Source organism: Oreochromis aureus, linkage group 20, assembly GCF_013358895.1.
Source record: "Oreochromis aureus strain Israel breed Guangdong linkage group 20, ZZ_aureus, whole genome shotgun sequence".
NCBI lineage: Eukaryota > Metazoa > Chordata > Actinopteri > Cichliformes > Cichlidae > Oreochromis > Oreochromis aureus.
In genome coordinates, this window is record NC_052961.1 from 3,857,835 (window position 1) to 4,419,910 (window position 562,076).

Here is a 562,076-nt window from a genome sequence, read left to right on the forward strand (position 1 = left end):
TTTTTTTAGTTGCTTTACACTTTGTTCCCTGCAATAATTACTGTAGTTTTAAACACACATATTATAACTGTTAATAATATTATTCTGTTCATTTGTTGATGCTATTTTCCTGCTTGTTGTAATGTTGCATATTTTGAAAGGTAAAAGGCTCTTGATCCCGGTCTGGGCATTAGTGTCAACACTGACAAACACTTCAGAGCTACAGTCAGACTAGACCAGAGTAATCCAGTCCAGGACCATGAATTTAACTCTCCACAGTTTATTTAGAAAACCAGGTGAGTCCAGTGCTGCTCAGACCAGCCCAGCTCCTTAAAGATGCAGACTGCCCAGTGTAGTTTTCTGAGTTGCTCAACAAAGATTGTTGGGTTTCACAGAGTTTCCCAAATTATTTGAAGGTCAAGTGATCAAGAGTTCCCCTTCATGATTTCCTTGATTTTCTAAATACGAGACCTTCAGCTGCTCAGCGAGAACTGTGAGAGAGCTCGTCCGCACACTCTTCAAAAATCCATTTGAGTGCAAATGAGTCTTTCAGCTTCTTTGTTTAGAGTTTAAACCTTCATGTTTCAAGCAAAAGAGATCCAAAAGTGATCTTAACTGTGCAGCACTGTCGCTCCATTCAGGCTTCAACATGTAGTCTGTCATTGGAATGAAAAGAAATCCAGCCAAAGAAAAAATTTCCTGACTTAACAACCGGCACATGTTTCCTACCAGAAAAAAAAAAAAACCCACAAACCACAAAATGTCTTAGATATGGCCCTTCAAGCTGCTGAGGGTTATTTGGTTGTCTACAGGTTATCTCCATTAAATCTTTTACCAATAACTAAACCAACCGAGTCTAAATGATCCTCTGGTGGTTGTTGGTCCCTCCCAAAATCTCTTTTTTTATAAAACCACTCAGTCCATTCATGTTGAGTTTACACTGAAAAATGAAACTACTGTCGTCAGCGGTCATTTAGCATGCCTCCTCTAAAGGAGGGCAAAACAGAGCCAGCCAAACCAAACCATCAGCCAGTTCGGGATGACTTTTGGAGTCTTGGCTTCTTTTCCACTGATGTTTCAGGTTGAACCCTTCATGGGTTTGTGCAATGAGATCTAAAAGGTCAAAACTGTGCAAGGGGGGTCAAATGTGTGCAAGGAGACAAAATGCATGAGGGTGGATACTAAAGGTTTAAGAAGGTCTTTTGCTTCATTCATGAAGTTGTAGCTTTTGATTTGAGCTTTTTTTTTTGAGGTTCTTATTTTTCAGTTCTCGTTGGATGTGGCTATTCATTTTGCTTCCCATCTGATCTGCCGTTTTAGCTATACGACTGTTTAATCCATGTAACCAGCAAAATGTATGTGGAAGTTAAAGCAATCAGTCAGGAATCAATCTGAGTATTTCTTCCCAATATTTCAGCTAGCAGCGCCCCAGATCCAGGATCAGGGGTTCAAAGGAAGTTCACTGGGAAAGTGGCTGGTGGGGCGGAGGGGTGTCAGGGGGGATGTCATGTGTGGAGCTGGAGGTTATAAGGAGGAGATTTTGACGGTTTCGTGGGTAAAAGCTGTTGCTCGGGTGTTGCGCAGGATGCCAGGGATGGGGGCAGGCGATGGGGGGAGGCTCTCGTCTGGTGTGTTGGCAGGCGGCGTGGGAATGCTGATGATTGCAGCCGTGAAATCTTGTTCCCCGCAGTTCAGCTTTAAGTTGTCAGCCTGGGCGTTCAGACTGGAACGACTGAAATAAAGATTCAGGAAAAAAGAAAAGATAAGCAAAAGGTTGTTTTTTTGATTTTTGTGATAAATTTAGATACGCAGGTGTGTATCTTTATACGATTTTAGCATCTGTGTTTACGTTTGTGGTGGTATGGAGGTTGTTTTGATATGCAGGGTGTCCAGTTCCTGGACGCTCCCCCGGCTGACTGATGCAGTGGAGTTAGCCAGACGCATGGCAGCTCGCCTCCTGGCCCTGCGGGGGCAGCAGCCAGTGGGGTTGTTCTGTGCCCCCTGCTGGCTGGATAGAGAAGTGCTGCGACTGGTCCTGAAGCCCACTGACTCGGTCATACAGAGCTCGCTGTAGGTCATCTCATCTGTGAACTCATGGTTCTGTAAGCAGAGACAGGAAGGAGGGAGGTCAGCTGAAGTTTCAATCTTGCATGCATGGATTGTGAAACATGGATTGTGAAACATTTCTCTGTAGTTGTTAATCTAAATCTTTGTCCATTTCTGCCCCTGCATATTTTTGTGGCCTAATTTGTATGTTACAGTTATACATTCTCTTAAATATATTTTTTCTCTTCTCGTTTCTTTTATTTTTTGAATATTTGTGTTATTTTGGGGGTGTTTTCTGTGTATGATTGTCTTTTTGTCTTTAGTTTTTCAAGATGAAGCTCTTGAAATTCTTCTGTTCATTAATCTATGTGTGATCATCAGTCTGTGACTGCTGACCGTCTTAGAAAGTGAAGCTAAAAATATCTCTCTCTACACAGAATGATTGTAAGCTTATTTTAATGGCATGGATGAAAAGGGCTGAATGAAATGTAAATTTCAAAATGTACTGAGAGAGAATCCAGAAGGGCGACTTAAAGGAAACTTTGGTGAGTCTGTTTATCCAGCTTCTGTTTCTAGGATCAGAAACAGAGTTTATATTAACGCTTTCTACAAAGATAAAGAACTGCTGAAGATATTTTAAACTGGTGTTCAAAAAAGTAAGAGGCAGCTTGAGTTCTGTCTGCATAAGATGTAATAGTTGATGGTCCTGAGGGAAATTAAATGTCTGAAACCTCACCGTTGTCTTCTCCAGACAGTGCAGCAGGTGGTGGTGTTGGTGCTCGAAAGCCGATCTGTTCTTCACACACAGAGCTGTGCTATCGCTGTCACGACCCTGAAAATACACACACGTAATAAAATTAGTTTAACAAACAGACTGTTTTGTAGAATTGGCGATGATAGCTTCACACTTTGAGGTTCTCTCAACAAATGTCCTTAATAAACTTGTTTGCAGAATTCAATAATAAGAATTTCTCTTATGGTCAACACTTAGTTCTACAAAAACTCAAGTTCAGTTCTTCTATTTAATGTCAAATATCAACACATTCATGTACTCAATGAATATTAGTAGGCTCATACTGGTCTTTGTTTGCTTCTTTGACCAGTAAAACCACAATAATCACTTTCTATGTTGTATTAAATGGGTCTGCTATGTTTGGTCCTGAGCAATCCAGTGCAGTGTTGAATCTCCTTTGCACTCATGTTCATAAAACATGAGTGCAAATGAGCTGAGCTTGCTATTTGTTAAAGGAATATGTACAGTGGTACTAAAGTTGTGAAAAGGAGAGCGGGTTTTAAAGCTACATATCTGTTATCTATATCATATTTTATCATATATACCATATTACACCAAATCAAATATGACTAAAATTTGGTAGTAAGACTCTGGAAATGGAAACTATCTGCATTTAAAGTTTACTGAAGAAAGAGAAAAGAGATAAAGTTGAGATGAGTCGGATGTGATGTAGAAACTCGTATCATCAGCATAAAAACAATCAAGTATTAATTACTTGAATGTATTGGCTCCAGGCTGTAATGATGAAGAAATAGAGTTTTCCATGCAAATGAAAACATTTCTCACATGTCACTGGTCACATTGTCAGGAAACACTTGATTGTCGACAAGCTGGTTGACGGGCACAAACTGAACTTTTAGCTGTACAACACTTTTCATACACGTGACAAAAGTTCAAAGTGCTTCATAGAGGAAACAGTTGCAATGTAAAAGTAAAAGAACCTGGGGACACAAGAAATGAAAATGTAATAAAATAAAAAATATTATTTTTAAAATGAAATTAGGTAAAAATAAAAGTAGAGGAGGTAAAATACAAGGAAAATGAGAATATTTACTCAAACATGACTTCTTTTCCACAAGGTATCAGAAAAATTTGAGATGCTCTCAAATTTTGATACCTCCTGACTAAGCACAAAGCTGCCAACTATTCCTGAAGAGAAACAGTCCATTAATTTGAATACAGTTTTCCCAACTCCAACTAAATAAAGGTACTTTCAGCCCCTCCTTTATTTCCCAAGGATCCCTACAGCAGATGGATCCAAGATGCCCTTCTTTATGCCACCCGGGTTTGTGACCTACTGAGTTTCATTTTACCACCTGGAAACTATTCAGGATTTTCATGAATAAGGAGAATGTGTTAATCACTAAGCTTCGGCATTTTTGCTTTGTTTTTTTCTCTTTTTGCACTATTGGTCAAACTTATTTCAGCTGCTGCTCTGTCTTGTAATCATTTCATCTTATTTGCAGCAGGGGAAGCATAAATAGATCAGAACATCTATTTTTGAGGTACGTGTTTCTTATGAGACTCACGAGTTTACTTTCATAAACTTGTGATATGTGGGACATTGTCTGGATATGTGGGGCGGCGGGCTGAGGGATAAAGCTGCTGTACAGTCCCACATAAGACGGCACACCTGTTCAGAAGGACTATACTGTGTTTTTGACTCCACCACTTTTACCCGGCGTTCATCTAACAGCTGACGGCTCATACTGAGGTTGTAATAAAATAATTGCTTTTCTAAACTGTTACAGGTAAATAAAATGCATTTAATAAAAGATTAATAATGCAGCAAAACAAGGCTTCTGCATACATGCACTTTAAACAGTAACTTTTTAACTAACATTTGCTTGCACTTGTAAAGGGGTCATTTTTAATGCTGAGACTGTGTGATTTCCACCACTGGATTTGAATGAGCTCATAATCTTTCCTTTGGCTCAGTCTCCTAAGACAAATCTTTGATTTAAAATGCAGAATTTCTTTCCTAGAATTTAGTTTTTTTTATCAGTAACTCATCTTCAATCCACATTTCTCCACATTAATAAGAAACAACTGCAAAAGTTTCCTTTCACGTTTTAAAAGGCCAAACTGAGAGCTGATCGACATATCTTTAAGGCTCTTTTCTTCTTATTTTAATCACCTTTATCTCGCTCTTTCTCATTTTGCTTTGTTTTTTTTCCAGCTGGCTTTTAATTGAGTTTTGTTATTTTCCCTAAACTTTTTTTCATGTGTTATGATGAAGAAAAATGAAGCTCTCTTCTTGCCCTGTAGCACAGATTTCCTCCCTTTCAACATATATTCTCCACTTTCTCTGCACCCCATTTTTCTTCCTCTTCACCCTCATTATGCACTCTTTAAATCCAGCAGTCATCCCTCATTTTGGCTCAGTGCAGCAGAGAGATTAAGACTCAACAATATCTGTGCGAGTCTCTGTGTGAGACCCATCCACTCACCCTCTACCTGAAGCCTAAAGCCGTTTTCTTGATAAAACATTTAAACCCGGTGAATCTTTCATCCCCTTGACTGAAGAAAAAACTGAGACTCTGAGTCACGATTAAGCTGAAAGATAAAAAAAGAAAGTTCTTCAGATCTGCAGTGATTTAGATCCAGTTTATTTTCAGAATGTAATAAAAAATATTCCTGCAGGTTCACACTGTGGGATACATCCATCTAGTAAATAGGAACTAGACTAAAAGGCTGAGGGCTCCTCTGAATCTTTCATACTCCTCACACCCCAACAAATTATGTGAGTTCTGAAATTATAACAAAAAAAAGAAACCATTCTTTTCTCTAGTCTGAAAATTTTGGACAATTATAGATATTTAAAGATATTTTAAGAGTGGAAACTAAAAGACATCTTTAATCATACTACACATTAAATACGGCTGTTCTGTCAGATAGCTAGCATCACTAGCATTTTAGAGAAATATATACAAGGAAAAGATGCAAAAATTGTGTAATACTGGACACAGAGAGATACCTGCCCTCTGTAGAGTTTCAGATTATTTAATTTATTTTGGCTTTTCTACATACTTCATTCTGGCCAACCAAGAGCTGCTGCATCCCAAACAAAAGCTGGATCTAAGGTGCTAAAAATGTAGGCTCATCCAGTTTGTTTAAATGTGATGCCAAAGGTTTCTTTAACAAGCATCCATTCAAGGAGCTGGAACTACCAAACATCTCACTATGACCTAAAACCACAGTCACACTACGGACAACAGTGGTTGGAGTCTCCAGGAATGACCAACATTATTGCAACTTTTACCATCTGTTGCTATCTACATACACAGAAATTCACATTAAACAGAATTTGAACTAAATTAACTCACATTAACTGCTTTCATTCAGAGTCAGGCTAGAACCTCATAGATTTGAAATAAGCATTCTGAAATTCTTCCACAAATAGAGATGTAGTTGCTGGAGGATACAAATTCAAGAGCAAAATGACATTGGCACTCAGCAACCTCGCTTTTATGTAGACATATAGCCAGGATACAACCGGTTTACGGCCTCTATGCAAACAGACCGGTCACAGATGAGTTGTGCTGATTGGGTCAGACCAACTGTGACTGATTGCAAACTAAATCTGTCTGCATTTGTAAACTGAATTTTTACTCTAGTGCGACTGAGCCATAAACTCATAATATCATACACCACAGGATTTTTTGGGACTGCGTTATCTTTGGTGAAGCATGGGCCCATTTACACACTGAGGAAAGTTCTTGTTAAAGTTTTAACATTTACTCTCTCATAGTTTTCCTGACTGTAAAAATGGGTCTGGGCTCTTGTGGGTTAACGCTGCAATATTGGATTAAAACTGTTTCGGTTTTCAGCTGCCTTTTAATTATTCTGTTCATGTGTTTAATGTAAAATCTTAATCTGCAGGTGCATCTGTGTATCTGTCAAAGAAATGTAAGATGATATCAGAAGACTCTAATTAGCATTCAGGCTTATTTCATCCTGCTGAGTTTTCATTTCAAATGTTTCCATGTGTCTAGGAAAAAAACACCAGTTAGCTGCCTTTTGTTATGTGCAAAACAACAACCTGTGCAGGATCCTGAAACTACTGAATTTGCCTTGTGTGATCAGTAAAGTATCTAACCGTCTGATTTAAATCTTCACAGTACATTGTTGTTTGTGTCTGTCGCATCTGTGGACAGTGATCAGGTTCCACTGCTCTTTTGCCAAGTTGCTGTTGGGGAAACTCTCGTCTCATGCACTTGTTATTAGCGAATCACCAAACTGCTGAAGCAGCAACTCTTTGTCTGTCTGAGGGTCTGAAGCTCTCTTTGTTTTTCTGCCTCTCTCTTAGTCTTGCCTCGTCTTCACTGGCATGTCAAAACTCATTAAATCTGCAGCTCACTTTTTTAAAATTAAATACTGAATTCAATTTGCAGATGATAACTAGAATGTCATTGATTGTTTGGGGGAATTTGAAGAAAACAACTCACAAGTAAAACTTCAAACTTTCAGAAAAACTCTGGATAGTTACTGGTACCTGCCGCTTAAAAAGGAAAAAAGTTTGATAGATGGATTTACTATTTTCTAGGAAAAACATTGTTAATGTTTTTACGAAATAGCCATATTTACACATTTAATATATTTCACTGTATTAATTGTCATGGTCCTGTTTTTGAGTTGGAAATCCTTCAAACTTGACTTTCTTGTTAGGTTTTTCAGACATGACATTTACTGTTCTGTTAGTGTTGGTCATTAACAATAAAACCAGCCAGGCTTATAGCTTTAGCCGGTGTAATGTCAAAAATATAGAACGAATTTTGCTGGACAGTCTGAACATATTTATTAAGTCCACTGAGCTTTAAAGCTGAACATGACGGTGATATGTGTTATTTGAGGGAAATTATAAACACAAATAGAGGGAAAAATATCATTTTAGTCATGTAAATCACAGGGACTTATTTGTTTAGCTGAGTCAAAGAAGGGTCTGTCAAAGTCGCAGAAGCAGACTGTGGAGTGAGGAGATGGACCCAAGTGCAGACACACGAAGAGACAAAAAAATGAGCCGTTTACTAAGGCTGGCAAAAATAATACAAACAAAAGGGCAAGGTCGAAACTAAACCTAAACTGGGTGAACTAAAGCTAAGATAAAAGACCTAAAAGTGGACATGGACACCTGGAACATGAAGACTTGGCATGAATACACTGACCTGGAAACATAGCAGGACAAACGGATGAGCAATGAAGACTAAATCTATAAAGGAGGTGATCAGGGGAAGTGGAAACACACGGGGAAACGGCTGATTAGAATGAACAAAATGACGCCACAGGGAAGTGAAACTAAACACACTGAACATTTAACACCAGACCTCTTCAAAATAAAACAGGAAACATAAAGACGCGCAGACTTAAAACGACGAACCGAAGAGGAACACATTCACTATAAACATACAGAGGGAAAAGGGGACTGGAGATGAGACATGGACATAACTAAGCACAAACAGAACATGATGTCTGGGGGAAACACAAACAAAGACATTACTGAAACACATGAAGAGCGAGGGAGACTAAGACACAAGGGGAATCTAATAAACAATGAACTATAACAGGGCAACCTGGGTAAAACAGAATGGGCTTAAATTAATGTAAACATAAATCATAAACCATCCAGATGTATTGAATTCAAAGCACTGGGTCAAACGACCCAGCACCGTGACAGGGTCCTGAAATGCATTGTGAGAAGTCTAGCTTACTCATGTTCCAACCAGATGCTGCAGCTAAAATATAGATAAGATAAGTCATGATAAGCAGAATCCTAGTGAACCATATTATGTATTCAGATATCTGTAGTCCTAAATGTGTTGGTCTCCAGTAGCTCCTTCACATACATTATGCTTATGGAGTGGATGCATGCCTGTAAGAGTGCTGTCATGATTAGCAGAACCAAGGAGGACAAAGATTTCCTGAATTTAAAGGTCAAACATCCTGGAAATCTTATTACAGAGCAAATGATGGATGATGAAGGTATTTATAATGCTGGATGATGTATGCAGAAGTAAACATCGTCATTCCCAAATTTATTGCATGTACATGTGGTCTGAAGATCTCTCTGTTCACAGTATACTGGACACCTCTGTGTGTGGCACACTTGTGGGCAAACTAAAGGAAAGTGAGAAACTACATGTAGCTTATGAGGCCTCGTGCATGGTGGTTTCTACTGAAGAGACTGAGATGGTTCAGATCAAGGCAAATTTTTGCAGCTGCTGAAAGTCAGCACATTTGATGCCTCATTAAAAAATCTCATGTAAAATTTATTTGCAGGCTCAGATTTATTTGTGGGTTTAACAGTTAGAAAGTTTGGCTGTGCTGCAGACACACAGCTTTCTCTTTGGGTGAACTTTTATTTGATTTTTATCTTGTTTGTTGTGGTTTATGTGACTTTGTGTTTTTCACTCTGTCTTTAGTCCCTTTATCTCTCCTTACCTTTCCACAACTTTCTGAGTTAACCCGAGTGTAATCCAGCCTTCTTCCTTGACAGTGAGAAATCATCCACTGTTAGTGTGAGTGTCTGCGTCCATGTTTGTGTGTGTCTCACCCCGAGCGCTCGGTCTTCTTTGTACTGAAGGAAGGCGTTGGTTGTTCCTTTCTTTGCCATGCGGATCCGAGCCAAGCGCACTTTCTGTTTGACAGTAATACAGGAAAACAGCAGCGTCAGTGCCTCACACACAGACACACACACACACACACACACACACACACACACACACTGTAGAGGAGCACATCATCTGTCTCTAAACTCATCACTACTCAGGTGAATTGCAATTTTTGCTGCAAAGCTCCAGTTTTCGGGCTTTAAAGGTGCTTTTCAATAAAGCTTTATTTTTTCAGCTGATACAATAGAAGCATAAAGATGCACCACATGTACGTTTAGGGTGCACCCAAAGAATAAAAATGAAAATTGATGGGCATGACAGCTACACAGAAGTCAAGCCAAAATATCACAGCTGCCTCCTATTGGCTGGGCGAAGTATTGGTCATAGTGGCAGAGGTGGACAACACCAGGAGAAGAAAGCAGCACAGTTCAGTGAACTTAGAACTGAAGAAGCTTCTTGGATGAGAGAAAAATCTTCAAGAAACGTAAATTATCGTGACCTGGATGGCTGAGAACCCACACAGACGAAGCAGCACACAGTTTCAACATATTTTGGTTTCATTTATCGAAAGTGGGATGAAGCAGCGATGCTGCTTATCTTCATTTACTATTTCTGTTTGTGCAGTGGATTAAACATTTATGACTCCACCCAAAAAGCAAAAAAAAATGACCTTATTTTAATTTAGCCAGTCTTCCCTTAATGGCTGCCTACGTTTACACCTTTAGCACTTCCCAGTGCTACATTTAGATTCCTCTCTGAAAGTCGTCTTCTCATTATTTGCACATGCCCATCTCTGTGCAGTAGTTAAAGCTGTCACCTCTGTCTTGGCCTTTCTGTGTGGAGTTTGCATGTATTTCCCTTGCCTGCATTGCAGGTTACCAGTGGTTATAAATTGGCCATGAATGTGAGGTAAATAAAGTGTACTGAAAAAGGCTACGTGAATGCTTCTCCTTTAAAGCACTTGAAGTGATTTCAAAGACCTGGAAAGTGTTGTATAAAAGCCAATTCATTTCCATCTGTGGAACTCAAATGTATGAGGAGAGCAAACATTAACCTCAACTTTCATGTCGAGGATTGGGAGCTGGTTTCACGACCACGAGCATGCTCACTGTTTTCTTTAAGATTCACAGGGTTGCACAGCATGAATTCACCCCTACAGGGTCAGAGTGTCAACATGTAGGTCCACTATCACATCTCGAGGCATCACAGGAAGAATGTTTGGTGCTTCTAACGGGTTCTTGATTTTAGAAGCTTGTTGGTAACGGTTTAGGCAATTATTTAAAAAGGTTTTATGAAGTATTTTTCTCTAGAAGTTATACGTCTACCACCATTTTTGGCGTATCTCTGTGTTATTATGTCTCTGCCACAACTCATGCAACTGTAATGCATGCCATTCTGCAGTCACCCACAGTGCAATAAATACACAGTAATTTTGGGCTGCATCAACAAAATCCTTGGCTTTCTAGCAGCTTGCGAGGTCTGGCTTCCTGTGACTTCTACTTCTTCCCCAAAATCAAATTAAAGGGTGACTCCGGTGTCGATCCCAGATGGCAAGTGGCCAGAACGGAAGCACTGAAGGGAGATGTTCAAGGAGGTGGCCTTAAATGGTTGCCTTGACCTGTTAGATGTTCGCTAGACCTCAGTCAAAAGATAATTGCTCAGTGAGTAAATGAATCGATGAATGGCTGAAATGAGGTATCTCTGAAAACAAAAGTTTTCAACCAAATTTAATCGTAAAGGGATTTTGTTTTAAAGGCCACAGTATCTGATTAGACTCATCCCAGAACACAGCATGGATGGGTGGAGCTTGAAGAGGTCAAAGGTGGATGTTTAGTTACATGCTTTTCATTTGTGTTGTCTTAAACCTGCATCAGTACCTAGAAGTTGCAGCCTTACTTCTTGGTTAGACTATTTTGAGCTCGATACTGAAACGTCAGAATCGGACCTGCTGTGCTCTCCTCTTGTCCGCTCTCTGGTTCTGGTGGTAGATCCGGCTGAAGTTGGACACGATGACAGGTACAGGCAGGGCGATCACCAGGACGCCGCTCAGAGAGCAGATTGATCCAAAGATCTTCCCCGCGATGGTGTTTGGAACCATGTCTCCATATCTGCCGAGAGAAAACGTTTTTCATATGAAATTTTCAAATAAATGAATCCATTGATTCATCCATTGCTAAGCAAGAAGAAGACTTCTTTATGGTGATCGTTTCATAAATAACATTATGTCCCTCCAATAAAGTTTGAGGCTGCAATTTACTATATAAACATAATTTAGACAAACAGGTTCAATACTGGGAAAATGTTCCCACTAACACGAATCACTGAAACTGGATATTTATTTGATTTTAGGTGGGGTTTTTTCAATCTGTGGTATTAGGTAAGAGATAAATAGACAAGTCCTCCACAAGATTACAGTGCCAGTGTTGAAAAGCTACTCACACACACACTCACAAATTCCTGGTCGCTGCCTCATGCGGCCTTCACCTTTCATTGTGCTCAGCCATAAATCACAGGTAGTGAGACGAGGACAAGTAAGAGGAGGAGGAGGAAGAGATTAGAGAGTGGGCAGGAGGCCAGGATGCTTTGTGTGATTCTGCTCAGACACACCGACGGGAGAAACCTGCAGCTGCACCAGTCAACAGTTTACTATACAAACCAGTCAACAGCTAGAAGCTGATTGATGGTCAGCTCCACCTGTTTACTTTGTTTCTTTAAGTAAATATTCACAGAGATATGATCAGCAGTCGGTCCTCCGGTTTAAGAAGTGCCGTTGGATGATGCAGCCAAAGTCTCATTTTGAAAAGTTTTCTTGGCTTTATTAAAGCAGACATAAGCCTGAGAAATCATGGCCTGCAACATGCTCATATGATAGCCATTTGTTAATCACAGGGTAGTATAAAGCATACGTGGCTCTGTCGTGCTTTTTGACTTTAAAGGGGATCATAATTTGAAAAATGAACATCATGTTAGATTTAATAAGGCTTGAAATGGGCAGATGAAACCATAAACTCATCAGGAAAAGTGGATCAAAGGAGCCGAAGGGGATTTTTCAAAACTTCGCTACAGCAGGACTTTTTTTTGTGAAAGTTTTAAGGTGTTTGGACAGGATTCCAGATTTGGATTCAGAACTTATGTCATTGTTTCTCTGCAGTCTCTGAGTAGGACTCAGTGATCTCTAAATGGCTCCGATTCAGATGAATATTTATATATATTCATTTAAAATGACTTTTTTATTTTTAGCTTAGTTTACTTTATTGGAAATCTTAAAACAACGGCACCACGTTTCATTAACGTTTCCTTTTTCCTTCCTAACCAACCTGTATTTTGTATTAGGATCTGAAATGAAACATTATCACGTAATAACTTTGAAATGCTGCTGTAGTATTTATTTGTACTTCTTTTAGCATCAGAAACCTTATTTTAGAAAGTTTCTCCAAAGAGAGACATGGCTGTAGCTCAGGTGGCAGAGCAGGTCAGCCACTAATCAGAAGGTCGGTAGTTCGATCCCAGGCTGCATCCTGGCTGCATGCCAAATATCCTTGGGCAAGATACTAACCCCATGTTTGCCTACTGGTGGTGGTCAGAGGGCCCGGTGGCGCCTGTGTCCGGCAGCCTCGCCTCTGTCAGTGCGCCCCAGGGCAGCTGTGGCTACTATGCAGCTTGCTATCGCCAGTGTATGAATGTGTGTGTGACTGGGTGAATGACTGAATGTAGTGTAAAGCGCTTTGGGGTCCTATGGACTAGAAAAGCGCTATACAAATGCAGGCCATTTACCATATAAAGTCGTTATTATAATTAAGTCCTCAGTGAACTGTGTACCAATCACTATTACCCAAAGAAATTATTTCTTTCCAGCTGATTAAATGATTAATTTGTAAGAACACATTCTCAGTTTTTTTTAACTGGTGTCTGTCTCACTGTGGAATTAAACTCTTTATATTACAAATATGCAAATCAGCACAGGCTGTACAGTAAATCAGATATGTAGGTAATGAACTGCAGCTCTCTGCTCGTGTACCTGCTGCAGTGGATTATATCTCCGTCCTTCTCAAAATAAGGCCCCGACCTTGTCTGCTGTGTGCTGCTCAAATCTTACAAGTCATTTTATTATTCTCGAAACTTTAAAGCTAATTTTACAGCTGTGCAGTTGCTCCTCCTTCAGATGAGTTTCATAATGAATTGCTTCTCATTCTTGGCATAAATCCTGTTTTCTAAATCTAATTCCATATGCGCTGAAATGCATTCAGCTGACTGACAGACTGCACAGAAGGATTTGCATTTTTCCCTCATTCCATCATAACTTTTCTTTATAGTATAAAATAAGTTTATAAGTTTAATCATTCCAGAAAATCCCAGGTTCCTTATCTGGTCTCTTACTGGATCAAAATTTCTGCATCGAGGTGTTAGAGACAGACCTTCAGTGGTATCAGTGTGTGCTTGCTGATTTCCTTTTTTTCTCTATTAATCGGTTTACTCTGTGGTTAGTTTAAGGCCTTGATTTCAAATGACCCGGACTCTGAAAGCCAAATATTTTGCAGTGGTACTCAAAGACAAACACAGTGTGCTAAAATCCATGTTTGAGAAGCTGGAAGTATATTATTTCTCTTAAAATAAGCCAGAACACGCTCACCAAACCTGGTCCTCTGCTCTTTCAACCCAGAATTTCCACACTTCCAAACATCAGCTCAGACCTGCGTCCCACTGTCCCACAAAGACACAGTGAAACACTTCTGAAACAACAGTAATATGGATCTTTCAGGCCCTCTTACTGGTAGACTTTCCACTCTCCAAAGCTAAAAGACTTTAGCTAAGTGATATGCAGTTAATTGTTAAGATGCATCTTTCACCCAGCTCTGTGCTTATTCTTAACTGAGAGTGCATCTCTGACTGTAATTCGCCGGGAGCTGAGGGCGTGCTGACGGCACGCGGGTCAGTTTTACTGAACCTCCAGTGTCCTCAGCCGGGAGAAATATTGGCAGCTGGGAGCAGATCAATGGAGATAACAGAGGGCAGAGAGGAACAGAAGTCATCTGTAATTGTTGGCAAAAAGCACTCAGAAGAATCGACGGAGACGTCAGACTGTGGCCAAACAGCCAGGATGAATCTGTGCCGGATCTCTAGCTGAATTCAGCCTGAACATCAGAGAGGCCTGTATCTGGATCCTCCCTCACTCGTCATTTCTTGAGTTTTTACATGATTTTTGCTTCAAGGTTTGTAAAATAAGAACAAACTACAATTTAATGACATTTTTAAAGCATATGTATGTATCAAAAGTGTGCAATTTACAGAAAAATATACAGCCTGGAGTCCCATACCCAAAACTAATATTTAAATTGTGCTATATCTTATCTCGTTTTCATCTCTAGGCTTGTCTTGATCTCAACAGTGGAAATATTAAATGCAAAGAGGAACATATGGAGGACACGAGGACAAACGCTGACATGAAACACAGGTAGGCAAGGAGGTGGAAGCGAGGCAACAGGTGACATCTAATAAAAGGTAACAAAGAGCTACAGCAGTGAGGGAAACAGACAAATACAGACTAATGAAACTGCAAAAGACTAAAACATAGACGTGAACAGCACACATGGCCAAGGACACACAGATACTATAAGATCAAACATTACAGACCAACACGGTGACTAAACCCTGAAACCAAAAACTTTAATTGTAATTTCTGTTGCCTACATCTAACCAACACGCTAAAGCTGAGTAAACAAAAACAAGTTGTGAGTCTTTGTGTTCTTTCCCGAGCTCGTGCACTGTGGTTGATCTTTATGTTAAAGTTAGTCTTTATGACTGTGGCAGCGTCACCATCAGGATATTAGTATGCTCCTAAATAACCTCCTATTGGCTTTGTTTCTGTGGTGCTGGCACTAAATTTTCACAGGAGAAAACATCAGACCAGGAAAAAAAAACATCTCAGAAATCTCATTTTCAGATGGCAGCATAGTTCAGGACTTTAACCTGAAATACTGATGAAGGGCGAAGTCATAAACTTGCCAACTTCCTACAACTCCTGATGCTGTAGAACAAGATGAGAAAACAGGCAGCGAGCTGCTGCCAGCCGTGTGAGCACAGCTCAGAATGTAAATGAATGTAAATGGAAATGAACTGCTGTGTGACGGGCAGACGGCCGACCGGAGCATCTGCCAGCTGTTTAACTCCGTACAGCTGGAACAGCAGCCTCATTAGCCTGCACTTTATGGACCCTGTGATTCATGCAATTGTTGAAGAAGGAAGAAAGAGCCCGCGCATTCATCAGGTGCTACCATCATTAGAGGTGCCCTAGCAGCCAAGTCATTTTCCCCCCGCGGGTGCTGCAATTTAATCAGTTCAACAACAAATTTACATTTCCTCGCAAATGTTGAAAACTAAATTAGATTTCATAGGCGATTTGTACGGATTTACAGGAAAAATCCAATTCAAACCAACTTCTAATAGCCATCTTATCACAGATGCTTCAAAACTCTCATTAAAACTTGTAAAATGATTTTTTTTTTAAGTGGTGAGCGCAGCCATATACAGGAAAACAACATTTATAAGCTGCAGTATTACAGGCGGCGGCACAAATGGATCTTCAGGTGTAACAAGAGGATGATACAAACGCTTTAAATCAGCCAAGTTAAGCAGCTGTGAAACTAATATTCAGCTTAGCACATCACTCATCAAGCCAGCTGACCCAAAATGTTCATGACCTTTTTCCTGTTTTTGGATAGAAGGGCTTGAGACAACAGAGCTAGAGGTTAACTTTTTCTTTTCTGGGTTTAAGCAAAATACCTGTCTGTTAGTCTTACCGACATCCACTACGTGCATTTTAAGGTATATCCCACAAACCAGATAGCAGATAGGCTTAGGCTCCTGTGGCTGCATCACGGGGGATTGTATTAATCTCTGTCTCTCTTCCACAGCATGTCTTTATCCTCTCTTCTTTCTCTCACCCCAGCCGGTCGCAGCAGACGGCCCCGCCCCTCTGTGAGCCTGGTGCTGCTGGAGGTTTCTTCCTGTTAAAAGGGAGTTTTTCCTTCCCACTGTCGCCAAAGTGCTTGCTCATAGGGGGTCATATGATTGTTGTTTTTTTTCCTCTGTATGTATTAGTGTACGGTCTACCTTACAGTATAAAGCGCCTTGAGGCAATGGTTGTTGGGATTCGTCGCTATATAAATAAAATTGAACTGAGTGGTTCTTCTTCATTGTCTGTGTGTTCATATTTGTGCATTTAATCATTAGTAAGGACGTAGGACAGTTTTTCCAATTTCATTGTACTACTGTACTATGTATGACTGTGCAATGACAATAAAGCTTATCTTATCTTATCTTATCTTATCTTATCTTAATGTTCTCTGCTCACCCCTTTTGTTCCTGAGAGCCTGGTTCTGCCGGAGGTTTCTTCCTGGTAAAAGGGAATTTTTCCTTCCCACTGTTCCTAAGTGTTTGCTTATACAGGATCTGATCGTTGGATAATTTCTTTCTGATATTGTGTGGTCCTTACTTTACAATATAAAGCAGCAACTCATGATGCCCATGGGGCTAAATAAATAAACTTGAATTAAATATATTCTGGTTGAAACTTTTAAATCTTTTTTTATTATTATTATTTTTAGTAAGTAATAAATCTGAACCCTGTGAATGTGAAATATAAAAGAAATTAGAGATTGACAATGATTTGATTTTTAATAAAAAATGACTGATGCTGTCTATCCTCTAACTTTTATAGCAGCCGGTGATTTCTGAATTAGTTTCTTGCATTTCTAATAAAACTGAAATATTCTTTATTACTCTTAAATTTCATTTTCAGTCTTTGTGCTGAGCGAGTCTAGGCTGACTGTGACCTGAATGTGTCTTTATTGAAAATAAAATTCTGGGCAATATCCTCAATATTCTGTGGATATTGGTTGAAAGATTGTCGCCTCAGTTTTTGCTCATCGCAGTTTTCTTTGTCTTCAAACTTAAAGCTAATCAAATATAAAGTGTGAAACGTTTTTATACAGGAAAGTTTGGCACAGCAACACCAATGTCTGATAAATGTCATGCAATCATGGCTCATTTGCTTTCTGTTATTATAGTGCATTCACTGTTTACTGCTGGACTTAATTTATAAGACATATTTAGCTTTTGCCTCTTTAATACCAACAAACACGCACACGCTCCGTTTCTCTCTCGTAGCTGTAAAGCGTCCTCCTTGTGTTTGTGAGTTTTTACTACCAGACGGCAGCAGTAAATCTGCAGTGGCCCTCCGTCCAGAGCCAAACATTACACGCAGTGTCCCTTTAATGGACCATAAATTAGCTTTGATGCTGCTGCCTGTTGGTTTGAGTGAGTGTGTGTTGAATGGAGGCAACACCGTGGTGAAACAGATTCAATAAACATGGAACCAACTTGTCTGAAAGATAAAACACAGCTGTCGCACTTGTGTGCTGCTAAAGTTACATTAAATATGTTCATATCTTTTGTTTTTGTGTCACAGAAATCAATTCAAGTTTTTAATTAAAGCTTAAACAGTCTTATCAGGGTCCTCAGCCCACAGGCTTTACAATGAAATGTAATCAGGAAATGTTTTATAATTATGAATCTCGTTGATTCCCACGTGAACATGTAGTCTGTTTCCTCATTTATCCACAAGTTTTCTGTTTGGATGTTTTGGTGGTATCAAACACTATCCTTCTGGAAACATCATGCCTGCAGCTCCTCGCTTTATTCTTTGTAAAGACTGTAAACTGTAAGAAAACAGATGGATTTAAAGTCCTGGGCCACCTAAACACTGTGCCTGCAGAAGCTGCTCAGCCATGGAAACCTAAGCCTTGAAGCTCCTGGTGCACAGATTTGTGCTGATGTTAATAAGCACAGGCAGTCTGCAGTTACAGAGTCAGCAGAGTGTTGGTGACATTTACACACTCAGCTCCACTGCTCTGAAATGCGGCTGCAGAATGTGACAGAGTGGTTTCTAAAGACTTCAGCGTGGCAATAATATCGCTTATATTTGACGGTGGAACATCTAACAGGAGAGACATTTCACAAAGTGACTGCCTGCGTGACTTTAGCGCATCCTATTCTTTCCCAAATGACTGTAAAAGTAGACTGTGTAGGTGCGTGATTTTATACACATGTGACAATACGACTGAAAACACCTGAATTTAAAGATTAAGAAGCGTGACCCAATACTTGTGTGTTTATTTAGGATTTCATTCCATGCTGTATCAGAGTCAGGTCTTATCTATTAGTAAAACACAACCTGCAGCCACTTTGAGAAGCTACACTTAGTGCAGAGGTAGACTTTCCCCGCTATGATTGAAATCGATGCAGCGTTCTTGTTCTTTCTTTCTCTTGCATCAGTTTTTTTTTTTTTTTTTTTTTTTTTTGCATCAAGGTTCAATAACTTCAGTGTGTCTGTTTGATTAGGTGGAAGATTTTTTTATACCCCAGTCAGGCCTGTATTTCTTATTTATAAATTAAGGTATTTTCTAAGCAGATCTATAAAAATATGGCGTAGAGCTCTCGATGGTGGTGGATCTAAAGATGAAGAAGAGGAAAAGACGATCAAAAAGGTCAACCAACTACATTACCCAGAGTGGCCCGGGGGCCCGCAGCCATTCAGCAGAAAATAATCTCTAACATAAAGCACGGTCAACCTATGAACCGCCTCCTCTATAATCCATATACACATTGTATATGGATTATAGAGTACAAACTCACATAGTACACAGAGTGCAAAGGCACAGACTCACAATGAAGCCTGATTTATATTTAACTCATTCAGACAAAAACATGACGTTCGCTGTATCTCAAGCTGCTAATGTTTATTCAGTTTGCTGAAAAAGATGAATAAAAGTTGACAAAAAAGCTCTGAACAAGTGAAACAAAGTGTGCCAGAGCACTGTTTAGCTGGAGATGGACCTAAGCTGAGCTTGGGAAAGCCTGGCCAGACTAAAGTCGCGCATCAGTCATAGCTCAGCTGAAGTTTAGCAGGAGCTCATTTGGAATTTTGCTGGAGTTTAACTGCAGCCAAAGCAGCATTTAGTTACAGTTCACCACAGGTTAGTAAAGTAAATGATCTGAAATTTAGCCAGTTCTCATCCAGAGCTGAGATACCTGGATTTCTGCTAAACTAGATTTTTAGTTACCGCTCAGCCAAAGGTGCTCGGCATGAACTCACTCAGACCGCGACGGATGCTCAACCAGCAGAGGTCAGTAAAACGAAGCAATTCAGCTCAGAGTGAAGTTGCTCTTTATAATGTAGAAGGTTGTGACTGCAGAGTGGGGTGATTAAACCAACTAAGACTGTGTGTGTGTGTGTGTGTGTGTGTGTGTGTGTGTGTGTGTGTGTGTGTGTGTGTGTGTGTGTGTGTGTGTGAGAGAGAGAGAGAGAGAGAGAGAGAGCCTGGAGCTGCTAATATTAAATAATGGATGGCAGCATTAGAGGGCTTGTAGCTGGCATGTCGAGAGAGGCATTAGAAAGTTTATATTGTCTCTCTGTGCATCGCTCCCTCCTTTCTCCACACATTTCCTTTATTTCCTTCCTCTCTCTCGTGCCCTTTCTGTTCTCTCCTCCATCTCTCTTCCCATATTCCGTTTCTCTCCTCTTCCCGCCCTCCCCCCTCTTTCTCCTGGGTCATTATCTACAGCTGCTGGAGCCAAGTCTCCGTCCTGCAGCAGGAGGAGGACAACACATCGAGTGGTAGCTTGACGTGAAGCCAGAGGAGGGAGATGGAAGGAGGAGGAAGCAAAGGAGGGAAGAAAGGAGGGAGGAAGGAGGAGGTTGAGTGAGGACAGGCGAGAGAGGGCGAAGAGAAAGAAAAAGAAGAGGGAGAGAAGGTCAAGATGAACAAAGTGTGAGAAAGCAGAGGAGGAAAAACAGAGTATACTGAATCTGTAAATCTCAAGCATGCACACTCACATACAGACCTTACTATTTACTTACTCAACCTTTTAATCATATTTTCTGTAAAATGGGAGTTATTTTTAAACCCAGCAGTGCCTACAGGCTAAGTGTCCTCCACACTGCACATAAAAAGAAATCTGCAGGAGAAGCTAAATACTGAATCGTTTATACCTTTATTTATTTATTGGTCTGAACAGTGGTTAACGTGGAAAATACTGAGAGACCCTGTAAAAGATGCAACACGTTTACCAGCACAAGCTGTTGTGTCTCCGAAACTCTCATAGAATTTAAAGTTAGAAAAATGTATCGTGCCAAAACATTAAACATTATTTCAAAGAAATTTAAGAGTTACAAATTTAGAGTTGGACAAACTCAAAGCCTAATCACAAGAAATTACACTTTACTGTAGTTGGTTTAGCTGAAATCTCAAGAGTTTTTTTTTCTCTTTTACAGTGTTTACACGTGAAAAAAGAGAAAAAAACTGTCTGAATCCAGCAGAGCAAAAATGTCTCATTCAGATATCTGACGGTAGTGACCCTGCAGCTGGAGTTGGAGCCAGCCGTCGTCATAAATAAAGGTTTTACAAAAGGGGAGTGTCTCGGGAGGCACGGGTCAGCCCAAATATTCTGAGCTGCTCTCTCAGTATGTTAAATATTTCATGATCAGAATTATGTCATCCTGCATCGAGCCACGATACCAAAGACCAGACAGACAGACACAAGCCGAGAGAGGGAGACCGGCGAGGAAAGATGGAAAACACTGAGGGAAGTGAAAAAGAAACAGGAAGGTTGGAGAGTCACTCAAAATCTAAAAGCTGATTCCCAGCCATGAGGACTAAAAGACAAAGCAAATGCTGCTTCCCAATTGGAGCAGATAGAAATCCAATAATGCCGAGTCAGCCAATGGAACGCAGAGACTGATCCTTATCTCCCACCTGTAATAGGGGAGCCAGCCAATCACAATCTAATAGAGGGGCAGACAGCCAATGGTAATTAGTTTAGTGAGAAGAGCAGGAAGGACAATCAAATTGTAGGGAGAGCCCCCCGATCAGATACAATGGAAGAAGAAGAGAAGAGCTGGAATGAAAATTTAAGGACTTATTAAAATGTATTTCTTAATATTTTCATTTTACTATTATTTCGAAATGGGGAAAAGCATTCGAGCTCGTACATCTTCCAACTTTTTGCATTTATTAAAAAACAAAACGTTAAAAAGAAGAAGAAGAAGATTGAAATGTATCCACTCACACTCAGCTTAATATGATTGGATATTTAAGCTCTTTTCTTTTAATTTTTAAACAGAGTACAGGCACACAGAGGAGTGGCGCTCAACTTCTGGGCTTCCTGCTTTTCTTTCAGTCATCACAAACATGAAATATGTTCCTCACTAACTCAGCACTTGTAATAATCACACTTTGATGTGCTTACATGGTCCAAAAGCTTTAAATTAAGAACCACTTTTAGAACAGCTGCTCTTAAGTGCAAGCTATGGGACATTTTTATTATCATTTTTGGAAGATGGAACATCTTTCATACCTAAAATGTTTTCACAGGTTCTTCACAGAGAGCAGTCAATGTGATCTGAAATCACAGATCCTTAAACATGATGCCAGATTTTCTTTTTGTATATTTTGAACATTTTATAAGAAAAAAAAATCAGAACAACATGCAGCCACAGAACCACAATCATCCTCTCCTGCAGTGACCTATAATGTCACCTGCTGTTTAATTCCCTCATTTCATCTCCATGAGTCTCATGTTAGTCATAGTTTGCTTTAACTTCTTTGTCTATGTCAAAAATTTCCTTTTTTTATCAACTTTTCTCACTGGCTGGAAGGACCTTCATGGAAATGTTGGATCAACAACCCAGAATACAGGCACTAGTGGGTTTTCTATAAAAGCTTAGAAAACAAAATGGGACAGTGAGCAAAACAGCTGAAGGCAAGAGTCTGTGCAGAAAAAGAACTTTTAATACCAGAGAAGAAGAAAAGAATCTGCTGAACGTTCAACAAAATCCCCTCAGTGCAAACAACCAACAACCGCACAACAACAAGATCTAACTCAGATTAGAAAGAGTTACAGCAAATCTTACATCGCCTTCATTGCCGGAACAGCCTCCAGAGGCACCTCGGGGCAAAAATGTACCGTAAAGCCTCCAGAGACCTTTGCGATACGCATCGGTGTTATTACTCATGAGCAGGCAATCCAATTGTGTTCATATGGCGCCGGATCAGGAAACTGTTGTCTCAAAGAGCTTTATATTGTAAGATGATGACCAGAAACCAGTCGTTACTCTATAGTTGACCTTAGTCATACAGAAGATCAATATTTTCCAAGTAATATTCTATATAAAATGAAATATAGGATGTGTGATTTCCCAGTTATCTGTAATAGATATATGTGATTTCGATTACTGGCCCGACACTCAGAGATATTTGAATTTGTTCATTTATGATGTAAGAAATAATACTAAAAACTTTTTGAACAGTCAAACAGTCCAAATACTTGCTAAATAAAAACACTGCCAGCTGTGCTTTTAATTAACTGTTGGTCTCAGCTTTGCTGTACTTTTATGGTTTAATATGTCACCATATGACACAGTTAATTGTTTTTACAAATTTGTAAATAATGATGTTATGTAAATCCAAACAATATGTTAATAGGTTTTTGGCAGTTTTTGGAGGAGCTGATGTCACAGATGTCTTGATACAGCCATCTGCTGCACACATGACGCGCTCATCAGGAGTCAACCTGAGTAACAACGTGACATTAAATGCAAGTTTACATCAGCGTACAGAAGAAGTGATGTTTTTTCTTATTGTGATCAAATGAAATATTCAAATACACCTGGGTCATTATGTGCCATGATGAGCAGGCAAAATTGACGTTACGCTATTTAAATTTCTGCTGTCAAATTTGCCGATATAATTTTTGTGTTCATTTACACCTTTTAAGGAGGTGGGGTTGTGCAGAGGCTCCACTGACGAGAAGCTGTCTCCGGTTTGTTTTTCCCTGGAAGTGGGATTTTTGCAAAGCTACTCCAGCAAAATCGAGAAATAAGAACATCCATTCATTCATCCAGTTTCTTCCACTTATCCAGTTCAGGGTTAAAGGTGACAACAACTCATTTAAAGTATGATTTTGTTCAACAGTTTTATTATTGAAAGGCAGAAAACTGGTCTGAATATCAGAAGTTGGTCTCAGCTGTCTGTGAGCGTCTGTGTGTGTTTGACTGACAGCAGCCGAGAAGCTGCCAGAGTGCTGATGTTACACCGTAACAAGAGACGTAAACCCCATTTACAAGGTTTTCATTTCAGGGATTTTAATCCAATCCCGTGTATTTGTGTCATCGCTGCATTAATAATTACAGCTAAAATTAGCCTTTTCTATTTCCTGCATTTTATCAGCTCTCTGTGAAAATTAACTTTTGCATGCGATGAAACCACGTGACCAAACAAATGAGTTAATGCAGTTTCTAGGAACACTCAATATTTTACCATCTTTGCTTCACACAACTGCAGTGAAAAGCTGTGAGAAAAAAACAGGTGAAATTTGGGGGTTTGAGCTTCCTGTATGGCTCCCCGTGAGCGTCCTCTTCTGCCTCCAAACTGTTTGAATTGTTCTTCACAAGGACACCGGTATCGACCGGACAAGTTTGATCACCAGCTCAGTTTGTTTTTCCTCTCTGAAAACTTCTATTCTGGGTTACATCAGGCAGCTAAAAGCCTCTCTGCTCTCCTCCTCTTTCCATCCTCATCTTTCCCCCTCCTTCCTCCATCACCTCTCCTCCTTTTCCTAAATCCTGTGCTCTCCTTCCATCTGCTCCCTTTCTTTCTCCTCTCCTCCTCCAGTGTAATCCACGGCCATGTTTAATTGATAGAGTGATGATGAAAGTTGCAGGAGGAGGGATGGTTGTTCCATGTTTTCTCCTCCTCTGGTGAAGGAGATCCAGCTCTTTAAGCAAACTGAAATCCTGCCTCTCCATCCCCTCTCTCACATTCCTTTCTCTGTTATTTAAGCTCTTGTTTTTTATTTCCATGCATTCCTTTACTTCTTTTAAATCTCACCTTTTCCTCTTTCAGTTTTTGCATGAAATCATCTTTTGCAAAGATTGCATCCTTGTCTGAAACCCTAAAATATGGCTGAAAGCCGCTGTCACACTTAGATTCAGGTAAACACCTTTAAATACAGGGATGTACAAGAGCTGTGGGTCCCTGGGAACGCCCCTTAAAACCGTGAAAATATCATCTTTAATGCAAATATTTTGGCTTTACATTACCTTCTGATAGCCTTTTATGACAGTATTACAGTTCTCATCCAAGCCAGCAGACCTCTGTTACAAAACCCATAGTTTTACCTCGTGGAGTATGGTGGACAAAGAAGGTTTTATCAAAGCAGTCTGATTGCTTTAAACAGAAGGTGACAACTTTAAAAAAAATGCCAGTCCATCAGTTGTAAAAACCCAACCACAGGACTGACAGGGGAGTATTTTTATATTGCAAAGTCCCTCCTTGATGAATCTGACTGCTTCCTTCATCCCCTCCTGCCGTCTGTTACATTCATTATTAATAATCTAGATTCAATTGCATGAATACCTTAAAGCAATTGCTCTCAAAGTTTTTAAAACTGAACCTTTGATAAAACAAATGTTAAATGCACCCAACTGAAAAAAATAGGAAGATTGTTGTGACAGAAAGGAAGCAAATAATAAACAGACAAAGACGTGATGCCCGACGACGGGTGAGCTACAATCAAAGAAATCCCAAAAATAAGACGGAAAGTCTATTTTCAGCATCAGAGTGGTTGTGTTGTTATCTAAAGCTTCAAGTTCCAACATTCAGATCAAAGTGAATCAAACTCTACTGTACAGTGACATCAGAGACATTCTGGACAAGTTCTACAAGCAAAACGAGCTCTGCTCACGTGGTGTGCTCGCTAACATCATGGCGTCTTATTTATTTCTTCAGGAAACGAACTCTGACAGAGACGTCAGCTTCCTCCTCTTTCAGTCCCACCAGACCATGTCACAATAAAGACCTCAGAGTGATTCATCATAAACCAGATATGGTATCATGTCCAGTGTAACCCTGTCCCAAAGGCTCCACTCATCACCTAAAAACCATGTGTTGCCTCAGAACAAGTGAACACATTGTTTTTATGAGGATTCTTGAATATGACTTGTGCTTTGACACAACTTTGTTTAGCCCTTTAAGCAACGACCAACATCTGCTTCATATTAATAGATACAATGAGCTCGTCTAATTGCCCTCCATCAACAGTACAACGTAATGCATCTTCAGTTAGAAAGAATGAAAAACCATTATCTGGTCTGACAGCACTGCAGTTTATATGTGGCTTGGTTTGGGAAAGTTGTAACAATTAAATGGAACCCAGAAAACAGGAAGTGAGTCCAAAAGCCGCAGCGATCCACTCTGCTGTGATTCTGCAGCCAAACTAATGTAGAAAATGTCCATGGGACTCAGAGATTGATGAGGATGGAAGTTACTGTGCTGAGGCACAAGTGAAAAAATTGTGCATGGCTGAATGCATTATGTTTGGAGTAGATTGGAACAAAATTAGATGTGTGTTTAATGTTGAAAAGTTACCAGCTGGGCTTGAATGTTGTGGGGAAGAGGGAGCAAAAGTAAGTGGACAGCTGATAAGAGAAACTTTATATTTTAAAGAGAGGGGTACATTGTAAGTTGCCTGCCTTTTGCTAGTCTAGCAAGTGTTTTTCCAATCTTTACCTGTGATGGTCAAAGGGAAACAAGGATAAATCAGAAGGTACGGGAGGGACGTCCCAAGAGCAGGGCATGTAGGCAGGTTTAAATAACAACATTACAGTTAATAAAACATTACCGTTATAAAATCCCTAAGAAAGGCAGAGCCTGAATAGAAAGAAAAAACAAGAACAATAAACACAGGTAAGAAAGAGACACAGGTGGAGCCAATCAAACCCAACGGAAACTAATCAGGGTGAAGCAGACACTCACAAAACAAGATCAAAATAAGACAAAAGAAAACTAAGTAGTAAAATAGTAAGTACTCAAAAGACAATGAACTTTGAGACATGAGGACTAAAACTAAACAGAGGGACGCATGGAAGGCACAAAGATCTGTCCAACAGCCAAGAATCACAGTTGTCACAAAGGCTGAGCTCAAACAGAGAATAGACTGTCAGAGAAAATTATTCTGACTGTTGGATACATGCAGGGCTTACGGCATTTTAGGTAAGACTTAAGTAATGTTATTTAAGGTTTTAAAGTTTTATTTTCATAGTTATTCAGTGATGACTCTTTTCTACCTGCAGGGAAAGTGATGATCAGGAGCAATCTTCTTACTTTTTCCCCCACAGGCAGAAGTTTTCTGACCTTCCTCATGGTTGATGTCTGTGATATATTCAGCAGGTTTTTAGAAGGTAACTATGATTAAATTATGGAAATTGCTGATCAGAAAAGGCCAATACCTTTAGAGCAGGCCATTTCATTCAGGTGTGTGCATAATATAGACTCCCACACAAAGGAGGAGGCCCTGACTGATTGTAGCTTGGTGTTTGAGAGGTATCCTCGTTAGGCCACTGGACTTAGACTTCTTGATCTATTTACTGCTGACAAAAACAGTAATAGTTGTTTGACCTGCTGCCAAACATGCCTGCCAAATGCAACTCAAATGAATGCACCATCATCATGTTTGCTGACGACACTGCTCTGATTGTTGGTGTCAGCACGGCTGACGAGTCAGCACACAGACAGGACGTAAGCTAGATGTGAATAAAACATTAGACATTATAATGGACCCTAGGAAGTCCTGACAATAACCTCACTGCGCGTCAGCATCCCTGCTGCCAAAAAATCCAGGAACATCCCTAATTCTCGGCATCGACGTGACTAAAGGCCTTATCTGGGTATCAAACACTACCTGGCATAATAAAAAGAATAATAGCACCTATGGAGTTCTGTTCTGACCCAGATTTGCCTCAGTGTGCTGGCAAGATAATGGTATGATCCTATATTGATTAGTCTTTAATCCACTGGGAGATTTTAGAGCTGAAATATAAATATAAACTGAGAATCGATGCGGCACGTGAGCAGTGAGCTGTAGAGTGCTATTATTAGACTCTAGACACTGAAAATAAAACCAAGCAAATGTCTCCCGAAATAACAGACATGCTGACAGTTTCTGTGTCCTCACTTTTGGACAAATGGTACATAAAATATAAAATAAACCATGAAAAGCAACAATTATTCATCAGGTGAACAACCAGGAATAGATCGATAGGCTCTGTTGTTCATGTTCTGGTATAAGTTATTTAGTTTCAGGTGCTGTGTTGAAGTTTAAATGTATAACTCTTTTAAAATATTGGGCAAGTGGTTTTACTTTTTCTTCCCAGCTGCAGGTTTAAATAATCTTGCAAGACTGATCTGAAAGAGAAGACATGAAGTAAAATGGTGGTAATAAAACAAAAACAAGAAAAACAACCTACAACATCACATCTCCAAAAGTTCTGTTCATCTGGACGTAGCGTTTTGTGGGAGAAACGTTTCCTCACTCATCCAGGTGACTTCTTCAGTCTCAGCTGACTGCAGGTTTCCCCAATCTTATAAACAAGATTCACGTGGATGAGTGACGAAACGTTTCTCCCACAAAACGCTACGTCCAGATGAACAGAATCAACTTTTGGAGATTTACTTTCCTGGATGATTGAGAATGCATCAAGACGTACAACATCACATGAAAACACAACAATAAACTCCATGAGAAGCTTAATAAACAGAGATTGAATTAAAGCCTTTTTAGTCATCCACAAAGCAAAATCCACACAATCAAAATTTTCAGCACAAAATGGAAAATATCTTTTAATAAAATAAAATTAAAAATTAAAACAAGTTCGTGAAGCTCATTTAAGAGGTTCAGTCATGTTGGGTTTAAGTTTAAGGCCCCAAATGCAGACATTAGAGTCGGAGAGGTTACCACAAACCAAAGAACTATTTAAAAGAACGAACAATGAAACAAACAAAAACACAGTAATTAAGTAAACAAAACTAATGAATATATATTTTCCTGATTTTGTTTTGTCTTTTCTCTTTTCTTTTAGGGAGTACTGGAAAAATAACCAACTAATCTTGTACAATGAAAATCATAAAACTCAGGCATGCACATATATTCTCACATTTATTTACCAAAACTCTGATTTATCATGTATGAAATGTAATTGCACTGATGATCTATGTGCATGGATCTACATGCTTATTTTAAATAATAGTAAGATCTGTGAAGTGACTAAATCCACAGTGGTGATGCACACACATCTGTGGGTTGTCCTCTAAAGGCACTTTTTTTTTAGTGCTAGCAAACTAACCAGTGATCTTCTATTGTTTTGCTGTTTTTAGGCACATGCAGCACTTCTAAATTTCTCATTTCACATATTTGTAGTTTTCAAGTTTAAAAAAATAATTCTGAGAGCTGCTTTTGTATGACACATAACTTATTTTTGCTAACGAGGAGGTTTCTCACATAAACAGAGTGGACACGTCAGCTTCCACACAGCAAAGGGCACTTCAAATAAACCAATTATTTAAGATTAAAACAAATATATCATTCTTTGTGGGCATTTCTTTTGACCTCGGGGAGCTTTACGTCGGTTCAGAGGAGAATAAAATCATTTGCTTTCTTTCTACATCTCCCTCTCTCTCTTTGTTTCTACGCCTCGTTCTTCCTATTTTCTGCCCTCTCATTTTCTCCTGTATTTACATCTCCCACGCTCTCTCCCTTCTCCCACCTACCCTCCTCCCCCTGCATACTCCTCTCCTTGTTATTAACTCATCGGTGTTTGTTGCTGAGAAGAAGCTCACGTTGTTTCAGAGCGTCTCTAATGTGCTTTATTTGTTCATTTTGCATAATCTACATTTCCATGTTTATTTATACCTCTCTCTCTGTCTCTCTCTCGCTCACACACACACATGCACGTGATTATAATATCACATGATATTGTAAATGTTTTAGACAAGCTGTACACGAAGAGAGAGGAGGAGGGAAGTGCAAAGCTAAGGAAAGAGAAAGAAAGAAAGATGACACATTGATAAATAAACTCCGGTGTGCATGAGCATTGTGTTTGCTTTTACAAAGACAATGTTGCTCTCTGACTGGCTGCCAGATATCTGTTGAAGTGTTCACCAGTTTCACTGAAGAGTTGACTCTGTATGTAAACAGAAACATTTTACACTCGTCTTACATCTTGTCCTCAAGCCTGTTTCAAACCTCCAGGATGCTTTGACAAGACGATCCCTTCCAGATATTCCAACCATCTTTAATGTAACTATAGGAGGCCTTCATTACATTTTAATTATATATGACGACTTCTGGAACTGATCAAGGCCCTGGAAGATCTTTATGAAAGATCAGACCACCTGGAACTCTGTAAGGAGAGCCTGCAATCTCTTAAACTACTTCCAGAACAACTTCAAGAATGCCTTGCATTTTAAATCTGCCTGAAGTCTGTCACATGCACTGAGAATCTTAAGTGCTCACGTTGAAGACGACTCACCTTGGTGGTGCTCCTAAGAGTTGTTGACCCACCCTGCCCTCGTGTGAGCTGTTAAGGTCACATGGGACGAGGTGTAAGTGGGAGTAGACCCTTCACAGACACTGCTCCATCACCTGTCTTTTAAATCATTTAAATCATCCCAACATCTTAAAGAGATTTTTAAAAGTCCACTAAAAAAACAGGAAAAAGAATCTCTTGACCCTTCATGACACCACCTCCTCTACAATTTCTTCAAGATTTTCTGGAACAACTTCAAGAACATCTAACCTCCATAATTCCTCCTGTAACAGGGATTATTGTAACTTCATAAAGAACATGAAACTTCATTAGCAGCTATAACACCACAGACTTGGAACCCCCACCAAACAAACCTTCCCTGAGAATATCTAGAACTTCAGCAAGGACAAAAATGTGAAAAAAATGGAAAGTGGCCTAGAAGAATATTAATCACTTAAAAATCCAAAATCCTTTTAAGGAATCAATGACTGTAAGGATTACAAGAATATCAAGGCGTTAAGGTCTAGTGGATTCACACTACTGATTTCTGGATTATCACCAGGAAAGTCTAGAACAAAACTAAAATATCTCATAAGAGGTCCCACATACCTCAAACCCCCTAAATTACATACAGGGGTTCCTCAAGACCCCCGTGAACAACCCTGGAACATCTTTAAAGTTGTGCATCAAGATCCATATAGTCTTTTAATTTCTCAAGGACACCAAGAGCCTACTAAAATTGTTCTTGAACAACTTGAAGGATGGATAGAATTCCTAATGACCCCTAATGGCCACTTCAAGGATGTTTAAAAATAAAAAACATTGACATATCATTCACAAATATATATTCAGCATTCTTTGGATTCACCTAAAAAAGCCAAAGTAGATTTCTAGCACTGAACAGGAGTTTATAAAGTCAGCAGTGTAGGACACAGAATCAATATGATACTCCAGGTGATAAATGATTAGAGCAGGAAAAGATTATAGTTCCTGAACTGTGTCACGGCTTTACTTTGTCAAAGTCATTAGTCACTTTCTAATATCAGTGGCCATCCATAGTTCATATTACACGAAACGGCTTAAATATCATCCTTGTCTTCTCTTCCTGTGCTCTTCTTTATTTCTCTTCCAACACTTCCCACTGTAGCTTCAGTGTCTGTAAATCAGCCTAATGTGAAATCTGTGCTGAGGGAAACAAGCTTTGACCCTCAGACGACCGGCATAGCTGCGAGCTTTATTGGAGGCTGTGGGGGAGACGCAAGGATGATGGGAGGGCAGCAGAGGTCGACAGGGAGATTCAGAGCTGAGATTTAATTTCCTCTGTTCTTCTGAACTGATTTTAAAGTTTTTACTGAGGACATATGAATATCAGTTTTTTTTAAGCAGTCTAAGTTTTGGATAAGGTTGGTTGTTAGGAATGTTAACGCTAAACCCTCTGAACGGGCACATGTTACCCTCTATAATAATGGACCAGCAGCAGCTGGGTGGGAAAACCAAAATACAGGATTTCACCTTGGAACTGGAGACTTTCTTGTCGTTAATAGGAAGTCAGTCCCTACTATAGCTCTGTGTATTTATAACCCTGTAAAACAGAAGCACTCACACACTCACATTTCAGAGAACACGGCATTTACTCACATTCATTTCTCAGAGACATCCTAACACAATAAGGAAATTAAACCAAGTCTTGACTTCACGCTTTAATCAGGTGCCTAACAGCTAAAGTGGTCTAAGCACAAGAAGTAGTATTATTATACTGTAGCATTTCTAGGCTCTAAAATACATGTTTTTGGAAGTTTATTGTAGGGGTGGGCCATACAATACATCAAACAATGACCTTGTCCAAAGTCTAACCAAGTACTTAAAAATGCAGTTGAAAATGAAACTACAAAGTAAGTGTAAATATATTGTTAAAACAAGTGATGCTAACGTCTTGATGCATTCTCAATCATCCAGGAAAGTAAATCTCCAAAAGTTGATTCTGTTCATCTGGACGTAGCGTTTTGTGGGAGAAACGTTTCATCACTCATCCAAGTGACTTCTTCAGTCTCAGCTGAGACTGAAGAAGTCACTTGGATGAGTGATGAAACGTGACGAAACGTTTCTCCCACAAAACTCTACGTCCAGATGAACAGATTCAACTTTTGGAGAAGTGATGCTAACACACTATGACTGAAAATAGAGCAGAAAATACTGGCAGCAGTCAGTGGTACCCCTCAGCCTCATAGTAGATAAACCTATGATATCAATTCTTGAGTTATTGCATTCCCAAACTTGGGTGTACACACCGTCCACCCGGCAGGGTCAACCTTTCATTTATGGCTCAGGGGTAAAGAAACTTGGTAGAATAATGGTACAACATGAGATGCAAATATTGATGTTGTGAGTCGTGTAATTTAGTCAGAATTTGTGCTCTCTTTTTATCTGAAAAGAGAAAGAAACCTAAGAGTTAATTATCATCTACATTGGACAACAGAAACAAAAGTTTAAAAGACCCAAAAATTAGACCCCAACTTGAGTTGATAAAAACACTATTTTGTCCCCAGAGGGAAGTTAAGTCCCCACCCACAGTGCAGCTGTGTAAAGGTATTCAGGTCCCCAAGGAACATGAGTAATACAGAAACAGTTCAGACGACACTGACTTAAAGTGCATTCATTACCTGGAGACTTACCCTGACCTTAAACCAAGTCTTCATACTAGTTTTATAAATTATAGTCCATTATGCTGATGGGTCCTCACAGTGTCTCAATATAAATAGATTTATGTCCCCATAACATTAGTAAAAAGAGCACACACTCTTGTGTGTGTGTGTGTGTGTGTGTGTGTGTGTGTGTGTGTGTGTGTGTGTGTGTGTGTGTGTGTGTGTGTGTGTGTGTGTGTGTGTGTGTGTGTGTGTGTGTTCGTGCGTGTCAGGGGATTTGTGATGAAACGAGGATTTCCTAATCACAAAGCAACAAGATAAATTACTTTCTTGCCATGTTGAAGGACACTGTGAATGGTGTGTGTGTGTGTGTGTGTGTGTGTGTGTGTGTGTGTGTGTGCATGTCTCTGGGGTAAAAGTAAAGAATCAAATCCTTAATTACATTTTGCAATAAATTCCTGGTAGTGCTTGTTGAAGGGAAGAGTCCGAGTGTGTGCACATGCTTATGTATCTCGGTGAGGACCAGTGAAGGTTGTTGAACTTGTAAGGACATTTCAGTCGATACAGGGGGTTGAATGATTGTTCGGGTTTTATTTTAGTCTGAGGTCTAGGCTAGAAGCTATATTTTGTCATATTATATTCTACAACTGATTAACATGAAAAGTAATTCTGGGAAATTAAATATTTCTATTATGAGACATTATAGATATCCTTCTATTTTTTCTACTTCATTGGTTTGAGAGAATTTTGCCTTTAAGTCATATATTAGTTTAAAACTACACTATCTATATGTATGTGCAGCAGATTGTGGTTGTAGCATTTGGCCCATATGGTGAGTGTTTTCTGTGAATGTGAAGAAGGTGGAGGAAAATGTGTTCAGTGTTGCTACATGAATAAATATTAACATCATTACACACACTGCAGCTACAAAGGTCACTGATTTCACAATAAAAGATGATCCTGCCTAAAAATGTCTAACAGAATCAGGTGTTTAAAAAATGAATATCATAAGAAAACAGTTTGTACAGATATAAGGAGCCATTTTACACATCATCTAATTTGCACTATGCTAATGCTAAGGTACTATGCTAATATTTGGGATATTATAGAGACTATTGCAGAACTAACCCAACGTTTAGTCCAAAACTGGTCTAAAACCAGCCTAAACTGCTTGAAAGTATCTACACTACTTCAAAATCAAGTTAGAAACCACTTCTGAAACTAGTCTAAACCAGTCTTAAAATATTCAAAATCCATTCTATAACCATTATATACATTCATTATATAAGCCAACTTGAAAACCAAGCAAAAGTCAAATCCAGACACAATCCAAAACAAGCTGAAAACATCCTAAAAACAACTTTTGGAGCATGTCCAAAACAAGATCTGAAAGTGTTCAAACATCCAGAGCAAAAACGGTTCAAAGTCTGAAACCAGTCTAAAACAAGCATGTCGCTCTCAAAACCATGGAGTCATTTGGGATTATATAAAGAAATAAAAAGAGGAAGAGACGGCCTAAATTCACTGAAGATGTGTACGTTGCTGAGCGACCTACCTGCCAACTAGCTTAAAAAATGGTGTGCAGGTGTACTAAAGAGAACTGGTTCAGTTCTAAAGGAAACTGGTCACACCAAACTCTGATCTCATTTATTTTTCTTTATTTCATTTTGTAAAAAGCAAACTGAGAACTGGCTGAAATGTTTTTGCACTGGGGCTGTTGCATTTGCACATCACAGCTAACAATGTCTCTGAATATTAGGCTGGAGATGCCTGCTGGAGTCATTCATGAACACTTATTGCTGTGTGCACCTCCACATTACAAAAATGTCTCAATTAGCATACTCTGATTAGTACCACCTGATAATTACCATGTTACATAATGACCTGTGGTAAATGTCATGCTGCTGCTCCGACACTGTCTGAATGGAGCACCTTATACCAGTGTAACCTGTTACATAACACGCACAGAGGGGAGCTATGCGGACTCACTTTCTCATTGCACCGTGGGAGAATAAAAGTTGATTTAAGGTGTAATAAATCAGTCGTATATAACTAATCAAGCTTATTATTATCATGACATCATAAAAATGAAAAACTGTTCACAGGAGAGATAAAAGAAAACATTACGACAGTCAAATCAGTTAATTTACTGAAATATTTAAACTAGGAACCTGCACCATAAAAGTTGCTGAGGAAAGCTGTATTAAAATGGCACTGAGGAAAATTATATGGGTAGGAACAATAAAAATTTAACTTTTGGAAAAGTGAACACAAAAACTGGACTAAAGTGTCATTCATGAAAATTTAACTAGAGTAGGGAAACTGGATTGATGTGCTAATATATAGAAGACTTAGTAATAACTATTTTTGTCATGGAATTAATGCATTAACAAGAAAGCTGCTCTTTTTAAAATGACAATTTAGAAAAAACGTCCAAAATGAAAATACTTTGAGAGGCTTACGACTCATTAAAAGGAAAAGCATCAATCTAATCCATGTGAATTTGAAACCAAAGAAAAATGAACAGCCTCCGAGTAATTGTCATTTAATGTATCCAGCACTCATCTGGACTTCTAGATCTGCTGCCCTTCACTTAAACTCCCTGCATAGATCTAGAACAGCGTAGATCAGAGACTCATTACAGTTGCTGCCAGGAGTCGATCGATCGCAGGTTATTGATCGGTGTCACACTGTGGCCCTCAAAGCTCTCCGCCAAGGAGACAGCAGTTGATTTCTCCCCCGTTATGGATCTCTGGTGGAGTTCTTACTCCATCACAGCCCAGTAAGATAGGATAGATGTAAGGTCACATAGATCAGCAAATCCCCTACCGTGGTGCTCACATGATTCCCTCCTCTGTTTTTCTCTGTCTCTCTCACACAGGAGAAAGCTTAATTAATCTTCTGTAAGATTAAAAAAAAAGGCAAATGTTATTTGTTCAGGCGGTTTTCAGAAACCAACATTGGTGTAATACTGTCATGAACTCTTACCTAATAAAACATCAGAAACCACTGCTTTATTCTTACATAAAATATAAAGTCAGATCTTCAACCATCTCTTTAAAGGCAGGTGAAAGGAACATTGCGTGGTTCTCTGTACATTCTTCACTTTGCTAAGTATCTTTAGGCAAGTTCTCATCCAAAAATGTAAATGTCACAGTCATTGGTTAAATTAAGACTTTTGCCTCGAATCCTTTGCAGTGTCTCAAAATCTTGCCAAAGATTCAGATTCTAAAATCTCGCCTCAAGCATTACAGTATTCAAGAATCCCTCTTTGAATCTGTTTTCAGAATCTTGTCTTGGATACATTATAACATTCAAGAATCCAGTCTATTTCTAAAATCCTACTGAAAATTTCCAACAGTTAAAATATGAGAACTGCACATCTGAACAACTTTGGATCTCCAGGAACTGCAAAGTACTGGAGGTGAGAAATCAACCACATGTGCCAACAATATTTTCTGAACTAGTGAAATCATTGGTTATTTCAATCCGTTTGTGGCTGCTTATTTTCACTTGTGTGTCACTTTAGCGACTTTCAAACATTAAATATTTAAAGGCTCTCAAACACACGGTGCCATAAGTCTCGGAACAACCAGCCCGTGCCCGTGGCCATTTTATATCCCAGCCTGTTAGCAGAAGGATTTTTTTGGACTCTGATTAGAATTTTTTCATTTTCTTCTACTTGGAGTTCTGTTTGTCTCCACACCTCTTCCTCTCTATTAAAACATTAACAGTGTATGCCATGTGTTGAGATGGCCTATAATTCCATCCAGGCTGTTTTATAAGGCCAGTGCTGCTCTTGCTCTCAGGCTCATATACATCCTGTTCCTCAGAGGAAATGGCTGCTTCCTATCTCGTTCCTATAAATAATACCGATGGTAAAGTGCTCTGCAGCAGTACAAACTCTGTACAGCTGAAGTATACAGAGGGGGTAATAAAGTTGCTCTTATACGCTTGTCTTTGTCTAATGTGTTTCACATGAAGCAATGGTTGGATTAACCTCCCGAGGGTCATAAATGTGTGTTGGACCCGTACTAACAACCAGTGTGTTTTCCCAGAAACCAACCAGGGCTTGAGTGGCGAAAAATGAACTGGATTAAAATTAAAATGATTTTGCACAAACTCACCTAATAAGCAAATAGGTGACTCTCTTTTAGCTATATCTCTTTGTACAAATGCTCGAATAATATTTCTTTCATATGCAAAACTATGAAATTTAAAAAGTTTTATGTTGGTAGAAATGTTTTTAGAAAGAAAACGAAAACAAAGAAAAACCTTGGATGAGCTACTCCAACATTGTCTACATATTAACTGATCCAACACTGAGTTGGGACATTGAACCCCCTTTTAGTTTGTCTTTTTAAACATTTTTTGCTTCTGAAAAAACATCTCCTAAATGATTTATTTTTTATATTTAAAACTGCACTGGAGAGTCCTCGATACAAATGTGTTCTGTTTGTATTCTAGTCTAGTTTCTGTGTTGTGGCCACTCTTTAATTTCCACCTGAACGGTAGAAGAAAATCTTAATGAGATAATTTCAGCTCATCAACAGATGAATAGAGTGTTTCCCCAGTGAGGTCAACTATTAATTGTTCCATTTAAATGCTTTTTATCAGACCACCTGAAGGAAAGTGTGGATTATCTGAAGTCCAGACACAAACAGTGTGCACATTTTCCTGGCAACAGCTCTCTGAATGAGCTCCAGCAGATTATGTTTCCCCTCACATATATTGCTTCTGGACGGGCTGCAATGGGTTTATGATTTCACTTCCAGTTTATTTGCGCAGTGATAAAACACAGGAGCAAAGCAATAAAAGCAGCGCGATGAAAAACAGTGATAACAAACTGAACAAAGAGAAACAAATGAGCAGATTGGACCACAGACAAGAAACAAGCCGGAGAGAGAAAGGAGGAAGAGAAGCAATGAGAGATAAAAAAAGAAGAGTGATATGCCGGGGATGTAAAGAAAAGAAGAAAATGAAAGAGCGGAGGACTGTACGTAGAGAAAAAGGTTTAAAATCCCAGCTGAAAATCAAAATTCACCCTGCATTTGAAAGTCTCTGAAAGTCTATCATGCTACAAAAAGCCTTCATTTAAAAATCAGACAACACCAAAAATATGAGAAATAACGTTCATGTCCCTGGTGATCATTTTCCCATCATTCATCTGTTTTTAGGTTAATGTACTTCAGCATCTATATTGAACGGGTGAAATGTATGTTTCCTGTTTATATGACTGTTTAAACTGCTTCCTACTGAAAAGCTGTATTGAAACATAAAGACACGCAGCACCAGACTGAGAGACGACTTCTTCCTCAGAGCTGTGAAATCCATTTCAATGCTGTGACTTTTTGCACATATTTATTCTGCACACCTGCACGTATGGATAGAGCGCATTCAATTTTTTTATAGTGCTGCTTTTTATAGTGTCTTTCTTCTGTGTGTACATAGATATAAAATGTGTGGTTCTCTGTGTATATATGCATGTATAGTATATACCTCAGTATGTAAAAAGGGTGCTTCTTCTCTGGTGTGCCGAGAGCTACCAAACAAAATTTCGTTGTTTGAAACACATAAGTAAGGATTCTTATTCTTATTCTTTCCAGCAACCCAGGGAACACTGTACGCAACTGTATATAAAAGATGGCCATTGACATCCTGGCATCACCCACTGCTGTGAAGCTTCGAGCCGTCACCATCTTTTTGTTTTGAAAGCGTGGTCGTCACGTCTCTTTACCACTAGTACCTATTCGATTTGATTCTACTTGGTTTCAGTTGTTTTCCATTACAACTGAGTACCAGTTCAACGTTCTTGGAGTCATTATAGCAACGTGGTCTTAAGTCCCATAATGTCATATGTATGCAACACAAACAACACAAGAATGGAGAACCCTGGAAAACCCTAAAAACGAGTGGAAAAGGCCAATAGTTGTGAGTCATGAGCCACACAGCAGGCTAGCCCTAATATCTCGCTTTATCCTTCTTTTTGATTCCAGTGAGTATCATAATATATCAGATTATAATCATGTAGTAATCATATAGTCAGTAGATTTGAAGCTACTGAATGAGTCCATAGACTCATTAGAAAAGCATTTGCTGAGGCAGGATTTCTCTAATTGGACTTCTTCTTGCAACTACAGCAGTCGCCCCCTGCTGGTCTTTGGAAAGAATGCAGCTTTAAGGCGCTTCTGCATTGGCTTCAGTGCTCGAACACAAACCAGCAGATAATGAGTCAACGTATTTACCACTCAGATGAAAATGTGTCCATACTGTTCAGCATTAATGGGGCCTTCATACAACCACAGATGCTAACTCTGGGTCACTCTGCTCCAAAGCTCCGAGGAAATGATGTCCATCATTTCCAATATCGAATTTCATTTTTATTTTGACAGCTTTATTAATTTTTTTTCTACTTAATTTATGAACATCAAACATCAGAGAAGATTTTTAAAGAAGAGATTTGAAGAGGCTGGTGACTGCTGACCTGATTTCCACAGGTCAATATTTGGGCCATTGAGGCAATTCATCAATCACAGTGTAGTTTTATTTATTCTGTTAGCACGCATGTTTTCTGGTGTGAAGCCAAAGGGAAGGAAAACAGTAACGAAGCGAAGGAAAGAAAGGAATACTCCCTACAAGGGTGTAGAAACACAGAAGGAGGAGAAGAAATGAAGGAAAGAGGGAGGAGGTAAAAGCCCTGGTTATGTTTTGCTGCCTGCAGAATCCATTTAGAGGCCAGCCTCTCCCTGCTGATAACTAATGGACCTGGAGACAGAGGAGAGGAGAGGAGAGGAGAGGAGAGGAAAAAAAGAGGAGAGGAGAAGTGCATGTGTTTTGGGTTTTTTCCAAAATTGTTCTCCTCTCTCTTGCTTTGGGGAATATGAATTGGAGCCAGTGTGACTATATTTAAGTGACATGGTGGAGTACTAAGTAATCAGTTAACAAGCTTGGTTAGGAGTTAAAACCGTAAACTAGACAACACTTCTTCAGCACCACACATCAAGCCATGTAATTTGTCAAATAATTCCATTAAAATGTATTTGTGAATTGTATCTGTTAGCAGATGGAGGCTGGGGTGGATGGTGGCCACAGTCCTCCACACAGAGGACCACTAAGAATAGACTGACTGATGATCACTTTGCGCATCACCAGTCAACTAATATGGACACCACATGACCTGCACATGCTCCTGTTTTCCTATAGCTGCTTGCAAACCTCATTATGTACAAGATGTCCTTTTGGGTTATAGCCAGTCATAACCCAAAGTGAGCCTCTCTTAAGATGTGTTTTGTAGGGGTTAATGTTTCAGCCCACAGAACATTTTAATTTGAGTTAATTATTTTAATGTTGAGTGAGCGCTAAGTGCTGCTGTTTATTTCTAATGTGATGGCTTCACATCAGAGCTCTGAAACTTTAAACTGAATGCGTTTGAGCATTAAAGCTTTCTGTCCTATAAAGGAGATGTGGAAACTGCATTAGTTTGTTGTACAATCAAAGTGATACTAATTTTAATGGAAGAGTTTTTTTTCCCCTAATTGGTGCTGTGTTAGGGCCACAGTATTATTGGTCACTTTGCACACCAATGGTGACGTCGACACAGCTCCATAGCAATTATACCGGTGCTTAGGGCATGAGTACCTTCTGTGGTATGCTTGTGAACGATGGGTGTGCCACCCAGGCAAACCAGCTACATCAGCGCTGGTATGAGAGGAGAATAAGTCAAACCTGGAAGCAAAGGAGTTTTGTTTCTAGAGAAAATGTAATCTTTTCAAAATGCTCCCTCTGCACTATCTGCGAAACTTATGTACACCCATGTTTTCAACCCAGAGGTGGCAGCAAAACACGTGAGATTACAAAATTCCCAAAACATCATTTACGTGACTTTAAGCTTTATAGAACCATCTAAACCCATTAATCTTGTTTTGTAGTACACCCTGCAGACTGCAGGAGTCAGATTCAGCCAACTTGTTGGAACTGCATGCAATGCAAAGTGCAGGATTTTAATAGCCAGCATTGTGCTGGAGGAAAAAAAACATAAAAACCTTTTATTTTCATTCACCCAAATAAGTCAGTGTTTCAACTCTGTACATTGTAACACTGCTGATTGTTTACTACAATACTGAGCAGTTTGAGTCATTCGCGGGAATTCACACTTTCCCATTCACACCTTTTGAACTCTCTTTCTCTCCATTCACAGACAGGTAGGTGTAAAGAGTCGTATAGAGAAGACGCGCTGAATGTGTGTTGTTAAAAAGCAGTATGATCAGCTCGCTCTGAGCTTATGGCAGATTCCTGACTCACGCTCTATTTCTGATGTTTCCAAAGGCTCTTTGAACAGCAGATAATAGATCAGGGCTGAAGAGCTGCAGGGTGAAGACACACACACACAGAAACACACACATTCAAACTCCATCCACATGGCAGCGGTGATGAGTGTAGGCGGCAGCAGGGTGAAGATGCACCACCGTACTCAGCAAGCAATGAGTGGGAAGCAAACACACACAGACACACACGCAACGCACACATTTCATCTCTTTTCATGATGGACAGTAAAACTGTCTTCCATAACTAATAATGAGGACATATCCATGTCCCGACATGAAACAGAGTGTTTAAGGAAACTGAGCATGCCAAGGTTGCCATGGGGACGATCTTAACAGGTGTACAGTCATCAGTCGCAGGATAAAAATCTGTTACACATCAGGCCAGCAAACACACAACACTGAACTGATGTTTACCCACCCCAGGGTCGTCATGGTGACGATGGTGTACCAGAAGGAGGCCGGGATGGAAGTGAAGGTGGAGCCTTTGGTGCCCTTCTCGGCGTAGAACATGACGGTGGCGAAGATGATGATGGCCATGGTGAGGGAGAAGAGCAGGAAGCCGAGCTCGGAGGCGCAGCTCTTGAGCGTGTAGCCCAAAATCCTCAAACCCTGTGAGTGACGTGAGAACTTGAAGATCCGGAAGACGCGGAAAACCCGGAGGGTGACGAAGGCGCCGCTCACGTCCTCGTTCTCGGGCATCACCAGGCCAATGTAGTATGGCATTATAGCCACTACGTCAATCACAGACATCACGGAGCGCATGAACTTGCAGCGGCTGGGCGCGGCGAACAGGCGCATCAAGTACTCGAAGGTGAAGATGAGCACGCAGGCCGTGTCCATGCAGAAGAAGGCCAGCTGATATTTCTCCCCACAGGGAAGGTCCTTAATTCTGCCCTCTGGAGGCCGGCAGGGCACCGTCTCCACCACGTTGGCGATTACTGACACAGCAATGAAGAAGCCGGTGACATAGTAAAAGACGAGTGCCATGGTGGAGGTGTGGGGGTTCTCAAAGGCTCGCCACAGACGCTCCCTGGGGGTGCTGTCAGGAGGAAGTGGGGCGTCCATCGACTCGTTGGCCTCTGTGTCCTCTGCCAGACGCTCCTGGTTCTCTTTTTTCCTGTCTCTGTATTCCTTCACAGGAAAGGGGAATGGAAAAGAAAAACTTTAGTGTCGCTTACATTAAGTGCCTGATGTGGCTGAGCAAAAACAAAGGGATTCTGTAACAACTGTCTGTAATTTGTGATGAGATCAGGTTTCTTCTCATGTAGAAAGAATTTTTCAGAGGACAGATAAAAATACAAACTCTAGGTCCATTTACTATGAAAGAAGAACAGGTGAACACACATTACAGGCACAACAGCCATCCATTTCTGAAAGTCTGTGCTCACACAGAGTTTCACAAATCCCCTCGTACACCTACGCTGTAGATAAGGAAAGACCTTATGACTTCAAACTGCCTACAAGCAGCTGGGCTGCCCTCGTAGCCTATCCTTGAGCCAAAACATCAACAGACAGAAGTCATACAAAATCCTTTCAGATACTTATTTGTCCTTTTCTAATGCTGATACTTAAGAGGCCTGCTCAGGCTTCTGGAGTGGACCAGTCAGAGTAAACCATGAATTTTGTGATGAGGTGAAGCTCCAATTCAGCGATATTTTACTTATATCATTTAAAGAACCTCAGAATACTGCCATTTGGAAGGCAAAGAAGAAGAAATACTTTAAAGTAATTAACTAATGTTTTTAACTAATAGGTACCTGTTTCTGTTGTCACTTTCATGGTCATTGCAGTTATTGCTATGGGATATTAGTGACAAGAAAGTATTATTTTGGTTAGTTATGTGGCATACTTCTAATCAAAGAAGCATCAGAGTAGAGCTCCTTTGGTGAAATAGCCCATGATTGGCTCAATAATTAAATTAGAGCAATGCTTTTCAATATTTACGGTGTTTTTATCTTGGTTTTAGAGTTTGTAATAACTTTCAAATCAATTTTATTTTATTTCTGCAGCACCAAATTACAACAACAGTCGTCTCAAGGTGCTTTATGTTGTAAGGTAGACCCTACAATAATACATACAGAGGAAAACCCAACAATCATATGACCCCCTATGAGCAAGCACTCTGGTGACAGTGGGAAGGAAAAACTCCCTTTTAACAGGAAGAAACCTCCAGCAGAACCAGGCTCAGGGAGGGGCGGGGCCATCTGCCACGGCCAGTTGGGGTAAGGGGAGGAAGACAACTTTCACAACTATGTCTGAAAAATGTAGTTTACTGGATACTTTCTGATGCATGAATAACAAATAAACAATGCAATACATTTCCCCTAATCTGGGGCGAAGACATGACTTTGACATGGTTTACTCGCACTGACTGCAATCCCTCTAAAACAGATTGGTGAAGGTCTGCAATAAATCAAGATCCAATATATAAATATAGATCATTTGCCAACATATAATCATGCCAAGTCAGTCTGGGCTGATGAGCGCAACTCCTCTGTCCATCAAATAATAAAACACGCAAATCCAATGTTTGTGTTAGGCAAATGGCTGTACATTTAACACAAAAAGCATGTCTTATTTTGTGCTGCTATGTGTGTGTCAGTTGCTGCTAGGAGCGTTCATCTATTTGGGATGAGAGGGAGAGATGTGATCAGGAAGAGTGCGTAACTGGCACGGCTGGATGGGTCGAAGCTGTGAGTGCATTACCAAAACTTTGGCTCTGTCCTGTTGCTCTTTACTCAGTCCTCACTCTGAGCCCCACATAGACCCGCTCTGCAATAATACTGATATGTTACTGAAACAGAGCAGAAGTAAACTGAACTTAACAGAGAGTCAGAGCGAGGAAGGAGGAGAATACTAATGCTAGACACATACGAGGATGCACGTTTTCCTTTTTAAAGGGAGCAGAGTAGGTTCCAGTGTTTCAGGCTTTTTGTAACATTTCTACACAGAGGTCAGAACAGAGATAAGCCATCACTCCCTGCCTTCTCTCAGCAGTGCGCACACACGGAGCAACATCGATGTTTCTTGCTTTACTTCCCTCCATAGGCACTATTTCATAACATGTCTGTCAAAAGGCAACTCATCATGGGACTAATTGGATTGATGGAGGAATGTTACAAAATGTCAACATTAGAATTAGTCAAATTAATATCTACGATGCAGTCTCATAGTTCAAGTACAAATGTAACAATAGACGGTTTAACATGCCAGAATTAAATCCTGCGTCCGTTAAAGAAGTCCCGTTACGTTACTGATTACTATAATTAGTTAATTTATTACTTAGTTACTTTTAACAAACATTATACACAACCTGAATACGTAATAAAGCAATAGACCTTTCAGCCCAATTCTATTTTTTCTGCATAATCCATCATATAAAATTGAAATAAAATGAAATGAAATCAATCAAATGAAAAGTCTCTTTTTAAAACTTTTCACTTTTAATCTTTTAACTTTATGCATCAAGAAAAAATTTAATTATATACAACTGTCTTTGACTTGAAGAAATGTGTTTAACATTTAAACCTATTTTCTGCATATTCCAGCATATAAAATAAAATAATGTTTTGTGTTTACACTCACTCTTTCAAATAGATGCAAGTAAAACACAACAGAAAACAAATAAAATCAAAGATTCAGCAGCACTGAGTCCTGTCGCTCTTAAATCTATTGTCACCTGTTTAGCAGGAGTGGGGCGGGAGGAGGTTTGCCCGGAGCCACAGCGGTCATGTCAGTGGGGGGATCTGGGGGTTTCTCTGTGAATTTCACATTCTCATGGCAGTGTGCTCAGCACTCACTCAGATTTGAAAGTTAATTTTTTGCTGTAGAAAGAAGTTTTCTTCCCACAAAGAGTGAACAGCAGGCACTAATGGTTTTGTCACTTTTTACGGAATCAAACTCAAAGTAATGTGATTACTTCCAAGCTTAAACGCTGCATGGTCGTACTCTCTCCCACACTCCATATTATCCATTGTTGATCACGTCTGTTACTAATTACTTTTTTGCAATAGTAATCCCTTACTTTACTGCTTACTTGAAAAAAGTAATCCGATTACAGTAACGCTCCATCTCTGGTATTGAATATGAAATAATGTCAGATTCAACAGCACAAAAAGCTGTCAGTTTAAAGAAAGAATGAATATTACACTACTGTAGATGATTAAGAAAACCATCTGTTTTGATGAGAGTTTTTTTCTGCTCTCCTCCAGAGCATCACTTTGGGGTTTTTTAAACACCTCTCTGAACCTCCATACAGGAAGGGGGCGTCTTGTTTTGCTCAATGAAATCAACAGCAAACCTTCAGAGTCTGAGCGTTAATAAATATATGAAAATGACCCATCATAGGCTGCAAGTTCTAATTTATGAATGACGGTCAGGTTATGGTTGATGTTTTCACTCATGCGTGTGGCTGTTCCTCTCTATCAGCCGACCACAGCAGCTGCACCATCAGTGGCCAACAAAGCCAACAAACCAAGCACACATACTTTTTCAGACATAACAAGGCTTTTGAACTACAGCTTGTGAGACTGCAACCATGGTGCAAAACTCCGATTCAGTTTTACACAGTGCAGAAAATCCCAAAGCATTGCATGCATTTAGGCACATGGAACAATAACAGCATTAACGCACAGATGGCTCAGGATCTGACTGAAATAACATTTTGTGTTTTACACAGAGTACATGATGTTAGCTGCAACACATAAATTTAAGGCTTATAAAGAGGAATAGTTTGTAATAAAGCAACTCTCTGCTCTCCAGCTGAGAAACACACGCCTAAAACTTTCACTTACAGTAAGTACTTTACTCTGTTTACATTCGGCCTAGTCTGTGGCTGAGAGAGTCATGCCTGATATGTGGAATCTGCACGGTCCATTGGTGACCAGTCCACCCCAGGCTTCATACAACAATGCATGAAAAGTTATGGCAGGCTGACTCTTCTTATCCCTGTGTTATTGCTGTCTTGACCCCCCAAAGTTGGTTTGAAGACAGGAACTCACTGCGAATAATCTCACACCTGGTCCCCGTCTTTAAAGGAGCCACGTGAAAAGCAAGCAGGTTGGTCACTGTTGTAATAACTTTGGTCACACAGCTGTCTTTTCCATAACGTTTGGGAATAATGCTATGTGGTTTTAGATCAATTGGTGGTTTCTTGTAAGGCTAATGGAGTTTAATCATTTATAAATGTGCTACAAGTGAGTGCTCAGTTATCTGCTTTGATATTGAACCACAATAATTCAAAGAAGGGGCATGGTTCGACATCATAAAGGTAAAAATTATTAGAAAATTAAATTCAATTTTATTTATACAGCGCCGAATCACAACAATAATTGTAAGGTAGATCCTACAATGATACATACAGAGAGAAATCCAACAATCATATGACCCCCTATGAGCAAGCACTTTGGCGACAGTGGGAAGGAAAAACTCCCTTTTAACAGGAAGAAACCTCCGGCAGAACCAGGCTCAGGGAGGGGCGGGGCCATCTGCTGTGATTGGTTGGCGTGAGAGAAGGAAGACAGGATAAAAGCCAGATGCCCTGTGGAGAATCTGACTCATCCAGCTTGAGATGGAGCAGAAGGGTGAACTTTGCTTTTCGCCCAGTGCTGGGATCAGGGACGGATCTAGAAGGGTGGCAATGATCCCTTGCCACCCCAAGTGCCACCCCAGTTTTGCATATGACAGTGTTGTTTATTAAAATAAGATAGAATTAACAGTTTGAGCATAGTTACAGTCAACAGTGAATATAAATGCTAAAACTAAATATACTGCATAGTGTTCCCCCCCTCCACCATTAACAAATGGTTCAGCCCATAGCAGGGACCGGCTTTTTTCTTGTTTTCAGTAGCAAGCGATGTTTATGATTGTGCCAGAGCACATTTTGAACAACACCATGGGAATTTCGCTTTTTACACAGGTGGCTGGATGTTACACTCTGGAAATGGAAGGAAGGTGAGTGTTATTAACCCTCTGTGGTCCACGGACACGCTGCACCTCCAAATCACATGACTGACATAGCAACAAGCTGCAGCCACGCTGAGTCTCTGTTTCAGCCCACATGGAAAGTTCGGACTTCAAAGTTTTTAAATTTTAAATACAGGCTAGTAGGTCCAGACTTGTGATAATATATATAAGCCACGCTTTTTTCTAAATACTGTCGTCACGTTTTTGTGTGTGTGTGTGTTAAACGTTTTCTAAGGACAGCGCGAAAACAGTAAAAAAAGGAAAAAAGCCACCTCTTTCCTATCGGTGGAAAAATGCACCATGTCGACCAATTAAAAAAAATGTCAACATGTGGGATTTGGTTGTTTAGGAAGAGGGGAGAGTTTTGGGAGTGACGGTAACGGCAGCGAGACAGAGCGAGCGAGGGAGAGAGAGAGAGAGTTTTTAGATGTGGGAGATTTGTGACGTTTAGTGTGGAGTGTATACTTAGTGTGTTGTGTTGTCTTGTGTAGTTGTTCTGTTGTGTAGTCGTTGTTTTGCTTTGTCTGTCAGTGAGGGCACTAATGAATGTCACAAAGGCACATTTGCAATGTAAACACTGTCACTAAGTAGAAAACCAGCGGAGTGATACACCTCCTGCTGTCAGGCCTGCAGGTTTATCCCTGTGCTGTTCTCATCTGTCTTTTGGTGGACAAACTTTTTTTTACTGGCACACATCATTTGTGGGGCATCTTATTGTGAAACCTGATTGTTCTCTCATTTTAGTTTTAGTAATATTTTTAAATGGTTGAACGTAAACTCAAAAAGAGTCAAAAATGGCTGCTTGTATTTCAGACCTCAGTGGGTTAATCCAACAAATCATGAAAAATTAGGTTTAAATTTTTGTTCATGACAGTGCAGATTTCTGACATTTTGTGTAATTTAAGCTGTAACAATGTGATTGTTTTTTAACAAAAAACAGTGTGAAACTTAAGTTAGACGTGTGTTTGTAAATGAACCGCCCCATGTTGTGTAGCTTTCTGGATTTTATACTTATTGGGCTACATATTTATTTATTATACAGGCTATACAGTACATGAACTCAAAACTCACATGTTTTATGTAACTAAAGTGTGTAATTATGTGGGCTACAGACAATAATTAAGTTATAGACTATATTTATATAAAAACGTGTATACTTACTGCATTTGAATTATTTTAACCATATGTAACCACCTGCATATGTGTTTGAAAAAAAAGGCTTTGATTTTGCCACCCCATTTGATTTCTTTGCCACCCTCATGCCACCCTAAGAAAGTTTCTCTAGATCCGCCCCTGGCTGGGATGAGATTCATGTTTACCCTCAACTTTCTGAAGATGTTTGTCCAGTTAAAAATAAACAAAGACTGATGACAGGAATGTATTTTTATAGAGATGATTTCAGATTTTAACAAAACAAGGTCAGTTTTTACATCATTTTGCATTAAATGTATCACTGTTTCTCTCTCTAACACCTGCTGCTGGTATTCCTGAAAGCTTTTAGCAAGACAAGTAAAATTTAAAGCAGCAAGCAACTTCTACAGTTTGATCTAGAAGGAGATTTAATGGTAAATGGCCTGTATTTGTATAGTGCTTTTCTAGTCCCTAAGGACCCCAAAGCGCTTTACACAACCAGTCATTCACCCATTCACACACACATTCACACACAGGTGATGGCAGCTACATTGTAGCCACAGCCACCCTGGGGCGCACTGACAGAGGCGAGGCTGCCGGACACTGGCGCCACCGGGCCCTCTGACCACCACCAGTAGGCAACGGGTGAAGTGTCTTGCCCAAGGACACAACAACCGAGACTGTCCAAGCTGGGGCTCGAGGCGGCAACCTTCCGATTACAAGGCGAACTCCCAACTCTTGAGCCACGATCGAAAACAAGCAAATGTCAGTAAATATCAAACACGAGAACAGAATTTGTGGACTGAAGGACTTAAAAAAATAAAATTTAGATACCAGAATTTTTAGAGCTGAATCAACATTTGTGGAAATGATCAGATCTGCCAAATAAGAGGAAATGAACAATTACTCATTCATGAGTCAGTGAATGGGTCAGCTATAAAAACGGGGATATAAAAATAAAGTCTGTGCAGACGAGGCTAATAAAAGGGAAAAAAAGCTCTGAAGGTGATCTGTTGTGCTGAGAGTGGGCAGGGAACAAAGAGACTTGTTTAAGGCTCGTTAAAGAAATCCCCTACAGAAAGCCGTTGTAAGGAGCTTTCCAAAATCAGGAGCAATAAAAAGGCAAATCAGATTGTATTTGGGCTGCTGCCGTTTCAGAGGGCTCATCACCGCTGTTTTAATGAGTCGAAGTTTGATAATGGGGTTTGAGAGCAGCCCTGGTTATTCATTCCCCTCAGATCTGTCAATGTTTTTACTCTTTAGGCGTTTGGCTGATGATGTTCCCCTCCAGGGAGACTTAATGAGTGCAGAAGCAGAATAACCAGCATTAGAGTCAACCATTAGAAAGAGATATAAGGTCAAAGGTCACAGCGTCCACATAAGTACACTACAAATGATGCAGGCATTATAAAGTCGTCTGAAAGGACTGCAGTTAAAAGAACATAAAGCTGAAACCTGCTGCCCTCATCATTTGGACTGTTAGAGCTGTAATGAAGCCCAGAGGCTCGATGGAGTCATTGGGCAAGAATATGCAACATTTTGGGGTTTTTAATCCAAAATCTCACTTTCGTCTATAAGGATTGCTCATATCGCACTATTCAGAATGTTAAATGGCCATTATTAGACGTTATTACCCAATTAGATGTGGTTAGTAGACGTCCTACTACACCTGATGGTTCAGTAGGCTATTATTACCTCATTTATTTCCTTGATTGTAGACAGTGGCAAAGATTACTGCATACACCATTAGGACCAATTTGACAAACCTGAAAAGCAATAATGTGACTGATGACAACTGAAAATGTGTCCTCTGTTGTTCATAACGGGACAAAATCCAATTTATCTTTTTAACTTGATGAATACCAATCTGTGAATAAGTGGGTTCTCATTTGTGATGCAGTTTGTAACAATTAGTAACATTTTGAACAACAAGGGGGGAGGCTTTGTAGGAGAAACAGCAGGTGTACCTCCATGCAGCAGTCTCCAATGATCTCCGGCACGATGCCGTAGAAGGCCAGCTCCTCGTCAAAGGCCTGGATGCACTCGTGTCGCGGGTAATGGAGCTTCCCTGTGCGGTAAAAGTTCAGAATGTGTCGGAACATCTCGTGGTCTCTGTCAAAGAAATATTCCTCTGTGTCCTCGTTGAAGAAAAACTCTTTCTCAGAGGAGCCCAGCAGTGTGTCAGGATAACGATCCAGAGTGTTCTTCCATGTCTGGAGAAAAAAAAAGGAAAAGAGATAAGAATCAAGGGGTTTTCTCAGGGTCTCGTGTACAGTAAGCATCAATCATCCATCTTTTTATGTTCTACCACTTATTCAGATTCAGGCTGTAGGGGCAGCAGGTCAAACAGAACAGCTTAGGCGTCCCGCTTACTCACCACCGACTCTAGCTTAACCAGGGAGACACTAAGACATTCCCAAGCCAGCTGAGAGACAAGAATAAAACTGGATAGGAATGAATTTGGCTGGGAGTGTGGGGTGTCCAGGAGGGACTCAAAGTAGTGACAACACTCCTTCACATTAAAAAAAAAAAAGCCTGTTGAGGTGGTTCTCCTGGATGCCTTTTAGGCAAGGTATTTTGAACATGTCCTCCTGGGAAGAAGCCCCAGGAATCTTTCAGTCTTTCTGGGTAAGGCATTAGCCCCATGGGACAGGATCAGGCCAAAGAAACAGCATGCTGTGAGAGTCAGGTGGGTTGGTGGAGGCCACGGTTACTGAAACCAGTTCTTGGGACATGGAATTCCGTCCATGGTGTTGCATTGGAAATAACACCCTCAAATAGCAAAGCTGACAGCCAGATTAGTTTCTGACAACTACATAAAATCATGCTGCACTGTTATAGCCCATCGACACACGTGGACATGCTATTAGACAAGAACACCTTTCAATGCAGGAAATTCAGCAATATTCTTTTTCTAAAATAAAACAAAAATTCAAACACGTCTGTGGAGAGAAAAGAGAAAAGCTTGTTTACCAGCAGCAAAAATGCTGCCAGCACTGAGATCCTGGATGTCAAGGTTTGAGCGTTTAGAGGAATGTTCTGCTTCATTCCCAAGTTGGTTACATTTATTTGAAAATAAATCAAATATAAAAAGTCCTTTGACAAAGTGAAGAATGTGGTAACGATCTCTAAACTGAAGTAGCCTTCCCACTGGTGGTTTGGGGCTTAGTGAAGTGACCCGTGTAAAATGTACAAAAGATTCTAAAATTAAAAATGAGGCGACATCCAAATATCACGTTCACATGTGAAAAGCAAAAGTGCTATTTGAAGGAGGCAGTGAGATGTTAGATGGGAGCAGTGGACTGTCATTAACTAATGTTAACGGTGAAGTAGGGCCTTTTTAATGCCTCTGCTGTTTTGTTTAGGATTCCATATTAAATGCCAGCATTACTGTAAGCTTCTATTTTTACAGCTGCTGCATTTTGTTTAGAAAAATTAGGACAAAGTCACAAGCTCGACAAGAACTTTCCTCTTATTTTGCCACCACAGCAGAAACTACGCTGAAAGCTACCCAAATCTATTTTAGTTGTAGAGCCATTTTATTATTATTTCTACCCAAATGCACATCAATGCACTGATTAGACGTACAGGATTTACAACTTGCTGCCATGGAAGTAGGAGCGTGGCTGGAACACATCACGGGAGCACGAGTCTCTGGAAATAGTTCTGTAAGTGACAGAGCTCTTAATTTTCCTCCTAGAAAATGTCAAGTGACTGTAACACTTCAACAGATAATGAGTTTTAATAACCTTTAGAGTGTTCTTCTTCATTAAAAAGGACAAATGTACGACAATTTTAGAGGAAATTAGAAGTTGACCTTTGTAGGACCTGCAAATGGAATTTCAGTCCACTTTGAGTTGGGGAGCGTTCACAGCAGGTCCTGATTTCAGTACTGTCGCATTCAATGACTAGAAAACCAACCAACACCATAGGTTGAATTTCATGTTTGAAAGGCTCATATTAAAAAACCAAAGCTTCGAATAATGAGGTCTGCATGAAGCCTACAAATAATCCCAAAAGCTGCTCACTGCTCTAAACGTTCTCTTTCGGAAAGCTGGCTGAAAGCAGGAAGGAAGCGAGCTAAAACTGCATCTTCCAGACAGAGGATGAAGCGCACCGAGGCCCAGTTTAAGACAAGTAAGGATTATTTTGAACTGAATCATGCAAATCTACTCCAGAACAGTCCAAGAATAAAAATGTGGAGCTGGGAATATTTCTTTCCTGCTTGCTGTGCTGGAATAATACCCCCCTGCCTAACTGTGTGAATCAGTGCTGTTTCACAATAATCCCACAACAGTAAACATTCAGGAATAACTGAAGAGTAACTGCTCATAGCCAAAGCATCATTTCAAAAATGTAAACAAATATAGGTTAATATAGCATATAGCATGATTCAGTAAATACACTGGTTTGTTTTTATGTAAAAGGAAAGTAGGTCAACTTTAATGAGAAAAAGTAACGACAAATTGAGACCTGCTAAATTAAAACAAACAAAAAATAATACCTTCAAGAGAATTGGGAGTCTAATTAAGGTAGTTTTTTCATCAAAATCCAGGATCCATGAGGACTGTTTTTGTTTTTCACTAATATTATTATTATTATTATTATTATCATCTGATACATTTGCTTTTAATAGACTGTGCTGTACAGAAAAAAACAAACTAGGAAGGAGGGGGCACTGAAATGTAAGAATGCTGAATTATTATATAATGCATATAAAACTATATAATATATAATAACTGAATGGCATTAACAGAATCTTTGGATCGGCTGTAGTTCATGGCGCTGCTCGTCCAACAAACGCAGTGTGTAACAAAGGCTTTGTTGACATCAAAAAGATGCAGCAGGAGGCAGATACCAATTTAAAAGAACCACAATTCACCTGAAGAAATTCTGCATTTTCTTGTCATAACAAAGGGAACCTCGCTTAAGACTGAATGTCAGGGAAATAAAGCTGCTTGCTGTAATTGAAACTCACTCATGTTGCACTGCAAAAAAAAAAAATAATAAAATAATTACTGAACTATTGCTGACAACCTGCAAATTTTGTGCGGCTGATATTAATATTGGCTTTGTCTACCGCTGGAATTGTGTTTACACATGCAGAAGAGCGCTTTTAAATCTAAAACCAAGAAAAAAAATGAAAGGTTTGATGGAGAATGTGGACACGAGCATAAACACTGCTTATGCACCACAGGCGGTTGATAAACGAGGCCTCTGATTTGTCAGGAAGCAGCCCGGCATCCCGAGGATTTACATTCATATTGGACAAGCCCACAACGCATAACTTACACCCAGCAGTGACACACATAGGAGGAGGTACGTCCTCTGTTTTGCAGGGTGGATGTTAAGGATTCTTTCATGCAGGACAGCAGCAGGACAAACGGACAAACAGGTGTGTTCTGGGCTTCTTCGATCCCACACGTGTTATATTCATTAGATCCTCAGATACCCAGAAAATAACCCTTTTAGTTATTTATCAGTTATGTACGTAGGAAATTATGAGCATGGCATACATGATGGCAACATGGTGCCCAGCTCCTCGGTTTTTTCCTTTCCTCCCGGATTTATTTTCCTTTGAACGTTGCCCAGAACGACTCTCACATATGAGATTCTTAATCTCAACATTAAATTTAATCTCAACAGTTAAATTTTCTGAAACAGAAAATTATTTACTAAAGAAATATCTGATGTTCATACATAATGGTGCTTTATTAGAGGTTAAGTTTTTATGCATTTCATTTGTCAGTTAATCCAAATCATTTTTATTCAACAAGTTTTGATTTTTCCATCCTGTTAAATGTAATAATTTTTAATTTATTTCTCTTTTTGTTGTTTGCTTGTCTGTGTTTTGATTTTTAGGGTTTCGTATTGTTTATTGAAAGGTCAAAAAGTCTTTCTTGGTACTCCAACTTCCACTCACAATTTAAAGTAAAATGGGAATTTAACTTGGTCCTAGGTGAGAATGTGAGTGTGGATGTGGATGGATGGAAGTTCATAACACACAGTAAGTGTCCTTTACACTAAAAACCAATCAAAACAACCTCATATTATATTTCACTTACAGTTTATATATAAACTTTACAGTTATAGTTTTACTTTTAATCTATTAAGTATGTTTGGGGAGTGTAATGGAAGGCACTGGTTTTGATGGGATTCTTACTACATCTTTTCATTCTTGGTGAGGAAAATTGAAAAGATGTCCCAAAAGGTTGATTCTGTTTATCTGGATGCTACTTTTGGCATTTACGTACCTGGATGATTGAGCATGCATCAAGAAATTGAAAAGATGTCGTTTTTATTTCATGTTTTTAAAATAAATTCTTTCTTTCTTTTTTATTGTTTTGAGTTCAAACTTTGATGTTCAATGAAAATAGTGTAAATTTGCTCTTTACATAACTCAAACCTAAAGTCAGTCACAAAGCTTTGAACTGTGAATTCACACATTTCTGTAACTTGCAGCCACTTTTTTGAAAGCATTTTTAGAGCATGCTCAGTGGACGCCAGCACCCACCTGGAACCTGACCCCGCTGACGTTGAGATACAGAATCTCATCCGATCTGGACGAGTTGTCCACTGGAGGTTTGGGCATCGTCTTTTTGGCCAGCGGCAGCCAACCCACTGCCGCCGCCCGTGCAAATGGCAGCCATGTCGCCACGCCGGCTGCCATGTTGTATCAGAGCGCCCCACCTGTAGAGTCTGAGAGTTCTGTCCTCGTCGAAGGAGGGAAGAGCGGATGGAGCTAATGAAACTCTGTATATTGGCTCGGTTAAAGCCTTGCTCACTTCTTCAGCTGCCCCGATTTCCTTTGGCGGTCTGGGCAGTGAGATACGAGGTGGTTGGACATGTTGGGGGGGAAGGAAAGGGGAAGGGAGGGGCCAGAGTGCAGTTGGGTGTCAAGCCATGAAAAAAAGCTGTAAAGGGGCAGGAAAGCAGATCGATGGACAAACGTGAGGCCTGTCTTTTTATTTTGTTGCAATTTGGATGGTCTTCTGGTGACGCCGTCCCTTCTCTTCCTCTCCGTCTAGCCTGCGAGACACTTCTCAGGGTAAATGCTGCTTTTTTAAAAATATTTCTCTGTTTCTCTACAAGTTCCTCTCAGTCCCGTTGTTCTAAACAGTATGCTCTTCTTGAAAATATGAACTCTCTTGATAGGAAAACATAATTTCTTGAAATCTCAGCAGTCTTAGCACAATAGATTATGTGTAAAATAATAATAAAGTGGTTCTTTGATATTGCCGTCACAGGTTTATTGCTGCAGGGATTTACAACAAAAGGCAGAAAGATATGAATCCAGGTAGGGAAGCGTTAAAACATTTGTGTCTGGCCTCCTCCCTTTCTCTCGCTCTCTCTCTGTCCGACTCTAGCTCTCTCACCCACCCTCTTTCCCTGTGAAGACTGATTTGTTGCAGCACCGCAGCCTTTCAAATTCTTATTAAATTGTGATGATGGTCCCTGAAGTTGCAAGATAGACAGAATCGCCTGTGTTGCCTCCCTCCCTCTAAGTGTTTCTCAGCTGTGGAGATTATGGTTGTGCAGCCTCACGCTTCCTCTTGTTCTCTTTCTGCTTTTGCTTGCTGTTTTCCCCTTTATCTGTCTCTGTGTTTTAGTCTCTCCCTCTTATTGAAGTTGCCGGGGCATTAGTGGTGGGGAAAGAGAGACACCAGCTTTGTTTCTGAGTGTAGAAGAGACGTCAGGCGCTCCTTTCTCCATGTCCATGTATGGTTGTCCTGTCAGAAAACACACAAACAGAAAAAGAAGCAGAGAGTGAGAGACAAACCAGGAGGAGAAGGAGAAATGAAGGAGGGAAGAGACTGAATTTAGAGAGAAAAGAGGAGGTATGGGTGGGAAAAAGCTGAAGAGAGGTAGGAACTGCAAGGGTCCTTACAGGGAAGAAAGACTTTGTTTTTTTGGTGTATTGTACTACAGCCAAGAGTCTTTGTTCCTAATTCGGGAGCTGATTTGTGTGGATTTGGGTAGCCAAGTGTCCGGGAATGCAACAGACGTACCGGAACACACAAACTGACCCAGACCACATCAAAGAGCCCAAATCTGATTTAATCAACCTGTTTAATGGCCACTGTCAGTTGTTATTAGTCCCATTTGTATGAAGTAGGTCCCTCATCTACCTAATAGACAGCCCAGTAGGCAGACGTTAATCACTGTAATCAGTGATAAACACAGAGCAACCAAACTATACATAAATTTCCAGTGGTTGTGTGGAGAAGTCTGTGAAACATTACGTGTTAAATGTGCTGGCAGGGTAGCATGTTCTGCATGTGAATATCCCTGAACTGAGATCTTCCCGACACTAAAAGAGCAGTTTTGTTCATGACCTATCGCTGGTTTAGGAATCAAAACCTTCAGGAGTCAAAAAGGTGCCCACATGGGTAGGTAAACAAGACGAACAGACACTGAGACAACAACTGAGGAGAAGTGCTGGACTATTTATACACATTAGCTAATCAGGGAATGGGAAACAGCTGGGGGAAATGAAACACAGGTGGGAGTAACCACACAGGTGAAGACAATCAATGTCAATGATGCAGGAGAAATAAAAGCAAACACCCAACAATAAGCTCAAAGCAACGGGACCACAAAGGGATCATATGTAACTGATATTTTTCAACCTGGTTCTGGCCTCATTACATCCACTCTACACTGGTCCATCCATCCATTCATCCGTGTCCAAGCTGTAGCTGCAGCAATTTAAGCAGAGATGCTTTGACCTCGCTCTCTCACCACGCAAAGAGATCTACAGAGTGGTTCTGCCAAGGTGACCTCCTATTAGACATGCTTGAAGTACCTCACATAGGAAACATCTATGAGGCATCCTGCTGACATGCCCAAATCACTTCAACTCCTTCTTTAGATCTCTAAACCCCCTCCCAAACGAGCGGGTGAGCCAGTGGTGTGGTTGGTATATCAATCGTTGGCCACTCGATATGTGAAAGTGTCCTCTGAACCCTGGACTCTGAAGTTCTATTTCTTATGAGCCCTGTGCTTGGCAGGTCTACCATCAGTAATTTGTGAATGGAAGAATGAAAACCGCCTCAGAAAGTAGTTATTAGAGCCATTTTCAAATGTGTTACAAAAACAAACTAAACAATGACAGAAAAATTGGAAAAGAGAAAAAGGTTGCTTTTAAAAAAATTTCCGAATTACATTAAACACATTTTAAATAATAACACATATAATGGTTTTTTAGACAAAAACTTGTTTTGGAGATCTATCGGAATTTCAGGAGCAGGACCACGCCTCCAAACACGCTCCTTCCGGCTCTCATCTATATAGGTTCCCTCAGTTCTGCAAGCTGGTCATTCTCGTTTACGTGCCCCACCCTCCCCCCTCCTTGTTCTCCATTCTTAACTTCTTCACTTCTCTTTAGTACATGGGGATCTGCCAGGCCCGGGAGCCGTCGCCAGTCCCCTTTGAGGCCTTCCCCAAACCGCAGCTCAATTCATGTCAAAGCATTCACCTTTACCTACTAAAACATTGTCAAACCTAAAATGAGGACGTGGGCCCAGCAAGTGAATTATCATTAAATCTAAACGAATACTTTTGATTGGATAATGGACAGTATGTATATCTCATGTCTGTTTATCGATCCTCTTCGTCCTTCTCAAACTTCCCCTGAGGGCTGTACAGCTGAAGCTCTGTTCATGTGTTTAAGATGAAGATATAAGGCTTCAGGTTATTAAAGATGTTTTTTATGATGAGACGAGCAGCGTATCCTCAGTCTGCCGAGGAAAAACATCGCTGGCCATCTCCCTCTTTCTCTCTCTTTATTTCTCCCACTGCGTTCTTCACTCAATAAAGCAGACACAATAAAGTTTCCTGTGAAACTCCTCACCATCAGATGAAAAGTTATTGTCATGCATTTATTGCATAAAGTCCACAGTGGGAGCAATAAAACCGCTGCTTCCTCAGGTTTAAGTTGAATCACACTGAATCTGCCGTCTTCGGGAAATTTAACCTCTTAAACCCCGAAAAACCTTTGTGATGATCAACAAACATTAACTACTACTGCTCATAGGTTTTTGACTATGAGGCTGTCATTAGAATGACATCCCAATGATACTAAAAGCAATTGTGAATATCTTTAGTTTTTATCTGTCTGTCTTCATATAGAATTTTTACCTGCATGCAAAAAAAAGTCTCCTCAAATATGACTTAGAAATCAGACTAAACTAAAACTAAAAATCAAAGTTACTTTTCTTTTGTTTGTAACATTGTTTTTTGTGTTATCAAATAAGCATCATTATTGTATGCAGTTTACTTTGCACTACCTTTACTTCTAATTAGTAGAATACTTCCATACTGTAGTATTGCTGCTGTTAGTACTTTAGTTAAACATATTAAGCAAACACAGTCACCTGCCTGTGACTGTTACCTGTCCTACCGCGGTAAAGTCTCCAGTGTGTGTCTGCTGATGAATTATGAATACACTTTCAGCCTGACTAGTTTAGTTTAGCTGCACTGCCTCAGTTACCACTAAGCACATACAATCCACCACAGAGACAGACACACAGACACACACACGCACACACACACACAGCTTCCCTGCACTCAGTGGTGAACGTGCTCTAAGTTGAGCTTTCCATCATCTCAGCAGGAAAGCTTTAACTGCACAGTAACATTCAGTCACTCTGTCATGACGCTTATTTCTTTTCTCTATATTTTCACTGGTAATTTTTTATCAAGGCTTAAATGTTACAACTGTGTTGGGCCAAAATGTTAATGAACAAGGAGGTGATATCTACCGTATACATTTGCATTAGGGCATTATTGATCTTGAGTACCGAGTCCATGTGTGAATACAGCTTTGATTAGAATGAGGAAAATACTGTTGTGGGATCAAATGTCTCTTTTTATCGAGTGCTTTTAAACGTGATACCAAGTGTCCTTCACAAGCATCAATATGTGATGAACTGGAAGTAAAACCTTCCTCCCTATTGCCATCGTCCAGTGCATGGACTAAAGCCAAAGAGTGCTTTGATGAAATGGCAGCGTCTGACTTCCTGGGAATGATAACAGGTTGGTGTTGTTTTATATGCAAACTGAAAAAACACATTAAAATCAGCTAAGGAATCTCTTCCCTGTGATTCATTTGGTAATTTGAGTTAAATGGCCAAGAATATAGAGGTTAGGTTCTGAAATGGGTATTTCAGGTTAGTTCAGCAGTTTCACTTCCAGAAGAATGTCCTTGAAGCACCACACGAGGTGAGTAATGTCTGTAGTAAACAGCTTAAAAAGCTGAAAGGCTTTCTGTTTCTGGCACGTGTTGGACAGTCTTTTTCCACCTGCAGTTCTTTCCTCAGTCTGCAGGCCTGTAGTAGACCCATCTGCCCATCCTCTCTGTGGGAATCCCTGCTGACATCATGGTTTCTGAGTGAACATTAGATATTTACAGCACCCGCATAATGCCTTTTATCTGCAGCCACTGCTCTGGGATTGGCGTTTAGCTCCCATCAAGCAGCTGGTGCTGCACCTTCGACCCTTCTGGTAATGTGTTGGCTGCTGGTTTTATGGTCATTACCACCCAAGAGCCAAATCCCAAAAGCTTGAAAGAGTTTCTACAATTCAAAGAACATAAACAACTGAAGTTTCAGAATAAAAGTCAACATGTTATAGTCCTGCATTTATTTTAAAGTATGTCTGTACAGTGAACTGTGTTCACATGTAATCCATTTCCCCATCAGTCACTGTGTTGTCTGTACAGCTTAAAAGCTTTGAGCAAACCTGAAAGGAGTTCTCCTTTAATGGCATCTGCCTGATTGCTCTATTTGTCTTCTACATTCGTCTGTTTGTGATTATGAAATGAATCAGCTGAAGTAAACAGATACATTATTCAATAGTGGGACCAGTAGTGTGTTTAGATCAGGTAAAGAGCTTCCATCATTCAGTGGGCTTCCTTTTAAATGTTCAATAACACTTTATAATAAAACCTGCATTCAAATGTCTAATCCCATCCATCCATCCATCCATCCATCATCCATCCCCTTCCTCCCACACAGGTCTGATATGGCAGGCCCAGACATTCATCTGCCCGACCACATCATCCCAAAGCAATCAAGCAGCGCACCCTCCACTCCGTGGTTGTGCCTAGAAACTCTGTACATAAAACTTGTGACAGAAGTGGTGACAAAGGGCAGCCCTGCTGGAGTCCAGCACCCGCAGAGTATGAGGCTGACTAGCAATGTAGTTCAGGCTCTCACTACAATTGCACAGATGCAAAGTACCCTGTGCAAACAAGCGCGACAATTCAAAAGCATCCCCAGAGGACAACCAGAGAAACGCGGTAATATTCGGTCTCCTAGTGTGGAAACACTCGTACACCAGTTGGGTAACAAGCTGCTCAAGTGTAATATTTAACTAATAAATAATCACAATATTGGAAATTTGTTTGGAGAGAAACTTCTTCATAGACAGATGCATCAGGAAACATGAAACACCACAAGCAGGAGATGTTCATTTAGATCAATATGCAATTTTCTTGTTAACTCCACCAAATCCCAGCAACTTCGTCTGCAAGGTCCTGATGCTGCTGATTATACGGTGACTCTGGGTACAATCATCAGGATTTTCATCCCCTTCAGGCAACCTTGTAAAGTAAGCAAAGCAGTTCCTTAATTTCCTTTTTTTTGTCTTGTAAATGAGAGTATCCGTGGAAAGGGATTTTTTTCCCTCTAGGAATATCACCTTCTGCTTCACGCTCATACAAACGGCCACAACTAAATAAAGTGTAAACAGCATAAAACTCGATCCACTGGTGACAAACCTTTCAGTAAAATCATAAGTCTGCTCTTCTTCACATAAACTGATCAATAACAGGAAAACAACAGGTCTCCGATCACTGATCGATGGAGCAGAAAACATGCTTCTGAGTACTAATCAATAAAGAGAAACTAGGCTTTCTGCTCACGGATCAATAAAATGTTTGAAAGTCCTCGGGAAGTGCGGTGGGGACTTTTCAGTCTTTCTGATTTTTTTGATCTCTTCTTTGATCTATTTTTATGTTACTTTTCTCAAATTAGGATCATTGCTCCTAAAATAAAACTTAGGTTAGTGTTTCTGCTTAATGTTACATCTGCGTTACACAAATGAAGCCTACTTTTATTATACTTTTGGTCATCGGTTCTTCAAAATTGAAGTTTTGCTTTGAAGGATACTGTTCCACTTTCAATGTTTTGCATTGTACAGTATTTTTACGGGCATGTGTTTGGTATATTTTAGGTTCAGAAACTGTTTTTGTTATCATTTTTGTTAAGTGCTAAGTACTCCCTTATTTTTCCACCTTTACCTATTCATGTATATACTTTATCATGCTTTGATGCAGTGTTGTCCTGCTGTTCCATCGTTCAGTGCAAATGTTTGTAGAACTTGCCAAACACCAGACACACGCAAATCTGAGGTCAGTAAACTCAATAAACAGCTGTCCACCCATCCATCCACCCTGACCTCCACCTGTCATTATTACTACGGCTCTGAGAGGGTGCTGTTAAAAGCAGTTCTGTTGTCTCAGATGAAGGCTGGATGCTTACTATGCTTACTAAAAAATATTACATATAAATTGTAAGAATTCACAGATGAAATGAGGTTGTTTTAAATGGGAGGAAAGCTTCTGAAACAGTAGGAGCAGCGTTTCAACTGGAGTGGAAACTTCTGTTCCCACACAGACACTCACAGAGTGATGGAGGGCAGCACATGGCCGGCCAGTCTAAGTGTTTGTGTGAAACCATTAGACGGCCATCACTGAGCAGCGCTTCACTGCGGCAGACACACACACACACACACACACACACACACACACACACACAAACAGTTCAGTACAAGCAAAAGAATACAGTATCTGCACAAAAGTGGATATAATGATTAACCGAAAATATGTCAGCTGACAAATGCAAACAAAAGCAAAATGATTCACCCAATCATCCATCCACCCATCTGTTCATCCACCCACCCATCCACCCGTTACGTGCTGCTGAATCACAGTCAGGTGGCAGCAGCATTTTCCAGCCCCACCTGGAGGATCCTGAGGATTTCCCAGACCAGATGAGACATATAATCTAACGCCGGGTTCTGGTTCTGCCCCTGGGTCTCCTTCTAAAACTGCAAATGTTCAGAAAACCTGGAAAGTAAGGAGATCAGGATGCATCCTGATCAGATGTCATGTGGCTCCATGCTCCACTCCTTTGCACACCAACATGCAACCATCCAAAAATCATGAGCACGTCTCAGGGTCTAATACTTCAGAAGCTTCACATTCACAGCTGACTCTTTTTAAACATCATCATAATCATAATGTCACCATTTTTCTGATGAGAATATATGAACTTTTTATATTAGTATAAACTGCCAACAAATCCAGCTGAAAAGACCTGAACTGGCTGCTCCTCCTGTCATTAAAATCCCATCATCTTCCTGTTTTGTTTTGTTTTGTCTGCCTGAATCTCACCATCTGTACATATGCTGGTGTTACCCACCAGAACAGTAACTTAAATCAGCATGGAGCTGCTCACAAATGCAGCGATAGTAGTTTAATAATAGTTGATGATACCTGCTGACCACTAGAAGGTGCCAATGTCCTGTTAATACCTGTTGCTGCACCTGATGATTAGCGGCTTGTAATGTTGGCTCTGTACATTCGAAGGTCTTAGACTCAAGTTTCTTCACTTGTATTAAAAGTATTACGTGGTACGAGAAGTAGAAGTATAAAAAAGTAGAAGTAAAATATAAAGCTGGCTGAGGTTTCGCCTTTCATGTTGTACCTGAGAGCCTGGAGCTGGACCGGACACATGGAAGATCGCACTTCTAGCCTTCACTGGACCTCAGGTGTTAGAAGAGTTCAACACATTTTGTAACAACCTTGTCAAACCTGTGTTGGTTGTTCACCAACGCAGGTTTGACAAGGTTGTTGAGAAATTTCATGAACACTGTTCATTTAGTTGCACACAGAGCTATTGAAGCTTTGATTCTCTTATTATAGACCTGGAGTTAAAACCTATTAGACATTTTATATTTTATTTTCAACCTCTGCTGCCTTTGCTGTCTTTTCCTTTTTTTATTTTTAAAGTGAATGACGTCAGGGATTATCCGGTATTAAAGCTCCTACAGGTTAACCCATTCTATGAAGACATTTTTACATCATCTCATGAACAATTTAGAATTTAAATTATTTTATCAATGTTTCCATTCACTGTTGTGTGGAATAATGTTGTTGGCTAATAAAGATGATCAGCAGGTACAAAGAGATGACACCTGAAACATTGTGGAAAACATATAGAAAGATATTTTCTTCCTATTTTTTCCAAATGACTGCTGCAAACTGTTGCATCTATGTGGAAAACCAAAATGACGCCCATACATTCAAAGACATATAACGAGGCTGGCAGCTGTTGACTCACTGGTCTTAGCACCTACATGCTGATTAGCACTTACTGTGAGGTTATTTTATGCTCCAGATTGATGTCCTGTTCTGTGCAGGAGAAGATAATTTAAATTAACAAAGAAACACAGGGAGGACAGGAGAAAAGTGGTGGCAAAAGGCAGCATAAATTTTGCATAAATGCACCAGGATGCATGTTATCGGAACATGCAGAGCGCAGCTGCACTTTCAGATAACATGCAGCTCCACGCTCACTGCTGAGAGCTGTGTCCATTTTTTGCACAAGGACTGATCTATAGCCCGCTCAGAGCATTTAAATCGTGCACATGTGCTATTTTATGCTATTTCCTGTGTCGTTCATTTATATCTAGTGGCTGCTCTAAACTTTTAGTTGACACAGTCGCATCCACTCACTGAGGTGAAGAGCCAGATATGTGTTTGTTCTTAAAATTGAAAGATTTGCTTCTTAGTTTGTGCTCTGGCTGCAGCCAGTGTGGCATTACTGTCACACATCAATGTACCCGCTAGCTTTTTGTTACTAAAGTGGCCACTGTTAGGTTTTTAGTGCGTACTTGACTCACTGAACAATCAAAACCATATGGTATGAACACGTTTCTCTGACAGTTCAGATCACTAACATCATGTTTACTCCGTGTGCAAATAGCACTGAATACTGACTTTTCATCAGCAAGTTGCACATAAAACATCTGGAAAGGAAACTCTTCTAACAGAAACATGTTGCATGTTAGAGACTAGATTTGAAAAGTATTCTGGTTTCTGATATGAAACTTTTTTAGCATGTGGCTAAAGGCTAGATTATACTCCATTGCGGACGCTGGACAGCTGGAGACCCCACGGCCGAGTCATTCCTGTTACATTGTTTGACATCTGCCTGATCCAAGTGGACCCTTACTGCCTTGCAGATGTGGAAAGTAGAATTCCTTCTTCAAACTCAACATAACATTACTCCCTGCCTCTAAATATTGACCTTAGGGATGATAGGAGGTTAATCCCAAGCTGTCAAATTTTATTTACACAGTTTAAATGTCAAAAGATGCCCTCCACCATCTGAAAAAGATTCCATGAGACCAGGAGTGACCAGCCACTCTGGTAATCACGACTATGGAGGCAAAGCTCGCTGCAGATGAGTTCCAGTTTTTTGTTAACCCTGTAAAAGTGTGTATTCTAGCATTAATCGGGATATTTTCTTTTAACAGTGATTATAAACAAAACTTATTATGAGAAAATAAGGCAAAGTCTCAAAACAACCTTTCATCTACTAATTGGAAGGTTGGTGGTTCAATCCCTGGCTGCTCCAGTCTGCATACCAAATATCATCTGGCAGGATACTAACCCCATCTCCGATGCATCCGCTGGAGTGTGAATGTGTGTAAATGTTCAATAGAAAGCACTTATGTAGAAAAACTATAGAAAAAGTTTTTGTATGAGCGGCTGAATGAGGTGAGTGCTCAGGTAGAGTAGAAAAGCTCTATATTAGAACCAGCTCACCTTATCCTGCATGCTAGAAAATACACAAATCCCTGCTTAATAGAACTGCATTAATTCTGTGCTGTAGTCCATCATGCTAATGTAATGCTCTGTAATTGCATCAAGCTTGCTAATGCATTGCCAGTCTTCCTGAAATGAAGACATATGCCAGTTTTCTCATTTTCACAGCTCTGATCATCGGCTTGGAAGTCTTCAGCCGTTCCTGCGTGCGTTCCAACACAGTCGACTCACTTCCACTCACGATGGCAGAGCAACACAAACACACCAGAGCAACATCGCCCAGTACAGCAAAGGTTCTTATCCAGTGGATTAAATGTGCTGCCAAGGAGGAGTTGACCAAACTCACATTGATTAAGTATTGCATATGTGTCATATCAGGATATTCTGTAGAGTTTAACCAAAAAACTGTTAAAGCAAAAGCACATCACAGCCTGTGTTCCTCTTTCACTGTAAAACCTCCAGTGAAATTTGTTCAGCTACCAAAGTGTGCACGTCGCATTAAAAAGCAACCTTAAAACCAGTTAAAGGCCTGTGCAGCATCATGTTAGCTATGAACTGGCATAGATTAAATTTGAAGACGTTTCACATTAGATTATTTACCGTCTGTTTCTCAGCAGTCAGCTGAGAAACAGACCGACTGCGTCACTGACACAAATCAGGACCAGCTACCATGAAATAGTCTGATAACGCAGTGACTTCACAACAATCTTTATCTTTGATAAGAACAAAAAAAAACCATTTATTTAGCCTAAAATGTTTATTTTCTTAAAGAACGTTGTACTGGAAACAACGGTGTCCACATTTAGGAAACCACAGAGCCTTATAGGGAAAAATGACATTTTTAACATGTTCCCTTTTTGGACGAAACACATACTGCCACAAAATAGTCATCTATCCACCGATGAAATAAGTCCCCAAGAATGCACTGTTTACTTGAGCGTCTGTTTCAGAATAAAAACATCAACTTTTACATGAGTGAGGTGTTTTTAAAAATGTACACCTTTCGTAATGGATTGAAGCCAGACGTGAGGTCACAAAGTATCAAGACTACAAAATACATTTGAGCGTGCAATGCCATCAAAAATTGCTGACTTGCATGATTTAAATCTTTCCTTCAGACTCTCAATGAAACTTTAAAAGGTAAAAAGATACAATAAGTGAGTTAGGACTGCCTGTTGGACAGGTTTAAAGAGTTTCAGGACTGCAGAAGCAGGAGGTGTGTGAATATTAATGAGCACAGTGTGTGCACATGTATGTGTGTGCACGCATGCATATGACAAGTGTTCAGGCGGCAGGTGTGTGTGCGTCTGTGTGTGTATGCGAGACTGCTAACCACTGTTAATAGCAAACACACAGAACTTCATCACTAATTCATACAACTGGATTACGTCAACCTCAACACACAGACACAGACACACACAGACACACAGGAAAATTATCCACATTTATCAGCTTCTATCTTCAATCTAAATCTTAATCTTGAGGTTTTCTCTTAATTATTTGTCATAAATTGGCGCACTTGCTGTCACCTGTTTATCCCAAACACCTCAAACCTTTCTTTTCTATTGTATTTTATTCAGTTCTATTCTTCCTCCCTCGTCCTGTTCTGCTGCTTTTCCATCTATAGTTTTTAGTCACATATACCACTTTTTCTTCTTTGCTCCTCTTTATTCCAAGTTTTCTACTCTGATTTTATTCTCTTCACCTCCTCGCTCCAAACTCTTTCTCACCCCCCACCCCTCTCCACCCCCACCCCTCTCCACCACGCCGTCCCGTCCCGCTCCTCTTCCTCCACTCGACTTTTCCACTCCCTTCTTATTCTATTCTCAGCAGTGGTAGCGATGTATCTGGAGCAGTTTCCATCCTACTTACCACAGCTGCTGGTGCGGCTGCTGATGATGATGATGAAGGTGAAGAGTAAGGCGAGGAGGAAGAGGAGGCAGGTTTTCCAGGTGAAACCACGGTGGACAGATGCAGGAGGACAGAAGAAGAAGAATAAAAAAGAAGAAGAAGAAGTAGGAGGAAGAAGAGGAGGAGTGTTGTTTTACTGTCTCAGATCTGTCCTGCTCTGCTGCCGCGGCAACAACCACATCTCCTGTCATCCCTCTCTCTCTCACTCTCTCTTTCTCTCTCTCTCTCTCCCTCTCTCTTTCACTCTCTCTCTCTCTCTCTGTGGCTCCACCTCCTCCTGTTTGCTTGCTTGACCCTCCCCTTGTCTCCTTTTTGTTTTCTCACTCTCCTCTCTCTCTCTCTCTGTTCGTTGTCATTTCTTGCTCTCTTCCTCGTGTCCCTCCCTTTTCTCATCACACACACACACACACACACACACACACACACACACACACACACACACACACACTGCTCTACATTAAACAGACTGATGGGAGTTTCATGTTGGAAGGAGAGACAGAGAGAAATGGACAGAGAGAGAGAGGGAGGAAAATTACAACTTCTGATGTAACATGTTCAGATTACATTACAAAATCTTTCACATCATTTGTGTACACCCCCCCCCCCCCCCATGACTGTCATTGAACAAACAGTAAAATAAAGTTGCAATTAAAAAAAAATTAGAAAGACACTTAAAATTACAGCGTTTGTGTAATAATGACTTTTCTATACTCCAAATTCTAGCACGTGCTCTGCATGCAAACCTATTTCTTTGTTAAATTACTAACTTTATTTTCACTTTAAAAACATAAACATAGCTATGACCTTTATTCTTTATGGTGTTGATTTAAATTACTCGTGACAATTTTACTAAAAAAATAGAGAGGTGTTACATGTTCGTTGGGGTTGTTATGGGGCAGATTTTAGGGGTGTGTCATGAATGGAGTCTTTGCTTGTTTTTATAATAACTATTTTCTGTAACTTTACACCTTGAGATACTTTCACACCACCTGATTTTGAGAACTTCAATCTAAATATTATAAATTAACATAATTCTATTTAACTGGCAACTGATGCAATATAATCTCTATATATTGATTTATTCAAAAGTAATTTACTACAAAAATTAAAACTTTACATTGTGAAACCTTACACTGCATTATTTTTATTAATATTGTGAAATATTGAAAGGGACAATATTCCAATAATGTTCCATTACACAACACACTGTTGTGACTTTTCATGCACAATGACATGACGACATTGACTTTACATAGATCTGATATTTTACCCTGACTAACGCTTTTGTGAAATTACAGTTTTAACCCAATTAAGATTTTTTTCACATATTTAAAATTTTCTTTCCATATTAATTCTCTAAATATCTTTTTTTCCTACACTGACCATCTGCAGCCCATTCAAACATCACGACTACATGAGGATCTATAAAAGTAGAACATCTGACAATACTCAATACAAATTTAAGTTGTAGTCATGTGTAATCTACTGACATAAAGTACAGAAGTTTTTAATTCAAGTTTAAATCCAGCAGGTTTACCTGAATCGTCTTAAGGGTCGGGTTTCGTTTGTTCCCTTAGACACGTGAAGGTAACACAATCAGCTTAACCACTTAGTCAGACAAAACACTGTCCATACGTGCAAACACCCAAACAGCCGGACACTGGAGCTGTGCACTAAAACATTTAAATAGTCATCGATCTATCCTGATGACAAAGCAAACCATGTGTTTTTCTGTATTTTGCTTTTTAGATTAAATGTGGAGCTGAGAATTAGAAAAGTTGGTCCCCTTTAAAATATTTCTCCTTGGGATGAATCTGCTGGGACACCGACTCACGGGAAGAGCATTGTTTTAACACACAAATAAATGCTCCAACTTAGCAAAGCTTCTGCTTTTATACCGGGGGTCACACTTGCTGATGATTAGTTAATAGAGGTTATTTGATTAGCATCACATGGCTGCTACTTACCCTCTTAATTCCTATGGAAGCAGGAAGAGTTTACTAAGTTTTCCAGGACTTAACAAAGTCCTGTGAAAACTTTCTTTTTCGCATGGCTGTAGATATAAATCTAATCTTGAATATACAATGATTGGATGGCTTACAACAGGGGTGGGGGAACTCCAGGCCTCAAGGGCCGGTGTCCTGCAGGTTTTAGATCTCACCCTGGGTCAACACACCTGAATCAAATGATTAGTTCATTACCAGCCTCTGGAGAACTTCAAGACATGTTGAGGAGGTCATTTAGCCATTTAAATCAGCTGTGTTGGATCAAGCATACATCTAAACCCTGCAGGACACTGGCCCCTGAGGCCTGGAGTTCCCCCACCCCTGGCTTACAACAATGTACCCAACACCCTGCGAGATCCCTTTGGTTACAATCAGAATACTTTAAGCCAATAGTTCAGATGTGGGTTTGATGGTAAAACTTCAACAACACTGTTGAGATGTCCCACAAAGTTAAAGAGCTAATTCACTGCTGGAGTTTAAAGTGCTTCTGTTTAATTGAAGGTTTGGAAATCAGCTAGAGCACCTTTTTCAGCTCACTAGAAAAAACTTTCCCTTCTTCCTGTTTGCGACACTGGGGTTCAAGATCTCCAGCTACACACCTTTGTCAGTCGCCCAATCTGTTGTTTCTTGGAGAGCGCCATGCACTCAAGCATGAGGAGCTCCCCTCCCAAGTCTACTGTCCCAGAAAACACCGCTTGATGAATTGCTGTGATACATTTGATTGAGCAGTACACTACAAATATCATAAAATGACAAATTTAAAGTGAGAAATAAATAAAAAACTAAAGTTAATTCAAACATGAGGCAGCAACATGTACAAAACACAAAGACAGTTTGAAAGTGTGAGTGCAGCAGGTTTACGCCCCCACACTGACAACTCACTCCATCACGATTGACAGGATGCACACCCGCACACATACTTCAATTACAACTAAATAATGAATGTGAAGCAAAAATAAAAACCTCTTGGTCAGCTGTCACTCACGGTGTCATCACAGACACGCAAACCTGAAGACACATCTTCGGAACAGCTGGATGTATGAAAAATTGATTGCAGAGTGTGTGTGACATACACAAAACATTTTTATTGTAAAGGCTGAGTGAGTGAAGCCACACAGGGTCATATCACACAAATCATTGCGTCTTTGACCGAGAGGCTTCTTGGATGTTTTTCATGTCTACACGACCCTGAGACACAACAACTCCTTAGTGTTGACACTGTAACCCGCTCTGCTTCCCTTCAGGTTTCTTGTACGATACGCTTTTTGTGATATCTTTGCTTTCACTTTGCATTGTGAAGACTAACAAAGACCTTTGTGTTTTTTAGGGGTTTTGTACAGAATTCAAAGCTCCAGTCACACATGCTTTTGACTGTGCAACAGTGTTGATTACCCATGTGTCTTTGTTTAACCCGACTCCTGCATGTGAAGATCTGATTTTGTTTTCTGGTGACATAACACTGAAACCCGAATAAAGCTGAATGGAAAGAATGAAAAGTGATCTAACAGGTGATGAGATAGCAGGAATGTTACATGTACACCATTTATAGTTAATGGGCTGAAAGAACAGAAGTACATGCATGGCCCTGTAAACGAATTTTCCATTGATTGAGCCCTTAAGCCCTGGGCAATTTTCTTTAATTTCAGCCTGAAAAATATCCCTGAAATCAATCAGTAACAGCAACACAACGTCAAGACCAAAATGAACAACCCTGGGCTCTATATGAGACTCCCAAGTGCATGAAGTACTTGACCGGCCCCCAGCACAACACAGGTTGTCAGAAAATCCTCATAAAGGACCAAAAGAACAATTAAACTTAAATGGTTTCATATACTATGCTGGTGAAAGAAAAAGCTAAGGTTAGCCATCATGTTGCATTGGGTATAAAGCCATCAGTACTTAGCAGGTAAGTCACTGTTAGCGAACATTTCTGAGAGAAAGATTTACCCATAAAATCTGGAATTTCACAGATGCCGGGGGAAATAAGGGTCCAAATAAGTAGGGAATTTCATTCATGGTCTTTGTTTTGGGGTTTGGGCTAATATTAGCTGATGGGCTTATTTAGCTAACACACATAAACTGCATGTCATCTTCCCCAGAAGAAAATATGCTGGGTAAGGTCAGATCATTAATCCAAATTTCTAGGTCTAATCTTGCTGATAACTTAGCTCCAGATTTTCTGGTTTCTTCATCAACTAAAGCTAAAAATTAAATATCGCCAAATGTCAGTTGACCGGTTAGCTACTGTGGATTATTTCACCTTCTAACATAAGCCATGATGCACTGTATTTAATACTGGCCAGCACTAAATTACAAAAGCAAAAAGGACACTAATTAACATTTGCTTTATAGAGTATCGAGCAAGGGCCGCCACCAAGCTGTATCTCAGCTACATACTATACATCTGCTGGTAGCTGATGTCTTCATACTGACACTCAGGTGTACATGTGAGTTGGTTTCTCAGTTACGGTACAAGATAATTATATAGAGTGCCTACAGTCACGCAGCATATATGACACTCCTCTGTAAGTCTGCCAGTATTTTGGCCAGTGCTGGTTTGCTCATAGAATAAGCATGAGCTGCACACAAATGCAAACAGCTAAATGGTAACTGCAGTTCATTTACGACAATGACTGTCATTAACAACAATGGCTTTCTGGAAGGTAGGCTGAGTGCTTTTAAATTTTAGGGCCAGCGTCAGACTTAGAGCAGTGAGTCAGGGCACAACTGCAACATGCCAATGAAAATGGATAGATAGATAGATAGATAGATAGATAGATAGATAGATAGATAGATAGATAGATAGATAGATAGATAGATAGATAGATAGATAGATAGATTCAGGCAAATAGACTTAAAAAATCCCTTCCAACTGTGGAAATCAGAGTGATGGATATGGAGTGTAAGTCTTGTCTGCTCTCACAGCTGCCATGACTTTTGTGAAATTATGAGTCTTTATGACACCAACTGGTCATTTTTCACAGCCAGTTTGGATTTTCTTATATTACTCTGCAGCTGTATTAAAATTGCACTCCTTTACTTTACTGTGTCTTTGAAGCCTCCTGTGTTTCATTTTTGTAATTTTTTGACTGTTTTTCCATTTTGTTGATGCAGTAATGTGTCTCCTTTTGGATATTTTATATCTCTTATGGATATTTTGTAATTTCATAGAAGCTACGTTTGGCTGGTCCCCTGTGGCGTAATTTGCAAAGTTTCTTTTTGAACCTTTCAAATGAGTGTTTTTTTCCATTAACACTTGGCTTAGTGGTTTCATTCTGGAGACTCTGCAGTTACATCCAGCTGACGACTCCAACATTTGTTTAGTGTCTGTCTGTGTGCAGGGTGTTGCCTTTTTGGTCCCAGAACTATTTCCTTCTACCTCAAACTAAAACTGTATTTATTTATTATTGGTATTTATTGATGATGTCAACCATATATATAAAAAAACAGCTGACTGTCAGTCACTTTTGTTGATATACAGCTACCCATCAAAGTCTTCTATAATCTTATTACCTGAATATTTGTCTCCAAACATCTATTCGAGGGTGTGCAAACCGCCAGCATCTACTGGGTTTAATAGAAGTGAGATGTTCATCGGATAACAATGTGTCACACCCCCTTTACACAATGTAAGGAGTTTAATGAGTTTTGGATTTGGCCTGAATTTATTTTTGCATTTTCCATTTTTATTTGTCTCGTCTGGTTTTGTCAAAGCAAAGGTTGAGCTGTTATTGTGTTGACTGACTTGCCGTAGGAGAGACAGGAAATACCACGCACACGTGCACACACACACACACACAGCTGTGGAAAAATCAATGGTTAATCAGGTGGTGAGAGCGGCTTTAGGACTCAGGGGACCATTTGTTTAAGTCCCCATTATTCCTGCATTCCCTCAGGTAAATTTAACACACACACACCATACAATTACCCTATTTTTTGATGAAAGATTATTTCTAAAAATGTATCATTTGAGTGTTTTCATGAAGATGTGTGTAATAAATAATACAGGTAAGGTTTCCATTGCACACCCCCACAATGGCTCGGAGGCCTGATTCGTGTTCCCAGTACCTCCAATTTGGTTTTGGGTTTCAACAAAGACAGTAGGTCTTGGAAATAGACACATATTAACCACACGAAATGAACTCAAGGAGACACAAGAAGACCAAGAAGAAATTGGCAACTATGAAATAATTAAACTACAACAAAGAATCTACGTTTTACATACAGTGAAGCTGCTCAGTCCTCGGCATATAGACTGGAAACCAGTCTCCAAAAAAAGCTAGTGTTTTCTACAATTTCACACTACCTACACCTAGCCAGTGTTACAGTTTTGTTCAAGTTCATGGTCAAAATACAAAAAACTGCTGAAATCATTAAATCCAGTTTTAAGAAGTTGTGGTGCTTCGACTTGATCCTTTTATGAACAAGGTGTCCTGTAACGTTGCTGTGCTGATACACTGGCTGCAGCTTTATTGACTGTCAAGTGATAACAGTCAAGCTTTAGGGAGCTGAAAGTTCTGCACTAGGAGGTTGGAGGGGTGACGGTGTCAGAAGTTCAGCATTTTGTTTCTCTTTGTGTCAGGGCCAAAGCCAGAACATGAAGTGGACCCAAACGCAGACTCAGAGGGTCAGAATGAAGTGAACAAGAACTTTACAGTCATGTTGTGACAACAATATCTACAAGTGTGAAATGCCCTACGAGAGGAAATAACACCCTGGATCATGTCTACTCAAATATTAAGCAAGCCTACAGATCTGTTCCCCTCCCCCACCTCAGCATGTTCGACCACCTCTCCCTACTCATTGACCCGGCATACACACCACTCAGGAAAAGGACAAAGCCCACCATCAGAACCATTAACACCATTTCTGAGGAAGCTCTCGCTCAATTGCAGGACTGTTTTGCTCTCACGGAGTGGATTGTCTTTGAACAGGATGACCTAGAGACTCACACAACCGCAGTGCTGGGTTACATCAAACACTGCATGGACACTGTCACCACGGAAAAGCGGGTCGGGGTCTATCCCAACTGTAAACCCTGGATGACAAGCAAGGTTCAGGCACTGCTAAAGGCACGCAACTCTGCATACAAATCTGGGGACCAGGACATGTACAGCAGAGCAAGAGCAGACCTTAAAAAAGGCATCAGAGCAGCAAAACTGGACTATTCAAACAAGCTATCAGATCACCTCTCTGATAACAACTCCAGAAAGGTATGGAAGGGCCTGAAACACACCACCAATTACAAAGGCAATGGGACAAATATAGATAATATGGACATCTTGTTAGCAGAGGAACTTAACCACTTTTTTGCCCGCTTCGAGAAATCTGCAGTCACCCCCACCATGCACACTGCCCTGCCCACAGCGTCCTCTGAGCACAGCCCCCGCACATTTAGCCTCCAACAACATCAGGTCCGCAATGTGTTCAGAGCAGTAAATCAGAGGAAAGCTGCTGGTCTTGGCGGAATACCTGGTAGAGTGCTCAAAGCCTGTGCCGACCAGCTGGCTCCTGTGTTCACCAGACTATTCAACCTCTCCCTGACACATGCTACTGTCCCTCACTGCCTGAAATCATCAACAATAGTCCCAGTCCCCAAGTCCACCACCATCAGCAGCCTCAGCCACTACAGACCCATTGCACTGACTCCAGTGGTTGCAAAGTGCTTCGAGAAGCTGGTCCTAAAACACATAAAGGACTGCCTCCCACCCAGCTTCGACCCCCACCAGTTTGCCTATAAGGCAAACAGGTCCACAGAGGATGCAATTTCCACCGCCCTCCACTCCAATCTGCATCACCTGCAAAATCCTGGGACATCAGTAAGGATGCTCTTCATTGATTTCAGCTTGGCCTTCAATACCATCATCCCAGACATTTTTATAGACAAGCTGGTAAACTTAGACTCCCCCCCCTCCATATGTGCATTGTTATGATTTAATGTTGTCAGTGTTTTGTTTTATGTCATGTTTAAGGATTTGTTCTCGTTTCCTGTTTTATTGTGAAGGTCTGCGTCTCATGTGAGTGTGTTCAGTTTTACCTCTGTCTCGTCTTGTTGATTATTCCCAGCTGTGTTCCCCACCTGTGTGTAATCTCCCTGTGTTTTCCCTGTGTGTATTTAAGTCGCGTCCTCTGTCTTGGTAGTTTGGCTGGTCCGTCTGTGTATCCACAATGTCTCATCCGTGTGTTTCCCTGCTGCCCAACCGTCATCTGTTTTCTGCTGGCTGTTATTCGTGTTCAGGTTTGTGTTTCTGTTCAGGGTCAGTAGTTTAGTTTTTCCCAGTATAGTTTAGTTCTCCGTTCACCATTTTGTCCATCTCTTTTGTTGTGTTTGCCTTAGTGGCACCAGCCATTTTTAGCCAACCTGGTTGTCCTTTTTAAGATAAAGCCTCTTCTCACCCACAACCTGGTATTCATCTTCTTTTATGTTGCGGCCTTGAGCCGGGTCGTAACAGCATGGATCAGAAACTTCCTCACAGGCTGTTCACAATCAGTCAAGGTTGGCAACCAGAGATCATCCACCCTGTCACTCAGCACTGGCTCACCACAGGGATGTGTGCTGAGTCCACTCTTATACACCATCTACACCAGTGACTACACCCCCACGCACCCCTGCAACATCATCATCAAATTTGCAGGCGACACCACTCTGATGGGGCTCATCACCAACGATGACGACACCGCCTACAGAGATGAGGTCCAGCGACTGGCAGAATGGTGTAACTACTACAACCTCACCCTAAACACCAAGAAAACAAAGGAAGTGGTCATGGACTTCCGCAAAACAAGAAGTGATCCCCCCCCCCCTCTCCATAAAAGGTGACTATGTGGAGAGGGTGTCCTCCTTTAAGTTCCTTGGCACCCACATATCTGAGGACCTATCTTGGTCCACAAACACAGCAGCCCTAGTGAAGAAACCCCAGCGGCGCCTCCATTTCTTGAGAGTTCTCAGATGGAACAGGCTGCAGACTGACCTCCTAGTGTCCTTCTACCGTGCCACTATTGAGAGTGTGCTGGTGCAAGCCATCCCTGTGTGGTACGCTGGTTGCACAACAGCTGACAAGAAGAGACTACAGAGGGTCATCAGAACTGCAGTGAAGGTGATCGGCTGTCCACTCCCCTCACTGAACTTAAGTGCCAGCTCAAGATGTCTCTCCAGAGCCAGGGCAATTATGAAGGACCACCTCCATCCTAACCACCACCTCTTCAACATCCTGCCCTCTGGAAAAAGGTTCAGATCCATCAGGTGCAAAACCAACAGACTAAAGAACAGCTTCTTCCCCTGGGCTGTCAGAACTCTTAATGCATTCTAAGAGTGTGTACTGACTCCTCCAACACATCCACTCTGACACTGCTATTGATCATCTATGTGCAATGTCTCAGTCTTTCCATGTTCTGTGCAATATTTTTTTATTGGCTCGTGTGCAATATCTTTGGTATGTGCAATATTTTTCGGCCCTGTGCAATATTCTGGTCTCAGTAGAATTACCATCTCTACCCTAAATGACCATAGCCCCTCCACCCTTATTTATTTATTTATTATACTATATAACTGCTCTTCTATACAGACCCACAAAGTTTCTGTTTCAATGTTTCTTACGCATACTCCATGTATTTAGTTTCACTCACATATATGTATACATTACTTACTTAGACTTAGATCCTCCCATGCCTTATGTGGCATATCGGGCGGCAAACGAACGCCACTAGGCTCGATCTTGTGCCCGGGCTTCAGCTTCTTCCAACGATATATTTGATGTCTTTAGGTCTTGATGGAATGACCTTCGCCAGGTGTTACAGGGACGTCCTCGTGGTCTTTTAACGCCCAGGGGTTGCCAGCGCATCGCTGTTTTCCGTCCGTCATCCTTGCGGAGGATATTGCCGGCCAGTCGGAGTCTTTGGCGTGCAACGATGTTGTGAAGTTTGACCATGCCACTCCTTCACAAGACCTCCTTGTTGGTGATGTGGTCAGTGTAGCGGCTCTTCAGAATCCGGTGAAGACATCGCTCCTGAAAGACGTCGAGCTTGGTGTTGATGCAGGCCAACACCTTCCAAGTCTCGCTGGCATAAATGGCAATTGAGATCACGATAGAATTAAACAAGCGGAGTTTGATCTTGAGGGAGATGGTAGGGGAGGACCAGATTTTGTTCATCCTCCGAAATACCGCAACCGCCTTTCCAGTGCGGCATTTGACATCCACCTCCGCATCGCCGTCATGGGAAATCACGCTACCGAGGTAGGTGAATTTCTCCACTTCTTCTAGCTGCTGTGTCCCAATGTAGATTCCCCGTCGTGGGTCCTTGGAGCTGACGTGCATGATCTTTGGCTTTTCAGAGCTGATCCTCAGGCCAATCTTGCCGGCTTCTCTTCTTAGATCGGTCGTTCCTTGCTGTAGCTTCAGCTCGTCTTCCTCGAGTAGGGCAATATCGTCAGCGAAATCGAGGTTGCCAAGACGGTCTTGATCAGACCAATGGATGCCAGCTCTTATATGGGCACCAGCTCGCCACATGACTTAGTCGAGGGCAACGAGAAAAAGCAGAGGTGACAGGATGCACCCCTGCCTGATGCCGGTGGTGATGTCGAAGAAGTCGGTGTGGCCATTTCCGGTCTTAACGCAACAGCAGTACAGGTCCTTGAAGATGTTGATTTTTTTTTTTTAATTATTTTTCCCTTTATACAAAACAAAAGAAAAAAAATAAAAGAAAGAAGAAGAAAAAACAAACAAACAAAAAAAAAAAAACCCACAATAAGCAGTCTGAGACATGTAAACGGAAAACTGATACAGTATATATAATTCGGTCTACCAGTCATTTACACATATCTCCTGACAAACTCAACCCGTCAGTGAAGTGGGGCTGCCCCTCTCACTATGGTTTTCTTCAGATCATCAGGTAAGTAATCCAATAGCAGGCGCCATATATCCCAAAAAATATCATCATTGCCACTTAATTTTGCACTCAGTCTTTCCATTGGTAGTACTCTAAAAATTTCTTTATACCACTGAGTTATTGTTGGTGGTTTTTCATTAATCCAATTAAAAAGAATACATTTTCTTGCCAAAAACAGTAATTTACATAGAAGTATATGTTTGTTTTTATCTGGAAATTTGTTCGAAATTGGCAGCCCCAATAGATACTGAGCTGGATCTTTTTGCATTCTGCTTTTAAATATCCCTTTTAGTTCTTTCGTTACACAGAGCCAGAATTTTGAGATTTTTGAGCAAGTCCAAAGACAGTGCACATAGGACCCCGTCGCAGATTTACATTTAATACATTGTGCAGACCTGCTCGGATCAATTTTATTCAGAAAAATAGGTGTTCTATGCTGTCTATGTAAAATTTTATATTGTATTTCTTTAAATCTGTTACTAAGAAATAAAGAATGCACAGATTGTATGCACTCACTCCAGGCATGATCATCACACTGACACTGGAGGTCACCCTCCCAGCTCCTAATCAGTTTTCCAATATTGTGTTTATTATAACCTTGTAGTGCATTGTAAAACTGTCTTATAGTACTATTATCTGCACTTAAGTGTAAGAAGAAATTTTCCATGGGTCCTAGTTGCATTGTATTATGCAAAGTATCAAGGCATGAAGTAATTAGGTGACGAGCCTGTAAAAATGCAAAAAAAAAAGGAGGTAGGTGAATTTCTCCACTTCTTCTAGCTGCTGTGTCCCGATGTAGATTCCCCGTCGTGGGTCCTTGGAGCTGACGTGCATGATCTTTGGCTTTTCAGAGCTGATCCTCAGGCCAATCTTGCCGGCTTCTCTTCTTAGATCGGTCGTTCCTTGCTGTAGCTTCAGCTCGTCTTCCTCGAGTAGGGCGATATCGTCAGCGAAATCGAGGTTGCCAAGACGGTCTTGATCAGACCAATGGATGCCAGCTCCTATACGGGCACCAGCTCGCCACATGACTTAGTCGAGGGCAACGAGAAAAAGCAGAGGTGACAGGATGCACCCCTGCCTGACGCCGGTGGTGATCTCGAAGAAGTCGGTGTGGCCATTTCCGGTCTTAACGCAACAGCAGTACAGGTCCTTGAAGATGTTGATGAAGATGGTAGGGACACCGTACAAGCGCAGGATCTGCCAAAGAGAATCGCGGTGGATGCTATCGAAGGCCTTCTTGAAATCGACGAAATTGATGGTGAGTTGTTGCCGGTACTCGACGCACTGTTCAATGATGTTTCTTAAGACGAAAATCTGTTCCGTGCACTATCAGCTGCTTCAGAACCCAGCTTGCTCCTTTCATAGACGTTGGTCGAGGGCACTCCTCAGTGGTTGAAGGAGGACACCTTGCCAGGCACAGAAAGGAGGGTGATGCCTCTCCAGTTGGTGCACTCGGAGGTGTTGCCCTTCTTTGGTAGCTTGACTATGGCGCCCTTCCGCCAGTCTTCTGGCACTGTGCCACTTTGCCAGCACTTGTTGAACATGGTCATCAATTCTTCCACCATGGCAAGGCCGCCGTGTTTCAGGAGCTCTGCTGAGATTTCGTCTAAGCCGGCCGCTTTGTTGTTCTTGAGGCTCTTGATCGCAATCTTCACTTCCTCGATGGTGATTCTGCCAGTGTTGACCCCAAGCTCATCTTGGGCATCCTCCGCCTCAAAATTGTACGTTGTGGTGGGCTCTGGCTGGTTAAGGGTCTCTTGGAAGTGTTCAGCCCATCTTTTGTTTTGCTCATATATGCTTTTTATTTTATTTTATTTATTTATTTGTTTTCCACTTGTTGTATATTGTTTTCTCTTCTTACCTTTGCACCTTTGTGGTCCAGCTACCCAATTTCGCTGTGCAAGAAACTGCACAATGACAATAAAAAACTCTAAAGTGCTAAAGCTAGGAGTGAGGCTAGGGTAAATGAACATGAATGGGGAATACTATGAACAGGAGCTATGAGATACTGTGAACTTTGAACATAAACTGTGATAGCCAAAGCTCAGCAAGGGGAACAGTGGTGCGACAGCCGATGTAGGAGAGGCACTGAAACAGAAGGAGAGCTGAGTCAGGGTTGGTTCGGGAGATCCACAGTCGAAGAATGGAACAGCCTTACTCATTCGCAGGTGGAGTTTAACAGGAGGGGGGGAAGCGTGGAGACGAGGCCTGGGTGAGTCCAGAGAAGTAATGATCCGAGATTCCAAACAGAGACGGCAGGTGAGACTGGAGAAGATGAACTGAGAGGTTACCGGCTGTGGAGACGTGAGTAGAGACCAGCGTCCAGGTGAGTAAGATTATTGTGATGATGATGGAGTTTTCCAAGCCACCACTGAGAGAGCAAAGGTAAGTACATGAACTATAAGAAACATGGAAGTCATGAAGCCATATACTAACGTAGGTTAGCTGACAATCTGACGAAGGCTGGTTGTGAACGCTGGTCTTAAATACAGCTGGCTTGATTAGTCTCAGGTGGTCATCCTGGGAGGAGTGATGAAGACTCCGAGAGAGCAGGGACTGTGGAAAATTACTGTGACTCACCCACACCATGACACTTTGTTTCTACTTGTTCATTTGTTTTATCTGTCACTTAATTTTTCCTCTCTAGTCATGTTTGGAGACTAAAGCTACCTGGGCAGGTTTGGGAAAAGATCCCAATTTGGGTTAAAAGGTGCACCTTTCATTACTGCAGCCCTGCAAGTCGGTAGATGACAAGTTGGGAGTGAGAGACGATCTACAGCCAATACTAAGGACATTTTGTATGTAAATGAGCTGAGCCAGCAGATTTGACAAATGGCATTAAGTGACGCCTCGTGAATGAGAATGGGCTGAGGGTCATCTTCCCCCCTTTGAGGGTAAAGGTGAAAGTTGTTAAAAAGCATTTCCAAGTACAAAGTGGAAATTAGTCTTTTTGTTTTCATAATTCATGTTCACATTCCCACATAATCAGTTCATCTGATTTATTCACCTCTTACTTTCTTCATGATGCTGAATGTTTTGATCACATTATCATCAGACTTTCATCAAAGTAAACACTTAACAAAGAAAATGAGCAAACAAGGCAACAGCAGAATCTCAAAATTCATCACCGCTTTGTTCTGTCATCATTTTGGTTTCTAAAAGGGTTCATATGTGGGTGTTTCTATCTACGAGGCTGCTAACATTTCTGGCTTTCACAGTTATAACACAAAAGTCAAATTTCACAGAGCAAGTTAAAAGGAAAATTCACTCTAAAATACAACGGCATGGATCAATTCACAGGAGATTAAAAAAAAAAAATAAAGGATTTGCAGCTGAAAGTACTACTGGGATGTGGTTGAAATATGCACAGATTAAACTGACCAGGACTCGTAACATTAAATCCTCCTGACCTGCTCTATAATTCCAGTCTGAATGGAGCAAAAATGTCCCTAAAATGCTGAAGTCTGTTTAATAAAAGTCTTGTGAATGAGCAAGATTATCTCAAAGGTTTACAGAATAGTTTGTGATATATTACCATGGGTCCCAATTATGCACAACATAGAATAGAATAGAATAGAATAGAATGAGCCAGGAGTAAAGCGGAGAAGTAAAAGGAAAGATGAAGAGGAGGGAGGGTCAGAGGAAAAGCTTTTTGTGGCCGTATTGATCACAGAGGAAGACACAGTGTGCGTGTGTGTGTGTGTGTGTGTGTGTGTGTGTGTGTGTGTGTGTGTGTGTGTGTGTGTGTGGCCTCATTAATAATTCAGAGCGGCCCAGTGCAGTCTTGGCAGAGGGATGGAGGGAGTAATGAGGAAAGAACGGAATGGAAAAAAGGAGGAATCTAAAGAAAGGAGGAGAGGCGAACACACACGAACAATGATATTCCTGTGTGTGTGTATGTGTGTGTGCGTGTGTGCGTGTGTGTGTGTGTGTGTGTGTGTGTGTGTGTGTGTGTGTGTGTGTGTGTGTGTGTGTGTATGTGTGCGCGCGCGCGCAAGTGTGTGTGATGTCTATATATAGACATCAGTACCGAGTGGACTGACATTTCCCAGACAAACCGGGAACTCCCAGAAGTCCTCAGGGTTCAATGAGGGGAGATTAGAGTCAGACTTATTCTCTGGACAAATCTTTCTTTGAGAAATCAGGATCATGTGTTACCAAGTAATTACTGGTCTTATAATAACCCAACAATATCAATGAAGATAAAACCAAAGACAAACTGAAAGTTAATAAAAATATCAAAGGCTGAACTTTATAAACAAAAACAAAAAAAAAACACTTTTGTTTTTTTACTTTACTATTCAGTTTTCCCACCTGGCTGGACAGCGTCCTCTGAGGCTGATAAATGAAGCTAATCTGAATGTGCCAGAAAGTGCAGTTTATCTGATGGCCACAAAGCAAGTCAGCTTTCATAAACAAGTTTTCAGCTGGTTACAAGAAATGTTTTTGGTCTCTGGAACTTGTTTCCTATTCTTTACAACTCCACACTGGTGAACTTTTGTATAATTCAAGCATTTGGATCTTATCAAAGCTTAGAGGTAACGGTGGCTGCTTGACCGACACGTTTGCCAGCACAGGAAGTTTATCATTGGACCTTGTTAACCAAGCCACAATCCCGATTCCAAAAAAGTTGGAATATTGTGTAAAACGTAAATAAAAACAGAATAAAGTGCATGTATTGATTTGCAGAGCTCATAAACTCATATTTTATTCACAAGAGGACATAGAAAAATGGAAGGGATGCTAAACTGCTTCTATTCCAAAAGCATGGCTTCATAGTAGAAGAGTCCAGCTCCTGAATGGGCCTGTCTGCAGTCCAGACCTTTTACCAGCTGAAAACATTTGCCACATCATGAAATGAATGAAATATGAGAGAAAACCCAGGGCTGCTGAGCAGTTAGAAAGTCCAGCAGCTGGTGTCCTCAGTTCCCAGATGTTTATGGGCCGTTGTTAAAAGACGAGGGGATGCTGCACAGTGGGAAAGACAGCCCTGTCCCAACTGTGTTGCTGCCATCAAATTCAAAACATGCTAATATTATTCACGAAATTGCAAAATGTCTGAAATTAAGAGAGGAATGTTCTCATTTCTAACTTTTGGGAACAGATGTCTGTAAACATCTGGGAACTGATGTTAATAAAAGAAGTGATGCTACACTGTAGTAAACGTGACCCTGTCCCAACTTTTTCAAGACATACTGCCATCAATTTCAACTTGAGCTAATATTTTTTAATAGAATAATAAAACAATAATAAAAAAGACTAAAACATTTTTTCAAAGGGTACATGGAAACACTCAAAACCCTTAAAACTCAAAATGTCAGATCACAGTGGGTTCATCCACATTTTATATACAGCCTGTGGTGCTGTGGGGTCAGAGCACAAAGGTCCCAGTTAGCCCATTGGTCAGTTACTGAAGTCCACGAAGTGGTAAGCTTGATTTTTTTCTGCTATCAACTTATGTTTCATAGCACTCCTATCATAATTAACTAGCCAAAGCTAATGGAAGCTAACTTAACATTAATCTGATGATGTGAATCTCAACACTGGTAATGTAAATATTTCTTATGTCCCTAGAAAGAAAAGATATTAAAAATATATTTTAGAAAACCTTATAAACCAACCAATCTTTCAGCCAAATAAATACTGAAATTCACTCACGTAAAAAGCCTGAGGAAAAGAAACAATAGATGGACCATCTATTTGTCACTGCTGGTAAACTTGACCTCCTTCCCTGCATTTCCCTCCTCCCTGATGTTAGACTTCAGAGTCAGTTCCTTCCTTAAGTGTAAAAAGCCATCAAACTGCTCCTCACACCATCATTCTCAGTCCTGACTGAGTCCATCCAAGTCGAGGTTATTAAACAATCTTGCCTGTGATGTCCAGGACTTTTCATCTGTTCCTGTTTCTTGACATATTGAGGCAAAAATGCCAGAGGACCAGGGCAAACAGGTGAGACTACTCAGGAGAATGGCCAGGAGGCATACTGCCTGGAGGCTTGGAGGTGGCGAATGCAAGCAGCGTGACTCTGGAGGGCGACTCAGAGGCAGAGCATACATGTGAATGGCTGAGCACACTGGGGACCCAGAACCTGCAGGCACAGGTCCTTCAGAATCTGAGCAGGAAACTGATGCTAAAGGTGGAATCATTTTGGAGACTTGGGAAGAACAATGATCCCCTCAGGAGGCTGTCAACAAAGACAGAAACCTTCTGAAGGTTGACTGGCGACCAGAGATGAAGTTGAGTCTAAGCAGGAAGCCACCAACAGAAATTGAAAGTATGAATCGTTATTTATTCACCATCAAGTGGTCATTCATTATTAACTTCATGTGCAATGCAGAAAACAGCAGCTGTGTTCATATTGACTTGTGAAAAACTCAAGTTAAATTCCAGACTGACAGTAACAGACTGAGTATGTTACACTGGTATCTGCAGCAGCCTTTAAAGACATCTGGAGTCCCTCCTAACAGCAGCTCCGTCATCAAAACACCCACTTTTCATTTCACTCCGAAGCAAAAGAGTCACTCTCCGTCATCGGTCATAAGTTTATAACTCATCTCATCAACAAACACTTCGCCACGCTGCTCTGTCATCCCTGTTGAATCATCTCCAATATCGCGCTCGTCCTCCTTGTTTAATAGTCTGGTCTGAAGCCTCCAGAGAGAAAAACTAATAAACTCACTGACTGTGTTGATGTGTATAATGTACTGATGATCTATGAAGTCAAGCTTATTTCACTCTGGACATTAAAAAAGCGGCAGTGACTGTGAAGTGTTCCCTACCCTCTGTGCATGAGTTTACTTTGGAAACATGCCACTCTCCCACAAAATTCTCTGTGCTGCCGAAAAGAAAAAAGCTTCACTCAAACGTCTTTCAGCCAATCAGATGATGTTTTTTTAAGTCCAGCAATAAAGCCTGAAGTGGCTTTGTGTTTCTTGCAGAGGGCCTGAGCTCGTAAATGCTGAGCTGAGAGATGGTGCTAATGTAGTATGTACCCAGCAGCTAAGAGTTTGTTTCATGTGTAATTTATAAGAGCTCCTTCTCGATGAATCATTCATGCAGAGGTGTAAATAGTTCTGTGGAGGTTAGCCGGGATTAGCTGAGCGGTGCTCTCCCACACCTGCGCGCCAGGTAACTCAGCGTTTTCCATTCAGGGAAACCAGATTACTTTATCAGAAAGTGAGACACGTCTGACAACAACAATAATTCAACTGTAGAATTAGGAATACTGTCTATATTTCTGTATTATTAATGCATGAACCTGTATTTTGAAGCCAAAAATTAGAAAAACATTATGTTCTGTCAACGAAAAGACCTTTGAGAAACATTCAGAAATATAACAGAAGTTCTCTGAAACAAATTTTATTCTCAGTTTTAAAAAGTTTCCAACATTTCACCCTTAGTTCATGATCTATTTCCAGTAAACTACAGCTCACTATACCAGAGTGAATAAAGCTTTTCTTCCTCCATGTGTTTCACAGCGTTTTTACACATCTTTGATGTGAATTACATTTAACTGAATGGTACTTTAATATTGTTCATTTAATTTTAGTTCTATTTTTCTAAACAAAAGTTCCTCTGATTACAGTTTCTCATGATCAACTAGTGGATGTCGTCATTCTGTAAGTTTAAATTGTCTAAAAATTACATTTTCGATGCATAAAAAAATATCAAAGTTTTAAAAAGCACTCGATCTATCTGCACAGTGCTGTATTTCTTGTGCTAAGCCTTGTTTAGAACAAAGACTGGAAATATAGCAAAACAGCTAGCTTGGAACAAACTTCAAAAATAAAACTAAACACATGCGTGCAATTCAGCAGCTAACCGGTGGATAGCTATAAGACTTCAATATGAGAACGTAAGCAATACGTTATGTCTTGTTTTAATAATTCTGCTCATGTTGTTAATTATGAGCTAAATCTAGCAAGCCGGATCCATCAACTGAACAGCTGTATGGGTATCATAAGCTAGTGTAGTTAGATATACACCAATAGCATTTAGCACCTAGGACGTTGTGAGCTATCAAAGCTAGCTGAATCCCAGGATCTACAGTTGATTTTTTGTATTTCCAGCTCTCATCCACAGGAAAGTTCCAAATGCCTACTTCTGTGAAGTATGCCTTAGCTTCTTCTCTTGGTATTGACTATTGGCAGTGATGTAAACACCTGTTCTAAATAGTGCTGTCAGCGTTAATCTCATTAAAATGACTTTAACGCCATAACCGCCATAGCGTTAGTGCGGTTATCTCGTTAACAGGTTGACACCGTGGAGTCCCACGCATGGGGTGATCCGTGCCAACTTGCTAACGGAGATTTGCCGCGTTAATGCGATTATGGCGTTAACGTCATTTTAACAAGATTAACGCTGACAGCACTAATTCTAAAGCTTCTATGTAAATAAATGGTGAAGATTTCTCTGGTCACCAGACAAATCAAATCTGGTTAAAAAAGCTTTTTAAAAAAGTTTGCTGACTTTTCCCAAAATGAAGTTAAAAACGTTTTTCCTAAACAAGTTATGCTTCTACTGTATGTGCACAAAGTAACACAGCAAATTGTCTGGTTCCACCCAGTTGAAAAAGTTAATTGCATTTTGAGTTACGGATACAAAAAGCCAAGGCAAAGTCAAATATCTACTGTTTAAAATCTCTACGGTTTAAATTGCTCCTGCGCTGTACTGTCCAATAGAATCCTCCCATAGATTTCTATTTTTGTTGATTGCTCTGATTTTATATAAGATAAGATAAGATAAGATAACCTTTATTAGTCCCACATGTGGGAAATTTGTTTTGTCACAGCAGGAAGTGGACAGTGCAAAAGTTATGAAGCAAAAATTAGAATAAAATAAAATAAGAATAAATACAGTACACAGCTGTACAGAATAGAATAAAATAAAATACTATATACAGCAGAATAAAATAGAATAAAATAGAATAGAATATACAATAAGATAAAAATGGAATACAAATGCTATATACAACTGAGTAAAAAATACAACGATGCCAGGAAGATTATTGCACATTAGTGTTATTGCACATGTGTGGATGTGTGTGTTTGGTCAGTTAAAGTCTTTGTTGTGGAGTCTGACAGCAGTGGGGAGGAAAGACCTGCGAAATCTCTCCGTCCCACACCGTGGGTGCCGCAGTCTCCCACTGAAGGAGCTGCTCAGTGCTGTCACAGTCTCATGCATGGGGTGGGAGATGTTGTCCAACAGGGATGACAGCTTAGCCGCCATTCTCCTGTCACTCACCACCTCCACTGGGTCCAGAGGGCATCCTAGAACAGAGCTGGCCCTTCGGATCAGCCTGTTCAGTCTCTTCCTGTCCCCAGCAGAGATGCTGCCCCCCCCAGCAGACCACACCATAAAAGATGGCTGAGGCCACCACAGAGTCATAGAAGGTCTTCAGGAGTGGGCCCTCCACTCCAAACAACCTGAGTCTCCACAGCAGGTACAGCCTGCTCTGCCCTTTCCTGTAGAGGGCGTCTGAGTTATGAGTCCAGTCCAGTTTGTTGTTCAGATGAACACCAAGGTACCTGTAGCTGTCCACAGCCTCAATGTCCATACCTTGGATGTTCAGTGGTTGCAGTGGAGGATGTTTGTGCCTGTGGAAGTCTACCACCAGCTCCTTGGTTTTACTGGCGTTGATCTGGAGGTAGTTCAGATCAATATAAAGCCTAAATAGGCAAAGAGACTAGTTAGAAGGCCCCCTGGCAACTACAGGTTGCTAGGAAAAAATACGTATACCCTGACTGGTTGGTGACTGGTTGCTGGAAGTTGCTAGCTTTTGCTGTGGAACTGGTTGCAAGGTTACCAGTCATAGAGGCCTAAAGACCAGTAACCACTGGTCACTAGAGAACGTGTGCATTTCCCAAAGAGTTGTTAAGTGGTTGCTGTAGGCTGCTGCTGATAGTCACAAAGAGAAGTTAGACGCAAATTTCACCTAGTGACAAAGCATTCACAAACAATCCTTTCAGCAAATCTCTTAGCTAGTATGAGCCGCAAGCTTTTGAAATATATTGATTGAAACTTAAATTTTGAAGACAAACATCTCCAAGTATCACTTGGAAAGTAGTTGGTGAGTGTTTGCAGACAAGCAGGGTACCTAGGTGTCTTCAAGGCAGCAACAGAAGTCTGTTGGTGACCAAAACAAATGCAAGGGAGGTTTCTGGTGTAGCTCTTTTGTGACTGATTTCACCTGACACCCAAGAAACTTCAGCAATCACTGGCTGGGGAACACACCGGGTCACAGTGACCCGGTGTGTTCAAAGAGGTCAAAGAGTCTTTTAACGCTCTGAAAACATCTTAGAGACTTGATGTAAAAGCCATTTTTTATGTGCCAAGGGAGAGCAGCAAGGTCTTTTTAGGATGATTCAGATCCCCTAAAAGGATACAGAATCCCATTCCATTACAGGCAAGGAGCAAGAGCCCAGTACAATGTTTGACTGCAAGGTAGATGGAGAATGGACAACACCAGCGAGTACCCCGATAACATCGAGGCCTGATATCCATCTACTGTTTACTCTCTCTCTGTGCTAGTTTATGTCTCTCTCAGAGTCAAGGGGATGTTAGCAGAGGGCGGAGCAGTGACCCACAGTTTATAATTTAACACTCATGAAAGATAGATGAGCCACTCACACAGAACGAGCCAAATTCAGACACAAAGTTCTGCATTTAAAGGCTGAAAGATGGAAGAGCAGAGGGAGGGGGTAAAAAGATATGGACTGAGAGAGAGAATATCTACATGAGAGGAGAATAACAGAAGAAATGCAGGCAGAGGGAGGTGAAGAAGGACTTTTACTATGTGTATATCTATATTTGTGGGTTTAAACACTAGAGAGAGAGAAAAGAAGACTGTTGGGAGGATGAATGCAGATGACAAATCAGAAAGATGAGACAAAGTGAGCTCAGCAAGAAGAGTAAAAGATGGATAAAAGATCTGGTTTGATAGAAAGATCGAAAGGGGGGACTAAAGATTAAAGAGATCAATTGAAAAGAGGTGAGGAAAAATGAGCAGAAAACAATGGGAAAGTGATAGAATGATAGAAGATACTCTTGTGAGGGTCACACTGCATGAGGAAGCAAATCTACTAAATTTAAGCTGTTCAAAGTCTCAGCAAACACACCGTGGGAGTGACATATGCATAGGCTGTGTATAAAATAGAGCTATAACTGTGTGCCACCCACTAGTTTAAAGACTTCCCATTTTTAGTCCTCAACATCATGTCATGTGCCAAAGGGCAGTTAGAAAAATGGAATCAAACACATTAGCCAAAACAAATCAAGTCAAGGTTTAGAGGATTTCTTAATAACAACAACAACAAGCAATTACAGAAAGAGGTGTCAGCATACAGGTTTCCAGAGGACAGTTTGGTTTATGGGGACCGGTGTCAATGAGAGAACGGAGAGCTGGGTTGATCCAGGTAAGGAGTCCAGAGGAATGTTTCAGAGTATTGTGTTAGAAGGGGGGGACCAATGGTTTGATTGAGTCCAGTGAACAGAGTTGTAGTTGGATGGGCAGGTGAGCTGATGTGGTGAGATCGGTAATAAAGGAGGGCCAGCTCAGCGGGGACAGGTAGGTTATGCTGGATAAAGAGTCGGTGTCTTTGAAATCACCGTGTTGAGTGTTTTTTGCACAGTAGGGACCATCTTTGGATGAGATCAGCTAATGTTAGCTAGCTTGGTCAGCAAGCTGTCTCTATAAACTACATTGGAACAGATACAAAGACATGCTAATCAGTACCAATAATACTAATGCCATCATTGGGCATATGATTTTGGGTGGGCTGGTTCTGCAGAGTCATGAGGTCCTGTTCTGTGACTGGACAGATGAGCGATAAAGAATAAAATTAACATCCATATAGTTTTTATGAAGTGGGAACCAGAGTAATAAGCTATGAGCTTGGCCGTTTTAAAATAGGAGTCTATTGACTTTCTTGCTCAAGTCAGCCTCAAGTGGCTACAAGAGGAACTGCAGTTTTTAGCTTTTCTTTCATTTTTCAGAGTCAGAGCTTGCCACCATACATATACACATGTAAGCATCACAACCAGGGTTTTTAGATGTGTTTCTACTGCCACCATCTAACAGTCTCATGGCAGTGGGCAAAAGTAATGTTAATTCATGTTTCTTGAAACAAAATGTCTCATGATAATAATACAAAATAGACAGTATATTTTATGCCAAGGTGTGCTTGTCTACTGTGTAACCCCTTCCACAGCAGGCATTACAGAGTAACTCTGTGTTGATAGTCTGACCCTGGGGATGATTACACTCATGCAGACAAAATTCATACACTTTCAACACGCTGTTGAAAGTGTATGAAGCACCAAAAATGTCAAAACATCTGACTTTGTTACTCTTTTTCTAAGACGTGCTGCTTTTCTTAGTCTTTCCCTTTAAAGACAAAAAATTATTTCAGGTCTAAATACAAATACAAACCCTAAACCCTTTATGGTGCACACACAGCTATAAACACAAACTTTATTATAACCTTGACCTTACAACCAAGTCAGAATTCTCAACACTTAAAATCTAAAGACAAAATATCTCAGTGTGGAGGTCGAAAACTGTAGATGTTACACACACACACACACACACACACACACTGCACGACAGTGTTTTTGCACACGATCAGGCAACCAGAGGCCAACAGATGCAGATCCTGACACGCAAACTATATGCTTGAACACACACACACACACACACACACACACACACACACACACACTGGAAGGTCAGTGAGTGGTCGATTTACATTTACAGAGAAAGCAAAGAAGCACTTCCTTCTCACGCAATCCTCTCTACCTCTCTCTGTCTCTGTCTCTCTCACACACACACAGAGTCATTCACACACTGTCTTTAAATCTCATTCATATTCATTCATATTAACTCATTCATGCACTGAAACAAACTGGGAGACTTAATTCCCATCCTGTTTTGCATCATGGACTCTTTTCATTATGGATGGTTTGGGAGGCAATCCCAGGGCTCCTGGCACAAACAACATGTCAGCCCCCACCATCACCACCAACCCCCACCCTCCCCCACCTATAAAGGATCAAGACCTCCACTCTGAACAAGATAAGAAGACAACCACAAACCAAAGAAGTGTCGTTCATCTTTTTTTCTCTTTGTGCCTCCAGCTGTGTATCCTACAGATGTTCTGTGTCATTTAGTGTCTGTTTGGAGTTCTTGTTGTCGTTATCTTGCGTCTGTTTTTGGATATTTTTTGTCCCTCTAGTTTATTTGTCTGTCTTTCTTTCTTCTTTTGGAAAAATCAGGGTCTCGCTGACCATTTTGAGTTAGGGTCAGGGTAACGAGGGTACTTAGACATCACTGGGTTAAAAGCAAAGCCTGTTGTGATGCTTTTCATTTTGATTGTTTAAATTCTGATTTAATGAAGGAATTTCAGAAGATCAGTGTCTAAATGTTTTGGTTTATTAGCCGATAGTGATTTGAGAAGTCTCGCCCACAGAGCTGCATTTTAGGCACTGTGTCAGGACAAAATCAGATTCTCCTAAAAACTAAGATGAGAGTAAATAATTCACGGTGCAGGAAGACCCAGACATTTATTTTTAGTACTCTAGACTACTGTACTCGTGCCTTGAAGGTCGTTTTGGAAAGCCGAGCAGACAGCTGCGACCCACGTCACTCTGCACTGTCTGGTCCGCGGTGAGAAAACTGTCATTTGTTTGGAAAGAAATTCAATATCAAATACTCCGAATCTATAGTTAACACACACCCACACGCGCTCTGAGCCAGCCCTCACTCTGAGGCTGGTATCATCTTCTTGACATGCTTGTTCTATAATTAAACTGTCGTCCTCAACATCAGACTCCAGCTGCACGAGATACACAATACCATCCTTCCTGCTACAGTTTCAAAAAAATACACACGTGGATGGATTACTCAACATGTTTACTGGGCCCGAGCATCTGCAGTGAAATGTTCAGATCTCTTGTTGGAAACTCAATAAAAAAGATTTCAGAGCAGTGCAAAACAAACACCACACATGTCAGCGGAACACATGATATAAAACATTTAAAAAGACACAAAAAATAACAACAAGATGTGCGACTTGTATTGTATGTCTGAGAATCTCAGAGATGTGGTGCAGCTGAGAAATTACAATAAATGTCATCATGTGTGTTTATGTGTCCTGCAGGGATTCAAGCATATGCCAAAGAAAAAAAAAGGCAAGTTTTACTGTATATTATACTCTGATGCAAAAATATGCATTTAAAGGTTAAACTGCCAAAGGCGTGCAGAGAATACATCCTCTGCTAAAGACAAGACACCAATACCTTATCGTACTCTAGGAAAGTGATCTGTATCCACACCAGAGTGTAGGATTTCAGCCCAATCCCCTTGAAATTCAGCCCTACACTAATTGCACAAGCTTAAATAAACAGTACATGAACAGTTAAGTTGGAGCATTTACTGGTGTACTAATATTTAAGCTTTCCAACTCTGTGGAGAAGTTTTGTAATAAACTGTTTGTCAGAAACAACAAATTAAACGAGCTATGATTCATTTCACAAAGAGTTTTAAACTCCTTATAAGGAGCCCATCTGGGTTCAGGCTGCTCTGGAAACGTGTTCTACATTTATGGACGTTCATATGTATATAAAAGATTGACATAGCCACTGTGATGGCAACCGTGAGTCTGAATGTCAAGACTAGCATCAAAGATGTCTCCATGGTGGTTTTTTGTTTGGAAGCAATCAAATATGGATGAAAGTAGCATCCATAAACTCCACAAGTGCAACTTACAGAGTAAACATCTTCTAAAAGACACACACACAACAGACACACAGTCAAGCGGTCGGTGTAGTCGGTGTAGTCCATGACCAGAGATGGGCAGTAACATGTTACTGTAATCTGATTACTTTTTTCAAGTAATGAGTAAAGTAATGGATTACTCTGGCCAAAAAAGTTAATAGATTACTGTTACTGTCCCGTAAGCACGCTGCGTTACTAAACCGTGATTTTGTTTGTGAGAGTGTAACATGACAATGACGTACGAGCGTGCGATGTCTTGCGACGTGTGCAGATCAAGAATTGGAGGGTTAGGGGAGAGTACGACCTGCAGCGTTTAAAGTGTCAATGTACTCACATTGTTTGATTCCATAAAAAGTGACACAAACATTAGCGTCCACTCTAAACTTTGCGTGGGAAGAAAACTTCTTTCTACAGCGAAAAATTTAACTTCAAATCTGAGCAAGCACCGAGCACGCTGCCACAGGAATGTGAAATTCACAGAGATTAACTAAGTAACAAAGTAACCAGTTACTTTTGAAATTAAGTAATCAGTAAATTAACTGGATTACTTTTTTGGAGAAGAAAGCAGTAATTAATAACTAATTACTATTTTCAAGTAACTTGACCAACACTGTCCAGGACTCTGATTGGCTCCTGCTCCCTGTGTTGAGGCCCTTATCAATCAGCATGGCCACGCCCCAACTCAGTTATCCAGGTGGATGTGTTACAAAACAAAGTTTGCCCCACTCACAGTTGTCATGAGGGGGGAAACGATCCACAGAGGCCAAAATCTGTTTTCATGCCTGGATGTAAATCTGCTTTTTAATGCTGTAAAGTGAGACATTTTAATACTGGAGACTAAGAGGACTGACTCCTTTGCAGAGACAGTCGCAAGTGGCCATTAGAGGAACAGCAGCTAGGTTCATTTAATTATTCAGCTGCAGGCTACCGACCGGAGCTACTGAACAGAAAGCAGGTGAAGATGGTGACCTGAGATCATGAAAAACAGTGTGAAGTAGCCTTTTATCACAGCCTGGCACCATGAAGTAACAATGACAAGACACCAAATTATTTCATATCGTATCACAACACAAGATTGTGCTTTTTAATGTACCATTAAATGCCATAAACAACATCCTAACCCTACATCAGATTAGCCATTTACTGTAATGAAGCTGTGATTGATCAGTAGTAGTTAAAAGCTGATTTCAGTCACATTTGTTTGAAGTGGAATGAAATGAGATGAGTAAAGAGAGAGCTGGATGGTGGTTTCAGCTGAGCCAAAAATAATGAGAGTTCAGAGAAGATGGTAGAGAGTGCAGGCGGGTGGATAATGGGGTGTTTCACAGAACTGGACTGTAGAAGAAGAAGAACACGAAAAAGTAATTATTGGTGTGTCAGTTTAATGATCTACCCACTGATACAAGGAGGAGGAGCAGGTCAAGAGTGAGAGGATGGAGTAGATACATGAGAAATAAGGAAGTGACGGTTGGAGGAGGAGCGCAAGAAAGCATCTAATGGTTTCTCTCTCTGGCTTATGTTTCAGCCTCGTAAAGGCAGCTTTACAAGCAGGAGGCAGGAAACCAAAGACGGAGAAGAAGATGAAAAGAGACATTTGCATTCAAAACATAAACTAGCTCAAATCAATATATCAAAAAAATACATTAATTTAAAATGCATTTTGCTGCAGGCTGACAGCTCTGACCAATCACAAGCGCCGTTGCTGCCCCAGGCGATGACATTATCTTTGGGAAATCCAATTAGATAATGGGACATGACAAGATTTTACCAAGTCTCTGCTGCTTTAATGTTAATACCAATCAAATCAGGTCAGTGAACTTTACCAGGAAAACTGTGGCGTTTTTATTTTTAGAGTCAAAAGAGCTCAAGTGCAGTTTGACAGAAGTGGCTGTCCTGGGTTTAAACTGCAAGTGTGATTACACTGCACTCAATGTGAGAAAAAAGACGGCAGTTTGCTGTTATGACACGATGTGCATCGTTCTCTGATGTTTTTGAAATACTGCAAAAAAAAATCCAATGTCACATGAGTATTATCACTCAGCTGGAAGCTTCAATTTCAGAAACTGTTGATTCCCACTAATGGAAACAAATGGTGCAGTTTTTGTGCCATGTAAATCCATCTTCTCCCTCAGCTGTCGCACAAACAGCAGCTGCAATGAGACTGAGACATATTTTTATCTTGGAGTGACGACTGCAGAGACGATCTGACTCTCAGTGTTAATGAGGTTCCATCTGTACATGAAACTTATTTTCATGTTTTTAGTACTTTCTCTATCGCCTGAATATGTGACAATGCATTATTCCTTTTATTTTGAGGTGTATATTTAATAAGTCTGCCATCGTTATAAAATAGACAGTGTAAAAAACAAAAGAAGCATTCTGAGAGCAGTCCACCTGACCCACTCACTGGGCTATACTTCATGGAGTGATGCAAACTTTTACCTTCATACTATTAAATGCATACACTCATGTGATTAGTCACAGCTTGCTTGTGCTGGGTTCGACCAAGTTTGCCTTTGAACTGCTTTAAATCTTCATGGCACAAATTAAAGGTTTGAATGCTGGAAACGTTCCTCTGAGAACTTCGTCCATGTTGACATGACATCATCACACAGTCGCAGCAGATTTGTCAGCTGCACATCCATGAGGCGACTGTGGTGTTCCACAACAACCCAAAGGTGCTTTATTGGACTGAGATCTGGTGCCTGTGGAGACTGTTTCAGCACAGTGAATTCATTGTCATGTTCAGGAAACCAGTTTAGATGTTCTGAGCTTCGTGACAGGATGTGGTATCCTGCTGGAAGCAGCACTGTGATCATAAAGTCATGTACATGGTCAGCAGTGACATCCTGGCAGGCTGCGATTTTTAAACAATGCTCACTGAGGCTCACTAAAGGGCCCAAAGTGTGCCACGGAACTATCCCCCGCACCACTACACCGCCACTCACCTAAACCATTAATACAAGGTGGGATGGATGTTGTTTATGGCGATTTCTGGCCCTACCATCCAAATGTTACAGCACAAACCGAGACTCATCAGATCAGGCAACGTTTTTCCAATCTTCTCCAAATCTGGTGAGCCTGTGTTAATTGTAGTCAGTTTCTCCAACAGGAGTGACACCCAGTGTGGTTTTCTGCTTCCAGGTTTGATGTGTTGTGTATTCAGGGATGCTCTTCTTCATACCTTGGCTGGAACAAGTGTTTATCTGAGTTCCTGTTGCCTTCTCATCAGCTCAAAGAAGTCTGGCCATTATCCTCTGACCTCTGACATCAACAAGGCATTTTCACCCACAAAACCTCCACCCACTGGATATTTTCTCTTTTTCTATCTTTAAAAAAAAGAAAAAATACTAAAACCAGCCTGTCAGGCACAAACTAACATGCTGTGTTAAAAGTTACTTAAGTCACCTTTCTTCCCCATTCTGATGCTGAGTCTGAACTGATGAATAAATCATGTCTACACACCAAATGCATTGAGCTGAGCTTTCATATTTGTTTTACCAAACAAATAACTTGGTCTATCTAATCAAGTGTAGGTGGGGATCAAATTTGGGACCATTTAGTTTCATTTTAATTTAATTTTTTTTTTTAATTTTACAGCATTTCTGAGCGCTCATAGCCTCAAGAGTACAAGAGTTCCATAGAAATTCCCAGATTCCAAAATATACACTGTACTCACGCTCTACAGTAAAATAACAAATGACAAATTTTACAGGTTACAGTCAAATGTCAATGGTCTATATTTCACCTCTGTAATATTCCTGGTATTTATGATTGAGCGATTTGTATGTATTGTAATATGTCATATTATTTAATTAGCCTAGTCTGTTACTGTCTTGGAGCAACTGTAACCCACATCATGTCCTTAGGGATTATTAAAGTATTCTTTTTTTCTCTCTAGTCTTAGACATTAAAATATTGCAGATTCTCTTTTGAAACTAACATATACTCCGTGAAAATGTTACTCAGAGTCGGCCAAACAAACAAGGTTTTGTCTTTATTTTGGAGTGGGTGTGCCAATAAATTTGATTCAGGCACTTAAAGCTCAGCTGTGAAAAATCAATATTTCTATTTCCTGTTAGGCTTAAAACTCCACTAACCAACATGTATGTACTTCCAATGTCTTCAACTCAGAAATATTCACAGGATTAAGATTTGTGTGTTCAGGTGGGAACTTTGCAGTTTGACATGGAGTATTTTATGAAGTATTTATGATTCAGCCTGTCAAGATCGAAAAAAACTGACATCAAACCAGGAACAGCAGCATTTCATTGAAAATATTTTACTTATTGACCTCACTGATTTATCACACTTCGCAACAACATCCAGTCAGCTGATTCAGGCACCGGCCACCACATATTTGAAACTCCTGCTTTAGGAGGTGTCTGTCAGTCTGCTGTTGAGTGTTTGTGGAAACTTTGAGGGACGAAGGAAACCCGATGCTCTGTGGTTCTGCCTGTCTGGCCCCCAGATCCTGGTCTTTGTGTCCGGCTGTAGTGTCACACACCACAGGAACAGGATCAGTTGTGACTCTTACCTGTCATTTCACCTGTCCATCCATCCTCCCTGCACGGTCTTACCTGTTCAGACCCGTTTGTCTCTCATGTAACGCGATGCTTTCTGTCTGCAGCCGTCCCTCTCAATCTGTCTGCTGCCCAACGGTGCAGATAACAGAAAGCCTCTATAAAAATGCATACAAGTTGTTGTGTAACAATGTAACTACTGTATTTACATATGGAAAAAACAAATAAAAACAATCTAAAAGTAACCACGTATGTTATAAAACATGAACCCTGGACTGAAATCTGCAGCAGGTATGAGGGTGGACGTGTAACTACCAGGTGAAAAAAAAGGTTATAAAGGGTAACGGTAAGGGTAAATTCAGCAAATCATCAAGTGTTCATCAAGTCTGGTTTGTGCAAAACAGTAAAATACATTTTTTCCATTTCATGAAACATATTAATTTGTTTTCAGTGTTTGTAGTTGTTGAAGAATTTGAATTTTTCTGTGGTTTGCTTTATGTTCTAAACTTTGATGCACTTTATTGGACTTCAACTTTCCATTAAATAAAATGTGGATTTTAATTTATCTGTTTGTGTGTCCTTCCTGCACCCCCCGTGACAGTCATTGTTCTGCTGTGATCATAAATGCATAAATGCACAGAACAGTTACATAATATGTGATGTGTTGATACAAAAGAAATGAAGCACAAACTTGTTCCATGTGGAATCTAAATAACTGCATCTGTGCATTCATGCTCATATTTAGATACATGGAATTTAAAGAAATGCAGTATTGTCCAGTGATTCCGCCGTATGGAAGAAAATATCCTACATCCCGTTTATCACAGTAGCTCAATACTAAGTCTTCACAATAGAGTTAAATGACACAGAAAATGTCCCTAAAAGCATCATATTGATTCTTAATAAAGAGACAAAGCTTCATAAACATTTTAAATCTGGCTTCTGCATTTTGTGCAGTTTTGCATATGTGGGTTGGAAATCCTGTTAATGTAACATGTACACGTCATCCATAATAGACTGTACAGGGAGTGCAGAATTATTAGGCAAGTTGTATTTTTGAGGAATAATTTTATTATTGAACAACAACCATGTTCTCAATGAACCCAAAAAACTCATTAATATCAAAGCTGAATGTTTTTGGAAGTAGTTTTTAGTTTGTTTTTAGTTTTAGCTATTTTAGGGGGATATCTGTGTGTGCAGGTGACTATTACTGTGCATAATTATTAGGCAACTTAACAAAAAACAAATATATACCCATTTCAATTATTTATTTTTACCAGTGAAACCAATATAACATCTCCACATTCACAAATATACATTTCTGACATTCAAAAACAAAACAAAAACAAATCAGCGACCAATATAGCCACCTTTCTTTGCAAGGACACTCAAAAGCCTGCCATCCATGGATTCTGTCAGTGTTTTGATCTGTTCACCATCAACATTAGCGTGCAGCAGCAACCACAGCCTCCCAGACACTGTTCAGAGAGGTGTACTGTTTTCCCTCCTTGTAAATCTCACATTTGATGATGGACCACAGGTTCTCAATGGGGTTCAGATCAGGTGAACAAGGAGGCCATGTCATTAGTTTTTCTTCTTTATACCCTTTCTTGCCAGCCACGCTGTGGAGTACTTGGACGCGTGTGATGGAGCATTGTCCTGCATGAAAATCGTGTTTTTTCTTGAAGGATGCAGACTTCTTCCTGTACCACTGCTTGAAGAAGGTGTCTTCCAGAAACTGGCAGTAGGACTGGGAGTTGAGCTTGACTCCATCCTCAACCCGAAAAGGCCCCACAAGCTCATCTTTGATGATACCAGCCCAAACCAGTACTCCACCTCCACCTTGCTGGCGTCTGAGTCGGACTGGAGCTCTCTGCCCTTTACCAATCCAGCCACGGGCCCATCCATCTGGCCCATCAAGACTCACTCTCATTTCATCAGTCCATAAAACCTTAGAAAAATCAGTCTTGAGATATTTCTTGGCCCAGTCTTGACGTTTCAGCTTGTGTGTCTTGTTCAGTGGTGGTCGCCTTTCAGCCTTTCTTACCTTGGCCATGTCTCTGAGTATTGCACACCTTGTGCTTTTGGGCACTCCAGTGATGTTGCAGCTCTGAAATATGGCCAAACTGGTGGCAAGTGGCATCTTGGCAGCTGCACGCTTGACTTTTCTCAGTTCATGGGCAGTTATTTTGCGCCTTGGTTTTTCCACACGCTTCTTGCGACCCTGTTGACTATTCTGAATGAAACGCTTGATTGTTCGATGATCACGCTTCAGAAGCTTTGCAATTTTAAGACTGCTGCATCCCTCTGCAAGATATCTCACTATTTTTGACTTTTCTGAGCCTGTCAAGTCCTTCTTTTGACCCATTTTGCCAAAGGAAAGGAAGTTGCCTAATAATTATGCACACCTGATATAGGGTGTTGATGTCATTAGACCACACCCCTTCTCATTACAGAGATGCACATAACCTAATATGCTTAATTGGTAGTAGGCTTTTGAGCCTATACAGCTTGGAGTAAGACAACATGCATGAAGAGGATGATGTGGACAAAATACTCATTTGCCTAATAATTCTGCACTCCCTGTATGTCTCGTTGATTAGACATAAACATTAATTCCTACACATGTTGAATCATCTCTTTAACAAGTGAGAGCAGAAACTGTATATTACAAATTACTTAAACTTGTGAAATTAACTAACTAACTAACTAATAAACTAATATTCAAAAACAATCTTTGGTCACATTTAATAAAAACATCTGACATACAGTGAACAGAGAAGGCCAGAATAGTTCCCTCCATCCATCCATCTTCTTCCGCTTATCCGGGGCCAGGTCACGGGGGCAGCAGCCTAAGCAGAGAAGCCCAGACCTCCCTCTCCCCAGCCACCTCCTCCAGCTTGTCCAGGGTTTCCCAGGCCAGCCGAGAGATGTAATCTCTCCATCATGTCCTGGGTCATGCCCGGAACACCTCACCCAGGAGGTGCCCAGGAGGCATCCTTGTCAGTTCCCCGAACAACCTCAACTGCCTCCTTTCAATGTGGAGGAGCAGCAACTCTACTCTGAGCCCCTCCTGGATGGCTAAACTTCTCACCCTGTCTCTAAGGGAGAGGCCAGCCACCCTTTGGAGGAAGCCCTTTTCCGCTGCTTCTATCCGTCATCTGGTTCTTTCAGTCACTACCAACAGCTCGTGACCATAGGTGGCAGAATAGCTGAGTCTGAAAAACATTATTTAGGTTATTCAGTTTTCACAAACAGCTGTTGGAAGTGATGTCCCAAAACTGTGCTCGCCCTTCATTAATACATGAGTAGAAAGTACCTTCATGATGCGCACTGATCAGTTTTGTTCGGTGCTCAAAATCAGCCTGTGTTCACCATCTACGGCCTGCTTGCTGCCATGCCACCACTTACTATGAAATGGATCATTTAGAAAATTATAAAATAAAAAAGTAAGGAGAAAAAAAATCACCTGATCTGTCAGCCTAAGATGAGAAACTTTGAAAGTCCACCCAGAAAGTCTGAGGGATGAATCCAGCAAGGATGCCAGAGAGATTAGTGAATGAGCTAAGCGGTTACACCTGAGGTATGATCACATGTGGGTGGGGTTGCTGGTGAAAGGGCTGAGAACGCGTTATGAAAATAGGGCCGGCATGTTAAGCTAACATGTCAGGCTGCACCTATTCGGTCAATATTTAATTCTATGAGCATGAATACATAATGACCAAAACTAACTTTGCATTTAATCAGTTTTTTATTTATTTATATTGTCTATTTATTCATAAATGTATCATTTTATTATAGTTGTTCAAAAAATATGAACAAATTCACATGAGAAAATGTTGAATCCCACAGCTCAGATTTATTGTGTGTATACTGCATCTGAATGAGAGATTATTGAAATACAACCCGTGGTGTAAAAGTGATCTTTTTTAGTTTTAGTACAACTTTATCATAGAAATGTCCGGCCCTGTGTCCTATGCTCATCTGCTCTGATGTCTTTTTTCACTTTTCTGCAGCAGATCTGTCTGCGAGGCGTTCAGGTGCTCAGGGTCAAGATTTCTTTCAGCCTGACGGTTTCATTATGTTCAGCGTGTGTCCATCAGCCTACCTGTCGTCCTTATCTACCTGTGGATCAGTCAGTGACGCGCTGAGTTGACACTCTGTCTGTGCGCTGCAAAGGTTTGGCTTCAACCCCAGATTCAGTTTGTGTTCGGCTGTCAGAGGTGACGACGGGTCGTCCTGTCTGCCAGCTGGGAGACTCGTAGTGTTTTGTTTTACTAAACACTCACCTGGCATCAGTGTCAAGAGCAGGCCGGGCTGGTGTAGGGTGGAGGCAGGATAAACTTCTACGTGCAGTGGAGACAAAAAGAGATGCAAATAATAAGATGCAATTTTTTAAATCTGTATTATTACATAGAAATTGCCTGTAGTAGAAATGATCACTGAGCAGGACAAACTAAAACAAGAACATACAAATATAAATAAATGTTCATAAATCTGCTGAGGAAACATGTAAAACCACTTTCCCAATGAACAGGAAACATCCCGTGGGGAAAAGGTCTCCAAAGCATGTTTCCACCTCTATGTTTGACTGTAGGGACGTGTTCCTTGGGTCAAACCCAGGTTGACTCAGCAGGTCGAGTCAGTGTGGGCATTTATGAGACTGCAGCTGTGGTGCACAGGCTGTCAAAACTCAGAGTCTACCTCTTCTGTGGAATCAAACCACACAGGTCGGTTTTAGCTTCAGCGAGCCTGTTACAGCCTGTGGTAGATGTGATTCACTGTACACTAGGAATAACCCACCTAAAACATCTGCCAGTTTAGAAATAATCCCACAGGTTCGCTTTCACAGCTGTGTCCTTGTAAGTCACTCGGGCGTCTTACCCTGTCCACAGGTGCTACTTTAACGAGACAGTTAGTGTCATTCACTTCATCTGTCAGTCGTTTACATTTTGGGGCTAATCCATGCAGAACGAGCTAGCTTTAAAAACTGTTTTAACCAAATATTCCTCAGGAATGTTACAAATTATGACTTCGTTATTCATATTAAGACTAATTCTTCTTAGATGAAGGAAAGCTGAGCTGACATCAGCAGTGCAAGAAGAGACTGAAGAGAGGTTGCATTTGAAAAAACGTGCTCCAAGCTGTTTGGAAAACTGCAAGACATGCTTTAGAAAGTAGGGCAACCTGACTGGTGATACAAGGTTATGTACAGTTCTGGGAAAAACTAAGTACGCCCCATATTTGAAAAGCTCCTGGATTCTTTTCTATTTCAGTCATGCTCTTGGAGATTTGCTGCTGTGCTTGAGATCATTATCCTGTTGCATGACCAATTTTTAGCTAAGCTTTTGCTGTCAAACCGATGGCCTGACATTTGACTCTAGAATATTTTGGCATATAGGGAAGTTCATGGTCGGCTCTCTGAGGTCCTCAGGTCCTGCAGCTGAAAAGCATCACCCATCCACCACAGATGTTATGAGATGTTTGTGCTGATATGTTGTGTTTGGATTTCTCTAGACATGGCAGGAGGAATCTAAAGGGGATCCAGGCATATCTTCGGACACCTAAGCTCTGCTGCCGTATTCCTTTTAGAGAAAAGAGATTTTCTTCTGCCAGACAAGTCATACTTGCTCATTCTTTTGTACTGTCATTAACTTTAACCTTTAACATGCTAAGTGAGGCCTAAGTCTGAGATGTAGCTCTTTTTTGCAGTTTCTCTGAGCATTGCCCGTCTGACCTTGGGGTGAATTTGCTGGGATGTCGACTCCTGGGAAGATTGGAAACAGCCTTGTGAATAATCTAGAATCATAGTCATATGACCCTTTTCAAACTAACTTGCAGCAACAGTTGCTTTTCTAAACCTGCTGCTGAAGCCTTTCCTCCTTAGTATTGTGCTAACACGCCAGGACTTTTGCTTTTACACGTGCTGATGACGATTTGATCAAGTGCAGTTGACTAGCAGCACCTGGCTACTGCTTAGCCTCTTAATTCCTGTGGGAACAGTAAGGCTATACTTAGTTTTCCACATGACTGTAAATAGTCTGGGTTTTTGGGGGGGGGGGTTAAGTGTAAAAAAATGTTATGCTGGGGGGAAAAGGAATTTAAGCAAACAAAACAGCTTCACTGTAAAGTTGCCAGGAGTCGTCCTGCAGCAGCTCTGGGGAACCTGATCCTGCTGCACCAATGAAACCTCATTAAATCCAATCAGGCCACATAGCAAAGACAAGAGGGGGCGGGGGGATGAGGTAGACAGACAGTAGGGTCATGTGACCTGGTAGTTAGGTCAGTCTGGTTTGATGTCTGAACAAAACACACACAACACACACCTGCATCAACAACAAATACTGAGTGAGCACACAGCAGCCTTCACTCATTCATCTTTCAAATGAACCAGCTGATAAATAATAATTATAGAAACAGAATAATTATTTAACCTGCAGCCAAGTCAGTGGGAAAATACAGAGTATGACAGTCCTGAAGGCTCGCGGGTTAAAACAGTCAGAAGTTTAAAATACTGTAACTAAGCATGCAGAGAATAAATGAATAAAATCAGATTTAGATGGAAATCTATAGCAGGACATACATTCTATGTGTGTGACCCAGAGATGAACCTCAGATTTTATTATTCATCACGTCTGATTCATACATGCAGCTGGGTTCATGATCCTGTGCTCAGATCTGATGTATGGAATTATTTTTTAGACTTCATGAATTATGTGCAGCTCGGGTCACTTTCAGGGTTGATGCAGCTCTCTGGGTTATCATTTATTTACATATCTGTCTCTGTCCACAGTGTACCCCTCATTTTGCCCTATGACACACCCCGAACTGAATGGATGGATGGATGGATGGATGGATGGATGGATATGGATATAGTTGTTAGGATAGTTAATCGTGACTCTTTGTAGCATTAATCGTGATGCTGGGAGAATGAGCAGGTTCAGGGACACATCTGCTACAGCTGGAATAACATTATAATCGGCCACAGTCTGTGAGCTAAGTATATCCTTGGTAGCATGCTACTCACATGAATGACAGTACTGGTTTGGAGAGAACTCGAGTCTTTTCTTACCATATTTGGAGGACGTGGTCATTCACTCAGTGTGTCTCAATTCAGATAACTGTGAGGGTGGAATTAAACCATTTTAGCTTCTTTGTGTTGTTTTAAGGAACCAAAGGTGACCATATTTGGATGAGAGAGAAGCCAGCTTTGTTTGCAAGTTGCATCCATAAACCCTATAGGTGCAATACACAGACCTGGTAGATAGTAACAGATCTTTAACATTCAAAGTTCTTTGGTGGGCTGTATCACACAGAAAACCATATTATTCTTCAGCTAGCTTCATTAAGATGCTCCAGAAGGTCCCAGCAGCACAAACACAGCAGAGAGATCCAGTTCAGTGACTCTGATTATCCAGGATGAAGCCTGTAGCAGAGAGCCACCAGCTCCAGCTGCCTATGTCTGGACACCTATCGAGCAAACACGCTCGTTACTCTGGAGATGACAATTGTTGTTAAGGAGGTAACAACACATTGAGCCTTTTTTTCTATTAGGCACAAAGTAAATATGTGTGTTCTGTTGTATTCAATTCAATTTATTAAACAACCCAAATCACAACAGCCGTTGACTCAAGCAGCTTTATATTGTAAGGTAAAACCCTGCAAATTGAGAAAATCTCAAAAATCATGTAACCCTGTTCGAGCAACCACATGGCAACAGTGGGAAGGAAAAAAAACCCTTTTAACAGGAAGAAAACCTCCAGAAAGTTGAACATTTTAAGACTGGTGTCTACGATGAGCCAGCCTCAAGTGGCCACTAGAAGAACTACAGTTTCTGGGAACTTCCACAATGGCTTCACGTTAGTACCTCCTAATGTGCGTGGTCGTTGTCATAGCAATGCTTCCAAGCAACTGTGCCGAGTCAGTCCGAGTAGGTACTAAAAGGGGCTTTTCTGTTATGTAACGATCTCCAGTGAGGATGAGAAGTGACCAGGGTGCACCATCTGTGTAGTCATTCAAAAATAGCTACTGTATTGACAAATGCAACTTGAGACACAGCAGCTGTGATATTACACAGGAGTCTAATTTTGGCTAGTAAAGATCAAACAGCTGACTCCTTAGAAAGACTTTTAGTAAAACCAAGCACACCTGCCTGTCACTCAAAATGGTCACACCCTTAATGAGGCATAGCTTTGATATTGTTAAGCAATGAATGTGTCATTAAAACTGTAAAGTGAAACTAAAACTGCAGTTTTGAGCACGTCTGAGGTTGCTTCGTATTCAGCCCTCTGAAGGTGCCACCTGGTAGAGACCAAAACCTGAGCTAAAAGTTACTACAAAGAATTTTCCAACACATTCAACTTTGAGCCAGTTTCCCTTTGAAGGTGACCAAACACACACACAAATGTTCATCTCGGTTAAAAAGTCAAGATAAAGGAAATGTCAGAGAATCCCAAATGTAACTGAACTTCATTCTCAGGGGTAAAAGAATGGATGAAATTTCATGGAAATCCACTTAGAGTTTGTTCAGGTATTGGTTTGGAGGCTTAAAGGAGACTGGACAACAAATCAAAGAGAAACAAAGTGAATAGAAGATAAATTACACGAAGAAAGAAAGAAAGAAGTGAGGAAAGTGGAGAGCAGTGGTGTAATCAGACCTCAGGCTGTTTCCTCTCAATTACAGCCTCCCACACAGCTCACAGTCAGTCTATATAAAGACATGTACATCTCTGATACTGCATGTGTGTGTGTGTGTGTAAGAATGTCTGGATGTGTGTGTCTGTGTGTGTCTTGCCGCAGTGCCACATCTCTCTCCTCCCACTCTGAAGCTAAAAACAAACGCAGCGGCTTTCATTACACACGCTAAGAGTCCAATCAATACTCAGAGGCCTCTGGGGCCACAGTGCACTCTGAGTGAGTGTGTGTGTGTGTGTGTGTGTGTGTGTGTGTGTGTGTGTGTGTGTGTGTGTGTGCCATGCTGTGGACACACAGTTAAGTCCATTTAACACAGCAAGTCTGAAGCTGATCTGAGTTCAGGTTGTTGTTGTTTGTCCTGCACTGCTTATTAAAGATGGATGTCGCCATGGCAGTGAGGCCTCAGACGTGATGACTGATGGGTGCACGCCAATGTCTTAGCAACTTGCCAATCACAAGGTAGCCCCACCTTAAAGCTGTGTTTTGTCATCCTTCTGGGCACTAATGTGGACGTTTATTCAGAAAACAAACATCGTGTTACTTTCAGCAGAATTTAAAGTTTGTTATAGAGACCATGAACTCATCAGGAAAGTCTTAACTGAAATCAAACATTAAGCGAGCAGTAAGGTCGTTTTCCTTTTCAGTTCTGTGCAATCTGATTTCTATACAACCACAGAAATCGCCCACTGCTGGCCATAAGAAAGAAGGCAGAAGAATCATATGTTAAACAAGACATCATAGTTTGGTCCCACCCACTAACAGGTGCCATGATGAAGAAATAATACGTGTTATTCACTGTCAGTGGTCTTTATGTTACGCCTGTTGCTCCGAGTCAGGTCCCTCAGACACGTCAGGGTGGTATAGTGGAAGACCACAGTGCCTTCGGCCTTTACAACTATGGACTCTTCCACTGTCCACTCTTTTAGTAACTTTCCGCTCTGATGCTTCTGCACCCCGCTGAGGTGAATCACAGAACACACAGGTGTAAAAATGCAGCTGGAAGCTGTCCGAACATCTCTGAGAAGATGACTTTGAATCTGAAATCAGCAGTTTAGCAGATTATGGTTCAGTTCATTGATGGTTTATTTGCTTGAATTTGCCAATGATGCCTTCAGTGTCCTCCACTGTGATGCAGCTAGCGTCTACTGTGGCGTGTGTGTACAGCCGAGTGCAGCTGATGCATTTACTGCTTTCCTCTTTATCTCTGATGATGCATTTAGTGTCATTTTCTGTGATGCGTTGCTGTAACCATTGTCCTTTTTCTTTGTCATATTTTTCTTTATTGCTCTCCCTCATGATCCTGATTTTCTGCTGATGCATTCATCAGCACGTGATTCCCTCCTACGTTATGTTTGCAGTCCTTTGGTTGTGTCTGTGTTTCCTCTCGTGACCATCTGGTGATGTGTTCACAGACTTTTCGGTCTCTTGGCTGTGTTCTGTGGTGATGCGTTTACTGTTCATCCTCATGATGTCACTGACTATTTATGGTGCATCATTTACTAACCTTCCTCGATGCATTTAAGACCTCTCTGTTGTGGAGACGGATTCTGTATCACACACACACACACACACACACACACACACAGCCAGTCTATATTTAGCAGTCTGCTGCAGGAGAAAACTCGTGAATTTTTTAAACTCTGTAAACCGACTTCCTCCTCCCTCTCCGTGTAACTGTCGCTCCCTCATTCAGATATGAGGGAATCTCCATGGCGAGCCCCTGGTTTCCCGGGGCAAAAAGAGAGTCCAGTTACATAATCACCCCGACCTCACACACGTCTCTGCATCTGGATTTGTGAAGACGTTCCCCGACATCCTCAAACCAAAAGGAAACATGACAGCTTGTCTTTTCACCTGAGGAGCTTCAGCCTGTCCACTTCCATCTCATAGAGCCTTCAGTCTGACTACTTATCAAACATCCAATAATATGTTGATCCTACGATCTGCAAATCTTTGTTCTCTGGGATTGTTATGAATGAAAGTCTGACTTTGGAAAGGCCGGTGTGGACTACATGTTTTATTCAGGAAACAGCAGTGATCTCTGAAAAAATGAAGCCAGTGCTCGACAAACTGAAGTTCCCCAAATGGCCACTTGAGGCTGGCTTCAATAGTTCAAATGTTCAACTTTAGAGCAGATTTAAAAGGTTTACAGTCTGCTACAAGAAGAGCTTTTGGTCTTCATAATTAATATTACGCTTCATAATAAACATGCAGTCATAACCAGTGTTGGTCAAGTTACTTGAAAATAGTAATTAGTTACTAATTCCTGATTACTTCTGCAAGAAAGTAATACCGTTACTTTAATGATTACTTATTTTCAAAAGTAATTGGCTACTGTATTACTTAGTTACTTTTAAAAAACATGATACAATTCAATTGAATTCAATTTTATTTATATAGCGCCAAATCACAACAAAAGTCGCCTCAAGGCGCTTTATATTGTACAGTGTACTCTATAATAATAAATACAGAGAAAAACCCAACAATCATATGACCCCCTATGAGTAAGCACTTTGGCGACAGTGGGAAGGAAAAACTCCCTTTTAACAGGAAGAAACCTCCAGCAGAACCAGGCTCAGGGAGGGGCGGGCCATCTGCTGCGACCGGTTGGGGTGAGAGAAGGAAAACAGGATAAAGACATGCTGTGGAAGAGAGACAGAGATTAATAACAGATATGATTCGATGCAGAGAGGTCTATTAACACATAGTGAGTGAGAAAGGTGACTGGAAAGGAAAAACTCAATGCATCATGGGAATCCCCGGCAGCCTACGTCTATTGCAGCATAACTAAGGGAGGATTCAGGGTCACCTGGTCCAGCCCTAACTATATGCTTTAGCTAAAAGGAAAGTTTTAAGCCTAATCTTGAAAGTAGAGATAGTGTCTGTCTCCCGAATCCAAACTGGAAGCTGGTTCCACAGAAGAGGGGCCTGAAAACTGAAGGCTCTGCCTCCCATTCTACTTTTAAATACTCTAGGAACAACAAGTAAGCCTGCAGTGCGAGAGCGAAGTGTTCTAATAGGGTGATATGGTACTACAAGGTCATTAAGATAAGATGGGGCCTGATTACACAACCTGAATACATCATAAAGCAACAGACCTTTCAGCCCAATTCTATTTATCTGCATAATCCATCATATAAAATTGAATCAAATGAAAAGTCTCTTTTTTAAAACTTTTGTTATTACTTTTAATCTTTTAACTTTATGCATCAAGAAAAAATTAAATCATATGCAACAGTCTTTGACTTGAAGAAATGTGTTTAACATTTAAACCTATTTTCTGCATGTTCCAGTATATAAAATAAAATAATGTTTTGTGTTTACACTCACTCTTTCACATAGATCCAAGTAAAACACAGCAGAAAATAAAGAAAATCAAACATTCATATTCAAAGACTCTTAAATCTATTTTCACCTGTTTAGCAGGAGTGGGGCGGGTGGAGGTTTGCCCACAGCGGTCATGTCAGTGGGGGGATCCGGGGGTTTCTCTGTGAATGTCACATTCCCGTGGCAGTGTGCTCGGTGTTGCTCAGATTTGAAGTTTAATTTTTTGCTGTAGAAAGTTTTCTTCCCACGCAGAGTGAACAGCGGACGCTAATGTTTTTGTCACTTTTTACGGAATCAAACTCAAAGTAATGTGATTACTTCCAAGCTTTAAACGCTGCATGGTCGTACTCTCTCCATCACTCCATATTAGCCATTGTTGATCTGCACACGTCTGTTGGTGCCACAGACGTCGCACACTCGTACATCATTGTCATGAGACACTTTCACAAACAAAATCACGGTTTAGTAACGCAGCATGCTTACGGGAAAGTAACGGTAATCTGATTACTTTTTTGTGTATCTGTGTATCCTGGAAAAAAAAGGTCTTTGTGGGAGTGAAGACAAGCCTCTCCGGATAAATGGGAAGCTTGGGTAAGGAGGACTGTTTGGTGTAAAGTCTCCACCATGTCCAATATTAAAATCTGTCTCCTGGTGACCCTTTGGGGAAAAAAGGTTTGAATTAAGTAAGTGTTTAAGCAAGAAGTTAGTGTAAGTGATAAGTAATAATTAAGTTCATTATTAGAGGCGTGGCCACTTTCCATTAGGTCTCTGGAAGTTTCTGTTCCAGACTTGGTGAGTGAAGTTCTAGTATTTTAGTACTAAACTAACTACCACTAATTAGTAGGTATCTGTATCTGTCTGTGTGACGGACTTCCAACTTGCTAACCAAGATGGAACCATCCATATTACACTTTATTTTTTTTTATTTTATTTATTTTTTTTTTTTAACCTGTCCCGTTTGGTTCTTTTGCCATCAGAATTATTGTCTAAAGGCGAAGAAAGATGCCCAACGGATTTACTTTACCAAATGGACCATCCCAGCCTTGCCGTAATGGTCCATTTGATTCACCTTTATTGTTTATTTTATTTTCACTTGCTGAATACGGGACAGACTTGACTGGTGGAAAGAAAGGGAGAAAGAAAGAGGAAAGAAAAACAGCGGGAAGAGGGACGGGGAAAAAGGGCAAAACCAAAACCAACAGAATAAGCAGACAAAAAAATACATATATCGATCACCTGGACCACCTGTTGAGAAAGAAAGAAGAAAGCAAGCAGAAGAAAACGAGAGTAATAAACAACATCACAATGATATATGGGAATATGACAGTAAATACTAAATATTAAACATTATTGTGCAGCACGTGAGATCGACAGCACACAGTGTGCTTTGAGGTAGGAGCCAAAAAGGGTGTAGTTTGTGTGTGTGATCACCTGTGTGGGCACCTGTGAGCATGAACGCGCTTGTTTTTAAAAGGTTCCTTCATGTAATGATCTGCTAGAGGGTGTGGGGGGCCACTGCCCCGACCTCCAGGGCATGAAGCAGGTATGGAGGAGATCAAAACTCCAGACATCCAGAGGCCCCCAGAACACAAGAGACCAAGGAAGACCAACAGAGGGGCAGCCGCGCCACTATCCCAGAAAGAGCTGAGGAGAGTCCCAGATGAGGGGTCACTCAGCAGCCGCGGAGCAGAAGCTGGGGGGGGTTGCAGTGACGTGCCCGTGAGCTCCGCCGGCAGCCAGCTGTGCCTGAGTGACCGAGCCCCGGGCCGGTACTAAACTAACTACCACTAATTAGTAGGTATCTGTATCTGTCTGTGTGACGGACTTCCAACTTGCTAACCAAGATGGAACCATCCATATTACACTTTAAAATATGGTCTCTACTGTGTCCAACGACAAACAAAACACTCAAATTGAGGCTTCAAACTTTTTGATGTCACAGTGGCTACATTCAACTTTTGTATAGTGCATGAGCATGTCGAGGTTAAACGGTAGATTTCCATCAGAGTGGCTCTTAAACCCTGTGAGTACACCTGGTTCATGTCTGTGAAGCTGTCTGCATGACTCCCACTTGCACTTTTACTCTGCATGGGGTCTTTTATTTTGAAATTTGACCACATTCTTTATTCTGTTCCTCTGTCTGACTTCATGCCCTTCTCATTTGCTCTGTGCAGCCCTTCAATAAAAATTAAACCAAGCACTATATATTTTTTCAGTGAGTAGCCGTGCACTGTTGGCACTTGATGCTGTGACACATCTGCTGTGATTGCAACCGTTATCTTGAGGTGTGTTTCTAAAGTGAACCTCAAAGAAAGAAAAGAGAAAGAAGAAGAGTGAGTTTGCACTTTTTACCCGGATACTCAAGTCCTCAAATCTCTACAACAGAGGTGGAGAGTGTGAAGTTCATGTAACCCATAGCAACACAACCGACAGTTTATAGGATCTTTTAAGGTTCTTTGAGCATCTTTATGAACAGAAATGAATGAATTTGAGATTTTAATGCAAACAATCACCAGAAGATAACCTTCCTCTCCTTGTCACATCTCTCTGCTACTGTTTCACCTCCTCGTCTTATCTCCTCCCCTCATCACTGTCATCTTCATTTCATCTCCCCTCATCTCTTCTTTCACTTCACCTCCTGCCCTCCAGGCCTCAGGTCTTTTCATCCTTTTCCTCTCCTCCACTCAACTCCTCTCCTCGTATTTCATCTCCTCCTGTCATTTATATTTTTTATTCCCTCCTCCCTTCTTTCATTTCCCAGTGTCACCTGCTTTTTTTGCAGTTTGTCCTTCTTTTGAAAAACATAGTTACACAGTGATAATTACTGCGAGAAAGAATTTAGGAAACGTTACTGATAATGAGGCAGCGATGCACAAGATTGGGGAGCAAAGCATCAATAACAATGTTGCATCTAAATATAGGACTAAATTTGACAACTGAACAAAATCAAAATATGATTAATATGTGAGAAAAGAGGGAAGCCGGAGTATCGGAGAGAACCCATGAAAACACAGGAAGGCCTCGGCCAGGCGGTGGATTCAAACCCAGGACCTTCTTGCTGTGAGGCAACAGTGCAAACCACAGTGTCTCTGTGCTGCCCCTATAAAATTAGAAATTCATGAAAATTTGAAGATTAAAGTCACAAAGTTAGTAGAAATCAAGTGTTTCTTATTGAAAAACTGCAGGTTCAGATCAGCATCATCACAAAATGAATTGTTAAAAAGTTTGAGAGTAAAGTTGGTGACGAATCAGAGAAATACAGCTCTCGGACTGTCAGACTCCCTCTGAGGTTTCCTTTTAATTAAAACTCATCACTTCCTCCCCTTCAATTAACCCACAGCCCGGCCAATCAGGCGCTATCTCGTTAAGGTGGACCCCGTCTGTGGTGAGCGGTCACCTCTTTAATCCGCCTCTCTCTGTGGGACAGGAAGCGCCCGAGAGCTAATTAGTGCTGAGCCAGGCGGCGTCTCCCTGCAGAGAGCCGTGAAGCTCAACCTCCATCTCCAAACTTTACTGGGAACACAAAGAGTTGGACTCTGAAAAAAAGGAAACAGCGAGGATTGTGGGATGGCAGAGGGTGGAGTCTGCCCTCCTGCACGTTTGTCTAAAGAGCAGAACTTCAGATGAAACCAAACTTCATTCAACTTTTAGGAAATTTTTAGGAGCTGATTCTCGAACACGTCGTGGCAGAACTCAGACCCTTCCTTTGGTATCCCTGAACAAATGTCCAAATAATCCAGGACTTAGATAGAGCCCTAAATCATTTCCAAAGTCTTGGTCAGACACTGCTGCTCAATTATGGGAGACTCCAAAATTAGGATTTTATTTAACATTATGATTCATATTATTCATTACAAGCATCAGGCACTTTATACTTATAAGAATTCAATTAAAATTAATTCAAAAGGCAAATAGATAAAATCTACAGTTTGGGGTAACAGGGGACACAGGGTTGTACTGGGGGTGATGACGATCACTGTAAACGAACCAGTATTTTGCCACACAAACTCACACACACTCCAATGAATGTATCGGGGGCAACTTGGGATTCAGCATCTTGCACAAGGATACTTTGACAGGAGGACGGGATCCATCCACTACCTTCTGATTGAAGTTTGGTAGACGACCTGGTCGACCACCTGAGCCGCCCGATGTCTGTGAGACAGATGCCAGTCCAGCACAGTCACAGCGAGCTGCAGCCAACAACCAACCTTTGTCTCACAGACAGGGGGCAAAAACAACTGAGAGACAGACGACTGCAGGCAACCAGATAATCCTCCACAGATTAACCTGCAATATTTTACAATGTTTACTCTTTGCAACATCTCACTTTTAGGTGGTAACAGCCGGTGACCCCTTGATGACCCCAAAGCGAGTTTTTGTGCTGTTTTACAGTCTTTAAACTTAAGTCTGGTAGGACTTCTCAACACTGGATGAATTTAATAATATTAGGAAGGTTTAGTCTGGACTGATGGTTGGAACAAAGAGCTGAAACTAAAGAGAAATGTGCCTTTGGTTTCTTTCTGAGCTGCTTTATCAAATGCCACCACTGAGCCCTGTTAGAAATGGGGCGCGCCTGATAAGATCCGCTTTCATATTCATTGGCAGGCAAAGTCGTAACTGAAACTAAAATCTGATAAAATGTCCACGCCTAATCAGCACCACCATTCGTCCTGCATATTCGACGACATGAAGGAGAATTCTGCGTTCAGATCACCAAAATCAAGCTTTGATTTAAAGGCAGTAAAATGTTGGAAAAATTGAGCAGAAAAAATCCCCCGAAGACGTGATCATCATGTTCAGACAGTATTTTTTTTTTTATCACATTTTGTCATAGTTACAATAATTAGCGTCATGATCATCATCAGCCTCATAAATAGATCAGTTGATTTTTCATACAGTTAGAAGTCATATCGCAGCGTTTATGTACAGATTTAAACATTACAAACAAAAACAATAAGCGCCAGCCGAGTCCCTGTCCAGCACATAGACCAATCCCAGTGGATCAGTCTAGCGCCATCATTGAAGCAAAGATGGGAAAAAAAGATCTGATTTTGGTGCAGTTTAACTGCTAAGTGATTATTTTGAGGAAATTTTCAGTTGTTTAACGTTTGGTTTAAACACCCTTGAGCTTAAGATTTGAAAGTCCTTAAAACTACACCAAAAACAGCTCGGGTTTTCCTCCCACATGTTGAGATTTTAAACTCCTAACATCAGACGGTGCTGGATATGTGCTGCAGTGTACATAAAGAAACAAACAAAACCAAAAACCAAACAAAAAAGCAGTGATATGCAGGCAGTTATAACATAAAACACAAAATCTGTTACAAGCATAATGTCCAGAATATAATCACAGCCCAGTTAGATGGAGCTAGCCTGGGGCAGAGTATAATCCAGGGCATAGTCAGGCCCCATGATCCAGAGTCCAGAAGAAGACACAAGGGCAAAGCAAAAGGAAGGTGTCTGTCACTTCCTGTCAGATTTTCACGAAACAGAAATAAATGCAACGATACAGTCAAAGTCAGAGAACATTATTTTTTAGAGCAGGAAATATATCCACCCTGCAGAAAAGCAACAAAAACTGACAACTGTCTTTCTTGTGTGCCATTTGGTGACTCCGGTAAAGATGGAAGTATTCACAAACTGATAATAGTGCAAGAAACGTTAGAGTTCTTTTCATCCAGGATATAGACACAGACCACACAAAGGCAGTCATTTAGCTTTTGTTGAACCATTGTGGATCCCAGGCTGCGTCACACCAATTAAAGCTGTGCAGATTTTTCATTGTCCAGCTATTACTGATTGCTGTTTGTCATCAATGATGTTAAACCAGATTTTATCCAGACTAACCTCACTAAAACAAAGGGAAATATGATATGTTTTAATATTTCAGTGTTTCAGTTTTTATTTCTCTGAGATGTTATTTGGACCAGAAGCCATCGAAACACAAACACGGTCGCATTAGGTTCGACAAAAGGAACTGTGTCTGAAAATCCAGCTAATAGTCTAAACCTGGATCCATTTACCATTATCCATTTGCCATTCCTGATTAATTTTAATGACTGTTCTGGTGACAGGCGCTGAAACACACAGGAGACCATTTTGCACCCCAAAGTGCATAAAAAGCAATAAATAAAGGCCGGGATGCAAAATAGCTGCACAGAGTACCTGTGACGCCTAAGACATTTCACACTGTGAAATCGTGGACGTAGCCACAGCCCAACACAGACAGATAAAGCAACTCTAATTAATCTAAGGAGACAATCAGTTAACGTGTGACACCAGCTGACAGATTAACAGGAAGTTTAAAGTGAACATTTGTAGGCAATCTTTAAGGTATGGCCATTTATTTTTTCTGGTGGTTATGTTAAATCTGTTAAAGCAAACAAGCTTTCCTATGAAATGAAGTTCTTTTAGAAAAACACTTAATAAGAAGTGGGGTTTTTTTTTTAATTTAGTGTCATCACAGTTTAACTATAACCTGTAAAACTTGAGTTTCACCAAAGAAAATGTGATTAAAGCTGCAACAGATGGTGGATTATCAGGCCAAAGTATTTTATTTTGAAGGTTTAGTTGCTGCTAAACAGCTAGCCTCGTACTACTTTCCTGGCCTAGTTTCTGTGGCGTCTTTGATGTCATTCACCTCAGAGTCTACGGTCTGCTCTGGAGGTCTGTTGGTGGTTAGATGGTCGTGACCACTGTGACGTCACCCACTGATATAAAAGTCAGAAGTGAACACATCTGGACGAGAGTATGAACCACATAGAGGCCACCACAACAGCGACCTGACCATGTTGCAGGCAACTTTCAGAATAAAATATTCAAACAGCATCTTTTAATCTGGAGGTGGGGGGTGTACTCAGGTGTCATGACGACCTGATCAAAGTATTATATTTGGTACTCGAAGAAGATCAAAAGGCAAGATGACAGCGTAGACACAGCCCACATACTCAGTAATGTGTGATTCTTTAGCAGACAGGACATAGTCAGATCACAACAGAGTTACTGCATACAGGAACCAATGTCAGTCATTTAGGATAAGAAGTGTCCCTTCAGGATATAGCGATGCCCTGACAGACAGACAGACAGAGTGTTAAGACATATAGTAGAAACCAGTGAAAGCAAAGATTTACAGACAACATAAAGCACAAGTCTGTTATAATGTGACCACTGCAGGTCGTAGCCAGGACTCAGAGCAAACTGAGCAGTGCGGTCTAATTACAGTACATTCAACATACACGTACATAAGTTGAGGCCAGCTTTTAATATCCTCAGTGTTTCCGTTCAGCGTCTTCTTCTATGCCTTTAAAAGGCTTCCTCCAGGCTGAAAAGCATGACATGGACATTATTTCAGCATTTAGTCACAACCCAGGAGGCAGGCTGAAATGGTGAAAACATAACAGCTCCAGGCAGTAGTCAGAGCCTACAGCAGGTCTTAGCGCAGAGATGGAGTAAGGAAGAAAACTTGGTTCCAGGTGTTAGCCTGAGTCTGGCTGACACCTTCCAGCTGAGGTGAATGGTAGTAGTGAGATGGAAGTGACTGCATGGATTTATCCAGGTGATAGCCTCATCCTGACCCAGCAGCACTGCTACCGGGACTGCTCGCTTTACTGAGACGGACTAATTCCTGGGACAACAGCTCCAGGTCCTGCAGAAAACAGAAAGAAAATGTTTATATATCAACAGCCGTGTTTGGTTACTCTGAACGTGAAGACCTGGAAATACGATCAAATCTTTTATCATTTAACTCATCTGCAGCTAAAAGAAAATAACAACAGCAGAGCCCAGACTATAGTCTGTATCACAAAAGTGAATTATTATAAACCTATACGCTACAAATTTGTGAACTCAGCAATTGAAATGATTGCAAGCAAGTGCCTCAAGTAAAACATCATTTTGTAATTTACAACATCTGTTACTAACAGCTGCAGTACCCTCACTGTGAAAAACACAAGTACTTAATAAGACATTCCATGGAAAAAGGTTGTTCCATGATACAGCCACTGATCTGTGCTTGAATGCTCTGAAAACTGAATTTTCTCTCAGCTGATTGATCAAATATGAAGCCATTTTATTTTGAATGGGATGTGTCTGGACTGGTAAACAGAAAATGATTTTTCAAAAAAAAAAAGTTGACAAATGGGACATTTAAAGTCAATTCTTTGAATATGTCCCCCTAAACCAACTCGCTCTCTAAAGCCTGATCTTAGATGCAGCAGACTTGTGGGGGGTTGGGCTTCACCTGGCCGAATTTTTTAGCTTTTGAAGTCGTCCTTGGCTGTGCATCTTTCTCCTGTTTGTGCTCTCGTTTCTAATCCAACACACAACATCTGCTTCTTCAGTTTTTGTCGGAACTGTAAGCTGGCAAACAGCTGGCAGATAGATTACTGCCACCTTGTGGTGGTAGCGGTACACTGACAGATGGAGATGGAGGTCGACATCCTGTCAGATATCCGTAAAAACCAGTTGGAATTGATTTTATGACAAAAAGTTTTTGCATAAGCTTAAACTTTTTAAGCTATTTTATTTTTATTCAAAAACTATGAACATCCCTATTTATGGCTGATTTAGACTTCTGAGCGAATCTTTGTACGACATCACCTTTGCCGTGTGTGTGTGTGTGTGTGTGTGTGTGTGTGTGTGTGTGTGAGACTTCCTGGTGTTTTCCATGCAGCTCCAGCCACACTAGAAATAAATAATATGTCAGGACTTTTTTCCCCATTTTTTCTTGTGGTGTGTTTTTTGTGTCTTTTTCAAAGTAAAACGTGTTTGTCCCTCAAGTGTTTCCACATCTTTGTATTTTACCTCACGCCTGATACTTTCAACGATCTCCCTCTAGGAAGATCTGACATTTGAAAGAGTGATTATTATTCCTTATGCTGAGACGATGATTGATATTCTCTCAGTGATTAATTGTGTGGGGTGGCTGTAGCTCAGGTGGTAGAGCAGGTCACCTACTGATCGGAAGGTTGGTGGTTCGATTCCTGGCTTCCCCTAGTCTGCATGGCAAATATCCTTGGGCAAGATACTAACCCCAAATTGCTCTCACCATCGGAATATGAATGTGTGTGAATGTTAGCTAAAAGAAGCACTTAGACAAATGCGCTTGTGCGAATGCGTGTGAATGGGTGAATGCACAAGTTGTGTAAAGCGCTTTGAGTGCTCAGAAGAGTAGACAAGCGCTATATAAGAACCAGTCCATTTACCATTTAATTCAAACCTGTGGTGAAATGGTATATGAGGAAAAGACATAGGAGGAATCAATGTTACGGCACAGGCCAATCACAGCAGTTGCGCTGACGTGGCGTGCTGTTACATTTCCAGCAAGTGCCCGTCAGGGTTTTAGAGGCGTTTCTGGTTACGACGTATGCACAGCACAGATTGCTACACTTGCATGGACATTTTTTAAACCTTCAATTAGCTGTTTTGGCGATGACCTCGCACTGGGGCAAAGTGGTTTGGATGAGAGCCATCAACTCCAAGTCTGAGCTGGTTCTTAGCTGGAAAAGGGTGGAGTGACCACATTCACTTGAATATATTACCCAGAAACCCACAAGGCTGATGGTCTCCGTGTGTGTACATTACCTTAATGAAACTGTACATACATTGTTTACGTGTTTCATCTTCAGTCTTTTATTAAGTGTTTATTGATGTTTCTATCACATTTCTTTCAGCTGTTTTAATTAATCATTCTAATGAGATCAGTGAAGATTTCCTGGACAAGGATGAATGCAGCAAACTGATGGATTAGCAAATTAAAAATTAATAATAAGACCTGTGGAAACACTTCAATCAGTCTCAGTCAATCTGAAAAAACATTGTTTAGCCACCTGTTAAACTTCCAGGCTGATCTTTCCTGCTGTTCTTGGTCTAAACAGTCAACTCGGTGAAGATGAAAATCATCCACCCTGGGTGTATGTTTGAATCAGTAATTTAAAGGATATTTTATAGAACTAAACCCCGACCCCGTGGAAACTGTCCATGTAGCGTGTTCGTGTGGACCGTTACCTTCTGCAGGTGCATGTTCTTGGTGAGCTGCTCCTCCAACATGTGCTGCAGCTTCTTGTTCATCTCCCTCAGATTCTCGTCTCCTGGTTTCACCAGCTCTCTTAGGACCGAACCCAGACCTCCCCGGTCTCCCTGAGAGCCTCCGTGACCTCCGACCGTGCTTCCCGACACATCTGAGCAGAAAAACCGCAATATTCAACAGGGATTTGTTTTTAAAAAAACATGCTGGCCAAACAGCCCGAAGAAATCACGAGAAGCAGTCACAACAGGGAAATAAGGAGATAAGAACAAGGAGATGAAGAGGAGGGTGAGGAGTGGAAACAGGAGGTTTCTGGTTTGTTTGTTCTGGTGTTTTCCTTTACTTCTAACCAAACGTTGCACACAACGTTCTAGTGCTTGAGAAGTAAAAACTGTCCTATTTTTCTGCCTTAACAAAATGATCAGTTAATTTACACACAAAGATTTCTAATAAAAAGCTAAAGAGCCCAAGAATCCATCGCAGGACACACGAACAAGAGCCTGCTCGATAACGGGGATTTGCTCATTGATGTCTTTGCATGCAGGAATGCAGAGGTGATGCTCGCTACCAATCATGGAAACGGACTTTAAAAAATGATTCTAACAGTAAGTAAACACAGTGTGGCTAACATTAGCAGTGCTAGCACCAGCAGGCTCCCTGCCTTTTCTTTTTTCACATGCTTGTTCTGAATGTGGTTACACACTGAATAGTTAGGTCTGTATTTACTCTAGCACAGCGGACACACAGCCATTTATGTTCTACATCAAAATTCTTTCCACGCTGCTAGTTTGCAACACAGATCATGGACGTTATCTACGAGGGCTGTGGTGCAGGACAGACTCTGGGTAGTTACAGGTGGCGTGCATTGATAACAATGACTTTGACCATTTAGTTTTTGGTAGCTGAGTTAGCTAACCCCGTCATCAATCATCAGCAGCTCATGTATTCGGTTTGTTTCTTATCATCACAATAAATCGTTTATACGGTTTACTGGGGTGAATCTGCCATCCCTCCAAAGCCTGTTTCACCCAGATTCTGGCGCTCACAATGTCAGTGAGTCATCATCTCGCCAGGAGCTGCCGAGGAGCCCTCAAGCAAGGCACCGCCCACTCAACTGCTCCTCGTGCTGGAAACTCTGCAGCTGGTTAAACGGACTGCAGCGCGCTCAGTCAGCTTTTCAAGACAAGTTTTAAACAAATGTAAATGAACACTGAATGTAAAGCTGTGAGCGCGAGTGCTTTTCTAACGAGTGCAGTTTGAAATATTCACACACACACAGACAGTCCAGCCTTTAGAGAAGCAGCTCCACTCTCAGTTTTACTGCCCATTAGATTTACCATCATTACTGCGTTAATGGGAGTGGAATGGAGAGACAGAGGAGGGCTAAAGCAGTCAAACATGAAATTGAAAACAGCAGGAGAGAAAGGACAGCGTGAGGCAGCGTGAGGAGGTGGGGAGGGATGGAGGAAAGGTAACTATTTATACAGCACATTTCCCACAGAGTGGTTCAAAGAGTTTTACACTGAGGGGAGCGAGAGGATTAACATGAGAAGCTGCTTTTTGTTTACTTCTGTTTAAAATCCAAACCTGCCACGTTTCGGTCCATCTGCAGTTCCCCGCGGTTTACACTCAGACTGCATGATTGTTCTATTTTACAGCTTTAAGTTGATTTTTCTACCACAGAAATCAAAGCCACAAAAATAAGGCACACAATATCTATCGTATCAGCCTTCTGCAGCCGTGACCAACTTTCTAATTTATTCTAAAGAGCCACATTTACAACACAAGCTGACATCAATCATTTGAAGTGGACCTCTGCACCTCTTACACCTGTGCGGTGAACACTGGTGCTCCTCAGGTGTGTCAAAATCTGGCAAACGGTCCAGGTGTGACCAAACAAAGTGTTTGTGAGGCCAGGAATGATGATCTTGAACATAACTTCAGCCAGGATTTTTTTTTTTTTTTTTTTCCACAAAGAGACGAGGAGGACGATACTTAATTGAAAAATAAATCTGCTGATAGCTGCACAAGTTACTAAAGACACTTCAAACACGGCAGCGTCACCTTTTTAAGATGGCCGAGCTATAAATATAGCAGCGGTGAAACATCAGAGACGGACAAATGTATTTACAGAGAAAGTGAAAATCGCTCAGGCCAACGAGTTTCTCCATCCTAACATCCGTCCAGCACGAACTTCTCTCCGTCGTGTTGCAGTGGAAACTGATCGGTGTGAGCGGCACATTAAAGTGTTAAGCACGTCGGTTTTTTCCACCGCTTGTTCCTGTTTTCTCCAAACACAAAGAGTCCATGTAAACCTGAGTGCAGGTAAGTGAAGCGGCAGATTAAAGTGGTTCTAATTAAGTGTCACTGTCAGATAAACGACGTGCTGAGCTGGCTAACTTTCTGCTGACTGACGCACTTTAAGTACCTCAGAGTTTGTATTAGCACTTTGCACCAGCGACTCTTCTCTCAGTTTTACCACTGAGACGAGGATTATTTCAAAGACATATTAAATAATTGTTTTGTACCTCAGTCTGTTAAATGTTCCAAAACACTAAAAATGAAGATAATCAGCATTTTAAAGAGGATCTTTTTCTTTATTTCTTTGACCTACATCACATTCCTACCTGGTGTTTACTTTACAGATCATAAAGCAGAAAAAGACGCCTGGAGTCGTTTAGCAATGGTGATGTCATAAAGTTTGTGAGGACAGCATTTCCAGCTCCGTTGTTTACAATACTGTAGCAGCAAACAGATTATTGATAGATATCATATCCATTTCCAGCTCCATGTTTTTAGTCTTAGGCTCAACTAAAGTAGCTTTTCATGACTCACAGTTCAAGATGTGATGACCATGTCAGCGTTTAGCTCTCAGTGACAATATACAGACCTAAAATCACCACACCGAGCTTCGAGTACGGCCCACACAGAAGAAAAAGCTGAGATGTTGCTAGCTAGGTCGGGAGCTAACTATTATTAATAATGCTGAGTCACAGAGTCAATATCCACAGCAGTCCTGACACGACATTCATGGCTGTTTCCTCTTTCATCAGCCAGGCAGGAATTGGGACTCAACACCACACCTCCACTTTCTGACCACTCCTGCCCACGCACACGTTTATGACGCCAACATGTTTTTGCTTTTTTTGCTAAAGGAAATGTTCCTGGTCATTTCAGTCTGTAGTTCAAACAAAAACAGAATCACATAACGTAACTAACTACAGTTAAGTTCCAGATGTTTCTGTGAGGAGATGAAATCATTTCTCACCTCTGCGGCTGTCCATCACGTACGTCTCTATGATGGCGCTCTTTCTGCAGATGTCTTCAGCCATCGATGAACAGCTCACCTCCAGATGTTTCACCTGAAACAGACAAAAAACACAATTATTATTCACTGATGTCACCATGTGTTTATATAACAACAAACTATCTTTGTCATCATTAAACCTGAAACAACTTATTAATATTTAAGTGATTAATAAAGTTCTGTTGAATTATCCACTGGCCTCACAGTGCTACTATACAAACTACCTAAATATTAAACAGACATTAATAATGCATCTAAAAATACAAACCTGCATCTAAAAACAGGACAGAGGTTTTACTGTTGACTCGAGGAACAAAGAGAAGCATTAAAACCTCTAAAAGGCACAAGTGAGGCGTTAAATCAGAAAGTTCTGCTTTCTTTGTTAGAGTTTTCCACTCCTGCGTCATGTGCTCAGGAGTTCAGAAACAGGACATACAGTTTGCTTTCCGGTTTAGCCGAAGACTCCTCACCTTCTCCTCCAGCATCCATTTCTCCTGCTGAACCTCAGCGAGCCGCTGGAACAGCTCTCCAACCTCGTCATCGGATAATTCGGCGGGACGTTGAGACTGAGGGCTGCCTCCTCCAGACTGACAGACACACACACAGAGGCTTCAGTTAATGTGAAAGCTCTGCTGCCTTGCTTCACAGCACTTCAGAGCTCATTCCAATCTAGAAGCTCATTATGCAACCAAGAGGGAATTCGTCACATTATTGGACACGTCACAGGGAAGAGTCCTAAAGGATCGGATGAGGTGGAGACTGCCTTATCATTATTTAACAGTTTATTTGTGAAGAAAAAGTACAGAAGCTGTGTCCGATGTACTGCACATGTGTGGAACGCCAGGACTGAAATAACAACACTTTTATAACCACTTTTTTAAGTTGGGTTAAACACACTGGCCAGAACCATCAGGAAAACAGACACAAAGTGTTTGGTAAGGTAACAGACTCATCGCTGTAACTGTTTGTTCTGTGTTTAGTCAAACTCAAAAGCTGATCTGAGGCAGAAAACTCTGGTTTGAATCAACACAGTAGAGTCCTTCTCTGAGATCAAAAGTTTATTTTTTATGCACCTAAAAGAACTAAAATGGAACAAACCAAAACACCTTTCATAACCTGAGTTGATGTACATGACTAGCAGCCACTTAATATTATGACTGCAGTGTGGGCTGAATTTAAGCAGGACTTAACTGCTGCATGGAAAGTCCGCAGTCTTTCCCCAGAATTACACTGGCGGCGTGTCTGTGACGCGTGTTATGTCCTTCACACAGGTTCTAATCCCAACACAAGCATTTCAGAAGCAGTGTGTTTAATCTGTACAGTCTTTTGTTTTTGAAAACTGATCTCTCTTATGCTCGACTTCCTGCCCTCCTCAGGTTGATGTGACTTCTGTGAAAAACAGAATCAGCACGTAATTCTGAAACACACCGAGGAGCATCTGCACGTATCGTCTTCTGTGGGTGTGATTAGTGATGGAGGCACATTCGCTGTATCTCAGAGGTTACAGTGTCTAATGTGCGGCTTCCTGCTGGTACATTCAGGTGTTAATGGCAGGACAGTGAAGCCGAACTACAGACGAAACACTGAAGTTCTGTTTACTGGACCTGTGACGAGTAAAATCTCATCTACGTCCCGTTTCTCTGCCTTTCACAGGCTTGCTAACATGAACATGACCTCAGTCGTGTGTGAGAGGATCAAAATGCTGCCACAGTCTGTTCTGCTTTTACACTTTGGTACAGCAGCTGCTATTACAGTTTGGGTTCAAGATAATAAGCAGGCTTTGTAGTCTCGTGTGTTAAACTCTGCTGAGCCGAACTTTAAAGTTGGATGGAAACAAGTGAAAAAAGTCATCATCATCAGCCCACTGAGATCTATATGTCTGAATGTACACAAAAACATTCAGTTTGCAGTTTCTCATTAAAATTTAAAGTGTGGACCAAAAAGGGTCCTTTGAAGCACGCTGAGGCTTTAACCATCACAGAGGTGTCTGATGGGAAATGTTGCAGCAGCAGGACATTATCAAACCCTCTTTTCTCTCATGTGATGCTGTTGCTAATAACAACTGCATCACCACAGTAAACTGAACTGATGGAGGACTCTGCAGTGTCATGTTTTGACAAAAACACTCATCGACATAGAGTCTGTCAGCTCTATTTACAGTGTTTCTATCAATAGAAACACACACACACACACACACACACACACACACAGATAAATATGGCACCAGGAACTTCAAAGATAAATCAGCTGTAAAACGTAATAAAAGAACAGAAGAGAGGATGACGGGATGTTACAGTTAAATCTGTCTTTCAATACAAGCTGGAGGTCAGAGGTTGTGACCCGACCTGACACAGAGCTACGAGGTGAGGAGCAGAAGCTTGTTTGGCTTTCACTGAAGGCACTAAAAACACTAATTAATCCACTTTTAACATCGCAGTTTTTATCTGTAGAGGTTTCAAACTGTGACTTTTTTCTTACATTTAGTTTTAACACCATGAAAAAAAAGCTTTAATAAATACCACTGTTTACATTTTAATGTGATGAAACAGCACAGCCGGTCAGGGCTATTTTCCATTATTCTACCAAATTATTTTCTGCTTCATTTTCCTAAAACCTGAAGTACTCAAACAAAAAGGAAAAAGTTATAAGAAAGTTCTGAGAGCAGTTCCATAAAAACCAGTTTAAAATCCCACTCTTGGGCATATTCACACAGCTTCCAGCATGGCTGAAGTTTTACATCACATTAACTGAACATTGAGTTGAACCTGGGTCTTCGGCTACAGCTGAGCAGCTTTCCAGTGAAAAGTTCAGTTTCCAAGTTGCACGTTGGTTTGCAGCCATGCAGGAAATGGTCCAGAGGTGAACAAGAAGATGGCCATGAATGTGAAAATGTTTTAATCACACATTTTACTCAGTTTATTATTGTAGAAGGTTTAAAAAAAACCTCAGATGTTAACCTTTTTGTAGGTGTTGCTATGACAACAATGCGCCCTTCCAACGGCATTAGTTTGTAGCTGTAGACACAAAGTAGCACTTCGATTAAACCTTCATCTGAAACTGAGATTTCTTCAACTTTTGCCTGAGGTTTTGTGTAAGCACTCAACCTGTGCTCCAGTAGCTGAACAGCAGAGAGGTCGTATCCAGTAAAGCCTTTAATGATGCGTAAATCTGTCACAAAGTAACATCAGCAAACTGCAGCTGCAGCATTAAAAGGCCCATCAGAAAATGTTCCTTTCAGCGTTTCCTCAATCAGTCGATCTGTGATCCCGCTCACAGCTGAATCCAGAACAGGCCGGGATCTCCACACCCTGAAGAAGATCCAGCTGCTGTTGCTGGTCATGTATGTAGTACTGATGGACTATTTTCAGCATTTTCAGGCTTCCAGCCAGAAAGCCATTCTTTCTTAAGCAGCTGCTGACGGGACACATTCTCAGACGTTCATGTTTGTGTTTGAATTTTGAGATTCGTGATGTTGATGACTTTTTAGCCGTAAACCACCATCAGCACAATCAAAAATAATAAATAATAACGTGGGATATTGAACCACATGAGGTCCAAACACCAGTAAACAGAGAGAACACATGAGTGCATGACAGCCTTTCAAACACATCATGATCAGACAAACTGAAAACCACTGCCTTCTCTGTAAGTTGGAGCTGAGTGTCCTGGCTGGGATAATGTGTACACCAAAGGCTGAAGTGTCACAGACATCAAGCTCGGTGTTTAAGGTGACTACGCGAAGAGCTCCACCCACCTTATTCTGATTGGTCGACTGAGACTCCTTCATCATGTCTTTGTAGGAGAAGGAGGACACAGAGGACGAGTCTCCAGTCTGCTGAGTTCGACTGGGACTGTTGATCTCTGACAGAACTAGCTCCTCCAAACCTGAAAGAACAAGAATTTCACTCTAAGCATCAGGAAATATTCACCTCTTTTAAGCTGCAGTCCACCCCAGACAAACTCTAAATCGCCAGGCTGTTTGACAAAGAAGTTTAATTCAACCGCTGCGTCCCTTTAATACATAGTCTTTTACTTTGAGTCTGTGCAGTCCTCTGAGAAATTAAGAACACTCCATGATCCAGTAGCTTGTAGAAACGCTTTTAGCAGCAAAAACCTAAACCAGCTGTTTTCTATATGACTTCATCAGTCTCTCACATCACTGGGGAGGAATTTTGGCCCACTCAACATTGCTTCAGTTGAGGTTTGTGGGCGTTCATGTACGCACAACTGTCTTAAGGTCCTGACAGAGCATTTTAATCAGGACATTGCAACATCTTGATTCTTTTCTTCTTCAGTGTGCTTAAAGCAGGACACTGTTCAAAGCACAGCAGTAACATAAGGTGTATTTATGGCAATATATTATCCCTTTAGGCAATGGATTGGTGAATATACCTTTTAAGAAGGCATACGTTCTTTGAAAGCAGAAAGCCGTCTCTTTAGGATTGCAAACATCCCTTAAAGGCAGTAAGTTGTCTATTAAAATGTACACTGCCCATTTGAGACTATGACTGTTGTTTGAAAGTGGCAAGTTCCCATTTATAGCAGAAAACTGTCTTTAAAAACACCAAACTGTTTCTGTAAGATACTGGACCACCATGTTAACCATGTGGACAGTCCATTTAAAGACCAATACTATTCCTTTTAGTATATGAACATCATATTAAAGCCTCCTGTTCATATAGGACCTATTTATGGCAATAAAGGCTGTTATTGCTTTCAGAAAGCAAACTGCCCTGTTAAGCTGCTGGACTGTCAAACAATCTTTTAAAAAATGTGGACATCCTCTTAAAGCAGCAAGCCGTTTCTGTAGGAATGCAAACAGCCCTTTAAGGCAGTAAGCTGTCCATTAAAATGTGGGCTGTCCCTGTAAGAGTATCATTGTTACTTAGAAGTAGTAAGTTGTCTGTTTACGGCAATAAAACTGTTTTTTTAAAGCAGCAAGTTGTCCAAGTAAGACAGTAGTGAGAGAACTGTCCCTTTAAAAGACCAAGTCACTCCTTTAAGGATGTCCTTATGAGGCAACTGGCCGACCCTTTAGGCTGTCCCTTTATTGTCCAAGGCAATGAACTGTCTCTATAAGACATCCCACTTTACCATTAAGACTGTGGACTGTCACTTTTAAAGCAGCACGCTGTCCTGTTAAAACGACAAACTGCCCCTTTAAAGCACTGGGCCATCCCTATAAGGCAGGTACTGGGAGAGATGGATAAGTAGGCTACTTTAAAATGTCTGATTCTCAGGTTTGTGCAGAAGAGGCTTTTAAACATTCAGCACTGCTCATAGATTATACATGAAGCTCAGGACTACCCTGCACTGCTCCAACTGAGAGTGTGAGAGAGTGTGTGTGTGTGTGTGTGTGTGTGTGTGTGTGTGTGTGTGTGTGTGTGTGTGTGTGTGTGTGTGTGTGTGTGAGAGAGAGAGAGAGAGAGACAAGAGAGAGTCTGCTAAATAAGCACCAGGGAATAAGAAAATATGCAACAAAAGAATAACATTTAAATAATATTGAGTGGAAAAATTAAAAACTTTCAAAACTCCATGTGATGCAGGTGTGTGCAAGAAATATTTTGGGTGTGTGTGTGTATTTGCTTGTGTTTTGCCAGCAGACGCCAGTGTGTCCAGCTCAGCTCTGGGAACCAGAGCGCTCCATTAAATATTAAGGTTCTGGACTGAGCCAGAACCTCCTGACGCAGGGCTAGCTTGCTGCTTATTATCGGACTGGTCACGTTACAATCACATCTTGGCCTCTCGGGAGACTCACACACACACACAGCCCCAAAACTGCTGTCTCTCCTTCCTGGAGTATTTAAATGGGAGCGCCATCCTGTTCAGGGATTTACATCCTCTACTTCTAAGTTTCAGAGTTCCGTCAGGTTCAGCTTTATGGAGCTCTAAGTGTGCAGCAATCGATAACCTGCAGAAACATGCAGCGATAATGTCTACAGATTACTCGAGAGAGGAACACAGAGTTTCCCATCCAGAGCACATCACACCAGGTGTTTTACAGGACATGAAACTGGTTTTAAAATGCCCAGCTCTTCCAGGATAAGTGGGTCGCCTGCTTTAGACACCGACTGATTGCCATCAGAGCCTCCAGTACTAATGTCTGTGGCCTCCGGCACAGATGCTGATGATCAAGGATGAACTTGTCCTGCATGAGCACAAGCCTCTTGGCTCATTGGTTGGAGGCATGATTGTGACAAGTGTATCATCAAGCAAAAGCTTTGCACCACTGTTACTGAAACAACACCTAATAACTGTCACATAACTTCACGTATGGTGTCAACATGTTTCATGCTTCTCATATACCCTGTGTTTCGTCAGCAGCAGACCTTATCAGCAAACATCAGCATAATCTTGTACATTGTGTCCTGAGGCATCTCTGTGATGACTTTTAGTTTTTTTACTGGAACGTTTTTAACAATTAGAGGCATAAATCAGGACAAACCTACGTAGACTCGTTTTTAAAAAGCTATTATTACAATTTATCAAATCGTCATCAGAAAACTTTTATTTGCACCAAGAGGGCAGTTTTTCCTTTCAAAACATCCCGAGCCTGGAGGCATACAATAATGTTAAAGTCTCCATGTGATGTACATGTGTTACTCCACAGAAGAGTAACCTTTTAAGACTACAGTCTGCTTATTGCACATCTGTTCTGTGAAAAAGGACGATTCTGAGCATAATGTGCACAAGAAAGAGAATCAGTAATGATAGACAGCAGTGCTATGAACAAACAAATATGTATCTCATATCAAGCTCCATAGTTTTACTTGTAAAGTGCACTACAAGGCAGCACAGGAGCACAGTGGTTAGCACTGTCACCTCACTGCCAGCAAGATGCTCCACAGCTACCTTCGGCCTTTCTGTGTGGAGCTTATGCTGAGCACAAAGCTTTATACAACATGTCTCATTCACCCATTCACACACACACATTCATATATCATTTTTCTATGTCCAAGGTCTTTCTGTTTAACTTCCACACTCCAACGAATGCATCAGGAGCAACTGAGCAACTTCAGTATCTTTGGCACACAGATCAGAGCAGCCACGGAGAGAACCACCAACTGAGCCACAGCGACCCCATCATACTGTTTAAGCCAGCTTTACTCTGATTGGCTGTCCCACTAACAGTAACTAGCAGAGCAAATAGGTGGGGCTTCTTTCTGGGTTTGAAAATCCTGACTGGATTGACCAACTCAGCTAATAAGAGGAAACAGATTAAAGGTTTCCAGACTCTGAAGCTGATGTTGCGTCAGTAGGACTGAAGATTGAACAGACAATACCAGCATTTAACTAAACGTAGGGGCATGCAGACGTGTGGATGACATCACAGTGCGGGGTGCGTACAGTACCTGTTCTGGTTTTGCTGTTGGTCAGAATCTCCTGGAGCCTCTCCTGCAGTTTGTCTGCTCGCTTCCTCTCCAGCTGCAGCTGCCGCTTCAAATCCTTCAGCTACACACACACACACACACACACACACACACACACACACACACACGTTTATTTTCTAATTATGATTTTCCATGCACCACTGCTCTCAAATTACTCCGCTAAATATTTTTTCTTTCTCATTGCTATTCAGATTCTCGTCTTGCAGTATCGGTTCATCAGTCTGTGCCTGTCACTCACATAGTCCATCCGTCGCTTTGTCTCTGGTAGCATCAGTCAGATAAACAGTAAACTTACCGCTGCGCTTCCCTTCTTCTCAAGAATCCTCTGACCGTCCACCGTGTCCTTTATCTCCTAAACAGAGAAAGCAGGTCAGAGACATCACTGTCAGTTATTTTGATCGTTCAAGTTCATTTCCAAAGTAAAAACACCAGAAATGTTTTCAGAACTGAGAATTTACTGCTTCCATTTGTCAGACATGATATTTTCTGACTTTTTCAGGGCATTTTATACTATTTAAAAAAAAAAAAAAAAAAGTAGTGCACAATAACCAACATGAACACTTGGGTCCATACTGTAAACGTGCCAGATCTAGCTTAAAACGGACATTTTCATCTGCAGTCACGAGCAGATTGATGAAATTATTAAACAAGAAAAAAAACAAAAAACACATTCAACACACTGAACCATACATGTCAAAATGAAAGCAAGCCATATTGAGCCTGTTGCAGATTTTAAACCTGATCATCAAATCATTTTGGTTCCTAATAAATTTTGGCCCACACATTCTGTGCTGTGATCTGCAGAGCATCGTGCAAACACCTAGCTAAACAGACGCTCGCACCTCCACACAGCATAAAGGGAAGATGACACTAAAGGCCGACACTAAAAGACATAAGCTGGGTGAATAAACAAAGAGAAGTGTAAATAGATTTTGGTGCTTTTTAAACAGGTCCACAGCTCCTGGGTTCAAAGTGACACATTCATAAAGGTTAAAAACCTCGGCCTCAAAGGGACCGTCTCCTTTTATCTCTAGCGTGGGCCGCTGCATCAACCATGTAAAGACCTTTCAGAGGACCTGCTCAAAGCTTTGCTGCAGTGCTGCAGACCACTTCAGCTCTGCTGGGAGAAATCCTAGTGTAGTAAAGGTGATCAGGCTTTTTCCATTAGGACTCCTAAACTGTGGAACAGTCTGCCCCTTCACACTAAAATACTCTTTTAAATCTCTTCTTTAAATTTGCTTTGCTTTGTTCTTGTAGAAGTGTTTCACCCTTTATCATCCAAGTATCATACAGTGATAGACTTGTTTTACAATTCAGAATTTTCTCTCTAGCCCAAAAAAGATGAGCAGTAGTGCTAACATTAAGCGTACCTACTAAAGTCTAAGCAGAACTGATTTTTCTGCCCATGTTCAGACAGCAGTAGGTTGTGAATGCTTTGTGCTACTGTGATCCACCGGACTGATCCCCGAAAAGCTCGCCTTGGAATTTTGTCTCCAGCACAAAGGTTCCAGAGTTACGATGATTTAAAGAGCATTTGAATGACTAATGAGAGGCAGAGACTAATGATTGACAGCTCCTGTGTCTCGCTACAAGTTAATTAAATTAGCGTTTTGGTTGAAGACGGCCAGCGCTCCTTAACTGGAAGCTGTGGGCACCAGCCAACCACTCACACTCACACCTATGGGCCGTTTAGAACCACCAGTTCACCTAACATCACTAACTGTATGTCTTTGGACTGTGAGAGGAAGCTGGAGAACCCAAAGGGAACAGTGCCAATCACCGTCCCACCGTGCTACCTGCTTCTGACAAATTAATAAAACTAATTAATTATCAATTTGAATTTACGAGTATTAATTTATGTCATTCTTGTTTCTCATAGCATTTTACGTGCATATGAAACAGCAGGCATTTGTGTCCATCTTGCACATACAGTGTTTGGTCTCAGCTCGCTGATTCATACTGTAAACATAAACCTTTATTCACAAAAAAATAAAAATCATAAATGTAGTTCCATTTTTATAAAGCTAAAAGCTGCTCGCTGTTCTATCATTACAAACAGTAGGAAAAGGACTATAAGGGACTATTTACAGCGGCGTATTAAACCACATTTGGTCTCGTAGACAGAAGCGTGTGAGTGGATCTGAATTAAAGTTAGCAGTCTTTGGACACTGGAGGAACGAGGTATATCAGCTCTGACACAAAGCTATTACCTGTTTGAGTTTCCCGATGGTGTCCCCGTGTTCCTCCCTCTGCTTCTCCACCTCCACCAGCTGCTGCTTCAGTTTCTCCATCTCTGACTGCTTCTCCTGCAGGACACAAAGAGACAGATCAGGATTTCGTTCAGCAGCTCAAACATTTGGAGGAGAAACGTGGCGAAAAACATTTAAACGAGCTACATTTGCACCTCCAGCGATGCCCCCATGCTCTTAATCCAGCTGACACAGAGATTAATTTGAAAAAGGAAACTGCTTTTAATTCCCTTCTAATCTTCTGCCGCTAATTAATTTGACTAAAATCTACATTAAAAACATCTGCAGGCTGTAGCTGCTCACCTGACAGAGGGAGGGGAAAAATGTCATTCTGGAGGAAAACAACAGCGTCTGTTAATTCCCTGTAACGTCTTACACCTCAATCAACAGCTCACCAAGCAGTGGGAGAGGAGCTCTGAGACTTTGCTGAGATGTATTACATTATTTATTCAAACAAAAATCACAAATAATAATAAAAACTCTAAATTGCAGATTTTAAACTCAGTTTGTAAGAAAAACTTGTTTATTCTTTGCTTTCTTACTTGATGCTACTGTAAATAAAAATGTGCCATTGATGACCTGCCAGCCAGCTGTTCCCTCTTCATTGCAGCACACAGATGTTTTAGACATAAGGGCACTGACACCGTTTTTATACTCTATTTAATAGCATTAGTTATTTTGGAAGATTGAAAACGCTTTCTGAAATACAGAAATTTAAAAGAAGTTCAGCATATGGATAAAAACCCTGAGCCACCTCCACATTACACCTGAAGGAGCTGCTCGACCACAGAGACCCATGGCATGAAGCTCCCGGTGCAAAAGCTTTTGTGCTGATAATAATAATGATAATAATGATGGATTGCATTTATATAGCACTTTTCAAGGCACCCAAAGCGCTTTACAATTCCACTATTCATTCACTCTCACATTCACACACTGGTGGAGGCAGCTACAGTTGTAGCCACAGCTGCCCTGGAGCAGACTGACAGAAGCGAGGCTGCCATATCGCGCCATCGGCCCCTCTGGCCAACACCAGTAGGAGGTAGGGTAAAGTGTCTTGCCCAAAAACACAACAACCAGGACAGAGAGCCCGGGGATCGAACCGGCGACCTTCCGGTTACAGACGCGCTACCCAACCCCTTGAGCCACGGTCGCCCCAACCTGATGTTAAAGCCAGGGGAGGCTTGGAGCTCTACAGCTGCTGAGTCAGCAGAGTGCTGAAGACTCTTCAGCATTTTGGTTGACGGCTCCCGTTGGCAGCTTTCTGTGGTCGGCCACTTTTGAAATAACACAACCGACAGCTGTTCCTGGAACATCTGGGACTGAAGAAACTTCACAAACTGTTTTGTAACAGTGGCATCCTGTTACGGTACCACTCTTAAATTCAGTGGGATCTTAAGAGTGACCCATTCTTTTACAAAAGACTTCATGGCTAGGTATTTGATTTTATACATCTGTAGCAATGGGAATTAAAACACCTGAATTCCAAGCTTAAGAGGTCTGGAACAAGAAATAAGACTTGCATTTAAATATTGCCTGTGTCTCCAGCCTCTATATATTTTTTTTATTTTTTTTGCCTCTATCATTTTTTTATTATAACTGTGTGCATCAGGTTCACGTATTACAAAATATAATTTATAACATCAGAAAAAATGTATTTTCATGCAGACGATTAGATATGGTGAACTGTGTCTACACACAGAACGCTTCAAGCAGTTTGAGTGATTTAAATTTATAAATTCAGGCTGTGCTTTAAGGTTCATGAACAATCAGCTATTTTTTCAGCATGTTCGGATGTAACTGGAGAGAACAAGGTCAACTGATTATTTTTAATTTGCCATTTAACGTTTGGTTTAACACACCTTAGTGCTGATGTTCAGGAATGGAGACAGGAAACGACATGTGACGAAACTCAAACCCCCGACACGTGGAACACCTGCCCGGGACCCGACCTGCCCTCTAATTAGACTTCTTCCATCATTAATTAACTTTTCCTATTAAGTTTCCTCACTCTGGTTTCAGTACCAGCAGATAAAACACACATGCGCACGCAGACAAACTAATCAGTGCAGCGGGTCTCTGAGGAGAGACTTTCTCACAGACGTATACACGATCATCATGGTCATCTTATCTGCTGAAAGGGCTCGTTACTGATAACCAATAATAACGCTCGTCAGTAATGAGCATTTTTATTGGTTATCAGACTCTAATGGTAACCACATATGCAGCTGTAGCCACAATCAGACTGTGTTAATATTTGGGTCTTTACTCCTTTCAGTTAGTCTTCGTGGAGTTCTATACATACACTAAGTGTGTTTACACCCACTGCAGGAACCACAGCAGGTGGCAAGCTCTCTCCTTTTAGTTTTTGGAAATTACATTTAGTGTTTATGGTTTATGTTTGGATTATTTGACCTTGTACGCAGCCTCCCGGCCCATCACATGACCTTACATCAATAACAACAAACATCTGCAATGTTTAAAAATCTCAGCATCTTTTGTCTGTTTAGTGGAACCATTTCATTTACAAAACTCATTTAAGAACCGTGTTAACAGAGCTAATCCAGCGCTTATTAATATTGACAGTGTGTCACAGTGACCAATTACAGCAGCGCGGCCCAAAAAGCGTTCTCCATCCATCCTTGTTTCACAACAGAGATGTCTGTAAACACTGCAAACAAAATCAATCAGCTTCAAGACTGGAAACAAACACCACTGTGTCGAGCGGTAGCCACTCGTCGCACGGTTGCACGCCGTAAACAAAGCCTCGTCTTTGTGCTGTGAGTGCACGACGACGACGGGTCAGTGTGGAAACAAGAATCACGGCGCTGAACAACAAGCTGAACTCCGTCCTGCTGACAGATGGCGTGAAGCATTCAGGGTGTCTGCAGCAGACTGTCAGCGTTCACATGAGCCGCCTCCACTCTGATCGGCTGTTAACACAGCTTAACCTCTCCAAGTTACCATGGAGACAACTACGCTTTAATTAGAAACATTTTCAATTAGAGCGCACACACAAACGTACATGCCTACACGCACTGTGTGCCTGTCTACACACACGCACACAAGTGTTGATATTTATAGGGTTGGCTTCTGAAACGTCTTGTTCTGGACACCGATGCTCTGTCTTCACCTGAGCTGCAGTTTAACAGAAATGATTTAAAACCTCTGTAGAAGCTTCAAAAGTGTAACTGTTAAGAGGTCACAATTACTGAAAAAATAGTCTATGCATTTGTTATTTCTAGGCTCAACTACTGCAATTCCTTATCAGCAGGCCTTTCTAAAAGCTCCCTGAGAGATTTCAGTTGATCAGAAAGGCCACAGTCTGAGTACTGACAGGAACCAGAAAGAGAGATCATATTTCTCCTGCATTAGCTCATCTTTATTGGCTTCCTGTTAGATCCAGAATTTAATTTACAATACTTCTTCTCACATACAAAGTCATGAATGATCAAGCGCCACCATCTCACATCGCATCACTCTCAGACTGCAGCCTTGCCTGTGCTTTGTGGATGGAGGCAGAGCCTTCAGCTGTTCCTGTAGATTTGGGAGACGACATTCTCTCAACTTTTCAGAAACAGGCTTCAAACTTTCCTTTTTGATAAAACTTTTAGTTAGGGCTGGATCAGCTGACCCTCAACCATCCCTTAGTCATGCTCGTGGCCCATGAAACACTTAGCACTTTTCTCCACGCCCTCTTTTCACTCTCCATGGATATTATATCCCACTACTGCATGCCCTTATCTTTTGCCTTTTCTCTCCTGTAGCTTGTATTTTGTTCTCAGCTTTCTATCCCTTTTGTTCCTGTTTTTCCCCCTCACCGCTTGACTGATCATAGTACATGGCTGCCCACCCCTGAGCCTGGTTCTGCGGGGGTTTCATCCTGTTAAAAGGGAGTTCTTCCTTCCCAGGGGCTTGTTTATAGAGGTTGGTCTGATTGATGTGGTCTTCTCTCTTATATTGGAGTTCAGGCTTCTTAATCTAACTAAAGCACCTTGTCATGACTGCTGTTGTGAATTGGAGCTTTACTATATAAATAAGACTGAACTAAAGTGAATTACTATTAAACCAGTTACACATTCTGTATCATTTCATCTCATTCAGAAAGGTAACTGATTCTCTGACAAATTAAATGTGTGCTGATTAGCACGAGTCATTAATTAAACTGCATATGTCTCGCCAGATTATCAATGTTTCATGGAGTCATGGGGACAAAAAAAAAAAATCACAGTGGAAAACCTCACTTGTGGAAACACTACAGAGCACACTAACACATGAAAAATTATGATAATTCCTCTGTCCCAGTGCATGCTGGGAAGCAATCACACAAATCATTGCAGGGTTCTCTGATGCTGCTGTGTGTCTCAGAGAGCAGGTTTAGCTGAGCCCGGCTCTGCAGTTGTGTCTGCATTTCAAACCTCTGAAGCCCGTCAGATCTCTGTGACAGAACAGCAGGTTTGCAACATCACTGTGAAGTGATTGAAGCGACTGTCTTATTACAGGCTGTGCACTAATGCAGGGGGCCAATCACTGCACGTATGCACACAGGAATCCAGTTTAAAACCGTTGCATACATGGTGTGTGTATTCTGGGTCCGTGAGCTGGGATAAATAGCACAATATCTCCTAGAAGAAAACATCCATAATAACTGCTAAGATGGGAAGTTGTATTTTTATAGTTCGCAGGTGTGCAGAATTGATTAGCAGGCAGTTTGGGTTTGATATCATCTCATCCACATTATTGCTCAGCAGTTTAGTCGAGGAGTTCAACTGATTAGATAAAATAAATGCAAATGGAGCAAAATGTTAAACACAGCTCACTGTATTCATTACCTTTCTTGTTACAAATCCTCCATTTGGAGTTTAGAGAGACATGATTATTCCACCAGACAGGCTACAGGAGGAAACGTTATATTATGCAAAGAAACAGTTATGCAGTGAGCTATGATGGAACACAATTTACTGATCATATCCAGAAAAACTGACGCAGAATTGACCGAACACCTGTCAATGGTCTGACGGTTGGATATAAGGAGCTTTTCTTGTCTGTCATTCCAATCGAGTGACTTTTATACATGTATGTAATTCCACCCCGAGACGATCTGTGCTGAACATAACATTTTATAGATGTCGGTTCTTTGAGTGAAGACAGTCTCAGCACCTCTCACCATCTTTTTCCTGAGGCGAAGTAGAGATGGAGGTGAAACTGTCAGAGCTGATTACTGCTGCTGAGTTTAAGTCACTTCTACAGGATCTGTTAATCAATGTTTCTGTGCTCGCTTTAATGTGTGTAATCTCATCAAGTGTGACAGTCATCTCTGTCTGTTGTCTGCTTTTGTTCTTATAACACCGGCTTTCATTCTGTACTCACAGAAAATACATTACTCATCTCAGCGACACCTTTACCTGAGTAAATAAAACAAAATGAAAGTGTGTGTGTGTGTGTGTGTACCTCCAGCTGAAGTTTGTGTTCTTTCCGCAGCTGCTCGATTTCCTCCTGATGTTGCAGAGAGTTCTTCTCTATGTTCTCCTGCTCGCATCAACAGACAGATAAACTACAGTCAGTCACAAACGAACATTTGGAATCAAAAGAACTCAAAATCTGCTCATCTGAGAAGCTAAAAACAGTAAATGTTAGCATTTTCACTTTAAAATAATGATGCAAATCTGATTTCAAAATTAAAATTTAATCAACCAACTTGCTGATTTATCAGAGTGCAGTACATTTTTACTTTATCCATTGAACACAGAGCCAGACATTTTTGGAACCTGCAGCAAATGTTTCATGCTTTGAGACTTCAAAACCTGTGAACTTGACCTTTAAACTACGGAGGATTTGGAGGACGCATTGGTGGAAAAGTACCACTGGTTTATAGGGTGACCAGCCGGCACTCAGCAGATACTGACCTCAGCCTCTTTGAGCCGTCTCTCGAACCATCCTTTGGCTCCCTCCATGGACTGGACCTGACTCAGCAGCTCCTCCACTCGGGGCTGTAAACCCTCCAGCTCCTTCGTCCGAGCCTGAAAACTCACAAAACATATCGTGAACGTGTGTGATAACGACTCTGCTGCTCGTGTTATACGAGACATCTGGAAGACACACATCAGGAGTTTTCTTTTCTCTCCTTACCCACTTTCACCTCCTGTGTGCCTCTTTACCTTTTCATCTCTAAGCTGCTGTCGGATTTCTTCCTCAGAGCGATTCTTGTCTTCATGAAGTCCTCGGAGCTCCTTCTCGTATCGAGCCCTCACTGCGAGAACCTGAATGAGGGGAGGAGAAGACAGAAGAAGAAAATGAGTCGGGGAATACAGAGAAGAGACAAAGGCAAAAAAGATTCACTAAATCTGATGGAAATGTGTGGATTTTCTTTATTTTTGCACAATTTAAAAACTAAAATCCACACAAACAAACAGATGAAAACAGATCGGCAATAATTCAAAGCAAAGAAACTATATAAACATGTAGAGACAGAGAAAAGAGAAACCAAACAAAGAAGACGTGAAAACTGTGATGGATAAAAGCCATTAAAAGCAGCAGATCCGTGAACACTCGCCTCTTTCTCGTGCTGCAGTTTGAGGTCTGACAGCGCCTCCTTGTGGTCAGACTTTTCCTGGTTCAGCTGCATGGCCATCTCATCCAGCATGGCCTTCCTCTTCTCTGCCGTCTGCTCACACACAAACAGGTGTAAGTGTTTTCACTGGCTCAGCTGGTTTGTGTACAGACACCATGTGGCACTCTGTGTGTTGTTGTTGTTTATGTGTGTACCTTCTTAGCCTCATCCAGCTCTCTCAGCAGTCTATCCTTCTCTTGTCCTTCTTCTGTTAACTGCTCCAACAACTTCCTGTTGGCAAAACTCGACTCCTGAAGGACATAAAGTGAGAGAAGCAGAAAACCAAACAGCTGGAGAGTCCTTTATATGTGCAGAATGAGCTGAGATAAAACCCAAAGGTTAAACAAACCACTGACTTTACTGGTTTTATCTACCTGCAGTTGGGAGTTGAGGTCATCTCTCTGAGCCAGCAGATTCTCCTGTTCAGTTCGTCTCTGCTGCAGTTCGGCCGTCAGCGCCTCCTGCTGCTCTCGCAACAGGTTCATTTCCTGCGTCTTCACCGTCTGGATCTACAAACACATTTCAAACACTTTATTTATCTTTACAGTGTTCACTTTTATTCCTGAACAACTCTTTGCAGTACCTGCCCAATTTAAACACGTACATGTACAAGAATGTACTGAACAGATAACAGAAAATATTAGATGGAAAAGAATGACAATGACAGCAGATTAAGATGAAAGCACAGGACAGCAGATGACCACAGGTTAGATTAGGTGTAAGTTGTAGGATTAAATCATTTGGCCCTTTAGGTATAACAATGGCATGAATCCCCTATACACAGATCATTTATCTACATATAGATCCATGTCGGATGTCCATCTCTATAGGTCACCCACATCAGCTGACCCTCTTTTATATCGCTTCAGGCTGTAGGATTACACCCTTTGGAGGAACTCTCTGCATTGCCACTGTGATGGCTGTCTAAGTGGACTCTAGAGTTTGTGCCACTGAACACTTCTGAGTAGCAGCCTACCTGCAATTTTCAGCCACTAGTTCTGATTAAACTCATGGTGATTTCCAAAAATCAGTTTGCTTACTTTAAGGTACTCCAAAACATTCATTTCAGGTTTTTACAAACATAACATGTCCAGTTCAGAGAGCGAACTAGCAGGTATTAGTAAGACCCAAAGCAGTGAATCAGAGAAATAAATATTCATTTCCAGTTTCTTTGACAGCAGTCATGTTCTCATGTTCTAAAGCAGCACAGCTCCACACTAGGAAAGCGCCACACGGCCAGATTATTGTGTGTGTGTGTATGTGTGTGTGTGCGTCTGTGTGTGTCCGTGTGTGTGTGTGTGTATGCCTGCCACCTGTTAAGCAGACATACAGAACAGCAGCTCTGACACAGAGAGCAGTGAACGCTACGATAAAATCAAAAACAGCTGTCGCTGTATCAGCCCCGTCGCGCAGGTCTCAGAGGAAACACAAAAAACATTTTACTACCATGAAAAAAGTTCCTGGGAGAAAAATGTTTTTGGTACTTTCAATAAAATTGTGTTATTTTGATTTCTAGTCATATTCATGTGAAAAGCACAGTAACTGGACTTATTCCAAGTTTAAGTGAGAAAAAAGCAGAGTATAAATCTATACTTTGGGTTTACAGACCACACAAGAATTTGTGTAAGTCAGCAAATGGATTGTTTCGTCTGAGAACAGATGATGAAGCATTTGGAGCGTCTCCTGAGTTTTTCTAAATTTAAGAACTTATTTAATCCTACAGTGCGTTTTGTATTGGACTTAATGATTTCACTGTCTTAACTGTTTTTTGCAATTTTCAGTTCTAAATCAATCTTCCAGTTTGAGGCTAACATGGAACATCAGAGCACTTTAACTGTCGCTAGGTCATGAAACCATGCTCGTCAGTGTTCAAGACTGTCGTTTACTGGGCTGTCAGTGACAGCATTTGTTCACTGACGGTACAGACATTTATGACCAACAAGTGCACCAACTCAGTCCTGCAGTTTCTTACGGACGTGATGAAAAGTGCCAACGTAAACAGGGATGATGATCATTAGACCTTTTCTTTAGTTTATGATGACACAAACAAAAGTCACAGGACACAAATTATAATTTAAAGTAAATATTTAGCATTGGTATGAATAATCCTGTGAGGTCTATGTCACTGACAATGGCAAAAGGCCCAATCTTTACCTCTGAGGCCCAACAGTAAGCCATCAGAATATGCAATATTTGCTTTGTATTTCTCGAAGTCTTGGGAATTAGGTGGAAAGAACGATATGAATGGATCCAATTCAGGCCAAAGGTCTTACATTTCATCAAATATATATCTTGCTAGACACAAACAAGGAGAGCACGTATGCACCATGGATGTAAACCCTAATGAGCTACAGCTGAGGTTACTGACCTCCTACAGCATCAAACATTTGCACTACATAAATTATAATTAAAGCAGGAACCTGCTGGAAAGCAGGAAAAATTGATCACCATGATCATTTTGAGGAGCTCTAACCAACTAATCTCAGTCACCGTAACCAGTCAGCCACTGGCCTCTCTCTACAAACAACAGGCGAACAGTCTGATTACAGGTTTCACACATTTCAAACAAAAATATTAATTGATTTTGGACTACATATACTGTATGGTCTCCATTAGTCTTCTAAAAGGTTCAGTTCATGATGATTTCAAAAAAATAGTGTTAATATAAAGAATAATTTTATTGTTGGTTTTGTTTTTGTCAAAGAAACAGATCAGATCAACAACAAAAATATTCTACTTGGGCTTCTGTTCAGGACACATTCTACTAAGCACACACAGTCATGTTATTTTATTTTTTAGGTGATCAATCTTTAAAAAAAAGCCTCTAGAAAAGATTCTAGGAATCAAAGTTCATTTCAGGACCTCAATCTAATGCTAAAGTCTACATGAGGAGTCTAGGTCAGGAAATAATTACCTGTTCAAGAGCGCACAGATTAGTCCTCAGAGCACTGTTCTCCTGCAACACGTGTTCCACACTGACATTAAAGACAGCTGCTACAATAAACAAACAGGTTCTAGATAGAGAGGTTCAGTACCACCAACCATCATCAGTAGGGCAGCCCTCATAGATCTATCATCTGCTTGAAATTTGAATTTTGGCTGTGTTTAAGATGAGTCCATTTTTAACAGGTTTACACAAAAGATCTAGTGCCTTTCTAAAGTGTTCCATTGTCACTCGGTGCAGCAGTATGTAGTTTAGTTTTTAAGATTCACATTAGTCCAGAAAACCAAGCTAAGGTTAGGGTCCTAGATGAGGGCTCTACTCTAGTCTAAGATATAAATACCTGGTCAAGCGTGCACAGATCAGTCCCCAGAGCACTGTTCTCCTACAAGATGAGTTACAGTTTGATGTGAGTAAAGTGTTCTGGATAATCCTGTTCAGGGTCGGATTTACAAAACCTCACATGAAATGACATCAATTACAAAAAACAGTAAGTGGTTCAAACTAGTGTTTAGACGTCAGAATTATATAAAACATTAAACTTCTTTTTGATTGGGCTGTCTGTCTTTAACCTTTAACCAGTAAGTAAAGCTATTAAACAGCTGAGGCTGACTGGTGGGAGCATGAGACTGTTTTCCTTGCATTAACACTGCCTGATGCAGTCTTCCATATTATACCTATACACACATATATATGGAACTAGTCATTTACAAGTAATTCTTGTAACAGCAGTTCATTCTAATAAGCAAAATTTCCTCTTTTTTGTAAGAAGCTAATATTTTGTAGATTTTTCTTAACCTTTAAAAAAGCTTCAGCTGCTTGGTTTGCTCGGCTCTGATCTTTAACTACTTGCTTTGTGTTAGCATGGTCCAAGTCCAGGTGCTGCAGAAAATCACAGTAATGTGAATTTATTTTTTCACTCAACACATTTTTGTCATTTCTTTTATCTAAATCAACAACTGGGATCAGGTAACTGTTGTGTGATTAGTAACGGCGTGATGGTCTTTGAGGTATTAATGACTTTTTCCTCATGGGTCAGTGTAACGTTCTTGTCAGTTTCTCTAGTCCACAGTACTGGTACTGTTGATGTACTGTTGGTTTATTACATATTAAAAGCAGCTGGGTTAGTGCTCAGAGATGATGTAATGCTTCTCCGGGGTTCTCCGGGTTTTATGGCAGAGGTGGGACCAAGTCATTGTTTTGTAAGTCTCAAGTCTTTATCGTTAAGTCACAAGTCAAGTCTCAAGTAATGTCAGGCAAGTCAGAGTCGAGTCTCAAGTCACTGGTGTAAAAGTCCGAGTAAAGTCACAAGTCTGAAACTTTGAATTTCAAGTCCTTTCGAGTCTTTAAAAAAAAAAGAAAAAAAAAGGTTGCAGTTATATGCTAAATGTAAATATTAGACCATGTAATTTTTAAATCTGTTTTTCTCAACACATGATGAAATACTGAACTTAGAAAATATACACAAATTGTGAAATTGCACCTCTATACAATGCAGCTCAATTAAACTTAGCTCCAAGAATAATTTTCACTGACACTTCTGAGATAAGCTGCATGTTATTCTTGGATGCGCTTGTAGGACCGGCTTTAAAATCGCATGACAAAAATATCATACACATTAAAAAAAACAGTATCACCAACGTAGCCTGGACAACATTTGCTAGTTAGATGAAGTCAGCTGTCTCATCGTAGCAAAAGAGAAGCACCACCATTCTTTATGCAACTGTCCGATAAAGTTGGAAGTTGTTCCATCTGTCTGTGATTCTCTTCTTGCATGTTTTGCATATTGCATTTCAGTTTTTTGTTGACTACTTCATAGTTTATGTACCTGAAAAAAAATAACTACTCGCAGCATTTTTGAGCGTTTTTTTTTTTTTTTTTTTTAAATCTGGTTAATTTGATTGGCTGTGCTACAGCTCACGCACACATACGTACGGAGTGTGGTTTGAATAAATGAATGAATGAATTGAATTAATGGTGCACACTTTCTATATAATATGCGTGTTAAATTTTAGATTTGGGGTGAAATATCAAGTCTTTTCAAGTAAAACGGGTCAAGTCCAATTCAAGTCCCAGGTGATTGGTGTAAAAGTCCAAGTCAAGTCACAAGTCTTAGAACATTTTTTCAAGTCAAGTCTAAAGTCATAAAATTAATGACTCAAGTCTGACTCGAGTCCAAGTCATGTGACTCGAGTCCACACCTCTGTTTTATGGCCACGAAGTTAGTGAGGTTAACTCTCTCCATGATGTGTAAGGTTTATTACCTGTTCTAGAGCAGCTAGGTTTGTCCTCAGAGCATCGTTCTCCTGCAGGATGTTGTCCACCTGTTCCTGACTGACTGCACTCTGACTGGCTACCTGCAGTGGCACCACACCACCAGCAGGGGGCGTCAGAGGGGAAAAGATAGGATAGGAAAGAAACCAGTAAAGACCAGATAAAGAAAGAGAGAAAAACAAAGGCAAAATAGGAGGTAAACAAAACAAAAAGAACACAAACAAATGTAAGAGTGTAAAGGTAAAGAAATTTTAAATGACAAAGATGACAGAAAGAACAGAGTTGAGGATTAGAGACGGATAAAGCAGTTCAGACACACACTGAAAGAGAAGCACCAGGAAATCCCACTGCCAGAGTGATACTCCAAAACATATTTGTACTTTATCAATTATATTAATGTAAGAAAAAATTATTTGTATTATAGAGCTTTCTCCATCGCACCTTCTCTCATTTCATTTCCTTCATTTTAAAAACCTGTTTTTGGTGAAAATGGATCCTTTTTAAACATTCATATCACTTTGGCAGAGAAACAGCTTCACAGAGAAGTGACAGAACCGAGCAACAGTCAGCTTTAATCAAACTCCTACAACCTTCACACTGTTTCCTCCCTTGTCCCCTTTTCCCTCAACCTTATCCTCATCAATTAAAAAAAAAAAGAAAAAAGAAAATTGTATTCTAACATGTGTGTGAACTCGAATTTGGATGTGGACAAATATCTAAATAAGAGTGCCGTCATGTCTTTATATGTCTTTATATTTACTGCACTCCTGCTGCGCCTGAGACATGGAAATATGTGTGTGTGTGTGTGTGTGTGTGTGTGTGTGTGTGTGTGTGTGTGTGCGTGCGTGTGTGTGTGCGTGCGCATTACCTCGTCTTTCAGTGTGTGCAGAGCCACCTCGTGTTCCTTCTCTTTGCTCTGCAGCTGCTCTCTCAGCTCTGACACCGTCTGAACAAGAAAACACACAAACACAAATGATTGCAGTTTATAAAGTAAAGAGCAAAAGTTCATAACGAAGGCTGAAATGATCGTTACAAAGGAGAAAACAAAACAGAAAGGGACTCTTTCACTATGTTAACAATGACATGTGAAGTGTGCAAACTTTGGAATTAAAAGTTTTGTTTTTTGTTTTTTGGACTCGTACAGGAAATGTGACGTCACTGTTAAATGAAAAACAGTATGTATGTTTTATTAACAGGTGTTTTAATTATTCAGTGTGTCCAACACATTCAGTCTGATTCAGATTCTTCAGCAACACCCAAAGGTGTTCAACAGACGTCAGCCACAGACATGAACTACTTTTCATGCTACAAAGACTGTGATTTTTAAGAGTTTCTGACAATTAAAAAAATAAAAGTCCAAACAATGTAGACATGGTGTGTTCCATACAGGCCTTCTTAAACAAGTCAAAACTTTCATCATTGTGTAATTATCTCAGCAGCACACCGATTCTTTTCTTTGTTAGATAAGACCCAAACGTATTGTTCGGCTTTCACTTCAGACGTAAATGAAGAAAACTAAACAGCAGCAATGTCTGTGGTGTCATTAAAGCTGGGCTAGCTGGTATCTAGCTACAGAGCTATAGCTAGGATAATATAAACACATTAACACAGCCAAGATAAAGGATGAACATTCAAGTTTTCCCCCTTAATAAAAGCTATTGTGGGGGTCCTAGTTGCTCAGAGACAAATGAAATCATATGACAAGAAAAAAAGCACTAAAAGAGGACCAAACGTCAGTCAAGAAAACCTCTGTGATCCATCCACAACACCAGGTTAGTCAGTAATATGCTGCTGCATGGTTTGGATTACTCGTCATCCCTATTCCTGATCCTCAGCTTCATGTCCCCACTGAAATCTTAGTTAGCCTCAGAAGGACTGTTTTCTGTAGAGTTTAGCTATTTGGTGTTTGGCAAACTGTGAGCACATGTAGCACAGTGCTACACATGGAGGGTGCTAATAAAAAGCCAGAGAGGTGGATTATACAAGATACAACATATTACAACACGTCAAACAGACAACAGCCTTAATGAATGTAGTAGGAGTTCAGACGAGGTAGCAGGGTTCATACGTCATCACTTAACCAGCAGATTACAATATTTTGTACTCTTGACACGTCTATGGTGTGCTTTAGCGCCCTCTATGGGCTGTAGTACCCAGAGCTGGTATTAACACAGACTATGTGTTTATGACACCTAGACGATGACAGATGATGGGCTGATACAGTCCATTTTTTAACAATCTGCTCATAAAAAATTAATTTCAGATATAAAGTGCTTTGTTTGTTTTCAGTGGTTAAACTTGCACCACACAACATCGAGCAAGACTTCCTGTGTTTACTTTAGTTTTTTGTAAACTTTTATCGGTGTACATAAATAATTCCAACATGGTTATTTCTGTTGCAGGAAATTACCCTTACTGGGTCAAAAGTATCATAGAAGAGCTGGGGGAATGTACATAGTAATGGACTGGTGCGATTTCTTAGTGAGGTCTAACCTGATTGGCTGCCATGAGGTCCGTCTGTAGTTTCTGGACACGGATATTCATGGCCTTCAGCTCTTCTTCTTTTCTTTGGTTGATCTCATCGATCTTTGTCCTGCGGAGAATCAAAACCACAAAAGGTTGACATTTCCACAACAAACAGCACATTTAAAGAAAAAGGGAAAAAACACAGCACACAGCCTGAACCGTGGGCATCAGAGCCGTCAATACACAGTGGCAGTAAGAGCAGCGGGGTGACGGCAGTCCTGACCTGCTGTCGTTGTACAGAGCCTCCTTTTCTGTCTGCAGACGCTGGAAACTGCAGGAGAACGGAAACATAAGCTTTAGTTTAGTTGCCCAGAACAGATTAACATTATGGTGAATCTGTTATATTCATTTCCAGACCCAGATATATAATTTTTAAATCTTCACCTTTACTCAAGTAGCTTTGATTCACAGTTTAAGACGATCGTTATTCATTTCTTACTTGGCTGGGGTTTTCTCTCTCTCTAGTACTGCAGGGTGTTTTACCTACGATATCAAGCCCCTGAAGCTGATGGCTGTTGTAAAGATTAAGTGAACTGAGCCACGCCTGAAGCAGTTTATACAGCAGTGTTGCTACATTACTGGCCGATAACTGTGTGTCAAAAAGCTGTGAATGTGACTGCGGTGAGGTCATCTCACCTCTCCTGCTTCTTCTTTAGCTTGTCAGACAGCTGCAGGACAAAGAGACGGAAACAGCATTAAAAAGCTGCACCTTTAAAAGCCAATATCAGCTCACTGGGATATTTACTGCAAAATAAATCTCTATTACACAGTTGTTGTGTGTTATCAGCCCTGAGAAGATTTACCTTTGTTATTTCTTCCTGCAGTTTGGTGATTTCAGCCTGTTTGGACGCCTGGAGGCAGACAGAAAGCAAACGTTCAGTCAACTGAGGAGAGAGACAGAGTTTTCGTCCTATACTTACAGCATGCTCAGTGCTCACTTTATAGATCCTCCTCACTTTATTAAGTACACCGGTGTAGGCTAATGTCCAAAGAGTCCAAAAAGTATTGCTTTGAATTACATTTCCGAACTTTTATTAATCAAAGTGAAGTTTGTGCTCCTCTGAATGGATGTCTCGTCTGTTCCTAGACCAAAGACGGTAACTGGAGTCAGAGTTTCGGTTCTTGGAAGTCCGAACACAAAGAAACTCAGTTTGCAGCATCACAATCAGTCTTTCCAAAAACAAACCTTTTGGGATTATGCTGCAGCTCTTTCAGATACATTTGCTCCCATTAACAATTTTACCACCAAGTTGATATGAAAATAAGACCCAGGTTTAAAACTTTAATAACTCTGGGTAAACCGATGACCCTGCAGCAAATATTCACAAATGATTTTCCAAAAGAAATACAGTTCACATGTTAAAGTAATCTTAAATCACATTTGGGTGATGAAAGTGGATTTTGACAGGTGTCATGTGACCAACAGATCCTTCTGTTATCAAAAAGTTTAAGCTGAATATAAACGGAGACAATCTGGAATCCACAATAATCATGAAAGACCTGTGGTGATATAACGTGTGAAAAATCAGGAGAGTGTCAGAGATGTAATCTGAACATCTCAAACGCACTTCTACCATGATGCACTACTACTAAACAGCCAATAGGAAAGCAGCATGACATGAGATGACGTGCTGATGAACTCGACACCAACAAGAAAAAAAACAACAAACAAAAAACAACTCAAATAGCTAGCTAGAAAATCTATCTATATCTAGCTGAAAAAAAAAGCTACATGTTTGGAAATTCAACAAAAAAGAAAATCTAGCTGAGCTGTGGCAGCAGAAACGTGTTTATATGATGCGGAAACAAAGGCTATGAGAAGTGCAGCATCCGTCCAAGCTCAGGGTTCAGGTATCAATCACACAGTCATCATGCACCAAACAGGCTCCGTAAAATCATTTCTAGTGTGGGTGACCCTGACAGAGCTAGCAGCAGTTTTCAAAATCAAAAAGTAAAAACACAAACCTAATTTAGTGACACGTTAACAGCAGACTTGTGACTTTGGCTCAAATTCTCAGCTGTGCCTGCTGGCTGATTTACAATGCACACTGAGACAAGTCTCACAAGCATCTGGGTGAAAAGCTGGACTCAAACAGGGGCACACAGTGTTTTAGCTGTTTTTGTTTAGGACGAACACTCGAGACGTTTTGTCCCCTCCTCAAATTTGTAGTCATTTGTCACACCTGTAATGTTCAACCAATTTAAAGGTCAACAAATCACAATTATCTTCAGGCATGTTTCCCATAAAAAGCCTCAGTGTTTCCATCAGCGGGCGCTGGGTGAACGCTGAGGAAAGGACGCAGTCGTCCGTTAGTCATGCTGACATTTCACCGCTGCTCTCCATCTGCCGTTTATGTTCCTGTCATGAATTAATTAGTTTCCTCTCTCATACACGACATACAGCCGTTTCATCTGCCAACATTTAGGCTTTTTTATTCTCTGGGCTTTTTGGATAAGTGGAAGTTAATTACACAACAGAACAGGCAACATTACACCACAAAGAAGCAGTATGAGAAAGAAGAAGTAGATGTTACTGTAATATTCTATAACCTTGTCTAATACTTAAACGTTATTCCTGTTTATATGGTGTTTACTGCAGAATGGAATCAATTTTTAAATTTGATCCGATGATCTGCTCTGATCGGCCTGGAGATACGATCAATGCGTTCATATGGGGATATTCTCATTTCAGATTGCAGAACCAGAGAAAATACTGAACCAGTCCACATGTGGAGCTTATGGAGTCCAGTAGCAGATGTCCACAGACTGAGACTTCATATTTTTGTGTTGTTTCAAAGCCAAAAACTCAGGAGGAGAGATTTTAAGAGTTCACTCTCAGCTAAATCGATCAAAAACATGTTTGTTTGGCTCAGTGTGGGATGCTATCTAAAATTAGCTCGCTAAGGTATTATCGAACAATAATTATTGAATGTTACTTCAAAGTTATTCCTGGTAAACATGATCCAGTGTACTAATTGAGCCCGCAGTGTTGGAGCAGCCTCCTTGTGTTCTTTAAATGTACTTCTGCTAAACTTCTGTGTTTGGGAAAGTTTTAAACCATCAGCAGAATGTAAAGAAACAACTGATGTGACTTTATCAACAAAGCATCCATGTGCTTCTTAGAAGAAACACAAGTGAAGGTGAACTAACGCTGAGTTATACTTCTGCACATGTCCTACACAAACATTAGACAATAAAACAGGAAACTGTGACCTCACTTTGGTTTGCTCACTTAGATTTTACAGAGTAAAACAGTTCATTTTAAGTAGTTTTAGTTGGAATTTCTTTTCTTGGGAATTTGAAAGCATTACTCTGGGGTAAGATTTAATCACTTTAGACTTTTAATACAGTAAATATATAAAGGAAGTACTCAAAATGTTCAAAATGTACTTGAAATGTTCAAATAATTATAAAAAGTTAATGGTGAACTGGACTTGACTTACTCTGATTTATGTGAGTGCAAATGTGTTTTGTGCATTTGTTGTGTGCATCTGTACCTCCAGAGTGTGGATCTGCTCCTTCAGCAGCCTCTTCTCCTCCTGCTCGGTGTTCAGGGCCATCTCCAGCTCTGGTCCAAAGCAGTGAGTTATTGGACAGAGAGCAGCCGACCAGCCTAGCGCTGCCTGCTTAGCTACAATCTTCTCTACGCTCTTCTCTGACAGGCCTAAAGGGGGCGCCGCACACAGCAGGGGCAGTCCGTTAGGCCAGACACACACTACACCAGCTCCTCACTTTACACGCCGTCTGAGAGGTTGGGTTTTTCGTTTGTTTTTAATCTCTGGAGGAGGCAGACAGAGTCGGAGCCCAGGATTTTCCGGGTGAGCTGCAAAGTCAAACATCACCTGCTGCATCTTGTGAGTTTGCTGAGGTGCGTTCACTGACAGCATGTTTATATGAATTCTGCAGGTTTTCACTTTCAGGTCCCTTTGTTTGTAGAGAGGCGGTGTCATCCGACATTTATCAAAACAGAGAACAGCAGCGCAACATTTCTTCACTTCACTTATATGTTACCAGAAAAATAACCAGTGGTAACTTTGACTCACAGGCTGCTGCAAAATGCAGTTATTTTTTACCATCCATCTTTTCAGTACAATTATCTTACACTAATTAAGTATTGAAATTAATAATCACATGTCCATATTATAAGAAATTCTCGTCACCATAAAGTGCAGCGACTGCAGGAGTGACCGCCAGAAACTAAAATTTTATTTATAACAGGTGGAGTTTGGCTTTGCAGCTCTAACAGGGAATACCTGCTCAAGCAGCCTCAGCTGTTATATCCACATTAAACTCCTGGATTTTCTTTAATTAATCTGCGGCTTCCTAACAGATTTCGTTGTTCTTCCCTGCGTCAGCTTGTAGTGTGTGTCTGCCCTGAGCCAGCTAGCTGCTCTGCACCTATGAAGCCAGCTGTGGGTTCACCTTAAAGAAGCCCAAAACTCAAACTAAAAGACGGCTGTTAAAACACAGCGCGTGTTTGTAAGCCTGACAGATTAAAGCTTTTCCTCAGACCAGTGTGGCGATCAGGTTTTAGACTGTTTTCCTTTCAGCTGCTGGCTTCAGATGATTATTGGTTTATAAAGCTCACTGCACAAAGATGACCTTATAAAAGTCTGAGCTGTCAGATCCATTCACACACAAAATAAAACCCATCTTGATCATCTTTGTGCAGCATGTTGAGAAAGTTAGTTTGCATGTAACGTGTTAATGAGCACAAAAATAAAGACAGCTCAAACGCTAAAACCCACATGTTACACCTAAAACCTCGTGATATTCAGCATTATTCTCCCTGTGCAGATAGAAAATAAGGACCAAATCTATCGACTCAGAGTTCACTGTTGCTTCAAAGACACATCAGTGAATCACACTGCTGTTCAGGCTCCGTCATTACTACAACGACAGGACAAAAAAAACTCAATTAAGTGTTTTTAAGGCCAGTGTGCTCAAAGCTGAGAGGCTCCAACAATTACAAAGTTCAGTAAGACAGATTAAGGTCCTGTTGCACAGGGGCTGCTGACTGCAAGAAAAACCCTGAATAACATCAGAAAATTCTCTCTTTGACTCAAAACTCAATTTGACATCAAAATCCAGTGTTTACGTTTCAAGGTTTATGTTAATTGGAGGCAGAAAGCAAAGCTCAGTGTAACCCACTGTGGAGGATAAATCCTGTCTCTGCATGTGAAGCTCGTACGGTTCATCATTAACAAACAGCATATATTTTAGGTGCTATTTTTCAGGAAGTTACTAATTATCACATGAAAGAACAGGAGTTATTCCTCTGCGTGGAAACGCTGTGTGAGCAAAAGAGCGAACTGTGAACTCACCGTGTAGCTGTTTCTCCGTCTGCCGCAGCTCAGGCTCCGCCTGAAAAACAGACGAGAAAAAAAACACGTAATTATAACAGTGTAGTGTATTATTACATGTGCACACATGAGGGGACAAAATATTAGAAACACTCAGTAAACCCTAACAGTACAGCAGCACTGCATCAGGTGACTCACACTAAAGTTGAAACAAGAGTTCAACTTAAAAAGATTGAAGCACCTTCTTCATCATATCTAAATTATAAACTTGAGTTTTTTGGATTGTTGGTCAAGAATATATTTAATCTGAATGCATCATCTTCGATGGCTGAAAATATCACAAACATGCTGCATCGGCTGTGTCTTTGACTTCCAATCACCTGTTCCAGTCTGTCATTGGATCCTCCTGGCAATGACTCCTCCCCTGTCCCTGTGACATCAGAGACTCCATTGGTACCTGCTGATCCGTCAGCCTCTGTGGTCGCACTCTGGTTGCCCTGAACGGACGCCTGTCTCTGCAGCTCCTTATCAAAGCGTTCCTGCAGGGCTGGAGGAGAATCACAGCTCACATCATTCATTCATTCATTTCATGAAGGACTAACAGGAAACAAGGTTTCCACCGCTGTACTACAAGCCCAGCGGTCACTGCGCCCAGGTTAGCTTCATAACTTTTTATATGAAAATGTATTAAAATATTTAAAAATGGAAATAAATAACCAGACACAATTTATAACTCTAAATCTAAATTATTTGTCACTGTATGCAAACGAAGTCAACCACGAGTCCCTGATGTTTTAAACATGCTGTGATCAACCAGATCAGCAAATAACGTCTGTCTGGCCAATAGGAGCTTCTATCTAAACTTTAATCTAAATAAAGAGCATAAAAATCACACCCACATACCGACAACGTTCCCCAACACACAAAAGTTAACCCTCACAGTGTGAACATTAAGAATTCACAAGTATGATGAACATGTTTTTTGTCCATACCTTCAGTCATCAGTACACAATATACCCAGCTGATTACACACAGTGCTAACACATGTGCTGTTTCTCCATCCGGACAGATTTATACAAGCTCGTCTCATTAGTCTAGTTTCTAGCGTCCTTCTCTGAGTCCTGTTTGGGGTTTTGTTTCATACAACACTTCTCCTTTCAAAATTACTTCATTTCCTCAAAAATCACTAGTCAGTTAAAACTGAGGGCAACGGACAAAAATGACTAATGTTTGCAAATGTCAGCAAATGCTTTACAATAAATTTATAAAAATATAAACCCCTTTTGAGTTTATATTGTAATGTGTCAGGAAGTTTTATGATTGAATGTTTTTAAAATGACGAATCAAAACTGTGAAAATTAATACTAACATGTAGAAAGACAACAGCAGCCTCTGTCTGTCTCCCAAACTGCACAGAATACGAAGCTGTTGGGGCTAAAGGAGCTCTATCCACCCCCAACACCGCTTACTGTGTGTCAAAGTCTTTAAATACACTGCTGCTGATGCAGGAAGAAAGAGAGAGAACATAGGTGGGCGAATATCAGCTCGACACCTGAAGATAAACTGTCAGATCGTGATATTTTACCTTCACTCTTTTCTTTGGCTCTACAAACTCTTTCAGGCCGATTTTTATGTGTAAAAAATATTAAAACTAAACTGTTTTAACTATTAAAATAAAACTGCAGAGATCTACACCTTTTAAACATCACCTCACCCTTCATTTTCTTCTGGAGGGTGGAGTTTTCTGCTTGGAGGCGGAGCAGTTCTCCATCCACGGGGCTGGAAGCAGGGTTAGGTGGGGGGCTGGATGCAGAGGCTGCTCCTCCTTCCTTCTTCAGGCACTGATTCTCCTGCTCCAGCTGCTCGATCTGTGTACACAGCTGGGAAAAAAATGTTATAATGTTAAGACTACAATAATGATATGAAGCTTCTACAGTGTCTGAACTACACACAAACACTCAGACTCACCTTGGAGAGTTCAGCCATCAGTGTGCTGTTCTGTAGTCTGAAATCTTCCTCCTGACTGTGGAGTTTCCCCTGAAGCATCTCGTTCTCACTCAGCAAAGCATCCACCTCCTACACACAGAGAAATAATACACAAAATAATACATTCAGAATAAAAAACTGACTACAGGTTACAGAAACTCCTACTGAGATCACCCACAAAGACAGACAGGCCAAACTTTGATGGAGAAATAAAATACAAGTGATAATAAAGTCCAGTATTTTGACATATTGTTACATCTCTGTCATTTCTTTGCAATTAAACCATCAAAACAGTGGCTGGTAAAAGGATTTCTGTGCCAAACAATGCAACAGAAACATAGTGGAATATGTTGCAGTCAGAGTGAATTAACACTTTCAGTGAAAACACTAAAGTGCCAAAAAGAGAAGACGTCAGAACCAGGTGAGAATAAACACAAACTTTAAAACCACAGTTCAGTCGTACTTCAGTTTTTCTTTAGAACAGAGAAATGACACGCGGCCAAAAGCTAAACTCTTATTTTTCTGATGCACTTCCAGTTCACCTGTTGCCTGACTGACCTTTAAACATTACAGCTTTCACCACAGCAGCAGAGCTTAAACAGCTCCCGTGGATGTGATGGTACAAGAAGATGTGATTACTCGATATTGCTGATGTTTGCACTGCGGTTTGCAGTCTCAGTTACAGAATTAACCTCCAATTAGCAGATTACTGGTGATAAAGAATTAAAGCCCTTTACACATCACCTTCTGTTGCACTTGTCCTGTGTGACTCTGGTTATTAGCTCAGATTAATGTTTCTTTATTGTCTTTGTAAAGTTACAACAACCTGTGAGTGGATGTGAACAAGAACAAAGTCTCCAGTGTTCAACAAACTAAAACTATAAATCTTAGACAAAGATGAGAGAAGGGCTCATTATGTTTCCTGCTTCTCAGGATACAGCTATATACAAAAATGTGAAAAATGTCTTCCTTCAACAATGACAAAATAAGGAACAATTGAAATGACATAATTGAAAAATGTTTACACAAGAAATTCACTGAGGTAACAATTATCACCAAACAACAGCTTACCTGAGCTTTCTTACTCTTACTCAAGGCCTGAAGAGAAGAAAAGCAGAAAAACATTTAATATAAATCAGCAGCATGAATAATAAAAAAAACTGAAGACAAGCTGTATTAGAAAGTAAACCTCCAAATTCAGGTCAGCAGGTTCATTTTTTCCAATCACTCCTCTACAAAAACACTCCACAGTAATAAAGTGTTCGTTACCTTCTGTGCTTTGATAAAATCTCTTTCCAAAACCACATTCTTCTGACGGACGGCATTCAGCTCTGAAATGCACCAGGACGACATTTAATTATAGAAAGCACACGTTTCCTCTTCAATAAAGTTTTACTGCTAACATGGGCCGATCAAATATTTATGCGATGAATAATTTCATGTACGTTAGTTGAAGTGGAGCCTGTACATTGACTGCATTTAAAGCCTGCTTGTATCCATGAATGTCAGGGTTGCGGGTAGATTCCCTCCTGTGTTTCCTCCTATATTTTGCATTTTCATAGACCATCTCATGTTCTGTTATTTTACTCTAGTGAAGGACCCTGCTTGCTTTCATGCTGTCTATGCTGTGATATGTACACACTTATCTGTGTGCAATTTATTCTGTGTGAATATGTACATTTTAAAAAGTGGGACAAATAAAAAATATCATTACTACTATTATTGGGCCATTGCACTTAAAATGCTTCCTGCCTGAGCCCCTCCAAATCAGCTGTTTTATTTTTTAAATAATTATAATATATTTAACAAAGCAACGGAAATTTTTACCTTCATACCATGAATGAATAAATGAATAAATGATTTTGACCCAAAGGAATTGTGGCTAGAAAGAAGACCTTTTATATGCTGTAATTTTTTTTGTCCAGCCATGTAAATGTGTTTTTTAGCTCTGAAATTTTTCATGTGCTGGGAAAATAAGGCCAGAAATTTTTGACCCAACTCTCTGGGCTCTTGAGGGCCTGTTAGTCACGCCACTGATTCATTTTACACAGGACGGCTCTAAGTTAACTACACCAAAATCCTCCTCCGGCCTTACAGTGTTTCCAACTACACATGTTTATTTTATGACTTTTTAAAATCCAGCTAATCCCTGCCCTTTCAAACAAACAAAGATTCATCTATGCAGTCCTGTTTTCCTGGAATAATATGCAGACGGATCTGAAACGGCCGTAAACCGCCCCACAGTTAACAGTTTGCATCAGTCACTTGTAAAACCTGAGACAAAAGCTTCTTGGACAGTGTGTTTTCTCTAAAACTTGCAACAAAATGAGTTTGAAGCAGTTTTGACCTTGATCTTTTATTTTATATTTCATATAATCTCAATGTTGTGTTCTCTCTCATGCACTGTGTGACATTTGCACTTGTCCTCTAATGTCTCTTATAATGTCTGCTGCCCCGTTGGCAAGGTCACTCTTTTAATTTCAGTAAAACCTTCACCCGGACAAAAACTGCCCAGGTGAAGCAGGAAAACTGGTTTTAGGCTAAGGGTCTTCTAATCTGTGTGAATGTGTGTGTGAATGGGTGGATGACTGGATATGTAAAGCGCTTTGGGGTCCTTAGGGACCAGTAAAGCGCTATATAAATACAGGCCATTTACCATTTACCATAATCTGTGTTTTTAAAGATTCTGTTGCTTTAAAGAGCCTCTTGTGTGCTTGTGGTAATTTCAAGTGTTGATGAGATGAAACAGCAGGAACTAGAAGGACAAAGAGTGAAAGGTTTTACCTGCCGTGTTCTTCCTGAGATCATCAGACAGCTGGTAGTTCTGAGTCCGCAGCTCCAACAGCTGGGCCTGCACAAGCGCACACACACACACGCATACACACACACACACACACACACGCATACACACACACGCATACAGACACACACACACACACACACACACACACACACACACACCAGTATTAATTTATGACCAGCTTTACTTAGAAACTGCATGAACCATGTTGTGTTTTTGATTGGCCAGTAGGTATTTGCATCCCTTTTCGAAGGTCAACTGATGATGAGCTTATTTATCTTTTAACATGTAAATAAACTGATTACTGTGCTCCGCACTGTAACAAGCAGCAGCGTGGTGACCAGAGATCACTGAATGTCAGCAAGAGGCAAAATAACCGCTGGTTTATGCACAGGTGGTCCCACCCATCCTCAAAGAGTTAAAAACCTGGGACTCCATATCAGGTTTTAGAGCTGAAGATGCCCCTGAGATGAGAGATGAAATGTCTTCATGAACCAAGAAGTCGTCCAGCTGCCTTCAACTGAAACACTTAACACAAGCATAGTCGGATCCATCCCAGATATCCAGTTTCAAGAGGGCGACAAGAACACCCTGATCTTGAAGCTTTGTAGCAGGACTTCACAAACCAACGGGTGACATCACGGCAGCTACACCCACCCAAAATGCTGTTTATGCTCATTACAGAGCACTCTACTCTCTTGCTTAAATACACTCACTGCTGACACCAAAAAACACAACACTGGCCGTTCAAATGTAAAGTCCAAAACCAGCTGCTGACACTAGTGGCTACCTCCATCTTTTAGAAAGATCTTTCTTCCTAAATATTTCATAAACAGCATGATGTCCTGTAGGGACCCACCTTACTGGCCCAGAGGAGCCTTACAGCTGCATTTAAAGAGCCCTGCACAAATGTTTATGTTTTAAGTACACCTTTCTATTCCTAACTGCATTTATTACAGAATAAAATAATGCGTTTACTACAGTATAATAGCTGTATTAACGGCTTTTTTGTGGTAAATATATTTGAACTCTTCCCTACTGGTGTTTACCATGTCAAGATTCCTGTTCTTATACTTTGTGTAACAACAGAGAACGACTCTATAAGTATATAGTCCTATTAAAGTGGTCAGGGAGGTCAGTGGTTAGTATGTTAACAGGTGTTTGAGCCTCCCGGCCCTGTCTCCGACACAGAGGAGCCCACGGGAGCCTGCCTCGGACCCCGTGACTCTCAGCAGGGCGAGAGTCCCTTGAATGCTAACATGTTAGCCCGCTGTCAGATAGAAATAACGGTTAGCATCAAAAATGCTACGCTGTGCTTTTCTTTACAGAGGGGGAGGCTAAGCTAGGCTAAGTGTTCAACTGAGCTCTCTCGTTGTGTCTGCTTCCTCCCCTTCTTAAGTGTATCGCCCGGAGGCATGTCAAAGCTCGGGCTGCCCGTTACCTTCCTGCCAACGTTAAATGAATAATGTCAGCCGAGCTAGCCGTTCTAACCGCTCCCACCTAGCAACGGCTCACGATTAGCAGACTGTGCTAACGCCCCTGGCAGTGATGCTGCACCGCACAGGTGTTTTTCACCACACTGACACCTACACGTGTGAGAGCCCAGCGACCCAAAAGAACAATCGCTGTAGTTTTTCTCACCTGCATCCGATGGAACTCCTCCTCGGACAGAGCCTGCGACATAGCCATGTTTACCTTCCCTGCTGCTGCGAGCTAGCAGGCTAAGCTAGCGGAGGAGGAGACGCAGCAGCTGACAGAGAGGAGGAGACAGGATGGAGGTTTCACTCTGACGCAGTTTCTGAGAACCGAGCAGCTGACAGAGAGGAGCCGCCATGACAGAGCGCTCACTCTGATGCTGTTTCCGAGAACTGAGGAGAAACCTCAATCACTACGAACTACATTTACTCAAGACCTGCGAATATTTCGAGGTCAGATTTTATATATAACAAAATATATTTATATTTCCATATAAATATCATGAGAGATAACGAAATACGATCTTTGTTATAGATTATGTACTTTTGTTTAACAAGGCCAAATGAGTGGTGCCTTTACAAAATAATTCCAATAAATAAATTTAAAAACCTTTCACTCCCACTTCTCACATGTGAGGACTTGCTGTTCTTTTCTTAAGGCAAAACAAGCACTGCTAAGGTGTCATTTTAGGTTCTGGACAGCTGAAATCAATGTGCAATGGTGAGCCAGGGTCATTTTCATTACTGAATAAATGAATAAAGAAAATATCAGATCCAGAGTAATGGGAATTAGTTGTGTATGTGGCTCTGAGCCACTGGCTCATAATATATTCATGTTTAATTATGTTAATATGGATCAAAATTGTTGAGGAGTGTTCCCAGCACTCACTGAAGAAGGGAAAAGGGAGTCCAACCTTGTTCTTGTAAGGTGTCTGAGTGTATTTGGTGGCTTTTGCTACTATTGTTTTTAGGTGGGGCTGTAGCTCAGGAGGTAGCACAGGCCATAAAGGTTGGTGGTCTGAACCCTGGCATACAAAACATCCTTGTTAGATAGAAAGCACTTAAGGACAGGAAAAGAAAAATGCTTATATGAGTGGATGTGAATGAGGTGTGTTCAGGTAGAACAGAAAAGAGCTGCACAAGATTGCCTCCAGTTTATGTGAGAGTGGTTATTCAACTTTTGAACTACATAAGTTAGATCTCTATCTAGTAACCTTTCTACGCCTGCTCGGCAAAAAGCAGAATTAATCACATGTCCATCACAGTTCAGTGTTTTTAAACACGTGCCTATATCTTTCAGCTTCAGACAAGGCAGTGGTTTTAAATTCCACCTCTGTCAACACTTCTCAATCAAGAAAATCTATCTCTGCACGCTGTCTGGTGAACACACAGGTGAAACAGGTTGCCTGACTGCATATATGGTATGCAGCCTGTGCCAGATTACTCACTAGCTGTGTGCTTCAGGAAGGAAATATATTTCTGTAACACACCAACGCTTTAAAATTCAGTGAAGTAACCAGTTGTAAAGTTTTTGTGATTTCTTTCAAACTGTGCACATACTTCCTTGTTCTCCAGTTCGGACAGAGAGAGAGCGAGAGAGAGGCTCAATTAGCTGGTGTTAAATTATTAACTGACAGACAGAGGCAGAACTGAGACACAGAGGGAAAGAGAGAACTAAGAGGTAGAGGTAGTGCGCGCGCGAGAGAGAGAGAGAGAGAGAGAGAGAGAGGCTTATTTCAATTTCAGTTTTGGCTGATCAGCCTGCAGCCAGGAGAGTAGAGTCAGTGAGGCGCACGAGCTTGGCTCAGGTGTTGGATGTTACTTGACTCGAGATGGACCTGCTGCCCTCGCTGCTGTCCAGACTGAAGACAGTCGATCCCAGGACTGTGGATCAGGAGTACAGTGTGAGTGTTTGTTTTCATTCCTCAGTTTATGGAAAAGCCAGTTTGAGAGCTTTCACATCCTCGAGAATCTGGTCCAACGAAATAAAAGTGCAGTAATAATGCACTGTCAAGTTCAGATGACAATTGAGAACAGCTTGAGTAACTCTGAGGTTGAGCTTGAGGTTAGTTTTTCTCCTATACGTCACATTTTTACGCAATGCACAAACTTCTGTATGTTGTGGACCTTTAACTTCGCTGCTTTTCATCTCTGTCAATGACTTCTTTTATGTGCTGCACTTTCCTGGAAATACCTGCCTCTGTTTTCAACTTTGACCCATCTAATCAAATGAGCTGCAGCCAATAATCAGATAAACTCAGTCACGTGAGGCTGGTGTGTGTAAAACATGCAAAGCTAAATAGGTTGAGTCTAACATGCACACCATATTAGGTTGTTTTCAGACTGGGGATACTCTCATTTTCATGAACGCCATCAGCACTGTACCCTGTTTTTAGTATTAAGCATTAACATTAATACATTAAGAGGGTCCTGAATTCTCTAAGAGCTCCAGCTTTTCCTCCACCTATTCAAAAACCTGCTTTATTAATCCTGCCTGTCTTCATTCAACACAAAGATTTGTGATTTCACTTCAGTTAAGTCTCAAAGACTTCAAACCGGATTTTGACAGGTTGTGCGGGTGTTCCTCAGGGGTCCAATCTCAGTCCATTTCTCTTCAAAGTTTATTTTTAGAATAAACACCTGCAGTCCAGACCAGACAGAAACCAACTGTGCCATCAATTCTGCTTTTACAAACCTCACACGGGTCCAATAGTCCTCTTCATTGTCAGAAAGATTATGACTCGGTCCGTCTTACGTCACACTCCTCTGTGTCACACTTTCAATTACACGGTACTCTTCAGCATGCCATTTAAAATGCAAAGGGTTAAGACGGTGAACATGCTTATCTGAACCCAAAATAAGACCTTTTTCTAATCTGAACCGAGTAACACTGGTGCCTTACCCTGACCAAACAGTAAGTGAAAACAAAAATGACGTCTCTTTTTAATTTTAGTATTTTATTAAGTTTATGTTTAGCCTCAGAGGTGAAACTCAGGCCAGTAAAATACTAAAAATAATTTCCAGTGGATCACAAAAGCCACAGCAACTGTGAGCTATCGGAACATGACAAAGAGACGAGACTCACTTCTGTAGGCGTTTCCAGGTTGACATCTTACCATGATCATACCAACAGACACACTTATGGTAACAGTACCAGCAAGGGTGTGATGGTCCAAACTCTCGTTTGATGTGCCAGATAGACACTGACAGAATATCGACTCATCCTCCTGAAAAAGCTGCAGGAACTAGATTTATATGCAGATGGCCAGTTTGCATATGATTGCAATCAGTCAAATTAGGTATTTTCCAGTGTCCTGGTCCTGGTCCTGCGTCTCTGACCCAGTATTCTGTGCTTGTTTTAGACTTATTACTCATTTCTTTAGAATTAAGAGGTTTTCATGTTCTAGTTTTGTATTAGTTCTCTGTATGTGTCTCCAGCTTAACATTTCCTAGGGCCTTGTAGGTTTGTTATTGATCTTTCTAGTTCTTGGTTCTTGTTTTTTTTATGCAAGTTCCCTTTTGTTCCTTAATCTCTCCCAGTCTCGTCTGCGCCTTGTCATCGGCGTCTCCTGTGGAAGGCACTCCTGTTTCTGTGTTGTTACCCCCTCTCTCTCCCCGGTCATGTCCCCATGTCCGTCTGGTCTCCCAGAGTTCTGTCTCCATCGTTGTCTGGTTTCCCTGTTTGTTCCATCAAGTTTATATAGCCTCTTTTCCATCACTACCTACTTGGATCAACTCGCCAGGGCGAGCTGGATTGACCAGTTTTCCATTACAATCGAGTGCCACGTAATGTGTGTGGTCATTGTCACAGTAATGCAGCCGAGGGTCCTGTGATTGAATTTGTATGGAACACGAACAGTACAACAAAGGTGGATGTCAAGGTGTGGATATACCTGCTGGTCAGTCTTTGGCTTTTCGTCAGACTCGGGGATCAAGGTGTTGTTTTTTGGGGGGTTTGTGGTAAATTCCCTCGTTTGTGGCTTTCAAAAATTTGAACTTGTCTTCCATCTGCATCTTCTGGGTCCACTTTGTGCTCTGTTCATGAATGAACCTGACCCCACTGCACAGTGTCCTTTATCCTGTTGTCTTTCCTAAGTGGCTGCTTGGATAAGAGACTCTTTAAAAACTTTGTGTAATGCCAGCTTCAAAGTCACATAAAATTTATGTCCAGAAACAAATCCAGCGTAATTATAAATTTAAATATCAGGTAACTGATCATTTTCTATTTTACTGTTGAATCAAACAAGGAAGCCTGCTTTTGCTAAAACAAACTGTTGACATTATCCAACCATCTATCATCTTATTTCTCTGTGAAAATCAAACTACATCCTTATTTTATAACATAAAACATGAAGGAAATACATTTTATTTGAGAGAACTGGCTAATTTATTTTACACCAGCAGGACGTACAATAACTCGGACTATAAATGCTTTAATGCTGTGGTCAGTCTGAAAGTCATGTATGTCGAGTGAGCACTGATCTTAAACTGCTCTAACTGTTTTACATTATTTAACATGTCAAAGCCAACCGTCCCGCTGTGGTGGAACAGCAGACGAGTGTCTGAAATATCAATGCTGAGAGATTTCCACCTTTGCTTTGTCTACAGCGCAGCGCGGTATTCGCTAATTAAGATGAGATGTTCTAGACTTCAAACTGATGCTGTCCTCTACTCTCAGGCTCAGTGATCAGAGGAACATCCCAACAATCCTCCCATATTCAGGACGGTGTTGTCCTCTAAACGTGTGTTATTTATCGCCATACATTTAGGTACACATTACAACTCTTAGTCGAAACAATGATCATGGTGACATCGTGTAGCTGTTGCTGCTGAGCTGCAAGGAAACTGCAGCTTTCTGCTAATTTTCTTTAACTGTATTGAAACTTTTTTTAACGTTAGATTAATCAGTGTGAGGCGTATTTCATACTCCAATATTTAAAATGGTCACCCTGCTATTGTTTTCCTGTATCCTAATATCAGAGTACAGTTCACACCTTTAGGTCCTTTTTTCTGCTACTTATTTAATCGGTGTGTGGCTGAGTCACATGGCCTGATTGGGCATTACATCCTGCGTGACTGGATCGAGTGAATAGTGATGTAAATTCACATGGTGCTGCTAAATTAATTATTTTGGGGCACGAAACGTATTTGTGTTCAGGGTAAGAAGCCTGTCACTTTGCTACTTCTGCTCTGCTCACATTTTTCTGAGATGAAATGAATTTAAACTCACAGTGAGGTTAGAAATGAGCAGAAACAACCTGCAGAGTTACTAAAAGCAGAGTTTAGTGTCAACATTACACTGAAACCATTCACCACAAAACACATACACACAAACAGCTGTGTTTTCATGACTTCAGGGGCCATGACACTAACTGATGTTCATTTCCTGGACAGCGAACCTTGGACTACAATAAAAATCCATCACGCTGTGGAATTTTATTCAAACCAAACATGTGAAAATGAAAACTTAAATTAAGTTTAGGTGTTTTCCTTTTTTTCTGCCTTTGAATTACTTCATCACTTATATAAAGTTACAATCTAAACATGGTTCAAATTTATTTTGTCTTCCTTCTATTTCAGAACTTGGTTTCATTTTTAGGCCAATATTCTTAAAATATCCAACATGAGCCAAGACTTATTTTCTGACACACATTTAGCTTAACCCACAGGCCTAGCTTTCTGTTTTTGTAGCTTTCGTAGGTAAAGCTGGTTAAAGCTGTTATTTGTCTCGAAATAGTGTGGTTTTATTTCAGATAATGAAATTTAATGATGCTATTTTAGTCTTTCATGTAACTAAATGACAGCAGCAGAAAACAGGAAGCTACAATTTACACACTCTATACAGACTACCACAATCTTTTTACGAAGAAAAAAACAGTATTTTTCATGTAATATAGCTGTAAATGAAGTGAGCATGCTCTCAATGACAATTAAAATTATTTAAGATTATAATAGGATATCTACTTCACTCTAGTAACCAAGACTGCTGAGTTTGAGTGACACGTTTAATTATTATATTGCAAGGCTGAGTGAGTCTTAGAAAGCCGTTTTCCAAGTATGTTAGCACGGCTTAAAGGGTCAAGAGCAGTAACACAGCTGAGTCTCCAAAGCATCATCCTCCGTGCCTCGTTATAATTTTAACATGTCCAAAAAAAAGAAGGAAAAGAAAAACAGGCTTTTGATTCTAAGAAATGTTGATTCATTTCTTCTGATTTTTCTTCAAAATCAATAAAAAAAACTTTAATAGAACAGTGTGTAACACTGCTCCACAGAACACCAGAAATAATCTTTACCCCGAAGAGAAAGAGAAGTGGGATGCACCGAGTGCTCCAGTGAGCATGATGACACATTCGAGTAGACGAATGTGCTGCTTCTTTAATCAGAACACAGCAGTGCAAACATCATCTATCAGACTTTAACATGATAAACATGTCTACTCCAGTCCGGGGATGGGCCCGTCTGTCTGCAGAGGGCTCAGATGCCAGATGGAGGCGCTGTACAAAGTCTGTGCTACAACTGGTCACTCATGCTTGTGCTGAAAACAAAGAGCTGAAGTGAAAATAGGTGTTTTAAAAACAATGAAAAGTGTCCACTGAAGCTACTGTCTGTGCTTTTTGCACGTTCTCGGTGAACTTCTGTTGCTCTACTCCCTATTCTGGACTACGTGTTAGCCAATCAGCATTGGGCAGATGCATACATCATCTGTTTCTAGCAACACGCAGTCAAGATGTTGAAGGACTGCACAGGAGTGCAACTCTGGTGTGTGAAACCCCCACCGAAACATGTATGTAGATGGATATTTGGATACTTCAGACACAGAAGCTCCACCCACCTGTAGTTCACAACTTCTGTTGAGAGGGGCAACCAACCAGAAGAAAGCTGACTCACAGGGGGAGGAGTTCAAACTGCTCATTTGAGACATGTTTCCAGACTTGTGACATCTGGTTTCAAAACACTAAGAAAGGGTACAGTCTCAATGCTGTTGCCATGGTGACACTGTCCATCTTTTATATACAGTCTATGTGCATAACCATGTGGATTTAAAACATCATCACTTCAATTTCTTTTTATTGAGAATGTCTCCTTGAGCTGTTCAGGAAACATCATGTTAATAAGACCTGTTTTCCCAAAGTTCCTGTGATTTGGAGCGACTCTCCCAAACACTATCATTGAAAACATGATTTCTCTGGAAAAAGAGCCTCAAATAAATACCAAAGTCATTCAAGGAGAGAACTTGTTGTTTATTTGAAGGGGGCTAATCAGGTCGAAACAGAGAGGAAATGTCCTGAGTTTCAGTTTGGCCACGGCAGCAGCCTTTTTTGGTTTCAGCATCAAACTGAAAACAACCTGCTTCTAAAATAAAACCACCTTCACGTGACAAACAGCCTCAAGCTCATTTGAAATGCTGAGTAGCCTACTGTTTGTCACGCATTACAAGATTTTAATTTCCTGCTCTAAAAACCTGTCAGAGCATATGAAACTCTGAGGGACTTTCTAATTTGACAGAGACACACCCTTGTTTTAGCCGTGCACACAAAGGCTGCTTGGCATTTCTTGTGCTTTTTATAATTTTTTTTTTCTGGCTGTTTGTTTTAAGGCGAGCTGCCAGGTTGGTTTTTTGTTCCTGTGTGGCAGCAGAGGTTGGTTAGTCAATAATCCTGCTTCCTCATTCTGTCCCTCAGGTCGGTTTATGATTAACCCGCCACAGCAGCTTCCTTGTTGTTGTTCCTGAAATGACTCATCCAGTGAAAGTGCTGAGGGACACACCACTGTTCCTCACACTGATCTCAGGTTCAGCTTTAGATTACAGTAAGTGTGTGGTGTTTGCTTACTGGTGCAGGACATGCCGATGTAAGGTTTAATAAGGCAACAAGTGAGATTTGGAACGAGTGGAACAGGCACCTGTTTGTGGTGCCTTTGCACTTCTGTTTCACTGCAGTTCAGCATCACTACATGATTATTATCCTTATTAGTCAGAGATTGTCTTCAAGTGTTGAAACAAGCAATGTAAGACCATAGCCTGTATATAAAAGAAGCCTGAAGTAACTGTGATGTCACTGTTTGCTGTCATTATTATTTAAACATAGAAAGCCATAAAACGATAATGGTGCAGAAACGCCTACAATAAAGCAATAAATTCTAAAAAATATGCAAAATGACATCATGTGAAAAACAATTTTCACAGTACATAAGTTATCGTTAGTCTCTCATATCCTTGTGGGGAACCTAAGACCTGTTTATGCACAGGTGTCTGACAGTCCCACCACAGCCTTTCAATCATGTCGAGGTCTGGATGTAGAGATTTGCAGCTGTCCTCAGGATCATTGTCCGAGCACAGCTAAGTAACCCAAAGTTTTAGCAGTTAGACAAATGTCTTCACTTTTATCGCTGAAATTATCCAAAATATAGAGGAGTTCAAGGTTGATGACTGCAGGGTGCCCAGATCCTGTGGCTGCAAAACGAAACCTAACCAACCCATCCACCGCTGTGGTTAACAGCTGGTGCGAGGTGTTTGTGCCAATACGCTGTGTTTGGTTTTCTCCACTTGTGGCATTTTGCATGAGAGCCAGAAATCTCCACTTTTGTCTCGTCTGTCCACAGGACGCCCAGAAGACATGTGGTTTGTTCAGATGTTACTTTGCAAACCTAATCCATCATTTAGATTTCTGTAGGAAAGGAGTAACTTGCGATGTAATCGGAAACTCCTTTTAATCTTAACCTTTCACATAACCTGATGTGCACCAGTGAACTGTCATTTTGCATCAGGTGGACACAATGGTGGGGACAGTTGCGGTCTAGGGTTGAGAGGTTTCTGGTTAAACTGTAAGTTTGGAACTAGATTTCCTGCAGAAGCCATGCCATGTTCTTTTTAGAGAGAAGAGGCATCGTGCTACCAACCCTTCTTTGTTCAGTCTTTTTCTGATTGTAGCGTCATCGTGTCATTAACACACCTGAATGCTCCGGAACAGCAAACTGCCAAAGCGTCTGCTTTTACAGAGGTGCTCGCATGCTGAACCTTGCTGCTACTGCGCCTCTTATTTTCCACTGAGGCTTGATTTTTCACAGGATGGTTAAAGATGTGGTCTCTTGAGGTAAAACGCCTGCAGTCAGATTGCTCCATGTCTGCTTCACGGAATTTAAATGGATTTAAATGAATGCTTGTTTGTCCCACTGGTGTGGGTTATACTAATGAAACGATTTAAAACAATTTAATCCGAGTGTGTGAAACTGACATATACAAAAACAAGTAAGATGCCACAAAGTATCACCAAGAAGGACTTTATTTAAATGGTAAATAAAATGGAAATGATTAAATCTGAGGCTGCTTTTCCAAACATGCAAGATTCAAAGCGTTTATTGTCATGTGTGCAAAGAAAAAGCATGTCTCTGCTTCTCTGCTGTCCACACACAGATGCCAGTTAATATGTACAAATAGATAAAATACAAATAGCATGAATAAATAAATGGAGACAAAAAAAGACAAAAATGAAGTATTAAATAGATTTATGTGCAAAAGAGCTATGAGCTTAATATGCTGGTTTGATATGTGAGATGACCTGATGTGCAGAAATTATTATTACTGTTAAAATAGGTCAGCTGTTCAAGAGTCTGATAGCAGTGGGGAAGAAGGAGTTGTTGAGTTGAGATGTTCTGGATTTCACACTTCTGAACATCCGTCTCGAGGGTAGAAGTGTGAACAGTCTGTGTTGGGGGTGTGTGGGGTCTTTGAGGATGGAGGCAGCTCTCCTCTGGACTCTGTGATGGTAGATGGTCTGCAGAGAGGGCGATTGTTATCACTCTCTGCAGGCGTTTGCGGTCCATAGCAGTAGTGCTGCTGTACCATGCAGTGACGCAGCTGCTCAGTATGCTCTCCACAATGCAGTTGTAGAAGCTGCTGAGGATCTTGGTCGACCAAATTTCCTCAGCCTCCTCAGAAAATACAGCTGCTGCTGAGGCTTCTTGACCAGCTGTGTGGTGTTCAGTGTCCAGGTGAGGTCCTCAGTGATGTGGACGCCCAGATACCTAAAGCTGCTCACCCTCTCCACTTCAAGCCCCCGAATAAACAGCGGCTGGTGAGGCCTCCTCTTCTTCCTTGTGTCCACTATCATCTTTTGTCTTATCAGTGTTGAGGGTGAGGTTGTTGTCCTCACACCAGCCACTTCTCTCCTATAAGCCGCTTCGTCCCCTCCAGTGATGCGACCGATCACTGCAGTGTGGTCCACGAACTTCAGTCCTCCCTGTTAGAGGCAACACGGTCGTGTGTGTGTGTGTGTGTGTGTGTGTGTGTGTGTGTGTGTGTGTATATTTTATGTTATTTACACAATAAATAAATGCATGTGCAAATAGACCTCTAACTAAAGTTTTTAAATACATGGAGCAAAAAGCATCATATTTGTCCCTGAAATAAACATGAATGAATTGAATGTTCATTTCTTTGTGACCTGTGTGTGTGCAGGTCTACAGCACATTAACCTGTGTGGTGTTGTTGTTGTGTCTTGTGACAGATGGTGCGTTCACGGTCTTTGGGGTTTAAGAAGGAGCTGGGCTTGACGTCTGAGGCTGGAGCTCTGAAGGAAAACATCAAGAAGAACAGATATAAAGACATCCTGCCATGTATGTCCTCACTCCTCTCAGCCTTTCTCTCATTCGTACCTCCATCCTCTTTCCTTCGTTTCCCTCTCCCGTAAGGATTAGCTTATTTTCAAGTTGCAAACGAGCTGAACAGCGAAGGAGGAAAACATTTTATTAAGAGACCCAAAGCTTTGTTTTGCATCTCTGGAAACTTTCATGAAATCTTTCAATTGCCGTACGTTTTTCTGTGGTTGTTGTGGGTCCCTGTGGCTGTTCTGTAGCCTGACTGCTTGTATAGATACACAGGTGAACAAACTGCTTTACAAAATCAGCTTGGACTCAGCAGAGACTGGTCGAATATTTCTGAAGATTAGTTATAGTGAAACCTGCTTTAATGGCCTCAAATACCTGTCCTTTAAGTAAGTGTGTGTGTGTGTGTGTGTGTGTGTGTGTGTAGATGACCAGTCTCGGGTGGAGCTCTCTCTGCCGACCGCAGACTCCACCTCTGATTACATCAACGCCAGCTTCATCAAGGTAAACGCTGTCTGCCTTCACACAAATCAAAGTTTTTCCTCTAAATGTGAAAACATCACCTGGTGCAGCACAGTTTGAGGCACCTTACATGTTTCTGTATTATATTAGGCATGTTCTTCTTCTAACTCCACAACTGTCAACCAATCAAATTTATGTCACACTGCCTTCAGTTTGCTGTGTTAAATGATTCGTGCTTGTCTGTTTCTGCTGGGGTTGTAATGCTGCTATTTGTCCTGCAGGGGGCGGCAGGAGACTGCAAGTACATTGCCTGTCAGGGGCCCCTCAGCTCCACTGTGACTGATTTCTGGAGGATGATCTGGCAGTACAACGTCAAGGTCAAACACACAACGCAAACCATTCGCATTCAGTTAATATCCAGGAATTAGTCTGAGCTGCAAATGGTGTTTATAAATTTTTGTTTAATCACTAAAGCGGACGCTTCTTTTTCTTATTATTCTTCCTAAAGCTTCAGCTTCAGGTTTCGGTATGATGTCACAAAGAGCAGGTCTTATACTGTTCGGCCCTGCTGCTTACGAGGGGCAGCCAATCAGAACAAAAAGCTGGCTTAAAAGGCAGCTGCTCCAAGATGCATGATGAGACAAACAAGGCTTGTACTGAAATGTAAATCAACCAAAGCCACTCTGGCAGAAACACTAGATTGTTTTTTTTAAGGCTTCCACTGTTGCATTCAAGGGGAAATGTTTTTACAGATTTTATATGCTCAGATCTTTGGATTCCAAACAGATGAAGCATGATGTTTTGGCTCGCGCTAAACTTCACATTAGTAAGCAGCGCTGAAACAGTCTGCCAGTTCTTTCAGATCCAGCATCCCAAATGTGTCGTGATGTGATTGGCTGCTTCTAATCCAACCAGACGGTGCAGTAAAATGCTGCTTACACAGGAATGCACGACTAGTAACCAGTTAAACTCTCTCCTTCTTATTTAATGTTCTTCTGATGGCTGCTGATGGTGGCTGAGTAAATATTAGACTGCAAACATCCAAAATATGGATCCAGAAAGGCCCAAATAAATGTATTTCCAATGATAAACAAAAACAGTGACTGAAAGTACGGACTGCTAGTTTAAACTAAGGATTGTCTGGACCATGTGAAGCATGTGTCGAAGTCTAGACTCGAACATGGGAGGTCAGAAGCTGTCTTCCTGGTTCAGTCATACCCTGAAGGTAGCCTGGATTAGCAGGTTTATAAATTTCCTGCATTTTATTTGCATGTCTCTACATTTCTAAGTAAATGGGGCGATTGTGGCTCAAAAGTCGGCAGTTCGTCTTGTAATCGGAAGGTTGCCGGTTCGAGCCCCGGCTCCGACAGTCTCGGCTGTTGTGTCCGTGGGCAAGACACTTCACCTGTTGCCTACTGGTGGTGCCAGTGTCCGGCAGCCTCGCCTCTGTCAGTGCGTCCCAGGGTGGCTGTGGCTACAATGTAGCTTGCCATCACCAGTGTGTGAATGACTGAATGTAGTGTAAAGCGTTTTGGGGTCCATAGGGACTAAGTAAAGCACTATACAAATACAGGCTATTTACCATTTACCAAATAATTAATGTAGCTGCTTTTCTTTTTCTTTGATGTCATGTTCATCATATTTGTTGAAATCTGGAGAACTTGAGATTTCCAGTGTCCTGAAATTTCCCCTCTTTCCACGTGAACTCAGCCCACGATTACAAAAGCCAGATTTTAGAAATGTGTCCTAAAATGTGTGCCAGAGGAAAAAAACGCACACGTGTGCACACACACACACACACACACACACACACACACACACACACACACACACACACACACACACGCAGCTGTGCTCTTTTCAGCTTCTGAGGTTGTTCATGCCAGACTCAGAGACACTGGTTAAGCTGAAGTCGGTGCATCCCTGAGGCACAGGGAGGTGTTTTCTTCATCAGATCAGCAGCTTCTCCTCAGGAGGTTCTGACTAACATCTGACTCTGTGTTTCAGGTGATAGTCATGGCCTGCAGAGAGATAGAGATGGGAAAGGTAAGCTCCTTTTTTGCCCTTTGACCTCTTTGTTGGCTCAGACCTTTGACTTCAGATTTTAAAAACTTTTCTCTTTTACTTTTTTTTCTTTAACCTCTCAAACCACAAAGCTTTTGAGTAAATATAAAGTAAATATGCAAATATATAACTGCCCAAATATCACTGCATTAGTGACTGAAGTGTGGTATAGTCTTACCTGAGTAATAAAAGGGAATCCTATACTTCATATGCATGCATCACTTATTGTACATGCGAAACAGCTGCGTGCAACCAGAAATAATAAAAACAGAATTAAAGGTTCGTGTTCTCTCTTAACTAACAAGTCTGTATTTTCCTTTGCAGAGAAAGTGTGAGTGTTACTGGGCTGCAGCTCACCAGTCGGCTTCATTTGGACCATTTACTGTCAGCAATGTAAGAACAAACAGGCTGATAATAAATCTGATTAACACAGAGCATACAGCACAGTTCACCTCCTCATTATCGATGTAAACGGTCCAGACTGTATTTAGAGTCTTTTTATTAAATACAAATCCAGAATAAGTGATTCTGACGTGTTGTTCCTGTGTGTCTCCAGCAGGAGGAGACACATCCCAATGAAGATATAGTGGTGAGAAATCTGACCGTCACATTCCAGCAGGTAGGAAGTTTTCACATCAGCGAGTGGTTTCAAAAAGCTACGCTGGGACGGGTTAACAAGAAGTTTGGACTTTAATACGGAGCCCCTCTGATGACATGGTCCAAAAAATAAATAAATTGTGGCCACAAAATACTACTTCGTGCCCTCGAAATACTTATTTGTGGCCACGGAATACTATTTCAAGGGCACGAAATAGGTATAATGTGCGCACGAAATGCTAATTTGTGGGCACGAATTGGGTATAATGTGGCAACGAAATAGATAACTTGCGCAAATCATATTGATACAATTCCTGGACAGCTGCGTAGAGACATAAGCATAAGAGTAGGCTAAACCTATACACCATGGACAGAGACAGTATGATTGAGTTTTATTTTAGGCTGGGAATGAGCTACAAATACATTTTGAAAAGCCTGGCAATGCAAGGAACCATTATTACGGAGAGACATTTAAACAGGATATTGAGAGCCCAGTTGCTTTACAGACTTAAGTATGACCTGGACGCTGGGATAGATTTTATTGTCAACCAACTGCAAAGGCCGGGGAAGGATCACGGTTATCGGTCAAGTGTTTCGTGCCCACAAATTAGCATTTCGTGCGCACGTCATACCTATTTCGTGCCCTCGAAATAGTATTTCGTGGCCACAAATAAGTATTTCGAGGGCACGAAGTAGTATTTTGTGGCCACAATTTATTTATTTTTTGGACCATGTCATCAGAGGGGCTCCGTACTTTAAGAAGCAGAATGCCATCATTTTATTGGCCATAGTTCAAAGACAACATCTTTCATCACGCCTTCTTTTAACAAAGCTGTGTTTGGAAACCATGATCTTTAAAATCCAAACTTTTTCCTTCACCTGCTCAGCAGCTGTTTGGTCTCCTTTTTGTTTCATAATTTGTGTTTTCAATGGGCGGGATATCTGGAAAGGCCACTTAAGCTCCCAAATATTTCAATACAGAGCCATCCTGTTGGAACAAACCGGTTTAGACAAGCAGCCTCCGGTGGACACAGTGACCACGAGACGTTTTCCTTTTGACGAGATGTTTCTGCTTTAGTCTTAATTTAAGAGGCAGCGGTGTTTCTAGTTTATGGGTGAATACACGTTTGAGTTTTATTTGTGGATACAGTCATGTGCTATCTTCTGTGAAGATACAGCTCCCGATTCCCTGCAGTGATTTGTTATTATTATTTATTATTATTATTCGATACAGAACCGAGTCTGTTTCTAATGCACAGCCTGAAGGTCCAGCTGTGTTTTGCCGTCGGGTCCCTCACACAGAGTCACACACAGTGATTCCTCCAAATGTTCTTTTAACGATATTGTGTAATGTCGATGATGAAATCCTCAAAACATTTCTTCTTTTTTAAATTTTGTTTTACAAACATTTTCCAGGTTTTTCTGGGCCATCAAAACCTTGATGAAATCATTCCTGGAATCAAATCCAACAATGATCTCAATTTCACCCGTTTTTTTGTTTGTTTGTACCATTTTCAGTTAAACAGAGAATGATTTCATTTTTGTTGCATTTTGTTTTTAATTCTTAAGCTTCTTTGGAAACTGACCTTTTGAATAATTTAAAGCATCGTTTTGAACGCTAATATCAATGACTTGACCTTCTCAGTTTTAAAATAATTTGTTTTCTCCTCCTCCTCCTCCTCCTCCTCCTCCTCCTCCAGGCCAGCCGGTCAGTGATTCAGTATCAGTTCCTTTCGTGGCCGGATCATGACGTTCCCTACGAGAGTGCTGGAGTCCTGGACATGCTGGAGAGAACCAGGAGCAGCCATGGAGCCAACGTCTCACCTCTGCTGATACATTGCAGGTACACACACACACACACACACACACACAAACGGCTGTTAATGCCTCATCATTACTGCAGCTTGTTTGTGAAAGCGGTGCAGATCGCAGGTCAGATGGTCATTAACATTCAGCAGGATAGATCACACATATGGCAGCTTATCTCACACACACACACACACGCGTGCACCAATACACACGCACTCACACACACGTGCAAACACATGCCCACACATCGAAAGCAGGAGGCTGTGAATATGCAGCAGGTAACACCTGCTAACGATGGCACAGTTAACATGCACGCTGCATCTGTTGCTCTGTGTGTGTGTGTGTGTGTGTGTGTGTTACAGCGCAGGCTGTGGGAGGACAGGAGTCATCTGTGCTCTAGACTACATCCATGACCTGCTGGTTACCAAGGTAACACATGATAACACATCACATGGCCTCAGTACTGGTCCGCCGTGTGGCTGCTGAACGTCTGAATCTGACGTGTCCTGAATCTTTCTGTTCTCTTTTGTCATGTTTTCACTTTTTTAAATACATATTTTACCCTTTTTAAAGATTTTAAATGGTTTTCTTTTAGTAACCTAAGAGCCTGTAATAAATGGAGTTTGATCAGAAGATACAAACTTTTCAGATTTAGAAGCCTGAGTTGAGCTAATATCAATGTGTTTAAAAGCTTCCTGATGTGATGAGTAAAACTTTTACTCACCTTAAAGTGACTAAAAACCAGAAGATGAGGCCAAATGAAAGCACATGGTCTGTTTTACAGCAGATCAGGCATGTCAGATGTAACGTGTGAATGTGGCAGCCTCTCTGTGTGTGGATCATTCAGACTCTGTGTTTTGGGGCGGCTCTTCAGTGTTTGTGTTTGCTCGCTCTGCAGAAGATCACGTCGGACTTCAGCATCTTGAACATCGTCCTGGAGCTCAGGACACAGAGACCCTCAACAGTGCAAACTAAAGTAGGTGCTTTGAGTGAGTGTGAGAGTTTAGGAGTTATTTAATCCCCAGAAACAGGACTTAAAGAAGATCAGCTGTTTTTTAACAGCAGGGGAGTCAGTTTCACATTTTAATGGTATTGGGTTAAAATGTTGTGACATCATTTTATCTCAGAACTCAACGGCTGCTATGACACACAGCATCTTCAGCTCTATAACTCTTAAACTTTAACTTTTTAATCTAAAAATTCAAAATTTTTAATTGTTATTTATTTATTTATTATTTCATGAATTTTTCTCTCCGGGTACTCGGGCTTCCCCCCACAGTCCAAAGACAGGCGCTTAGTAGGGTTGGGTTAATTGGTGATTCTAAATTGTGGATAGGTGTGAATGTTTCTGTGTGTCCTTGTGTTAGCCCTGTGTCAGAGTGGTGACCTCTCCAGGCTCTACCCCGCCTCTCGCCCGATGGTAGCTGGGATAGGAATGGATGGAGGGAGTGGATGGATGGATGTACACTGATCAGGCATTGCATCATGAAAACATTCCTGAACCATTTTTACCCCTCACCCGTAATAGGCTGATGGGGTATTGTCGTTGGTGTGCAGCGTGGACACCTTAGTTTGTGAACCTCAAGGTCAGGTTCACGTTCTATGAAAACCTCATGAATGCAACAACTTGAAAACAAGGCAATGAAGGTTTTTGAAATTGATGATTGGATCTGCAACAGGGCGCATTGTCCTGCTGAAAGAGGCCACAGCCATCAGGGAGCACAGTTTCTGCAACAATGCTTGGGTAGTTGGTACATGTCAAAGTAACATCCACGTGGATGGCAGGACCCAAGGTTTCCCAGCAGAACACCATCCAAACCAACACACTGTTTCCACCAGCTTAGCTGCCTCCCCGGTAAGCGATGTAGGCAGCCAACCATCCACCATGATGTCAAAGAAAACATATTCATCAGACCGGGCCACCTTTTTCCATTGCTCCATGGTCTAGTTCTGATGGTCATGTTCCTACTCTTGAACACGGGTCAGCACGGGCACCCTGACGGGTCTCTAGCTATACAGAACCAGCATTAGCTTCTTCAGCAATCTGAGCTACAGTAGTTGTGTCGGATCGAACCACCCGGGTCAGCCTGCGCTACCGACGTGCATCAGTGAGCCTTGCCCGTCCATGACCCTGTCACAGGTTCAACACTGTTCCTTCCTTGGACCACTTTGGATTGACCACTGCAGACCGGGGCCACCCCGCAAGAGCTGCATTTTTGGAGATGCTCTGACCCAGTTGTCTAACCATCACACCATCTTACACTGCTGGCCCATCTTTCCTCCTTCTAACACGTCAACTTTGAGGACAAAATGTTAGGCTGAGCCCACCCAGTAACAGGTGCCATGATGAAGAGATAATCAGTGTTCTTCACGTCACCTGTCAGCAGTCAAAATGTTACATCTGGTTGGTGTATATTTATGGAGAAAGTTTGCCTCTTTTCCTCGTACTTTAGATTTCTGTAATGGAAACATTTTATTCCCTACTTTGTGACTTTTAGCTCAAAATGTATTGTATTGCACAGTATTGCACAGTGTCAGAATTACAGTGGTTTTATTTCTGCATTTATGGCTGGTCTCGTTTTCCGATCCCAGCGCGGTCAGCTTCCATCAGTCTTCCACGCTGAGAGGAAACCTTTCTTCCTTTGGTCTTCACAGGATCAGTTCCAGTTCATCTACACAGCTGCCATCTCTATGTTTGAACAATTCCTGCAGAGATCTGAGGAGCAGGTCTACAGCAACCTACAGGTAAAACCCGAATATCTATTTGTATTATAGTAACAACAAAATGAGTATGCTGGAGTCAGAGGAAGTAGACGGAGAGCAGCTGCAGAAAGAGGAAGCGTTCTGTAACTCCGAGTTCCTCTTTGTAAATCCTCTGCTGCACGCAGTTTGACAGCAGAGTGCTCGGAGCACAAAGAGGCGGAAGGTAGGTCCACTCCAACATATACGGCTTATTTCTGTTATGCTTTTCTTCTATGCTACATCGGTTTTGTAGAGTTCTGTGGTGATCTGAGTTTAACCTTGTTGTTAATGTTACTGCTTCAGTGCCATCTTAAGTCTCTGCTTTTGCCTCGCGAGCTGAGAACCATGACTCACTTTTCTATTGCTGAACAAAAAAGGGAATTGGTGATATTTAGAAACACTGACACGTTCCCTCTTTTATTTATTCTTGGACTTGATTTTAAACTGAGAGCCGTGTTTTAAGTTAGAATTGTACTTTAAAAACCATTCTGGCACAAATAATGTATTTGTGTTTAAGCTTCTGCTCACTGAGATGATAGAAATTACAAATCCATTTTATTAACCCTTGTATGGTGTTCGGGTCTGTGAGACCCATGCCATTTAGAGGCCGTTGCCCCTTTAGGCAGTATATACCATCAAAACCTGCAAAATATGGTATAAGGATATGTACACTTGATTAGAACTGATTTTATTTTTTTTATAACATTTTATTGACAAAAAAAAAACGAGAAGCACATTAATTCATAAATGTGATCGAACAAAGGTAAAAGGAAAAAATTAACCATGTTTGCTGTTCACATGGCTCGTAATTGGGATAAAGTAAACATCTGTTGAGTAATTTAACATAAAATTGTTTGATAGTGTTAATTGGAAAGCCAAAACTCTAGCGGGTCCACCAGACCCATGAACACTGGCTGAGTAACAAAAATACGAACACCATACAAGGGTTAAATGTAGTTCCAAATTTTCTCAAATGCCTTTATTTATTTATTTAGGTATTTGTTTATACATTTGAGGCTGATGGGGTGATTTCCAGTGAATCATATTGGCATTATTAACTCAAAGATATTTCTTTATCTGGTACTAGAGCAGGGGTGGGCAAGCTCAGTCCACGAGGGCCGGTGTCCCTGCAGGTTTTAGGTCTCACCTTGGGTCAACACACCTGAATCACATGATTAGTTCGTTACCAGGCCTCTGGAGAACTTCAGGACATGTTGAGGAGCTAATTTAGGAATTTAAATCAGCTGTGTTGGTTCGAGGACACATCTAAAACCTGCAGGGACACCGGCCCTCGTGGACTGAGCTTGCCCACCCCTGTGCTAGAGCTTCATTCTCGAAGCTCTTCTGGGCATCAAACGATTGTCGACGTTGCCACAAAATAGCACTTATGATCTTTATTCTTTTATTTCACCATGAGTTTGACTTCAGGTACAAATGTCATGACGTTACAGCTTCATTAACCCTTGATCCAGAGCGCCGACACGAACAGCAGCTCTCATAAATGCTGTGAGAGTTCACTTTAAGGACAAAGGGCCCTGAGGAAAAATGACCGCTGTACACTTATCTGTCTTTACTATCATAAGTAAAGCGATATTTGCCAGTACACAGTATTTGCATTAAAGAAATAAGGGGGGGGGGGGGGTTTTAGGTGTCCCGCCCCTCTTTCACAGCTTCTCTGCCAGAAGCTCGTTCTCTGGAAGCCTGTCCCAGGACAGGACCCAGTATTAGTGCTGCGTGAGCGTACCATGTGAAGAAATTCAGTGCAGTTATATCATGTAGCGTACGTAAACCAAACATACAACCAGCTTTTGCCTCATGTTACTTTTTAAATACATTTAAGAGAGACAGTTTCTTTATACAGCATATTTAAATGACTAACACGTTCTTCTATTGTTGCTGTTTGTTGTTTTATTTATAGCAGCGTCACATCGTTACCACAGTTTAGTTTGTATAACCTCCTAAAAACCCTGAGTGATGTAGATTTGACTTTTAAAAGTAAACCGATCAGAATGAGCGTTTCTGAGCCATTTTCTGAATTTTAGTTTAAAATATTTTTGCCTGAACTTCTGCACACAGACTGTAGATAAATGATGGACAGATGCAGCGTGACACTGCTTAGAGCAGTCAGTTGTGAAAGTAGTGTTTTCACTGTTGCGTTCTCAGCTCTGACTGAGAAACCAAAGACGCTGCAGGCTCATTAATGGCTTGTGATCGACATGTCATTAACTAATGAGTGTACCCGCACGATCCTCCGTTCTTACTATAAAACATTACATGTATCTGTGCGTTTGTTTCCTCCTTCTGCAAAATCAGGAGGCAGGCAGCCAAACTCTGCACACAGGCACAGCTTAGCTCAGAACCTTCAGATGTCTTTCATTAACACACCTTCAGCAGCTTTAATAAACACTGCATCATTTTAATTTCACAGCCAACAGCACAAACAGGCCAAACAGGTCACAGAGCCACGCCGGGCTGTTTCCCATCGTCGTCTTTTTCAGGACAAAGAAGCTTTGCCCATCAGTGGGTTTGTGGACGTTTACAATCGAAAAACCTATATTGAGTTTTAAATTTAAAACCACATGGATAGAGTAATAAAACATATTTGAGACTGCTATATATATAAATTAGCTTCTCAACATCAATATAAGATGCAAATAATTCCTATTTTTATCACACATGAGTAATCTGCAGTGGGCTGTTTAGGTGTGTAGTTACCCTCCGAGCACAGTTCACTGAAGGCTAATGTGTTGTTAGCTTTAGTAAGAATAGCTCAGTCATGTAGTGTTATTTCTATTTATGTTTTATCAAACCTTGTGGGACGAGAAGCTGCAGGTTTGTGATCAAAATAGCCAAACAGTGCGATAAAGACAGTGAGAGGTTTGTTGGGCCGTCCTTATTAGGTCGTATCTGTGACTGGATTAAGGATATGATGAAGGACTTGCTGAATTATACCAGAGAACATGACGTCATGATCATCAGATAAACGGCAGATAAACTTCATGCACCTTTGAACCATTGCATCAAAGCACGTGAAGCAGCACATCCTGTTTCCTTACAAAGACGGCAAATGGGGGGAAAAAACGCACAAAACAACCTCTTAAATCAGTGTTGCTTCCCCAGTTTGAGCTGCAGTGTCTGCAGACACACAACGGCTATTCTAGATCTAAACACACACAACATAGACATCAGAGTTTTAAAAGCAGCCGCTGAAACAGCAGCCACAGATCTGTCCTCTCCAGTGTTGTGGTTTGAATTAATCTGATCTACACATGAACCACACTTACAGTGCTTGACGCAAACAAAGCTGACGAGCATGTTCTCTCACTTGCAGCAGTCTCTGCTAAAGCTGCAACGTGCAAATCCCGAGCCTGCGAAGCCGATACGTTTTCGAGTCAGACTCGGAGGTGATCTTCATCTCGCATGACCTCATTTCTGTGGATTTGGGTCAGAAAGAAATAAAAGAGAGCGCTTAAGTTCAGAAATGAGACGTGCAGCGAACGATGTGACAAACAGTGCTGCCCATAGGTCTGATGTGCGTATCGTTGTGAACTCGGGTTATAAAAAATAAAACTGAATTGAATTTCTGCTGCTGCATTTACTCTGTGAGGGGTCATGTTGAGACACACCCCATAAATATGAAAGTGATGATTAGCTCCACAGTTGGAGGCCTGTGTGCTACATACGTTTACCCGGTCATCTGCCCCAGAAGCCCTTTTCCATCTGCTGTACAGAAATTCTTGTTTTCAAAATGAACTGAACTGTTCTTTTCTATTTTCAGACAAAGAAAACCACAACAGCTGCATCTTCCAGCAACAGGTGCGTGCATGTTATCTACAGAGAGGCACCATACATACATTTAAAACCTGCTTTTCACACATGAAGTCCAGAAAATGTCAGAATCTGTCTCATTCCCGGGATTTTTGGTAATGCTGTTTTGCCAAAGCTGCTGGTGTGGTTAATTTATGTAAAATGTGTCTTTCGGTCCGTGCCGTGACACACCAGATGCTGGCAGTGAGATGGGTCTGTCAGTAGTGTGAAGGGCCTATTGTACAACCCAAAGCACTTTAACCAAGTAGTTCATGGTGTCAAAACCTGTTCAGTGAGTAAAACTGAAAGTAAAATGGAACTGGAAAAGTCCCAAAACACAAAAGGCTTCCTGCATGTGCCCCTGCAACCCTCCGACCTCCTCACGTGGACCTCTTTGGTCTCTGCAATGTTTAGGAAATGCTCCGTTGGGTTTAGTGAGGGTGCTGCTCGGATAGGACATGAAGGAGCCAGTGAGCATGACAAACACTCACCAGCTGTGAATGCTCCAGACTATTAAGTTAGAGCCCCTCCTCATCCTTTTCTTCTTCTTTGGTGCAACCCTATTGGGGTACCCCTTTGGCCTCTCCCCTTTTCTACAATTTCCCTGTGGGAGACGTCGGTGTCATTTCTTTTCCAACACTAATTATATGTTTCTCCACTCTGATGTTCCTGATTGTGTGTTTTAGTTTATTGTCATCATTATACCTGTCTTTACTAGATGCTGTGATTATGTGATACGTGTGTGTTTAGGCACTCTTAATAAGTCTTGCTGGCTTGGAAGTTGTAGTGAGTAGAGCTAACTCTCGTTCCAACTATCTATTTTTGGTTATAAGAGGTGCCGTGTGCAAGTTGTTTACTTGGAGGTCTTTCTCTTAACCTCTCATTGTCAGACACAACGCAGGCACACACCAGTTTCACTCACACACATTGTAATGGAGAGCCAGTAGATTAAAGTCCATTTAATGTTGAATTTGAGTCGTTTGCATTGTTGCATAACCTGCAGGTAACATGTGGAAAAGTTGTATAGGAAGCTGTAGAGCTACCAGAAAAGCTTCAGTTATATTTACCATGATGGTCTCAGAACAGCAGACTGTGGTGTCTGATGGCCTGTGCCATCTTTGGCACGTGTCAGGTTATGTAGGTGAATGGATGGTTCTTATATAGCGAGTTTCTACGCTGAGCACTCAAAGCTATTTATACAACACGCCTCACTCATCTATTCTTACAACCACGTTTTTCAGTGCTTAAGTCCTTTTATCTAACATTCACACACATTCATACTCCAGTGAGAAACTTGGGGTTAGTTTCTTGCACAAGGATATTTGGCAGAATAGTAGATGACCTGCTCCATCTCCATTTAGGCCCAACCAGCATAGCTGTGGTCTGAAAAGTTTTCACTGAGGTGGGAGACTGAAAACTTTACTGGGTGTAAACGGAGGTCCGTGTAGCCGCCATGTTTTCAAAGAGCATAATTTGTGTTCCTGTTTTGATCTTCACATCCAAACACCAGCAGAGATGCGGAGTCACAGAGAGAGAACAGACGCTTCAGAGAGTCACTGAGCTGAAAAGAGGCATGCAGCTACAGCAGAATGTTTCTTCAAGGCAAAACTCAAAGTGACGAAGCTCCAAAGGCTGGTTTCATTTTTATGTGCAGCCAGCTTCATGGCATAATGCTGGACTGTTTGCTACCAGTGATCTATGCCGTCAGGGAGGTTTCATTTTCATGTTCAGGCCTGTGAATCGGGCTGAGACACACTTGCATGCACATTTGCAAGAACAAATGTAAGGGTCCATTATTTTGATTTAGTGTCAGGATGTATTTGGTGTTAGTGAGTGCTCCATAGAACCAGCAGCTGTCAGATTCAGCTCTATGAAACAGGCTTTTGTAAGTTGTCTGTGCTGGTGAATAGAGTTCTTCTAGAAATGGAATCAGTTATTCTGGAAGCAGAACTGAGGCTTTTATATGCACCGAAATGTACATGGAAATGATTTATGGGACGTGTGTTATTGACTAAATTAAAGCTTGTCGATAAACTGCGTGACGGACCCTGATGTGATTTGTATTTCCCAGAAGAGATGAATTGGTCTGAGATCGAGTTATGGCACAAGATTGACATCGTTTTCAGTGAGCACTCATGTCTTATGAATGGAGACGTTGTCATTGTGGAGAAGGGCACATCCATCAGGATGGAAATGTTCCACCAGAACAGCTTTTCATTGATTTGTAGTGACCTTTTGCCCTGAGGAGACAAGAGCACCCAAACCATGTCAGCAAAACGACCCCTATGGCATCAGAGCCACCTGATCCCCTCACTCGAGGGCGAAGATTTTAGTCCTGCACACACGTTTATAATGCATGCATTCGTCCTGCTGGAGTAAAAGCATTAAGGAGGCAGAGGAGTTACAAGATTATTCAGAATGTTCTTTCGGCTGGTATCAGTCGGTATTTTTGACTCTCATGGAAACTCCCAGTGTGTTTGTGGTAAAAGTGATCATCCCAGCTGTGTTGCACACATTCAGAGCTGTGATCACAAACATGGAGGAGCCAGAAGGAAAATCAGGAAGTCTAATATCAGTCAGGCTTTAAACCAAGTCTTTAGATAATCCTGGCTGTCGTCTTTGTTTTCAGTCAGCTTCAGTGACAGAGCTGCGATCTAAAGCGCAGCGATAAGAGATCTGTGACTGTGCAGCACGTTTTAATTAAAACTTACCTGAGCTATTAGAATCCAGGGATCAAAAATCAATTACACAGATTTAAGATATCACAGAGGGAGACAGGTGCCACACGCGCATTAAAGCAGGTTTCCTTCCCAAACAAAAGGCGCACAAGCAGCTTCATATGAGACAACGTGCAAAAAACCAAACGAGGACAGAGTAAATCGCGCCTGTATGTGTGCTGAGGGGCAATATTAAATGAGAACGTCGAGGAGAATTAGGCTTTCTAACAGTCTTTTGGGTGTTTTCTTTTTGCAAAGACATTTTCACCATAAATTCATGCACAAGGTTGTAAATCAGTGCATAAAACTTCACCACACAGGAAAATGTCCTCGTTATAGGGGGTCGAGAGTTCAGCCCCTTTCTTTAATTCGACACCCGTCTGTGTAGGCAGAGAGACCGATATAGACAGGATGCTTCACCCCGAGGTGTTAAATTAGCACCTTCCCACCCTCCATTCCCATATGCTAGCATGTTTCCGTGGAGACCGAGTCAGGCGGGTAAAGAAGGGGAGGAAACGGGGTGAGGAAGTAGATGTAGGAGGTGAGAAGAGGAGGACAGGGATGCTGAAGGAATGACATAAAAAGAAGAGGGGAAGGAAAAAGAGGCTGAGAGGAGAACTGAAGGGAAATGAGAAAGGGAGAGAAGGATGAAAGAGCAGAAGAAACACGAGGAAGTAAGGAAGCAGCTGAGGAAGGACATACAGGAGGTTAGAGTAGGAGCAAATGATAACAACGAAAGTCAGATCAGAGCTCAATCAATTAAACCGTCTTTACTTCCTTCCGGGACCACAGTTGGTGCACAGTGTTTGCAATCATTGTAACCATGACGACCGTGATCACGAGGCTGCAGCAGGAAGTCGAGTTGTGATTTCCTGCAGAGATGCAAATTTTAACCGACGGCAGCAGTGCTAAAGTGACAGCATGAGCCACAATAAACAGATATCAGATCGAAGGTCTTAATGTGAACACTCAGTTCTGCAGTGCATCATGGGGCCTGTAGTTTACAACGGTACAGTTTTGTAGTTCCACGGAGCTGTACTGTAAAAACTCACTCGATGTTTTGTCCACTGTGTGAAGTTCAGCGAGTGGCTGAAGTCTAGAACCTGTGGACATCACCAGTGAGATGCTCTGCTCATCAACTCAGAAATCAGCAGCTTCCAAAAGCTCGACCAAGAAGGAAGTGTTTAATTATCTTTGATTTAAAAAGTCGCAGCTGATGCTTGTCTGAGGTCGCATGGATCATACCCAGAGTCAAAAAGACACGAGTCCCTTTTGAGGTGAGCTTTGAGCACAGGACGTCTGGAGGGAGTGTTTGGTCGCAGAAAGTTCAAGATCCTTTTAAGGCTTTAACCTCCTAGGACCTGCCGTCCACATATGTGGACATCGCATTTTTGGTTATTTAGACCAAAATACTCAATTTTGCTCTACATGGGCCTGATATCCACTTACGAGGACATTATACTGCTACTGTTCTATTAAAATTTTAAATGAATATCCTCATTTGTGGCTCTCATTTTTCTTAAAAACAAAAATAAGGTAAAAAAAAAAAAAATCTGGAGATTCTTTGTTTTTACATTCATCTGGCCCCAATATGCCCAAATATCAAAGAGAAATTAAAAATGCATGTCGTGGAAGAGTTCGGGTCTTAGGAGGTTAAAGCCAGCGCCGCAGGGAGCCCATGCAAAGGTGCTAACACATAAGTAATCCGAGTCCAAGTGATTAATCTGGGCTAACTGCAAATGAGGAAGTGAGACTGGCTAACCTGAGTAAACGTAACCATGCGTAACCTTTTCCACATCTGATGGTTTTCAAAAAAGCTTTTAGTCTGTAGGTGTTAGAGCTGGAAGAAACTGCTCGTGTACAGCACTCGTTTGTCACATTTCAGTCAAAGCTTATTTTAAAGGTTTTAATAATAGGAGTTAAAAGGTCACGTTATCCTTAAACCTGTCAGTTATCAGTAGAGGATCAAACGAAACAACCACTGCTTTGAACTCATTTAAGTGTAAGAAACTGTGTTTATATCCAAGACGCACTCATCAGCTTTCATAAATGCAAACATATGTTTGTATTTAGCTGCTGTAGTGAGTTTGATTACACTGATTCTTCATCACAGGCTCTTAGACAGCTTTCTTGTCCTTTTAGTTAGATGTTATGGTGGCGCAAAATCTGACTGACGCTACTTTGAGTTCATTTTTATGCTCAAATGGTTCATCGGTCGCTGTTAAATGGCGTTTAAAAAAACAAACAAACCCCAAAAATGAACCACTCATGTAAAAATGGTCAGGAATAAGTTTGCATTGACGTTGGGTGAGACAGCAGCCAAAACCTTCGGAAAGCCTGGACAAAGACTGGCACAAGACTTTTGCACAGTACTGTATATTACTTACATTTCTCAAAATAAAAATGCAGAAAAGCTGTTGACGAGTGGGATGATATGCTGTTGCATGTGGTGTTGAGTAGCACATTGGCAGCACTCCCCATCTGCTCGGTTTTGCAGCTCATCACATATGAAACCACACTGCTGCTGTTGAGTTCTTACTTGAATTGTGATATTTAATTATTTCTTTCTTTTTTTAGCTGGGGGCAGGGGGGTTCTTTTTGTTTCTTTTAGTTTTGCCTTTAAGGACGTGAAACTCAAACTTCCTCTCCTCTGATCACACCAGTCTAACAGCTTCTTCGCACTTCTGGTGCGTTTCTGGCACTTTTCAAATTGTGTCTACTTCAGCATTTTTATTTCTTCCGTTAATCAACAGTCACATTGTTGGTGGGGAAAGAGTGAAAGCATGTCACGCCTTAAACGGTCATTTTCAGGTTAGTTTAGGAAACTAACGTCATGCTTTTGTTTGCTACTGTCAGGAAGTGGTCAGCTATCTCTGTCCAAAACTAGAAACATACCTACTAATAATAAACAATGTGGTGCATCTTTGTTCACCCTGAAGTCAGAATAAAAAGATACGTTTCCATGAAAACCAAACTAGATACAAAGAATCCAAACTGGAAACAAGCTGACGTAAATGGGCAGACGTGATGTAGAGTGGTTTTGTGTCTTCTGAAACTAAATGTGGCCACATTTGACAGGAAGGTGTAGTGATCTCAGGAGCTAATTCTGGTGAGCCATACAGGTGCAGTGTACACAAATAAACACACACTTGCTAATTAACATATTGAAATGCTGGGATTTAATACCTCAATACTGGATAATAAATTTTGTGGACAAGCTGTGGAATTATCTGACACGTTATTAAAATCAGTCCAAAAGGCAACAACAGCACAAACATTGTCCAGTTTAGTGACTTGGCTGGGGTGAGCAGCAGCTACAGCTTCCTGTGTTAGCATTTCGGTTGCATGTCATCCCCCTAAAAAGAAGTGTTGCGAATGGGGAAACTAGCTACAGAAACCAAAACTGTTTGAAGTTATTGCTGCTGTAAACTTGGACGTTTTACTGTAATTTTTACCACTGCTTGGTCCTGATCATCACTGAGCTGCACATGATTGAAAATGTTCCCTCATACAGCAGCTCAAATGTACTTGTCCTTCTCTCTGTCTGCATGCAGATTATCACAGCAGGTTGTCATGAATGATACGTACGCTGTGGTCAACAAGCCCAAACACGCCCATCCGCCGTCATCGGCTCCCACCTACTCAGCTGTACCCCCGTCCAGATCCAATATTGGAAGCAGGTAAAGAAACTAAAGTGTGCATAATGCAGAAATTTTAGGATTTTGTGATGCACAAAAGTATAAAAAGAATAAATGGTTATTGTTTATGAAAAGTCTGATTCGACACCCTAAATCGTCGCCGTCTTCTGCTTCACCACAGCAGTTCGTCTGCTGTCGTCTCAGCATATCGCTTGCATCCTCTGTGGACGGACCTTCTGTCACACTAACCCTGTGCTAGTCCTCCTTCACTACATGATCCTTCCCCGTGGTCGTGGCTGCTCCATCTTCAGCTCCTTTGTCCAATCTATCCGTTCTCCTTCCTCTGGACGTGTCCAACCAATCTCAGGCTTGCCTCTCTAACGTTGTCTCATCCTCGCCATTCTGCCTGCACTCTATTCTTGACCTTTCTTTGTTGCTTTGGCTGATTGACCTCTTCACTCCCTCTGCTCCTTGCCTCTTTACACCTCCACCCTAAAGGCATGGCATGCTTGCTTGGATGCCCTTCCTGACACAACCCCAAAGGGATTTGTCCCAGGATCTTTCACTTGTTACACCATAGAGCCACGAGACCTCCACTCACTGATCATGGCTGTTTTGTCCTACTTTCAGGACAATGCCCACCTCCCATCACTATGACAACGACCCCAAGAGCGCGTCAGCTGCTCCCATCTACAGCACCGTCAAACCCCGAGCTAAACAGCAGAGCCTGCCACCCTCAATGACACCCATCTATGACATAGCATCACCAACCGGTCAAAAGCCTGGGGAGGGCTCAGACTATCAGCTGGTTGCAGGTAAGGAGAGGGTGGTGAAGGAGGGGCGGGTGAGTGCTGTTTGGGATTTAAGGGGACGTGAAGACTCGAAATGTAAACTCCCTCTTTTCTTCCTGCAGTTAAGCAGTCTTCACTGGACGTTAATGATTATGAAGATATTTCCTCTTCAGTCTCCGATGTGACCAGTTTCTGTTCGCCTGGTAGCATCGGTCAGTACACCTGTGCAGTACACCTGTTCTCACAGTTAATGTAACAGTACCTCATTTTGTTGTTCATGTTGTCACACCTCAGACTCATAATTTCAGGTCTTTCCTTCCCAACTTTTTGTATATAGACACTTGTAAAGTCGTGCTTGACACATTTGAACACACTCAGTAAGCATTATTTTTGTACATGGAGAAGGGGCATCTTTTAACTCAGACCACCATGCTTTCCTAACCTAATCAAATACTCTTTGGATTCTGTAACTAACCAGCTAACACACAAGAACAAATAGGGCAAAAAAAAAGAAAACACAAACACAAGATCCTGAATGGGAGATTCCACATTCTCGGTGCCAGAGTCAGACTACACAATATGTGTGTTATAGTGCTCACTGTGTCACATTAGGCCAGAGTCGGTGTGTCTAAAAAGCATGTGTGTAAATATAGGTTGAGTAATAGCAACTAACTAATGTCATTTTAATGTGTATGTAATGATATAGTGGTTAGCTAATTGCATGCTAGTTTTTTAAGGGCACCTATTGTGGTCATTCCAGCTCCATATTTTTCATCCCAGGACTCGATGGGTAGTTCAAAATAATTATGTCTTTTACTGCTGCTCTTCATCCTCAATCAAACTCGAGCCACTTTTAAGTTAAAGTACTTCTGATTGGCTGCTGCTCATAGGCAGAAAGTCTTTAAGCTACACATAAGAGTGATAAGAATGACAAGAATTACTCAGACTTAGATTTCGGTGTGGACATTAAGCTTTGGACTTTTTCACAGAGAGTAATGTGAACCATGTCTGACCTGTGTGTAGATGGATCGTCTCAGACGTTGTTTGGTCGGTTTTCGGTTTCTTCTTCCTGCCGTATGATTTTGTTACACTCTGCCCATCAGGGACCTTAAAAATGAACTTTTATTCAGAACAATTTAACCCTCATCCTGCATAGATACACCTGTGCTAATGTGTTTATACCAGTCTAACCATAGCTCTTTAGCTAGTCAACAGGTAGCACATCTTTGTTTGTCAACCAGCCTAACTATACTAACTTTCCAAACTGTTACTTAGTTTACATCTTGGTTTGTGTCCAAAGTTTAAAACATGTTCTTACTGATGTATTTAATCTTTAGATGGAAACTAACTAGCTAAGCTTCTAGCTACACTTTGTAAATCCTCTCTTTCATGGATGCCTGGGTTTTAAACATTATTATAAAACCTGTGACTAGTTACACTGATCATTTAAACTCTGTTGCCCAACCCTGGAAACCTGTCAGTCCAGTTAAAAATGTTTATTTGCTGACTGGGAACCACTTGCTGACCAGCTGGGGAAAACTTATTTTCCCGAGTGACTGAGTATTCTCAGGGGGTCGCAGTCTGCTCAGTAGGCCTGTGAAGAGAGAAAGAGTTTGGACTGTTTAACTCTCTGGTCTCTGTGTTTTTCAGAACTGAAGGAAGATTTTGCTCAAAAAAATGAGTAAAGGGGCCAAATAGGTGCCCTTGGAAGCTTTTGGGGTATTCCATTGGAGCTTTTCTAGCTGCTTAGAAATAAGGATGGTTTTATGTTTATTACTATTATCTGACAGCTACACTGTGGTGTGCTACTAACTATTTTAAATTCTGCTTATGAATACTGAACAGGGTGTAGGTGGTATGGGGGAGGTGATGGTGTTAAAAAATGTGCTAGTTGGCAGTGGTGATGACAGAAGAGAAGACGGTTTACTCACAGTTGGACTGCTCTCTTATTGCTGCGTTTGTGTTACATAGTGAAGTTATACTATTGCTGATTTTCTTTATTTTGTTATTTTTCAGGGTTTAACTGTCGGATTCAGAAGCCCAGAGGACCCAGAGATCCTCCAGCTGAGTGGACTCGGGTGGAGAGATGAACTGGTTTATCAGACTGTTGGGCTGGACTGGACTGAATTAGACTTGAATCTGACTGTTTGTGTGATTTGATTTGTTAAACTGGTGTCACTGTGATCATCTAACCAGGTTCAGAAAGCTGCCTGTAAATATTTATGGAAATCATGCTTGACGTGTCTGAATTTTATGTATTTAAAGGTTCAATTTGCCTTTTTGGTGGGAATAATTTAACATGTTAAATATTTCAAATAGACGTTTACAAACTTTGACCACAATCTTAAATCATATTTGACCTCCTGACCGGGGGTTTATCTTATTTTAGATGTTGAATCTTCAGTGTCACTATCATTTGAAGACACAAAAGCTCAGTATCACTAACATAGTACTTTGATTTTGTAACATGAGTGTTAATGACAAATAAAAATGGAACATCACATCTGCTCAGTGTAATTAATTTATTAGTAATAAATGATTTCTGTTAAGGACACCATAAGGTTTCACGGGGAAAAAGGACTAATTTGGCTCAAAACGCGTTAAATTTTCATATTTGAAGGTTTTCTACTTTGTAGCATTTGTTTAAAATGTACAAGAAGTTGATCCACGTGGGATTGCTTTTCACAAAACGGTGAAAAGTAAAAGATAAAACATGGTCCTTTGGTCTGTGAACTACCTAAAACAGGAAATTATACCAACAAGTGAAGTACTCTCAAACACACCAAAGCAGAAATCCTCGAGTTGACCAGAGCTAATCTCAGTACAGTCAGTCACTATGGAAAAATATGTACTCCTGGTTGGTTGCCTACATTTCCCGTCATGCACCTGATGGGATTTTTCATTAGCACCCGCCTGCAGCCAGGTTATCTAAACGCCACACCTCATATTGGCCTTCCTCATGTCCTAGATTGCTCATCCCTGACTCCTCTCGTCGCTCTATAGACGAGCCGAGGAAACTGGGATTTAACAAAATAAAACCAACTCGCTTTGCAGCCTCATTTTAAAGCAATTAAATGAAATCAGTTAAATATATTTGAGCCAACTGCATCATACATAGTTTTGTTTGAGCCCTGCAGCTGCATTTTATCATCTCATTTTAGTGCTCGTGACTTTTTAAATATATTTAGGGTTAAATTCACAACAACATGAACACGTTTGTTTTTAAAACACAAACACATGGTGAAGAGCAGAAAGTCTGAGCATGAAGCTGATTGTCTTGAATAACTGAAACAGCTGCTGAATACAAAGGACTGGCTGTTTGCAGGGGAGTCCTCCCTCCTGAGGAGTACCACCCCTCTTTAATACACATGGGATGCAGAGGCAGCCTCTTCACTTTGTGATGCAGACTTTCAATTAACCCGTTCCAAAGCAACCTTGATAACATTACACGTTCCCTATGAAACTCACTTGTTTCGTATGTTTGTTGAACCTGGTGTCTGCAGGATGACTAAAACACAGTGTCCCAGATGACCACCAGGAGGCAGCAGAGCAACACCAACCAACAGCAGGAAGGCCTGGAGCCTGTTGGTGTGTAAAAACAATAAAGCGAAGAGGAACAGAGGCTCTTGAAGCAGTGTGAATGAACAGAAAGAACACACTGAGGGAGGGAAAAAGGTGGTTTCAATTAAACTTTTGGCTTCACTGGACTGTGGTCACTGTGTGTGTGTGTGTGTGTGTGTGTGTGTGTGTGTGTGTGTGTGTGTGTGTGTGCGTGTGTGTGTGTGCGTGCGTGTGTGGGGCTGTCTTTGTGAAAACCACTGTCAGTTTAAGACCTTGTGAGGACATTTGCTGACTTTGGCACAAAGCTTCAAAGAGCCATGTGAGGGTTCAGACCTGGTTTTAGGGTTCAGGTTTGGGTTATTTGCCACAACGACATGTGGACACACTTGTATTATTCGTGTAGTGGGAACATAAATGTGTTCACACAACCACATTGTGGGAACACAACTCTTTTAATTGAATAAAAAGAAGTCCTCATAAAACAAATCATCAACTTTTAATGTGATGCTGGAAATGAGTCAAAGTGATGTCCTCTGGAGTGATGGAAACAAAAGTGTGTGTGTGAGAGAGAGACAGAGAGACTGACATCATCAGATCTGAATCAGGTTCAAAAAAAGAGCAGATGATTCAGCGCGCACACACACACACACACACACACGAACTGTACAACAAAGTGTGTGTCAGTGTGCATTTTTGTGTCTTTTGTCTTTTGCAGCCACAGGGCTGAGCTCTCTATCATGCCTTGCTGTAATCAAAGAAGTCTACCAACACACGCACACACACACACACACACACACATTTGCACACACACACACACATATCCATGCACACTTGTCTGTCCCTTGGTTTGAGTCTCAAAAACCACTAAATGCAACTCTCGTGCTGCCAGCTGTGTGAGTGCGCTGCCAGTTTGCCACAAAGCACACTCCATTTATTACAGGAGTTTTACACATGCACGCATGCACACACACACACACACACACACACACACACACAGAGGTCATGGGTGTTGGCTTCTTCAGTGAAGGAGAGACCACAGGCATCCATAGACGGAGAAAGAGGGAGGGAGAAAGGGAAAAGGAGATCGATGAAATCGAGTAATAGACTGCGATAATGGAAATTAAAGGAGTTTTTTTTTTAACCCATCACTCACATGTCCACATATCTGTCCCTGTGTGTGTATGTGTGAGCTGTACACTTCCTGGGCACTTTATTAGGAACACCTGTGCAGTATAATGCAATCCAATCCAACAGCACTGCTATAAATTCTTCTTCCACAAAGTTTTATACATTTCCAGTTCTTCCTGGTAGTTTCAGGAAAGAGGTAGGGGGTGTTGGTGGACTGTGGGGGGGGCTCACTCTACAGTTGGAAGCACAGTTTGTCTATGCATAGTTACAGCAATGAGTTATTGTTACCTTAATTAATAGAGGTCGACGCATTTTTTAGACAAAAATGTATTTTACATAAAACTTTTAAAATTTATACTTATTTTTGGGGAAGGTCAAATAATAATAGTCCCTGTGTGTGTGTGTGTGTGTGTGTGTGTGTGTGTGTGTGTGTGTGTGTGTGTGTGTGTGTGTGTGTGTGTAGTTTTTTATTAGTGTAGTGTGATGAAAAGAAAATGGTGGAATAGTTCCAACTCTAATCGTTTGGTTAATCAGCTTCTGACTGAACTTGTTTCACAGTACTGATCGTGTGCTCTACAGTTGGTGTAACTCATTTGTCAGTCACATGATCAAGCATAACCTTGGGAGCAGTAATTTAAGAAAAAAATCATGTTTTATTCATTAAGACTTGAAACTAGATACCACAAACTGATAATGAAAGTGCGTGCTGAGCTCACAAATCAAGGGAAAAGTTGAGCCGTTTACCCACGGACTTCTTTTTACAGCCACAGGAGGCGCCCCCTGCTGGACATGCAGGCTCTTCTGCATTAGCTTCACTTTTCAGATCCCACATTCGTGCCTTAAATCTGTCCCTGTTTTTTTTTATCCATAATGAAATTATAAAAAAATAAATGTTCATCACATATTTTCCATTACATGATGCCGACAGTGAGTGAGAGAGGGGAAAACAGGGGGGCCGAAGGAAAGAGCAACTTTAGATGAATGAGGAGACGAGGGGCTGAAACTCAAAGAGGGAGACTGAGAGAGAGAGGGAAACAGAAGCCTATCAATGGAGTGATAAAATAGTGAGAGAAGAGATAAAGCCTGTGAGGGCTGAAGGAGAGAGAGAGACAGATGGAAGCAGACCTACAGAGTGATGAAAAAGACAGATAGTGGTTTAGCAGAAAGAGAGAGTGATGAAACAGAGGGATAGAGAGAGAGAGAGAGGGGGAGAGAGAGAGAGAGAGCAGTCCTGCCACTGAGCCTTGTTGCTAGGCAACTGAGCAGCTCCTCTTTGAAGTTTTCTCTCATTGTTTTGTTTTTTTCTTTTTTTCTTTTTCTTTTTGAACAATCAGGTCAGAGCGAGGCTTAGTGGCAACCATAGCAACCACCTCAGCACCACGCCTGGTGGCCATCCCATCCCTGAAGGGAAAGAGAAACTCTGGGCCGAGGGAAACTCTGAGGTTGAAGTTAAACCACAATCAGATGGCAGCAGAAAAGATTTTACCAGTGTCTGTAGACACAAACAAGACATTCACCAAATGTTTGGAGTTGAAAACGATCTTAAAAACCTTGAAAACAACGTGTTGTGTCTCCTTTAGTTGGAGGTGGTGCTCCTGTGTAGGAGAGCTGGGGGCAGACACATTACAACGACATCGGGTACTCAGAGGACACTAAATATAAATCTGTGTGATGACAAAGATGGCAGTTGGCCTACGCCCCCTGTCAAAGAGAGCCAATCTACAGCTGACCCAGGAAGCAAATGTACCAATAGTATTGTTGCGCTGGTACATGCGCAGTAGAGTTTTACCAGTTTTACCTGTGTGGTGGAAATCTTATCCATTAGTTATCATAGACACAGGGCAAACTTTTGAACACTCACTCATCATGGGCATAGTGTCAGGGTAATTTTCTTCTTTTAATTATTTCGTTGAACTTTTCTTTTTCCTACATTTTCAGTGACTTTTAAACAAAAATCAAGAATTAGGTGAAAAAGTTTGAATTTATTTTTGGATTTTCTCTAATCCACCCAGGGTCAAACCTACACATAACCCCCCACTAATGTTTGGTTACAGCAAGCTGTAACTTGACCATATCGTTTTGGTAGCCATCATCAAACTCCTGATATAATTGGTGCTCGATATTTGACCACTTTTATTGGTAGAACTGGTAGTTTATTTAAATTGGTGTGTTTCCTGGCACCGTCCCAGCTTTTAAGCACTGTCTAAAATTTGGGAATTTGGGGAAGATCATTAATGTTAGCCGGCTTATTTCATTCCAAAACCAGTTTTAATGTGTGTTTGTTGGACAATGAGACCCATTATATCCAAGTTTCAACCATCTAACTGTTGATCTGAGGTGAAGTTGAAGAAGTTGGAAGTAGACCCTATTATTGCAGGATCTTTACCTTTAATAATAAAGGTCCTCGAGGCTACTGTTGTTGTGATTTGGTGCTATATAAATAAAACTGAATTGAACTGAATATTCCTTCTCCTTCCTTCTTCCAGAGGATGATGCTACCACCACCATGCCCGACAGTTGGTATCATGGTCTTGGGTTTAAAAACCTCACCTTTACTCCTCCTAACATAACTTTTATTATTTTGGTCAATTAGGTCTGACCATAAAACTTTTCTGGAAAAGATATTTGTCTTCTCCATGTGAGTGCCTTTAAATTTCAGTTGCTTTTGAATGTGTTGAATTTGGAGAAAGACCTTCTTACTTTGTTGGTATCCTCTGAGTTCCTGGCAGTGAAACTAGAGGCTGACAAAGTGGTGACACATTCAAATAACTCGCGTACAACTGTTTTAACAAATGATATTTAAATGTTTACAAATGGCTCCAAAAGACCTCACGAACCTGTGTAAATCTACAATTTTCCTTCTCTTATCTCCACTGAGTCCCTCAGAGTTTCTCATTGTTTGGAATAGTGTTGAACAAAACCTTTGTATGCTGGCAGAGTGAAACTACCAGTTGTAGTCAATCATGGTCACTAATAGGAAGCTAATAGGTTTTGACCTTGTCAAATTAAAAGACGCTGCAGAACCTTCAGCACCACTCATTAAAATAAGTGAGTGCATGTATGTATTTCTGTGGATATCTTCAAATTTGGGGAACCAGTTTATGTTTTTTTAGTCATGCTGTACAATCATTCCAGCCTGGGGAAAAGAACAGTCCAAAAATATTATTAAAAGTCCAAAATTACTGTGACCACCATGCCCATGATGTGTGTATGCAAACTTCTGACAAACAACTTCTGCGGGGACCTCGTCAAGCCAGTTAATTCATAATCCATCCTATGTATTAGTAAATAACAGTGACTCTGTCTCTGTTGTTAACAACAACGTGTCTGTCTTCACCCTGGCAGCTTAGACTTCTTTCAGGCTGTCTCTGTCACTAAGAAGCTTGGTGATCAGCTCGGTGAGGTGTTAACCTCAAATAATGCAAGTACCCACTTTTTCAAAAAAAAAAAACAAACCAAAAGAGCACGAAGAACATGAATGTGATCCTTCAGCACCTCTTTTAACAACCTTGGGATGTTCACTTATGTCTTAGAATTAGAAGTTTATCTCGAAGCTTTATTCTTTTTCCGGAAGACATCTATTCAGTATAACATCCTCTTTAGTCATAGCTAATCATAGCTCAGCTCTGACACCTGTTCAGCACACTATTTCATCTCTTTCCTCGTATATGCTGCAATACTTCTACGGTTTAAAGAAAACCTCACAGCATGACTTCATGGCGTTCGTTGTCATGATTTCTTCAGCTTTGCGAGCCGCCGTCTACGAGTTCTTCTTTGTTGTCATTAGCTTTGGATCAACACTGCTAGCTAAGTTAGCACTTACCTTAAATCACTGCTTGGTTGCTTTCCCTGAACAACTTGTCAGAAATCACCGTCATAAAGCCAAGAAGAATAGTTTGCGTCCAAATATTTGCAGAACCAAGTGTTTCAGCTGTAGTTGTCTAATGTTGCAACAGCCATGCAAAGGTGGTTTCACTTGGCCGCTGCCGCATGAGGAAATCATGACCTCTACTCTTACCCGGGTCAGTTTGTGGTTCTTCCTTCCTTCCTTCCTTCCTTCCCTTAAGTGGATAACTATTTTTAATCTTCGTAGGTGCTTTCTGTTATGGTGCGTTCACACCAAATATGAAATGTAGGCTCATCCTTTTACTGTTATGGTGTTTTTGGTTTGGGGCTGTTGGTTTTGCGGTTAGGTCATTATTCCTTTTCGGTTTTGAGAAGTGATTTATGTTCACGTTCTACAGTTTTCTGTTTGATAGTGTGGTTTTGTGTTTCCTTGCACTATAATGAGCTTTATTATCTTCTGATGAATATTTATTCTATATTGTTTTGTTATAAAAGACAGATGGTGGTTTAGCAGAAACCACTTGAGGGTTCCCTTTCTGTTCTTTCGAGCTCATCTTTGTGTTAGCCTTTTTGTCCTTCTTGTTCCCCTTTTTAGTAAACCATGTTTTCCCTTTCTGCTGTGTCTCTCTTCCTGTTTATAGTTTAGTAAATGTTGTTCTCTGTCTTGTGTTGAATTTTACTTCTCGTCTGATTTGGTTAGTTGTCCTGTTGCCATTTCAGTCTTTGTCTTTTGTATATATTGCCTGAGTCTCCCTTTGTCCTCTGTCAAGTCGTCCTCTGCACGTGTCTCTTAGTTCAGCATTTGTATGTTTAAAGAGTTTTGGAAACCTTGGATTCCCAGACTTGCTTTAGTTTATTCTCCGGTTTTCTGGACTTTGTAACGATTGTCTGACATTAAAAGCTCTGCTCTGTGTTTAAGCCCCTGATTCTCACCTCCTGCATTTGAGTCAGCAAAATTAATAACGCGCCGCAGTATGACAGCTACATACATAAACTAAAGGTGTATCTGATATCCCAGTTTTGCTGTTGTTCTTGCATCATCATTATAATGTTGGCCCAGGATCAGCTTTGCTACTGACCAGGCATGTGGTGATGTCAGAGCTTTGGAATATGGAGGAAAAAGAAAAATTTGTTTATATAAAACTCTCTAAGCATTTAAAGTGTTTCCTTTATTAATGTATGCAATATAAAAATATATATTATTAAGGTAGTTTTGCTGCTAGCCAAATTTAACTTATTCATGGTTGTTTTTAATTGCATTAGCTAACTTTTTCGCTAACGCTAACTAAAGGGCCAGACAACAGGATTGGTCAGTTGCGATGTTGATCCTGGAACATCCTAAAGACAGGAAGCCACAAATATTCACCTGTAACGACCCACAGGACAAGGAGGAATATCTTAGATGGACCAAAGTTACAGTAACACATTTCCAGAACTTAAGGGGGTCCACACAAGAAACGATTTAGTCATCGCACATCACTTTGTTGATGATGGTCGGCTGCTGACAGGCATTCCAGGCTGTGGTTGCCTAGGCAACCCTCTAATGTATTTACCACCCTCTCACATGTCAATAAAAGATATGCTGCACTCTCATTGATTGATGTCTCAATTATTTGCCTTGAAGTTGAGAGATTTAAATCACTTCCTGTGATATCAAAGCAAAGCTGGACCATTCAGTTCCAGGTGCTGTAAAACAGGGTCAGTGAGTTTGTCCTTTGTTTCTATTCAGGAAATCCCTCTGTGGGAGAATCTCAGCTGACAGGCAAATCTGTGTGATGCTAACATGTTATTATGGACCACAATCTCTGTTTCCTTGTTGAACTGTGCCACAAAGAATAAGGGCAGGGCCAAAGACAAAATGATGTCTTTAGTAATGCGTCTGAGTTTATTTTAGCCCAATAAGCAGCTAATTTCACAACTCGTTTATTGATTGATTGATTGATTGAACAAACATGTAATGCTACTGCAGTGCTTATGGGCAATGGATGATCTGGTTAGGCTGATGAATCTTAGTAAAGGAGTCCTGATGTTTTAGCTCAGTTTTTGGCCTCCACCAGTGCCTGAGGGAAAGTAGCTGGTGAATGATTCAGTGGTTGTTCACGAGCTCGTCTCTAACTGTGTCATTCTCCTGTTTGCTCATGGGCAGGTCAGATTCAGAGGTTTTTACAGCTCCTAAACTGAAAACAGATGCCGCGAGAAACAAATCTACGAGGTCAGGGCGGGCTTCAAGCTTAGAGCTGCAAACTGTGCTGCCTGTTGTAAGTGTGTTTGGGTTCTGGATTACACACACACACACACGCACAAACAAACAAGCAGATGTGTTGGATATCAGACAAACCTCAAGAGAAGTAAAAATAAATAAAGACAGAGACACAGAGAATTTGTTCTGCTCTGCAGCTTCAACCTCGTAAACTCCACTCAGGATTAAACTAACAGCTACACACACACACACATATAAACACGTGTTTTCCATCACTTCAGAGGACTTTACGCCGTTTTCCATTCATTTCCTGACGACTTGCTCCTTCAGTCTTCACACTAAAAATTAATAAATAACTTTGTTTATTTTCTTAAAGGAAATCAAGTCCCCATATGTGGAATCTGGATTTTGCCCTCACAACATGGCTGATAGACTTGAGAGGACATTATGTTAACTTTGATTCTTTTTCTAAAGATTTATTCTAACCAAAAACTGTGTTTACATGCATAAATCTAATTTACACAGTGGGGCTGGGTCCCTGTAATGGAGGCGAGTTCCCACAACACGAGTAATTTGAGTACACACACATGCAGGGTCCAGATGTGCAGTAATAGTAGCAGCAATGTAAAAAAGGAAGCATACAGTAGGCCCTGAAACCACAATGTGCACACAGACACACACACACACACACACACACACACACACACACACACACACACACACACACACACACACAGAGCCATTGTCATTTACGCACATAGACACACAGAGAGGACCATTGTCATGCATGCTGCTGGCTGTTTCACGGCAACTTAAAAAGATTAACGGGTGATCAGCATCAATTTACACTGAAGAATGGGAGTTTTGGAGGAGATGGGGGTCGGACGGGGGAGGGGGAGAAGGAAATGATCGAGAGAACGAAAACAAGCCTGGTGGAGAAATAAAAGACAAATGCAGGAGTGGAGAAAGTGTTCATCTTTTTTTTTTTAATTCACAAAGTTTTAGTTCAACTGACATAAAAAAGGGAAATGAGCATTCATTCAAACATTTATCATCACTTCATTTTGAGCCTTATACTCTCCTCCTCTTTCTCACCCCGAGTTACTACTGAAAGGAAAGGAAAGGAAAGGAAAGGAAAGGAAAGGAAAGGAAAGGAAAGGAAGAGCAGAAAAGTAAACAAAGCAAGACTGAAGAAAGATAGAAAGGAGAAAGTGAACGACAGGAAAGGAATGCCCTTAAGAATCAAAGTAATAGGAAAAGAAAGAAAATGAAACCAAGTCAAGTGTGAGAAGAAAAATAAGAAAGAAATATTTAAAGGAAACCAAATAGGAGACAAAATAAAGGAAAGGACAGAGGAAGCAGGATGCAGGCAACATAGAAAGAGAAAAAAAGGAGGATGAACTGAGCGCTGGACCCCTCAAGTGGCTTCAATTAAGAAAATTACAGAGAGATCGAAGGCGAAACCAGAGCTGTCAGCTGATTACAGGGCCAACCCTGTGCTGCAGACCCAGAAGTAACCCCAGTCTAAACCTGAACCTGGACCAGCCCCGAGTCCCCCCCCCCCCCTCGTTATTTTAGGCTCAGGCTGCTCGGTGTGGAAACACTGAGTCTGCTGCTAACAGACCACATCAAACTCTCTCCGACTTCACTCATTTCAGTTGCTTTTATTTGAGTTTTATTTGCCCTAAATCATCCTCACGACGCCCTGAATGACACGGATCGCGTAGCCTTAGCTCGAGTTTGCTTCTATTAGCTTCTGATAGCTGACATTAGATGGTTAATTTCAGTGTCTGATATAAAAAAAATATTGTTTTTACTGTTTTGATGCGTAACTTGATTGTATGTTATTATAATAACCATTAATCAATGATTCCAGTATTTTTAGGGGTTTAAATGTGTGACTGCTTCTAGGAGGGTGGCTGGGGCTCACGTGGTGGAGCGACTCATCTACCAAGTGGAAAGTCAGGAGGTTGATCCCTGAAGTTTGCAAACCAAAGTATCTTTGGGCGAGATATTGAACCCCTGATTGCCCCCGAAGCATCCAGTCTGATTATAAAGCACTCAGGCATAGATAAAAGGACTGTGTGTGTGTGTGTGTGTGTGTGTGTGTGTGTGTGTGTGTGTGTGTGTGTGTGTGTGTGTGTGTGTGTGTGTGTGTGTGTGTGTGTGTGTGTGATTGGGTGAATGAGAAGTGTTGTAGAAAGCGCTTTGAGTGCTCAGCTGAGTAGAAAGGTGCTATATAAGTAACAGTCCATTCATCATTTTTTATAGACAGTTGTCCAGTTGTGCCGAACCCACAACATACATCCACAGGAGAGCTCAGTGCAGCGGCGAGGTCATCCTTAGACTGTAAAGTGAAAAGAAACCATCAGAGAGATGACAAAACAGAGAAAAGAACACTGTGGTGTGCTCGGTATGATAAAGGAGTCCTGGAAGAATGACCCTGGAAGACGATCACACGGTCTTTTCTTCAGAACAGTTAAGTGAAGAACACTCTCCAGGAAGTAGACAGATCTTTGTCCATGTCTTTTATGGAGGAAAGTCTCCACCTAACAAAGTACGGAGGTGCAAACTAATGACAAAACAAAACAAAAAGTTAAATAACTACATTTTCATGGTTTGGGCCAGGCTGGCCCGTTCTTTCCCTCCTCTCCCGCTGGGTGGCTCTGGGCGGGTTCATTTCAGGCTCCGCCTTTGGGCAGGTCTCATTCAGAAACTGCTATGATCCAGCCATGGTGATGGATCTCTGCCTGATCGTTACCTGCACTATGGGGAGCTTTGTAGCCAGAAAACTCTTACCTGTGGAGGATTTTCTAGTCACCGGTCAAGTCCAGCCCTTCATCCAGCACCACACTCTAGAAAACTTTCCTGTCACCTGTAGACTCTGCCTGCCCTCATCAAACCCTCTCAGACCTCCAGCGCTGTCTTTTGTTCCTGGCCACCCGACTCACTCATATTCACATCACCTGTAAATAAACTCCGTAAATCTGCCTTAAGCCGTCTGAGTTTACTTTACTAGAAAAAAAGAAAGAGTAATCACATCACAAATAATTAAATAAATCTGTGGTGCTCACATCTCACATTTAAAAAGCCGAGATGCCCGGCTCAGCAGCTCAGGCTTCTCTGAACCAACAACAGCTGATAACCTGAAGCATACGTGGAGGCAGAGTGATGCGTGAGAACGTACGGCTTCTACTGGGCCTCACTTTACTGTCGTTTACTGATTCTGCTCAGAGTTACGTTCTGCTCACATTCAGCCAAATGCAGCCAAGCTGACTGCACTCCACACTAATGACCCCAAAGTGCTGTCGAGTTTTTGTAGGTAAAGGAAAAGGTCAAATTAAAATATTGTCCAATGACAAAGAGATTTACCAGATCTCCAACCAATCAAACTATCTTTCATTCAGTGAAGACAAAACTAAAAGTAGAAAACAACAACAACAACAACAGGAGACAGTTGCAATAAAAGCACCACAAAGGAGAAAACACCGTCTGTGGGGATGTCAGTGCCATCCTGACATCAGACCGCCTGCAAAGAAATCTCAACAAAATGAAAATTTCATATCAGAAGATCCTGTTAGCTACCGGACGAGGTGAGGTGAGTATGACAGTCTATAATTCCTCAGTGGGTGTCCGATAGTTTTGTTCAAGCCCTGAAGTTAAAGCTGCAAGCCTGCACTTAAACCCCACATGCATCAGATAACTGTGACTAAATTAAAAGTTAAAATAGCAAGAAATGCATTAATGTCCAAATATCTACGGACCTGACTGTAATTCTTCTTTTTGTCTTATGGTGGAACCAAGTTACTCAAAAGGTCCCGCAGTGGAAACACACCTATTGTCTGATTGTCTACGAAGTGAAGCCGACTGACTCATCAGTCAGTCAGGATGTGACTAATCTGTAATCACGCACGTCTGCTTTATTACAGGGAGCCTACTGTGTGTTTTTCTGTTGTTGTTAGATTCCTTCAGCTGCATTTCAAGAGGCAGCGATGAAATGTGCTTAAAATTTTACACAAGCACCTCCATTTTCTCTTAATTATACCTGAGACGTACAAGTTCAGAGAGAAAAAGTGTGTCTGACTGCTTTAGTTACCCTTTACTAATGATGATAAACATATGAGTGGGTCTGTAAGTACATTCAGTAATAATCCACATTATTCTAAACTGAGCAACACTTTACACAACTGTAATTTAAATATCTTTGTACATTTATGTCAAATAAAAGGACTTTTACTCATTACAGAAATAGACACGTCTGTATTACTGTACACGGATGTGTAAGGCAATGTCAATACAACTCTATACAAGTACATATGCCTATACATTAGACATAAGGTGACTACAAATAAATGAAAAAGAAAGCAGTAAAAAATACATAAAGGAATATAAAAGAATTACAAAGCAATTTAGAATATTTAAAAAGGATTTTAAGCCACAAAATGATGTAAAAGATTACAAAGACACATTAAAAAAATATAAAAGATAAGAGCAAAGACACAGAAAACAACTCAAGGCAACTTGAAACAAGTAAAAGTGACACACAACTGCAAAAACGATGTAAAACATTACAAAAAGCCTCTAAAAGACAGACGAGTCTTACCAACACTTACCAAGAAGCATAAAACGTTACAAAGCAACTTAAAATATACACGAATAGTTTTAAAACTGTAAAAGGAAAAACTCAGTAAAAGACCAGAAAAAGAATTTTAAAATGACGAGAAGCGACATAAAAAACCAACAAAGCTATGAAATATATAAACGGACATTTAAAACTGCACAATGATGTAAAAGATTACAAAATGTCTTAAAATGACAGCAAAGAGACAGAAAACAACTATAAAGCAAATTTAAAATAAAGAGACAAATAAAAACAATGACACTCTTAAAATATTAACAGACATGAAAACAGATACAAAAAAGAGGATTTAGAAGTACAAAATGATTGAAAACATAACAAAGAGCCTTTAAATGATGACAGAGTCTGAAAATGACATCAAGACATAAAGGAACTAAAAAGAGACCTAAAACTGCAAAAGACACGAAAGCATCAAGAAATAGGAGACCGAAATTATAAAGAGCCCTAAAAATACGACAGAGAGACTTAAAACAACTAAAAGTGATGATGACATCACACTAAAGCATGTTTTAGAAGAAAAGCTGCTGGTTTGATTCCTGCTGGAGACAGCATGCATAAAGGCCATCCAGCATAAAGCTCAGGCGCTGCCTGCTGTGGCGACGCCTGTGATAAGGCAGCAGCTGAAAGTAGCTTGCTTTAAAAGACACTAAAATATCCATAAAGAGACAGAAATCAGTAGAAGCAACTTAAAACAGCTAAACAGAGACTTTAATTAACGCTCTTGATTTAATTCTGTCTCCTCTGTGAGAGTCTGGGGGGTCCTTTTCACACCTGTGCACAGAGGCTTCATGATCACGTGTGATAGAGAAAAAGAAATCACACTAACATCTTAAAATACCATCTTATTTATTTTCTCGTGTGAGTTTTGTTTGATTTGGCAAAGATTTTACACGTTTCCTGACTCTACCTTCTGTATTTATCCGGCCTCGGGAGGAAACTGGCTTGTGGGTGACGATCCGCGAGCAGCAGTGTGACTTCATGCTGACAAAAAGCTCCAGATGTGATGTTTGCTTTGAGGGTGTTGATGGAGAAGCGTAGAGCTGGTCAGAAGGAGCTTCACTGTGTCTTTGTGGATCTAGAGAAAGATATGATATGGTACCAAGAGAGGAAGTGTGGTGCTGCATGAGGAAGTCAGGACATGTATGAGGACTGTGGTGAGGTGTGAGAGGTACGAGTGGCACATGGGCTTAAGGTGGAGGTGGGATTACATCAGGGATGGGCTCTGAGCCCCTTTTTGTTTGGGGTGGTGATGGACAGGAATACACATGATATCAGGCAGGAGTCTCTGTGGATGATCGTGTTTGCAGATGACTCTGTGATCTGTGGTGCGAATATGGAGCAGGTGGAGGAGAGGCTGGAGATGTGGAGGCATGAACTGGAGAGAAGTGCAGAACATATCCAGGATCACCCCTCCAAAGCTACCAAAAGTGCACAGGAGTGGTGAGGAAGAGAGTGCAGGCAGGGTGGACTGAGTGGAGATGGTGTCAGGGGTGAGGTGAGACCTGCTATCATGTATGATTTGGAGAAGGTGGCAGAACTGAGGATGTCAAGATTTTCATTGGAAGTGACCAGAAAGGAGAGGATTAGAAAAGAAAGCATCTGAGGGACAGATCAGACAAAGACAGGTTGGACATGTTTGAGGAGGGAAGACGAATGTGCTGGACAAAGGTTGTTGAAGGCAGGAAGGAAAAGGAAGACCACAGAGAAGATTCCTGGAAGTGGTGAAGGAGGACACGCAGAGGTTGGTGTGGCAGAGATGAGATGGAGGCAGGTGATCTGCTGTGTCGGGCTTTACGGGGTTAAACTTTTTTATTGTTATTTTTCAGTATTTCTCGATGACTCAACACCTGATGGGAGACGCAGCAGCAATTTTATCATCAGGCACAATGAAATCTCCTGAATGTGTTGCTCAGTTTCTCTCCTCTCTCTCTCCATTAGATCCCTCTGCTTCCGTTTCTTCTCACTGCTCTGCTTCTTCTCTCTCTCTCTTCGCATTCACACGTCTCAGTTTCTCATTTGTGTTTCTTTATCCCTCACGTCTCCATGTGTCTTTACTCCATCTCTCTTCACTCCCCCATCCCCCTTTATTTTGATATGCATCTCCTCACCCCCTCTCTTTCTCTCTCTTATACATTTGCAGACTATACATCTCCACCGCACCTCTCTATAGGTCTCTCTCTCACACACAGCACTTATATGTCTCTCTCTCAGTTTCTCTCTCCACATCTGGCTTTGGGAGGAGAAAAACAGCAGATTAAGGAGTTGGACTGAACCATGAGAGGCTTTTCGGAGGGGGCACAACAGCTGGTTTTCAATTAAAACGACAGCGCGTTCACTGTCCCATTCCTCTCAACGACGCTCGTTTCCTCTCCGCGTTAAAGCTAACGTCTTCAGAGGAGCACAGAGCCTTTCATAAGCCGATTAATCTATTGATAATTGGTTTAAATGACCGCTTCTAATTGGGCTTATCCCCTCCCAGCTCAGCGCAGAGTGGTACGCTCCAGCTGGGGGGCTGTCTGTGGTGGAGTAGGGGCAGACCGAGCCGAGCCAAGCCGAGGCAGGCTGTGTGTGAATGGGAGACCTCGCCGCGCTCCTGCGCTCTGTGATCTCTGCTCTCTGGATTATTCCTCACTTTTTTAAAACCCGCAGGATTTTGTGGTGACCTGTGCGGGCTCCTCTTGCTGCCTCCAGCTGAGCTCACCTCACTCAGGTTTTATGTGAGGAGAAGAAGAAGAAAGGCAGCAGCAGCGCGTGGGACTGTGTGGATTTAAATAACTGATCGGACTTTTCTGCGCGTTCCCGTGCAGGTAGGTCTGAGGGGTTCCGGAGAGGGTGGATGGTGTTTGGAGGTGGAGAGGCCGGTGATGTTCTCCAGGTCCGGGCGGCAGATATGGGGGTATCGGGGTGGTGGCGGTTGTGGAGAGGGGTGTATGAGTGTGTGGATGTTTCGGGGGGAAAACGCCTCGCTTGCCCTCCGCATCACCGCTCATCAGCTGCTCCTGCTGCCTGCTTTCCCCCCCCTTTCTTTATTTTTTACGCGTGGAAATTTCCTCCTTCTCAGTGCTTTGAGTGGGGATGAAGGAGTGGGACTTGGGGGTTGGTTGATACCACAGGTAGGGGCTGCTTTCGCCCTCGGGGCTCGGCCTGTGTTACGGCACCAAGCGGACCGCTTCGCTCTGCGTTTTTCCTCCATTTTAAAGTGCGGAGTTCGGTGCGTAAAAGAGGCGATTTTGGGCTGCAAGTGTGTGTTTTTCTGTGTGTGGTGAAGGGGAGAGTGGTGGGGGAGGCTGAGGAGGAGAAGGAGGGGAGGAGGGGGTCTGGGAGGTAGCACAGCTCCAGACGCCGATCCATTAAGGAAGAACAAAGGGGGGGAAGGCGGCAGAAAAACGTTCAAAACCGCAGCCGAAACCCAGAAAACGCGTCCGATGATCGCCCCGAACTCTGCGGGCGAACCGCCGGCTGCAGCCCGAGATCCACGCACTAAATTCGGATTTGTGTTTTTCTGAATCCGCCTTCATCCGACTGCCCATGTGCCGAAGAGCAGCCTCGATCTTCTGGATCAGCCCCCAGCCCCGCTCACGGAACCGAGACCGGCACATTTCTGATCCGAGTCTCGGTTCGGCGAGTTCAGGGTCGGGATTTATTTCAGAGCCGCGATCGTGATGATCTCATTGTGATCGATGTTCTTCCTGACACACTCAAGTCACACCAGGCTGAAGGTTATCAATCAGAATCCCGACCAAACAGACCACGCTGATCCTCAAGTAACGTTTGGATAACAGTCCCGTTAAAGGATTGCTGATGTGTTTACAAGTCGATCAATGATGTGATCAGTTTAACAACAAACAGTCCAAATCAGGTTTTCATGACCAAACGGCCCCAAATAGCGAAAAAAATGAATCGATAACAAAAAGAATCAGTTATTAAAAACAGGTTAAAACATAAATTTGCTGCAGAAGAAGAAGAGGAATCAACCTGCACAGGCGATCAGTAATCACACGATCAATAAGTGATGTGATGGGCTGTATGATAATGAATGATTGAATGTAAATGATGCCAGGAGTAGCAGCAAGTCTCCCCCACATGTGTCCTTACCAAACAGATGTTCAGCTAAACACTGATCCTGTGATCAATAGTCTGATCGATGGCACGGGTCAGATTCAGATCAATAATAAAGGAGACAAACTTGAGATTAAATAATGACTCCAAACCAAACCTACGTGGAGAAAAGTGCAAAAACTGATGAGAGATGATGGTGGGTTGAGCACTTTGATCATCAGTTAATCACATCGATTGATCATTTTAAGCAAACAAACACAAAGAGCTTCTGTTTGAACTGTCGTTCAAGGAGTCATCTCAGGAGTTTCTTCACAGTTTTATGGTGTGTTTTTTCTAACAGTTCCCCATTTCACCAGGAGAGTAACCAGCTGATTAACCAATATCCCAGATAAACACATTATCTGCAAAGAGCAAGCTTCAGAAACTCTTTTCCAGCAGAGACATGGATCAGATAACAGCAGCGCACAGAAAATCAAATGGAGATCTCGAATGAATCACATAAACATGCGGACAATAATCAAAAGTCACATCAGAGCGAAAATGAAGTTAAGTTTGAATCGAATATAAAAAGTAACGAGAAAAAAAACAGCTTTAAAGTAAGTCCAAACAGCAGATGAATAAAAGCCAAGCAGGTGATGATGACCGCAGCGTGTCCCAGAGGTGAAGATTTTCCATAAATCTGGTCAGAGCTGTAACGACTAGTCCATAAATTTTTAAAGTGATCGGAAAAGAAATGAATCACCGGTTGTTTTGGTAACAGATTTGACATTTTAAGTAAAAAAGTCACGGTTCCATTTGCAGTTTGGCTCAAATTAGTGTATTAGTCCTGCCGGGGCTTCAGTCTGTTGGTCCCATATTATTCCTCTGTTACTCTAGACTAAATATGCTTCCCAATGGAGATCTTCATTGACTTTTTCTATGACTTGGAATCTGGCACTTTGGTCTAGAAACTGACCAAGATGAGATGTTTGGTATCAGAACCAATTTTTGTGAGTTAAAAAAATATATTTGATCTTAATATTTCCACTGATTGTGTACACGGGTCACATTTAGCTGCTTTTCCATTCACACCACTTGGTATTTTTAGGAATTTTAAGGAATGAAACTGTTTCACTTCACACAGTTTGTCTACATTGTGTGAAACAGCTGTGTTGCCAGTGGCTTTGCAACAACGCGTTCCCCTCCAGTCCAGCAGGTGGCAGTAATCAGGATCGGATTGCTTTTTGCAGATGAACTCATTGAGCCAATGGACCCTGATCACGAGAAAATGCTAACTTCCTGGTTTGAGACCGGATGTGGGGTTGTACATTTCCGGTAGCTTTACTTTGCGGTCAATCGCTACTGCGAAGATATTCTCCAAAATCATGTCCAAAACTCGAAAACGGAAAGATCGCGTTAAGTTACAAAGAGGAGAAGGTGGGAACACTCACCACTGTTGTGTCATAAAAAATCTAATGATCAATTTTGACGTTTAAAGAGTTTAGATCGATCAGTTGTTTACATCACTCAACACAAGCAGAACTGCATTACTGCATGCAGAAGACATTTAAACAGGCAAATGTTCAGCATTCAAACTACAGGTGAACAATAGTCAAACCAGATGTTTCCCCATTATGTCGATATCAGCTAGTCCAGTACACACCGACACAGTATGTTAACAAACCATGAAAAAAAGCCACACAAAAAAATGAACGATTGCTGGTGAGGGTTTCTCTACATTAGTATTTACGAAGGGTGTGTTGTGACTTACCTTCAAAATTACAGTGGTCCCTCGCTATAACGCAGTTCACCTTTCACCTCGCTGTTTCGCGGATTTTTAGTACAAGTTTGCATGCTTTTTTTTTTTTTTACATCACATTGTGTCCTGCGTCCTGATTGCTGCAGACAATCTCCTCCGTGACGTCTCTCCTGTACAGTACAGAATCGCTGCATCGATCACTAGCAGTGTGACTCTGAAGTGCAGTACTGGATGTCCACGATGTCCACGCCAAAAAAATAAAACTGGCTACTTGATTTCACCCATCGCTGGTTATTTTTTAGAACATAACACCCGCGATAAACGAGGGACAGCTGAGAAATATAACATTTGAATCCCTTTTCTCTTTTGCTCTGAGGTGCGGGGGAAAAATATCGACAAGTCGATGAGCATCATTTACAGATATATTGGGTAAATGCCCAAGACATCTATAGAAATGTAAATCGCCGCTTTATTCATTCATTTGCTTAACTTGTTTTGGACCTTAAACAAGGCGCGAATAGGACACCGGAAACAAAGCTCCACACAGGAGTTTCCGCACCGGAAGTAGCATATGCTAACGTGCACATAGTCAATACTGGAAAATAGACGAGCAGTGGCACAAAAGCGGATTCCCGACTCCTCTGAACGTCTTACTCGTTGATTTTTCATTACATGCTCACGAATAATGGGTGCAGCCCCTCAGCTGGCTTTTAGAAGTTGACCAATCAGAAGAAATTGGGCTTTTAGAACGGAGGGGAGGTTAAAATGACTGGAATTAAACTGGCTGGCTATCTTGCTGCTGCTCCAATCTCACTGTCTGAGTAGTTTCTGTAAAATATTTTTTAGTTGTTTTCCTCTGAGAAACATCACTCATGAAATGCTTTCAGCTGCCCAACCAAACGAAGGAACTTTAATCAATAAGAACTGATGATGATTTTTAAGTACTGGAGTAATCATTAAGTTAAAGCACCTGTTAGCATGTTACTGTGGCCAGAAGCAGCAATGATGAATCTAGAAGCGAGGAGGAAGCTGCAAAGGTAAAAGAAGAATGCACAGCCAGCTCAGAGAGTAGATATGACCGTGCAAACCGCAGGAACACGCAAAGAAGTTCTAAAAAATAAACGTGGATCAGATCCATGTGCCTGTTGCACTTCAGTTAGTTCAGCAGAACTAATGACATTCCCATCAGCCTCAGCTCCACTTTATGTTTAGCGCCATTTTACAGATGTCCTCCATTTTTTAATCTATATGCAGCCTGTAGTTTTACTCGCCATCCAAATAACTCCAAACTCTTGCTCTCTATCAAACGGTGACTCACTGCAGCGCTGGACAAAAGTCTACGTCCACTTGCGAAAGACGTTTATGTCGAGGCAGGTGGGGATTTTAATGATTCCTGCAGCTGCTTTCACTCACAGAGGGGCGGGAAACATGCCTCTTTGGAGCAAAACAAATGACTTTAAAATGAGGCAAAGACACCACGGAGTAAATCAGACTGTTATAACTCGCTATTGCTGCTCATTAATGCAGTTTCTTATTGTCAGCCTTTTTGAGATGAAACACTTTTTAATATAAACACTGGGCTGGAACAGCTCGAATTATTTGATTAGACTCTTTAATTCGTCACCAAAACCAGCTTTTATTGAGCTTAAAGCAGGTTCTGTGTAACAAATAAAAATCTTTTTTGATCATTTCATTCAAGTTTTTTGGTGTAAAATGAGAAAACATGCAACAACATCCTGGTGTTCAAGGTGATGGTCCAGTATCAACATGAAGCTTAAAAAACAAGCCAACAACTAATTGTTGTGGCATGTTTCTGTGCAAAAAGACTTAATTGTGTATTCATTTAGTACAAATCACTCTAAATGCCACTCTGCTTTTAATAATACAGCCCAGTACTGTGAGCTGAGTCATAGTTTTGGGATGGTAATGATATAAAATGTCCGAATGGCACCAAATGTTTGTTTTTCCTGAATCATCCACACAAAATGCGGAAGCAGAAACATTGGAAGTAAAACTTTAATGTTCCTTACAGGTGCGTGTAGATGGAGCACAGCTGGATGCAGCTGCACGAATGCCAAACGACTCCAGATCCTCTGGAGGAAGCGTGCTTTTCACATTTCGCTCGCTCGGCCTCTCTGTTACTGTAACGTCCTCTTTGTGATTGTAATGCATCTCGTAAAGTTGCAGTTTTCCTGCTGTGAAGCTGCAACATGTTTCCAGACTGAGCTTCACTTTCCTGCCTGCTGCTTTATCTCGGCATCACTTTTTCCATTTGTGTGTGTGTGTGTGTGTGTGTGTGTGTGTGTGTGTGTGTGTGTGTGTGTGTGTCCAGTCTGCAGTCACCTCTGGAGCTAATCTGCCTTCGCTTTGGGATACAATTCAGCTCCAGAGGGAGTTGAACTACCAACCCTGGAGCCTATAAGACATGGACAGAGTGCAGTACAAATGTGTGTGCGAATTTGAAAGTCCATAGCAGGTTTGATTTTCAAGTTGGCATCTCAGGAATGCAATAGGAGATAATATGTTGGACCTGTTACAATTTTTATCTGTTTAGTTAATATTCTTTTTTTCCACTGAGATAATAGTTTCGTGCACGTGTGCGTCAGTAAAAAATACGGTTTGGATGTTCACTCACGAGGAGTTCTGCTACCCTAACTGCTCTGAAATGATTACATGTTGTTGTTCCATGCTGTAGCATGCCAGCTGTACCCGGATCAGTTTGCATTGGACATGATTTTTGTTTATTTATTTAACGGTTTGTTTTTGTAATTCCTCTCAGTCAAGTTTAACAAAACTTCCACCACCAGGGGGCGGTGTTTTCAGACATGCGCTGATCTTTTTAGCTTTTCATTATCGTCTTTTTTACTTTAATTTCCTCACCAGGTTTGTCTTTTGTGGGGCTCCAGTTATAAGTAAGAAAGTGCTGTTAATGACTTGCTGAGCTGACCCGCTGTGCCACCTTATGGTAGAAACTGGTATTACACAAAAGTACAGCCAGGCCCAAGTTCAGCTTTAGCTCATAGCTCTTCATCACCACACAGATGTTATCGTTTCTTCACATTGTGATTACAGCGTTAGTTACATTTAGAACGTTTTACACTACTTTTAAACACAGGAAATTAGAACGAGTGCCTTTTAGGAGGGCTACCACTCTTGACTGGCTGTCTTTGGCTTCGCATGATTGTCTTGTTTGCACAGTTACATCTAATCTCATCGTGCCACTCATGCTTTACTGGACAGATGTTTTCAGTTTTTAATGTTTTATGACTGGCAAACAGCTTCTAGGTATGTTACTGGCAGTGTTATGGTTTTACATCCTACCTGGAAAGATGCATCCTTCAAAAGCAGAAACAGTTATATAAATATTTATGATTGAATGACAACTTGAACATCTGAAAATGATTCCTAAAAAGGAAATGCAGTTACTTCCTAAAGTGATTATTTAAGTAAACTACTCATTACTTTATCTTCTGCAAATATTTTATTTACAAAGTCATAAAGCATAAAGCTGCTTCTTCACAGAGACTCTTATCCCGCGGTTCGGAGGACTCCAACTCCACCCTTTTGGACTGCAGCCACTGATGATGGTCTTTGTCCTGCTTGCACAGTTCTCCACCTGCTGAGGGTTCTCCTTAGAGTGGAGATCCAGCTCACAGCGGAAGGAGTAGAAGGAGGACTTCTCCCATCAGCTGCAGTAAGAAAGGGTGGAGCTGGAGTCCGTGGAGGATCGCTACAACAGCGAACTGAGCAGTGACCAAGTTATCTACTGATAAATTAATCAGAGGTGGCGATTCGCTGCAAACATCTACTAAACTGCTAAAAGTCTCAGTCTGAGGGCTGGTTTGACTCATTTTGTGGATAAACTGCATAATTTCTGTTATTCTAACAGTTTTAAGGCAAAACATTTAATCGATTAACTGAAAAAATAACTTGCCATCTTAGTGATGTTGATTTTGGCTGCTGGCCTAAAATCACTACTCAAGTGAAGCGGTCAGAGGTCACAGCTGTCTGCCTCCGCACGGTTAGAAGGACTGCTTTTGCTCTGGCTTGTTCAAGCATTATTTAGTCATGATTAAATCTGTTTGAAAGGATGTCACAGACAGAGCGAACATCCGCACGGCTGCCTTTAAACGTGTTTGCGGCGAGCCTGTTTTGCGTCGGGTCGTCTCACGTTCTTTGCGGAAACATTTGCGTCTTTCTGTTTGGTTGTGCTCCCATTTACTGGCTGCAATCTGCAGTCATTTGTTGTCCAGTGTTTGAGTGCTGCCATAGCCGTGGAGTGGAATGAAGACGGACGCCGAGTCGGCACTTCATTAAAAAAAACGTAAATATTTGGATCGTTACTTTCCCTCCCACTTGACGCGCAGCTGTAGTCCTTCAGGTGAAGGACTGTTGTTATCCTGCTATTGGAAATCCATCAGTGTGTCTTATTATGGAGCATTGATTTGATATGAGCATGTCTGTGTGTGTGTGTTTGACCTCGCGTGCGTTCTTAATTATCCTTTTGTCGAAATCAGGTCATGGTGTCACCTGCAGCGGCGTGTTTTTGTGTGTGTTAGACATCAGAGCGGGCAGACGTGTGCAATTTAATCCGGAGCGTTTTGTCTCCCTGTAACACACGCCATTGTTTGTTAATGTACAATTAGAGTCTAAAGTAAAAACGCACACTCGCACTCTGTCACATTGAGTCATTGGCAGAGTCAGCGCTGAGAGAACGCTGAGTCAGCAGAGCGAGACGAACCCTGATATGATATTTCTGCCAGCAGCGTTTCACCTCTGACTCTGTCTGTGAAGACGTTTTACAGCCAGACCAGCCGGTCCTGCTGCTGCGATGACGTCATCTTTCTGTGCACCAGCATGTACTTAAACTGATTCTATCTGAAACTGAGGTTTCAGATCCTCCCCAGTACCCGTCCTAATGAGGTACACATATCAAACTTAGTGGGCCTCTTATGTTCCAGTCGTGGGTGCTCATATTAAGCACGACCAGAGTCTGAAATAAATGAGATCAGTGTATGTACGCATGATCCCAGAATGTTCTTACTGCTGTTAGCAAGAGCTTTTTTCTATTCTTGGGTATATATGATGTCATAGATAGAGGATTTCCTTATCATCTTCATCTCAGCACAGAGGCCCCGCCCACCTGCTGTTCAAACCTTCTGTTTATGTGAAGGTTGGCTTAAAGCGACGACAGAGCTGCTAATCTCATCGTACTGAAGCTGGTGTTAAATTGCTAAAATGTATTTTTACACCTTCTTCTTGACTGAAAACAAAATACAAATTTTAGTTTTCACAAATATGCATGTTAATCCATACTATTTAAGTCAATTAAGGATTTTTAACAGTGAGGGCATGACGTTGCACTTTTAGCACCGCCCCCTCACAGCTACAATACCGTGGGTTTGAATCCAGCGGCCTGCCGGGGCCTTTCTGTCTGCAGTGGGTACGTTCCCCCCGTGTATGCATGAACTCCAGCTTCCTCCCACAGTCCAAAGATGTACACATCAGGTTATTTGGTGATTCTAAATTGGTTGTAGGTGTGAAACTGAGAGTGAATGGTTGTCTTTTATTCTGTCTCAGCCTTGTGGCAGACTGGCAGCCTATCAGGATGTGCCCTGCCTCTCGCCTTGCGACGGCATGGCCACAACTCTGAAGTGGAAAAGAGGTGGATGGATTTTCAACACACTCCCACAAACGATAACAAGAAGTTAGAAGCAAATGCACAACAGAAGCTTCCGTGTGTGTAAATAGGTAACTCGTTGAAGTGCCTATAGGATTTCTTTGTGGCTTGCTTCATGCCTTAAATCAAAATGAATGCTGTATAGGGTCCCATTCACGCTGGAGTGCCTCCTGTGAAACAGGAAGTCCACAGAATGGCAGTTCTTGAAGTAGCGGTGTTGTTTGGGGAGGGCGACCGAAAGGTAGAGAAGCTGAAATGGTTTGTTGCAGACAGAGGATGGATTCAGGAGCAGCAGAGCGGTGTAGGATAAAGAAAGACTGCTCTGAACTGCTGAAAACACACGGAGCCTTTTTAAAGTGTCAAAGGAAAAAAAATACTTATGAAGTCATAAAAGTTTTCTGTGACTGATGCATTATTTATGAATTTGTTAGATTATCAGTCCTGATGCATCGGCAGCATTTCATGCAGCAGGTGTATTTTAACTGCTTTATAAACAGTTAGTTAGTTTAGTCCAAGGTTTTACAGCCTCAGGGCCGGGCTCAGTGTTGACTTTGGCTCCTGGAGTCGATTCACTTTTCCTCACATAGCGTTCAGCACCTCTCCGCTGACGAGCAGCAGCTTGCTCACTGAAATCCTGTTTCCTGTCTGTTTGAACACGAACATGAACACAGCCACGATTTAAACACAGCAGTTCACTTGTTTCTGGGACCGTCTCACTCCTGCGGACAGCAACATGAAAGATTTACGACAGAAACGTTAATGTCACCTGACGACGAGCCACCGGCCATCCCCGCTGCTGCCTGCGCCTGTTTTTAATGCTGCTCATTGTCTAATTTTTTGTGGTAATGTGTAGATGAGTGTAGTTAGTTCATCAGTTTCCTCCTAGAGCCATCAGCTTCATTAGAGACGGATGCTAAGAGCTTCTTTTTGTGCAGCAGTTCAGACAAATGTGCTGAGGACGAGGAGGAAGCTGCAGGCTGTGATTTCACAAACGCTGCAGATGCATTAAACACAAATTACTTTAATTGTTAGTCATCATTTAGTTTTATAGTTGATGCTGTTTGAAAATGTTCATAAACATTTTTATCATAGTTTTTATTGACCAAAGTCGCTCAATTCCACAGCCTAACTGGAACAACAGGGATAGATTTTCTCAAATTAGTCTGCAAATAGTGCAAAGTGACCCTTTCAGTGAGCTCTTCACAAGTTTGATGGTTTGTGCAATAACTTCATGAGGTATTCATGATCTCATACTCTGTTTTGAAGGCTTGAAGTATAAACTTGTGCTCAGGCTCTTTGTGTCGTGTCGGCTTTTCAACAGCTGAGAAGAACATTTATTTGTCTTGATAAAGAGAAGTGAACCTGCAGCTGTGAACGGTGTTAAAATACGTGTCCGTTTCTAATCTGCTCACAAGGAATGTAGTTTATATAAGAAGTACACACCCTGTTCTAATCAATGAATTGTAAATCTAAACTGTGTTAAGATAAAGGAGCCGTTGTCCAAACCGGGCTAAATCGGATTGCCAAACATTGGAATATTTGGAGTATTTGTGTTTGTCACATCTGGTCTTTTACCATCAGGAGGGTTTCACTTCACTTCATTTCACTGCTATCAGATCTGACACAACAAAGCACGATTCATAGGCAGCCTCTTATCCGATGTGATGGCTTCACCGGTGTAAAACACATACTGGTGTCCTTGTTAGAACCCCGTGTTCCCAGACCCGCAAACATTCAACCCGAACCCGATCCTTCCCTGAACTCTGAAACCATTTAAACAGTGCCCACTTTCCACTCGTGCCCTGATGACAGGACTAAAATGGACAAGGGTCCTCACAAAGCTAGGCACACAAGTACAAACGCACACTCTCAGGATGAGCTGAGGAACAGGCAGGAAACAATCAGCTGAGGCTATTGGTTTCCTCCCTCGATGCCTCCTGACCTCTAGCAGCTGGATGTGTGCGGTCATGTGTGATTTGGCCTTAGAGAGGCCAGGGTCAAAGACATACATGTGACTTTCTGTCTGTGTGTGTGTGTTTGTAGCCGTATGTACATTTACTCATGTTCTTTACTTAAGTACAAATTAGCTGTTCGTGTTTCCGTTTCATATTTAGCTTCAGCTGCATTTATCCGACTGCTACTCTCCAAACCATCTCACACTGATGCATTTAAAACACAGAGTGACGCTTTCTCAAACACTCAAAACAAGCAGAAGTGAAAGTGAGAAATTAAAGTGTTTTGAGCAATTCTCGTGTAAAAATGTTCCACATTATGATTTCAACATCTCATGTGTTTATTTCCAGTTTTGATAAGTTTCACACAGTTGTGAAAGAGGCTATTTGAACCCTTGGAAGCTGATTCAGGTTAAAAACTTGTACAAAAATTTTAAAAGAGCAAAAAATCCCAAACAAAAACAAAAGCCAGAAGAAGACAGCTGCAGTTCCTCTTGTTGTCACCCTGAACTCTATAAAGCAAGTCTTTCTTGTAACTGTTTCAGTCTTCAGTTCTTCAGGTTTCTCGAAGGATCCCGCGCTGCTTCGATAGTTTTGAGGTCAGGGCTCATGGGAGGCCAGTCCACGCTGCGCTTTTTACTGCACCGGCAGTGCGTTTGGATCGTTACATTTCTGAAAAATCAAGCTGCTCCCAGTCAGATGATTTGCACGTGGTGGCTCAAAATCAACTAAAAATGTTCAAACTTAGATTCTTCCCTCCGTCAGACGTGTTGCCGCTTATCAAATTAACGGTTCTGCAGTTGTCATCGCTACACCTGTCTGTGAAGGATGGTGTGAATTAGAAGTGAGAGTCAAATGTTCGAACTTTCACTGAACTGCTGCAACATCCTGCATGTTTCTGTGCATTCCTGTGAATCTTTGAATCCTTGGAGTCCAAGGTTAAATACAAGTGTGTGTGCGCACGAGTGATTTCACATCCCGTGTGTGTGGAGGGGGGGCAACGCTCTGCAGCTGCCGAGTCTTAGAAATGTTTTATGAACCAACAGGGACGCTGTGTGTGTGTGTGTGTGTGTGTGTGTGTGTGTGTGTGTGTGTGTGTGTGTGTGTGTGTGTGTGTGTGTGAGTGTGTGTGAGCGTTCAGGGTGGTGTCTCCCTGTAACAGTCAACATTACAGCTCTTTCAGGCCATTAAAGGAGCATAACACTGTTTTTGTCTCCACTCCTGTGATGTTTTTCCAGGACTTTTCAGATCGATTTCTCAGAAACGTATAAACCCAGATACAAATGCTTCATAGGACTGTAAAGTAAAGGCTTTTATTTCATCAGTTTCTTCTCGTATCGTCTGTTTAGACTCGAACACGAACTCCTTGGCGCTTGTCGTCTCTGTTTTGGTTCTTTTAAGCCATTAAAAGTGAGCTAAAGTGTCCCTGAGCTCCAACACTGATGTTATCCTGACAAATATTTAGGCCCGGTGTTCGCAACACGTCGAGATAAGCTGCAGAGGGCTGAGTGGACCTCTGATGTTCAGATTCACCGCATGTTGTGATCCGCAGATCTTCTTGTGACAAATTGTAATTCCTGTAAAGTCGGATGTGAAGAAAGGTTCGTGTTTACGTGTGTTGCACGCGTGAAAGCGGCAGACACGATGGCTCCTCTGTGCACAGGTTAAAGGGTTATTCTTGGGTACATGAGACATGAAGAACAGGTTTTATCAGCAAGAAAGCTGCGATAACATCACAACTGTACTCATATTTATCTGTTGAGCTGATTTTCTAATCTGCACCTGGTTACCGAGCTCGCCGTCGGAGCAGCTGGCAGTCGGGTTTAAGTTGCAGTCCTATTTTAAACCTTGCTCCCTGTGCGCTTCGCAGAGAAGGGCTGGAACGCGTAAAAGCATTCTTCTTCCTCCTCTCGCTGCAAAACGAGACACTTAAACGCATAAACTGCTCACTTTTGAAAATGCATTAGTTGCTAAGTTACAGCACCTTTAAATGAGGACGTTTTGAAATCGGAAAACGGACAGGAGATCATCCAGAAGCTGCAGAGAAACAGATTTCTCCATTTTCACTTTCCTTTTCTTCCTCGCTGTTGTGTTTGTGTATTTTGGTTTGAAATGATGCTGTTACAGCAGCACATGCTCGTATTAAGAGCTGCCAGTGTTTAAATAAAGAGGTGAGCATGTAAAAGTAAAGCCTGTGAGCCCAGAGCTCAAGCCTTGGACTGCTCGTTTGTGTGTACTTGCATTAGTTTCTTTTTTTGTAACGCTGAACTTAAAGTACATTTATTCTGCTCATTTCCAGCTCCGTGTTTTTTATTCTCGGACTCCACTGGAGTAGATTTACACGATTCTCCGTTCAGCGTCGGCCTTGATGCAGCCCTTCAGTTCATCCTTTGAAACGAGTCTTTATGTTTTCTGTTTTAGCTCTTCTTTTTTTTCTTTTTAAATCTCCTCTTTAAGGTGACCTTCCTTGAAGCCCACAATTTTCCCAGATTACCTGTCGCTCTCCCGGCTTCAGCAGATAGAACCAAGTGCATCCTGCTTTTAAAGGGGAAAAAAACAACTACAATAATTAACCACTGAAAACCTTCAGTGGATTCTATAATTCAAACAATGTTTTTGTGCATTTTTCCAGTTACATTAAAAAATAGTAATGGGGAAAAGAAAATTTCTCCTTCTTGGTTAAAAACGGTATTTTTGTGAAATCCATCCGTGCTTGTTTCAGCTCGTATCTGATCTGGAATGTGAGAGTGGATGGCACGAACATTTGCAGCAACAAAGATTACAGCAGGACGTCTTTGTTCGTTAATTATTACGCTCATTAGCCGCTTATTGTGGGACATAACTGTGGATTTTGTTTTTTAATCTCAAACTGTGTCAAACGGTTCCTGTATGCAGGGCTGTATCAGGTGACCCCGAACCTTCCCTTAATTGCTGCTATAGGTCCAGGCTGCTGGGAATTTCCCATCATGCTCTGAGCACTTCTCCCCCACCCCCACCCCCTCCTTTCACTGCTGCATGTCATGAACTTCTGTCTGTAGTTTGTGTTTTGTCCTTGTGTCTCTGTGCTCTCCTGCTTCCTTCCACTCACCCACCCACCCCCACCCCACCCCCGGCTGTTCGCAGTACATGGCTGCCCGTCCCTGAACTTGGTTCTGCTGGAGGACTCTTCCTGTTAAAAGGGATTTCTTCACTGCATCCACGAACCATCTCTGAGGTCTTCCTCGTTCCCTCCTGCCTCAGAGCTCCATGTTTCTCATCCTTTGCCCATTATAGCAACTATCCATCCTCTGCACATGTCCTGCTATTGAAATCTGAAAGCTTTGGTTGATAGATTTTAAAAGAAAGAATCCATCCACCGTCTGCTTATCCAGCTCAGGGTCACGGGAGGCTGGAGCCTATCCTAGCTGTTATACGGTGAAAGCAATAACAATTAATTGCAGTCACATTTTTCAGTTTTTGGAACATAAGGTGCTAAAAAAAAAATAATAAAAACTCTCTCTGGTGATAAACTCGTAGCTCTCTGGTTCTTTGTGAATATTAAATACAGGAAGGCTTGTTTTTCTCTAATGAACCAACATCAGAGTTAGTAAATCTTTGCCTGTTCTTGTTTTCCATCGTTCTGACCTTGGAGTACAAGTCAGACTTTGTCGTTGAGCTGTTAATGACTGAAACAGCAGCAGACTTCAGTGTTCCCCCCCTGCGCTGCACAGACTTCACAGGTTTGAAAGTAGCTGCTGTTAGCATTTGCAGCTGAAGGCATCAGGTAAATGGGGTTTATCAGATGCTAATGATCCTGGAGTTTAGGACAGAAAAGGTCTTCAGGTGTCAGAGTCCCCTTGTTTGTAGCCGGGTGTGTGTGTGTGTGTGTGTGTGTGTGTGTGTGTGTGTGGGGGGGGGTCCTGTACCATGCCGCTGTTTCCATGTTGCAGCTCATTAATGTCACAGTTTTCACACTATCGATTGTTCACACTCTTTCTCAAACTTTTTAAATTGCTGCCCGTTCTGCTGTGGTTTAACAAATTTCTGGCATGCTGTTATTTGGAGGCTGTGATGCAACAGCAGTGGTTAACAGGGGGAAATATTCTGAATTCACAAAGGCTCACTTTGGGGTTTTTAAAGCCTCCTTTTAACATGCAGCTGATTCTTTGTTCTATAGCGGGGGGGGGCAGCTCCAGGCCTCGAGGGCCGGTGTCCTGCAGGTTTTAGATCTCACCCTGGGTCAACACACCTGAATCACATGATTAGTTCATTATCGCCTCTGGAGAACTTCAAGACATGTTGAGGAGAACATTTAATTCTTATTTTTATGTTTATTTAAGCGTTATCCGACAGTATGTTTGCACTAAGTACCGCAGCAATTTCCTAATGTTGTAAACCTGCTCAACATTTGGCAATAAAACCCTTTCTGATTCTGATTCTGATTCTGATTTAGCCATTTAAATCAGCTGAGTTGGATCAAAGACACATCTAAACCCTGCAGGACACCGGCACCCGAGGCCTGGAGCTGCCTATTCCTGTTCTATAGTATTAAACATCAACCATATATTGCCAGAGATCCTCGGCATTGGTAATGTTAGTGTTCAGCACAGCAAAAAGGGAGTAGATCCATATAATTGTGTTTTCAAGGAGGCAAATCTCCAAAATGTGTAAAAATAAAGACAAAAATCATTCAAAAATCCATCATTGAGCCCCTTTTGCCTTCAGACCTGCAGTTTAAAGATGATCTTCTGCCCACTTTGGTTGTAACTTTGAGCTCTTGTTGTTTTCCTGTCACATTGAAGCGGTCTGCCTATTCCCCCATGATCTCTGCCTTTTTCTCTTCTTTGGACTATTGTCTCCAAAACTTTGATGGCTGATGAGGTATTTGTGTTAAGTGTGCCTAATGAAGTGGCCTGTCACCCAATGATAAAGCGGACTCTTACTGTTACATTTTATAAAACGACTGTTTTATAGATTCAAGTATGTTGAGGAAAAGATTGGGTGAAGTTGCAGGTATGTGTGTTCATGCAATGGTCATCACAGATTTCCACTTTATTACTATTGAACAGACACATTTCATATTGTTTATTTTTGCATTTAACATATATTTACTGCATTTAGCTTTTCGGAATAACTCTGTTTAACCTCCTTTCTCCGTTTCTGGTGCACGGCTGCGAATGATCGTCTGTTTGATTCTGGAGCAGGATGCGAGTTCTCTGTAGCAGCTTCACTTTTGGCCTTTTCCCGTTGTAGCTGGGCTTCGGGGACTTTTCCCCCCTCCTGTGAAGATCCTAGCATCAACGTCCGCTTCTCTCATCTTTTTGACACTGCTTTCTGTTTCATCTGTTTCGTGTCTCGGGTCGGTGGGGAATCCTTCCACTGTCTCTCTGACTTTTTGTCTGCTTGAAGTTACCTTAAAATTATCAGTTGTTCTTTTCCTTCTTCCGTGGACTGAGTGCTGTCTCATGTTGATTCAGTGAAGCCGGCTCTTCCGCATCACTTTTATCTTCAGGATTTGTCTGGTAAGTGAGGTTTTACCTTTTCTCCTTGACATAATCCCTAAATATCGCAGAGGACTTATGCGTGTTACTGTTTTAATATGAGCGTAATTGGTCCACTTTAAACTCTGTGTGTAAAACCACAGAATTAATCTGGTTACCATCCATCACACCGCTGTCATCCCCTCCCGTTTCCCTCAGCTTGTCTTTATTTCTAATGGATGAAGTCCAGCGCCGTCTGAGTTAATGTATCCAATCAGTGTTTACTTTGTGAGCTCTTTATGACCTTAGTGGAGGATAAATATAGCTTTTAGTGCAGTTAAATGCAGCGTGACTTGGCTGTCAGTCATGGGAGTACAGTTTGTTTGGATTTTCTGTCAGTGCGGCCTTAATATATAGCGAGGTTAAAGGTCACCAGGACTGTGTGATGAATGAACGAGTTCCCCGTTGGCCCGTTTACATTCGCAGCCCTGGTTTTGTTTGAAATGGCAACAAGTCGCAAAAGATTTTCTGCTTCAGGCTGATAGAAAATAAAGTATTTCCACCTTTTGTTTGGCATCGCTGCTGTTCATGCATAAAAGCTATTAACATAATCACTGCAAATTAATCGATTATAAAAAATAAATTAATTGTAGCCTCACAGCAAGCCATAAAAGTGCAACAATACCAATCATGACTTTATTATTTAACATATTAGTTTGAGTACCTTTTACTGTAGAACAAGCTATACACTGCAGTGGGAGTTTAACGATGTGTTGCAGCTACTGATAAAGAAAATATGAAAATATGCAATCATTTCTTAGAAGGGATCTAAGTTACACCAAAGCTACTGCACACTTAAAGGCGATATCCGTAAAAATTCCTATTACTCAGGACTCAGCTGTGATGGGATTAGTGCTGGGAAAATGGGACATTATAATAAATTTACTGTGTAAGCTGCTGAAAGCTATTTTTTCTACCTGTCTTTTTTTAATGGCCAGCCTTTGCTTGTTGCCCCCTGGCTGTTATTTCATGGTGCATACTGGCTTTTATATAAGAATGGATGCTTATTTTCTGCTTAGACAACAGATTTCATGCCAGACCCATAAAACAAAAGGAATAAGAGTGTGTAACGGTGGCGACAACGGGAGAAAGGCAGAGGGCAGGAAGAAGCAGTAGCCTTAAGTTTAATTAAAAACACCTTTAATGTTTTCAGGCTGAAACAAACTGAAAAACTAATTTTTTTTATGGTTCATTACTTACGAAATGATCATCAAATAGTGCCAGTTTTTCTAATCCATTTATCAGGGTTGTAGGTTGAAGTCATAGCTTTGGGGATTCAAGTGCTTCAGGCCAAGTGCTACCAATAAATACACTGAAATCAGCGACACATTAAATTTGAGTTTGCATATTTTTAGGCTGCTTAACAATCAAATCTCTTGAAAAAATAAAAAATGTTACGGCTGCAGTCGCACAAGCATAGAGGCCGGCTGGAGACTACATTGAACCGCCAGATACTCAAGAGAAAATGCGTATTCCGTATTCCCGGTTGGCGAGCTAAAACTAGCACGTTTTAAAGCTTTTACTCTGGACGTAAACAGTCTCCATTTCCAGTTTTTGCCACACTCTTCGCAGATTCTCCATCGCTCTGCGGTCAGTTAGCAAGTTTTTGCACACAGGTCAGTGTCTCTCGCTGAAACTACAGGCAATCAACTAGTGAGCAAAGGAGTCACAAGGAGGTTTTCAGCTAAACCTCCAGCCAGTTTTAACCTAGCAACACCTAGCAACCTTCTGCATACACTTGCCACCCAGCTTTTAATTAGCCCAGGGCTTTTATGATTGTGCTATGTTTTGTTACCTCTCTTGTGAAGCACTTTGTGATGTCTGTCGGTGAAATGTGCTACACAAATAAACTTTTACGTACTTACTTTACTTTTGTTGGGGAATGGACATTTTCCTTAGCAACCGGTGGTTGCTAGAGGGTCACTGATCCATCTCTAAGCCTGCATGAGGCTAAGCTAGTGACTTTAATCAAAGTTTATCTTTTTAAATCTCCATCATGAACCGATTTAGCTGCTGCCTCAAACTTTAAACACATAGTACAGATCAGGTTATAAAAATGTAACATTTGAAGACAATGACTAGGAGAAGGGTATCTAAGCAGCTAGCTTACACTTTAGCGTTATAGTTTATAGTCTTTGCCAATGTTGTTAGCTTCTGGGTTGGTGGGCGGCTCTTATGACCTAACCTACAGATAACTAGCTAACCTAGTTATTTATAGGTTAGCTTTGTTCTATAATTTATCTGTGTGTGATTGGCCAACTAGCGCTAGTTAGTGCAGGAAATATACCAGTTATATAAGCTCTATAAAGTATTATGTGCAAGAGTTAAATGTTGCATGTTACCTGCACAGGTATTGTAAACCACCAAGCTTGAACATGTCACAGGTGTAATCCTCCAACAGCACTGCAGTTTGGAAGAAAATAAAAGTATAGCTTTATGTGGTTGAACCAGAATAATTTGGCTTATAATCACCGTGACCGAGCAGCACTCATAAGAGCCGTCCACAAACCCAGGCGTGTTTATTGTGCGTGTATGGTGATGACATTTTAAAATACCTTTTGGGTGTTGAGGAATGAATTTTTAAACACACATGCTGTATTTTTCAGGACAATATTAAACCTTTTCTGTTACAGTTTTCTGTTTTTTCTGTTTTATTAGTTTAAGGCTAGCTGATTGGCCTGTTTTTTTTTTTTTTTTTCTGGCTTATTTGACATTTAAATTAGTTCCCAAAACGTCCTATGCTAATTTTAATAGCAGTGTGCTTTCTACAGCACACATTAAGTTATATCTTAATTGTATTCCAAAAGATTGGATATATTCTGAATTGCAGGTGTGTATATAATTATAGTGTGTGTGTGTGTGTGTGTGTGTCTAATATAGTCTGTTCGTCCTGTGTCATTACCACAAAGTCTGAGGCCGCACACACACATCAGTGTCTAACACTGTTATTTCATTAGAGTTCCATGTGTTGTGTGATGTTGGTGGTTGGTTTCTTTTTTTATGTTATTTATTTAATGGATCAGCTGATGGAAACCAGAGAGGCCGAACATCTAAACACGTCTGACCCTGAGCGGTTACAGCAAACTTAAACAAACATCTCTCAGAGGCTAAAAGGATCTGATCTGCAGAGATAAACATCAATGAACGGTCCCACAGAGCAACCACATGCCAGCTGAAGAGGTTTTCCTTGATTTGTATTTTTCCAGTGCTTAAAGTGGATCTTCTCTCATTTCTTGCTTCATATTTTTATTCCATTAGAGCAGCGTTACATGATTCACAGTTTAAAATAACCCTCACGTATCTGTGCCTGCCCTCTAGTTCATCCTGTCTCAAACAAGCAGTTTTAACTGCCATCTCTTTAAGGTGTCCCTCCTTAAAATTACTCTTTGTCCTGACTGGGTGATTTTACAGCGACCTGTTGGCGGGGCAGCACCTAGGACTGCTGAGAACAATTACTGATCAGACACATTTAAATGTAAAGGATTTTTTTTATTTTTCTTTGCTGCACATAATGGAAACTCGCTTTTTGGACATCTACATAAACGAAATGTTTCCCAGAATGAACCGGTGTGCAAAAATGCCCAAAACATTCTGCTTATTTCTTTTAAATGCCAGGATTTTAGGCTTTTATTTGTTTACATGACAGAAAAGTGATGATTTCAGGAGGTCTTGGACTCATTGAACAAAAAAACCCACCTTGTGCTGTCTGTGTTTTGTTTCGAGACGGAGACATTCCTTGTAGTGTCATTTTCTGACAAAAATGGATCCTCACATTTAAGAGCGTTTTCTGCTATTAAAAAAACTCAGAACATTTATCATGAAAATGCTGGCAGCTGATTGGCTAACCCCGGCTAAATGATTGCAGCGGTAAACAGAGTAGAGAGATTTTATCTTCTGTCAAACGATTATGATATACATCAACATAATTTACCATTATTGTTTAAACAATTTTAATTTTGTTTTATTAGTCTTCAGTTTTAACTCTCATCTTGAGAATACACTGGGACCATTTTAAGATCCAGTATCGTTGTGAAGGACACTTTGGAGTTCAAACCACCAAAATCCAGGTTAGCGAATGACCTACTGACCTACAGCCGGCTCGTTTATGGGTAAAAAACACAACAGTTTTAAACCACAAAAGGCAAACTTGTCCTTTTGGCTTCGTCCAGCGGTGATCTCACAGCCACACAGTTCTAGCGTCATGTTGGGAATGGGCTCCTGAATTAAACAGAGGAGTGGGCATACCTCGGACTTTTGTTCACGAGTACCGGATACTGGATCCTGGAGTAGGAGGTTGATAGATGGGTGTAGCATCTGTGGTGATGCGAGCACTGTGCTGGCCCTTCAAGAGAGACCTGAGCGTGAAGGCGAGGCTGTTGATTTACTGACTGATCGACGTTCCTCACGAGCTGTAGCAGTGACCAACTGAAGTAGATTGAGGATACGAGCTTCCTCTGGAGGGTCAGGCCTCAGGCTTCAGCACCCAGAGCTGCAGAGCATTCATGATGTATGCACTGATTTTTGTTTTTAGTTTTTAATTTACTTTTAAATCTTGGATTTTTCTGTGTAGGTTTTTTTTCCCTTATCATTGCAAACTCCACCGATGCTCTTTTTCCTTTTTAGTTTTCATACACACACTGAAGAAAATTAAGAGATTCATGGATTTGTTAATAAGTTGTATTTTACACTTTAAGACAATGACATTCATGGACCTGTGATGGTTCAGGTGAAACTCTTTAGCATTAAATATAAGATCAGATAGAAATAAGCCAAAACTAGTGCTACAAAAGAGATTCAAAAGCCCCTTCTGCCGTCTCCTCTTTCCCGGTAAATTCCCCCGCTTCTCTGTCGTATGTTTAACGAACACTGTCTATTGTGGCGGGAGCTCCAGTGTGTAATTAGCAGCTCGGTCTGGTGAAGCAGAGCCTTCCTCTCCCTCCCCACAGAGGCTCTTTCTTATTTACCTCCAGCCAGCCAGCCAGCAGCAGGAAGAAGCTCCAATTTCCAGACGGACGGTGAAACGATCACGCCGTGGGACTCTCAGGACGGCGTGTTAGCGTGTTAGCTGTTATTAGCACAGTCAGACGGTTTACAGTGGTTTGTAATTATAGGGGCCGGCTGAGAGGAAGATGCAGTGAAATTAAAGCGGACGTATTAGCGTACTCGGTGGTTTATGGCTCACTGTGTTTATGTAATTACAGGAAGTGACACAACAATCAGACTAAATTAGATCAGCTGTTGTTATACCAACATAAAAGATTTACTGTCTGTTTACAGGGAAAATCATACTTAGCAGCAGCTTATAGGTTGTAAAACACATTTGAATCGACTTCAATAAAAACACTCATTTCATAAATCAGCGTACGAGAAGCAAACTGAAAGCAGGCGCTTTTACCAGCTTCCTGTTGAATGTCGGGGCGCGTTGGGGTGGCGGGGTGCATTTATTTTTTGGCATCACCTTTAAATCATCTCCAGTGTTGCTGTTGTTTCCTCCTGCCTACTGTGATCTCAGCCTCGATGATACGGTACCCTCTCAGCGTCACTGTGGTTTCTGTTTATCTCCTGCAGATTTATAAGGAAGATATTTGGTTTTCATGAAGCAATGTTTAGACTGTAAACCACCTTCAAATGGACAGAGGTTCTCTTGGGCTCATTTTCAGCGCTCTGTTATTACTGCGGGGATCATCTTTGCATGACTCATAGGGTTAAAAAAAATAAAAAGCTTGTTTATGTTAGCGTGGCCCTCTCTGCATCCCCTCAGTTCATCCTCTGAACCGACCGGTTTTATCCATACACTGTACATAAGAGATTCCAGGTCTGAAAAGAGGAGACAATGCAAAAGTGCCTTAAGCATGTATTCCTTTTAATGGCCAGCAGGGGGCGATTCATCTGGTTGCAAAAAGGTCAGATTGTATAGAGGTGTATGGGAAAACGGCCCTGCTGTTTTCTTGATCTGTAACCTCAGTCAACGCTCTCCTGATGTGTTTATGGGCTCAATCACTGATTTTAAGTCTTAAATAATACAGTATGAAAACGGTTTTGGAGATTTTGGTTCTTATTAGGGTCCAGAGAGGTAAGGAAATAGAGCAGACTGGAGTAAAAGCCCTTTTCATAGTCAGCTCTTATGTAACACCCCGTTTAGATTTTTAGAGTTTTCAATGTTTTCTCACAGCCTCTGTTTAGGGAAGTTTTAGTCCTCATTAGACAATTGACGCCGACGTTCAGCTTAATCTGAATAAGTTGTGTGATACGATCTGTTTTTGTCTTCTTGTTATTAATATAGCAGCTCCGTATCTGACAGCTTCAATGAAGTTGTAATAAAGCAGCTCTTGAATTCGCTGATTCAGAAACATTGGGCTCTCTGTTAGACAGATGTGACCTTCACACAAGCAGCCATCAGCACAACACAGACTTTCACATGACCTCCCATTCACTTTCCCGTCTGTTTAACTGGAGATTTATTTTAACTCGCACTTATCAACAGATTTCATCTCCCACTTTGTTTCTTTACATGATAGATATTAAAACAACAAGTCTAATATGTTGTCTGTTTAGGAACATTTCACCCGCTCTGTCTGGATCTCTGACTTCTGCTTCTCTGCATGTCGGGTTTCCAACAGTCCAAACATGTGAATGTTTTGGGTAATTAGTTATTGTAAAACTGGCCGGAGGTGTGGATGTAAGTGTGAAAGGCTGGCTGTGTTACTCTGTGATGGGCCGACGGTGAGTACAGGGTGCGCCCTGACTCTGGCCTAATGTTAGATGGGATTGGCTCCAGAGCCCCTGCTACCCTAATCGGATAACGGGGGAAAAAAGAAAAAATGGATGCAATGATCTCTGCCGCCGACTCCTGTGTAAACTAGATTAAGCAGCATGTGGGGTCCCACCATGACATTGTTCTTCTGGACACCAGTTTATTCTGCTGTTATCATAAGTTTGTCATTACATTAGGATAAATTTATAAATAATTTATTATGTACATTAATGCCCAAAGAGACGGGGGGAAAACCCTAAACTACACGAAAGCATCACAAGTGACAATTATTGTAATGTTTAACTTATGTTTTATTGAAAAAAGGATAAAAAACTGATAATCTGTAACAATATGAAAATATCAGAAAATTTAAAAATCATATTTTTTCAAATTGTGAAAATGTACAATAAAAATATAATAGAAATACTAAATAATCAACAGCATGTATCTGGGATCTTTTCAAATTAAAGGTGCAAAATGATTTATATGGGAAGGTCTAAAATAAAATCAATGAGGTTAAATAAAAAGACGTTACCATAAAATGTAAATGTAAGGGCAACATTATAATGACTTCATCCATCCACTGAACGCTTCTGTTATTTATTTGTCATGTAAATAATCAAATCAATAAATATCTCGTCCATTTTTTATTCCAAATATGTCTTTTTATTTAATTTCTTTACTTTAGCTCTATTTGTTCCATATTTAAATCCGGCAGATTTAATGAACACAAACATGTTTGTCAGTCATGATCTCGACTGGAAAGTAACTGCAGACCTTAAACTTCTTGCATGATTTTATCTCCTTGGAAACCAGCCCGGATGTGAAACCTCAGTCCCAATCAGCCCGGTGAGCTTTATCCGCACCAACACTTAATAGTTTGAAACAACATCTTTATAGTTTATATGACATGCAGTGCAAACTCCACCCAAATGCTTCATCACGGCCCAACCAGAAGCTGTAAAACCAACACACCCCTTCTGTCGCCCACATCCATCACCTCCATCTGCGTCCCCCCTGTGTGACCCCCTCATCTCTGTGACTGAGGCTCTGTGTGTGAATCGCGGGCTCCGATAAACACACAACAAAGCAGCATTGTGCTGCAGTTTCCTGGTGTGAAGGGCTTCAGGGGCCGTTTGGGTGGCAAGAGATGCAGGGTGGTCAGAGATGGTCAGAGATAAGAGCTGAGAGCTGGACGGTTTAGAGGCGACTCGGGCCAACAGATGGGAGATTGAGACACTTTCAGGCCTGATAGGGCGACCGCACTGAGATACAGCTGGCACTGGCACTCAGCAGCGTTTTATCCCTGTTCGGTGGAGGCGGGGCCGAGTGCAATGTTTACACGTTTAAATTCAGCACTCGAACACGGCAGTTTGGATGCTGTAGAGGGTCACGTAATTTCATAATAGGAGTACGGAAATGCATTTCAGGAATGAAGCATGAAAGGCTGAGATCAATGCGCGGTATCGGTGCACCAGATCGAGAGATGTAGAACGAAACGTCCGGGGGGGAAAAAGCTTTTTAAAATCTTATTTTGGGGCAAAGTCAAAAAAAGAATTCAGATAATATCAAAGACCTGAAAGAAGCTCACCCTGAAGTCTAAATGATTTTCAGAGAGGGCCTGAAAAGTTGTGAACCTCTATTGTGCATGTGCACAACAGGCTAAAATGTTCCCCTTGCTTGTTGCTGATTTGCTGTCTTGTTGTGTCTTTATCCATATTTAACATGTCAGAATTCTCCCATAGATTCAGGATTTTTGAGTGCAACATCTTCTCCTTGTATGATTTCCCCAGTAATGCTCTAAGAGGGTTGCAAAGTGGCAAGACTCGCCTCTACAAGGACTAGATAGTCAATATGCTTTTATTTTGAAAGGTTACTTCCTGCTAACCTAACATTCATAAAATTCATAAAGTTCATAAAATTTAAAAATAGCTACAATGGGATCATCCATTTGCCATTTTTTGTTTTGAAAACTCGGGGTCATTGCCTTGGGGCAGAGCTCAGAGATGCTGCATGCTCATTGGCTACATGTCATTAGCCAGTCTGCTAGCGACTTGGCGAATAAGATATTTGCTGTTTGACGATTTTAGACTAATTGATTTACATTTGTGCTTTAACCACATTAAAAGCTGTTTTAGCGGCCATTTAAAGTCATTAACTGAGTAGAGAGACACTAAAGTAGTTGCAGCATCTGTATTGAAATCCATCCATGAAGCATGAGTGTTAATGTGGCAGAATACACAGCTGTTACGGTCTGATTTGTGCTGTGGCGTTTGGGGTTTCTTACTCCTCTGTGCCACAGTGTTGCAAAACTACACAAAGGCAATTTCAGGAGACTGTGCTAGATCTGTCTGAAGCATAGTGCTTTGGATTGATTACTTTATTTGATCATCAATAACTCGTGGTTTCTGTCTCTTTCCTGCTCTCTCAGTAATCTAACCTTTTGTGGGTAATTGCATACAAATGTTTCCTAATGGAGCTGCTTCTGAATATCAAATCCACTTATCAAATATGAATCCTCTGAAGCCCCCCCTTTGATAATTAAGTTTAGCTTTCATAATTTGCGAGTAACCAAAGGTCACGTAGTCGGTTCAGATCTGACAACAGAACATTAATGAAGCCTAATGAATGTTGACGACCTGCAGCTCCAACCTGACGATGAGGCGAGCAGCAGCAGAACATCTGAAACGTTTGATATTGATTGTTGCTGAAACAAACTGACTGTTACAGCTGGTGTTTCGCCGCCAACGCACCGGACCTAAACCAGGCCGCTCGATCACAGAAACAATCATCATCAGAAATTTGGTAAATGCTAAAATCTCAGCAATTCGATATGAATATTTGTTGATTTAGTGAAGAATTATTTAAATTTATTTAAGACTCGTGCATTTAGGGAGACCTGCAGCCGCAGGGAGAGCACCTGACACCTTAGCCAACAACCAACCAACACCTGGCTTTTGTGACGCCATGGCCCAGTTTTACTTCTCCTGGACCCCGCTGGCCTAAGGCTCTCTTTCTGTGATCTTATCTCAAGATAAGCCAAACAGTGAGTGTATTTGTGCTTCTAGGGAGGGTGAAAGTGCATCACCATAAAGGAAAAGAAACGCATTGATTTATTCCATTTTATTCAGTTTTATTTATGTTGCGCCAATTCAGGCGAAGGCACAGCAGACTCTCCGCCTTCTCCATTTTGCTTCGGAAAGTTCGTTCACCTCTCCGGTTTCAGGTTGGACGCCACCCAAAAATGCTTTTTGGTTGTGAAGCAAAGTTAAATTTGTTTGGCATTTTTAAAGAAGAAACACAAAAAGCAGTGAATGCAGCTCTTTTTTACAGGCCAACCACAGCCGAAGGGGAACATGTTTGTTCGCACCACTTCCCTTTTTTTATTAAAAGACCTAACTTTATTGTCAGCTTGACTAATAACGTGACATATTCGTTTGTGTTCAGTTCCATTTTATTTTTATAGCATCATTTCAGGCTGAAGGTTCTGGCTCCTATTCTACTTTTAGAAACAGTAGAAACCACAGCCAAGCATCCTGAGAGCTTTGTCAGCATCACATGGCACTATGAGATCTTTAACATGTGACGGGTCCTGATTATTTAAGACTTTGTATGTATTTAGATTCATTCTGAACTCTTACCTGGCTAATATGGGAAATATAATCTCTTATCTACCTGTTACTGTTGTCACTGTGGTGTTTTGGATCAGCTGAAGGCTTTTCTGTGATAAAAGGACTTCACATTTAGCCAGCTCTACCCTAGATGTGATTTTAAAACCAAATCCAAAATGTCAAACAAGCCATTAAGGTTCAGAAATGTCCTCGCTCTGATGGGGTCGTCCCATCACTCGTCCTCAGTCACAGCCTCCAGTTCTCCAGGGTGATGGATGATCCAGTGAAATCGTAGTCCAGTTAGAGAAACTCTATCTGTGTCCTCCGTCTGCCCAGCTGTCCGTCACACACTCTGAGACACACACACACACACAAACTGGTCCATCTGTCGACCTCTCCTCTCTCTGGTCTCCCCCTCAGCTCAGCGGGCTAATTAACTAATGTGCTGATCTTTCACTGCCTCTTTGTGTTTCTGTGTGTGTGTCACGGGGTTAATTGTTGGACTCGGCTTCCTGTACGTCTCCGCTGCCCGGCTGAAAACTTTATTATCCCTCCATTCAGTTTCTGTCTCATTAGAAGCCATCGTTCACGGCGCTGTGCAGTCGCTGTGTGGAGGATCTATTTTAGCTCAGTCAGAGCTTCTCTTAAATGACACTAAAAAAAAAAAAAGACTCTTTCTTCTTCTTCTCATTTATTAATGAAGCTGCAGAGAGACGCCTGGACCTCCTCAGTCCAACATGTCTCCCTCGTTTGCTGAAGCTAATTCACACGCTGACAGTATAATTAACAGGACAAGGCGGCTCGTGATTTGTTTGCTGCTCAGAAAGAGCTCCAGGTTTACTTCACATTGTTTCTGTTCACGGGACTCGTTTCATTTCTCCCAAATTTTGCAGTGAAATTTAAGCCTCAGTGGATCCACCATCATGCTGCATGTCAGAAATCTATAGTTACCACCTGCTGTTAATCTGATGATTACACTCTCAATTGACCGTTAAGCCCTCATGCATATCCTGGAGTCTCGTAAACTCCTCGAATGCTTAATGCGATCGACAATTAGTCACAAACACTCACATCGTTAGCAGAGATGACAACGAGAAGATCTTTACACCTGAGAGGCTCAAAGCTACATTTCCCCCAATTTTTGTGTGAAAACAGCGATTTATTATTTATTTGAAATACGTTAATTACAGCGAGGACGCACTGTGTAAAATATTTGTTCCTTTGGTCCCACAGGGCAACCTTATTTCACATGTTTTTTATTTAAATATTCCATTGTACATGTATACAGTGTGCTTTGTATGTTTTTTAATTCGTTTTTGTTTCTCTTTTTTTCAAAATTTCACTCATATGAAGGCAGAGCACCTCTCTGACCTGAAATAAGACAGATTTCCACTTACCCAGTTGTAAAATAATTCTCTCTCGCTGCTTCTGTGGGATTTCTGGGATTAGGATATATATATTTAGAAAAGGCATGTGTGTGATCAGTTGACCAAGACGAGTAAACATTACTACTCAGCACCAGAAATATTAGTTGGTTAAACTAGTTCATATTTTATTGATGTACAATGGGGCAAAGTGCAGCACACATTAGTCAGTTTTAAAATACAATGAGAGAGTCAAATGGATTAAATACACACAGAGACTGTTTAACCATATTTATTAATCTGTGCTCGATTTGAGCTGTTTTCACGCTTCTGGGGACTTCCTGCACTCGGCCAATCAGAAGAAAGAGAACATTCAGAGAGGCAGGCCTTAAAGAGAAAACATCATAGACTGTATATAAAGAATGGCTTTAGCCATCTGATGTCACTGCCTGGTTCAAGAAGTTCTGTTATGACATTTTGAAGCTGTCTATTTATTGGCTAATGACGTGTCAAGTTTTGACCAATAAGCATATCCTGCTCTGTTCTTCTTTCTGACCCTGATAATGTCAACAATCAAAAATATTGTAAGATCAGACTTCAAACTAGTGACTGAATCCGTGACATATCAAGAATTTTTACTGAGGTTGCAGAGCAACGCCGTGTCCCTGTAAACTTCTATAAAACCTCAAGTCTTTCTGCAACCAGAGGAGCCGCCCCCTCTTGGCTGTTAGGAAGAATGCAGCTTTAAAGCTCTTCCACAACAGCTAATGTTTTAATATATGGTTAAATGGATTTTTTTTAGACAAAGGATGGAAAAGAGTGTTGCATAAAAGCCCAGAATAAGATAAATACAGTTGTTTTTTCTTTGAACTGTGAGTCATGCAAAGCTGCTCCGCTGCAGTCACCGGAGTGAAAGTACAGAGCTGAAAATGAGCCGAAGAGCTCCTATTTAACTCACTTCAAAGACATTTTTGAACAGAACAGATGTGTTCTCTGCAGGCCTACTCACTAATCCTGACTCGAGTTAAAAGTGACTTTTAAAAAAGAGATATTACCAAATCTGACCCGTTGAGACTGCAGTGAGCGTTGAGACTGCAGTGAGCGTTTCCACTGTTAAACCTTATTCAGATGAATAAAAAGACACTCCAGATGTAACCGAGAAAGCAGAAGAAGAAACCCCTGAAGCCAGATAAAATAAATCCAGCTCTTTGTTTCCACACGCCGTTTCTCGTATTCTCGTATCGATTAATGCGTCTGAGCTGAAAACCAGGAGGCTGATATAAAGCAGTGCTGCAGTTGACGATTCAATTCCCACTGGGACACCCACGCTGAGCGCAAATGCAGCAGGCTTTTCAACACAATACCTGCAGCCACAAACTTGTCCTGCGTTTGGTGTCAATATCACTGTAGATTAGGATTAAACTGTCGAGGCATTTACGTGTGTGTGTGTGTGTGTGTGTGTGTGTGTGTGTTGATTAGAACTGTCAGTCAGTCGGAGTTGAACTGGCTGCCAGGATAAGAGTGAAGTTTCCATCCAGCTTAGTGTTACTGGAGCTGCTGAGGCTTATGAGAGAGATTCAGTGAGAAGACAGACAGAAACAGATCAATAACTCTATCTGCTTCGATTACACTCCCACACACTGCTAATCTCTGCACTCGCTATCTGTATGTGTGTGTTTCTGGTAAATAATACTGCCTGTAGGTTTCTAAAGCTCCCTGTCAGGCTAAGGCCAGGATAATTTTGAAGATAATTCTGTTTATTGTTGGTGAAACACCTTGCTTGGTGTTTGAGGTGGCCTTGTGAAGAACAGATGTTCCTGCGGTCATTGCGTGGCTCTGATATTTTAGCATTTATCCTCCTGCAGGTGATCCACCTGAGGCTGATCAGACCAGGGATGGGATGCAGATTAGGGATGTGATGTCCTTTCAAGGAATTTAGAAGATTACATGGTCAAAATTTTAAAAGAATCCACTTAAATACTTTATAAACTTTTATTTTAATCAAGACACCGGTCTGCCAAATCCATTGTCCACATGGTTAAGGTAATAAAAATTAAAATGACCTTACAAACGTGTTTATTTCTGCTGCGGAGCTGGCTTTTTTTTGATACAGGAGCCAGCCTTAAGTGATTACCGCAGGAACTGCAGCCATTCAGTGCAGTGGCAAATCAGTCGCCTCAAAGTACTTTATATTTTAATTTAATGACTCTCCAATATTGGAGAGAAAGCCCCCAAAATCATATGAGGCCTATAAACTATCACCTTGTAACAGTGGGAAAGAAACCTGTACCCAGCTGAGGGGAAGGAGAAAAAGGACCTCCTGCATGTTTACCTCAAAGGATTGAGTCGCTTCTGCATTAGTTTCATTATGTTGAGTGCTCGTCTCTGCCATGTATCCAAGTTCCTGCTATCTATCTTGAACACGGACCATATACACATTGTTTTTCATACATTCATTCACATTGGTGCCTTTAAAAGCAGCTGAATTGTCTGTGAGGAGGACCTGTTTGTAATGGAGCCATTAATGCTCAGAGGTCCATCAGTGAATTACTACAACGCTAAAGAAAGTTTAAAACCATGAATATTCTCAAGCTGGTTCTGAATGCGTTTTCCTCTTTCTCTCCCTGCAGCCATGCCCCACTGAAGCCGACTCTTCACCAGACCTGCTGCCAGCTCTTCTCTCCTTTTCCTCCTCCCCCCTCTCCTCCTCTGCCCCTTCATCCTTTCCTATTCCTCTTTGTGTCCACCATGGTCTTCTCCTGTTCCTCTCTGCTCCTCCTCCCTCTCCTCTCCCTTGTCCTCTTTTCCTCCCCTATCCTCTCTGCCCCTGCTGCTCCTCCGCCTCCCTCCGTGCCATCGGGCAGAGTGGTGTACCGGGCCTTTGACACCTCCCTCACCCACCTGACTGTCCACCAGAGTACAGGTGAGGTGTATGTCGGAGCAGTGAACCGAGTGCTGAAGCTGTCAGCTAATCTGACGGAGCTGCGGAGTCACATGACCGGACCTGTGGAGGACAATGCTAGCTGTTACCCTCCACCCAGCGTCAGGTCCTGCGCTCATCGGTTTGTCCCCTCTTGTCTCACTTATTTATCTCTATATATCCTTATGTATGTCTACACCTGTCTCACCTGTCTGCGTTACCCGTCTGCCTCTGTCCTCAGACTGGAGATGTCGGATAACGTGAATAAGCTCTTACTAGTGGATTATATTGGAAACAGACTGGTGGCATGCGGCTCCATCTGGCAGGGCGTCTGTCAGTTCCTCAGGCTGGAGGATCTCTTCAAACTGGGGGAACCGCATCACCGCAAGGAGCACTACCTGTCTGGAGCCCGAGAGGCTGACGGGATGGCAGGTAAGCAAGGCTGAAGAGGGGGTGGAGTTAGAGAGTCCTTGACAGGTAATACAATTTAAGACATTTGGAAGGAATTAGCTTCTGGACAGTGAAAAACAAGGATGTAGCCACCATGATGTCACCCATTGATTAGTGAAGTCATGCTATGAAGACGTTAGCTGAGCGTTTTAGTCACCGAGGGGTGAAGCTGACTTTAAAACTCAATTTGCTCATTTGATAACCACTTCTGGTTAATCAGCTGTTGTCCATTGAGCAAACCTTGGATGATAATCTTTTCTGAATTAGCCTGTAATTTATAAAAAGAACTCCACATTTTAATTGATGCAACCTAATCTAGTGATTGGGTCAATAAGGTCATCAGGAAAGGGTTCACTAGGGTTACAGATAGCCACAGACTCCCATTACAAATAACACAGGTTTAAGGCAGGTCTGCCTTTTCTTCAGTCTTCTCTCACCCCAACTGGTTGCGACATGGCCCCGCCCCTCCCTGAGCCTGGTTCTGCCGGAGTTTTCTTCCTGTTAAAAGGGAGTTTTTCTTTCCCACTGTCACCAAAGTGCTTGCTCATAGGGGCTCACATGATTGTTGGGTTTTTCTCTATATGTGTTTTTTTAGGGTCTACCTTACAATATAAAGTGCCTTGAGGCGACTGTTGTTGTAATTTGGCGCTGTATAAATAAAATTGAATTGAAACTGAATAGTTTTTAGACCCTAAAGCTGCGTCTTTTATCCAGTCTGTGATTACAACTAGCTAGCCGTCACTCTACTGCTCAGAATGACAGTTAGCTCCATAAATGATGCTTCACTGATCCATCAATTTGCACAAGAAAAAAAACATGGAAACTTCTACCCAAGTCTTATAATAGTTTTTAGATAAATCACAAAAGCTAGCCGCTAACCCAGGCTAGCACGAGGTCAGCTAAATGCAGAGTCATCTCTAATTTGGCGCTACATTTTATACTACTAGCTGATCTGGTCAACATTTAGCTTCACGTTAATAATATTTCTCCACTAGTGATTAGAGCAACTAATTGCTGTTTCGAAAGGTTTTCTGAAGGAAGCACGTTTTTGTTTTGTTTTTTTTACAGTTAAGTTAGCTAGTAGCTGATGGCTTTGACAGCAGTTACTCTCACTGTGAAATTGTGCCTCTGCTGTTTCCCTGAAGGTTTGTTTTATTGGATTACAGTGATATCAGCAGCGAATGCAACAGAGGGAATCTAATGCATGCTCTTTGTAAACAATATTTTATAGAATAGCAGTTTTATTTTCATGTTGTTGTTGTAAATACTCAATTATAAACATTCGGCAGATTTTGTATTGATGCATTGTCCCAATGTAATCGTTTTAATGCCTAAAATAAAAACAATACACTCCAATGTTCCCTCTGGACTTCTGTGCAGGCTGGAGAAGCATTTCGACTTGCAGACGTCAATCAAGTGTCAAAATATTTTGCAGGTTTTTATAATGTGCACTTTTTGGCATGAACAAAAACCTGAATGAAGACTGTCAGGACATAACAGCAGATGACTGACAGCTAGACTTTGCCCACATATTTCTCTGTAAAGCAGATTTTTGGTTCATTCACAAATGCTGGAATATTTTCTCTGCTCGGGTATCAGTGGGAAAAAAGGTGTGATTGAAATTAGTTAGACCTTTGATTAAAGTACTGGAACAGCCACTGTGGGACACCGCTTGAAAAGAAAGAGCTAATCAGACCCGCCGGAGCTTTTCTGTTGGAAATGGGTCTCAAACTGCTTGCTAACACTTGTCCTTTCTTTAGCATCTGATCCAGAGGTTGTTTGTGGGTTGCATTGTTGATAGCTTTGTTGCTGGAGACCAGAGGAGTTCCAGTAAATGTTCTTCAGAATAAAAGTCAATATATTTTTCTGTTACATTACTATCATGAAAATGCTAAAAGTAGCTGATGAGTTTTAAAGGAAGATGTGTTTATTTTGGCTATCTGCTGACCTCTGTACAGCATCACAGTAGATTGTGAAGCTGTGAAAATGAGGCCTATGTAAAAAAAAATATCTGCAAACAGTTCATGCAAAGTGTTTGTAAAAATACAAAATTTGGGACTTTGTTCCAAACATTCTGGAAGGCACGGTATTAATCGCATCCTGCCTATTTGTCCTTCTTCTGCAGGTGTGATTGTTGAAGACCACTGGTTGGATGACCCAAAGAGAAAGAAGCTGGAGAAGACCAAGAGCCACTTGTTCATCGGAGCCGCCATCGATGGAAAGTCGGAATATTTCCCCACGCTGTCCAGCAGGAAGCTGGTGGTTGATGAGGAGAGCGTCGATATGTTCTCTCTGGTTTACCAGGATGAGTTCGTCTCCTCGCAGATCAAGATCCCGTCCGACACCTTGTCACTCTACCCCGCCTTCGACATCTACTACGTCTACGGCTTCTCCAGTCGCACGTACGTGTACTTCCTGACGCTGCAGCTGGACACACAGCTGACTCAGATGGATGCTGGAGGAGAGAACTTCTTCACATCTAAGATTGTGAGGATGTGCTCTGATGACACAGAGTTCTACTCATATGTGGAGTTTCCTCTGGGCTGCACAAAAGATGGCATAGAGTACCGATTGGTCCAGGCTGCCTACAAGCAAAAACCAGGGCGGCGGCTGGCACAAGCGCTTGGCCTTTCTGAAAGCGACGACATCCTGTTTGTCGTCTTCTCACAGGTAGGTGACTGTTGATGCCCTCTCTTCTGACTGGATGCTTTCCATCTAAGCTTGAACTTTCTTTCTGAGTTTTTTACTTTTTTGTTGAAGGGTGCCTTGCTCAGAGGCCTGTCCAGGACTTAAACCTGCAAATATCTAATTTATTTTTAAATGAATTAATTTCTTTTGCGGATTTTCAGGGTCAGAAGAATCGGTCCAACCCACCAAGAGAGACGGTCCTCTGTCTGTTCACCCTCCATGACATCAACCTGGCCATGAGAGAAAGGATCCGCTCCTGTTACCGTGGAGAGGGACGGCTCTCGTTACCGTGGTTACTGAACAAAGAGCTGCCCTGCATCCACACTGTAAGTTGCACCACCAGCCCTGAAACTTGACTTGGACTGGGCCTCTAAGGTCTGACAATTTTTGGATAAGAACATGTGCTACCTGTTTGAAGGAGAAAAGAAATGTTAGGAACAGAAGCTTTCGGGTTAGCGTTTGAAAACACTTTTAATATATGTCTGCATTAATTAATAACACCACTGGCTACATCGTAAAATACTGGCAATCTTATCCGAGTTCTAAGTAAACACATAAGCTGATGGGCCCCAGATTGACACGCTGCAGGCAGGAGACTAGTCCTGAAGATTGTTGTTTGGACTTGCTCTCTACAGGTTTGAGAGATGACCTTGATTTTGTTGCTAAAGGTAACACATGTCTTGGACTTCTTAAACAGCTCTGCAGTATAGGCTAGTCCAATATCAGGATCGGGTGTTTTCCTGACACATTTTCTCGATTTCTGATGAAGCCAAACCATCCAAGCATAAGAGGAAAGACTGAAATTTTTAAGTAGATAAAAAATGTTAAAAAATGTTCCTGACCATAGTCCATTTCCTCCTGCATGTTTAGCAGGAAAATAAAGAAAAGGAGAGAAATCTTTGCCGTCCTTTGCTTCTTCCTTTGTTTCAGTCTCTTTGTGCAAACTACATCATCTGGCCAGAGGCTGCCCTGAGGCTGCAACACACGCAGTCATGTTTCTGTCACTTCAGAGGACATTAGGTTGACTTACGCTGGTTTCCTGGAGACTTACCCCAACCTTAAGTCTTCACACTTCGATTTCATTATTAAATTGAATGTTTTTGTCCCCACAAGGCGAAAAGAGTTTCACAAACTGTGACAGATTCGTCCCCACATTAAAGATGAGTTTGAATATACTTTATTTGCTCAAATGGATAAAAGACAGGAAATAGTGTGAACTTGAAAAAACTACAGGAAAAACAAGCCAGAGCGAACAGAAGGAAGAGCTCTCCCTCCCTCTCAGTGTCTGCAGTGGGGTTATTTCAGGTCGGGGGTAGATGATGTTCTTATTCATGGCGGTAATGGCCTGCAGTGGTAACCATGGCAACCAGGCAGGGAAACCCGCCAGGAGACGAGTTCTGAGCCGGGCCTGGGTTTTGGAAAAGGAGGGGTGGAATGGGGTTGGAGTTGCCCACAGCAACCAACCAAGCAACCAACCAACCAACCAACCAATCACAGCCAATCAGCCACACGCTGATGAAAGTGATGAAATATAAGTTAATGACCCATGCTAGCTTGTGTGTGTGTGTGTGTGTGTGTGTGTGTGTGTGTGTGTGTGTGTGTGTGTGTGTGTGTGTGTGTTTTCAGGGTAAAGTGAAAGGAGAAGGGGAAAAAGGCAGGGCCTTTGTCCCTGCTCTGACCTCCTTCTTTTGTCAAAAACAGCAGGAAGTGTGTGTGTACACCAGTGTGTGTGTGTGTGTGTGTGTGTGTGTGTGCGCATGGATGTTCCAATGGGATGTGACATTGGGGTAGTCTCAGTTTGTGTGTGTGTGATTTTTATATTTTTGTGTGAGTGCTTTAATCTCGTTTTTCATTAAGTGTCAGCAGCAGGTTTCCTGTCTGCACACCACGTTACAGTCTCTGCTCCGTGTGTGCATCTGTGTGTTTGTAGCTTTGAGTAGATGGTTTTGTTTTGTTTTTATGGTTTTTAGTTTGAAGCCCTCATTCTGAGGAAATCTTATCAAGACCTCACTCAGATGCAGAGCTCCAAATGACTGTTTGATGGCTCACTCAGTCAACAGCATGCGTTATGACAATGTGGGGTGCATCAGATGCAGACAGACCAAGGTGTGTATCGTACCATCGACACTTTTTCGTCCCACACTGTCTCATTTGAACTTTTAAACTTTTGAGGACCCTCACAGAGTGCTGAGGAAACAGAAAACATTATAAACTTTGAATTTAAACTTTAGTTGCATAGCTTTATGTACCCAGGAAGCAAAACCAGTGAGCTCTAGAAACTCTTCGCATTTAAAAAAAAAAATCTCAGGCCTGATAGCAAAGAGATCAGAAGATTTCAGAAGGGGCCACTGGGTAAATTGGACGACTGTGGCTCAGGAGCTGGAGAAGCTCGTCTGCTAATTGGACGATCGGTGGTTCGATTCCTGGCTCCTTCAGCTTGCATACTGAAGAAACCTCGGGCAAGATGCTGAACCCCAAATTGCCCTGATGTTTCCATCCGAAAGACAAAAACAAAAGGACACATGAATGTGTGTATATGGGTAGTAAAAATGCTTTGACTGCTCAAATTGAGTGGAAAAGTACCATCCAACCACCAGTTCACCTGCTGTGTGGGTTTAAACCTCGGACTCTGATAGTGTGAGGAGTAAATGATAACCCCTGAGCTAACAAAGAATTTAAAAGACTTTAATTGTCTCTCAGTTAATTTTAAAGTACTCGTGGCAGTAGTGGGACAGGCGTGCCTCTTCGAATAAATGAATAAATACTAGTGTGTGAACTTGATGACTCACGTGATTTCCTCATCCTGTGCATGAACTCCATTTCCACTATTTCAGTCTGCAGCTGCCAGCGTTAGCCTGATACCAGCTGCAGCTGATCACTGTGGAGTTAAAGTTTCATTGGCAGATGAACATGCAAACTCCCACCAGAAGAGCCATGCCCGGGTTTTAACCCAGGACTCTGTTGTCGTGAGGCAACATTGCTAATCGCTGAACCACCCCGCTGCCTCCACAGTCGATCACCGTTATCTTAGAAGGTAAATAAATCTCAAAGTGTGCTTATGCATTCCTCGCAAGCAAAGTAAATGTGCAGGAAACAGACCCGAGACCTCAGAGGTAGTACTGCTCAGCTTTCAAGGCCTGCAGGCTTTAAGGTGAGCAACCAGGCGTACACTAGGGCGTGAACTTGTCCAGGGACGATTAAATATCTCACTTAATAAAACTGAAGAGACTCAAACTATCTTCCATGTTACACAAAGAGTTGGCTGAAGCATTTGGACAGTTAAATATAGTGTTTACATGGCATGTGGTCCGTGATTTGATTGGAAAATAAATGTTGTTGTTTCTTTATTAACCAGCTGAGTATCTCTGCTCTGAGCATTTGAGCCTTTTTAAGACTTTAGACTTCTGATTTGTCCTGTGTCGGCATCACACAGGTTTCAATTGAAAACATTAAACGTTGAATAGAAGCCAGACATCTTTTAAGTGAATCAACACATAGCTGACAGAAGATGTTTGATAGTCAGATGTTGCTGTGTGAAAGTGAATTTGAGCCCAAAGTCATCTTTGAAGAAGGATGATTTGGACAAACTGAGAGCTGAAGGTGTCACGAGGGATTTATGATGGCGCGGGAAACTTTTTATCTAATCCAAACAACCTGAAACCATTCTGACTGCTATTCCCAGGAGTCAACCTTCAAGATGTAAAAAGTATTTATCTCTATTTTTTGATGTGCAAAAATGGAGATAAACTTGCCAGTGGAGTGTTGGCTCGAACATTTGGGTTTCAGAGTTTCCACCCTGTACGGTCGCTGTGATGCATCGAGGCCTTAACCCGCTAATGACAGGGTGTTAGCTACCCTCTGAGTGTATGTGGACCCTGTAATAACTCGTCTCCTCCCTGTTCCATACACTCTGCCCTGTGGGCAACATACAGAAGCATGAAGCACTTTGGCTCTGCAACCCTTTGTCCTCCACCATGCACCCCATGTTTGCTCATTTTTTACTTGCTTTTCCTTACATTTGTCTTTAAAGTTTGATGTAATCCATCGCTGTGTTAAAGTTTAATAAAAACCTAATGTTTGTTTGTTAACCTGATAATATCCACCTGGAGGACAGCGACTGGGTTTGGTTTCATCCCTTTTATGTAGAAGTTTGAGGTGCCTGGTATAATCTAATGGAAATCTTATAACAGAACTGAGTGTTAGAGACTTTATTTGAAAGCTAACATCTATTTTCTGGAGCTGTGCTTGTTATGTGGCTAAAATGCAACCTAACCCTAAGTAGGTGATTCACTCATCATGGATCTCTGTGTCACTGTTGATTGGTTTCATTCCAGTCTCACAGTGCTCTCATCATCAGCTTCAGACCTGTCCACTCTGCATGACCAGCCGTTATTTGGCATTATCAGTAAATGTCGTCATCCATCGGAGAGCACAAGGCTCTGAAAGGATGTTTGCATGCCTACAAATGTTTTTGTACACTCTGCAGCAAGTACACATAAACCCTTCTAGATGCAGGTCCAAGAAGTATAACAGGAATGATTACTTGGCCGTGATGTTTTCAGCTGTCCACGTCCGTGTCTGCAGCAGAGTGTAATTAGCTCTTAACCCTAAACCTAAAGCTTAATTTAGAATTCTTCGTGTAGAGCCTATGATGCAGTCTGTGCAGCCACGGACCGGTACCGGTCCATGAGTCGTTTGGTACCGGGCCACGAGAGTTGAGGCTCGGGTGTGAAATTTATGGTTTTCAGGGTTTCTATCGTTAACTCTGTTTCCCTGGGTCTTTTCCCGTGTTGTAGTTGTGTCTTATTTTGAAAGAAATATTTACGCGTTACCATAGCGACCAGAGAGCACTAAGGGGCAGAGAGGAGGATGTTACTCTCAATGTTGTTGGTGCATTTCAGGAGGACGCTGCTAATAAAGTTACACAATTACACAGTGAACTCGCGTTTATTATTATATTTACAAAATACCACAGTTTTTGTCTTGGTCGTATCATTTTTTTGTTGTTGTATTAACCGTGACACCTTAAAGGCCGGTCCGTGAAAATATTGTCTAACATTAATCCGGTCCATGGCACAAAAGAGGTTGGGGACCGCTGGTCTAAAGGCACCGCTAGGCCTGAGCAGTCATGACTTGTGTGGACCGTGACGTCCACGTGGTCCTGCAGTCTTCTGTTAAAACACTGGTGTCTGCAGCGCATTAAGAATCACGGTGGGAATATAAGTAGTTAAAACGATAAACAAAGCAATCACATAGGGTTTTGTATATAATCATTTATATTGATCTTTTAAATGACTTTTGAACATCTGATCAAAGAAAAATCAGCATTAAATTGTCTATTTAAATACCAAAACACCAAAGTGTGTGTCTCTACTTTTGTCTTCTGGATGACTCGTTCTGTACGTCTTGCTCTCAAACTACTTTAACTTTAGTTAAGGGGCCACATGTCGCGCTATTGTCGAGAGCCGATACTGATCCCCCGCCTAATGGATTGAAGGCAGGCACCAGATCAATAACGCTGGTATTAGGTGGCTTTGGAAAGCTCAGCTTCCTCTTATTTTTCATCTGAAGCTGAGCGACCTCGCTTCTTGTGATATTTTCTAATAATTCCACCTTTTCCCTCTGGTCCACAGCCGAAGCAGATCGGAGATGATTTCTGCGGTTTGGTACTGAACCAGCCACTCGGAGGCCTGAGGGTGATCGAGGGACAGCCGCTGTACGAGGACCGGACTGAGGGCATGGGCGCCGTGGCCGCATACACCTACGGGGAGCACACGGTGGTGTTCGTGGGAACCCGGAGTGGACAGCTCAAGAAGGTAGGAGGAAAGAACGGATGATTAGTCTACCGAGGAGGAAAAGCTGTTGTGAATATGTTTGCGCTCCTGTTTGAGTTGGGTACTCTGTGGGAAAGGAAGGAAGTCAGTGAAGGGAATTAAGAGAGACAGGACAGAATGACAGGAAAGGAATACTGGTGGACTGTTTGAGGGCTTTTGTTTCCTCTGCTGAGAGGAAAGGGCTGCATTAATGTTTTAAAATTGCTTTTGGGGCTTTGATTGCTTTCTAGAGTTTCTATTTAAGGAGGTTAGGAGAAAAGATAGAGAGACAATTGTCTTATTCATGTTTTAAATCACTTGAGGCTCTTTTAGTTCTTTGGTTCGGATGAAAGGAAGAGATTGAAGTTCACCTGTTTGATTGCAGTCCATCTTGAAACAATCAAGGTGTTTGTTCTCCATTTATAAGGGGTTTTGATAAAGTATTCAGCTTTCTTTGTCACTTGGATGGAGCCATGTGATGTTATCAGTCGTCAGTGTGACTCTCACCTGTGAATCATTTGTTTGTTCGCTGTCGAATGTCAAACTCAGGTGTGTTGGAGGTGTTTAGCTGTGAAGCTGTAGAGCTGGGAACGGTCGCAAGGCAGCGTTTAGAAGTGAGTCTTCACGCTGCGTTATTACCGAGCCTCAGTTCATCAGCGCTGAAAGTAATTTCAGCTCTGGCATAACAGTTATTGCAAAGCTCTGAAAACGGCGTGAGAGTGCATTTATACAGGAATGTCTTCAGTTTTATTCTGTTCATTTCATCAAATGTCTTTTCAGAAGCTGCCTGATGAGGCTTTAGTGCAAATGTTTATTGAGATGTGTGTGTGACTGTTGAGTCGACTGCTTTCAAAAATGCTGTGTTTCTGTTCTCATTTGTACTCTTACTCCTGAAAACCTCACACCTGATAAATAAACTTAATACAGTAATGATTAAAAAGACAAAAAGCAACAATACTTTTATGTTTGTTATGTTCTGTCTTCAAATACGTCTCCAAACAATGTAAAAAAAAAATGGAAAACCTCTGCTCGGCGAGGCTACACTCAACATGTGTCTTCTTTGTTCTTCCTCTTTTCTGTCTCCCAAAAATAATTTGGATGCATTTTAAAGACTCATTTGGAAACATCACATACTGCCTTGCATTATCTATTGCAGTTTGATACTTGCTTTATTACTCATTAATAATAAGTTAGTTAGTAGCTCCAAGAGAGGATCAATTAAATTTTGTAGAAATAATTAAAAGTCCACCAGCAAAACATTTATAATGGTCTGAAAGCTTTTGTGTTTTTGCGAAAAAGTAGTTTTGGAACCAGAATCAACAAAATAAAATGAGTTTTATAATCATATTTGATAGTGGGGTGGCTACAGAAGGGACTAAGTTTTAAGCAGAGATTTGTAAAGCTGTAGAAAGTTGTCTGAAACCTGTTGGCACGCTGCAGACTCGGGTGGCTTTGAGGGAGATGAATGTTCAAATATCGATCACGTATGAATGAAAACTCATCGTGAGTCTGAAAGCTTTGATGTCAGGTCTTCACTGTATCTCAGATCTGAGTTCAGGTGTTGGAATATCAAAATCGATATCAAGAGTCTGATTTTTCACACCTCTGTAAACAATATTCACATGTATCCAGACAGAGTGGTTATTCAGCCTTTAACGGGGACTCCATAATAATAATAACCATATTAATACCCATAGGCAACAGGTATCTGATAAATATTTCATTTCTTTTACATATTCTCTGCTGCTTATGAAACTCATCCTCGGTCACACCTCCATATGTGCCAGCCTGCTCTCTGCAGCCTGTGGCGCCGCTGTTATTATTGTTATCTGGAGCTGAAAATAAGCTGAACGCTGTTTTGATTTCATAACGCAGCAAACACAATCTGTTCATTTCCAGGGTTTTTATTCTCAGGCAGGAGAGATAAACAGCACGGAGACAGGAAGCAGGACTGATGCAGGATTAAAGCAAATGTGAGCAGTGACAGTTCAGGACGGGGCCGGTGTCTCCGCACAGATGCTCTCAGCCTTGTTGAAGTTGTAAAGTTGTCTCAGCGGTGTCGGACAACCTCACAGAAAGCTGCAGAGACGCTCAGACTGTCTGCTGCTGTCAGAAAAATGCCCCACTTAGCTGCACAAGATGTCTGTTTTCTGTCTCCTTCAGGGCTCGGCAGTCGGTTAAAGACTCGCCGTTTCCCACAGCACAAACTCTGTCCTCTCTGGAGGATTTAAGACTTTGCTGAGCGGCAGAAAGCTTCCCTACACTCTTTGGGTAAAACTAACAACCTAAACCAAGTGAAAAGGACAGAACAGACGTGTAAAGTGGACCGTAAGCTTGACTGCGCTCTGACATTGACTCCAGTGCAAAATTTCATCCAGTAAAGCACAAGTAGAATTTACAAGTCTCAGACTGTCTGAGAGTCAAACGAGAGAGTCTGGCAAGGAGCACCTTCGCAAAAACAAATAAAGGATTATCTTAGAAAAGGAAAAAAGGAAAAGATGTTCAAAAACACGAAGTTCTTTGGAGATGTTAAAGATGATGTTCTAGAAGTTTGTTATGAGCAAGAACCTACGAGAGCCCAAGTTCTCCAGGTTCTTTTTAGGGTGTTAAAATATTTCTAGGCATCTTTTAAGATACCTTTAGGACCTTTATTCTTTTAGGACTTTGAGATGGTTAAACATGTATCAAATCATCTGTGAAATAATCCATCCTACAAAGAAATATCTTACTAGTTGTTTAACGACCTGTGTGCATTCGACCAGTTAAAGCCACCACAATACAGTCTCTAAAAGCTTTCGTTGGTTACTGGGAAATTTATTTTCCTTTTTCCTTTAAGAGGTCCTCCTAAAATTCTCAGGAGCCAGGACCTCCAAGGATACCCTGGTAATCCTGGTAATCAGTCTGGATGCTCTAGAGATTGTTTTTGGGACCTGGGAAGAAAACTTAAGTTCTTTAGGTTCCTATTGTTGATACGCTGTTAAAGGTTTTTCAGATGCTTAGAGGTCATCATTTAAGATGTTTTAGAGGAACTTTAGGACATTTAGATGGTTTGACATTTCTTCAGAGCTCATTTGATAACCCATGTGTTCAACCACCCGATGAAACCTTATTAAAGTGTTTTAAAGGTCTGGGATTTTATAAAAGGTCCTTAAGTCTCTTAAACACAATTAGTTTTATTTCAGTTTGGCTTGACGTCTACCTCAGCAAATTCCTCCCTACCTCTCTTCCCTGGATGCTGTGCTGGTGCTGATGCTAGAACTCAATTTACACATTTACACAAAGAAACAGGATTTGTGCCAGCGATGAAGAGTTGGCATCAGTACAACACCATAAAATTGTTCCGCCCACTGTTGGAACCACTGTCAGTGGCTTGGTAGTGGTTAACTCAAGAAATTAACCAATGATGGACAGATTCAGCCCACGCATCTTCTGATTTTCTTCCCAGAAGAGAAATTACCCAACTTCTGCTAGTAATGCTATATAATAAACACTTCTCAAACCTCTCCAAACGTGGGCTGGCTCTCAAAGGCACAAAAGCAGAACTGGTTCAGTATTGGGCATTTGGCGTTTGGTCTATTGAGGTCTTAAAGGTAGTCCCCTTTAAGCGATTTATGGGCTAGTTTTTGTGGTTGAATGCCTGTGGGTCATTAGATGAGCCGGTACAGTAATTAAGTTGTATAGTAGTTGCTTGAGAACCTTGTTACAGCCCCCATTTGGTGTTTTGTCTTTAGTCTCTTTAGTCTTTAGTTATCCGTATGATTACCATAAATCTCCTAAAGCATCTTCTCCAGAATCAGAAGGACCATTTAAACCACTGCAAAGATGCTTAACATGTCCTCAGCAACAACAATGAGGAGCGAAAGGAGCTAGTCTTTGTCTTCATGGACCACTAAATCCTCCAGAAGGAGCTCCGCAACGCTCTTAATGGCAACTAGAAGCACCTAAAGGAGCTCTGAAGGATCTCCACTGGATTTCTGATAGTACAGATGGACACCAAATCCAATTTAAATCAAGCAAAAAGACTCTTTGCACGTTACGGACAACAACCATCTCTCCAAAAGGAAAAATATTTCGTACAATGCAATCACAAATATTTAAAGGACTTTCAATTTAAATTGGAGGGATTTGGATTCATCCTTTTCATGCATTTTAAAGTTAAAAATAATAAATGAATTCACCAGTAATTTTGCCCTTTCGACTTTTTGGTTGAATAAATGCAAAGCTTTCCATACATCGTCCTCTTCACGATGGGCACATTAATCCACATCATCAGCAGTCATTAAAATTAAAAGATGCATTAAAAACCCTCTTCTGCTCCCACATTTGACCACACAATCATCTCCATTTTCCAGCCTGCCAACGATGAATTTTAATTGCCTGAACACTAAAAACGGAGGATGGGTGATGTGAATGAATCCTCTTGGCGTTCACCCCGCTCACCTCTCCTCCCACACAGCTGCCGCTTTAATATTCATTCACATAGGGAGATATTTCTCTGAAAGCTGACCTCTGAGAGCGACGGATAGAGGGAGGAACCGAGGCAGAGAGGGAGGAATGGCCGGGGGTGTAGTCTGTACAGTGAACAGCTTGGTGAAAATCACTGGGTTTGGTTTTAGATGTTGGGCTCTGTGTGGCTTGGAGTTGGCGGAGAACTCTTGTTTCTATGTTTAGTGGAACTTCCTCCTCCTCCTCCTCCTCCTCCTCCTCAACTCTCTGAGCTGCTGGCATCCAACAAAAGCTCTCCACTGCTTCAACGCCCAACAAGACGATAAGCAATAGACCCAAATCCAGTCTGGCTGGGGGCTTTTCCCTCGCTTTCCCTTTTAAGCCTGTTAAATTCAAAGTGATGATTTTCCAAAAAAGTCTATAAGTTTATGGACCGATTTCCATTTTATGCCAGTCATTGGGTTTGACAATTTCTATTAAGATAAGTAATGGTCTTATTAGTCAGTTAATCAGCAGTTTCCCCTCATTTCAAATCTTTCATTTAATGCTCAATCGCCGCTTCCTCATTTGAAGCGGCCAATCGTTTCAAATGAGGACGACACTTCCGTAAACATGAATTACTTTATTTTTTTCCCACTGTAATGCGTGATATTTATAGCATGTTGCCATGAGAACATGTCTGTTATCACATGCTTACAAGTCGCTGATAATTCTCAGAGCTGCGTTTGTACCATATAGGTCTTTGTTATCCTTAATGAGAAACTTGTTTCACGTGGAAATGCTTCCATCAGCATCTACATCATTTTAAAATCATTTGCTACAGGTAGTGGAGTTAAACGTGTTTAACCCTTTTGGGGTTCAATCTTAGCCTGGTGCGACTCTGTGAAGCGCTTTGGTTGACTATCCACTGAGCTTTAACCTCCTAAGAGCCAAACTCTTTCATGTGATGCATTTTTAATTCCTCTTTGCTATTTTGGGCTGATTGGGACCTGATGAATGTAAAAACAAAGAATTACCTGATTTTTTTTAATTTATTTTTGTACCTGATTTATGTTTCTGAGAAAAATGAGAGCCACATATGAGGACATTCGTTTTAAATTTCGATAGAACAGTGGCAGTATAATGCTCGTACATGGATATCAGGCCCTTGTAGAGCAAAGTTTAGTATTTTGGTCTAGCAACCCAAAATGCGATGTGCACATATGTGGACACCAGGAGGTCCTAGGAGGTTAAAATCTGGTGTGCTAACATAACATGAGTTTCAGACCTTTGCTTTTTCAAATGTACGCACAGTTTAAAAATAGGAGAAAAAGACTTCAGGCTTTTGAGCGCATCTCTAGACTCGTGGAGCCATTTTTCTGATGGTCAGCAAGACAATTCTGGTTGTAGAAAGAGGTCAGATCATAAAGATTCAAAAGCTAAACAGACCACTATTTTGCGATCGACTGCTTGCTGCTGAATTGGCACGTCGAGCCGAAACTGTTCACTTCTCCTTCCGAAAGGCTAAAAGCAGCAGTGAAAATACCAAACGTGGTACATCTTTGGCGCTGCTGAGAAAACGATACTGTTGGCTCACTTTCAGAAGAAACTCTGAATCTTAATTGAGCTTTTGATGTGTGACAATCTGCAAAATTAGAGTATAAATTGCCGTGTTTGCAGCTGGAGGTGTCCTATCAGCATTTTCTGATGCCTCGTTTTGTAATTACAGAATATAATAATATAAAGACTTCTGAAAGAGCCGTTTGAATCAAAGGACATACTGTGCCGAGCTCCATTGTTCTGGTTTGACAGGGGTGCCATTTTTGTTTTTTTATTTACAGCATCCGAACCAACCCCACACTAACTCACCATCATACAGTTCACTAATCTGCTGCTGGATTCCTTCTGACCAACTGGTTTCATGCCAGGACTTGTCGTGTCTTCGTCTCCACAAAGCATTCCAGAGGTTCCCAACTGGGCTGATCTGATTGGCTGTTGCTGCGACGGGAGCTCAGACTCTTAATCAATTGAATTAAGGGTGAATTGGTAATTTGGCGAGAGACTAAAAAGAGATAAACAGAGACCACAAACCTACAACTCTGTAGCTGTTAGAAAAGTCGAGGTCAGTGTGATTTTAAATGTCAGAGCAGCAGCCTCCAGAACTCTTTGTTCATCTTTTATCACAACTCTGCACTTAAAATCTAATCATCTTGGACTGAAACAGATCTTTGGAGCAGATCCCAGAGGCAAACATGACCTTTCACTCATCATACTCACCAGATGGACGGACAGACAGTGAAACGCAAGCTTTAAAGCTGATTAGCGTTGATTAAAAGTTGCTTTTCTACTCATGTCTTCAAGTCGTTTGGTCCGAGTTGCAGAGACTTGTATTTTCTGTGTGGTGACTCTGCTAGTAGACAGAAATATTGATTCAGACATGCACTAATTTCTATGTTGTTTCGCTGTATTTACTGGTAATTGTACAGACTTTCTGAACGTCAGTATAAGAGGATTTATTAGTCCTTGTAAACAGCTGCCATTACCTGGAAACTGTATGCATTTTTGTCAGTTTTGGGGGTTAAACTGGACACTGTTCATGGTCATGCCTCCAATGTTTGACCTTCTTAGACAAGTGTGTGAATGTGTGTGTGAATGGGTGGATGACTGGATATGTAAAGCGCTTTGGGGTCCTTAGGGACTAGTAAAGCGCTATATAAATACAGGCCATTTACCAATAAGTCTTGTCCTCAGTGGGGTAATCGAGATAGAAAGAGGAGCTATTTGTCCAATAGGGTTTAACTTCACATTTTCCGTAAACTAAACATGTTTTGGTGACTGAACCTAAGCAAAAAGCTAATAATGTAAATCGAGATAGCACATTAAACCTGATTTTGTTTTTCCCCTAATGGCCAGTAGGGGGCGGCTTGTCTGGTTGCAAAAGTGTGACGTCACGGTGGCAATGTACATTATGTGGTTCACACACTGCTTAACAGTGTTTTGACCTTCCATGCAGGTTTTTTTCGGTCTCTGTGTGATTAGAATAATAATAATTAACTCGTTCTTCAGTTCACCAGTTTCATGCATTGACAAGAGGCGAATACAAAGGCGAGCACTCGTCCCTAAAGTATTTTGACATGGTCAAACTGCAGCCTGCTCTCTTCAGTCTGCCAATCTGCTCTTTCACTAAAAACTCTGGTTTAAGTATCCGGGTCAGTCGCTGTTGCCACTTTACATCTCTCCCTAAAGAAATTGCCGCTATTATGCCTCAAAATTCATAATTAAAAGGATCTATTTTCCTCACTCTTGTTATTATCTGCTTTCAAATGAAACTGGAAGCGATGCCTTCAATAGCCTTCGTGTTTGACTCTGTATGACAGCGTGCTGTGTGCGATATTGCATTGTCCCTTTTGGGCATTCAGTCACTGCCTAAACTGTGATGAGTTCACACTGAAATCTGATATTGGCCACATTTAAGAAATAATAATATGTACCACCAGAAGAAGAAAAAAAAAAAACAGATCTGAGGGCCAGGTTGTGCAGTGTACCAGAGAGGGAACTAAAAGAGCCTCACACAGGCAAAGAAAAGCATTCAAAGCATGAAAAACAGAAGAAAATATGTTGATTCATGGAAGAAAAGAATGTATCTAGCAATATACCAGACAGTTATGGTGAAGGGATGGTTTTTCCTAAAATGTCGAACTGTTGCTTTAAGATTAAATTAGCAGGGAGTAATAATTCTTAGTTTCTGCAGTGCTGACCGCAGAGCGTCTGTCAGCCCTCCTGATGCTTTTCCACTGAGACTCTGCGCTATGACAGAAGGGAAAACAAGTTGTAACTCAAACTCTGTTGACTTTATCTCTGCCTGTCAGAGTCTTTTATCCTCCTCCTCCTTCTTCTTTTTGTCCTACTCTCTGCTGTCCAGCAGTTTGTCATTGTTTCAGTCTCTAAATCCTTTGTTTGCCACATTTTCTTCCATCTTTCTAAACATTACGTTCCTGGCTGTTACCATCACACTGCTGGTGCTTTCATTTCATTTCTAAAGCAGCAAAATATTTAAGAAACCAGTGTCATTAAGCTGTAAATATCATCCAGCATTAATGGTGCTTTATGCACGCCTGCCGTGCCACATGCACTAATGTACCCAAACACTATCGCTGGTGCCGGCTCATGAATTGTGTGCTGATGAGAAGCTGGGATGGTTCCTCTGTTCCGAAGCTCGGTGAACACAGAATCCGTGATTTCCACGAGGAATTTCATATCTTGTTTGGTCAGACCAGAGCGAGTTCTGCGCTTTGCCTCAGTCCATCATAAATGAGCTTGGGCCCAGAGAAGACAGATGTGCTCCTGAGCCCATGCAGTGATTTCATGTCTGTTTTTGATGCAGTGCCTGAGAGTTTTTGAAAGCCTGAAGATCACAGCCGCACAAAATGCTTTTCAGCCTCCTCTGTCCTGTACGGCTTTGGCCAGTATTAAAACTGTAGATAATAAAATCCTAAAACAGCCGAGAATCTTCATTTTCTCCAAACCTGCTGAAGTGTCCACACCGTCTTTACTTCTGAAAGCCTCTCTGGGATATTTATGTTACTAATTAGCCTGATTAATTACAAAATGTTCCACCAGGCGCCTTTTTGATTCTGTCTCAACTTTTGAAGCATGTTGTTGCCATCAGATTTAAAATTGTGACTGTGTTCTTTTTATTTACAGTTTACACGTCAGCTAGTAGCTGATAGCCTGTACCTAGCCCTGGGGTGACGTAGTGCTGACTACCTTTGGGTATAAAAGCCTGTTATCTACTAGGAGAAGCTCCCACATGTCCTTTGTCTTGCTTTCTCAAAGTGATCATCAATGTCATCTGATGTTTCTTCTTCTTCTTCTTTGTGGTGACAAGAACTTTTAAAGTCCTCCAATGTGCCAGTTTCTTATCTTTATCTTTGTAAGATATGAAGCTCACAGGTGATGGTGCGACAAGAGAGGGAACATAGTTCCCTGAGTTTGTCCTTAAGGCAGCACTCCCCAGACTCAGTCTTACCTCAGTCTAAAACTTAGTGAACCGGCTTTGGCAGCCAGGCTTATCCTTAAAACCGCTGATTATCGGTTGCATCCAAATCAGTTGTTTGACCAAATGTGGGGGTCATTAATCAGGTTTTCAGTGGATTTAGCCATAAACAATTTATTAAACATTTCTTTTGCTCTGTGTTTGTGCTGTTTTTTTGTTTGTTTTTTTAGTCTTGACTATAAGCACCTGTCTGATTGTCACAAGATATAATTGATAATCAACTGCAGCTTTTCTTTTAACAAATACGAGAAAACGCCCATATTTGAAGATTTCTTTGTCTCTGAAGAACCGGTTTGCTGCTTTCTTTGTTCATCGCTGTGAGCTGATGATTTGTTTTATGAGCTTTTGAACTTTTTTGGCAGGGGAGATGATGTGTAGTCTGTAAAACAATCGCTGCAATCAATGATAATCATCAGTTAGAACCATAACTTTAACCCTGACTGTTGTGCAGGTTGATTTTTTTTTCCCTTTTTCCCCATAGAAACCAGTGGCTGCCTGGAGGAAGCGAAATCAGAGTATGAGGCTGTAAATGTTGGATTCAGAGCTGGTATTTAAAAGCTGAACTCATTCGATTCAGGCAGGTTTCACTGTGAAGCTTCCAATGAGGTGTCAGGCTGCCAGCGACAGTCAGAGCTGATGTGATTATGTTGTTAGAGAAGGCCGACTGGGCCCGAGTCCCAGCAACACAATCAGCCTGCTGCCGGCCTCGATGGAAAAACACTGAAGCAAAAAAGATACCACCTTAACCAGTCCCAGGAAATACCACCTTAATCTGAAGTACTCGGTGGGATTGGATTTTTTTAACGAATCCATCTTTCATTTCTCAGAATTTCAGATACACAGGTCGCTTTTAACAGTTTTCCTGTGAGTTTAACCCCTCTGATCAGTGCTTCCCCCTGGTGTTTAGGAATGAGATATTTATCATTTATTATTAATTACAATTTAATTACTGAGTCAGATATTTGGTGTGATTCTTTATCAAATGTGATTGATGCTAATCGGACAATCAGAGTAGAAAAAGAGGCTTTGATGTGTAAAAGCTTCACTGCCGAGATTGATGCTTTTATTTTGAAATACATAATGCTAGAAAAACATTTCTGATGCGTCCGGATATGATTCCAGAAAATTTGACTATTTGGAAAAACTTATTGTTTTCCCATTGCTCCCATTTTGTAGACGCTGAGCTCTTGAAATCATCAGCATGTCAAAGATACAAATATGCACTCGTTACCTGTACCAGCCCTCATTTTCCTCACAGACCGTGACATGGATACGCGCCCTGTGGTATTAGAGGTTGCTGCTTACAGTGTTTTTTTGTTTTAAACACATTATTGGACTGCTTTCAAACACTTTTGTCCTTATTTTTGACCCAAAAAGATGTGAAAATAGGGCCCTGGGTTTAAAAATACACCACAGTGTACGCTTTTAAAGTCCTGCTGATTAGTCCTGTTAGCTGCATTCGGCTAAGACTTCATTGTCACTGCAGGGAGTTTGGCTACCAGCTGGGTCTTAATTGCACAGGTTAAAGGTGCCTCTGTTTAAGCTGTCAGTCTGTGCATACCTGTGTCAGGGAGGCTTTTTAGACTTCCTAGCAAAGTCATTTTTTATAAATGGCCTCTTGTATTCTTACTGACATTGATTCTTTGGGTTATTTTTACCCCATTTCCCATTCAGAACCCCTTTATGTTCTCATGCAAAACAAAATGCAGCATAAATAATGGACCCAGTGTGAGTCTCTGTTCAGAGAAACTCACTTGGCTCATTTGGTTAGTTTTATAAGAGCCATTCGGCTTTAATGCAAAGTTGCCTGTGAGGACTCGGTCTTTGTTTTTTAAAGCTCATCCTCTCCCCAAACAAGCTGCTGCACATGAAAGCATTTTGATGGACTTGTGTAAACTTATGCATTTCCAACCTGGGAAGCTTTTTACCCTGATGCACAGGAAGATTTATGTGAATTTCATCAGGTGCTCAGAGTGGAAACCCACTGAATTAAGTTTCTGGATTATCCACTGAAATCCTCTTGGTTCTGCAGACTCTGCTGTCATCCTGCCCAGCTGCTCACTGGGCAGCAGCACTGTGGCTGCACCGCTTATGTCCCTGTTTTTTCTTTTTTTAAACCTCTCTCTAAGAATCTGAAGCAGGGTGGAGCTGCAGTGTAAGAAAAAGTTTTGTGAAGCAGTGGTTTTTATCTCGATTTAGCTCCATACGAACACACGCTGGGGCTTCAGGTTTCAGGTCAACGTCCACTTCCTGTCAGGTCCACGTTTGGATTCAGACCACCACAGTCGGAACTGGTTTTAACCCCTTTCTACTGCATTTTTTTAGAGACTGCATTAAATGCTGGGTGTTGGCTGAACAAAAAACATGAACCATTAAATGGAAATTCATTTAGCCTGACGTGTTATTACTTAGTGGAATATAACGAAATAAGAATGCATTAAAAATGTAACGAAATATTTGTATTTTTTCCATCTGATGGAAAAAGATTTTTTTTGACCTAAGTGCCAACAACATACGTCCTGAGAATAAGGAGAAAGGTCTGACGTATTTGAAAATATATCAATATTGGTTAAAAAGTTGATTAACCATTCAGTCTAAACTTTGCACAGTATGAGTCAACGCTGACGGTGTCGGGTGTAGCAGGAGATGGTCCGTTCATGTTCACTCCAAGAAACGCTGTAAACAAGTTTGAGAGAAAGGTGCTTTAGAGAAAGGTGCTCTCTGCTTGGTGTATATATGAAGACAGCTATAGAGTGGGCACAAATGGCTGGACCGTAATCATATTTTACTCCTATGGTTGACCTTTTAATCCGCTGCTGCAGACCTCCACTGCATCTATCTTTAGATTAGCCATAATTCCCTCTGAAGGGACATCTACACAGGAAGAGACTGGCAGTGATGTGGTGACCAGAGACCATTGATTCTCAATAAAATTCAGCAATTTGTATTATTGAGTTAAACCTCAGATGGCTGCACAGGTAACAGGAGTGACGGGGCAATGCCAAAGTGGATCTTCAGTTTCATTTCCAGGGGAGAGGTTTCACCAGTGCACCTCCAAAGAGAGGAAAACAATTCGAAGTAAAGTCAGAGTCACTAAATAAACTGAGTGACGGATGAAAGTTAAACACACAAAGGGGCAGTTTGGCTTTGGGCTTCGCTGAACTGCTGCTGTGAGAGTATATCAGTAAGTTTAGATTGATGCTGATGCAAACACACGTTGTCCTCGTATCGGTTTGTCTTTCTTGTTTAATTTATGGATTTATTTGTAGTTATAGGTTGATGTACCTCAGTGGGTATTTGTTGTTGCACCGTGAACAGACACAGCTTCTTCTTAACTTTGGTTTGAGGAGAATTAAAATTGACATATTGGAAGCCTTTTTGTAACCATACGTTTGTGCAATTTAATTTGGTTTGCATAATTTTTCTTTATTTCTTTAACAGTGTTTAACTTTATTAACGCTCCTGCCAGAATCAGCAACAAAGCTGACAATCTACAAAGTTCTCTCAGTAAAAGAACAAAAGTTAGACTTTTCAAAAAGCAAATCATGAATGAACTAAATATAAAATGCCAAAAGGTGAGTTGGGCAAACCATGTTCAACGTCACAGCAAAGACGAGTGCAGTGGGCGCAGTACCAGCAAGACTTACAAAACATACTAACACCCCCTCAGTGCAAGAAGGAGGGGGCAGTTGTAGTAGTGGCTGGCAGCCCATCGGCGTATCAGCTAATCTGACAGACAATTGGCTCAGAGAGAATGATGTCATCAAAGAGTGAGGCGACAGGAAGCTAAAGGGTTGTCTCGGGAGAATGGGTGTGTGTGTGTGTGTGTGTGTGTGTGTGTGTGTGCCTGCATACATCTACCTTTAGGAGAACCGGTGTGTGCGTGATGATACTTGGTATGTTTGAGGGTTTATACCTGATCTAACCTGAAGACGAGGCTCAAGGTTTAGGACCTGAGAATGCACCGTAGCCACTAGGGACCTCAAATATATAGAGTGTGTGCGTGCGTGCGTGTGTGTGTGTGTGTTGTCAGCAGCTCTCTTTGTTCTGGTTCCAAAACAAACAGGCCTGAGGGGAGAGAGGAGACACGCTGCACTGACCGCACCTCCCAACACATACACACACACACACACACACACACACACACACACACACACACACACACACACACACACACACACACACACACACACACACACACACACACACACACTTGTTGAGCTTCGGTGGAATTTAATCAGAATATGTACAGTATTTATTTCTGGAGATTGAAGTTGTCAAAAAGAGGCTGTTGTTGCTCGCTGCTGGAAGACGAGCGGTCTAAAGCGGGTCTGTGACGTCAGGCCAGGATCCATTCTCACAAAGACACACACTGTCTGCGACTTAGAGCAAATAACAATCATTTACATTTCTGACTGTTTCAGTCAGTGAGTCTTTAAAATGGGGCTAATTTGCTTTGCTGTGAAGGCTTCATTTATTCCAACACAAAACAAACACAGGGATGTAAAAGGCTGCACACCTGACAAGCTCTCACACTGTTTTCGATCACATTTGAAGGATCTGCTCGTGTGATCATTATTTTACGATCGATTTTCTCAGTTCTGAAAAAACTGCTACGTTTTTATTCCAGAGCAACTTAAAAGGTTGTCGTGAGCATAGGCAGCATATAAAAACTGATATAACTACTGTGATGTCACACATTGGCTTCTTGATGTTTTGGATACTTAAAATATTCTTATGTCACTCAACAAAAACTCAGCGACAGAACAGTGGTGTTCATCATTTAAGTACAGAGATTTAGAGAAGCTGTTGGGCTTCACATGATTCCCTGACACTTTACTGAGAATCCTCCCTTTAATTTGTCACTCTTTTTGTACACGTGTCTGCTTATTTTTTCTTCACATTTACATGTAAGGTTGATTTTGGAGCCCTGCTCTCCAGTAAAAACAGTTGAGCAGTTTCTTGGAATCTGTCTGTCATTTGTCTGTTTCATACTGAATCAACGAAATGAGCGAATGGACCAAATTCAATTTAGATCTTTAATCTCTCTGATTTATGTGAGCAGGAAGTAAGACTCGTTTGTGTTCTAATCTTGATGAGCTTGCAGTAAATACATTGGGGCGCTGTCACTGCCAGATTTAATGTAATGAATATGAGTTGTGAACATCATTAAAAGTTTTTTTCCTTACACTATTTTTCATGAGTAAATAGAAGAATAATTTTTCTTTTTCCCAGTTTTGATTGCCGCTGTAGAGAAACCCAATGATTCATGCATTTCTGGGATTTTAAACTCACTGATGGAGGACTTCAGTGTTCAGTTCAGTCTGATCATCAGGCTGATGTGCCTTATAATGCAGTTAGAAGTCAGACAGAGGAGGTGGATGGCTGGACATGTCTCAATTCAATCCAATTTCATTTAGATACAGCCAAATCATAACATAAGTCATCTCAGGGCACTTGATAGAAAAACCCCATCGGTTCCACTCTAAGCAGCACTTGGCGACAGTAGAGAGGGAAAAAAAACTTCTGACTGAACGAGACTCGAGAGGGCGGCCGTCTGCCTCAACTGGCTAGAGTAAGTGGAGAGCAGAAAGGCTCGGGCTCAAGACTGTTATTATATTTACTATTATAAGATCCTTAATGTAAAGGTAGACTGAGATCAGGAGAGACTGATGTACAGGAACATATACAGCAATACAGAAAGATAATGCACGGTTTCTTAGTATTTGAGGCTCGGTCCGTTCGGAGGCAGAAAAGTGTTTACACAGCTTTTCAGAGTTCACTGAGAGTTAGTGTTTGAATATCATGTGACCAGACATTATAAGTACTGTATTTAAGTGTAACAAAGGAGCAGGGGCAACTTTTGAAGAATACTCTCATAAATAAACTGGTTGGGTCTGTTTAAAGAGGACCATCCCGCATTTTCATAAAAGATGCAATTGTGATAAACAGAATCAAGAGTCTGGACTGAGAAGTATGCATATAAACAATATCACCGTAATCAAGCACACATGAAATTGTAGACTGTGCTGTGATGTTATGATTGGTAAGAGAAGCACGATTTGTTTCTTTCTTCAGTTTGAAGAGTCCAGTGTCTGAAGTCCTAACTGTCTGTAACAATAAACAGTTTTCATTTTATGGCTATGGAGTGTTTGAATGCGGATCTTAGGCTGGATACTTTTGGGTGTTTAGCATGTTTTTATATAAGAATCGTATCTTAAGGGATGGTTATGTGTATATATAGGATGTGGAGAATATAAGAGGTCCAGTGATTGATCCCTGTGGAACACCTTTACTAATAGCAAGGGGGCTTCACCAAAAACATGTGGACACTGCAGACTGTGTACATTTAACATGAAATCAAATGCATTTCAAATTTAAATGGCATATTAATATTGTTTAGGTGTGTGATCAATAACTGTTATTCTGCTTTTACTGTGGCCTTTTAAGTAAAATGGTATTTATATTAAAGACATCCACAAGGCATTTCTCACTAGCCAAAACTTTTACTCCAAATATCTGTAATTAAGTTCCAACCAGGAAGTCTTGGTCTGTTCTAGTGTATAAGGACACTCCTTTAACTCAAAATTAGAATTTTTCAGATGTCCAGAACTGGTCAAAATTTTAAAATATAGGTATATTTAATGTACTATAACTATTATAGTACATTATATATTATATTTAATATTAGAAGTTTGTAAAAATGTAATCATAGAGATCTGACATTGGAGGTATAACCTGTCAAAAACATTTGAATTAAGTTTACTTGAATAATTTTTAACATTTCCAATACTTATCTGCCAGATTTTCGCTAATCCATAGTAAAAAAGACTTTGCATATCCAAATAGTCACTGCAACAAACCCCTAAAACAAACAAGAACTACGAACAAACAAAACTAAGGGAAGTCTGTTCACCATGGTACTAATAGTTGTTGAAAAATATCATCTAATTCTATTTCTGACATTCAGTAAAAATTGTATACATGAGTTGAGACATTGGATTCTCCAGTTTTTATTCCTGTAATGTCACGAGCCTCCTGAGCTCTCCAGCACCAGTCAAACGCTCCAGTAATATGGGGGACCCACTAGCTGAGTGCTTAGGGCGCATACCACATGGGAGCAAATGCCATCAGCATTGAGTTTCCAGCTCAATTCCCGGCCGGCTGGATCTCTTGCTGCCTGTCATTCCCCAGTTGTATTTATCTGCACTTCCTGTCTGTCCCTGCTGCACCTACCTAATAAAGGCAAATGCCCCGGGCCAACAAGAAGAAAAAGAGAATCTGCGGAAAATTAAACGAAATTATCTCGAACTGTAATTATAGCTGGTCATATTGTAATTTTGACCATTCAAATTGCAGTTTTTGTCAAAAATATAATTACTGATATTCTACAAAACCTATTAAATGTTTTAAATAAGCCTGCTTTTACGCCTCCTGCTGGTCTGCACCCTTGTGTCAAACAATAAAAATTATAAAATATTGTGTTTTTTTTTTTTTTTTAAGTCTTCTTCTCCCTGCAGATTCAAACTGACAGACTGAAAGCCTTTTCTCTCTTAAAAAGAACACACCCTCCTCCTCCTCCTCTTCCTCTTTTCCATTAGCACAAAGTGAATTAGCGGAGATGAGTCAGCCAATCAGCTGTGGCATTCAGAGGGAACGGAGCCATTATTGGCTAATGAGACGACGGGGAATTAAAGCTTTTATTCTAATAACAGTAATGTCTGTTTGTAACTGAGCCGCCTGCACCTGCTTCTCTCTTCTTCCAAGCATCATTTTCTGCTTTTTCTTTTCTTTTTTTCTCCTTCTCACAGCAGCGACCGGGGAATAGATCCTCACTGCCAGAGAGGGAAAATAATCTGTTGATTTAGATTCATATAGATGATTATTATTAGGAGATGACTGCACCTGTTTCTCTCTTTTACTGCAGAGCAGAAATCTGGAGTCGAACCAACCCTCAGTCAGTTTTAGTGCAAGTGAAGTGCTGTTTGGTTTCACTGTTGAAGAGATCAGAGCTCCTTCCCCAACCAAGACCTGATTATTGATTATCTTTGGTTCTGCAAGGCTGGTGCACCTGTGCATCTCACCTGAGTTTTTTCACCTTCATCTGCAAAAAAATTTTCAAGACGAAGTAGATGCAAAGTGATGGAAATTGCAGTGCAGCCATCTTATTCGACTAAAAAATGGACGAATATTTGAGTAACATTGGGCGCTCATATAGCAGGTAGAAATAAACTGGAATTTTCCTTTGTCATTTAGGCTAGCTTTCCAAATGAGTCTATAAAGGCTGATTTCCATAGAAATTAACTTAGCCAATGGCTAGCCTGCAGGAGAATCAATCCAGGAGGTGATTGGATGATTTGGAAAAACACTCAGCTCTCATGTCGATTCTGCCTCCAGTCGTGTCTGACCTTGTTGGATATCATCTGGACGGTTTGAGGGTTTTCTTCCTCTCTGGATGTTTCTTGGAAATTGAACTGAACTCTGTGGTTAATTATCACTTTGGGCTCCTGGCCAATCGCATCACTCTCTCAGCAGAGTGAGCCCATTGATTGGTTAGGTGTTGTAAGAAGGAATTAAAGTGTGCATTTGCCAACATAAACAGTTTATATTGCTACAGCACTCGAGACACACAAGTTCGAGTGTATGTAAAGCCACACACAGTTGTTCTTCTGTCTTAGTGGGGATCTGGCTGCCGTAACAATAATAATGTGTAACCGGTATTATAACAAGCCTGACAGTCTGATCGTAACCTGAACCCCAAATTCGAGTCTGAAACCTCAAACGGTTTCATCGCTACGTCTAGAACTTGAGCCTGTACATAGACAGATACATGCACAAGTGCACAAACACACAAATTTGCCAATAAGTGAAACTTCACGGTTGGATATTAACTGAGGTTGATTGGTGTGTGATTGCAGGAGGAAGCTTCACACCTGAGCTCCGCGCACACACAAACCCACACCCCTCTCTCCATATACCTCGGATGAAATAAATACTGAACACGTCACAAATTCTCAAATTAAATATATTTCTAAAGGTGCTGTTGACACGAAATTATCTCCAGATGTCTGTAACGATCCATCCAATCCACACATGCAAAGAAATCAAACCATAGATGTCTGTAAATAAATTAACTTCTGTGTGATAACGAGGAATGACACAGGGAAAAAGTATTGAACACATGAAGAAAGGGAGCAAAAAAGTCTTGACGACAGCTGAAATCTATCAGTAATTAGAAAGCAATCCTGGATCTTAGTGCAAATTAAATCAGCTGGTTCAGTCCCAACTGATGGCCTATAAAAGGGTGTCTCAAGACCTTTGCAGCTTTATTGTTTCAAAACACATTCAGGTCATTGGTTAGCCACAGCCTGTATCCACACTCACCACTCAAGACATTGCACGGTGAAACACATTTAAATTTTGCCAATTAACATTTAGACACACCTGTGGAACACTAGGAGACAATAGTCTGGTCAGATGAGACGAACATTGAACTCTTTGGATGCCACAATGCAGCATTTGGAGGTCAGAGGGGACTGCCTATCACCCCCATATGAGCATAGAAAGAAACTCCCTCAGACAGGCTTGGAAGAAAATCTCGGCCCTGTTCTTACTGATTTAAGGACCAGCTGGTGTTTTTGTTTTTATTGGCCATAAATTAGATTAGAGACAATTGGCAGTTGCTGTGGCAACCGAGAAATCATCCCTAAACTTCTCCCTCTGCCTCTTTCTTTGGTAGTAGACATCCAGTCAGATAGGCATCCTAGATAAATTTGGTAACTTGGGATGGACCTGTAAATGGCACCAAAGCAGGTTTTTTAGGTTTTGTCAAGATAGCCAAGCTTTCTTTGTCTTTACTATGTCAGACTGTTTTCTGTGTATTAACAGAGCTGAATGCAGCGTTACCCTTCGCTAACCCCAGGAATGCACTGGACGTGGGTCTGGTCCAAACAGCGTCTTCCCTAGAGATCAAGATTACAAAAGAACATAATATGAATCTAAAATGATACATGAAATAACTTTATTTAGCTTGAGGTACAATATTCAGCTTCTTTCAGACGAGATCAGAGTTTTTGTACATATAAAAGACAAAGTTTGGGAAGAAATACATCATCTAAAGTCTAAAACTGAAAACAGGAAATCTAAAGAACTAACAAATTCAAGTTAATTTAAGATGTTACTACAGGATGTCTGAGTTGCAGTGCAGTCAGCTGTGGTCATGTTAAAGCTGCTGGTGTTAGGCTGAGTGCCGTTTTTTAATGCAAATGCAAATAGTCGTCCTCACTTTGAGTTTCAGTTTGAACTTGAGCCTCCTCTGGACAACAGCCACTCTTCACTCATGCCGCTTTCCTTGTGCAAATAAACAAGAAAAGTCCAAATAAACAGACACATATTTTGGAGCAGGAGGATGTTTAGCTGCGGTGAAATTACATTTTTTTGATCCGTCTCTCCTTTCATGTGTAGCTGTGCTGCCATCGTGTCTCAAAACACCTAAAAACTATTTAAAATTATAAATAACACACCATCTCCTCCATTATTCATAGAGACCTTTAAAGACAACATTACCAGAAAAAAACGGGCCAAGAAAAGCGTGTCGAAACCAGCTCCGTTTTCCAATGAGCCTATTACCGTGCAGATAACTATCCCTGGATTACTAGGAAACGTGATTTTTCTCGGGCAAGTCGACCCTTTTATTCTGGTTTCTAGTCACAGAGCTACTGCATGACCACCACCACCTGCCCACCCTCTCTCTAATAGGCTCTAAATGGATCAAGGAAAACAGGCCAAGTCTGAAGCCTGGGCTCAGATTTATGTCTCCGCCTGGACGAGCTGCAGCTGTCAGAGGCCGGCCAGACACTCATAAATCGCCTCCTTCGCCTCAGGTTGTGTTTTTGTGCTTACGTGCAGTTGTTTGTGTATTTATGTACCCCATATTTGTGTGTGTGTGTGTGTGTGTGTGGACTTTATCCAGAATCTGATGTGCTTTGGTTTCCATAAAGGTGTAGCTCAGCTGTCATGTGCGAGTTCTGCGATAGACGAGGGCGGAGTTTGGCGAACACGAATCAACGATGTGTTAAAACATCAACTTACAGGACGAACTGTCTCAGAATGCTTCCAGATGTTCAAGTTAAAAGCAGATGTACGGTCGACTTCTGTGATGAAGTTTAAACCTGCTGTCACTTGTTAGGTCTTTGGCTTTCGGCTGTTTTATACACTTATATAATTAGTTATATAACTTCGTTCACAGTAATTGCAAGTTTAAATCTTTCCACTGTTGGAAAATGTAATTTTTTTCTTTTAATATCTGAAAATAGCTGTAGTTTCAGACGTTTCCACAGAGAAAGATCCACTTTCCTCATGGTAACTGATTATTATATAAATCAGTGGGCAGCTGGAACATTAACTTTAGAAATGCAACTGGCATATACCGCTCATAGTCTGCTCATTTCAGGCTCTATGTTTATGTCCTGGTCCCTCTATCCCCCGCCCCCTTTTTTTTTTTTGGAAAGAGACGTTTAGCTTAAAAGGCACCCTCCCTAAAAGGCTACTGTATTCTGCTTGACAGACAGTGGGAAGCCTACCAAAGGGCTGCACCCAGTGTTTGTGAGCTGCTGTGCTTCTATTTGGTGGGGATGCTGTATCTGTAATAGATAAATATATAATGTTTAAAACAAGCAGAAAGAGTCAGAGTAGTCCAAACCCTGGGTTCTAATGACAGTGTTTTGTATGACTTGTCAACAGCATGTGTGTATGTGTATATGTGTGTATATATATATATATATATATATATATATATATATATATATATATATATATATATATATATATATATATATATATATATATATATATATATATATATATATATATATATATATATATATATATGTATGTGTATATATGGCTGACAACCACTCCGTTTTCGTAGTCGGTATCCGTAGCCAGTCTTGTTAATGATCTCACTGAGGGGTTCTGCCTCCAGCCTTGGTGGTGCTGTTCTGTTATTGTTCCCTTGCCACTGAGAGTACACCTTTGCTGGTTCTGTGAAGAACAGCTGGTTTATTCTCCTGCCTTCTCTCTCTCTGGTGTACCTCCTCAAGCGGGTGGCCAAGGCTGTGAGTGTATATATATATATATATATATATATATATATATATATATATATATATATATATATATATATATATATATATGTAAAAAAAACCCAGCACGCCCCTGCGGGCGGTTTTATCCTTCAAGCTCGGGTCCTCTACCAGAGGCCTGGGAGCTTGAGGGTCCTCATGCAGTATCTTAGCTGTTCCCAGGACTGCGCTCTTCTGGACAGAGATCTCCGATGTTGTTCCCGGGATCTGCTGGAGCCACTCGCCTAGCTTGGGAGTCACCGCACCTAGTGCTCCGATTACCACGGGGACCACCGTCACCTTCACCCTCCACATCCTCTCGAGCTCTTCTCTGAGCCCTTGGTATTTCTCCAGCTTCTCGTGTTCCTTCTTCCTGATATTGCTGTCATTCGAACTGCTACATCGATCACTACAGCCGTCTTCTTCTGTTTGTCTACCACCACTATGTCCGGTTGGTTAGCCACCACCATTTTGTCCGTCTGCATCTGGAAGTCCCACAGGATCTTAGCTCGGTCATTCTCCACCACCCTTGGGGGCATCTCCCATTTTGACCTCGGGACTTCCAGGTTATACTCGGCACAGATGTTCCTGTACACTATGCCGGCCACTTGGTTATGGCGTTCCATGTATGCCTTGCCTGCTAGCATTTTGCACCCTGCTGTTATGTGCTGGATTGTCTCTGGGGCATCCTTACACAGCCTGCACCTGGGGTCTTGCCTGGTGTGATAGACCCCAGCCTCTATGGATCTTGTACTCAGAGCTTGTTCTTGTGCTGCCATGATTAGTGCCTCTGTGCTGTCTTTCAGTCCAGCTTTGTCCAGCCACTGGTAGGATTTCTGTATATCAGCCACCTCCTCTATCTGCCGGTGGTACATACCGTGCAGGGGCCTGTCCTTCCATGATGGTTCCTCGCCTTCCTCCTCTTTCTTGGGTTTCTGCTGCCTGAGGTATTCACTGAGCACGCTGTCAGTTGGGGCCATCTTCGTGATGTATTCGTGGATGTTTCTTGTCTCATCCTGGACTGTGGTGCTGACACTCACCAGTCCCCGGCCCCCTTCTTCCTTCCGCTTAGCGTACAACCTCAGGGTGCTAGACTTGGGGTGAAACCCTCCATGCATGGTAAGGAGCTTTCTTGTCTTGATGTCAGTGGCTTCTATCTCCTCCTTTGGCCAGCCTATTACCCCAGCAGGGTACCTGATCACGGGCAGGGCGTGGGTGTTGATGGCCCGGATCTTGTTCTTACCGTTCAGCTGACTCCTCAGGACTTGCCTGACCCTCTGCAGGTACTTGGTGGTTGCAGCTTTCCTAGCGGCCTCTTCATCGTTCCCATTCGCCTGTGGGATCCCCAGGTACTTGTAACTGTCCTCTATGTCTGCAATGTTGCCTTCTGGTAGTTCAATCCCCTCAGTTCTGACTACCTTCCCTCTCTTTGTTACCATCCGACTACACTTCTCCAGCCCGAATGACATTCCAATGTCATTGCTGTATAGCCTGGTAGTGTGTATCAGTGAATCGATGTCTCGTTCACTCTTGGCATACAGCTTGATGTCATCCATGTACAGGAGGTGGCTGACAACCGCTCCGTTCCGTAGTCGGTATCCGTAGCCAGTCTTGTTGATGATCTCACTGAGGGGGTTCAGGCCTATGCAGAACAGCAGTGGGGACAGAGCATCTCCTTGGTAGATCCCGCACTTGATGTGTGTATATATATATGTATATATATGTGAAATGTAATATCAATTACTTAATCTAAATAATGACAAACATTCACTGTAAACAAAGATTTAAACGTCCACATTTAAATAATTTACAATATAAACAAAGAGCCTCATAAAAATGAGTTTTGTTTCAATAATATGTTATATTGTTAAACACCTGCTCTACAGATTACAGTGTGCGGTATACAAAAGCACAAAATCGTCACCTGTACAGTTTGTTGGCGCTAAAAGCAAAATTTTTTATTATACGCTATGATTCAAAGACTTTGTTAAGATTTAGAAATACTTTCTTTATACTTTACAGTAGTGCTGTTATCTCTTCACCAGGATTTGTTACGTTTATTAAAAAAAAAACTATAGATAGTCATGTCTTCACCATAATGTTTAGTCTTTGAAAGCTGTTCAGTAGGCTACAATGGAACCTTTACCAACACTGCTTATGTTTTTATATCAAGGAAAAATGTTACATATATAGTTCATGTTATTAAACTAAGATATTTAAATATTTAAATTGCTTTTGGGATCTTTCTGATAGTTCAGCTGACTTTTTATATAGATGAACATGTTTAAAGTAATAATAATGTAATTCATTAAGATATTATACAGAGTATAGAGAATAGGGGCAGTTTCTATGCTAAAATGTAAAACTTTAATGGTTTGGATTTATTATGTTGTCATGTCGTCAGTCAATGATCTTCTTCGATCCTGTTGGTTGTCATTTGGGTTGTTCCCTTCCAAACTGAGATTAGTTTCACTCTGTATCACTTTTATGATGCTAACAGTAATTTTATGTCATACAAATCACAGAAATACAGTCATTGAGACCCTTTAGCATGCTAGCTTTCATAGAGATTGGCTTTTAGTATTGTTAGCATACCCTGTTAGGCTGCTTTATCCTTTCTGAAGTCATAGAGTGAAAAGACCCTTAAAGTCTTTTCACTATGCACATCGGCACTATGCTGGAAATTCAGTGTTATTAGTTTTTCCTTTCCCTCTGTGTCGAGATGTAGCTATAATGTTTTATAGGTAATAACTGCAAAACTAGTGTTGTTAGCTTACTGTAATTAGTTTAAGCTATTTTGTAGCTGTGCAAGTTGGAGGAGACAGCAGTCCGCTAAAAGCAGCTGGTGTTTGTGTCTGCTTTCTGAGGAGGGAAAAAAAACCTGTTGATGGCATGTGCCCACATGCTAATTAGATGCTATATTTTTACACATATGGAGTCCATTTGTAGGAATAAATCACCGAATGTCAGTGTGAAATTTGACCCTGTTTTTGACTGTTTTTTGCTATAATGTGAAAACATGTGGGCCTGTTTGGGAGCCCATATTATAGCAGAAAAAATAAAAGCCATGGCAGGAGCAAGACCAGCCATTAAAAGTATCAAAATTGGTCCCTTTTAAGGGTTTAAAGTGGATTTATGTCCATTTACTCACGACAGACATTAGAGATATTTGTTTAGTTAAATTAGTTCCATTAAAAGTTGTTGAAGCATCAGTTAGCTGGGCATATTTTTAACGGACTCGTGGACGTACTGACACTTCAGATAGTACATCAGTTCACTGTGATACCAAAGAAAACTTCAAGTTTTTTCCTCTTATTTCTATGTAGATTTATGGAGGTGTGTTCTGGAGAGATGTCAGAGATAATTATAGCCCCGGAAGCTGTTTTCCACGCTGAATCTAAAAATATATGTTTCGTGTGTGAGTGAGATTGAGCTGCGACTCTGAGAGGGGGGAGGATTTCTGACTCAGATCTGCTTTGAGCAGGTCTCTGCTTTGATTTGTAAGCTCCACAGACAGAACAGAGCCTCCGCTGAATGTCATGTATGTTGCTGAGTTTTTCGGTCAATTTACTTGCATTTACAGCAGCTTAATCTCGCCTAAAAGGGACACAAAACCCAGTGCGTGAGACATTTCTGTAGGCGACAGGGCGGAGGTGGAGGGTCTTTGTCTCATAATCCGTCCTTGTAAGTGTGTCGGCTGTTAGTGTCGGTGTGTCGCGGCGCTAACGGGTTTGAACCTGACACAGAGCACAGTAATGATTTACTTTGTTTACCTAACTGTTTGACCCCCCCTGAGTGTGTGTGTGTGTGTGTGCGTATGTTTAAGGTAGTATCCAGGCCTTTTTCCTGCACCATGTGTGTTTCTTGTAATTATTTAATGCAGTGACTTGCAACACTCTCTCTTTTTTCCTCCTGTTGTAGCTGCCATAGTAATAAATGCAGGTGTTTAGGAGCCACCTCTAAACACCTGGGACCCCTTTGGTTGTGTGTGCATGGTCTTACACATGTGTCTTTGTGAGGACCACATTCATTTACAGACCTTGTGAGGACATTAGTGAAAAGTGAGGACATTTTTGCTAAACAGGCCCATAAATTATGGGTTAATTTTGTGGCTGTGTGTCCTCGCAGGTTGATAAATGAATCACTGATAAATAAATTTTATGAAAAAACCCCCCACACACAGTTTATCACAGCTGTGTGTGTGTGCGTGCCTCACCTTGGGGAATGACTTCATCTCTACCTCGCTTTTCTTTTTATCTCTCTGCCTTCATGACTGTCCTCCTCACCCCTCCTCTCTCTCACTTTTCTGCCCCCCTCTCTCTCTCTCTCCCATGTTATTGACTGTGTTTTAGAGCAAAATCCATAAAGTTTGTCCCAAAGGGCACGTTTTAGTGTGACGTCACACAGACACAGTAAACCAGTGTGTGTGTGGTCTGAATGGAAAAAAGCCTGAGAGTTATTCTGTGTGTGTGTGTGTGTGTGTGTGTGTGTGTGTGTGTGTGTGCGCGCGCGCTGCCCCACCCAGGCTAAATCTGAGCCTGGTTAGACTTCTGAAGAACACATATTTTGACACGTTGTACAGTATCAGTCACTTAGTTTGAATCTCATTATCTCACAGTTTGGGGACCTGGGTTTCTTTTGGGGACAGAAAGTCCTGAAAAGGAAAGCTTTGAGAGGAAGCCTTGGTTTCATGTTGGGGGAGGTCTCTGTAGTGATGGAACCGCAGCTCTCTCTCTCTGTGTTTGTGTGACCTTTGATGTTGCAGCTAGCAAAGCAAGTCATTAATTAACGTCTTTCCTAATTGGAGGAAAATGAATAAGTAATATTAATGTCTTGGTTTGATGTTTCCACTGAAACAGTTTCCTTATGTTTCATCACCCTGAATCCATGGACAGACATGTTTAGCTCAGTCTTACCTGAATCCATACTAACAAGCTCTGGGTCTCGGGTCTCATCAGAATGAACAGCTAACATCTTTCATTACCGCAGAGACATCCACGAACCAAACTGGTGTCCTCCCAGTGTAATCTAGGGATAGTAACTGATCTATATCGGCATTTTAGCCTGGTATGTGGTGGCTGACTCCAAAAAGGGTCGGCCACCGCAGGTTCCCATGTTAAATATTCACCTTTACAGCATAAAAAGTATGTTTACAGCTCTGCACAAAATAAACCGTTGGCCTAATCAACAGTTTTTACCTTCATAATCACTCTGAGATTTTTCTTTTTTAATAACTCATCCACCTGGATAATTGCATTAGGAGTGTTGGATCTTTGACCGACATATCCCAATTAGCTTCAATGGCCTCAGCCATTACTCATGAAACTAGGACGACGGCTTCACTGTGAGAGTGCCGTTGGAGTCTTTTAGAGCATTTTATCTGAATATATTACAGCTTGCTGGTGAACACACCATCCGAAAAACATCGTCATTCCCTTTTGCTGAGTTAAATTCTCAAACAGCTGCAAGTCTGCTAATCATCTAATTCTATGTCATATAATCCTGTGCACTGTGCATGTATAGTTTGTGTATGCTGCTAGCTAACCAAGCTCATTAGTGAAAAATGAACACTCCACTCTTTCATCGAAAAATGCTTTTGGTCTTAATAAACCAGCACTGCAGCAGCCAAAACACTAATGCTGAACCTCAGCATCCACCATATTAGTAGTAGTATCCATCAGTCCAACAAACAACAATTGCTGATATCTTTGGATAACTTGTTACTGAATACTGACAGTGGTCTTTGTGCAGAGGGCCGTCAGAGAAAAAAACCCAAAGCTAAATCTTAAAAATTTACAGTAGCAGTTTTAATTTAAATCACGTGATTTTCAAAGTAAATTTTGACTGGGATGGTCTTTATGTTTATTTTGAATTAATATTAAAAGGTTAAATCCCATGAATACAGCTTATTAAGTTATAACTTACACTGTCTCTCAGATCAACATTAAGCTGCATGCAGAATAAAATATTGGACAGTATTCAACATGTTGTTTAAAACATATTTCTTCTTGTTGCTTTCAGATTCAGCTATTGTTCATCATTCGTATTAATAAATGTTTGATGTAAGCATCTAAATGTGGGTTTTTGGTAGAAAATGTTGTCAAAGTTTTAAAAGAACCATTGAGTGAAAGTGACACTTTTCCAGTCTCTGATAAAGCAAACTGAACTGATAACACAGGCAGTCAGAATGGACAGCAGCAAACACTGCGTCCATGTGAACAAGCAGACGATTACTGCTGAGCAAACACAGACGCTCAGCTGGACCGGGCCTCGATGCTGGATGATGGACAGATGCACAGCAGCAGGTGGATGGCACAAGCGGAGCATTTGTCTTTGTGAGGACCGGTGTGAGTTTTAGACGTTGTGAGGACGTGTTGTCCTTCGTCTGGGACCTTGGGCCTTGTTTGACATCCAGTGTTGTTTAGAGGGTAAATGTGAAACTCTGAGGCAGAGTATCTAAAAGAAATTCTGACCTGGATTAATTTATTTGTGGACATGAGAGAGCAATGAGAGCTAAATCAGTACATATACAATCAGGATTTTTTTGATTGCTTGTTTTAAAGGGATAAATATTTACAGCAGCATCTAAAGAAGTAAATATTATCAAAAATGTCCAGTCGAGTTTTGTTGGAAGACCAAAAAGAGTTAAATCTCAGTGGAGGATCCTATTACTTTTTATTTTTCATGAATAAATAGGAAACCAGAGCTGTACAAATACTTAAAGACTTTTGGCTTGGATTTTTTTCCCAGCATAAAGTAAAAACAAACTAAAAACTGAGGAGTTTTTTTTCATATCTGCAAACTGACTACGTTTGGCTTTCGGGAGGCTTTTTTAAAAGTTTTGGAGCATATTTAGTGTTTACGTTTGTTTTAAGGGTTTGACTTGGACTCCATGTCGGGAACCAGAGAATGTCTGATGCTAATAGCGGTCCTCACAAAGATGTATGCAGTCAGTTTCTTTGATGTGTTGTTTACATTCCTGTGCGATCTGCTCTGTGTCGCGCAGAGACGCAAACTCGCTAAACTCTAAACACTCTGCAGCGCTGTCGTCTGTCCTGTGTCTTTATCTGTAAAACATACCTGATACATTGGACGATTTCCAAATCCGGTTCAGATTTGTCCTCGATGAAGTTAACAGAATGTCTTGATGCATGCTCAGTCATCCAGGTAAGTCAATCCCAAAAGATTGATTCTGTTCATCTGAACATAGTGAGAAATGTTTTGTCATTCATCCAAGTGACTTCTTCAGTCTCAGCTGACCGCAGGTTTCCAACTTATAAACAGTACATTTCCACAATAACTGAAACTAGCACCACTGAAGCCTACTTGTGCAAATGTACTGTTTATAAGTTTGGGGAAACCCGCAGTTTGGTTGAACATTCAGTACATTTTAGCAGGTTTTTAGGATGAAATGGAAAATGCACACTGCAGAAACTCAAAATCTTACCAAGTATATTTGTCTTATTTCTAGTCAAAATGATGTCATTACACTTAAAATAAGACACATTCAGCTACAGAGTAGCATTTCAGTGAGATATAGGAGCTTGTTTTTAGACAGTGCATCTCCCATCTTGGAGAATTTTCACTTGTTCCATGTAGTGCAGCGTAAGTTTGACTTAAAGTAGTCACTGCCTCTCCAGTGGTCTACAGTCCTTTAGGTCATCGATCAGCTGTTATATAAACATTTAGTCAGAAATGATCAAACTTCATTTTAGATGTAGAGATATCTTAGAAGCAAATGTTCATATATATACGTTGCCTGAGTTAAAGTTACTTGGTAGTAACAGACAAAGTGAGCTGCATATACAACAACAGTTGGACTTTAAATTGCCAGATATCCGGTTCCAGTTCTGACTTGGATCCCTGCCCCCGCTGCTGCTTCTCACTCCCGCCCCCTTTTCTTTTTTTTGCTTTTGCATCATCTCTTTCTCTCCTTGCTACCAGCTGCCCTACATATTGAAGGATAGATATCGTTGCATCACCACTGGCAACAGAAAAAAATATCACACACACTGCAGAAAACACGGTGCGCACACACATGCCGTCGTACCATGCACGCGCGCACAGAGGTGGATTAATTATTATTCGGTTGCCAGGGAGATGATGGAAGAACGAGCAAATCTGTCAGCTCCCCAAAGAGACTGAAGACTCTTCACACTTCATCCTCTCTCTCTCTGTTTATTTCATTCTTCCACTCAATCCAGGAGACGTGCGGGTGGGGGAGGGGATATACGCGGGTATATTATCTATTATAGCATGTGTAATTGTTACCATGGCAAAGATAATGCAGGCTTAAAGGGGAGAGCGCTTTTGGGCCCTCACGGGTTTGTTGCTGTGCTAGTTTCCATCATTTCTTGAACAATGAGTCGATTAAAACTAACAGTCGGTGACTAGAGGTGACAGAGTCGAGCTCTGCAGAGAAGTAAAGATATATGAGCGATAAATCAGATGATGTTTAAAGATGATGTTGGTTGAAATACAAACTGTGATCTGTGTGAGAGGCAGACACAGAGCTGAGTTAAACCTGCAGTGGAAGCTTTGACTTGACTTTTTCTAATAAGACGACAAACTGAGCCGAGTCCAAACCTTAAACTTTGTACTTGAACGTTCACCTAACCGTTCCCTCTGCATGCACCATTAATCACGTATAATCACAGGCAAATTAAAAACCACTACACCTATTAGGACTGTTCCCCCTGGACACTCTGGGATTCGTTCTCTTTGGAAGTACATTTTTAACAGCCACTAAGGTTGATTAACCCTTTGATGCATGAGTGACCGGACCCTACACTCGTCGTTACTTGGATCTGAAATCTTCTCGTCTTTGGTTGGGTCTGTCAGCTCTTTTCCTTCTGGCTTTTGTCACCCCACACCTTCCCATTACTTCATTGATCCGGGTTTGCAGTTGGGAGCCACTTTCCAGTCACCTTCTCATATGTGGTGTAGCTTTGAGAGCTCAGTGAGGAAAACTCATCATGCAGTGGTGATACCAAACTGTTACAAAGCATAATAATAGCATCTGCTGTGAACAGATAGACAGAGTTTCTCATCTTTTATTTTGCTCTGAAATTAATGTTTGGGTTTCAGACTAGCATGTGGTGCTAGTTTCCATCATTATAAAAATGATGGCAACTTAAAAATCCACTGAACTTCCAAAGGATTTTATAAATAACTTCCATCAGAAATGTGCTAATTTAAGTCTTCTGTGCATTAGTTACAACTAATTTTGTTGTTTACTGAGAAAATATGATTTTAAGACTCATGGAAAAAAAATAATCCAGTTTAAGTGTGTGTGTGTGTGTGTGTGTGTGTGTGTGTGTGTGTGTGTGTGTGTGTGCGTTCGCCTGAGGGCTTAAAACCATCAGTTGGAGGTCTTACTATTATCTGCTGTGTCTGTGTGTGTGTGTGTGTGTGTGTGTGTGTGTGTGTGTGTGTGTGTGTGTGTGTGTGTTGGGGGATAGGGAGGAACTAATAAGCTTAACTGCCTCCCCTCTGCCTGTTTCACCCTTCGCTGCTCTTCCTCCTCCTCTTCCTCCCTCAGGGCGCGATGGCTGACTGAACAATGTTTAGTGTCCGTCTGAAGGAGCTAAATGGATACGATGGCCCTCCTTCACACGCTCACACTGTGTCTCCTCCTCTTGTCTGATCTCAGGTCAGAAGAAGGAGGCGACAACATGATTGTTTTCCATCCGAAATGGAGTTTTAATACTTTCCGTGGTAATTTGTACACCGGCTGGATGGCGTGATCGGCCCCACTCGGTCTAAAGAGACACTTTGATGGTCCTAACACACTGCTATCTTGTTGGAGGTGCTAATGAGCCGCTTAATTGTTTTCTGACAAAATTCACAGAGGAATAATAAAAGATGCCACCATTTTTTCTCATTTTAGTGCTGGTGCTGTAATGGGCAGTAACTCCACTCAGGCTTAGATCAACAGATTTCCTATAGAAGTTCTGACTGGTTTAAAAAACATAAATAGCCTCCATAGAACAGAAAGGCCTTTCTGAGTGTTATATTAGAAGATTTTCCAAATGTAATATATATAATATATGTTCCTGTTGAGGATGTGATATTATTCCCAGATTTGTTTTTAGGAAAATCCAGGATGGTCAGCTGGGAGACACTGAACAGAGTATTCATACTGTAGACTCAACTAAGATGAAGTCAAATGATGACAGAGGCTTAAATTAGCTGATTTTTTTTTAAAAACGAAGAAGAATTAGAATTAAAAAAGCAGCTACACATGTGAATCATCCATCCCTTTTGCTTATCCTTGTCAGGGTCGCGGGGAGCTGGAGCCTATCTCAGCTGTCTTAGGGCGAGAGGCAGGGTACACCCTGGACAGGACGCCAGGCTGCCGCAGTGCTAACACATAGAGACAGACAACCATTCACACCTATGGGCAGTTTAGAGTTACTAATTAACCTAACCCCACTAAGTGCATGCAGGAGTACCCGGAGAGAACCCATGTAAATACCGGGAGTACATGCAAACTCCACGAAGAAAGACCCCGGCCTGAAGGTGGAATTGACGTTAAACTAGACCCTAAACTCAGACTCTTTCTAAGAGGATTTTAATTTGTAGATCTTGTACCAATAATAAAGAATTTCCAACTTTGTGGAGAATCCCAGACACGTTGTGTGACGGGCCGAACGGCAGAAACTGTTTCCGACGCAGCAGTCTGGTCTAAGCGAGCAAACTCCAAGCAGCACGCTGAAGCGCTCTGTTATCGGGTGCTTCAGTTTCAAAGCAGAGCTTGAGCAAAACATGATTTTCAAATTTGTCCACATTAGTGAGAACGCAGGCTGAAAGGAGAGTCTGCAGCAGAGAAGCAGCAGCAGCTGAATGAAACTTGAGCGTAGCATGCTAACAGACCTGCTGCATGTTTTTGTGTGTCTGTGTGTGCGCACTGCAGGGAAAGTAGTGCAGGTGTTGAGTTTCAGGGTGCTGTAATGTGTTTGTGAATGAAAGAGAGAGGCAGACAGATTGAATGAGAGCTGAATGAGTCTGTTAACAGACACTAATGAGTCTGACAGAACGAGGCTGCCTTTAGAAAGACGCTGAATTCAAGGTCTCTACCAAAATAAAACACACATGCCAGAAAGGTGACACAACAAGAGAGGGAAAAATGTTTGTGTTTTTACTCTGAGGCGAAAGAAATGCCACGAGTGTCTGTGAAGAGGAAAACTCAACGCTAGTCTTTTTTATAGGGATGATCTGGTGTGTGCAGGTTTAACGGTTTTCTTTTTCCCTTTAATACAAGACAGATAAATACTTTATTCATCAGGATTTCAGTGAGATTTTTTTTAGCTTAGCTTGAGTTTCATATTACCAACAGGAGTTAAATTAGTGGTTTTTGGCATGATTTTAAATCTTGAAAGTCTCACACAAGTTTCTGTAAAATTGGGTAAAGCATGAACAAATGATCTAAAATTAAAAAAAATAAAAAGAAAGAAAGAAACGACGTCAGGGTTAAAGCTGCACTAACCCAACCAACACAACACCACAACAAACTCCCTCGTCTGACTCAGAAACAGCATCAAACCGAGCTGCAGACACACAATCACAGGAATAACACATGTAAATGTTTCTACAGGAGCTCTCAGCACTGCCAGTCCATGTGGGTCCATGTTTAAAGCTTTAAATCCATAAACAGCACTAACTTTTACTGACTCTCAGTACGATCTAAACTGTTTCTGAGAGTTTAAAAAATAGTTGACAGAGTTATTTTTTACTACTTATGTGCTTACTTACACACACAGACACAAAATTCCCATTGTGGCCATTAAGCTCTAGAAATGTTGCCGTAATGACCGGAGATGATATAAAAAGATGAACGTAGCCACCACGATGTCACTCTGCTGCCCTGTGCAAAAACAAGTTGCATCTATAAACAGCATGGCTGAAACCCACAGACACACATCCTGACTAATTATGCTGAGTTACAGACTCATAAAATACTAGAATTTCACTCACTAAAAGTGGAGCTTCTTGGATGGCCTGTGTCATAAAGCAGATCGTAATCTTAGTTAGATAATACATGAAAACGTGTCTCAGGAGACACAAACACGGTAAAAAGTTACAGTTCAGTGATACCAGGATACCAGCTGCCACACCCCCGACTCCAGTGTGACTCGTGAAAGGTGTCGTGAAGACGATAAATAATCCGAGAGACCCAAAACACTTTGTGTACTGGGCTGTAAACATGTTTATTTCTGCTGCGAAGTTCGACATTTTAACATATTGGGACTGACTCACTTTTGGAGGCAGCCTCAAGTGGCCATCCGAAGAACTGCACTGGCTTCATTTTTCAGCTGTCCCCAAGCCCCGGGCCATGGACCGGTACCAGTCCGAGAGTTGTTTGGTGCCGGGCCGCAAGAGTTGAGGCTCGGGTGTGAAATTTATGGTTTTCAGGGTTTTTATTGTTATTTTTTTGTTAACTCAGTTTCCCTGGTTCTTTTCCCGTGTTATGAATAAATCTTCTTTTTTTTGGTACTGGTACTGGTTTTATTTTGTTGTATTTATCCGCGACACCTTAAAGGCCGGTCCCTGAAAATATTGTCAGACATAAACTGGGCCGTGGTGCAAAAAAGGTTGTGGACCGCTGCTGTAGGTGATGGAAACGGATTCTGACCTACAGTCAACACGATCAGCCTTTAAATTAGCGCCATGATGTTGGCGGGAGGATACAGTCAAAAGTGGATCTGCTGCTGTTAACACTGTTTAAAAGATGAACTAAAAAAATGTGCGCATAGGAATAAAGCTGTCATCATACTGTCAGCTTTCACTGGAAGCTCTGTATTACATATAGCAATAGAGTTGAAACTACAAACCTCCAAAAACATAAATACACAGTGTACACACAGACGGCATATTGGGTGCAGTAATAATAATTGTTTTTAAATTATGATTTTAAAACAAATGAATAGCTCTGTGGAAACAGAGTTAACATGAAGTCAACAAACTTCCAAGAGGAACTTTTGTAAGCTCTCCATAAACAGGAAAAAAATTAAATCGTATGATTGTAAATGGAAGTTCTGTCATGAACTTATAAAGGCGTTGTATAGTCCTGTGTGTTTGTGTGTGCAGCTGTAAATACACACACAGTCGGTATTATCAGTAATAGAGTCGGTTTATCGCAAATGAACCGGCAGCTTTACTCTGTCTCCCTCCCTCACCATCGGGCTGGACCACACATTTAATACTTATTTCACACACACACACACGCACACACACACACACACACACACTGATACACACACATGGCAGTATTGCATTACAACGGAATTTCAGGCAGCTGGCTGCAGGCCGTGTGTGTGTGTGTGTGTGTGTGTGTGTGTGTGTGGTATCTGGTTTCCACCCGTCACTGACCAACTAAGCAGAATAAACAGTGAAAATGAAAAATTGTATGCGTTTAACAAACTGAAACGGGGCAGCGAGTGGCATCAGAGACACCAGGAGGAAAAGCACACGAGAGTTTAATCAGCATATTTTCTAATGGAAGAAACAAAATGCAGAGTGAGAAATGGACGTCCTGACTCGGATTGTGTTGGTTAATAATTCACTGGCTGCAGACAGGCTTGCAGAAGGATGTGAAATCAGCAGGTTTTCTGTGGCAGTTCTGACTTGGATGTTTTTCCTTCTTTTCCGTACAGGCTGGAGTTTCAGTGTCGTAGTTTCCAAAAATCAGGATGGCTCGAACCACGTTTCAGCCACAAAGACAAACAGAACCCAATCACACTGCAGTGATTAAATGGTGATCAGTGTCTGTTAAATAAGAAAGTTTCCAGTGGGAGTTGTGAATTAGATCCTTTGGAGGAAAAGAAAAGCAGAGAAGAAAGACGGAAGAAAATGATTTCTCGTGGAAATTCTGACTGTGAGTTGTTTCCGAGGACAGTCCTGTTTGCATTTCCTTCAATTAAACCTGGACAAACGGTCCTTTAGAAAAACAAAGAAAGAAATCCCTAAAAGTCGATTTTCCCGTTTCTGCCTGATGGTTTTTATGAAACACAAAGACAGTCGAACAGGAATTAGTGTCTGTTAGTTCTGCCAATTTCCCATGAGAGTCCTCCATTTGATAAGATTTGGAAAACCTGATGGATTAATTAGCCCATTTTAATGGAAGTTCTGATTTACGTTCTTGGAAAAAAAAATCAAACATCTTTTCATTCGATTGCTTTAAATCAGTGAGTTTTGAATTGGAGAAGCTTTGTGCTGAAGAAAGCCTTGATGACAGTTTAAGTTCTGACTAAAGTTCCTGTTAAATCCACACATTTTCAGTGGAAATTTTCAACAGAGACATTGTACAGAACAAAATTCCCATTTCATCGAGTCAAAAGGGGTTGAAGGCAAACGTGAGTTGGACTGAGCTTTAATAAGAAAGTTTCACAGCTGGAGTTTGAAATCTGCAGTTTTCTGACCTAAATTCCCACAAAAACAACAGTTTGGATCATTAAAAAAAGACTTGATGAGTGTTACATAAGCAATGTTTAATAGAAGTTTTGAACTGGATAAGCTTTGCACAGCAGAAAGCTTTGATGATGGTGAAATCTGCATCTGTCTGTTAGAAGTTCTGACTTTGGGAACATTTTAAAAAAGAGAAAACAGGTTGTCCTGAAAAAAAATGACACAAGCAAATTTCCAGCGGGAGTCCTGATAGGGATTATGTTACTAAACAGTGTACGCTTTCCACAGGAATAAAAGCACTCGACGACAGTTCTGACTTGGACTGATGGATTTTAATAAAGGAATTGATACACGTGATACAGAGATTTACAGCTGAAGTTTTAAATCAGCAGTTTTCCAAAAGACGTTCAAGGATGAAAAAAACAACAGCTTGGTTCATTAAAGAAACAAACAGACTCGTTATATCAGATTTCCTGATTCAGAGTTTTGAATCGTATACGTTTTGCACTGAAGATCGACTCAGCGATGGTTAAATTAGTATCTCTTCTAATGGAAGTTGTGACTTGCATCTGAAATCAGGTGGAAACAGCTGCTGCTGCTGGGCGTTAAAGCCGAGTCTAATTGGATATGCGATTCAGAGCTCAGCTGGACATTTGAGTTTGTTCTCGTCACATGATCCTGTCAGTTAATGAAACTCGGAAGGAGTGCGTCTGTCAGCACACACAAACACAAACACACACACACACACACAAACACACACACATTAGTTTCCCGAGGCTTGCTCAATCCACAAACCTCAAACTTCAGAGTGAAAGTTAACGATTTATCTTCAAGGCACTTTTTCTGTTGAGTCCCCGCAACGCGAGTAATGCTTATCGCTGAGGCACATCCCGGGGCAACACAATACGACAGACGGATTGTGTCTCTGGGCGAGAGGTCAAAGGTCAGAGCGAGGCTATGTGGGTGAGATCGCGACCTCGGGCTGTGCTCAGAACAAAGCAGGTGTTGACGGTTTGAATCCCAGCCGGGAGTCACGAGTCAGAGGTCACTTCCTCGATCGCTCTGTCACTCCCCCGTCACGTCTTCTTCTCCTCTTTCTTTGTTTCTCTTTCATTTTCTCCTGTTTACTTCTTTTCTTCCTCATCTTAATTTTCAGTCTCTCAGATTTCTGATTGCTGCTCGTTGAAGTTTTTCATCGGTCGATGTCATGTTTGCTACAGCTCAGAAAAAGACAGAATTTTAATGGGATCCTGTTTTGGAAATAAGGCAAAAATCTGACTTTTGATGTGTTTTGTGGAAAAGGCTGAAAGATTCAGGATGGTGTTCACCTTTCTTGGCACGAGACTGGAAACCAAACTGGTGGCCTAGCCACATCCCCAGAGACCAGCTCCACCACCACCTCTGATTCCTACGGCGAGCACAGCCACAAAAGTCCCATTTTAGAATTTGCTGGTTTTTGTTAGTTTCTTGTTTTCTGATAAAAACTCACCTGAGAAAATGAAATTTAAAGATTTTTCTGAAACAGGTCGGCGTTTGGACAAATTCAGCCAGTGTGGAATGTGTAAATTCATTTTTCTATAGATTACACCTTTAAATTGAATTTTACAGCACGCGTGTGTGTGTTTGTGAGAAATGTGTGTTAGGTTTCTGTCTGCTGCAGTGTCCTACTTTAACGTCTCCTCCCTCACTCTGCTATGACTGTGTGTGTGTGTGTGTGTGTGTGTGTGTGTGTGTGACAGAGAGAGAGAGAGAGAGAATCGGTGTGTTTCTGTAAAACAGGATTGTGCAAGTGTGTATTTGGTTGTGAGTCAGGCCTGCTGTGTGTGTGTGTGTGTGTGTGTGTGTGTGTGTGTGTGTGTATGTGTGTGCAACTCGTCAGCTCTAATTAAGCTCGGCCTCTTAACGAGCAGACAGCTAATTAACACACTAAGAGAAGCACACACATTTGTCCTTCATCACACGCTCGTGTTTCTTCATCTTTTTTGTTGCTCTCTCTTTCTTCCTTCCTTCTTTCCTTCTTTATTCCCTACCTTTGCACCCTTAAGTCCTTTCCTTATGTCTTCCTTTTTTTCTTGGTTTACTCTTTATTTCATTTTTATCCCTGCCTCCTCATTCATTTCCTTGAATCTTTCTTTACTTCCTTCCTTCCCTTATTTTACTCCTTTCCTTTTCTCTATACTTTTGTGTTTTTCTTCACTTGTTCCCTTCCTTCCTTCGTTCCTATTTTATTTCCCTTTCTTTCTCCTCACTTCCTTTCCTTACCTTAATTTCCCATTTTCCCCTCAGATCTTATTTCTCTTCTGTTCTCTGATTTTAATTGTCGCTTTTGTAATTTTCCATTTTCTTTCCTTCTCTTTTTTCTCATCTAATTTTTTCCCCTTCTCATTTTCTCCTGTTTTTTTTATCCCTGTTTCCTCCCCCTCTCCCTTTCCCCTCTCCCACTTTTACCCCCCTTCCTCCTCTTCCTCTGTGGTGTTTTTCTGGGTCAGACGGAGGGAGGGAGGCGGGAAGGTTTGGGGAGATTTGGGGAATCTTATTTTAGTCGCTCCACATTTTCGAGCAGTGTGTTTGTCTCCTCATCAGCCCTCTGCTGTATTTAACTTTACATGCTCACCATCTTCATCACCATCATCATCGTCTCTATTCAGTGAAATCTAATCCCATTATTCGCTTTTATGTCTGTAAAATGGCGGCTTTTTTTTTTTCCATGGTGCTATGAAACAGTTCAACACTTTGCATTAAGTGTGAGGCACCCTCACAGTTGCCGGGCAGATTTTTGTGGATATTCACAGTCACCAGAGCATGAAGCCCAATGATTCTTTCAACTTAAAAAAGTTCTTTGTGCATTTGAATCCGTGAATTTCCAGTTGAAGTTCTAAACAAAAGGAAGAATATTTAAAAATCAAAAAGCAGATTTCAAGTTTTCAAACGTTCGGTATTTGGAAAATATTTGGAACTGATAAAACTGCAAATTTCTAGTTTAGTGTCTGGTTTAGCTCTAGATTTAGGTTTAGATTATAGATTTTCCAATAAATTATAGAAATAATATTTCTTTGAAGGAAAAATTGATTAAATTGATTTTTAATTGATGTTGTTTTGGATTAAAAAGCATCTCCATTTGAATTCTGTAATTAAGAGTTAACTCAGATTTTCAGTGGAAGTTCTGACTTCATTGTTCTTGTTTAAAAAAAACTGTTTCTCTGCTACAAAACAGTACAGAAGGTAAATCATTAGATTCATTGTTGGATTTTCAATAGAAAGACTTGTGGGTGTTAAACTGGCAGATTTTCAAAGCGAGTCTGACTTTTTTTAAATGAAGAAAATCATCTTTGTATGGAAGACCTAATTAAAAGTTAAATTAGCGTATTTCAAATGGAGGCCCTGGTTTTTCACTAGATAAAGAAAAGAAAGAAATTTTCTGCATAAGAAAAGGCGTCGTGTTAATGGAGGAGATTCTAACGGAGGGTTTGACATAATTTTCTTTGAAAATTGAAAATAAAAGTTTGAGAATGTTTCCGTTTGCTCCTTCCTGAGTGATTTTTCAGTTTGTTAGTTTTTCTTATTGTTTTTACTGGTAGATTTTTTTTAATCATCGTCATTCCTTTTGTGTCCGTTTCAGATCCGTGTGGACGGGATCCCACCGCCGGCCGAGAACGCTTTGCTGTATGAGACAGTGACTGTGGTGGAGGGGAAGCCGATCCTGAGAGACATGGTGTTCAGTCCCGACCATCAGTACATCTACCTGCTCAGTGACAGACAGGTAAATACACCTGCCGAGCCCTTACATGATAAGGGGTCAGTCAGAGAAAGGGTCGCGAGATTCTTCTTCATTCGTGTGTCCCTTTTATTTATTCTGGCAATTTTACAGCCCAAAAACGACATTCAGACACAAAGCTGGCAGATGGTGACACACCAGATCGGTTTGTTTGGGTCAGCGTAAACATTTCATATTAAATGTTTATACAGAGACTTCGTTGTGACGTTCTGACATGATAAATGTTTTCACCCTGCATCAGATTTTTATGGGTTAATCTAACGACGTTTGTGCTCGAAAGAATTTAACAGATAAGGAAATCAAAAAGTTCTGGCTTAGATTCTCCCTGATTCAGAAAAATAAAATCCTGCACTGAAGAACAATGTCTGAAGGTTAAACTAGCAGATCTCTAATGGAAGTTCTGCTGGACAGAACTATGAAGATTTCCAGTAAATGACTTTAGTGAACTATTACTGATCTAGAGATAATTATCCTTGTATAAAAGAATTACTAAATAGCCTAAAGAAATTAAAATAACAAGTTATGAGGGTTAAATCAGAACATTTCCAACTGCATTAAGACTTTTAATCATTCAGTTATCATCTAATCAATCATGAAAACAAAGGAAAGCTTGGTACAGAAAAAAAACGGTTGATTTCCAATAGATGAGATGAGAAAAAGCAAAAGCAGTTAATGGAACTAAATCAGCAGATTTCCAATGGAACTTCTGATAAATATAAAAAAATAAAATGCTGTACAGAAGAAGGCATTTTGTTTAATGTTAAATCATCAGATTTCCAATAGAAGTTTTGCACTGAAGTTTTCAGTAGCCAGTTAAAAGAAAGAAAAGGTCTGTACACATAAAGACTCATGAGTTGGTTTTTAGTTTGGCAATAAGGGTTCCAGTCGTTAATTGGGGGGAAAACATGTTCTGTATAGAAGAAAGCCTTCTGAGTGTAAAATCAGCAGATTCCTAATGGAAGCTTTCCAGCAGCTAATGAAAACCAGGAAAAGTTCTGCACAGAACTCATGAGGATTAAGTGGGCAGATTTCCAACGGACGATTTGGCTTAAATTTCTTGTAACGCAACTTCTAGCGTAGGTTTTTCAAAAGCTGCAAAGAAAGAAAGTCCTGCACAGAAGAAAGCGCTATGAGCATTATATCAGCGCATTTCCAATGGAAGTTCTGCATTAGAGCTTCCAGTAGCTAATGTAAACAAGGAAAGGATCTGTACTGAGGAGAATCTGCAGATTTCAAATGTCACTTCTGTCTTTTTGATAAGCAAATGAGCCCAAAAAATACAGAGCGGGTCAGTTTATCAGAGGAGCTGCAGTCATTTACAGGGGAGGTTAAGTGTGTGTGTGTGTGTGTGTGTGTGTGTGTGTGTGTGTGTGTGGTTGCCAGAAAGAGAAATATGAATTGTGTTGTTTTAACATCTGCAGACAGGAAGCTGAGAATATGAATATCGCTCAGCTGGCGCCACCACACACACTGTGTTTCTGAGTGTGTGAGTGTGTGAGTGTGTGTGTGTCCCATGTTAAAACTCTCATTGTACCACTGAGAGGAAGCAGAGACGAGTTCAACAACTGTTAGTTCCTGTACAGCTGAGGGGAAACACACACACACACAAATATGTTCGTTTTTGTCCATTTTCGCGGCGTGATGTCAGTAAACGACTGTCAGGCATCCTAACGTCCTAGCTCCTGCAGGACCTGAGCTCCTTTCCATCATGATGATCACAGACAAATATTAAATGATGTAGTTCTGGAGTCGAGGAGAGGTTTTTCACACAATACTTAATACAGTATGAAATAATCACCTCAGTCAAGGCATTTAAAGAAGTAAATCTAAAAAACTCCTGTGGAAGTTCTACATCAGTGTTTTTGATAAAGTAAAAAAACTGAAATTGGGACTTTATGAGCTGTTTTTATCAGCAGGGTCTGATTTAATATATTTTGATGAAAAGAAACAGAAAAGTTATGCGAAACAATTCAATAAGCTGATTTCCATTTAAAACATTGTTTTTGATAGAGACACATTTTTTAAAAATTGCTGATATGTTCACTATCAGTACATTTTTAAATGCAAAGATGAATAATTTCTTTGGCAGAGCAGTCGATACTGTAAATTAGCGCGAGGCTTTCAATAAATAAAGATATCAAAGACAAAAATATCCCTGTTAAATAAGCTGGTTCTTAAAAGGGATTTCTGACATGATGTTTTTAGATGAAAGAATAATTTGGTGATAAAGAGCTAAACAACAAATTGATTATTTATCTAGTCCATAGTTTCCAAAGCACGGGCCATGAAATGCCCATCCATCTTCTTCCACTTACCCGATTCAAGGTCATAAGTCACTGGCGGGATACAACCCCAGTTTGTTACATGGGTCAAGGAGAGACCGACGACCACTTGCACTCAAATTCACACCTGCGGTGAGTTTAGACACCGGGCAATCTGACATGTGCGTCTTTGGACTGTGGGAGGAAGTCAGCGAGAGCGCACACAGGAAAAACATGCTGAACATTTTAGGAAACCAGCATGGATCAAGAAAGAAGAAGTAAAGAACGAACCTCAACAAACACATCGTCAGAACTTTAAAATGAATCAGTGAAAAGAAAAACTTGTGACATCACCACAGTCCTGTTTCCATTTTTACTGGTGCTTGAAACACAGCAGATTGGCTACAGTCTAGTGTGTTATCCGATTATTAAGTGATGATGTATGAACTCTGCTTCCGGGCCCAAACTAGTCAAGCGGAGTTTGGACCTGGAAGCGGCTAATGATGTCAGACTTAAGGACTGGATTGTCTGAGAAAAGGAGAAATGCTCAGTTCATCATGGAAGGTCCCTCAGCAGCCTCAGCCTATAGGAGTGTAAGATCAGACTCACCTGATCCAATCATAACTAGATGCTTTATTAAGCTAGAAAGTGAAAACACTGATATAGAAAGTAGAGAGGCTGTCTGACTCCTGAATCCAAACTGGGAGCTGGTTCCGTAGACGAGGGACCTGAAGGCTGAAGGCTCTGCCTCCCACTCTACTTTTAGATATCATGGGAACCACAAGTACGCCCGCAGTCTGAGAGCAAACCGCCCTACTGGAATAATTTGATACTACGGGGTCTTTAAGAGATGATGGAGAGTGATTATTCTGGACTTTGTATGTGAATAGAATAATTTAAGATCCTGTATACATTCCAAGTGTCCTGAAGTGTAAACACTTGAAGTACAAATAGGTCAGATGTGCAGTTGTATTTGATTAGTATTCAGAGACACAGGCGCAGTCCTCGGCCCGTTCTCTGCCTGACACTGTTTCACTGCAGTGTTACATAAACACTCGCACACATTTACATGAGCTTTCAGCAGCCAATCAGAACTGCAGGCTGGCTGCCATACAAGCAGACAGACTCGACCAGTTTGCGATCAAACTGATTGTTTCTGTCAGTGCCACACCTGCAGCAGCTGCTGCATTCACAGACAGGAGACAGGATTCCCAAACAGACACTTGCATGACCTAAAAACACTTCAATCCTTATTTCATTAGCAAAAAAAAAAAGTGTTGACTGAGGTCCTGCAGTGTTTTCAGCTCCGTGTTTTAATCACGATTCAGTTTAGCCGCTGTGCCGAGAATTAAATAAACATAAACACGAGTAAACACATCTAGAGGAAGATAAATTGCTGGTGTTATTAGCATTCTTACAGCAAGCAGCCTGCATACATCCCACCTTATGTTCAGTGATACGGAGAAATGCAGTTTTCTAGAGATAAAGAAATTTATCTCTGAATTAAAGATCTTTGTAAGATTTATTTGTAAAAAATGTTTGGAATCATGTATGATTTTCGTTCCACTTCTCACGTGTACACCACTTTGTGTTGGTCTTTCACCTGGAATTCCAATAAAATTGATTCATGTTTGTGGCTGTAATGTGACAAAATGTGGAAAAGTTCAAGGGGGCCGAATACTTTTGCAAGCCACTGTAAATCAGCAGATTCCCAACAAAACTCCTGACTTTATTCTTTTTAATTAAATAAAATAAGCAAACACACACACACACACACACAGTCTCAGTGACTGTGTTTCCATGGACATGAGTATCTTTTATGAGTTTTTTCCTGTTTTGATTGTATCATGAAAATGAGGTTTACTTGAACAGGACCTAGTCTGCTCATTTCCAGCACATTTTTATTCTTGATCTCTCCTTGAGTAGCTTTGCATGATTCACAATAATCCATTATCTCATACCTTGCCTTGCTATAACCCCACAAACTCTTGTTTTTAATCAACACATTTCACAGTAAAACCTTTTACTCTGAATTTTGCATTGTACTTTTCACAGTCTAACTTCCACTCCCTGAGCAGTTAGCAAGTGTTTGCAGATAACTCATCATCTGTGGTTTGATGACAGTCAGCAACCTCCAGCAACCACTGGGGCAGTGGTTCCTGGAGGTTTCTGACGAGTTTTTAGGCTGGTGACGGGGTTAATGTCATTTTTTATCATTTTCTTTCAAACCCAACTCATCTCTGACAAGTCTGCTGTGCTTTTATTGTCACTTTGGGCACTGATTGTCTGCCTTAAAGCTGTTTTCCTTTGTTTACTGCAACACATTACTGGGGTTCTCCACCACTCAGAAGGTGGGTCGTGTTCCGGTCCAAGTGCCTTTGGGCAAAACACTCAAGATGCCCAAACAAAGTCCCAGTAAAAACAGAAGCAACAACAGTTAGAAGTAGAACATGAGAATAACATAAATGTCCCCCTGACATTTGTCCAATGTTCTTGCTCCACCAATGGACCCATTGCTGTTTTGTTTTTGTTCTTTTTAAAACGTAGATTGATTCATATTGTGAAACACTTTACAATGACATATATCAATAACTATACATATAAATATGGGGCGGTGATAATCAATGACCCCATGGGAGCTTGAAAGTTACACACGAGGTACTCCGGGTCAGCATATCCAGTACTGCTAGCGTCACTGTTTTTACCACTGCGTGCAGTTTGTTCTGATTCCTGTGATGATTGAAAAACAAAGTGTTCACAGTTCTGAATTTAATAATCTGACATTCTTGTGACTGTCAGCCTGGAAGACATGCTTAACTTTTAAATCAGCAGATTTCCAGTGGAGGTTTAGCACCGGGTCCTTCAACAGACAAAGGAAACAAAGAACTCTTTACCACCGAAACCTTAAATGGATTTGACTTTGGCTGACCTGTTGGAAAACCGATGTCTTGTGACCCACAACTTGTTTACTTTACCATTTACCAAGCTCAACGTTGCATTATAGCGTATAACTAGTTTATTATAGGTTCATATGCTGATTGCGAACACGTAAAATAAGGATAAAAATAAGTGTTCTGGGAGTTTCTTCTCATCAGTTGGATTTTATTTGCGTCAGCATGATTTGAACTCCGCATATCAGTGAATAAACAATGTGAACGGGGAGGCTGTATGAGAATGGGAACCACGGCGTCAGCAGCTTTTAGATGAAGTCCGACGGAAACAGCAGCGTCTCTTTAAGAGCAACCTGATAATGGGGTCAGAGAGGAGACAGGACCGTCTGTGCGAGACAATGAATGTATTCATGTGTGAACGTCTGAATGAGACCCACAGAGTTATCACTGTGTTTACTGTCTCCCTGCTGCAATGGCTTCTGGGTAAAAGATACGACACACACATGCTTGTATTTACGTCTTTGTGAGGACCCGAACTGACCGTCTCTGTCTTCTCTGTCTCAAACAAATGAGTTCACCCATTGTTTTCTATCTTAAACTGAGATGGCGAGCAGTTCAGTTATGTTCACTTATGTTTCATGTGCGGTTAGCTTTCAGAGGCATTAAGTGATTTAAGGCATCACTGGTGACCTAACCAAATGTTTTGGAAGAAAGAAAAAAGTTTTTCAAAGAAAAAAAACTTTAGCCAATTTTTTTTCAGCTGACTAAAAAACTGATAAATAGTTTGAAAATATAAAGTAAAAGAAATCACACAGGAAATAAAACATTCAAACCTCAAAAACACACAAACAAAAGAATCCCCACCTTCAGAAAATGTCCCCACTTAACAGAAATCTAATCTAAAGACATGTAAGCAACTTCTAAGAACAGCGTGATGATGTAATTGTCCCTCGTTAGACATTTAAGATAAAAACTTAAAAAAGGTCCCCACTTAAAAAGAAATTCTCTTCACTTTTTGAATTGTTCACACTTTTTGAATTGTTCACACTTTTTCCCCATTCTGCAAAAATGTCCTTGTAGTCTTCAGATATAATAAATTTACATCCATGTGTGCCCATTTTTCAAAAAGGTTCCTTCTCTTTCAAAAAACTGCCACAAATTTTCCCCCAGATTCATAATAATGTCCCACATTTGCAAACAATGAGTCCACACTTGGCTTGCCCCAAAATGTCCTAATTTTCTGAAAATGTCCCTGCTTCACATATCCATGTCCCAGTTTTCCACAAAGGTCCTCATAGGATCTGTGGTCCTCTCAGGAAGACAGCCTACACACAAACACACACGTCGGGTATTCATGTCTTGTGGGGACATCTAATTGACATAATGCTTTCCCTAGCCCCTTACCCTAACCATGAAAAATGAGTGCCTAACCCTGACCCTTACCCTAACCCTGTCACTAAAACCACATTTTGAGTCTCAAAAATGCCTTCAAACCTGTGGGGACCTGGATTTTGGTCCCCATAAGGGCTGTTGGTCCCCACAAGTATAGTAAACTTCCAATTTTTGGTCCCCACAAAGATATAAATACACGCTCACACACACAGAGTTCACAAAGTCAAGAGAGTGTGCTGCATACTCTGGCCTCAAGCTGTTAATATTAGCAGAAACCCACTAAACCACAATGAGATAATACCCGTCACACTCACACACACACACACACACACACACACACACTCACAAATGTGTGATGTGGGAACAATTTCAGTAATGTCTCATGTTGTGGTCATACAATCACGTAAATCAATATCAAATCAGTTTTTACACATTGACGTCAGTAACAAACAGTCAGCAGAAGGTTCAGAAACATTTTCTGATGCTGAAATCAAAAAACGCTTGAATGCAAACATGCCTTGATCGAACGGTTTAGCGAATTCATATCAAATATCAACCCAGTTTTCATTTGAAGTCACAGTTCTCGGGTACCTGCCCATGTTTCTGTATTAAACACGACTGTTGGTGGACTTGGTCACATGTTTGGTGTGATTGTTTGTTTCAGGTGAGCAGACTGCCGGTGGAGAGCTGTGAGCAGTACAGCAGCTGCTCAGACTGTCTGGGATCAGGAGACCCTCACTGTGGATGGTGTGTCCTCTTCAACAAGTAAGAAACGAACAGCTCCTGCTCTTCTTCTGCTAAAACAAAAAAACAACTTCATCTCTCATTATAAAATGCACCCAGTAACAGTCTGTACGCTGGTCAGCCACAACAGTAAAAGCACTGAGAGAGGTAAATAGCATTGATTGTCTCCTTCCAAGCACCTATGAAGGGGTGAGACTTAAATAATGCAGGAAGTGAACAATCAGTTTCTGAAACTGGTGTGTTGGAAGCAGAAAAAATGGCTGTGTGAGGATCAGAGCTACTTTGCAGAGGGATAAATTGTGATGGTTAGATGGCAGGCCTTTAACAGAGTCTGTGGGGTGCAGTAGTTAGTACCTACAAAAGAGGTCCAAGGAAGGAGAACCAGTGAACCATTGACAAGGTCATGGTGGCTGAAAGCTCATTACATTACTGTAATGTGAACCGTTTAGTGCTTGGTCTGATGAAAGGTGTCGGAACATACAATGCTTCACAGCTTGCTGCATCTGGAGTTGCATACCTGCAGAGCGGTCTCTTGAGTAACCATCGCAACCCCATGTCTACGGCCTAAAGCAGCTACAGCCGATGGTCTGGTCTCATGAATCGCAGTTTCTTTGAGATTCTGTGCACAGCCAGGTGTGTGCGCCTTCTCCTGCTTTCCTCTTTTACCCCCACCCCAGCATCTATTTGCAGCAGATGTTGGAGATCTCTTTCTGTTTTAAGAGATTTTTTTCCTCCCAACGTTTGCCAACTAAAGGCAATCATTGTTCATTGTTGTGAAAAGTGAAGACAGCAGAGGAATGTGATGCTCAGTGTAATGTTATGCTATGAAACGTTGCTTCCTGGCATCCATGTAGATGTGATTTCGACATGTATGACCCGAGGGCCAACTGAGAAATTAAGCTAATGCCAAAGTGTCGAAAACATGAAGTGGCTGCATGAGGCTGTCTCCAAAAGTGAGTCAGTCTGAGTTTACTCCCACTGCCACAGCATTAACCAGCACATTTAGAGCCTGGTACAAAATACAGTTTAGGTTTTTGTGTAGAGTTTGTTTTTTTCCACTCATTCACCTGGATAAGACAGGTGTCCCAACACAAACAGCTGAAGGCCATTGCTCGACCTCATCCACAACTGTAAGTCATAAAAATGGAGCTCTTCACTGTATGTGTGCTATTAGATCATTTTTAATGGCCTAAGTGGCTGATATGATGGTACAGATCATCAAAGACGTTTGAGCTTTAGTTTTTGTGAATAAACTTTAAGTAATTGTTTTAATCTCTTGTTTAGCACTAAGGGTCAGATAAACTGGGTTTTGGTCTGAAAAACGTTTGCATTGTACATTTGACTTTTCAAGTCGATAACTAATTGGTCAGTATGTTTTATCTTTTATCTTATGGTGTGATCTCCCTAATCTTCAGCAGCTGTATTTAGTAGTATGTAAGTGACATGATGCACGCCACCACACTGCAGATATCTCAGTAGTGATTTGGAGAACATGGCAGAGTTCTACGTGTTGGCTTGGGCTCAGCCAAAACTTCTATGAGATGTGGTGAAAAAACAATCCACAGAGACTCTTTTGCTACTTCCAGGACTCAAAGCATATAAGATCTTAGTTTCTGATACCACAGCACACCTTCAGATGTCTGTGAAGTCAGTGTTTTGAATGGTAGGAAATTATTTTCAGTGCCATTAATGAGGCCAGCACAGGTTTTAATGTTGTGGCTGATGAGGTCAAATGAAGATCTTGACTCTTCTAATTATTATTTACTCTACAAAATTCTTGGAATATCTCATTTTCTTTGGGTCCAACAACCTTCAAACATTAATTTTGCATCCAAAATCAAAAGCAGAATTTTTTTTTTCTTTTGTGATGGCAACGTCAGCAAACATTTGATGCTTTTTTGTGCTATTTGCTCTAAAAGAATTGAAACTATTAATTACAATACAATAAAAAAAATCTTTTTATTGTAACTGATTAAGTTCAAGCAAATGTGAGTGAATCAACTACAGTAATAACTTCCTCTCCAATACATAAGAATACATGTGTAAGTTTAAAGTCAGTCTCAGTATTTCAAACACGAGAAGAGAAACAGGACATAAATTAGAGAAATAAAAGTACTGAACAGAGAAAGTGTGTGTGCGTGTGTGTGTGTGTGCGCGCGCGCGTGTGTGCGTGTGTGTGCGTGTGTGTGTGTGTGTGTGTGCGCGCGTGCGTGTGTGTGCGTGCGTGTGTGCGTGCGTGCGTGTGCACGCTCCCATGAGGCGTCATTAATGCTTCTATAAATGGTTCACACAGTCTCCCTCATCGCGATGTTTGATGTTCAGCATCCAAGCAGGTGGAGGAAGTTCCTCTTTGGATTGGCATCAGTTAGCTGCCCCTTCAAAGTAAAAGTCTCTGACTGGCAGTGAACTACAGAGAACAAAACGCAGCTTGTTTTTATGCTGAAGCTTCTAGATATGTTGCAGCAGGACATCTTTGTGCGTAAACCCATCTCCCAGTGTGACATGAAGACATGTCGCCCTCACTTTTATAGTTTTAAGTTTCTTTCTAAAATCTCTGACTGTTCAGACAAGAGAAGGTCTGAGTGGATGAAAAATATCTGAGCAACTTTAATAAGCTGGCCCAATGGGAAGTCTCCTTTTTAAACCTTAGTTGTTTTTTTTTACCCTGAGTTTTGCCTCCAAGACCAGGTGCAGGCTCCACTGCTTTAAAGAGTGATGTGTGGTTCGCAGTGTGAAAGGAAAAGAGCAGAAAAGCAAACTGTGACTTATTCAGTTCATCAAACGGATGATTTTAACTGTAAATGTACAATCTTTGTGGTCCTCTCTGCTTTTCATCTCCTCTCCTCCTCACGCTCCCTCACTCATTCTGTCCATCTGTTGTTAATTAGAAGTAAACAGATCATTACTGCAGGCTGCTATCTATGCTGTGTGGAGCTGCATATGTTGGAGCTGCTGCTCTCTGCAGACACCAAGCTTCACCTCCGACTGTTTCCTGCTCCAACTCCACCTGCACTTCCAGGATACCTGTGTCACTCACCGCTCACTTTAATTTTAATTAGTGAAATTCAACAAATAGAAAAGATGTTTTCCATCTTTTTTTTTTAAGTTTGACAGATCCTGTCGTCCACCAGTGTATTCCTGTCACCTGATTTTAGGTTAAACGTCACAACCCTTTTTAAAAATATAGAGAACTAAATCGAAATAAAGTAATTAATAAATTCAATCAAATATAGCTTGGCAAATAAATGAAATATTAATATTACATTGAATAATGGCTAAATAGATAAATATTACATATATGCATTTAAAAACATTTTATAAAAATAAAAAAAAGACAGGAATTTTAAAAGATCAATTAAATAATTTAGTAGAAAGTGTAAAAATAAAAGTTTAATTGTCCTAGACTGTTTTTCAATGTAATAATAACAAATTAACAACAAAGAAGAAGAATAAAAAATAAATGTCATATAGAAGTTCGATATAGTGAGTACAAACATACTTTATGTGAAAATGTTTTTAATGTAGGTAATAAAATATTTTCTAAAAAAAAATTAGAAGAAATTAGAAGTAAATAATCATAACATGAAATTTACATAAGTTTTAAAATTGCGCGTATAAAGACAGTAAAATGTTTCTAGTATCATGGTTTTACTTATACATTACATCACATTTACACACAAAATATGTTAAAGTGCTAAAAGATTAAAGATTAATTAATTTAATAAAGGAAGTTATGAGCTACTAATGTGAATTTTATAAAGTAACTGACAGACAATAAGTTAGCACAATCAAAATCAACTTAAATGATCCTCAGAGACACACATTTGTAAACTGGACTTGATCTGAAAGGGCGAATAAGAAGAAAGTATATTTAAAGAATTAAGATCTGAAGATGATTACTGATGGAGAGCTGCAAAAAATCGAACTGCTGTAAGGTCCAGTCTGAGGTTTAGAGCTACGCCTGTGTCAGTCAACAGCACTAAATAATGTAGATGTTTAGTAGACATTAACCTGATTGAAAGCTGATTTGTGTTTCATCACTCGTCCAAGTGGCTTCTTCTGTCGATGTTAATCCCTTGGTTACTTTTCACTTTCCTGCAGATGTTCCAGACAGGAAGCATGTGACAAGTGGGAGGAGCCTCAGCACTTCAATATACAACTGGACCAGTGCGTCAACATCTCTGTTTCCCCGAGCAGCATGTCAGTCACCTCCCCGGCAATGCAGGTATGCACCATTATTGTCTTAATTACATAAAATACTCGCTGTCAAAATTCCCATTACAATCTGCTGATTTTACCTGAAAGTCAGTGGATTTGTTCTTTAGTCCAGCTGTTTGAACTCCTGTTCGTGCAACAGCTGTGAATAGAAACCTTTCTGAAGTGTAAATAAGAACTTTACTTTTAGTGATCGAGTGTCTGTTGGTGTCCAGTTAACCATTCAGGTGCAGAACGTCCCTGCGCTGTCTGGTGGGGTTACCTGTGTGTTTGAGGACCTGAGTAATGCCCCCGGAGAGGTGCGGGCCAAAGGTCAGGTGATGTGTATGTCACCATCACTGAGGGACCTTCCAGCACAGACACACTCCTTTGGTAAGAAACACACACACAAATTCATGCTTCAGTGAATTCAGAGGACATCATCTTTCCTTACTGTCCTGTCGTGTTCTGGAAATTTGACCTTTAACTTTACCCTCACCTTAACCTAACCCTACTTTTCTCTTAACCTTACCCTTAATCTAACATCAGTCTAACCCTAAAATTAAGTGGTTTGCCTTTTGGGGACCCAAAAAGTCCCTATTCTGTGATTGTGCTAATGGAAGTCCCCAAACAGCAGAAAAACAAGTATACACACACCCACTTATTCTGAACTTGTTTCTTTTGTCTTCTCGTTTTTCTCTATGATCACATTTACTGTGCGATTCTAATCTAATTTTTAATCATGTCAGCTTCAGTGTAACGCACCATGATATTGATCACTATGAACTAAGTAATAAGAAGGATGTTGTTATGCTGTTAATTTCAGGAGCGAAGCGAGTGGTGCAGCTCAGCCTTCGCTCCACAGAGACTGGACACCAGTTCATCACCACAAACCTCATCTACTACAACTGCTCTGTGCTCAACTCGTAAGCCTGAAACACCTCTAACCTAATTATCTCATGTGTCTCTTCGGTAATGAACTCATAAATTCTTGCTGGTTGTGCTCGGCCACTCAGAACTTTTCTCTCTCTCCCTCTCTCAGGTGCACTTCCTGTGTCAGCAGTGAGTTTCCGTGTCATTGGTGTAAATATCGTCACATCTGCACCAACAACCTGCAGGACTGCTCCTTCCAGGAGGGACGAGTCAGCAACATGGAGGTAACACACACACACACACAGACTTGTTTTCATCACTTAACTGGACTTATGACCAAGCGCTCACACTAAAACGTGATTCACTGTATGGGGACTTAATGTCCCCCGAAGGAAGGTGAAGGAACATATTTGGGTCCCCACAATGCTTCACATAGCTGCCTGGCATGTTTCGACACTAACATAAGACAGACAGGATGATAAGTAGACATAATATTACTGTGATTATTAGAACAGAAAAAGGTCCAGGTTTCTAAAGACCTTTTTGTGTGCTAAATACCAAGATGGGGATCAATGACACAAGCCTACTGTGCCCATATCTGAATAATCATAGGGAGATTGGATGGTTGGCCTGAGTCGTTTACATGTTGAAAATTAAATAAAATGAACATAAATAATCTACAACAATGTACAAAGACAAGCAACAGCAAATAAATAAAAACCTGCTTCTGAATGGCTACGAACAGATGGAAAGCCGTCATAAAGAGACACAAATTAAATACAATGAGGCGCGAAAGCCCTACAAACAATCTGGCATGAATACAAAGAGACATAAAACAACTGTAAGAAGACACAAAACAACATATAACTATGGGCAAGTCACAACAAACTCAAACTTCAGTTCTGCTGTCAGTATGGCTTCTCTGTAGGAGGAAGTGAGGCCGTTGTCTCAAAAGTCATTAAAGATGCTTATCGATGTGTAAGACAAGACCTCTTTTCCAACCTGTTCATAATTGAACACACCATACAGGTGTCGAACTCCAGGCCTCGAGGGCATGGAGGGGATGTGTCCTTGATCCAACACAGCTGATTTAAGTTTCTAAATGACCTCCTCAACATGTCTTGAAGTTCTCCAGAAGCCTGATAATGAACTAATCATTTGATTCAGGTGTGTTGACCCAGGGTGAGATATAAAACCTGCAGGACACCGACCCTCGAGGCCTGGAGTTCGAATAATAGGCAAATTTCTAGAATTTTCTATCCCAAACCTCTAAAATGTTATTTATACTTTTGCATTCACCTTATGTAAGAGTTCATGTTTATGCCAGTGGCTGACACGATTGCCAGCATTTATTCCAGTGCAGGACCGTTCTGAGATTTTTCAAAAACATGTTGGCAGTAGCAGTTTTCGTTCTTCAAGATGACTTTACTGTTCGATTAGAAGTAGACGGTAAAAGAAGGCTGGGTCAGTACAATATATACAGTAGTAGGTGCACTTGAGGCTTAGAGTATGGAATAAGGTGCGGTGTAGGGTTTCCAATTACGACATACTTATGGTGTGGACTATTGCAGAGCTATAAGTCCTCTATAAGCATAACCTCTACTGCTTCAAATGGACGTTCCCTTTATCTTATGGTGATCCTAATGGTTAACTCGATCTATAACCACTCAATTTCTGTGCCTAACTCTTACTGTGTAGAGTTTCAGGCCATGTGTTGGTTTTTGCTTTTTTGATTGACCCATTTGGGCTTTAACTCACGGGGCCTGGAGGCGTGGCCAAGACACAACATGGAAGACGTCCATCTTCCCCAAGTCCCAAGCAGCCACAAGAACCACTTGTCAAAGTTAATATATGTTTCATTGATCAAGAGATGGAAAAAAGCAGGAGTTGAACCTCCCGCCCATGGTGAGCCAAGGCCAAACAGCAAACAAATGTATCACAACCAAGATAACCAAGAAAACACATCCTTCATAACAGGATCTGTTCTTCTTCAACTGGACCTCAAATCTCGGGTTCCTGTTTTCTCGTTAGCCTCTGGCTCCGTCATCGCATTTGAAGACATTGGACCTAAATAAAGGTAATTAGTGAGATATTTCCACTTCCCTAACTCTCAGGTGGGCACCGGTGACCGGGTGGATGTGAGGAGGTTAATAGCACAACAGCAATGATTAATTGTGACCATTTTGTGACCTTAATTAACAGTAAAAATAAAACCATCCCGGTGGAAGTCGTGGTTTCATGCTGGCCACCCCCACGGCAGTTGTCTTTTTTTCTTTTAGAGGAAGAATGTTATCCTCACTGAAGTCTTCTCTCTGCTAGATGTGAAACATGAAACACATGAAACCCACATTAGTGTTTCTTGTCTGAGTCGCAGACTCTCGCTCTTTGCTGTCAGACTCTTCTCTCTGACTCATTTTCTCTGACAGTTTCCCACTCTGTCTTTCAGAGCTCGTCGTCTGTGACGGCTCTAATTCTTGGCTCTCTGACGGATTTTGCCAGAGGTGCATTGCTGCCAGAGTTCACTGGAACAAGGATCTGCCTCTTTTTTTCATAGAAAATTGGTTAATTTGACTGGGTGCCTTTTCTATGTGTCTGTTTACTTGAACAAATTATCACAAAATAGCATGAAAAACACAATCCACGTTTATATTTTGTGTCATGCAAGAAAATCTTGATCACAATTTGATCTTGCCAAGTTGCCAAGAGTTGGAGAGGTGCTGTTAGTCCTTTCTCCTCGTTTAGTCTGCACATTAAAATAATAAAAAAACTAAAGTAAGCTACTTATTGGCTAAGTAGGCTGATAAAAGGCCTTTTTTGATCAGCTGAAACAGTAAAAGTTAATTAGACTTGAGTTGTTTTACTCTCTTGAGCTCTGAAGGAAAGAGAATCAGAGAAACATACATTGATGGAGAGTAGCGGGATGGGAGGGGCATGTAGCGGCTGATGAAGCTGGTCAGACAGGCTTGAAGGACAGATGATCGATTCATGAAGTCGGTCTAATATTAGATCATTTGGCCGGTTATAGTTGACTGACGCTTGTAAACCTGCCGCTGTAGGACGGATGACTCCATAACCTTCAAAATGACTTATAACTCAAACTCGCATGAGCTGGTGCATTTTTGTTGAGCATCATTGCTTAAACAAATAACACCACACCTCAGGATTTCCCATCTGTTCTTTCAGTGAACCAAAAAAGACATTTTCTCACACCGAGCCATCTTCAAATGTTAATAGATATATTCCTCTAGTATCTATTAGTGTTCAGTCATTTCTTCATTAATTTATAGTTCGGTATACTCGGTATTTATATAGACCTGTTAGCTGACAGTGTGTCTAAATCAGACAGTTTTTAAGTAATCTTCTACAGGATGGAGCAGTGATGGAGGTCAGAGCTGCTCCCTCTGTCATTACATGGTTCAGTAAACAACAGTAAAGCTTCAGGTCAACAGTGAAGGGTGGAAGCGCCACACACACACACACACACACACACACACACACACACACACACACGCACACACACACACACACACCATGTTTAAGTCTGTCCTTGCTGATGCATTCAAGGACTCTGTGACTGATGGGATTTAAGAGTCGGCTCCTGAGAGGTGTTTTCAGTCAGACGAGCTAAACCCGAATGTTGTTTAAACTAGGATGTTTCTCCATTTTCTGATCTAAGTGCTGAAGTTTTTCAAGCATTTGAGGCATGTGGAAAAGTCCAGGAAGCACTGCAACATTCGTACTGCATGCTTCCTGTATCTTCTTGCTTTCTCAGCTTTTTTGAGAACACGTTTGTGTTGAGCTAGAAGAACCACAAAACGTATTCACAAAATTATAAACTTGCAGAAACTGGACAAAACAATTCAAAGAAAAAGTATCACAGAAAACAAATACTGACAAAATCTGCTGCAGATATCAGAGTTAAAGGGATTTGACCCAATTAGTCAACGCGTGAAAGTGACACGAAGAATGTTTTTGATTTAAAAACAAAAACCAACAACATATTTGGATTTTCTCTACAGTCACAGTGTCGTCTGCATGAGTCAGACACCTGCTTCAAAGAAACACAATTTAGTCGTAACATCACCAAATCCTTAGTTTAAGGTCTTGTTAAATATAACAGGAAGTTTATTTTACACATAAGTGTGCAGAAGCAGCACAAAGCAGGCATATGCTTTAGGGCAGTGTTTCCCAACCACTGTGCCGCGGCACAATGATCAGGTGTGCCGTGGAAGATTATCTGCTTTCACCTGATTGGTAATCTAAGCAGCGGTCCCCACCCCCCGGGCCACGGACCGAAATCGTTTGGTACCCGGCCGCGAGAGTTGAGGCTCGTTTGTGAAATTTATGGTTTTCAGGGTTTTTATCGGTTTTTATCGTCGACCGCTGCTCTAAGCGACTGCATGAGTAACGTGCAGAATTACATTCTCTTCCACTAGAGGGCAGTACAACTACCTGCTCCAATTAAATGGGTTGCCAACTGCCAGTAAAACAGAAGACAAAGAAGAAATTAAATAGTCATGAAACAACGGCATGTAATGGCAATAGATAAATATTTGAAAAGAAAAAGTAGTCAGTCTAACCTGGTCCTGGAGAAAATTCTGACACAGATGAAGGCATGAGTAGTGGTCAGAAGAAAGCAAAAATGGTAAGCTGTGGGAAAAGTGAGTCAATTCCGCTATATCTGGTGTGCAGGGAAAAATTATCAATATGCTTTTTGTGACATTTTTGTTTGGTGGTGTACCGTGTGATTTTTCTAATGTGCCGTGGCTCCAAAATGTTGGGAAACACTGCTTTAGGGAGATCGATTCGTTGTTAATAGTTTTGACACGGAAGATGTGAAGGACCGCTGGTTTATTTCTATGCTATGACCAGATGTTAACAACTAAAGATGAGGAAATTAATGTGTGTTTTCTGAGATTAGTGCTGCCCGTGGTAGAAGGGGGGATTTTTCTGTGAGAGAGAGTAAGAAAAGGCAGCGCTGAGCAAGTACTGGGATCCTCAGCAGGCTTCCAGAAGTTGTCCAATCAGTAGTAGGCAGTAGTAAGAAAATGGGCACATAGGAGAAGGGCACACCCTCTGTCATGGCTTCAGTAATGAAGTGACCTCCTTAAAAGTCAGAGACAATGCCGCTGGATTAGCAGACTGTGGCGGTCCTCTTTTTAAGAAAGGGATCTGAGGATGTGTCCCAACTTCAGGGGCATCAAAGACCTCCACTGGTCAAACTTAGGATTGGATACAGAGTAGTCGTGGGACACTGGGCGGGCCCTTTATCCTCTGGCAAAGGTGTTTCTGGCATGTGATGCCGCATGTCCTAGGTAAGGTGCTTAGTGCATGTCAAACTGGGAGGAGAGCATGGAGCAGACCCAGAACATGCTGGAGTGATTATAGTTCTCAGCTGGCTTGGGAACAGCTAGGAGTATCCTCGGAAGAGCTGGTGAAGGTGGCCAGAAAAGGGGATATCTGACTGTTTTTGCTTAGACTGCTGCCAGCAAGACACAGGCCTAGATAAGAGGCGATAGATGGATGGCCTGTCTAAGACTGTGCACAGAGCCAGAAGAAGAAAAGAAAGATTGTTTTTGAACAAAATCCTGCAAAGCTACTTCAGTGTCCCAGAATAAAATCTGGAGCTGGAAGAGAGCAGAATATGTCGCCGTTAAAAGCCCATCACATCAGAAGGTATGATTGTTTCAAGCTGCACACAAGTAAGCGCTAAATAAACAAAGAGGGAAGTAAAGAGTGGAGTGTTTCAGCAGACAGAGCAGTTAGTTTGCTGTGTAATGTGGATCCAGCAGTCAGTTTCCACCTGCCACTGAGTAACAGATCACTTGTGTCGCTAACGAGCTGAGCTGCTCTCAGTCTGCTTGTTATCTCGTTAGTGGAGAGGATAGCGAGCCGGGATCGAGTTGTTTGGGCGTCTCGTTGACGTGATTGGTGCTCGGTGTCATTACCGGGTGACAGAAACAACCTCTGATTGGCTAATTGGTTAATAGAAGATGAATAGCCACTTAATTGACATGAAAATGTCCAATCCTGGCAGTTAATGTTAATTACCAGGCAATTAGGCAAACTAAAGAGAGAGAGGGAGGGGGGAAACGAGGGAGTCCTGAGGAGAAAAGAGCAATAGAGGAAAAAGGAGAAGGAGGAGGCTGAAATTTCATTATTCTTTATTTAACCTTTATTCAAGCAGGTTAAAGTGTCTCGCAGAGTAAAGGTCTCTTTTTCATCTGTGTGAGAGGACGACGGAGCAAGGGAGGGAAAGATGGAAAAGGACGAAGAGAAGCAGCTCTGATGTTCTTCATCCGCAGCTGAGAAATTAGGATTGTCAGCAGAAAGAGGAGAATAAAGAAAGTGTACAGCTGAGAAAACAGAATGATTTTTTTTTTTTAAATTAACCAGACAACTACTTATCTGTTTTTCACAGAACTCACCTGGCAACACGACTTTTAATTAACAATTTCATATTTCAGGCTGTAAGTAAATTGTTTTTGCATTCTGTTGCTGTTTCTTCCTGATTTTACTTTATTCCTCTATTAAATGAGGAACAGCTTCTCATGTAAATGGAACAGCAGCTTAGTTATCAGCTTTAAGTGAAAAACACCTTTTTGCTAATAAATATATGCATGTTTCTCTGGGGCAAAAAGTTTTCTGGCTAATTATTAAATTATGAATTATATTAGAACTGTAATGAAATGTTCTGTGGATGGCAATGAGAGGAGAAGAGTGATGAAAGGAGAAGAACAATACTGTTAACCAGCAAGCAGTGAACTTGTAACACAGTGCGACACAGGTGGAGATGACTAAGGTGGGGCAGATGATCAGAAATTAGGAAATTCAGACACGAGAAGATATTACCACTATTCATCGGCAGCACTTTTTAAAGCTCAGTTTTAAAACCTATGATGTAGTGTATGATGAAGTTTGGTCCGTTTACAGCATCCTGCCTGCGATTGCATTTGTCCCTAACCATCGGGAACCCTCACGTTAACTTTTATCGAGTGGAAAAAAGTTAGCGTTCATCCTCCAGCTTCACTGTGCTAATATTATGCTAACATAGCTGTGTAGCTAGCCACCACGTAGCACATCATTATATACCAGCTACACCAACTTCAGTAACCCTACAAATGTCACTGCTGTTTAGTTTTCTGTCTTTATTTATGTTGGAGGTGATAGCAGAGCTGTACGTTTGAATTTTTTTTACAAATCTCTCAGTCAGAACATGCTATATCATGTTTAGGTGGAAGCTAGCAAGCTAACTTCCTGCTAACTTCTAATTCCATTAAACTTCATAAATCTTGTTTTCATGGATGCCTGGATGTTAAACTTCATAGTTACACCTGGTAAAGCAGCCACACTGATCATTTTATTAATGATGAAAGAATTTAGACAGTTTGTAACTCTCAGTGATGCTGCAGTGTTCGTTTGACTTTGGGATCTGAAGCGGAGTTTGGACCTGGAAACGGCAAATGACGTCAGACTTAAAGACCGGATTAAGACAGGACAGAGGCTAAGTCAGGGAAACACTCAGGACTTTAAAAACAGAAGGAGGAATAACAATAAAATCTAAATGTAAGCTAGAACTCCACAATAACACAAGAACCTGGGAACAAATACATAGATTATTTTCTCGCTTGCAAAACAGCAGCAGCCTTATCAATTTAAGATTTCATATTTTGTAGAATACAAGTAAATAATTATGAGAGCTGCTTGTGGATGGTGGATGCTTTAATTTTATTAGATAATAAAACAGACTTCAGATTTCCACCCTTGACTCGTGGGGGATGCAGTCCACTTTAGGCTCATTTGCATTATTGGAAACGCTCTGTGGGGTTTACATGAGCTCACTGAACAGAGAAGGAGGAGGTAGCAGATGTGACGCCCACTAAAAACTGCAAACATCCTTAAATTCTGATCAGTTTTATAGCTTTTCTGCATTAAAATTCATTTTATTAAACCACAAGATAATTTAGCATGTAGTGGCATGACGTATGCTGTCTTTGGACCTTGAATGCAGCACCACTGGGTAATGTGTACAGATGTTAAGGTGCTGTGCACATGTGAAAACGGCTAATCTCTGTGTGTGGAATTTAGTGGTCTATATTTTCATCAGAGGGACTTTCATAACTGTCTCCTCTTAAAGTGCTTAAAGTCAGTATTTTAATTAAATTATGTATGCGCTGGCAGTATTCAGGTGTCGCTAGTAACGATTAACCTACAGAGAATCATCAGCTTGTTCTGCAGCTGATTTGGACTTCACAGATCTTGTATTCAGTCTCGGGTCATGTTTTTCTGTCCCCCTACAATTTTAGTGTTTTGACTCTGGCTGTTTTTATAACTGCAGCAGGCAGCTGTTCTCAGAGTAAAAGCTCTAAAAGCCACTGAAACACCCAATAATCATTTTGCTAATGATCACTGTGTGTTTGCAGAACATAAGTGAAAACACAGTTTGCTAAGATAATTTAAAAGCTGGTGATATGTTGATGATAATAGCTGAAAACACTAGGCCAAAAAAGCCAATCTTTTCTGTTTTCCAGACTCTGCTAATGATAAGCTCAGTGTTTATATAGCATGTAAGCTTACAAATCACACTTCACTGCAATAAAAGAGCTGCCTTTGTAGAGTCAGTGCAGAATAAGAGAGTATTTGTGCGATAACTGCGATACTAAAAGAGTAGAGATAAGGCGAAGCTGTGCAGGAAACGAGCCGGTTTCTGGAGCTTTCACAGTCGGTGCATAGACGAGGAACAAAAACGTGCACCAGAATGAACGAAGGAGATTAAAGTTCTGTGAAGATTTAGTTCCATTGATTCAGTTGTGCGATTTTGTGTTTTCTTTTACCCCCAAAGTATAACCTCACCCTGAGCTAAACCCCACCCACTGTATTAACATGCTAAAAGGAGAATAAGATAAGAGGTTTGAATGTGTGAGACGGACTAACCTGTTGATCTCCAGTGCAGAGAAATATGGAAAGCAGCAAAATTCTCCAAGTCCTGTGAAGTGGACATTAGTTTAATCGAGGACCATGCTTTTCATGAGCCGTATCAGTTGGAGCTCAGCCTCTGACAGGACCAGAGCTGGCGCTGTTGCAGCTGAGGCAATACAGATGCAAGAACGCGGCTCTGCCTCGAAGCCTCGAAGCCTTCGCTGCATCCATGTGAGCTTCTGAAGAGGAAAAATACAGTCTGCTAAAGCTATAGCTAGAGGCGCTTTGCATGATTAATAATCATAATTATCATTGCGGCTCTTATACTGGCTCCTCAGTTCATCCTCTTTCTGAAATGAGCCATATTGGCTCCTCCTCCTTTAAGCCAACTTTCTTCTAAACTGGCTGCTCCTCACAAACAGGAGGTTGGAACAGCAGGTGGAGGTTCAGATTGCACAGTTAGAGATGTGATGATGATACTGGGGATGTCCCCTTTTTGTGGCATCATGTAGACTCATGAGTATGCAAAACAATCTGCAACTCGAGCTTTTGGATCATTCACAGTGACCTTAACTGAAACATTAGTTATGTCCCAATTCATAGGCCACATCCTTCGGAGGACCCGGCCATTGTGGTCTACGTGGGCCGGGTCCTTCGAAGACCGAGAAGGCTGGAAATGCGAGGCTGTGAAATGGGACAGTCTAGCCTTCAGATTTGCGTCACCGGCTGTCTCGGTGAAGTTTAATAAACTCAGCCGTCTGCTCTTTGCTCCCTAAAATATATCAGGACATTGGAGTAAATTCTTGACCATCTCACACTTCTGTTTAATCAGTTTTCTGTTTGATGTTTATTCAGCTGTGTGAAATCTCAACCAAACTGATTTACTCAGGAACAAATAAAACACTGAAATAAGCCAAACAATAACATTTTTAATTTATCTAACTGACTTATATATCATGTTTAACCTGAGTAGTGAAAGACCGCGGAGGGGTTGAAAACGATGTTCGCTGTTCTCACCGGCTCTAGTGAGCCTTGAACCCCCGGCTAGCTATCGAGCTGGTGGGTAACAGACGTCTCCAAAAACGTCGGAGCGCTTTTACAAATATGTGATGTCTTGATAAACTGAGCAGATATTTGAAGTTTACGCAGCTACATTCTCGCCTGAAAATATGTTAAACATTTATTTTGTGACCCAGACAGAGTAATTAGAGTAATATTACAACTAAGTAGCTACCGCCATAGATTGGGCCACGAAGGATACACCCGAACCATCCTTCAAATCTGGGGAAATGAAGGACGCATTTGGAGCAGCCTTCGAATTGGGACATGCCTTTTTGTGTCTATGTTTGATATGTTAATATGTTCCTCCGCTGGAACAGTCTGTACAATGTCATAAAAAATGTGGAAAAGCTCATGTGACTCTGTGTCAGCATTTGCTTTCCAAAATGGCGTGTTTGGCAATTTTTAATCCCATGAAAGTAAAACGTAACACTGTAATAATGAATTGTAACCTAAGCCCAGGTAATAGTAACAAACTTTCTCTCAGACTTATGTGGCACGCTCCACTTCAGTCAAAAAATACATTCAAACTCTACACCTCACAGTTTTCATCAATCACTGACAGTAAAAAGGATCCAAGCTGGATTTGGTCAATGTAATATCATAAGAGAACTTTGGTTATCTGACAGTTTATAATAAATTTGGATTCGTTTTACTTTTCCCTCTTCATTCTTTTCACCTGGTTGTCCACACCTTACCTTCACTCCCCACATCACTCTGAGAAGCACTGCCCTAAAGTCAAGAGAAGAAAAACTGGAGACCAATTTACAACCTGATAACAGAAACAGGAAAAATCCCCAAAATAAATGTAATACACCTGATAAATACCACATATAGGGGATTACAAAAACATTACATGTATTTCTGGGACATAGTACTCAGTACCCTCAAGCTGGACTACACGCTTCCTTAATATGAGCCTTAATTTTGATCTCAGCTACGCACTTTTAAAGTTTTATGATTGAAAATCTGCATACAGACATATAAACATATGGGAGAGCATTCAGAATAGCCTTGGCTGTAGTTTGTGCTACAGCAGTAGACTCCAGGGCCACATTTCACCATGATGAAAAGCACAACCACACATAAGGTGGAAACAGTTCCAGCCTTTCTGCTGCTGCTGGTACAGATCCTGTGAATCAGAGGGACAGGTGTTCCGGGTAGAGGAATCTTTGATTAGATTTTCCTGCTGTTTCCTGGTTCTAAATTTTTAATTCCAAACCTACAAATCACTGATCTAAGCATCAGAATGGATCATATAATCAAATTTGTGGAAACATCAAGTCTTCCACATGAATTCTGCTTGATAAATAAAGTTTGTTTGTTTGTTCTGCTCGTTTGGGTGTTTCTAGTGCAGCCGATGGCTGATGTGCTTGGTTAAATGTCGAGGGTTTGCTGAGAGACTCACAGCCACACTTGGCCTTTATCCCAAACACACACACACACACACACACACACACACACACACACACACACACACACACACACAGTCTCCACGGTAGCTGCTGGCGACCGCTGCGCTTTGGTCCACTTCCTGTGGAGCTAATGGTCTTCCTGTCATTCACAAGACAATTAATTACCGTAGTGACGGTCGTTAATAAAGCTTTCACCCCACTGAGAGACTGTGTGTGTGTGTGTGTGCGTGTGTGTGTGTGTGTGTACACTGTGTGGGTGTGTGGGGGTGTGTTTCAAGCAGCCGCAGGAAGTTTGGATCTGTCACCAACTGTCCATTACTGACCTCACACACAAACTCACTGTTACAGTGTCTCTGTCCCCACTCAGTGATGACAGATTGTTAGATAAGCTATCTGCCTTTGTCAGCTCTGTGTGTGTGTGTGTGTGTGTGTGTGTGTGTGTGTGTGTGTGTGTGTGTGTGTGTGTGTGTGGAAGACGATGTATTTCTGTGTTTGGGAGGCCAAATTTCAAGACAACTGCAAGAATAAATATGGACATTTTTGGATTACGGGCACATTCATGGACATTAGAGACTTTTGCAAAAAAAAATCTTTTTCTGAAAGTTGAAATGCTAAAAAAAATTAGTGACATTTTGTTAACATATGTATAAAATGAGAACAGAGACATCTTGGAAAATGTAACTTTTTTTATTAGTATTTTGAACAAAACATTGCACTTTTCAAAAAGTTGGGACATTTTTAGTACTTTTGTGAAAAGTGAGGGCATTTTGAGAAAAAGTGAGGAAAGATTTGGAAGACTGAAAATTGAGGACATGTGTGACAGGTGAGGAAGCCGTTCGTGGAAAACTCAAAGTGTTCTAGACATTTTTAACAAATTTTGACATTTTATGATGTTAAAACTAAGATTGTTTGTGAAGAGGGAGCACATTTTAGAGAAACAAGGGAATTTAGAGTACTTGAACCTATTGTAAGAAATACTGCAGTAATTTTTTAAAGGTGGATAGATGTTTAGAAATCTGGGGCAACTTTTGGAAAGCTTTGACATTTTTGGAAAATTTGACTCTTCTGGAAAATTAGTTTTTCATGTTTCAAAAAATGGGTCGAAGATGGACAGTTTGGACAGTCTGGAATCTGCATTTTGGGGAAAAAAGGGAAATGAAGGCACTTTTGGAAAGTGGACATAATAATACAAAGTAGGAACATTTTCTGAAACAGATGTATTTAACGTGAGCCATGTAACATGTTATTGTACCTGTAAACACTGACATATGCTGACTCTGATCAGTAGTTTACAGTGGATAAAATAGAAACAGTTCTCTCTAATAATGACATATATCATCATACACAGGGCTGATTTCCATTCGCCTGTCATAAATGATAGATGATTGTGTACTAACCAGCCTCCCCCTTTCCCCCTCTCTGCAGGGTTGTCCTCAGATAATCCCTACCTCTGACATCCTGGTTCCAGCAGGGATGGTTCGTCCAATCACGCTGAGAGCTCGTAACCTTCCCCAACCTCAGTCCGGTCAGAAAAACTACGAGTGTGTGTTTAACATCCAGGGAAAAGTCCAGCGAATCCCCGCCGTCCGCTTCAACTCCTCCTGCATTCAGTGTCAGAACACCTCGGTAAGATGCACTACATGACCCAGCATGCACTGCTCCTCATTATGCAGCCAAGTGAGAGAGACAAGAATATAAAACAAGCTAACATGTGTTCAGCTGAAGGTGACTCTGACACATCTGCAGCATCAGCAAACACACACACACACACACACACACACACACACACACAGACAGTCTAGTGTGTCTGAGCGCGTGTGTGTGTCTAGAAAGATGATGGTAAACCTCCAGAGTTCAAAGGTCATGCTTCAGGTGGACAGCCAGTATTGATGTGTCTGACTGGGATTGAATTAACACACACACACACACACACACACACACACACACACACACACACAAAGGTTGGTCTTTCTGTCAGTGTGAGGACCAGTAAATAGCTCCAAAAATTTGTGAAGATAGATAAAATCACATTTCACAGATAGTCAGACTTTCTAAAACACATTCCCGGATACTCACTGCTTCTCCAAAATATGCTTCCCTCTCGAAAATGTCCTCACTTTCCCAAAATATCCACATTTGCTAAAAAAATAAAAAAGTGGACATTTTCTCACAAAATATTGCTTCTTTCGATTACCGAAGTAAAACAAATTTATTTCTGACATCTTTCCACTTTGTCCAAAAAAGTCCTTTCTTTTGCAAACTTTATGTAAATCTAACAGTGCTCCTAATTTCCTGAAATTTACCAAAATCATATCCACACTTTTCTGAAATACCCATACTCCCATATTATCCACACTTCCTTAAATTCCCATATTTTCTTGAAAGGTTTTCACTTCTCAGAATTGTCCATATTTTCCTACAAGATGCCCATCTTTTCCCAAAAAACCCCAAAATATGTTCCAACTTTACCATAATTATAGGCCAATATCAAATTTGTGTGTTTTATCCAAAATCATGGAATCTCTAGTTTGTGACCAGTTGAAGGAGTTTTTGTACTCTAATGATATTGTTTCTAAATTTCAGTCAGGCTTCAGGAAAAAACACAGTACTAACACTGCCACTATGAAAGTGATAAATGATATTATTATGGCACTTGATAAGAAATTGTACTGTGCGTCACTCTTTATTGACCTCTCAAAAGCTTTTGACACTGTTGATCATGCTGTCCTAAAAAACAGACTGCTCAGCCTTGGATTGTCAGAACATGCAATAGCGTGGTTCTCAAATTATCTGAATAATAGAACCCAGTGCATTAAACTTGAAGGTCTTTGTTCTGAATTTGTTGCTGTCCACAAGGGGGTGCCACAGGGCTCAGTTTTGGGTCCCTTCTGTTTCTTTTATATATCAATGACTTGGGTCAAAATGTCTCAGACACAAATTTGCATTTTTATGCTGACGATACAGTTATTTACTGTTATGGTTCATCTCTTACTCAGGCCATTGAAACCTTACAGAAAGCCTTTGTTGCTTTCCAGCATTCACTTATCCAGCTAAAATTAGTTCTCAATGCTGATAAGACTAAGCTAATGTTGTTTTCTAAGGCAAAGAAGGTCCCAGAGCCTATTCCAGTGGTGTCCACCCTTGAAGGAAATGTCATAGAGATAGTTCATGAATATAAATACCTTGGTGTCTGGATAGATGACTCCTTTACCTTTAAACCACATATAGAGAGACTTGTAAAGAAACTGAGGCTGAAACTTCGCTTTCTTTTCCGTAATAAACAGTGTTTTTCTTTTGCAGTAAAAACGTCTTGTCACTGCAACCTTTTATCTGTGTTAGATTATGGTGACATTCTGTATATGAACGCTTCTTCTTCATGCCTTCTAATGTTGGACACGGTGTATCATGCTTCCTTGAGGTTTATCACCAATTGTAGATATTTGACCCATCATTGTGACTTGTACTTAAGAGTAAATTGGCCTTCTTTGGCCATTAGAAGACAGGGGCATTGGTACACTTTTATTTACAAAGCTATGCTTGGATTGCTGCCTCCTTATATTTGTACTTTGGTCACAAGGAAAAATAGTGGTTCTTACTCCTTGCGTTCAAATGATCAGCTGCTGCTGTCTGTTCCCCTTGTCCGCACAGAGTTGGGTAAGAAAGCCTTTGTCCACTCTGCGCCTTTTTCGTGGAACCTGTTACAGAAAGACTGGAAACTGACTGAACTGTTGTCTTTAAATGTTTTTAAAACTAAACTCAAAGCCCTACAGACTGCCTCAATAATGTGTAATTGTTTTGTGTAATTTTTAATCTTGTTTGTTTGTATGTATTTGTTTGGAAATTTGCTGCCTCTTGGCCAGGACTCCCTTGAAAAAGAGGTTTTTAATCTCAATGGGACATTCCTGGTTAAATAAAGGTTAAATAAATAAATAAATAATATCTACATAATCCTACAATACCCAAACTTTACAATATTCCCATGTTACCATCCATCCAAGGTCCAAACTGCCCCCCAAAATTTCCTTACATTCTAGAATTGTCTACACGTGTCTCCAACAGTTTTCTTGCTTTTGTATTTGCCTTTCAAAAGTTTATCTAAGAGAATGTTGTAAATCTTTCCTGAAATGTCCACATTTTCCTCAGAGATACTGATTCTTTTCCAAGAAATATGCACAGTTCACAAAAATGTCCCCAAGTTACCAAAACATACATACTTTCCCCAAATCTCCACTTTCTGAAAATATGTCAATACGTTCCAAAAATGAACAATTTTCCTAAAATTGTTCATTTTTTTTCATTTTTCCATTTTTTTCCAACAACATCCACACGTTTTTCTAAAATGCCCACATTTTTTTTTTAAAAACAGACGAGCATTCACTTTCCTGAAATACCTTTCAAAAAACTCTGCATTTGCCAAGTATTTCAAGGACCTTAAAAATGCTCACTGGAATGTTCATTAACCCCAGTTCATGCAGACAAACGTGTACACACACACGTTTGTAGTGCTATCTTTGCGAGGACCCTCACTGAAGTTATTCCCATATCCCGGACCCAACATAAAATCGAATCTGTCCTCACAAAACTAGGCATACAAGAACACAGACTCCACAGATTGATTATTGTCCTTTAGTGAGATGACACTCGCCTTTCGATGTCCTGCATTCTCACACACACACACACACGCACTCACTCACCAACTGTTGTCCGTCTGCTCGCGCTCATTTCCTGTCCTTCATCTGTCTTCCTGTCGGTGAGGCCGCCCTAAAGACACCTCGTGCACACACACACACACACACACACACACACACTTATTATGCACTAACATACCGCTACTATGGCAGACAACAGCACAACACTTACATACAGATGGTCAGTATGTGTGTGTCTCTCTGTCTGTATTTAATTAAGTTACTGTTCCCAGTGGAAATTGGCCATTTAGTACAACAAGAGAAACACACACACACACACACACACACTCCTGCTATTGTAACATTCTTCATACAGACTATTGAATCTTCAAAATAAAAGCACAGTCTAAGACTGCTTTCAGACAGGATTACCATTGCAGTAGAAATGCAGTGTCATTGTTGCTCTAACTCGTACATCCTGTTTGTTTGTTTGTTTGTTTGATTTTTGGTGGGTGTGGTTTTGATCCTGCCATCAAAGATCATTTGCCCCCCACCCCCCTTGCAGCGGTCAATCTTGGGGAAACAAAAGCCCTCCTAGAAGCAAGGGTGGTTATTTTCAGGCCCTTACATACATGAAACTTTCCTTTTGATCAACAAAGGAACATTCATAAGATATACAGTGTCAACTGTTAAAGCCATTACAGGGCAGTTAGAAGGTTTGGTGAATTCGCTCCAAAATAAGATTTATGAAGCTCCACATCCAGCTTTGTAACACACACTCAGCCTCCACACAGGCAACACGATCGCTTTCTCTGCTCATCCCACCAGAGCACTGAATAAATTCCATTTTAATGTTCAAGGTTATTTGTAATATAACACCAGGGGTTTCGTGTAAACTGTTAAAATTCTGCATAAACACGAAGAAAGTGCACACATGCCACAGTAGCAGCAGAAATATGGTCAGAGTGCAACTTGCCGTTAAGTGTATTAGTAGTCCTCAGAATAAAAAAGAGACATGTGGTGTTTTACATGGTGGCCTGTGGGCAATAGCTCAAACTCCCCGTGGAGTGGATGATTCAGACAGTCCAGTATGTCATTAGCCTTCCTAAGGACATGCCTGTTATAAATGACCCAAAGCACAGGCTGTCTCCTCTCTGAGGTATTACTGGCTTTTCTTACAAGACTGCCCAATCTATTTTACCAAATAGTAATTAAAAAGTAATAAAACATCTGTAAAACGGAGATCTTGTCTCAGTAAAAACACTGACTTGCCCAAATCTTTACTATAATAACGAGTCAACAAGTCTTTTCCCGTCTTGGCTGTTCATTAGCTCTTGAGTGGCGGGGTGGAGTAGCTACCATTTATATTTCAGATTTTCTTTACATATTATTGAACTACCATCTCTCTCCCTTTTATAAGGGAAATACTGTCTTAATTTTCAAAAATACCTTATAGTTGACATGTAAATGATAGTAGGCAAAGAAAACACTTCAAATAAATTAATAGAAGTCTAAAATTATACTGCCTTGTCAGTCATTTTGCTTTATTTTTGTATCTACTCAAGGTAACAGGCTAACCTTAGCTTAATTATCGTGTGTTATCGCAGGATTTCTTTGTTTTAATGGTGGCGGGTTGTCTTCAGTCCGGTCGGTCTGGGTTTGATGTACGATCATGTGATGAAGTTTACATGTGGAAGCACGTCTGATAGATGAAAGCTTGATGAGAAGTGACAGTGGATGGTAAATGATCTCATTTTTTAAGAGCATACCTCTTCATCTGCCTCTCCATCTTCGCCTGCAGTTATTCCAAAGGGAATTCTTCTCATTTCCCCCCCATTCCTTCCTGCTATGTTCCTCCTACTCTACATGCACCTTTCCATTAATTCTCCAATCTCTCTTCCCATTCCCTTCCTTTATCATTTTTCTTTTCCTTCCTCTGTCCTATTCCTTTCACCCCATATTATTAAAGCAGAATGTGGTGGAGGAAGTGCTTCTACTTAAGAACTAAAAGGATTTCCTTAAGCCGGGTTATAATGTGGCCAGGGGCGTGTCCATGCTGTGGGCGTGAGGGGGCACCAACCCACTGAAATTTGATTGCAACCTCAGTTCACTAAGTACAAATATTTTGTTTTATACAGCATACCATTTATTTTAAAGCTCAAGTTATTTTTGGCTGTATCACTTTGTTAAATCAAACTTCACCATCAGTGTAGAATTAAAATAAAACAATCACTAACTGCATCATTAAAGCAAAATCCACGTTAATTAATCAATTATGGTCCAATAAATTAATAACAACAGAAAGTTGATAAGAGGCTACATTCGGCCACAGTCACTACTTGCCAGTCGGCAACCTCATAGCTACGCCGAGTTGCTAGAGAGAAAATGTGTATTCACAAAGCGGTTCAAAAATCATTGCCATGGGCTACTGGCTGTCACTGGGTTAGATTGGTCACCAACAGAGTGCTGTGTCACAACCTCCTTGGATATTTGCAGATTCTTGCAGTTGTCCATAGTTTACATGGATCACTGTGGCACCCAGCTGCCCTGCTAACTCACCACCAGGCTGTAGTAAAAGCAAGTAGCAAGTAGTTGCCGTTTGCAAACTATCAATCTGCTACTGACCAAACATTACTACAGGGAGATTTTTGGTAACAAGGCCATACATCTCTGTGAGCGGTTTCACCTGACCCAGCTCGTTAACACCAGTGTGAAATCAAGACTTGCACTAGAGATTTAGAAAGATGGGTTACGTTTAAGTTAAAATTTAAAGATAAATTGAGTAATTACAGCAAATGCACACCTTTATCCACAGTGTGGACAATTTTAGCCCCTAGATTACTAATGCACTCCCACTGCAAGGCCAGAAGCAAAGAGGGTATCTGCTGCCCAGTGGTATATATCAGACAACTTGGAAGATATAGGCTGATTTATATAACATTTAGATTGATTGATGTTTTCTGTACAGCCTCTAACTACTTTTCAGTTCAGTTATCCAAAGTGTGAATGTTCACTTTATCAAAGTGTGTATGGCCTCAGTTTGTAACAGTCAGATTAAATGAAATCTGACTGTTTCATTTAAGGCCCAAACTCCCAGCTTTGTCTCACTTAAAAACCAAATACCCTCATTTTAAATTTCCCATTCAAATCTGTGGTGGTAAAGATCACCTGTACAGCTATAAAACCTGTGAATCGTAAGGTTTCCCATCCACTTTAAGTCCACTAAATTGAACCACACAGAACCCAGTGGACACCAGTGGAACTGCAGTTCAATGTACTGCAGGAGCAGCTCTTAAAGTGACACACACACACACACACACACACGTTCATGCTGCTGTTGCCAAGCACCTCTGACCCCATAGTGGCATCCCTAGCGACCACAAGGGTTACCATGGGGACAACAGAGCCACACATACTCTGTGTGTGTCCACCAGCTCTGTGACATTAAGACCCAGCAGGAGAGAGAGAGAGAGAGGGGGGAGACACTAAGAAAGCAGACAGGAGCAGGAAGAGAAATACTGACAAGTAAAAAGAAACAAGAATTAAGATCGACCCGAGTTTATTGTCCCGGTGGGAGAAATGTTTCCCAGTGAATTACTCTGAATAACAAGCCAAGTGACACAAAACATAGATCACACAATCACATCTGAGCGCTCAGCAGCTCCCAGAAAGCCAATAGACACACGTAAGAAGCTTTAAAAAGACAAAGAGGGAAGGCAGGTTACACAGAGCACAGCCATGGGTCGGTTTTATTGTAACGCTCAGGCCCTGCAGTAACTGTACAGACTTACTGTACTATCACTATATATTTTTAAAGAACAGGGAAAACAAACTACCAAGCAAGCAAGAAATAGTACCTCTTTGCAAACAGCTGTATAAACTGTACAGACAGCACAGTGAATAGGAAAGAGAATGACGGTTAAAAGTCTCTAAAGTTGTTACAGTTTCAAGGTTGTGGAAGTTGTAGCACTAAATTAAATTTAAATCTAAACATTTGAATTTGAAGAAATAAAACTCAATAGAAAAGGCTTTGCTTGCAGTATCTACACTGTGCATTTCTTTTTAAAAATGTACAGATTTTTCTTCAAATAAACTCCTCAGAAGTCCGGGGGGATCATTTTCACTTATAAATGCGGTTGCCTAGTCATTAACCTTTTAAGGTGCTTTTTGCAATTACGCCTTTGTTTTGAATGTCGTCCAAGCCAAGTCAGTAACTTCAGTTGTGGGGCAGCAAAATAAGCAGAGACACCCCAATCAGCGTCTCCCCGGGCGCCTCCTCGAGCTCTTCTGGGGTGTCAGTGAGGCATTCCCAACCCAACTAATACATGTAATCTCTCCAGCATGGCCTGGGTCTGTCCGGGCCTCCTCCTGGTGTGAAATGCCTGAAAGATCTCAACCAGGAGGTGCACAAGAGGCATCCTAGTCCAATGCGTGAACCATCTCAACTGCCTCCTATCCATGTGGAAAAGTAGAGTTCCTCCTGAATGGCCGAACTCCTCATTTTATTTCTAACGGAGAGTCTGGCCACCCTTTAGAAGAAGCTCATTTCCGTCACAGTCTCTCTTCTTTCTAACTCCATAGCTAAGACCATAGCTGAGGGTAGACTCATCAATCAACCGGATAGATTGAGCTTTGCTGTTGCACTCAGCCCTCCCTTTACCACAGCAGAAAGTTTCCACTGGATACTCTGAACCAGTCCATCTTTCAATCTTCAGCTCACTCATTCCTTCACTTGTGAAAAAGTTCCCAAAATACTTAGAACTTCTTCACTTGGGGCAACAACTCACTCCGAACCCAGAGTGAGCCCTCCGCCCTCGTCTGCCTGAGAACCATGATCTCAGACTTGCTAATTCTAATCCCAAACGGCGAGTGTGAGTCACAGATCATTGTTTGTTGAAACCAGCACGACCGCACCATCAGACACGAGCAGAAACGTGATCCTGTGGCCAATGACGCTTACACCCTTTACCCATTGGCTGCACTTGGAAACTATATCCATAAAAGTTATGAGCAGAATTACTCCTTGGTGACAAAGAACAGCCCTGCAGAAGCGCACTGCCCGCCAGGTAAATTAAAAAATTAAGGTTGGAAAATTCCTTTTGACAAAAGGGAGCCTCGAGCCAGCTGCTGGATGGTTCAAATTATGGGAGTGTGACACATCAAAGACTGTGCTTAACAGTGAGGAAGCTAATGAGAGGGGGAAACAGATCACTTTCATGTGTGGAGTAAACCACAAGTACAGACGTCCCACCACCTAAAGAGAAGAGAAAAGACGACCACTCATGGTTTCAGCCAAACCGGATATGCCAACAGTCCTCAGCCTCATCTTTTGGTAGAACTTAGCTTATGCTAGCATTGTGCCAAGAAAGCTAAACTACACACACCAGCAGCTACTAGCCTGTGTGTGTCTTACAAAACACATATTTGTTAGTGGAGTGGTGACACATTTGCAAAACAAATTATAGGTCCAGTTGTTACAAATGTGCTGTGAAAAGGGCCTTCATCTGACTTCAAACTACAAATAAAATTGGCATAAAGGCTTTTTTGGATGGATATGAATACAGGTGTGCCCTGAAAGGGCAGGTCATTGTTCTTTCTATGCCTATACTCGGTGAATATAGCACTATTTAATAATATTCATACCCAGGGGCTCACACGCGTGCACAAACATATTGCAGTTGAATGCCCAGCTAAAAAAGTGATGCAACAAATTGCTTAAATGCACACGGTTTTCATGTTTTATGCTTAAAATGTACAATGACTTTGGTGCTTGGGTATTGATGCTTGAGTAGTCGTGTTTGTGCCTCATCTTGGAGGCTCAGTTGTGACGTGAGTGTGAGATCAGGAGTGTTTGTGAGCTTCAGATGTGACAGGTTGGAGCTCTGCCACTGTACGAGCTGCAGATAAGAGCTGCGTTCACCAGCATCGCCTGTGATTGTCATCTGTGGCGCCAGTGTGTGTTCAACAGCACTTTCTCCTTTCATTTCTTATCCTGCCTGCCTCTGTGTGTGAGAGAGAGAGAGAGAGAGAGAGAGAGAGAGAGTGTGTGTGCGTTACAATGACTTATGATGCTGCTCTCTTGGGCTCAGCTGGCTGCTTTTAATGGAAAATCAGCACATTAGACACACACATCTCTCTCTCTCTCAATTGGTCTTGGTATTTCACATATTTCAGCTGTGTGGTCATCACTTTAACACACACACTCAATGTACATCTTTGCGAGGACTCTCACTGTATTCAAGGGCTTCTTATCTTAACCATCGCAATCTAAACCTGAATCTAACCTAGCCTCCCAGGCTGAAAAATGAAGCCAATGAGACAAAAACTGCAGTTCCTCTAACGGCCACTCGCTCCACAAGTCTGTGCCCAGAGACTCTCGGGTTGAAATTCCCATTTTTACAGCAGAAGTAAACATGTTTACAACCTGCTTTTGGTGCCTTTGAAGTATTTTTAGACTCAGTTTTCCAAAATATTTCCCCTAAATATCCACATTTTAACAAAAATGTCCTACTTTGGTGAAAACAACACATTCTGAAGTAATACTTTTCTAAAAATATACTCTTGAAAAATATGCCAACTTCACTAAAAGCTGCCACTTTTCCAAAATTTCTATATTTGCATAAAATGTCCAACAAAATTTTCCCCAAAGAATCTTTGCTCGGCATTGATTCACTTTCCCAAAATATCTCCACTTTTCCAAAATGTGCCCATGTGATAGAAAAATCTACTACTTCTCTAAAAAGGATACATTTTAAAAGCTAAATTCATTCAAAAATATCCCCATGTTTCTAAATTTTTGCAAAATGTGTAACCAAATTGGCTTACACAAAGGATGAATTCCAAAATGCCGTCACCTTCAGAAAACTATCACTTTTCTTTAATGTCCCACTAAATATGAGGATCCATCCATCCAATCTCTTCCGCTTATCCTTTTCAGGGTCACGGGGGGCTGGAGCCTATCCCAGCTGTCACAGGGTGAGAGGCAGGGTACCACCAATCACACCCACATTCACACCTATGGGCAATTTAGAGTCACCAATGAACCTAACCCCACTAACTACTAGATATGAGGATATTTTAGGAAAATACCAACATTTTCTGAAAATGTATTCTCTTTTCGAAAAATAAAGTGTTCTTTAAAAAAAATTGCAGTATTTGTCCAAATATCTTTCCAGAAATGCACTTGTTTTAAAAGCGCTTCTAACTTTCACTAAATGTTCACATTTTCTGTTTTACAAAACAAAATTCTTCACAAGCCCAGTTTTTAGAGGGGACGTAGGGCTTATAATGGCCTCATTTTAAACTAAATGTCCTCAATTTTTGGTAATTTCTTTGATAATTTTCACTTTCCAAATGGAACTTTACTTTCCACAAAACGTCCTCACGAGGTCTGAAATCCAATTCAGTCCCCACAAAGACACAAAAGCGCTCTCACTTATGAACAATGAGGCCGTTCTTGCAGCTCTGCAGAAAAGATCATTTTAATATCAGTGCTTTATTAATTACAGCCCTGTCTCTGCTTCCGCGTGTGTTTCTGTGTGTGTGTGTGTGTGTGTGTGTGTGTGTGTGTGTGTGTGTGTGTGTGTGTGTGTATGAGGTAAAAAGCCGTAAAACTGTGGTTGGAAGTATTTTTTGCTGAGGATGGAATATTGACCTGAAACCGTTTTGACTTAATGAAATTTGTTAATTTTGTGTGTGTGTGTGTGTGTGTGTGTGTGTGTGCGCGCAGCAGACTCTGTCCTGTAGTGTCATACAGGTTTTTTTACAGTAGATGTTTTTGCTGAAGTAAGATTATAGAGCTGCCACATCTTAATTAATCTGTGTGTGTGTGTGTGTGTGTGTGTGTGTGTGTGTGTGTGAGATGTAAGTTAATGAAATGAGCAGCAGACCGGAGTCATTAAGACACATTGATTTTCAATCTTTCTGAAAACCCGACTTCGGTTTCACCGACTGTGTGTGCGGCTGTGTGACGTCAGATTATCTGGTGCCTTTGGAGTCGAGCTGACATATTCAGGACACAGCCTCTCTGTCTTTTCAGCAGCATGGGAGATGAAGTGTATTGTTCAACACACACACACACACACACACTCACTCACGCTCACAGAGGTTATATTTTTTAGATTTTTGTTCCATTAACACCCCACTGTTTATCTCCGATGAGACCGGCAGGTAGATCAGGTTCCTATCAGCTCTAAGTCCATTATGTTGTTTCTTTGACAGTGTTTTGTTGGTTACCATAGAGACCTGCAGCCACCATGACAACACTGATCCAGCATGTGTGTGTGTGTGTGTGTCCATTTTCCATCTTTTTCTTTAAAGCAGCACCATCTGTCCTCAATTTCTCTGAGGAGAAACTGTACAGATCTTACCTGAAGAAACGCCGGCTGTAGAAACATTAGCTGTGGGACTTTCACCATATGCTGCTGTAGCGCCTTTACTTCATGTAAGCTGTAGATAAAATGTGTTATTTTCAGTAATATTGTTACATACTTGCATCTGCCACAACCTCAGTACCACGGACATAATTAAGAGCACATTTAAGATTCTTTTAAAAAGGCTTCCTGCTATTTAAATGGATGTCGCTATGATGCGCACCACTTACCTAAACAATGACTGCAGTTAAGCAATACTTAGGGCCTGCATTCATCTTCTCTAATGGCTATCCTGTCTCAGGCGCATGTCTGCTCAGATCCCTGAAGATGGATATCTGTCTGCTGTATGGTAGTTGCCATTACTGTGTTACTTAATTCTTTAAAGTCTACATGCAAAGCAATTTTCCTGTTGATCATTGCTTTGTAGCTGACAGCTGGTCACTAGTGTACCCTGTCACAGGGTTCAATCGGGCACACCGGACGGTTTTTTAGACCCTGAAAAATCTGCAGACAGTGTTTAACATAAAAATGTGAAATACTGTTTGTTTCCTTCCAACAACAGCTTAATTCTTGTGCTTTTGTAGTTACACTGTGATTTTTATGTAATGATAATAGAAATGTAGAGAAGTATTGAAATGAAACCAACACGTGGAAAATTCATGTCCAGAAACACAAATTAATAGACTAGACCAGCGGTCCCCGACCCCCGGCGTGAGTCGTTTGGTACCGGGCCGCGAGAGTTGAGGCTCGGGTGTGAAATTTATGGTTTTCAGGGTTTTTATCAGTAACTCGGTTTCCCTGGGTTTTTTCCCGTGTCTTATGAATAAATCTTAAACCGGTACTGGTTTTATTTTGTTGTATTTATCTGCGACACCTTAAAGGCCGGTGCGTGAAAATATTGTCGGACCTAAACCAGTCCGTGGCGTAAAAAAGGTTGGGGACCGCTGACCTAGAGGTCGTGACTGTTTCACAACCTGCCGTGAGTCCATGCCAACCCTCCATTGGCACTCCCTGATGGCAGTGGTCTCTTTCAACAGGATGGGGCTCTCAGGGAACATGACAAGGAGTTAAACGTGCTGCCTCAGCCTTTCAGTCTGATAGAACTTCTGTGAGATGTCCTGAGGAAAAGGAAAGTCATCCAGTCCATTGTGCCTCATATGATAACATCCAGGACTGTAAAGTCTCTAAAACCTTGGCGCCTCCGGAGGTCTGTGGAGTTCAGGGTTTGATGGTTCAGAGTTGTTTTTGGAGCAGGAGGGTAGTTTTAATGTTTGTCTGACTGGTGGAGTAAGACAGGAATACTGACTGCACTGACACTTGTGTGAATATCAGCTGTACTCATATTATCACAGTTGCCAGTGTGGTTATTGAACGCTGGCTTCAGTTTGCATTTATAAGTATATTTTATCTGCATATACAATCATTTGCATTGTTTTTTGTTCTTCTCTCTTCTCTACATCTATTTGTTCTTCTCTTCCTTTAATTAAAATTTGTTCCTGCTGCTTCCCGTTAATTAACACAGAATCAAATTTTCTGTTTCCCAATTAAAACGTGCCACACTTAAATTACTCCCCCTCTGTGTCTCTGCAGTATTGGTATGAAGGGGATGAGGCTGGTGATCTCCCGGTGGATTTCTCCATTGTCTGGGATGGAGATTTCTTCATCGACAAGCCCGCGTCTATGAAAGGTAAAACTTGCTAATCAAACTGCTCGTCTTCAGAAATCTGCAAGTCGATTAGGACTTAGTCAGAATAGAACCAGCTTTTATCGTTTTTGTAGTCAGTCTAGTTTAATTTTTAGTTTGTATGAATATGAAAATATGAAATAAATGAGACACCATCAGTAAGTATAAACATAAAGTTTATTTAAACCAAACATAAAGAGCTACAAAAGTGTGCGTTCCTGTTTGTCACAAATGAAAACACAAAGGACAAAAAATGTTTAAAGAATCGCTTTTTAATTTTCATCTTTCACTGTGTAAAAATGCTCAATATTTAAAGCCCATATTGGCAATAATGAAAGGTTTTCAAGGCGTTTTGTAGCTCATGATTTTGAGTTATTCTTCCTATTTGCCATGCTCTTAAAGATATTTAAGGATGGGTGTGAGCAGGGGCTTTGTGAATCTCTTGAGGTTTCCCATTGCAGATTTAGAAATATTTCCATCCTGTAAATCTCATTATTTTTTTTCCTCATAGCTTTTTGTAATATTTGCTTCTGGAATTTGGTCCTTTCATGGTTGAATCCATGCTTCCTTTTGCAATGTTTGCAGCACAGGCCCAAAGCATGATCGATCCACTGCCATGCTGAACACTTAGAGAGGTGTTCTTTTCATGAAATTCTTTCTCTCCAAACACGCCTTTGCTCACACCTCTGTGAAGCAAAAAATTTCCTCCTTCTAGGAGTTGTTCCAAACATGCATTTAAGCACTTTAGATGTTCGATTGTAAACATCTGGCACTGAAATTTGTGTCGAACAGAGATTTGTTCTTCCACGAAGCTTGCATCGATGCGGGTTAGCTGCTCAGCAGAACAGAGCAATGCCACTGCAGAGTTTGCTTCCTGAAGGTCATCAGTCAAACTTCTACAAGTTGTTTCCTCTGAACTTGCAGACCTGAACTTCCACTCGCCCGTTCCTGCAAACATTCATTTTCTTCGAGTGTTCTATTTCTTTGGGGCCATCGTGTAATTTTAGCAGCTTAGAGCAGCTGATTGCTGCTGATTGTCGGGACAGAGTTTGAGTATTTATAGCACAGGTGTCAAACTCATTTTATATCGTGGGCTTACGTACATAACAAATTGATCTCAAGGGGACCAAATCACTAAAACAATGTTGTTATGAGCTATTTTTAAAACTTCACACTCAATTCTCACATTTAATGAAGCAAAGTTTTACCAAACATGATAAACAGCCTGAGGAAGAAAAATAAGTATCATTTAAACAATGTATTATGAGAGTATGTGCACTTAGTTTGGTAACTTTGTGAAAAAAAACCCCACTGTCATTAAAAAAAATGTCTCAGCCTAACATCTTCAGTTTGGAATAGATTATTGTCTGTATCATTAAAAGTCCATAAACCTGCAGATGATTTAGACCTCTGGCTTGGATGAAGTTAAACGTTTGGAAAACCATTCGGATCAATCCGTCTTTTCTTAATGATTGTGACAAAATCCCAAAAAGCCTGCTTTACTTATCTGCAAGTTTCTTTGCAAATTCATCCAGTGGGATGGGTTAACCCCTCGGTGGGCCCACCACAGTGACTGTGATCACACCAAATCCCCAACAAACTAATTAAACTGTGAGACTTGGGTGAAGTTATGGGACTAAACGGCAGACAGCAAAAATAATCAACAGATTTTTCTTAAACTTTCTGCTTTGTGAAAAATCACCTCATGATATCTTCACGCTGACAGTAGCAAAAATGCACATACGACTGTGCCACCTGTGATACGCTGTGTTTGGCTGCTGTCTGATCAAACGTGTGCTGTTTGTCAGCGTTGCTGTACAAGTGTGAGGCTCAGCGCTCCAGCTGTGGTCAGTGCCTCAAAGCTCCAACTGCCTTCGAGTGCGGGTGGTGCACCGAAAGCAGGAAGTGCCTCCTCCGACAGCACTGCCCGTCCCCCGAACAGAACTGGATGCACTACACCAGACACAACCTGCGCTGCAGCCACCCACGCATCACCAAGGTAGGGAATCAAACCTGCGACTTGCATGGTGCAGGGTCGTCAGTTCACTGACATGCACTGAGACTGTAATCAGTAATGGAAGCCCTGTTTGAATGATGCAAACAACCAATGATAAAAGAATTAACCCATTTTGGCCTGATTTTACATTCCTGCCATTACATACAGTTGTGTGCTAAAACAAGACCTTTGCACAATACTACACAATGCTGTTTGTGCCCACTTAGTCACCAAAATACTAATACATATACAGTCTAATAATGTTGGCTTTTTACATGTTTTGAGTTGGATATGTTTAAAAGATGTTTTAAGTTAACATATCGACCACTTCAGAAGATGTCATGTGTGTTGCTTTGCTGACAGATGTTCACAATATTTTGTCTTCCTTGTTTATGTCAAGGAAAGTAACACAACGCAAATGATCATAAAATTAAAACAACTCCCTAAAATGACCTTAAAAAGACCATGAGGTGTACGCTGCCATCCCATAGAAACCTGTAGATGTATTGTTTAAGTTTATGCTGTTTATTAAAGGATAATCGCTGCGCAGTCATTTTTATCATTTGTGCCTTTCTCTGTTTTGAAACCTATTTAAATATAACTTATTGAGACAACAAGAAAACATGGACGGACAGTAAGTGACAGCTGCAGCAAATCAAGAAACAGATGTCATGTGATCTCTAAGAAGGGATTGATCTGCAGCGTCCCTCCCCCACAGATCAGTCCTGTGACAGGACCCCGGGAAGGAGGGACTCGGGTGACGATCGAGGGGGAGAACCTGGGTCTGCAGGTGAAGGAGATCGCCCATGTTCAGGTGGCAGGAGTCCGCTGTAACCCCATCCCCACGCAATACATCAGCGCAGAGAGGTTAGTGGCGTTAGCATGTTGGTATGGGCGCATCATCTCAAAGGACACGTTGGAGTGTGAGTGAGTGTGACCGTCTCTCTTTCTGCAGGATCGTCTGCGACATGGCCGAGGCTCTTCTGCCTCACTCTCCAGGCGGTCGGGTAGAGGTCTGCATCGGCTTGTGCAACGAAGAATATCGAGCTTTCTCCAGTGACACGTACGCCTTCGTGGTGAGTGCTTCAGCATCCTGTTGGTGTGTTTACGTGCACTAAAGTTACCATTTCGCACTATTTGTGATGGAAACTGAAAGTTTCAGTTATCAAGATTAGATTTCGTGGAATTTCAGACTTTCTTAAATTTAAAACTTCAGGTCTGCCTTGAATGCTTAACAACGCATGGAGGAAGCCGAGTTAATTATAATGGACTATAAATTATCATACAGTGGAAAAACTCCTGTATGATACTTGATGTTTTTTATTCTTTAATGTACCACCGCTGTCTTTTGCGTTTTATTCTCCAGAGCCCAACTTTCAGCCGTGTCCACCCAGCGAAGGGACCCGTTTCTGGGGGAACCAGACTGACGGTGGTGGGTCGACACCTGAATGCCGGCAGCTCCGTCACTGTCTACATAAACAAGGAGGAGTGTCTGTTTGTCACGTTAGTTGGGATCTCTTGACTCTGACATGCACCCATAATGTATCTGTTGGTAAATAATAACCAGATGCAATGATATATCTCTCTCTCCGCCAGACGAATTGAGCGGGAGATAGTTTGCATAACTCCTGGCTCCACGTCAGGCACCGGCGAAGCCCCCATCCGTCTGAAGATTGATAGGGCCGAGGTTACAAGCACAGATACCAAGTACACATACACAGATGACCCAACCATCACCAGCATTGAACCAAACTGGACCATCCTCAAGTAAATCCTCTACATTCTCTTCATCACTAATCAAATAATCAATCACAATAATGGATCTGTAACCTGTGCATCTGTTATCTGTGCAGTGGCAGTACGCTGATAACGGTGACGGGAACCAACCTGCGCACCATCCAGGAGCCCAAAGTCAGAGCCAAATATGGAGGAGTGGAAACTAACAATGTAAGAACAAAACTCTGACCTCAGTTATTCCCAAGTTCAGGATCAGGACCTTAAACTGTGCCGCAGCACTTATTGGTTTTATGCTCTGAAATACAATAAAGGTTATTGGAGTTTTGAGGAGATGAAGTTTGTTTGTAAAATGTTTTAAAGCTCACAATATTCTGAAGTTTTAAACCAGTTTCAGCTGCAACCTTAGCCGTCAACACTCTGCAGTCTCCCTGCATTCTTCGTCCTAACCGGACTTCATGGTTTTCTCTCCAGTACTGCACTGTAGTCAATGACAGCACAATGACCTGCTTGGCTCCTGGTCTGGTCTACACTAAACCCGACCCACCAGAGGGGGCGCTGCGGCCCGATGAGTTTGGCTTCATCTTCGACCAGGTATCGCTCACCCACAGCAAGCAGCGGCTTCTACTCTATCATAGTAGAAGCGTATGACTCGCACAAAAGGAAAAAATAAACTGAATCACACAGATCAGAGATAAAAACACCCACGGAGCAATTTTTCTCTTTATGACATGTTAACGTTACATTAATATTCTCCTCCTGTGCAGGTGTCCTCTTTACTGGTGCTTAACTCCACCCCCTTTACACACTACCCGAACCCAACCTTTGACTCCTTGGGGAACTCTGGGATCCTCGAGGTTAAACCAGGGTCACCCATCATCCTCAAGGTTTGAGTTCTCAAACTTGATGCAATCCATATTCAGAGTATATGTGTGAATGATCCAGCTAAACTTGTCTGTGTGTTTCAGGGTAAAAATTTGATCCCTCCTGCCCCCGGTAACAATCGTCTGAACTACACAGTCCTGATTGGAGAGTCACCCTGCCTCCTAACAGTGTCAGAGAACCAGCTGCTTTGTGATTCACCAGATATCACCGGAGAAAAGAGAGTCGTGGTGAGTAATCTCCTCTTCATTCTTACCTTAACCTCAGTGATTCATAGAAAACAGCAAGAAAGAATCATGAAAGGTTACAGGACACAGGAAAGGGAAGTTTGTAACATTTTGTTTTTAAAGTAAACAAAACTGTAAAATACAAAAAGGAAACACACAACTACAAAGCAAGAAAAGAGAGACAAGAGACCATAACATACAAAAATGACCACAAAGAGACAAAACAGTCACTGAAACCAGAAAAAACAGACAACAAAGATACAAAAAAGACCTGAAAAAGGAAAAAAAAACATTTAAAAAATGGCCAAAACAAAAAACAACCACAATGACCTCAAAGAGCAAAAACAATCAAAGACACCAAAAAGGATTAAAAAAATGACCTTAGAGCCAATAAAAGGGACAAAAACAGGTAAAAATCTCTGCAAACATCAACTTTATATAACAGAAAATGAACCAACCATGAAGCAGGAAATCAATAGATCAACTTATTACAAATAAATATTTTGTGGTGGTGTATGTAAGGTTTTTTTTATGCTGAATTTATTTCCTGACTGAGCTTCCTAAAAGCTTTCTGTCAGATTTTTCCAGACCTTTTAAGAGTTAATGTCTAATGTGCTTATTTCACCACAGAAGCCCCACCTACCTGCTGTTTATGTCTGCTATTTACGAGGGGCAGCCAATGAGAAGAAAGTTGGCTTACAGGGAGAAATGAAATACACCTAAAATGGCTTGTTATAGCTAGTAGGTGACCTAAGTATGTGAAAAATAAGAATTATTTTGAACTGTGAATAATAGAAAGCTACTTTACTACAGTGGAATTATAAAGCTGGATATGAGAATAATAGGTCTCACTCATATTTTTAAGGTTTTTTGAATACCTGTAAGTGGATTTGGCTTTTCTCCTCAGTCTACCAGGATTCACTAAAGTATCACATGAAAAACAAGCCTAAAATAGCTTTGATGTGACTTTGTCTAAGTCATAGACACTGACTGTGTTTACATGGACTTGAGTATCCTGGCCGTGAACCACTTTTTGAAGGGAGAACAGAGACAGGAAGAGGAGGAGTAGGAGGATAAGGAGGAAAAGGAGGGGGTCTTTATAAAGGTGAAAGTCATTAAGTGCAGCCGCAGGGAGTCATGGGTAATTGGTTCGATATCACATATCATAGAGTGACACACACACACTCACACAGAGTAATGTTTCCCTGACTTCAGAGGACATTGCACTGCCTTACACTCATTTCCTGAAGACTAAATTTAGCCCAAGCGTAACCATACATAACCGACAAATACGAAACAAACAAAAGCAAGAACATTATTCAGATATATGAGAAAAAAAATGTAATTAATAATAAGAAATAATAGTTTCTTTACACATGAATGAGATATACACAGCTCAGCCTGTGGAAGAAATGAATAAACTTTTATCACTTATATGATTTACCTTATGGGGACTTTTTTGTCCCCACGTAGTGGTTTTGTACATACATTCATGTCCTGACAACACCATGTATACAAACACACACACACACACACACACACACACACACACACACACACACACACACACACACACACACACACACACACACACACACACACACACACAGAGCTCTTCAAAGTGAAGTTGGTATCAATGAACAGAATCTCCTACGAGACAAACTATTGATATATTATTAAAAGTATCGATTATCATTTCAGAATGCCTCCCTCCCCTCCGGAGTCTGTTCATATCTTCTTTATCATTTATTTATCAGTTTGTTCATAGTACCTTCATCTGTTGTAGAATCGATATTAAAAGGCTGTAAAGAGGAAACACTTTAATGAAACATTAATACCAGAGACAACAAAGATAATGAAACACGTATAACATGAAGATCTATCTGTGTGTGTGTGTTTATATATTAACTGTATAATTTGTTACAATTTTGTCTCTTTAAAAGACTGAAAATCTGTATTCTCAGGCAACAAAGTATCATTACCAATGTTACTGTGTAACACCTGCACAGTGGATGGCAGCATTTAAAACTTTACAGTTTTTCTTTAACCAAAGCTAAACTGTGTTAGTTATGAAGCATTTAACGGAGTAATTTAAGAGAGGAGTTGTACTTAAAGCAGCAAAATGCCTCGATTGAGATAATTCCATACAGTTTTATGCATATTGTGCCAGTTCACAACAGCTTTATATTATAAGCTGAATATTAGTGAATCACAACTATCCGACGGTCCATTAAAAACAAGCACATTACCATCACAGCTATGGGATCATTCGGGGTCTTCTGATCCAGCTGTAAATATAAGATATATCAAAAAGTATTAAGTCCAATGTTAAAGATAGATGAGGGTGCCTGTCTCCTGGACCCAAATTGGGAGCTGTTTCACAGGAGAGAGGCCTGATAGCTGACGACTGTGCCTCCCATTCTACTTTTGGAAACTCTAAATACCTCGAGCAAGCCTGCAGTTTGAGAGAGAAGTGCTCTAGTATAATAGTATGATATCGGGGTATTTAAGACATGATGGTCATTCAGGACTTTGAGAGCTAAAGGGTTTTAAATGTAACTCTGGATTTAACAGGGGGCCGTTAAAAGAGGCTAATATAAGAAAAATATGTGACTTTTTGATCACGGAGTCCATTTCATGAAGCTTTTATGACAATATGAGTCTTTATGGCACTTTGAAATATGGTATGACAACTGTGAGATAATCAAAAGTAGATAAAAAGTTATGAAATTGATCAAAAGAAAAAAAAACTTTGATGTTGGGAGGTAACCATGTCATAAAGCATGTTTTTGTTCTGTCTTCTGTAGATCTTGGTGGGTGGTCTGGAGTACTCCCCGGGCATGCTCCATATCTACTCCGATAGTGCCTTGACGCTGCCCGCCATCATCGGGATCGGAGCAGGCGGAGGCGTGCTGCTCATCGCGATCATCGCAGTGTTGATCGCTTACAAGAGGAAGACCCGTGATGCCGACCGCACGCTCAAACGCCTCCAGCTGCAGATGGACAACCTGGAGAGCCGGGTGGCGCTAGAGTGCAAAGAGGGTGCGTTCTGCCTTCCTTCCTTACCTCCAGTCTTTCCTTCTGTGGTGATTTGTTTAAATGTTCTTCTTCCTCTCACAGCCTTTGCGGAGCTGCAGACAGACATCCAAGAACTTACCAATGACATGGATGGAGTGAAGATTCCCTTCTTGGAATATCGGACATACACCATGAGGGTCATGTTCCCAGGGATAGAAGAACACCCCGTCCTCAAAGAGCTTGACGTACGTACAATACGGCAAAACCGCAAACCCGAAACATCCACAGAACAGGAGGAAATATTAGAGAGTGTGAATCACGTAGCTTTAATTGATGGACTCCAGCAGGATGTTCGGATCTTTCAGTCTCTGGTCTCTGGATCCACAGCTACAATTTTTCCCTGATCATAATAACGGGGTGTGGCACCAAATCAGCCCACAGGTGGAAAGATTTTCCTAAACTTAGTGAGCTATAATTTCCAGAGATTAGTTTTTCTTGCCCTGGTTTCTTCCCCTTTTTTTCCAGTACTGTTTTTTAGGTTTATTCTTATTTATTCCTATTTTTAAAAAAAGACCAAATCTAATTCTTTCGTGCTTGAACATTTATATTTGTGATGTTTTATAGTTATTCTAATTTAATTTAGTTTAACCAGGTTTATTCAAACATTTTATGTTTATTCATAATTATTTACCCTTTATGTTTATTGAAATTTGTTTAGTTCTGTTTTCAGGTTTTGTTTTCTAATTTGATCAGAACTATGTCAGTTTTGTTGAAGGTTGTTCTCATTCATATCTTTAGGTTTATTCTCTGTTGTACAGATTTGTTCGTCTTTTATTTTTTCAAGTTTATTCTTATTTGATTCATTTTGTTCTTTGTTCAGGGTTACTTACATTTGTTATATTTGTTCAGGGTTACTTACATTTGTTATATTTGTTCAGGGTTACTTGCATTTATTCCAAATCTGTCAGGTTAGTTCATTGTTATTCAGGTTCATTCTGCTTTTGTCATTCGGTTGAGTTTATTGCTCTTTCCTTCTTTCATCCTCTGGGGCTTATTTATTAAATCCATTTAAATTTATCATGGTTTTTCAGATTAATAACCACTTGTACAAATTTAGTCTTTTTTCAGTCCTAGTTTGGTTAGTTTGCCTTGTTCTGATTTATTTTGTTTATTCAGGTTCATTCTAATTTATTTCCACATGTTTAGGTCTTAAGTTTTGGGGGTTTGTTTCGGATTTTTCTAGTTTATTTAGATTTATCAACTAAATAATGAATTTATATTTAGATCACTGTGGATTTATTGATGTTTATTTGTTTTACTGTGTTATCTTTAACCTCTGATCTGACCTCTTGGTGAGACGACTCTCTGTTTGCGTTTAAATAACTAAGTGCACATGCATCTGTTTAGTCTCCAGCCAATGTGGAGAAAGCTCTGCGTCTCTTCAGCCAGCTGCTGAACAACAAGATGTTCCTGCTGACCTTCATCCACACACTGGAGGCTCAGAGGTCGTTCTCCATGAGGGACAGGGGGAACGTCGCCTCCCTGCTCATGGCTGCTCTGCAGGTATCTGTCACAGTGCTACAGCCTGCTAATTATGCTGGTTAATACACCTGTAGTGATAGCAGTGGAGGCTTGTAAACCTATTATGAGTTGAAAAAATTTAAATAATTGCTGGGCGGTTAAAGTCTTTGTCTTTGTCTCTTCAGGGTCGGATGGAATACGCTACAGTGGTGTTAAAACAGCTGCTGGCCGACCTGATTGAGAAAAACCTGGAGAACAGAAACCATCCCAAACTGCTGCTGAGGAGGTGCGTTCCCTACTGTTCACTTTAAGTTTGACTGTTTTCAGTGTGAGTGGGTGGTCACACCTGGAATATTAAAGCTGATCTGTTGAATGAATCCACGTCTGGCTGAGTAACAGCCTGCACTAAATCTGTCGCATCCCATCTCTAAGAGCTACTTCAGAATAAAAGTCCTTGTTTATGAAGCCGGTGTAACAGCCCTGTCTTTCCTCCTTCGACCCCCAAATCCCTGCCTCCTGCTCTCTAACTGACCTCATTAAGCTCTTCCTGTCCAATTTGATGTGACCAATCAGGAAAGAGCAGGAGTTAATGTTTTCACTAATGACCTCCGACCTGTATATATGTGTTTAGGACCGAGTCTGTTGCTGAGAAGATGCTGACGAACTGGTTCACTTTCCTCCTCCATCGATTCCTCAAGGTACACCATCCTCTCTGTTTTTCCTTCCTTCCTTCCTTCCTTCCTTCCTTCCTTCCTTCCTTCCTTCCTTCCTTCCTTCCTTCCTTTCCTCCTGCTCCCCCTAATTGACCTCATTAAAGTCTGCCTCTCAACTCTGAGCATGACCAATCAGATCAGAGCTGCAGCTAATTTATTCATAGGGAATGAAGGGGATTGGCTTAAATCCCCCTGATGAGTTTTGAGGATTAAACTGTAGTAATGAACCTGGCTTTCCTCCCTCTCTTCTTTCCTCCTTTTTAAAAAAAATCTCCCCTCCTTCCCTTCATTTCCTCCCCTCTTCCTGTCCTTCAGGAGTGTGCGGGCGAGCCTCTCTTCATGCTGTATTGTGCCATAAAGCAGCAGATGGAGAAGGGACCGATTGACGCCATCACCGGAGAAGCTCGTTATTCTCTCAGTGAAGACAAACTCATCCGACAGCAGATCGACTACAAACAGCTGGTAACGCACACGCGCACCCAAAATTAAATACAGCAGTTTGAGCTGTGACTGAGTGCAGCTGCGGTGAGAATAGACTGCTGGTTTCACCATATTTTGGTAGTTTTGTTTATTAGTTATAAACCACATTTCCAGCCTTAGCCTTGTCAAGTCATTCCTAGTGAAATTTGATGAAATAAAGCACACGAGCGTTTAAAAAAGACAAAAAGCGCTACATATTTATTCACATTACTTTACAGTGTAAAGATTTGAGGCCTCTTGAGTGTCATACGTGACTCTATACAGCTACAGATTTAACATGTAAACTTCAATCATACATCAACTTCACTGCAGTAACCCAAGTCCTCGTGGCCCATTGACGGCTGAATGCTAAACATTACAGTGTGTCCATAATCCACGTGTTATACTGGAAACAAACTGGGTAATTGTTTTTTGACTTGACCTAAAATAACTTCCCAAAAAAAGCCATCTATTAAAAATTTGCAATGACAAATGGAAATAATTAAATTTGTTAAAAAATCTTCAGTAGATATTTATGATTTTTTAAATGAATTAATTAATTTAGATGCCATGAATAATGAAATGAAGCTCTAATGTGATGTTACCTCTATTAAATCTTGTTTTATTGACAGGCACCATCAGTATCATTACCCAACATAAAGACAGACTTTTAAATGACAGCACGCCACGTCAGGGGTTTTTCAGTGAATAGCAGTGTTGAAATATGCAGTATAAGTTTATGCTATAGCAGCACGTTTGACCCAGAGCTCTCAGTCTGTCAGCTGTTTTGTTCGTTTGTTCCCTCCACGTCTACCCAAGGTCAATAATTTGTGTTAATTTAATTAATTTAGACTTAATCTGTTAATAAAAATCAATTTCATAGACAACGAATGCAATTTTTGTAATTGATAACCTCAATACAAACATTTATATCACCAAATGAGGGAGTGCTTTCAAGAACAATCCACGTTAGTCTTTAATTGCGTGCTATACGATATAGCTGAGTAGTGTGTGAGTGTATGAGCACAATATGTTTCTTATTTTATTTGAAATACGCAGCTGCTACTGACTTGTTCCCCATAATTTTCCAGCAGGAACCAGCAGTGTTTTATTGCTACCTGATTCATACAATAAACTCACCCTGTAAATTGCAGGCTCCCTTATAACGTGTTACAGATGAGTCCTTTAACTCACCACAAAGTGGATTTTGTTGCGTTCACTGTATCCATAGCAACAAGCATCATTGAAGCACAGAGGCAGGATGTTTACGACCACTCGGTGTTGTTTTCTGTCGGGGGTCTGCGGCGAATGAAAGTTCAGTGTTTGTCACACCAGCTGGGGATTATTATAAATTATATAAAGTGTGTGTGTGTGTGTGTGTGTGTGTGTGGGGTCCAATGAGAGTTTCAGGCCATGTCAGGACACAGAGAAAAGTGACACTCCTGTCATTAAGGGTTTAGGGACCCAGGAACATGTTAAGTCAGTGAGGGTCCTCGAAAAGACTGTGTGTGTGTGTGTGTGTGTGTGTGTGTGTGTGTGTGTGTGTGTGTGTGTGTGTGTGTGTGTGTGTGGTTAAAAATATCCAATTTAACAGCCAGTGACGTTTTCCTCGCTGTGACAACACTGTGGTAAACACACAAGCAGCAGCTTAATAAAGTTTGGTGCAGACAGATGAGTCTCTGCTCTCTCTCACCGTCTCAGACGCTGATGTGCATCCCTCCTGAGGGTGAAGTTGGGACCGAGGTGCCGGTGAAGGTGCTGAACTGCGACACAGTCACTCAGGTCAAAGACAAACTGCTGGACGCTGTTTACAAAGGAATCCCATACTCGCAGAGACCTCAGGCCGATGACATGGACTTGGGTAACTACTGACAGATATCCTACTTAAAGAAAAGGCGCAGACAGTATAAAACATGGATGTAGCGTTTCATCTGCAAAGTGCATTCTTTCTAATAGCCTGCAGGGGGCGACTCCACTGGATACAGAAAGAAGTAATAATAATAATAATAATAATGCATTGGATTTATATAGCGCTTTTCAAGGCACCCAAAGCGCTTTACAATGACATTATTCATTCACGCTCACATTCACACACTGGTGGAGGCAGCTACAGTTGTAGCCACAGCTGCCCTGGGGCAGACTGACAGAAGCGAGGCTGCCATATCGTGCCATCGGCCCCTCTGGCCAACACCAGTAGGCGGTAGGGTAAAGTGTCTTGCCCAAGGACACAACGACCAGGACAGAGAGGCTGGGGATCGAACCGGCGACCTTCCGGTTACAGGTGCCCTTCCCAACCCCCTGAGCCACGGTCGCCCCATTGACCGTGGGGCGACCGCAACAGTGTTGCTGTTTCAAAGTCTTTGAGAAAACTGCGCTAGTTGTCACTAAGTGTATGGCTTCAGTTGCTGGTTCAAAGCCTAATTAAATAGAACATGAGATTATTTTGGTAAAAATGGTTGTTGCTGGAGTTACAAAGGTGGCTACAGCTAGGTACGTTCACTGGTTTATAACTTATGAAAGGACTTTGCTAACCAATGGATGACATCTCTGTGGCTGTGATGCAATTTTTACATAAACTTTGGATTATCTCAGAAAATATTTTCTTGTTTAACAACATAACATCTACAAATCAATGTTGTTTTTCTAGTTTTTGAGACATAATTGCAATTGCTATATGTAAGATGCTACTATTACTCAATGAGTTTAACGTCGCCACCACCACTCAGGTCCTGTCTTCAGCGTGATGGGGTTTAAAGTCCCCAACAACCTGCTAGCTGCTAGTTAGTCCCCAGTTACACACTAAAGACTAAAAACCAGTTGGCAACTCCCTGGCAACCACTGTGGCTAGATAAAAATGTGTTTCCTTAACTGGTTGGCAAGCGGTTCCTGGGAGTTGCTGGTAGTAAACAGGCAAAACTGTTTAAACTGGTGGCAACTGCAATGCAAACCAGAAAGAGAAAACGTTAGCCTTCAAAGTAAAAGTTCCATCTTTTAGAATGGACTGTGACAGTTACACAGCACTACTTTTACTTCAGTTCCAGTTTGTATTGCACCTTTCACAGTTTTGCTGCATCTCAGCAGGTAGTTGACCGATAATTTTATACAAGTTGTCTGCAGCAATTTGTTAGAAACCACAGCCACTGCGGCTGATTTTACCTAGAGACAGCCAGCAACCTCAGCACTGCTTACTAACCGGTCAGGGGATACTAATTTATCCGTAGTGCGGGAAAAATAAAAAACCCTGTACCACCGAGTAAACAGTCGCTAGGCATGTGAGTTCTTGGTAAATGCATCTTCTGAGACACACGATACCTGCAAAATATACTTGTGTATCTAATAATTGTATTAAATTAGGTGAATACATGTATAAATGACAAAATGACGAGAATAGGTACCCATTAATCAGAATTTCAGTAAATAATAAAATATCAGTAAAAATATATTTGTTACATACTCCAGCAGAGAGTCCTCAAACTTAAAACCAGTTTATTTAAAACATCACTGCAGTTCGGGGTTGGGTGGACAGTTCTCTGATCCTTTGTCTGTGCTCGTGATGTCAGAGTGGCGTCAGGGTCGGCTCACAAGGATCATCCTGCAGGACGAAGACGTGACAACTAAGATCGAGAGCGACTGGAAGAGACTCAACACGCTGGCGCACTACCAGGTACAAACGTGTATTTGCTGCAGAGATCACCTGAAAGTTTGTCTGTTTGTTAGCAGTTTCATCCACATGAAACCAGCATAAAGTTTTAGTGAGAATAAAATATTTTCTCCACATTTGAAACGTTTTCAGTTAAGAAACTTTTAACTCACCTCTTCCCTTCACTCCTTGTATGTATTTAGTCTGTATTTCTGTCCTCGGTCTGTCGGCTGATTCGGATTTCTGTACAGCCTACACCGTAACCTGCATAAATGGCTGATGCTGCTGCCGCCAGTCACTTGTGTGCACGATGGAGACAAATAAAATGTTAGGAGAGTGGTATTCACGTTTCCCAAACACTCCAGCAAAAAGTATCCTGAACATCACAGCTGGAATCAATGGCGCTTAACAGACCAATCACAATTGTTGAGGGCTTTAAAAGTGCAGTTACATTTCTACCAGCAGCAGGTCAGGTTATGTCTCCACTATACAGTAAAAATGAAGGTAGTGTTCATATTACCACACTTGATTTTAGCACCATTGTGTTAATAACTGAAGAACTTATGCAAGAATACACATAAGTCTTTCATTAATAGCTTAGTGCAATTACTGACTTTTGCACACTAATGTGAAGCATTACTTTGTTACAGAAATCAGCCAAACATGTTATTTGGTGAAAAGAACAGACGTTTTACTGGAATAAGTCAATAAATCTTCTCAGTTTTCTTTCACAAATACAAGAAAGAATTGAAAATTAGACAGTTTGAAACTACTGACAACCATAAACCAAACCTTTAACCCAGACAACACCAAAGCTTTAATTTACATGACATTATCCAGGAAAACTCTTAAAATTTAACATAATGTAATGGAACATACTATATAGTATAAAGCAACATAAAATTCTATTGCATAAAATATTGTGATATAGTGTCGCTTAGTTAAAAACTAATGTAATCTAATATACATACAGTATAAGATCATTTTGAGGATTAAGAAGACTATTGAAGATGTAATAGAATGAAAGAATGGTCTAATGTAAGTATCCAGTCGGTCCAGTTCATAATACTTAAACGGCACTCGTAAAATGACTGTGCAGCTGCAGATTAAAAACATTTCCTCTTGCTGATTTATTAAAATCTCAGCGGACTGTGCACCCTCGCTCTCTGTTTGAGCTCGGAGCAAGTTCGTGTTCTTCATCAGCTCCTGCAGCGGCACGTGTGGATTTTATCGAGATTGTGGACGGGATAAGAATCGACTGGCTGAACGGATAATTAGTCAGCTGATTGATGGAGCGATTGGCTGACTAACTGATGTTTCACTGTGCATTGCTAGGTAACAGACGGCTCCGTGGTGGCGCTCGTCCAGAAGCAGGTTTCTGCCTACAACATCGCCAACTCCTTCACCTTCACCAGATCGCTGAGCAGATACGGTACTGAGCGCGCTCACACACACACACACGCACAGTTGTTAGGTTTTCTTGCTGGCCAGTTCTGTATCGTGTTTTATTGGCAGGGGTAATGGTTTCCAGACTTTTCATATATCAAATGCATCATTCTGGTTTATTTCACCCGACTGTATTTCCCGTTTCTATTACCTCCTCCTAGGTCACGCAAACTTTTCATTCTCTACCACATTGCACATATATCAAGAAATGGAGGAAAGTTTAATTTAGCAACAGTCCAAACATTTTTTTAACTGCAATCTAAAAATTGCTGTACTGCCTGTACACGCTGCAGAAATGCCAGTATATCTGTACTGTTTTTAACAAACCTGAGGTAGCCTGGAGTCCTTCAAGTTTCAAGGTTATCATGACTGCCAATGGCATCGCCTGCTTGGACCGAATCTGCCACAGTATTAACGCTGTGGTGGTCTGCTGGCTACAAAGCTTTAAACTTGCTCTAAGAGCAGCTCAGTGCATCCATTCAATTTGGTAAGAAATCAAAGTAATGAGAGTTTGAAACGTCTTCACAAACTTAAAGAATGCTTTATGCTTTCTTCTTCTTCTGTTTTTTAAACTCGTACCATGATCTGGATTACTGGTAACCTGTACGGACAACCCAACCTCTACAGGAAGTCTCTCTCTTTTGTGTGTGAGCACAGCAGGAACTAGCAACTATCAAAGTTAGAAGAACAGCGTTTTTAGTCTTTAGTCTTTTGATAGAAGTATACGGTGATTGATTTAGACAGTGTAGCAACACCATCGATCACCATCTTCAAACATCTTTTTAGGAAACAGTTGGCTCAAAAACTGGAAGCAAACACAGAGGACTGGACCGACAGTGAAGTGACAGAGAAAATCTAACATGATATTCACTCATGAAAATGAATTTTTTGTTCTCGTGTCTTCCCAGCTTGCTACCCTCAGTGTCTGCGGGTATTCATAACACTTGCAAGATTACAGCGTTTGCATTCCTTTGGCGAAAATAAATTATACACAGATGTATTATTGACGACGTTACAAGTTATACAGATGTGGTTTGTTGGAAGTTATGCACAATGACTGCTTACCTTTATAGCTATAGCAGATGTGTGGAAAAAAGTGAAAGTTTAGTTTATATCCAGGCCAGATGTTGTTTTTCGGTTCTCACCATTAAGGCACAGTATTGACTCACAAAATCAGAATTCTCCTCTCCTTTCTAACCAGACGACTAATCAGGACCATCTCTGTCTCTGTTTGTGCCATCAGAGTCTTTACTGCGAACATCCAGCAGTCCCGACAGCCTGAGATCCAGAGCTCCAATGATTACCCCAGACCAGGAAACAGGTAATATGGCAGTAGATATACATATATAGTAGCTTTCTTTACATTAGGATACATCTCTGTGTTTTCATGTGTTAGACCTTTAAGTTTGTTTCAGGTACATCAAAGATGCTGTGAAAGATGAACAGGATTCATTGCTTGTGTTGAGACAACATTACATTTAACTTCCGTGACAGCACAGTTATGATCTTTGATGTCCTTGGACGTTTTGTCTATCTCAGACAAAAACTCTGCCAAGAAAAAGGAAATTATATTATCTAGATACCAAAAATGATAATATTGGAGTTCAAATGAAAAATCTACAGTTAATGAATAACATCTGAAATAGAGTTTGACACAGGGTACCTACAGAGTGATGCCATTTTTTGGCAAATTTGCAGGTAATTGCTTCACATAAATTGATAATAAACCAAAGAAAGGAGTAAAACTGAGACTTCTGTGGCTTCTGGAAAACTGGGATTGGTAATCGAGCCTTTGTGTCTTTCCAGGAACTAAACTGTGGCACCTGGTGAAAAATCATGAACACAGCGACCAGAGAGAAGGGGACCGAGGCAGCAAGATGGTTTCTGAAATCTACCTGACCAGACTTCTAGCAACCAAGGTACCTCAAACAAAACAGCACAAGCCTTCACAGATGTCAGTGTGGGGCTCAAGATTAAAGTTACAGTAATGCCTTAAAGTATTGCTGTAATAATCATCTTGATTATACGCAGAGACTGTAGTTTCAGAAGATGTACATTTTGTATATTGTAATCTAGTTTCAAGCAAAATAGATCAAATGCTACCATAATTTCAACCTTCTGAGTTTGTCCGATGTTTCTGGTTAATGATCTTTTTTTACTATTATCTTATTTTTAAATATTTAAACCTTTGTTTTGGTCCTCGCACCAACAGGGGACACTGCAGAAGTTTGTGGATGACCTGTTTGAGACTGTGTTTAGCACCGCTCATCGTGGCTCTGCACTCCCACTGGCCATAAAATACATGTTCGACTTCTTAGACGAGCAGGCCGACAAACGACAGATAACTGACCCAGACGTCCGACACACCTGGAAGAGTAACTGGTGAGAGAAAATCACAGTAGAGCGTGGATTCTTTTTTAAATTGTGAGGTAAAGTCACAGCTGTTTAAATGGTTTTTAAAACATTTGTTTTCTCTGTTCTTGCAGCCTTCCTCTCAGGTTCTGGGTGAACGTTATTAAGAATCCTCAGTTTGTGTTCGACATCCACAAGAGCAGCATCACCGACGCTTGCTTGTCAGTCGTCGCTCAGACCTTCATGGATTCCTGCTCGACGTCTGAACATCGGCTCGGCAAAGACTCTCCGTCCAACAAACTGCTCTACGCAAAAGACATCCCCAACTACAAGAGCTGGGTGGAAAGGTAGATAGCACGCTAACTTATTAACTAATACATCCTGTGTAAAGCAAGTATTTAACATGCTAATTAATTTATATATTTAAGAAAAATAAATGAGTGAGCTGGGTTTAGGTGTAAATAACCAGTTAACTAACCTGCTAATATTAGCTGATGCCATGTGACAAGAAAGTGACTGATCAATATAACCTGTCAGAATGAATATGTTAAAGTAGTTACTACAGCTTAATTTACATTCTGAAGAGCAGAACTGTAGAAAGAAAGAAAGAAAGAAGAAAGGCTTGCAGAGACTGAGACTGTTGCCTTATTAGAATAATAGTATGGGGTCATAATCACATTAATTAGTGCTGATGATTAATAAGGCCTGCTCATGCAAAATGTAAAAATATTACACCATTAGAACTGGCGACTTGGGTAATTATCCTGGTAAATTAACCCAAAAGCTACACATTAACTTGCTGATGCAGTTAAAGTCTGAAGTTAGTCACCACAACTAACTTTGTCTGTGTCCTTCAGGTATTACAGGGATATAGCCAAGATGCCTAGCATCAGCGATCAGGACATGGACGCCTACCTGGTGGAGCAGTCCCGACTCCACGGAAATGAGTTCAACACACTGAGTGCACTCAGCGAGCTCTACTTCTACATCAACAAGTACAAGGAAGAGGTGAGTGAGTTAGTAACTTTGAGGTTTGACATTGGCATTCGCTACATGACTGATGTTGTAAAAGCACCTAACGCGACCTTCCGCCTCTTTGGTTCCCCTTAAGACTTGCCTCATCAACTTACCTTACATGGCAGTAAAATAATAAATCAGCTAGTCATCCAACCCTGACCTTGAGCAAGACGATCCTTTCCCAGATCCTCTGAGCCACTCATAGCACCTCTATCAAAATAACATTTTCACTGATGCACGAACAAGTTTGTTTATATCAGGGACATGAAGCAATACCCTTAGCTGATATTATTTCTTCTGTTTTTCCCGCATGTGTAGATCCTAACAGCACTGGACCGGGATGGGTACTGTCGCAAACACAAACTGAGGCACAAGCTGGAGCAAGCCATCAATCTGATGTCTGGAAGCAGTTGAGAGAAGGGGAAGGATGAATGGACTGATGGATTGATGGATGGGGGGGCGTGGGAAGAAGAATGGGGGAGGGGGAAATGAGGGCACTTGGTTTTTCTGAACTGTTTAAACAGTCAGCCGAACTGCTCCATGTTGGACCGAACTGACAGCCGCAGCTCCAGTTGCATTAGCAATCAATCTATCAGTAATTTATTTGTCAGTTGATGGATTGATTGACTTGAAGATTGACTGGCTGGGTGGGACCCCAACTACCTCCATTTGGTGGATTTTTGGGGTGGAAAATTGATTTCCAAACCGATGTGGATACATTTACTACGGAACTTTGAGTCATTTGGGGGCAAAAAATAACCCTTCTAGATGCATCTGTCGGTTTGGATTTGATTTTACTGCAAGCAGGGATCAAACAAAGGGGATGTAGCTGTGGGCTTAAGACTGTGTCACGTTTCTCCGAACAGTGGATGTGACATGAGAACAAAGTGACCTGATTCAGCTTGCTTCGGAACTTAACAGGCGCTTGGTTGAAAGGTTGGATCAAGTTTCCATGAAAGCTACAGACTTCACTTTGAAAAGCTTGTTCTGTCTGAAGGATCAAGAAACTAAGCCTATGGTCAGACAGTCACAGGAAAAACACAACAGGCTGGATTGAACTTTAAGAGCCTCATCATAATCTGAACAAGTCCAGGGCTAAGTCAAGGCCTACCACAGAGGTTCAAAGCCTCTTTACTGATGTCGTAACTTTGGACCACTTATCCTCAGCCAAACCCTTAGCATTGTCTGGAAGAATCCACTGTAAGGAAGTCAGGTCAGAACTTGAGGCTGGAAGCGACAAAGTGAAGTCACCGATTTGGAATATCTGACCTTACCGTGGATGTCTTTGGATTCAGTAGGTTGTTTTAAGCTTTAATGAAGGAGAAGAAAGCAAATAAACTGATGTCCAATAAACTGATGGCTTGACCTAAACTTGAAATCACTGGACGCTAAGAGGATTTGGACATAGAGTAATAAGGACTCTGAAGCGAGATGATATAACTTGACCTTGGACTTGTTCGGCCAAGCCTCGTCAGGATCTAAATGTTTCTAAGTTGCTGTTTAAATAACCACTCGATTCTCTGGACAATCACTCTATACCACAGCACACTGAGCCCGATGCCTACTGACAGACCAGTACCTGTGTCCATAACCTTATCCCGTCCTCCCTCTATCCTCTTTTCTTCACCGTTCATCAGAAGTTTACCTCCTAATTTTCCTCGTCCTACTCCTTCTCTACCTTCCTTTTCTTTCTTTCTTCGCTCTTTCTCCCCACCTTCGATTCCTGCTCGTCCTTGACCCTACTCCATCATTGGTCAATCATGCTGGCCTCTGGCCATCCTACTGGCCAAGAAGACTCTTTAGTAATGTACTGCCCGACCAATCAAGACTGTGGAATTCGCCAGAATTGTGAATAATTTACTAGAAGTGAATATAAACGAATATAGCATTACGTTTTGAATACATTCCAGCACAGGCACACAGGCAAGGTCTGTAAATAAGTAGGTTGACTGTAGAATTTTTCAACAAAAAAAATCTCCAAAAGTGGAGTAACAGGCATTTTTCAGGACCACAAGAACCTAGACGCTGGGGTCCTGGATCCAACACCTGGATACAAACTTTGACGTTTATTGGTGCAGCGCTTTATCGACAGACCTTGCACATACACATACAGCCATGCTTTACAGCACCATGCTAAACATGCCCAGGGGGAAATACTGTGCAGAGCTACAAGCCCAGTGCCATGTAAAGACCGGACCGGATCACATCAGAACTGGACCGGACTCGGACCAAATCCGGATTGAAAACAACCCGGAATAGAATTTTAGCCGGACCGGACTCAAGAACTCTTAAGACTTGTGGCCATAATTGTAAACAACAAAAAAAGAAAGATAATAATGATGACAAAGTATAAAAAAAAAGAATACAAAAGAAAGGAAAAAAATATTGAAATGTTAACATGTAATAAGAACTTTGTGGATTTGACGGTATGGATTTTAAAGAGCTGAACTTGTATACTGAACGTTATGCTACATCAGAATCTGGAGGAAGAGCAAGAGCCAGGAGGCAGAGCGACGGTTCAGGCCAAACCAAGACCGTCCCCTCACCATCGGATCAGGCCCAGACCCAACCAAACTGGATTCAGCTGGAGTCTGTTCTGTTAGAAGCTCTGTATGTGGAAGATGAGGAAACAAACTGGACTTTTTGGTGCTTTTATTTGCCAAACTGGTTGTTTGTATGAACAGATTTCCAGAGCGGCATTGGATGGAGGTTTGTCCTGAAGGTTTGGGTAGCGTATGGAAGGGTTAGGCAGCGCTTCAGATGGAGTCTGAGCTTTTGTTGCCTCATCCAAAAGCAGAATGAGGCTTTCACACACCTAAGTTCTAAAACCTTACAAGTAAAAATTATGCTCATGAAGAAGTTTGGAACTACTGCAACTCAGAAATGCTCTGTGTGAAATGCTCCTATTCTCTATGTGAACGATGGCCTTTCCAACATGGCAACAATGCACCCTTCAACCTCCCCAGTCCCACCTGTGTGGTAGAACATTTTCACATCATGAAACTGGCTTGTAAATATTGTCCAAAGGTCAGTTTGGGGTGTAGTTTGATTGGCAAAAACTAAAAACACAAACTAATGTCTACTCAACAATGATTTGAGGCAGATTTTAATGTTCTAGTTCTGTCGAACTATATGGCATCCAGCAAACAACTTGCACCAGAACTGTTGGGTCAAAACTAATACTGTGTAAATGTGTGCCAGTGGAAGACTGGTATGTAGTTTTTTGCTTTCCCCTTTTAAATAAGATGCAAACTGCTTCTGGGCCTTGCACGTTGTTGCTTCTAACAGGAACAAGTTTTTAGGTCCCAAACTTTTTGTGTGTGTCTTAAAATACATTTCAAACACCAGAAAAGTTCAGATTGGCCATCAGTTGTCACTTGCAAATTTGTGCCAACTTGCAACTGATTTCCAGAAAATGTGATTAATGTAAAAAATGTTTGATGAGAGATTTGATTGAATGTAGACCATAAAGTGTAGAGCATTTTTATACACCAGAGAAAAACTAATAGGTAAAAAAAATGTATACACACATAGTCTTTGAAGATTTAAATTGAGAATGAGAAATAACCCATAAAGCATATCCCCAGCCTGAGCACTGTCCAGGTTAGTCACCTGCAGTTTAGTCCTATATGCAAACCACAGAAAACCTGAAACATCGATTGTTTTACCAAGCTGTGAAAAAAAACTCAACGGTGTCTCCAAAACTGAAAGCCAGTTATTTGCGTGAAAATCTTCTACCACAATGAAGCATCTGTCTTTTGGCTCTCTGCGATGCCATAGAGCAACAAAGCACCTTTTGTTTTTTCTTTCTTGCTGATGTTTCACTGTCGTTTGAATCTTTGGGGCCAAAAGGACCTGAGTGAGGGAGGGAAGGATTGAGGAAGAGGAGGAAAGGGTCCTGATAAAAGACTGCCTTTAAGATGATTAATTGTAGAACAGGGAGGGAAGCCACTACCATACCAATACCACTGTTCACCAACCTGTATGTGTGTGTGTGTGTGTGTGTTTTCCTTCTGCTGCTGCAGTGGAAACTCAGCCATTAAATCACTGATCGTATCTGCAGCTCAATTAAAAATCTTTTTCTTTATAGTCGCACCGTTTAAATCACCTGATCTGTATCTTTGATGCGTTTGAAATCTCAAATCAGATCTCCAGTCTTTTTGTAAAAAAAATGAAAATCTCAGCTCACCCTTTAAACTCAAAGTCATCAAGAACAGATAAATCGGATATAATTCAGCACATCGTGTTTGATCAGGCTTCACCTTTCTGTTGATGCGATGAGGTGGAGGAGAGAAGAAAACGAGCGAATCCTGAAAAAAAAGGTGCTGGGCGATGCATAGAAACCGTAGGGCAGGAGTAAACTCCCTCTGCATGCTGAAAAGTGAGGAAGAGGAGAAATTACTGTTGAACTGCAGAGAGAAGGGATATTTTTGTGCCTAAAGGTGAAAAAGAAAACCTGAATTCCTTCAAATGTAAAGAGGAGAAATAAATGTTAGAGTAACACGGGAGGTTGAGGATGAAAGCGGGAGGTCAGATTCTCTTTTTGCATGCTTAAGTGTGAGGAGGAAGGATGGAGGGAGATGCTGCTGGAATACTGAGAGGGAGGAGAGAGGGAGAATACTGATCAGGCCGAAAAAAGATGGAGGCAACGTCATCCATCAAACCAACTGGGGAAGGAAAGGTCTCTGAGAAGAGGAGGAGGAGGCAAAAACGCTCCATGCTCATTTCAGTTACTCACGCGAACATAAAACTCATTATAGAGAGAAATCAGAGGATGGAAGGTAAAAGTTTTAGGGGCAGGAATGGCTAAAGGTGGGCAGGTGCAAATACTAAAGACTGTTTCTGTTACACCTGCACTCCTAGTGTCATGGCAATAGTTACATAGCATGAATCTGTTATTAGCATTGGTGCCAATGTAGCTTTTTTATGTTAGCATGAACATTAAACAGCACAAGATGTGACTTTAAAATTATAGCTGTTTGGTTTTATGCTGTTTAGTGAGATACCCTCCAATTACTAGAACTGACCAGACCATCATCTCAGCAGCTCAGCTAATTACATGTTGCCTTTTCGTCTGAGCAAGGACTGGCTTGTGGCAGAGACATTACGAGAAATGTCCTGCAAAGAGTCCTGAAAAGATCAGCTGTTGACGGGCTCATTGATCCGAAAGTGCCCATCAACAGCCACACTATGATAACTATGATAACTACTTACTGTAGCAGAAAGGGTGGATCAACTTTAAAGCAGTTTTTACAGATTTAAGTGGTCCCTGCATGCAGTTTTTATGCTGCCATAGGAATTAATGGTGGGACTTTCTCCGCGTTTAATTTAGGGGCTTCAACATAATTGCCTATAGGTGTTTCCAAGATGGCTGTCACAACTTGCTTCTAGAAAGAGTTTTCCTGTGGTTGAGTAGTTCACCAATTTGTATTTCTTTGTTATTTGTCCAAAAAAAACCCTCATGCTAATTGTAGATATTAGGCTGAGTTGCTGTGATTAAAAATTCCTATTGGTAGCCTTAAATTGTGCCAATGAAAATAACAGATTTATTTTACATCATGCATTCATGAATTGCCATGAGACTGAGCTCATGATTTTATTTCCAGATGTTCTATTTGCACCAAAGCCAATATTCCACTTTTCTTTGATACCTGAATCTGCAACCAAACCTAACATTAATATCTGGATATTTAATTTGGATCCACAGGAGAATTTTGTGGGTCTTTTTCTTTGCTTCATGGAAATCAGTCTTGTAGTTTTTTTGTAATCCTGCTTTTAGTTGGACAAACCAACAAATGGTAATGGAAGCATTTCATCCATGAAGCTCGGTCTCGTCAGATGTAATGACACTCTTTCCTGTAGCAGCACTGAACGCATCTCACAAACTCCTGAGAGGTTCCATCTGATGTAAGCCCTCAACAGACTTTGATACAACAAATACCAGCAAATAAAGTGAATAGGAAAAGTAAACCTTTACAATCAAGTTTAAATTCAGCTGGGATAAAATGATGCTTGGGTGGGTTTCCACTGTGGTAGCAAGAATGTGTGTGTGTACATTTTAACATCATGTCCATCTTCTGATCACACACGTGCACCTGGGAGGAGGCAACAGAGACTGAAGGAGAGCGAAGTTAAATTCCTGTGACAACAAAACCAAAAAACAGGGATTGATTTACACCCTGTTTTACGTGCATCCATCCATCCACACACACACACACACACACCTCAGAGTTTTTAACATTATCCAGTGGTGAAATATTTATTATTTTTGTTTTAATTTATTTTTTACAATGGGTTATATTTATTGTTGGAGGATGTAGACAGTTTTATTAGTTTGTACAGCGTTAAAGCAGAAGGAAGAGCCCAACAGCATCAGACGTTAATTGCGCACACACACACACACACACGCACACACACTTTAACAGGTCATAAAACAGTCCATGTGCAACCTGGGAAACAGCCAGAACTGTTGGTCACACTTCATATTCATTCTTGCCATTTTAATTTTTTAACTCATTACTTGTTTCCTGCGTTTATGTCCAATTTAAGAGCAGTCAGAAACGGGACGTGTCGAAAAACACTGAGAAATGTGACAAATCGTTCTGGTTCATTCGGTCATTTCCCATCGTGCACATGTTCAATTCATCAAATCCATCCGTCTGTCTGTTTCCTCTCAGCCTGGAGTTATTAACCAAGAAGGAGGCAGAGAGACTGATCAATATTATTGATCAGAATCGCCCGTCGGACTCACTTCACTCACACGGCGAACCGTCTGACGAGTTGAGTCGTTCGACTCCTTACCAGATGATGTTCTTAAGGAGTTTTAAAAGCAAAGAAGGGGTTGGAGAAAGACATCAGCAGGGAAATGGAGCTCTCCCACTGAAGATCAATTGGCAAAAATACCTTTAGTATAATGGTGTTCTTCTCATTTCTGACAGAAAATAAACAGAAGTTGATTTAATGTTTATCATTTTGTATTTTTTCTTAGGAATCTCTTATTTGAAACTAGTTGATCCATTCATCATATTCTTACTGTACACTAATCCCCCATTGGTTTAAAAAAAAAAAAAAAGAAATGGATTTTTCTATTTTTCTGTTATATTTCCATCCATTGTTATTTAGAAGAATCGGATTTGAAATCAGTGCTAGAAACACTACAAAAATGTCCCCTCCAAACCCAATGAAGAGTTTATCGTCCGTCTGTAATGGAATTAATATCCAATGAAGAATTTGACATATTTATCAGACTCTTTGGAAACAATCAGGTTACCATGGAGAACAAATCCACTCTCACATTATGTATTGTTTATAATTTAGATGAATCTGAATTTTTTTGGGAAATCTGTCAACAAAACATTTATCATTAATGGTATCGTAAGACGCAAGTCACATTGGAAAGCTTTCATTGATTTCCTGGGGGAAAAAAATTCCATTTTATACTAATGGGAGATTAAACTCAATGGTATAACTGCCATTAATAATCAGCGGGAGGTTCAGTAATCAGCAGCAGAAGTAGGTCAGAGAGTTTCCCTACAGAAAACTTGCACTGACCTCCCATTGGAAATCAATGGGAGCTGGCTGACCCCACCTCATTAGGCCCCTCCCACTCCTGCAGACTCCAGACAGACGGTTGGGTGACTGACAGACGAGTTGAGCCGACAGCGGATCCCAGTGGGCTTCATTGTACCATAGCAACAGCGAATCACTGGACTCCCCTCTGAGCTCGAACGGGGGGAGTCAGATGTCTTTATTGTACCATAATATGATTATTATTACTACAATTAAAATTATTATTAATATTCTGAGCGGAGGCTTCTTGGTTGCTGTGCCATCAGGATCCACAGCATTCAAATAAATTTTATCTATAAGCACTTTCAGAACATAATCCTGGATTTTAAACACACAGTCCAAAAGTCCTCATCTGGGTCCCTGAACCACCAGTCGAGAAGCGCCGCTCACACTGGATCTTGTGTCTTAGTTCAGGATCTGATTGTTCATTCAGGCGGTGCTTCGGGTGCTGCGAGCGTTGGATCAGGAGGCTTCACCAAGCAAACTTTGATAAATCCCTGTCATTATTCATTAGGAAGCTGACAGTGACTCTAGTTTATGAATCACGGCTGGATGCCACATATTATTATGACTAAAATTTGGTAGAGCTGCAATTCTTGAAGTTCAATACCAGCTGTCTCATGATAATTAAAGATATAATCAAAAATGTGATATATTTATTGTACAGGGCATGGCTGTCAGCATGACTGTAGAAGTCATGTATATGTCTTTTTTAGATATATAACAAATATATAACATAAAAACACAGGTGACCATGTGCGACAGTCCAAAAATCACATTATTTCATTAGTAATTACACATAAATTTAAGATTTAAACATTTTACTTTTACAAAAAAAAATATCCTTTTTAACCATCTGCCACAAACAAATTAATAATTTTTGTCCTTCACCATTATACTCGGGGTTTTTTTCAGTTTTGGCTGGAAATAACCTGTCACAAAAACCAATGACAGGCTTCTTTCAGTATTTATGTGTTATGTTTTTAGATTTTCACAAACTGTCACAAGTTTCAAGCAATCCTGAACTTTTCTGCTAATTTCTTACATGTTTACAACATTCAGATTAACCACTAATTGAGGCACCTCCTAAAAGTTACCTTTCCTGTACAACTAAACGGCCGTGTCAGTCGTGTGCTGAGGGAAACTTATTTGTCCAATGAAACACACATTTTAAAAATACAGGTGTAGTCAGTCAGTGTAGGTGGAGGCATAATCCATAAGACTTTAACCCAAGAAACTGGGGACAAATTGTGCTGAGATTCCAATATCTTCTCACTTAGTTTGCTGTTTTTTATAGCTTGAAGTTCCAGTTTTGGTCCACTGTGTGGTTAGGTTTAGAATAGGATCATGGTTTGGGTTTAATCCTGTCACGATGTTAAGCACATTAAAAGTGTCTTCATTTCTAAATTACCAAAATAACTGCCCAGTCAGTAACTGTAGAGCTCATGAAGCCCAGTGAGGGCTTCTGCTTGGAGGTGGCTTAAAGCAGAAGCCAAGTTGCAGTGCGAGAAATCTAAAAAATGTCGTAAGAAGGATATTTTGATGTTGTCTTTGTTGTGAAAATTAAAAGAACACACAAAAGGATTTATCATGTTGCCTTATCAGCATTTACCGCCTGTTTATGTCATTTCCAGCCTCAAAAAACCTTCTGGGCAATCATTCCACACCAGTTTCCTTTAGAGATGTTTTCCCATCAAACACAAAGAAAATGGTATTGAAAGTATTCACATAAAGTCTCGGTTGTAGCTTGACAGAAGTGAGAAGATGAATTATTGCCAAAAGTATGCAGGAAAAAAAATGCGATGCAATTTTCAAGTAAATGAATAAAAACAGAAAAATAGAAGATATGAAACCAAATGTAACAAAACAAACAAAATACTATAATATAAAAGTATCTCTTCAGCAGGTCTTTACATTTTCTCATAACCCGCCGACCTTCTTTTCATATGCAACATAAAGAATGTGTGAAACTACGAAACCCACCATTGAAGCCTCCTGATCCGCCGCCAGCAGCTCTGCAGCGCTGCCGTTCATCTCTCTGCCTGGAAAAACAGTTTTTGTTCTGTTTAAAAACTAAAAACGCAGAAATACATGTCGCCTTGATGCAGCGCTTTCCAGGATGTAGTCAGGGCCCATTTTTTGATACCATTCGCCATTGCCTTGTTTTTATTTGTCATTTTTGCTGAATTAAAATGTAATGATGATGATGAAGAATCTTCATGTAATAGCCTGTGTCAGTTTTTATATCATTGCCATTGCCTTCTGCTGAGTTTGTATATTTGTGTGATTTCACTAAAGTGTAATGGAAAAGTTGGACTGAAGTTTGGTGTTTCTTCTGCTTCTGCTCGGGGGGACGGAGTGTATAAAATGTGGGAAAAATCAAAAACAACGTCAAAATCCATAAAGTAGCGACAAAAACGACGTTCAGTTTCTGTGAAGGTACAGTCGCATTTGTGTCGGTGCCAGTTCCTCACACATCAGACAATTTTCTGCTCGTTTGTGAGATGACTCCAGGGTCGCTGTCCCGCTGCGCCGGCGTCAACCCATCAAATACTGGCAAGGGTACAGGCTAATTAATGGAGAACAATGATCCAGGCTTTGCGGTGCTTATCAGCAGCAGCAAGAAAAGAGTCGTTATCGCAGGTTTTCATTATCAGGAAACACTCTTGATTAAAATCCGCCAGAGGCCGAGAGAGAGAATGAGAGAGATGGAGGGACGGAAAGAGAGCTGACAGCTTTGTCCAATGATTTCATGAGATTTGAAAAGGTCAGCTTTGAGAAACAAACAGAATCAAGGAGAAGAAATTACAGCTTGGTTATTGATTATTGTTGTTTGTTGAAGAGCAAAAAGAGATTTATCTTTATGAGAGCCCTCGTTGATCAAACATATTCCCCAGCAGTAGTGAAGAGAGAGCTGAGCCAGAAAGTAAGCTTTTAATTTCATTTAGTTGTGCCCAGGAGCTCTGGGAAGTGACCGACAAAGATCGCAGATACAAGTACCCAAAATTAGTTTCCTCTATAGGGTGGCTTAGGTCAAACAGATAGGCTGAGGAGCTCAGACATCCAGGGGGAATCCAGAGTGCGGTTGCTGCTCCTTGGTGTCGAAAGAAGCCAGATGAGTTGGTTCAGGCATCTAATCAGGATGCCTCCTGAGCACTTCCCCTTGGAGGTTTTCCCAACTCAGAGGAGACCCTTTGGTAGATGCAGGAGTCACTGGCAAGAATATATATCTTATCTGGCTTGGGAGCACCTCAGAAGAAATTAAAGTTGCAGAAACATTTAGTAGTATATACAACAGCTTAGTTGATTGACTGATATAATTTGACTTGTGGCATCTGGATTCCAACAGGAGGAACTGGAAAACAATGCTGGAGAAAAGGATGCCCTGCTTAGCCCGAACCAACTTTGGGTAAGCTTTGGATGGATTTTCCTAACCGGATTCTTTCCTGCACCATAAAAACAGAGTCTAAACTTGCATTTTCTTGGTATATAAAAGTATTTGTTATAAGAGGACAAAGGTATTTAAACATTAAGTAGTCTCCATTCAAGAAGTGGCATGAACAAGCAAATCAGGGAGTCAGAATGTACCTAAAAAAATCTTTAAAAGCCCTGAACTCTGTTTGTTAAGGGACTTAGAAGTTATCACAGAAGTTCCTTGAGAAAGCGCTGAGGACCATTAACTTTTGATGCTTCGTCTCATGAACATGGCCCAAGGACTCTCTCAGGATTGCTGTCACTGACGTTCTCATGAATACTCATTCCCTCTCCGGAAATGAGAAAATATTTAACTTCTGACACAAAAGTTCATTTGGATTCAGGTGCTGTCTAAGAGGATAAAATAATCACTCATTTAAAGATCCAACTCTGTTATGAATTCATGAATTTGTTCAACACTACAATTCTCAGATGGGGGTTGGAGGGCTGTGATAGAAAGTACAGTTTACACTTTGTTAGGAACTGAATTGGTGACGCTTATGTTTTTGTGGCCAGCTATTATAATCCTTTAAAGTCTCCATTATGTCCAGGATCAGATTTGCTGGAGGCAATAAGGGGATTTCCCTCCCTGTGGTCTACATAGCTTTGCCTCTGAATATTTTTATCCCTTAATTTTGCCCCCTACAGTATCCCTTTCACCAAGTGACTTTTAGGGCTGAAACCTTAAACAAACTACAGTGTAAACTATGAAGAAAAACAACATCAATTATGGTCTTTTGACCAAAAGCCTGCTGTCTATCTCTGTAAATGGACCGAGGGTGGCCTTCTTTGCTGTCTGCAGATTGTAGAGAGAAGTAACACGTCAACTGATCTCCTAAAGCAATGGTAGGAACGCAGAAAAAAGGCAGTCATAAAAGTAAATGCTCCTTTTACTTTGACAAGTAAAAAGACGATTTATACCTCAGTAAAGATGAAAAACTATTCACAGATCTGGACTATCACTAATGACGTCCTACACAATTTATTTCCTCATTTGGGTGAAAGCATGTTGTGCTGCTGCATCTTGAACTTACTTTAGATTAAATATTGAAGATGGCTCGCATGGCCAAATGACACTAAGTGAAAGATGGATTCAATTCTGCCATGATGAAATAGCTTTTAACCTTTTGCATTATGCATGACTGCATCCTCTGTGTACATGCAAAGGAAACATCAGACTGAGAATATATATTTAATGTTATATATAGATAGACAGAGAGAGAGAGAGTTCTGTAAATGCAGTGTTTAAGTTCCAAACTTTATATATAAACTTTGCATAGATGTGGATTATTTTCATGAATGAAAGACATTTCATCCCATACCCCTTTTTAATTTTCAGAAATGTACCCTGATTACATGTATTCCAAGTCTGGACACACTGTAAATGCAACACTTTATTCATATTTATTTTATTTATTCTTGGAGTTAATTTTAGGTCCTGCTGACGCATACGCTGCTAATTTTGGAAACGTAACTTTTTCTGTGTTTTGACCTTTTGTAAATATAGGCTTTGTATACAGTGAGGGTTAGGGTCATAATCCCACCTGTTAATCCCTGATAATCCCATTTGCTTTTCCACTGTCATGTGGACAGATTTTTCTATATGAAAACAGGAAATACTTGTTTTAAAAGAAATACTCTGTACTTGTTGACAGATAAATACAACTCACTACTTTTGTCCCCATAAATGTACACTCAGTAACAAGATTACCATCATGTCTAATATTTTTTTAGTTGTTTTTTTTAGTGGGTAGACAAGCAGAAGCCCATAAAAATTTGTGCCACTGCCAAAATCTTGGGCCATGACAGTATATGGGGTCAGAGAAGTCTTAAATCTCTTAAATTTAACTTTGTGAACCTGCTGAAATGTTTTAAAATCTGATTTGACCCTGATTTTTATGATTAAGTCTTTTTGTAAACTGCAAATTTACATCAATCACTTGCCTCTCTGCCAGTGACTGTGAGACTGATCGCTCCAGTGTTTTCATACGAGGTAGGCGGGGCCAAATGTCAGCGTCTGTCAGGACTTCAGGCTCGTTATCATGACAAGCTGCAGTGGAGAAACAAATGAGCTTCAATAAAGCTTTGATTTGATTAAAGCTCAGTGTGTGTGTGTGTGTGTGTGTGTGTGTGTGTGTGTTTTGTGTAAAGCCCTGAGTCAGTTTGTGCTGCCAGTTAAGCAGCTGCTCAGTCAGCATCTACATGTGTCTCAAACACACACACACGTTGGTTCATATGTCTTTGTGAGCACCCTTGTTGACATAATGCATTCTTGGGTCCCCTGGTATTCCAAAATAAAAATGTCTTTACATTCAAAACTGTCGTCTGACAATATCCATGCATGTCAACTTTTTCCTATCCACATCTTTAAAAACACACAGAAAAAAATAACTCACATTCAAGTCTGTTAACTTTCAAAACTGTCCTTACTTTTTTCTTTTTTTAAACAAATGTTCCCCTTTTAAAAAATGTCCTCCCGTTTTACAGACGTCTCCTGTAACCACATATGTCCCCACAATGTCGTAAACTCCCATTGGACCTCAGAAAGATAGTTGTACAAGCACATACACACCCACAGGGAGCCACTCTCCCAAATTAACCGTTAATCATAAATGGTAAAAAACGTGCTGAGTCATGAGTTTCCCTCTTCTTCTGCTGCTCCAAGCCTTGCACACACACACACACACACACACACACACACACACAGAGCATTGGTGGTCTAAGTAATCATTTCTTCCGTCAGTGTGTTTTCTTTTTCTGCTGATGTTTGTGGGAGTCCACAGACGTTTAGATCAAAAAGTTGTATTGTGCAGCTTTTTTCCCTGAAATATCTTGTGATTAAATTGTTGTATTTATTTTTTATTTCTTCCTGTCTGTGTAACATTCCAATACTCGTTTCTTTCCACAGAAGGACCACACGGATTGTGTTTGTTTGTTGTCTGATCCGCTACTGCGGATGTTCACGTTTAACATGAAGCAGCTCAAAGTTTATTTCAAACAGGCTAAAATCAACAAGCTTATATTCATCATGCACAATCCACAAACCATGTAACAGTAACAAAGTGGAAGTATTCTGCCAAATGTTTGAAAGAAAGTTCTTCCACTTAAAGTGAAGTGCTTACTCGTACATTACAGTACCATCTGATCATTGGTGTAGACCAAATAAAAGATGAACATAGCTATCATCATATTACATATTGGTTTATGAAATCCCTTTTTGAAGCCTTAAGATGAATGTTTTCACCATCATAATCAATCAAACATCAATGTGTTTTGAAAATGGGCACGATAAGAAAGGGGCGGGTCTGAGTGTGAAACTGCACTCTCATTCAGCAAATCGTTGATATTCCTCCTTTCTAGAATGACCAAAGTGTTTACAGAATGGGAAGTGAAGGTACTCTAGGTGGGATTGAGAGACGTCATTCATAATTTTGTTGAAAATTTTCTTAACCTCTTAGCTATAAAAAACAGAAAAACCTAATGAAATAACAGCATGGTATTTAAAACGTTTTTTTGGTTTTCTTTTCTGATGCATGTGTAATCTCAATCTCATGTAATTGCTTATTACTAGGGTAGCACGGTGGTGTGGTGATTAGCACTGTTGCCTCAAAGCCAGAAGGTCCTGTGTTTGATTTCACCACCTGGCGATGATAGCTCCAGCCACCCGCTCCCCCGACAAGGATAAACGGAAGAGAATGGGTGGCTAGATGGCCAAAATTACCCAAATAAGTCAAAAACAGACACAAAATTACTTCAAAAAGATTTTTTAAAACTGCCTGAAAAGAAAGGGAACTAAACTGGAGCAGTGAATGTCAAGAACTGGAAGGAGATGTTTCTTAGAACTAATTTACCAGCTGACTATTCTACAAAACAGAAAACAATCACATATAAGTTAAATATTAGCCAAAAACTATGTTGTGTGTATTTTTAATTCAATTGAATTCCAATTAAATTTTTTTACATTGCACCAAATCCCAACAACAGTTGTTTCAAAGCAATTTATGTTATAAGGTAAAGACGCTACAATAATATAGACAAAACCCCAACATCAAACAACCCCCTATTAGCAAGCACTTGGCGACAGTGGGAAGGAAAAACGCCCTTTTAACAGAAAGAACCCCCTGGCAGAATGAGGCTTAGGGACCAGCAGACATCTGCCATGACCGTTTGGGGTGGAGAGAGGAAGATATGACAAAACACACATATCTGCATCTACGTATCTAGTCAAACAGTTGCACACATTCCTAATTGGAAGCAAAGCTGTTAACAGTGTCAGCCTCAACAAGAAATAATCACCTTGAGGTGACAGTTGTTATGATTTAGTGCTATATAAATAACAGATAATTAAATTAAATTGAATTGAAGCTTATGACCATACCATCCTCACACCTGATCTCGCCTGGTTATTACTTGAATGGAATACCAGGTGCTGTGTACAGCACAGTGGAGCAGTGGTTAGCTTCGTTGGTTAGCTGGGTTCAAATCCACCATTTGTCTGGGGCCTTTCTGTGTTTTCCCCTGTGTCTGCTTCGGTTCACTCCAGGTACTCTGGCTTCCTCCCACTGTAAAATTATAAAATCTTTGTAAGTGTGAATGTTAGCGTAAATGATCGTCTCTCTGTGTTAGACCTGTGCCAGGCTGGTGACCTGCCCAGGGTGTACCCTGCCTTTCGCCTTATTGTAGCTGGTTTAGGCTCCAGTCCCCACCAACAGGCTGGCAGCTGCCACTAGTTGGAACCCTGCCTGGTGGCTGGTGGCAGAGGTGGAGAAGGGACACCTTAGGACAGCAGTCCCCAACCCCTGGGCCACGGACCGGTATTGGTCCATGAGTCGTTTGGTACCGGGCTGTGAGAGTTGAGGCTCAGGTGTGAAATTTATGGTTTTCAGGGTTTTTATTGTTAACTCTTTTCAAGTGTTGTAGTTGTGTCTTATTTTGACAGAAATGTTTACACATTACCATAGCGACCAGAGAGCATTAAGGGGCAGAGAGGAGGATGTTACTCTCAATGTTGTAGGCACATTTTCAGGAGGACGCTGCTAATAAAGTTACACAATTAAACACTGAATTAGCTTTTATTATTATATTTACAAAATACCACAGTTTTTGTCTTGGTCGTATCATTTTATTTTGATGTATTTATCCGCGACACCTTAAAGGTCGGTCCGTGAAAATTGTCTGACATTAAACCGGTCCATGGCGCAAAAAAGGTTGGGGACCGCTGCCTTAGGAGGCTTGGGAATCGAGCAGCAATGAAGGCAATAGGACCCCTCTGGAGGACGGACAGTACACCAGTAGCAACGAGGCAGGGCAGGAGACCTGCAACTGAGTTGATCTTACATAAACCCCATCCAAGTCTTCATATGAACTCAGTTTAGCATTAGCTGCAAAACTACCACCAGCTAGCAAAGCCAGCAGGCTACATTATTCTTTACAGTGTGTCATGTGCAGCAGACACACTTCAGGGCACCCATGAAACATCTCCAGACAAAGTAACTGTTGTGTGAAGATCATGAATGAATGAATATATCTACGATTGGATAACTCTAATAAATGCGAGAGTTTTCATAAACCTGATAATTTCCCATCCAGGCTGTATTGTCTGCATCTTTGTCAGAACCTAACGAGCGTCATTGGTTCGTCTGTCTGTCACAGTTGAGGGAAATTCCTGGTTCATGTGCTCTGTTTGATCTCACAGATCATGTTAAAGTTAACAATCACAGTGGCTCATTAACTTTTAACGACTGAAGTCACAGCGCCGTCCTCTGCTGAGAATCTTCATAACATAATTGTTTCATCATGAGTGTGTCTGATGTCAGCAGGTCAGATCTGTTTCTGTTAATTACACTGAAGATTTTCTCCCCCAGCAGCTTTAATTAGGTCCAACATTTAGAAACGGATTTAACGGTATCAGCAGGAATTGTTGCTCGTGGCTCGATTCTTATTTTCCAACCTGATGATGAACTTTATGAGCTGAGCTGAAACTCTTCGGGCTGTTTTTTCTCCTCCTGTTTGCACCTCCTCCTCCTCCTCCTCCTCCTTTACTTTCTTCTTCCAGCAGCAATGAAGCAGGTCAACTTTTCATAAGCATGCAGAAGTAACTGTATGTATGGTCAAAACTGACTTAAGAAGCTGTACAATATATGAGTGCAACTAGTTCGTGTTTCAAAAAGGGCTCAAAGAAGATTTTAGCAATTGAAATCACTAAAATTGTACATATTTCAGGACGTTTATGTAGAAGTGAGAACCCTTTTCAACCTGATCTGACTGCGTGACATCTGTTTTATCTGTTTATCGTGATGACTCTCCAAAAACGGCCAAAACACTAATCAGTTGTCTTTGTCACACTCTACAGATTTTTATTAGCTCTATTTCTGGAAAGCTCACCGCTAAGCCGAGCTTTTTAAGGGTTTTTCTTAACGGTTTCCTGAACATCAATATTTAGATGAATTGCTGTTGGCCTGAAGATGGTCCAGGGGGAGATTACGTTCTGTTGATCTGGTTGGCAAAATAATTCAAAGCGTGCAGCATTGCCAGCCTCATATTTTGAAAGGGCAGTACGTTCGTATCCAAATACATATAATACTGCTTTGTCTGCTGCATCTCTCCGTTGCACGTGAGGTGTGCTTTAGTGTCGGTGCTCTGAGACTCAGGCCACCGGTATACTGACCACTGACAGGTTCAATGGATGTCCATAATGCTCCTGAAGTGCAGGGAGAGGTGGCAGCATATGTCTCAGGGTTAACAGTCAAGAGACCCTGAGTAGTGTTCGCAGCCTGTTGGCATGTTTTGTGTCATTTAGCAAGGACAATTTAACCGTCACCGTAAAAGTTTTTTGAATGGGGCTTTTGCTTTGATGCCTGAAATAAGACATGTGATTAAAACAAGCTTTAATGTAAAAATATGAAAAATGCAGCTAAATGCCAAATGTCTCGGGAAACTTGTTTCCTGGAAGACTGTAGTCTTTCTCAAGCACATTTAAGATCATCACAGCACACATGGGGTTACTGATAGTGACACCAGAGTACTGTGAAATACTTTTGTTTATAGCCTAAAGTTTTAGCATTTTATTTCACCCTATTGGGTTCATGTTTTTTGTTACACTGGCATTAGTTTGTAGATTGTGTAAAAATGATAAAAGAAAGGAAACAGCCTTTTTAAAATGATGTAAAATAAGCTCTCCTCTTATGTTTGAGGGCTGCGTATTCTCTCAAGCATTTAAGCCCTTGTGTGATGATTCAGATCCAGTTAATATTCATGCAGCGTGGAGAGAGGGACCTTTGCTGGTTGTTCTCTGAAGGACTTTTACAAGCTTTTCCTTATAAAAGTAAACATAAGCTGCTGACCTTTGTACAAGTCTGATACAGACAAACATTAGGGTCATGTGTTGTGTTTACAGCCTTATTTGACGTGCTTCGGGGCCTCCTCGACACAATGGTGCAACAGTAATACCTCAGCTGATTCTCATTTGACCACCTCACAACTTAAATACAAGAATCACACGGTCATCACCAAATCAATACATTGATTTCTCAGATCTAAGATGTTTGTTTCCCACACTCATACGTACATGGTATCTCTAATGGCCAATCCAGGTCACAGGAGTCATTCGGGCCTTTCACTGGAGCAGGGTCCCTTCCCTACCAGACATCAACATAATCAATGATTCAAAGCATAAAAACATTGAACAGCTGCTGAAAACTGACAGCAAACAAAGATTAAAGTCAGGTCACATCAATACGGATTTATTTAGCCTAATCTCACAAATTCCAAGTATGCACCGAGGGGGTTAAACCTTTTTACCACATCTTGTTGGAATAAACATTCACTTTATTGCTAATCGACTGACGAGGCATCAGTTTGCTCATTTTTTAATCAAAAAACATCACCTTTCTTTTTTATAGCTCAACACGATATTTCAGCACATGCAGTGTAATTGTGTTTATTTCTGTTCAGGTGGTGTTATGTTGCCATGCACATGACATTGTAGGATAAAACCATAGACCCTATTAGAGAGAAAACCCTAACAATCAGATGATCTCTGATGAGCAGCACTTGGCAATCGTGGGGAGATCTCCAACAGAACCAGGCTCGGGAGGGGTAGCCATCTGCTGCGACCAGTTGGAGGAGGAGATGGAAAAGAGAAAAAAGGGGAGCTTGAAGAGACCATGATCAACAAACAGCAGAAAATGCAGTAAATGCTGATGATTTGCAGGAGCACCATGTAAACAGATCGAGAGTGAAAAGAGCTGAACGAATGTAAAATCTCAAGTCAAGTCAGGTGGCTTTTATTGTCATTTCAGCCGTCTGCAGTACAGTTCAGTACAAAACAAGACAAGACAGCGCAACACTAGACAGAACAGGACGAAACAGAAAACAGTGCAATGGAAGTGCATCATGCGAAGTCTCCCAGCAGTCTGAGCCAATATCATCATATCTTAGGATGAGTCACCATCACCTGATCCAGCATTAACTATACGCTTTATCAAAAAGTAAGTTTTAAGTCTAATCTTAAAAGTAGAGATAGTGTCTGTCTCCTGAAACCAAACTGGGAGCTGGTTCCCAGTTTGAAAGCTGAAGCCTCTGCCTCCCATTCTACTTTTATACTCTAGGAACAACAAGTAAGCCTGCAGTCTGAGAGCCAAGTGTTTTTATATGAAATATATATGGGATACAATGAGTATAATGTGAGGTCTTTAAAGTATAATGGGGACCGTTTAATTAAAAACCTTGTATGTGAAAAAGAGGATTTTTAAAATTCAGTTCTTGATTTAACAGGAAGCCAGTTAGAGAAGGTGATATGTGAGAAATATGATCTCTGTTGTGTATCAGCTGAAGTCTTTTAGGGAACGTCTAAGGAGCTTGGAAAGAAAGGTTCTTTTGGGGAATGTGATGGCATGCCACACATGGTAAGCTCCACACCTCACCACCAGTTGATTCACCTTAGTTTAATTTACAGTCACTACTTTAAAATATTCTACTTATTCTTCAATATTGTTTCTTTATTAAATGTATTTATTTTTCCATCACACCTTCCAATGTTTATATGGCGTGCACACATATTAACCTTGCAAGGTCTAAGTTCTGTTTTTATGTTATATTAATACATCTCTCTTTGTTTGAGTTACCTGGGGGTTGGCGTCTTCTCTTGTCTGGCAAAAGGTGTGGCAAAGGGCTGGGAGACCTGAAGTACCACTGACAGCCTAATTGGATAGCACCACATGCTTCATTGCCTGGGGGGTGTTTCATGTTTGTTTAATTGTTTTGTATTAGTTGGTTATATGGCAGCCATTTTGTTCCCCCCCCCGTGTGTGTCATTTGGTTTAGCTAAACCAGTATTTAAGTTCCCCGTGTGTCATTTCAGCAGGTCAGTTTATCATATGTTTGTTTGAGGTTTTGTTAATTATAGTTTAGTCTATTGAGTTGACCTCTTTTACTGGTCTGCCTGTTTATGTTTTGGCTTCGTTAAATATATTTTTATATTTTTGGGTCAATAAAACCCCTTTTTTGAATTAAAACCACCTGTGTCCTTTATGCTTTACTGCTTGGTCCCTGACAGGGAACCTTTAAGAACAACATGATAATAAGGACTCAAAGTACAGTCCAGCCAGAGGTAACAAACACACAAGTGTTTAATCCTTAGGAACGCTGCACAGATGCTATGAAGACATTTAACAATCTAAAAATAGAACTATATTGTTTGAGCTAGAGTGCTTCGGAGTCCTATTCAATCTGAACCATCTCACTAATACCTCCCATGAATCATCAAGTCTCAAAGTTCTTCAGTATTTGGACAACCTTTATTTCTATCTGATTGATTTCTTCTTCTCAGCCTTGTTGTAATAATAATAAAGAATGCAGCTTTAAGAAACTTCCCGTATAATATATAAAGTCAGTGTTTGATATGAAAAGACATTTAGTGCTAACGGTAAATTGATCTAAAAGGCATTGCTTTATGTTGAGGTGCAAACTGTGCTGACCAAAACTGATGCACTTTCTGACCGGCTCTGACTTTTTTGTGTGTTTGTGTGTATTCATGCACATTCAATCTGAGTGGGTCTGAGTTCATTATGATCAATATCAGTCAAAATATTCAAATACTTCTGGACCAAAACTGCAAAATAAGTCGGTTTTCAAAGCGAGTGCATCTGCAATTTTTGGACCCATGAGAACCTCTAAAAGCGACGGGACCCAGTCAGAGTGAAGGGAGTGGTCTGTGTGAATTATTAATAAATGATGGTCGTCATGGGAGGGCCCATTAAGAGCACATTTTAGAGGGACGGAAGAAAAACACACAGAGTCTTCAGACAGATAACGCTCACTCTCTCTGTCTCTAATGAATTCTGATATCTGCGTTTCTTTGCTGTGTGTTTTGGGTCTGTGTGTTTTCCTGTTGATAAAACTTCTGGTTTCAAACTTTGTGTCTGATTAGGAAACTTCTTAAGACTCTTCTTTCTCGGTTACTTCTATTGTTTCTTGGATTTGGAGGAGAATTTATAGGCAGTACAAGATTTAAATAAATCTCTCTGTTTTTCTGTCAGTCTCTTCCTTATCGCTATAAACAGACATCTGCACATAAATATTCAGAATCTGCACGTCAAGACTTTCGGTAGCAGAAAGTTTCTGGTGTCTAGTGTGAATTCTATTGACCAATCACATCTGAGCACTCCTTGTTTAAACACAGGTAAACAGTCCTTGTAAAGGGTCTCGGATTGATATTCTTTGGCAAAATGTAATGTTAAAGGCGCTGATTATTACGAATCAATTATTGTTAGATGTCTGATAAACTTTTTAAAATATATCTACTTTTGTATTTCAATTCAGTTTTATTTATATAGCGCCAAATCACAACAACAGTCACCACAAGGCGCTTTATATTGTACAGTAGATCGCACAATAATAAATACAAAGAAAAACCCAACAATCATATGACCCCCTATGAGCAAGCACTTTGGCGACAGTGGGAAGGAAAAACTCCCTTTTAACAGGAAGAAACCTCAGGCAGAACCAGGCTCAGGGAGGGGCGGGGCCATCTGCTGTGACCAGTTGGGGTGAGAGAAGGAAGACAGGACAAAAGAAATGCTGTGGACAATGACTGGTGCGTGGAACAGGAAGTCTGGTATCTGGATGCCCTGGCTACCCCACAAGCCCCAAAATATCAGTTCAAGAAGATAAGTTAACCAACTAGCCAACAGGTTCCCAGACCAATAACTACCTAATATTTGTCTCAGAAACCAATTTTATGACAATACTGACAGGCCCATTGGGTCATCTCAAGATCCACATATGACATCATTGTAAGTGTTGTATAATAATACTGTGTTAGTAACAGTACTCTTGGTATTGAATTTACTGTTACCAATCAAAGGTATTATCAGAGGTACTGAATTTCTCCCCAGTATCAGACTAGAATAATCTCTCCATCCTCAGTGAGGACGTAGAGGAAGCAATTAAATCGCTTGGGGAAATCAGTAGGAGTGGAAAATATACCAGCAGGATTAATACATAAAGGCGGAGATCTGGCAAATTAGAGAATAACCAACACCATGGACACAATCCCTAATCATCATTCTACCCAAGAAAGGTAACTTACAGCTCTGGAAAACTGTCCTACCATCAGTCTGATTAGTCAGCCAAGTTAAGGTAACACTACAGATACTGCTAAAGCAGGTTTCGGAGCACGTTACAGTCCTACCAAACAAATCTAACTGAGGCCACTATGTGAGAAACACCTCGAACAACTCGTGCAGAACTAGAAGAAAACAAAACAGGAATCCAAAATATAAAGTGCAGGAACTTAAATGATAAAAACCTAAATAGAACCAAAACACAGGATCAGAAAAAATGAAAATTACTATGAATTCAAACCATTATTATAAAATAGTAACAAAAAAATCTATTCATTCAAGTCTATGAACAGGAGTTGTGACATTTATTCCATGTCAAGCTTGAATTTGTGATTTCATTAGGAAATGAGAAGTATATTAACCAGAAGTGCATATTTTATCCAGAGAAAGCAGGGAGGCTTCTGCAGAAAATAAAGCTTTAAATAATGTGATCTTTGTATTTTAACCAATTTTTCCTAATTGCAACCAGGTTGCCACACTGGTTTTACCATAGTGTGACTAAGCATACCATATGTCAATCAACTCACTCTCATTGGTAGTTGCTTCAATGACTTGGCTTAAACTTAAGAAAAGTTTAACTTGGGAGTCACTCCCTTCAAGTTGTTTCGATGACAGCTTCTTGAAGTCACAAAGGGTCATCAACCCTTTATGGTCTCTGGTTGCCACGTTGCTATTTCCTGTCTTGAAGCACTGTAATACTTGGTACTGAAAAATTACAAGTTGGGAAAGACACCTCAATCTTTGTACGTCACACTGAAACACATCCTGGTTGGGGGATTCAGACATTAGTTTACACGTCGATGAACTGAGAGTACCCATGACCACCACACGTTATTTGGTATCAACACATTAAAGACGTGCAGTTGTACACACCTGTGCACACTTCAAATTTAGATCACACATGGAAAGTTTTCTCCCACTTGTACCTTCTTCCAGTCACATTGTGACTCATATCTGAATTTGGATGCATCGTTACACTCTTTGCATCGTCTGCAGATTTTAAAGGTAACTGTTGATGTTTACTCACTTTGGACGAGCTGATCTGACGTCCATACAGCAGGAAAGAGAGTTGGCCAGGGATTATACTGCACTGAACCTTCTCTCCCCCTGAGCTGACGTTAATGAGGCTCTGAGTGTTTGTTGTTGAGATGAAAATACCCACAATCCCTCAGGAGAAAATTAACCACCTCCCTTTAGAGATTCAACCGAGAGAAAAAAAACTGTGGGAAGCCGTTCACTGCAGAAGAATGTCATTTTTAATTATTATCCTCATCATTTAATGACTTTATTACTTTCTTATTTACATTTTTTGATTTTTGTTTGAATGAAACAGACGCAGACGAATCCCACGTGGACTGGACTACTCTCTGAGCTTCTCAAAAACTAATAATATGCCCTCTCCAGAGAATAGACCAGATCGAGATGTGTTGTTCATCACTGATTTTTAGGTCGGAATCCACACATCCCTAAAGAGCTCAAATAATGAATAATAGTCATCCAGACATTAGACACTAACCAGAATGATCAGTTCCTCTGAAACGTCTTTGGAGTGCATATTTAATTTAGCCTGTTTCCAGGTGATAGGCATGTCCCACTGGCCCAGTTTATTTACAGTTGATGTCTCTAATAGGAACTGGCAACAGTTGCCATGGAGCAACGAATCAAAAGTGTCTGCTCTCCAGAGACAAAGCCAGACCAAAATGTGCACGCATCCCTGAGGAAGCCTGAGTCCACCAGTGAATATTGTTTAGTTACAGACTAATCCCTGGGCAGACAGAGTTTGATCACTTAGCTTCATGGTGTCAGCGCTAACATGTGGTTTAAGAAACAATGAATCCATCTTAATCTGTGCTCTAAAGTTTGACGTAGAGCTAAAACGGGACAATTCTGTAATTTAGATTTTATTTAAGGATAGAGTAACCAGGATTCAATCAGGGTTTAAATGCTTAGTTTTAGAGCTAAATTCTGTAAATTCTCCTAAATCCAGAACTACTTAAATATTTCTGCAATAATAAAAGAGCTTGCCATGTTACTGGCATGCAATCCAAAGCGTTTTTGCGGAAAATCAATCTTCAAAAAATACACTCTAAAAAAAAAGTTGCCATAAGGCCATGATGAACTGGTCTGGATGTTTCCAAACAATTCCCAGGAGAGGACAGCAGCAGGTGAATTTCATGGTTTGATCCACGAGTTTAAGCGGCTGCTTTTGTACATCTTTCAGGATGTCAGTGGGGCAGTTTGGGCTCTTGTTGGCAGAGATGGGACCACATGTGAGAAGGCAGAGAAACCATTTCAGACAGCCGCGATTTGCGTAACGAGTGCGCCTGTTGCCAAATGCAGTGATCTGATTGGTCAGATCTGATTTTTTGGATCAGAAAAATCGAGCTTGGTTTGAAAAAATAAACGCCACAAATTCATCCAATGAAATTACACGTTTGTGTGGACAGGTGTATTAAGAATAGCTTGGTCCGAAAAATATTTTTAATGCATGAAATATTTGCACATCCGGTGCATAGCGGCCTTAACTCAGGAGTCCTTTTTATCTGAAATGCTACAATACATGATTATTATATATTATATAAATAAATATAAATACTATGATGCAGTAATAATCTATTTTAAATATATATTCATATATATTATATATATTTTTGTAATACTGTAAATCAGCTTTTGTTCAGTGTATTTAAACTGCCATCTTATTTACTGCCTGAATACTGTAATCCAGGACTAATTCACAGTCTAAGTGCTAAATCCAAGAACTAAATTCTCTAATAAAGGATTTGCTCTAATCCAGAACGCCTGCAGGATTAAAATGCTGAAACTTAGAACAAACTTACAGCATAATCGCTCTGATCCAGGATTATCTTCGTCCCCAGGACTCTAATAGTTCTCTAATCTTGAACTAGTTGAAAGATAAACCACTCAAAGTCTGAATACTCTTAATACCCAAACCCAGGATGTTAAAGCAGGATTAATCCAGAACCTAGCTATTATAATCCTGGATTCTTTTAGTATTAATGACCTACGTGCACAAATCCATACCTAATAAACAGCATAAATATCTAATCCAAGTTTTAAAAAGCTCCTATTCATTATGTCTGACAGGTGTATGATGGGAAATGAAGTACCTTATATCTGCTCAACTCTTCACCCTCTCTATCTCCTTTCATTTTCCACTTTCTACTAATCAATTGACTTATTATTATTGATATCTGTAATAAAGGGAGTAAAAGAAACACACACACACAGCCTGGTCTTTAAAGCTCCAGCCAATTAGCTAATGGCTCGTTAAAGATGGCGTCCATTAGAGCTACTAATCAATCAATTAAGCAGAACAGATGAGGATTTAATTGATCTGCTTCAACTTTCCTGACCACATGATGCAGTCGCACGGCAACCACATGGGACAAAAATGATAATGACGCTGAGTCAGCAGGACTGTGTGTGTGTGTGCATGTAACACACGCTTTGTTATATAAATTATGTGTAGATATTAACTGTTGAGGAAGGGTTAATGTCTCTTTTCCAGGAGAGGTTCACTTTGTTTAATGGAGACATGAAAGGACCACTAAAAGGCTTTAGTAGACACTGGTCCAGGAGTTTGGGGGCATTTCATCTCTGTTTCTAGTTTTGGTTAACACTGGACAGGAATTTATGGGATATGCTGCAAAAACAAACACTAATGCTAAATGTGACCATAAATACCCATGAAACAGAGAAATCACTGGAAAAATAGCTACTACAAATACCACAAAATTATAAAAAGAAAGAAGTTTGAAGTTAGTTCAAAATGCAAAATTACTAAAACAGAAAGAGAAACAACTGAAAATGTTGCTTTGAAGAGGGAAAGTCTTGATGGATGCTCAATCCTCCAGGTAAGTAAATCCCAACAGTTGATTGTGTTCATCTGGACGTAGCGTTTTCAGTGGGAGGAACATTTCATCACTCGCCCAAGTGACTTCTTCAGTCTCAGCTGACTGCAGGTTTCCCCAATCTTATAAACTTTAGATTTGCACAATAACTGACACTAGCACCACTGAATGAACAATGGGCTGTGAGGTCAGTTCCTTGATCATTAATATGCAAATTGTCATGACCATTGATCAACAACCACTGATCAAAGCCCATTGATCAATGGCAGTGAGTACCATTGAGGTGGCAACCTTTTGTCTCCAAGAACACAAAAGGTTGCCACAAAGAAACACAAAATTGGTTCAAAAAAAGAAAAAGTTACCATAGAATACACAGCAAATTAATCAAAAACTTTGAAAAGGGCAACTTACTCCAAAGAAACGCAAAAATACTACAAAGATTATATTAATTTGAAAGACAAACGTTTGGCACAGAGAAACCCAAAAAGGACAAAAGGTTACTAAAAAATTATATAAAATTACTCCAAAAAAGACTAAAAGATGCTACAAGGAGACATGAAATGACTACAAAATGGAAAAAGGTTTCTATAAAGTGATTCAAAATTCCTCCAAAAACACAGTTTGCATGTTCTCCCCTGTTTCCTGGGTTCTCTCCAGGTACTCTGGCTTCCTCCCACAGTCCAAACACATGTAGTTAGTGGGGTTAGGTTAACTGATAAGCCCTCCATCGGATTGGTGACCTGTCCAGGGTGTACCGGGCCTCTCACCCTGTGGTAGCTGGGATAGGCTCCAGTCACTGACAAGGATAAGTGGAAGAGAATGGATGGCCAAAATTACTCCAACAAGTCAAAAACAGATACAAAATTACTCTGAATTTATAAAAAGTTCCTGAAAAGAAAGCAAATGCTGCTTCAGAGACACAAAATTAAAATCAAAAGATTTTTTTTTTAAATGTGCTATAAAGAGAGAAAATTACTACAGACACACAAACTTTCCACAGAGAGACAGCAAATTAGTAGAAAAAGTTAGTTGTTTTTAAAGTTTCTAAAAAAGTGAGAGAACATTAGTATAAAGAGATATAAAACAGACAAAGTGTCTATAGGGTCTGGACAGAACAACATGGCTAAGTTTGGATAGCGCTTTATTTTAGCATTCTGCCCTGTCACAGTGAAGCCTGGACCCCAGATATCTTCACAGTGGCAGTATGCTGTTTTCAGCATCAGTGAGCTGTAGTTTTATCAGCACAGACAGCAACAATACAACAATACAACACAGCCACACAATGAGAGCAACCACATGTGGAGGACGGGTTTGTGTGTACGTGTGTGTGTGTGTGCGCTTTGACTCTGGGACTGCTGCCCATAAAGTCTCATTAATTTCATGGCAACAGGCCCACTGGACTACAGACAGAGAGCTAAACCTTCTGCTGATGAAGCTGTGTTCAAACACCAGCAGACAAAACTGTTCCACTGTGCTTCTCTGGCTGCTTCCACGGTGTTTGTTGGTTTTTGTGAGGACCCGTTTTACATCAGGTTTTTCCCCAGCCATCATTTTTTTAAAGTCTGCTTTTTTTCTTTTTTTTCTACACACAAATCCCGTGTTCAGAGCCAAACCAGCACTGGGCACCAATCAAAGAACGTCACAATAGATATATATTTTTAGGAGCACACAGAAGTGATTCAAGAAAATGTTGAAAATTTTCTCAAAGTGAAACCAGACCTTTCAAAAAAAGTGCACAGTCACAGCTGTTTATATGCTGCTGCAAAATTGGTATCATTGTTTGTTTTTGCTTTATTTTCTGTCATATATAAGCTGTTGCAGTGCTGGATATTAATATGAAACATGAAGAAAGTTGCAACGGCAATAATAAGATCATCTCAGGCACACAGCTATAGCTGTGAGCGCAGAAATGTTTGTTTGCAAGCAGCAGCCAATCAAAAGAAAACTGGCTTAAAAGGGGAGGAACTAAAATTGTTTTTTCAGACTGTGGCGTTGCACCAAGGCCCAACATCTGCAAATCATGAAAAGCTACTCTAATAGAAATCCAATGAAAATATGAGAGACAAAAGCTAATCTGAGTATTTTGTAGAGTTGGTTACTCCAGGATCTTCAACTCTGGGTTTAATTTTACATCATAATTCAAACTTCAAAGTTATCACTAGCCGATCGTGGCTCAAGAGTTGGGAGTTCGCCTTGTAATCGGAAGGTTGCCGGTTCGAGCCCTGGCTTGGACAGTCTCGGTCATTGTGTCCTTGGGCAAGACACTTCACCCGTTGCCTACTGGTGGTGGCCAGAGGGCCCGGTGGCGCCAGTGTCCGGCAGCCTCGCCTCTGTCAGTGCGCCCCGGGGTGGCTGTGGCTACAATGTAGCTGCCATCACCAGTGTGTGAATGGGAGGATGACTGGTTGTGTAAAGCGCTTTGGGGTCCTTAGGGACTAGAAAAGCGCTATACAAATACAGGCCATTTACCATTTACCATTTAGCCATGACTGAGCCAAGGACTAAGTCATGTGACACTAGCCACAAAATTGTAGCAAGCCTTAAAATGCAGGGTTAAAAGGGGCAGACCTGCTAATTAACGCTGCTAATAGCAGACTAATAAAATACATGAATTTCACTCACCAAAACTGGAACATAGAGACGTCTTAGGCAATCAAACCACACAGAAAATCATATTATTTGTCAATTAATTTATTTAAATTGTGCAAAAAAACACCAGCTGCCTGTGTCTGCACGTCCAGATATATCCAGACGACTGACTTTTAAAAAAAATCACCCACCATAAAAACAACAATGAAAACAATGCCACAAACATATGTTATAAAGATACTTTTTGTAAGTACCCTATACAAAATTAAAGCAGGAAGTTTTCAGGTCGGTGGTCATCTCTGTAGTAAGAAATATGAAGCTGAGGTATTTGGTTTGAGCTCCTCCAGTGTATGACTCCATTCTGTCCAAAACCTCTCAGTTAAAAGCCAAGTTATTAGCAATGTCTTACTGGTGGGGAAGAAGATTCCTGATTATTCAAAAATTGTCCTACTTGCACGTTCTTCCACTCACCAAAACTGAAGCACAACCTTCCTGTACCTAATGAGCTTTAATATTAATGAGATAATTAATTAAAAATGCTCCAAAAGGCACCATAAACATGTTGGAGAGGTTTATCAGCTACAGCTGCCTATGACAGGATACCTGTCAATGGATGTGGCCACAACCTGAAATATATTCAGCCGTCCTTGTTTTAAAAAAGAGGAATCTTTTATAAATCTGTGTGTACCAGCAGGTGTCACCAACACTGAACCCTCTGATGCTTCAGTCAAATCTGGACACGTATGACTGAGCTCATGTTGTGTCTGAGCTTGAGAGGTGACATCATGGTGGTGGTGAGGTCATACAGTAGATATTACTGATGGCGGCAGTCACTGTGCCAACATAGAATATTCTATTACAGGGTGTGTGCGTGTCCACTCAGCTCTCTCATCTTTAATACATGCCATCTCTTCCACTCGAAGAGTTCCTGCCGTCTCGCCTCCATCAGACACATCTGAAGACTCTAACCTGAAACGCTGCTTTTGTGAAATTTAAAAACATCTCTGAGGATTATTGTGTTTGTTGTTCAGATCTGTGATCCTGAAGCTTTCACGGGGAATGTTGATGCTATTTCTCCTTCGGTTTTAGTTAACTAAATATGAGTCATTCAAACACGAGCACTGTTGCCGTACAGTAAGAGGTTTGAGGGTTCGATATCGTTACCTTCACGTGAAGGTATAAAAGCTTCATCAAAGACATGGTAGCATAATTCTCAGAGGATTACACCTGGACCTGTATGTGGGCTTTTATTTTGAAGATTTGCTGGAGTCTGTGTTTTGTTCCTGTGTCTGACTTTCTGGGTTCCTCGGCTGCTTCTGCACAGCTTATGCAAAACATAATCCCAGCACTATTTTAAGCAACAAGGAGTGCAGAGCTGCTTCTGAAACGTGCTGTGATGCATGTGCTGGAAATGCAGGCGTGCATATTGAGTGGGTGCAATCAGCTCTGGAACACGTCACAGGTGCACCGGATATTTTCCTGTGGGTACAGCTCTCTGTTTCTATTTAGGACACTTAGTCACACAGGCCTAGAGACTAATCGGCAACCATCTGAAAACCTCCAGTCGCTAAGGTAAAACGTAGATTCTCCAACCAGCTGATTGCTGGAGGTTGTTGCCTGTCGTTTTTTGACAAAACCAACGTGTTTCAAAAGGTAAAACTTTTATTTTGAAGGAGAACAGTCTTCCTTTTCACTTTGTGTCACACTCCTCACAGTTTCTCGACTGCTAAGCAAGTAGTTGGCGAGTATTTGCAGCTGCAAGTCGTGACTGGTTTGTGGGCATATCATGATGGTTTGGTCCCGTTGGGGAAAATCTCCCAACAGCCTGGACGTCATCTTGCCCTCTTCTGACAGCTTAACGTGACCAGTGATGATACAGGAATGACTTGATGGACCTCTCAGAATTTATTTATATAGCGCCAACTAAAGATAACACTCTCTTGAGCCAGTTTTATTGTGATGTAAAGATCCCAAATTATTACAGAGAGAACTCCAATGATCAAATGTTCCCATATGAGCAGTGCTTGGCAGAGCTGGGGAGAAAGAACGCTCTTTGAAGAGGTAGAGGCGTCTGGGAGAACTGGGCTCTGGACTCATCCAGCTGGAGGGTGAGGGGAAAGAGACAAGATGAAAGGATGGGACATAAAGAGACAGAAATCAATCAAACTGGGAGCTGGTTTCAGAGAAGAGGGGCCTAATAGCTGAAGGGTCTGCCTCCCATTCTACTTTTAGAAACTCTAGGAAGGATAAGGAAGCCTGCAGCCTGAGAGGGAAGTGCTGTGTTGTGATAATGCTGTGAGGTCTTTAAGATACGATGGGGGCTGGTCATTCGGGGCTTGTTGAGGCTCCGGACAGGAGCAGCTAGTTCACAGGAAACAAGATAATTTGGCTCTTTGTGTTGCCCCGGGGCCACCTGTCAGCTTACAGAGAATCTTTCCTGTCAGATTTTGCTCCTGTAAATCAAAAACAGACTTGAGTCTAATCAGGTTTGTAGCGAATGGCTGAACAGAGCGTCAGTTAACCACAGACCCAATTTAATTCCGTTATGGAAGCTAATAATGTAAGTGAAGTCATCCATAACTGCCAGGAGTGATATGTCTCAGATGTCTCTAGTGATGTTGAGGTCATTTATTGTTTTTTTAATATTTTTTATTTATTTTATTTTGCTGTGTTATAAGTGAACGCCCTTCTCTGTGTCTGACGTGTTGTGACTTTTATTGTGAAATCCCAGAGAGGCTGCAAATAGCCCTAATGAGCCGCAGAGGTTAAACCACCTAGCAACAGCCGGGAAGCTTTTGCATCATTTATGATAGGTTCTGAGCTGGTCACATGATGCTACGTGTCATATTTAATGAATGAAGTCTGGCCATCATATTAAATCTTCACGTTTACAGCAGAAGGAACTCAGTCCAAAGTGTTTTTATATGGCCAGCTGTCTCGTGACCGCTTCTTCTTTTGAAATATAAATGAAAGGCATTAACACCTGAGCACCAGAAAGATGCTCGGGTTTGCCTTTTTCCTTCTTATAGCTTGAAAACAAAGATTATCTGGCGTTTCATGAAAAGTTCACAAAATGATTTCTAACAATGTCGTCTGTCGAGAAGATTAAACAAAATGTACCAAGAAGAAGTCTTTAAAACCCTCAAAGGTACCGTCAGTTTTCAGTAGAAAAAATAATGTTGCACTCATAAATATATATTGATTAGTGTGTAGTTACATCTTCCAACAAATTGATATGTTCTTATAAACTAAGGCGTTGGCACCAGTTTGTGGAAGTCACCATGCTGAGCCGCCATCTTGAATACAGTGGCTGAAACGGGCATCGCCTTTCCACCTAATCGCATTCATGTAATACAGCTTATAAGTTACTTTTATTTTAAAGATCACAACGAGCTCTTTTAATTTATAAATAAAAGTGTAACATTTGTACATTAGATTTTTATTTAATTTTGTTTTTTTATGAAGCCAGCAGGACAATGGCAGGATTCTCCCTGAGGTCTCCAGTCTGGTTATAAGATCCATGATCCATTATCCATAAGCCAAAGTCCTGTCCACAAAAACCAGGAATGAGAATTGTAAAGCATTTTGCATATAAAGGAATAGATATACATATATTACACGTAAAGGTCAAAGGTCATTCTCAGCCAGTCAGTGCTGTTCCTTCACCTGTCACAGCAGTATAATCCTCCGTCTTCTCCTGTTAATCTGGAACATAAGGAGTTAATCTGTGACTCACAGCATCTCATTCATAACCGAGACCATCAAAGACTTCTCTTCATCCTGTAATCCCTCGCTGTTACTAATCCCTGTCTTCTCCGCTCTTCTCCATCTTCCTTTATTTCCAGTTTTCATCATTTATTCCTTTTCTGCAGGATCCTTAATCTGCTTCTCGCTCCGCTCACATCGCCATATTCTCTCTCTCTCTCCTCGCTCTGCGTTGGCTTCTTTCGTCTTCTGTATTTTTATACCCCTCATTTCTGTGCGTCTCCATTTCCTTTATCTCGTCTCAGAGTACTGAAGGTAACAAACCGTCAGGCTTTCAGAAAATGATCACAAAATTATTTGGGAGATGCTGGTTTGGACTGACATGTTTTCCCTCATGAAACCCACCTGCTTCTCTTGTCTTCCTGTCAGCAGTTGGTCTGCATCTTCACATGTACAGTAACTCTTTCTAATAGGGATGGATTATTTCCCTGTAGTCCTTCTTCAGAGCAGCAGGATTCACACAGTGAGAGCTAACCGTGCCTGACGTGCTGTTTGTGGTTGTTTTGTGCTTTTGTGGCATTTTGAATTATATTTTGTTTTGCGAGTTTGTGGTAAGCAAACGACTGAAAAACGAAGCCAAAGCCTCAATGCCAAAAACCTGCAGCTCCTCCTAGAGGCTCTATGGACGGTGAGTCAGCATTGAAACTACCTGCTGTAGAAATCACCTTTGGTCTCTTATGGGTAACAAATTTGCAGGGATTTCCTTTAATAATTATCTGAGTTTTTTTAAGGCTTAAAGTTTCCGGTGTCGTTGACAGGTGTGCCTGCACTGCTTCACCTTCACTGACTTGAGTCACTGGACTATTCCTCTTTGTGCTGTTTCTGCCTTTTGGAGAATTTTTAATCAAATTATCTGATGAATTATGTGACTTGATGTAGGGTTCGAGAAGTCTGTGCTTCAGTTTTGGTGATAAAATTCTTGTATTTTATTAGTCTGTTACTCATCCCTGATTGGCAGATATCTATGTACAGGGTGGGCCATTTATATGGATACACCGTAATAAAATGGGAATGGTTGGTGATATTAAAGTCCTGTTTGTGGCACATTAGTATATGTGAGGGGCAAACTCCTCAAGATGGTGGTGACCATGGTGGCCATTTAGAAGTCGGCCATCTTGGATACAACTTTTGTTTTTCAATAGGAAGAGGGCCATGTGACACATCAAACTTATTGGTAATGTCACAAGAAAAACAATGGTGTGCTTGGTTTCAACGTAACTTTATTCTTTCATCAGTTATTTACAAGTTTCTCTTTGTTCACAGCCATTGACATGTCGAAGAGGTTAACACGTGAGGAGCGGATCGAAATTGTGTTGATATCTGGTGAACGCAGTAACAGCAGATTTCAATGCAAGACACCCTACGAGACCACCCATCTCCCATGCTACAGTTAGCAAACTGCTTGCTAAGTTTCGTGAAACTGGTTCAGTGTTGGATTTGTCAAAATGTGGACGCAAGAAAACTGTCACTAATGAAGAAACATCAGTGGCTGTCCTAGCTTCATTCAGCAAGAGCCCACAGCGTAGCACTCGCCGCATGTCACTGGAGAGTGGCATTAGTCGAACATCCCTTCGGCGGATATTAGTTACTCACAAATGGCACCCTTACAAACTCCAGCTACTGCAGCATCTCAACGAGGATGACCCTGATCGGCGCACAGAATTTGCAGAATGGGCAAAACAAAAATTGGAACGGGACCCTCAGTTCACGCAGAAGATTTTGTTCAGTGATGAGGCAAACTTTTATGTGAATGGTGAAGTTAACAAACAAAACCACCGCTATTGGTCTGACACTAACCCACATTGGATGGATCCCTCCAAGACTGTTGGAACAACCAAAGTGATGGTTTGGTGTGGTATATGGGGTACAACGATAGTGGGTCCATTCTTCATCAATGGAAACCTCAAGGCCACTGGATATTTGAAATTGCTACATGATGATGTGTTTCCCTCTTTATGCACTGAAGCTGGCACGTTCCCTGAGTTTTTCCAGCAAGATGGTGCACCACCACATTATGGGTGCCAGGTCCGAGCATTCCTAGATGAACAATTTCCTGGAAAGTGGATTGGTCGTCGTGAGTCAATTGAATGGCCCCCAAGGTCTCCCGATCTGACCCCCTTAGACTTTTATCTTTGGGGTCATCTGAAGGCAATTGTCTATGGTGTGAAGATACGAGATGTGCAGCACCAGAAACTACAGATACTGGATGCCTGTGCTGGCATTTCTCCTGCGGTGTTGCTATCAGTGTGTGAAGAGTGGGAGAAGAGGCTTGCATTGACAATCCAACACAATGGGCAGCACTTTGAACACATTTTATAAGTGGTCAGAAACTTGTAAAAAAACTCATGAAAGAATAAAGTTAGGTTGAAACCAAGCACACCATTGTTTTTCTTGTGACATTACCAATAAGTTTGATGTGTCACATGGCCCTCTTCCTATTGAAAAAACAAAAGTTATATCCAAGATGGCCGACTTCTAAATGGCCACCATGGTCACCACCCATCTTGAGGAGTTTGCCCCCTCACATATACTAATGTGCCACAAACAGGACTTTAATATCACCAACCATTCCCATTTTATTACGGTGTATCCATATAAATGGCCCACCCTGTAGTTTAGTTTATGGAAGCTGCTCTCAGTAGCAGAGCCAAACTATTTACTTATGGGTTTGCTTTGCATATGGCTGTAGGCTGAATATTCTTGGTGTTTTCTTACTCCTGTTTGCAAAGCAAGGCTGAATTCCATAAGGACAGGACATATATGAGGTTATATGATATATTATCTGATTAAACAAAACTCTGGAATCTTTTTGCTGAAAGCTAGTTGCAATCTGAGTAGGCTGTTGTGCCCATGTGTAAAAATGCTTCTGCAAAATAAAGAAATAAAAAATGTGTGGTAGCTGCTGTGTTGCCATCAGAGCCATGGTCTTGGGGTTGTTTCCCTCTTCTCTCTCTGTGTAGCTCTGGGCACTTTCATTTCTGGCACCAGCTTTGAGTGGGTCAGCTCCGTGTTCACCCCCACACACCTGCAGGTTGTTTCCAATTGTGAGGCTGTGTATGTAGTAGCCAGCTCTGGTGATGGATCTCCACCTGATCATTATTTCCACCACGGGCAATATGGTTCCGTTCTTCATCCTCGTTTCCCTAAAGTTGCTTGTCATCTCCTCTGCAGAGCTTCGTACCCAAAGACTCACTCTTACCTTTTCTATCTCAGTCGCAGATTCCAGCCCTTCTGTCAGCAGTTTCTTTGTATTCCTGTGGAAAACTTTCCTGTCACTGGAGACTCACCTTTCCACCCACTGTCCACCACTCGCACCTGAAGACTCTGTCAGCCTTTTTGCAAATACCCCTATTATCATATCTCTGCAAAGTAAAGCTAACAAACACACTTATCAAAGCAGCCATTCTCTATTTCTCCACTTACCTGTACTGACTCCCTTCCTCTCCCTCCACAGACCCTCTCAGACCTGCGGTGCTGTCTTTTGTTCCTGCCTGTTCCAGTCCCTGTTATTTACTTCATTCATGTAAACACTGTAGACCTGCTTTTCACTGTCTGAGTCTGCTTCCTGGGATTATTTAAAAAAGAGTAATCATGACAATCAGGATGTTTGTATGTTTTACGCGTCAGTCCAACCAAACACAATATAAACCATTACAGAGAAATCTGAGGGTGATTTCTGAGAATCTAAAAAAGGCAGAAACCTAAAGAGCATCTGAAACTTGGCTCACTGTGTCCGTAACATGAATGATCATGGAGTCTGTTCAGTGCTCTGATAGCAAAGATGAGCAGAGGTACCGGTCGTGTCAGCACTGTGGACCGAGCCGTTATTGGAGTTGTAAAGTTGTGTTTAAATCATAATTTGGGGCAAAACTTTTAGATTTTTTGAAGCACTGGCCTCTGAAAATAAAGTTATTTCTTTGTCCCTCTCATTTCACTATGGGCTTCCAAATAAATGCCTGGATTTGTTCCAAGATGGCTGCCTAGCTGTGAGACTTGCTTCCAGCAGGACTTTGCTCTGGCTCCAACAGACCAACATGGCTGAGGCCAGAAGGCGAATGTTGAGGCTTCAAAATGTGGAGCCCAGAAACCAGTGGGGCCATCATGTGTGGTTACATCTTTCTGATCATTTTCTAGAATATCTTCTCATTTCTCCTCCTTTCATCCTTTCACGCCCTCTCCTCTTATTTGCTCCTTTCCTTTTCCTTCATCCTTCCCTGCTGTCCAGAGTCCATTTTTCCTTCCTCCTCTTGCCTATATTTCCCTAATCGTTTTATCCATGCAGCATGACTCTCACTCTCTCTCTCTCTCATGCACACACACATGCACACAGCAGAAGGACACATTACCCCCTGTATGAACCGACTCAGCTCTGCCAGGATCAGGGGGGCTGCACAGTGCTGATAACGCTCTCTCTGGAGACTTCAGCCGTCTCTGGTTTCATGTTGCGGCCGATCGATGAGTCTGAAGAATATTTCTGTCAGAACGCACGAAGACTTAAAGACAGAACCAACAATGAGATGGCGAATACGATGAAGCATGCGCGGCAGTTAAACGTGATGTGTGACGAGAGGGAGGCCGAAGCCTGAAAGACCTCAGAGGATCAGAGTCTGCTTCACGTCTGCTGGTGTCAGTTTATCAAACACTATCCAGCATCATGGGAAGTGCTGCCAGTGCCCCCTGCAGGCTGAAGGCTTCAGCTCATCTGAAACTGGACACATCTCAGTCCATTCAGCTGAACCTCACTCTGCTTTCATTAAAGCATCGTTCCAGATTATCTTCAACTGCTTTCTTAATATTGTTTCGATTTCATGCATCATGCTGAGAGTTACAAAGAGAAAAAAATGGTGTAAGCTCCCCTACAGTACACAACGTCCTAAATCTGTTAAACTTTAGACAACATTAGTATCTGAAACAGTAAATCCTGTCAGCAGTCTTGCAGGGTTAACAGTTTGGATAGGTTGTTGCTATAGTTTGACTGAGATGAGACAGTAAGAGCTTTGCACCTTGCAGGACTTAAATACCGGAGTACCTGTTCAGCTCCCGCAGCCACCGCTGGACCCAAGTGCAGACACAGACCACAGGAAGAGCTAAAAGGTTTATTAACAACGTAGAAATTTTGCTGTAGAGATCATTTCTGGGCTCCTCTTAGAAGTGGAGAAGAGAGGGCTGCAAATTTAACAGGTGAGTGAGCAGGAAGCAGGTAACTGATCTGGTTTTGAATGAAAGTCCAATTAATTCCAAACCGGTGCTGAGACAGTCCAACTGAGCTGTGAGAGAGCACACCAATAGCTTCCTGGAAAAGGAGACAAGCTGAATACCAAGAAACTAGACCAAGAGGAAGAACTAAATGAGCCTGATGTAACCACTGAGACGGCTGTATGATCAGGTAAAGCTGGAGACGACGAGTGCTGCAGGTGATCAACAGATGTGTATCAATGAATTACACAGCACCATGTGGACACTGGCCCTCTCAGCGATCTCCACCATCAGGCCGGAGACTTTATTGTAATTTATAGTTTGTGCAGTTCACCTGGTAACAACCCTAATAGGGTTTATGGTTAGGCTTTGCTTTTGCTTTAGCCTACATTTTTAGCATATCATGTTTTTCTGGTGCAAATGTAAAGTTACTTCAGTATCTGGCTAGTGCTGCAGATAAGGAGGAACAGTTTAACAGTTCTACTTCATTCTACTTCATACCACATTAGCTTCATAATCTGTGTCTAGTGTTTAAAATTACTGTTGCATTTTAGTTTTAAAATAATTATCCTGCTTATGAAAGATGTTACGCTAAAATTAACTCTGAAGGGGTAAAAAGGGGCTGATATGGATGGCTAAATGATCAATACCCCCACTCCTATGGTGCATGAGTTCAACAAAGGTCCTCACAAAGATATAAGCACAAACCTTTGTGTGTGTGTTCACTATAATGACTTATTAATCTGTCCATCACTCATCCGCTCGCTTTAGCCACTTTTAAAATACTGCACTTTCAGTCGGGTTTCAATTGGCTGTTTAGAAAAAGCCATCATCCAATGAAGCATGCTGCTGCCTCTGTGTGTTTCTACTCCACCCGACGACTGAAGGAAACCTTTTAAAGAGTTTAATGTGTGATTTAGGATGTCTGAGCTGGGGTGAGGAGGAGAAGGAGGGAGGGGGAAGAAAACCAGAGCGAGAAGAAGAAGAAAAAGAGAGAGTGGTGGAAAATTCTAAAAACAGACAGAGAGGGAGATAAACAGTCTTTATGAGCGCTGACATTTTTATGAAGCAGAGTGAGTGTGTGTGCATGTGGTCTTGTTTTTCTGTTTTTATGGAGTCTGAGACTGTGTGTGTGTGTGTGTGTGTGTGTGTGTGTGTGTGTGTGTGTGTGTGTGTGTGTGTGTGTGTGTGTGTGTGACCGCGCACTCTGCTGCCCTCAACAGCTACTGGCTGGTATAGCAACAGAGGTACTTCTTGTAAATTTCTATTTAAAAATAAAAGATAATTTAAAACTTTCCAAAAACAAATATCAACAGAATGTAACAACCAGTTAATATCATTTCATGGCTCAAATGTCTGGTATAATGTTGAATAGATCTGAATCTGAATTAAAAACAGGCCCAGGCTAGCTTTCATGCAATACCAATGTGTACCACAAGAGGGCACAGCAAGTCAATGTAAGCATTATTTAATTAGTGAATTTATTATGAGCACATCTTCATTTATATGTGGATCTGGCAAAGCTGCTCAAACAAGTCACACATCCACTAGTAAAATTAAAAAAAACTGCATAATTACGTCAAATCTTAGTGCAGCATATGCAGAAACACATGTACAAAAAAAACGTCTAGCAAGGTTTATGTGTTGTTGTTTTTTTATTTTATTGATTATTTTTTAAGATAAGATAAGATAATTCTTTATTTTCATTGCACAGTCATACATAGTACAATAGTACAATGAAATTGGAAAACTGTCCCACATCGGCACTACGTACAACACAACACAACACAACATGACACAACACGACACAACACAACACAACACAACACAACACAACACAACACAACACAGTGACTTAACTTAGTGTCCTGGGTGTGCAAAATCCCGTAGGATGCTGCGTGCCCTCTTGAGACAGCGAGTGCTGGACAGGTCCTTCAGGAAGGGACGAGGATGTCCAGTGATTTTTTGGGCCATATTAATGACCCTCTGAAGTGCAAAGGTGAAAAAATCTAATATATAAACAAAATTAAGAAAAATTCCTACATTTTCTGGGACTGATTCTTTAATTGACTGAAGTTAAAAACATGGCCTGTGGTCTGACTAATCAATATTTTAAAATCCTTTTGATAATCACGGATACAACGTCCTCCAAGTTAAAGAGGAGAGGGACCACATGGCTTATTAGAGTCCATTTTTCCTTTGGTATGGGTAATATGCACCTCTGTGAAGGCGCCATTAATGCTGAATGTTAGTAAAATAACAAAAAACAAAAATGCATGTTTCATACTAGTCCGACTGTCCTCCAGACCCAATGAAGACATTTATTACATTATGAAATATGACAAAATGTTAAGCAGCTGTAATATCCCAAACATTTAAACCATTGTGATGACTGAAGGATCATGTCAGAATAAAAAAAAACCCCAATAAAGTCCAGTATTTTCAAAGGTGTATATTGTCTTTTAATGATTTCTAAATTATTCCATCCTATTTTTAGTTTAGTTTTTTTTTTTTTTTTTTTTAAGTCAGCTGTAATTTAGGCCTCATGACATGAAAGTACTTTCATTTTGAATAAAGGAAGATTAGTAAGGATCATGAGAAAACATTTTTGCCATGGGACCCTGCAAAAATGCCAATGCAGGTCTTTATCCAGTCACAGGCCAATGAAAACAAAAAAAACAATACAATTAATGTGAATTTGATATACTTCAGACATAGTTGTTTGCTTTTATATTATTTAAATAAATATTTTTTGAATACAACTTCCACATGTAAATAATTACCTGTGGAAATAGAACAACAGAGAGCAGGCGCTTGTCGTTGTTTTGAAGCAGGCCTGATTTTTATGGACAGTGTCTCCCTCTGTTGGATAGAATAAGGAACTACTTATTAAATGAGCGTTTAATCTGTATACTACATATTTTATATGTATATCTTATCTGATACAAATAAAATGTAACATGCTACAAAACATGCTGGTCTAAATTTAAGTTAAATTTTTTTCAGAGATTAAAATATCATGTGCAGAGACTACACGCAGAACGAAGTATTTCATTAATTCATGGCTTATATGCATACACCTCCAACAATATGTTGTTATGAGGGTCATGTGTACTAAAAAAACTAAAATAAAAATTTACACAATAAATGGTGAATTTAAAAATATTCAAATTAATTGCAATGTAATTAATTATCACTTTAAAAAGCAATGTATGCTGCATGCATATCCTGCACTAAAGGAATTAACTGGAATTAGCCTCATGTTTTTTTTCATTCAACAAAAAATGTAATATTGCGTGAGGTACAGAAAGATAATAATTATAAATTCATTAAATGATTAATATAGAACAATAAAGTGACGCAACGATAGGTCACGTGCTTCCGCCCCGCCGGCTCCGTGTCCAATCATATTTCAAGATGAGCTGGCACTAAAATACCCGGAAGTGTTTACAGCAGGAGGCTAAACTAGCAGCTAACAGTAGAGTCAGTGGAGAATTGAAGCTCCTGGAAGTGCAGTGCGGACACATCTCCTCCCCTGTGTGCGGTGCTTGTTAAGGTGAGTCCCACCTGTTCACTAATGATCAGCACCCCGATTCTCTCCAGCTTACCGAGGCTAACTGCTCCTAGCAGCAACCAACAGTTAGCTTCAGCGAGTGGCGCGAAACAAACGGCTTGTTTTTGGAAACAAGCGCTTGGAATAGATTAAAACCGAATGCTCGGTTTTCCAGAAAACTGAACCTTCAATAATCAGCTGAGTAATTCTAAAAGAAAACGTAACTAGCAGGGGGGAAACTAGCTAGCATGCTAGTTAGCTAATGTAAAAAAAGCAAAAACAAAAAACCCCAAAAACAAGTTTAATTACTTTCCAGCACATAGACAGAACCTAGTTCGTTTTATGGAATTTAGTTCCAGCAGATACACAGACATGCAAATTTATCAGCTCACTGGAGGGTCTGCAAATTGCGAAGATGTGAAATGAGTGCGGGTAGGAGCGTAAAGTTTTTAGGTCAGGTACTTGAGAGTTTTCAGGAGTTAATTTGTGTGTCGCAGCTGGTAAAATGTACTGACAGTGAATCTTTGTGGTTTGGTTTGGTTTCTTGGCTGAAGTGAGCTGTAACAGGGAGCACAGTGTTGTGGGATCGATGAGGGGCGTTATCAGTGTTTTGATGTGTAAGGAGGCGTGATGCTCCGCTGTGTTTCTGCAGTTTTTGCGGAGCCGCAATGACACAGCTATTCTGAGCTGCCATATCTGAAGCAAAGCAACCCCCTCGAGTGTTCACACTGCACACAACCAAAGGGGAAAAAAGAAATCACACTCAGATGCTTTATTCAGTTTTTTTAGCTTGTGTCTTTTTCACTTATTGTTGTCAGGCATCGTCTACAAAGACGTCAATCTCAGAAAAAGAAGCCTCCGGCCTCCACCCATCGGGCTGCTCTAAAGTGGGCTGTGTTGCTTTTCAGTTTTGTGGAACAATTAAATTAGTTTATTAGATTTATTCTCAGAACAGGATTAGGAGTGCATTTTTAGAAAAATGTCATTAAGCTTTGCTGAAAGACACTGAAAATCCACTTTCATAGGGTTGTAACATTTTTATAAAGTATGATCTGTGAAAATCTGAAGTCTTCCACATCAGCAACATGACAGTTAACCTTTTACATTTTTTCTTTCTTTAAAATTTCGTGCAGAACTATGTGAAAGTCTTGAGCCACTCCTTGCTTCTTTTTCTTTAGTTTCCAGAGAGTCAGACTTTTTCAAAGTGGTGTTAAAGTGATAGTTCTTCGCCAAATAACAGAAATTGTTGCCTCAAGCTTCTGTATATTGTAAAGTACAGACAGACCCAACAATAATACAAGAAAACAGAGGAAACCCCAAAAGTCATATGATCCCCTCCTATGAGCAAGCGCTTTAGAAACCTCCAGCAGAACCAGGATCCAGGAGGATCGGCCATCTGCCTCAATCGATTGGGGGTGAGCGGACGAAGACAGGACAAGGACATGCTGCGCCAGAGATTAACAATAACTAATTAACAACTTGGCAAAGAACCCATTTTAAATTGTGTCTTTGGGCACCAATCACAAAAACAAAACCTCACAAAAACATATCATTTGTTCCCATTCTTTAGTTCTCTGAAAAATACCAAAGATAACAGTCTGATAGGCATAAAGAAGTATTTTTGCACCAACAAGGTGATTCCCAAAGAGCTATTAGCTGATGACTTGGTACACCTCAGCAAGGTGTGCAGTGTCCTTAAAAAAAAAAATGTGAGGAAACTGGGCAAAAGTAGTGTCATTCCTAAAAAGCTATTTCTACCAGGTGAATTCAGAAATGGTCTCAATGAAAGGCTGGTTGTCAAGAAGCCACTATTCAAGAAGGGAAACTGGGACAAAGGTCAGAGGCAGATTACACAAGAACTTGACTGAAAATCAGTGGCAGGAGGTCTTATGGAGCAATGGATCCAGATATGATTTTTTTATATATCTGGAGGTTGAGAGAGCAGTACAACAGTGAGTGTCTACAGCCATCTGTTAGACACAGTGAAGACTCTGTCATAGTTTGGAGCGTTTCAGCCAGCAGTGTGTGGTTCACCACTGAAACAAAATACATGTCAGTCACTGACATCTACACAGCCCGCTGGCTCAGCTCTGCTGAGGCAATCATGAGAAACTCCACCCATCCTGCATCTCACCTGTTTGGCCTGCTGCCCTCAGGGTGACGCTACAGGTCCATCCAGACTCAGGAACAGTTTCTTTCCGCAAGCCAGTATAGTGAGCACAGACATGCACACACACACACGCCCCACTTCAAAACACACATCTCTCTCATGCATACAACGCATACACACAACAACATACACGTTACCACCACCGCACAAGACCAGTGAAATACTTCAGAGCAACCTTGGACATCTGTATAAACTTTTTGCATTTATGTCGTTTGTATTTTTATATTTGTTTTTACTGTTACTTGTTCTGAATTTAATCATTGACTCTAAATTGCCCTCAGGTGTGAATGTGAGTGCGAGTGGTTGTCTGTCTCTGTGTGTTTGCGATGGATGGATTTATTCTAAATGCTGCTAACAGGAAGTTGCTTCTGTATTCGTTGAATGTCTGATGTTTAATGACAATAAAAGGATTTGGATTCTGATTGGCCTCCTTGGAAAGCAAATCTCAACATTATTGAAGTGTGAGTTCCATTCTCATAGAGAATGGAACAAAAATCAGCTAACATCCAGAACAGCTTTGAATTTCCTGGAGAGAAATTCCTGAAGACCTGAATGACAAGAAAGCTGACTAAAAGAGTTTATGCTGTGTTCAATAATGAAGGCAGTTACAGCAAATATTGACTTTCAAACTCATACAAACATGTTTTTTGCCGTTATATACTTATGTTTGCATGTGTTTTGTATCTATAGTATTTCCAATTTTCCTAGCAAATTATAAAGAAAGAGGGTTGGCTTAACACTTTTCCCCAGTACTGCTGCAAACCAGTAGGAGCTAAAATGCAATCGGTGCTAAGCAGAGGTGCTGTGAAACTGCCACTCTCAGTTTAACTGTTGTATTTAAAGTGTGGTTAGGGTCTGAGTTTTATGTGACAGAGCACGCTGTTCCTGCCTCGGTCAGTTGGGTAGTTTGTGTGTCTGGTATGTTATCACGTTAATTCTCAATGTGATGAAATGAATATATTAAACATCAGAGTAGCACATCAGCCAGAGGCAGCAAGAGCACTGATGGGTGAAAGTGTCAGATAACTGGATGGATTAAAGTCATACAATTCGTTCTAATGTGCACTAACTACTGTATGTTCTGAATGGCAATAAAGTAGTGATTCTGTTCTTCTGTTTTATTCTCTATAAGCTAGTGGAGCTTATTGAAAACGATTAACTGTAGATGTCATGATCCAAAGTGCGATGTGATTGTGTTTTTGACGTGTGACCCTGCTCTGTGTTTCCTGTTCAGAAGTCAGGATGAGTCTGCAGTGGACTGCGGTGGCCACCTTCCTCTACGCTGAGGTCTTCTTAGTTCTGCTGCTCTGCATTCCCTTCATCTCACCCAAGAGGTAGGTAACACCTGACTCACACACACCTGTCCTGGCATCAAGCTTTTTCCAGCTCAAATCTGACCTTGGCTTAAGATATCTGCCAGTAAAAATTACTGACTGGAAAAGTCAGTAGTTTGTAGTAAACTAGCAGCTGGAACGATGACTTTCAATCCATTTCACTTTTAAATGAGAGAGATTATCGTCTGAGCTGTCAGTCAGCTGGCTTTGACCATAGTTTACAGTCAATAAAAACATTTGCAAACATTCAAACAAGCTGCTGGCGCACCAGCGTGGATCATCTCCAAACTGCTGACACTTTTTTGTTCCACCAAGTTTATGCTTGCCGTTGTTTGAGTGGCAGGTTGAAGACAATCAGGTCGGTTTTACTGCCATTTTCAAAGATGCATCAGCTGGAGCTCAGAGTGCCAGATTACAGAGAGGGAGATGCTGCAGCAAACTGAAAAGATGAGACTTTCTGGAGAATTTCTTTTTCATTTTTGTGTATCTTGTATGGAAGAGTGCTGTGTGTGTCATGCACCATTATAAACAGTGATAAGGCTGTGGTGATTTCACAGATGCACGTGACACAACCAGTAATGTCAGCTCGTTGTTGCCGAGCTTTTGGGCTGGTGGGGGACCAGTGTTTGATGCATGCATCCCTACACCGGTCCTTCTTTATTTTAATCCTCCTGGGTCACACAACGAAGCATTGCAATCACAAGAAAGTACCTCTATAGAAATCTCTACAGACACTTTAACAACCCTGCTGATGGATGTATCTTTCATGGGAAAAATTACAGACAATTAGACAATTCTGGATATTGAATGTTTTCTCTGCCTTACTGAAAACTTCCCAAATCATGAATTTTCGGTACTGTTACACGACAAACAGACGGCGAGATAAATCTTGGCCCATCTGGGTTTAAAGCGTCCAATGCAAAGCGTGCAAAACATTTACAGCATTGTGTCCGTGTGCTGTTGGCTCCATAAGTGGAAGCTTTGGCCGTTAATTTCCAGCTGGAGAAGCGTGAAGCTCGCTGTTGGGAGCAGCAGAGTTCAGTTTGTCCTCAAACAGAGCAGCTCTGTGTGACTGTGATCACATTAAAAGACCTCCTGACTGCAAACTGATGAGCTCTGATTAACTCCGCACACACGGCACAGAGCTGATAGGAGCTGAAATCCAACAAAGAAAAAAGTCAATAAAAGTAGAGCGTGAGGAGTCAAATATGTGACCTTTAGTGAGAACGCTGTGAAGAATAATTGGATCAGAAACTCAACATGGAAGTTTTACTGCTAGACCTCAGAGTATTTTTTTAATTCTTTTATCTGACTAGATATCGAGAATTAAACGTATCTTGTTTTTTGTTTAGTTTTTTCATGTGAGAGAAAGTTTACCGTTTTAGCAATGGTGTAACCTAACATAGATAAATGCAATAACATGACTTCTACTTATGTAGGCTTGAGCAACAGTTGCGTTTGTTGGATGGTACATTAACCCAGAAACAATAAGGATAAGTAATATTATTGTCCCTTTTAGTCAGTTTCACACCACAATATCATTGTTCTTGATTCATGACTCCACAGGTGGAAGCGGAAAAACAAAAACTAAAGTTACTTAACAGTTTTGTTGCTAACCATTATTAAAATTTAATAAAATAAGGTGTGAATATGTTTTTTGGTTTTTTGTTGTTTTGTTGTTGTGTTTTTTTTAAACAACAGAAATAAAAATATAAAATAAAACAAAAAGAAATTGTACTTAACCTGTATAAAATGAAAATGTACAATTTTATATAATAACATTGTGGTTCGTACATATTCAGACTGAAACTTTGGAGTATCCCACACCCTCCTTTTGAAAAAACCCCAAAACTGAAACTGTTCAAAGTTCTAAAAGTACTAAGAACTGACTCTTGAAAATGGCTCAAACTAAAGCAAATTTTAAAAAATTCTATACAATATAAACTAATACAAAAAAAAAAAATATATATATATATATAAAACTAACTGCATTCTTCATAACCAGCCTCCTGCAGAGGTCACTGCACAGTTGAGCTCATGTCTGTTGTTATGTGGCCCCTAGAGGGGGCTAGAGCTCCAAGTTTAGCTGCTCTGTTGTAAAACATTAAGATCTCCATTCATTCACCCATCCTTTCTCTTCTGCTCTCTTCTTTTTTTCCATCGCTTCAGGGCCTTCTTATCTTTCAGATCTGCTTTTACCATACGAACCCTCGCGGACCCTGAGGTCCTCTGGTACTGGCCTTTTGATTGTCCCTAAAGTCAGGACACATACTCACGGAGAGGCAGCTTTTCAGTGGTATGCTCCTCGTCTGTGGAACAGCCTGCCGGAGGAGCTCAGGGCCGCAGAGAACGTACATGTTTTTAAAAACAGGCTCAAGACCCACCTTTTTAATTTAGCTTTTAACTAACGCTTATTTATTTAATGCTTATTTATTCTATCCTGTTATTCTATTTATATTATTAATTTAGTTTTACCTAATACCTATTGATTGTATTCTTATTCATTTTTTATCTTCTTACTCTGTTTATACTTATATTTATATTATATCCCACTCTTATTTATTTTATCTTTTTATCCTGTTTATATTCTTATTGGGTCATATCTCCAGTGTTTCCTCGGAGGGGGCTCTCTGCACCGGGGCTGTGATCGACCGTGGCTGCTGGGGCCCTGTGGGTCCTCTGAGCCTGGCTGGGGGGCTTCTTTGCCTCCCTCCTGCTGTGTGCCCAACCTGGAGGCTGCGGTCTGTGACCGGCTCCCGGTGCAGACGGCTCCCTGTGATAGTGTTTCCTCACTTGGCTAATGCGTACCCAGCCCAATTTTACTCTTTAGGTGTGTGTGTATGTATGTGTGTGTGTGTGGGGGGGGGGATGTGTGTATCATGACCGCTTCTGTTAATGACAGTGCAGGGAATGAGTGGGAGGGTGGGGTGGGGTGGGCTGCTTTTAACCATGTAAAGCACTTTGTGCTACAGTTTGTTTTGTATGAAAAGTGCTTTATAAATAAAGATTGATTGATTGATTGATTGATTGATTGATTGATTGATTGATTGATTGATTGATTGATTGATTGATTGATTCAAACATGCTTGGATCACTTTTGGCTCCCAAAAGATGTGATAAGATGGATTTTAATTATCCCAGAAGTTCAGTTCCTGTCCTGCAGCACCAGTAGTGTCCAACACAACATTTAAAAATGAAATAATGATTCAAAAAGTAACAAAAAAGCTTATTCAGATTACTCCAAGCAAAGAGTAAAACAATAAATAAATGTCTAATGTCTCTATAATGTAAAAATGACCCTGTCTTCTTGTTGTTGCTGACTGATTTGTGTTTTATTCTCATGGTTGTTGTTTTTTTTGTTTTTGTTTTTTTTAGGTGGAACAGTATTTTCAAATCTCGGATCGTGAAGGCCATCACTCTCTATGGAAACACCGCCTTCATGGTGGCCATCGCCATCCTCGTCTTTCTGCTCATCGGTAGGTCTGCAGTGCTTTTGTTGATTTGTTGGGAGATGGCCTTTAGCCAAAGTGTAGTTGATTTTCTGCATTCTTCCAGTCTGTAGCTGCTGTAGCTCCATTTCAATCAAGTTTGATGAAGCACGGGTAAACAACAGCACCATCAGTTCCTTACTTTGTAATAACAGCGTGTTCAGAGTCGAGCTAATGAAATGTTGCCAAACTCTTTATCAAAAGAGTGTTAGGCAGAAATAATGTGTGGCTTTTATAACATTTAAAACTAAATTAAAGTTCTGCATCAGTCTGTGATTTTTGTAAAGCATCAAAGTAACTGCAAAATTTTCCCAGATACATAACATCTGTCGTAGTCAGCACACAAGGCAGATCACAGGGATTCGAGATGTTTCCATCTAAACATAGAAGCTACTCATTTGGTTGTGCAGAAAGACGGCTTTATTTTTTCATATGCTTAAATGTTGTTTAGGAAGTACAACTGTAATTACATGTTGTATTGTGACAGTATATCCAGTACTTCTCTGCTCAGTAGCCACATTTATCCGCCCAGGTTTACCACACATTACGATTTGAACTAGCTTCTAACAGAAACCAGGTTTTTCCTGCCAACGGCCTCACAGAGAGTTTACTTAGAGCAAGAGGTTTTCTACTAATAATAATTATTATTTTAAGCAGTTGTTTAAGTTAGGGTTTTTAAAACATCAACCATTAACAGCTTAGTGTGTGTGTGTGTGTGTGTGTGTGCGTGTGTGTGTGTGTGTGTGTGTAGTAGGACAGAGTTTGCTCCCAGTAAGGACCGACTTTGTACCTCTTTAGCTCATCCAGCAGGGAGGCAGCAGAGCTACAGTGCAGCTACAAAATAAGTTTACTGTGAATTAAAGATGCTGAAAGGTGACAACGTGTGTTTCCTGTACAGACGCTTTCCGTGAGGTGAGGAAGTACAGTGTGACGGAGAAGGTGGATCTGGCTAACCACCCGACAGCCATCGAGCACATCCACATGAAGCTGTTCAGAGCACAGAGGAACGAGTACATTGCTGGCTTCGCCCTGCTGCTCTGCCTGTAAGACACACACACACAACCCTCACCTCAAGCTGTTTAAGTTTTAGGATCAGCCACAGTAGCCTCACTTCACTGGAAAGACTTTAAACCAGCTGTTAGCTTTCCTGCTAGCAATCAGATAGAGAACAACCTAAACAATCGACCTAGATCGACTTCATAGATCGGCACATCGTCACCAATATCTGATCGAGCTTTCTGGATCAGGATGGGAACGATACATGATGCTGCCTCGCGCATCTGGAATACTCGACCTCATGGAGTCTAAATTCTGTTTGTGTGTCATTATAGCCAGACCGATTCTCCTCCATGGGCTGTCGTTACAGATCTCAGCTCTGTGGGGTTTTCTTTCTTTTTTTTCGATTTCAATCACAGAAAAGGTGGTTTCATCTTCTTTGCCCTCCCACTCCCACTTAAGAGTCTCTTTATAAAGGGAAGGGTAAGATAAGTTGCTGTAAGCTAGTTCCTAGGCAGTGTCCCATCCAGGTAGCAACCGGGCCGAGCTCTGCTTAGATTCAGAGATCACAAAAGATCAGCTGTGTTCAGGGTTTTTACAGATAGTTTGCAACATTTCTGAACTGCTGCAATTTTTAAAATTAAGAACATGGTCTTCTTATTTCTTGTTTTTTGTTAGATCATTACAAAAGTAATACTTAAATTAAAACATGTTTCAAAAATAGATGCAAAATAAAACAAACAATGCAAATAAACATACTAAGTTTTAAAAGAGGGAAAGCCTCTGTTGTCACAATACAGAAGTTTGTTTGTGTTGTTGGATACATTGTCACTTTTTTTTGTTACAGACTTTGTTGTAATTCAGCAGTCATGTTTCGTGTCTGCAGCACGTATGTTGTCCACATTCTCCACCAAAGTCTGTCATCCTGCTGTAAAAGAAAACAGAGCAGTGAAACCAGGAACTTTTTCTAAACCCCTTCACCATCCTGTTAAGCATTTATCCAATTAAGTGTCACATGGGGGCTAAACTAGTGGTTTTTAATGCATAAATCTAACAGTTTCAGCACAATTAAAATCAGGAGCTGAAGTGTAAAATTGTTTCCAGCTGTGTGAGCGGTGAAATCATTCACCACAAACTCAGAAAAGAACTGCAAATTAAGAGATTTAATGCCATGAAGATTCCACAGACTTCTGTCGAGTTTCCTCCATTTTTGACAGAGAGAGGATGCTGCACTGTAAGAGTGTTATTAGTAAGCCTTCATCAGTGTTGGGACGACTTTATAGCCGACTTTCCCTTAAGGCTGATTGCTTGGGAGCGCTGAATCAGTCAAAGCCGCCACAGGAGCATGCAGACAGAGCGAAAGGATCGTCGGTGCACTGAGGAGCAAGGAGACGACCACATATGGGAGTTAGGACCAGCGTGCAGCTGAACTTCTGTCCTAAAGCGAGCTTGGAGTGGGATACTCAGTCGCACCAGAATAGACCCGACAGGCCGACTGATCTAAACTCAGAGGAATTTTACAGTCGGGTGGAAAGAATGAGCAGCTGACCGTGTATGTGTCTGTCAGTGTGTGTTTCCACTGTACAGTGTAAATCCCCATCCCAATTGAACAGAGACCTCACAGGTGCGAAGTGGCCTGATTGGCTGACCCACTCAGAGTCAGACGTGACTGAATACGACTAACCTCAGACTTCAGCAACATGGTGTGTTGTTACTGGTCTGACGGCTTGTTGTTGTTGGGCTGAAAATCCATAAAGTTACCAGTGAGGTCCGTCAAAGAAGAAGGCTTGTTTCAAACGCCATCCTCACATACTGACTTCTTAAGAAGAGTACATCTATAAATAGGTTTTCTTTTTTACAGCAGGAAAAACTGAAATTGCCCATTGCTGAGGTGAAATCCTCAGATCCATTGTCTTAGATCATTTTTGATATCGGTCTTATTTGGGACAGGGTGAGGAGGGAGGTATATGATCTGCTGTGACCCCTAAAGGGAGCAGCTGGAAGTAGTATTTACTTTTTGTATGTATCACAGTTATTGTCAATACCTGAAATTTGTCTGCTGTGTTCGTCAGAAAGTTGCAAAACACAGTGTGAGCCTGTCTGAATCCTGAGTTTTCACAGTATTTGAATGCATAAAAAGCCTAATCTGAATGCACTGATCTTACAATAAGACTACATCTTTTCACATGAGGGTAAAATACAGCAAGCTCTCAAATCAGCACCCTGTAGATAATGAGAGAGACTTATATTAGTTTTGCAGCTTTACTTGAACCTTAGAGGGTCTTACTCACGACGCAGCAGTTTGTGAAATTTATGACATTTGCATGCGTATTTTGGGGGCTTTTATTGATAACATTAATTTGCTGACTGTTCACTTTACTTGAGTTGCTGCTGCTACAGTCAGCTGGCTTCTCGTGAGTGTTGTGTGAGATTTTATTTTGAATCTTTCTAAATATTTAGTTGAGCAGTCAGTGGTCATGTGACCCTGACCGATCCAGGTTGACCTACAGCTGGTGGGTCTAAGTGACAATAAATCAGGACAGATCAGTTTGGTGCAGTTTTGATTATAGAGTTGTTCTGTGTCCCCTGGCCGCCTGCAGGGGGCAGCAGCACGTCCTTCTTGTTGCTGATCTTCTGGGGTACTTTTCGGTGTGCAGCAGCTGCTGCTCTGTGACTCACTGTGGCAGCACAGCATGTGATGCGGCAGCTGCTGTAACGCAGATGCCAAGAGGAAGTGCTCCAGTGTTTAGACCGTGCCCTCCGCTGTCAGGCCGCTGCGATCGGGAACTCCAGCTCAAGAATTTCCAGCCTGAGCCAAGAAGAAGACTGTGGAAAGGCTGAAGCTCTGGCAGCTGCCTGGTCAGATTATTTCAGGCCTGTGAAGTAACTGACGGCCATATTTGGAACAGGCAGTCGCTCCACCTAGAGACACTTGAGATGGGGAACTCTCTTTTATTCCTCGTGTAAACTACTCCACTTTTGGTCACCTTGAAGCAGTTTACACACCGATCCAAACAGGCTGCTGTGGTGTTGCAGAAGATAAATCAGACTTACAGATACTTGATGTATCTATTAAACCGTTAAAAACACCAAACTTAAACCTAGCTACACACACACGCACACCCTCCTGCTGCAACAAATATGGCATCCAGCGCCATGTGTGGAATAATCCACAGTGCATAAGTTGTTCCTGACTAATGCACTGTTTTTTTCCTCATTTTCGGTGTTGTTATAGTAAACATTCAAGACTGGGGGAAAAAAGCAGTGAGGGCAATTTTAAACCATGAACAGTGATGGTGCTAAAAAAATCACTTGGTGCCTTTGCAGAAGTAAAACATTGCTTATTAACTACTTAAGAAGTAATGTATCACCCTGCGTGTTCCAATACCTTTACTCTGCACAATCAGCTGAGCTGTGTTGTGGTGTTATTAACAGTTAACAATATATTTTTCAACCTTACTTACGCTAACACAGCAGCACAGATCAGTAAGGAGAACATGCTTGTAGGTGTTGGTCTCCATTTGGCTACTTTGCAGATCTACTATGGTGTATGAATCTGTCAGAAACCAACTGTTGCCCTTGCAGAGACAGTCCTTGTGGTTTAAATCACCTGCTAGTTTTGAGTGTAATTCTCTACCAGATGACCTCTCAACCAGTTCCAGCTGTTCTGTCCCCAGTTATTTGTATTTCATTTGAATTCTGTTGAAAATTCAAGAAAATTCTTGTTGTAAATACTGCGGATCAGTAAGCCCCAGTGTGTTAGATTAATAACTGAAATTACAATATTTAGCACAATAATAATAGGGAGACTGGTTTTTGGGATAATCAATCAGCCTGAATGTGTATTGGGTCACTTTTGCAGCTCACAGAAACTGGTCACATTTTGTTGGCGCTGTGTGTTGCTGGGGAAGTTTTACACCCTGAAAATAGCTGCAGGTTGAGTGTGAGTAAAACTGCACAGACAGAACCTGCTGGTTTCTGCTGTTTGTCAGAATGTTCCTGAATGCATCACCGATGAGATATTTGGCACATGGCTTCAGCCTCACATGATGGTGAACCAGCAGCCACGAGGTAACTGCTCACCGAGGTGGTAAATTTACCCCCAGCAAGCTTCACATCTGCAGGTTTTTTACAGAGTGAAGTCATTTTCTGTTTCGAGAAAAGGAGGTCAAATTTCAGCGTCCTGTTACTCATCTCTGCAGGCGAAGCCTGATTTTACATTCCTGTGTTTAAGATTTCATACATTCTAATATGTTATTCCTGACAAAAACACTGAAACTAGGCAAACTGTTGTGATGACTTAAAAAAAAAAAAAATGAATTAAAAGCAAAAATAGAAAATACTATTTCAATTAAAATCAAATGCTAAACTGTCTGCTTGTTAACATATGTATGTATGTGCACTAAAAACATCTCAACACGTGTCAGTTTGTCCACAACCAAAAATGGAGCAGGTGGTGATCTGTTCACATCAAAAGTCTCAGAGTCTGATGGAGTCCGATGTGAGCTGAGAGGAAACGCGCGGTTCATACTTTCATTTATTTTTCTGTCTGATAACTATGTTGGCAGAAGTGCTCTGAGACTTTCCAGCCCGCTCAGAATAAACTGGACTGCTCCTTTAATCCAAAGCTGCAGCTCAGTGATTCTCTCCCACGACTTACATGAATGGGGGTAGATATTCGGTATATCTGCCCCCCCCTCCACCCACAGTGAGCTACAATTACATCACCGCCTGTCAACGCCACACACAGCACGAACGCCTCACACAGTATGCGGGGAAATGTCAGGGGTGACAGTGTGTTACTATACATGTATCTGTGCGTGAAGCGACTCCTGACTTTGTGACGACATAATCCCGGACCGCTTCACTGGAAACATGGATCTATCTCTGATCCTGATCTGATGATTTAAAAATCTTTTTACTGCATTTTTGTTGTTGTTTAGAAGCTGCGGTCAGATGACCTCATGCATGGTTTACTAACATTCAGTCCTCTTTAAAAGATACCCGCAGATATACTAGACAGCTCTGTTTTTAAGTAATTCAACATTTATGCAATTTTTCTGTGGAAAATGTAAATGAACCCCTGGAATCTGCTGCCTCTCTTTAGCAGGAATATCTTGTGGTAGATGTAAAACTGACCACTAGTTTTGGATACTCAATTGCTGGAATTCACAAAATTCAAAGCTCGGTCATTAGGAAGATATTTAATGGTTCTCCTGTGGGTACTGCCCACTCTCCAGGATGTTTACTGATGAGTTTCAGGTGATGCTGAAACGTTTATCAAATTGAAGGAGGCTGATATGCAGCCTGTTTAGTGTGATCACACACTGATGTTTTGTCTGTTGCAGGTTGCTGCGTCGCCTGGCCACTCTGCTCTCCCAGCAGGCTTCACTCATGGCCTCCAACGAAGCCTTCAAGAAGCAGGCGGAGGGCGCCAGCAATGCCGCCAAGAAATACATGGAGGACAATGAGATGTTGCAAGAGGTGAAACACACACACACACACACACACACACACACACACACACACACACACACACACACACACACACACACACACACAGAGTTTTGAGCTTTGATAGAAAACCAGTTGTCAGAGGTCATGGGTCACACTACCGTCATGGTGATATTTGGTAAAAAGGGTTCTGTTCTGTGGATGAGGATTGGCTGTTTCTGGAAAAGATGTTTTTCATAATAAAACTTCATCCAGCTTCACTGTTCTGCAGAAACTCCAGACTGGAAGAAGCGGATTCCCGAGTTTCAGTCCTGCGTTTTGGAAGAACAGACATGGCATGTCAGGCACATGTTATAGAGCAAGATATTCTAAAAGCAACTACAACAATTTTAAAATCATTACCGATATTGTCAGATGTCCAGTGAAGTTTTTTCGGTGCCGCTAAGAGAGGAAAATAGGCAGTATTTTTAGATAGGTCCGATTGAAAGGCAGACCCCACAGGAGCCCTAAACTCTATAAAAATGACTCCCGGGTTTCTTGAAGTGGTTGCAATGGAGCATTTTTGTGCAGGAGGCTGTTCGTTTCTATCCTTTGGAGTTTAAACTTTGTCTTGTGAGCCAGTTATTGTTTTATACAGCTGAGAAGCTGCAGCTTGGCTCATCCCAGCTGCTTTTCCATTTTCCATCCCGGCCCTGACAGTTCGATTTTATCCTGCATGTTAGTTTTAATATGTTCTTAGTGCATCCTCTTTGTGCTGATTTCTATAGTTGCACTCCTGTTTGATGCAAACACCACATGCTGATGACAGGAAGCATCATCCTTCATCTGGAAATTGATTCAGCACATTCAGTTTGTTGAGTCATCACACCAATTTGTACAAGGCACCGAATCTCTTTGCTTTTCTGCATGAACATGGCAGATTTTCGGCTGTAAATCTCAGAAATGAGCCCTGAATTTTTTGTTTTCTCATTCCTGCTTCACAATAAGGCAATGCGTATCCCTGCAGGCATTATGGATTATTCTCCTGCTAGTCTGTCCTTACGTCTCTCGGGCCACAACCTCAGTGGATGTAACACTCTCTCCCATTTAAAATAAATAAAAAAATATCAGCAGTTACATTTTCCGCAAAATGAAACTACAAGAACTCAGCAGGTTATTATCTGACTGTGAATGTACACCCGTCTGAGGAACAATAAATGGTTATGATCAGCAGCGTATACACCAACGTTGGGACTTTTTGTGAACCAGAATAAAGTAGAGAAGTAAATGTATTTTTCAGGGTTTTTTAGAGGATACAGGTTCCCTCAGTCAGTAAAACATCAGCTGCTGGCCTTCAGTTTCCTCTTGAGAGGGAGTGTAAAGAGCTCAGAGTAGAGCTGCTGCAACTCGGTCACCTGACAAGGATGCCTACTAAGTGAGGCGTTTTAGGCGTCTTCAGCCGGGAGGTGGCCCAGGACATGCTGGAAGGCTCTTTGCTAAAACTGCTGCTAAGACAGACATGTCGACCCTGAAAATGTTTCTAATCAGTTTTTAGCATTTTTGCAGTGTCTCTTTTCTATCACCTATTTATTTTTGATCATACGTTTAGTTTGAGCTGTAGTTACAAGACAAGCACTAGAGGGCGCTCAGCTAACAGTAACTGTGGTCACCTTCTTGGCGCAGGGGTGGGGGGACTCCAGGCCTCAAGGGCCGGTGTCCTGCAGGTTTTAGATGTGTCCTTGATCCAACACAGCTGATTTAAAGGCTAAATTACCTCCTCAACATGTCTTGAAGTTCTCCAGAGGCCTGGTAATGAACTAATCATTTGATTCTGGTGTGTTGACCCAGGGTGAGATCTAAAACCTGCAGGACACCGGCCCTTGAGGCCTGGAGTTCCCCCAGCTGAGTTAGCAGCTTCACTTGCAGACTAACTAGCATGTAATAGGTCTGTAGATGCTGTAGATGTTGATGTTTGTTAAAGAGAAATGTGCCGCTCACTGAGTGTCCTGCTTGAGTCATGATGATACACAGTAGAGCAGACTAATAACAAAAAATGTTAATTGCTAACATTGAATTTGACTCTTGTGTTACTTTAATGAGATGTAACCAAGTTAAAGTTGTAGCTGTTAAGCATTTAAACCAGGTAAACCAGCTGTCTGGTTGAAGTGGATTATTGCACTATTTTAATATTGTTTTAATTCTTGAAAAGTCTTTAAAAGACTAAATATGAGTTTTGAAATAGTGGACGGGTGCAGGGTTAGGGTCAGGTAGACAGTGTGAGTTTGTTAGCTCTGGACAGATAGTGGCGCTAGTTCACTTTGTGCATTATTAAATCTAATCCCATCCTGGCTCGCTGTCACAGTAGCGGGTTCTAATAGGTTTTCTGGCAGAGACCTCGATGCTTGATAATGAGTTTATCAGGTTGCTGTTCATGTTCAGGCCGTGTTGTCCTTCGTGTCTCCCCCACAGGATCCGTGTTTGACATTGTTTCATTTACCGTGTCCCAAGGTGAGGAACGGACAAACTGTCCATCCAAAGAAACGTTCCCAAGGTTGAAACTTTGGCAATGTGTAAACTGTGGTAAAGGGTCCTGACGTTATTTCATCATACCCCACTTCAGCTCTGGGTTTGGTTTCCATGAATGTGTTTACACGGTCAACATTTCAGGAATATTTGGCGGCAGCGGGAATTTTTCTCAGTGACTCAACAAGGCTTTTATAAACTCCCTTAAATGTTTCCCAACAACAAGCTGATTGATCTCCTCAACCAGAGAGGCAAAGTTCAGCTTTCTGGCAGCTGTGCAATAGGTAATAATAAAATAAGAGAAAATACACATTTTAAGATTTTTAAAAAAGTATTCCAATATAACTTATTGTGTTTTTAAGTATATGACGTGGGCTGAGAATTGGCCTCATTGAGCATAAATGTTCTTTACAAGTGGCAAAGACTGCAGTTCCGTAAATTACCACTTGAGGCAGGCTGCAGAAACATGTCAGTCCTCCCCATACAGTCAGATATTAAAGTGTCCTGCTTTACAGCAGAAACAGAAACATGCTACAGTCTGCTACAGATGCAGTTTTGGCCAAAGGGGACAGGTTTCTTCCTTCATAACTCTATTGGGCGAAGTTTTTTTCTTTTTTTCTCTTTAATAAACCGTCATGTTGGAAATGGTGAAACTGCTGAGATTGACACAAGCAGCTGTAAGCCTCACCTCTGCTAATTGGAGTCGGAGTGTTGATGTTGATAATCCCGCCTTTTGTCTTTTATGCCTTCTTTCTCAGTGACTGTGATCAGAAAGTGTCAGATGCTCGTCAGAGTGAAGGAGAATTCATCTCGTTTTCATTCCCAAAGTGTACTGTTGTAGTGGTCTGAGGGAAGTCATTTATAATGTTAAAAATAAACAAGTAAATAAATTAAAACAGCCATGATATTTAAAACTGATATGTTATACTTTGATTTCTGGCCTTTTTTAAAAAAAATCTTAAATTCATTTAAGAGCCAGTAATACAAAAAAAACTTTAAATGAATCGGTGAAAACACTAATAAGTAACAACTTGATGTTATGCTCATGTGTTCACAAGTTTGAGTAGGCCACAGGAGATTCTCAGATTTCATAACGGGCTGTGGCCGTCTTTTTTTAGGATGTTTTGCTCTAAGGAGTCTTCTCTTAAGACACAGCATTTGTGTAACTTTGTGTATGAAACGTGTATGTGTGCATCCCCAAAGGTCAAATGTACACGTGGAGTTACAGGAAGACGCAAGCGGTCACGCAGCGCTCACTGATTTGTCAGGATGGAGTCACTTTACTGCAGACACAGTTACACAGGGTCACAGGTTACACTGAGGTGTGTGTGTGGGTGTGTGTGTGTACCAGTTTTGATGTCTTTGTGGGGACTGAAAACTGTAATGTTACTTTACTTGTTGGGGACCAATGGTCACTTATGAGGACAAAAGTGCCCGTCCTCATAAGTTTGAAGGCATTTTTGAAACTCAATGTAGTTTTAGTGACAGGGTTACAATTAGGTTATGGTTAGGTAGGTCAGGCTAAGGGTTAGGTTGGCGGTTAGGGTAAGCGGCTAAGGAAAGCGAGATGTCCTCGCTAAGATATCAAAACAAGAGTGTGAGTGTGTGTGTGTGTGTGTGTGTGTGTGTTACTGTAAAGGCCAGTAAGATGATCCTGGGCACCTGCTCTCCTCCATGTAATCAGGCAGAGAGACTTCTAACTAATGTCAAAATTGGAGATCTGAGATCATTTATTTGCTCTATAAGATCATATTTTCCTGTGGGTCCATGAAGCAGGCGGATTTTCTTTAAAAAAAGAAACCTATTTTGAGTTATTTTGTCTTTGGTTTGGTGTAGACAAAGAATTAACTCAGCAAAGAGTTCAAGGTCGGTGTTTATCAAACACGAGAGGAAGAAATTGCCAAAAGTCCTCAGAGCGTTGCATTCCTGCTTTTGTTTGTAGCAGCAGATTAAAAGCTTTTATCCTTTCCCACTGACAGTTTTTTTTTTTTTTTTTTTTTTTTTTTTTTTTTTTTTTTTTTTTTTGAGGGAGTCCTGAGCTCAGAGGAGCTGCAGGAGGTCACATTCTTGTAGAGATAATCTATGAGGGCAAAGCCTGGCACAGAGACACAGAGGAGGGCTGTAACACACTCCTGCCAGCAGCCTCAATCTTAATGTGCTGTACACGAATACAGGAGAGAAAGGGCTGTTCCCACAGGCAGTGAGTGAAAGAATAAGCAGCAAGCTGATTAGCTGCCAATAACTGTAGCTGTCGATGTGTCGCGCACCCCCACCCCCAAAAAACATTCGAAGCGCTTCTTTGGGCGCTGGTGCCTGTTGCTCTGTTCACTGTCAGAGTGATCTCACACTGCTTCAATAATCTTTAAGTCCAGGCTCTGGGGAGGCCAGTCCCTGACTGATGGTGTTTATTGTGTGTGTTTTTAATATCCAGGTGTTTTGTCTGGGATCGTTGCCAGGATAAACGAATGAAGATTTGCCATTCAGACTCACTGTTGCACCCGTCTCCTGATCTCCGTACATATTGATGAACAAACATGTAAAATGTGACTCATCACTCCGTAAGACGTGTTTCTGCTGAGTTCAGTGCTTGTGTAATTAGGAGTACCTCTCCCTTTTCTCCTGGTTTCCCTTCCCTAAGAACGGCTTCCTGAAAGCGCCCATCTACTAAGACAGTTTCAGATGAGGCGTTTTTTTTTTTTTGTTTGTTTCTCTAAGACTTCCAGCTCCTCTCCATCTGCTCTGTGTAGTTCAGTTTCTTTTAGGTTTGTCACTTCTTATTTTGTCCTCTACTTTTTTCCAGTTTCCACATTGATGTTTTTTTTATTTATTTATTTTAAGGACACAAATGAATGAAAAAAGCCAATTTCCAGCGACCATAATTTGAAAGGTCTTGAGAAAGCCAGGAGAGCTTTGCCTAATAGCACTTTAAAATATTACAAGATCGTCTGTCTCCTTGGAAGCAGATTATAAAGAAATGGGGAGGTGGCTCAAGACTTCTGGAAAACACTGTATTTCCTGACACTGATGTTGTGACATAAAGCTCTGCTGGATAGATACAGCACTGTTTGACACTAAACTTACTCAGGCTGTGTGTCATGTCAAAGACTCAAAAAGACTCACTAGCAAAATTACAAAAGAGGAAATTAATTTAATTGAAGGGCACAGAACTAAATCAGTTCAGTTTGATTTATAATGGCATCAAATCAGTTGCTTCAAAGCGCTTTATATTGTAAGATCAAGACCCTACAATAATAATAATAACAATAATAATGATACATAGGGCTGCACAATTAATCGTTAGAAAATCGCGATCTCAATTCATACTTATGTGCGATCTCATTTCCAAATGACAGCGATTTATTTAAAAAAAGAAAAGAAAAAAAAAGATGACAATTGTACCGCATTTTGATCCGGGACATAATCTGCATGAAAACAAGCGCTCACTCTTCCTGCTCAACAAATGACAAGGGCGGAGCCTTATACCACGTAATACCGAAGCCAGCTGGCAGGGAAAAAACAACGGAGAGCACGTGAGAGATGACGAAGCTCTAAAGCCCAAGAAAGTGACAGGAGAAAATCCGTCACGGTCAACCGCATCAATAACGGGAACCTTATACAGCGCTTCCCCATACCCGTCGAACTCCCGCAGGCACAAAGATATTATGGAGGCTATCACTTATCACCTGACCAAAGATATGGCTCCCATCAACACTGTGCAAAACGAGGGATTTAGGAAAATGATCAACACCCTAGACAAACGCTACACAGTGCCGTCCCGCAACTATTTTTCAAATGTTGCACTACCTGCTCTATACACGCAGTGTCGAGCAACGGTGGAGACGGAATTACAAGCAGTACAACATTTTGCGGCAACGACAAAATGTGAGACATTTATTGTTTTTATGTTTATTTATTGTTTTTATGTTCAGTCTCAACTGTTACGAAGTTGATGTGCAGTTAATAAGTGCAATAAATATTTATACTGGAAAAGAAAATCGTGAGAGAATCGTGATCTCAATTCTAAGCAAAAAAATCGTGATTCTCATTTTATGCAAAATCGTGCAGCCCTAATGATACAGTTAGAATTTTTTTCAAAAGTGTATTTTTAAAACCAAAATGTTTTGTCAGTGCTAGTTTAGTTCACTGTGATAACCTTGTTAACCTCTTATAATGCTTGCCTTTTTATTTTTACATCTGTTTCTGCATTTAAAAAAAGCTGCTCGTGTTTCAGTTTTACTGTAAATTTATGGTCTGTGACTCGACCGCTCGCTGCTCTGTGATCTTGGTGCGTCGGTCTGATGACCTCGTGCCGCCGGGTTCAGTTCAGAGCAGTGAAACCAGGTTTTATGGCCTCGTCAGTTAAAGGTCTGAAGCTCAGCAGCTGTTTAACTCCGTCACACTGAGCGAACACACCAACGCTGCGGTCTGACAAACTTATTGATGCTCTGAATACTTCTCATTTAGTGTCGTCTGTTTCCAGCTTACAGCGAGTCACAGGAAGATTTTCCACCGTCTGCTTTTAAAAATTACAGAACTGATCGAATGAATTATGAAATTAAATAAAACCAGTAATCCTCATGACTCCAGTTCCTTCCTCAGCAGAAATGGAAACTGAAGATGTCACCATCACTTTGGTCACACACACACACACCTCCCACGCACAGTCCTACACAGAGCTATGTTTTCATAATGCAGCGTGAATCAAATTTTAAAATGCTTAAACGAGCACGAACGCTGATTTTCCTCACGTCACCCTGCATGAATTCTTGTAATTGAGTAGATTTCACTTGATGTTTGGAGGAAATGCAACTAAGTCAACGCCTGGCTCATAAGAGTCGAGCGCCACTTTCTGACAAACTCCAAATTCACTTGTTCTCCCAAAATCTCCGTTAGTCAGCATTTCAGGAGTTTTTAAAGTGGTCAAGAATCTGTGGTCAGCCCTTAAATGCAGGCTGCGAAGCAGGAAACACAAAATATGCGTCACTGCCAAAACCTTCAGCCATGACTGAGCTCCTGATGAATGAAAAGGTCAGGGGTGGACCAATGAGCACAGTTGTGGTATGAAGCAGTGGTGCACAGCCAGTGTGTGTCTGTAACGGTTCTCTGGATTCAAACTGGGTCAAAAGTTTGGAGTTATCTGTGTCAAACGGAAAGATTTCAAATATGCATTAGGCTTCTTTCAGGTCTCTGGAGACTTTCAGATCTGCACCAGAATTTAAATAGTTTTGTGGATTAGAGCAAACATCTGGCAGATGTTAAAGGGCTCCTTTTTAAAAAATATTTGTTTGTTTTTCTAGAAACTACGTGAGGCTGGTCTCGAGCTGCCGGAGGCTGGGAAGAAAGGACCAGGACCACAGGAGGAGAACAAGACTCTGAAGGAGGAGGTGAAGAGCCTGAAGGAGGAGCTGGAAGCCACCAAGAAAGGTAAGGCGGAGGAAACGCAGTCAGCAGGTAGAACCCACAAGAGATGAGGAGGAGAAGAAGTTAAAGCATGAAGTCTGAGACAGAGAATATGAGATCAGAGTGAAAATGAGAAATGTTTCACAGCTCTGCAGAAGTCAGACAGCGACGTTCGTGCCATGAAGAAACAGTCCGAGAACCTGACAGTGGAGTACGACAGACTGCTGGACGAGCACAGCAAACTCCTGGTAACACACACACACACACACACACACACACACACACACACACACACACACACACACACACACACACACACTAAAATCTCCAAAACAAGAATTTAAAAGAGGCAAAAGCACGCAGGAACCAAACCACAGAGCCCCCCGACGGCCCTCTTTTAGAGTCATTGCTTAAACATGCATTCACTTTTATTATCCACCAGGGGGCGATACCTGAGGTTGCAAAAGAGAGGTTTCTGGTCCTGTAGAGGTTAATGGAAGAGATGGCCCACCGCCCTGACCTCTGTAAACATTTACTGATGAGTTGATGAGCTCAGTCACTCACTGGAGGCCATAAATAAAATACTTAGTCCACTTTTCTTTAACGTTGGTCTTTCTAAGTGTGAAAACGAGGATTATCCAGGATACACTGAGCGGAGGGCACAGCGAGTTAAAGATATATTTGGCGCGTGTGTGAGATCAGTTACAGTTACAGCAGCTCGTCCAGCTTAAATCATATACAGCAACAACTCTGACAGCAGACTTGTGTAACATGCACGTAAAATCACGTGATTTAGTCTCGAGCTTCGGTTTCAGCTGCTCGTGTTCTGGATCCAGTTCAGGCTGAGCAGACGATCTAAAGTGATGTTCTATTTATACGTCCTAATAGGAGACAGGTTTAAATAAAGGCTCAGACTCCTACAATGCTGTTTTCATATTTTCACATTAAATTTAGTCACAAATTACACTCGGATTTAATCGCAGATCTGAAACACGCTGTATCGGCTTAAAGAGCTGATGCTCTGTGATGATGCTCGTCATGAATTTGTGATGTCTGTCTTTACCCGACACGGACAACACGGTTTGACATGGTGTGGCTGCGTTTTGTCATGGCGATCAGCTGTTTTTGTGTTTTCTGTCTGCAGGAGAAGAGTGACAAGAAATCGGACTGAGGAGGACATCGACGGTTCCCGGCTTCTTTCATCTTCATCACCGTCCTCAGCAAACTGTCTGCTGCCTCTGCTTCCACCTCCGCGATGGGATGTCACTGACTTTTGGGTCATCTGACATCACCGATGGCTGTGATTGGTTAATCGGACTGTCTGAGCTCCAACATAAGAATGTCGGTTTACTGTCAGACTTCCTGTGTCACTGTTTACGCCTCTTAAGTGTTTCTATTTTTCTCTCTTCTGTCCACTTTGCTGTTTAAAGGTCAGCTTTGGGGTTTTGTTGTCCTTTAAACAGCTGACCTCTTCCTTCACTTTCCATAAACTGTTTTTTTTTCTGAGGACATTCCCTGTTTAACATTTTTGGAGCAAAGTAAATCCAAACATGAATCCTGTTCCCTGCAGGAAAAGACCAGTTTCATTCCAAAATAAAAGCATTTTGTCCTTTCTGCACATTCTGGGTTTAAATCAGGGTTAAAAAAGTCCAAAGGATGCCTGTGCTGTCAGATTTCCTTCTTTCTTAAACTGTAATTTCCACCGAGACTCTTGTGAATATGAATGTTTGGAGCTGCAGCAAAGATCACTTAGTACGAGCAAAACAAGACTCGTCTCCTCTGGTTTCTTCTTCTGCTTGGAAATGTTGCCTGAACTCAGCCGTCGCTGTTAGCCGTGTGCTGAAAACACACTTTAAATCTTGGAGCTGTTTGATGCTCTGCTTTCGGTTATTCATTACAAAATCATGAAGTAAAAATGAGAAGAGAAAAGAAAAGGCACCCGTGTCTGTTCTGCTCGTGTGGCGTGATCACATTTTTGTTGTTGTCTTAAATGGCGTGTCACAATAAACACGGATGATTTCAACAACAGTGAGACCCCGTGTGGTGCAAAAGGGTTTTTGGGGGTGTTTTGTTTGATGTCTGAGGTTTTTATAGGTTTGAAAAAAAAAAAAAAAAAAAAGGAAATTACTGATAGGAGGGCCGATGATCAGCTGATCATGAAACCATTTTTACTTTTTTCTTTGCTTGACAGAGAAAGGGCTTTTATTTTTGAGGATGGAAGTCACCACACCAGATTATCCATCTATAAAACCATGAGCAGGTTTTTTTCTACAAGCGTTTAATCCTCATTTTTCTTGTTTATGTGGAACTTCTGGTTTCTTGGTTTTTGTTGGGGAAAAGTGGACGCAGCTTTTACCTCAGTCATCGTTTGGCTGTGGGTCGATTTCTGATAGTTCTCACATACGAGCGTCACTTCACGGCTTTCCTCGGGTTTTGTTTTCATTTTAATTCTCATGCGGTTTATTCTGCAATTAATGGCACTTTTTAAAATCACAATTTTGATATTTTACTGATATTTTTCTTTGTTAAAAAAAAACAAACAAACTTGTCATTTTGCCACATTTCTACTTTGACTATTTTGAAGCCTTTTGTCTTTTAAACCCACTTTAATTACGGTTAGTCTCCAAATCTCAAAGGCTGCGCGTCTGAGTGACGTCACAGAAGGAAAAAACATTTTGTGGAGTTTGAATTCAACCATATTGTGACCGCTCTGTTCACACGGGTTAAGGAGCGATCCCCTCTCTGGTTTAATTGCATGACTTTGAAATATTAATATGTAAAAGAAACTGTTTGTGGTGATGGATGAAAGCGTTTTATTTAATCACCTATAATTTATCTGGATTTTTTCTTTTTTATAGCAATTTTTTTTTTCTTCTTTTAAACCCAGAATGAACAAAATGTTCTTTAATTTCTCATGAAAGTTTCTGTCGTCTATTCTATGAGTGAGGCTAACTTTTTTTTTTTTTTTTTCTCCATTTGAAGAAGAATTTGAACTTTATGGCCATATAATTTAATATCATTAATATAGAATCACTCGTGGGTTTTTTGATGCAGTGAAACGTTTCACTTGATCTTTCCTGTAAAAAAAAAAAAATAGAATAAATTTGTGTCTCCCAATGGAAAAAATCAAATTCAGGGTCTTAGTAAAAATGGAAAACATCAAAACTTTCTCTGATTCTGATTCTAAAGGAGTCGGAGGTTTTCAGAAGCATACATTTCATTTTCAAATAAAACTGCAGATAATTTTTCACTGAAAATTTGAGGAATGTTTCCTAGAAGTGATCTGAAAAGCAGACCCTGTAAGTTAAAGTGTTACCACCTCAGTCAGTGGTTTAAGATCTGCTGCATGTGTTTGTTCTGTTTCAGTCACAACCTTCAATAAACTGACAGAAACTCTGACAGAGCCCTTCATCGGGACGATTATATTCAGATCAAACTTTGTGTCGATTCTTTTTCTTTCTTGTGGCTAAACTTGGTGTCTCGTCTTCACCTCCTCTTCACACTTAAGAGGGCAGCTGTTGGTCTAAATGGGTGTTTGGCATTAGAAACTGGTTTGAGCCGCACGGCCGAGCCTTCCCACCATCCCGCTGGCTCAGCTTTCTCCGTAAACCCAAGCGCCGACTTTTTTTTTAAGCCTCCAGTATTTCTTGTCAGCTGCTTCCTGGAAGTTCAGACTGTGTTTGAGGCATTCAGGCCTCAGTGAATATTTATAATGATCCACAGACCTGCTGCTTTCATGGCCACAGTGCATGCAGTACAGCAGAGGATTTGAAAGAAAATCTGATGTCCTGCTGGTTGAAGATCTGGAAAAAAAAAATAGAAACTTATAGTCCAAAGTCAATGGTGTTTTGTTAAATATGGTCTGATTGAATCCCCTTTAACATGGACTGTAGCCTGCTTTACTTTTCTTAGAGATGTCCCCTGATGCATCACGTGACCACAGGAGGACAACAAGACTCTGATCACAGTCATAAAGTTACAGTTTGGAAACAAGGACAGCTATAAGGATACTCTGCCATAAGTTTAAACCAAAGACTAAGTAAAAAAACTGATCAGAGTAAAAACATTTTCTTAAGTTTGTGCCTGTTTCAGGGTTTAGGTTTGATGGGATAGAATTAGACTGTACATATAGAACCACGTAGGTGTGCACGTGATTTAGACTCGAGCTCAGTTTCAGCTGCTCGTGTTCTGGATATGACGTTATATTTATATGTCCTAATAACAGACTGGTTTAAATAAAGCATCAGGCTGAGCTTCTAAAAGCGTTTTCAGATATTTGATTTGACTTTTGAAGCTCGACAGATGCAAAATGTCATTTTATAGTCACACAGGTCACAAGTTGCACTCTGTTGGCAGATTGAATTACAGATATGGCGCACACTATCTGAGTAAAAAGAGCTCTGTAACGATCTGGAATAAATTTGGATAATAAAAGGAAAATAGATCAAAGTTTGTCCGAGTGATGTTTGTCACCCCCAAGTCAAAGTCGAACCAGTTTAACATCGTGTCCCTTGTGAGAGTAAATGGATGACACAGTTTGGCTGCCAGCTATTGAAGCAATCAGCTGTTTTTTTGTTGTTTTTTGTCTGCAGGCGAAGAGGAGGACGCAGACGTTTCCCAGTTTTGTTCATCTTCATCACTGTTCACAACAGTCTTCTATTTAAATAAAATAATTACAACAAAAAATAAAAATCTTCCTATTAAAATGACGTGAAATTGACAAATCAGTGATCACTGAAGTCATTAGAAATAGACCATGATTGATTTTAATGGATCATTGAGGCAAGCATACGCACACCCAGAGTTTTAATATTCCATTACCTTACCTAATCACAGTTTTTCTTTCTTCTGAAATTCAGAGGTCTGCTTCTCAAACTCGTTCTGAAACTCCAGATTTTAAATCTGATTATGATTGGACAGGGATTACATCATGGATCAGCTCTAAATAGTTTAAAATATATCAAGCATCCAAAGCAATTGACAGTGCATGAGAGTGGGGAAGAAGAGAGTGCAGACAGGGTGGAGTAGGTGGAGACAAGTGTATGAAGAGATTTGTGGCAGAAGGGTGGCAGCAAGAGTGGAGGAGAGGTTTACAAGGTGGCAGAGAGTCCTGCTGTGATAAATGGTTTGGACACAATGGTACTGACAAAAAGACAGGAGGTCGAGCAGGAGGTGGCAGCAGTGCTGCTAAGAGGAGGGACAGTGCAGGAGGAAAAGAGGAAGACCGCAAACATTATGCATGGATGTAGTGAAGGAGAGCAGGCAGAGCAGCCAAAACAAGTCATTCTGCAAATGTTTATTTTCCCTACAGAAGTCGGATTCATTGAACTTCATTCATTCTTCATTCTATAGTTACTCTCCCCCACCTGTGGGGGCTGTATGACCCTCAGTTTAAAGACCACTAGTGTAATAAATAAAACCTATTTTATGTGTGAAATTGTCAAAAATGGAAGATTTCACAACATGATATGCACTACCAGAAAGTGGGAGAAGAAGGAGACTTACAGGTGAACTGAAATGGGCCAATAACCAAACTCAGTACATAAAGCAGTGGTGGGCAACTCCAGGCCTCAAGGGTCGGTGTCCTGCAGGTTTTAGATATCACCCTGGGTCAACACACCTGAATCAAATGATTAGTTCATTAGCGGGCCTCTGGAGAATTTCAAGACATGTCCAGGAGGTAATTTAGCCCTTAAATCAGTTGAGTTGGATCAAGGACACATCTAAAACCACATCTCCCCTCCCCCATGTTGTGACAGCAGATGGTTCGGTCCAGCTCCGCCCTCTGCCTCCTGTTTCGTTCACCTGGGAACGACTGGAGCAGCACACAGGTAATGAAGTTTAGTGTAAACGAAATGTGACGGACTGAAATACTGTCTAGTTCTTAACTGCTTTTTAAATTGTGCGCTCATGGATAAAGCCAAGGACATTTCAGTGCACGAGAGTGGCTTCAGTGTATAAGCAACAACCTGCAGGGCTGAAAGATTAGGCTAGCATACAAGTACTCAAAACTGCAGTTCCTCTAGTTACCACTTGAAGCTGGCTCCATTGGAGTTAATAGAGACAGACTCTTATTTTAAAATATATAAATTTAGAGAAGAAAATAACATGTTTACATCCAGGTGCAAATGTTTCTTCTTTTAAATAGTTTTTGTTGTTCTTGTGTTTTTTCTGGCTTATTTCTCCCATCATAGCAACTGTATAATGGGCTAGTTTTCTTAATAACTTATCCATATGGGTAATGTTAAGGTTTAAAGTTATAGTTTGGAACTGGAGCCCTTCACTGTGTTGGTGGTGGTACTTTCTGCATCATTTTTATGGAATAATCTGGCATACTGTCCAACGAGTCTGCCTCCCAGCGCTGCTGAGTGAAATGCTGCTAGTTAGTTTGACTAATCTGGTGTTTAGTATGGTAGATGTGGTTTGCTAACAAATTATTCAGAACTTAGTAAAATTATTTGTAACTCTTGTCTAAATATGATCACTCCAGAAAATCTAATGGTACCTGCCAAATTACAAATATTAGGCTTCAAAATGTAAAGTTTATAAGTCAGTAGGAGACTTGGAAATAGCCATTTTTATGTACAGTCTGTGCTACATCAAAGACAGATGCTACAGATGTTTTATAAATTTGTAATTTAACTGTCTTAGATGGACTTGTGCATAAAGATACTTGGGTGTCATCTGCATAGTGAAGGAACTGTATGTAGTGTTTGGCTGTATTACAATTGTCAACAATTTTTCAGAAGTCGTCTACTTTCAAGATAACCTTTCTCTTTTTTTGAAGAGCTGAATCCAAAAATATAACATTGAAAATAGCCGATTCCAAGCCATTTAATGTTTTACACGTTAATGTTTAGATGAGTTTTAGTCATAAATTATAAGCTTCTTGTTTTCTCACCTTTTGATTGTCGTTTGATATGTCACCTTTTTTGTAATTATTCATAAAAAGAATGTCATTATAGAGTAGATGTCTTATAAAATATGAGAATTATTCCCTCTCAAAGGCTGCCAGGAAAGTCAAGGTGTGTCAGGGTAGGATGTTGTGACAAAGCATCAGTTTCAGCATTTACCCAGAATATTATACATGTAGATATGTTGGTTTCATCACTTGGCTACATGTCTGTGTAAGGATGAGAAGACATCAATCCATCCAATTTATGCCACATATTCCCAAGTCCACCCAGTGATCTCTCAAGAACAGTACTGTCCAAAGCTTGTTGTGGAAGAAAAATAAAAACATTACCTGTGGTGTATTTTTACATGCTTTAAAAAGGATACTAAGAAGGTCACATATGAGGTCAGAAGGTTGAAACGTTATATTTGTCAATTGTTATAGTAAAATTAATACAATCATAATTTCATTAAAATTGAATTTATTTAAGAAGACTGGCCATCTTAAATTAGCATCTAATCTTTTCTAAAATTCAGACGTTATGATGTATATGAAGACATTTTCCCACTTTAAGTTAAGAATTTTCACTTTCAGCACTGAAATAGCAGCATCCCATTAAAACTGGAGCCAACTAATAGATTAAAGCATCAGTTTCAGTTTCAGTACCACAGTCAGTAGTGTTTGACTACATAAATGGCAGAAGCATTTTGGCTGTAGAGCAGTGTTGTGTGAGAGAAGTGTGATGGTGAAAAAGTATTGGCCCCAGCAAAGAACCTTGTGGAACTCCACCATTAACTTTTGTGTGTCTTTATGTAAACAAATGAAATGTTCTCTTCTTGGTCATAGAGAGAAGTTCATTGACTGAATCGGTCTGTTTTTTGCTTTAGGTTCCTGAAAATCTGAGTCTGTAATTGACAAAATAAAAAAGTGTGAATAAAAGAAGTGAAGTTTTATTAAGGTGAGCTTAAAAACAGTGGGATGTAACCAGTTAATAACTCTCCTTCAGTAGACCTTATACGCCAATAACCACACAGATAGATCAGCTGTTTGTTGTGACATTAGTTTTATTGCTGTTAGTTTACTGGGTGGTGAATGAGCACAGTGATCACAGCAGCTTGCAGCATGGAGACCCTCGCAGGGGTCAAAGGTCGATGAAACACAGGTGACACCGTCAGGGCTCAAAGTTAACTCTTTAACATTGACTCTGCAAAATTTTTGGCTGGTGACTTGTTAACATGAAGCCCCCGAGTTACGTTATTATTATCATTAGTACGACTACTAGTTACTTCGTTAAGCTACTTAATCGAGAGTCTACTCTACAGTTATGGATGGAAGACTGTGGTTCACACAAATCACAAAGACACAGTTACAACACTGAGGGCACCATGTAGCTGTGTTTGAGCTGGGACAGAGGCAGGACCTGTTGGCATTTGGAAAACTAAAACCTAAAAAGATGAGCTGAAATCTTTCCTATCTGTTGCGTGTACACGTTCACTCAGAATATTTCCATCTGTTACAGCAGCGGTCCCCAACCTTTTTTGCCTCACGGACCGGTTTATGCCCGACAATATTTTCACGGACCGGAAATAAGGTGTCGCGGATAAATACAACAAAATAAAACTAGTGCCGGTACCGAAAAAAAGATTTATTCATAACACACGTGAAAAGACCCAGGAAAACCGAGTTAACGATAAAAACGATAACAAAATAATGCTGAAAACCGATAAAAACCCTGAAAACCATACATTTCACACCTGAGCCTCAACTCTCGCGGCCCGGTACCAAACAACTCATGGACCGGTACCGGTCCGAGGCCCGGGGGTTGGGGACCGCTGTGTTACAGTGAATAGGTTCAATTAATGAGGTGACTGTGATTGGATGGTTTGGTTTTGTACTTTGCCTTCAGTGGAAGCTACTGAGAGAGTCATTTCGCTCACTTGGCTTCCAATTATTTTAGCTTGATCTTGTGTACACTTCAGTGTTTTTATTGAACCCTTAATTGATTTCAGCAGGTTTTAATTGTCAGGGGTCTCTGTCTCTGTTTCCAACCCAAACTTGATGACATTTCCCAGGGGAGGAGCGTGCCTCCTGCTGGTTCCACTGCTGCAACAATCCCACCTGAGGTCAGCTTCCCAAAAGAATATTTCACACAGTGATATTTTTGGTTGTTTTTCTGCAGCACCAGTTATTTGCTTTTCCCAGAAAACCTTCCTGTTGTGTCACGAAACGAAACCTTAATGCATCATCTCGTTTCTTTGCATGTTCCCTTTTAGGCTTCCGTAGCTCTGGGTTATTTGGACGTTAAATATTTTGGCAACTTATCGGCTGTAAAATAACCGCTAAACATTCTGCTAACATCTCTGCTGTGAGTTTTCTCTACTTTACATGGTGTCTGAGAACAACAGGAGGATTCTGGGAAATAAACGCTCTCCACTGAAGGAAACCAGCTGACCGAAGTGTCATTTATCAAAAACCTGAAGTGAATAATCGGACAGTCAGAGCAACATGGACAAGTTCAGGGATTTTTTAAATTTAAATTAAAAAGCATCTGTTCTGTTCTATTTCATAAGATTTTAAAAGCAACGTTTTAACTTTATTGAATTAAAATATAAAACTTAAAAACTAAACATAAAAGCCTTTTCTGCTCTGTTTCAGGTGTGATTTCTGTTGTCCTTAATGCTACATTTCTGATTTAATTTTTACAACAGCAAATTAGCATTTAAATTTTCCACACAAAAAAAGATCTCAAAAAGTTGAATTGTGGATATATTCTGGATGTGCATTTCAAAATGCTGCATAAAAGTAATTTGCTAAAGATATTCACATTCTCAGCACAACACATCGATGCCTGACATTAACTTACTTTTTACTTTATTTTAGTTCTTACTCTTTAAAAATCAGTTTGTTTGTTTGTTTTAAATACTTGTCTGAAAACGAATAATAGGCAATGCAGGCATTAAAAAGTTTGATATGTAAAAGGTCAGTTACATCAGTTATTGTTTATTAAAAAAAAATAGTAAAGTGTGGCTTCAGTCCAAATGAGACCAGAACATTTCTTACTGTGGGAATCCAAATGGTGCTTTGGGTCATTTTTGTTGTCTGAATGTCTGATTGTTCGTCCAGAAAACGCAGGCTGAAGCACAACCGTTTGCATAGCATGTTCAGTTCACACCACCATCTGTGACATCACTCACTCCAGCCTGAGTGAGGAAAACCAAAAAGAGCCACCTTCCTGCACCTGTGCAGGTGTGCTTTACAGCATCCAGCCTGGCCGTCTCCGGTCACAGTTTTGGATTAATGACTCTGTCACAACATGTGTTTTGGCAGAAGAGCACACACACACAAACTGACATGAAACAACATTGATTTTGTAACATACATGTTCATTTTCTTAAATGGCTGTAGATTCTTTTTGTTTTTTCACACTCTGACCCACCCAGGCTCCAGTCCAGAAACAAGACGAGAACACTACAATACAACTTTTTAAAAACTCAAACATTGAACATTAAACTGTGAGTTTGATTGGTTATTGCTGTAGGTTTAGTTTTATTAATGAAATAGCAGCTATCAGTGACATTAGTTACTGATAACTTAGTGAGTTGTCTGTATATTTTAAAAATGAGAAACTTTGTCTCTGATCCGTTATTGAATTAGTTGTGTACAATAACTGAAAGAAGGGTTTGTATTGAAGTATTTTCGAGCTGACGACTTAGGTATTAGGTTTCCATTTGTGGTCTGAAAATGACTGAGTTTGTCTTGTTTGTGTCCATTATGCTGTGTTGACTTCTTACTTTGCATAAACCAAACATGATGGAGGGCGACTTTTATCATTGTTGTAAAGGATGCAGGTTTTTGAACTTAACCATTTCATCCAACTCATTTGTTTGACTGGATTAAAAACCTCCATCCATCCTGACTGAACAGGGCTTTAAGCCACAGATTAAATACAGAAACCAGATTCGTGTCCGTTTTGGTCCGCGCTGATTCTGCTAATGCTGTTCTTTAAGTTCTCGGGTATCTGGCTGTAATTAGTGTCTTAAACTAACCGGTGGAGTATCTTAGTGTTTTTTTTGTTTTTCTTTTCAGCTGCACGCATGTTGGCACTGTCACTCCAGGTCTGACTACCTCACTATACTGAGATAGTGAGTGGCAGGAGCTTACTAATTATTTCAAATGGCAGTTACAGTCAGCAATTATCAGCAAATTGACTTTAAAGGATTGTTTGTCATACTTTTCTATCAAACTCAGGTAATGACGTGAGAGCCGTGGGGGGGTCATTGGGAGAACACTGATATTGATTAAAACACAAATAAAAATAATCTAAAGCTAAAACTCTTCAAACACTTGAGCACTTTGAACATTACAAGTCAGTAAAAGTAAAAGAGAGAACCCAACAGATTCCCTTTCGAAGTTTGCTCAGAGCCACACGAAACCTCGACATTCTTCATATCACTGCATCGCAGCAAACCCGCCAGAATAATAGCCCCGCCCTACACTGGTTGTTCACGTTAGCTAGTCAGACACCTGTGTAAAGGCCTCGCAGCATCAGTGTGTATCAGCAACATTAAATTTTTAAAAATTCAACCTAAAAGTCCCCAGTTTAAGTTGTTTTAAAGCATGACTTTTTGTTTTTATTGGCGTTGGAGAAACTTCCCACAATCCCCTCCTGCTACCGGCCGGTACTGCTGACAAACCTTTGCATAAAAAGCTAAAAGAAATTTGCTTTGAAAGTTTGAATGAGGAGTGAGGTAGCCTAAAGCTCGAGGCACCGCTTTGCTTGTGTTCGCCAGCTAAACGTGAACAATCAGCCAGAAATCTTTATCATCATCATCATCATTATCGCAATTATATACTGCATCAAATATAGATAACACACAAAGATATTCAATATATATATATTTGTCATATTGTATGTATCAGCAAAATAAAAGCCTCCATAAAATAAATCTCTGATTCATCTTACAATATGTAAAACAAAACGCGATTTCTAACACGATTCTTTTTTTAAAAGTGCTAGCAACATTATTTCTTTTTTTACAGCAATGTGCAAATGTATGTAATTTTCGCATATTTTACATTCTAATTATTAAAGTTCCCCATGATGGGTGGATGGTGAGGGGTTGCTAGGAGACAGAGTTGTAGACACGCCCCCGCAGACTGCTGATTGGTTTGATATAAACCAGAGCCGTACACAGGACGTCCTGTAGGGCTCTGGGTTTGGCTAGTCAACCGTTCAGGCTCTAGAGTTAAGACAACAATGTAAGGCAATGCTTGGCACCACACTGAGTCCTCCGGCTCTCATGTCTCCACCAACTGACCGGACTGCAGGTGAACACGGACTCGGTTCTAAAGTCAAATTGGGTCTTTTTCTGGTCTTCAGACTAAACGTGCATTTTGGGTCCGCTAAGCAAATCAGTGGATGTCCTACTGATAGTTTTTGTAGCTAATTTTGACGTTCATGTTTCACTTCAGCAATTTTTCTTAAATTTGAACGCTTTTTATACGGTATTTCAGTACTTTAGTATCTGCTCATCTGTATGGTGCAGAAGATTTGCACAGGGTTCACACATTTCCAACGTTATAAAATCATTACCACAAGAAATTAGCCCCATGCTATTTTTCAGTGAAAAAAAAAAAAAAAAAAAGGTGTAGCACCCAGCTAAATCAAATTTATCAGTTTAAGCAATAAAAATGATCCCTTACTGTCATTTTCTGCTGTTAATTTTATACAAATAATAATATTTAATTGTGTACAGTTACATAAATTTGTCTACAACTGACAGTGTGTGAGTGTGATTTCTTGTTTTAGTTTATTTTTATTTAAAAATGTGTTTAAGTGTTTTAAGTAAAGTAATTGTGCATATATTGCAGTTTAACTTCATGAATGTGAGTTAGTGTTACTCAGTCAATGCATTGTGTAAGGAAGAGCACTGATGTACTTATATTACCATTTTATTGATACTAGTTTTCTTATTTCAATTCAGAAAGGTGCCACCATCAGTGGTTCAGTAGGAAGAAGTGAGGTTTGGATGGAGGACTGCAGCATCGATGAGACTGAGACGAGGCAGATAGAAGAGCTAACAGGTTGATTTTGGCAGCCTGGAGCCCTGGTCTAGGATCAGCCCTGCAGGGCGGGCAGCGCCCCATTTGGCACTTTAGTCGACCTGGGGAACACTGAACGAAGCCCGACCTCTGACCTGATTCTCACGCAGGCCTGAACCTCCTCACAGGGAGGTCAGACACATGACAGGGAGGGGTTAAAGGTCAGATCCAGTGAGATTTCAGTCTAGTTTCAAATCAGTTTCAACAGCTGATGGCATCTGTGTGTTTTCTGTTGGATAATATGAAATATTTTCACAGCTAAGAAGCTGCAGTGTTGTCGTGTATTCACCCTGGTTGGGGTTAAAAGCTCTGAGAAGATTTTACTGCTCTTATTAATTGTTTTTGATTGTGTTAAATTTAAAGCCCTCGTTATAACTCTGACTGAAGTCTCTCTGGACATTTCCCTCTGAGATCAGATCTGTTGTTGCAGATCAGAGGTCAGCGGTCAGAGAAGCACGACACTGCTCAGGAGCCAGGACTGTTCTGGGATCAGTAGTAAAAAGCTGGTGATTTGTAGTATTTAGCTTCAGCAGAGCTGCACCGACATACTGAAACGTTCAAAAGGAATCAGAGCAGCAGTTTGGGTTTTAGGATTTGGGCCTCAACAATCAAAATGCTCACCAAGAGGTGTCTGAGGAACTCTCTGAGCTCAGTCTGGCTTCCTGGACCGCTGGTTTGCTTGATAACAGGAGGTTGAACTTTTTACTCTCCAGTCCTGGAGATCGTTTTACCCGATAGTTCTGGTTCTCGGTTGATCTTTTCTTCCCTTTTAATGTTTGACGACGGGACTGAGTCTCAGACTATTTCCTGTCATTTATTAAATCCTGTTGCAAAGCAAATGACCTCTGTTAATTTTCTGGGTGTCAGTCAGTCTGTCTGTCTAGAACTCTGTCTGTGTGAATAAACGGCCATTACACCTACTGGAGATCCAGAATCGTAAATTTAAAAACAACACAGAGCAATAAGTACGCCGAACTCCAGCTTAAAATAAAAATCAGTGAGCACAAGTCCCTTTAACGTTTAATAATGAGATGATTTTATGTAATGGCAGTTTATTAGTTAACGTTTGCACTTTCATTCCACCCACTCAGAGAGAAGATTGCATTGATACTACCGATTATCGGTGATGGAGGAAACCTGACCTCCGACTTCGACCTCGACAGCAGACATGCTTTTGTTTTGTTTTTTTAGAGAACACAAAATGATTCTGCCTTTAGTGAAAACTTTAGATTACCCTTATTTAGCATTTTATCCACATTCAGGGAGAGTATTTCTTTTTCCTGGTTGTTCGAGGTTGTTGGGATTATGAAAAGCTTCCTGAAGGAGCTGTGTCACTCCTCTTCTGCTTTGTTCTTTTCTAGGTATTAAAAAAAATCTTTAGCGTTGGTCATTCTAGTGACATGAAGAGACCAACTGATCAATAGGTCCAAGGAGACCCATCAATCAATTAATCGAAGGGCAAGGCAATCAATCAGTCCACAAATCTAATCAATCACTTCGAGTCCTTTCTGAGGCCTCTGTATGGGTTGGAGGTAACGCTGAAGGTCGAGTGTGGTGCTGTCGGTTGTCTAGTCGGAGTTGGGATGGATGGACAGGGATGGAGTCCTGCCTACATGACACTCTCGAAGATGATGACTTTGTTGTCATCGGTGCCGGGCGACATGGAGCTCAAGGACTTGATATCCGGGGCCATGTACTCCAAGTGATGGGCTCCCCACACCGGAGTGGTCAGGTGGGCCCAACGCTGCAAAACATCAACAAACACGTGGTCACGTGTAAGTCATGTGATCTGGAGGAATCGCTTGGTTTGATTAAAGCTTTTCCTGTTTAGAAGTTAGACATACTGACCTGGACTGTGAAACTACTTTATGTTGCAAACTGAATTTTCTGCATTTCAAAGCAAATACTTTTTTGTCTCTAGACGAAGACCCAACAAAATTTCCTTATTAAGGCCTCAGTCACAAAAATATGTCTTGCTATCCTCCAACTCGTTGGCAAGAGGTTGCAGTCTGTCGCTAGGTCTCAAAGACGATACTGTTCCTAAAACATCCTTGTGATTGCTTTGATAACTACCCGATGACCATGGTCACCTAAAATTAGCATGGAAGATGACAACTTATCTGCAAACGCTCACTAGCTACTCGCCAAGTGGTCTGCTGACAGTGAAAGCAATCGCAGGGAGAACTAGTGGCAGCCAGCACCTCAGGGGAGCAACGAGTACTTTGGTGATTGTCTCCAACCACTCCACCACCTAACCTTCTATGTGCCCCTCTATTACACTCATAAATCAAGTTAACCCATTTCAGCAGAGGTGTAGGTGCTAGCTAGAAAGCTCGATGTTTCCAGACTTTCTACAACAGTACCAGTCCAACCGTACTCGCTCTCCCCTCTCCATCGAACTTAACCTGTCACTTCCAGATCCTTGAGCTTATCGTGATGCATGGTGCATGTTTATTGACTTATTTGTATTTAATACAGCGGTGTTAAAGTGAATTGTTCTGCAAAACTCTAGCAGGTGATTAACTGTAAAATAAAAATTCTTAGCCAAAGTTGGTTCCACAAGTTTGGAAACCAGAAAGTTCAGAGAAGATAAGTCAAATTAATTCATCTGTAATGTTGCATGTGTATTATTATTCATTTAAGGTATATTTCCCAGAATTTAAAGGGTAACATGTGTCACCACGTGTGCTTATTCTTAGGCATGTTACAACAACGACTCTATATAAAGTTGGACAGCGTGATGTGATATCTTAGAAATGACCTCTGCTGTCACTCAATAGGAGTGTTTGCATTAGTTTAAGTCCAGTCACATGTTCTGCCCTTCATACCAAGCTAAGAGCGCTGGGACAGACATTACAGTTTTAGACCAAATTTCAGGTGGACTGAGGTTTGCCTTTTGCATTTTTTCCAGAGCTGCAGGTTAATGTTTACCTTATAAAATCTAAATGTAAACTTTTTGTCGTCTCGAGAGAGAAAAACGGCTAATTTTGTTATCTGGATAGTAACTACATCAGTTTTAGGTCAATTTAAAGTCTGCATGTGAGGTAAGTCAGTAACTATGTTTTCTAAATACATTCATAATCCTTTGTTTCAGCGTGCACGTCCAGTGTGAGCTGGTGCTTACCTCTTTGAAGGTTCCCTTGGCTCTAAAGAGTTTGTAGAGAAGGCTGACAGGAATGCACAGCATGGAGGACAGAGCCAGACACCAGCCGATCACCTCGCCCCACCATGGGTACACGTACACATTGTTGTAGGTCAGGGGCTTATAGTTCACCAGGTGGAACAGAAAGATACCCTACGGGTGGAAAGGGGAGATTAAAGAGGAAGATTGGCACAGATTTGGCATCATTTACATGCTTTGTGGTGTTGATACTGTAAGATTTTATTATGTTGTCACAGCAGAACTGAAGAATAATGTTGGTCTATGCCTGTTAGTTTTAATATGATTCTGCTCTATGCTCAAGAGACAGCAAAAGGTAATAAGTGTATAATCAATATAAATCTTTTCTGAATTTGTTCCTCTACAATAATCAAAAATGTATGTATGCACTCTGTTTCTAATAAACTGGTATTAGTGCCTTAAAGACTAGAGGAAAACTGATGTGGTTGTGGGTTTCTATTTTTGGATGGGATAGTGTTGTTGAGTCTTACCATGCAGACACATGGAGTTATAAAAGACCAGCACCACTTCATCCAGGGGAAGGGCCGGTAGCCGATCATACGAGCCACATCATCCATGAAGCGGTCAGCACCTGCAGTTCATTAATCAGCAAGTCAAAGACCGGAAGATGCTGCGGATTTTTCCCCACTCACATCATAAAACACTAGAAATTCTCCATGATTGTATTCACACTATGACATAGCTTAATAGTCTGTTGTTGACATATTATTCTGTGATATTGTATTTTAGCTTGTGACAAAAAACTCTTTGACCTGTGACCTTTAATATCACATCATCTGAGATGATTTTCAGACCTATTTTGAGATAGGTTACCTCACTGACATACTTTACAATGGCTCTATTTACGATCACGTTGCTATGAAACACTACACTGCCCGTGTGTGTTTGTGTTTATTACATACCGTAGACCCAGGCAACTACTATGCATTCCCAGAATGCTTGCCACAACAGAGTCATCCCACTGGCCGAATAGTAGTCAAACAATTGGAAGACGTACATCCCTCCCTGCAGAGACAGAGGAAGAGACGGCTCGGTGAACAGTGTCGATTTAGCAAACCAGTTCATCAGCTGAAGTGTTTCTTGTTCTCTCAAGCTCCTTCATGCGTTATGCGTTTTCATTTTTGTTACTACGAGCTATTAAAAGACAGTTTATTTAAAAATTGTATAAATCATCAAAAATTTTAACTTTTAAGGGAAAAGTCTTCATCCAACCTGTGTCACCATGGAGAGGTCAATAATGAAGCAGAGTAAACAGCATATCGCCACAGCGATCTCCCTTTTGTAGCGATGATAATACTTTCCAGGAAACAGATCCAGAATCCCGGTAACAAAACCCTCCACCCCGACAAACTGCAGGGACAAACATGCAGAAAGATCGTCAATCCATCTGGAAAACACAGTGTCTTCAGTGACTCTTTGCTGAACAGAAGTGAAGGAATAAAGCTGAATACAAGTAAAATATTAAAAAACAGTTAAAATTTCTCTCCAAACATTTGCTTCTGTGGCATCCCCCAAGGCTCTGCATTAGGACCACTGACCTATTAAACATTTACCAACATCCTGCGCGAAATATCATAAATTCAGTTTATAGCCACATGACACCCATATTTATATTTATATATATTTATATTTAATTAAAGGTGTGATACAGAGTGTGTTGGTCACCTGACTGTCCAGTCCGAGCAGCAGCAGCATGAAGAAGAAGAGTGCCGCCCACAGCGGGGCCACCGGCATCAGACTGACTGCCTTCGGATATGCAATGAAGGCCAGACCTGGACCTGAAACACACAAACACAGACATCAGACACTTCACAGGATTTTAATATGCGGCTCAAGTTCTGGCTCATACAGTATATATGTTTTCCCAACACGTGCACAGAAGATGTAACTTGTGCAGAATTTAAAGCTGCAGAGCCACCAGCTCATGTTCTGGCTCTACAGTATAAATATGAAAAGAGTTGGTTGGCTAAGCGTTTGACCATGACATCATTGTTTGTATCCACGATCAAGGTTGACTTTAGAAAATTTTTTTTCAGGAAATCAAGTACTATATCACATGAAAGGGCGTGGAGAAATCTGTACAACACCCATTTTATTTTTTCAATACAACGCTCTGCGATGTCACAGTGAAGCAATAACAGGCTGACGTCATCATACTGTAACAGAAACATCGTAAAACATCCAGGTTTTAAAGTAGGTTGTTCTACTTTAAAAGCTTGTTTTTCCTGATTATCAAAAGTCTCATCTGCTCAGCTATGGTCAGCTTCACATTTCACAAAATAAATTTGCTGATATGTAGAAAGATTAAAGGTGCAGTACAAATATTTACAGCAGGACAAATCACGGCTTGTTTCATCAGGATGTGACACAAGCACAGAAATATGCAACGGAGAGCTGTCACATGTGAGGTGAAAGGCCCCGCTTAAATAATCCGACAGTTAATACTGCACACACACACACACACACACACACACACACACAGTGATGCTAATACTTTAAACCAGTATAGACGTGTCAGATGGGATTCAGTAAATTGGATTTACTTTTGTTCTTTTTACAGCAAGATTAAAATAAAAGATTCATGTCCACACACACACACACACACACACACACACACACACACACACACACACACACACACACACACACACACACACACACACACACACACACACACACACACACACACACACACACACACACACACACACACACACACACACACACACACACACACACCATTCCTGAGAGGTACACCAAAATATTTTCAGGCAGATGAAATGAGAAAGTGAAGACTTCAGTAACTCATTAATGCACATTTCATTTATTCACACGTTAGAGGAACACAGCGATCCATCTTCTGTTTTGTTTTAGTTTATTTAATTGTTTTACATTAAAGAATAACTTTATTAGATTGATCGGTTTGAATGTTGTTCTACTGAATTTTATTTAATCTTTTACTTATAAAGCAGTTTTATTTCATTAAACTTCTTTTTTCTGTATGACCGAGCTCCTTTCTGTTGTACAATTTATTGAGCCTTTTTATTATATTTTATTATATTTCTTTTATTGAGCTATTATAGCTTATTGAAGCTAGTTTCTTACAGGGTGTGTTAATTGATTTGGCATCCCAGTTTTTCTGATAAACAGTGCATGATAATTTGTGATAAAGTGTATATATAATCTTAACTTGTACTTTACCATTAGAGCAATTAGATAAAATAAGATGCTTTTAATGTCACACCGTTGATGAGGCTTTGTTGTAGTGTTGTTGGTTTAACCTCTGACACTCTGAGCTATTGCTTGAAAATTTATGGATGAGAAACTGAAATACAATAAAACTCATTTTGATTATTACCAGCAGAGAGTGAAATTTAAAAAAAAAAACTCCATAATAATATCAATCATGCTGCTTTCACCTGATCAAAGTCATGAATAAGAGGGTAAATAACAACCATAAATCAATGAGTCAGCGACACTGATGTTATTGAACCTTCTCTAAATATTCTCAACTGCTCATAAATCTGAACAACAGAAATGAAGCAGACTGAAAGATTCAGCACCTCCAAGTCTCAGAGTATGATTGTCAGAAAAGGGTGGAGTTACTGCTCCAAGTGGAAGAGTTGAAATATGAAGGGCAGGCTGAGATCGTGTCTATCAGATGGCTCGGGAGCACCTCAGTATCCCTCCAGAAGAGCTGGAGATCCGGGCATCAGAAGATGGATGGATGGAAAAATGACCAGTTTTAGTTTAACAGTGTTACAGCTCAGCTTCCTAAACACACCAACAGCATCAGACTGAAAATCCTACGTTGCCTCGTTCTTGAGTTATTGCAGTTTTCAGAATTCTTATTCTGACCTTGAGGTCGAGGTCACTAAGATTCGAATTCATCAGATTTTTAGTAGACACACCTTTGGTATCAAATTGTATGAAACCTGCATGAAACTCCTGCATTTGGCCCTTTATCATAAACTGTATATTTATCACAACCACCTCTCCACCAGGACTGTCGCTCTGTATCTGGGGGCTGAGGAGGCCAGGTGTAAACAGCCAAAGAACTGTCATGTGACTATTCTTACCTGGCTGTAAACATTATCTCCGTGGTTAAATAAAGCCTTCATTAAGTTTGAATGAAAAGCTTTGATCCGAACAGCCGCTCAGAGCTGCAGCCTTCTGTGGACAAGCTAAATATAACGGTGTGTTTGTGATGCCACGTCATGTGCCGCTTAGCTATTAATACACACACTGCTGGCTGGAGTCTGAGACACACACACACACACACACACACACACACACACACACACACACACACACACACACACACACACACACACACACACACACACACACACACACACACACACACACACACACACACACACACACACACACACACGGGTTCATTCAGGTCTTCATCACAGTGAAGTCAATCCTTCTGTAATCATTATTTTTATAACCACCATGTTTGAAATCATTGAGGCTACACAATTATCAGCTGACCTCATGTGACCTGACGCTTTTTTCCCCTTCCTGTTTTTCCTAGAATCTGGATCGTGATTGGCTCTTAAAGCAAGGATTATCAAAGCTGGAACGTGCACCACAGTGGATGGAAGCGCTGCCTCTATATGCATGTATAGCACATCCAAAAGTGTGAGACAGAGAGTAAAGATTTGGACGTTTCTTTTGTATTTTAATGCATTTAATGCATCGTTACAGTGAAACACTCCCATGCTTGGTCTCGTTTCTCCTCCTGAGAAGTAGTATAGAGATGCTGCTCATCCTCCCTCTTTACAACTAACAATCTGACTTCCAATACTTTCAGATTCACTGTGTTTCTCATTTATCTTGCTGTCACAGTTAGCCTCGTTATGCTGGAAAACCAAAGCACAGCTATATTTAAAGCTCAGTATAATGCATTTTTGTTAAACCAGCCTCCGAGGCTTTGGGGTCGAAACAGGAGAGCACCACCAACGACACCATTTGTTTAGATGAGTCTGATCTGATTTTTTTATCTCATGTTTCGTGTATAATGTTACTGTGTTCTATGTTTATATTGAACATGGTTCAAGGTTCAAATAGCACGGTGCACTTATGTCAAAGTAATCCCCATGAGCTCAAAGCTCAGGCTTCAGCCTGCTCTTATTTCTTTCTGCGCAGCATGTACACCAGTACTCGGTGCTGCCCCTCTGTAGGCTTCTGGAAGTTTGCCAATCAGATGGAAGTTAGCTTTTTGGGAGGAAAACCTCCTAGCGTTTATAGAAAGGAGCTAAAATAGCAAATGAACTTAATTAAAATAATTATTTACACTGTAAATCGTGTAAAATCAAGCCCAAGAATAAAAAATGCATAGGAGGAAATTATTACAACAGGTCTGGTGTGAGTTTTTACCTGATTCAGCGACCTGTGATATGTCGACTCCCTGCTCCGCAGCCATGAAGCCGAGAATAGAAAACACGACAAAGCCGGCGAAGAAGCTTGTCCCGCTGTTTATGAGCGCCAAGATGAAGGCATCTCTGTGAGGAAGAGGAGAGGAAACAAGGCGTTCAGCACACAGCAAAGGTTAGACTGCGTTTAAGGTAACAATCAGGTTTAAGATGGAGTAAATTTAAAGATTTACAGGGTTTAGATGAGATGACTGAAGTTGAAGGAGTTGGTGAAGTGTGTGTGTGTGTGTGTGTGTGTGTGTGTGTGTGTGTGTGTGTGTGTGTGTGTGTGTGTGTGTGTGTGTGTGTGTGTGTGTGTGCCGTACTTGTAGCAGTCATTGTTAAAGCGGTTGTAGCTGCCTAAAGCGGTCAGAGCACCAAGGCCGATGGCGTAGGAGAAGAAGATCTGAGTGCCAGCATCTATCCACACCTGTGGAGTCACATGGGTCATGTGGGTTTGATGTTTGATGCTTTGATCAGCAAACATTTAATGACAATAACTAATCAATAATTGATGACAAACACTGCTGCATCTTGGATGCTTAAGCCACAAAAAAACAACAGTAAGCTTGACAGCCTGAAACCTGAAGTAACGAAGTAGAAAAACTGCAGGTATCTGTACTTTACTTGGGTATTTATTTTTCTCGCCACTTTGTTACTTTTATGTTTTAACACAAATATCTCGGCTTTCTACTCCTTACATTAGGTTTAAAACTTCAACCTAAACGACGTAAACGATAACACAAAAGACAATCCTGCTGGTGTATCTACCATGAATGCACATGACAAAAACTGAAATTCAGAATTTTATAATGAAGACCCTTTAATATCAGAAGGAGAGGCCCAGTGATTGAAACTACCCCACGCAATGACATCGTCTGCCTGTAAGTGAGATTTCAGGATGATGAACTGACCTGAGCCTCCTCCAGTTTGGACCAGTCAGGTTTGATGTAGTACATGATGCCATCGTAGGCTCCGGGCAGGGTCACCCCTCTGACCAGCAGGATGATGAGGACCACGTAGGGAAAGGTGGCCGTGAAGTACACAATCTGAAACACAACCATACCATCATAAAACACACAAGACTTTTCACTGAATCCATCAGTCTGTCAAAGCTTCAACTCGAAACTCCAACTCTTTGTCTGTTTTTCATCATCTGCCTGTGAAACAAGCAGATTAGACCGTCTCATTGTACATCTGCAGATAAATGCACAGTGAACTTTTGTGCGTTTGACTGTTTTATGTTTGCAGAATTGGAGTAACACAGATTCAGTTACCTAATCAAAATCAGGTAAGTGAATTTGTGTTACATAAAGGGAATGAAGAAGAAGGGGTTTTGTTTCCTGACCTAGAAACCTCCAGGTGGTTTCTGCCATACCCCCCCCCCGCTCCATCCGTGAGAATCAGGTAACGAAAACAAACGAGAAGAAAGCAAAATGAACCTGATCTGAGACCTGCTGAGACAGAACACACACACACACACACACGGAGGAATGTGGCGTTTCAGCACCACGGAGAGCGTCGGGTCCCAGTTAGAGTCGAGTGTCAGTGCAATCACAGCGGAGCACCTTCTCAGGTTAACACACACTCAGTGTGAAGCTTGGGTCGTTCGGTTCAGTGTGTTAAAGAATCAGAAAAAACATTTCAGGTGTCTGTTTGAAATTTTTCTCAAAGTGATTCATATTTTTAAAGCTTGCACGTGACCTTTTGATCTTCTGCTTTTTCAGCCATTTCTAGCATATTATTCTCATTTTTATTGCATGTGTTCATCACGGTGAGTTCTTTTAATCCTGATTTTTTTAATGTTAACTGATTTAAATTTTATCTCACTGATAAATCAAGAAATGTTTGTATATGCAGGATGATTAAGACCAGAATCTGTAGGCCAGTTTGCTAACGAGTCGTCTCACATTGGGCCTTAGAAGCCTGTTCATACGACAGTCACATGACACTAAAGAGTGAAATCTCTGGATGGAAGGACAAGGGTGTAACAGAAACGTGGCTCTTCATAGTAATAAAGAGAAAGCATGCATGTAGCCACCGTGTCAGCACCCAGGTCTGTTTGTGGGCTCCACATATTCAAGTCTCCACTTCAGCTTTAATCCCACTGCGATCTTATTTTCTGGGGCCGAAGGTGACTGCGGGCATTTCTCACTATCTCCAGGTTCGCACTTCAGTCAAGTACATAATCATGTCAGAACTCAGTTCGTCTCTACTGTCTGCTCTGCCTGTTTACTAAACAAGATTCATATTTACAATGAAAAAGTCGAACATTATGCCCAATTAAATGTGGGGTTTTAAAAATAATTCAAACTAATGTTTCCGACCAGACATCTTGCCTTTGTGACTGGATTGGCTGTCCCTCTCTCTCTTTTCTCTCTGTGTGTCTCAGGCTGTCTCGCCCTGCTCTGACCTGATGCTCAGCTTTCAGCCTCCTGCTGAAGACAAACAGCAGATAATGTTTCTGTTGGTACTGAGAGTCCTGCGAACGCAGCTTGACTTGCCATGAGACTAAAAACACAAACACACACAGACTCTTACATAAGAGATGCCGTATGTGTGTAAACTACCCCATGAATGGAGCTGACGTTTAGGTCACACCGTGTGGACCTGTGTCCCAAAACTAACATGTCAGGATTTGGTTTTGAGTGTTTTCACATTTAAGGGACCAAAATTCTCTTTGACACAATCAAACTTTCCTCTCTTCACCATGCAAGAAATGAACTCTCACAGCCTTGTTGTGTTGTGACCAAACAATAAGACTCAGAGAGTACAAGCGTGAAAACAGCTTCCTCTGGAAAGCATCAGCGCTCACACTTCTTCATGCATCTCCTTGTTAGCAGACATCCCAGGCTCTAGTTCTGCAGGCAGCTCTTTAGTGTATTTACCCCCCATCATAACTGAATCAGCACTACCACCATGTCTCGCTGGCAGCTGCCTACCTCAACATAGAGAAAACGTTAACTTGGGAACCGCCCGCTCTGTCCTCAAATTTTAACTAACATCACATGGTCTACGGTTGCTACGTCACTGCTACTCTCATCCTGTGTGGATGATCTTTCATTCGTGAGGTGCTCAAAGTAGAGCCGCTGCTAGTTTGGGAACCCACCCTAAAGAGCTGGAGGAGGTCCGGGCATCTCTGCAACCTGACCTGGATCACGGCAGAACATTTCTCAGTAATTAAATAAAAAACAGCAGGAAGTTCCTGCAGAGTCTTAAAAGCCCTTCCACCGAACATCTTCTACATTCACTTCATCAAACTGCTGTAAAGACACAGCTGACCCGGATAATATGAGGACACGGGGTTCATGAATGCAACACAGAAACAAGCCGCTGGATTCGTCTCTATTCAGGTGAGCGCAGAGGTTTCGACTGCACATGCTCAGTCTGATAAGTGAAGCTGTTTTTCATTGGGTCATTTTAGGCGACACCCTAAACTGAAGCAGTGAAAAGAAGAAAAAAAGAGAAGAAAAAGCCATTTATCTGATCCTGGGAACGTGTGTGTCGAGGGTGTGTGTGTTTACAGATGTGTGTCAGAGGTTAATGTGGATTACGTGCTCTAGTTTTGCAGCAGCTTAGTGTGGTTTCCTTTTCAAAATGGAGTAATAACAAAACTGATGTGTTTGCTTGTTATGACGACCTTTAACTCGACAGCAACACTCCAGCTTTTCCAGCTTTTCAGAAACACTCCTACACTGTTAGATGTTCTTCCCATTAATCACGCTTTTAACACTCCCTAACCGCAGCCGGTCAGTTTTTCAAAGAGCATGATTCACTTCCCTTTGTTCTTTGAGTGCAGCTGGGTCAAAAGGTCTGCGAGCACATAAAAGGTCTGTCACATTTTTATGTAAACACGGAAATAAATGAAAATATCCAGAAACAAAAGAAGTCCTGATCTCGGTTTCCAGGTAATCAATGAAATAAGTCTGAGCCCTTCCACTGAAGCAGCGCTCAGATAACACCGGTGCTCTCCACCTCAAGTTTAAAGCAGAACAAAGAGAAAGTGTCACAAGTCTGATTATTTTTCAGAGAAAAGAGGAACGTTGCCTGTTGGACTGAAAGTTAATAAGAGGGTAGTACACAAAGTTCTCAAACCCTGGATCCAAAGCAGAGCTGTAACACAACTAAAAGCTTTGGAGAACTGCTTACAAACCAAAGCGTGCTGGCTCATTTGGGCTTTCCTGCACACCTGAACTCAACAAACACTCCTGACATCACAAGAAGCTCCTTGGAGCCAGATACTGTATATAAGGGGACACCACCCATTGGTTCTGGATTCTGCATTCGAACTGCAAGCACAGATGTTCTTGCTGCACAGCCAGCCAAGAGATGACTCCATTAAAAATGCTTCAAAAGGCTCCAACAGAACAAACACAGCGGAGAAGCCAGGAGATGGAGATGGATCACAACAGATGCCAGCTTCCTGTTTTTAGCACATCAGACACACATTACCTCTAAATCACAACAGAGTCCAAATGAATCAGCTGTAGAATATCGCCTGCGGTTTTCTGCGCTTGCAGAACAGTTATATTTTGCTTTGTGTTGTCAGATCGTGCAAGGACAACATGATTAGAGCTGGTACTGTTTGTGCAGTTCTAATACTGCTGACATTAAAGGAAAAAGGGGGTGGAGCAAACAGCGGGATATCCTGAAATTCTTCCAGATCTGTCACCGACTTAACAGTCAGCTGGCGTTTTCAGCAGGAAGTAAATATTTTGGGATTAAAGCGAAACAAATAGGAAACAGCAGAATTTTCAGTGTTGATCTCAGACTTTTTAACAACATTAAGTCTTCATTTTAAAACATACAAAGAAAATATTAAAAACCCTTCAGGGTGAAAAAGTCTATTTGTGGGTTCCAGTTAAATCCATCCTGTATCCTGATGGTTTTTCTGTTATTTGTCCTGTTAACATCAGACATCAAGAGATTCACAATTTTACTGTAAGAGATTAACAAAAAACAGCATTTGCATAAATTCTGTAAAACTCTTCCTTTACCTTATGTGTATTAAAAATCAGATCCTTGGTGATCAAAATAAATTTTGGATGGTTTGTTATGTACTCTAAGTTATCAGCTCCCTGAATACCTCTTATCTGCCGTCCCATAGAGAGAAGACACTTGGTCTACCTGTGCTTGTACTTCAAAAAGTGTCCTATCATCCTTTGTAATGAATGATAAATGGAGAGCAGTTTAGATAATGGTGGGAATCTGAAGTGGTTGTGTCATTAAGTGCATTTAAAATCTACTTGAAGTCGTCACTATCATGACCTTGAAGCTGGTGCTTGGGAATACGGTCATTGCTGTAAAAGGGCCCAATTTAACCCAAACCAAATACAATAACCAGGCAGCCAAAGATGCCTCCTGGGTAAAAGTCACCTAATCTATGTCACCTTTCCTGCCTGCCTGGACGAACGTTTGTTGATCTTTCAAAGGAGAAACACTCTTCCCATTATTCCCGTTTAGTTTACCATCAGGTCCACCATGAATTAAAGTCATTAAAACTCATTAAGCCTCCTTGTTTATGAAAGAGACAGCCTACTGGTGATGCAGGAATGATAACTCTACTCTATTTCTAAACTTTATGATTACGTATCATAAAGCTTTGTCTGTGCATCAGTGGTGACGACTGACGCCTCGAAGTATGGTGGAAATGTTTTGGAGTAAATTGCAGTTATGCACTCAGGCTTTCAAATATTTATTCTCATCTTTTCTCCTTTAATATTATCCCTGCCGAGTCAGCACACGAACAGGCGTGACTCACTCCTCTGTGCTCATTTGTGTTTGTGTGCTTCTAGCATCAGAGGCTCTGATGTCAGGCTGCTTCTGTTTGGCAGCTGTTCGTCTCGATGTTGAATTTAGTTTTATTTTTCACACTAAAGGTCTTTCAGAAGGATTTCTGTTCATGTTCAAAACATTGTGCACAGTCATAGAATAACAGGTCCTCTGTAATCTTTAGGAAACCACAGTCATGAATCTCAGTGCAGAAGGCCGGGTAACATTTCCCTTAGGAGACGCTAGCAAACTAGCTACTCTTTTTTTTCTCTTTGCCCTTATATTGGATTTCCTCGTGTTCCTTTCTGGCATCTTCCTTTCTTGGCCTACTGCTGGCCAAACAACCAGATCCAGGGTCAAAAGAAAAACAAAGCAACCAAAAATGCACTTCCTCTTATGGCCACTTGAGGCAGACTCCAGCAGTGAGCTCTGATGCTGAAATATCTAACCTTGCAGTAAAAATAAACATGTTTACAGCCTGCTCTTTCAAAGGTTCATTTATTTGTAATAACTTATCAACCTGGATAATTAGATTAGGGGCGTGGCCACTCCCCTAATCTAAGGGTGTTCCAACGCAGCTGTGGCTAATAAGCATCCTCTGGGCCTCTAACTGGTAACAGTGAGCTGTGTTACTGTTAGGTGTTTATGCACGTTTAGTAGTTTTCCTTCATGTAGAAAACCTTATACGTGTTTCACCATCTCCAGCACTTTGTTTGTCCGTCTCTCTTACTGTTCCTGTCTCATCTTTATTTTTGTCCAGACCTTAAAGGCTAATGCCTCTCCTTACTCTGTTTTAAAGGTGCTGTATAAATGAAGTTTGTGTGATTTCATAACTAAATTATCAGTATGATTATCAGTGATGCAGAGAGAGCTTCGTGCTCCTGCGCTGCCGATCTGGGTCGAATTCCAGGACAGATTTTTACGTCCCCGTTTGTCCCCGAGTGGAGTTTTCCTACAGTACAGGAAAGGGGGGCATTCGCTCTCCGAGTGGCTCTCAGTCACGTCCCACTGCAGTCAGCTGCCCTCCTACCAGACAACCAATCACATGCCGCCACCTCACACACCCCCACGCTCTCCTCCCCACCTCTAGGGTAGTCATAGCAACTCTTAGCCTGCCATCTGACGGCACTGTGTACAGTCTCGTCATCACAAGCCGATGACACACACACACACACACACACACACACACACACACACACACACACACACACGTGTCATTTGAAGGCTCTAGTTTTAAAGGAACAGTCCCATATTTTTTACACCTTCCTGATCGTCACAGTGTGATGTGTTAATGATGTTTTAACTCAGGACGGTCAGTTAGAGTTGCAGGCAACAAAGTTTCACACATATTTTCTTAGTTATGGGACATAGATTACAGCACTAAGTCTTCTCTGTTCAACTTCTTTTTGTAAAGAATTATTCAAAAAGTGGCTTTTTTAACTCCTCATCTGATCTCAAAGTCAGACAAGATCCCACTGAGAGTCCCAGGGATAAATACTGGGAATCTCCATCAGCTTTTACTCAAACATCATCACGAGCCAAAGAGGAGTCCAGCTACTTTCTTTTCAAGCACTCAAGATCGAGTCCATATCCTGATCGTGAAGCAAACAAATCACCATAGCGACTAAAATGACTAAAAGGGTTCATAAAGGACATTAAACATGTTCCCTTTCTTCCTCCAGCACTTTCTACTTTCAGCAGGTTTTTTTAATGACTCTATGTTTATCATAACTGATTCGTTTCATCTTCTAATGTCAATAATTATCATTTTCAGTCAAACCCAATTCACCAGCTTAGTGGCAGGAAACGTTTTTATGATTAAAAATGTCACAACAGAGCTCACTCGGTCACTCAAAGGTTAAACTGCAACACATTTTTAACGTTTACTTGTTCGACACATTTCAGTTTGTGTGTCCTTCGTGGGACTTTTCTGTTTATTCCTAACTGTATAAACTTTTCCTGGGACACTGACCGCAGTTGTTTAAGTTTTGTGGGTTTTTAGTTTGTTATTGTGATTTTATTCTGACGTTTTGACTTTGATTCATTGTCAGTTCTGTTAGTTTCCAGAGTGGGTTTGCTCGTTTCAGTTCACTTTTGTGCTGAGCAAACATGTTTAGTGTTAGTCTCTTTAGGTAGTATATAAAAGTATTGTAGGGTGTGTTTGATGGGTGCAGAATTTAAGCAATTCAGAGAAGACAACAATCGATGTGAGACATCCCAAGACTCAAAAAACATGCACTAAAGCCTCTTCAGGCCGGATGTGTTAATACATACACAAAACTGTAAAAAGGCTAAAACTAAATTTCCTGTTTTGTTTTTTTTTAATTCATTTCATGAGTGCAATACATAGTTTCAATCACGTTTACTTAAAATGTTTTTCTTCACACCTAGTTATGATTTTTAATTGGTTTTGGTTTGTTATAATAATCTGGACACAGAATCATTCACATGCAGATGTTCTGATCTGATCCTCAGTTAACAATATCAATATATAATATAACAGGGAAGGTGACACAAAGTGGTAGACACAGGTTGGGACTCAAATTTTAAAAAAAAAACATTTTACCTTCCCGGTGGATTTGACTCCCTTCCAGACGCAGAAGTAAACTAGAACCCAGACAGCCATCAGACACAAAATGAGCTCCCAGTTCATCTTCCCCGGTTCGTCCAGACCAGACGAGATGCTCAACACTTTGTTTCTGTGCAGAGAAGATCACAAAGAGCCCAGCGTCAGAGTCACAGAGCAGATCTGTGCTTTCAACAGGAGCAAAAAACAGCTGGCGGAAAACTTTGAAAACACTATGCAGATGTTAAAAAAGACTAAAGGGGGCCTATTTTCTCTCTCTCTCTCACACACACACACACACACACACACACAGGTAAATGGACTGATTCTTATATAGCGCTTTTCTATATAAGAATCAGTACTCAAAGCGCTCTATACAACATGCCTCATTCACCCATTCATACAAGCACTTCTTAACTCAAGTGCAAAGTAAACTACATTCACACACATTCATACTCCGATGGATGCATCGGAGGGCAACTTGGGGTTAGTATCTTGCCCAAGGATACTTGGCATGCAGACTGGGGAAGCCAAGGATTGAACCACCAACCTTCCGATCAGTAGCTGATCTGCTCTACCAGCTGAGCCACAGCCACCCCGCACTCTATATTTGGCCAAGAGCAGCAGCGCTTCCTCCAACATTCACAGTCTTTTAACATCATCACCACCTCGTTCCTCAGAGGCGGCGCGCTGCTGACCGACTCGAAACTGAAAATCTAACGAACTCAGCCACCTGACAAACATCTCGTCACCTCATTAGCTGCTCTGTTGTGTTAATAAGCTGCCAGGACGACACAGCCTCACCACAAACACATCCTGTAACCATCAACAGGAGCACATGTGAGCCTTCATCATCATTGAAGAGCTGAAAATAGCTCCAGTGGCCATTAAAGGAACTGCAGCTGCAAGCTTTACAAGCTGCACATCACATCTGTGAGCGCCTCATTCTCACCTATAACTACAGGACACGTCTGCTGTTATTTTCTCTGTCATCACATTCACACCAACAATGTGTTAGTCCATCTCTAATTCTTACCTCCCTGCTTAGTCTGTGGCTCTCAGCTGCATTCAGTCATTATAACACCTCACAAATACTTCTGTGAATATTTTATAAAACAAACCTCAGTAATAGGAAATAGTTGGAGATATTCAGATTTAAAACTCACTCCCAGAACTCGATGATGGGCGATCGCGCGTCGGCCAGGTCGGCGCAGGTCATGTTGCTGCTGCCGACGGTGATGTTGGCGAAGCTGGCGTTTTTGCAGTCCTGGTGATGGAAGATCTCGATGCAGCTGGGCGTGTTCCACTCGTTGTTGCAGGAGGACCACGGGAGCGTGGCGGTGAAGGACTTGATCAGGTAGTAGAAGCCCCAGGCCAGCACCATGATGTAGTAGGTGTTACAGAAAAACACAATCACCATGGAGGCATAACCCAGACCTGCAGAGGACGAGAGCAGAGGGAGAGTTTAGCAGGTGGAAAATAACACGTTTATTAACAGAAAGAGATAAAAGCATAAGCTTTTTTTACTGGTATATGATGCATACAGATGCTCACTCATACTTCCTCCTGGTTAATCAAAGAAAATGTGTCATTTAGCAACAGATCCTCACAAAACTGTTTTGGTTGTTTCTTCTGTAAATGCATCAAAGATTTGTTCCTAATTTAGATCTTCTCTGAGGCTGCGGGGCACTGAGCGCTAGCCTGCAACTGCATGCATGCATGAACACTTCACTGAAACGATGATGTTGAACTATCCATCCATCCTCTTTTGCTTATCCTTATCAGGGTCGTGTGGGAGGCTAGCCCAGCTACCGCAGACTGAGGGGCAGGGTACTGGACAGGTCGCCAATCTGACGCAGGCCTAGCTTATAAAATTCTTGTGTCTTTTATACTTGGTAGTTTTTGTGTGACTATTCTGACACACTGTTAAACACTGTTGGTCGTCAGCCTGTATAAACCATCCGACTGCTGCTGTATATAAAGTATACAAAGACTGAAGCACACAATAAAACAGTTTTATTGTTTCTATTCTTGTACATTTGATGACTTTCATTGCACGATAAATAATGATTTCATAGAGACTCAAGATTCTGTTTGTACAAACATTTATGAGTTTATGCGTGTCAGTAAAATCCACACTGCACTGTGAATCGAACTGAACTCCACACAGAAGCTGAAGGTGACCCACATCCCAGCACCACGTGTTTTCTTACTGACGACCAACAATAAACTAAAGCACATCCCACACACATGTAACGGTCTAACCTGAAAAACCCACAGTTTCTGTGTGAGGACAAAATCTGATCACACGGGATTTTCCAGTGACTACAGACAAACAACAGCAACGTTTTTGCCATTTTTGCTCAAATTACTACCAAACTGTGCAGAATGATTTTTGGAAATCGAATTTACAGCCTGACATTAGTCAGTTTTTAGGAAATTATGAAGGAAAATACAAAAATGAATCCTATGACAGCCTCTTAACCCAGGGGTGGGGAACTCCAGGCCTCAAGGGGCGGTGTCCTGCAGGTTTATCACCCTGGGCCAACACACCTGAATCAAATGATTAGTTCATTACCAGCCTCTGGAGAACTTCAAGACATGTTGAGGAGGTAATTTAGCCATTTAAATCAGTTGTGATGGATCAAGGACCCATCTAAAACCTGCAGGACACCGGCCCTTGTGGCCTGGAGTTCCCTCACCCCTCCTCTTAACCCTCTGACAGCCAGGAGGCTTCAGCCTCCAGTAACCCTGAATTGGAACAGCGGTAAAGAAATTTAATCTACAGAAAATTTGTTAGCAAGGAAATTGAAAAACAAATGCTAATGTATAAAATGAAAGGTTTGAAAGTAGAGAGAAATGTTTCCAAATCTTCTTAAACTCACGAAGACATAAAAGGCTGAAGTGCTAAACCTTTAGGCAGATCAGACGCTGCTCATCATTTCATTTAAAGACTACATAAAGAAATTAGAAGAAAAGGGCTTCAGGCAGTGCTGCAGAATAAATGTGGTTATACCAAATATTGACTTTTCATGTATTTCCATGTATGTTTGAACATCTGTCAGCTACTATTTGCATGCATTTATTTTATTTTATTTAAGGTCGATCCTTGGATTTTCTGATATAAAACTAAATCTGCCTTTGATTGGCTCATTCTTTACTCTGCTACATGCGTCCTCGTGCTCCTCCTGCTGCTCCATATTTAGCTCCATTCCTGCTGAGACTCTCAGAACAGATGAATGAGCAGTTGGTGTTGCCTGTTGGTGTTGCTCCCTGTAACTGTATCAGACTGAATGAATGTGAAGGCGGAGCTCTGTCAATACTGCACTAAAGGTCAAAGGGAGGCCTGTGTAGTAAAGTTAGCTACTGATAGAGCCGGGGAGAGTCATGTGTTCCTTTGTAAAGATCAGCCCTCTGATAAGTGCAGTGTGCAAGCGTTATTAAGTGGTACATTATTACTGTGTGTGTGTGTAAATAGTCACATTATGAGGACATCATGATGTAAATGATTAAATTTTATGGTAAAGAGATGTTTATAGTTAAGGTTAAGGTGAAGGTCAGGTTTAGTTTAAGGAAACGAGCACATAATGCCCTCTGCAGTCACAAATGCACAGTCTGTGTGTGTGTGTGTGTGTGTGTGTGTGTGTGTGTGTGTGGGGGTGTGTAGTTTTCCAGACGAGTGTGGAGGCACGTACAGCACATCTCAGATTATCACCTGCAGATAAACCTCCAAAGAAAGCTGAATGTGCGCTCACAGACTGACGTGTCAGACTGACCCGCTCATAAGGATCAGCCAACAACACTTCTGCTGACCTAAATCTGACGACATGGTGCCTTTATTCAGTCTTTGAATGTAAAATTCCCTCTTAAATATCTTTGGTCTGTTTGTAAAGCCTGACGACAGGTTTGCACTTGAAGCCCACAGCTCACTGAGTCAGATGGTCGCTCTCTGCAGCGACACGCCCAGGACTTTTTTTTCCCACTGGGGGGATTTTAGCAATAACGAAATCTTCAGAAATTAAAAACAGGGAAGGATTTTCTGCTTTAAAACTTATAGGATGCTTGTGATTTTCAACAATCGAACAAAACCTTTGGCCATGACTGCATTTATGCTCTGTCTGATCTATGAATCTATGACAGACATTCTGGTTTTCAAACATTTCTTTGTAAATTTAGGTCCAACTCATCTCCTTCGTTTGGATTTTAAGCATCTGCCCCGAGGCTTCTGCAGCTGCATGTTGCACTATTATTCACTGAAAAGTATGACAATGCAGTGATTAGCAGTGGAATTTATAATCTGATCAAATCTTATAATGGTAATAAAAAAGAAACAAAAATCCACACACTGATACACAGCAAGAAAACTTCCCACGATCATTGTCAGATTCACAGGCCAAATATTCCAAAGGCTACGCTGCAGAGGTGGAATTATAAAATTTCACTTAAAAAATAAAGTAAAAGTAGTTAAAGTCCTACTAAAGTGTTTTGTTTTGGTAAATGTAAAGTCCCACTTTGTGGCGTACTGCACCTTTAAACAGCGGCGCGATGTTCCAGACGTTGATGCTTCCCGCTTTCATGAACTGACCAAGAGAGATCTCCAGGAAGAAGATGGGGATTCCTCCAACGAACACGATCAGCAGGTAGGGGATCAGAAACACACCTGAGGGAGAAAGAGTCATCGGTGATGACGTGTTCAGGGACGTTCAGACATCTGAAAACTCTAACCCATTCTGTTACTGTTGCACAAGAAAATCTTCTTCAAAATGATACGTTTTCTCACAGCATGTAGATGCGGTGCTTATTATATAGTTTCAGTTTTCCTGTTCATGAAATTTCAGCAAAAACCTGCAGCTCTTCTAATGGCTACTTGAGGCTGGCTCCAAAAATGGGTCGGTACGAGTCTTGTTAAAACCCTCACAGTGGAAATAAACATGTTTACAGCCTGATACACAGTTTCAGCCTGCGTTACGTCTGTACAGTGGACGAGTTTTTAATAACTCAAAGAGTTTTGTGATGTTTGCATTATTGAGCCATTTTATTCCATAGAGCCATTCTGTTTTGGTATAATCACCTTTTTTTTCTATATTTATATTTTTATTTCTGGAATTGCTTTCTTTAATTAATTTTTTTCTGCTTAATTGGACTTTCTTTTATGGCATTTTAAACATATTTAACCTTCTGATTTTGTCGCATTGGATTTTATTTAACTGAGATATTCTAATTCATTTCAGTTTTGTTATAACTTGTGTTTAGAGCTGCTGTGATAAATAAACTATCTTGTTTGATTATTTCTGACCTAAAATATAAAACTGTTCAGTCATAGATAATTTGTTTCTACTTCAGATTCTCCAAATGTAATGTTAATGTTTTAACGAAAAAGGCAATAATCTTCTTTAAAGTTATTTTAAATCAATCAATAAATCTTCATTTCTGCATTTTAGACTCAGATGAATGATGTCTATAATCATATAATCATACATAAAGTTATTTTGCTTCTCAAACATTTTAACGAATAAATCTTTCATTTGTTTTCTTTTGAGCAGAAGGAGCAGAAATCGGCTCCTTAATGATGTTTTAATGTGACTGGATGAACTGTACATGTTAGAATTACATTTTAATGCTTTGGCAGTGATGAATTATTGATGGATCTCACAAAATAGTGAATGAATGAATGAGTTTCGTCTCCTTCACTCTGAACTGCGGCGACATGAATGAACAATTATGCTTCCTCTTCACTCTCTCGCTCCGGCTTTGGTATTTTAATTGGCGTGATGGACGATCCACACACACACACACACACACATAAATAAATATATATACATACACAAACAGCAAGGGGTAAGTGGGTCAGAGTGCCACCAGGAACTGGTATGAATGGAATCAAACTGGCATGACACTGGAGGGGTGAGAGAGAGAGCAGGGGGCAGAGAGGGGGGTGCTGTGTGCCAGCAGTTACATAACAGCGGCTGCCATTACGCTCTCAGCTCTTACACAAGGAGAAAGAGGGATGGCCACTATCATCATATCATAACTGCAATGTTAAGGCAACAGCTCAGCGGTACTTTATTATGTTTACAACCAGTGTAGATGGTTTCTCCCACAGCAGCACACTGATGGCAGTCACAACATCAACTTTTTCCTTTATTTTCCACATGAAATTGAACCCACAACATTAAACATTATTCAGATTCTCTGTTTTTCCTGTCATAACAGTGCTCAATATACATGTGGTTAAAGTTTTAAACAAAGAGGAGGGTAAAATAAACTCCCCATGAGTCACAAGATCAGTTTTATGTGGAATTTTCAGTACTGAGCAAAAGTAGCACGAGCAGCTCGAGTAGCACGTGCAACTTAAGCTGATTTAGCTAGATCAGGCACAGCTGCAAGCTTCTTTGCAACCCACTTTCACCCCAGCTACACCTGTTATGTTGCATCTGATGTAATCAGTTTGCATGGAAGTGTGGGAGCTTTAAATATTGATCTTGTTTTGACTTTACTTGCAGAGTGAAATAATACAGATGCACAGTAAAGAGCAGTGAGGGAAAGCTATGGCTATTGGATATTTATTTATAGCAGTTATCCCTTCAGAGAAATCATTTGGTGAAAGTCTTTAAATGAATAACCCTAATGTGATTTACTACATCTTTCAGTAGTCTGTTTACTGCTAATTGGACCATTATTTATGATGAAAACAAAGTTTGGGCTTGATGTGCCTGCAGTAGTTTCTGCTAAGAAGAGCAGCGACTGAGAGCAGAGTGTGTGGAGCACACAGGAGAGAAAACACTGGGTTGTGTTCATTTACAGGAGCGTCAGTGGGAAGCCTTATCAGAGCCGATCGAATGTTGTTCTTAATTTGTTTAATAAAATCAAAGAAAACACTAAACCTCCAACTAGAAAGAGGTCGTGCAAGAGCAACGGGACCAAAACTTAATGCTACCCTTCAGTTTTGGCCTCTGGTTCTTTTCAAGACATAATAAGGTTTTATGTTGTCCCTCAAACCTTTACAAATATTTGACTTAATGACATTGAAGCTGTCAGCACCACTGACTGTCCACGAGATTTCCCTCAGATCACTGATCCTTTAGCAGCCTACAAACTACATAGAATAAATGTTAGCCCACAGCCAGTATTCAGAGCTGTAAATGAGACTTCATGCATATGCTCAGGTTGGAACATTTAAAGAAAAAAAATTATATCTCATACTCCATTTGGCTTTCCAGAATTCTGTTTTTTGGGTTTTGTTTTTTTTCAGAATTCTGACTTTAATCCCAGAATTCTGAAAAAGAAAAAACAAAAAAGAGACGTGCCTACTTTTTTTTTTCCAGTGGCCCTAATCCTCCTCCTCCCGTAGACCTACAGCAGTGTACCATATATAAGCTTTGCAAGCAAACTTCATGATTTTCAAGTATTTCACCAATATTGCTTCATTCCCACAGCTAACACCTCCACTGACCCTACCACAGAACCTCTCCTTGCTCCTTCTCGTTGGTTTGCCATGCTCCCAACATTCTTCGCCAGTAAAGCCAGCAAAAGCTGGTTTAAACCTTCATTTTTCCACCCATGAAGTCAAACAATCCTCTTTTTTTTAATAAATCTAAGCACACTAGAGTTGTGAACCATAACCTGTATGTCAGTATTCTTCATAGAAAACACTAAAGGGTCAGCGAGGTCGTGTAAAGAAATAGTCAGCTGTGCTAAATATATCTGACAGAAACACACCATGCCAGAGGCTCTGATTACTACCCCACCTTCTCCCCCGTCAGTCTATCAAATACACACACATGAATCCTATAGAGAGCGTAGGTCCTTTTTATGCCACGGATGTCAATAACATGCAATATGCATGAAAATACAAACCTACAGTTAAGCCCATAATTATTCATACCCCTGGCAAATTTTGACTTAAAGTTACTTTTATTCAACTAGCAAGTTATTTTTTGACTGGAAATGACACAGGCGTCTCACAAAAGATAATAAGATGATGTACAAGACGCATCATTGTGGAAAAAAAATATTTCTCAGCTTTTATTTACATTTGAGCAAAAAGTATCATGTCCAGAATTATTCATACCCTTTACAAACTGTCACAGTCTCTGGGAAAATCCAAAGTTCCATACCATTCCAAATAGTCAAAGCTGTTCTAAAGCATCCTAATTACCCTGATTAATTGGAAATAGCTGTTTTAATCAACTCAACAGGTGAAAAACAGCAGCTCTCTGCAGGTGGTCTGTGGACATTCATGGCTAAGACAAAGGAACTCAGTGAGGACCTGCAGCTGTGCATTGTGGCTGCTCACAAGTGAGGAATGGGCTACAAGGCCATATCCAAATGTTTTCAAGTTCCAGTGGCCACAGTGCAAAGCATTATTAAAAAATACAAGATGTTCCGCACTGTGGAAAATCTCAGAGGACGTTGTCGGAAGCCAAAAGTGACACCTGTGCTGGCCAGGAGAATAGTGAGAGAGGTGAAAAAGAATCCAAGGATCACCACCAAGGCCATTCTGGTGAATCTGGGCTCTGCTGGTGGCAATGTCTCAAGCCAGACAGTCCAATGGACACTGTTGGGTTCCACGGATGCAGACCAAGGAAAACGCCACTTCTCCAGTCACTTCTAAGGCATGCAAAAGCTCATTTGGCCTTTGCAAATGCTCATCTGGACAAAGAAGAAGGTTTCTGGTCTTCAGTGTTATGGTCAGATGAAACAAAAATTGAATTATTTGGTCACAATGATGTTGGCATCATTGTGATCATTTAACATAAAAATGGAGAAGCCTTCAACCCAAAGAACACCATCCCCACTGTCAAACATGGTGGTGGGAACCTAATGCTTTGGGGGTGTTTTTAGCCAATGGACCAGGGAACCTAATCACAGTAAACAGCACCATGAAAAAGAGCAATACATGAAGATTCTCAACAACAACATCAGGCAGTCTGCAGAAAAACTTGGCCTTGGGAACCAGTGGACATTTTAGCATGACAATAACCCAAAACATACAGCAAACATGGTGAAGAAATGGTTAGCAGACAACACCAGTAACGTTTTGCAGTGGCCTAGCCAGAGTCCTGACTTGAATCAATTGAGAATCTGTGGAGGGAGCTAAAGATCAGGGTGATGGCAAGAAGACCCTCCAACCTGAAAGATTTGGAGCTCATTGCTAAAGATGAATGGGCAAAAATGCCTGTGGAGACATGCAGAAAGCTGGTCTGCAATTATAGGAAGCGTTTGATTGCTGTAATAGCCAATAAAGGCTTTTTTCTATTGATTATTGAGAAGGGTATGAATAATTCTGGACATGATACTTTTGCTAAAATATAAATAAAACCTGAGAAATATTTTTTCCACAATGATGCCTCTTGTACATCGTCTTATTATCTTTGGGGAGACACCTGTGTCATTTCTGCTCAAAAAGAACTTGCATATTGAACAAAAGTAACTTTAAGTCAATATTTGGCAGGGGTATGAATAATTATGGGCTTAACTGTATATATATCAACATGCATTTGCACATTAGTTGCACATAGACCCTTCTATATTCATAATTCAGGAATGTTTATCATTGTGCAAGCACAAAAAGGTACATAAGGAGCTTGGAAAGAAAAGCGTCTGAACTTCTTTAAGTTGCTTGAAGATTCAATTTTAAATCTTTAATCTTAGATTTTAACAGTTTCATTGTTTAAGTTAAATAAGTCGCACTGTCTAGCTGTTTTGCACAAAAGATATTGATTTCAGATTCTCCACCGTCAGTCCTTCAATCATCTTCATAAAACAAAAAATATTAGGAAATATTGAACATTCAGGTTCATAGTAAGCTCTTTCAGTGTGCCGTCTCTCTATGGAGAGATCTGAAGCGCCACCTGATCGTAGGACCTTGATCAACTGCTCTGTCCAGGGTGTATAGGTCTTTTAACCAGACCAGCCATCTTTTAAAGCCAAGCATGACCACTGATTTGTTTTTTACTGTAGAGCTTGCTATAAGCCAGAAGAGGAGCAGGTAATGTGAGGTAGTGAGGAATTAACCTGGGCTGACTGCACCGTGCTCAGCTGCTACAGTTACATCATTCCAGGTCATGTCACTTAAAATGTAACCTGCCTGTACAGCTGTGAGACAAACATGAGAAAACCCTGCCTGAATAAACACACCCCAGGTCATTATATTTCAACATTAAAACCTTCATTATAAAAAAAAATCATAAAAATGCAATTGTGGATTTAGCCTGATTAAATACCTGATCATTAAAAGAACAAATATTTAAATTGAAATCATCTTTAAATAACAATAATGCTGTACATGGTAAAAAGCTGTAATCATTGTGTCCATTCAAAGAAAAATGCCCTTAAGCTATGTACACACACATATGTGTTATTCTATCACTGTGAGGACCCTGGCTTACACCATGCATTGCTAGGACCTGAACCCTGATTCTAACCTATAACCTAAAAATAGGATTGAACCCTCAAACAACTCAACTTAAATGTTGAGCTTACATATTTAAAACTGTATACCCACAGTCACAGTATCTATCATTCCCTCCGGAAAAGAATATAGCCCATATGGTTTTCACTGCCCTATGCATAGCCAAGAAAACAGTCCTCATGAACTGGAAAAATAAAAATAATCTTAATTCTAACCAATATAGAAATTATCTATTAGATTACATTAGTCTTGATACAGCCTCTGCCACCACATCAGATCAATTGCTCTGGGCTCCTTTGATCAGCTCCATCACCTAGTGGGGGTGGGGGATCTTAGTTTGGTCCCACCTTCACTGTTGTGATTGGTGTGGGGGTAGGGACAGGCTTAGGGCATCAGGGGATTCCCCGGGAGCATCTTCCTTGGGGGGCTCAACCCGGGGTAACGGTCATGGCCAATTAGGGGCTCTGTTGGCTCTTAGGTGACGGTTTCCTCGTGGCTGCGTGCAGCAGGGCTAGGGGAGGGTCTGTGCTGACGGACGTGGGTTACTGACCTGGTAGCCTGGCTGCCCCTGGGTGGGTCCGGGATGGGCATGAGGTTCTGGGGGCACTCCGTCTCTGGGCTGGGGCCCTGGCCAAGCCTCAGGGGCTTGGGTCCTGGTTGGTGTGTTGCCGGGGTTGTGGGCGGGTGGGTGTATGGGGGCCAGTCCTGGCGCAGGGTGCCGCCTGTGCATCGAACCACCTGGGGGCTCTTCAACTGGTGGGGAGGTTGTCAAATCCTGCAGGAGATTTCCTCTCTTCAGGAACTCTCTCTGCAGGAGGGGAGATACAGGAGAGGTGGAGGAAGATCTCAGCCTGGGCGTCTATTGTCTTGTGTAGTCTGGAAGATGAGTGGATGATGGGGTGGGTGCAGTTTTCTCTGTGGTGGGGTCAGGTGGACTGTCCCGGGCTCTGTGGGGCCGGCCGGCGTTGCTGCACTGGGCCCCGGTCCGGATGGGCCTGGGCCCCCCTTTCCCTGGCGGGTTGCAGAGTATGGGGGTGCCTACTGGGGTCAGCGGGGAGCTGGCCCCAGGAGGGGTCACTGCCCTCCCTTCCTTCCCTCCCCATCTCCAGCTGCCTCCCTCTTCCCGCTCCACCACAATCACCCACACATGCAGGGCCTTGGGGTAGGGGTGTGTCACCAGGGTGCAGAGGAGACATCCCCCCCCTCTGTCCCCTTCTGGCTGCCTCCGCCTCAATTTTATCCCACAACTTAGACATTCACATTACTCACACTCTCATTACACATACATATAGGATCTTGGGGTGGGCACGCTACACGGATTCCAAATTACCATCAGGGTGTACACCTCACCCCTGGCGTGCTGCCCACCTCTCAATTTTAAATACACGTAGACATTGAGGGCTAGCAGGAGGGGCTATACGCTTACCTGCTGCTCTGGCAGGTAGCTCCATGCCCTCCTGGGTTTTAAATGCACCTTAGAACACACATACATCAACACTACATATGAGCGGGTGGAGGGAGGTTTGGAGTCTTCCTACACCCCCGTTCTCTGCGGCCTGCTGGAGCGGGGGGCTAGGAGGAGGAGTTGGCCGTCCGACTGGGGTCTGGAATGTGGGGCCTCCCTGCTGCTGCGGAGTCGGGCGGTCTGCTTCTCCCCACCGCAGGGAAAAGGGTAACACCACCTGGGTCTGGGCGCAGTTTCCCCCTCCAGGGGCAAGGGTACCTAGACCCGGGGCTTAGAGTACGCTTGGGGAGTGTGATTGTGTGTACAGTGTCTCTCTATGTCTGTCTCCACGTTGGGTGAGTGTTGAGTAATTGTATATGAGAGCATGAGGGTGGGAATAGATGTTTGTATCTGTGTGTGCCTGTTTGTCTGTGTCTATATGTCAGGTTGGGTATCAGACGCCACCTCTCTGGGGACATCTCAGGCCCTCCAAGGTTTGGAGGCCCATCTCCCCCCACCACTTCCCCTGCCGGTGGCAGACGCCCTCAGACATCGGTGCGTTGGTGGTTCTTTGTGTCCGGGGGTGGGCGCCCAGGTACCCACCGGCTCACTCCTTGGCGGCTGCTTATCGGGGCCTGGAGCCTGGGGCTCGCTCGGGCCACTTCGGGGATGGGGTGCCCTTGGCCTCTCGGCCCGGGGCTCGGTCACTCAGGCACAGCTGGCTGCCGGCGGAGCTCACGGGCACGTCACTGCAACCCCCGGCTTCTGCTCCGCTGGCTGCTGAGTGACCCCTCATCTGGGACTCTCCTCAGCTCTTTCTGGGATAATGGCGCTGCTGCCCTCTGTTGGTCTTCCTTGGTCTCTTGTGTTCTGGGGGCCTCTGGATGTCTGGAGTTTTGATCTCCTCCATACCTGCTTCATGCCCTGGAGGACGGGGGCAGTGGCCCCCACACCCTCTAGCAGATCATTACATGAAGGAACCTTTTTAAAACAAGCGTTTCATGCTCACAGGTGCACACACGGGTGATCACACACACAACTACACCCTTTTTGGCTCCTACCTCAAAGCACACTGTGCGCTGTCGATCTCACGTGCTGCACAATAATGTTTAATATTTAGTATTTACTGTCATATTCCCATATATCATTGTGATGTTGTTTATTACTCTCGTTTTCTTCTGCTTGCTTTCTTTTTTCTTTCTCAACAGGTGATCCAGGTGATCGATATATGTATTTTTTGTCTGCTTATTCTGTTGGTTTTTGGTTTTTGCCCTTTTTCCCCGTCCCTCTTCTCAGCTGTTTTTCTTTCCCTCTTTCTTTCTCCCTTTCTTTCCACCAGTCAAGTCTGTCCCGTATTCAGCAAGTGAAAATAAAATAAACAATAAAGGTGAATCAAATGGACCATTACGGCAAGGCTGGGATGGTCCATTTGGTAAAGTAAATCCGTTGGGCATCTTTCTTCGCCTTTAGACAATAATTCTGATGGCAAAAGAACCAAACGGGACAGGTTTTAAAAAAAAAAAAAAAAAAAAAAAAAAAAAAAAAAAAAAAGAGAAGGGTATGAATAATTCTGGACATGATACTTTTTGCTAAAATATAAATAAAACCTGAGAAATATTTTTTTCCACAATGATGCCTCTTGTACATCGTCTTATTATCTTTGGGGAGACACCTGTGTCATTTCTGCTCAAAAAAGAACTTGCATATTGAACAAAAGTAACTTTAAGTCAATATTTGGCAGGGGTATGAATAATTATGGGCTTAACTGTATATATATCAACATGCATTTGCACATTAGTTGCACATAGACCCTTCTATATTCATAATTCAGGAATGTTTATCATTGTGCAAGCACAAAAAGGTACATAAGGAGCTTGGAAAGAAAAGCGTCTGAACTTCTTTAAGTTGCTTGAAGATTCAATTTTAAATCTTTAATCTTAGATTTTAACAGTTTCATTGTTTAAGTTAAATAAGTCGCACTGTCTAGCTGTTTTGCACAAAAAGATATTGATTTCAGATTCTCCACCCGTCAGTCCTTCAATCATCTTCATAAAACAAAAAAATATTAGGAAATATTGAACATTCAGGTTCATAGTAAGCTCTTTCAGTGTGCCGTCTCTCTATGGAGAGATCTGAAGCGCCACCTGATCGTAGGACCTTGATCAACTGCTCTGTCCAGGGTGTATAGGTCTTTTAACCAGACCAGCCATCTTTTAAAGCCAAGCATGACCACTGATTTGTTTTTTACTGTAGAGCTTGCTATAAGCCAGAAGAGGAGCAGGTAATGTGAGGTAGTGAGGAATTAACCTGGGCTGACTGCACCGTGCTCAGCTGCTACAGTTACATCATTCCAGGTCATGTCACTTAAAATGTAACCTGCCTGTACAGCTGTGAGACAAACATGAGAAAACCCTGCCTGAATAAACACACCCCAGGTCATTATATTTCAACATTAAAACCTTCATTATAAAAAAAAAAATCATAAAAATGCAATTGTGGATTTAGCCTGATTAAATACCTGATCATTAAAAGAACAAATATTTAAATTGAAATCATCTTTAAATAACAATAATGCTGTACATGGTAAAAAGCTGTAATCATTGTGTCCATTCAAAGAAAAATGCCCTTAAGCTATGTACACACACATATGTGTTATTCTATCACTGTGAGGACCCTGGCTTACACCATGCATTGCTAGGACCTGAACCCTGATTCTAACCTATAACCTAAAAATAGGATTGAACCCTCAAACAACTCAACTTAAATGTTGAGCTTACATATTTAAAACTGTATACCCACAGTCACAGTATCTATCATTCCCTAAAAATCCACAATGTTGACAAATGTCCTCGCAATATCTAAAACTACATGTCTACAAGATTTGCTCACTTTTAACCAATGTCCTCATAATATCTAAAACCTCCACTGGTCCTCACAATGACACACAAACAGGTGCACACCACCAGCTCTCAGAGCTGGGCTGCTTCACATGCCGCTCACATCACCGCTGATGATGTATGAGACGCACGGCAGGTTGAATGACGCCAGCCTGACGAATGACGCAAGCCCGAGTGAATCAACGTGGGTTAGCGAAGGCCTGCTGTCGCTCATAGTCAAACACTGTTCTGTTGTGTTAGCCAAGGTTAGCTTAGCATGAAAACACACAAGCTGCTAGTGAGTCACGACTGCAGAGAGAGAGCGAGAGCGAGAGAGAGGATGGAGGAAGAGGGAGGGTCGGCTATGCCAGCAGCTCAATAAAAATTCCTCTCACACACACACACACACACACACACACACACACACAGTCAGAGCTAAGTGGTGTAATGCTGTTAGCTCATCAGTAACTCAGTGTTGATGGGATTACAGAGTACTATAGCCTCATCACAGTCAGCTGCACTGAACCACACCAACTGTTAACTCTGAATTAAGCAGTGTGATAATAAGATGCTTCATCTACATTTTAGAGTCCCAGGCTTTCGAGGGCTCCAAAACATTTTTACAGATTGTTTGTACACTATTAACCAAAACTCAGATTACGCATTAAAACAAATAATTTTGAAGGAAGACTGAATGCAGTTTGCAGGAGATGTGCAGTCAGATCAAAGTGAAAAAGCTTTTTGAGAAAATACCCTTAGAAGAAAATTAAATGTATTATTTGAACAATTATCAGCATTGAGCAGCTCAGTCAGTTTAGTAGATCCAGCTAAGTTATTCTAAAACAACAGTTCGACTTTAAATCATCTTCTATGGAGATTCTGATTTTCAAATTGAGTTAGAGCTGCCACAGACACATCCTGATCAAAGTAAGCTGGGCTGAGTTTGTCTGTCAGGTCATTTAGTTAGCTGACAATGAACCGTCAGTCAGTGAGAGTCGATTTTTCAGACTGATAGCATCAGAGATGGTGGAAGTCGCCAACAGTGCATAAACTAATCAATCTGACAAGATTCAAGAGTCCTACTGACGAGATTCTTCAATCCAGCCGTTTACCACTGACGAGATTCTGTAGTCTAATCTTTGGCTAATGACAAGATTCAAGAGTCCAGCTTTTGACTACTGATTAGATTCTACAATCTTGTCTTTGACCTTTCTGTATCTAGAATATAATTCTAGGATCTTATTTTATCTTGACATTTAGCCAAACTGATGATAACCCACAGCAGACACATACATGCACAAAACTGTAGCTACACATGAAAACACATTACCAAAATGTTAGAGGCAGACATTAAGTTATGTCATTGGGAAAACATCAAAGAAATGTGTAAAATTTGTAGAAATGCTTATTAATCGTTGCATGAAAGTCACATGTTGTGTTAAAAAAAATACATACTAGCTTTTGTTCAGTTGTTTGCAGTTCAATCAGTTACCAAGATTTTGGGATGATGACATGAATCACAGGACTGACAGTTAAAAGGTCCAGGTGAAAAAATGTCACCCTGTGCTCTGTTGGCGTCACCTAACATGTCCCACACGTGGTCAGCTCAGAGTTGAAAGTAAGTCAGAAACAGAAATAGAGCCACAGCTGCAGTTACCTCGCTAAGCTGCAGCGCTACAGTTAGCTAGCTAAGCTGGTTAATCCAAGGTAAGTCAGTGGGCTAAGCAGTGACGTGCTGAGGGACTGACAGACTGATAACAGGGCTAATGACAGAGCAGGAGATTCGTCATTGCCCTGATAACTTACAATTCATATCTCTGCACTCTCCAGGAGTGCAGAGATATGAATTGTGCAGGTGCATACAGATCTGCTGTTCACTGACAAACCTGAGGGAAAAAACACTCAAACACTTTTAATCTGTGGTTGTCTGCTGCTATGTTGACCTTTTAGACAAACATTTAAACTTTAAACTAGCTGCATCTTTTTTTATTTTGTGTCATATACTGTCACAGTGAAACCACATTCTTCATATAAAAGAAGTAACCAGCCTGTCACTATCCACTAGCATCTTGGCTATCACCTTACACCACAAACACAGTTTAAAAGTCCAGTTCAGTGTTTCCAGTAGCTCCAGTGAAGCCTAGCAAACAGTTAATGTAAATGTAGACATTTTAATGCAGGAGCTTGTGAGAGCTTACTCTGGAGTTAGCTTCAAATAGCTATTAGAGGATCTGCAGTTTTTGCCACTTGTGTGTTGGCTTTAATTTCCAGCCTTGGAGTTTGCCGCTTGGATAAACCAATCACTTTCTGTGACTGGTTTATCCAAGTGCAATTGTATTTTTGCAATTATGCATTTGCAGCCATTCAAACAACAACGTTAACACAGCTTCTCTGGACTCTTACATGTCTTTAAAAAGCAGTTTTCACATCCTAACAGCAGCCCTGAACTTTAAGGTATTACTGTACCTAACAAAGATGTCCACTGCACTCATATCAAACGATGGTCTGATTAAATGGTCGTTAACTTAAGAACTCCCCAGTAAAGAGTCAGCATGATGTCTGATAGCAAACATGAGAGTAGTGGAGGTAATGTCTCGTGTGCCGTCTTCGGCTTGGTGTGCTCAAGCAGCTCACTGTAACATTTCCATTAGTGATGTGGACCATCTCCTCTTATCTGCCACGTTTGAGAAAGGGCAACTGTGTGAAAGTAGTTTAAGTATCATCCAAATCAGCCTCATTACAGGTTTATGAACTGTTATTCAATCTGCCAGCTCACCGATAAAAGGTCAATTATTGTGTGAGTGCAGATAATATGTTTGCTACTTAAATAAGGCTCAGTAACACGAGAAGTGGGAGTGACTATAGCAGCCTAAAATCAAATAGTAGAGGTAAGCCTAAATTCAACTGATTTTCCAAACTGCAAACACAAACTGATCAAATATTTACCACGTAACAAATTTCTGTCATACATGAAACATTTCAGTGAAACATCAGTGCCGACGTTTGGTTTGTCAAAAGAAACATTCTGAAAACTTCAGGTAAAAATGTTTTGGATCTCTCTCGCAACTTTCTGACATTTCTTATTATTATATATTTTGTTTGGTTAAACTAGTTTAGTACAAAAAGAGGGAAAGATATAGATTTTTATTAAATGATTGCACATGACTTAGTTTTGACCACAGGTGAAACACAGGTAATATACATGCTCACATGGAAACAGTTCATTAAAATAGGAATATAGATTTTATCCTTGTAGGGTCCCAAGTATAATTAATTAGCTCAGAATTCTCTAAAGCTGATATCAAACATACAAACCTCCAGCTAATTGACTCATCAGTCACTTTGATTGCATAAAACTACACACACAGTGAGATAACAGGTTCCTGTCTACTTGCCAGGAGCCTCAGTGACATCATACAAACACTAGCTGCCAAATTCTAACTTCAGCTCGGCTGAAATTAGACTCGTCTGGCTGCAGATCTGCTGGCCCACATTACCTGGGCAGAGAGAAAGATCCTAAACATGACTCAACGAACAGCTGAAGGCTGTAAAAAAATTTAAAAAAAAAACACTGTAGAGATCAAATACTAAACAATTCTGTGTCTAAATTGAGGTTTATATGAGTTTCATTAAAAAAAACTATAAAAAGTCCTCATCACTAATGGAAGTAATTTCCGTACTGGACCATCAAGACCACATTGAGCCTTTGGAACATCCTGAAGAAATGTTCAGGATGTTCAGGATTACTACTTCTTTCAGGAATCTCTGCCTTGCCGAAACACGTTTCAGGACTCAAAGAACATCATCCTAAAAGTCCCTCCAGTAATCTCGAGGCCATCTGCAACCACTTTCAGTTCAGTTCATTTTTATTTCAAACATGTGCATTCACAATCATTACAAAATATAATTCCATTCTTTTGTTTGAAAAGTGAACATGAAAATTTTAACTATTCTATTCAATACAGTTTTGCTTATACAGCTTAATCAAGCTTAGTTGTAAAGACCCTACAATAGCACGGAGAAATCATCAACAATCATATGACCCCCTATGAGCAAGCACTTAGTGACAGTAGGAAGGAAGAACTCCCTTTTAACAGGAAGAAACCTCTGCCAGAACGAGGGAGGGGCGGCCATCTGCCGTGGGTGTGAGGGGAGGAAAGACAGGACAAAGGACACACTGTGGAAGAGAGCCAGAGATTATTAATAATAACTATTGATTAAATACAGAGAGGTGTATAAATGTGTAAACACAGAGAGACTGAAGAAGAAACACCCAATGCATCATGGGAATTCAGGAGGATTCAGGGTCACCTGGTCCAGCCCTAACTATATGCTTTAGCAAAAAGGAAAGTTTGAAGTCTAATCTTAAAAGTAGAGATAGTGTCTGTCTCCTGAATCCAGGAGAGGAGAGGAGAGGAGAGGAGAGGAGAGGAGGAGCAGCGAGCTCTGTCAACAGGATTAAAAGATTACAGGCCACTCCTGTTAATCTCAGGTCCACGTGGTGAGAGGGATGATGATGTCACATTTGGCAGGGAAACACACTCGCACGCAAAATCTGTATCCATCGTTGACTTCCGACCCTGACCCCTCACCAAAAAATGTTCCCATGAAGACACAAAGCAGAACAGGAACAATCACTTCTGATCAGATCAATCAGACTGCTTGACTACAGAGCAGATCAATACTGCAGTAACTGGGGAATGGTCAAATAAACAGCTAACCTCCCTGTTTCCAAACAAGCTTAATTATGCAGTTTGTTTATTATTCCAGGGTCTTTTCCAGCATTTGATATGTTGTTTGTTTATTTATTTATCAGATACAGAGTTTAAATGATTAGCAAATAATTGCATTTTGCAGGACCCTTGGAAAACCTAAATGTTACAGAAAAATCTTTCTTAGGTTCTAGTATAATCTCAACCAACTTTGCAAATGCTCCCAGGACCACCAAAAACCAGAGAAGCACCATCGGAGGCCTTTGGCTGAACCCTGGGACAATTTCTGGGATTTATGGGATCTCAAATCAATAGCACCCTTGGAAAACCATCAAGAACTCTTGCAACATTTTCACTGACCTTTCCAGGTCCTCTGCCATCAACTCAATGTCCTTCTAAAATTAAAACACTGAAATGTCTCGTATAACATCCACAGCATCCTCTTCAATGATCTGTGGACGCTAGAAGTCATTCTTCCTTTGAAACATCTCAATGCTACCCTGGAACACCTTCAAGGACCCTTGGCACATTTTCACTGACCTTTGGTAAGTCTTTAGACACTCGGAGAATGCCCTCAAGGATCCCGGTACCCTCTTCTTAACCCTTTCAATTCTACAGAAAGAATTAGAGAAAGGGAATTCATAATATTCATCACCAAACTGAACCTTGAAATGAACCACTTCTCATGCACCCAAACGTTCACAAAGAGCGGACTGGACAAAATGTCCTCGCTGGGAATATTTAAAAGTACAGCCGGTCCTCTCATAGACAGAAGAGGCGCACACGGATGAGTGCAGCGATCTGAAGGACAGAACTGATCTGTGAAGATGAAACTGAGCTGCAGGTCATTTTATAATCACTGAAGCAGAGAATGATAGTGCACGCACACGTGTGTGTGTGTGTGTGTGTGTGTGTGTGTGTGTGTGTGTGTGTGTGTGTGTGTGTGTGTGTGTGTGTGTGTGTGTGTGTCCTTGGTAGGGTGACTGCAGCATGAACACGCTCTGCAGGATAATAAATCTAAGTGACTCGGATTTATTGGACAATGAAGACAGAAAGGACGGAAAAGGATAGAGGACAGAGGGAATGAGGGAATGAGGGAAGGACACAAAGAAGGAGTGGAAGGAAAGATGTAAAACACATCTGTGTCAACATTTACTCAGATAAAAGTAGAAAGTAGCCTGTAAAACATTTTTATTTAACATAAAGAAACTTTACCTTACTGATAATGGAGGAAACCTCCATCTCTCCTTTTTTGTCTAACTCGATGTTTGTTCATCTGATCCACTTTAAACTTGGCAGGTTTATCTCTGGGGACCGGAGTGAGCTCAATACCATATTTGAGGTCGTTCGGATGAGTTTTCTCATTTTTGCTAAAAGTTGCTCATGTGACTGTTATCTGTACTAGAAATTCTTTTTAATTCTTTGCCAAGCCTCTTAACACCCAAGTTTAGCCTCATTTTACCTTCACTCATCTTAAACTGACCTAACCCTAGCTAACCTTAACATTCAACAACAAGATCTCGAAGCAGTGTTTAAAAAAACGAAGGCCAAACAATTGTTTTATAAAATTTTGTCCGTCTGATCTAAAACTCAAACACATATCTCACAAAGACATTTGGGAATATTTAATTCATAACGTGTGTGTTAGCTTCATGGACGAGCGATTCTGCAGGTTCTGCACATCAGCGAGTGTCTTTTTAGCCGACCTCTTTTCAAAACAGTAACTTTGCGTTGGCCTGCATGTGACACGTTTATGTATACTGTAGCTACAAAAACCTGGCCAGTAAATCGAGATGAGATCAGTTATGAATATTTAACCTCCTTCCCCAGAACAGCTTTAAAAGAATAAAGCAGAAAAATGGATAAAACAACTACAGACCAGACTATAAAGCTGAATGAATAATTTAACCAGATACTGTTAAAGATTAACAGGAGGAATAAACAGCAACAAATATTTTAAACAAAAAAAGGAGAGCTGCACATGTTTGCAGGGAGTGTCACGCGCTAACACAAAATACTGCATGTGCACATTCTCCCATAGACAAGTTACAACAATGAGTGATTCGGCTGATTGACCGTTTATATGCAATACATTACAAGACACTCCAGTTTACAGAAACAACACAAGAGCACTAAGAGAGTGTGAATGGCGAGAGCTAAAACTTTGATGTTTTGCGCCGATGTCAGCATTGGTAAAATGGAAATCTAGCGTAGCACGTTAATCTTTTTGTCTTATAATGGTGTATATCCTTGTGTTGTCCTCGGCTCAAATATGACCCCAGGTGTATGGCAAACAAGTGTATGGGAATCCCGAGGACATTACAAGGGTTAAAAAAACGATCAAAGAAAGTGTTTATGCCCATCAATGACTGATGTATTGATTTAAAGTTTGGGGATGATCCAAAAGAAACTAAAGCTGTTTCCTAATTCATGTGAACCATGAAACTTTATTTTATTATCTTTACCTGTGCGATTGAAGCAGAATTGGCTAAAAGATTTTATTATCTGTTCATGCAGTGTGGGATGTTTGTGAAATCGCCTCCCGAGGTCTTGTTGTGAAGTTTGAAGATGACCCATAAAAACTATGGGTAATATAAAGTTTTATGTTGGCCTTGACCCGATTTACACCTAAATTAAATCAGCTCGAGCTGTTATTGAAATCTACCATCACACAAAATTTAACCGTGATATCTTGAAAACTGTGGATGTTAGACTGCGAACAAACAAACGAGCAGACAGACAGAAGCGATGGCATGCCCGCTCCCTTCTTGTGGAGAAAACACCCTTTTGGAAAATCAGGTCTTTACAATTTTCCAGAATGGGCTTCCACCTGATGGGAACAGTCTCAGAGGTGCAACATGTGCATAAAGTGCTGATTTCACATCATAAATCCAAGTCAGCGACTAAACACAGGAATGATCCGTTCAGACCAAACGCGATGAAGCGTGTGTGCAGCGCGTTTACCTCGTGTACTGATATGAAATGCTACACCGTGATTTGCATGCAAGTTACAATAATCAGCTGAAGGTGCGCAAAGTCACCAGGTTTACACACAGAGTGAAACAAACTAAATGTGGAGACGTCATCTGAAATTTTAATATCTGCATCCTACAAAATAAACCGTTTATGGAGGTGACAGGTTTGGCTTTTTGGGTTTTTTTAGGACAAATGAATGTAATTTAACTTTCTCTGCTGACTCGCTGAGTGACATTTGGTTTCGTGGTCTTTTTGATAGTCTTCTTAGACTCGTGGATTCCCTTTTAAGCTGTTGTTTGCCATTTTCTCTCATTTCCTGATTGCAAAAGTCAGAAGAAAGAAAGTTAGCCTAAAAGGGAGAGGAGCTAAACCAGGGAGTGCGACAAGGACCAGTATAAAGCAATGAAGGATGATTTTGAACAGTAAGTCACACAAAGCTACTCTATCAGTTAGAAATTTAAAATGAGCTGGAAATAAAAACCTAACAGGTCCTGCTTAGAGGCAGAGCGTCTCTGGAATGCTCTTTCATTAACAATCATGTTACTAATTAACCTAATCAGCTCTGAGATGTTCTACCTGGTGTTTTTTTAATCATTACACAGCTTTTACAGTCTTCTGTTGAACCTCGTGGCTTCCATTAAACAGTTGTTAACACACGCTCGTCTCTCAAAGACGAACGCAATAACTGGGGCTGCTGACAAGGCTGAAAAAGCACCAGAATGATCCTTTAACTTTGGCTTCAGATGTGAAGCAGGTGACCTTTACAGAGTCACATGACGACGGTCTGCAATGTGAGAGCTGAACTTCTTCTCTTCGCTCTCTGTGATTTAAGTCTGACCTCCTCCTCTTCCTCCTCCTCTCTGCGAACATTCAGACCTTTCCCATCTCTCCTCCTCTCCGTCCAGCTCAGACTGGTCGACCGTGTGAACGAGACCTTTGCAGGTGAAAGGATCCAACTTTTTTCTCCTTTCTTTCTCTGCTGCTAAAGTTCAGCTTTGACAGAACAAACAGAGGTGATGAATCCACCTGCTGACACCTCCTCTACTCCCAAAAAACATCATTTGAATTAAATAGTTTTTAATTAAACTGGGAGAAAAACGCCTAAAGCCACATCTGTAAGTGTCCAACGAGCCCAAAAGAATTCAGTTTGCAGTGACTTACAAATAAAGTAATCAATTGTAATCAATTTATAAATCTATGATCAAACAAAACAGAAAACGAAGCTTTACAAACGTTCTTGTGACTTTATTGATATACATTTAGACTATTGATTAATGCGTCTAATATTTGAGGATTTTCTGAATTTTAAAGCACCTGAGCTCAAAGCAACTGGACTTGTTTTTAGATTATCGACAGACAGTCTCAGTATTTAAATACCATCGACTTTTACAACTAAAGACGCCTCTCAGATAAAAGGTGAAGCATCTTCAAGAGCTTTAAGTGCAGATGTGTAACTGTAACCACCACTGGATGTGAGGTTTGGAGATTCCTGGGTTTATCCATGTTTTTGTCTCATTTTTCCTGTGATGCTAATTCCTTTCTTTTGAAATAAAGTTCCTTTGAATATAAGTCTCGCCTTCCTAAATTTCACTGAGCCTCTTCAAACTGGAGAGAAGGTGACAACGCGCACGCAGGCGTCCATGCCCAGCCTCACGTTTACACTGTACCCTGCAGCAACGTGCAGGAGGATCAGGCTCAATAAAAGTCAGTTAACTCGAGGCACTAACACACACACACACACACGCACACGCACACTCACACACACACACACACGCACACTCACACACAGTTGTATTATATATGGTAAAAGGCATCAAGTGCAGTAACAGTATCTCCCTCTCTATGCCTGCTGTGGTGCTTCTCTCTGCAGCCACACACACACACACACACACACACACACACACACACACACACACACACACACACACACACACACACACACACACACACACGGGTCACTGTGATGGAAGCCAATCGGCTGAACCTGCTCCTGTCACTCTGATCAATAACACACATGTTGCTGCCACCATCCAAACACATGCAACCAATTATGTCACTGAGAAACTGCCTCTCTCTACAGCAAACCACGCCCCTGGCATTTTAGCTCCTCCCCATCAGCTACAAATTGAATTATTCAGTGAAATAATCTGAGATTCAAACAGCTGGTTTGACTGACATAAAGAAAAGTTCTGATTTATTTTTTTATTTTTGAGAAAATGTTTTTCAGCTCCAGCGCTGCGCCACAGTTAGACTGAACTTCCTGTTCTGTCCTGGACTCACCTGAAGGTGAACTGAAACCTACACTGACCTGTGAGGAGGATAAAGTTCTGGATGTTCTCTGACATCAGCACAAACACAGAGGATGAGTCATTTTTGGGAGGGGGATAATGCTGGCCCACCTCATTTCTAAAGTGAAAAGACTTTAAAGCATTCATTTTTCTCTTAAGCTATTATTTATCTTCTTTGTACAGCTTCAAACATGCAGCATGTTTGTTTTAATCCCTAAAAATGTGTCTGGTGGTGTCCTGCCTTCGAATGTGGACTTTTAAAAGTGGAAAATCTTCACACCCATGTACACAAATGTGAAGCTGTGAAAAAGATCTGCTTATAAAATTAAAATAAGTGTTCCCGTTCACATCCAAGAGCACAAAAACTGGACAGTTTGTATCCACAAGCACAAATCTAAGAATTTGTGTTTGTGGATACCAATAAAAATGTGTCTGTCTCACTGGTTGTCTCACAGCAATCTTACAGAAATCATTAGGTAAAGTGAGGATGTGCACATGCCCCGTACAGGTGTGTGTGTGTGTTGCATCTCACCTCCTCCGTTCTTGTAGCACAGGTAGGGGAACCTCCACACGTTTCCGAGTCCTACAGCAAAGCCCACGCAGGACATGATGAAGTCCATCTGTCGTGTCCAGGTTTCCCGCTCCTGGTAACCAGGCCCCACTCCGTTGACCACACCACCTTTTTTGTCCTGTCCAACACAAGCAGTCCCCACCACTCCACCAGCGACGCCTGTCCCCGCCACTGTCAGCGGGACGAGGCTGCCATTAGCGGCCGCAGGGGCATAACCACTGCCACCGCCCCCGTTAGAGAGAGTTATGGGGCTCTTTTTGGTCTCCTCCAGGAGAACCAGAGAGCAGGAGGAGGCTGGAAGAGCCTGCTTCTCCATCATTCACAGAATGGGAACCAGTCAGGAAGTGCTCCAAATATTCAGCCTCTGTATTCCCTTTAATTCCTGCAGGTTATGTCTGCAATATCTCTTATTTCTGTTCAGGTGTTTCCCCACAGTTCCCACTTAGGTTAGCAGTCAGACAAGTAGGAATAGTCAGCAATGGTTCACACTTAGAATCCCTTTATTTTCTTCAGATTTCAGTCTTTTTAAATCACTCCTAAACCCAGACACCAGTTAGAAACCAGAAGGAATAGTCAGCTGTGATTCCCACTTTAGAGTGTTTTAATTCCTGCAGATTATAATCCTTAAAGTCAGTTTCTCACTCCTAAAAAGCAGTCAGATACCAGTCAACAAAGGCTGGGGGGTGTTTTCCCTTTAATTTGGCTTTTTGTATTTTTAGAAGTCCCCAAAACTCAAGTCCAAGCAACCAGTCAGGTACCACATAAACCAGTAAAACACCAGTCCACCTCAGCGTGCTTTTATTTTGAAGGTTTTGTCTCTTTAAAGACTGAGTTCTTTTTCTCCTTTTAGTCCCACAGTCTCAGTTTTCCACACCTCGTGTTCACCTCCTCTCAGAGTCCCACTAAACCAGCCAGCGGCCAGTTACAGACCAACAGTCACTCAGAGACAGAGGGTCAGGAGCAGGACCTTTATCCTCTGCCCCCCTCTCACTCTTCCTCACTCACAACCAGAAGAAACGTGATTCTTCCTCTGTGCAGCCGAGGATCCAGACTCTGGTCTTTTATTTATGACGCCAGCTCTTTTTCAGATGATTCAATAATGTTTTTATTTTTATTTTATTTTTTTAAAAAGAGGTCACAAATTCAGAAAGTCTGTTATTTAAAAAAAAAGGGGGGGGGGGGAGGCGGGTTCTCGAATTACAGGGGTTTAATTTGAAAAATAAAATAAAAATAAAAATAAAAGAAAGGGATTTACACCGACGATCGGACAGCGACCTTCAAAAACAATCCACGAAACACTTGAATGTGAGTCTGAAGAATCGCATGGGAACAGAGAGTCACGGAGGAGACGGCGGCCTGCTGGAAGACAGAGAGGACGGCGGAACCGAGAACAGTCCTATTATTCCCCTAAAAAATAATCAAAAAAGAAAAAGAAAAAAGAAGCGGAGCTGCTCACGACTTCAGTCCCGGCGGCGGTGCAGACTGTGCAGGAATTGCAGCAGCAGCTCCATCCGAGGAGGAGGAGGAGGAGGAGGAAGAGCGCGTCCGGACCGAGGAGAGTGCGTCCCGCTGCGCAGAGCTGTCAGAGTTCCCGGCGGAGTCGGTATTTAAAGTCTGTCTGTCCGTCAGGCACCAGCGGCTTTAAAAGGAGAAGCAGCCGCTCTGTGTGACGTCATAACAAATGCCACGCCCCCAATTGCCATTCCTCCCCTCTCCATCTCTACCTCCCTCTCTCTCTGACTTTCCTCCTTGTCCCCTCGCTCTTCTCCCCCTGTGCCCTCTCTCCTTTCCGCCTTCTCCTGACTCCTTCTTTCCTCTTCTCTTTCCCTTCTCTTTCACTTTTCCTTCTTTTTAGCTCCTTCCTTCCCTTCATCTCTTTCTCACCTCTTCTCTCCCTCCCCCCTCGCTGTTTCTCCCTCCTCTATTTACCCTCCGTCTCTCTCATATTTTAACCATGTAACTGTGTTCCTGGAGAAGTCTCTCGGATTAATTCACATCCCAGACGCCACATTTCTCATGAAGACTGAATGTTCTGTGGCTTAACCTGAAGCCGTCAGCACCAACCCTGCAGCTGGAAAAAGCTTCAGCGAGGAGAAACTAGTGCAGAGGCGTGAAGTTCTCCTGCATGACCGAACCACACCCCATCAACATAATTCACTCACTATAAACACAAATGTGGAAAACTGAATTAGTGACCTAAGTTTTTAATATTAAAAAGATAACTGCTTTTAGAAAAAAAATTCTTTTGAGCTTGAGTTTCTCACTGGTTAGGACATGATGACCAACCTACCAGTAGATGACCAACAGTCATTTATGGGGATAAAATGCCCGTCCCCACGATTTCAAAATGTGGTTTTAATGTCAGGGTTACAATTAGGTTATGGTTAGGATTAGGCATTCATTTTCACTGGAAAACTGTGCTACTGTTAGCCAAAAACAAAGGAAGAGGAAAGGGGGAAGGCATGTTAGAAGGCAGCGAGAGAGAAGGAAGGGTGGGAGTGTGGAGGAGATCTAAATCTAAGGACTATGAGTGGTAAAGGGTGGTGTATAAGAGTCGAAGAAGGTGCACCCAGGTGTAGTATATCTTATGCAGAATGTGCGGTCTGAAGGCGATAGCAGACTGTAAGGTGGTGGCATCTGTAGTCAAAGTTATTGAGGCTGAGATGGTTCAGACATGTGCATGAGGGGGGATAGTGGAGGCAGACAGGACTGTATCTGTATCTGCAGACTCGATGTAAAAGATGGATGTAGCCACTATTACTGTCTCTGCATTTTGATGCCTCAACATGAGCATTTTAGCCTTGACAGTGTCGGCTTGTTTTTAGCACACATTTTCACATGCGGAGAGGTGACAAATAGAAAAAAAACCCTGAGCCTGTTAGGATCTGAATTCCTCCGCTGCCTGACGGTGTTTACCTGTGTCTGTCTTCTCGGTTCCTCACCTTGCCTTACTCACCTGACATCAGTGAGGCACTTTATAAGACCAGCACTGCCATCATTTCTCCACCAGCTCATCAGCTCCCTCATGGTGGTAACCAGGCTTTGCACCCCCACTTTGCTCACCTGCAGCTTAATTACCTGGATGCTGGTCATATTCTCGCACTCCTCTGCAGTCTAATCCTCAGAATTAAAACTACTCACCTTTTCCCCCACCTGTCGTCTCCTCTGGATCATCAGGAACATAAGGCTTTAACCTCATTTACTCACTCACCTTTCAGACGCTCAATTTAGTTGTCCTCCCCAAGGCTCCACCAGTGAGCCCCCGAGATCAATATTCCTCTCACCTCCTGGTATTCACTCCTTCCTCCCAAATCTAACTACACTCTCCCTCTGTTGGAGTGCCTTCTTTGCTATCTTTGTGTTTATTATAAACTTGTAAATCTTATCACTGTTTCTGTTTGCTATCTTTGCTTGGGTCCACTCCCACGTACTGGCCTCTGGGCCCCTTTGACAGACCTCGACTCATACAGTGAGGGTATCTGGTGGCTCAGTTACACTGTGGGGGAGGTGGGGGGCATTTTCCTGGTATGGTGTGGCATAGGACCTCAGGGGGTGTCCTGTGGCATCTGGCATGGTAATGCTGGCAGTGGATCCTCTGGAAGGGGCCTGAAAGGTAGTGTTCCTGCAGTAACTCGATGGACCACCAGAGGGCTGCAGAGCACACTTTGGTTCACCATGCTTAAACTGACACCAAATGAAAAACCCCAATAAAAGTTTAGAGGCACAGAAAGTGAATAAGTAGATCTGAGGGGACAGAAGGGTAAACTTGTAAGAAAGACTTCAGAATTTTCCTCCTGGTGCACGAGAATCCCCGGCATCATGTGGCGGGAGTGCGGAGGCAGTTCCTGGAGTATGAAGGAACTGATACCACCGACTCACCCCCACGTTTGCATGACATAAATCTAACAGAACACCTCTGGGACATTATGTTTCATTCCATCCAACACTGCCAGGCTGCAAATGTTATCTTTGTACTTTATCTGTCCTGAACGTCTTGCATCTGCCCCTGCCACTAATAATGAAAATACTAAAAACGCTAAAAGTAAACTGAAAAGAAAAGAAACACTCTGGAATCTAACTGCAACTAAACCGAACTCAAAGTTAAAAATATAACAGCTTTGGTCCCAAACAATTTTTCATTCATTAAAACTGTACAACCTGAGATCAAACTCTCAGGGAATAATAAATAAGTGCTTTCTCATTTTACTTCAGAGTCAGAAGCTCTGAAGCTGAACTTGGAGCTTCTGAGCAGCTCGAGGATGTTATTCTGTGGACGCTTGTGTTTCAGAGAAACGGCTCCACCTGTTAGTGGTCTGAACAGCTCTGACTAATACTTGAAACCCTGGGAGGTTGCTGTGACAAACACCCGATGTTGTGAAATAACTCAGTGAAACCCTGAGGAGAAATGAACGACGTTATAGCCGTCAGAAGTGACAGACTGGAGACCAACAGTCAAGTCACACTGACATGACCCTGAAGCATCCTTCATGAGAGGAAATGAGAAGAGACCATCACACTGTTCAGGACATAATCTTCTGACTTGAAACTTCATTGGCAGGCTGTTCTAGGTGATATACCTGGGCACTTAATTAGGCACACCTTGCTGGTACTGGGCTGACCCCCTTTTCTCTTCACATCTGCACTAATTCACACAGATTCCACAAATATGAAGGTCATATTTTCATATGTTCTGACAAACAGCAACTGTAACCCTGCTGTGGTTTCAAGTAAAAACAAGGAAGTGGGAGAGGCCTCGACTTAAACATGATGCAACTTTTATTTCAAAGCACCGTTTATCCTCAGGCTACGTGAGCAGGACCATGACATCTGTAACTTACTGATTGATGAGGTTAAAATACTGAGGAGACGCTACAGGAAACAACTTGAAGCTGAGTTTAATCAAATATCTGCTCTGAACTTAAGAGAGGGTTTTCTGAGGAACCTCTAATGGTTCCGTTTAGAGGAAAGGTTTCTGTAGGAACCAAATAAAAACTCTTTCTAAAAGATCACTGCAGGCCTGCGTTACACTTTATTTTATTTTTTAACACGTTGTGTATTTCTAGCTGTGTATAATACAACATGTACTCACCAGCCACCTTTTCCAAGGTGCTGGAAACAGTGCTCAGAGATTCTGATCCCCGTTGACATGACAGCGTCACACAGATGCTGCACATTTATCAGCTGCACATTTCTGATGTGAATCTCCTGCTCCAGCACATCCCAAGGGTAAGAGAATCAGGTGCCTCATAAATAAAAAGACAATAAAATAAACAGTTTAAAATCTGTTTTAACCAACAACAAAAAAAAAGGTTTTAACAGCTTTTTAAAAGAGTGCAGTGAACTCACATGTTCAAGAAAGCAGTTTGATCTGAGCTGATCCTGCTTGAAGCAGGTGCCACAGTGTAGCTGGTTACATATTCACTTGGCAAGCGAAAGGTTGGTGGTTTAATTCCAGCTGGGGAAACAAATCTCCAGAGTGAGTACAGCCATTCATGGTAAAACATGCGGTGACCACTTGTCAGGAGGCCAAAGGTGAGCAGATATCCTGCTGGAAGCAGCCATCAGAGGATGGGTACACCGTGGTCATGAAAACAGCAACAACATTCTGGTACACTGTGGTGTTTAAGCAATCCTCTGCTGGTACTAATATGTGCCAAGACAATATCCCCCACACCACCACCACCAGCAGCAGCAGCAGCAGCCTGAGCTGTGGGTACATGCTGACAATCATAATCAACAGGACGACGGCCATCTTTGGTGAGTGATGAAACCCTGACAGGTGACAGTTGTGACTAACACCTGATGCTGTGAGAATGACCCTGACTAAGCACTGGTGGGGGATAAATGGTTAATTTCCTGTAACCAGGAAAGTAACTGCAGGAATGTCTTAAAGACATAAAGACCTGGATGGCCGCTAACTTTCTGCTTCTTAATTCAGATAAAACAGGTTATTGTACTCGGCGCTGAAAATCTTAGAAATATGGTATCTAAGCAGATTCTTACTCTGGATGGCATTACCTTTGCCTCCAGTAACGCTGTGAGGAACCTTGGAGTCATTTTTGACCAGGACATGTCCTTCAATGCACATATTAAACAAATATGTAAGACTGCTTTCTTCCATTTGCGCAACATCTCTAAAATTAGAAATATCCTGTCTCAGAGTGACGCTGAAAAACTAGTTCATGCCTTCATTACTTCCAGGCTGGACTACTGTAATTCATTATTATCAGGATGTCCTAAAAACTCGCTGAAAAGCCTTCAGCTAATCCAAAATGCTGCAGCAAGAGTCCTGACAGGGACTAGAACGGGGGTGAGCAATCTCAGTCCACGAGGGCCGGTGTCCCTGCAGGTTTTAGATGTGTCCTTGAACCAACACAGCTGATTTAAATGGCTAAATTAGCTCCTCAACATGTCCTGAAGTTCTCCAGAGGCCTGGTAACGAACTAATCATGTGATTCAGGTGTGTTGACCCAAGGTGAGATCTAAAACCTGCAGGGACACCGGCCCTCGTGGACTGAGATTGCCCACCCCTGGACTAGAAAGAGAGAGCAGATTTCTCCTGTATTGGCTTCCTGTTAAATCCAGAATTGAATTCAAAATCCTGCTCCTCACATACAAGGTCTTAAATAATCAGGCCCCATCTTATCTTAATGACCTTGTAGTACCATATCACCCTATTAGAGCACTTCGCTCTCGCTCTGCAGGCCTACTTGTTGTTCCTAGAGTATTTAAAAGTAGAATGGGAGGCAGAGCCTTCAGTTTTCAGGCCCCTCTTCTGTGGAACCAGCTTCCAGTTTGGATTCGGGATTATGATTATAATTATGCTCCAGCTTCATGTTCGGGGCTCAGTGTGGACCTTCCCTTCCAGTTTACTGCAAACTGCATCAGTGTAAGGTCTAATAATGAGTCTGAGGAACATCACTCAGGGTATTACTGGCTAACATTTGTGTGTCCCTCCATGGATATGCCCTCCACTGCCAAACTGGTCATGCTGGATAATGTTGCCGGGAACATAACATTCACCACAGCGTTTCTGGACTCTTTCACATCTGTCACATATGTTCGGTATGAACCTGATCGCATCTGCGAGGAGGAAAGACCTGCCAGTTCCGGTGTTTTCACGCGAATGCCAATCGAGCTACGTGATGCCGAGCTGTGAGGACAGGTTCCATTAACCCTTGAGCATCCCTTGAAATTTACACCCATCCTTTGCCCTTCGTACCCAAATGGGTTCCTTTTTTCGCTAGGGTCACACGAGGGTTAAAGGATGCCAGACTCTCCACCCACCCTCACGGAGTCTGTTTCTGACAGACAGCCATAAACATGCTGCTGGAGATCATCTCTGCAAACCAACACCATCAAGAATTGCACAGTTCCAAACAAGACAACTTATAATACCACTATCAATAATTATGACCAACACTTTTTGGAGAAATCCCCCAAATCCTCAAAGAGGCTTTCAGTTGTTTAGAAATTCAGTGCAATTCCAAACAAACCAGAGCCAGCAGCAGCCGCGAAGCACTGACAGGTTGGAGCTTCTGATCCAGGATGTTTTTCTGTGGACACTTGCGCCTCAGCCTGTTAGTCTCTGAAAGGCCCTGACTAATACTTGAAACCCTGTGAAGTAGCTGTGACAAACATTCAGTGTTGTGAAAGAACTCTATGAAACCCCGAGGAGAAAGAAACGCCGTCATGCCTGTAAGCAAGTGACAGGCTGGAGGCGAGCAGTCGGTTTTTCTGAGGAAGGATTCTAACAAATTGGCACGACCCTGAAGTATCCACATGGAAGCCATAATAAAAGCAGGTCCAAGTCTTTGAACACAACAGAAAGCTGCCTCAGTGCTTCTTTTATTTCCTCCTTTAGCAGAGGACAGACTGGAGCATCCTCTATGAAAGGAGAAGAGATGAGATTATCACCCTTTTCATGCCATAACCTTCTCTTTTACACCTGCAGTCGTGACAAGGACACTGATAAAAAGCAAAACAAGAGAAAAATCAGTCAGGAGGGAAGCAAAGAGCAGCGATTTCTGTCCATCTCCTACAAGACTGTCGTCTCTTCTTCAGTGTATCTGATGTCACCAAAGCAGGTGAGTCATAATTTCTTCCTTTTTGAAAATCAAAAATTACCACCTTGGATTGTTTTTCCATTGGTCGTCTCTTCTAGGAACTCAGATTAGCTTTTTGTAGTCCATCCTCAGGACTTTGTAGTTTATTAAGTTCAGTGCCGTCTCATTCTCTCAGCACTAAGCTTCTCTTTGTCTCACTTCTTATTCTTCCTCACAGCTGTCCTTTTCAACAAAGCCCAATACTTGAATGAAACCCTGACAGGTGACCTTTTCTCATTAGTAACTCTGGCATTATGTACGGGAATTTGACTAAACCTTGCCAGAAATTATAAGAACTATACGCCTCCACACGTGGAGGACCAGCTCATCACCAGTCCTGATAAATATAAACTGTAACATTTCTGTGATTTCAAGTAACAAAGGAGGTGGGAGAGGCTTTCCTGGGAAGGCGTTGCAACATTTAATCAATCTGTACAATCTAGAAGTTGTTCCAGAACAGGTAAATGTGCTGACATTCCCAAACAGGATGTCAGATAAACATTCGTTTATCTGACTCACATTTCCATCATAGGGCGTTGGACATGAAAGCTGTTCTATGAAGTCCAGCGGTAATAAAATAAAACCTTTGTATTAATTCCTATTGCATGAATTTCCCCCCGGGCAACTAATATGTATTTATGACTATATGATAGTATTCTACACCACTCCTCCTTCTGAAATCACAGCCTAGGTGCTCTTCCAAATCATCCTCAGATTATTAAAGACGTCCTCTTTTAAATTGTTAAATATTTTTACACAACAAGGTGCCACATGGACCACCGCAGGAAAATCCAGAAAGTTCCTGACTGGGTTTTTGTCCATAATAAAACATTATTATGTTTATTTTTTTTAAAAATCTGCAATTCTTCTGCAAACTATGTTTCTGAAAAAAATTCTGCAGATGACATAAACAACCATCCAAATAAAGGCCACTTATTGTTCACAAGTCTTTGCTTCAATACAGCTTTTAGCATCAACAGATTATATCGACAACAAGAATTTTGTCAAGTATTTATTGATCTGTTAAAATAATCGGCTATGTACCACAGGCCTTCAAGGTGGCTCTAGTTAAACCTTTACTTAAAAAGCATCTCTAGACCCAGCTGTCTTAGCTAATTATAGGCCAATCTCCAACCTTCCTTTCATATCAAACATCCTTGAAAGAGTAGTTGTCAAACAGCTAACAGATCACCTGCAGAGGAATGGCTTATTTGAAGAGTTTCAGTCAGGTTTCAGAGCTCATCACAGCACAGAAACAGCTTTAGTGAAGGTTACAAATGATCTTCTTATGGCCTCTGACAGTGGACTCATCTCTGTGCTTGTCCTGCTAGACCTCAGTGCTGCGTTCGATACTGTTGATCATAATATCCTATTAGAGCGATTAGAACATGCTGTAGGTGTTACAGGTACTGCACTGCAGTGGTTTGTATCATATCTATCTAATAGACTCCAATTTGTACATGTAAATGGAGAGTCCTCTTCACACACTAAGGTCAATTATGGTGTTCCACAGGGTTCAGTGCTAGGACCAATTCTATTTACATTATACATGCTTCCCTTAGGCAGCATCATTAGAAGACATAGCATAAATTTTCACTGCTATGCAGATGACACGCAGCTCTATCTATCCATGAAGCCAGGTAACACACACCAATTAGTGAAACTGCAGGAATGTCTTAAAGACATAAAGACCTGGATGGCCGCTAACTTTCTGCTTCTTAATTCAGATAAAACTGACGTTATTGTACTCGGCCCTGAAAATCTTAGAAATATGGTATCTAAGCAGATTCTTACTCTGGATGGCATTACCTTGGCCTCCAGTAACACTGTGAGAAACCTTGGAGTCATTTTTGACCAGGACATGTCCTTCAATGCACATATTAAACAAATATGTAAGACTGCTTTCTTCTACTTGCGCAACATCTGTAAAGTTAGAAATATCCTGTCTCAGAGTGATGCTGAAAAACTAGTTCATGCATTTATTACTTCCAGGCTGGACTACTGTAATTCTTTATTATCAGGATCTCCAAAAAACTCGCTGAAAAGTCTTCAGTTAATCCAAAATGCTGCAGCAAGAGTCCTGACAGGGACTAGAAAGAGAGAGCATATTTCTCCTGTTTCGGCTTCCCTTCATTGGCTTCCTGTTAAATCCAGAATTGAATTCAAAATCCTGCTCCTCACATACAAGGTCTTAAATAATCAGGCCCCATCTTATCTTAATGACCTTGTAGTACCATATCACCCTATTAGAGCACTTCGCTCTCACACTGCAGGCCTACTTGTTGTTCCTAGAGTATTTAAAAGTAGAATGGGAGGCAGAGCCTTCAGTTTTCAGGCCCCTCTTCTGTGGAACCAGCTTCCAGTTTGGATTCAGGAGACAGACACTATCTCTACTTTCAAGATTAGGCTTAAAACTTTCCTTTTTGCTAAAGCATATAGTTAGGGCTGGACCAGGTGACCCTGAATCCTCCCTTAGTTATGCTGCAATAGACGTAGGCTGCCGGGGATTCCCATGATGCATTGAGTTTTTCCTTTCCAGTCACCTTTCTCACTCACTATGTGTTAATAGACCTCTCTGCATCGAATCATATCTGTTATTAACCTCTGTCTCTCTTCCACAGCATGTCTTTATCCTGTCTTCCTTCTCTCACCCCAACTGGTCGCAGCAGATGGCCCCGCCCCTCCCTGAGCCTGGTTCTGCCGGAGGTTCCTTCCTGTTAAAAGGGAGGTTTTCCTTCCCACTGTCGCCAAAGTGCTTACTCATAGGGGGGCCATATGATTGTAGGGTTTACCTTACAATATAAAGCGCCTTGAGGCGACTGTTGTTAAAATGGAATTGAATTAAAAGCATTTGACAAAATTAATAATTAAATATTATTATGTCTTGATACATCCAGGTAAGTAAATCCCCAAAAGTGGACTCTCTTCATCTGGACGTTGCTTTTTCAGTTTCTCCCACTGAGAACGCTACGTCCAGATGAACAGAATCAACTTTTGGGGTAAATATTATTATATAAATTGGACTTCTAGTGACCATTTGAGTACAGTGAACTCTTCGTCATGTTCAAGAAAACGGTTTGAGATGATTTGAGTTTTGAGTTTTTTTGTGAGCGTCATCCTGCAGCCATCAGAGGACGGTACGCTGCCGTCATAAAGGGGTGGACATGGTGAGCAACAGGAAATGTTTTTCCTGTTTTTTGCTCCCAGTGTGGTCTTCTGCTGCTGCAGTGTGTCTGCTCCATGTTTGACGAGATCTGGGCTTAGAGATGCTCTGCTCCTTCGTTCCAGTGGAGAGAAGACCATTCTGAAAATGATGACCTCATTTAAAAACAGATGATGAACAGCATGAGATGTCTGAAGATAAATATGTGTCGCTTCAACGTTTTTTTCTTGTTGTTATATTTGCATAAAAATGACAGAGGGTATTTTGTCAATCAAGTCAGTCAACTTGCTGTGATCCTAAAAAAGTTACCTTTCCTTTATACCAGGAACTGTTTTTATGTAAAACATTTAAATTAACGGCTTTATATGATCCCCAGGAGGTCTTGGCTACCACCTAACACAGGGGTCAGCAACTCCAGGCCTGTCCTGCAGGTTTTAGATGTGTCCTTGATCCAACACAGCTGATTCAAATGGCTGAATGACCTCCTCAACATGTCCTGAAGTTCTCCAGAGGCTTTGGAATGAACTAATCATTTCATTCAGGTGTGCTGACCCAGGGTAATATCTAAAACCTGCAGAACACTGGCCCTCAAGGCCTGGAGTCGCCCACCCCTGACCTAATACAAACCGTGACTTGTCCTAATACCCGGCTTTTATAAAGCTTCCCACAGATTCAGCCACAGTCCAGATGAGAAAGCGACTCGGTTCAATTTGTTTAAGTTTCCATTTTTGATAAAAATCTGGATTCATGTTGCAGTGAGGAGCTGAATCTCCAAAGGTCATCATCCTAACCTGTTCCAGCGCCTCATTCCCTTTCAAGAAAAGTCCTCTGTCGCCCCTCAGTGGCTCTGAGACAAATTACATGTCAAACTCCAGCTATTACATTTCCACAAAGTCTAACTGTACCTATACTGAGCAAAACTGGGCTGATTAAATTTCGTTAAGCTCAAGTTTCTGTTTCTCATAAACAGGAAAAATACACTAGCTGGTGAATTTGCCTCTGTGCTCGGCCTCAGAGGACTTTAAATCAATCAATCAATCAATCAATCAATCAGTCAAGACGAGCACCTTTGAGATGCCTTCATGAATACAGGAAATACAGAGGGTTTGTGAAACGGTGCAAACCACCGGTTACACTCGAGAACAAACATCCCAGAAAAACATTTTAACGAGGCGGGACAGCTCTGGAAAAAAAATCTGTGGATGAATGAACTGAATGAAAACGAGGACAATACTGAAGAGAAGAGAAGAGAAGAGACGAGACGAGACACGGCTCATGATCTGATCAAACCACCAGGGCGAGCATCTCCAGGGTGGAGGCTTCTAGACTTTGCCCAAATATTTCTGAGCCTCTAAAAAACACTGGACCTGTTTATAAAACTGACTGTGAACTTTAACAACAGATCATCCTTTTTTTCTGGAATCAGAAATGAACAGGCACTGAATGTTTTCATCGGTTTAATTTCACAAAGATTATTTTCTTTTAAACATTTCTCTGTCATATCTTAAAAAACGGAAACATCAGTTAGTACGAAAACACTTCACAGAATTCAAACTGATGGCCTCAAGAGTTTCAGATCTCTCTCTCTAAGAGGACCTGTTCTGCTCATTTCCAGCTTTTATTCTGGAACTCTATCAGAGTAGCTTTGCATGATTCACATAAAATAATTCATCTTTGCTTTACACTGCCCACTCAGCTCATTTTCTGTTTGAAAAACCCAAGAAGCTTGGTTTCTCCTGATTGGTCAACTTCAGGAAGCCTATTGAGAGGAAGGACTAAGAATGTGTGAGGTGCACTAAAAAGCTGGAAGTGTTCAGAGCGGCGCACAGGACTTCAGCATGTGGCATTTGGATCATTTTAAATGACATGAAATAGGGAAAAAAAGCAGAACAGGTCTCCTTTTTCTTTATCTCAGAAAAAAGAGAAATCTTTAAGGCACAGAATCAAATACGATCACAATCACAACATGTCGAATTTTTAGCTGTTAAACATAAAATACTGTCGTACGCTGAGGAGGAAACACTGTAAACGGTCACTTAAAGGCACTTTTCGTAGAAATCCTCAGCAACATTCAATGAAAAACCTCCACCACAAGGTGGCAGTATTTAAACAGAAGGTTTCTGTGTAGCTGTGACGTGAATGACACATCCTTCCTAAACAGTTTGTTTTGCTGTTTGAAGGTGAGGCGGCAGCGGCAGGAGTCAGCAGAGAGGCGTTCTGTGCATGAACGCCAGCGACTTCAAAAAGACGTTTGACATGTTGATGGTGAGAGACGTTCTCACAGTTACCAGGAGTGTTTATTGTACTCATGTTGGCATCTGATTCAACAGAAATGGTTTTCTCTTCTGTCTATGAGCTGCTTTTTTAACTCATATTTCCTGTTTTATCAAACGATCACTGCGAGTCGGTTCAAACCGAGCACACGGGAAACGTTTTTAGTTTTTATGCTTCAATCAGCTGAAACTCTTTCCAGCGCATCCTAAAAACGAGTCTTTTGGTCACGATCAAACAAACGTCGTCATTACAAACCATTCAGCTTCCCTCTGTACCCGAAGCCTGAATCCCTAATCAGTCATTCAAGTATAACATTTTGTTTTATGTTGTTCCTTCATATCCTGTATCTTTGTGTTTTTTTATATAATGATATTTTATTCTAAAAGAACTTTGGTGATTTTTCAAGTTTAAATACACTAAATGTTCAGTCATCGGCTTTGAAATCACCAATATTAAACTTATTTTCTTTATTAAATTTTAAATACTACAATGAAATTTACTTAATAAAATAAAAAAAGAAGAATTTGTCAGATTTATAAAGAATGACAAATAATTTTATTTTAAAATAATATAGGCCGCTGCATTTAAAAAATAAAGGATTTTTAAAAAATTTGTGTTAGTGTTTATTTAATATTAGTATTTAGTATTTTTGATTTAGTGTCATAATCTTCCCTTTAGATTTCTTTTTTTTAAAATAGGTTTTGCTAGGTTTTTCTTTCCTGGAGGAAATGCTTTTTGGTTTTTGGTTATTTTTTAGCTTTTATTTGAAATCCAGAGTTGCCTCAGCAAACCTTTACTTTGAAATCAATTCATTTTAATTCAGTCTGTCACCTCAGTTTTATTCTTTGGCTCCTGAAATCTTTAAAATAATGCTGAATAAAAAAAATATGGATGAGTGTCACAGCGTGAAGAACCAAAGGTCTGTTGTTCATTATCGGCTGTTGGAGTGTGCTTGTTGTGTTAAATGCAAATAAGCCCCTAATGGTGCGTGCTGGAGTGTTTTCTTTCTGAGAGGCAGCTGAAAACTATTAGAAGAATATTTGTGACTACAGTACTTTAGCTTTAGTGCAGCAGACGCAGGAGGAGTGCTGTGATTCTGAGTGAAACTGGGTGTACTCTAAAATGTGTGGATCTCAGCAGGCAGGAGGTGGCAGGGGTCCATCTCAGGATCCTTTCTCTTTACCTGCACACCTACAGAACAGATACAGCAGGAGGAGGAGGAGGAGGAGGAGGAGGAGGAGGAGGAGGAGGAGGAGGAGGAGGTTAGATAAAGACATCACCCTGGCTGCTACAGCACACGCTGGCTGTTTCAAATCTTCCATTCATCACATCACAGGGGCACTGCAGTATTTAAGCTTTACTTAATGAGGAATCGTGTTTGACCTTGTTTTCTGTTGAATGTTCATATTAAACATGGTCAAAGTTTCTAGTAATTACATAAAAGTGTATAAAAGAAATCTCTATGAGCCAAAAGCTCGGGCTTCAAACTGTTTTGCTGCATTTGTAACAAAATGCTGTCAGCTTGTTACTAAGTGTTCATCTGCTCACAGCTTACAGGCACTAAGTAGAGCCCCTCTGCAGGCTTCCAAAAGCTGGCCAATGAGAAGGGAAAGTTGGCTTCTGGGGATGGGGGGGTGCTCGCCTTAAGGAGAGGGAGCTTAAATGGCTTCAGAGAGAGGAGGAACTGAGGCCACATTAAGGATGAGTAAAGGGACAAAAAGGATCATTTTGAGTCCCAAAATAAAAACATAAAGCTGGAAATGAGAAATGTTCACCTGTGAACACTTCAAGATCATTCTGGAACATTTTTATGATTTCAAAATGGAAATGTTTAAAAGCAAATGTAAAAAATTCTTCATTTTTACATAAAAACGTGAAGGTAACCTCAAACATCAAAAACAATTCAAATTATTTTTTGTAATAATGTTTTATCTAAATAAGCAGTCAGTGGTTCAAATGGGTTCTCGTTAACTGAAGGCCTGCTGACTCATTAGCGTGCTATCCTCGCCATTTATCAGGACAACCGTTCAACTGCTTGTTAACATAAATATGTAATTAGCCAATCACGTAGCAGCGACGCAGTGAAATTAGACATGATCAACACGACCCGCTGAAGTTCAAACTGAGCATCAGAGTGAAGAAGAAAGGGGAAGTAAGTGACTCTGTGCCAGACCAGCTGGTGTGAGTATTTCTAAAAATCTGATGATCTGCTGGATTTTCCCACACAAACATCCCACAGTCTGCCCGAGCACTGCTGCTGACCATCTCCATCCCTTTATGGCCACAGTGCTCCATCTTTAGATGGCTGCTTCCAGCAGGATCGCACACCATGTCAGATCAGATCATCTCAAAGTCGTTTCTTGAACATAACGACGCACTCAAACGGCCTGTGCAGTCACCTGATCCCGATCAAATATGGTGCAACGGGAGATTCACATCCCGCGTGCGAAGCCGAGCGATGCCGTCACGTCCATACGGACCAAAGTCTCCGAGTAGTGTTCCTGATCCGTTATTGAATCTCTGCCATGAAGCATTAGAGCAATTCTGGAAGTAACCTAGTATTAGCAGGGTATACCTAATAAAGTGGCTTGTAAGTGTATAAGGTACAAATGAGTTAGTTTTCTTTTAGCTTGATGATACAGCAGGACGACGCTGCAGGACGTAGCTTATATAATAGATTACATGTAACGGAGTCTCAGCTGTACGTAAAAACAGATTACAGGTAAAATAATAAGTTACAGTTACACAACATTACTGTTACAGGAGGCTTTAACAATAAGAGTTCTAAAAAAACGTCTTATCTCCTGGACAGTCTGTGTTTTTAGCGCTACCAGAAAAAACAATCATTATACTGAAGGAGGAACAAAATTCTTTAGCCCGTTAAAGTTTCGTCGATCTAACCAAACCCGATTCCTCCGACCCTTGTTATGCTTTGAAAGTTGATTTTTTCCCCCTTAAACTTTGTGGATTACCACATGTCCATATAAAGAGAGTGATCACTTCTGATAACTTTTATAATGTTTAAATGTATAAAACTAAATATTGTTTAAAAAAATATACGCTGTAAAAACCCTCAAAATATCCAAAAGTAATAAACTAGAAAGAAAGTTGCAGGAAAAAAGATTAGAAAGAGATTCTATATTAATATCTATGTTTAAACCAGCGTCTCATATTCGTCGTTTTCCCTGTGATCTTGTAAGGGCTCTGTTCCCTCTCGTTGACAGAGCTGGGTTACTTTACAGAGGATTTCCAGAAGACCGAACACTAATTGTTCTCCTAACTGGAGTATCGGGAGCACTGTTGGGAAAAAACTGGGAGAAAGAAGAATAAAGTCTCCATATTTGAAGAAAAAAGTTGGAATATCACACCTTATCTGCCGACTCCCACAGAGGATTAAAGACTTGTGAAGTCCAGGATTTTTTTTTCTACACAATTTTATCTTCTAAATTTCCAGATTTTTTCCCCAAAGTTTTCCCAATACTCTCAGAAATAGTCTCTCTCGAACCTGAGAGGAGACACTGTGTGTCCTTCACTATCACTGATCTTTAAATTAAGACAAACTGCACAGTTTTTAGTCCATGTCTCCATTTATATAAAACTTTTACCAAAGGAAGTATGTACAAATTCAGAGGCATTGATACAAATCAACAATCACGTGCAAACAGATCAGAGATGAAACCCGCTCACACAGATTTCACACAAAGTCAAACCAACAGGAAGAGGAAACTAAACCAGATCCTGTAGGCAGATCTCCACCGAGGACAAACAAACCTCGGAAAACAACCGCAGCAGGATCTGATCCGAGGATCTGGTTTGAAACTGCCAGCAGGAGGCGCTGCAGAGCGTCAACCGAGAGAAAAGCTGGAAACTGAAGTTCAAGTATCTGCATTTCAACGTGTGCTTAAACAAAATCAAACAAAATAAAATAAATATGGATTTTCATGTAATTAAATAAAGTGATATCAGCCTGTATCAATATCATTTTCTATATAAAATAAATTTAATATAATTTGCAATATTTTAGTTTTTATGTAGAGAAAAATAAGGTAAAGTAAACGTAAAGAGGAACAAACGACAAGTTATTTTTCTATGAATCTGTAAGTTGTGACAGGATTATTTACAGAGCAGAGGTAGATGTTTATCATCGTTTCTACCTCGAGGGAATAAAGAAGAATAAAGTCTGAAAAAAGGTTCTGTTGTGTTATTCTAAAAAGGTGAAAAAAGCCACTGCAACAGAGAGAAAATTGGGATTAAATTTTATATTTTCATTAGAAAACTTTGATGAAAAAAAAGATGTAAAGTTTATGATGTGATGTTTAATGAAAAATAAACATCCCATCATAATTCCTGTGATATAAATCAGCTGTTATGTCTACATAAAGACATTTTAATGTCAGATTGAGATTAAAATGATCATCTACAATTTAAAATTCATAACATTTACTAAGTGCAGAAACGATCCTTTATTAGCCGCACAGAACTCAAAGGACTCATTTTCTCAAGAAATTTATGTCATTACCATAAGAAGAGTTTCGAACAAAAAGCTTCTTCTGGCTGAGATCTGAAGCTTCCTGCTGGGTTTCCTCTTCCTTTCATTCACCACCACCCCAAAGATTCCCACATTAAATAAAAACAGCTTATATATTATTATTTATCATAGATATTCGTTTCAGACTTCCAGAGAGAAAGTGTCAGCTGGAGGTTTTTTGTTTGCTTGTTTTACAAAAACTGAAAATAAACGTAACATTTTTTGTCCCTTCACAGTTTGATTTCGATAATCTCACACTGAAAACAGAAAAAGAGCCTTCAATCATTATGATACGAAATCAGAAAAAAATGTTCATTTTTATGCTTTGGGAGATTTTGCTTCATGTTTGTGTCTCCTTGTTTCTCCGTCCTCAGGTCAGTTTCTTGATCACCGGGCGAGTTTTTACACAAACTCATGAAATAAAGAGACTAAATCTAAATGTTAAACTGTGAGCTACATTTATCCCACTTTAGGTTTAATTTAGGGTTTTTTTCCTGACACAATAAAAACATCTATCAGAAGTTCAGTTAGTGAACTTGTATTTGAGGGTTTGTCATCACTACAGATGAGTGGTTTAACTGTAAGTGAGGAGAACTCTAACTACTTCTTTAGTCCAAACTGGCAACATTTTCAAGAAAAATATTCTACAGGGGAAAAAAAACAAAAACAAACCCTTTTTAAGTAAGAAGCTTGTACAGATCTGCTGTGAGGAACGCACAACGAATCTAAGACGCACTTACATTCGCCCCTTATGTGTGGCACTTTAACGCGACACACGCACACGAAGCCAGATTAATGTGCAGAGTGCACCGTCCCCTCAGGCAGGTTAGCATCCACAGGCCTGTCACGCAGTTTATTTGGTTATACGTGTTTACTCTGACACAGCCGAGCGTGACAGAACCATGCCTGCTAGCATCCGTCTCCCTTTCCCCTTTTTATCCACTTCCTGCTGCACAGAGAGCGATGGGGCGCTGCTGCAGCCCAAAGTAGTGGTGGGTGGTGTTAACATGACTTCAGTGCTGACTCGTGAGAGCAGCGGCCTTCAATCATCTCCATCCATAACCAGATCCCACTGCATATATGTATAGTGTATTATGAAGCCTGAAACAGTTATAGTGCTTCATACAAGCAGCAGTAACAGTTCCTGCAGTTTGGTTTGTCACGAGCTGTAGTTACAGTGCTGTGGTGACAAGAGCCTGAAGTGCAGACCATCTCACTTCACACGGAAACTTATGCTAAGCTGCTTAATCGACAAGATTTATTAGATTTATATTTTCAGTAATAACCTGTAAACTGCTTTAAATGAAATGTAGTTGAGTAAATGCTGTGCCTGTATAAAAACATTAAAGATGGAGCATTTTATCTGCACACAGCCAGCTTTCCTTCCAGCTCCTTTTTAATTTAGAGCTTTTTCTTTACTCCAACTTTAAACCATCCACACAGGTGCTTTCATGGCTAATGTAATTGGCTTATAACAGAGTGTTAACAGATCAATCAGTCCAATCGGGGGCTCAAACAGGCCAGCGTGAAGAGACGGGGTTAAATCAAGTGCTGGCAGGATTTAAATAAACAACAACAGGGGCAAACTGCTACACGGTGACGGTGGTGGATGTGAGGAAAAACAAAACTTCCTGTAATCACAGAATCTTAACCTGCTGCAGAGATCAGGAGACCAAAACGACTCAACCTCTCCTCCCAAAGCTGAACGACGTAAACACCGAGAAGCAGCTCGGACACACACACAAAAATAAAAATCCACGACTGCCTCGACGTGATCGAGACAAACAGGAGGAGCAGAAAAAACATTCAGGACGCCACCGCAGGACGCCTTCTTCAACAAGACGCCTGCGGCAGGACATTTTGGCAAAAACAAACAAACATCACGCTATGATCGTAGTTTAAAGGTGCTCCAATCAACGAGCACATTCCCCGCTCCCGCCGACACGGGAGCTGCAGATAAAGCAAAGCCTCCCGGAGAGTCCCGTAACTGTACACCGCAAACTTTACACCAACACAGTCGTATGGCTTCTGTACAGATGAGGAGAAAAGGCACCAACACAAACAGTCCCTCAGCGGAGACGCACCCGGAGGAGCAACGATTTACCCCGGAGGTTTTCACTGTGCAGCCGAGAAAAGTAAACGGGCAACAACGACGGCAAACAGGAAGCAGACTTCTGAGAGAACTTCAGAATTAGAGACAAAAAAGGAAGGTTTGAACAAAAGCAAAGAGTTATTTATGGTTTTAGTCATTATTACTATGTTTTCTCCACATATTTAGCTTTTTTAGTCAAGAACAGTCAACATACCAGCTGCCGTGAAGACGACTACAAATGAGCCAAAAACTCATTACAGCCCAGATAAATGACTTTAGTTCATTTCTGATTATTGCAGAAAAATAGAATAAGACTAAATAACTTTCAAGTTTCAAAATGTTGATTTTTTAATTTACCTTTTGACTGAATTTAATTAAATGTTGTGGTTTTGTCTTCCTTGAGGGAAAAATGCATTTCATAATGACACTTTTATCACTTCATCTTTCTAAATGTCACTTTCTGATTCTGCTTCGATTTATGTGACTTTTATTTACAAATGCTGCATTTTTATTTTAAATTCTTGTAATTTACACTGAACTTCCTTTAGGTTAAAAATGTGCTTTCAATTTGAAAAGTTCTTACATCACTTCAAGCTACTTTACTTCTGTGTAAATTTTGTATACAAACATGTAAAGAACTTATTCAAAGTTACATTTTTGCTTGAACACTTTGGGCTGCCATAGAAACTGTCCCTTTTTCCTGTTTTAAGGTGGAATTTAAACGTACGGGGGCTGCACAGTGAAAACTTTCGATCAGGCTACGGTAGCCGTTGTCCTCCACCAGCAACAACAATAATCAACATATGATCGATATTCAGCGTAAGGCGGTTCTCTTTTCATTTACTAAAGAGTTTTAAGGCAGAGCCGGCGAGACGCCGCAGAGGAGAAAACAGACTGAGGGTGGTGAGGGTTTCTGACACTCTGCTGCTCCTTCCTCATCCTCCTCCTTCTCTTCCTCTTGCTGCCGTTGTGCTTTGAGCAGTTAGGTTGTGATGTGGACAGCAGAGGGAGGAGACACGCCTCCCTGAGCTCTGAGGAGGAGAGAGGAGAGATTAGTGATTAGGAGGAAAAAGCAGGATAGAAGAGAGGGAGAGAGGGGTAAAAACCCAAACCTTCCTCACCCTCTCATCCTCCAAAAAGGAGGACGTTACAGGAGGGAGCAGCTCTCCTCTGCATCACAATGCATGTGGTTTAGTTTTTAGGTCTGAGGAGGCCATCTTCTCCTCCTTTACATTACTGGAGGAGGAGAAAGGAAGCAAGGAGGTGTGTGTTTTTTGTTCAGGGGTGCAGAGAAAGGAGAAAGGAGGAGGAGGAGAAAGTGCAGTATCCTATAGTCCAATGAGACGAGGAAGTTAGGAGGTGAAGGAAAGAAGGAGGCCAGGAGGGAGGGCTGAGCGCAGGAGGTGGTGTGGAAAAGGTGAGCAGGACGTCAGGAGGAGGATGATTCGGGAGGCCGTCAGAGGGGTGAGGAAGCAGGTGAGCGAGCAGCAGATGAACCTCTTTCTTTCTGATAGATGCCCAGTTTGACCTCTGACCCCACCAAGAGCACACAGGAAGTGAGATGCCCGAAAGAGAGAGAGAGCAGAGAGAAACAGGAATCACTTCACCAGCACTGACTTTGGCAGAAACGCCTCCATCTCGGCGTCTCTGTCCGTCTTCTCGGACGAGGAAGACGAGGAGGAGGAGGAGCTCGGGGATGCCGAGCTGCCGGGCGCTTTGGGGAGGCTGTACATGTAGACTGCGCCGATGACAAGCCCCGCCCCCGCAGTGAAGACTATGTCCACGTGGAAGCCGAACAGGTAGATGGATGTCACCGTGGAGACGATGATGGAGAAGGAGGTGGCGAAGCCCTTGAGGATGTTGTCGGCGTACTTCACCACCACGGCCACCAGCAGCCCGCCGAACGCCTGGTTGAAGATGACGCACCACACCATGCTGGTGTAGCCGAACAGGAAGCCACGCTCGGCAATGGCGGCACCGTCATTCCACCAAAGTCCCAGCAGCCCGAGCGCTGTGCCGAAGATCCCCAGCTGCACGTTCCTCACCCACACGGAGGCGGAGCTGCCCTTCAGGATCTTCTCAAAGTATACGCCGGCAAATCCCGACGACAAGCAGCTGATCACCACGGCAACCAAGCCCACGGTGTAGTTCTGATTGGAGGTGTCCTTCACCGACGCCTCTTTGTTGCCCTCCTGCTGCACCTGCAGAGAGACGATCAATGCGTCAGCATCGGTTCGAGGCTGACGCCGGGCTTCATGTTTACGGGGAACATCGTCCCTAAAAGGTTCCCACACGATTACGACTGAAGAGCTTAACTACGCCCATCCCTGTTTGCTCCCCTCAACCACATTTTCCTGCCCTCTCTGTCACCTCGCCTACGTCACAAACACAGCAGCTTGTTTCAGCATTAAAAGTTGGAGCCACAGAAACATGCTGAGACGCTTAATAAACCTCTCTGTGAACTGTGGCTACACAAAGACGCCGCCTGATTTCTTAACTTAAATTTCAGGGCTTCTGGGGAACGGCAGGTGGTGGAAGCTCACCTGCACGATGGCGACTCCAGCAAACAGCAGCAGCAGAGAAATCCACTGAACTCTGGACAGAGACTTCCTGAGCATGAGCACGCTGAACAGAGCCGTGGTGAGGATTTTCAGCTGGTATGTCACCTGAGGGAGGGACAGGAAGCCACCATTTAACTGCGTTTAATCGAATGTACACAAATCTGAAGCCTTTATTAAATCTCAGTGTCTGTGAATCTGTGCATTAAAAGTTTTACAAGTTATTAAAGGTACTAAACTAAAGAACTTGGCAGCTCGAGATAAAAATGTGTAAAGAAAATTGTTCCTAAAATATCAGAAAAATGCCAAAAAATATGAACAGTATAAAATAAAATTACTATTAGAAGTTTCATTCATGTTAAATATTAATTATATCCTACTAGAATCAAATGACAGAACAGATCTATAACATTGTTATTGGTTTGATTAAACCTTTCAGTTTATAATAAGATGCCAAATTTTTCAGTCAATTGACAAACCGGTTAATCACCCGGCTGTTTCGATAAGAACAGACATGACGAGGCGGGTTCGAGTGCCTTCTCTGTGAACGCGGTCTGACCTGGAAGGTGGCGGCCGGCAGGTTGGAGATGGCCACGTACTGCAGGTTGTTCTGCAGAGTGTAGATGAGAGAAGGAACGGCGAGCTTCAGAGTGTCTTTGTACTGAACCACGATGACGTCAATCAGGAAGTACACCATCTCCTTCACGTTTACTGCAGAGAGAAAGGGGCGGAGCTAAAGGCTGCTGTTGTACCTGCTGACCTTTGATCTTTGAACGTAGCCTCCGAAACAGCTCAGGTCTATGCTGACAGCGTAGGGCAATAAAAAGTAAACCATGCTCGAGTAAGTGGCCCAAAATTGAGGGATGGGGTGCTGCCACCTACTGACAGGAGGCTGCTTTGCATCTTAGACCCAAACAGGGGTTAAAATAATGAAATGTAAATAATTGCCCTTGTTAGTTTTAAATGGAAATACTAGTTTTTGGAGTATTTATTTAGTATGAATAATTATAACACGAGGAAGCTGCTGCTTTGTTGGTCAGGGCTGTTTTACCTCCACCCAAATAAAATTATTATTTGAATTTAAAGCAGTCCCTCACAGCTACAAGCAAAGAATATTCCTGTAACTAACCAAGTAATTCATTTTCATATCATCTCCTAAAATAAATTAATTATTTTGTCTATCGAACACTGCAAAGAGAAGCTTGGCATGTATAGTTTAGGAAAAAAAATGTCTGGAGTTCCTTAAGATGATTAATCAATTATATCAAAATAGCTGCTTTTTAATGCAGTTTTTTCAAACAAGAGCAGCGACAAAAGCCTGCGAGGCTACAACTAACTCTTCTAACTCTACAGCCAAGAAAGCAGCTCAGTGGGATTAACTCACGTCTCTTCTGCAGTAGGATGATGACCAGACACGTCAGGACCTTCAGGACCTCCGCCATCACCACGGCCGACGTGGTGAAGAAGCGGTCACCTGGCAACGTGCGGACGTACCGGATGCTGAGGATGAGCGATGCATTCTGGACCACGAGCACGGCCAGGCTGATGTACTTCAACCGTCTGTTAACTGCAGGACAAGAGTTCACCATAAGGTTCACCACAGTTTTCATACGAGGAAGAGATTTTACAGAAGAGCAGCGAAGTTTAGGTGCTCCGCTTTAGGATCATGTGACTGCATCAGGGGTATTTTGTGGGCCACAAAGAAACAAATAAAATGAACTAATAAACCAAAAAAAAAAAAAAAAAAAAAAAAAAAAAAAACTAATAAGGGTGGTATATCACCATGGTAACATATGCTGCAGAGCATGTTAAGTTTAAAAAAGTGATGAGCCTGTAAAAAGCCACCCCTGGCTGACTGATCGGTTTATCATTGATGGAAGATTAAACCTCAGTGCAAAGTTTTTATCCATCAGCAATACACTCAATCGATTATCAGGAGCAGCTTTCTTATCTTTTACTTCCATCTAAAAGCAACTTTAACACTGTACTGTAGGGGTGTCAAACATGCAGCACGGGGGCCAAGACCGGCCTGTCAAAGGGTCCAATGCGGTCCATTAGATGCCCATGGGAAACAGCAGAGGAGGAAGGCTGCATCACCTTCACCTTGTTGAGAGACACTGAGCCTGCTTGGCGTGCTGACATGAGTGAAAGCTCACACTGTCGAGTCCTGCACCACCAACACCACCACCTTACTTCAAAGTAGCTCTGCACCTTCAGGACCAAGAGATGCTCCTGCTCTTCCTCTTATATCTATGACAAATCTATCTGTCATCCTCTGAACCCGCAGGAGTCCAAAGTTGAGTTAGCAGTAATGTAAGAACATCTGTGAACAGTGAAGTCACAGCTGCAGTCAAGACTTGGTACAGAAATCTGCTCATCACCACTAAAACAGCATCTTCAGCTTCTATAGCTCATATTACAGCTTCTTTATTAAGCACAGGTTGCTAATACCCCCCGTTTACATTCATACCTGCCTTAATTCTTCATGGCACAGACTCAACAAGAGCATCACACAGCTGTCTGCTTTACTGTGTACGCAGTAATGAATATATCAGCTTCATGCAGACCAGTAAAACCACAGAGGCCCAGTGGGAGCATGCGTCTGTTATGGAAGTACGAAACAGTGGACCAGTTTTTCCTTCCTGGAACTTCTTCTGGTGACTGTTTGCATGCTGTGTCTATTTCTTGTCCTAATGTGTGTGAAGCCACTCAGGCGTGCCAAAGGTGTGACATATATCAGCATTTTTAAACTGATTAGAAAACAGCCGTTTATCAGCTAGAACGGGTTCTCTGCTGCTCCAAGGGAGTGTCCGGAAGTTTCTACCTGAGTACACCTGGCTCTGAAGTCTCCCTGGCTGGCCCGGCCTGCGCGCGCGCACACACACACACACACACACACACACACACACTAAGAAGGAGGGGAGGGGGGAATGGGCACAGTAGAGTGTGTGTTCTCTGCAGAGGAATAGGCGAGTGTGTGTTTTAAACCACAAACTCCGCTGGGCTAAAAGTCCACGTCACCAGCCGTCGCTCACTAACACACCTTCACACTGCACCTTGATCATGGCAGTGTGTTAGCGTTAGCAGCCAGGCAAGAGCCCATTAACAGACACTGACTAGTTAGCTGCTGAGTTAGCCGCTACCTGCTGGGGCTGCTGTTTATGTTTCACTCGTTTAAAATCACCTAAAGTTTTATTTAATAAACACCTGACTGTCGGCATTAGCTAGCTAGCTAACCGTTGAACTTTTCTGGTTAACTAATTTAAAGTCGTCGTTAAGTCTCTTTACTCTGGTTGGCTTAGCAGGTAGTTAGCTAGCCTCTACCGCTCTGCTAAAACAGACCGAGAAACTTTATTATATTTAATTTATGTTAAGTTCAATTTCATTGTTTTTAAACGCTCAATCCCTCCAAGTCTAATTCACCCACTGACCCAGGCTCGGAGCCGTGAGGGCCGTGTGAAGTTATCCCAGCTCCCGGCTCTCCCTCCGAGGACTGCTCACCTTCACTCTGACCGCGGCTCGCTGTCTTCTCCTCTCCCGTCTTGCCGAGGTCCCCCACGGCCATGCTGCGCTAACTTTGCTGCCCTACGAACCGAGCCTTTACACCGCTGCCTGCTCGGCTAACACTCCGCTAGCCCACCAGCTAGCCACGCTCTCAGTTTAGACCCCACCGGAGCTCCCGTTCTCCGGCGTACTGCGCGGCCTAAAGCGCCGGGGCCGTCCGACAAATACTGGGCTGGAGGAGAGAGGAGGCTGCGGAGGAACAACCGGAGGACCCACCGGGATCATCAGGAGGAGAAGAATACTTCGTGTAATATGTGAGGTGTCCAGGAACTGAAGCGACTACAGCTGCAGAGACAGGAGCAGCGAGCAGGAGGTCTCACTCTGTGGGAGAAAACGGGGCTCAGGAAGGGAGGACCACTATGGAAGGTCACGTGTGCCAAAAAAGTATTGTAAAATAAAATAGAAAGCCAAACAAATATATACTCGCGATTTTGTATACATCTGTACAGGTTCTCTGTGTAACATAATAAAATAAAATAAAATAAAATAAGCCCCATTTTGACTGCCAGTACTCACAGGTGGGTGGACCTATGCAGTTCACTCGGGCTATCCCCAGCCAGGCTCCGTGAGTTAAGTCGTGGCCACGAGGTGCTTGCTGATAAGCCCATGCTGATAAGGCATGGCTCCAGGGTGCGGCACCACTTTAATCGGGCCTCCAGTTTGTTTTCTTTAAAGTGAATCTTCTAAATAACTCCTAGTTGGGGTGATTTGCGCAGGGTCATCATAGAAGAGCTGGAGAGGGTGGCAGGTGAGAGGGAGGTCTGGATATTAGTGTTCATATATTTGATTTTTAAACATATAGCTGTGTCGAAACTCCGTAATTGATCTAAATAAAATACACAGCAGTGCCTGAGTGACTCACAAACAGCAGATGGAATAATGCCTTAAAGTCGTAACTCAGACTTATTCTTATAATTTGTTGGGGTGTTGTTACATAAACACTGTTTTTATTTCAAAAATAAAAACTGTCTGATCCGAGCAGGAAAAAAAGCGCACACATGTAGCTTTTAGTAGTTTTATATCAGCAGGATTCGGGCGTCTTTGAAACACTCGCTCAGGTGCGATCCTTTCATTGGTCCGTTTGGTTGATGGTGGTTTCTGTGTGAGACATAAACGGTCTCTCACCAGGAGCTCCGGAGAAACTGTCAGAGTGAGACATCTTTCTCTCCTCCTCTACCGACAGACGAACAACCTTATCCTCCAGGTTGAGCAGGGAGCATTCCTATTGGCTGCTGGTGGGACCTCACCTGTCAGATGGTTTGAGTGTTCAGCGCCACCTGCTGGTCAAATATGGAGGAGACGTTCATCCAATCAACGAGCACACACACACTGGTAAAGATTACCTTTATGAACTACAGTCTGCTTTTTTTAATTTTAATTCACTGTATGATTTTTTTTAATAAAAATAGTGAAAATGACTTCATTTGTTTTGACTGCTTTAAAAAGAAAAAATAAGAAACCTGATCAATCAAAAGACTGTTGAACTGTTAATCAAATAATTTCCTCTCTGCTTCTTTATTTTGCTGGTACTCCAACAAAAACATCATGTTTGATTAATTCTTCATGTTTTCTTTGTATCTGCTTCCTGTACCTTCAAACTGAGCATCAGAATGAGTAACACTGGTGATTCAACTGACTTTGAATATGGCATAGTTGCTAGATGGGGTACTGCTGAGATTTTACTGCACAACCATCTCCAGGGTTTACAGAAAAGAAAATATCCAGGTGAAAACGACTCGTTGATGTCAGAGGTCAGAGGGGAAAGACCGGACTGCTTCGAGGTGAAGGCAAAAGTAGCTCAAATAACTACTTTTTAAAAGCACAGTATGCAGAAGAGCATCTGTGAGTGTAGAGCATGGTGAACCTTGAAGTGCACGAGCTACAGCAGCTCTATTTTTGCTGTATTGTTAGATGTTAGAGTCAGAATTTGGCCTAAACAGCATGAAAGCATCCTGCCTTGTATCAGTGGTTCAGGCTGCTGGTGGTGTCATGGTGTGGGGGATATTTTCTTGGCACTCTTTGTTTAAACACCACAGCCCCTACCTGAGTAGTGACCACACTGTATCCGTCCTCTGATTGGTCCATCAGGCAGGATAACACACCGTGTCATAAAGCTCAAATCATCTCAAACTGGTTTCTTGAACATGACGACGAGTTTGCTGTAATGAAACGGCCTCCACCGTCAGCAGATCTCAGTCCAACACGGCATCTTTGGGTTGTGGTGAAACAGGAGACACATCCATGATACCTTTTCATAAATATTAGATTTTTTTATTACAATCAATCAATTTTAATTTATTTCATTTTAGTCACACAGTGTTTATTTACATGGATTTGATTTTTTAAATTAAAATGTCAAGTTTTATCTTTAATGTTAATCATTTCATTTTGGACGTTTTTGATTTGATAATTTTAAAATTTCCAACTCACAGTTTAATTCAGTAAATCCCAAATTTTGAATTTTCCTCTTATTTAAATTTGTATTCAATAATTATATGATTAATAACTTTATCTCAAAGGTTCTTACAGTTGCACTTGAGTTTGTTGACGTTTCTGTCACTACAGTTACTAAGTGACTAAAAACATACTTATGTTATAATTTTATGTCATATTTGTCACATTGTGATACCTACATTGGTTGTTTTATATCTCGTTTCTCTTTGTAAAAGTAGTTTTTCCTGCTGGATCACTGTACAGTACATGCTTAAAGTAACGCAGTAAAGCACCTCGTGTATTTCAGTAAGTCTACTTGAATGCATGTTGAGCAGTGAGGCAGCATTTCCAGTTTTAACAAGTCACCGATCAAGCGCTTCAAGTTTCAAACCAGTTTCTTCTGATTCTTTCTTTTGTCCTAAACGTTCATTTCCTGCCCGGAAGCTTCACCTCAGGGCTTCTTTGGAAGGGCGAGGAAAACCACTGCACCTCCCACAGACACTGATCTCTGCTCTTAGACACAAGACTGAGGTGACATAACCTCACAGTCCTTCTGAGCTCATAGGAGTGTTTAATATAAATGAAGACATTTAACGGCTTAGTTGTGGTGCAGGAGCTTATTACATGAAAAAGCAAATTAAAAGCACTGCTCAGACACAGACTCTGTGCTCACAGCCCAGCCTCGTGCAGCTGGTTTGGAGTCCACATAAGAAGAGTTAGCAGGTCCAGCTCTGGGACTGCGTTGTCTTCACGGGTTCGCTCTGAGCACATGTAAAAAAAAAAAAACCATCTTCTAAACCAAGAATTTATCTTTTAAGTCTGTTAGGAACCTGGTCTGGAAAGTAGAAAGTTAGACAAAGAGAAAGTTGTCAGTCAGACAGAAAACAGAACAACGTGATGAAATGAATGAATCTTTTATTCAAACGTTGGATCGGTTTTGTTTTGCTTTTGATCCAAACTTTCTATTTAATGTAAATAAACTGAACCAAGTGACCCGATGAGTCACTTTTTTTTCACCATAGAAAAAACTGAATACATAAGTATCTACAGAGGCAGCACATCTGCAACAAAAACAGGACGTGGGAAAAAAAAAAAAATCCCCACCTTGAACATGAAACCACCTTCACATCAGAAAATGAAAAAGTCTTTTTTCCATATTAAAAACAGAATTTTCATTTTACTGACAAATCGAAGCTGAAACTGAGAGTGACTCATTTTTGTGCTTTTTGACGAGGCACCAGTGACCTGAAGCGTGATTGAAAAAAGTCACAGCTTGCAGGTTTCAGCTAAAAAAACAAACAAAAAAAAAAAAACATAAAAAAATTTTTAAATATAAAGAGGCTGAATTTCTTTTGAAAACAGTGTTAAGATCAAAAGTGAAGCAGTATCAGCTCAAAAAACTCAGCTTCACGGTGTAAAGTAACAGCAGGTGTCTGTGTCGAATTTCTTCTGTGGCACATAAAAAAAAAAAAAAGAAGGAAGAAGTTATAGTAATAAATAAAGTCAGTGTTTGTCGTCCTTGGAGTCGATTCAAACGACCCGAAAGATTATCAGAAGAGCTGCAGATCAGCGACTTCCATCACAGCAGCAGCTCCGTTGTGATTACTTATGTGACCTCCGTCCTGTAGGGGGGGCCATTGTCCGTCTGAACTTCTAAATTTCAGTCCCGGAACAGCTGGAACGAACTCCGGGCCAAAATAAATAATCAATAAATAGGCAAACCAGCTGAGATAAATAACTTCCAGACGAGGGTGCCGCCAGGTTTAATGTGACAAACAGGAAACTGATCAGGAACGCATCCAATTGGCGATCCTAAAGTCCTTAACAGTCCAGAGTCCCGACACTTCACAGGGATTGACAGGGCAGGGAGCCGTGCTCTTCCCGCAGGCCTCCCCTCTCCTCTTCCTCCTCCTCTTTGTCATTTCCTGCCTTCATCCAGGGGTGCGACAGGATCTCCTCCAGAGTGGGACGGTCCTCCGGCTGGAAGGAGAGACACCAGCGAATCAGAGACTGACATCCTGGTGGGAAAAACAAAAGAGAAAGGATGTGAAAAACTGGACCACACATTTAGGAGGGGGTCATGTGACCCTGAACCCCACAGTCATTGTGAAGGAGGAAACTCCCGTTGAGAAGAACCTGATGCTCACCTGTAGACACCCGCCTGGTGAAACTGGGGCAGGCTCTGTAAATCTCCACGTCGTGCTCAAAGGGAATGTCGCCGCAGACCATGTCAAAGAGCAGAACCCCCAGAGACCAGACGGTGAGGGGGACGGCCTCGTAGCACTGCGATGCAATCCACTCAGGGGGGCTGTAGACCCGAGTTCCTGAGAACGCAGGAAGTGAGGAGAGGAGGGTTACAACGTGAAACTTGGAGGCACTGAGATGGATTTTGTAGGGGGAGGGTGAGAAGAAGCTATGGGTTTAGAGTGACTGGGTACCTTGAAACTCTCTGTACGGCGTGTCCTTAAGCACCGCCCCCGACCCGAAGTCTATGATCTTGATATCCATCGTTCTCGTGTCTACCACTATGTTCTCGTCTTTGATGTCCAGGTGCACGACGCCACGGGAGTGAATGAATCGAAGCGCTTCGACCACCTGATGGAAAATCCTATCGGGAAGAACCAAGAACCAGGACGTTAACGAAAATGTCAATGACCACAGCAGAACGCAGTAGCATCATTCAAAGGTGGTGGACGGGAGCGCAAACCTGAGTGCGAGGCTTTCAGACAGCGCTCCTCTCTCCGTGATGAAGTCGAACAAATCCTGGCAGTGCGGCGGCCTCTCCATCACTAGCAGGAAGCCCCGCCCCTCCACCTCGAACCAGTCCAGCATGCGGATGACCCCAGGGTGGCCCCCGTCCTCTGACAGCTGCTGCAGCAGAGCAATCTCCATCGGAACGGGATTGACCTCATCTGGCTGAGGGGAGGAAAGAGGAAGATTATTAAATTATATAGAAATAATCTGTTAATGTAGACCTAGTCTTAATTTTTGTTGTTGTTGCTTTTTTTATTTCTATTTTTTAAATGAATCGGTTATTTTTTACCGCCGCCTTTAAAAAATATGAGTCATAGCGGGAATCACAATGCCTGATACTAATATGCAAATTAACTGACTCTGTTTTCAGGACTTTCTGAGTCACACATTTGGGTTTTAAAATCAGAAACTCCAGCCTGGTGTTTTTGTGCCCTGAATCCTCGTTTGCAGGTGGCTTCAGGTGTTTTTTGCATTGGTGGGGAAACCCAAATGAATTCGCAATGAATAATAAATGACTAAAGAGGTGGTGGTGATAGTGGGGAAATCCTGAGGTGTCATTTACCAAACCGTGACGTTACACATTTCCCAACCACCGCCTACAGCTGCAGTTCATCTGAGCCACCGGCAGAGGGCGGAGCTAAACAATCTGAGCTTTGTTTACAGGCGTCACTCAAAACACCTCGTGCGTTTTTGTACACATTTAGTAAAAAAGAAAAAAGTATCACTCACCAGTCTGGTCCACTTTTGAACTCTGTCAGCGGCAATCTGCTTAATGGCAACCTGGATGGACAAAAAAGGAGTAAAATATTAAATAAAAATCCAATTCTCGAGCAATAATAATGGAGAAAAAGCGCATCTCTTAAAAATGAACAAACACAGGCGTGTATTATTTACCTGTAGTCCATCGGAGAGCCTCTGGCCTGAAAACACGGAGCCGAAACCTCCGCTGCCGAGCAGAGGACCGCAGCGATACTGACTGAGGAAGGGCTCCTTCACTGAGGGCCAAAACACAAGAGTCACATTAGTGCATGGCTCACACTTACAGACCGTACATTCCCCAACAAGACAACAGAAACCTATACAAATACCATAAGGTTTCTACCGCTGTACACAAAAAACGTCACTGCGCACATTTATTTTTAATTTAAAACTGATATCTGTCTGATATTCCTGTTTCTCAAATAAAATAACCGAAAACTTGAATTTCGTTTATAATGTTGTACCAATGCACTCCAACAAATCCTGTGGGACTTAATATTTTAAAAGCGCCATTTTAACGGTTTCCCTTTTTAAATTTCAGCGTTTTTTAAACGTTTCGCAGCTGCTGAGCGGCTCTAATTTAGCCAAAGTGCGCTACCTGAGCGCGAACCGGGCTGTTAAAGTCGCTGTTTTTTTGCATGCAGTCTGGTTGCAGCGTGCAAAAACAGCGACTGCGTTTTGGAGGCAAATTAAACCAGTTTACACGTCTTAATTTGACATTTTTAATCACACATGTAACCTTTCTTGTAGTTCTCACCGTTCTTTCCTCGGACTTCTTCCTCCAAGTCGAACTCCATGGCTCTCTTATCCAGCATTTTGTAAAGTGTTCCGTTTAGTTGAAGTTAATAAAAGTCCATTCTCCTGTAGGCGGAATAGCGCTTCAGATTTTTAATGATGATTTTCCCAGAAAACTCAAAGAAAAAGTCCTTTAGAAGTTATTTACTCCTGGTTAATGCGGTGGAAACGCGTTCACAGAAGAGTTAAAACCCTGTTAACTGACTCGCTCTGTCTCTGTTGACCGCCTTCGTTGCTCTACTATAGTGTTTTGTTCCTTATTTATAGTAATCTAACGGAGCCCCGCCCACTATACCCTCACCGTCCAATCAGCACGGAGCCGTGTGCTCAATGTTTTGAACCGGCTACATTCAAGTCGCGCCTTCATGAATATTCAAATCCCGCGAGAAGAATTCGTAGAATTCGTTTCAACGAACTACCGGAGGAAGCGCGCGCTGATATCTTGACGGGAAAGAGCGGGGCGGTTTCCCCTCAGAGACACGCACGCGCGCACACACCGAAACCAGCGGTTCCTCAAAGAGTTGGTTTTGTTGAGCTTCTGTCAAAGTGACCGAGTTTTGTTACCTGCTGACTGGGGTCGCGCCTCATTATAAATGCGGTATTTTTAAACGGCTTTCCTGTGAAAGCGACAATTACGAGAAGGTCAAAATAAGACCAAGTGAGTGCCAAGAATCCGGCCGAGAGGACCGCAGACTGCCCCTGAACCTAATGAAGCTGCTCAGTCTGAGCTTCTTACCACAGAATCAAGTAATCCCATCATTTAACTGACGTCAGATTTTTAAAAAGTTTTAAACTTTCCCCCAGCACGAAGCTAAAACCTCAGATTTCTTAGACTTTAAACCATCCTGCAGGACTTTTTAAAATTTAATTTTAGCGTTTACAGGAACATATAAATTGCTTTAAAGAAAGTTTAGTCATGTTTAAATAAAAAACGCTGACTGTGCCTCAAAATAAGCCTTTAAAACACCTTTGCTGCTGATAGTGCTCATACTAGATATAGGATTATTTAAGTGCTATGTGTGTCTAATTTATCACAGCTCAGTGCTGTAAATATAGCTTTTATTTATTGTTTTAAACTGGTTTCTTTGGACTAAAAGAGAAATCGCAACTGTTTTTATTGGTTTAATTACCTGTAGGGGGATAAAGTTTTGAGAAGTTTAATTTTAAAGCAGTAGCGTGCATGTTTACAACTACCATTCAAATTTAATAAAAGCTACTGAAAGCTTTGCCTCAAATTAATGTTTGAAAAATTTTGCTGTTCTTCCAGATCTGACCTTTCTTTGAGTACCATGTCTCATTCTCTGGCGAACTGGTGAAAATGGATCATACTCAGGACTGTAAGGAGGACAAAGCAGATTTTACTCCACTGCTAATGCAGAAAATGATTTAAGTCGTGATCAGATGAATTTGTTCACAAACCTCAATTTCACCAGTAATACTTTGTGGCCCTTGTCAGAGGATGAGTACTCAGCACTGTAGTTACATGATGGTCAAGCTCTAACACCAGGCTACGGAAGCTTGCTTCTGCCACTGATTTTTATTTTTTGCCATTCATAACTTAAAATTTCGAGTTCATTTCCCAAACTTTGATTGAAACTCCCCCCACCTTTCTCATGTTTCTGAGGTGCTAAAGCAAACAGAAGCAACTGCTCATAAACGTCATTTGGTTATAAAAATACTGATATTCATATTCTTACTTGAACTCAGTGTTTAATTTGTAAATCAGAAAGGAACAGAGAGAAGGTCAGAGAGAAAGCTGCATTCGTTAATCACAGTAATATAGTGTTGGCTTTTTGTTGGTTCAACTTTGTGTTTGTGAAGCAAGGTTAACTGTTGCTTCTCTTTTGTGAACCGACTGCTTCCTGTCATATTTCATCCCTGTTTCCAGAACAAAAGGACTGGCTTTGTGTCAGAAGTTAGTGAGGGTGACCTCTACCTATACGACTTACAAGAGCTACAATTGGAAAAACCCAGAACCTCTTCATCAAACCACGTCTTTGTTCATATACAAGTCATGTGTAAAAAAGTGCAGGCAACGTCATCAAATGTCTTCTTTACAGTGTAAAGAGTAAATTTAGGTCCATCGCAGAATCATTAAACCACAACTTCTTCATCATCTGGATTCAAACTTGTGATTTCTTTCAGTATATTACCCTCTCTCTCGTTCTGGTGTTTTTATACGTATAATAGAATGACCTCCATCACTTTGGCTACACTTTAGTGAAAAGGAGAAGGAAAAAAAAAAAGAAACGACATTTTTTCAGAAACATTTTCCTCTTTTTATTCCAAGAAAAAAAGTTTTTTCATCCCAAACAATAAAATAAAATAAAACAAACTTATATTAATAATAACAACAGTAATCAATCATTAAGAGGATAAGTATGACAATTCTCTATTTTTCTCAGTTTTTTTTTTGTTTGTTTTTTTAAAATTTGACGCTTTTTCTCTATGATGATATTGGTCGTGGTCAATTAAACATGCAGCTAAATAAGTCCAATGATGATGATGATGAAGGTAGAGGAGGAAGAGGAGAAAGACAAAAAGAGGAATGGGGTGTGAGGGGATGTTACAGGCCGTGAAGCTGGAGGCGCTTTTTCTGTTTTAGAAAGTAAATGTGTCGAAATAAAATGGCCGCCAGTAGCGGTGGGGGGTTGGTTTGGCTTTTTACAGCCAAGCTAAGCTTAGCTAGCATTAAAACATAATAAGACTTTTTTGTGTGATAGCTTGCTCGCTAAAGACTTTGGGTAACTTAGCCTAAACACAATGATTATGGGACTAGCAATCTTCACGCAAAACAACTGCCAGAGGGAGAAACTACTACTTTGCTACTGATTGCTAAGCTAACAGCGACTCCGCTTATTAGCAGCGATGCTAATGACCTAGCCTTAAAACAGAGTAAGACTTCAGGTGATAGCCTGCTCACTGACGAGCATGCTAACTTAACCTTAACATTGTTAAATATTTCCAATCCTGATTAGCATGATCAAGTTTTAAAATGCAGTCATTCCCTGACGCAGAATGGCTGCCAGCATGAGTAACAAAAGGGCCAAAGAAACAATTGTAACTAGCATAACGTGTGCTACGATAAGTGGGGAGGAAAAAAAAAGCTAACAGAAACACCTTCTTTAATTAAGCTAACTGTAAATGTAGCTTGTTAGTGGTGTAAGACTTCAGGTAATAGCGTTAGCCTCCAGGACCCTGACACACAAACAACCAACTGGCCGCCATTTTTTCCCCCCACTTCTGATTAATATTCTTCATTCAAACCAATGATGATGTTAGCTGCAGAGCTAACGGCCTGATTTCAAAAAGTAGAAATGTACCGATTGCAAAATTCTGGGCCAGTGTTTACAAGTACAATTTGCCCTACGGCTGATACTGATACCAATGTTTGTTTATTTAAGTTTTTTATTAATTATTTTATTTTATTTATGCAAAGGAACCTTCATTGTATAAAAACAACAAAAAATGTCACTGAATCAAAACTTAAAGTCTTTCAGCTCTTCATGTCACTACTTTTTATACATTTAGCCAGCACGAAACTCAAGTGAAACAAATGCGCAAACGTCTGCCGCCGCCGTCGCTGAACGCCGTCATACGGCAGTCAGTAAGGTCGGCAGCAGGCGATGCAGATGTCCCGCCAATATTTCAGTACATCCCTAAACACCAGGATTAAAATTCAAAGCTGCCCAGAACGATGTTTAAATGTCAAAAAGTACAAATTACAGCTGACGGCGAGTCAGCGTTAAGACCGAGCTCCGTCTGAGTGGTAACCAGGAAACGAAAAGACAGAAAAAAAGAGGCGAGGAAGAGGAAGTGAGATGGGAAGGAGGAAAGAGAGTCGACGGAGTGGAAACAGAGAGATATGAGCCGATGAGGAACCCCAAAAAAAAAAAAAGTGCATCATTGTTGGATGTTTTATTTTTTCCCTGGTGGAGCTCCTTCAGTGGGTCAGAGGTGAGGTGGGGGAGGGGCAGGAGAGTAGTGGTGGGGGTTGGGATACCGGGGTTGAAGGGTCATTGTTGTGTGTGCGCGTGTTTTTTGTTTTGTTTTGTGCGTATCGGGCCGGTTATCAGCTGCTGTCGGGTGACGGCTCTCTCTCTCGATGCATGGCGGCGCTCTGGTGCTTGATTTTGTCCAGATACTCCTGCTGAGAGACCGCCAGCACCGACGCCAGGATCTCGTCGTCCTCCCAGTCTGTCAGGCCTGAAACACAAACACACAAAATATATGAAAACTTTTAATACACGGACCTGCTCTGCTCACGTCCACCTCTGCATCAAACTCTCATACTCTGAAACAAAAAGACTCACTTTCATATGCCAGCTTCAGGAAGCCAGCTGAGGGGCAGTACTTTATGTGTGTGACAGTACTCAGAGCAGTCTGAAGCACTTTTGGGGGGTTTTAGCGCGCAGAGTTTAATTTATGACGGTGACAGTTAATAATAACATCCCAGACATTATCTGCAACATGATCTGATCGTTAGGTCTGACGTCATTCGCCTTTTTCACGTGCAGATGCTCCTTCAGGTCCCAATGCAAACAAGGACAGAGGCAGTGTTGAGAGTTAAAGACAGACCAAATTATTTCCAGCAAAATTAACAGTGTGGCTGTTCTCTCAGGTGTTATAATAAGCTTTCATGTCCATCCATACACAATGTTAGACTTGGATTGGGGTCAAAATGTTCTCAGTAACAGTTCAAATGCTCATCGTGTCATTTGGTGACATTGGCAGGAAGAACGCGATGAAAACAGACCAAACTACTCCGCCGTGTGCGTCATGAGTTGGAAAATCGTATCTTAAACACCTGCTGAGCATGAACAGTGTTAATAAATGCTAGAGAACGACACCCGAATAGGTTTCAAGTCTCAAAACCAAAGGGACAAAGCACGGCACCGTGTTAAAAAGACGAGAGGCTCTTTCAAAAATGAAAAAGCACGATTCCCTGAATTGTATCAATTACTTTAAAAGATAAACTGGGGCACTGAGCGCTGGCCTCAGATGTGAAGTCCTGTAGTGTTTTTATGAGGAAATCAGTTTGAAGACTCCGTATGGACACTAAAAACGACTTAATGCTATTTACCTAAATGACTGAGCTCAACACAGTGAAAGTGTCATTTGCCCTCATTTAAAGTTGTGTTAGTCTCACGGTGCGTCTGTAGCTTCTGGTCAGATGGAGACAAAGATCGTCCAGTCAGAGTTTCTGCTTTATTTTTGGGGGAGTGGGGCTCAGTCTCTGTCTATCCATCTTTTGGTGTTAAACTAATTATCACGTGTCAGGAAGCTTTTGATGCACAAACAGTTTGTTATCAGCTCTGACAAAAGCTGAATAGCTCCCAGTTAATCAAGCCGGGGCCTGGCTGTTGGTCTATCAGCTGTGAACGGTGAACGTACTCAGGGAGAGTGATTGAACCCTCTTAGTTGTTAAACAGATTTACAGGAAATGATTATGATGGTTATACTTTGAATAGTTTGATGCTGGCAGACACAAACTACTCCTGCAGAGAGGGTTTCAACTTTGTCTTTTTCTTTTCTGATAATCAGAGCAAACGTAATGAGGTTTTAAATATCTCCCTGAGTTTGCAGGCTGGGAACAACAGCCAACAACAATAACGAGAGTCTGCGAGTCCCGAGCGGTGAGGGGAAAAGCGAATACAACTTACTACGATCGGGACGTCTCGCGCCTGCAGAACGACCATCTGGTCCATCTCTGCCGGACAAATCCAGGCATGTGTTGCTTGTACTTTGCAGCGATTTGAGTGCTGCTGTTACAGAGCACTTTGTTATTTCTATCTTTAACGTCTGCAGTTGTGACTTCTTTTGCTGCGGTTGCATTAATCTGGCATTTGCCATAAACACAAACAGATATCTCTCAAACGATAATGCGCACCACTATCCATCTAGCTCCATCTGGATGTGTCAAAACTTACTTTAAAGAACAAACAAGTTCTGAACCACTGAACAGGAAGCACCTAAAGCTGTGAACGTGTCAGGACACCTGGAGGAGGTGACATAGAAGCACCGCAGAGGGCAGTGAGATTTTAGACGAAAATAAAGACTTACTTTCTTTTTATGACAAATCTTTTGGGAATTTTATCTGACCAATTAAAGATTAACATGCGGCAGTAAACATGTGGTCAGTGAAACCTGCTGTTGATTGGAGCTAAAGTCTCAAATGAACACAAGACACCAAATTTGTTCATGTAATTTAACCAATTTACATGCAGCAGTTTTATTTCAGCACAGTGAGTCCTAACGTTCTCTCCTTTGCTTTTGGTTACGCGCAAGAAGAAGCTGATCAAATGATGACAAATGATGACTCTCAAGTGTTGATTAACTAATTTTGGGAGTGGTCCCTCGCTGCCTGGCCATGTAGTTTAAACTCATTAACATGTGTTAGGAAGCTTTTGATAAACAGAACATGCTAATAAGCATATTTAAAGCAGAACTACTCAGGGAAGTATGACTACAAGCTCAAACTGGTCGCATTTTTCCTCAAGAATATTTGCTTTAACTTATCTCCTCTGCTCTCAGTTACATTGTTCATCATGTAAAGCTGAGGAGAACATGGTCAAACAAAGACACCACTCAAGTTTCTGTCAGTTGAGCTGCTGCTGGGAGGGGTCACGGTCTGCCCATCTTTAGTTTAAACTCATTAACACATGTTTGGAAGCTTGTGATGAACTTATAAGGTAATGATCAACTCCTAGTAAGAGACGAATACGTCGAGTTTAATCAAGCCTGATATCAGGATTTCTTATGTACTTAATTTATATTAGCACAGTGTATATCTTTCCCCATTAATAGCTGCTCTGCTCTCAGTTGCAGTTTTGTTCAAGAACCAGAGACAAAACCACCCAAGTTTCTGCCACTCTGACTGCTTCTGGAAGTAGACGTAGTCTCTCCATCGTTGGTTCAAACTCATTAACACGTGTTGGGAAGCTTTAGATAAACTAAAGAGTATGCTAACAAGCTCCAGTCAGCTTCTTTTGCTGTGCTCTAACCCTCTCAGACAAAATGCAAAATACAACAAAGGCTCTGAAATGAAATAAGGGCAAATAAACTAGATTTAAAAAAAAATGTAAAGTATGTACTTTTCTTCATCTTTGGCTTTTGACAGTACTTTTTGGCACCAGTTGAAGCTAACTGATTAAATTACCATAAGATCAATACAAGGTGAAAGGACAGGCAGAGAGAGTGGCTTTCTCTCAGATTTGTTTTTGAAAAGACATCGTTTACTGAACGATCTGCCTGAGGACTCTGTGACCACCCTCTCAGTCACAGCCACCAGGTCTGACAACTCTCCTGCCCGAAACTCATGCATCTTTTAGAATTAGGGGCGAGGCCACTTTAGGTGCAAAGTAGATGCTCCTTCCTAAATGCTAAATAAATGAACTGTCACCATATTTGTGTTGCTGGTGTCTTTGAGAGCATTTTTAATGAAACTAACTGATAAAAAATATCATCTGCTAACATAACATTAAGACATCTGTGCTTCCTTTTTAGGCAAATAGAGTTTTATTATGTTATTAGTCAGTAACATAACACTAATTAGCAGGAATCTATGTTCTTTAATTGCAGCTTGCAAGCACAAGTTAGCTGATAACTTGGCACTTCACCCTCTCATCTAAATGTTTCACTCATGGCTCCAAAAACCATCATGAGACCATCAAGCGCTTCAAATAAGTAATAACAGTGTCTACATACATGTTGACACAAACATGGTTTTGGGAACTATCAGGACCAGACTAAAAGAAACAGGAACCAGTGGCCCGTACATATATGACAGGAGATGAGTTTAATGTGTTGCACTTGTAGCGTGTAGTGTGCACCATGAATGCAGTATGTTCCACTTTACAAAGGCTCAGTGACTAAAATCTGAAATCACCGCTCACCAACAGCTGAACTGTGTGTTAGGTAGATGGAGTGAATGACTCAGCAAAGTGGTCCTGATATTACTTTACTTTCTTCTTGTTTTAAACTGCTTGCATACAGATTTTGCAGTGCTGAGTGGACAGCACTTCACCGTGATGACAGAAACGTGTCGTTGTCTTTTTAGTTTAACTAACAGTCAAAGCAGGATCAGGGGAGACTCAGATACTCCATGACACAGTTATTATTATCATCACAATGCCTCACTCATGATACAATGTTATTGCAATTTTAACATTTTGCAACACGGTGAGTTTTTAAATAACTATGTTGCAATTTCCCACCCTTTTTCAAACGACGCCCTCAAAGTTCAATTTTGTTCATATCTGTTTTACCCTGATTAAACTATTATTATACTGTAAAATAACACTGAAGCATAACCAAAGCCGTCATTAAAAACTTGCCATAAATGATACGATCTGTAATTGAATGGGGTCAAATTGGCAATTACGTGCAGTCTGTTTCTGCATGTAATGTGATAAATCGTCAAAGGCACGTCTGCCCAGCGTTGGATGGCTTCTCAGTTGAGCTTGCCGACTAATGTTATCTCAGGACGGCGGTGCACAAGATTAGTGGTCTTCTTAATAGTATTCCCAACGTAATTTTATTTAATAAAATCGATATTTGGTATCTCTATATTGTTACAATATAAAATATCAAAACAGTATCCTGTACCAATTTTTTTCCCCTCAACTAGTTAAGATGAGGGAGGCTGTGTGCTCGTGGATACAGGAGTTCTCGTGCTCACTCGGGATTATATCCCAAGAAGAAAACACAGTTTAAAAGGCAGTTGGGATATGAGACAGACAGAGAGACATCCTGATGAGTTAAATATCGTCTTGTACTTTGATAAACACTCCAGTATTCAGCTCTGTGCGTTAAACGTGATAAAACTGTTACACATACAGCAACAACAACAAAACTGTGTATTTTTTTCATAGCAACAACAGCATGTACGTCCTCAGATAACCTCACATACACGCACACGCACGCACACACACACACCAGGCTCAGCTGCTTCCTGTTGAGGACTGACTGTAAACAAAGTGACTGTCAGCTACATGTGTGTATCGTTATAGCCGTCTTTTTGAGGACCAGGAGGAAATTTACACCTTGGACGGACATTTCTGCAAAACTAGGACCACACCATTTGTAATGTCCCCCCGACTGGTTTCTAGAATCCGCATTCTGAAGCCTCGATATTGATGGGTTTTTTAACCAGAAGTGACCATATTTAGACTGGAGGGTGGAACTTAGCACGCTAACGCTACTAAGCTGGGTGTCAGCATTGGACCCAGATTTGTTCTACACATGTGCAAAAAATGCACATGCTTCCTTTGAATGGAAGCTATGGTTAAGAGTAAATGGTAAATGGACGGGTACTTGAGATAGCACTTTTCTACTCTACTACAAGCTTCATTCACCCAGTCATGCACACATTCATACAAGCACTTTTCTATGAGGAAGTGGATTTATTTAAACACACATTATGATGCATGCATCAAGGTATCTTGCTCAAAGACACTTGACATGCAGAGTGGAGGATCTGGGGATTGAACCACCGACTTTCTTATTAGTGGATGACCTGCTTTAAATCCTGAGTCACAGATACATGGCCACACATGACTGTGAGGCACAGGAACTGTAGCCAGTGGCTATCTGTTAGGCATCACCACCGCTACTCTGAGTCACTGAACTGGACTTCTTTTTTTTTTTTTTTTTTTTTTTACTGTGTTTGTACTTTTGGAGCTGTTTTAAATTAAGTTATCAAACAAATATTATGACTTTCTGTAGGGAGGTCTGTGCTGATGGCTGACGACTTAATGACTACAGTAGCTGATAAATCAGTACTCCACCCTACAATCCAAATCCAACTTATGGCTCCAAAACACCAGCATGCTAATATTAATGCTTCAAAATGCAGATCAGCGGGTGATGTCATGGTGGCCATGTCCATCTTTATCAGACAGCTTTCTAAAGTAATATTATTTGTCAGATCATTTTCGCAAATATGCTTCATGAGGTGCTAACAGCACAAACACATAAAAAAAATGTTAAGGTCATTAACTCCAGTTAGTGGATGTGAAGCCTAGCAGACAGCTAGCAAATCAAAGCCAGCGTTGACCCAAACCTTCAAGCCTTAACAAAATGATTGTGGGAGGAAGTTCTGTACAAAAATGATTGTTGCCATGGAGAAAGAAATTATACATAGAAGCCAAAACTATCTTTTGTATGAGGTTGTAAACATGTTTATTTCTTCTGTAAAGTTAGACATATTAATATGGAAGTCTATGGGGACTGATTGAACTTCCTCAAGTGGCCATTAGAGGAACTGCAGTTTTTGCAGTCTGATTGGGCCATTCAGAAATGAGAAACAGTTTTACATGTGTGAACGTGGTGTCTGGACCTCTCTGTGGAAAGGACCTTTAAAGGGCCACGTTAGGGCTCTGACAGACTCACGTCACAGGAACACACAGTTTAAATAAGGTCCTCAAAGGTGTGAATGAGTGTGTGTGACGCTTACCAAACGCTGTAGGTGACATCTCCTGCATGATGGCTCTGTACTCCAAATGGTGACGACTCTGATTACTGGGACCTGCACAGGCCGAGATACATACAGATACGTCAGGAATAAACATCAGCTCACACTGTGTGGACACAGTTAAGCCCTCATAAAGCAGATTGGTACATTTTAGCGTGCAGACTTAGAGCTTAGGTATGTGTGTATGTGTGTGTTTTACCTGGGGCGCAGGGGGAGGGGGGTTTGCTCAGGATGAGGGCAGCTCCTGCAGGGGAAGGGGGCTTGTTGTTGGTTGATGGGGGAGTTGTGAGGTCAGAGTGGGAGGGGTCTGAGTCACGTTGCCGTGGTGACCGAGCACTCCAATCGTCTAGCCCGCTGGAAGCTGCCGCTGTTGCCGAGCTGCAGGTGGCACTGGCCTTACGAGGCTGAAAAAAAGAGAAAAAGTTCATGGTTATCCTGACTTGTTTTTGCTACACCAACAACGTTTCATCCACTTAACCTGAATTTAAAACATTTTTTTCATTATTTTTCACGCCTTTATTTGACAGGATGGTTCAAGGCAGACAGAACTGATGCTTTTTAAATCACTGTGTCAGTAGGTCCAACTATAAATGGCTATTTCTTCTGTTTTACAGGCCCACAAATAACCAGCTGATTTACTGTATATCCTGCTAATCTATCAGAATATAGCATATTAATTTATTATTGTGGCTCCTCTTTAAACTTCCCCTGAATGCTGCAGATATCTCTGCTAGAAAGAAGGAAGAAGGCTTGTGTCAGCCTGCAGTTTACAAGAAATCTTGCAGATTTAAAGATCTAGCAGTTTTTCTGCATACTGCTTGCATCTTTCATTTTACATCTTCTTAATTCAGTCATTGCTGTATATAACAAATCAGTGCTGAGCAGCTTCTTCATATTTTAACTCTGAACATTGGTGGGGGTTTTTAAGGACCTTTATTGGTATTCCAATGTGAAAATACCAACTATAAAAAAAGAAAAACCCTACTCATTATTAAGGGGATTTGAGCCAGTTTGCTTCACAGGTGTCTCACTTTGTGGAAAACACCTCCACCTGACCATCAGTTATATTGAACCCTGACCTTTGTTTAACCAGGAAGTTCCTGCAGGAGTGGGTCGACAAAGGGAGCATTAACAAGCATGTTTTTTATGACGGGAGAAACCGATGCTCTGCTGGAAACCCGGGACAAGCACACGGAGAACATGCAAACTAAACACAGGGTGTGTCAGAGTGAATGAAATGATGGGTATGGGTAGCTTCGTGGCTCCAGTTTATTCTGAGTATTTAGTTTGTTTCCGTGAGATGGAAAAACGTGTGTTTGTATCTAAAATACATACAAAAGCGACTGTGTGGCTCACAATCCATCAAAAGTCACAGTTTATAGTTAATGTGGGCGAGTATGTTTGATTTGTTCTGATCGCTACTGCAGGAGGAACCGCGACTCTTGTAAATTACGGATTGACTGTCGAAGTGTTGTCGCCTCGCTGTGGCACGAGCTCATCTGTCGTTCGGCTGAATGAGGTAAATAAATGGTTTTGGTGGCCTGATATGAACTGCTGTATAATTTTCTTTCAAAGAAAAGCACAAATTAGCCAGCTGGCTCTGTGGGGTTTTAAATGACTCGGAGAGGGGCGACAAATTAAAGTGAAAAGGTTCGAAACCTTTTCACTCTGACAGTGAGTGACGGTTAGGGTCACTCACTAGGTCCAACTGTGGGTGCTGTTTAAAATGACCATTGACTGAGTTGGTGTGTAGCTGGGAGCACGATTCATCTCTGTCTGTATGGTTTGTCTGAAAACATTAAAAATGAAAGTAAATCCACCACATCCCTACATTACATAAGCAGTTACGAAAACAGGGCGGATGGTTTAAGGGTTCCGCTGCCAGAACAACAGGTTTTTCTCAAAAGTTAAATAAATGCACAAAGTTTTGAGTCAAATAATCTTGAGTGAATATTCATGGCCCGGCCTCCCCGTCCCACCTGTCTGGCCTGTTTCTCCTGGTCCCGCAGCCACTGCAGGTAAGACTCCCGGGCCACCTGCTCCTCGATGGCCTCGTTGGTGGCCTCCCAGTCCGTTGCCCTCTTTTTGTCCTCCAGCATCTGCTGCTCGATCCACGACTCCTCTGACGTCTTGATGGCCGACTTCATAAGAGACTGGTCTGCGTACTGCGAGGAGGAGGAAATATATTTATTATACACACAACTCCTCGAGCTAAAATGCTAAATATCAGCTAGAGCAGCAGTTTTCTTTAACCCTGGATTTGGTCAGATTTTATTTGTGATTGGGAAAAGGAGACAAAACAAGGCACAATATGTCAAACTTAAAGCCCTTCATAAATTTTACTTCTGCCTGCATATCAATCACATCAATTTAAACTCTATAAATCCTGAACCAGGCGATTCTAGCCACGGTCTGTGACACTAACCCCCCCCCCCCCGGGGGGGACAGGACGGTTAACACAGACAATCTCAGCTGAGATGATAAAACTCAGACTACGTCTTTACAAAGTGTAAAGAGGGGGCTGAGTATCCATTTGAGACCATCTCGTATCTCTGTTGTCATTTTGAAACCACGCAGCAGCAGAGATATGGAGTCACAGACGGAAACAGCGCCTTCAAAGAGTCGCTGAACTGAAAACAGGCATGCATCTACATAAAAATAAGTTTCTGCATGACAAATCTTGAAGCGCTGGAGCTATAGACAAATGTTTCGTTACAGCATTCACAGGAAAGTTTTCATCAAAAAACCGTGCCAAGTCTGAGACTTGTAGGCTTTGATCTGCCCCCTCTACTGTACATATAAACGGCATGTTTCAAGAAGTTGTTTTCAGGCCTGTTAAACAGACGACACGAGACCATAACGACCCCGACACTGTGTAATCAAAAACTGAATGCAATGATTTGGAACCAGCAAACTCTTCTATTATTCACAATACAACACAGAAAACATTAACTGCAACTAATTAGATTAATTGGCAAAAGGTCAGCAACACGATTGGGTGTGAAAAGAGCGTCTTAAAGAGGCGGAGTTTCTCAAAATTAAAGATGGACAGAGGTTCACCAGTCTGCAAAAAAACTGGACTCTGCATGCTGAAGTACATCATCTTGAGAAATTTCTGGCGCAGAAAGCAAGGCTGAAAATCAATATTGGATGCCCGTGATCTTTGGACTGTCAGGCGGCACTGCATTTAAAACAGTCATGATTCAGTCATGGAAATCAGTGCTTGGGCTCAGGAACACTCCAGGAATCACTGTCCGTGAACACAGCCTGTTCTCTGTGCCATCCAAACAAATGCAGGCAAAAGCTGCAAAGAAGAAACCACACGTGAACATGTTCCAGAAATGCTGCCGCCATCTTTTCTGGGGCAAAGGTCATTTAGATTGAACTGAGACAAAGTGGAAAACTGTTCTGTGATCAGACAACTTTAATTTTGTCCTGCTATGGAGGCGAGAGACCATGCAGCTCAGTTAAAAGCCTGCATCTCTGATGGTATGGAGGTGCATTAGGCAGAAGTCTTCGCTCTCCCATCCAAATCATTAAACTCAGGTGTTTCAATCACTTCATTGGCCACAGGTGTATAAAATCAAGCTTGATTCGCCTAGTAGTTTTACCGATTTGTCATACTCTAGTTTACTGAACTTTACTCCTTATTTATTGTGTTACTTGTTGTGGTTTTGCAGAACTGGCAGAACTGGGATTTCCCAACTTTTAGGATAACTAAAGTCAGTCTGATGTGCTGAGCGAGTTTGGTTTTTGTACCCCAGGTTTGAAGGCGGGCAGTCCCAGTCCGACCCCGATCGTGGCCTTGTTGGGATTAACCACAGAGTTGTAGTGGATGTTGCGGTGGTAGCTCACTCTGATTGGTTCGTCGTGGTTCTGATGGATGCCGTGGAACGTGTTGATTGGTTCTGGAGGAAGAGGAGGAGGAGGTTGTTAGATGGATGCGACTGGCTGACGGCGATGGCGAAAAGGGTCGTTTCTTGACTCACCTGTGCTGTACTGGTAAACCTCCACTGGCCTGTTGTACATCTCCGCCATGGCCTGCATCTCGATGTGGTTGCCATGGCAGTTGTTTTTCCTCTTCCTGTTGATGTATGTGGTGAAGTCCTCTGTCACGTAGTTGGAGAAATAATCTGCGTTCTTCATCTGAATGCCAAAAGCAAAAACTTTATTAACACAGACTCAAACTGTAAGAGCAACACAGGAGGAGGAAAAAAGGACGAGTCTACTCACCAGATAGTCCATACAGTGTTTCCGCACCACTTCATGCATGTCCTGGTCTCCATAAACCTGATCAGCTGAGACACACACACAGGAAGGGTCAATTAATTTGGGACTTGTATAAATGCTGGTAATTTGCCAGAATATTAAACAGATTTAAGAGGTTTTTATCAATGCCACTCAGAATTAAATTGATAACTAAATCACAACAACCAAAAATACTGAAAAATACGAATACATTAGGGTCGCGTCGCTGTTCGCATCCACCACAAGCAAACATATGTCGACTAACTAGTTTCCCTGTCTTGATTTCAGTCACCTGAAGTTTGAAATGCCTGTATACACGTGCAGGGTCAGTTTAACAATGATGGCTGATTTTCTCCATCTCACTGCTGGCCAGCAGACATGCTAACGATACGAGCATCCTGGCTACCAACGGATTCAGCACTTTTAAGACTTCTGAATGACTGAAGACATTTTTTCTCCAATAAAAAAAAAATTAACTGTGTCCTGTTGCTGTGATACACTAGAGACCTGTTGCTGTGACAGCTCCAGCCCCCTACAGCCCTAAACTGGATATGCATTTAAGAAAACGGATGTTTGGACTAATTCTAAAGACTTTAAAGATTTTTTCGGGATGTGCAGGAATACTGTAGGTGATTTCCACGAGGAAGCGGATTTAATTTTCCACTAATGAATCACTTGAGGCTAGTGAGGTCACTTTGTGATCCTTTGACGTCGGCTCTTCCCGGCACTCGTTAGCACTGGACTCACTGAGAACAGTGAGCTGGGTTTAGACTGTGCTGAGAGAAGTTAGTTTTTGTGAGAGCATCATGTGCTGTTGCAGTCTGTTAAGTGGAGTATGGACCCCGTTTTGTCTTTTTAAGACGACGCAAAGCTTTGTCTCTTCTTTTCAGTCCTCATTCTCGGCCTCTGCAACTTTACAAAAAAAAAAAAAAAAAATGTTTTAATTCATGTGCATGCATGATTGCATGCATTCATGTACGCAAAGTTTTTAAAACCTGGTGTACACTACAGCCGATGGGCTCTACATATTTGACCGCTCAGAAGCCCTCTCGGGCCGCCTAATATTTCGGTGTGGAAAGTTTTACTGGAAGTTTCTGCTTGCCGTTGACAACTTTGCAAATGGCAGTGGATGCACAAAGGTCACGTCAACCTATGGGAACGGCTGTGTTCTGGTTTGGTTTTGGCTTGTGGTGCAGCTCTCGATTCTTTTTAAACCTTGAGCAGGTCAGTGTTACCGGCATTTAGTCAATACATCACTGCAGGAGGTCAGAGATTCCTGAATCGCACAGAGACGGAGACTCTGCAGCAGAAAACTGAAAATGCCTCTTTGATCACTCTGTCTCCTCTTTCAGCTCATGCTGCAGATTGTGACACCTATCCTGTAGGATGTGGCTCCAAAATAGTGCGTTTTAAGCCAAGTTCAGGTGCGCTTCGTGATTTTTGTGTTCACCAAACATTACTACTCTAGCTGCAGAAAAAGACATTTCAATTTACTGTAAAAGTTATGTTTTATAGCCTCATACTATTGATGTAAGGAGCCTGAGTGTGTCATTGGCTGGAAAGACTGTAGACGCTATCTTGGTGTTAGTTAAGAGACAGTTGGAAACCAAACATCCCTCCTGATAAAACCCTTGTCTCCTGTAAAAGAGCATTGATCTGTAATTTATAAGCTAGTGAGGATTACTGCAAAGTAGAACAATTGCAGGCGTCACGCTCAAAAGTGGTTTCATCTGACAATTCAATAACAATAATAATGATTATAATAATAATAATAATAATAATAATTCAGGAATGCTTGTAATCGGAGGACATAACCACTGTTTTGAGCAGATATGACAACATGTGTGCCTTGAAATTTTGATTTGACCTTTTGTGTGGAAAGGGAACAAAAAGCTAAGGAGGACTGTGGCGAGTCCAGGGCGGCCTGAGCGCCCGCCATTGTAGTTGCACAGCTGTGCATGCAAGCAGGGACCAACGCTGCAGCCCTGACTGCAGCTTTAGTGTCCCCTGCACTGCCTGCCCGGCCCTTTGCAGCTGGTCCTGAGTCTGCACAGAAGCAATGCACTTTCAGCACTGGTCAAAAACCCCCCAAAAAAACAACACTTTCAGTGCTGCAAGGAAATGACAAAACTTATGCTGCTGACAGCGGATGCATAATATATTTAGTCTGTGAACCCTGACTTCAAAGCCAAGTGTTGGATTAAAAAAAAAAAAAAAACTAAAAACACATTAAAACAATATTAATTGATCAATCTGTTGCTCATTTCCCTTTGATTTAACATGCAGATTATTTTCACTGTTTATTAGCCAGTTTTCGCATTAGATGTCAAAAAAATAGAGAAGCAGAAAAAAGTCAACACAAACAAAAATAATGTCACACAAACACACTTCCTGTCTGAGATGGCGGTGGGATGTAAATGAGCCCCATTTTGGTTCAGTTTACAAAAAGTCACATGATCTGTTACCGCAGTAATTCTCAGAACCCCCCTGATGACTTCCTTTTTCTCACCAGCGGTTTGCTTCGTGTTTTTGTGCATAAACACGGCGGTATGGCTGCAAAGTGACACACTCATAACACAACTGACACACACACACACACACACACACACACACACACGGCTGAGCAGCAGCAGGTGTATGTGTGTGTGTTTGTATATATATCTCAGAAACATTCAAGAGGGAATCTCCCAGTAATCTCCCACTCAGAGCAGTGGCATGCACCCCGGTGCAGGATCTGGAGCGCAGCGAGGTTAACCCGCGGGTTAGTCACACATGCACAAAAACCACCGTTTACTGACCAACAAGTTCTCAGAAAAATGGTGTAAAAGAAGGGCAGCATTTTTTTTTTTGCAGATAGCCACACTGACTCATACTGGCATTAAATGACTTTTAATGTGAGTTTATCGATGCAGACACGTGTTTAATGCTGCAATAAAATCAGTTTTGCTAAAGTCGTGACGGTTTGGTATAAATGACAGTGCAAACTCCAAAAACTCAAGTCAGTTTGTCTAATTTCAAGCTTTTTTTGATAGAATAAATATGTTTGATATCATTACACCTTTTCTTCTTCGCAGCTCATCCAAAAAGACACAAGTTTGACTGGCAGAGTTTGCAAAAGATCTCGTGAACTTTCACACCGCTGTTGTCTTCGTACATCTTTGCACGTTTCTTCAGACTATTTTATTGCTAAGTCTCAAGGTGCATTAAACTGCATCCCTTACACTGCAGGATCCCCAGGATCTGTTGGTCATTGGGTCAGTATTGGCCTTTGGGCCACGTTTTGCCCTCGTGAAGCCTTGGAGAGCCAAGTTTGGGTTGGGCAGCGAGATGGCTTGTGCAGGTTCAGTGTTTTTCAGCAGCAACAGGTGCATCTGAGAGTTAGGAGTAATTTTTGTTCATCCAAGGCATGACACAAGAAAAAGAGACAGGAGACAAGGACAAAAGGCAGAAAACCAGGAGAGGAGGGGACACATGCAACAAGGAGAAGAGATAGAAGGCAACAAGAGGAGAAGGGAAACATAGGAGGAGACAAACAGGAGACAAACAGGAGACAGGAGACGATAGAAGACACAAGGAAATGAGGCAGAAAAAAAAAAAAAAAAAAACAGAAAAGGAAACCAAAGCTAGGAGAGGAGATGTGAGACAAGGAGATGAGGCAGGACACAAAAAAATGAGGTAGGAGACATGAGAGGAGACAAGATGCAGAGGAAAAGGAAACAAAAGGGCGAATTTGAGTTGGTTGCTGAGAAATACCACACACACCAAGACAGATAGACTTCTGCAGAATTAATAATAAACCACATGCACACACACCCACACACCCACACACACACACACACACACACACACACACACAAACACACACACACATAAACCACAGCGAGCGTTGTGATTGGTCAGCTTGGACAGCTTTCTCAGAAAGAGGTGGGCCCTCACAGAACAGTGTCCGTCTTGTTTGTTACACCACTGCTGTCGATAAAGTTTTTATCTGAAACTCGCAGTGTGACTCCACCCTGACCGCCAACACCAGCAAAGGCTTCTGGGTACTGAAGTTCAGAAGCAAACTTTAAGTAATCAGCAGCTGGACACTAACATGGACAGAAGGCATGCAGATCCTCTTGCTGCTGATTAGATCTCATTATTATTAGTATTTGTTCATAGTGATCAATAAAAACAAGGTATTATTGATTAGAAATATCAGACATTGCAAATATTAGCAGAACCAACATTCTTGGTAGCAGTATTCATATCTCGGTAATCAAGCTTCCAGCTGACCAATCAGAGAGCAGAGGGACGTCACCATCTCTTCTGCAGAACTTTATCAGCTCCGAAGCTCCGCCCCCAGCTGCCAGCGCGAGCACCCCTGTTTTACACATTCGGAAGTGGGCCGTGGACCACAGAGGCGCCACAGTGACGTGACGTGTGGGCCGCTGGGCCTCACGTCCTTCCTCCTTCTGCAGAATTAAGCTCATTGTCAAGCAGGAACCTCAACTTCCAGTCAGAGGTCAGCTTTAATAACAGCGACCTCAAACAGAGAAGTGCAGCGACTTCATTAGGTCCTTTAATATGTTCAAAACCTGAAGGTAAACTTACGAGTGGTTTAGATCAGCTGCAGTTAACTGACCCTAAAAACACCTTTGTGTTTGCGAGCTGGCACTCCACGACCTCGCTGCACAACGTCCACCTCCCTGCAGCTGTTTATCCAGCTGTTTCAACCCTCAGAGCTGTTAATCCTATCAAAATGTTAAATTCTGACACATTTTATCTAAAATTGTCTGACTAGTTTTCATATTCTTTATACGATTTGTTTTATAGTTTTCTTCTATTTTTTAAGTATTTGTTACTATGTTTCAAAAAAGCCTTCATTCTTCACTTGCAGCCTGACCTTTCTTTGATTCTGCAGAAGTTTAACTGTGTTGTTTCTTTAGACACTGAGTCACTTATTTACTTGTAAATAATGCAACATGAACTCAGATATTCACAAGGAGATTGCAGAGAATTCAAGGGGAAAGTTAAGAGGAAATTTCCTCACAGCTCAGTGTTGGTGTCTGTATTTGTCTGTGTGTGTGTGTGTGTGTGTGTGTGTGTGTGTGTGTGTGTGTGTGTGTGTGTGTGTGTGTGTGTGTGTCTGTGCACTGACTCTGGGTCGGTTTTGAGTGACCAGCTCCAGCCGACCTGACACTTTGACAAGTTTAAAAGACTAAAAGACTTTTATTTGTCGAGCTGAGGTGACCATGACCTGAGCAGCGGTGCTTTATACTTATCACACACACACACACACACACACACACAGTCACTCTGTACAGGTCTTCCAGTTCTTTTTAAATCCTGCAGCAGGTTTTAGACTTGTGTCACTGAAAGTGAGATGGAAACCTTAAAATCAGACTGAACTTTGTGAGTGAAACTGAGGAAACATTCCTACAACTTTTCCACTTTTCTATCAGGCTGCTGCACAGATGAAGAATGCTCGATTTCAAAATAAAAGCTGTGTCTTTTGAAACTCAGCGGTTTCAGTGGTAAGGCTAAACTTTTATTCTGGAGAGGAACATTCTCCATTTTCGGTTTGTGTCACACTCTTTGCAGTTTCACTGCTGCTCAGCGAGTAGTTGGCAAGCGCTTGAGGACAAGTCAGCTTCTTCCACACAAACCACAGGGCATCACGGCATCCTGCTGGCGCCCCAAAGCAATCGCAAGGAGGTTATTGGTGCAACAATGTCTTTGCACCAATTTCAAACTGCAGAAATCACAGAAACCACATTTCTGTCTTTCCTATGGTTAGCTGACCACCTGGCAACCATTCCGCAGTGGCTGGCTGATGGTCACTGACCGGTCCTAAGTGAGTGATAAGCCTCTAAACATTAAACATAAATAAGTGAAACTATGACAACTGTGAATGAAAACCTCTCCGATGAAGTATAACGTTGGACGTTTACTGACTTGTGTTGGGTTAGCAATAACCCTTTTGTCACTTCTTGATCTAAACAGCCAGCATGATGGAGACCAAAGAACCCTAGAGGTTTCTAAATGCTAAGTTCAGAGAGCAGTGGGGATGTAATGGTGGAAACAGACAGCTTTTTGAAACAGTCAATGATATAACCTGACTTCCTTTTGGACCATTTTAGGAACTACAGTCTTTGGTGGGGAAGTATCCTCCTTCTCTTTCCTGATACAGCCGCTTGGAGTTTGTTTTTTGTAAATACTTTGCACATTTTTTTCATTAGATGGGCAGAAAAAAAGATTTGCATCTTGTGTCTGTTGTCAACACTCTTCAAGGACCGAGAAGAAGATAACCGTAAGTGATCTTCAGGAAGATGCCAAACATCACGGTCAAACAGATAAGATGGCAGTTGAGGAACAAATGCATACCATGTTTATTGTTTTGACGCCTGGCGAACTGTCCACACAAAAGCTCCGCCCTACTGCAGGTACACAACAATGATTTCAATCACAATGACAAAAATGTGCGCATGAAACCACGGCCGGTGTAAACACCTGAGGATGCCCGACACACCCAAACACACACACAGTTATACAATCTCTGTAACTTTCCACAACTTTTTATAACTCTCAGTCTCGTAACAGTTAGAATCCCAAAGGAACTAATCCAGGTGGAGTCAACTGATGCTGGGAGGCTAAATTTCCAGATGAACACCGACTGGAAAGTTATTTTCTAGACTCACTGAGATTTTTGATATTGGTCACTAAGCTTATTTTGGGGCCATCTGGGCAAACTTTGAAGATACCTGACTTCTTTCACATTTTTTAGGTGCAGTCAGCAATTTTTTCTGGTTCACTGTTACTGTTACATTTTGACCATTAAAAATATCTGTTAAACTGTGAAAACTCCAAATAACATTTTTTTTTTAAACACCAGTGTTTTTCTTTTGGCTCTCCAGGACATTCATGTATACAGGAAAGAGTTAGGTAGTTGCAACTTATTTGTGGTAATGCACCTGAGCAGTACAGATGTGGATTATCACAGCATAGTTGAACCATAAACATCAGCTGTAATACTTTTTTTTTAAAAAAACATTGTATTTTTGCTAATTATTTGCTTTTAAACATCTAAATATGATTCTATAAAGTTATTTTATATGAATATACACTATAAATTAGCTTTTTAATTGTTAGTACAGATTTTTTAATGTTTTAAATATCTCAGAATATAGATTTTTTTTTTTCACATTTTATTTGGATTTTTAAACATTGTAATATGTATTGTCTTTATATATTTTAACATTTTCTTTATTTTCTGAAACACAGAAGACAAACTGACTAAATGAATAAATATATCAATTACTCAGCCAATCTCTGTATTTCTAGCTCAGGTACCCGTCAGTGCTGCAGGTAACTCCAGATTCAGGCAATGAAGACACAGACTGTGAAAACTAATCAGGACTCAAGTTTGGAGTTTACCAGACAAGCTGGAACAAACGGGAACACGCGACGGGTGTCCAGCATAAACTCAAGATTGTACTCTCTGTACTCTGTGCTCTGACACACACACACACACACACACACACACACACACACACACACACACACACACACACACACACACACACACACACACACACACACACACACACACACACACACACACACACACACACACACACACACACACACACACACACACACACAGCAGACTGATGTAGAAACTATGGAGAGTCCACCTCACATACTGCCATGTTTATTCAAACTGTCTGGACACAAACACTCAGACATTGCTCTTACAGTAACACAAGGTCAAAGGTCACTCTGACACAAGTCCCTCTCTCTCTCTAACACACACTGCGTGACTCATCGGCAGCAGCGGGAGGTCGTCAGAGTTTCCCCGTGCCCCTCAGTGAGGTTTCTTCATGAAGACACTTCCTCTGGAAAGAGGTGACCTCTGACCTCTTTCCAGTCTAACTGCTGTGACGACCCAAACATCATCATTCAGACGGTGAGAGAGTTCAGGGCCAGAGAACGAGACTTTCATTTCAGGTGCAGGCTGACTTTGGATTGTCTGCACCTGTAGGCCCCCGACCCTCCCACAGCTTCAGCAAAGAAACATCTCAACATTTTCTTCAAGTTCAACTTTTAGGCATCCTGACTCGAGTTGAACCAACCAGCGAGTGAATCTGCGTCTTTAGAGAGGGTCAAAAAACAGAAGTCGCTGCTGGTTGTAGTGAAAGAATTCCATTGATGTTTCCTGCTGTTATTATTCAGTTAAAGTTTGCACAGCAGACAATAAGGACATGAAGTAACACCGCGTGATTTTCATAAGGTGTGACTCATCCGTCACTCTTTTATAACATTATGAAAAACTTCAGAGGACACTTCAAAAAGAGATCTTATGTAAACTTTTGCAACGGAATGAACAAAGAACAGTAAACACCACCAGAAAATTTCAGAGTGTGTCAATGATTCCATTTAAATGATCAGCAGTCAATAGGAGCTAACGGGATGTGTGCAGGTAATGAGTCATGTTTGTACAATGAAGAATGAGCCTGGTGTTTGTTATTAGAATCAAATAACTTCAGGAGAGAATCACTCCTGATTTTCAACAGAACTTTATAAACTGTGTTATAATGTGTCTGTTTACGGGACGTATGGTGAGCACACGCTGCCCTTCTGGGGAATTCATTAAAAAAAAAAAAAAAAATGTACGTCCTTTAACAAGAAGTGAACGAGGACAAAAATGGCCACGCTTTGAAGTACACCTCGTGCATGTAGAGGGTGCAGGCATGAAACCATGGGGAAAATGATTTTTCCAGAATAAAGTTCAACAAAAATGTTATTTAAAACACCAATTCAGGCACAAAAAGTCTTAAAGCTTTACAAAAGATTTAAACTTTGAATAATATTTACGTGCCTGAGAGCTCGTCCGGACAGGTAAATTCAGCTTATTTGTCGTTCACGTGCTAAATAATGTGAACCTGCATCATTTGTGCGTTTATTTGTGTGTAAAATCCCCGATAACAGTTTTGTCCCGCATTTGGTTTGTTGGGATCTGCTCACCGTAAACACAGCCTCATAAACACATGAGCTCACCACAGTACAAATCATCTAAACTTTAAAGTGCCAAAGTGTCTTTGAGTTCAACCCGCAGACTCGGTCACCTGATTGGCTGAAAGGTCGACGACTTCTGCAGCAGAACTTTTTCCACTCAGGGTGCACGCTGTGACAGCTGGGACACATGACTGTCACATCATGTGAGCCACAAACAGCTGTGTGAGCCAAAACAATGAGTCACGACTCAAAGTGCCGAGTCAAGGAGGAGAGTGGCGACTCACGGCTGGAAAAGATTGTCGGAGACCTGCGGCTTCAAGAATTTAGGATCTGGGAGACGCTGGGATCCCATCAACCCACCCAGTCCTCCCAGTCTGCGTGTCAACGTTACTGATGAGCTGGGAATCTTGTTAATTACCATTAACCCTGAAGCAACTCAAATGACAGAGTGAATTCAATCTTGATCTTTACTTTTTTATTTTTTAAATGGCTCTGTTTGTGTTTAACATCTATGGCATATATTCTAAAGTGTTCTAATGGCATTACTCATAGTTTTCAATTTATAAGCCACACATAAATAAAACTCCAGTTCCCAATAGGATGTAGAAAACATATCAAATGCTTCAACTGAAAACATTTGAAGAAAACTATCAGCTCATTTTGAATTTGATGCCAGCCTTAAAAGTTGAGGCTTTTTGGAGAGGAATGATGGCAGACTAGTCAATGTGGAAAAGCAACACTTTGATGCTAAAAATCCAACAAACACCTCGTGATTCTGATCTGACTCCTTGATTAACGAGCCAAACCTGCTGGGTTATAAACCTAACTCTGTCCTGATCTCATCGCTGACAGTAAAGCGTTGAGGAAACTGCAGTAAACATGCAGTAAAACCAGCCCCGGCTGCACCACACGTTCGGATGAGCCGCCTGTCACGAGGTGCTGCTGCTTTGAAAACCTGAAATCCACCTGTGGATGCATTCAATGACAGTAAGTATTTTTTTTATTAAACACAGTCGGCTGATCTAAACCGACATGAAGTGAAACTGGACGCATGCGAGCTAATGAAATTCTCCGGCAATGAAACACGCTCATCACACTCTGCTTTCCACTCCTCTGACTAACCACGACCAGCTGCAGAGCATGCTGGGAGCACGACTGCGACCAGTCGGCCGTTGCACAACAACGTCAGACATGGGAGACGTTTCCTAATATATGGAGAAAGAAAAAAACCCACAAACACGTGGGTCTAAATAAAAAAAGCACAAACACCCACACACACTCAGGGATGTGTCGTCAGTGGAAACACACACCGTGTCTCAGCCGTCTGAACTTTACTCTGCATGGTTCAGGTCCAGCTCACACGCTGGAGGCAGCTTTTTTCTGTACTGTACAGATTTTAAAGCTATTAAGTTTCAGTCGAGATAATAAATAAAATAAATAAATAAATGTGACACTGTTTGAGATCAGCTGTTTGTTGCTGAGCAGCAGCTGCTGTTGGCATGCAGTCAGGTCAGGTGTGTTGGTATCAGCTGTTCCTCTATCAGTGTGTGTGTGTGTGTGTGTGTGTGTGTGTGTGTGTGTGTGTGTGTGTGTGTGTGTGTCAGATGTTGTTAGGCAGCAAACAGCTGAGAAACACAACCAGACAAAGTCACCACCCTGAACTGGCTGAACACACACGCAGACACACACTTTCTTCATCACATGACAGAGGAAGTTAAATCCATAACATATGTGCACAGTGTTGTTCGGGGTGTTTGGCTGTTGGTGTGGTTTCTGGAGAAATCACAGCGGAACTGGTGCGACTCCTGAATTCGGCCTATTGTTAGCATTTCCACACAATCACAAGAAAACCACCAATGAGAGAGTGAGAGAAGCGATCAATCGAAGCCAAATCAATCATAGCTCATCAACTGACAGTTACAGTCTCCATGGTGATTAATTAGGGCAAAAAAGCATCTAGCACTGATGTGCTTTAAAAACAGGACGTTGCTCTACAGATCTGTGCTTTGTTTGTGCTCCGAGTGTTAAACGTGGTCACAGGACTGAGACAGAAAGAATTATCGTTTCTGCTTTCCACCTTAAATCCAATATCAAACTAAAATGGAGCTCTGTGGGCAGTTAGGAGGCGCTAAGATTGTTTGAAAGAAGACAGATTTTCCAACAATCTGGTGGCAAAACAAAGCCCGTGGAGTGAAAACTGTGAGCTCAGCAGCAGGTTAGAAAGCAAACTGTCAAAGGCAAATTCTGCATCTTTCACTCTGGCATTCGATTCGTGCACGTAAGACGGACGTGCGAGAAATGTTAGAGCAAGAGTTTCAGCGTTGTTTCTACAACAAACAGAGTCGGGACAAGATAAGCGCCAAACCTTTGCAACTTTTTACCTCCGTAACAACAAACTGTGGGAGTTTTCCTTTGCAACAATCCCGCCAATAAAAGAAATACCTGCAGGTCTGCCATTTTTAATGACCCAGCAGGAATGTGAATTCACACCCGACTGTGTTTACAGGTCCTCCATCAACATCAGGCGTTCCTGCATGCACAGAGGTGAAACGCAAGAGACGTTTTGCCTTTTCCCCTGAAGGACATTCACCAGGTCTGTAATACCAACACCTGTGACTATCTGTTTACATCAGGATTTTTTTTTCAGGGCTTGTTTTAAAAGAGGAGAAAATGTAAAATATTTGGAATTTCTTGCAGTTAAAGTGAGTGAAAATATCTGGGATACTTTGACTGCTGCAACTGAAGGTTTTATTTATTTTATTCACATCTGAAATACTACTAGGGGGCAGGACACTTTACATGTCAGCTCATAAACATGACAGGTCATGAGATGATTAAAGAAAGAGGAATGAAAAAATGTAATTTTTTCGATATTGCATTTGATATGAAAAGTTACTGAGGAGTTTGCTGAACCTAAAAAGAACTCAAAAACCTTTACAGGTGACAGGAAGACAAAAACACACACAGACTTTATCAAGTGAGTCGCACACGTCAGAAACTGATCTAATCTTATCGTGCTGTAACTTTAAACACTCGGGTTCATTTCAGCGCCGACTTCAAATAGAGGGAAAATATCAAAAAAATTATATCACTGCATAAAGTATTGACATGAGTTTTGCACTAAAATCAACATTTCACTTTTCCTGTAAGGATCACAAGACAAGCAGTTACTGAGATAAAAGAAGAAAACGTCTCTTTTTGCTGGATCTGGTAGGAATGCTGAGACATTTGAACATCAGGAGGAGTCAAACCTGCAATGATAAAAGATTGGAAACTGATCTAACCTGAAACCGTGTGCGGTAACTCCATCTTTAAAATGCAAAATCTTATTTTGAAAGAAAGATCACTTGAAATGCAAACACTTCAAGCATCGCAACTCTCTGAAAACTCAGCGAAAAATCTAAATTAATGTTGTTTTTTTTCTGCCACATTGTCTTTCCTGTAAATCATCCCGTGGCCCCGGCACGGTCACAACCCCCCGGGCCCTGCGCCATTGATGCGAAATGTTGCCGTTTCCCCTGCAGCAACGAGGGGGAAAACTACAACTCTCACCCACCCACGCAAAAACACACCTGCCCACCCGAAACAGAAAGTGGTCTTCAAGGTGTGAAAACAGGTTTAACACATCAAAGTGAGATCAGCTGTGTGTTTTTGTTTTTGTGTGTGCGTGAACAGTGCGAGTTTTACTCCAGAGGTGTCAAGTATGCGGTAAGACCATTATTACTATACAGGCATATAAACGGATGTAACATAAAGAGTAAAATAAATGTATGTAGTTATTATTATATCGCTAAATATGACAGTGTTGTGCTTTTGTAGTGCCATTACACATTTAATAAGCACATTTCAGGGTTTTTCCTGCATGTTAAGGGAAGATTTTGTCCTTCCACCAAAGGAAAATCACCAAGACTCATTGCCTAGATTATGTGGGCAACTCATGCTTTATGGCTTTTATGTGTAGTTGCAACTTTTCCCCATTTTGAGCCTGGAAAAACCCTGAATGTGGATTATTTCTTAAACATTTCCCAGGGTGTTCATTACCTCTTTTGTTGGCAGATGAATTAAATGTGAATGTTTACTTATATTTCTTTGCATTAAAAGAAAAACAGGATAATAAATACCGGTTTGACTGGTCAGGCCAACTGCAGGAGTTTGACACTGGACCATCACTGCTGCTCCAAGTATAAAAGTAAAATTTTGAAAACATGTGTTTTCATGGGTAATAAACCCCCCCCCCGAAAAACAAAGAAAAATAAATAATAAGAAATGAGGATGTTAAGGGCAAAGGGTGGATTGTAAAATATGTCTTTTAAGGGCCTCCGTTGTTCGATGCTGGCTCACCTAAACCGCAGAAAACATCCCGATACTCATAATTCTGACCATAAACTCGGGTATCCTAAACATCGTCTGTTAATCACTGGATTTTCTGTACGCGGTGATGGCGCTGACTGAGGGGTTCGGGTAAGTGTAAGAAGAACAAGAGACCCAGCGAAGAACACATTCAAGTAAACGTGTGCGCACCAGAGGTGATTTCTGGGAAATGCATCAAAGAGAAGAAATGGCCTCTGAAACCAGAAGCGAGACGAGCCACAAGTGGACTCAGAGAAAATGAAACCATGACACCTTTTTTTTTTTCTTTCATCGCACGTGTCATTTTACGGCGCACGTCCATCGGCTCACAATCGTAAACTTAAAAAAACAAACAAAAAATACGCACGAACATCTCTCTGTCGCGCTCGCCCAACATCATACATCGGTTATATCGGCTTTTTTTTTTTCCTATCTGAAGTACGAAACAGCATCAGCTTCACTTTCTGTGAATGTGTTGCAGGTTTTCAGTGTGTCTGAGCAGTGTTTGCTGATCTCTGTCGTCAGTCACCTTTGGGGGTTAAACCCATTATGTGGGAATAAGTTTGGAGAGGAAGGTAACACAAATATGAAATCAAGTTCCAGCTCCAAGGTTGCGACCCTTCTGGGTCCGGTAAAACCTATTCAAGTTGTATTTGGTTACATCCCATAAAAGAAAAAAAAAAAAAAAAATCAGTATCTGCTTTGAAATTCCCCCTTTGGTCAGGCTCCACTAACCACTGCAGCACCTGCAACTAAAACATCCACCATGTTTGAAAGAGGGGCGTAGCCACTGTGAGATCAGTGGTAGTCAAGCCTCAAGCTGAGCTTATCACCACTGTGGTGTTTTGAAAGAAGGGTGACTCCGACTGTGAAACCAAGAAATATTGTTTTGTTTACAAGAAAAATGCTGTTTTCTAAAAGAGTTACTAGAATGACAAGAAAGTACTAAAGTCTTCAATTAATTGGACTTGTTTTTGCATCGCCGTCGCCCCCTGCTGGCTATTAGGAAGATCAATCAATTTCCTGCGCTTGTCTAATTCAGGGCCTATCCCAGCTGCCACAGGGTGCGAGGTGGGGCACACCCTCCACAGGTCACCAGGGCTAACATCGACAGACAACCACTTTCACACCTACAGCCAATTTAGAACCACCAATTAACCCAACCCCACTAACTGCAGAGAAAGCCAGAGTACCCGAAGAGGACGTAAACAGGGGGAGAACATATTACCACCACACAGAAAGGCCCTGGCTGGATAGTGGATTCAAACCCAGGACCTGCTTGCTGTGAGGCAACAGTGCTAACCTCTGTGTTGTTAGAAAGATGGCTCAAAACATGCAAACTCTGGTTTCACTTTCAGAGCACAGACGGTAAAAAAGGCAGATGTCGCTTCCAGTCCTGAAGTGCCTTAAACCCGCCTTCTTTTAAATGGCCAGTAGAGGGCTCCTGTGGGCTGCAAAGGGAAAACCAGTTGTTCAGAAGTTCTGAAAACAGGCAAGTTAGGAGGAGGGACGGTGGATATACTGGACCAAGGGTGTTGAAGATGTGGTGGTGATGATGTCAGGTGGGAGGAAAAGAGGAGGACCTCAGAGCAGGTTTGTGGATGTAGTGAAGGACGACACGCAGAGGGTTGGTGTGACAGAGGATGGTAGAGACGGGGTGAGATAGGGAGACGAGCCGCTGTGGCGACCCCTAAAGGGAGCAGCTGAAAGAAGATGATGATTACAGTCAGGTAGGATTATCCTGAGTGTCCTCATCAGCCAACAACTCGTCACAGTCAGAGCCACCAGCCGCTCTTCACGTCCAGTTACAAAACACCAAGATGGCGACAACAAAAATCAGTCATCGAGGCTTCATAACAACACTCTACCTAAGACTGATCCCACTGTGGTTACATCCATCCTTTATATGCAGTTAATGAACTACACAGCAACTTCAGCTTCTCTGTGCTGCATGTAAATGATCATATTAAAAAGAAAAGAAAAAGAGTGATTTTTGATGTGTGTGTTTTGTTTTTAGCATAAAGGCTCGGTGTATTTGGGTCGACAGGGTGAAACTCAGGAACAACCACAGTTTATTATCTAACAGCAGGAAGACAGGTGTGAGTTTACAGGTACTTACAGGCAGCGCAAACACACACACACACACACACACACACACACACACACACACACACACACACACACACACACACACACACACACACACACACACACAGGGCCAGGGTCAGTGTGATGATATAACTGCGGCTACATAATAGCCTCTACCTGAAAGACAACCTGGACTCGACTGAAAGGACCTCTGTGTGGCTTACAGGAACACACACACAGAAACCTTCATCTTTCACAGTGTGACCCACATTTCCAACACACACACACTCTTACAAAAGAACAGTCTGTCAGCATCAGAGCGCCCCCTGTTGCAACAGAGCAGCCCCAGCAGCAGGCTTGTGTCAGTATGACCTCTGGACTGCAGAGCAGGACTGCTGGTGTGTTTTGATGGTAGCGTGTGCTACAGACATCACCTGATCAGGTTGTTTCAGATAAGAGACCAACAAGTAGAAAGAAAGAAAAAAAATCACAAAAGATCTTAACTGGAAATTCTGTATCTGCCGTTTTTATTTCATGCTGATTATTGAAACAAATGTTAATTTAAACGACGTTTCAAAGCAAAGTGCCCAGATGTGCTTCGATGTGGCTGCTGAGTAACGGGACGAACTGGCTGGGGTCATTAACTTGAATTTAAATTGATTTCCTTTTGTACCACTTTCCAAACTCCACCTTAACACCACCTTTACACTGGCTAATGACTAGGAAGTAGCCGCGATGGCTCATGTAACACCTACAATAGAAATTATTATTCAAATCACACTCTCACCCCTGACTACACCTTTGTGTAAAACCTGATGCTTCACAGCTGTTGGTAAGGCTCCACCTTATCTACGGCGCTACAGTTACCCGGTAATTACCGCAGGGTTTTCTCCCCAGCTTTTCATTAAATAACGATCACTGTGTGACCTCTTTTCTTGCTCACCATTCTCTTTTGTTCATGGAGAGGAAGTGACACGATTGTGGGAAATTACCTGATTTATCAGATCACCCTAACGATTACTGCGCATAATCACCAATGACTCTGCTTCTTATGTCCTGATTGTTTCTCACACTGCTAAATCATTTTAATCGAGGTGAAAACAAAATGTAAAAATGTAAAATAAAAAAACATAATAAATGAAATTAATTTAGCTAAAACAAGAGCATTAACAAACAGCAAAGACCTTTTTCAGCTTCGTAGATGTGTTACATGCAAAATATCTTTATTATTCGTTTTTTTTTTAGGAACAACTCAGGTAAACACATCAGTGCAAACCTGCTGCAACACTGACATCTGCTGTCAGCCAGAGGAACTGCAGGGAACCAGCTCAGGAGATGCCAGACAACCCTGTGTGTGTGTGTGTGTGTGTGTGTGTGTGTGTGTGTGTGTGTGTGTGTGTGTGTGTGTGTGTGTATAAGGCTATTATCTTTGTGGGGACCAAAAATTGCAAGTTTAGTTTACTTGTGTGGACCAAAATCCCACTCCCCACGAGTTTGAAGGCATTTTTGAGACTCATAATATGGTTTGAGTGTCAGGGTTACAATTAGGTTATGGTTAGGTTTAGGGTAAGGGTCAGGGTTAGGCGTTCATTTTTGATGGTTAGGGTTAGTGTGTTAATTACTCACCGACAGCTCTGAACAGACACGCGCCATCCTCCTTCATCTTCTTGATGACAAATCCTTTCTTCTCCCTCAGAGCTTTTTCAAACCAGTGCTCCTGCTGAACACACACACACACACACACACACACACACACACACACACACACACACACACACACACACACACACACACACACACACACACACACACACAGACACAGACAGATAGACCGAGTCAGTAAACTGGACCTGAGCAGCATCATATGTGAGGACCTAGAGGACAGTTTGCTGAGTTCCATTATTGATTCATTGCTGTGATATTTTCTAGAATAATTAAATTCACCGTTTGGTTGCTAAAGCAGGAAAATGGTGCTCAAGTCCTCCAGGGTTGGTGGCTGGACATAACAAATGAATGAGATCTTCTGCAGGGAAAAGCAGCTCCTCCCATCCTGATCATCAGTTATCTAATGCTGATCAATAACAGTGGAGCAGACACACTGGTTTCTAACACCGCGGATGTTCAGGTGATCTCAGAAGGCCTAATTACCTACTTATTCCTCTTTGAGATAATGCTGAACAGGATGCTTTTTATTAAAAAAAGAAATGAAGCAAATAACCAAAACCAGTTTATTTCCTTATCATGTGGACTTTTACATTTCTGTAATCACGACATACCCCCTCTCTGAGGATCAGTCTAAAAGTACAGAAATAAAACTTACAATCACAAACATAACTCTGCTTGTAACCCCAGTTTTACCATATTTATCATTTTTATTGTTTATGTGTCTAAAATGTCTCACAGGTTCATTATATTCTGTATTTGTTGTTGTTGTTGAGCTGAGAAGCTGCACCGAGGACCATGATAAAACAAATAAGGCTTATTTTGAACTGTGAGTCATGCAAAGCTACTCTAAAATTTAGAGATCCTCCAAAGCATGTTTTGGACTTCCGCCATGACTGTGATCATTTATATAATTTATAATCCTAAATTGAATTTAAACAAGGTTTAATTAAATCAAACTTAAACAAATGTCCAAAAAATGCAGGAAAACTGAAAAATTTGTGTCAACCGAGGTAACAAAGTTTGTTCACCTCGATGTATGTGTGTAATTATCCCTCATAGGCCCTACAGTAAGTCCAAGAATAAAAAACACACAGCTGGAAATTAACATAATGGTTCCTCTTTAAATAAAAAGTCACACTTGGCTCATTAGTCAAACAAAAAGTGAAACCATGAACTAAAGTCAGACGAAGAAACTCTAAAAATAAACAATAACATGTTTAACGCTGGACACCTGTCATAACACAAACAGGTTATGAAAAGCACCGATACCGAAAGCGCGAGTCAGCGACGGCTTCGTGAGCAGGACTGAAAACTGGCTGGGTTTAACAGCAGGGCACAAATGTCACATGAGGAGTTCTGAACGGATTCGTTCTGTCAGTGCTCGATCGCTGCTGTGTGAGCCCGACCGACCGCTTCAGGCAAAGAAAACGCTCCGATTTCTGAGAATAAAGCTGCACGCTGGGAGCAGAACGAATGTAAAGACCATGACCACGGCGTGGCATCGGCCTCGGCTTTCACTTTAATACAACAACACATCTGAAGAACAACAACAAACCGAAGACGTTATGTGAAAGAGACACAAGGAATTAAAGAAATAGCACATTTCTATTTGTTTTATTTTGCTTTACTGAATGTCATGAGCTACTGGACTCTACACGGCCACTTTATTGCTGTTTCATTGCAGCATTTTAATGTACATTTTTACACAGAGGTTTACTTGCTAAACTGCCCTGTTTTGTTTACACTTTTCCTTCAATCGAGCTTCTTTCATCTGGGTTATTTTTAACTTTTTGTAAAGTATCAGGGCTCGCAAAATCGCTAGCCCGACATCCCGGGGCTAGCGATTTTTCCAGTCGGGCTACCAAAATCTATCTCAGCCCTGCCCGTCGGGCTATCATAGGAAGGAAAAATATGTGTCAATGCTTTTGCATTTTCTTTCGCAAATGTAGCTGAGTAATATGTCATTGGCATCGATGAGCCTCTGTCAATATGTGACATATTGAAATCGCGTTTGAATTTGTGCTTGTTTTTTGCTTTCACTTTCACTTTGCGATCGCGCGAACGGTGTGTAGAGAGCGGCAGCACTGATTGGTGAGTGACGATTAATTACGCACCAATTCCTCTGACATCATCTTATCACTCATTAGCTTACTATTCAAACGCGACAAGTGAAATCTCCCACAGCAAGCTTAAACATGTGAGAGGTTGATTGCGCAGAGAATCGCTGACCGTTATGTAAGTACGTGTGTAAAAGCAGCAGGATTTACGCTGGTATTTTACTTCTGCTGAGCCAAATAAGACAGGTCAGGGTGAAGAAGGGGCAGCCAATGAAAAGCCTACCACAAAACGGAAAAGTTATGACAAATCAGACTATGAGGCAAAAAGAAAGCTCAGCTTTTTTGGTTTCATGGACAAAAGAATTTATGTGGCTGGAATATGACGAGCTAAATAACATGATGTTCTGCCGGGTGTGTTGTGAGTTTCCCTCGATATCTGAGTCGCCAAGCGCCTTTGTTACTGGGACCAGTAATTTTAAGAAAGACCCCACCAGAACCCATGAGAAATGCAAGAAATGCATTATTGCCCAGTCTGCAATATCTTTCCCAGAACAAACAGCAATTGCAAAAAACATACTAAAAATAAACCAAGCACAAGAAGAAGTCCTGAAAAATCTTTCAAAAGCGTACTATGTTGCAAAGAGTGAACTACCATTGGCAAAATTTAGCAGTCTTTGCAAACTTCAAAAAGCAAATGGCCTCGATCTTGGTTCCACTCATCCCTTACCCTTGACTTCAGTGGAAATTTCAGATTCAGGATCTGACACAGATTCATGTTCTACACAGTTCTTACAAGTTCATAGAAATTTCTGTTCAATTAGAAACAAGTATTTGAGTTGATGATTGTAATTTTATACAGTTGTTGTGATTTGTATTTTAACAATTTTCTGATTAATTTTTGTTTCATACAATATTATACTTTAATGTATAATATTGTAAAGGAAACAAAACATTAAAAATTAATTGCTCTCTTTTTTATTCGGGCTACTTAAATTTATTTTGGGCTACCAAAAACTGAAGAGTGCCTGCCCGAAGGGCTACCAGAGATTTTGAAATTTTGCGAGCCCTGAGTATTATTTGTTATATTTATCATTATCGATATGACTTATCGATTCTCACTGGCTCCTCTTTGAGTCACCACCATCACCAAGCAGCACAACAAGCACAGTACATTCATATAAATTACTTGCATGCTGTGTGGACGCATTTCCCCTCTTTGTTATGATCAGTGCCGGGGTGATCACTCAAAAAGTAATTGTTACTCACATTACACAGGACACTTTTCTTAAACGTGTAAAAATGCAGTACATTACTTAATTACTCCCAGAATAAAGTAATTCATTATATAGTTGTTACATTACTTTCATGTCACTGTGTAAAATGACCTAAAACACACGTCTGAGGTCATTTGTCATTTAACAGTTGAAACCGATAGGCTACAGACCTACACACCAACACAAATCCTATTGAGGACACACGTATGATCTGTCTCTTAGTATTAGACAAAGCCTCTTATAGCAGAACACAAAGCCAACAGCACACAGCAAAGATGAAAACCAGCACAAACAGACTTTAAAGCGATCGCCACGGTGATTCTACTGTAGAGACATGAACAGGTACAAATGGAGGCTGCAAACTGCTCATCAGTTTGTTACCAGTTAAAGTTCAGGGTGTGTCTGCTGGGCTGGGGTCAGTGTTCACTCAGCTTTAAGTCACTCTGGGTTCTTGACTTGTTAGCGTTGCAGTTTACACTTTACCACTGCACTCTCTCTTTGTGCAGTAAAAATAAAACTAATGACCATATCCTGCACCACTATTTTCCTCCTCCGACATCCACTGATCGTAGCACGAGTGCACGAACCGATAAGTGTGATCGACAGACAAGCAGACTAACAGCTCCAAGGAACTGGACTACTGGGAACTGGTTCTCTACATAACTGGTTACCGACTCCCATCCCTAATTCAACCTGACGTCCTCGTAATCAGCAAATTCTTTGGTACAGTAACTTTTCTATATTAGGAAAATGAGTTTGGCAAATGTAGGTCACAGAGAGACCTTTCATGTGCTATGATTTGTTATAAGCAGCCATCCATGTCCCACTGTGATATATGACCCTTGAGGTTTTTCTCTGGCAAACAACTGACTTGAAATTGGTGCAGTTTCTCTACTGAAACTATGACATTTCCCATGATGCTGACGCTCAGAGCTGGTTACAGAAAAATCTCTCTAAATTTCTAAATGAAAGGACATTCTGTCTGTAGACTGTGAAACAAAACTGATTTGGCTGCAGTTTTTTAAATGAAACTTTAAAGTGTTTTTCAGCATTTCCTGTTATGAAGTATAATGACTACAAAAGATAACAAAATGAGGTGAATTGACTTGTGCCCTGTACTTGGAAGGCCACTAACTTGTTATCATATCTTGCAGGTAACATTTTCCAAGGTTTCATTAAATAAACAAAGTTATTGCACCAAAACAAACACATAAACAAATAACAAGCAAACAAAATAGAGAACTTCTATCAGATGTGAATGATTTTATAATAGGCTGTTTCTTATCACTCCCTCCAAACAGATTTTTTTATCTGGCTCAATCTGAACTAAAAAGCAAGTTTGAGGATTTAATGAGGGACAAAAAACAAACTGCTGTAAGGTAAAGAGGTGAACTCGACTTAAAATACAAGGAAAAAACAAACAACAGCTTCATATACAAAATCAAAGCAAAAGAAAAAATTATTTAACCTGCACCAGAAAATATGGAAGACAGGATAAAACCTAACACCTCCAACATCAAACTGAGTGGCACCTCAGAGTTCAGTTCTGCTTGATATAGTCGGGTTATTGATCCGTGAATATCAAACATCTATTCTGCTTGAGATTCAAATTAAAAGCCTCCCTGCAGAGTGCTTCGGTTCCGGCTCAGCTTGTCGTTCTGTGGATCCCCGACGGCGAGTAAAGTAAAACTTCTGGTTTAATCCCGACTTTTCAGTGTTAAAAAGGTGGTTAACATCCTAAGCTTAGGTTTACAATTACCATGGCAACTAAGCTGCAGACCTAACCTGCTCCATGTTCACGATAAGAGAGCAAGAGGTATGAAATCACCGCCTAGTGACTAATCAGTTCTCCAGGAAACAGCGTCACCATTCCTGGAAGATCCTGCTGACCTCACTGCGCTCCAGAAAGAGTGTGTAAAGTCTCTGTTTTCCTGATGAGCATCAGGAATAAATACAGATTCTTAAGACACAGCATAATTACTTGATTTTTTGCCTCTGGTGTACTACAGATTTTAAAAAATTTAACTGTTCTATGAGTGTAAGTATAATGCTAAAACAGAGAACCTATTCTTACTTTTAGACCTTTTATCAAGTCTACATGGAGACTGAGTCAGTGGATGAACCACCTCAGCTGTTTTTACATTTATTCTTTACTCACTCTCAGACTGTTGAACACCACCAGCAGCTGAAAGAATAACACTTTCTTACACACATATAAACAATTATTTAACTGAACAAAAATTCTAATCAGTCAAATTCGCCCGTGTCTTAATGACAGAGCTGTGAGAAGTCTGTTTAGTTACACAGTCGGCTTTCTTCTCTGGCTTCAAATAGGCTTTAACTTTATTACGATAGCAGGTCTTTTCCAGTCTTATTGACAAAAGCACCAAAATGCGCACACATTCATACTAACAATCTGCTGCTTTGTCTGCAGCAGCGGTGTTACTCCCAGTCTGTATTATCCATTTAACCATATTGTTCACAGTTTTCTCTTCTTTGTAAAAATCGGGTGTTCAGCTGTCTGCAGACCTGCCTGTGTTTCTGACTTTTTGTTGTTGTTGTTTTTTTGGTATATTGATAATATCCATGTTAAGGTTACAGAACATACAGAGAGGCTGAACTTGTTTCATAGTACAGGCCCAGGTGTCCAACAAACGTGCTTAGAATTTCTAGCATGCAGTCAAGTATCTCGGTAAGGAGTTGTGCAAAACCTCATTCAAACAAATGCTTTGCCTTTGTGCCCCATCACATTCTCCAAGAAAAAAACAAACACTGAACATCTGCATGACCGACTTTTGAACAAAAAAAAATTTAATTGAAATTAATCAATAGGTAAAATAAGCGTTTGGTGTTATTATATTCAACAGAGAGCTGACAAAGATGCGTCCTGGAATTACTGGCATGAAAATATTTTAATTCTTAGTTTATTTTTCATATGCGTCATATTACGATTATAAAACATGTATGTAGCAATTATTATCCTTCCAATCTGGGAACATCTGGCTGTTTATTTTAGCCTCACCTGGATGGGCCGTGGAGACAAATGCAGCTGTCTTTAACAGTGTTTAAATGTGTGCTTAGAGTGTGTTTGTGGTTAGTTTTGGGGTAAATGTTTAACTGCCAGGTGATCAAGCGTCAGTGCTGTTGCTATGGTTGCCCCAAACGGGTTTCTCTTAGACCTCGCGTGAGCAGACATCATTAGCAGGTTGCTTAATGAACGCCCCCCCACCACCACCAATTGTCCCCACAGCCTGCCTCTGGAGGGAAACAACTCATTGCGTTTAAGCGTAAAACTGAACAATAACAGCAATTTCTTCCCTCTTAAAGTTAACTTCAATCCTTGATTTCTGCTTCCTAATGGCCTGTGCTGACATTATACGTTTTGTTTTCGGTCTTTAAGTACCTGAGTTCTGGTAAAAGTGCAGGAAATCACCTGTGCAGGAGCATTAGCAGCTCCGTTAGCCTTGTTGCTAATGTTAGCTAGCGTTAGCGTCCTACCTGCTCCACAGTAGCCGGGTCCATGGACTGAAGCCGGGCGGCGTTCTCGTACTCGTCCTCGCTGTTGTTCCCGGCTCCTTCCTCCGTGTCCTGGCTGGACCCTACACCTCCCGGTCCGGTTACCCCGGGCTGGCCTCCGCCGGCCAGCGCCCCCACCACCCCACCGGAGCAGGTGCCTGCCTGCCTCCGCCTCTTGCTCAGCCCGGGCCCGGAGCAGCAGCTGCCGATGCCTCCGCCGCATCCGACGACGCCGGCCGACACGACGAGCTCTCCGCGGGACCCGGCAACCATTCCGCCGCTGTTGTCCCGACCGTCGCCCGGCCCCACAGGGGACACGGAGCCGACGGGCGGCGGAGAGGCCTGCTGCGGCCGGGAGCTCGCCTCAATGCTCCGCCTGTCGTCCCTGGCAGAGGGTGGAGCGGGCTGGTAGGACCAAGGCGGAGGGGAAGCCCTCGGTCGGGTTCCAGTTCGCCCTGCGTGCGGGTGAGGGTGTTGGTGAGGGTCGGAGCCGGTCCGACGATCGCTGTCATCTGCGTGGTCCGAGACGCCGACCCCGGAGCTAGGCTTCTTCTTCGGGAGAATAGTCATGGTGGAGAGTGTGGAGGAAGCAGGGAGGGGGTCAGAGGGTGACGAGTCCTCCCTTTCTAGATCAAATAAGACGGTCTACTCGCCCTCCGGCCCGGCCGTTTGGCACCAATCACCGAGCTAAGGCTCTTATCGACCCGAAATGGACACAGAAGCGGTGCCTCGGCTCCTTTTTAGCGGTTTAGTTGAATAAAAACAAAACGCGTCTCCCTCTTCCGTCCACAGCGCGTCCGGTCACAACATCAACACAACATGACGTCACGTCCGGGACGGCTGCCACGGCACGTTTACGGCAGGACGTCAACCAGACCTTTGTTTTTATTCCGTGTTTATTTTAAAATCCAAACTTTATAATAAATATTTTATTTATTAGAAAAAATCTTTTGTTTGTATACTACTACTACTACTACTAAAAATAATGATAACAGAAATATATAGTTATTATTAATAATACATTTGACATGACAAACAAATACACACAAAATAATGAGCATAATTAAAAAAATAAATTTTAGTAAATATAGAATTGCTTTTACATATTACTTTTTACAATTTATTGTAATACAATTTATTCATTTCAGTTAATTATGCAAAAAGAATGTATTCAGTGTTATTATTTAGTATATATTATTACTGTATTTTGAATTTAAATGCAGAAAAAACATCCTGCAGTTATAAGTTGCCTTTTTTTTTTCTCAGTGTCTCTTTAATCTGAACTCTCCGCATCTAAATGTGACATTTTCTTGCTGTGAGATATGAGAACTTTTCTCAAAAGAAAACTGTGTAGGTGTAATTTTGAAAAGGTTAGGATTGGATTCACAACAAAATATTTCAGATCTGTTTGCTAACTGGAGACTGTCCGAGCTACATAAGCTCTCACACAGAAGGTGGGCCCTGCAGATCTGCAGTTTATTATTAGGAACTTTTCTCTCTATATGGACTCCTGATTTTTATTCTAAATTCAATTGCAGAAATATGAAGTTTCTTCAGACAAATAGGAACAACAAGTTCACATTGCACAACATCATAATCTAAAACTCCACAGAGATAACCCAATGAGCTGTCTGGCAGGCTCTGATTTAAAATGTTTCCATTTGATATCTGAACCAAGGAAAGCCCCCAATCATCTAACCATCCATCCACTGAGCCTATCCCAGTGTCGTGGGGGGATAGGTGGGGTACATCTGTAGAGGTCACCATTCTGTTGCAGAGATATTTACTAATACATATACCTTGTACTTTAAAAAGGCATATTTTCCCTCAGAGAACAGAATTAAATAAGATATTTACTGGTGTGGCTTTTACCGGGTTTAAATAAGCATATGTATTTGAATGTGAGCATGAAGTTTAGTGTTAGAAAAGAAAACTGTTGAAAACTGGTACATTTATGAGAAAAGGTTAGTTAGTTAGTTAGTTAGTTAGTTAAGTTATTTGGTTCTTGACCCAATAAAATACAGCTTTTCTCATTTTTATTTCATCAATTTTATCTTTTATTTCGATACTTCTGAGTTGCTTCCCTAGATTTTTTCTTTTACTGCATTTTTGTTTTCAAAGACCGTCATTGGCCTTCGTAACTTAACCCTATTGAAAATAGTAGAACACAGATTTCTTCCTGTCCGGCAGTAAAACATACTGAGTAAAACATACAGGAAGCAGTGTTAATTCTCCACGATTAAGCCAATGAAGGAAAATAGTGTATATATATAGAGCGAGAGAGAGACAGTGACATAATTCACGGCAACAAATGCTGGTTGAGACAAAAGCAAGAAAACAGCCGAACAATGATGTTTGACAACAGGTCATGTAGGTGTTGCCTAGCAACCAGAGGAGAGGAAGCAGTCAGTGATGGAGAACAAAGAGGCCGCTGCGTTCAGCTCGGCATCCTGAGGGAGAAGCTTCACAAACCAAAGCGAACCAGAAGTTACTCCTGATCGCTTTGTTTTGTTTATTAAAAAAGAGTTTTCTGTGCAGCCCTGATGGCGCCACCGTGTGGCCGAAGTGGCTATTACAGACAGGAGAAACAGCGCTGCGCTGTGACTGTGACCCACTTAAGAACAAGTTCAGGATGAGATGATCTCAACGAGCTGAGAGTGACAGGAAGCCGCCAAACAGACATATGCAATAACAAAACTATTTTTCACGCAACAAAAGAAGCGTCAGGAGTGAAAACTCACAGGTTGTTTTAGTGGATACTGAGTGGATTTATACTGCGCTGTTTCCAAGGCCAGGAGGGGTGCTGGCTCACGAGTTCAAAAGTTATATATATATATATATATATATATATATATATATATATACATATATATATAAAAAACACCCAGCACGCCCCTGCGGGCGGTTTATCCTTCAAGCTCGGGTCCTCTACCAGAGGCCTGGGAGCCCGAGGGTCCTGCGCAGTATCTTAGCTGTTCCCAGGACTGCGCTCTTTTGGACAGAGATCTCCGATGTTGTTCCTGGGATCTGCTGGAGCCACTCACCTAGCTTGGGAGCAGAGATGGGCAGTAACGCGTTACGCGTTACTGTAATCCGATTACTTTTTTCAAGTAACGAGTAATGTAAGGGATTACCATTGCAAAAACGGTAATTAGATTACCGTTACTTTCCCGTAGGAACGCTGCGTTACTGCGTTACTAAAACCGTGAGTTTTTTGCGAGAATGTCTCATGACAGTGACGTAAGCAAGTGCGACGTTCGTGGCAACAGCTGTCTGCAGATCAACAATGGATAATATATCGAAAAGGGAGAGAGTATGAGCGTGCAGCGTTTAAAGCGTGGAAGTACTGACCTTATTTTGAGTTTGATTCCATAAAAAGTGACAAAAACATTAGCGTCTGTTGTGCGTGGGAAGAAAACTTCTTTTTACAGCGAAAAAAACCCCCTTAACTTCCAAGCAAGCAGCGAGTGCGCTACGACTGTAATGGGAAACTCACAGAGCAACTCGTGGAGTCTTCAACTGACCGCTGCGGCACACCTGCACCAGGGTAAACCTCCGCCTACCCCGGTCCTGCTTTACAGGTGAAAATAGAGCAACTAGCCTTTGACTTTATTTATTTTCTGCTGTGTTTTACTTGCATCTATTTGAAAGAGTGAGTGTAAACACAAAAAAATATTTTATTTTATGTGCTGGAATGTGCAGAAAATAGGTTTAAATGTTAAACAAATTTCTTCCAGTCAGAGAATGTTGCATATAATAAAATTTTTGCTTGATGCATAAAGTTAAAAGATTAAAACTAATAAAACAAGTTTTAAAAAGAGACGTTTCCATTTGATTACATTTTGTATGATGGATTATGCAGAAAAAGTAGAATTGGGCTGAAAGATCTATCGCTTTATCACCTATTCAGGTTGTAAATCGTGTTTTTAAAAAGTAACTAAGTAACTAAGTAATTAATTACTTTTGAAAATAAGTAATCAGTAAAGTAACGGGATTACTTTTTTGGGGAAGTAATCAGTAATTAGCAACTGATTACTTTTTTCAAGTAACTTGACCAACACTGCTTGGGAGTCACCGCACCTAGTGCTCCGATTACCACGGGGACCACCGTTACCTTCACCCTCCACATCCTCTCGAGCTCTTCTCTGAGCCCTTGGTATTTCTCCAGCTTCTCGTGTTCCTTCTTCCTGATATTGCTGTCATTCGGAACCGCTACATCGATCACTACAGCCGTCTTCTTCTGTTTGTCTACCACCACTATGTCCGGTTGGTTAGCCACCACCATTTTGTCCGTCTGTATCTGGAAGTCCCACAGGATCTTAGCTCGGTCATTCTCCACCACCCTTGGGGGCGTCTCCCATTTTGACCTCGGGACTTCCAGGTTATACTCGGCACAGATGTTCCTGGATACTATGCCGGCCACTTGGTTATGGCGTTCCATGTATGCCTTGCCTGCTAGCATCTTGCACTCTGCTATTATGTGCTGGATTGTCTCTGGGGCATCTTTACACAGCCTGCACCTGGGGTCTTGCCTGGTGTGATAGACCCCAGCCTCTATGGATCTTGTACTCAGAGCTTGTTCTTGTGCTGCCATGATTAGTGCCTCTGTGCTGTCTTTCAGTCCAGCTTTGTCCAGCCACTGGTAGGATTTCTGGATATCAGCCACCTCCTCTATCTGCCGGTGGTACATACCGTGCAGGGCCTGTCCTTCCATGATGGTTCCTCGCCTCCTCCTCTTTCTTGGGTTTCTGCTGCCTGAGGTATTCACTGTGCACTTGGTCAGTTGGGGCCATCTTCTCAATGTATTCTTGGATGTTCGTTGTCTCATCCTGGACTGTGGTGCTGACACTCACCAGTCCCCGGCCCCCTTCCTTCCGCTTAGCGTACAGCCTCAGGGTGCTGGAAACCCTGCATGCATGGTAAGGAGCTTTCTTGTCTTTATGTCGGTGGCTTCTATCTCCTCCTTTGGCCAACTTATTATACCAGCTGGGTACCTGATCACGGGCAGGGCGTAAGTGTTGATAGCCCGGATCTTGTTCTTACCGTTCAGCTGACTCCTCAGGACTTGCCTGACCCTCTGCAGGTACTTGGTGGTTGCAGCTTTCCTAGCTGCCTCTTCATGGTTCCCATTCGCCTGTGGGATCCCCAGGTACTTGTAACTGTCCTCTATGTCTGCAATGTTGCCTTCTGGTAGTTCGATCCCCTCAGTTCTGAGTACCTTCCCTCTCTTTGTTATCATCCGACTACACTTCTCCAGTCCGAATGACATCCCGATGTCATTGCTGTATATCCTGGTAGTGTGGATCAGTGAATCGATGTCTCGTTCACTCTTGGCATACAGCTTGATGTCACCCACGTACAGGAGGTGGCTGACAACCGCTCCGTTCCGTAGTCGGTATCCGTAGCCAGTCTTGTTAATGATCTCACTGAGGGGGTTCAGGCCTATGCAGAACACCAGTGGGGACAGAGCATCTCCTTGGTAGATCCCGCACTTGATGGTGACTTGTGCTATGGGCTTGGAGTTGGCCTCTAGTGTTGTACGCCACATCCCCATTGAGTTCCGGATGAAGGCTCTTAGGGTCCTGTTGATCTTGTACAATTCTAGGCATTCCAGTATCCAGCTGTGGGGCATTGAGTCATAGGCCTTCTTGTAATCAATCCAGGCAGTGCACAGGTTGGTCAGCCTGGTCTTGCAGTCTCGGCTGACTGTTCTGTCTACCAGTAGCTGGTGTTTTGCGCCTCTGGTATTCTTGCCAATCCCTTTCTGTGCCCTGCTCATGTATTGACCCATGTGCCTGTTCATCTTAGCCGATATGTAGTACTGAGGCAGGTTATTGGTCGGTAGTTGGATGGGTGGTTTAATCGTGCAGAATTAACACCACTTCCTGTTTATGTATGTATCGTGCCAGCATCATTCATCAAACAGACCCTTAAATGTCATTATAAAGTGTATAAATAATAAAGAGACAGAAGGCTGTGAGGTGACAAAGTGTATTTATATAATTTCCCCTCCCACACACACTCTCACACACATATCTTTAGTTACAGTTGGTGCTCAGTGTTGAGTAAATAATAATATTAATAATAATAATAATAACAATAATAATATAAGCAATTCTTCAAATATAGAGTGATGCACTTTATACAAAATACCCTGGATATAAGTGTGGAGGTTAATGAGAAGCTGTGTGACGAGTCGCTGGTTCTGCTTGTTGTTCGCTGTGATGGACACCAGAGGGCGCCCCTAACAACTTATCAGGTTTGAAGGTTCAGATTTCTGCTCACGTTTACAAAACCAAAACATATTGGGATTCTTTGATTTCAAAAGCCAGCAGGACGAATTTAAACAGGAGCCACATGTCCACAGTTATTGGGCTTTATTTTTTTCGCATGTTTAACAAAGGAAAGCATTCAGAAACAAGGAGATGTTAAACTAGGAGATAACTAACCATCTGAATTTAAAAAAAATCTGCAACTGCAACGAGGTGTATTTCATTTTCATTAAACTGGGCTTAGACAGAAAAGTAGAAAGACCCATTAAATCCATCACTCCATCCATTTACTTAACCATGTATCTAACCCTGGGTCACAAGGCGGTGAGCCTATCCCAGCTGTCAGTGGTCAGAAGGTGCGGTACACCTGGACAGGTGACCAGTCCATCACAGAGTAAAGTCCAGGAGTTGTTTGACAGAAATAGAAAAACATTTGTCAGGAAGCTGAGAGCTCGTGAAGAAAACACACATCTTTGACATTCCTACTTCTGATGGGAAAACATAACACGGACATCAAATGGAGCAAGCTGAAAGCGATGCTCCTGTTTCTACGCGGTGAGCGACCTGAGCTGCATGCAAAAAAACAAAACAAACAAACAAAATAACATTTTGGTTTTGTAAATATGAACAGAAGGTTATTTTGAGCTGCTTCTTGTTTCTGCTGTTTCAAACATCAAGGAGGTTACACAGTTGGCCTGGTTTGTCTGTTTGTTTCTTGGATTGCTTAAAAACCAATGGATGGATCTGCATCTAAACGTTACTGACAGTTCAGCTAGATCCAGGTTAAAAATGAATAACTTTTGGAGTTGATCCGGATCTGGAGCCAGGAATTTTCAGTATTCTGTACCACTGGGACAATGGACAAAACTGCACATTTCACATCATTCATCAAAGGAGAATTTGGGAGGTAACAGTTTGATGCTCTCAAGGAAATTTCACAAAGTAACCCAGAGCCAGAGCCAGATGTCCTTCTGGATCCAGAGGTTCAAATCATGGATAAAGGAGGGCATGTTTAGCCTTGGTCGTGGTGCACAGTGTCGGGCTGCTGCTTTTGCTTCAGTTGGTATTTTGGTGATTAAATCGTCTGTTTTAAAGATCGTTAAAAAACAGCAGTCAATTACATTTGTGTCTGAGAGACTCAGAGGCGCCGAGTTCACTGAGTGAGGTTTGCATTTTGCAGTTTCCAAGAAAAAAAGCTTGAAACTCAAAGAGAAAAATGTTCAGTGATCACTTTGTATGTTAGAGACAAATCTGAAACCAGGAATGTGCAGAAATGTTGAGTTTTTGGTTAAAATCTTAGATTTTAGTTTAGAGTTTATCTCAGAATGGCTTCAGTTTAAAGCAGAACATCATCACAGTGCAGAACCAGAGAGACACCTTTAAAACAGCATGTGATGTTTGTATATACAGTTCATACTCTTTGAAATGCCCAGACCATCCTTTGGGTGTTTGTTCCTGAAGTGTTTTGGTTGACAGACAGCTGAGGGAATATTTGGCTGAAAGTCTGAACAACAAAACCTGCAAACTGAGGATCTGTAGGAGGATCAACACAAGGTGAATCTGTCCCACTGCTGTTTCAGGTGTAAAAGTGCGGGAATTTATTTATTGCCTCTCGATAAAGGTTTACAAATTCAAATAACATTTGTTTGAGTATTCAAGAAGATCAAACCCCCAAATCTGAGTCATCTTAAAGATCTGGGACATCAGGGAATCGGCTCTGTCTGAAATCAAACCAATCAAATTATGTTCCACTGGTCATGTGACATGACGGCCATCACAGCAGCTCAACTTTCTTGAATTTTGAGGTCTGGTCTTTGTCCATCAGTTATCAGATATTACAAAGTTTATTTGGGATTATGGATTTATTTAATTAGGAAACAAATTCATTTTTTATGGCACAAACAGCCATCGTGTTCACAACTGAGTGAAGGCAAACTCTGCATTCACCAACGAAATCCAAACTTGGAGACAGTTAGAAGAAATTCTGTAATTCTCGTTACTGCTCAAAAAATATTCATCCTACTTTGATTCTAACAAGAAACGTCGAGGTTGAGAAAAAAATGAAATTAAAAAAAACTAGCCGATCAAAACGATCGATTAATTTTCTGGCCCCTGATTTATTTGTCCGGCTACTAAAACTAGATGAATGAAACTAAATTTTAAGCTCTGTACGTTAGAATTAAAAGATCTCATAAGTACCTCTGTATAGTTTTATATTATTGCTTCACAGTTATGAGATCCGAGACTTAAAAAAACAAAAAAATCTCTCCTGTACTTATGAGAAGAAAATCCCAAGATCTGCCTCTCCTGTTTCGTCGCCACAGTGGATTTAAAATCAGACAATCGAGATGTGACTGAAGTGCAAACTTCCAGCTTTAATTCAAAGGTTTCACGAACAGAACAAAGGAAGGAAACAGTATTATTCCTAGACTTCCTAATATTTCAAATATGGAAAAGAATTCTTATATTAAAAATTGCTACTTTGTCAAATTACTGTTGATCCTCTGGAGGATGGTGTATAAAAATGGTTGTAATTCCTAAACAATGAACGTAATCTTGTTCTGAAAGCTCTTGAATTTAAGCTCAAAGTCTGCATTTCAGTCACTTTTGGTGAAAGCAGAGTATTTGTGGTCAGAGTCGGAGTGTAACGCTGGATCCTCGCTCCTCCAGCAGTTTGCAGGCTGTCACACGGACATGGTTTTATACAAACAGTCCTAAACATGAGTGCAAAGGCATGCAGCAGCACCCGCCTCCCGGTGCGGCGTCACCCACAAACCCAGAGGACGTCACATGATAGAAAAGAGATTACAGCTCTGCATTAGCGAAGAAACAGCAGCAGAACACGGTCACCATTAGTGTCTGTGCGCAGAGCGCTGTTCCCGATGCAGTCAAATATATAAAGGTTATGCATTCATGCTGCTGATGAAGACAAGTGTGTCCGGCGACGGGTTTCAGGAGGATTAAAGGTCCTGTATTCAGACAGGAAGTGGAGTCTTGTGTTTGGTTTGAAGCTGACCTGAAAGAGGATGGACATCAAGTTCTAAAAGTACAGCTGGAAAACATATAAATATTGTTTGTTTTGCTTTTAGCAGATGAAATAGTTTTAAAGTTGTAGATTTCTTCCAAAAAAAACCTGCACAGGGTCCCAACAGACAAGATCGCACTAGAAGTATGTAAGAAGCTGTTTGAGACGCAGCACAAATGTTGCCACTCGGCATCCACCCAGAAACACCTCTGGGCACCTTTTGGGACAGTTTTTCTGAAGCATTATTTAAAGAAACTTAACCTTTAATGGTCAACATGGCATAAAAGCTGCGTGTAAAGAATCACCAGTAAAATCTGATGAAACACAAAGGTTTGCTGACTTTACACCGAAACAAACTTCTTCCACCATCTTTGCCGTTACAAATTCCTCTCACAGGTTCAGGATCCGCTCTTCTAAAACCTCCACACTGCGCTGTGCGCTTTAGCTGAGCGTCAAATACAGAAATAGCAGACAAGCTGATGTACTGAAACAAGATTAGATGCTGTAACTAAAGTAGATTACTTTCATTAGAGTAATCTTAGAGTTTTGGTTGAGTGTGGAGGTGAACCTGCTCTTGACGTCCTTGTTTTATTCATTTAAAAAAGCCTCTGAACTGAATAAAAAGGAGGCGGGAAAGCTGGTTATTGGAATTTTCTACTCTATTTGATCGCTCATGGCGCTTTCTTACTAATAGCCTCAATCACACCAGAGGCCTATAACCTAAGAGTCACACACTCACACTCTGATGGATGCATCGAGGGCGACTTAGGGTTCACTGTTGTGCCCAAGGATACTTCAAGGACCTCCAGACTTCCAGTTAGCAGCTGATCTGCTCTACCTCCTGAGCCCAGCCGCCCCAAATCAAACCATATCTCACCTGCTGCACGACATAAAGCTGTGAGCGGTGAGAAAACTGAACATAAAGCCAGAGGAGATGAAGCTGCCACCTTTTCCTCAGTTATTTCTTCCACGTTTGTTTACCTATCATTAGCTGAGCTGGCTGTAACCTGCAGTCCTGTTTTTGGTTTTATTTATTTAGTTTATTCAATAAGTTTTTAAAAATTCGTGACTTTTCAGGTGTTTTTGGAGTGAATTCGAGAGAATCTGTTCATTAATTACCCGCTGTTAATTCAAACACTGATAGATCGCCACCCGCTGAGATCACAACACCAGCAGACACAACCAGCATCAACAGTCAGAGTTATGTCCTGTAGCTTTTTTAGTATGAAACCAAAACAGAACATGAAACTAGGCTCAGAGTGTTCAGTGACTGACGCTCCGACAGCTTTCATGGACGCTCCTGTTGGGAAGTTCTGGGAAATGTTTAAAATAAGCTGACTCGACATGTTTTTAGTCTGTTGTTGCGTTAAATGACACAATTTTTAACTCTTTGAGAAATCTCATCTGCCAGCATCAGTCAACTGAGCCGATAACAGACAGATACATCAGACGGATATATCATATATCAAAGCGTTTTCTTCTCCCTGATCAACTTCTGAGCATCGCTGTCACACTCCGAAAGCTACAAAATGAGTTAAAAACCCAAATCGGTTTCATTGCTGTGAAAGAGGTTTGTGTGAAGTTCAGCACCAGACTCTAAAACGCCTGCGAGCTCGTTTTCGTCAGGCTGATGTGTGAACCTGAATACGGGACCTTTAACCATCTCTGAAGATATTTAAAGTGAGATCTTGCACACTGTGCTGAGTGTTAGTGCTGCATTTGTGTTCATCAGATGAACTAAATTACAATAATCATTTTTTTTAACAGTAGAGCTACTGTCAGTGTGCTTGACAGAGACGAGACAGGGAGAGAAAGAAGGGAGGGGGCAGAGGTGAAACCATCCGGACTCACTGGGCTCTCCTCAGAAGAAATGCCCAGTTTAAACCAGCTGCCGGCCCAACAACAGGACCCCAACCCATCGTTTGAGAAGCTGATCTGAGGAAAAACAAATCCAGCAACTTCCTTCCATGTGTCTGTGTTAAATCTGTCTCACAGACTGTTCAGCTGCTCCGGTTTGACAGAAGAAGAAGGATGCTTTGAGAAAAGAGACCCCCCCAAAAACGGAAACTTTCATCGTCTTTTCATGCTTCAGCCCACGCAACACAAACCAGACGTCCACTTTTATCCTCGCACAGATCCCAGCACGCACAGCCAGTCGAAGTGTGCATCCCTAATCCTGTCAGAGGTTTCTTCCTGTTTAAAGGAGTTTTTTCTCCCCACTCTCTCAGAGTCCTGGCTGATATTAAAAACAGTGTAATGCTAAGATTCTTCAAACTCAATAAAATATAAAACTTAAATCATTCAGCCTGCCTGAAGTGCACTCGATAGCATTTCATATCATTTTGGTTCTGGTATTCAGATCATTCCTTTAATCGAAAAGGTCACTCATTATTTAATTACCTCTGGGCTGAACGACTGCAGTTAACTGTTGCTGGGCTCCTGACTGGTTCTAGTGATCATTACACATGTCAAGGTCACTGGATGACTTTTATCATTATTTAAAAAGCAGATTTGAGAGAAAAAAAATGCAGACGGTAATTTTTTATGCCACATAAAGTAAATTTGTGATTAAAATTGGAATCCACATTTTTTTTTCCTTTGGTTTTGAAAGTGTTTAGATTAATAGACACCAAGTGGCTCCAGCTTCTGTATTAGGACACTTGTCAAAGCAGTCATGACCCTAATTTTAAGGCCTTAAAAGCATCCAGATGAAGGAGTTTTTAAAAATAAGAACCTCTGCATGGTTGTATTGAAGGGGAAACTATCCATAGAGGCCAAAACCGTTTTTTGTGGCAGGCAGTAAACATGTTTATTTCTGCTGTAAAAGTAGACATTTTAACATGGGAGTCTATGGGGACGGACTCACCGGTGGAGCCGGTCTCAAGTGGCCACTAGAGGAACTGCAGTTTTTCATAACTTAGGTTTTGTCGCTTGATGATTAGAGAAAACTCAATTTAAACTGCATAAATGAACTGATTTAAAGGCACCTATACAGCTGATTCTACCTGGGTTGCAAGTGCTGACCTGGAAGAAAGGAAATCGATCAGATTGACGGCTGAGGATGGGAGGTGATTAGTGGGAGTGTGCTGCTTTGGAATAGATGGACTGAAGCATGAAAAAAAGTCCCTTAAGAAAGCTGAGATGGGTGTCCTGCTGCTTTAATCAGTTCACACACCTGACCTGACTGTCAGGCTCCTCACTGAGTCACATGACCCTTTTCATCCATACAGTGTCACTCCTGTGGTCCTCTTGCCCCCCGAGTGTCTGTCAACCTCCCCCTCCACCCTCCTTCAGCTACCACATGTACGTCTTTGTGGTGTCGATCTGACTCCCCCCTGCCTCCTCACCCCTCGCTCCCCCCTCCCTGTCTTCCTCCTCCTCCTTGTCGTCTTTGTCCTTCTCGGTCTCGCTCTCCCACAGCGTGATGAGCGGCGGGTAAAGCTCATTCAGAGGGATGGATGTGGCGTGCTGCATGTACTTCTTCAGCGAGTGGCCGCAGGACTTGTGCTGCTGCACGCGCCGGCCCATGTACACCACCAGCAGCGCCATGATTGACAAAGCGAACATGGAGCCCATGACGGCCGCCAGTGCCACACTGCTGCGGCGCGAAGCCACCAGCTCCACCGAGAAACCCGCCTCTTTAGTGGTGATGTTCAGACAGGAGGTGTGGATGGGACCAGAGGGGAGGGAGGAGGAGGAAGGAGACACAGGGGTGGGGGAGGTGCTAGGAGAGGAAGAAGGAGAGGTGGGTTGAGGAGGAGAGGAGGAGACAGTAAGGCAGACGTGGTACTCAGTGGCAGGAAGGAGATGAGTCAGGTTGTACTCCTGCACGTCAACTGGAACCTGGAGAGGGAGGGGGAGGGGGAGGCAAAGAGGAAAATGTAATTAGTCCATCAAGTGCCTCCTGCTGGGGGTAAACCGAGTGTGATAAGACAGGGTGTCAGTGACAGAGCCCGAACAGGTTGAGCGATTGATATCAAGTTTATATTATTCATGATTCCCACGCTACACGTCAAACTTAGTTAAAGCTGAGTCAAAATAATCTGTAAATGCAAACTCATGTGATGGCTTCACGACTTCCAGCAGTAATGTCGTTGGGTGATGTGTTCACCTTGGCTGTGTAGCTGATCTGAGGGTTGTCAATGTGCACGGTTGCACTGGTCCACCGGGGAAGAGGGACGGGGATGTCATGATGGTTTGAACCCACAGCTGAAGCTCCTCCGCTGGGATATAACTTCCACTCCAACACCACAGACTGGGCGTGAACCACCTGCACATGAAACAAGAAACAGTGAATCACCAGTTTCATGAAGGACAAACCGTCTGGAGCACTAGATAGTTTAATACCAGAAGAATATAAGGAGGGACTAGAAGAATAAAATATAACCAGAAGAAGTAAAGAAGAAAAACTACATGAAGTAGAAGCTGAAAAAGTAGGAAAAGAATGAATTATAGAAGAAGAAAGGACCAGAAGAAGAATAACGTAACAAACTGGCAGAAGTAGAAAAAAAATGAGAAGTAAGTTCGATGTAAAACTAGACGAATAATTAAAGGAACTAGAAGAACAACTTTAAGAACAAATAGCTAGAAGAAGAACTTATAATAAAAGAACAAGAATAACAAGAAACAAAAGAGGAATAACTACTCGATGGCAAACATGAAGAAGAGGGAGAATAACTTGATGAAAATATGGATGAAAATCACACGCTAGAAGAAGAACAAAAGAGAAGAAGATGAAGAACTTGAAGAGGGCGAGAATAATAAGAAGGAGAAGATGCAGAAGATATAGATGAATTAGTGCAAGAACTAGAAAAAGATTAAGAGCTCACAGCATATTTCTAATAACACCTAAACCTGTTCGTGTAGCACATGAAGTACAAAACGTACCTTAGCGAGCACCACCAGAGACCCTGCACCACTGGATGAGTTCCCCAACCGGGTCCTCTCTCTGCTGGGGTCATTCCCCCCACCAGACCAAGAGCCGGCATATCCCTGAGAGTCTACGAACACCACGACACTCTTGGTGTCTGCTCCTTCGATGTTCCAAGCCACACAGGTGTACACACCTGTAAGAGAAGAGCAGCTTTTATGCAACTGAAGGTCAAAATTAAAAATCCACTTTAAACTTAACTGGATTTGAGCCTGCAGCTCACCTGCGTCTGATGGCTCTGCGTGTTCGATCACCAGCGCACCAGGATCTGACATCCGATGCTTCTTCTTCCTCCTGCTCAGGCCACGCCCCTCCTCTGATATGATTGGTGAAGCCACCGCCTCTGAGCTCACCTGAGCAGATTCATAATGTCACTCTTTGGTGTCTCTTTACAGGATCACACACTTTTTTAGTTCTCACTGATTGCATGAATTTATTTTACTAAATAGTTTATTAATACATTATGATGTAAGGGGTAATAGTAATAATACAAGGTTAAATATGGTATACATCCGGTAGTTAAGGAATGGGCTCAAGCAGTTTTTATTAAATGTACTTGACTGCATACGTTCAGTTTATGCCGGGGCTTTTTTTTTTCTTAATGATAAATTGTTTGGATAAATAAACCTTTAATTCTATTTCAGATGCCATTGCTCAAAATTATTGCTTCATGTCATGTGAAGATACTTGTTTTGGGTTAAGAAATTTTTTTAGCTGGGGTTCATGTACTCATAACAGGAGCCTACTTGTGGACAACTAATGAGCTGAAAGTGTCATGAACTGGTTGTGTGAAGCAGGCAGGAGAGGACCCAAACGCAGAATCACAGAGGTGGATACAAACTCAAAAACAGCTTTATTGCTGGATTTCAGAAATACAAAACTAACTAAACTTGGAATGGCATGGAGGCAGAACACATGGCGGGGAATGAGGGAGAACGCGACAAGGGGCTTAAATACGAAAGAAATGACGAGGGAACAGGAAACATATGGGGAACACAGCTGAGACAAATTAGACATGACGAGACAGAGGCCACACTAAACACACTGAACATGGAACGCGAGACTGCCAAAATAAAACAGGAACATAGTGAGACGTAGACTGTGACAATAGGACATGCAACACGTAGAACCCCATCTGCATAAGAGACTCTGACAGCACTGAGCAGCTCATTCAGTGGCAGGCTGCGGCACCCACGATGTGGGACGGGGAGATTTCGCAGGTCTTTCCCGTCCACTGCTGTCAGACTCCACAACAAAGACTTCAACTGACCAAACACACACATCCACACGTGCAATAGCAATAACACTAAGTCCAATACTCTTTTCTGACATTGTTGTATTATACTCAATTGTATATAGCATTTGTATTCTATTTTATTCTATTGTATTGTGTGCAGTATCTATTCCAGTATTTTTCTATGTAACTTTGCAATGTCCACTTTCTGCTGTAACAAAACAAATTTCCCACGTGTGGGACTAATAAAGGTTATCTTATCTTAGACATGAAACACATGATGGACCGGGGAGATAGGATGGAACACAAGCAGAGAAACACGGGAACAGGCAAGGGGGACAAAACACAGACACCACGAAGGGAGCAAGGGAGAGTGAGAAGGAAACACGAGGATGAGGGAGAGAGAGAGAGGGGAACAAGGAGCCTAGAGAATGAAGAGAGCATGGGATAAACATGATAGATGGGAGAACATGGAATGGAACACAAGGAAGGGAAACAAGACACAAAGACACATAAACCCAGATACACAGAGAGGGACACAGAGGACAAAGACTCAGGGGAACCTAATAACCAAGGAGCCAAACAGGACAACCTAGGCAATAAAGAATAAACTCAAGACTAACAAAATAAACCATAATACAAAAATGACATCAACATACAAGAAAACTCAAAACTGGTCAAATGACCCAGGACCATAACAGTAAGTGACTCCTACGGTCCATCAGGGCACAGATGTCAAAGGTGTAAATGTGTGTAAATGTACATGTCAGGAGATTGAGTCGCTGTGGTGATTTAAACCCATTTCCCGGTTGTCTCGTGCTCTCACGCTGAAGCTGTGTTTGCTGGAGTGAGTCATTTAGTACAATTTAATGTTGCACTTGATTAATGTAGCTCTGTTATCCTGCTATTACGCTAATCGCTAATTATACAGTGGAACAGACAGAACAGTGGAGATGCAGAGTGAACGACACACTGGGGAGTTTATTCACCACGTCCAGCATGAAGAGGAAGTAACGTGTAATAATCAGTGTCTGTTGTGATAACTGATTAACTAAAATCAATGAAGTGAAAATGCTCAAAGCTTCGCGTTTCTCTCTGGGCCTTGGACACACACACACAAACATTTCCGCCCACCTTGTCACCATTTGGTGTCACCCAATAGAACTGTGGGGCGGGGTCAGCGTCTGCCCAGCACTCCAGCGTAATTGGCTGCCCTGTGCTGACGTTTATGGTCGGGGGGAAGGCGTGAGGAATGATGTGAGGCAGACAGCTGTTGGTACCGCCTCCGCCCCATCCAACCGCCACCACCTCCCGCAGCTCCTGACCGATCAGGTGAGGCGGGGAGGAGCAGATGGTAATGGAGGAATCCAGCAGCTTGAGGTGTGATTGGTTGCCAAGGTGAGGCCCCCATGAGGAGAGGCAGTCGCACCGAAGAGGGTTCGAGTGAAGAGAAACCTCCTCAAGAGAACGGAGGGAGGAGAGGAGGTCTCCAGAGAGGAGGCTGAGCTGGTTATTATGGAGGAGGAGAGTCCGGAGGGAGGGCAGGTTACTGAGGGCAGAAGACCGGAAACAAAAGACATTGAATGAGGAGGAAAAAGAAACAAAGAATATGGACAGATAGAAAAGAAAGAAGAGATGAAGAACTTTTAGAATGTGAAAAAGAAGATGAGGAGACAACAGCTGAAGGAGTTACAAAAGTACAAAATCCAAAAAAATCAGTTTTACTCATGAAAAACATAACATATGTAAAAATAAAACATAAAATCATTGTGGGGTGGCTCAGAGACAGTTAGACACTCACCTGAAGGCCTGTGGGTCCATGTAAGAGAGGCGTGGGTTGTTGCAGAGCTCCAACTTGGCAAGTTCTGGAAGGTTTTGAAAAGCTGCTCGCTCCACCATCAGCAGGTCCTCCATGTTGTTCAGACTGAAGCCAAACACAACACAGCATTTACTACAACGTGCAACCGGCACAAACTGCAGGTGGCAGCATTCTAGAGTGAAAAACAAAGCCAGAAAACTCCAACAACTTGAACAACGTGATCTCTGCTTTGTGTTTTCCAGCCAACCTGAGTTCCTCCAGGTGCTCAAGGTTCTGGAAATCTCCCTGCTGGACTCGGCCAATCGGGTTCCTGTTCAGGTCTAGGAACTTCAGGTTTGGGAGCACGCTCAGAGCATCGCGAGGAACAGACCTGCCATGAGAATGAAATTCAGCCATGGCTCCAGTGACAGAAGGTTATGGAACTGAGACCTTGATCCTGCAGAAAGTTATTTAATCATTGCACATCCCCTTGAAGCTAAAAGTTTGTTACTAGTGGACATTCAAGGCTCTGACTGCTGAGAACCCTTTAAAATAACTTCCCCCCCACCCTGTTACATCATCAGTATCCTTCACTACCACTCGTATCAATCACATCACCATTTTCCTTTGATAATGGCCATTTCATCTGTTAACAACTACAAGTTGCCATATTCAATGCTCTCTGGTCACCACATTGCTTCTATTCTTGTCCTTTATGCATTTAAGACAGTAAAGTCTACTTAATAACAGGGTTATAGCTAGGTCTAACAGGCTAAGAGAAAGTAAACTAGGGATCCTGTGCTGACGAACCTGAGCCGGTTGTCGTAGAAAGAGAGGCTCTCCAGGTAGTCCAGGCCCAAGAAAGCAGCAGAGGGAACAGAGGCCAGTCCCATTCCTGCCAGGACCAGGCTGTGGAGGCGGGACAGAGGCAAGAAGTTCTTCTCCTCAAGACCCAGGATGGGGTTTTCCCCAATCATCAGAATCTCCAGGGATGGCAGAGACTCGAACCAGCGACTGTCGATAGCCACCAGACGGTTGGAATTCAGGTGGAGCCTAGGAGAAACATCAGAGAATAGAGAACTAATTCCAATGAAGCTGAATGGTAGCAAAATGACAGGTTTTTGAAAGTTTTGGGGTGGATGTAGTCCCTGAGAGTGACCTAGTGAACCTTTAGGAGGTTTCAAGATCTGATTATTTTGGTCTTTGGTGTTTTTAAAATTGCCTTTAATCTCATTTGCTGGGCCCAGATCTTCGACATTTAACATCAGAGATGGATGACTCCTAGATCCAGCTTGCAGATTTTGTCTGCTATGATTCTGTTCTCAGAGAAACCCCCACGTTCTACCTCCCGAGTCCTCACTGAGAAAGGTGTACTGGCTTTAGCTGGCTCTGGTGGTCTTTTTAAGGTTCTATTCATCTCATACGCAGTTCTGATGGTCATCTGGAAGATTCTGGGATAAGTTAACAGTCGAAATGAGGTTTGATAGAAGAAGTGGTGGTGGCGATTACCGCAGCAAGTTGGTGAGGCCGGCAAAGGCTTTGGGTCCAATAGAAGAGATGTGGTTATGGTTGATGTAGAGCTCTTCCAGACTGGAGAGGTTCCTCAGACAGAAGTCCTCCAGCTCCTCAATGTGGTTCTCTTCCAGGTATAGAGTCACCAGGCGGCCAAGAGAGGACAGGCCCATGGAGCTCACCTGAACAGAGACAGGGGGAGAAATTATTTTGGTATGAAGCTGACTTAGAGCAGATTATCAAGTTGGACCAGGATGGAGATAAATGTAAACCACATTTTTTTCACTTCAGCTACAAGTTATAAGTAAAATCCGGCATCTGGTGTAAAGATTTTCTCAAATCAAACATGCAGAGCTACCCACTGCGCCGACCCCGTGTGAATATGTAGTAGCAGCTGAAAGTAGCTTTCATCCAGCTGTTACTGACATCTGTATCCGTCTGTTCAACAAGACTGTGGATAAATATTGAGAACAGAGAAGCGCATACCTGTGTGAAGTGGTTCTGAGACAGGTCGAGCTCTGTCAGGTTGGTCAGACTCTGCAGTTCAGAAGTTATAGAGGAGATGTTGTTACTCTGCAGCAGCAGCACCTGAAAGGAATGATGAAAAACCACATTCAGAATATATTAACAACATAATGACTGGTCAGTCTTTCAACTGGCTCATTAGAGTCAGGTCACAGTCAGAACCCCAGTTTATGTTAATATATGCAGGGTCTCATTAGTCAAAAACATCCAGAAAAAACCTTTTGATTCAATCCCAAAGCGATGCTCTCTGCAGGCATGAACTGAGAAAGATGCTACCTTGTTCTTTGGGTTCATGATCTAGACCAGATGTAACGATCAAATTTCACAAAAAATCTTTGTCATCTTTGTAAGTAGTTCGGTGTTGTCTGATCCTTGGGTGCCTGCAGACACTCCTGAGGGTCAAAAGAGCACAACCATACACTATATATAGTGATGGGTTTGAAAGGAAAAATTGATAGAAGTCTGGGAAATGAGCCTACTGCTCCCCTGCTTTATTACCGCTGTAAAAATGTTCCTGATGAGTTTATGGTCTGACTTGCTCAAAGTCTCATGCTTTATTTTGGGTAAATGATGGTCCCGAATAGAGCCAAAAAAGTATAGAGCAACGTTTGCTTTGTGTTTGCATCCCCTGTGACTGATAAGTTGATCCTCAAAGGGAATGCAACATATCTCAGTTTTGAAGTTAGATCCACATCCTCATGATGTCACAACGGGACTTCACTCACCATAGTGTGACGTCTTAGTCTGACTACAGCCACTTCTCACATTGTTTAGCTCATGACTCAAGAAGGAATCTCAGTGTGTTATTAATATTTCTCAGCAATAAGTGAACCAAGCTGCTTCACACTTTAGCCTAAAAGTTGTTTTTTGTTACATTTTTACGACACTGTTGTATAAGCAGGCTTTTAAATTTAAGGCAAGCTAGAGACATAATAAATAATAAGAAATGCATTGTAAAAACTCATTTTTAGGCCCTGCATGGAGGCCCATCTCCACACGTCGCCTGTGTGTAGCTGTTACCTGCGTATCAGCAGAGATGTTGGCTGGTATTCTCTGCAGATGGAGTTCATTGCAGTCGACTGTCCTGGCCTGGTGATGCACAGACTGTGGGGTGTACCACGGTCGCGTCTCGCATACACACTGCAGAGGGCACAGCACAGCGCCACCTGGAGGACACACACACATGCACCAGGGCTCTGTTTAAACAACATCTGTGGATCATTAAATGTCCATTTGCATCCTTTATGCTAATCTTTACCTTGGCTGGTCCCACTCATTTCAGCACACACTGATGCTATGACCAGGGAGAGGAGGAGAATGGAGAGAACTTCAGATCCCATGATGCACTGGGCTGTGGCGCAGGATAAATAGTGATGACACGTGCCTCCAGAAGGCTGCTCGGAGTTTCATCTACACAAATACTGAAAAAGTAAAGGATAGAATTTTTTTTTAAAAAGCGTTTACTCTGTTGAAGCTGCTGCTAGCAGATACAGTTAATCATTAGTTAGCCCAGCTTAGCATTTAGCATTTAATTAAATGTCTCTAAAGAAATTGAGTAACTGTGAGACTATACTGTGAATACTTCTGAAACAAACACCTGAACACCTGGATTGATTATGTTGTAACACAGCAGAAATGTGGAACCGTCACAGACCAAGCATGAAAAACTAAACATTAAAGTGACAACGCTGCAGTTCCTTTAATGGCCACTTGAAAATCAGAATCCTTTATTAATGCCTGAGGAAAGTATGTGGTCACACAGACAGTAAGAACATTAACTGACTAAACTAAATTAAACAATACAATATATTACAAAGTTACAAAATACAACAAAATAGCTCAAATATATACAAATTATAAATAAATTAAATATATATGGGTGAAACTGATGTGCCCCTCTTATCAAACTGTAAAACTTTATTTTCTCTGTAGAGGATGTGTAAATATAAAGGGTGTAAAGCTATTACAGTGTGTATTGTGCTTTAGATGGAGGAGTTGTACAGGGATGATTTCCTGCGTCGTTTAATGGTGCATCATGGGTAATCTCAGTTTCTCACTAACCGTGCTCCTGTGACTGGCTAGCACGTCAGGGAGTGGATGGGAGGTATTGTCCAGCATTGTCCTCATCTTGGACAACATCCACCTCTCCGACACCACCTTAAGACAGACCAGCTCCATCCCCACAGCATTACTGGCCTTGTGGATCAGTTTATTCAGTCTTTTTGAATCTGCACCCTCAACCAGCTGCCCCAGCATGCAACAGCATAGAGGATGGTACTAGACACAACAGACTCATAGAAACTCCTGAGCATCTTCCGACAGATGTTAAACGACCTCAGCCACCTCCAAAAATAGAGACGACTATGGCCCTTCCTGCAGAGTGCAGTGGGTTTTTTTTTTTTACCCCAGTCCAGTTTACTGTCTATGTGTACTCCAAGGCATTTATAGTCTTCTGAGAATCCTCTTAGAAAATATCAGAGAATCAGTTAAGTTTAAAACTATCCATCCATCCATCCATCCATCCATCCCATCCATCCTCATCCGCTTTATCCGAAGTCGGGTCGCGGGGGCAGCAGCCTAAGCAGAGAAGCCCAGACCTCCCTCTCCCCAGCCACCTCCTCCAGCTCATCCGGGGGAACACCAAGGCGTTCCCAGGCCAGCCGAGAGTTTAAAACTAAAAGTTTAAATTTATAAGAGTGTGGCCACTTTGAGTGATTTGTAGTTGCATTTATTAAAATGTACCTGCACAGTTTATGCACAGGTACATTTGTCACTAGTAAGCCAAACTTATTAGTTACAGATGATAACTTATATGATGATAACTGTCTAACCTCTTGTCACTTCCAGCTCCAAAAAAGGGGAAAAAATAGAAACAACAACAAAAATAAACGAACCAAAAACAACAATGGGATGGCAGTTAAGCTAAAACTGATGCTTGAATAAACCAGTCGGTGGCATCATGTTGGCTAAGCCAGTGTTTTGTTTACAGCCTGTGACACACATTCACAAACAAACATAAATATTTCATTAGCAGGAACTGTGTCAAACTCATGTTGCAGCATCCATCAACACACAGCAGCAATTAATCTGACAACGCAGAGGAGAGGAGGGGGCAGCGGGTGGTGACACATAGGATCAAATCAAAGTGTGTCTGCAGCCAACAGCCAATCCCAAAACACACACTCCCTCCTGTTTCCATCACTTCTGAGGACATTAAACTCTCTCACGCTCATTCACTGGGGCCACAACTTTAAAGAACTCTTTGTTTTACTCTATAGTTTTATTGCACAAGTTCCAGCTTTGGTCTTCATTATTTTACTCTATTTCATTATATTTTTATTATATTTTATACATTTGATTGCACAGAAACCACTGAGGTTGTTTTTGTGTGTTTTTATGCAAAGTAGCTGCTCTGACATTGCATTTTCCCACTGAGATGAAAAGAATAGGATAAAATAGCCATCAATATATCGGTCTAATCTAAAATGAAACCAAAATCAGGTCTTCAAATTAAAATGTCCTAAATGTGAAGAAGTCGAGTCCCCACAACATGAGTTATACAAGAACACACACACACACACAGCCTCTGTTAATGTGACCAGACAGCCGTGCTGCTGTTGATGTTGTTGTTGTTGCGCACACACACATGCACAGCGGGATAGGAAATGGGGACACCTTGCCTCTGGTGCCATGGCAACCAGCCAGGAAGTGACATAGCAGGACAAAGGGGAGGGATTGACCTCTGTGCCGCCCCCTGATTGGTCCAGCTGGTTCTCACTGTGTCCCAAATCCACACTGAATACAATCACATGCACTTTATGTGTGTAACATGGACTAATATCTGTATTTATCATATATGAAACCTTCAATTTTTCTAGTTATTTATTTATTTGATCAACTGGAATGATTTTGTGAACTTGGAAAATTGCACTAAAATAAAAATACAGAGAAAATGTCCTTAGTTGTAGCATTTCTTAGTTTGGTAAAAACATGTATTCCAGCTTACCTGATGAGGCCATGATGGACATGTTTACTGAGTCTGCAAGAGTGTGAGTCAACGGCTATCAGAAAGTTATGTTTTTACTGTAATTGCTGTCCTGATTTTCCTAAATCTTCCATCTTATATATGTCATCCATACTATAATAATTAAAAGACTAAAATTAACACTGAAACTAAATAAAACAAAATATTTCCAAACAGCAAAAACAAAACTGAATTAAAAATAAGATGTTAAAAAGGCATTAAAATAAAACAAAGTTAAAAAATAAGATTTTTTCTCCCATCGAGTCCTATAATACTGAGCGCCTTTTCAGCTGCCTGCTAGCTTTTAGAAAGAACGCACGATTATGGCACTTCCATGTAGGCCTCAGTTTTCAGACCTGGAAGCTACTACTGTCATTCAGTTGTACTGAAATCATTCTAAGAAGTCATCTTATTTTAAAAGTTCAGCTCCCCAGTTCTACACTCCCTTCCTAATGTGGTCACATCTGCTTAAAAACAAACAAACAGAAAAAAAAGGAAATAAGATGGCAAACCCGAGTCTTTAAAACAGTGGATTCAAACAGTGTTTGTGTTTCTGTGGCAGGCTGATATGAAGCACGGCTGGTAGGTTGGACACAAATAATCCTCTACCTGCTGTCCTCCCCTGAGGCAGCATGCACATCATGTAAAAAAATAAATAAATAAATCATCAGAGAGATGAATGAACACAGAAAATCAGCTTGAACATCATGGGAAATACTACAAGGGGCTCTGGTTAGTTCACTATATCAAAGGACTTTGGGTCCTATGGAGCTGTAGACCAAAAATACACATTTTGGGAAGGGTAAACATTTATTTCTGGTAACTTCCTTCATGCTGCAGACTGATTTAATTGTGCTTCTGTGCCTAAATTGAAGTTATTATGCATACATTTTCAAAATTCTTGATTAACCAGTAAGTATGGATGAGCAGAACACTACTATTTTATGGATAATATGAGTCTTCCTGTGAGAAAAACAGAAGAAAATGCCACTTTATTTCTCTTTGGTCATATTATTGATACCATGTTCTTTCTTGATACTGTCTTTCATAGTCTAAAAGCTGGTGTAAACAATTAATTTAGCAATTGAGCTTAATTTTGTGCCACTCTATGTGCCCTGGGCTGAATATCAGCCAATTAATGTGCAATAGGATTATCAGTAAAAGGAGAGGATTCTCTAATAACAGCTGGGCAGTCGAGCCTCTGTGGTTAGTTCATGTCTGTATTAAGCTTTCAGGTTGTTTTTGCAGTAATTCTCATAAAACCCCAAATAAATGTTGACTTTGGAAGTCAGTCGTGTTTTCAGTCCGGTGCTGGTTCATAATAATACACTCCAAACAGTCAGCGCACATCAGGGTTTCCAGGTACTGATTGTCTGTGGCTTGCTGCCTTTTAATAAGCTTTTTGTGAGGCTATAATGTGCAGTGAGTCAGACAGCAGAGCTACTGGGACAAAAAGTGCACAGGGGGGTGGGGCAGATTTGCCACTAGTTCGTTAGCATATTATTAAACATCGCTCATTAAGTTTGAAGGTTTGTTGATGAATTTGTGATGAACGCATCAAACCTGAACACAGCACGGTAAGAACATGTCAGCATTTGTCTGACAGATCGTTCAAATGTCTGAACCTCCTCCTTCTTGTTAGTGACAGACCAGAGGAGGTTCGTCTTTCTGCTCCAACATCTGAACACCCCCCCACCCCTTTGCTGTTGAGCAGATGGAATATTGATGAGCTGATATTAATTATTTAAGCGGCTGTGAGTGCCTCATTTACTGTCCTTCTCTACAGGCTGTGATTGGAGGAAAGCAGGAGATGCTAGCTAATTAACTGTGACACACACACACACACACACACACACACACACGTTTGTATGTCTGCCTTTGTAAGGACCATCACAAACATAATGCCAATCCGGGACCCTCTGCCTGATTTTAACTAAACAAGTGTTTAAACACTCAAACAGGATTTAAAGGGTCTGACTCTTGTTCTAATGTTCCAACAAATGTCCCAATTTAAAAAAAATGTCCTCACTTTTCACAGATGTTATTATTTTGTGAACATCTATTAACTTTTTTAAGAAAATGTCCCCATTTTGTATAAAATTTCTCACTTTTTACAAATGTGCCAAACGCTGTTGGGGTTGACCTCAAAAAAGTAGTAAATAATACATTACCTTACTTAATTACTCCATAAATGAACTAATTTGTTGCAGTACCTCTTACATTGCTTTGTAACATGTCCTGAGATATATTACACTATAGCTACCATTTAACAATAAAAACCTTCTGCAACATTCGTGCACGCTGATATAACATCCTATCCTAATGACAACACACGAGATCTTTCTTGTCGTGTTTAAGTATGAACACAAAGCCAAACCCACAGCTTAAAATCAGCCTGAAGAGCATTTCATAGAAATGAAGGTTACAATGCTTCATGCCTGACTGTGCATCACTGCTTTTATTACCTGTGTGAAAAAGTGATTGCCCCCTAAACCTAATAACTGGTTGGGTCACGCTTAGCAGCAACAACTGTGATTAAGCATTGAAGATAACTGGCAATGATTCTTTCACAGCGGTGTGGAGGAAAGTTGACCCACTCATCTTTGCATGATTGTTGTAATGAATTTTATAAAGAATAATAAAGAACTCTGAATTTCCAACCCATTCAGGAATGCACTGTTAATGACTTGACTGGTTAAGTAAGGGTTAATGTGAGATTTAAAAGAGATTTAAAAAGTAAAACCCTTTTAGTCCTCTTTCCCCTCAATCCCCAGCCACAGCAGACTGATGCACCTCCTTCACTGTGGATCTGGCAGGGGTTTCTTCCTGTTAGAAGGATTTTTCTCTTTCCCACTGTTGCCAAATGCTAACTCTGATACTGCAGCAAGATGACTGGTGTTGTGATTTTGGACTATAAAAAATAATATAAATAAATTTTAATTGAATTGCTTAAAAAAAAGCTTGTAAATGTACTAATCTTGCAAAAAAATAATCAAATTATGGGCTAATCAGCTTCGACTAGTGACTTCACAGATCAGTCAGGTTGTTCTGATTAAATTATAAAGTTCAGTTTATAATTGAAACTGAAACTGAATTGAAACATCTCACGTTTTAAAATTTTGGTCATTCTCCAGATTAAGAAAGCAGGATTATTTAGAGTATGAATATCAGCTGATGGTGTTTCACTCAGAAATTGTTACATAACGAGTGTGTGAGTTGGTCTCAGAGTCAGACCCACCCCCTTGCTCACAATGTCTCATTCCAAACTCCAAGACGGTGATGCTTCACTAACCGAGGAAAGGAGGAAGGAGGCGCAGTTGATTTATAACATGGGACAAAGCAGGAGTGCTTTGTGTAAAGGAATGCATCAGAGTAATTGCTTTAACACAATTATCTAGTTTTCATAATCACAGGAAGCCATAACTGTAACTGAATATGCATTTTAATTAATTGTTCTGCACTGCTGCAGGGACTTTTCAGTATCTCTCAGTTAAATTCATCTGCTCTACAACCACAAAGAGACACAAAACAACCACAAAGGGACGGATTAACCTCTCTGAATCACTGCAAGCGTGTTGCTGCAGTCGTTCTGTGGAAAATAAACCTGAGGGTTAACTGAGAGTCGAAGAGGTAAGAGGTGATTACATAAAGCTGAGTCGGTGTTGCTGTGGAAACCTTGTGGATGTGAAACCAAGTCGACTGAAGTGCAGAAACTCTCTGACCTACTTTCATTCAGAAAAATCTATTATGCAACAATAAGTCAAGTCATCCTCCTTTCTGTCTGAATCTCCATCAAGATGCCAGAGGTTCACGTCTCCCGAGGAAGATGAGACGAGGGAGCTTCGTTTTAGACGGATGATGACGACTATATAGATGGATTTTGATTAAAAGCTGCACAAAAAGCCAGGAAGTAGTTGCTGCTAGCCCGACACTGAAACGCCAGTCTGACTAAAAAGAAAAGAAGAGTTGCCACTGACAGGTAAAACATTTACACAAGATATTTATAATAAACTTAAATAGCTCGAAAAATGAGTGTTTTGTTTCATCTTTAAGGAATTAATTAGACTGAAAATACACATGCAAGGAGATGGAGTGAGACTCTGTAACCAGAACTGCACAAAAATCATTACAAAATTACTGTTGATGCCATCAAATCTACATTATAAACCCAGTAAATATTTTATTTTAAGTGGTGCAACAACCTTACCCACAACACAATAAATTATAGAAACCTAATTAAAACAAAACATTGACTAAAGTCTTAAAGCAGCACCACAAAAACTACACGCCTGGCCCACACTCAAACTGCTACCCTGAAACTGAACCCACGAGCCTGAACACCAATAAAACACTGGGGGCGGAGCCAAAAGAACCCCAAGAAACACAAAATCCAACAAATAAAACTCGAATCTAATAAAAAGGAACCGGAGGAAAGAGGGATAGCAAGCTACACATACAGGTGAGACACAGGTGGAAACAATCAAACAGGTGATACTAATAAAGGTGTGGAAGATGATAAAAAGCAGGAAAAAGAACAACTGTAAAAACAAACACAACAAAAATACCAGGGACCATGACACCAAGTCTTAAAACTTTGTCAATCAACCCATAAAAAGTGCAGACGGATCAAAGCAGCAAACACAGTTTATTAATACATCTGCAAGAACATCTGGAATAATAATGTTGATAAAAATGTGGAGGCATTGCAGACCGAGTGTCAATCTCACGGGCTGAAAGACGAAACTGCCAAAAACTGCAGCTAAATAAAATCACTGAAGCAGGCCTTTCGACCATGTTTGTACTGCTGGAACATTTTTTCAATGAAAAGTCCTGACAATTTCCATCTTTTATATACAGTCTTTGGATAGCCAGAAACAAGGTTTCTTCAAAAACACTCTTTCTACTCATTTTATAGCAAAGACTACAGTTCCCATGATCCCTGAGTAAGCTGGACTTTTGCTTCGAAACCCAAACTTCATAAAATGATTGTGTAGCACAATAACACAACAAGAATAACACACCTGTATAAACTTTCAAAAGACACCAAATGAGACCCGATTTTTTGTAAGTAGTTTTGATTTCATGTTTTGTATCTAAAACTCTTAAAGTTAAAAAATTAACAATGCCTGAAGACTGAAGTTGACTTTTCCTGCACAGTGCAGTAAACACAGAGACTGATTAGAGTCCCGTTCGTCTTTTCTCTCTTTATCACTGAGTGTCATCAGCATCGAGCTGCATTTCGGCTCATCTAGGAACAAAGCTCGTGTTTCACAGCAGCGACTCTTTTCTTTATGAAAATAAATAAATGCTAAACTTTGAGGCGAGAACCCGGGATAAAACTCGGGGTTTGATTCATGATTCATCCCTCCGTGTCACTCTGGTGTCCCTGCAGAGCTCCGTGCTCCTGTGAGGACAGACGCCCATGTTCTCACCTTGCTCCTCCGCCTGCTGCTCCTCCTGCTCCCAGCCGCAGCTGCAGACACAGCCCGGGGCAGAGCCTCACAGAGCCGGGCAGAGCCTCACAGAGCCCGGGCAGAATGAGTCCGGTAGAAGCGGGCGGTCTCCGGTCCGCTGATGTTTTGGTGATCCAGATGAGGGCGGGCCGAGTCCTGCTGCTGCTGCCGCTTTTATCTGAAGGATCCCTCCCTCTCTCCCTCCTGTCCTCTGTCAGGTCCGCGGCAGCTGACTTCCCATCAGCCAATGGGATTTATAGGCCACTGGACGAGGGACCAATCAGGGAGCTCGGATGCTGCACAGAAGCGCTGGAGGAGGAGGAGGGTGAACGATGATGAGGAGGAGGAAGGGGGGGGGTGTCTTCTGACATGACGTAATGCTCCAGATTCACCTAATGACTGAGAGTCTGCGCTCCCCCTTCTCTACTTCGCTTCTTCTTCTTCTGTGGTGTCTCCGTTGCGCTGTCTGATCGAGGCACGAAAATCAAAGTTTAAACAGGAAGTTTCAAACTTCACGATTCAAAATGTCTTCAGTCACACATCAGAAGCAAAGAGTTTACTGTTAAACAGAGAGTATCTAAGCATGATGTCATTGCTTTATAGCTTGCATCGCACTTCATCTCTTTTTTATTGGGACATTTCATGGAAATTCAATCAGTGCCTATAAATATAAACTAAATACACTAAAATTAAAAAGTTTTAGTTTTTAGTTTTTGTGAACAACAATGTAACAACATATTGCTTCATTTTCTCAACCCCCCTCAATTTGGGGGCTTTGTTTGTATTAATTCTCATTTAGTATAAAAAACAATAACCAAACAAACAAACGATGATAATGACTCAAACAATGAACAGGAAACAAACAACAAACAAAACAGAAAAGTTTGATGCATTCTAAAATTATGATTCAATCACATGTAGCAAATGTGTTCATGATAAAACGGAATAAATGAATTAATATTATCATTATCGCCTTCATAATACCAGCAACAATTATAATTAAATAAGAAACTGTTAATATTAAAAAAGCCACAGAGATTTGTGAGGAGCCACTGCTCTACATCAGAAGGACCCAACTGAGGATTTTTTGCAATCCAGCCAGGAGGCGATCCCTCGACAGACCCAGAGCTTATTTCTGGGAACGCCTCGGTATTCCCCCAGAAAAGATGCAGACAGAAAGGTGAGAACACGAAGAAATCAAAAATGGAAAAAGGAT

General features: G+C 41.2%; 10 protein-coding genes and 1 long non-coding RNA gene across 18 annotated transcripts; 4 read left to right on the plus strand and 7 right to left on the minus strand.

The window, feature by feature from the left end:
* Nucleotides 1-1,079: 1,079 nt before the first annotated feature.
* On the minus strand, nt 1,080-66,860 carry kcnd1 (potassium voltage-gated channel, Shal-related subfamily, member 1). Its single transcript, XM_031759196.2, has 9 exons — nt 66,676-66,860; nt 54,421-55,636; nt 49,874-50,119; nt 41,230-41,942; nt 11,372-11,534; nt 9,369-9,452; nt 2,762-2,857; nt 1,829-2,079; nt 1,080-1,711 (listed from the first exon to the last, which is right to left on the minus strand). Exons 2-9 carry the CDS (start codon nt 54,574-54,576, stop codon nt 1,504-1,506), a joined length of 1,917 nt encoding a protein of 638 aa, XP_031615056.1. The 5' UTR covers nt 54,577-55,636; nt 66,676-66,860; the 3' UTR covers nt 1,080-1,503.
* Nucleotides 66,861-113,716: 46,856 nt separating this feature from the next.
* Nucleotides 113,717-158,110, minus strand: gripap1 (GRIP1 associated protein 1). Of its 3 annotated transcripts, none has more exons than XM_031759118.2 (29): nt 157,979-158,110; nt 156,322-156,388; nt 154,807-154,868; nt 154,609-154,635; nt 153,520-153,627; nt 153,266-153,431; nt 151,932-152,098; nt 151,573-151,612; nt 149,746-149,816; nt 147,052-147,099; nt 146,885-146,916; nt 146,472-146,519; nt 146,216-146,315; nt 144,591-144,668; nt 143,713-143,805; nt 138,882-139,016; nt 138,663-138,758; nt 138,451-138,561; nt 138,056-138,157; nt 137,804-137,917; nt 137,349-137,426; nt 131,859-131,954; nt 129,944-130,000; nt 129,610-129,709; nt 126,012-126,142; nt 122,728-122,844; nt 122,219-122,312; nt 118,932-119,104; nt 113,717-116,571 (listed from the first exon to the last, which is right to left on the minus strand). In XM_031759118.2, exons 1-29 carry the CDS (start codon nt 158,024-158,026, stop codon nt 116,491-116,493), a joined length of 2,640 nt encoding a protein of 879 aa, XP_031614978.1. In that variant the 5' UTR covers nt 158,027-158,110; the 3' UTR covers nt 113,717-116,490. The 3 variants fall into 3 exon arrangements, with proteins under 3 accessions (XP_031614978.1, XP_039460291.1, XP_039460292.1); XM_039604357.1 differs by having other exon boundaries at nt 149,746-149,912; XM_039604358.1 differs by lacking the exon at nt 143,713-143,805 and having other exon boundaries at nt 149,746-149,912.
* Nucleotides 158,111-159,324: 1,214 nt separating this feature from the next.
* On the plus strand, nt 159,325-189,542 carry ptpn18 (protein tyrosine phosphatase non-receptor type 18). 2 transcript variants are annotated; one of them, XM_039604743.1, is made up of 16 exons: nt 159,325-159,716; nt 168,318-168,426; nt 168,842-168,918; nt 169,158-169,253; nt 170,884-170,922; nt 171,265-171,333; nt 171,500-171,559; nt 173,238-173,380; nt 173,709-173,775; nt 174,245-174,322; nt 176,002-176,091; nt 179,867-179,904; nt 186,167-186,292; nt 186,881-187,065; nt 187,164-187,253; nt 189,058-189,542. In XM_039604743.1, exons 1-16 carry the CDS (start codon nt 159,645-159,647, stop codon nt 189,129-189,131), a joined length of 1,413 nt encoding a protein of 470 aa, XP_039460677.1. In that variant the 5' UTR covers nt 159,325-159,644; the 3' UTR covers nt 189,132-189,542. The 2 variants fall into 2 exon arrangements, with proteins under 2 accessions (XP_039460677.1, XP_031615031.2); XM_031759171.2 differs by having other exon boundaries at nt 159,326-159,716; nt 171,497-171,559.
* Nucleotides 189,543-204,949: 15,407 nt separating this feature from the next.
* Nucleotides 204,950-352,069, plus strand: plxna3 (plexin A3). Of its 2 annotated transcripts, none has more exons than XM_031759143.2 (38): nt 204,950-205,222; nt 235,723-236,154; nt 236,254-236,444; nt 238,588-239,132; nt 239,312-239,476; nt 244,784-244,966; nt 284,592-284,732; nt 291,956-292,056; nt 296,137-296,260; nt 296,466-296,622; nt 297,056-297,155; nt 297,272-297,386; nt 309,921-310,121; nt 323,086-323,182; nt 324,988-325,178; nt 325,894-326,042; nt 326,131-326,251; nt 326,542-326,678; nt 326,772-326,942; nt 327,029-327,122; nt 327,384-327,503; nt 327,677-327,796; nt 327,878-328,021; nt 330,826-331,060; nt 331,139-331,281; nt 332,444-332,599; nt 332,743-332,843; nt 333,189-333,255; nt 333,586-333,732; nt 335,431-335,590; nt 337,290-337,393; nt 338,705-338,801; nt 340,059-340,136; nt 340,622-340,734; nt 341,028-341,197; nt 341,302-341,514; nt 342,025-342,175; nt 342,503-352,069. In XM_031759143.2, exons 2-38 carry the CDS (start codon nt 235,841-235,843, stop codon nt 342,596-342,598), a joined length of 5,712 nt encoding a protein of 1,903 aa, XP_031615003.1. In that variant the 5' UTR covers nt 204,950-205,222; nt 235,723-235,840; the 3' UTR covers nt 342,599-352,069. The 2 variants fall into 2 exon arrangements, with proteins under 2 accessions (XP_031615003.1, XP_039459786.1); XM_039603852.1 differs by lacking the exon at nt 204,950-205,222 and adding an exon at nt 222,633-222,979.
* Nucleotides 352,070-383,691: 31,622 nt separating this feature from the next.
* On the plus strand, nt 383,692-408,609 carry bcap31 (B cell receptor associated protein 31). Its single transcript, XM_031759160.2, has 8 exons — nt 383,692-383,832; nt 387,234-387,333; nt 390,709-390,809; nt 391,720-391,864; nt 397,166-397,301; nt 405,071-405,197; nt 405,321-405,421; nt 406,318-408,609. Exons 2-8 carry the CDS (start codon nt 387,242-387,244, stop codon nt 406,342-406,344), a joined length of 729 nt encoding a protein of 242 aa, XP_031615020.1. The 5' UTR covers nt 383,692-383,832; nt 387,234-387,241; the 3' UTR covers nt 406,345-408,609.
* Nucleotides 408,610-419,758: 11,149 nt separating this feature from the next.
* On the minus strand, nt 419,759-462,139 carry slc6a8 (solute carrier family 6 member 8). Its single transcript, XM_039604377.1, has 13 exons — nt 460,355-462,139; nt 439,641-439,772; nt 436,279-436,549; nt 435,113-435,245; nt 427,689-427,823; nt 427,101-427,204; nt 426,740-426,864; nt 423,017-423,129; nt 422,564-422,701; nt 422,254-422,356; nt 421,822-421,922; nt 421,295-421,465; nt 419,759-419,914 (listed from the first exon to the last, which is right to left on the minus strand). The coding sequence occupies exons 1-13, from the start codon at nt 460,710-460,712 to the stop codon at nt 419,780-419,782; spliced, it is 2,019 nt and encodes a 672-aa protein (XP_039460311.1). The 5' UTR covers nt 460,713-462,139; the 3' UTR covers nt 419,759-419,779.
* LOC120435240 lies at nt 419,771-421,759 on the plus strand. Its single transcript, XR_005609599.1, has 2 exons — nt 419,771-419,902; nt 421,265-421,759. It is a non-coding gene; the product is annotated as an uncharacterized LOC120435240 (long non-coding RNA).
* A 10,966-nt stretch (nt 462,140-473,105) lies between the features above and the next one.
* slc35a2 (solute carrier family 35 member 2) lies at nt 473,106-487,245 on the minus strand. Of its 3 annotated transcripts, none has more exons than XM_031759123.2 (7): nt 487,194-487,245; nt 486,615-486,998; nt 484,498-484,680; nt 483,673-483,824; nt 483,099-483,221; nt 482,173-482,756; nt 473,106-475,126 (listed from the first exon to the last, which is right to left on the minus strand). In XM_031759123.2, the coding sequence occupies exons 2-7, from the start codon at nt 486,676-486,678 to the stop codon at nt 475,099-475,101; spliced, it is 1,134 nt and encodes a 377-aa protein (XP_031614983.1). In that variant the 5' UTR covers nt 486,679-486,998; nt 487,194-487,245; the 3' UTR covers nt 473,106-475,098. The 3 variants fall into 3 exon arrangements, with proteins under 3 accessions (XP_031614983.1, XP_039460565.1, XP_031614982.1); XM_039604631.1 differs by lacking the exon at nt 473,106-475,126 and adding an exon at nt 477,504-481,586; XM_031759122.2 differs by lacking the exons at nt 473,106-475,126; nt 487,194-487,245 and adding an exon at nt 477,504-481,586 and having other exon boundaries at nt 486,615-487,015.
* Nucleotides 487,246-490,008: 2,763 nt separating this feature from the next.
* Nucleotides 490,009-493,670, minus strand: pim2 (Pim-2 proto-oncogene, serine/threonine kinase). The gene is made up of 7 exons (XM_031759112.2): nt 493,381-493,670; nt 492,759-492,859; nt 492,594-492,644; nt 491,818-492,026; nt 491,549-491,718; nt 491,258-491,434; nt 490,009-491,128 (listed from the first exon to the last, which is right to left on the minus strand). The coding sequence occupies exons 1-7, from the start codon at nt 493,436-493,438 to the stop codon at nt 490,956-490,958; spliced, it is 939 nt and encodes a 312-aa protein (XP_031614972.1). The 5' UTR covers nt 493,439-493,670; the 3' UTR covers nt 490,009-490,955.
* Nucleotides 493,671-495,838: 2,168 nt separating this feature from the next.
* otud5a (OTU deubiquitinase 5a) lies at nt 495,839-532,922 on the minus strand. 2 transcript variants are annotated; one of them, XM_039604630.1, is made up of 9 exons: nt 532,070-532,922; nt 525,202-525,292; nt 508,126-508,190; nt 507,882-508,038; nt 507,652-507,800; nt 505,872-506,057; nt 504,092-504,296; nt 503,875-503,946; nt 495,839-497,624 (listed from the first exon to the last, which is right to left on the minus strand). In XM_039604630.1, the coding sequence occupies exons 1-9, from the start codon at nt 532,655-532,657 to the stop codon at nt 497,491-497,493; spliced, it is 1,647 nt and encodes a 548-aa protein (XP_039460564.1). In that variant the 5' UTR covers nt 532,658-532,922; the 3' UTR covers nt 495,839-497,490. The 2 variants fall into 2 exon arrangements, with proteins under 2 accessions (XP_039460564.1, XP_031614971.2); XM_031759111.2 differs by having other exon boundaries at nt 525,202-525,295; nt 532,070-532,921.
* A 10,264-nt stretch (nt 532,923-543,186) lies between these two features.
* si:ch211-180f4.1 (uncharacterized protein LOC100144405 homolog) lies at nt 543,187-560,968 on the minus strand. The gene is made up of 14 exons (XM_031759142.2): nt 560,840-560,968; nt 552,642-552,804; nt 552,404-552,549; nt 551,345-551,446; nt 550,856-551,040; nt 550,157-550,399; nt 549,615-549,737; nt 549,350-549,472; nt 548,683-549,097; nt 546,538-546,667; nt 546,272-546,450; nt 545,496-545,654; nt 545,148-545,227; nt 543,187-545,069 (listed from the first exon to the last, which is right to left on the minus strand). The coding sequence occupies exons 2-14, from the start codon at nt 552,721-552,723 to the stop codon at nt 544,679-544,681; spliced, it is 2,358 nt and encodes a 785-aa protein (XP_031615002.1). The 5' UTR covers nt 552,724-552,804; nt 560,840-560,968; the 3' UTR covers nt 543,187-544,678.
* Between the last annotated feature and the right edge of the window lie 1,108 nt (nt 560,969-562,076).

Excerpts from the sequence above, each read along its gene's own strand:
- kcnd1 (XM_031759196.2), bottom strand. The coding sequence starts at position 54,576 with ATGGCAGCCGGCGTGGCGACATGGCTGCCATTTGCACGGGCGGCGGCA. Across the intron at positions 41,943-49,873 it reads TTGGAGACTGCTGCATGGAG|GAATACAGAGACAGGAAAAA; the intron begins GTACACCTGCTG and ends TTTCCTGTGAAG. Across the intron at positions 2,858-9,368 it reads AAGAAGACCGAGCGCTCGGG|GGTCGTGACAGCGATAGCAC; the intron begins GTGAGACACACA and ends GTGTATTTTCAG.
- gripap1 (XM_039604357.1), bottom strand. The coding sequence starts at position 158,026 with ATGGCTATGTCGCAGGCTCTGTCCGAGGAGGAGTTCCATCGGATGCAG. Across the intron at positions 139,017-143,712 it reads ACCTAGCTGCTCTAGAACAG|ATCCAGACGGTGAAGACGCA; the intron begins GTAATAAACCTT and ends ATGTGTTTGTAG. Across the intron at positions 130,001-131,858 it reads CCATCGGGAAACTCAAACAG|GAGATAAAGGACACGGTGGA; the intron begins GTAATAGCTTTG and ends TTCTCTGTTTAG.
- ptpn18 (XM_031759171.2), top strand. The coding sequence starts at position 159,645 with ATGGACCTGCTGCCCTCGCTGCTGTCCAGACTGAAGACAGTCGATCCC. Across the intron at positions 171,560-173,237 it reads TGACCGTCACATTCCAGCAG|GCCAGCCGGTCAGTGATTCA; the intron begins GTAGGAAGTTTT and ends CTCCTCCTCCAG. Across the intron at positions 173,381-173,708 it reads CCTCTGCTGATACATTGCAG|CGCAGGCTGTGGGAGGACAG; the intron begins GTACACACACAC and ends TGTGTGTTACAG.
- plxna3 (XM_031759143.2), top strand. The coding sequence starts at position 235,841 with ATGGTCTTCTCCTGTTCCTCTCTGCTCCTCCTCCCTCTCCTCTCCCTT. Across the intron at positions 297,156-297,271 it reads AACTGCTCTGTGCTCAACTC|GTGCACTTCCTGTGTCAGCA; the intron begins GTAAGCCTGAAA and ends TCCCTCTCTCAG. Across the intron at positions 333,733-335,430 it reads AGATCGACTACAAACAGCTG|ACGCTGATGTGCATCCCTCC; the intron begins GTAACGCACACG and ends TCACCGTCTCAG.
- bcap31 (XM_031759160.2), top strand. The coding sequence starts at position 387,242 with ATGAGTCTGCAGTGGACTGCGGTGGCCACCTTCCTCTACGCTGAGGTC. Across the intron at positions 405,198-405,320 it reads GCTGGAAGCCACCAAGAAAG|CTCTGCAGAAGTCAGACAGC; the intron begins GTAAGGCGGAGG and ends AATGTTTCACAG. Across the intron at positions 405,422-406,317 it reads ACGAGCACAGCAAACTCCTG|GAGAAGAGTGACAAGAAATC; the intron begins GTAACACACACA and ends TTCTGTCTGCAG.
- slc6a8 (XM_039604377.1), bottom strand. The coding sequence starts at position 460,712 with ATGATGGAGAAGCAGGCTCTTCCAGCCTCCTCCTGCTCTCTGGTTCTC. Across the intron at positions 439,773-460,354 it reads GTGCTACAAGAACGGAGGAG|GTGTGTTTCTGATCCCCTAC; the intron begins GTGAGATGCAAC and ends TTTCTCCCTCAG. Across the intron at positions 421,466-421,821 it reads TAACTCCATGTGTCTGCATG|GGTATCTTTCTGTTCCACCT; the intron begins GTAAGACTCAAC and ends TTCCACCCGTAG.
- slc35a2 (XM_039604631.1), bottom strand. The coding sequence starts at position 486,678 with ATGGCCGTGGGGGACCTCGGCAAGACGGGAGAGGAGAAGACAGCGAGC. Across the intron at positions 484,681-486,614 it reads GAGCCGCGGTCAGAGTGAAG|TTAACAGACGGTTGAAGTAC; the intron begins GTGAGCAGTCCT and ends CTTGTCCTGCAG. Across the intron at positions 483,825-484,497 it reads CATCCTACTGCAGAAGAGAC|TAAACGTGAAGGAGATGGTG; the intron begins GTGAGTTAATCC and ends TTCTCTCTGCAG.
- pim2 (XM_031759112.2), bottom strand. The coding sequence starts at position 493,438 with ATGCTGGATAAGAGAGCCATGGAGTTCGACTTGGAGGAAGAAGTCCGA. Across the intron at positions 492,027-492,593 it reads TTCAAAAGTGGACCAGACTG|CCAGATGAGGTCAATCCCGT; the intron begins GTGAGTGATACT and ends TCCTCCCCTCAG. Across the intron at positions 491,719-491,817 it reads TCTGAAAGCCTCGCACTCAG|GATTTTCCATCAGGTGGTCG; the intron begins GTTTGCGCTCCC and ends TCTTCCCGATAG.
- otud5a (XM_031759111.2), bottom strand. The coding sequence starts at position 532,657 with ATGACTATTCTCCCGAAGAAGAAGCCTAGCTCCGGGGTCGGCGTCTCG. Across the intron at positions 508,191-525,201 it reads GTGTCTGTTCAGAGCTGTCG|CTGATCAGGTTTATGGAGAC; the intron begins GTGAGTAATTAA and ends TGTGTGTCTCAG. Across the intron at positions 504,297-505,871 it reads AGGAGAAACAGGCCAGACAG|CCTCGTAAGGCCAGTGCCAC; the intron begins GTGGGACGGGGA and ends TCTTTTTTTCAG.
- si:ch211-180f4.1 (XM_031759142.2), bottom strand. The coding sequence starts at position 552,723 with ATGGGATCTGAAGTTCTCTCCATTCTCCTCCTCTCCCTGGTCATAGCA. Across the intron at positions 551,041-551,344 it reads CTCAGAACCACTTCACACAG|GTGAGCTCCATGGGCCTGTC; the intron begins GTATGCGCTTCT and ends GTCTCTGTTCAG. Across the intron at positions 550,400-550,855 it reads GGCCTCACCAACTTGCTGCG|GCTCCACCTGAATTCCAACC; the intron begins GTAATCGCCACC and ends TGTTTCTCCTAG.